Source organism: Phyllostomus hastatus, unplaced genomic scaffold (genome assembly GCF_019186645.2).
Source record: "Phyllostomus hastatus isolate PE091 unplaced genomic scaffold, TTU_PhHast_1.1 phas_contig_209, whole genome shotgun sequence".
Lineage (NCBI taxonomy): Eukaryota > Metazoa > Chordata > Mammalia > Chiroptera > Phyllostomidae > Phyllostomus > Phyllostomus hastatus.
Window position 1 is genome coordinate 12,274,684 of NW_025333735.1, and position 576,716 is coordinate 12,851,399.

General features: G+C 36.6%; 5 protein-coding genes and 1 pseudogene across 7 annotated transcripts; 4 read left to right on the forward strand and 2 right to left on the reverse strand.

The window, feature by feature from the left end:
* Window positions 1–312: 312 nt before the first annotated feature.
* On the forward strand, window positions 313–113,214 carry ERICH3 (glutamate rich 3). Of its 3 annotated transcripts, none has more exons than XM_045835585.1 (15): window positions 313–506; window positions 22,412–22,505; window positions 27,384–27,509; window positions 31,165–31,236; window positions 32,880–33,008; window positions 37,689–37,847; window positions 44,113–44,331; window positions 58,950–59,130; window positions 69,915–70,101; window positions 78,488–78,783; window positions 84,443–84,679; window positions 94,632–95,075; window positions 104,433–104,558; window positions 108,099–110,404; window positions 111,106–113,214. In XM_045835585.1, the coding sequence occupies exons 1-14, from the start codon at window positions 484–486 to the stop codon at window positions 110,384–110,386; spliced, it is 4,581 nt and encodes a 1,526-aa protein (XP_045691541.1). In that variant the 5' UTR covers window positions 313–483; the 3' UTR covers window positions 110,387–110,404; window positions 111,106–113,214. The 3 variants fall into 3 exon arrangements, with proteins under 3 accessions (XP_045691541.1, XP_045691543.1, XP_045691542.1); XM_045835587.1 differs by having other exon boundaries at window positions 108,099–109,439; XM_045835586.1 differs by lacking the exons at window positions 313–506; window positions 22,412–22,505; window positions 27,384–27,509 and adding an exon at window positions 29,427–29,561.
* Window positions 113,215–131,354: 18,140 nt separating this feature from the next.
* On the reverse strand, window positions 131,355–420,103 carry TNNI3K (TNNI3 interacting kinase). The gene is made up of 26 exons (XM_045835309.1): window positions 420,043–420,103; window positions 411,614–411,754; window positions 410,918–411,026; window positions 399,823–399,908; window positions 398,429–398,526; window positions 389,250–389,360; window positions 339,683–339,781; window positions 335,877–336,015; window positions 329,221–329,365; window positions 329,035–329,139; window positions 321,218–321,312; window positions 320,445–320,594; window positions 306,505–306,591; window positions 305,876–305,932; window positions 305,029–305,121; window positions 304,891–304,948; window positions 304,569–304,763; window positions 303,709–303,813; window positions 236,088–236,140; window positions 235,711–235,763; window positions 231,608–231,740; window positions 215,456–215,565; window positions 190,700–190,759; window positions 187,124–187,293; window positions 135,001–135,080; window positions 131,355–131,842 (listed from the first exon to the last, which is right to left on the reverse strand). Exons 2-26 carry the CDS (start codon window positions 411,651–411,653, stop codon window positions 131,766–131,768), a joined length of 2,508 nt encoding a protein of 835 aa, XP_045691265.1. The 5' UTR covers window positions 411,654–411,754; window positions 420,043–420,103; the 3' UTR covers window positions 131,355–131,765.
* LRRC53 (leucine rich repeat containing 53) lies at window positions 196,582–210,295 on the forward strand. Its single transcript, XM_045835312.1, is given in 5 exon segments — window positions 196,582–196,669; window positions 199,014–199,829; window positions 204,783–205,298; window positions 207,926–210,117; window positions 210,119–210,295. Coding segments are annotated over 5 exon segments (3,789 nt in total).
* Window positions 308,284–315,004, forward strand: LOC123816389 (annotated as a pseudogene).
* A 10,284-nt stretch (window positions 420,104–430,387) lies between the features above and the next one.
* FPGT (fucose-1-phosphate guanylyltransferase) lies at window positions 430,388–439,070 on the reverse strand. Its single transcript, XM_045835311.1, has 4 exons — window positions 438,925–439,070; window positions 437,279–437,446; window positions 436,060–436,152; window positions 430,388–434,303 (listed from the first exon to the last, which is right to left on the reverse strand). Exons 1-4 carry the CDS (start codon window positions 439,004–439,006, stop codon window positions 432,847–432,849), a joined length of 1,800 nt encoding a protein of 599 aa, XP_045691267.1. The 5' UTR covers window positions 439,007–439,070; the 3' UTR covers window positions 430,388–432,846.
* A 3,875-nt stretch (window positions 439,071–442,945) lies between these two features.
* Window positions 442,946–543,712, forward strand: LRRIQ3 (leucine rich repeats and IQ motif containing 3). The gene is made up of 9 exons (XM_045835614.1): window positions 442,946–442,956; window positions 454,805–454,813; window positions 457,440–457,688; window positions 459,770–460,093; window positions 470,212–470,345; window positions 490,618–490,771; window positions 512,048–512,168; window positions 534,745–535,471; window positions 543,556–543,712. Exons 3-9 carry the CDS (start codon window positions 457,440–457,442, stop codon window positions 543,710–543,712), a joined length of 1,866 nt encoding a protein of 621 aa, XP_045691570.1. The 5' UTR covers window positions 442,946–442,956; window positions 454,805–454,813.
* Window positions 543,713–576,716: the final 33,004 nt, after the last annotated feature.

A 576,716-nucleotide genomic window follows, 5' to 3' on the forward strand; every position in this document is an offset into this window, starting at 1 on the left:
ACTAGTAGCTTCAGCCACCCCTTAGCCTTTCCCCAGGGCCTAGCAGGAAACACACCAGCCTAAACCGGTTGTGTGTGTGCGTTTTCGGAGTACAGGTGATGGGGAACCCGCTCCCTGGGCAACAGAGCAGGAGCCTGGGTCCCCTCCTACACCGGGGCCCAGAAAAAGGGCTAGAAGCTGAGCTTCACTTCCAGCTTCCCCAGGCTCAGTTCCAGCAGCGCCTTGGCTTCTCTGGCACCTCGGCGCTTGCCTTCCCCCCTCCCTTAGCAACCGGGAGGCTGTGGATACCGCCAGTGGGTGGGGGCTCGGGAGGCTGCGAGTAGCTCGGGCGCAGGGGCGGTGGCAGCCCAGCCCAGCTGCCCCGCGAACGGGCGACCGCAGTGCGGAGCCACCCGCGAGCGGCTGTCGCGGTGCCAGCGTGCGCGGGGCCCCACGCACCCACCCTCCGCACCTGCCAGGGGGTCCAAAAAAGATCCTGCAAAAATGAGCCACTCTCACCCCTCTGGGTAAGTGTCAACTGGAGCTTTTCCACGCCGCGGCAGGTGGCGGCTTCAGCCAGAGGCCCCTCCTCCTCCCTCCTGCCGCAGAACGAAGGGGCAAAAGGGAGAGCGACGGGGGGGATGGGCTCGAGGAGTAAAATAATACGGATTCTGGGTTGCAGAAGGATGGCAGAAATCCTGGGCTTTGCGGTCCTCCCTCCCCTTCCTCTCTTCTTTTCGCCAACGTTCACCCTTTTTGAAATTTGCACTCTGGAAGGACTAAAAGATGGATGTGAGAAACGCACACATGAAGCAGGGATGTTAGCTGGGACCCAGAGGATTCTGTGGTGTGGAACACGTGTGTTTCGATGCAAAAGTAGCGGTCACCAAAGTTCACATTCGTTCGGAGATTCGGGAGCGAGATAAAATTCTCACTGTGGCGTCCTGCGCACAGAGGAGGCGTGAGTTAAGTTCAAGTTGACGGGTGCTGCGTTGTGAGGGGTGCCCCTTACTTACCTATGAGTTCTTATCCGCCCAGTCCTCAAAGGAACATAAGGGGCCATCCATAGTCTTTTGATCAGGGAAGGTGGTATGACACGGGAAAGGAAGGAGAAACGAAGGAGTTGTGTGCTTGTATGTTTACCGGCGATCTCCCCTTGCTTTGGGCAGGGTGGCTCCTCAGAAGATATTTTTGGCAATTACTCAATCCATTCTAGAAAGTTAACACAGCCATATTGGCTATTCTCCCCCCACCCCCATCCAACTCCCTCAGATAATCTTGGTCTTTTTACTGGAAGAGTGAACATCCAATTCCTTTCTAAATTAAACAATGTTATGCATATTACATAGTTTTTTATTATGATACATCTAGTGAGTAGATAATATTCTAGTCTATCTTGCAACTAATTCAAAGATGTTTTCTTTTTTTAATTGGATTTATTGCACATTTTCAACAGCAGCGGTTTAGCAGAGAACAACTTATTTAAGATCTTTTGGGGTTTGTGGTGTCTGAAATACCGCACTAGTCTCTGTGCTTCGGGTTTATAGTCACACTTAAAGATTTTATTTTGTAATGACTTCTCTGAGTGTCGAGACATGAACAAAAATGTTTGAAAAAACTAAAGGCATATAAGGCACCATGTTGAAAGTCAGTTTCAGAACTTTCTGGAAAGTGATGTAGTTGCGACTAAACAAGGTTCTTATTTGATCCCGATTTGAATTGAGGTGCTGTAACGCTTTGATGCTGACCTCCTGTGCGGTTTTAGTTAGCGGTGGGCCGCGTAGGGTGTCATTGGCATTGTTTTTCTGCAGCTGCTGTTCGCAGTATGGCCCCATTTGGGAGAATGAAGGTGTCAGTCATGGTTGTCTTGCTATGTTTTTCAAGTTTTTGGCTAAGCTAGAATCTGATTAGACCATTTAATCGTCTATTTTAAAATGTGGAAAAACCTGTAGCTGCTTATGAAATTGTGCATGATTGAGATTTCAGAAATGGAAGTGAAATTTTTCTGAAGCTCCATTAGTTGCAAGCATATGGGGAAAAGGAAACTTTGCGATCTGGTGGAAGAGTATGCTTCCTAGTACTCTTCAAGAAAGGTATCAGGATCGCAACCATGGTTTTGCACTACAAGTGGAAGCTCCTGGAGAGAAGGCACCATGTCTCGTTAATCTCTGCACCCCCTTCACCAAGAACAAATGTTCTGCATAAAGTAAAGCTCAGCAAATGTTTGTTGAGTGAATGGTATCGTCTAGAAGTGGATGTATTCACATATGAAAACCATATCAGAGCCAAACATCCATCAAGTGTTTACTGTGCGTCAGGCTCCGGTCTAATGCTTCACATGAAATTCCTTGTTTAATCTTCACGTCCACTCCACGAGGCAGGTTCCAGTCACCCTTCTTTCCACACATAAGGAAAGGGAGGACTGGGAACGTTTTACAGATCTCACAGGAAGGAGGGTTGAGGGCTGGAATGCAAAGCCAGGTGTTCCAGCTTCAGAGCCTGCAAGCAGAGCCATTCAACTGTATTGCCTGTCACGGTCAAGAGCTGAGATTTGTGGGAGCCCTAAATATACAGAAATTCTTACCCACATCAGACTGACATCGTACAGCTGCACATAAATATCTAGCATTTTAATATATTATTAGAAAATAATTTTGTTGTAGTGTGTATATGTTCATGTATATATTTTGTTTTTGGTTCATCAAAAATAAATGAAAATAATAAACATAAGAACTCTAAATGCCTTAAAATTCACCCAAGGACAAAATTATTCAAATTGCTGAAGTTTTCCCTCAGTATAAGTAGTGATTATTTTTCTTGCCTGTGCTATCATTTGGAAATAATAAAAGTTTCAGTAGCAAATAAAAGGTTTCATTAAAGCCGAGAAAGCTTTTCCATCATTACTGAAGCAGTTTGTACTTATTACACTTGAAGGATAAAGTGGTAATAAAGTGCAGTTGTACAATAGAACAGAAATTTTAAATCCCTAAAATCCCACCAATCAATAAGCGATGTCCTGATGCTTTCTCATGGGGCTTCCTTCTGAGTTCCACTGCTTACTTAATTACAGCATGAAACACGACATAAAAAGTTGCAAAGGGCCTGTGCTGACTTTGTTCAGATGGAGTTTGGACTAAATAAAAATAGTCTTAAAAACTTCTGTCACAGATTATTACAAAGACTTTGAATCTGAGCTGCATTGTAATTGGGGGGAAGTCAAGTATAAAACACCATTTCTGGCATTGTCATCTCCAGTGAAATTGTTTTAGAGTGGAGAATTTCAATCGGTATTCTCTTTGGTTTGCTAAGTCTCACCCCGAGTTGCTATTTGTTTGTGGGTTATACACTAGTTCTAGAGATTCAATGGCAATTTTATACCTTCAGCCATTCATGGCAATAAAATGATATGGCACTTTTGGCTCCTTGAAAGGTTCATGTCTGAATCCTTGGCTCTTTTAAGTAGAGATAGTCACATTCATCTGTAAATTTGCTTTGAGGAATAAGAAGAATGGGGAATATTATCATTTATGACAACATAAAAGCTCACAAGATATTGTATGTTTAGAAAGATTCTGCCAAGGTTTAGAAGCATTTTTTGTGTAGACTTATTAATTTATACTTTTTTAATGTGCAGAAGGGTTTCTGTAGTGACAATATACTGAACTGTGGCATCAACATAGCCTTAGTGCTCCCCGATAACTCAGCCCTTCATCAAAAGCAAAGTACCAACTGCTGTAAGTAAAATTGTCAATTTTTAGATAATGAAGATGTACATCCAGAATTGACAAAATAATTGAAGATCCACCATGTTATTTGCAATAGGAGTGTCCATTGCACTTTGTCTCTGCCTTTCTCATTAGCACATGGTGGGGTGCTCTGAACGTGTGTAGCAGCACTCTAGTCTGTGCTCGCCACTCACACCCACCACTACAGTATGTCACACAGCACTTCAAACTTGAAGTCATGAAATACTCGAATTCAAATTGAATAGTTCCTATTCAAACTCCTGTTAAATATTGGCAACTTGATTTCAAGGAGTAAATTGTTTCTGGTTAAATGAAGTAAATTGAATGGAGTCATCTGTTTTTATTTCTTCCCTTAACATTTTGTTGAGATTCTGCTCCTTTGTTTTTATATTTGGGGTGTCTTCTTTTAACCCTTTGAATAGCAAACCTGTTCATATAAGCAGATGGAAATGAAAAGAAATTTGTTATACGATGCCACTCAAATCTTTGAATTCCTTCAGAGTTACAAGCCAAAACCCACATAGAGATTGGTCTCCAAAAACGTTTTCAGTGATCTTTCAAATGGCACTTAGGTCCTCCTTCAGTTGTTTAGAAAACAAAGGATTGGAAACAAGGGTTGCAGTCCTGCTTGTTGCCCAGTCATGAAAGTGATTTGTTGTATTAACATCTATGCAGTGCTTCAGATTGTCCTCTTGTTTGTCAGGTGTTTTTCTAAGTTCAGTGCACCCTAACAAGACACCAGATGGTGAGACGTGTGACTTTCTATTGTAAAGACAGAAAGATAAAAGGAAGGGAGAGGTCATCATGACTGGAAGTACATTTTTCAGGTAGATCATTTTAGGAGTATGCGGAGGAAACTTGGGGGTCTGAAAACTGATTCCCTTAAAAGTATCCTTGTCTGGGTTCCCTTAGGAAAGACTTTGGGGAGCCCAGGAGTTTGACTGTCCCACTTAGTGAGCATCCGGTCTGGAGAACAGGTGCCGTCAGATACAGTCTGCTGTGGCATCATTCCTCTCCCCCATGTTTGCTTTTTCTCTTGTTTGTCCATTGAGATATTTTATTTGCATGTGTGTATTTCAGCCTTAGGAAGAGACCCCCGGAATTTCCCCTCCTATTGGTTTTCGTCTTTCTCCTTCATGGTCCTTGATGCCTGCTGAGGTTGTCAAGGCACCTCTAACTGGGAGGGGCAGTGGAAACTCCCCCAACCTATTTTAGTTGTAAGTAACTACATGATGTTTCTTCAGGGGATGAGAAATTAAAACTTCTCTCAGTTTTCAACTCAAAAATCAGCCTCAAATAATCAACCTGGGGTTTATGTATTTTTGAGACTTTATGTTTCCATTGATATAATTTTCATTGAAAACCTTAGATTCTGGGAGATAATATTGCAATTAAATTTTAAATGTTAGTTAGTAGTTTTAGTGTAGACCAACAGAAGTTGTGCGCAGATTGGATTATTCGATCTTTCCCTCCAATAGCTTACTTACTTCTCCATACAAATAGTTGAAAATGGTGTGTTCTTTGAAATGATTTCATATGTCCATCATTTAAAAATAAGCTGTCAAATAAAGTGAGGGTAAAATTTGTAAAAAAGAAAAAAATCTAGGATTCAATATTCATATTGGTTGGCAAATATCTTCACTTTTCCCTAAACTGGACATCTCAAATGATATGAGTATGATTTATATTTAAAAAAGAAAAAAAGGATAAAGAGGACAATTAATTGAGTCACATTCAAAGTAAAACCTGTGTCACTACAAATAAATTAATGATTTTTAAAGACATTTTTGACCATGTGGTATATTTGTATCTTGCACTGACTGAAAAATCAACCCAGATGTTCACCAGGACTCCATTATCCCCCCGTCTTCCCGCTGAGCAGGAGCTACTTTGTTCTTTCACTAGCCACAGGCTCTAACTCAGCCTCTTCTTGCAAAGGTCCCAATTAGGAAACAACAATATTGACAACAATACGGCTGCATGTTGTTATATCAGAAAATACATCTAGGTTTAAGTAATTTACCTGAGAGGTCGCCTCTCTGGATTAACGTTGCTCTGGAGAAAAAAAGACAAACGATGTGACAAGTGCAACAGATGCAGCTTGAAAAATCATCTTTATCAAAATTTGATCTCAGGTATTATTAGGGTTTGAGAATTGTTGTCAAGCCATTGCTTTTATAGTGAAACATAAGAAGATACAAACACCACACAAACATATAAGAAAGATACTTTAAAAGTAAAGAACATTTTAAAGTGTAGGTGTAGGACTCTGGATTCCTCAACAATTTCTTGTTTTGTTCCAGGTCTCCTTTCACTCTCAGTCTTGGTTCCCTGTCTCTTTCGGGTAGTTAACTCTGTTTGGCGTGTAGGCAGATTACTATGAAGTGTAATTTCCTATTCTTCCCCATGCTCTGGGGACTTTCATTGGAGAGCTTCAGTAACCTCTATTCATCCATCCTAGCTATGTACATGAATGTGGTAAGATCCTGAAGCTACCTGTTTCTCTTTTTGATAGATCACCAATTACTCTTTTCTGTTTGCCAGATCAGATAATTGAGAATCAAAGTGTGGCAGCTTGGGTTTCCTTCTACTCAGGGATCATGTACTTTGTTCCTTCTGTATAAATCCATGCCACATACTTAAATTGGTCACATTTCTGGTTATACCTATGATACAGGCTGAATTGTGCCACCACCCCCCACTCCAGTTCATATGTTAAAGCCCCAACTCCCAGTACCTCAAAGATGACTCTATTTGGAGATCTTTAAAGGGTAGTTAAGGTTAAATGGGGTCAGTGGGCTGGGCCCTGATATGACTGGTGTCCTTAAAAGAAGAAGAGATTAGGACACGGATACACAGAGAGAGAAGACCACTGTGATCATAGAGGAAGATGGCCATCTGGAAACCAAAGAGAAATGCCTGGAACAGATCCTTCCTTCAGAAGAAACTAATCCTGCTGACACCTTAATTCTGGACTTCTAGCCTCCAGACCTATGAGATGATAAATTTCTGTTGTTTAAGCTACCCAGTCTGTGATACATCGTTAGGGCAGCCCTAGCACATTAGTACAGCGCATTCACAACTGCTGGTACTTTTTATTACTTGGTCCTGCAAAAGCTGAAAATGGTCTTTATGGGAAATGTAGAGTCATTGAAAATAAATGATTTAAGAATATGATGGTCATGGGGAGTGGAGATTGGAAGCCAACAGTTCAAAAGGGAGATAAAAATCAAAGCAAACAGAAAATATAATTAAAGGACTAGTGAGGAGAAGTAATTAAGATAGTAAGTCAATGATCTCTACTAGTAAGTATTGAACTTTTCTTTTGTTAAGTCTGATTAGTAATCAAATTACTCCCCGTCTTTCAGTGTGAGACACTAGTTGGGGTAGAAAACTGAATGTTTTGAACTGGTGCTCCATTTTTTTGGTGGCTTAGTATTTTCTTCTAATAGTAACACTTATAAATTAATGAGACTTCTTAGGGCAAAATATTGAATCAAGGGAAGAAACAGCAGAGAACTAAACAGGCGATATAAATTGCACATAGTAGTATGAAACAGCATTAAAAACTAAGGAATTTCAATTGAATTGAATCATATTGTTTTATAGTAGCAGTTAATTTGGCATTCTCTATATGCCATGGATTGTAATATTATATATTTGTGAATATTATGTGGCTTTCATATTAAGAACTTATTTGTCTTCATAGCTTGCTTCAAGATATTTATAATAATATTGTTTGTGTTGTTTAGATTCAAATAAAAATAATTTCTATAAATTAGAATAATAGACTTGGAAAGGATCTCAAATCTCTGGGTACTATGGATACAAGTGGTCTTCTATTTTCCTCCTATTACTTATCTATACTTTGAAAATTTTCTATTTTAAGCAAAAAAAGACAAAGAGGAAAATAAACTTGAAATCCTACCATCCATAACATTATAGCATTTTTGTCATTTTCTTTCTTTTCTATTTTCCTCTGGATTCTTCCTATTTTTAAAGCTATGTTAGTGAAGGAACGTTGCTTGAAAAGGTGTTTCTAAGACACATTGTTTTAAAAGACACACCAGTAGGCACCGTGTAGGCCCTTCCCTCCTGTTACTTCATTCGACTTTATGTTTCCCTTATACTCTGCAAAGCCTTTGGCAGGGGATGACCACACCTCTCTACACATTTTGCTCCTCTCTGCATCTTCAGGGCAATGACCTGAACTTAGCTCAATAATTGCTGACCTATGTCTCCTATCTTAGTGAGACGGATGTCCCAAGACTACATTTTTGCTCATTGGTTCATTTAATGTGTACTGAGTGTCCTCTATTGCTAGTCACCAAGCTACCATATTAAGCACTTACCTGTCTTCCAGAAATTCATTTGAGTTCTTGAAAAAACCTGAATAGTGAATGTTTATAAAAGGTATCCAAAGTCTTTGATCTTTATGGAGTTTTGCTGTCCTTGGGCAGCAAGGTGATGCTATCAATTAGGAATATGTTCAATTACAAGTAACAGAAAACCAGACAAATAGTGGTATAAACCATAACAGCAGTTATTATGAAGGGGACCCCCCAAAACAGGAATTACCTTCTGGAGGGCAGGTCCCTTGTAACATAGGCTTTCCCCACTAAGTGAGAGTTCTAGGAACCCATCTGTACCAGTGTACCAACTGGCATTGTTGTAAGAGGCTGCATTTGGCTTCAGTAAAAATTTCAGGGCACTTGCTCACTTCATGATGGGTGATTTAGAGTGCACCTGTCCACACCACTCTGAATGTTCAGCAGTTTTTGAACAAAAATGGCATAACCTCCATGCCCCACCCTCCCTATTCACCCAGTCTTGCCCTGAGAGACTTTTTTTTTTGTTTGTTTCCCTAGATTAACAATGTCCTCAAAGGGAAATTTTTTAGAAAGAGGTGAAAAAAATAAACAAACTGAAGCACTAAATGGCATAAAAATGAACCATTTAAAAAACTTTTGAACGATGGAATAAAGACTCGACAGGTAGCCCTGGCTGGCATAGCTCAGTGGATTGAGCGCGGCTGTGAACCAAAGCATCGCAGGTTCGATTCCCAGTCAGGGCAAAAGCCTGGGTTGTAGACCACTACCCCTAGCAGCCACACATTGATGTTTCTCTCTCTCTCTCTCTCTTTCTCCCTCCCTTCCCTCTCTAAAAATAAGTAAATAAAATCTAAAAAAAAGTTACTTTAAAAAAAGACTCAACAGGTGAATTGCTTCAAGTGGAGAGAACTTTGAATATGAGTGAAGTTTAAACATGTAAGAATAAATACGCAATTTTTTGTGAATAAATTCTGAGATTTTTTGTGTCTTCCCTCGTATTTATTCACAAGTAGTCTAGAGGTAGGTGATTCTATTTTTTGTCATATTTCACCACAATTCATAAGGATTTACATGAAATTATCACTGTTAAATTCTTTATTCCTACAAATTCTTTTTTCACATAGAACTTGAGACTTGGAGCTTTGACCTAGGCTGGAATGTTCGAGAATAAGAAGTGGGTGAAGCTGGCTTCAGACTTCGGTCTGTGAAGAGGGATTTTCAGGTTCCAGTCCTTGGTGAAGAGATTGGCTCAGGGAAGAAAAAAAAAGGAAAGTCTGAAGTTTCAGAGCCAAATGCAAGAGCATGGAGCAGGGCCAGATCCCAAAGTCCAATGACAGGGCACAGGGGAGCTCAGCACAGAAGCTTGGAGACTGAGCCCAAGGACATTCAGAAATTATACTGGGAAGTGGGGACAGAGAGAGCACTTCAAAGGGGGACACAATCAGAAGTTTGAAGTGTCTGAAGGATTGAAACTATCTGAAAACTGTCTCATTTATTTTTCTTCTAAATGAAATAGAATGAAATTCCAAAGGAAAATCAGTATTCCATTAAAAATTGTGAGACAGGCACACTATAGTGGAAAGAGTGACATTTTTGGAGTCAGAAAGACATACATTTGAATCTCAGTTTTGCCTTATGTTAAAATAGGGAAGTTAATTTCTCTGTGCCTTACTTTACTCTTTCAAAAATGGGAGTAATAGATACCCTTCTTGTAGAAATATTGGCATATATTAGAGAATCCTGAATGGCCGCTATTGTATATTTATTTTGATGTTTGTGCAAGGAGCATGTTGCTTAAGTTTTCTAAAAGGTTTTCTTCCTAGTTTTATTATTTCAGCTTTATTGAGATATTATTGACAGATAACACTTTTAGTTTAAGATATACAATGTGACGCTTTCATTATATACATATACAAGGTCTGTCAGAAAACAGTCCAGCTGTTGTTACTATAACATGAATGGTTTGCATGACACTGATGTAACCTGGCAGCCAAGGAGAGTGAACTGCAATGCTCATGTGTGAACAATGATGACTTCACTGTACTAGTCAGTGGAGGCAGTAGATGCCATTGAGTGAGCATGTGTACTGTGTGATTGTCACTTTCAAAATGACTGAACAAGCAGAGCAACAAATCTGAATCCAATTTTGTGTTAAGCTTGAACATTCTTATGCAGAAACTATTGAGATGATTCAGAAGGCTATAGCTATGGGCAACTGGTGATTGGCAACTTCATCACGACAATGCGCCCACTCATGCATCACATCTTGTGCAGAGTGTTTTGGCAAAACATCAAATCAGCCAGGTGAGTCAGCCCCTCTACAGCCCAGATTTAGCACCCTGCAACTTCTGGCTTTTCCCAAAACTAAAATCACCTTTGAAAAGAAAGAGATTCCATACCATCAATAAGATTCAAGAAAATATTATGGGGCAGCTGATAGCGACTGGGAGAACTGTGTGAGGTTCCACTGTGCCTACTTTGAAGGGGACTGAGGGGTCATTGTCCTATGTATAGTGTTTCTTGTATCTTGTGTCTTCTTCAATAACTGTCTCTATTTTTTCATATAACATGGCTGGATACCTTCTGGACAGACCTCATACATCATGAAATGATTATTACAATAAAGTACTTAACACATCCTTGTCCTTAGGATTAATTTCTCAAAGTACATCAGCCAAAAATACATAAAATATACAGCCCAAAATAAGCAGAAATATCTCAAACTATTAATTAAGAGGGAAGATAAGGAAATATTTCCAAGCTATAAAGCACTTTCTTGTTCAATTAAACTAATTTATTTTAAATGGTAACCTGTTCTTAAATTCATGTACTTTTATAAGGAGAGGAGAGGAGAGGAGAGGAGAGGAGAGGAGAGGAGAGGAGAGGAGAGGCCCAGCCACCAAAGAAAACCACATCAACAAAATACTATGTGTGTTAGGTGAGGAAGGTTAACAAATCAACCTCTTTAAAAATCTTCTCATTCCCCTAAATTGTAATTCATATGTGCAGTAGTGATGCCATTGAGTGAGCAACCTCTCCTCTCCTCCCCTCCCCTCCCCTCCCCTCCCCTTTCCTCCCCTCTCCTCTCCTTCCCCTTCCCTTCCCCTTCCTTTTCTCCTTCCCTTTCCCTTTTCTTTTCTTTTCTTTTTTCTTTTCTTTTCTTTTCTTTTCTTTTCTTTTCTTTTCTTTTCTTTTCTCTTCTCTTCTCTTCTTTTCTTTCTTCCTCCCTTCCTTCCTTCCTTCTTCCTTTCCTTTTCTTGGCCCCAGAGTACTACCTTGTCCAAGGTCACATCCTTCCTGGGCAGCCCTCAGTACTGACTGAACGTGGAGGGATACAAAGGCTTGGCTGTTCCAGGTTGGCCAAGGTTGTGTGAGGTCTGTGTTCATTTCGACTTCTCCCTCTGCTCAGTTCTGCTTCCACCTTCTTCCTTTCACTTGTGTTGGTCCCTAGGAAACATCTTGCACCTAAACTGCTTTCAGTATGTGAACCGAACAATTCTGACATTTGCTGTCTGAGAGTAGCTGAGTATGGAAAAGGAAAAGGAGGAGTGGGGGAGGAGGAAGAAGAATCTGATAATATCAAGGATCACTGTGTATAGGACTGTCATTTAAGAGAGAGATAAGACATAGGAAAGGAAGGTTGGGTGTATGCAAGGCAATCTTCACCTACTTATTAATTTTGCTTAAATCAGCTCTAAATATGGAAATAAGTAGAATAACATGGATGATTTCCAGAGCTTCTCTAAAAGACTGCAATTTTGTTACTTGTTAACTCAAAATGGATATTGACAACTAGAAAGGCATTTGAACATCAAAAAAGAAACAATATTTATTTTTACATTAAAAAATGCATTCCAGACATTGTTCTGCGTAACTGGAATACAAGGCCCTAGTGAATAGGACAAAGTGAATGAACTCATGGAGGTTATAATATAGAGAAAGATAATAAAGGAACATGGCTTTCTGACTTCAAAAAGATAGTGCTCAGATTTATATGAGCTTCTTCTTCCTAAGAAGATAATGATTAACCACTCTTTGAGGGAAAAATAGGGATAAATAGATTTTTAAGCATTGTCTCCTTCAAGGAAGGTTTTCTGCCAATGGGGGAAGTTAACTGTGGAAAGAAATCACTCATAGTAGAAGTCTTTAGGAAGTAGTTAGTTTTACTTGCATAGTATTATTTCAGTTTGGGTTTAAATTGATCATTGAAGAGGATGTATATACTTATGAACTTCCAAAATTCATTGAGCATTAACTATGTGCTAAATAAATTGTTAAGTGCTTTATACATATTGACTTATTCAATGCTCTAAATGACTTTCTAAAGTAGAGCTACTACTATTTCCATTTTCAGGGGAAGATATAAGTACTTTGCCCCAGGTTGCTAACTTACTAAATAATATAGTTAAGATTTGAACTCAGGATATCTAACTTGAGAGGTCAAACTCCTAACTACCATACATTGCCTTCTCAAGACACAGCAGGGGGATATAGGTGTCAAAAGGAGAGTTGGAATATTTAATTCATCTAATTTTCCTGCTTAAAACCCTTTATTGCTCTCATAGAATCATACAATTTCAGGACCTTTGGACATATCATCCTACAGGTCATCATGTTGATATTTAAACAGTTTCCTTTTATTGAGCCAAAATATCATCCCTATACTTTAATTCACTCTTTGAGATGATCCTGCCTTCTTAGCATCTTTCACAAGGCAACGATCCACTTACCTGGGTCCCTACATGCATTTCTTCTCCAGGCTGAGCTCTGAGTGATCTTTGACTGTACTTCATAGGACACAATTCAGTTTAGCAGTCAAAGCAGAACAGGCCCTGATTTGTATTCTAGATCTGTCCAAGATCCAGAGTTATACCTCAGTTTACTCACCTGTAAAGAAGGAGGATACTAGTACTTTGCAGCATTAAGAATTAAAAATACATATATCTTTTATCATATAGAGTGTTTAATGTGTGCCCTTTAGAAATTTAAGTGAACAGTAAATACTAGTGATGAAAATTATTGATTTCTAGAACTTTCCCTTTGTCACCTTTGCTCCAGCCTCATTATCTTTCTTAATTTCGATTCTACTTTTCTATTAGTGCATATTTTTAAGTAGCCATATATTTTTTTATTTTCTGTTCAAAGATGTAAGATTCTGAAGTCTTTGAAGAAGAGCTTGGAGGCCCACACCATGTATTATAGGGAATTCAGCAACCTTAGTGCACTGGGGCCCACGGCCTCCCCATGCACCGCTTTCTCGTCTACTTATCAGTGAACACGCAGAACCGTCCTGCCAGCAGTCAGCACAGTTGGAGACTAGTTTCGGTTTTACTTCAAGCCACGATATTACAGCTATAAATAAAATAATATTAAGGTTCTTATTTGGCTGCATCATTAGAATAAGCTGAGAGAAATTGTAAATCAATATTTAGCATAATTGCTGAGATCTGGCAGATTTGGATGCAAATAAAAAAGAATGAAGAATGTAATATAAAATCATTTATATGATATCAATTCGGTCACTCTCTACAAAGTGCCAGGCAGCAGAGGCTCATGGTCTAATTTTAGTTGGCAAAGAGTTTTCTTACAAAGGGTTGGTAAATAATTGCCCCCAATGTCAATTGCTCTTCTGTATTGGTCTTTCTTCAAGTTTCCTGAAAAGGCTATTTTTTTCCTGCCTCCATGGAATTTTTTCCTTCTAATGCAACTCTATAGTACACTGCAAAGGCTCTGTGTGACCAAGACAAAACAGCAAAACCTACATTGTCAGTGTGGTCACCACGCTGAGCATTCTGCATTTAAAAGGGGCCAATGTATTTAATGCATGTTTTTGAACCTCTTTTGTTATAGATTGTTTTCAGTTATTATCCTGAAACAGAAGAAAGGTTATGATCCTTACACATAGATTTTTTAAAAAAGGATATGTGTCAAGGAATTGGACCAATATAATTGGTTTCCATTAACTGATTTAGTTACTCATTCAACACACATTGGTTGTTTGCTGTGGTCATGGCTCCATTCTATACCTTATGAGAGGGACACAGGGGAGAATCCTATGTGAATCTAACGGAGTGATTAAGCATGGATGAAAGTTCTGGTGGGAGGTTGTGAGACGAGGACCCTAGGAAAGGGATAGATAAAGTTCTGTGGGAGCTACTGTGACATTGTTTCTGAGGCCTCTCATCTGAGTTTACAGATGAACCATGCCTACTTTCAGAACCTCAGTTTCCTGAATATAAAATGAGGGAATTGACTAGACCTTATGTGGTCATTTCCATGTAGGAATTTCTATAATCCAATGATTATCCACTTCAGGAAGTAGTCACAACATTTTATGTCATGGTGATAGATGTAATGGGAAGAAGATTGAACTCCTTCCTCAGCGTCCTCCATCTTGTAAGGGGTAGAATTAGAATTCGACCTCAAGCCTTCTGGCTTCAAATCCCATCCTTTTTTTATTTCATCAAATTTACTTTGGGCAAAAGGTGTTTGATATAGGTTTATTTGCCTTTAATTATGGGGAAATCATTACCTCTTAAGAATTAAGTTCTCTGACCACATATTTCCTAAATCTTGTTTCTCATCAATAATAAGCAGTTTTTAGTGATAGAAAGCTAAAAAGTTTAATTTTTCTTTATTTTTTCCTGATTATTGATGATGCTTTCAGATATTTTATTTGGAGAATTTATTTCAATTTAGATTTTATTAACTTCACTAAGAATCTTGCTGAGATTCAAAACCTTAGGTTTGGTTGGGTGGTTGGGTGATGAGTTTCTCCTTACAGCTGGAATCCGTGGGTCCTTGCAAACCTTTTCCAATGCACGATGAAAGAGGTATTTGGGTCACGGATGGAACTGCATTCCCTGTGAACTGTAACGTGGAGGCAGTCAAGCCACAGCAAGCTGTGATTTGTTTAACTTGCTTTCCCAGCACAAGTACTTGTGGCAGAAACTTTTACCTGTCTGTTGTTGCTAGAAGCCTGACTTGGTAGTGGAGGTTTGGTGTAGGCTTTCCTTGAACAGAATCAAGCTCTCTACAAATTGCAGATTTAGTGACCTCTGAGATGCAATGCACCTCTCCATCAGGCTTTTCATCTTTTCTAATAAAACTATGCTCATTCACCTAAGTCTCTTGATTCTGTTAAGCATAAAATGGTATAATCAGTTTTTCCAGATTGGTAGGTGAGTTGAAACTTGTCATTTGTGGTAATGTAAAGAGATATCTTGCATAAAATTTCTTGATTGAAATGCTACTGAATAATGTCCATGTATTTGCCAGCGTCCTTGTGTTCTTTTTGTTAGGGATAGGGAATGGTCGAATGTGTATATTTGAGCCCCTTTGGTCAAATATTGTGTACAAGATTACTTCCTGCATCAAAAGTATGTAAAGCACACTTCCGTATGTTGACTCATGTAATGACTCATCTTATTTGTCCCCTGGGATGTGTCTTGACATTTATCTTTTAAATCCAGTCAGTAGTGTGCTGGTAAACTTGCTTTTTGTTGTGTTTGCCAATTTCGGAGGTGCAACTACTCCCATGATGGCCAATTGTGAGCTAACAATGGCTTGAAAAATTCCAAAAAATTCTATTATCTCATGGGAGTCAGGATGAGCCAGTTCCAAAACACCACCGTTAGCGCTTTTGAAGTACATTTCTGTATGCTTTCTAATTGTTTTACGTATAAAAGCTTTCTCTCTAATCTAATTTTGAGGCTTTTATTAGTAAGGAACCTGCCATATTCTTGTATATACCTTCTTTTTTTTTCTTCTTCCCCAGACACGTCTGTATACATGCAAACATGCATGGTAACCTCTTTTATCAGTACTAAGGTGGTCAGTTTCACCTTTTAATATTACTAAAATCATTTGCAGCTGACAATCAATGGCATGCCATCGGGTAATTGGCAAAAATTTCTTCTCAGTATTTCATACAATTATTTGAAATTAATGAAATATGTTAAATGCCAAGTAAATGATATTTCACAAGAATATAATTACATACTATGGACTAATTTATGTTCTCACATATTAGATAAAGTAAGTTACCTCTGTACTCATGTCCTTATGAGAAAAATGTACTGTATTTTGCCATGTATAATGTGCACTTTTTTGCCCAAAGTTTTGAGGGAAAAATAAAGATGTGCATTATAATGGGTATAATAATCCCATGTATAATGCACACAAAATGTGGGAACACATTATACATGAGAAAATACGGTAAATTGCTTGAAATGCTTCTCATGTACCTCTATTTCATTTGTTTCAGTCGTCACATTTGACACACCAAAATTAGAACAGCAAGGTAGGCTCCAAATTGTTTTGTACACCTGGGTGTGGTTTTAAAATTGTGTTTCTGTCCTGGCCAGTGTGGTTCAGTGGACTGAGTTCCAGCCTGTGAACCAAAGGGTGGCTGGTTCGATTCCTGGTCAGGGCACATGTCTGGGTTGCAGACCAGGTCCCCAGTGAGGGTGCATGCAAGAGGCAACCCACATTGATGTTTCTCTCCCTCTCTCTCTCTCTCTACCCCTCTGTCCAAAAGTAAATAAATAAAATCTTTAAAAAATAAAAATATAACTGTCTTTCTCTGTCTGGGAAGTGTCTTTTTGGAAAGTGGGGGTCACTGGCATGATTGAGCGCTAGATGATATATGTTACAGCCCACTAGCCATTGCACTCAGTGCCCAGTGTTTCTGCTCCCTGGCATCTGGCACATAAGAAAAACATTAGTGAAGACAAAACAGTGGCCCCTCAAAGATGTCCATGTTGTGATCCTCAGAACATGTGATTGTGTTACTTTACATAGCAAGGTGCATAAATTGCAGATGCAAATTAACCTGGCACATCAGCTGACCTTAAAATAAGATTATCTTGGATTAGTCAGGATGGGCCCAAGTAATCACAATGGTCCCTAAATGAGGAAGAAGGAGGCAGAAGAGCCAGAGCCAGGGAGAGGGCATCCTGAGAAAGACGACCTGCCATTGCTGGCTTTGGCATGGGAGAGGGCCAGGAGCCAAGGCCGGTGGGCAGCCTCTGGAGTGTGAGAAGGGAAAGCGAGGACTTCTTTCTTAGAGCCCCATCAGGATGCAGCCCTGTTGCCACCTTGATTTTAGCCCAGTGAGCCCCATCTGGACTTCCTGTCCTCCAGAACCGTGGGGTAATAAATTTTTGTTCGCTGCTGCTAACATGTGATGCTTTCATACAGCAGCAGTAAATAGTAAACTACACAAACTTTATTAATTGAAATTGGCTAAGTCACAATTTGAGCTAAATAAAACTGGTTATATCAACAATTATTTTTAATATTCTCTCTGAACAAGTTTGCTAGGAAAATTTGTAGAGTAGAGCAGATTGCAGAAAAGTATATATGTTTAAGAGTAAGAACTAAGGATTTTCAGTACATTGTTTTTATGCTAATGTTATGGCTAATTAGAAATGGAAGTTAGATATTTGTTAGTTTTTGTCTGTAAGAAACCTCATTTAAAGTTTATCTATATCTGGCTGGCGTAGCTCAGTGGATTGAGCGCGGGCTGGGAACCAAAGTGTCCCAGGTTCGATTCCCAGCCAGGGTACATTCCTGGGTTGCAGGCTATAACCCCCAGCAACCACACATTGATGTCTCTCTCTCTCTCTCTCTCTCTCTCTCTCTCTCTCTCTCTCTCTCTCTCTCTCTCTCTTCCCTCCCTAAAAATAAATAAAATCTTTAAAAAAATAAAGTTTATCTATAAATATATCTATCTTTATACTAAGTAGCATGACATTTCTCTAAGAATATTTTATGATTCATATTTTTCCATCATTATGAATTTCTTATATATTTTGTATATAAATTCTTTATCAAATATATGGTTTGCAAAGGGACTTTTAAAGGTGATTCTAGTGATGGCTTAGGAAGAAAAGGGAGTGAAGAGAAAGCTCCCTCTTTGGAGAGAATACACAAATAATCATGTGCAGAATGTTTTGGACAGATAGAACAATCGAGGCAGGGGCAGTTCGGTCTCTTGCTCCCAGTAACAGATGCAGTGGTGGTGGAGACAGGATTGAGGTAGAGCTGGAGTGTTAACCTCTGCACCCTTGCCCTCCACAAGGGCAGGCAGTGTGCGGACAGGTGGTGCTGGAAGAGGAGGTTGGGGTTCAAGATGGCGGCAAGCCGGAAGAATTCCTCTGACCTACCGTACCTTACCTTAGGTTTTCCTAGGACTGACTTAACATTAAAGAATAATCTTGTGTTTGGAGCTTTTCCATTTGAGGAAGACAGAAGATCTGTAATAGACATAATGCACATTGCGGGGACATAGAAGAAAACAAGGAAAAGTTTGTACGTGGAAGTTCTCTGTGATGCGCAGAATGGGATAGGGACATTGCACTCCTTTCCCAGCTTAGGGCCAAGTTCTGACATCGGGACACTCAGACACTCTCAGGAGCTATTTAGGAATGGATTGTCCCATAACACAAGAAGAAATCAATCACACACACCCTTTTTCTGTGCAGGCATACCTCTCCACTAGACTGGGAACTCTTCGGTGAAGGGTCTGTGCCATCTCTGTGTCCTTATAGAGTGCTGTGAAAATAGTACTTAGTGCACAGAGGGGATTAATATTTCAGTGCCTCTCCTTTTAGTTGGGGTTTTTATGGGGTAGACACCCTCTCTGTGGGGGCAGATGGAGGGTTTGATAGAAATCGTTGACTGCCTTACTTCAGAGCCCCATTTCTATATTCAACATGGTGGGAGGCAGGGTTACGAGGACTGAGTGCTGAGAGGCTGCAGCTGGGAAGGATGCCCCCCTAGTGACTCAGCAGCCACAGCCCAAATCCTCCAGCACCACAGGGGTGGGGGCTGTGCATTTGTTTCCTGGAGGACTTTTCTCCAGGCATTGGGCCAGAAAGTGGGTCATTCTCCATCCAGTGAACAGTGGGTGAGTAAATAGCCTCATCCATCTCATTAAGAAGCCAGAGAGTTAGACTGCTCTGGCCAATTAGTTGTGGGACTTGGTGTGATCAACATGGCCTTTGAGTGACATGATCACAGTGGTCCGATGCACGCAGTGATCCTATGGATGGCAGCAGGAGAGGGTGGTGGGACTGAGGCAGTGTGACCAGCAAGTTCAGCTTTGACGACAGATTCAAAGTGACTTATAGAGGTAGTGGAGTGCCCAAGATGCAACTCAGTCACCAAGCCCAGGGCAAGGTGTCCTCATCTGGCCCAGGGTTAAATCAAGTGCAATTAAGATAAGGGTAGAGGGCGGGAGGAAGAAGAACAGTGGCAGGGAATAGAGAGGACAAAGGCAGAAACACCAGAAAAGCTCTAAGTTTGTGACTGGGTCAGGAAAGCTCTCATAACTGAACAAATGCAAGGGAGGCGACAAACCCATGCCCAGTGATGTGAAGAGGAGCAACTGGAAAGGATCAGATGGACCCCGGTGTAACTCAGACACAGGAGCATCCTGGTCTCCTGGGGAAGGAGCGTTGATGGTCAGAACAGGCGTGGCGTTAATGTGGATACGGTGGAAATGTTATACTGACTACCCTCTCAGTGTGTTCTGGCTGCTATGAGAGAATACCATGCACTGTGTGGCTTAACAACAGAAATCCACTCCTCAGAGTTCTGGTGTCTGGTAAATTCAAGGTTAAAATGTCAGAAGATTCTATGTCTGGAGAGGACCCACTCCCTGCTCTACAGAGAGCCATTTTCTTGTTGGCCATTTCACATGGGGGCAGGAATGAGGGAGCTCTGTGGGGTCTCTCTTATAAGAGCACTAATCCCAATCATGGAGGCTCCACCCACCCTCACGACCTCATCACCTCCCAAAGACTCCACCTCCTGATACCATCACACTGGGGGTTTCAACATACAAGTTTTTCAGGGGAAACAAACATTTAGTCCATAACAACTGTTTTACTAAGTCTGTATATAATTTATTCTAGTACAATTTCTTGTTATCAAACACTCCATTAATCTAAAGTTTCAGTTACAAATAATTCAGGCATTGTCTGATAAAGAAATGATGCCCAGATCGATCCATCTAGTTATTATTCCTCAAGTTGTGTGATGACCATCTTGGAAGGAGTCGCTTCACTGATGGCATCCCAGTCATTTGGGATGATTGGACCCTCAATCATTTCGAAATAGGGATAGGTATGAAAGCAGGTGCATACAAAGGTTTCGACTGAACTGAATCCTTTGGACCTTTAAGTAAGAGAGCAGGGGCATTGCACACACATGTTCGTTTAGTAGGAGCTGAGAGAGCAGACTTAAAATGAGGTGGGTGTCAAAGCTGGCTAAGCATTAAAATCTAAATATTAAAAATGTTACAAAGTATGGATTAAAAGAAAGACATATTTTATCAGTTAATAGGGAAATCGAGGCCCATATAATCCCATGTTTTTCACCCGACTTCATTTAATCAGGTTTTAGCACTGACAGCTATTCCAACACCATTCTTAAAAAAAAGAACAAAAACCACCCCCAAAACCCCTTGAGCCTGAAAAGCAGACAAAAGACTATGTATGCTATCACTCTAATGATTTATCTTAAGAATCTGTGAACTGTGGAATCATGATTGTTAGGTCTGAGAGACACCTGCTCACCTTTCTGAAATGAGTTGCTGAGAAGATATTCTGAGATTCAGAAAGGGTAAGGGATACAATGTTGACCTTTTGGAGACAGGAAACCTTTGATGAACTATAGGACACCAAGACAGTTCATTTAAAAGATAGTTTCAAAGCATTATCGGGGCTAGTTTCATATGTGCATTACTGAAGCCCTTGGGTTGTCTTTTTACATAAACCCAGCGAAATAATGGTTTCCAAACTTGTTCATATGTCTGCAATCCTCACGTGGCACCCTGACTTCTGGGCTTTGTAACTGTCTTTCAGTCTCTTTTGTGCACAAAATTAAAATTTCCTTACCATTTGACAGCATGAAACTTTCCTGAGAGGGGCGTTAAAGAGAGAAGAGATAGGAAAAGGTCGCAATTCCATCTCTGTGTAATTAGCCAGCACAAACAGCTCAGAGCTGCTAATGGCATTTACTCGATTGTCTGTATGAGTCCCTCCCTGTTCTAGTCTTTGAATAAGTTAAGGAACAGCTGCATAAAAAATGTACAGATTGTAAATCATTGTTACAGGTAACAGGATATGTATTTCTTTAAAGATAGCTTTCCATTAGGGCTGTGTTCAGGCTTGCGTGCTCTCATTCTCTGCCTGTCTCTGTCTCTGTATATACATATATTCATGTTTATATATGTATGCATATGAACATACATATTTGCATGCACACATGCATATATGTGTATGTACTTTTGTCAAGTAATACTATGTAATAAAGTATAGGTTAAAACAGAAAAATAGCATCAAACTTTTATTTACAGTCTTAGATTGACCATCTACCAAGGTATGGTTTGTAATCCAGGAACCGGTTTGTCCCCTATTAACTCTTAAAATAAAAGACCCTAAAAATCCAAAGTCATCAATGATTTTTTCTGGTTCTGAATGAGAAATTTCTAGATACATGTAAGGAAGCTAAAACTTCTAAACTGCTGAGCTTAAACTTAGAGAGAAATTTATACCAGTGGGAATGAGTCCCAAACAACATTGTGCCTTCATTTACTGAACACATCATGATTTAGGTACACAGTACATAACATCAGTAGGGATGCCAAGAATAATGCACCACCCAACCCTGAAATGCAGTCTCAGAAGCGACTGAGAAATAAACAATAACATATTGTGTGATGTGTAATGCAACTCAAGGGCATAGGGGAGTGGAGTGGAAGGTACCGGAGCACACCCAGAGTGTGTCAGGAGATGTTTTCTGGGAGGAGGGATGCTTGTGCATCACAGGCATTGGCGGCTGGCCAGCAGGTGAGGGATAGTTCTTGGCAGTGGAGGGACTGTGCGCTGTGTCCTGAAGACATGAATGAACATGCTGAGGACGTTCAGGCAAGCTTGAGTTAGCGTGTAGGGTGTAACAGGAGAATGAAATGTCCCCTGAAGGACCCCCACCTTTTCCATCAGGCCTCCTCCATGAAGACAATCCTGACAGCTGGTGCTCTTCTGTTCTACACCCCCAGGACTTTTTACACATTTCTATTGTTGGATTTTTTTACACTAATTTAATTGTTCATATCTGATTTTCATACTTGGCTTCAGGATAAACAATGTCAGGACTATCTCCCAGTTCTTATCATGAGACCTAGAAAACAGTAGATGCTCAACAGTACCTGTTTATTAAGCATGCGCATGAATGGCTGGCTGGCTGAATAAGGTTATGGGCAGTGTGGGGAGGAGAGAGTCAAGAGTTGCCTTGGTTATCGAGAGCACTTCATAAAACCTTAATGGTTTCATTTTTCTGTTTCAGATTACTTGCAGCATATAACAGTCTTACCGACAAACACCTGGCTGGATATTTTAACAATACAAGGATAAGGCGGCATCTCCTAAGATCAGGGCTGGTAAGATTGGTTTCCTTTCTGCCTGCCCTTTGTTTCACTAAGTCCAATAATTCTCTCCCTTTTCTCGTTTTCTCTTTGAACTAATTAGTGGCATCTCCCCCCACCTCCATTTCAGAAAAACTGCTTCCTTTCCAAAGCTCCGATTTATCCTTTTGAGGCTGTGTTTTACAAGACAGGAAAGGAGGGCACAGTGACTACTAAGGCAACTTATAAATTATTGAGGAAAAACCCTGAGTTTCCAACATCATATTTCACTTCTTTGTCCATTCATTCATTTATTCAATATAGTTACTGAACAGAATTTATGGACCAAAAATATTAAGGATTAAGGATAGAAAGGACTTTACTGTCTTTAGGAAAACATATATATTGTTTTTAATAATCACAGAATCGGTGTGTAAGACATAAACAGTTCAAAATTTCTCTTTGGATTTTTAAAAGGTTTCGTTTTCTGGGATGGTTTATTGACACGTTAATGTATTTTGCTGGCTCCAAACTATCATTTCCATAAAATTTCTATTCCTTTAAATGTAATGTGAAAACCTTTTAAAAACACTACAGCTTTCCATTGAAAGAAATGGGGGTAGTTATAGAAAGTGTGACTAAAAGGTTTTGCTGTTTACCTTCTTAAAACAGCCGGTTTTCCTTAACTCTTGTTGCTATGGTGTTGAAAGGATATGCACTGCGTTTCTAATTGTTTATGAGCTTGGCACTCTGGCTGGGTAGGTCTCACAGCGGCTAGCTTTCTGTCTCCTATGGCTTTGTTACCAGGCAGACCTGGCTGAAAGTTGGCTCTGTCATTTACAAGACATAGATCCTTGAGCAAATCATTCAACTGTCTGAGCTCTAACTTTCTCAATTGCAAAATAAAGATAATTATCCCCAGCCCTCCTATTGTTGTGACAATTAGAAATCTTTAATAAATGGTTGTTGTAATTACTGTGGTTACGATTAACATTACTTCTTTGGATAACAAAATATGAGCTTCATGTATAAATAGGAAGAACTTTGCATTTACTTAGCAACACCATTAACAAACACTTAATTGAGCATTGGTTATGTACATGGCAACTCAAATGAGGAAGATACAGCTCTTTCTCTAGAGTAGTCTTTCTGTTATACTCCCTGAATCAGCAATGTTCAGCATCACCTGGGAACTTATTAGAAAAAGCAAATTTTAAAGCCCCACCCCAGACCTGTTGAGTCAGAAACTATGGGGTGAGGCTAATCAATTCATTTTAGTTTTTTAAATTTTATTAAAAAATATTGGGGGTAACATGGGATAATAAGGTTATATAGGTTTCAAATGTATATTTCTACGATACATTATCCATATATTGCATTGTGTGTCTGCATGCAAAGTCAAATCATCTTTCATCACCATATATTTGGCCCCTTTACCCTTTACTACCCATCCCCCTGCCCTCTGGTAACCACCGCACTGTTGTCTATGAGTGTCAGTTTTATGTCCCACATACGAATGAAATCATATGGCTTTTTGTGATTGACTTGTTTTGTTTAGTGTAACATTCTCAAGTTCTATCCATGTTGTCGCAAATGGCAGTATTTCATTTTTCCTTAGGGCTAGTGAAGTTGGGCATCTTTTCATATGTCTGTGGGGAATTAGTATGTCTTCTTGGGAGAAGTGTCTGTTCTGGTCCTCTGCCTATTTTTTAATGGGGTTGTGTGTTTGCTTTGTTTGCTTGGTGTTAAGTTTACGAGTTCTTATTGGAGCGGTTTGCAAATATCCTTTCTCATTTGGTTGGTTGGTTGGTTGCTTTTTTTTTTTGTCTGTTTCTTTTGCTGAGCAGAAGCACTTTATTTGATATAGTCTCATTTAGTTTTGCTCTTACTTCCCTGGTCATTGGGGTCAAATTCATAAAAATCTTCTCTAAGATTGAGGTTCATGAGTTTAGTACCTATGTTTTCTGCTATGTAATTTATTTTTTCATGTCCTATCATTAGGTCGTAATCCATTTTGAATTAATTTTTGTACAGGGGGACAAGGTGTAGTCTAATTTCATTCTTTTGCATGTGGCTTTCCAATTCTTACTGAAGAGGCATTCTTTTCTCCACTGTATGTTTTTGTCTCCTTTACAAACTCAGGCCTTACTCCCTCCCATTTCATGTTCTAATTCGTTGTCACGAATTATCCCTGTTTGTGTTGTAAGTTTGTTGGTGATCTTACTTGTAGTTTTGTGGCCTTTTGTTCTTTGTTTCAGGTAGAATAAGCCCCTTGAGTATTTTCTACAATAGAAGTTTTCTGGCGATAAATTCCCTCAGCTTCTGTATGTTTGAAAACACCTTAATTTTTTCTTTATGTCTAAAGAATAACTTTTCTGGATATATTGTTCTTAGCTGGTAATTTCTCTCTTTTATTAGTTTAAATATTTGATTCTACTCTATTCTGACGTGTAGAGTTTCTGCTGAGAAGTCTGATGATAACCTGGTGGGCGTCTGTTGATAGGTGACTTTCTTCTTTTCCACGGCTGCCTTGAGAGTTCTTTGTCATTAATTTTCGTTTTAATAGAGTGTGCCTTCAAGAGGTCCATTTTGGATTGAGGTAATTAGGTGTTCCGTTTGCCTCTTGGATTTGAGGATCTAGTTCTTTCTGTAGTTTGGGAAGTTCTCTTCAACTCTTTGTTTGAATAGGCTCTCCATTCCTTCCTCCCTCTCTTCTTCTCCTAGTATGCCTATTGCTCTGATATTGCACTTTCTGATAGAGCCAGTTAGTTCTTGTCCAGTTCTTTCTGCTCAAGTCTCTCTTTTTCCCTGTGTCACTTCTAGATTTCTACTTTGATATCACTTATTCTTTCCACCATCTGGTCAGCTCTATTTCCTATGCTTGCTAATTCATTCTTGACATCTTTTATTGAGTTTTTCATCTCCAGAATTTCTATTTGGTTCTTTTCAAAGTTTCACTGTCTTTGTAAAGTACTCATTTTGTTCATGGACTAGGTTTCTGAGTTTATTAAACTGCTTATCTATGGTTTTTTGTATCTTGTTAAGTTATTTCATAACTGTATTTTTGAATTCTCTGTCATTTAAATCAGGTATTTCTGTGTCTTTGTTAATTTTCTGGAGATTTTTCATTTTTCTGAACTGCATCATTCATTACATCAGTTACTCATGGTATTCAATGGGTTCCTTCTCTCTCTAGGCATCTCTTTATGCATGGCACTTCTCAAGTAGGTTGATAAGAAGTCTTTATATTGTTTTCCAGTATATGGTGCTGAATCACAAGTTTGACTTTTTTTTAAACCCTCTTGTACCTTCCTGGCTTTCTTAGACCTCTGTGAGGTGGTAGAAAATGGCCTGTGTAACCTAAGAAGGTGAGTGCCTCTTCTGCTCCCCTGTGATCCAGTCTCAGGGGAAAGTGGTGGCCGATGGGGCTCCAAATTGATGAGATTTCAGTGCTTTGCCCCTGAAGTTCCCCTGGTCACTATTGCTGGGAGGACAAGTTGCCCCAGCTCACCCCACACCCACACATTGAGCCTGCATTGCTGGAAGCATCTGGTTGCAGAGGTACATGTATCTTTACAAATAACTGTTTTCAATTTTGGGGGGTAGATACCCATTAGAGGGGTTCTTGGGCCATATGGTAATACCATTTTTAATTTTTTGAGAAGTGTCCATACTGTTTTTCCATAGTGTCTGTATCAAATTAAAACGGCATATTACCTAAAGCAATATACTGATTTAATGTAATCCCCATTGAAATCCCAACCTGTTTTTACAATTTGCCTTCTATGTGATTCTGATGCAGTCTCAAGTTTCAGAACTTTGCCCTATAGGAACATCTAGTTTAGTTGGAGAGATCAGACAACTGTTAGGCTGGTTTTTCCAACTCAAGGAAAAACAATACCCTTATATATAAAGATACAAAAAAATGTGCCCATAGGGAAGATGAAAAGAAAAGGAAAATAAGTACAGTTGACCCTTAAATAACACAGACAGGTTTGAACTGCCTGGGTCCACTCATATGTGGGTTTTTTCCTGATAAATACATGGATTGCTTTTGATATGCACATGCTGAAGGCCAATGGTATGCATTGATTTATGCCATTTTATATAGGGGACTCGAGCATCCTCAGGCATGGGTTTTTGTATCATCAGGCATCCTGGTACTGATTCCTCACAGATACTGAAGGACAACTAAGTGTTTGAGGATTCAAAAGTTATATGCAGATTTTTGACTATATGGGGGTGGCTACCCCCTAAACCCCATGTTGTTCACGGTCAACTGTAAATATAACACAGCAGCTACCATTCCTGGGACTTGCAGTGATGCCGGTTGAAACCAATCTGGATTACTTTATATTTGCAGCACTGCATAATCTAAAAAAAAATCTGAATCACAACACATTAAATTACATTCTGGGCTGGAGAGTGAAGGAAGAAGAAAAAGCAGTGTGAAAACAAAGTAATGAAGCCAATTATTTTAAAACAAACTGATGAGAGCCTCTGTAGCTTACATGTTTTGCCCTTCAAAGTCTATTTCCTGGGAATCATCAGTCCTGTGATCAGTGATCCTACTTATAGTTTCAAGGCGGCATCCCACCCCGTCCTCCAGAAAGCCTGCAAAACGAGAAATGAGAACACCTGGGTTCCATCCAGGGAAAATCGCTACTCTGATGAAAACCTTGTTTAAAACAACAAGTGCACCACCTGTGTGCATTTTCACAGTGATGGATATATAAGACTGCCTTTCTCTCTTTTTTTTTTGACTTATGAAATATTTATTAAAAGTGAAAGTTTAGCAACCATAGTAGCATACTCCTTTAGGCTTAGGAGACTCTGCCTCTCTCTCCCTTTTTAGTGAATAACAATACATTTTCTGCTTTGTATTTCTCTGTGTGCTTTATTTATGCATGACAGATCACAAGAAGTGGAAGAATACTTTCGGAAAAAGAATACAAACTAAATATCATGAAGAGGGATCACCAAAGATATATCCGGGAGTGCTTAGCCCAGGCTATTTTCCATAAGGTTCTTGATATGGAGGTACAAACATTTACTGTTTTCTTTGTAACTCATATTTTCTAATATGATAATTAATAATACTTCTGTATCCAGAGGCAGGCAGGGGTATTCTTCCTGTATTTCATTTAAAAAGAGTGGAAGAAGGTGGCCTGAGAAATGCTCTATCTCTCTCTCGGTAACAAGGAGGCAGCAGACTAAAGTAAGCTTTTCTCCTTTTCAGTTTGAGAAAAATATGGACACCATTATATATTTTGTGATATTTAATTTAACAAATGTAGATTTTAATCCATAATGGCTACTCTAAAACATAGCAGTCCTCACCATCTGTACCTCAATTTCCATTTGCTAAAAAAAGTGACATCTGTTTAAATATCAGTAATTCCACTGCCATGAATTATTTCAGATTTGTTATTCTTTTAAGGCTCTGAAGCTCAGCCGTATGCTAAATTGCAAGGAGTAGGCATTGAAACATCTGCTGTCCCTCCTCCTTGAGGCCACATTGGTCAGCATGGATTTACTATCCAAGAATCAACAACTTTTTAAAAATCTGACATGGCATTTTTAGTAGGATATCTAGCTAGCTTGATAAATTATTTTAGCCTTGCTCCATGAAATTTGTAGTTTCAAGCATCAACACCATTTTAATCTCTGTGAAAAAGCATGCCACTTCTTGGCTTGAACATACAGCAATAAATCAGAAAACTTGGCTCTTAACACCATTGACCCGTGGGTGCAGTAAACACTTATAAACAACTGTAGAATCATCAGTAAACCAACGCTAAGTTTAGTGCCACTGAAAATTATGCTACCTTTATATTGAGCAAGTGTTGTATCCTCTCAAGGTGTATATGACCTGTTAATTTAGGAATTCATTTTGTGCTTATATGAGTTACATAGACTCATTATTAGTGACCCCCAAATTCACTTGCTTAGAAAAGTATTAGTTGTAATTCTATAACTAAGGTTAAAAAAATAGTACAATGTAAAATTAGTTTATACTTAGTTTCAAACTTATTCAGCAGGCACCGAGTTCTCTATTAGCCTAGATCCTTGAAGTTTGGTTTTCCAAACTTTCATTCATATAACTCACACATTATAATGGCTAAATATGCTATTATTTAAGCATCTTCATGTATTCTTAAAGTTTGGAATAAATGTCATAGATAAGTGGTGAAATGTAATATATAATATGTAATTATAATATATACATTAATTAACAAATAGAATATTTCTAAATTGCCACATTCACCTCACATTTAGTTTAGGATGATGCTGTTTACTAATGTAGTTATACTAATATTCATGAATTCATTCATACAACAGACATTAACTGCAGGCTTACTGTGTACCATTATAAGGCTGTGTGATGTATGACTGTGAGATATAATTTTAAGAAAATACTGTAGAAAGCGATCAAATGATAGAAGAAAGGAGCAAACAGACTGAGTTCAAATAGGAGGGATTGGCGCCTTGCCTCTGTGAGAGTCAGCACAAGCCACACAGAGGTTCTGCTCTTTGAACTGGACCTTGGAAACTGAGTGAGACACCACACAAAAACATGAGAGGCATTTCAGAGGACATAGTGGGTGGAAAGGGAAGCTCCCTGAGGCCAGACAGCACAGTGGGGTGGTTAAAAGAGTGGCAGGAAGGGGCGCTTTCCATGAAGTCGGTGCCGGTTTCTGGAGGGCCTTCAAATGCAAAGTAGGTCTGGGGCATAGGCGATGAGGTGATGAAACACTGTTTAGCAGGAAAGTGAAACAAATGAGCAGAGCTGTTTTAGAAAGATGATGTTGCTGAAAATGTGGAAGATGGATTAATGAGCTGGAAAAGATTGGAGGTGGGAGGTCAATTAGGAAGCTGTTGCCAAAGGGCGTCGTCGGCTGGCAGCGGGAGAGGAAGCACTAGGGAGACGCAGCTGTCCACAGAGACAGGGGGAGGGAGAGACACTGACACTGACTGAGTGCGGAGGCTGAAGGAGAAGGAGCCCAGAGGAACTCGGAAGTCTCCAGCGTGGCGGGTGCTGAGTGCACTGCAGATCAGGAGCAACAACATAGGCTGGAAAAGAACCCGCAGGTGATGGGAAAATGTGCCTGATGGCATGGTGCCCTGGAAGCAGGAGGTTCTCGAGAGTGGCAGAGTGGTTGAGTAAGACGAGTACTGGGGCAAAAGCAATGAGGTTTGACCCGGAGCACAAGGACGTTGGTGGCCTTGGTAAAAATAGTTCCAGTGATGGGAAAGAGGAGGGTTGGTGGGAGTGGGTGACTGCGGTGAGTGAGGAATAAATAGAAGATGGAAGTTGGCTAATACTGACTCTCATAAAGCTTGGTGCTAAGTGGGTGAGAGAGCTGGAAAGGGCGAGAGAAGAAAGGGAGAGTGCTGGCTAGACAGGGAGGGATTGCGTCTGCAGGGTGCAGGGCAGCAGGAGTGGCTCAGGAGCAGAGGAAGAGTACTCTTTAAAACACCCTCAAGTGTGCCTGAATGATTTTAACCGGAGTTATAAGCAGATTATTTTTACATGATTTTTATTTTTCAATTATATGATAATACATTATAGAAAATTTGGAATACATAAGAAAGTATAAAAAAGGAAAAATGCCTCCTCTCAGAGACAACTGCTGTTTACATATTCATATTTGCTTTTAGTCTTCATTCATATTATACATTAATAAAAAGCATGCAGTATTTTGAGAGAAACATGGTTTTGTGAAGAAAAACCAAACTAACAAAAACAGATAGAAAGTTAATGTCAGAGAGAGCAAAGTTCAACCACTGATGAGATGTGTGACCTGGGGGTGAATTCATGGTCCTGTGCCTCAGTTTCTTCATTGTAAAATAAGATAGCTTAGCAGTTACAGTTGCTCAGGAGAGATGATGAACACAGAACATGTACCTAGCATGGGGACAGGCACACAACGTGAACTTGATGAATGAAAATTGCATTTCTGTGCAATTCTCTATCCTTTTTTCTGTATTTTCCATTTTTACTTTTTTAAAGATTTTATTTATTAATTTTTAGAGAGAAGGGAAGGGAAAGAGAAGGAGAGAAACATCAATGTGTGGTTTCCTCTCATGTCCTGCAACCCAGGCATGTGCCCTGACTGGGAATCGAACTGGTGACCCCTTGGTTCACAGGCCGGCACTCAATCCACTGAGCTACACCAGCCAGGGCTGTATTTTCCATTTTTTTAAAGCAAAATCTTCATGAACCTTATTTTAATTACTAATTCTATTCCATCATTTTCATTTTAATGATTATATTCTATTCAATTATATAGATGTACCCAAAATGTCACTATTCTTTTACGGTTTGTTGGGCTTCTAAATTTTTTGCTTTGAAGAGAACAACACTACCAACAACAAATACACGTTTTAGATAGCACTTTCATGCTTAACACATTTTTTATTAAAAAATCAGATTTCCTTGTAAATTTAGACATAAAATTTACTGGTTATAGGGTAGGGACACTTTTAACTGTCTGATACATGTTATATTGGCTTTCCAAAGAATTGTACCAATTTATATTCCCACTTGCACACTGAAGCAGGTGACTATTCTCCATTTCAATGACAGGAGGGGTAATTGAGAATACAGTTAGCTGGGAGGATTATTTTTCTCTAAACAATTTGTTGCTGTAATTGATATGAATCTCTCCTCCATTCTTTCTTGTATGCTTAGCGTTACCATCAGCTTGAAATTAAAAAGAAACTGGAGACCTTAGCTAAAAAGGAGCGAATTCAGAGATTTAAGGTAAGAAGCCACATAACTCTCTTTTACTTCATAATATTATTTTATGATTTTGAAAGCCAGTAGTGCTGTTATTGAAGTTCCTTGGCGCACTTTCCTTTGGGGTAACTCATAGCCGAGGTCAAGTGCTGGTTTCACGCTGCCTAAATCCTGGCCACCGCTATCACAGAGGATCATGACAGAAGAGGAGCTGCCCATGCAAAATAAGTTTGTAAGACATAAATCTTTCCAAGAAAATCTTGAAAACATTCTTCTCAAGTTTGGGATTTTGCTTTTGTATTCTCTTGACTGATATGTGATGGAGGCTGTAGGATTTTTTCTTAAGAAAGTAGAAGTGATGGTTATGTTCCCCAGCTGATGGAAAGCAGGGCATTCAAAGAATTATCCAATGGCACATTTTCGCATGTGTCCCCTGAGAATATGTGGTAGGTAAAATCTACCTTAGCAAACAAACAACAGCATAAGATTTAGGCATTTTGCATGAGGCATTTCAAACTTCCCTGTTTGTTTTTTAATTTTGTATTTGACATCCTTCTTTGAAGGGAACACATGAAATATATACATTTGAATCAAGACCAGATATTCTATTAGGCATGTCTGAAAGGTTTCAGTTTAGGTTAGCAGTTTTATTCAATTCCTTGAGCCATTCAAATGAACATGTTTTTCTTTATTTTCTGTGTCACACTACAAATGTGAGGCCTAAGACACATTTCACAAACTGATGAATATTTGTAAAGCTTCTGTAGTATAACTTGCCATATAAGACAGTAATTTTTCCCTCTGGTCTGATAGACTCAAATATGTCTATTTTATCACGGTCAAAAGATAATCTTGTTACAAAAGTGTTGTTAAATAACACTTTTCAGGTCAGTTTTTCAAGATCAGAAGAGTTAGTGTGCAGAGATTTGTGGTGAATTCGACTTGGCCAATATTGTCCTGCATCAAGGACTGAGTTATAGATTCTGTAGTTTATTGCTGATGTGTTGATGGAGAAGAATGGCCACTGGAAATAAAGAGTGACTGGTGCTGCCTGAAGCAGTGTGCAGTCCACTCGCGCCCGGGGCGCCAGGCACACTGACGAGGTAGTCGGGTGGCTGCAGAATTGACAGATTTGTGACAGACACTGCAGTTGCTCCCCGTGTGCTTTTAGTTTGTGACAGTTTTCACTTCATAGTTGCACTTAGTGAAAGACCTAGTTTTGGCCTCTTTCATGTAATAATGCAACCCTTTTGCTTAGGTTATTATTTAATGATTTTTTTAAGGTAGAAAAGAAAGGATACTTTCTTGTATCCTTTGTTGATCAGAGTAATGTGGAACACTACGCTTCTTGTAGTGATCTGCTTAAAGCTGATTAATAAATGTTTTTGCCAGAACTGAAGGTACATTGCCCTTATAGCTATTTCTTTGAGTACAGTTATTTCTTTGAATAAAGCAGACTCGGTTTCCTGCCTTTCACTACCACATCCAGATCCCCAGCACAGCTGTGGAGATGTTTTCTGGCTATCATGGTAGGCCTGAGAAGGAACATTTTGAAAGTAATGACAAAAGCCTTCTTTAGTCATATAGTATATTTTTACTTGGTAGGCATTAACCTAACCTAGATTACTAACTATACATCAATTTGTTAAATTACTCTCTTATTCTAGGGAGAGCCCATAAAATGGTCTATAGAAAAAAACATGCCAGTCCTGTCTCCCCACCCCCCAGTGGGTCCAAAGGCTAGCCGTGGCCACAGTGTTCTGGTTGAGGATGGACCTTCTAGTCCAATAACACTGGTGAGTCATATTTAACACTGCTACACACCATCCTGAGTAATTACTTTATGATTTCTTATAAATTATAAGAAAAAATGCTCTCTGGGTACATGTCTACATAATCCTAAGAATTCTACTGAATAAAAACATAGTCTTGTGCTATTCAACTCTGTCTCTATTGAATGCCCCACCTTTAATCAATATCACCCCTATTGAATGCATTTTGCTTGTTATTGCTCAATTAAGTTGCTTTAAGCAGGAGCCCCCAACTCCGGGGTGCAGATCGGTACCATTCCGTGGCCTGTTAGGAACGGGGACACACAGCAGGTGAGCAGCAGGTGAGCAGCAGGTGAGCAGGCAAAGCTTTGCTCACTTTACCATCCGAGCTCAGCCTCCTATGGGGGTGGGCAAACAAACAGAAGCTTCTCGAACATGCCCACATGACAGGCCTGCCTTTCCATACCCTCACCCCGACCAGGATGTCTGTGGAAAAATTGTCCTCTACAAAACTGGTCCCCAGTGCCAAAAAGGTTGGGGACCACTGGCTTTAAGAACAGATTACTTATGTTATCTACATGCTGAAACACCTTCACTTGCTTTGTGTCACCTATAGAAAATCAGACTCTTTCACCTGAAGTTTAAGACCCTAAACCACATGAACTCAATTTAGCTATTCCCACAATTACCCTTTAGCATTCTACAATGCAGCAAAACTGAACCACTAGTTGTTACATATTTGTGCTCTATTTTTTGATCTCTGAATTTTGTTCTTGATGTTCCCTCTACTTTCTCCTTGCTTGTAGAGCTTATTTATGGGCACAAATTGAGTGGCACTCTATGGCATTTGGGGCCAGATACTTATATTTGTGCTTCATTTTTCAAAAGTGTGTGCACATGCTCTAAGATAAAAATAATTAAATATGCAAAAATTCTATTTAAAGAAATTACACACTGACCTCTTCTTCCAGTTTGATTCATTTATAACCTAGAGGTGGTATTTGCTTGAAGGAAGGTAAGGTAGCTTGAATAATGTAGATACAAGAAAAGATTTGTAAAGTATTTGCTGGAGGTTGATGGTTTCAGTTGTAAATGAATTGCTTGATTAGTCTTTATTCTTGCTTTGTGTAGCTTGATATATTTCCTTGTTAGCATGAACATTTTTTTGGATTGCACAATGTTTACAGAGAAATTGCCATGCTTTCACAGATTGTTAAAGCAGGTTCATCACATATAGTGTTAAGATTTGACATTCTTCAAAAGGTAAATATGTTTTGACATTTCTGGGTGAACAGCTTAAGTTATGAAAAGTAACTCCCTTCCCTTTCTTGTTACCATATTTCCAGGCTTCATTTAAATGTATATGTATACAAATTATTCTTTTTTTATGTGGCAAATTTACTAGACTCTCAAAAGCTTAAACTGGGCGAAACAAAAGAAACAATCAAGTGCTGTTTTCTATCTTCCCACCTGTTTCAGAGAGGAAAAACCCTTGAAAGGCTTTCTTTTCAATTTTCCAGCTGAACACCCTCAATAAGTAGTTTATGATACATCCAGGAGATCTTAATGTGGCAGGAATGAGAAAGTAATTTAAAAATTACAGGAAACACTGACACCAGCACTTCAGAAGCCTTTCTATCTGGTAAGCTGCAATTCTTCCCTTGGTCACCCCTACGGTGCTTCTGCACCGTGAAGGATAGCTACTGTGGTCTCGGAGCTGTAGTTCCCATTCTACAGACGTTCAAGTCCTGCTCTTGTTTTCTCAACCTGGATACACTTCCTTTGCATTTGACTCCTGACCTCCAAGTGCCATTGAGATGGAGATAATAATCCTTTTGGGATATTGCCATCAATTTTTCTCTTTTAACTTTCTTAAGCCAATAAAGGAAGTATCCAGTAGATAGTTATTGCATTGGTCACTAATTGCACCTAAATTTTCAAAATAACATACAGGCTTTTAGCTGCATTGTTCCCATTAAAACTCTGGAATGCCATTCTACACAGGCTTGGAAAATTCACCCCCGGAGATCATCCACTAAGAATTAGAAATGCTCAGCTAAGCTGAATAATCGCCAGGTAGTCAATTTCAATTCACATTCTGGTACAGATTTGAAAATTTTAAGCTATAGTGACATATTTATTCCAAGAAAATATATTATGAGCAATTTAAAATATAGCAAGTTTAAGGTGACTTTTGATGTGAACTACAACAGTTTGTAGCTCACAGCTGTTAGCTGAATGGTGCAGATTTGTTTTTAGAGATAAATGTAATCAGTTAAACATTTGACTGCCACATTCATCTAACTGAATATCTATATGCAAATGTGGAGAAATAAAATTTAGAGCACAACAGCCAATTGATCATGTTCTAGTTTATAGTAACCTGCTTGTTTGAATTCCTACATTAGATTCTCAATGCTTTTGTGTTCAGTTGGATTATTTGACAGGAGAAAGTCTTAAAGCATGTTTGTTTTACAGAGGTCAAAGGAATTCTTTTGGGGGATCTGATTTCCTTGTTCAGAAACCTCTTCGTTTTTCTTTGTGGGTTTTACAACCTTTCTTTTTGGGGCTTACATAGGCTTATGTTCTGTTTCACTAAATCGAGTGCTGTTGTAGTCAATCCACTTGGTTCCTGGTGTTGGTCAGGATATAGGTTTGTGTGCAGTGAGCATAAGGGTGCTCTCCAACCCCAATACACATACATGAATCCCAATGGCTGTGCCATCTCTACTCCACAGAGTCCTCCAAAGCTCAGACTCCTACTCTCTAAGCACATGACCTGGAAGTTTCATGTATCACTTCTGCTCACATCTTTTCAGTCTGAACTGAGGAATCTATCTATATGGAATTGCCAGAGATGCTAGGAAAATGGAGCCATGTTTCCTGATGAAAATTCTATTACTAGTGAAGAAAGGAAGGCAGATATTGGGGGTTACTACCTGTGTTCTCTTCTCATTCAGATGTTCACATTTACCCTTCCTTATCTCTGCTCCTCCATTTTCTTCTGTTGCTCATCCATTTGGGTAAAATATTCCTGCTTCTGTGAAACTTTAATTTTTCAGTCTCATTGGCTTTTCCCAAATAACTGTAGGTCTAAGCACTATTAGTTCTCAGGTATTTTATTGTATTTTCTGTTTGGTAGTATTTGTGTGGTTCATTTGGCACTAATTGTCTTATGTCACCATTAAACATTACAAATTACTTTTTAATCTCCCCATAGTGCTTATAATTGGAATCCAATAAATATTGACTTACTAAAACCAGAGACAACCTTTGGTGGTAGAAGCTGCCCTGTCATTTTTTATGAATTTACACTTTTACAGAGTTGAATATTTTGTTTGCCATTCTTTAAAGTCAATGTAGTAAACCTTACTATGAGTCATTTATATACCACCCTCCTCATACCTGCTTGTGCAAATATGCATGCATTATTCTTAACGGCTTTTCTACTATTTCATTATAATAGAACAGCTGGGCCAAAAGTCTTGTTTTTTCCACTTTTGTAACATTGCTGATCTTCGTACTAACCTCATATGTTCTGTCAGTGCCACAAAAGACACTGCTGATGCTTCATGCGGGCACGTTTGGTATTCTCTGCAGCATATTCTTGATTAGAAAGTGTATCAGTCAGAGTCTCAGCAGGAAACAGATGGCTCACACAAACAGGGTAATTAGGAAGGGTTTAATAAAGAAACTATTTACAAAGATTCAGGCAGGGTTAAGGAGAAACAGCTAGGGATGTTTGGCATACTGGGGTCAGCCCAGGGAAGCCATACCACCCAGGCCTAAAGGGGAAAGGAAGGTTTGCGTAGAGAACCTCTCCTGCTTGTAAGCCAGCAGAGGACTTCCTGACAGAGCTGCGGACTTTGGTGGAGGGACCTAGCTGGTCCACCATCACGCTGGTAAGAAGGGGCCAGGAGAATTAAGACTGCGATGTCATTTCCTCCTCTTTTGATCTCCTACCAGTGCCTTTCACTGGCCAAATCTAGCTGGAATCCTGAGGTTGGTTGGTGTAATCCATGAAGAAATGAGTCCCAGAGACCAGAGCAGGGCAGAGAAGAGGGGCCAGTGGAAAATATTCAGCCTGCCAAAAAATTTCAGTTTTTCAGTTTTCCAATGTTGCCAGTGACTATTTTCTTTTTTGTTTTCCTAACATTTCAAGAAAAAAGTTGACTAAATAGCTATGCATTACAGTTAGGCACTTACCTTTCCTCTTTTTTGAATCACAGTGCTTTACTTCAGCACTAATCTTAAGACTTAAAGGATTCTCAGTAGAATTTATGTTGAAAACATTTAAATAGAAATGATTCCATTCCAGTCATATCTCTTTAGATCTCTAAAATAGGAACATTATTCAGCTTAACATTTAATTGAGCAAAGTCATTCTGTGCACAGCATAAATTAGGTATTGTCAGCAAGTTTATGGTATGAATAAATGCAGGAACCTAACAGAGAACAAACATCTCCTTTGTCTAGAATACTCTGTAATTGTGGCATTTAGTTATGTAGAGGACTTCCACGCCATATGTTTTAACAAATACTTTGGGTCATAAGGGTATGCATAATGGAAGGACATAATTAAAGTTTAATCTGTTCGGTAAAAAGGCACCATTAATTACTCTAGTCAATTTGTTGGGTTATTAATTGGTTCTGGAAATGTGTCAAAATACTAATTTAAGTGGATTTTTTCCCTTAATTGTCTAGACAGCCCCTCGACCCTACACTGCCCCAGGAATTATGCAGCCTCCAATTCGATTACAGCCTCTTCCCAGTAATCCTGCAGTAGGAACTGTTCCAAAGGTAACTTCGGGGTCCAGATCAAAAACCTCACCACTGGAAAATGATGCTCCATTTCCCATTGTGGTAAATATTACTTCTTCAGGACATATCTTTTTATTCTTGTTTAGAATATTAGATTATCACAATATTTAAGATGGTAGATTTAATCAATCTACTCAGTGAAATTTGTATTGTGCACTTATTAAGCACTTAAGTTGTTCTATTTAATTATCATACTCTAATGGGATAGCCTATAATTTCTGTGTTATTGAGCAAAAAGAGTAAGGAATAGATTTGTAATAATATAAGGTGATCTCTCATTAATTTGAAGGGTTGTATGAAAAACAAAGAGGAACTTTTTATAGACAGATATGGCTTCTATCAGAACAGACCCAGTGTTGACTGCTTCCAAATTTTAAATGCATGAAACCTAGAAAATGAAACTTTCCAAGAATAGGGTTGCATTTGCATGCTGATTTACTTTACCATCAGTGTATGAAATTGCTTCACGTTTGACTCTGGGGAACGTTGGATAGAGAGGGAAAAGAATGACTATCTTTAAAAAAATGCTGAATTAACCACAAACAAGAACTCGATTCTGCTTCCTTTCCAAGGTTATGTCTCAGGTCATTTTCAGTGATTTTAATAGAGCACGGAAAGAAAGTACAGCAACTATAACACGAGTTCCTTAAAGAGGGAGATATAATTCAGACACTCAGTAACTAGGGAAGGTATTGTTTGTATTTCTAACAAAGAAGAAACATTTACCAGCTTAAGCAGCTCCATCATAATACAATAGTAATTGGTGAAATAGTAATTGGTTGAAATGGGTGAATTTAGTACAATTTCTTTTTAGGAAACATGAGATGTATGAAATTAAGATATTTTTATCTAACACTGACAAACACTAAAGAATTAATCCATATAAATGATTTTTCACAGTAAAAGTATAAATATAACTAAAATGATAATGTTTTAATGCATTTAATATGGTTTACAGTTTATGCAGCACTTTTTACAAACCTTATTATAACTTAATAGTACGTAGTTTATCAGAAAGCAGGGGAAATTAAACCAAAAGTGGTGGCACATTTTCTGGGGAAGTCTGCTTAAAGCTTCCCCAGAAAAGGAAACTTACTGGGTCATAACTCAATTAGATTTGTGCTTTCTAGGACCTGGTCTCCACTGGCCCCAGACATTTCCTGTTTCAGCTAGTTTCAGAAATGGTCAAATTCTGAAACATTGTCTCAGGCTAATGAAAATAACTCACAGCAAGTTAATTTTTCTCTGCCTAGTAAACCAGAATGCGGATCAAAATCATAATGAGGGACCATGAATCCACAGCTATCAAATAATAGAACTTTGTAGAAAGGGTGCCTCTTCCCCTGTAGGCAGCCCCACCCACACAGGGAGCCATATCACAATGAGAAGGTTGCCCGGTGAGCATGGAATCAGAATGAGCAGATATGGTAGAATGGAATGTTAACGGCGTCAGGTCTAAGATGGCTTGATACACCCATCTCATTAAAAACGCAAAGGTCTCTGGCTAAAACCCTCTGTATGCTCTAAGAATAACTTTGCCATTAAGACCGAAAATATTCAAAGTCCAATGGGTGATATATCCTCTACCATAGATAGTACTTGGATGGGCACTTTCCATGTTTGCCAAGGTGACTATATATTTTTTCTAAGCTCCTTTAAGTATTATTTTACTATATACTTTGATAGATATATTTTACTATAAGATATGTGAATACTGTCAATCAGATACTATTCAAGTTCTGTTGAGCTTGGAAGGGATTTTTTATTTCAGGTGATTTTCCAAATCTCCCTTGGGCCACTGAGTGGATTTACTAATGAAATGTTCACAGGGCCTTATATTTTCTGCTTTTCAAGTTTTGGGGTGTGAGTGATTGAGGGACAGGCACTTAATGATAGCTTATGTGGCTGACAAAATTGAGATCAATCCCATATTAATTTAATCTAGCTTAATTTACACTTTTCCCTCAGTAAATATTTGTTGAGCATGTACTACTACTGAGGTACTGTTCTAGGCATCGGTGGTATATAAATTATCAAGGCAGGCAAAAGTCTCTAACTTACTGAAAGCTTATACTCTAATGTGCATAAACAAAATATACCGCCAGAAAAGACAGATAATTTTTCAATGGCATTGATGATAAAAGTGATTTAATATAAAGTCAGAAAAGAAAGTCTTAAAGAATCATAGTCTGCATGATTGACAAGGATGTAGTGAGCCCCCAATAAATTTGTTTTGCTTTCTTAAAGAGTAAAGGAGGGTGTGATGTGCCCATGGGACTTGTTTGAAGGCACAACAGACATAAGCAGGTTGATCTTTCTAGATATCAGGAGTTAGGGGCTTTGGTTTAGGCAAAAGCAATTTGGTAAGAAACAGGCTGGTTGAAATGCAATTGAGTAAAATCATGACTTGATTGAAATGATTATCCTTGGGATGAGAGTTTCTCATATGCTATTGACAGAAACAGAAATTGGTACAACTATTGTGAAAGCAATATGGGAATATCTGTCACCATTTTAAATGAACATGCTTAAGCATTTACACTATAGAGATTTTTCCTAGGAATACATATGTATGTGGAAAGCAATAAATTCAAGAATTTTTATTATTATAATAGTGAACAATTACAAGATACCTGGAAATTTAATAGGATATTGTTTTAAAGTGTTATAACATATTAAAGTGTGTTTACAATAATAAGGTAAAATTATTTGTACTGGTATGGAAAGATGTTCAAGATACTATGAGCTAAAAATGTTAATTTTTTAAAAAATTATTAGACCATTTCCAAATAAAGCATGCACTTGACTGACAACTACTTAGAAATTAAAAAAATAATTCCCCAAGCTCTAAAAGTTTTCCATTTATTCATTTTATTGTTCTTATTATTTTCATTTCTTTATTTTATATTTTATTGCAATATCAATGCACACCATCTCAGACAAAGGGAAAATGTAGAAAAAGTAAAATGAGAGCATAAATATCACCCACAATATGAACCATTCTAAAAATTCTAAATAACTTGGTGAATATCTATTTAAATCCTTCTCTGTTCATATAAATGTTGGCTTCAGTCAAAATATATACTACACATGCCTGTACTTCACCTGCTTTTATTTATTTATAATGAAAAATATTTAGAGAGTGAATTCCCTTTCTTCAACTCAACTTTTTACTACTTAGGCATCTCAAAATAAAGAATAAATTAACTGAGAATGAATTTAAAACCATACCAAATAAGTTGGTATAAAGAGCAGGCACCATGCATGAGACCTCATCAACCTGGTGAACACTGTTTGCCCCACCTTGGTGGTTTTCTGAGGCCCTGTCCCAGCCCAGTTTCAGGCCCACCCAGACTGTTCCAGTGGCTTTTTCATACAAATGGCCTATCTTGCCTCATGCTTCAAATTTTCCTAAAATCTTCCAAACAAGCAGCATCTGCCTCAGCATGCCTGTACCCCTGGCTAAGTGGCCCTGGCCCCAGTACTAGAAGCAGCCAGCTTTAGTTCACAGCTTTGCTTTACTGGGGCACCTCCATGCACAGCACAAATAGCAGTTATCTTCAGATTGCTTAGAAGCTCATTTCAGGTGGCTTGGGGTAGAACAGAGGTGACCTTGGCCTGCATGTTCTGGAAAGCCCCAGAGGCAATGCATCCAGTGGACAGCTTCAGACCATGTCAAAGTATCATCACCCAACCACCTCCATGAGTGACACACTCAAGGGAAAGACTCAGCAGATACCATAGCTCCAGTGAAGTTAGTCCTGCTCTGTGGGGTGTGCCCCTGCACAGCTGATCCTCCGCAGTGGTAGGAGGTCAGTGGTTGCAGCCAGATTTGAAGCTATTCAGCCTGAAGGTATATCCCTCTCATTGATGTGCCAGCAGCAGTCGAGGCTCCACTATAAATTGAGGGTGTACCAGGCCACATGGAGAGGTCTACAACTTGAGTGCCCAGCTTGGGTAGGGGAGGCTGTGTCACTGGGCTCTATAGGACACCTACTACATTGGGCCACTCTACCAAGCCTAGGAGACATAGCAGCTGTATCTAATACAAAAGAAACAAATACAGGGAAGCTACCAAAATGAAGAGACAGAGGAACCTGCCCCAAATGAAAGAACAGAACAAAACTCCAGAAAAAGAACTAAACAGGATGGAGATAAGCAATCATAGCTCCGAATACTGGTTATAAGGTGCTCAATGAACTTAGTGAGAACCTCAACATCATAAAAGTGGACTCATGAGAAATGAAGGATACACTAACTGAAATGAAAACTAATTTACAGGGAATCAACAGTAGAATAAATGAAACCAAGAATCAAATCAGCAATTTGGAATATAAGGAACCAAAAAAACACCCAATCAAGAAAACCAAAAGAAAAAAGAATCCAAAAAAATGAGGATAGTGTAAGGAGCCTCTGGGACAACTTCAAGCGTACCAACATTCACATTATAGGGGTGCCAGAAGGAAAAGAAAGAGAGAGGAATTAAAACCTATTTGAAAAAATGACAGAAAACTGCTCTAAACCAGTGAAGGAAATAGACATTCAAGTCCAGAAAGTGCAGAGTCCTGAAAAAGATGGACCCTAAGAGACCCACATCAAAATACACAAAATTCAGAAGATTAAAGACAAAGAGAAAATCTAAAAGCAGCAAGAGAATATCAGTTAGTTAACTACAAGGGCACCTTTCTAAGACTGTCAGCTGATTTCTCAACAGAAACTTTGCAGACCAAAAGGAACTGGCAAGAAATATTCAAAATGAAGAAAAGCAAGGACCTACAACCAAATTACTCTACCCAGAGAAGCTATCATTTACAATTGAAGGACAGATAAAGAGGTTCCCAGACAAGAACAAGCTAAAGGAGTTCATCACCACCAAAATAGTATTATATGAAATATTAAAGGTTCTTCTTTAAAAAGATCAAAAGTGTGAACAATAAAATGGCAATAAATACAATTGAATCTAAAAACCAAAAGAAATAGAACAGAAATAGACTCTTAGATACAGAGAACATTTTGACAGTTGCCAAATGAAAGAAGGGTTGGGGGAGCATGGGTGAAAAAGGTAAAGGGATTAAGAAATACAAATTGATAGTTACAGAATAGTCGTGGAGATGTAAAGTACAGCTAGGGAATAGAGTCAATAATGTTCTAATAACTATGTATGGTGTCTGGTGGATATGCTATTTATCAGGATAATTACTTAGTAAGTTATATAATGTCAAATCACTGGGGTGTACATCCGAAGCGAATATAATAAGGTGTGTCAACTGTAATTGAAAAATTAAAAAATGATTTAAAAGCAGAATGATTTTAAATGATTTAACGTTTGGAAAACTACCCCAGATACACAAAAATGATAATTTGTGAAAATTTAAAGACTCAAATATAACTGAAGGATGTAACACATTTGATTATGACTTTCGGTGCTTTTTAATTGTTGATGTAATACATGTTGATTAAACTGTCAAATAATACAAATATTTACAAAATGCAAAATGATATCCTCCCCAATAATCCAAATCCTTATAACAACCTTATGTTCAAATCTTCCAATTATCCTCAATTTTGTCAAAATTACATATAAGTTATTTAAAAGAAATGTATGATTACACCACATGGATCCTTTCATGTCTAGATGAATAGATTTACACTATTTTTTGAAGGTGGTGAGAATCTATTATAAAAACAAAACAAAATGTAGTAAAATATTCTCCTGTTGATGGAAATGAAAGTTCAACTAAATTTGTTACATGTGTGTATCCTTACATTTACATCAGTGTACTTGTGTAGTTATCTCGGGTAGCTTTATTTGGATGAGTTGAATTTCTAGGGAAAAATAAGCTGAGAAGAGTCTTAGGTTCTTATCTGTATTTGGTAGCTTAATATCATATTATCCAGGAATATTATAACACCTGGATGGGTGGAATGAATATGAAGGAAATGCTAACACCCCATTGTTAAGGAGATTGTTCAAACCTACTTCAGAGTAAACATTTCAAACTTCTTAACTCTTAAGTTGTTTAATTATACATAGATTTAATGGATTGTTGAAGGAAAATTCCAAAAGTACTATAAAGATGCCATCACTGTATATTTGGCTTAAAAATATATTTAGATAAGGTTAGAAATTCATGAAAATTTAATTTGCTGTGGATACTTCAAACAGACTGGAGTGTGCGGAGTTTGCCTATTTTTATCCGTTGTGTTTGCATGTAATGTCAATCATACAGCCTTGTCTCTAATTTTGGTGACAGTGAGTCACTACTTCTCTATTCGCTGGTTCTTACATCATGAAATGTGATTACAGGGCAAGAAGGCAGTAATGAAGTTCAGGAACTCCATGGACAATTCACAGGGAAGGAATCGATATCAACTTCTGAACGTTAACAGTTACATGATGCCTATTCCTCCTCCATCTCCTCCCCCGGATGGAAAAATCACAAGGGAAAATAGATCTGAAACGTGGAGAAGGAGAAGATTTCATCCAGCCACTGCTCCAAATAGCATAGAACCAGTCTTTACCAGGGTGATTATGGAATCAAGTTTTCTTTGATTAATTTAGCAGAGATTACATTGCATTATTTAATTTCTAGATGTGAAGTAAAATAATTTAAGGAAATCAAAAGGCAGAATGACTTGCATAAGGAAACATAATACTTTCATAAATGTAGTTATAAGCTTGAATGAATGTCAAATCAAATATTTGAGGAGTTCAGTAACTGCACGATGGATAAAAAAATACACTGTGTCTTGTGATCAAATTTAGTTTGTACTCTACTCATTTTCAAATTATTTTTTTAATTTGCTCTTTCAATCATATGTCAGAAATATTTTAACATTTAATTTATGAAAATTCAGAAACTTAAATGTAACAAAATATATACTATATAAAATATCTTACTAAAGCTTATTTTTAATGATTATTGGCAAATCAGTGTATAGTATTTAGAAAAAAATTATTTCAATTTCCTTTGAAAATATTTTACTTTGCTATACTTATTTCCTCAAAATACTGATGAATAATCCTAAGGCCAGTGTATGTGTGTGTGTGTCTGTGTATATATATGTGCCACTATATATATACGTATTTCATATGTATATATAATTATAATTATGTCACTTTTGTGATTATTAGCAGATAGATGAGTGAACATTTCACTGATTGAGAATCAGGGAGTGTCATACCAACATGCACAGAGGCTGCATGCTGGCTCTTCAAAATCAACCTCACTCCTTTAAAAAAGTTATAATGTGGTAAAACTGGTATATAAGAATACATATATACAGGGTCCAGCAGAAGTAGCAGCTGCTTGAGTGTGCTTGGCAGGGTAATAATATGGGTGTGATAATCTATAGTTCTAATTTGAACATTTCACCTAAAATGTCATATGGCGTGATACTGTGGTATTATAGAATTACATGCTTCGATTTTGTAATAAAAGATTTTATAATAAAAAAGGGGCATTATCTGTGCTGGACCCTACATATGTGTGTAAATTTTAAGCATATATTATAATTAGATATCTATATACACTGTGTAGTGTTTCCCACAGTAAGTCTAGCTCCCATCCATTGCCACACAGTGTCAACCATTTCACCTCCTCCCCAACACCCATCCCCTCTAGTAAACACCAATTTGTTTTCCGTATGTATGAATTTGTTTTCTTTATTTGTTCATTATTTTAGATTCCACATATAAGTGACATCATACAATATTTGTCTTAGTATGTCTGACTTTTTTCACTTGGCATAATACCCTTAAGGTCCATCCATGTTGTTGCAAATGGCAAATTTCCTTTTTGTGGCTGAGTAGTATTCCACTGTATGTGTGTGCATGTGTGTATCACATCTTCTTTAATCATTCATTCCTTGTTGGGCACTTAGGTAATTGCCACATCTCAATATTGTAAATAATGCTTCAGTGAACTTAGGGGTGCATATCTCTTTTTGAATCAGTGTTTTGTATCTTCAGATAAATATCCAGAAGTGGAATAGCTGGGTGATGTGATAGTTCTTACCTTAACTTTTTGAGGACTCTCCGTAGTTTCCCATAGTGGCTGCACTAGTTAACAAGGGTTCCCTTTTCTTCACATCCTTTCCAACACTTGTTATTTGATGTCTTTCGATAAGAGACACCTTAACATGTGTGAGGTGATGTCTCATTGTGGTTTTGATTTGCATTTCCTTGATAATTGGTGATGTTGAACATCTTCTTATGTGCCTGCTGGCCACTTGTATGTCTTCTTTGGAAAAATGTCTCTCAGGGGTGTCCAACCTGCGGCCCATGGGCTGCATGAAGCCCAGGATGACTGTGAATGCAGCCCAACACAAACCTGTAAATTTACTTAAAACATTATGCAATTTTTTTGTAATTACGCATCACAGTGTATTTAATGTGTGGCCCAAGACAACTCTTCTTCCAGTGTGGCACAGAGACGTCAAAAGGTTGGACAGCCCTGAAACTTTACATCACCTGCTCATTTTATAATTTGGTTCTTTTGTTTTTATGTTGTTGAGTTATGTGAGTTTTTTAAAAATATAGTTTAGATATTAACCCCTTATTGGATATGATTTGTAAATATCTTCTCCCATTCAATAGGGTACCTTTTAGCCTTGTTTATGGTTTCATTTGCTGTACCGAAGCTTCGTAGTTTAGTGTAATCCCATTTGTTTATTTTTGCCTTTGTTTCCCTTGGCTTTGGAGTCATATCCAAAAATAAATAAATAAATAAACTCCCCACTAAGATGAAGGGCTTATCAAGAACCTTACTGCCTATGTTTTTTTTTTTTTCGCCAGGAACTTTATGGTTTCAGGTCTTACATTCAAATATTTAATCCATCTTGAATTAATTTTTGTATCTGATGTAAGATAGTGTCTAGTTTCATTCTTTTTCATGTAGCTATCCAGTTTTCCCAGCACCATTTATTGAAGAGACTGTTTTTTCCCCATTGTATATTCTTAGCTCCTTTGTTGTAAGTTAATTGTTCATGTATGTGCAGGTTAATTCTGAGCTTTCTATTTTGTTCCATTGATCTGTGCCTCTGTTTTTATGTTTATACCATTCTGTTTTGTTTACTTTAGCTTTGTAGTATAGTCTGAAACCAGGAAGGATGATACCTCCAGCTTTCTTCTTTTTCAAGATTGCTTTGGTTGTTTGGGGTCTTTTGTGGTTTCATATACATTTTAAAATTATTTGTTTTAGTTTTGTGAAAAATGCCATTGTAACCAACTTCATTCTTAAATGCTTTATTTACTTTTTGCTTTGCATTTCACTCTTAGCATCTATCCTCACCAATAACTTTCTCAAGAAATTGGGACTATTTTCCTTGTACTTGCTTAGATTTCCTCCTTTCACTTCTATTTCCACCAGTTTTCTTCCTTTGTTACAGTCTCGGATAGAGCATTGTATCCCTCATCTCTGAGGCCCATGCTCTGCTCTGTGTCCTTAATTTTATCCTCTTCCATTATGCATGCACTCAATATTGTCTGCCATTTTCCTCTTTAACTTGTATTTTTATTCTCTCTCCAATATTCTTCTCTGTCTCTCAACATACCTAGACTTCATGTAAAGCAACCAAATCCTTTCCTCACATTCTGTGGCCTTAGACTTCTGTTTTTCTCCTTTGCTGCTTCAAAGCTCTCTGAGGACTAGTCTGCTGTCTCTTAGTTTAACGAACAACCCCAGGCAACTCAGCTTGTAACAACACAGGTTTATTTCTTGTTCTTATTATTATCTGTTGTTAGTCAGCTGCAATTCGGGGACCTAGTCTTGAGGAGTTGTCCCTGTTTGTGGTATGTTGGCCTCATGACAGCAGAACCATGGAATGCTTTTAAGATTCCACTCAGAACTGACACATGCCACTTGTGCTTGAACTCCTGTCTCAAACCTGACATTAGTAGAATGGGAAATATTATCTTCTCTCAGAGAGTGGCAGTGAATATTTGGAGCAATAATAGAATCTACCACATCTACTAACTTATTTTCAACCATCTGCCTGCTGGTACTGGCCTCTACCAGGCCTACAAACATGCTCTCTCAAAGGATGTGGTACCCACTCAGCAAATAAAGTGACTTCTTCATCATCCCCTCTTGTTGGCAACATTTGATTTTTATTATGTTGAGGTATATTACTGAGATAAATTACCTGTTCATACTTATAAGAAAAAGTTTAAATGCCTCATAAACCATAAGAATATAAAACATCTACGTGTACAAGTTAAACAACAGTAATCAAGCAAACACCCGTGTTCACACCATTACTTCTTAACAAGGTAGAAGACTACTGTCGTATTCTGAGTCCCTGGTCCTGAGCCTTCACATCCCTTATTGCTTCCCAGAGCAACTACATATGTTAACTGCGTCCTTGCTTTTCTCTGGTGTACTATTACTTATATGCATAAAACTTTAGAAATAAGCTCAAAGCTGGCATCGTAACAAAAGGATAATATTTTCAGGAGAAAATAAGCTGGAAGGAGTTTTTGAGTCAGAGTCTAGGGCTATTTTTTTTAAAAAATAGCTTTAAGAACCTCTTCTGGGGAAGTCAGAGAAGCCAGGTCATTAGTGTGTCATAAGAAAATGGAGTTCACCAGAGTCAGGACGTCTAGAAGGTCCTAGATGGTGTGGGCCAGACAGTGGACATCAACAGGAATACAGTTAGGTGAATGAGCTTCTGTAAATGAGCTCAGAGGAGAGAGCAGCAACTTCTCCAGCCTTTGGCATGACAAGTGAAACACAGATAAGCATTTGAGGCAGCTTGGCTTGGACATTCTGAGGTTAGAAATGCAGCATGGTGTCAGCAGGCATCCCGGCTTTGACAGACCTTAACATGTCTGTCTCTTGAGTCACAAGTCTTCAGTTTGGCTCGGTCTTTAAAAAAACCCTAAGAAAACCCCCTTCTGTTTTCTCTTTTTGAAATCCCTATTTTGGGAATGTTAGAACTGCTAAACTGATGCTTTAATATTCTTAGCTTTTCTTTCCCATTTTCTACTTCTTTGTCTTTTTATTCTACTTGCTGGGAAATGTTTTCACTTTTACTTTCCACACATACTGCTGAGATTTTTCTTCTACTGCCTTATTTTAATTCTGAGTTCTCCCTTTGTGTTCACTGAATGTTACTTTTTAAAAGCTGCTTATTCCTGTTCCGTATGATTTTGATTCTTTGGTATTTGTGAAGATTTGCTTTGTAGGCTAATATATATGTTCAGTTTTTGTAAAGATTGTTATTCTCTAAATTTTGGGATCAGCATTCTACAAATGCCCAATAGATAAGAAATGTAAATTATGTCGTTCATATTTTTACATACTTAGCATTTTAAAAAATCTGTGTGGTCTCCCAGTTTCTGAATTCTAATGGTTGTTCTCTGTAATTGTAGATCCATCAATTTCTCCTTGCTTTGTTTTGTAAATGATACCTTCTATTTTGTAAATGTTGAGAATATCTTGCTATATGCCCTCAGATTTAGGATTACTCTTTTCTGTGGGTGAAGTGATCTTTTTTTAATCATTAAAAAAGGATCCTCTTTGTTACTTATTACTTTGGGCCTTAAAAACTATTTTGACTCATTATTATTTACCTTATTTTCTTTAGATTAGTATTTAATTTTTCCTTATTTCTTAGATTAGCATTTAGTATATAGTTCTTTTATTTTTAGGCTTTGATGTCTTTACATTTAAGCTTTAGGCTTTAAATGTATTTATGCAACATATGAGTGCTCTGTGTTTATTTCAAGCCAAGACTCTCTGTTGCTTTAACAAGTGAGCTTAGTCCAATTACATTTATTTTGTTTAGTCGTATAATTAGGCTTCCTTCTATCATCTCAGTTTTTATTTTCTACTTGCTATAGTTTCTCTTAGTAGCATTTTATGCTCTTATTGACTTTTCCTTGAAACTCCTCTCTTGCCTTCCATGCCACTCTATTTTCTTCATGCATCTTTGTCATGTTCTCTTACCTCTTGACTTGCTTTTCTGTGTCCCTTCTTCTTCACTTCTAAATCTAGCCATCACCATAGGTTTAGATCTTGATAGCTGTTTTTTATTCAAGAGGTAGTCATCTTCCCACATGGTTCTGATAGTTTTCTAGGTGTCCCTTGGATTTGTCCCTTGGTCCTGGGTATAGAATAAAATCTGCACAATGGAGTTACTCATGCACTTTTACTTTTAGACTTGGATTTATTTTATTTTGATCTAGAAATGATTCCTTTAAGGGGAGGTGGCTCTCATGACTAATTTACACATTAAATTCACTCTTTTATTTTATGAATACTACCTCAAAGCATCCTTTAAATGCTTTTGAAAGGAAAGAAAGGGGCAGAAGGTGGTTCTTCTATGAATGTGTGGAACATGGTCCCTGAGCTCTGTGGACTGTGTCTTTAGGGGTCGGTCCACTGAGCCAGAGGATGATATGTGGTAGGTCTCACCACCCAGCGAGTTGCATCTGTGCCCCAGTGCTCTGTTTCATTTCGTTCTAGGACCTGCAGAGCTGTACACCGCTTTTACAGAATCTATGAGATTAGTTGGAATTTGCTCTGAGGTTTGTCTCATCCATCTGCAGATTTTTGTGTTCTCACTCATAATTGCTTGCCGCCGACTCTAGGTAGCAGTCTACTGAAGCCATGGACAGTCCCATAGACAGCGCTTATAAATGTGAAAATGCAGACTTTCAGACAAAAACCTGCTTAATCATTATCTTTAGCAATTAGAGAAACCAAGTTGTTTAATTCTTATATGATTAGTGAGAGAGAGGGCAATGAGCTTCTCCAAGTGTCACAGGTGTGCACAGGTAACCAGGCTCTTAGTGATCGAGGACAAAGAATTGAACCGAACACACAAAATTTATAGCATAAAGAAAGAAGGAAGATTTATTAAGTGGTAGTACACTCCACAGGACATGGGAGTGGGCCAACTCTGAGCAGAGAAGGGACGCATGGGCTGGGGGATTCTATTATAGGGGCAGAAGCTCACTTGCTAGTCTTTTGCGGGGTTTTCCTGTGCAGGTACAAGGAGTTGGATTTCAAAGCTATTGTGCATGTGTGGTTTCCCATGATTTTCTTTGGCTACTGGAGAAGGGAGTCCCACAGTGTTATTTCATTATAATATTATAATCACGTATGTGCATGGGTAGCACGCAGGCGCATTCCATGATTCATTTCAGAGTTATCCCAGAAAACAGGAAAAACCCATCTTAGGGGGTCTTTGTCATGTATAGATGTTTTCTACCTCAGCCCTGCGGGGTCTCTGGAGTTTCCTTCCTGACTATCTCCTGCCTCACAAGGAAGAACTAACCTGGGGCTTTCTCTGTATCTGGTTGACCTCCTAGACTCCACATGAGGCTACCAAGATACCCATACTTTGCAGTGTATAATGTGCACTTTTTTGCCCAAATTTTTGAGGGAAAAATAAGGATGTGCATTATACATAGGTGGTACTAATTTTGTATCTATATAACTGTTTTTAATTCTTTTATTTATGCTTATGTGTTAACAGTGTAACTCTAGAAAGCAATAATGATATCCATATGCAACATAATACCCTGGAATACAATATTGGTTTTGTTTCTAAATGTAAGTAATTAAAAAATTAAATTTAAAAAATTAAAATGAGATTATTTCCCTGAAAGTTTGGGCCAAAAACATAGATGCGTATTATACACAGTAAAATATGGTAAATAATACAGTGAATAAGAACACATGCCTTATTGGTAGGTCCTACTGCCCCTTGAATTAGACGTGGTTACAATTTAAGCCAGGGTCTCTGTTTCATTGCCTTATTTCTCCTAAAGCAGGACCTTTAATCTAATAATTTGAGCTCAAAATCTAGGATTCCCTCTTCCATCTTCATCACACATCAAATTAACTGCTGAATCTTCTAGATCAGAAATGTCCAATAGACATATTCTATAAACTACAAAAACAATTTTAATTTTCTAATAACTACTTTCAAAAGGTAAAAACACATGAAATTTATTTTCAAAGTATATTTTCTTTAACCAAGTATATTCAAAATGTTATCTATTATTTAAATGTGAAATCATTATAAAAACTATAATGAAATATTATACAATTTTTAATACCATATCTTTAAATTCAGTATTTTATACTTACAGCACTTCTCATGTGAATGAGCCACCTTTCAGGCACCCAACAGCCAAATATGGCAAATGGCTGCTGTCTCAGACAGCACAGCGTGACACCTTAACAACGGCTCATGTGTGTATTAATCCTTTCTTGTTCCCACTGCAACATCCTCGGTTCAGACGCTTGTTGCCAAACTCCTTACCAGGTTATTGCTATTGTAGTCATTTACATACTTATGTCCTGCCTCTAAATCAACAAGTAGTTCAATTTGGCTTTTATTTATAATGACATGCACTGTGCTAGGTGCTGAGGCTACCAAGATAAATAAGACCAAATCCTGTTCTCGGAAGATTGCAGTTTAGCAAGAGAGACAGAAATATGTACAATTAACCATGATACATTGTGATGAGAACAAGCATAGTGGTATAAATAAAGCACAATGGGAACAGAGAGGAAGGATATATTCATTCTGAATGAGGAGATTGGAGAGTGCTTCAGAAAGAAAATGGCATTCGGAATGGGCCTTGAAAGATAAGTAGGAAGTTAGTGGGAGCAGAGGGTAAAATGCAGAAAGTGGGGGTAAATGAAGTCCATTTCAGTATTAGCAGATTTTACATGATGATGTTAAATTAAACCTTGTAGAATAGCTTTCGGCATGATCCTGCCCTGCTTAATACCTTCACCAGTTCCTCTTTCCTAATGAGAACAGGTACATTCTTCTGTCTGGCTGTTTTAAAATGTAGGTTTTATTGTTTTCTAGGTACATTGAGATCCATAGATGAGATGATTGCCATAGGAGAGACACTTGTCACTTATAGTTCCCAAGAGAAGGGGGCATGCCATGTGTGTTAGTCAGGGTTCTGTCCAGAGCAGTATTTGCCCATGTACCTGGGCATTGTGGCCCAGCTAAGGTGATAGATAAAAGTAGCCATCACACCATGTCACACAGTGCAGGGAAGAACTGACTGAGGGGTCTGTCAGGAGGCTGAAGGAGTGCGAAGAAAACACAGGCAAGAGCTTTTGCTGTGGTTTCTGAGAAAAGGAGCGGGAGAAGCAGGGTAAGCAGATATAGGAGCGGGAGAAGCAGGGTAAGCAGATTTAGGATTGAGTAGTGTGAATAATTTTGGTAGGTTCTGGGGTGTAAAAGCTGCCCTTAGTTGTCTGGTACCTGATGCAGGGGTGATTAGGGCAGGGTGGGGAGGGGTGGAATATTGGCCCAGAGTCCAAGAGCCAAGTAGCAGAGGGGGCTGGTGGGTGTGGGCTCTGGCCTGCTTTGCATGTGAAAAGTTCTCTCCCAGGCAGTTAATTTACTATCTCTAAGAATTGGTTAGCTCTGGGAGGGGTAGTCTCCCCAGGATCACTGAGCCCCTGATGTCAAAATATCAGAATACAAAGACATGCTTGGTACACTGGGGCTTTCAGATTTTTACCCCTGTCCAGCTTTGCCTCTGCTCCTATCCAAGCCAAACTGAACTCAGTATTTCCTACACCCTCAACTGTCTGGTCTACCACTTCCCCACCTCTGAACTGTGTTCTTTGTTTATTCTTTTCTGCCAGAAATTCACCCACTTTTAAATCATCTATACTCTTTTATTTTCACTTACATGCTATTATGTGTTGGTCTTTTGTTAACTTTCAATAAAACAGAGAAGTTATTGAATGATAACAACAATAATTATACTTTTCCTTTTGTCACCCTTTCCCATGTGCTGGGAGTTTTAATCCATCCTTTACATACATTTTCTCATTAAATCCACACAATAAACCCAAGAAAGAGAAAATCATTTCTTCACACTAAAAATAAGGACTCTGAGGCAAGAAAGCTTAAATAAGCTGCCCAAGGTCCCATGACTAGTTACTGGCAGGCTGAGTGTGCACGTGCAGGGGGCTGACGCCGGCAGCCTGCATCGTCACCCTCGAATTAGTCATATGGAATTTATTTACAAGACTTATTCTCTCAGATCTTTGATGATAATAATTGTAACTGGCCAGGCAATTCTAACTGTGTTTCTTCAACACAGGCACCAGTTAGACCTCTAACTTATATTTCCATTAGGAAGGCAAATGTTCTTTTTCTATGAATTAATTACCTGTGAGTATCTGACAGATAAGAAGGGTGTGTGACCACAACTTTCCCAGTCCCCCAAAAGCTTTGCACTTTATAGTGTATTTCTGTACATTGTAGTAGGACCCCACTTCTTCTTTCTTCAAAAGGACGTTGTCGCTTTTCTTATGTCCTTTACTGGGTTCTGCTTAGGTCATATATTATTCTTTACTTGTAGTCTTATAAAGCTTGTTGAGGACAGGTACTTGATTTTATTTATATTTAATCAAATACTTATTAGTATTGTGTTCATAAATAGATATTGCTCTATTACTTGTATGGAAAACAAACTCAATTATTCTTTTTATCTCAAGAAAATGTCATGGATATCAGTTATACCTTTCTGGTGCACACCCCTTTTCTCCAAGTCAAGCAAAACAAATATTAGCTTTCCTAGAGAAATTGTACATTTCTCCTGTTTGAATTAATTTTAAAATAGTTTTTCAGTTTCCATTCTAGCCAATGCATTATTTTGGTTTGTTTTAGTCTTGGCTTTTATCATCAGAGGACTCAGATTTGAAATTAAAAAAGGAAAACATCAGCATGATTTTAATATATGGTTATTCAACATATCTCATAGTAGGGTTGATTTATTTCAGACAAACGCCTTACTTTAAACAATGTTTTTGCTTAAAATTAACATTGCAGTTTGGCAACTACATAACTAAAAGGACTTGAAAAACAGTGTAAAAATCCAATTCAACAGCCAAATATCTTAGCAGATGGCCTTGCGAAATAAAGCCCTGGGAAAAGGAAGAGCCAAGATCCTTCTGGGTATCTGCAGTAGCTGGAGCTTAAAGAATGCCTTTTTGCGAAGAGGGTCAGATTTGGGGGTCTTTTCACCCAAAGCAAAGTCCACCTGGATAATTTCTAGCTCTTAGCAGAGTTACTGAATTTATTCTGTTGAGGGAAATGAGGAAGGACATACACGTGTGTGAACTCAGCATCCTCAAAATTTGGAGCTCTGATGACTCGGAAGGATTGCAGTGTTTGTGAGCATGAAGGGAGTAAGCATGTGGTACAGGTTACACAGTGGTAAGAAATGGGCATGAAGAAAGTGGAAAGAGGAAGCATAATAAAGCAAAGGAAGGAGGAGGAGAGAACAAGGGAAAACCGGCGAGGAAGAAGACAAAGAGAACCAAATGAGCATAGTGAGGGTGCTCTATGTTTCCATTGTAACCAGCTGCTTCCTGAACCTTTAGGAAATGAACACTCTTTTTCTGGCTCCTGTCAGAATCTTTTTCTTCCTAAGGCCATCAGAGTCAACATGGGGACTGTCTGACACTTTTTATGGTCAGGACTTCTGTTGATCTTATCAAGGCTTAATCACCGAAGGGGTCATTCTGTTTAATGGAATGCCTTGAAATGGTTTTTGTGTTCTGAATTTTATCAAGTTTCTATAAATATAGAAAGCTTCTGATTTAGGGTGGGATCAACTTATTAATAGCTTTGTCTCAGCAAAGGACTGAATCTTGAATCCTTAACAGTTCCATGTATGTGTCCAACACTAGATGCCAACACTAGCAAGACATTGGGGGTGTAAAGATAGTTAAGACACTGCCCTTGTCTAATGAGAGGAGAATAAGGAAATGGTGTCAATGTCATGTGACTCATAGAGTTATACTTCTGAAGATTAAAAACAGGTTGGTAGTGTTTGTGCTACTATAATTAGTTTGGTTGCTGGGCTTTTTAATGCGAACACAAGAAACTGCAATAGTTGAGAGACGGTAGGAGTTAGAGAGTATTAGACATTTTGTGTTGCCTGAGGACCTCATCTTCTGGCTAGCAGGAATCATTGGAGGACTTTAACAGTAAAGCCCTATGATCCATTTAGTGACAGGAGATCACGCTGATGTGCAGGAGGAGGGAGATGTTGAGGGATATCAGGCTAGAAGTGGGGAAACCTATTAGTAGGGTAAGCATGCATCCCAGCATTCCTGGAACAGTTCAAATTAATGTTCTTTTTTCTAGCATAATTATTAGTAACATCTCTTTCAGTATGTTTTAGTTTGGATCATAAGTTCTATGGTTACCCTACTAACTGGAAGTTTATTGCAGTGGTCCAGGTATGACTATTTTGTCCAGAGGTCATCAGGGCTTGGCTACATGGATGGAAAGAAATTGCTGCCCAACATTATCACCAAGTACATGTACTTGGACATCTATAGAAATCTTATATCCACCCCACACAGGCCTGGGCAGGGATCCCAGTGAAAACAATATATCAATTGAATGCTATATATTACAAATATATAATGGCTAACTGGTTAACCACTCAGTGGCCTTGCTGTTTGCCAGCTCAGATTGTACTTGCCTGAAAAACCTGTAAAGAAATGAAGAGAGTCATAAGCAACTGGAGATGGAAGTCAGAAAGGTAACCCTTAGTCGTGCAGGTCCGTGAGGCCTTGTTGCTCTTCTTAACTGTCCTTCTCAGTGCTAGAAAGAGCTGTATTTTTGAAAGTGGTAGGTTGAATAGAGGAACCCCAAAGAATGGATGTGTGTTAAAAACTCAATGAAGAACAATTGGTGACTTTTATGCAAAAACTAAATAATTCTTAATAAATAAGCCTCTACTTTGGAATAAAAAAAATGGAGCTGACTTTTAATAGATGATTTGACTTTTGCTTGAGGATAGCAGAAAGGGTCGTGTAGGCCTGTTACAGTTTGGTCAGTCTGGGGTCATTATAACCTTGGAAGATGGTGAGTGTAGAGGCAATTTAGTCAGCTGAAAGAAACAATTGTCCGTTTCCTAGTACACGCATTTAATCATGAGCTGTCACTTGGGCCTCCTGTTAGAACTCAGAAAAGGCTATTTGGTGGCAATAATAAGGGAATATTTTTTAAAGGAATGAAATAAGTAGACCCAGGAGAAAAGAGATTTGCTATCAGGAATACATTTTAGCAGAAAAAAAGAATATGAATAAGAGTAAATGAAAAGGGTGAAGAGCTGTCACTTTCTTTATTTTATTCTTAAATGTTCCTCCTTCCAGTTCTCATTTTGTACATATGAGGCAGGTTTTCCTTCACTCCAATCCTGCTATTACATTGTATTTATATAGTGCTTATCTTCCAGAAGCTTACAGAACTGCCTCTGAATCCATGCCACTTTAGAAAATACTGCTTAACAAAAGGGGGATGCTTTATTTCATCCGTTTTATCATGAAATGTTCTAGTGGGAGCTTGGCACTGGATGTGCCTTAGGCTGGTGATTGTGCATTAGGCTGCACACATACGCATGTCACAGCTCCACAGCTGCCCAGGCGAGAGGAAACATGGGGTAATTTTGCAGCTAGGAGCCAGGCCTGCCATCATCCCTTTGCTTTCAACTCGAGGAAATGCTTCTCATCTGCAAAGAATTATCCAGTTTCCTGATTTACCTTCATGGCTCTTGATGTCCCTGAAATATTTCTGTTTGGGAGTTCCGTGTGTCCACAGGCAAGACAATTGGCTTAAATTTTAAACCTCACACTCCCCCTCTATTTACACTGTTTCAAACTGTCATTTGTAGAACTTCATTTATCACAGTTACTTCCTCGGGGTTTTACTTCAGAGAAATAGAATTGAGTGAAAAAAAAAATCTTTGAAATGGAAGGGGATGAATTTAGAGATGGAAATATTTTAGTAGTTCCTTCAGAAATTTTTAAGCCCTGGCTGGCGTAGCTCAGTGGATTGAGCACGGACTGCAAACCAAAGCATTGCAATTCGATTCCCAGTCAGGGCACATGCCTGGGTTGAGGGCCAGGTCCCCATTGGGGGCCACATGAGAGGCAACCACACATTGATGTTTCTCTCTCTCTCTTTCTACCTCCCTTCCCCTCTCTAAAAGTAAATAAATAAAAAAAATTTTAATGAAATTTTTATTGCAACTTGTTATTTTTAAAAAATAAGTGCATGCTTCCAAGGCATCTGTAATTCAATAAAATCAAACTCAAATAATAGCCTTGGATTCGCTAAAAGTTAGTCTCTTCATATTTTTCATTAGCTAAACATTGAGTTTTAAAAAAGCGAAGTAAGTTAAAAATAATATTTGGCCTCTGTATTTTGACACTTAAAGTCAAAATATTCTTACCAGGCCCTTTTAAAATCTCTCAGTGAGCCATTCCTAGTTCTCTGCCTCCTCTTCCTCCTTCCCTTTTCTATGTCTTTCTTCATCTTCCTCCTAAAGATTAGGCAAACACTATGTTCATTCACAATTGTGAAAATACTTCAGATTATATGAAGTAGAAAGGAAAGGAAAGGACATTTCTTTTAATTTCTGGAACTTAAGTTTTTTTAAAATAATTTTTTTAAATTGGGCAACATCAGAGGATATCAGCCAGGTTTATGAGGTGATTTTTTACTTGTTGGGTATATTTGATATTTAAAATAACATCATTGGTTTTTCATTGGGTTGAATGCCTCCTGTGAAATGGTAGCCCTAGGCACATCCATTGTCCCCATTCCTCAGAGTGACCACAGAAGGAATCACTCACATGTGTGCATCAGAATAAGCTCAGGTGTCCGTGCTGAAGTGTAAAGCTAGAACACTTAATTTCAAAACCAACTGATAAATCACAATCAATTAGAACAAAATTATGTCACCAACATTAATTCAATTAATGTGATTTAAGGTTCTTTTTTGAGAACCAGTTAAAAGAGCCAAGGGCAGTTTCCTCTTAGCATCCTTGACATTACAGTTGTATGTAAAACACATGCACACATGCAAAATAAAAACGGATGAATTTTGTCCAAGTTCCCAGCACTTAATTAAAAATGCAAAGTCAAAATGCGTATGTTATAATTGTTAGAGGGACATATTTTGCAATGGGCTTTACTTTTTGTGCACTGTGTAGATTGATGTTTTATAAAGGTTTTATTGCTAGGTACCTAAAAATAACCTTTTCTGTTCTTCATAGTACAATGTCCTTACACTCTGTTTAGAAGGTCATTGGTTAATAAGTGCCCCCCTTTTTTTTTTAATTCTAGGATTCAAGAAGGATTAATAAGACACCACTGCATAGCAATGCAGTTATCACAATGATCTATTTGGGGAGAAATGTGCACCTATCTTATGATCACCCAGACTTCCGGGATGAAATAAAAGTTTATCAACAGCACTGCGGTGGGGAAAACCTGTGTGTCTACAAAGGCAAACTGCTTGAAAAAGGTACACATGAAATGTGAATTCTTTCTAAGTGTTTGAAGTTAATGTTGTAGATAAACTATTACTGATATCAAAATGACTTCAATTTCTCTATGAAATTATGCATATCCAGGGATTTATAAACCAGCTGCCTCAAAGTAAATCAGGACTTACTGCTCCGTGATTGAAATTGGAGCAGCAATTACTCTCACAGATTGCGAAAGGAAGAATTTGGAGCGATTTAACCCAGTAACAGATTAATTTGGGGATAGAGATATATGATTACTAAAGTGTTGCACGAATAAACTGTCCCCCAAATTACAAGGTAATTATTTGGCATGCCATAGTGAATTATATTATACATTATTCTAAGAGAAAAATACCAGATTAGCAATTTGTTCTTTAGAAGTATGTTGAGATAAAATCACAAATCCAATAAACTTTAGGGTGAATCACACCTAAATAACATGGTGCAGAATTTAGCCAAATGCATTTAGTACATTTATACTTTCATTTGATCATCAATCCATGTTTGTTAGTGTTGTGAGAAAAAAATTCTTCTATACTTTTAAGTTCTAGCAGATCTAAGAATTAAATTGATGTGAGATAGATTAATAAGAGGAAATAACCAAATTTAATTACATACTAGGTCTGTCCAGAAAGTATCCAGCCACACACTATGCGAAATGGATACATTTATTGAAGAAGATACAGGAAAATTTGTACATAGGACAATGATGCCTCAGTCCTCTTCAAAGTAGGCACCTTGGGACCTCACCCAGTTCTCTCAATCGCCATCAGCTCCCCTGTAGTATTTTCCTGAATCTTATCAATGATCTGAAATCTCTTCCTTTTCAAAAGTGATTTTAGTTTTGGGAAAAGCCAGAAGTCATAGGGCACCAAATCTGGGCTGTAGATGGCTGAGTCACCTGGGTGACTCAATGTTTCACAAAAAAAATCTGCATGAGACGTGATGCATGTGTGGGCAACTTGTGATGAAATTGCCAGTCTCCAGTTGCCCATAGCTATGGCCTTCTGAATCAACTGAATAGTTTCCACAGAGGAATTTTCAAGGTTGATGCAAAATTTGAAGCATATTTGTTGCACTATACTTGCTAGTCATTTTGAATGCAATGGCCACACAGTACACATGCTCACTCAATGGGCATCTGCCGCCCCCACTTACTAGTTCAGTGAAGTTTTCATTGTTCATGAATGTGCATTCCAGTCCACTCTCCTTTGCTGCCAGGTTACAATGATGTTGCACAAACTGTTCCTGTTATGTTAACAATGGTTGTACTTTTTCCAGACAGACCTGGTATATACACAGAGGGGGTCCCATAAGAACATGGGCCCAGAGACAAATTGGGCAATTGAGGCTTATATGCCTTTCTGAACTAAGAAGGAGAAGTAGGAATCTGGGACTTCAAAGGCTAGAAAGGCAGTCAACATGGAAATGAAAAGCAAATGTTCAGAGACAAGACAAAGGGACACAGAGTGAACTCTGATATTTAGGCTCTGCTGAGTTTCCTGCACCACACCTAGTTCATATTATACTAGAGTGATCTATGATGACAGTTTAAAATAATCAATATCCCAAAGAAAAATCAGAATCAATATCCCAAAGAGACATGTTTTGAGGTGGCAAACTCTGATCCTATTCATTAGCATAAAATTATTTTTATAATCCATATAGAGTTTCACATATTTTACAATAGTATTTTTTTAAATATTTAATCTGTGGGACAGCAGTTAAAAGAAAGAGTTGTTATAGGAATATACAAGGTTGGGCAAAAGAAGGTTTACAGTTTTGAGTACTTAAAACACAGACTTTATTCATGTATTATTATTTACTAATTTGTATTTTTCCATATGAACAACTGTAAATCTACTTTTGCCTACCCCTATAACTTGTGATTTCCTTGCTTGAGAAACTCTATTTAGAAAGTAATAGAGTTTTCATTATTAAAAGAAATATTTATATGTCAGTATTCTTTTTTTTCTGCTTTTTAAAAATGTATTATATTGATTAAACTATTTTACTTGTCCCAATTTTTCTTCCTTTGCCCCTGTCTACCCAGGACCTCCCATTCCCTCCAGCAATCCCCCACCCTTAGTTCATGTCCACGGGTCATGCATATAAGTTCTTTGGCTTCTCCATTTCCTACTGTTCTTGCATTCCTCTGCCTCTTCTGTACCAACCAGTTTGTACTTCTTGCCCTGCACCTTTTCCCCCATTTTCCCCATTCCTCCTCCCAACTGATAAGCCTCCAAATGAGCTCCAAATTTATGATTGTTTCTGTTCTGCTTGTTTCTTTAGGTTGTTTTTTACATTCTTGTTGAGAGCCGTGAATTTATTGCCATTTTAATGTTCATAGTTTTGGTCTTCTTTTTCTTAAATAAATCTCTTTAACATTTCATATAATAATGGCTGGTGATGATGAACTCCTTTAGCTTTACTTTGTCTGAGAAGCACTTTATCTGCCCTTCCATTCTAAATGATAGCTTTGCTGGATAGAGTAACCAAAGTTATAGGTCCTTGCTTTTCATCATTTTGAATACTTTTTACCAGTTCCTTCTAGCCTGCAAAGTTTCTTCTGAAAAACCAGCTGGCAGTCTTATGGGAACTCCTTTGTAGGTAACTCTCTACTTTTCTTTTGCTGTTTTTAAGATTCTTTCTTTATCTTTAACCTTTGGCATTTTCATTATGATGTGCCTTGGTGTGGTCCTCTTTGGGTCCATCTTATTTGTGACTCTCTGTGCTTCCTGGACTTGTCTGTCTATTTCCTTCACCAAATTAGGGAAGTTTTATTTCATTATTTTTTCTAATAAGTTTTCAATTTCTTGCTCTTTTTTTTCTCCTTCTGGTACCCCTACAATTCGAATGTTGATACATTTGAAGTTGTCCCAGAGGCTCCCTAGCCTATCCTTGTTTCTTTTTTTTTATTCTTTTTTTCCTTGCTGTTCTGATTGAATGACTTTTTCTTATTTATGTTCCAAATCATTGATTTGATTCTTGGTTTCATCCACTTCACTGTTGGTTCCCTGTAAATTTTTCTTTATTTTGCTTAGTGTAATCTTCATTTCTTCCTGGGTCTTTTTATGCTGTTAAAGTACCCACTGAGTTCCTTGAGCATCCTAATAACCAGTGTTTTGAACTTTGCATCTGATATATTACTTATCTCCATTTGGTTTAGTCTTTTTTATGGAGTTTTGTTATGTTCTTTCATTTGGACCATATTTCTTTGTCTCCTCATTTTGGCAGCCTCCCTGTGTTTGTTTCTGTGTATTAGGTAGAGCTGTTCTAACTCTGTTGTTTTAGTAGCATGGCCTATTATAGAAAAGCACACAGGTAAGTTGGATGGGGTAGAGCCTTAGGTAACTGCCAGGGCAGGGCATCCAGTAAGAACCAGGTTAATGGAGTCTCAAACATGGTGTCACTGCTCTGTGGCTCTGTGTGTTGGAGGGCTTGGAAAGGGCACAATGGCCGCTGACTGGCTTCTGGAGTTTTGTCCAGGAGGAAGCTGTCTCCCATCACTCACCTTGATGGCAGATACTTCAGTTTCTCCCCATATACTACTGGTGCCCTTCCAGCTGCTGCCCCAGTGCTAGAGTGCAGCGAGAGTGAATCTGAGTAAGCCCTAAGTCCATTGCAGGCCCTGGCATAAGAGGAGATACCTGAGAATCATGCAGTTTCATCTGCCACCCCAGCCCCTACTGGATTTTACAGCTAGAAGTTAGAGGGACTTATCTTCCTGGCACTGGAATACTGGGCTGTGTGGTCTGGTGTGGGGCTGGGATACCTTGCTCCTGAGGTATCCCTCCCAATTTTTATCTACTACACCTGGGTGTGGGACTGCTCATTCCATGTGTCTGCATATCTGTGCCTCTCTGTGTGTCTCTACTTCTCCTACCCCTCTGGATGAATGTGGCTTCTTTAATTCCTTGGTTGTTGGACTTCTATACAGCTCAATTTTATGATGATTGTGGGTGATATTTATTTTGTAGTCTAGTTGTGGGTTTTCTGTGGTTGTATGAGGAGGCAAGCCGTGTTTACCTATGTTTCCATCTTCGGTTTCCTTGATATATAGACTTGGGGGTTAAGGGAGGAGTTGGGGGCAAACATGGAGTTATTACTTTTGGCTTGTCTGTTTTCCCTCATCAAGAAAATAGTGATACTGCTCTGGCTGGTATGGCTCCATGGATTAAATGCCAGCCTGCAAACCAAAGGGTTGCCAGTTTGATTCCCAGTCAGGGCACATACCTGGGTTGCAGGCCAGGTCTCCAACAGGGGGTGTGTGAGAGGCAACCACACACTGATGTGTCTTTCCCTCTCTTTCTCCCTCTCTTCCTTTTCCTCTAAAAATAAATAAATAAAATCTTTTTAAAAAACAGTAATATTAATTTTAAAAATTCAAGCAATTAAATAGAAACCATACATATTGAGGAATTAAATATCAAAACTTTCCAACATAAGGAAGGGTGAACATGTGAATGTTAATTTTAATTTAAAATAAATTATATTTTTACTTATAAAATTTTATTTATAAATAAAAATACATTTTATTTTATAAAATATATAAAATTTATAAAAATAATGCTAGAAATATTTCCCCCATTTTTATACTTGGCTGAGCTATGATTTGCTTTGTCTCACTTTGTTACAGCATTTGAGAGTTCATTCCTTCCATTTTGTAGGTGAGGAAAAGGAGAGGAGTCCAGAGGTACAGGCTTCCCAAGGGCACATGTGCAGCTCTGGGCACAATCAAGAGCAGATCTCGTCCCCCTAACCAGGTGCAGGGCCTTTGCTTAGCATTCTCCATCCCCACTTAGCTATTTTCAGTAGCAAAGGTCTTCCGACACTTTTATATGATAAGTATGAAACTGCTAGTGATAGTAGCGTAGATACATGCATTTATTTTTTAACAGTATAACTTTCAGCCATTAATTTAGAAGAATTGCTGAAATTAGCTATACTGTAAAGTTGGAGTTAACATAATAAAACTCTTCCTGGGTCTTAGATCACTGTTTATTCAATAAAATGCATATATAATGTCTATTTGACTGCTGGAAAAGATGGTACATACAAATGAAAGAAGAACATGACTTAGCTGAATGAGTTTCTGGGAGACTATATACCCTCTGTGACTAGCGTGCAAAACCAAATGTTACAAGAGAGTTACTTGGTTGTGTGCTTTTTTTTTTTTGCAAAAATATTGGTCTTGGGATAGTCTTTTTGTTATGTCATTGAACAGTCTTAAGTAATAGGATGGAATGGGGACTTAAATAATTGAATCCTGTCCACACAATAATTTTGTCTCAGCTTGTCCCGTTGTTATCAGGAAAATAAGCATTCAAAATTGTAAAGTGCAATGGCTCAGGGTTGACTTGTGGTTAAGCAATCTTAGCAATTTAGCTGAACTGAAAAGAATCTGCCCTTTTTACAAATCAAAGCTGTGTAAGACTCAGTGAAATGTGAATAGTTTTTAAAAAGATTTCTGTAAAAAAATTTAACATTATGCTTGGAGCAGTAAACTCATTAAAAATGTGGCATTTGTTAAGTTGTCTTGCTTTTGGGTGGGAAATAACAATACAATTAATTATTTAATAATGTGGCAAATGCATCCTTTATTCCCATAGTAATTCATGATGTCTTGTGGTTTGACATAAAGCCACATGTTGATTGTTTATTACCCACACCTAACAAGTCACTGAAAATTTCTGCTACTTGTGAAGAATGCAGTTCTTCACAGGCATTTTGATTGGCCATGTTCATCATCTCACATGAGGCAAACCTTGGCCTCCTGGGTTCATGTGGATACAAAGAACAAAGTAACTGGTTTCTGACCCTCTTATAATTTCTTCCTTTTACGCCCCATTTTCTTGTATTTCCAGACCTGATTCTATTGTCACTATTTGTGCATTACACATTACTCTCCCTACCCCTCAATTCTGTTATCTTGTCTTTTTGTGTGACATTTCCTTTGTCTGCAATAGGACAATGGATTTCAAATTCAAAATAGAATTTTAAATTCAAATCTTCCCCATCTTTTAAGATTCAGAATAAGGTTGTGAAATTTTCTCAGCTGACTTCTATTTTGTGATATCCATCTCTTGTGATGGCTATGGCTCTCGTGCTACACTTAAAACCAGAGCATTTCATTGTATGGGGACTTATCTGGTTAGCACATGTAGATTTTTTAAGTTTTTTGAAATACCTTTGTTGAGGTACAACTCACATTCTGTAACATTCATTTATTCTGAGTACAATTCACTGATTTTTAGGTATTTTGTGGAGTTGTGCAGCCAGTATCTATCACAGACTAGTTTTAGAATGTTTCCATCGCTTCTAAAAGTTTCCTTGTGCCCATTAGTAGTTAATCCCTGTTCTTACAGCCAGCCTCAGGTGCCCACCAACCTGCTTTCAGTCTCTACAGATTTGCTTTTTATGGGCATTTCATAAGTGAAATTATGCAATAGGTGGTATTTGCTGTCTTCTTTCACTTGGCATAATGCTTTTGAGGGTCATCCAGTTGTATCATCTATCAACAGTTGCTCTCTTCTCATATCACTGAATACGAGTGCGTATTTTCCATCACGTGGATGTATAATATTTTATTTATCCATTTCTAGTTGGTGGACATTTGTATTGTTTCCACTTTTAGGACTGTTATAAATCATGCTGTTATGAATACACAAATACAGGTTTTTATGTAGACACCTGCTTTCATTTCTCTTGAGTAGGCTTCTAGGAGTGGTTTTGATGGCCTTTTTTCTGAGAATGGGTCATACTTTCCTGTTTCTTTATGCATCTTTTGACTTTTTGTGAAAAACTGAACATGTATTATGTCATGCTCATGTATTAGGTCATGTATTAGAGCAACTATGGTCATGTATTAGAGCAACTGTGATTCTGAATTCTGACTTTTTCCTCTTGAAGATTATTGTTCTTGCTTTTTGTTGTTGTTGTTTTGTTTAGTAACTGATCTGGAACAGTTCTGTGTAATTCCTTCTCTCTCTCCTTGGTACACAGCCAGTGATGTCTCTGCTCAGATTGTTTTTACATTCTATTGTCTTGAGCTGGCATAAAATTGTCCTCCAAACTGATGGCTTAACACAATAGAAATTCATTCTCTCATAGTTTTGGAGGCCAGAAGTCTAACATCAAGGTGTTAGCAGGTTTATGTTCCCTCTAAAGGCTCTAGGGAAAAACTCTTGCTTGTTTCTTCCAGCTTTTGATGATTCTCAGTCACTCTTGGTGTTCTCTGGCTTTCAGCTCCATCACTGTGATCCCTGCTTGCGTCTTCACATGTCATGCTTCCCTGTGTGTCTTTGTGTGTGTTCTTTTCTCTTATCAGACTATTTGTCATTGGAATTAGAATAAAACAAATCCAGGGTGATCTCATCTTGATCCTTCACTAATTATATCTGCCAAATGCTATTTCCAAATTGGGTCACACTCTGAGGTTCTAGGTGGCCATGAATTTTTAGAGGGCAATGTTCAACTTGCTATAGTGAGTTCAAGAGTACATTCCAAGTTCAGGCAGTTTTCAAGTCTTCTCCAACTTTGATTTCACACTAGACTCTCTTGTGTTTTCTTCATTTGTGAATGCAAACTCCCAGTTGTCCAGTGATGTATGAATAGGTTGGGCCTACTCTAATCTATTCCATTTCTAGGTACCTGAGGATGTGTACACGCTAATTGAATGTGTGGAGGAGGGAAATTTTCCCCTTCCCTTCTTTGGTTCTTTGGGATGGTCAAATAATTAAAATGACATGAGCCAGATTAACAGGAGAAAATCCAGCACACACATTCAGGGAATCTGCACAAACATAAGAGATTCCAGACAGTTAGGCAAGATGAGGTACATATGTCCTTCTAGGCTAAGGAGAAGGAGGTAGAGGTCTGGAACTTCAAAGAGAAGTGAAGCAATTCACAGGCAGATGAAACAAGTTAATATTTTGTAAACAAGTGTTTGCTGGGTCATACAGAAACAATGGGTCAGAGAGAAAACTTTAATCAAATGGGCCTTGCTAGGTTCCTCCCTGTCTCTCACATCTAGTTCATACTAAGCTAGAGTTATATGTGATGACAGTTTCCTTTACTGAGCAGGTCCTCCGACTTCTTTTAGGCAGTTAGGAAGAAGGTCAAAGGTTCTTCCTCAGTCTTTTGCTTGGTAGAAATAATCAGCCTAAAATAATCCTGATGCCAAAGAGACACATCTTGGGATGGCAAATTTTGCTCCCCTATAAATGCATCTATGATTGCCTTATTACCTGTATCTCTCAGTTAAATTTCTGGCTAGTTTACTGGCCTGTTGCTTGCCCTAGTTAGAACTACAGTTTCAGGCTAGTAGAACCTTTGGCCTTCTATGTTAGCTTGCCTCTGAAATTGCTACTTATCAGTGGTAATGCCACTGGCCAAGGTTTTTTGTCTTCTCTTCGAAATCAAGTCAGCCCCCACCTACAGTGAAGCTGCTGGTTATTTATGGCCTGCCCTACCCTGTTAGAACTCCGGTGATGAAATAGTGGCAGGTGAGAGAGACAGGAGCAGCCTCAGGCGAGAGTGCCTCCGATGTCCACTGCTCTTACCAAAAATTCAGCCTATTTTCATGAATAACTGCTGCTTGGTTTATTTTAAATCTTTGGTCCATTTTCAGATACACCATTCTAAGGGGAGAGGATTTGGTGACCTCACTCCAGAAGTCTGGTATATTCAATTAGTCTCTGTCTGGCTAAATTATAAGTTCTTGAAGGAAGGGATCCCATTTGACATTTTTTCAGTATTTTTATTTCTCCTCACTGCCTAAGTAGTGCTACCCATTGTCAGTCAACAGTGAATAACTACATTATATAAATGTTATAGAATGCTTTCTAATACTGAACCTTATGTAATCATTAAGACTGCTCTGTGAAGTGGACAGATTGGGTCACCCCCTCCACCTCACTCCCTCACCCGCTCCTCCTGCCATCTCTATTTCACGGATAAGAATTCTGAAATGCAAATTTATGGTTTGCTTTCTTTCCACTACTCTATGTAGAAACTATCAAGTTAGGGTTGGGAAGTGTTGCTAAAATTAAAAATATAAAATTACAAAATATTAAGGGAATAAAGGCAGAGGTGTCAATTCTTGTTTAGTAAGTTTGGGAAAAGGAAAGAAAGAAATGGAACTAGTCAGTGGGTGAGCTCTGCAGTCAGATGAGCAGCAAACAGAAGAGCAGTCACATCTAGAAGTTGATGTCCCATGCCCATTCTCAGCATTTCCTTGGGTGCACTCTCTTCCTGGGCTGGGTACTTTGGGTGTGATGCTGCAGCAGAATGGATCATATCACGTGAATGCCCCATTCCAGTTTCTTGAATGAAAGGTTTCTGGTTACCACTAAAGAGCCCATATATCATAAAGACAATTGGATTTTAGAATATATAGCATCTAATGTATAAATGACAGAATTACTTTCTCAATAAGTCTATTCTTTAGTAGACTTATTTAGTCAGGTTTACTTTTAGAAGCATAATGTGGTATATACGGTATTTCTAGATGACTGTAAAAGAAATGGATTAAAATAAGAATCCACTGATTATTTACTGGGGGCCTCCTATGCCGTTGCACTGGGATCTGGGGAAATGAAGGTGAGTATGTCCAACTTCAGGTCTCATGGATTTCACAAACATATAGGGCATCAAACATCTATATCAGGGTTCTCGGAGTGTGATTTCTGGACCAAGAGCTTAGCATCACTTGGCAACTTGAGAGAAACGCAAATTCTGGAGTCCTAATTAATCGGAAACTCTGAGGTGAGGCCCAGCAGTATAAGTTTTAATAAGTTCTCCAGGTGGTTCTGATGCATGCCAACATTTGCTGCTGCAGACATATTTTAATATAGTGTGATACATGTAACAATAGAAATATGTACATAGCAGAGGAGCAAAAATTATTTTAACTCTATTCTTAGTAGAAGTAGAAGAATCCAGGGAAACTTTTTTTGGGGTAGGAAGTGACATTAGCAGTGTCAGGAGTAGCAGGTTTCTGAGTCACTTTATAGAATATGGTATTTCAGATGCAGGGTTTGGGAACTCTATGGTGAGATCTTTTCAAAGAGCCTTATAAAGACTTGGAATAATGAAAACCTATTAATTGCAAGCAATGGTTGTTAGTATTGGTGGGACTTTTCGGTGGTTAGCAGGAAAAAAGGGGTCTCAGATTCAGGTGGAATTGAGAATGGATTGGAGACCAAGTAAGTCTGCCTCATCTGTGTATGAATTAGGATTTTTCATGTCATGACTTAAAATACTCATTTATTTAAAAGCCTTACTGAGTTCACATTAGCCTTTTGTTGTGTACTTCTTTAATAGATAACATAGCAAGATAAAGGCATAGGATCTAGAGAGAGATGTTTAGATTCAAATACTAACTTTCCCATTTACTGTATGATTTTGGGTAAATCACTGTGCTTCTCTAAGCCTTAATGTCTGCATCTGGAAACTAGTGATAGTCACATTCCCACCTCATGTGGTTGTTGAGAAATACACCCATCGTAATCAGGCATAATGTCTGGCCATAGTAAGTGCTCATAAGATGATAGGTGGTGTTATTATTATTATTACTATAAAACAAAGAGTTTTATAAAGGCTTAGAGTGCTTTTAATAAGTAAAAATAAAGAATGTTTTTTTCATGATTAAAAATGGTTCCCATGTTAAAAGGTGATCTAGATAATAATATTGTATTGTCTAACAGAAAAATGTGATGTAGAACATGTTAGTCCAAAGTCAGTTGCTTTAACTAATTTATTTCCTTTTTAATTCCAGAGACCTTTCAGTTTATTTCCAAAAGACATCATGGTTTCCCCTTCAGTCTCACCTTTTTCCTGAATGGGATGCAAGTGAACAGGTTAAGCTCCTGCTGTGAATATAAGCATCGGAAAGGTTCCAGACTTGGAGGCAAAAGAGGCTACTTTGGGTTTGTGTGTGTGGAGAGATCATCCCCTTGCTACAAGTATGGAAACAAATGTCCTTTGGTGGAGGGCATGTTTTGCTACATTTTCTTCTGATGCTTTTACTGATACATTTTTCTGCACCATTTGTTAAGGAACTAAAATATCTAAGGTGGTTTAACTGTGTGTTGTACCTGAAATTTTAAGATCTAAATTAGATGTCTAGACATATTGTGTAATGGGGATAAAAGCTGGTGGTGTTTCAAATTATGTTTCTCTCTCTGTTCCTTTCCTTATCATGCTTTAAGTTCTGTTTCTGGAGTGAAAGAGAAAAGATTCCCATTTCCTCTTAGGAATTGTTTTTGGATTAAGCCCTAAAATTCGTAAAAACATTTGGCTTATAAGGTTGGATAGTATAGGTTATACATTTTCAAGCTGTGACTGCATTGTGCTGTGGCCCAAATATCATTCTTATGCCCCTAATTTTAACCTCAGGCATAATAAAATAAATGCACGATAAAAGTCAGCTTTGATTGTTGTTTGTCAACTTTGATGTTGAATATTGTGTTTGAAATTAGGGGACTTCCTTACAAGCTTTCTTTAATTTTTTTTTCCTGAAAGTCCTCATAAAGAATTGACTATATGCCAAGCTGGAACTCAGCAGTGAACCAACCAAAGTACCTCCCCCCATGGAGTCTGTTCTAATGGGGAAGGAGCAAATATCATCCCAGTAACCTAATTAACATATATCAGATGGTACTGAGCATGAAGAACACAAAACAGGGTAAGGGAGATATAGGTCACTAGTGAGGACAAAATAAGGGATGGAGTGATGGCAGGAGATGAGGCCAGAGAGACAAGGGGGCCAGGTAATGCGGGACCGAAGGTCAGAGCAGGACTTTGACTTTTATTCTGAGAATGACACAAAGCTTCTGTGGTAAGTTCTGGGCAATGGCCTGTCATGATTTGGCAGTAGCTCCTATGGCAAAAATAAATGAGGGAGGTTGGGGGAAAGGTAGAAACTACTTTAGTCCAGAGCAGAGAGAGAATGTTAGAAACAGAAGTGACTGTGTTCTGCATGTATTTTGAAGACAGAATTTACAGCATTTATTGATGGGCTGGATATAGGTTATAGGATAAAGAGCAGAGTCAAAGATGATTGAAAAGTTTTTCACTTGAAGAACTGGAAAGATGTCCAGTTAACTGTACTATGATGGGGAGGATTGTGGAAAAAAACAGGTTTCAAAGTGGAATGAAGAGGTTTTGGTTTTGAGCAAATTAAGTTTAAGATATCCATAGGTTCCGATATGAGGTCCAAGCTGGAAATATAAATTTGAGAATAGTTTGCATATAGATGACATTTAAATCATAAGATGGGATGAGATTGCTTAAGAATTTAATGCAGATAGAGAAGATGCCTGAGTAATGAGCTCCAGGTCACTCCAGTTCAAAAACGAGGATGATAAAGCGGAGCAAGCAAAAAGCCTAAGAAAGAAAGCCAGTGATTAGAAAGAGAAGTTAAAGAATGATGAATAAAACAGGAAATGAATAAAACATATGAAAAGAAAGACATGACCAACATGGTTGAATATATAGATAAATTAAGTAAATGAAGAAGGAGAATTGAGCATGATTTGGTAATGTGTTGGTTATTGTTGACCTTGGGACAAGTTATAGTGGAGTGGTAGGCATGCAAGTTTCACTGGAGTGGGTTTAAGACATAATTGGAAATGAGCGAAGGCCAGAGAATATAGATAAGTATCTGTATAAAGGGTAGAAATTGGGTGGCAGCAAGGTAGGAGGATGTTGGGGTCAGAGGGGTCATTTTATTTTTTAAGAAGGAAGTTAGTATAATATGGTTATAGGCTGATAGATAGGACTAATACACTAGAGAAGAAAAAAATTGATACTCTAGAGGGAAAAAATTGATAAAACATGAATGACATAGAGGAAGAAATTGCTGGGGCACCGTGCTGGGGTGGATGAGAAGAGGTGGGATCCAGGGCTCAAGCAGAGGTGTTAACCTCAGAGGAGGAGAAACATTGTAATAAGAGGTGGAAAAATGGCATAAGGAATAGAGAGAGAGGTAAGTTGGTGGATGTGTTTAGACAAACTGGAAGGCCTCTGCTGATTGTTTCTATTTTTTTAGTCAAACAAGAATTTATCTGTGAAGTTGAGGCTGGAAGAGGAGGGATTTGGAGGGTTTAGGAGAGAGGTGAGGTGTGAAAGTGTCATCCAGTAAGTGGGAGGGTGCATGGTCCCAAACAATAGGATTGCCTGAATGTACTTAGGACCCACTGGAAGTTGCTTTTCTGTTCCAATTCAAGTTTTCTTCCTGCATATTTGTGGGCAACTCATTTAACAAATGTCTCTTTAAGTCTTAGGAGAGCTAATGAACTTATATACACAACCATCCATGTGTAAACATATTGCATTCTTTGGGAGGTGCTGTGTAAATTTAAGCTGTAAATGTTTGGTCTTAAACACTTTCTGTGGGGGTTTAACAATCAATTCCAAAATCTGATTGATGTCTTCTCTTTTCCAATGCAACACTCACTGGCTTCTGTGCACTTCTTTACATGATTTCACTAGTCTCTAGCTTCTTTCTTTGAGCTTTTCAAATAACAGTAGCAAGTAGCTATGATATTAAAGAGTAAGTCCTATTACCCTCAGCTGAAAGTCACAGTTCTTATAGTCCTTGGTTTTCTTTTTAAATTTAATTATTATTTTCTTAAACTCTAAACAACATTGTAATTTAACCTCTTGACTCCCTTCACCCATTTTCTGTTTTTTGTTAGCTTCAGTATCATTTCTTCAAACAAAATCTGTGAATGTCCAAAGTAGAACAGTGTGGTGTCATTTGATATCTGCCTGCTGCAGACCAGGTGACAGTGGAGGCAGACTGGTTTAATGGGGGCAGGGATGGATGGGTGAGTGAGTGCTGGCTCCTTGCCCGTCTGGCCCTGCCACCTGAGCACCACTCTGACACCAGGCTGCAGAGCTCCAGTGACAGTGGAGAACTACCCCGAAGGAGACTGATGTCAATTGTAATATTGAATAACCTTTGTTTTTTATTGTCACATCCATAATACTTTTACTCATTTTAAGGGCTGTCCATTAATTCTTCCAATTTGTTAAAAATGAAATTAATTTTAATTCACTTAAAAAGTAGTGGTCCTTGGAATTTTTATTATGATAAAACAAAACAGCAGGGAATACCAGTACTAAAAATGATTAGGAATTACCTGCTTAAGGTTCTCATAAAACAAGAAAAGCTCAGCTGTGGTCCCTTCTGAAGTGTTGAGGTTCAACCATTGTACTTACCTCACAGTCGAGGAAACTGCTCGAAGAGGCTTGGTAGTTATTTTCAGTTACCAGAGTGAAACACAGTAAGGAGAATTGCCCTACCAAACAGAAAGCAGAGAGCTTGGAGCTCAAGTAATCAACACCTCAAATTACACTCCGAAGTCAACTAGGTAGTCAGTGAGGAGGAGAGCACAGATGTTACTCACTTTGTTTGTCCAATTCCCTTAAGCAGATGGGCAATAAAAAGTCTGTGCATGCAGTAGGGAGGCATCAAAGCATCTACACATTCACAACGTAAACTTAAAGTAACAGCATATCAGAGGCTCCAAATCAATGGATTTGATGTTGCCATGGATAAGGGAAGAACAGCTTGAACAGAAGGCAATGCAGGTAGTCATATTCTGTGAAGATTCATGACATCTTTATTTTACGGAAAGCAATGTGCTAAGTGCATCATCATGGTAGTTATGTATTTATTATGCTTAATGTGAGTGAGGAAAGTGCACTCATCTCATTTCTTACAACCTGAGAGGTACTTTGAGTGCAGATCCTTCTAGTTTTGTTTCATGGACTGGAGGGCGGGGGCGGGGTTGTACTCAAAAGTGAAGTGACGTAACTAAGTTCTCACATTTGCTTCTTGACAGAATTCCTATGCTGTTGCTAGATTGCAGATAGCTGAAATTCAGTGAATATTGAATTTAAGAAATTGCCATTAATGAACAAACAAGCAAAATATAGCCAAAGACACTGAAATAGAGAACAGGCTGACAGTGACCAGAGGGGAGAGGGGAGGGAATTTCAGGGGAAAAGGGGACAGGTTTACAGGAACAAGTATAAAGGACACATGGACAAAAACTAGGGGAGGTGGAAATGGGAGGGAGGTGGGGAGGGATGGGTGGGTGGGCTGGGATGGGAGTAAAGGACAGAAAACTACTTGAACAATGATTAAAATAAAAAAAAGTTCTGGTAGTTTCTTGATGTAATCTTGGGGGTTCTTTATGTATAGTATCATGTCATCTGCAAATAAAGACAGTTTTACTTCCTCTTTTCTGAAAAAAAAAAAAAGAAATTGCCATTGGATTTGATTCACATTGAGGCAATTGTTAAATTTTACACATTATTTCTTTTCTTCCTGTACTGATAAGTCTCTACTGCATTCTAATCTCTTTTCACCTCCCCCACCCCCCACTGCTCCTATTTGATCCAGTTTCCTGATAATCATGTGACCTGTAGACAAAGAGAGGAGTTATTTCTAGAGGAGGACTATGGAGGTTGATTTCTGCCCAAGCCCTTTTTACAGATCATGGATTATCTCTAGATCTTGGTGAAAACTTCTCCAGATTCTGTTAATTTGCTTGTGTAGCTAGTCATCTGAGAGAACTGTATCTGTAATCTAACAATATTTTTGTACTTTAATGTGAGTTCCTGGGGTTTAACAGTCCTGAGCTGGAATCCTGCTCCATCATTGACCTGCAGGCTGAGCTTCGGCACGTCATGGAACCCTTTTAGCCTTCAGTTCCTCATTGAAAAGCAGTGTGATGATAGTTCTTAATTTATCAGTCTGTGGTGTAACAAATCTGGTAAAATAATGCATATATAGTACATAGCAAAGAGCTTGACACAGAGGGAGTGCTCTGTAATCATATTATTATAATTATCATTTTATTAATGTATGTATTGTCATTATTGGAATTCTTATTTTGGTATTAATGAGAGATAGGATAAAAGCTATGGAAGAAATTATTTATGTGACTTGTAATTGATTTGAGTATTTTTTTAAATGTCTTAATACATGCAGATTATCTGCTTGGTTCACCAGATTTGACTTTGAATAACTTTATGGCCTCTACAAATTATTGCCAATAAAAGAACAAAGCTTAGTGCTAATAAAAATCACCAAAGATTGTGGTATAGGTTTCAAAGGCCATTCTTCTTTTAATTTTTATTAAAATATTTGATATTGTTTATTTGATATTTTTATATAAATGGAATAATATGTCTTACACACTTTGTGCCTGACATTCTTTTATTGTTAAGTTCAGTTACAGTTGTCCCCATTTTTCCCCCAGTTGCTCCCCTCTGCCCCATCCCACCCCCACTCCCAAAGACAATTCCTACCCCGTTGTCCTTGTCCATGGGTCCTTTGTACATGTTCCTTGACTTGACCATTACCGTTTGATCTTTCCTCTGTAATCCCCTTTCCCCCTCCTTTCTGGTCACTGCCAGTTTATTCTTTATTTCCATGTCTCTGGTTCTTTTTTACTTGTTTGTTTTGTTGATTAGGCTTCACTTATAGGTGAGATCATATGGTATTTGTCTTTTGCCACCTGGCTTATTTCACTTAGCATAATGCTATCCAATTCCATCCATGCTGTTGCAAAGGGTAGGAGTTCTTTCTTTCTGCTGTGTAGTGTTCCATCATGTAAATGTACCATAGTTTTTTGATCCACTCATTTACTGATGGACACCTAGGTTGCTTGCAGTGCTTGGCTGTTGTAAATTGTGCTGCTATGATCATTGGGGTGCATAGGTTCTTAGGATATAATCCCAGCAGTGGAATTGCCAGGTCAAAAGGCAGTTACATTTTTCATTTTCTGAGGAAATTCCATACTGTTTTTCACAGTAGCTATACCAGTCTGCATTCCCACCAACAGTGCACTAGGGTTCACTTTTCTCTGTATCCTCTCCAATACTTATTGTTTGTTGATTTGTTTATAATGGCCATTTTGACTGGTGTGAAGTGGTATCTCATTGTGGTTTTAATTTGCACCTCTCTGATGGCTAGTGATGCTAAGCATCCTTCCGTGTGTCTGTGGGCCCTTGGCATGTCATCCTTGGAGAAGCATCTGTTCAGGTCCTTTGCCCATTTTTAATTAAATTCTTTATCTTTTTGGTGTGGAGTTGTGTGAGTTCTTTGTATATTTTGGAGATCAAATCCTTGTTTGAAGTATCATTGGAAAATATGTTTTCCCATACAGCTGGCTCACTTTTTATTTTAATACTGTTTTCTTTAGCTGTACAGAAGCTTTTTAATTTTATGTAGTCCCATTTGTTTATTCTTTCCTTTAAATGCCTTGCTTTAGAGGTCATATTGGTGAAAATATTGCTGCATGGGATATCTGAAATTTTCCTGCCTATGGTCTTCTCTAAGACTTTTATGGTGTCATGACTTATATTTAAGTCTTTTATCCACCTCAAGTTTATTTTGGTGTATGGTGTAAGTTGGTGGTCTATTTTCATTTTTTTTGCATGTATCTGTCCAGATCTCCCAACACCAATTATTGAAGAGGCTATTTTTACTCCATTTTATGCTCCTGACCTTTTTGTCAAATATTAATTAACCATAGAGACTTGGGTTTATTTTTGGGCTCTCTATTCTGTTCCATTGATCTATGTGTCTGTTATTCTGCCAGTACCAGACTATTTTGATTACAGTGGCCTTGTGACATAGTTTAATATCAGGTATTGTGATCCTTCTTACTTTGTTTTTCTTTCTCAAAATGGCTGAGGCTATTTGTGGTCATTTATGGCTCTATATAAATTTTTGAAATGTTCTAAATTTGTGAAATATGTCATTGGTATTTTAATAGGGATCATGTTGAATCTATAAATTACTTTGGGTAGTATGGACATTTTTAATGATGTTAATTCTTCCAGTTCATGAACACAGTATACACTTCCTTTGATTTCTAAATATGGGCTTTGTCTGGTTAAAGGCTTGTCAATTTTGTTTATCTTTTCAAAGAAACAGTTTCTGGGTTTATTGATTCTTGGAATTGTTCTTTTAGTCTCTATGTCATTTAATTCTGCTCTGATCTTGATTATTTCCTTCATTCTACTTTCTCTGGGCTTTGTTTGTAGTGTAGTGTTAGTTTGTTTATTTAAAAATTTTCTATCTTTTTTAGGTAGGCCTGTATTCCTATGAACTTCCCTCTCAGGACTACCTTTGCTGTGTCCCATAGGTTTTAGGCTTTTGTGGGTTCATTTTCATTTGTTTCCAGAAACTTTTTGATTTCTTCCTTGATCTTGTTAATCCAGTTATTGTTTAATAATATTATTCAGTCTCTGTGAATTTGACTGTTTTTGAGTTTTTTCGTTTAGGTTGGTTTCTAGTTTCAAGCCATTGCTATGTGAGAAAATGCTTGATATGATTTTAGTTTTCTTGAATTCACTGAGGCTTGTTTTGTGTCCTATCATGTGGTCTATCTTTGAGAATGTTCCATGTGCATTTGAAAAGAATGTATATTTATCTTCTTTGGGGTGAAAAGTTCTGTATATATCAGTTAAGTCCACTTAATTTAGGGTGTTATTCAGTACCATGATATTCTTGTTGCTTCTTTGTTTGGAAGATCTGTCCATTGTTGACAGTAGGATGTTAAAATTTCATAGTATAAGTGTGTTTTTGCTTACATCTTTCTTGAAGTCTTCCAAGATTTTCTTTATATATTTGGGTACTTCTATTTTGGGTGCATATAACTTTACAATATTTATGTCTTCTTGATGAATTCTTCCTTTCAGTATTATGAAGTGACCTTCTCTCTCTTTTTATGGCCTCAAAGGCCATGACTGTTATATTAAAATAAACTGAAGGTTCCTGAGGTGTTTATTTAAAGGGTACAATATGTGACCATATGTTTCTTAAAAAACTCAACCATGTTTGTTTAGAGTCAGCCTTGCATGTACTCTTTTGTTGTTGTATTGTTGGAATAATGAATTACCAAAGACTGAATGGCATCTTTTTTCTTCTGATTATTTTTATCTTAGTTTCTCTGTGTTTGTAAACCTGAATGTTCTTTTATCACATAATCCTCATTTAAGGGCTTGAATGATATACATGTATTGAACTCTGTTATAAGGATAAAAATATGCTTTAAAGCACTACTTTTAGTTTGGGACTAAAGTTCTTATTGTTGTTTTCTTGTTTATTAGTGTGGCTAAAATTACTAAGAATTTGTTTTGCTCGTTATAAGATTTTGGTATTAATAAAAAGTTTACTTTTAGTTAATGATGTATACTTTAATAAAATATTTCTTATTACATTTATTACAAGAATATATAAAGATAAGCAATTTAAAAAAACTTTGAAGTCCCACTGTCTATATACACAGGTTGATAAACACCATATCTTCATATTTCTCATAGGTGCATTATTGCGATGGGCCTTGACAAGAAACTAACTTCACCAAAACTGAAGAAACAAATAAGTGTTGATAAAGGAGAGGAACTGAAGAAGGGTGAGGGGAAACTGGGGAAGGATAGAGCATGCATGAAGACAAGAAGAAATGAGATGGAGGGGAGCAAAAGCTCTGCTTCAGGCTTTTTTTCAGCTGAAGAAGGAAAAACAGGGGTTGAAGAAGTGCGGACTGCTGTAGAAGAAATGAAACATAAAGGAAAACAACATGTTTGGGAAGATGACCAAGAAAATATATATAAATATGGTAAGGTAACTAATGATACAGGGTTCTTTTGTTGTTACTGCTATTGTTCTTTTGCTTAAGTCTTTAACATGTAATTATCAAATTTGCAAAACTATGCACTGTGTGATATTATTCAGTTATGGTGTTTAGGTAATTCTGTTCCGTGCTAGAAATCCCTGACCACCTTCCTCCACTGTTTTGCCTGGAACCCTGTGTCACCAGCCTCTAGAGGGGTTGAAGGTGCTTGTGAAGGGGAGAAGGGGAAGGGGAGTTTATGCCTATGTGTGTGAGCCAGAGGATCTATTCAGTTCTGCATAGAGAGACCGTTCTGACCAAATAGAATTTGCTTCTTTTGTGTGTGTGTGTTTGAATATATTTGCTTTGGTGATATTGATGCTTTGGCATGAGGTAGGCACAATCTGTATGATTATATGGAGGTAGAGTTCCATAACTAGCAGTTGACATAGGCTTAGGGTCCTAGACTCTACTTGTCGACCTTTTTGTTTTCTTATTCTACTCTCCTCTCCCCTCTCTACCCTTCCCCTGTTTCCCCCTCACTTCCTTTCCTGATTCCCTCTGCTCCTCTACCTGTTACTCCTCCTCCTTCTTCCTCTTCACTTCTCCCTCCCCTGTCCTTTCTTCTCCTTCTTCTCCTTTTTCTTTCTCCTCTTCTCTCTCTCCCTCTTTCTCCTCGCACTCACATTCATAAACATAGTAGTAATAATAACAGTAATAAAAGGGCCAGGCAGTGATCACTGAGCCAAGTACTCTCCTCACACTGTGTTATTTTATCCTCATCATTTCATGTGGTAGATATTATTATTACCTCCATTTTACAAGTTGGGAAACTATAGATCAGACATGCAGAGAAAAAGTAACAGAACTAGGATTCAAACTGTAGGAAAGGAAAAACTGTTTTCTTTCTACTCATCTTAGGTCCTTATAAATTAGATTGACAAAAGAGATTAACAAGGGAAAAACTAGCATAAATTTATTAGCTTGCACATCACATATACCCATGGTAGCACTCAGAACTGAGTAATTCAAAGGAGTGGTTAGAATTCAGGTTTATATGGCTTGTTAACAAAAGAACAATATATTTTTAGTGAAGTGACAAGACAAAGGAAAAGGACTTTGAGCTTCTAGGGGCAGCAAATTGTGGAAAGGTAAATATACAAGGTCTGTCCAGAAGGTATTCACCATTTAATGTAGAAAATAGAGACACTTATTGAAGAAGGTACAAGAAGCATTGTACACAAAACAATGATGCCTCAGTCCCCGTTAAAGTAGACACCTTGGGACCTCATGCAGTTCTCCCAATTACCATTAGCTGCCCCCCACCCCCCGTCATATTTTCCTGAATCTCATTGATGGTCTGAAATTTCTTCTTTCAAAGGTGATTTTCATTTTGGAAAAAGCAAGAAGTTTCAGGGTGCCAAATCTGGGCTGTAGTGGAGCTGAGTCATCTGGGTGATTTGATCTTTCACCAAAAAACTATATGAGATGTGATGCATGAGCAGGCACATTGTTGTGATGAAGCTAACAATCTTCAGTTGTCTATAGCTGCAGCCTTGGCCTTCTGAATCATCTGAATAGTTTCTGCAGACGAATGTTTAAGCTTAATACAAAACTTGAGGTAGATTCATTGCTCTACTTGCTCAGTCATTTTGGATGTGATGGACACACAGTGCACATGCTCACTTAGTGATGTCTACCACCCCCACTGACTGGTATAGTGAAGTCGTCATCGTTCACACATGTGTATTCTAACTAACTCTTCTGGGCTGCCAGGTTATATCCATGTCAGGCAAACCGTTCTTGTTATATTAACAATGACTGGGTTTTTTTGGATGGACCTTATGTGGAGAACTAATAATTGACAAATTCTAGTTTTATTGGGGTTTGTTATGTTGATTCCTGTGGTGCATATCTGGAGTAATAAGGGCATAGAGTTGTCTCCTATGATTAACTCTGTACTTCCTGCTAGAGAGGCAAGAGAGACGCCTTCATAAATTTATGTTCTGCTTTTAGGCAAATGGGGAAGGGAAGGAAGCTTTTCTTGTATCTACTACTTCTCAGTGACCTTTGGCTCAAGATAATCCTTATACCAAAATTGTGTATTTTGGGGTGGCATACTCTGCCACTCTTCAACACCCAGGCTTGTCTGATTCAAAGCTCAGACTTTCAAACAGTGGCCAACCTTCTATTCTGCCTAAGCTATCCTTGATGTTACCTGGTTGTGGGTGATACATCCAAAGGATCAGAAATGGAACTGCCTGTGCCCCTTTTATACCCAGAAGACAAAGACTGGACTAGATAGAAGTGCTAGCCATGACCTGTGAAAGAGCTGGCATCAGGAAAAGGCACATCCTTGGTATCTTCTTCCTCACCTCCTCTTGTTGCTGCATGGGCTTCAGTAATCCAAGAAAGCAATCACAGAGTGGGTAGAGCACTGGATTCTATGCCTCTTTATTATAGAAAAAAGTGGCTATCTTCAAAAAGATTTCACTTACAATGCTTGGACCTAGTTACCTCTCTCTCTCTCTGATCCCTTCTAGTCTTTTTTTATCATCTTAGACTGAGAATTTAGAAATATCTATGGCAACAACAATAGCAGAGAGATTAACAAATGGGATGCATTTTAACTTTTTCATCTGTTTTAACTTTCAAGACATGTAGGTTTATCAAAGTCATGTTCAGTAGAGGCTTTTCATTTTCTTCATTTATTTTCTCTTAAACCAACATGGCCAGTACTTTGCATAGCATACTTTATGCCTATAATACAGCTTTTCCAAGATCTTTCTTCTGTGTTGGCTAGTTAATGGACTTTAATTGCTCATTTCCATTAAAAAAAAAGAGAAAGAAGCAGCAGCAGCTAGGCTTCAGCTCTCTGCAGAACAGTCGCTGATGGGAAGGGCAGCGAGAAGCTGGAGTGGAGGTCAGTGAGGGTGGATTGCAGCTGGATTGATGTTGACCTCGTGTTGACTCGCTTCCTCATTAGTGAGGATGGTAAACAGCAAACTAATTAAATTCTCAGAAAGAAGGATAATGAGATGGGGGAGAAAAAGAAATCATGAAAAGGAATCCAGAAAGCATGCCACCAATTCATGCATATTGAAAACACATCAGTAGATGACACAAAGGAGGCATGCTTCGAGCTGTAATGCTCATGGAGTGCTCTGTGGTTAATAGGAGACTGATATTTAGATGTGATGATAGTGGTGGGTAAAATGAAGCCAGGACAGCCTTAAAGTTCATACTTTGGGAAGAAACACAGAAGCTCCTGCAGAATAGGATGCAGGGGTTATTCTTGTGGTTCACAACATTTTCCTTCAACTTTATGCTCTGCTTCAATAACACAACTGTAATTGTGGTAACTGTACATCTCTGATTTTAATCAGGTGCTTTCATTAAAGTGTATAGAGTACATACTGTGTGTAATTTCTCTTTTCCAATGACCAGCTCCCTTCACCCCCCCAATCATAATCATTACTGCTAATGCCTAATACTGATTGGGCACCTACTGGCTTTGGCACTGTACTAAGCATGTTTTGAGGTTTATTGCTTTTAATACCACAGCTTTGTGAGGCAGATTACCTAAGTCACATACCTAGTGAGTGTTTAAACTGGGACTTGGGCTCAGGACTGCAGGACTCCAAAACCCTCCTGTTTCCCCATTGATGGCATTAATACTATCTAATACTATTGATGGAATCACAGCAGTTCACTCAGCTCTGTCTAGTCCCCTGCTTATCCTGTGACCAGGAGCAAATATCTGTAATGTGATATTTGTGTGTATATCTCCCTGTGTGTATATTTTGTGGCTAGCCTAAACTCCTCTTTTTGAAGTTTTTCAGAACATCCAAATAACCTTCTGCTCTTCCCCACTGCATTCATTGGACAGTATTTCACACAATGAATGGAGTCCTATACAAAAATCCATTACGGTAAAACCCAGTGGTATTGAAACAAACATTACTGGGAACCATGTATACGAACCTCTATGAGTACTGTATCTAGTCTATAAATACGTCTTATTTTCTCAACAAAAAGTGGAGATTCCTTGATGGCAAGGATTGTGTTCTCTCCCAATTTTGTCCTTTTGCGCTTAAAGGTTTATTGATTGATAAGTAACCGGGTCAAGTGAAGTATTATCTTATTAGTTGACCTGAAAATTTAAATAAAAATATTTCTATTTATTATATTTCCTGTTTCTTTCATGCAATATAAACCATTGCATGGTTTATATTTTCTTCTTTTTCATTTTCTTGCTTACTTTATAGTTCTGCTTTACAGATACTAATTTGCATTTATTGTTCTTCATATTAAATCTTTAACGAAAACAATCTTGTGATGAATTCTTTTTGCCTTCATTTTTAAATTTACTTTTAATTTTTAATTTTTTAATTTTTTAAATTGTTGTTCAAGTACAATTGTTTTCATTTTCCCACCAACTCCCCCCAACCCCAGCCATCCCCACTCCCCACCCTTGATCCTACCCCTCTTTGGTTTTGTCCATGGAGGGAATAATGGGGGGAAAAGTAGAAAGGTTTTCAGGAACATTTACAAAAGACATATAGACAAATGCCTTTATTTGTTAAAGTTTCTGATTTCACTTTTCCTCTTACATCTTCCTCATATAGTCTCTGCATTAACAAAACTTTCCTCATATGCACAGGGCATGCGTTTCTAAATTAAATTTCTTTCATTGGACAGGGTGGATAGATTTTGAGTAATTACTCGAGAGGAAAAGAAACCAGAATATTTAATAATTAAAACATACAAAAATAGGGAAATCTTTACTTTCCCTGTAATTTTCATTTTAAAGATAATTGTTTATTTGCTTAATTGGTTCTGCATGAAATCCTTTTGCTCTCTATCCTTGGCATGTTGTCATTTTCAGATTGTTAGTTTTTGGTGAAAGAAAAAGGGTAACAATTAAAAATGAAAGGTGAAAATTTATAACCACAAGGGACAGCTGGAGTTGATATGAGGTGACAGTTTTCTTTTTCTGCTGCAGATTTGCACCTCTGTAGGGAATGAAGCAAATTAGTGGCTGTACTAATTTTCACTCTTGAAATATAAGTGTTTCATTGATTGTAAGGATGAATAATGTAAATGATTGCAACCCTGGCTTAGGTATAGAGCCTTCATAATGCCTTTTCTTGATGTCCATTGGTTCTCAAAGAATGTGCTTTATACAGTGTGACTTCTCAGGGCCTTTGGCCTTGATTAATTAAATTTCCCACTTCACTATTCATTAACTTAATATCCAAATATTTTGAACATTTTTCATATGAAATATGACCTCACTGGATCTCCAAATTAACTGTCATTATTATGATACTGTTATCTTCATTTTTAATATATTTCTAACTTAATGTTTTCTATCAAGTTCTTCTCTTGTCCATTTTGGTTATTATTAGATGATGATGTCCTTCTGTAAATGAACTCTGTTAAGCTTGTCATTTGGAACTTCATTTCTTTTGTGCTCTTATACATGTAATTGATTGCATTCTTTGATCATTTGCTGTTAGTTTTCCACTTCCACTAATTATTTAAAAAAGAAGTGAAGAAAGATCCAGAAAAAAGAGGAACGGAGTCAAAGATCTCATTAAGGTGAAATGGCTTAAGTACGGGGATTCCATTTTCATTGTCATAGAGATTTTTACTTTTTCAGAATATGAAGAAGATTTTGAAGTAGAGGAGGAGAAACAAGATGGGAAGGCTAACCAAGAAGAACGGGCTGATGATCAAATGAATGGAACATCAAAGTCACCCTCAGATGATGAAAAAGATCATTTAGACCCTGAAAAAGAAAGTGGAACCTTATCCCAGAAGGCACCAGATGCTGATGACAGTGTGAAAGATGAGGCCGATGGATGCTCTGAGAGTGAATTGGAAGAGGATAAAGAAGGCAAGTTGTTTAGCTTATCATATGACATAGACTGTTAAAAGTGTGCATACTAATTTTCTTTTCCTTATATTTAATGATATAGTCTTTTAAGGGAATATTTAGAGCATGGATTTATAACCAGAGGATGCTGATCAATCAGTCTTCTGTAAGATACCAGATTATAGAGTCACTCTTTAATCATTCTTCTTTCTTTAGTTTGCTAAGGTTTTTCAGCAGGATGTCAGGTAAAACTTGTAGTGACACATCTTCTGTTTACCTAGAGAATTATTATTATTTTTTAATCCTAAACTATCCTTCCTTACATAAGACATATATATGCACACATACACTCACTTGCACACACACACAATTTTGTGGCTTTGGAAAAATGAAAAGTATCTTATATTCAGCTAAAGGAAAAGTTGAAGATTCCTGTCTTAGGTTCATGTTTTTTTCTCCACTTACCTCGAGCACAAAATGCTGGCATATTAGTTTCATGAAAGGGTTAACTTTCTTGGCAAAGGTGGCCTCTGCACAATCTTCAAGCCTAAAAACATCTGAATAGTCACAAGGAAAAACACAGGTCTTTTTGGGTATAGAAAGAAACCCTCATCTGAGATACATCTCAAATCTTTGAGACTTTTAAAAGCTTTATTTCACCAAAATAATGTCCAATCAAGAAAGGAACCCATTTATTTTAAACTAAAGAACGAGGTCACATTATGTCATTTTGAATTACTCTTCATTTTCCCCATTTTTTTCACCTCTCAAAATTTTTTCTATGTAAAATCTCAAAAATTTGAATTTAAGGACTATATCAGGATAATATAAGAGTAAACTAAGTAATCAAGAAAACCCCAACAAATATTTATAGTTCCACTCTCTTCAAGAAAGAATTCCAGCAAACCTGTTCTGAAGTTTCATGCACACATACTGGCAATAAAGTAAGGAACAGCAGTTAGAATAAAAAAGAAGATAATTTTACTAAGAACCATAGAGAAGATCATGACTATGCTTGAACTAAACTTTCTAACACAGTAAAGAGTGAAGCACAATGTGAACATTTAGAACATTATCTGTCAGTAAACTTGAAAACAAGATTTTTTCTAACTTTTATTGGAGTTGAAAGAACCAGTCAAGATTAATGATAAAACACTGAAATACTTTTTGTAATGTCTTCAACTGGACCTTTTCTAGAGATTCTCTTAATAATTACATGCTATGTTTTTAGGTGTGCCTAATATATGTCTTTTCTCAATTTGAATGTGAATATTGGACTTAAGTTTATAGTCCTACATGGTGTAGAGAAAGTTAAAAAGTCTGTAGAAAAGTGACTTCACCTGACTCAAATTTTAAAGAAACTACACCAGTGACTTGAACCTGGAAAAGGATTGAAAATGAAAATGTGTTTGCGTGTAAATATAACTGGTTGAAAATTCAAAGGACTCAATTTTTAATTTCCTCAGTAATGATGGGAAATTATCAACCATTGGTTTCATAAAGATTAAGTACATTCATTTAATATGCAGTCATCTGGGATTATTTTTGTGCTACATAATCACCTAGCTTTCTTGGGATCAAATGGATTTTTTTCTGAGATGCAGTGATTATTATTTTTCTTTACATTCAAACATATGATGTAGGCAGTACTTGGATCTTCCTTGAGGGAAACTTTTCAACATTTAAATCTGTAATTATCAAATAACTGACAATGATATGTAAGCTTAACACCGAAACACCATTTGCATATAAATAATTGGAACCCTGTGTTTGGAAAGCCATTCTATGGCTATTGTTAATTAAGATATTTTGTGCTAAGCATTGTACTTAATATTTTACATGAATTATCTGATTTACCTCAAATGACCTGGAAAAGCAGGCACTCTTTCTCTTTATCTCTGTTTTACAAATAAATGAACTTGACAGCAGTGACATTAAGCAACTCACACAGCCAATAAATGGTGGAACCAAGACACAAGCATTACCCAACTTTAGAGCCTGAATTTTGAAAAAACGATATCATGTTTCTCCAAATCAGAAAATCTCCACTTATCTAAAATTAAAGTACACCTCCCCCCAAGAAAAGGATTAAGCATTGTTAAGAATAAACATTTTAGAGGGATTTATCTTGAGCTCTTTTTCTTTAGTCTTTGTATTTATTTTTTGTTTGTTTTTAAACAGAGGAAATATGAATGGACATTTTCTAATTCTACCCAAGTTTATCTCTCTCCTCCCTGGATGGACTACTCGGTCTATTCCCAGACCTTTTGTTCAGTTCCAGCTCATCCCCTCCTCTTCTTCCTCATCTGCTTCTGTGACCTTCACTGAGGTCTTGATCTTATGAAACTCCATCACTTAGTAGTTCATTTTTCATTTATTGTTTCTTGTGTGTGAAATTTTCCTCCTCAAGGTGATTATATAAGCTAATAGCACACAAATTAATTACTCTATGAAATCCAGGATTGTGTGTTATTTTTGTTTTTCCTCACAGAGGTGATTAATGAAGAAAATTTTATAAATATTAAGCAATTACTTGATTTTTTTTAACACTAAGAATACTGAGGTACTTTTTTTAGTGCTATAATATCTAGCTACATTTAGGTTATATGATTATTACTGGAATTTTATTGAAACAATCTTTGCTGCATTATATAGATATAAAATATAGAGCATTTTAAATAGATATATAATAAAAGCTATTAGAACATATAAAATCTAGTCCATAAGTGTTGATAAATTTAAGAGCCAATAAATTGGTTAATGATTTTATTTTGTTGTTTCGATAATGATGTTAATAAGCTATCTTTTCAGAGCTCCTTTGCATCTTTGTTATTTGCCTTAAAAGTTGGACATTATTCTGAGACAAAGTATCATCATTTATTACTCTTCCTTTTCTCTACGTCAGGCTTATTTATTTTTCCACCCTTTTATTTAGATAACCTGATCTAATGTTATTTTAAAAACATACATTTTAGTGCATAGAATATCAGAATTATATATTTCATCCAGCAAACAAATAGCACATATTAAAAATTATAATGGTGTAATAGATTCTTTGGAACACTCTATTGAAAAGCCAGATCTAATTTTGTCTTCAAAAGTGTAAGAGGTGTGTTGTGACCACTGAATCCCAGACATTGGTACATCCTTTTTATTGACATGATTAAGAATCTTGTGCTTAGTATTTGGATGTATTTCATTTGAACCTGCCTGAACCTGTTCCCAGAGGGCAAACAATTGCCCAGACTGTCACTCTTGTGACAAGTAGGCCCCATTTAAACCGCCAGCTAACAATTGCACTGCCTGCCTTGATGAATACACTGTGCTGAAGAGCCCATGAGTGATAGAGTGCTGGGGACTGAGAGCTGACTCAGAAAAGACCCTGGTTTTAGGAATGATGGGTGAGACTTCCCATCATTTAAAAAGAAGGACAGCTTCCTTTTCTCCGCATTTGTATTAGCAACTCCAGCTGCTAATTCGCCAGTTGAAAATATGTTGTCATAGATGAATGTTATGAGGTTGAAAAGGAAAAGTGTCATGTCACTGAGAATATACTTTCATTTTTTTACAGACGGTTTGGATGATAGTGCCTGTGGGTAAGAGGGAAAGACTAAGAAGCTCCTTTTCAAAAAAAAGAACTGAGAGGGGTTGGGGAGTGTGGAGACAAAATTTGTTCCCAGAATACAAAGAAAAGAACTTAAAACTAAAACAAGTGTTTTTCTAGCAAAAAAGGACACTTCCCTTGTGCTATTTTCCAGTCTGTTGAAGAAATAGGCCGAATTGAAATGTAAATCCCAGAGTCACAAAAATATTCTGTGTACTTGACTTACAGACTGCAAAAATCTCTCTCTTCATTTCTTTGTTTATGGGCTTGAAGAGACACATAGGAGAGAAGGCTGCTCTTTCTATGTGAAATTATACATGCTACGAAACCACACTCCGTGAACTTCAGAGTAACTTGTCTGCTCCTAGGGTCAGAAGAGATTAAGGGAAGATTGGAGGAGGCCTTCTGGCCAAAGTCAAAATGTGTGATTTTTGCATGATTAGCCAAACTTTAATTTTTCTTAATGGTAAGAATTTCTTAATCTATTTTTACTCTTCAGTTGCTGAAATAGGAAGTCATGGTAAATATTTAAATATGTCATCATCTTTTAGTTTCACATGATACACTTTTCCATGAGGTATTTCTTCATAATTTTGAATCTGCTTTGTACATAGCAAAGACACTGCCCAGGCATCCAATAGAATCTTGTAGAATGCAAAGCTGATTGACTAGATTAACAAGTAAATGTGAAAATATTTAGGCAGTAGCACAATGTGACACATGATTTGATTACATTCTCAGTATTTTAGGTGTTTGTTTTAATGCTTACAAAGAGCAATTAAAAGTAAATATGGAGGAACTTTTAAGGTTTCTTTTTCTCTTCTTCTTACTATATCTACATTTACCTACAGATATTTATTCTTAAAAGGTAATGTATATATTTGTCTCATTGATGAAATAAGTAATGAATGATCAGTATGAGAACATATGCCCTCCTGTAATACAAATAACTAGTTAATATTCATAGATGGAATTTCATGATTTCTATTTGTATGTTCATTAAGCATACACTCATTTGAAAATACTTACTGAGTGCAAAGCACTTGTCTAATTAGGTATTACTGTACATGAAAATACTGACTGAACCACAGCATCTATATAAAATATAAACAGATTTTTATGGACATGAATATAATCAGGATAGAATTATTAATACAAGTAATAGTGTAACTGTACATTGATATGTCATAGTTAATTTGAAGAAAATAGGAACAGCCTTTGTGCAGATTTTGTTGTGAACCCTGGGACTAAGGAATGGGAAAGAGAGACATTATTCACACTAGAGCTCAGAAGAGTATTGAGTCCACTGAGTTGGGATACATGGTATATCACTGAGGATCTAAATGTTTAACTGAGTTTATGTACTTGAGTTTGTACACTTAAATTAAGGTGTCTGTATGGGCTTCAAGCTAGTAAACCAAAAACAAAGTAGTTAAAATTAAGACACTGATGGAGGGAATGGTGAATTTAAACTGGAACTGTGGTAAATTTAAACTGTGGTAAAATCATGCATGGTCCATGCTAGGGAGTGAAGAAATAATTGTAAACTAAGGTTAGGATATATAATTGGTTCAAAAAAGACAATATGGTTTCTGAATTTAATAAGAATATAATAGCAGCTTCTGAGAGGGCTATCCTCGGTTGCTGTTAGGATGAACAAACACCTTAATGAACACGTGCAGTTGATCTGTTGTGCTCATGCAAAGGAAGCAATGTCCATCTGGAGTGGGGGAGAGACCTGGCCTGCCTTTCCCTCCACTGTAGCTTCAATACCTAGATCATTGCTTGACACATAGGAAGCGCTCAACATGTATTTAGTGAGTGAATCTATGTAAATGGCTTGGAAGGAGAAGGACAACTCAGAACCTCAGTTATGAAAAGAGAAGGGAGACTTTATACTGAATTTGCTGAGCAGAAGTAGTAGTGACTGTGGATGTGCGGGTGGTTGGTGCCTTTCATCAGGTATATGAGGTCTGTTGAGAAGGTGAAGGTATCCAGCCATATAATATAAAAAACAGAGACATATATTGAAGAAAATACAAGATACAAGAAACATTGTATGTGGGGCAATGATGCCTCAGTCCCCTTCAAAGTAGGCACCTTGGGACCTCACACAGTTCTCCCAATCTCCATCAGCTGCCCTGTCATATTTTCCTAAATCTCACTGATGGTCTGATATCTCTTCCCTTTCAAAGGTGATTTTAATTTTGAGAAAAAACAGAAGTCACGGGGTGCCAAATCTGGGTTGTAGTGGGGCTGAGTCACCTGGGTGATTTGATGTTTTACCAAAATGTTTTGCATGAGACATGATGCATACACAGGCATGATGTTGTGATGAAGCTGCCAATCACCAGTTGTCTATAGCTGCAGCCCTCTGAATCATCCACATAGGTTCTGTGGAGGAATGTTCAAGATTAACACAAAATTTGACGCAGATTTGTTGCTCTCCTCACTCAGCCATTTTGAATGTGATGGCCACACTGAACACATGCTTATTCAACAGCATCTACTGCCCCCACTGACTAGCAACAGGGAAGTCATCATTGTTTATGCATATGCATTCTAGTCCACTCTCCTTGGTGGTTACATCAATGTCGCACACAGGGTTCTGCCATATTCACAATGGCTGGACTTTTTCTTGAGAGGCCTTGTTGTATATCAAATTAGGTAGACAAGAAAGTATCAACAATGGAGATTACTGTTTTGTGCATGTGTGTTGTGTCTTTATAATTTTTGTGATTGCCCACTCAGTATTAAGTTACAAGTAACTAAATGATGTGAATCTTCATACGCAAAGTATCATGGTCAGAATTATAAGTCATAATGGTTTTGACAGCTACCTTTTGCTTTATATTCATATTCTGAGTGTTTTCAATAGACTCTGTCTGGGTTTTAGAGTAGTGAAAAAATTAAGAATGATCACCAGAGATATAAAAGGGAGGACAGACTATGAATTCCAAGTTCTGATGCTCTGAAGAGAACTATTTTTCATTTGTCATCCTTGGGTGGGAAACAGTGGAAAGTTAGCCAAGAGAAGCAATGGTGGGTCCATGACAGTAGGTTCTCTCTGTTTCAAGGCCATTTGGCTTGTGGAGGGGTATTGGTTTTACTGCAGTGGGTCATTGCAAAAAAAGTGTTTTACAGATATTGCTATTTTCTAGCTAATGCACCTTGGGTATTATTTAAATACTCTGGGTTTTATGTTCTAGAAGATCTAGAACACTCTATAAAAAGAAGATAAATAACTATTCCATGGGATTAAATGAGATGCTTATAAAGTTTTTACCTGATTGTTTGATATAAGTAGGTATATAATTATGATCCAGGTTTATCTTTTTTCCTTAATACATGTTAACAGCAATTTTACTCTTAATATATAATATACAGGGTGACATCACAAGAAATAAATTTATTGAAATATATTTAACTTGTATAATTTTATTCAGGGGAAAAACTAAAAGTCATAAAGAAATCATTCTTTGATTAGGTCATATTTTTGTCATGCAATTTCTGCAATGACTTATGGAGAGCAAGTAGAATAACCTCAACTTTACAGCCAAGCCACTAGAGAAATTAAGCAGTATCACCAAAATCAAAGCTAAAAAGTATCCAAGTCAAAGTCTGAAACATCTAGGTTTGTCTTACAGAAAAACCTGTTATTTTCTCTCAGTCTCATGTTGTGTAAAATAGCGGTGACACAGAAGGAAGAAGTTATCAATGACATGAAAACAAGATGGTGATGGATTTAGTGACTGGCTGAATGGAGAGAGAGAAAAGTCAGAGATCCTGCTTAGGACATGGGTCAGGGGCACCAAACTTGCTGACTTTGGCCAAGGGCTCAGGCCACAGGCACACATCATTTCTTTACCATGAAGACCAAGAGCAGGTTCTTTCAGCATCACGGAGAGACCACTGGGGAGACAAATGGAATTGGGTATGAAGCACAGTTGGTTACCAATGTACCGCTGAGATCAATTTTTCTCTCCTAATGACAGAAATATTTACATATGTGTTCTCAAAGTTCCTTTATATGTGAAACTCCTCTATATAAAGCTTGCTTTTATTTCTAAGAGGACAAATAAAATTAGTGTCGAAAATCGAATTCCATGGCCTTAAAACATTTTGAGCATTTTTTGTAGGCAGAGTCTGTATGAAAATGAAAGTAAGAAATGAGCATGAAACAAAATTATACAATGAGGTTAGAGAGAAATTTGGAAACTGAAATGAGTTTAGGTAGAAGGTCAAATACCCTTGCCATTTCGAGGTCATTCATTCTACTAAGGACGGACTCAAAATTGAACTAGAGTGTGTTTCAGCCTTTTGAAATGAAACAATACAATTAATAAAGTCTACTAAAGAAATATAGGGAAGCACTCATTTTTTATTATGTGAACAACCCTCAGAGCCAAAGGGGAAGCCACCATGACAATATGAAGAGAATAAACATGAATATTTTTGGAAGTTCAGAACAAGTATGACATTGTGCCCTAGCTAATTGTACCATTAATGAAAGCCCCTGATCAAACCACTGGCAAACAGAAGCTGTTTTTCATTAAAAACAAAACAAATGTGAGATGCTTAAGAGGGGGGGAGGTCATAGTCTCTAAAGTTTCTGATGTAGTGCAAGTAAGATAGAGAACAGCAGTCTGTGATCTGCTCCCTTCCCTACAGAGAGACAGCATACTCAGATTTCATACAATGGTGATAAAGAATGAGAGGCTAAAGTCTGTGATTCCTTTGAGAAACAGTGGTCTTCTGGTACCTGTCAAGGTAGTTGGGAGATAAAAATAAATGGAATTGTACTTAAGAGGTTCTGTTGCTCACAGGCTTTTCAGAGTTTGGTTTTTACTGCTGTGTAGCATCTCTCGAATCTTTGTGGAAACTCTGATGTGTCCCTGAGACTATATTTAAAATGCTAAGACCTGTCATGGAGAGCTGTTGGGGTTGGAGGAACTGAGGGAAGAGGATAAGAGTTAAGACAGTTATTTCTTCCCTTAATCTTTATGTCAACTGCTACAGCCATCTGTGCAGCTGCCAAGCAAAAATGAAAGAAACCAAAAAAAAAAGGTAAGGTACACACAGAGAAGAGAAAATAAGAAAGCTAGGCAACATGTGAGTGCAGGATACTTCATCTGAAGATACATTCTATCAAAAACAATTACAGACACCCATATATTAGTGAAGAACCCAAAAACGAGTTTGCAGGGCCCTGGTCTACAGCAGTGTATGCAGTGACTTTTTAGGATGAGAATCTTTCTTATTGAGATTTGGTATATATGTCACTGTCTTGGAGAATTAAAAAAAGCTTTTCTGGGGTAGTAATTACTAAACCATTTTTGGTGTGATAGGTCTCTAGACTGCTTATCTGGAGTATCAATCACGTAAGTGTTCTACCTGATCTCCTAGAATCTTTTTTACGGATTCTGTGGGCCCACCCTCTGTACCCTCTGCCCTCTTCAGAGGACAGGCAGGAGCTCCTGGAGTTGTTTCACCTCCAGGAACAAAGAGCCTGGAAGTGCCAAGGAATTTATGTCCCCTTAGGGTGGCCTATAGTTAAGTCTGACTGGAGCAGAGTATGAAAGCCAACACCTTTCTCGAGGGAGAAAAAAAGCTAATATAACTTGGACTTCAGAGGTGCTTGTGGGATCAGGCTGAAGTTTAAATGTTTCTTGAAATAGCTCCCTTGATTGACTTCTTCCCTTCTCTGCCCTCTCCCCCACAGAGGAAGAGTTTCTCCTGGAGCATATACTATGTCCTTAATCTATCACTTGCACATGTATCCTCATCTCAGCATTTGCTTCTGGGGAACCTGAAGTAATACATCTTCTACACATGCACGCACACACACACACACACACACACACACACACACACACAGGAATATCATCTCAAAAGATTAATTGTGTCTAGGTATTACACAAATGCAAGTTCTTCTCACTATATCTATCTACTAGGGGATCCTAGCATGGTGGGTATTAAAGAAGATAAAAATTTAAATTTTATTCACAGAGTACTGTGTTTATCCAAGATCATGATGAAATAAGGGCTTTTGCTGAATAAGTAAAATATTTTTCAATTTCTTCTATAACAGAATATACTTCAAAAACTTTTCCAATAAAATGGCTTTCTAAAAAAATAAATACAGTTAGGTTATAGTTAAATGTGATTTATTGTTGAAAACTTCTATAGACTCACAGATTACACAGGTTTTTATTATTTTTATCATGACAACTATGTAAAATGAATGGGAAAAAGGTATCAAATCTCCTAAACTACGCTAAATGATTTTGTGTGAATAATTATTAACATAATTCCCACAAACTAATTGCTTTATAAAGACAGTAATGCCACCACCTTTATGACTTGTAGATATAAAGACTGCTTCATCATCCTCATCCAGAAGTCGCCCATATTCCAGCTGCAGTGAAGACGAATCCACACTGAGGGACAGGGAGGCACACGCTGACGGCAGCCCAAACTTGAGTGTCAGAAGTTCGTCTTCTCAGGATTTGAGTGAAACCGATGAGCCAGGAAAATCACAACTTCCAATAGAGGATTTGTTAAAAATTGAAGACCAAAAGATAATAAAAGCAAATGTGGAGATCAAGCCTCTGCTCACAGAGGAAAGCTTGGAGGATGTTCTCGAAGAAGAAACAAAGAAAGGAATCCAAGTGATTGCAGACGGCTTACCTGAAAAGTCCAGGGAACATGTTTCCAAGGAAGAAAAGGGAAATTATACATATAAACTTTGGAAAGGAAGCACTGCTAAGGTGAAGGACAAAATGGCAGGTCCCTGTTGGGTGGAGAAAGGTGGTAAGTATGGCCATTGAGTTGGCCTGCCATTGTCTCCATGCATGGAAGCTGACTTTGATCATTCCATTCTGCCAAAGCTTGGGAGGTACTGTTGTGATAATGCCAAAGGGATTCAATTTTGTCCTATTTCTCTCTTTGTCACATAATCATACATGTATTTTCAGCTTGCTGTTTTTCTTCTATTGCATTTTAAAAACTGCTTGACAATTCTTATGTAGCGTGTTTCCTATTTTCTGTAAATTTCTTCCTATGGTAATTCTATCTCAAGAATCAAATAAACCACAGCGATATGTGCCTTGAAGGCAAGGGTATGTGTGGCTTTTTAGAGGTTATAACCTTCAGTGCTATTTGTCTTTAGCCGTATGCTCACTTAAAGACATCCATAGCTAACACTGATAGGTGCTTACTATGAGCTAGTTCTAAACACATATATTAACTCATCTAATCCTCACCACTGCTCAATATTGCCCTGAGTTGGGTTCTATTATCAGCATGATTATTTTTTTTACAGATGACAAAATCATGACTCAGAAAGGTTACACAAGTTGGTGATAAGCATTCTTAGGATTTGAATTTAGGCAGGGTGGTTCCAATTTCTAAAAATGTCCTATTGTATCTGTGCAATAGGAATTTTTAGATTTAGGTGAAAATATAAAAATTTTATAGAAAACTCTAAACTTTATTTTGAGTTCTTCTCTAAAGCTGAGTAACTTCCTGGTCCAGGGCTTCCTGGGTATGTAAGATAGTTTCATTCATCAGGGAAGGGGGGCCATGCCCCAGGATAATCAGGTCCCAGTACCTTAGACACATGAAAGGACAGTTAAAAAACCGAGCTGTGTCATGTGAATAGTCGGACTGTGCCTGCCAGACTTTTGGCTGTCAGACAGCAAGCACCGTGTGCCCTGTAACTTCCATCTCTGTCGTTTCCCTGCTCTCATCTGTCTCCCCTGCCAACATGGTGGGCATTCTTCTTGATTCCAAGACAAAATTTGTTTTCACATTTAAACATTACTAAAACCCACCTGTGTTTTAAAAGTTATGAATACTTTCAATGTCTGTATTCCTTTTAGAAACTTCAAAGCTGTTATTAAACCACTGGGACCTACATCTAGGAATTGAGGATATTGAAGAGTTATTTTCAATTCAGATATTATCAATAACCTCTAATTTTGTACAAGGCATCATGGTCAATAAGAAATGTGTAAGAGAGGATTCCTCCCATAATGTGTTGGAAATAAGGCTTGGCATAGCAGTAACTGGACAAAGTTCAGTAGCCATATTGTAAATAAAATCAGAGAAGGTACGAATGCTGGGGGATTTCAAAGGAAGAGAGGTCCCTTTTGGTTAAGGGCACCTTGAAAGTTTTTGTGAAGGATTTGCTTGAGGAAGCCCTTAAAAGTTAAATAAGATTTTGAAGGTAGACTAGAGGAGGGTAAAAGCATTCCAGGAGAGTGGGATGTAGCCAAATATATAACCTTTAAATAAGTTGAAAAAATAACTCTAGAATCAACAGTTTGATAACATTTAGCCCAGGAGTCAAATCTGGTCTACTACCTTTTCTTTTTGTATGCCTGTGAGCTACATGCTTTTTTTTTTTTTTTTAATTTAAGCGTTGGGGAAAAAAGTCAAAAGAATAATATATATATGTTGTAATGTCAAAATTATGTTAAATTCAAATTTCAGTGTTAGAAAATAAGTTTAATTGGAAAGGAGCCATGTTGATTCATTTGCATATTATTCTGGCAGCTTTTGCATGCAAGGGCAGAGTTAAGCTGTTGCAGTAGGGACTCTGTCACTCACAAGGCCCTAACAATTCACTTTCTGGCCCTTTGCAGAAAAAGTTTCTCAACCTCTGCCCTAGGATTTTAATACAAATAGCCTCAACATTCTCTAAAAGATTTTGCCATAGAAGAGTTAGGATTCTTGTTAAAATATATTTTAAAATCTATTATAAAGTAATTCAAATCTTTGATCATCTATTTCATTGTCCAATTCAGGAACACATAATGTATAATCCAAAAAAAACTTGTGTAGTCTATCAATCTGTTGATCAAAAAAGGTAGAGATATTAAAATTCAGTAGTAACATTGACATTATGATTCCTTTATTTCCACTTCAGTCAGTTAGATTGTTTACCTGGATTTATGTAAATAGACATCTTTTCTGTGAAGTGAGGTGCACACATGTAGGCTGTCTCTGGGCAGCAGATCACACGGCAGAGGCACTGAACTAGGAAGATGTCACTTGGAAGAGGGTGGGTTTTCTTTTTTTCTGGATCTGTGGAATGAAAGTGCGTATATGTATTATTTTTCTCAAATGTTCTGGGAACCCTGTGTTCTTGACTTGATAACATCTGTAATTTTAAAACATTTTATTATTTTTTTATTAAGTTTTAGAGTCAAGACTAGGTTGCAAGTTTTGTGATTATCTTCCTTAAGCTCTAGTATATGTACTGAGTCTCTTTATTAGTGTTTATTTTTCATATTTACTTTATTTATGAAATAAGATTTAGAAAATAGAGAAAAGTAACTTTAAAAATTTACACATAAATTTAATCACACAAAAAATCACTTTTAACACTTGGTCAGGATTTTTATTTCTAAAGTTAAGGTTTACAAATTGTGTTGTCATATTCTTATAAAATGAATACTGCCTTTTATTCTTGACTTTATGACCAAAGCATTTTTATGTTTTTATATAATCTTTATGAATATGTTTACTATCTGTCTACTATTACATTCTGTGGTTTTCTCATAATTTAATCATTTCCATATTGTTGGATATTTTTTTCACTATTATTATTCTAATTTCTTACTACTTTAAAGGTGATTATTTTCTTAGTCTAGGTTACAAGAAGTATAGTTTCTGGATCTCAGAGTATTAAGATTTTAAGGTTTTGGTTGAAAATTTTTTTCTTGCAAAAGATTGGTTGAAAAGTTTAAGTAATACAGAACAGATGAGAATGAAGTGAAAGCTGCAGTCTTCCTTGTCTAGTCTCTACTCTTTTCCAAGGGACAGAGAGAAAACAGTAGATAATAGTTTTTTATACATGATTCCAGGAAATTTTACATATATCCATATATATAAATGTATTCATATTTTATATACACACATTTTATATACTGATGAAAACATGATATGTTTTGTTTTACAGCTTGCTTTATTTTTAAAACTTAAACAGTTTCTTGGGTATTTTTTCATATCAACACACATAACTGTACCTTGTTCTTATTTACTAAACATGTTAGTCCTTTATATTACCTTAGCATCTTATAACTTTGAAAATTTTCTTTCAAATGTTTTGCCTCTTGTGCAAGAACTGATGTTACAAGGGCCCAGAGGCGGTATTGTAAAGTACATGGAAAATAAGACATTCATAGTTAAAACAAAGACCATATAAAATATTGAGAATTATGTAGAAGGATTAATACTATCAAAATTTAAGAATGAATAGATTATAACAGTTGGGTGCTGATGTTTTAAAAATATGCTCAAGGAAATAATATAATAAATATGTAAATATATGAGATAACAGAATAAAAGAAGTCATACATATTCTCAAAGATCTTTATATTAATAAACATTTCCAAGAATATTTTAGATAAAATCAACCTTGTGATTGCATCATTCATCATATTGATATTGTTGCCATGCAAAGAGATGATGGCTAGCTGTTCTTTCTTAATTGAGTCTTCAGTTAAAGGGCTCAGGGAGAGAGTGATGGGACCAAAGTTACACTTGAAATGAAGGCCATTTAGATGGCTACACATGCTGCAAAACACACCTCACACAAATTAGACTGGAAGGCTGATGAAGATTGAAATGTGTATCTTTTATTTAGATTTCTGATTAAACTTTTAGGTTGAAAGGAAATGGCTGAGATAATGTGTAAAAGATTATCTCTCATATTTGTATGGTGCTGAATTATTTTTCAGCTAGTCAGAATGAAAACTGTGATTATATTAAAAATAGGTATATTGGCTAAAATATTACAATTAATCGTGTTTTATAGTATCTATGCTAATATAACTTAATCTGAATTGTTTTCACTTAAGATCATAGCAGTGGATAAATTAAGTAAATTTACTTAATTGAGTAAAGTACTACACTCAATGCCTTTTGCGTTTTAGGTTGAAAACATAAAGTGATACTTTCCTTCTAATTATTTTATAATATGTCTCAATTAGGCTTTGTTTAGTCCACTAAAAACTCAAGTAAACTGATATATAAGAGATGAGTTGAATGCAGCAAAGCAAATAATGCAAAAGATTATAATTGCTAGCTACTATGATAGAGTGTCCTTGGGGATTAATTTAGTATTAAAAAGCATAGTGTTATTTTAGTATGTTTATTTTTCTTGGTTATTTTTAGCTCAAGCTGCCTTAATACATTGTGATACAATCTTTGCAATGTGTTCTAATGGTGGAACAATTCAGATATATTAATTTGTGAAGTTAATATAATTTACACATTTTGAATGTAAATAAAATACTAAGAATAGAGCATTGTAATGCAAAATATAATCTAAAATGTATACAGAAGTAGGCACTTTATACTTTTATATGTGAGTCAGGAGAATTCATGGTGCCTGAGCAGGTAATTCAAACTTAAATAATGTTATGACAGAAGTGCAGTGCAATTTTACCATCAGGCAAGGAGGGTAGGATGGCCCCCATGAAAGGACGAGAAAACCGCATGTTACAATCTACAGCCTAAATGCAACTTCTGAGGGAAATATGACAGCATGTAGTTGTTTGTTCCAATAGATTTTTTTCTGTCAATAACTATTAGGTATCTCCTTAATTCACACTGTTCTTCATGGGAACAAAACATAGTCCCTGACTATACTGCAATTGATATTCTAGGGGGAGATAAGCCTAATGAATGAAAATACACATGAAATCTAGGCTAAGTGCTAGAGGAGAAATAAATCAGGGTGAGGGGATGGAGTGTGGGGCAGAAGGAGGGGTAGTGTTTTAGGCATGGACTCTCTGATGAGGAGACATTTGAGCAGAGACCTGAACAAAGTGCAGGAGTAAGCCATTCTGCCCTCTGGAAAAAAAAAAAAAAGAAACAGAGGGAACAGCAAAGGCAAAGACACTACATTGGAGGCAAAGTTGCTGAGTGTAGGAGTGAGAAAGTAGGCCCACGTGATAGGAGAAGAATGGACAATCCAGACAGTGGTTGAAGATGAAGCCAGAGGCAGGCACTGACACGCTGTGGGAAGGGTTTTATTCTGAGATAGGAAGCCTTTGGGAAAGTTTGAACACAGAAATGACATCACCTGAAAGTTGTAAAAAGACGATTGCAGCGACTGTGTGGAGGATGGACTTTAGCTTTCTGCAACTATTAATCTTTGAACAGCTGTGGTCTTGAGTTTGTAATTAATCCTGGGTTGTTGTGGGCCATGTTTCAATGCCAAAGGCAACACAGGAACATCTTTACTGTGTAGGTGGGTGATGTTAGTTATGAATTTTGTCATGGTGAGTCATTGGGAAGATAACTGATTGGCTACACAAAGAAAGATCAAAGCACAGGGGTAGTTTTCAAGGTGACCAGGAACTTCGAATAAGCATGGATATATCTTTGCTCTGCTGTTATGGCTTTTTATATTGTTAAAATTCAGACGAAAAGTCCTTGGCAAAACTTTCTTCTGATATTGAATTACTCAGGATTCTTAGCAGGTTTGAAGGTGGAATAGCTTGTTTTGTTTCAAAACAAGCAGAGGAGAGGGAATGAATTTAGAAAGCTTGCCTACTAATATTGAAAACCATATTCTTGCTACCACTTTTCAATTCCTGAAATTGTCAAATATAGAAGGAATTGCTGGAGATTGTGACATTGTTAGCAGCAGTACAGGGACATTAGGCTGCTTGTCATTATTGGTAAAATTGTTCATTGATTACTCTTTTTCTGTGGAACACATAGAGACAGATAGATCAAAAGCTTCTAAAAATATCATGCCCTTTGGCCCATAAATTCCAATTTCAGGAATTTATCCTAAAAGAATAGTCTAAAATAAGTATAAAATGATCATAAGTGGTATTTAAAGTAGCTTTATAATCACACACACACACACACACACACACACACACAAGAAAATAATACCTAACACCAAGCCATTGGTTAATCAAATTTTAGTAAAATCTTACTAGAACATTTTATGCAGTTATTGCAGAATCTATTTTTATTTAATGGAATGTGGAAATAGTCACAATATATTGCTACACAAACAAAATGGGATATGAAGTGCTATCTACAGTAAGAGTTGAGTAAAAAATACTCAGAAATCTACAAAAACGTTAACTAGTAGTTCTTTCTGCGTGGTGAAATTAGGATTTTTAAAAACTGTTCTTCTTTGTCCTCTTTGTATTTTCAAGATTTAGCTAATGAACACATACTACTTTCATATTTAGAGAAAATACAGTATACATTATTTTAAAGCATGTGTTTTCATAATAAAAAAGCTAACATTGTAATACAAGAATATTTTGGTATTTTATTATTTTTTTTCTTTGTTTTTATTGCTGACACTATTGTAGATGTCCCCATCCCCCCAGCCCCCACCCCTACTCAGCACCTGCCCCACCTTCCCTCTGGCCGTCACCTACTGTTGCGTGTCCGGGAGTCCTGCGCACGCGTTCTTTGGCTAATCCCTTCCCTTTCTTTCACCCAGCACTGCCTCACCTCCGCCCCCGACAGCTATCGGCGTGTTCCACGTGTCCATGCCTGTTCGGCATTTGAGTGGAAAAAGTGCTTTTCTAAGAAATTCTCTGTACAGGCCTCTGTCATTTTGCTATGAAAGCTGTGAAAACTGACAATACCTTTGCTTTTCATGGTCATCTTCAGGGAGAGGTAAAAGAGAAGAACCTGAGGGAAGAGGAACTAACCAGAGGGAACAAAGCGATGTGTCACATCGCTGGCCTGGGAGTCCCAGTAGGCACAGTCCTCCTTTGCTATAAGAGAAAAGTGGTTAACGTTAGACCCTGGCCAAGTTCTTGCTTTTAAGGTTCAGTTTCAGAGGAACATCTGAAAAAAACTGACCAAGTGAGGCATTTTCTCGTCTCACACCTAATAAGTCCTTGATGCTCAGGCAGGGGTCTCCTTCTTGCTGACTCTGAAGCAGGCAACACCTGACTGCACAGGCTTTATCTCCTTCCAAAACATAGCCCTCCAAGGCGAGCTGGCAGACGTGGGCAGGTGGTGCTTACCGTCCTGAGACAGAGGGACTACATGCTTCATTGTCAGTGCTGAGTGAGTTGTAATTTTCAGATTATGCTAGTACTGCTTGGCATCTTAGAATAATTTTTTAGTTCAATAGCTTCTAGTTGTTTATTTTAATGATTGGTTATTATTAGTATAAACTTTATTTCTTTAATTTTTTATTGAGATAAATTGGCGTACATTATATTAATTCTAGGTATGCAACATAAAGATTCAATATTTGTATAATAAGCCATATTTTTTATAGCCTATAGAGTACTTGGAAAAAATCTTTGATGTCTTGTTGGCTCTGAGGAGACAAAACTTCAAGAGATTGCTACCAAATCAGACTCCCCCCCACCCACTTATCCTACCATCTTTGGGATTTCTAATGCTCAGTCAGCAAAGCAGATTGATACAAAAAGGCCTAAAACACTGCTTATTTAAATTCTCTAGTTATGCAGTATAACATTTCAGAGTGGGGAGGATAATATTTAACTCATATGTTCTATGTTTATAATGTTGTCAAAATAAAGGTTTACTTGATAACAAACCCAACTATAACCTAATTTTCCTAAGTTGATATCATCTCTACACTATTATTTTAAAACTTTTCTATTTGGCATATTGTATCAATGAGGAAAATTGATGTTCAAAAAAACTTTCAAAGGGAATACATTTGAACTATAGGATGCACCTCTTCTCATTTCCATTTTTGTTCTCTTAAGATTAATACAGCTGTCATTTTATTTTCCCTGAAAAGCCACATCAGGCAGGTATTTCACTGTTTCCAAACACAGAGGAATCAGTAAGCAACTAACCTAGCAATTCATCTTAAGCCAAGTGAGAGACCACATCCTAGTTCTGTTTTTTTCAAAGTACCTCAACTAAATCAGAATATCTGAGAGGAAAGAAAGCAAGAAAGCAAAAAACAAGGGAGGGAGGGAGATCTGGGAGAGAGAGAGAGGGAGGAAGGGAAAGAAGAAAAACGTGAAGGGGAGGAGGGAGGAAGGAAAGGGTATTTGGGGGACACTGTGTTCCTATCTAGGAGGGCAGACCTAGACCTAGTGTTATTTGAGTAAGCTTTGTTAACCAGAAGGTGTCATAATGGTGGGTGTCAGGGATTTGGATGATGAACAAGGGACGTAGACAGAGACATGTCAGAAACTAAAGACAAGCAATTGATATTACAATGTTGCCTAGAATCATTCCACATTGAGTGATGCTATGTGTAATAGCCATGCTCATCATCATCATTATCATGGCTATTGTTTATTGAGTGCTTAGGCACTTGCTAATAGTGAGAGGGAAACATGCTCCACATTTATTACTTCAAAGGGATGGGTAAAAGTAGGTTTACAGTTGTTTGTATGGGGAATAACACAATGATTAATAAATAATAATACAAGAATAAACTGTGTTTCATGTACTCACAACTATAATACTACTTTTGCCCACCTCTATATTTCATCCACCCAACAATCACTGGGTAGATATATACCTCTTTTTGACAGATGAGTAAACTGAGGCTTAGGCTTGGCCCAAAACTTGCCCATAGTTAGCAAGGAGTATGGGCCTTTGTGGTTTTGAAGTTCTGTGGTGGTAATCAGCTGTAGATAACAGGAATTTCTGCCAACAGGTTTTCCTGTCAGATTTATAGGAATCATGCCATAGCTCTTTGCTCTGTCCACCTGGAGTGAGTATTGAGTTCAGATCACTAAAATCTGCTAATGGATAAAATGCTCGTAGTATAGCCAGCTCTGGTAGTTTTAGTGATTTAAAAGAGCGGTGGTGACCGGTGTTATAAAAGCCATAACACACTCTTCTAAAAAGAAAAAGGCAACTAAGTTTTTTTTTTCAATCACTTCATTGCATGTGCATTTGGCAAATCTGTCACTGCTTCTGGCTGCTGTCATTTTAAAAAAAATGCAAGAATTTCTTTGCATGAATTTCTTTACTTCATGATCTTCTATTGTCTTTTTAAAAAATCATAGCTTGAAAGCTGTTTAATCTTAATAGATTTCAAAAACAAGGTAATTTAATTTCAGTATGTTTTTAAATTAACCCCATTTGCTGAAATGATGTGAAATAGCTCAGCAATATTCCCATGACCTGTTTTTATACCTCTCGATATTTTATATGATCTCCAATCAGTTGGCCAAATATTAGCTGGAGCTGTGGAACCTGACTACCACAGCCCCTATGATGCTGAGTCTGGTGTTAGCAGCACAGACAAGGGGGAGAAGCCCTTGACCGAGCTGGAGACTGACACAGGAGCAGGTAAGGGCACATCATTACCCAGGACAAACCTTCAGAAATCCTCTGCCCTTTGGCATTTCTATCTTGCTATTCTTGCTTCCTCCTTCTTCCAGCTCTTTTCTTTTCAGCTAATCAATGTGATAGAAGGAGGTGGTTGAGAGGGCTTTGGGAGACAGTTAAAGTTGATAACATATATAAATGTTATTTTTTATACATGGGTGCCTCGAATGGAAAAAACAACTTTGGATTATAGAACTCATTGATAGGGTTTTCAGATCAGTCTTGTTTTATATCCTGCCTCCCAGTTAGTTGACCAGGTAGGAGGGTTGGAGACATGGAGAGCCAAGGCACATTTCATAAGGACTTATTTGAGCTATTTTTAAAATTAGAGAAGAATTTATTGCCATCAACATATGACCTGGTTCTTGATGATGAGTATTCCAGCTGCAAGAGTGCCAGTTAGAGTGACCCATTGGGCACGATTCCATATATGTCTGGTCAAGCGTCCTGTGCCCTTGAAATCAGGATTTCCCATATTAAGTGGATGACATTTTTTTAAAAAAAAGTCCTGATTTGAACATACATATGTGTGTGATGAGGTGGGAGGATTATCTGTTTTACTCATCATATGGTCTTGTTACTTCTATCTCTAATTTTTAGTATAATCATCCAGCACTATGAGGTATTTGAGATTTTACTCTATTTTCAAGTGAACAAGTTAGCAAGCTATAGTTTCATGGATGCTAGCAGAAAACACAAGAAGACTCCTTGCTCAGAGAAAAAAAACCCTTTATTACTCACAAAAAATAGCATTAACCAGAATATTTGCACTTACACGGTTCTCTGAGCTCCAGTTTTCACTAGGCAATGTGGAGAGGGCCTGGTGACATTTGAACATGCAGTGGGTTGACCTTTAGAACAAGCACCCTGAGCCTGAAGAATCCAAATCTGTTATAGTGGGCATTAAACCCATGGAGTCCTCCAAACGTTTTGCAGTGTAGGCACTGTAGCTGTTAGATCAAATCTGGCTAAAGCAAGAACATATAATATATTGTAAGCAGTGGGAGAAAAATGTGGAAAAAAGATTTGTTAGGGTTTTCTGTGTGCCGGGCACTGTGCTAATCACTTAATGATTTACTATCACAGGAGTTCTGTGAGTCAAGCATTGCTATTCCTATTTTACGGATTAGAGAATGAAGGCTCAGAGAGGCATTGTTTCCTGAGTAGCAGAGCTGGTGTTCTCACCCAGGTCTGTCTGACTCCCAAGCATTCACTCATTCCAATAAGTCAAATTACCTATTTGTGAACATCGTTTGCTCTCCGATAGTCTCTTTTTGTTTCAGAAGCCCATAAGGTTACCTTCAAAACACATGTCATATCTTTGTACTGATATTTCTTAGAAGGACTTCAATCACCCTTTCTCCTTTGCTTCAGGAATGTCATGTCTGACTCCCCAGCACCGTGTGTCCACACAATAGTTCAGCTGGATACCATTCATACTTTCTTTGTTGGAATTTAGACAGTATATTATTACATCGTGAGGAGGCAATTTTATTCCCCTGTTTTCCTGAAAGTTCTTTAAATAATCCATGATTTTAGGGACCAGTTTAGAAAAACAAAGGACTTAATTTAAATGTCTTTCATAACTGATTTTTTAAATATATTTCATGTAGGAATTTGAACAACAGATATACCATAAAGGATACTCAACACATTTCTCACCATTTTAATTTAATTTTCTTTTAAATCAGGTAATAATCTATAATGAAATAAAATGGGCCATATTCCTTTCAATGAATTGGCTACATGTTCTCCCAGTGAACATTTGGTTTAACATTTTCCTCTGGGACCTTATAGGTACAATTTAGTAAGTAGACACTATGAGATGCCGAGGACCACCTATAAAAGTCAGCACCAACCCAGTTGATAGGCCTGAAATTCCTATGTTATCTTTTGAAAGGAGATGTCAAAAATTGCCTTCTGAATACATCTTTTAAGGAAAATGTAAAATCAGTTACAATTCCTGGCAACAGACAAAAGGAATGCCAGATAGGATGTCCATGCTTTGTGTTAGGAGAGGAAATAAAGTGACAAGACAGTCCTGGGCAGGGTAGCATCCTACAGAAGAAGTGACATGAATAAGATCAGGTCTTTAGGTTTCTGATAGATTCTTGGTAATGGGGTAGTAGGTGAAACGGCAAACAAGTGAAAGAAATGAGGAAGACACATTTGCTTACCTTATAGATTTACGTAATTTGGAGGTTGACATTCTGGTATGATAGCTTCTAGTTTGATAACAGACTAGTCCAGTGTCTTCCATAAATAAAACAATTTAAATTAATAGAAATGAAGATGACCACTTGAGAAGCTCTTGTTTTCCAAAGTATTATTTTGCCATGGGAAAATTTAAATGCTTTGGGTGTGTGGAATGGCATGCCTTTATTTATTTTGTGTAGATAATTTCAACAGAAATACCTGTGTTTGTTATTAATAAGAAATCAGTTTGAAGCCTTTTAAGAAAAACAATTGAACTTGTATTATTGAAGTATGATAGTTAGTGGACCCAGATTTGCCAAGGAATTATAGTTGAGAACTTACGAAATACTTCAAGAAGGTTATTTATGTTGAAAATTGTCCCAGACTACAAAGTCTTGTCTTGCTCTGTGATCCTGTTTTGCCAAAGGCAAATCAGTTTCTGAACACAGATGGGAGGCATCCTGACCCATAATACAAATTGATGTCTTTAGTAAAAAGTCTTACCTTAAGCTACAAAGTTATTTGATTACCATGTCTAGATATAGTAGTTTAAAATGTAGGAGCAATGAATGGGATAATGATGAGCTCACACTGTGGTATGGTTGTGTTGTTAAATTCCCATGTGAGTATAAAAAACCTGATCAGAGGATAAGCATATTATGGTGCTATAAGGGACAATGATTTCTAAAAAGATAAAATATTATTATTCTTATTGCATAATTTTTTGGCAGGTCCTAATATTTCAAATGAATGTACGGGGGGGGGTTGTGTGTGTGGGGGGTGGATTTTATTATTCTAAGACATGAAGTTTTTATTTATTTTCAACATTTTTAATGTTCAATTTTCCTTTATTATCAATGTGTCCAGTAAATTTGATAGCATCTCTTTTCATCATGAAAAGCCATTTTGGGGTAAGTTATAGTCAATGGTATCACAGAATGGAGAAAATGTTTTATATATAATATCATTGGCCCCATCCTGGCTGGTGTAGCTCAGTGGATTGAGCATGGGCCTGCAAACCAAAGGGTTGCCAGGTGGATTCCCAGTCAGGGCACATGGCTGGGTTGTGGGCTAGGTTCTAAGTAGGGCACACATGAGAGGCAACCACACATTTGTTGTTTCTCTCCCTCTCTTTCTTCTTCTTTTCCCCTCTCTCTAAAAAATAAAGAAATAAAATCTTAAAAAAATATAATTGGCCCCTTGATATTACATACAAAATATCTCATATTATATAAGATTACATATAATATCTCCTCCATGTGCACTTGGGTTAAAGTCACCTTGTTTTCTAACCTTATTTTATAGCACCACATAGGAATTCAGTAGTGGAAGACAGCACAGTCCGAAACTCAGACAAGGAATCCAAGCCAAAGAAGGAAGAAGCAGTGGAAGAAGATGAGATCCCTCAACACAGGGATGCTGACACAGTAGAAGATAAAGGGGCCACAACACTGTGGAGAAAAGCAGGAGCTGATGAGGTTCCCTTGGAGAAGTGGAAGCCAACAGCAGAGCAGCCAGCTTTAGAAGAACTGTTTATAGAGGAAAGAGAGATCCCTCAGGGCATAGCAGGCAGGGCAGAGGTAGAAGAGGATAAAGAGCTGAATAAAGGGGAGTTACACCCAACAGGACAAAAAGCAGCAAGAGCCTCTGAAGGTCTAAATGGAGAAGAGGCTCCTGAAAAGCAGGCCTTCATGCAGACAGTGCTGGAGACAGAGAAGGCAGCTTCTAAAAAGGCAGTGTGTGCCAGCCAGGCTGCAGCCCCAAAGTCTGAGTGTATTCAGGAGGTAGCAGACCTGAGAGGGGCTGAAAAAGGGGTGGCTGCGAGTGAGGCAGGGTCTGAAAAGCCAAATATGGAGGACAGTGAAGAAGAAGCATCCATAGACCAAGGGGACATGGAACCCGAGCAAGACACTGTGTCCGAGAGAGAGGATGGTTTAGAAGAGGCAATACTTGGGGGAGAGGAGCCAACCAAAACGAGGGAGGCAGTTATGAGAACTGAAACATCTTTGAGCTCCTCAACTTCTGACAAAGTTGAGACAACTGGAATGAAGGTTTTGGAGGAAAGCCTAGAAGAACTTTGTAAGAAAGATGAGAAAAGGAAGGAAGTCGAGACTGAGGTAGAATCTAATAAGGAAGGTGATAGGAAAGAAACATTACCTGAGGAACTAGATGCAGAAAGAAAGAGGTTGAAAGCTGAGAGGCCAAAAACACCTCTGGGGGAAACTGAATCGGAGAGAGAAGAGGTGACAAGGGCAAATGCTCTTCAGGATGAAGACATTTTAGAAGAAGAGCAAAAGTTTAAAGGGCAAGAGGGGGAAATTGTGGAGGAATTAAGAACTGAGAAAGAGACACAAGGTGCCCAAAATGAAATGGAGTGTGATGTTGAGAATGAAACACCCATGGAGGCCTCTGAATTGATTGAAGACACAATGTGGCAAGAAGATTCACTGAGAGAGAGGGAGGTGACCACGTCTGAAACAGCACCTGGATTTGAAAAATCACCGGAAAGCATAAAAGCTGTGAGGAAAGAGCGAGGAGGGGAAAGACTGAGAGGATCTGGAGACACACAGTATAAAGGCAAAGCAGAGCCACTCTGTGGAGAGAATGTGGATCTGTCTGAGCAGGAAGAGGGCCCCAGCCCTGAGGGTGAGTGTGTGTTAGGAGCTCCTGAAAGTGACCCCAAAGGACAGGCTCAGGCAGCTGAGATGACGATCACAGCCACAGGTGAGGGCCAGGAGTGTGCAGCCATAGATCAAGATGACCCCGTGGGACTGGAAAGGAGGGAAAAAGAAGGGTCTTTACAAGAGGGACAAGAAGTAGGGGCCATAGCAATGGCCCAAGAATATATTTCTGAGGGAGATCCCATGATGGCAGGAAAGTTGTGTGAAGAAGTGATGGATGATGATGAGGAGGAGGTAGTGGATAAAGACTGCACTTTGCAGACAGCACTGATGAAGGCTGGGCACACAGAGGGGGGTGGGAGCTTGCAGGGAGGAATGGTTGTGGCTGATAAAGACCTCCAAGAAGGAGGAGCAGTGAAAACAGCCGAGGAGAAGACTGAAATGTTGGCAGATTTGAACACAGCCAAGGGAAAAACAGAAGCAAATACAGCCTCCTCCTTTTCAGATGTTACTGGCGAGGAACCTTGGCACAAAGTGGATGAGTTACTAGGGAAAACAGCAGCTGCAGAGAAGGTGGTGGCAGAGGAAATAGCACTGAGCATGGAGAGGGTGCCAGCAGTGGGGGAAGTGACAGTGACTGAAGCATCAGAGGCTGAGGTGGAGGCTCTAGGAGAAGCTTCAGTCCTGGAAGGGAAGGTCCCACACCTAGAGCGAGATCAAAAGGAAGGGGAAGTAGGAGCGGAGGCAAGGATGGGGAGCCATGCTGGGGTGCAGGAGTCAGGGGAGGCTGAAGATTTCAGACCAGGATTATCCCAAGAGAGAGAGTCAGAGCAGAGTAGAGAGAGTCTACAGGATATGGGAGTGTTCCCTGTAAAAGCTGATTGCCCTGGAACCCAAGAGAAGCAAGAAGAGCATATGGTGCAAAGAGAAAGTGAGAACATGGATGCTTCCCTGATCAAAAAGAAGGCCTAAGAGACTTCATAGCAGATGGTGAGTTTAGGCCTGATCATTTGCAGGATTAAACAAATACACCACCTGGGGTCCCTTCCCCTTTGAGCTGGCTCATCCCTTTATCAGTCCTTGTATGCCCATAGCACATAGGCTTCCGTCTGTGCTGCTTAGCACCCAACCTGTCAGGACAGGTTGGGTGAGGTGGAGGTGGGGCCAAAGTACCCCCAGGGAACCACCTCTATTCATTTTGCAACTCCTAAATCTCATCCTCTCAGTTTGCAAGCACAGCTCTCTGAATTAGTGAGATGCCTATTTCCCTTACAGAGCCCAAAGGGGAAACACAGAGGAGAAGGGGCCATAGAGACATGGCTCAGAAGGAAAGCAACAAACTCTGTTCGGGGATTCCTTTCCCTTTTAGTGTTTAAAGGAACGGCTGTTATTATCTGCCTTTAAATGGGCTCTATGCCGTAATTTCTGTAGTTTTGGGAAGTTTAACATATATTTGTATGTATAACATACATAGCCACAAATATACAAAATATTAAAAAGTTAAACATAAAAAGTATAAAATACATGTATATATGTAAAATATTAAAGGCTGTAACAAAAGATCAAATTATTTCAAGCATTTCTTGTTTACTGATTTCCTTGATGCCCTCATATCCTTAGTGCCCCATTTCTACCATCCTGAGTGATTATATTCATAGTTCTACTATCTTGTTTTTTTTATTACTTTTTAGGATATTTTAAAGATGTCTTCTGGAAGACTTAAAGAATGGAGAAAGATTCACCCAAACATCTTGCTGGGACTTTAAACTTTATCTTTAAAAAAGAATCACTCTGCTTGTCTGAACTGGTTCCTAATCGGTCAGTGCTAGTTGGAAGCACCGCGAGTCCTTTGAGAACATGGGGTCCGTGGTTCCTAATGGAGGACCCTAAGGCTGGTACACAGCCCACAGAGCTAGGGTGTCTGTATTCAAATCAAATGGGCAGTGTTCAGATGCTTGAGTTTTACCAAAGATCACTGAAAGGCCCAGTCCTGACACTTGGGGTTTGTTTAAATTCCTTTCTATTTGTAATCAAATATTAGTCCCAGTTTTTACATGAGAGTTTTATTTAAAATCTCTACTTGGGGCTTTAATGACTTGGTCTGTGAAAATGCTGTCTAAAGAAAGGTCCTTCCACATATACTCAGTGCTAGAGATTGCTCCAGACCTATAAAATGATTCCATGGCACATATAATCACTTATAAATGGTCATTCTTTCTATTTATGCCTGAAGCGCAATTTAAAGTGCAAATCTTACTTCAAAGTACCCTTTGTTTCTTGTCTGTGTTTCTGTAGTTTTGCTTTCTGAAGTAGACAGGAATGTTTGTGGAATTTTGTCCCTGGGGGCCTTATTTGTGGGGCCACTCAGATTTTAATCATAATAGTAAATAATTTAGCTAATGAAATGAATAACAATAACTATAGTAGGTAAATGTCTCACATGAGCACATACACCCACATTCTAGACTCTAGACTGTTTTGCTGATGCAGTTCAATGGAAAAGAAACTTGGATTAAGTTGCATGCTACTCACCTTCCCAAATTCTGTTATTTCAAACCTGTGAACTAACTAACCTCAGAGTGCATTATAAATCAACAGTCATAATCACTGTCTGGATTACTCCCTGATATTGCTAGAAATAGTTGTGCATCAGGGTGCCTAATGAGGATTTTGATTTCTTCAAGACATCTGAGTTCATACACCAGCACTCCAAAGGACACACATGTTTGGCTATCTTTTCTCCTCATGAGGAGGTGAAAGAAAATTTCCTAAGGCAGTAATTTTTCAGCTGGACTACACATTAGACTTTTACAAGACATTTTCATGAATTCATGAATGATTCAACCCCTGGTTCCACTTCGAAGACTCAGATTTAATTAGTTTTAGATGGATGTAGGCATCAGTTTTTGGTTTTGTTTTTTAATCCAGTTGATTCTGCTATATAGCCAAAATTAAGGATTTTTGCTCTAAATCATCATATAATCCACACTGGCTCCTTATGGTGACTCTCAAAATGTGATCAGGGCATGAACCTCACTGGGAGTACTATTTCCTGCCCTTGTATCATACCCATTAAATTGGAGACTCTGCGGCAGGGTCTAGCATTTGGGGATTTTAACGAACCCTCCACGCAACTCTTGTGCAGTCTAAGGTCTGGAAACTGCTCTTTTGGACTGTTGATTGTACTGAGGATTAGTCTCCGTCGAAAAATGGATTGTGGAAGCATTGTGAACTTTCTCTCTTTGTCTTTTTTTTTTCTTTCCTGTTGTTCTTTCTGGTTTTCTTTCTTTCTCTGGGAAAGGGTACTCACTATGAAAGTGATGAATTCAGCTTTAAACTCATTTTTATTATGACTGTAATGATGTGTATGTGAAGTCCTTCGGTCCCACCCCCTAGTGAGGATATGGCACTCGTGGCACATCACAGATCACCTTTGTTTTCTGAGTGAATTTCACCTACATTATATTCAATTTCATTTATTACTGAGCTGCATTGCTGTGAAACTCTGCAGTATTTGTTCCTTGATCTCCACCTCGATGCTACAGAGCACTTTGAATACATAGCACTTTATGGGAAAACTTGTAAACTTGTTAATTCCCTTGAAGAAGGAGTTTTGTACAATGTGTTAAATGGAAATTGCATTGGATTATTTTTATATTTAACACATTCCATCGAAACATTCTGTAACGTGATTCAACAATCTGCATGTGGGTTTAACCGTGAAATTGTGTTGTGATAGTTTGACTAAATGAATCCTTTCTCGGCAAATACTATGTTGATAAAATTATTGGTATGTTCTACTGAACTTATTTTTTCCTAGTTTCATTACCAAAATCATAAATAAACCATATGTTTACAGATAAGACATGTGAATGGTTCTCTATGAGTGCCTAGATTTTTAAAAATCTCCTTTGTTCTTTCCTTACAAAATTTAAACTCCACAGAGCAGAGCAGAGAGAATTACTTTCATTGGACTGTATCTCTTTATATTGACTATCTGCATTCATACATGTCTTTTACATGCATGGGATCATACAAAGGAAAATTATTATTACCATATCATAAATAAATAAATAGAAGCTCCATAAAGTTAAGTGGCTTATTTGAAATCATGGTCAGTCTCAGGTCTTCTTACTCTAAACTCCATTTTGTCAAACACGCTGCCTTCTAAGAAGAGGTGTATATGTGTACACTAAGATACTATATGTGAAACTCTACATATTTCCATTTACTCACAGAAGGAAGGAAAAACTTAACAAAGAAATAAAAAGTAAAGTGAGTTTGAGAATGCCTTTAAAGAATTCTAGCAGTATTTATTTTCTGTTCTCTTAAATCTCTTGCTGCTGGCCTTGGTGATGGGAAAGTTTTTTTCAAATGACACACTCAGGTGGTATGGAAAGGGAAAGATGAAATCTAATTAATATATCCTGTATCCACAAGAAGAGAGTTATATTTCCCACCACTTTCAATCAAAGAATATGGTAAATTATTTTAAAAATTCCAGAAAACAATAGTCAACCAAAGTAAAGGTAGGCAGAATTAGGCTACTTAACTTTTTTGAGTTAAGCCTTTTCTGTGGCTTCATGCACTCTCATGGTATAAATTTAAAGTATAGTTGATTTTCTTAATACTTCTAAGATTAATAATTGTGCCCCAGTGATTGCCCTTAGAAAATGATTGAGAAAAGAAAAGAAAGCTTTAAGAAAATTTATCTAGTAAATGAAATATTTCAACAGCTTCCAGGACAGCCAGGAGAGGCCACTTGTGCCCTTGGGTAATATGTCCTTCCAGTCTTCTGTAACACCTGATTGTGTCATTTAAAAGAAGTTCCCTGTCACCATGCCCAGGAGCAAGAGGTACAAGAGAACAGGAAATAAATACAGCTAGAATTCTTTAAAAGTCACTCTTAAACTCACCCTTTTTTTCCTAAGGTTTTTTTTTTTTTGCCTTATATCATAGCCTATGACAGGAAAACTATGCTCTTCAAAATAATAAAAAATATAAACTCTGTAAGATAAAATGCTGGATGTTTGAGAATGAAAATTCTTTTTGAAATTCCTTCTAGAGTCTCAGATTGTTTAATAATCTTTGCAATTCTTGGAATATTTTGGAATAATGGAATATCCCCATTTTTATTAGGAAAAATAAGGTACACAGAAAATTTGTGGGGCAGAGAAGCTAGTACCAAAGTCTATTTGAGACCCAGCTCTCTGTCTCCTGTGTGAAATGTATTTTGGTCTTTATTAAATATCTACTTATAATTAAAGGTTATGTTAAAGACAGTATAGGAGCCCTGGCTCGGTGGCTCAGTTGGTGGCAGTGTTGTCTCCTACAGCAAAAAGGGCTGTGATTTGATCCCTGGTCAGAGGACATACCTACGTTGCGGGATCTGTCCTCCCCACCCCGTAGGGGCGCATTTGAGACACAACAAATCCATGTTTCTGTCTCTTCTCTCCCCTCCTTCCTTTCTCTCTAAAATCAATAAACATATCCTTGGGTGAGGATTAAAAAAAACAAAAACAAAAACAAAGTAATAGGAACTATCTCACAGTTGTACAGGATCTTGGTACAAATGTGCCGCAGAGACCTTCAGGCGGGTGAGGCTGTACCCCTCACAGGAGGTGAAGGTTTTCAGGGAGTTCACTGGCAAGGCTGCTCTGCATTTGTTCAAGCTCCACATGCACTTTTGTCATGAAAGGGACCTGAGAACTGGCCTGTACTCAAGGTCTTCCTTTTTACCTGTTCCCTACTCCCTCTTCACAATAGATGTCTCATTTACCAATGTTCCTGTGTTGTCTCCGGGATATCACAAATGACAAAGGGACAATTTGGAATAGGACGTATGTATTGAGAAAAGGAACTACATGACTGGTTAACAAATCCTCTGTAAGTCAAGTGGTTTTCAAATCTTTGTTTTAAAGAAAACTAAATGAAGACCTAATTAAATTGTCAGCAGATAAACCATTAAAATCATTTTTGGCATTTTATCAGCCTGTGATTTTTGGTAAATCCCTCAAAGGAATTCAAAATGCACTGCGGCACACTGTGGTGAACCACTGCCATTCCCACCCGCTCCAGTAGGTGCCATGTGCAGAAACGGTTTCCGCACATGGACACAAATGAAACGGAAAGTGGCATAGAACACTCTTGCTTAGCAATAAATGCCACTTGTTGGCAGATAACAAAAACTAATTAAAAATAGAAATTACTACCTTAAGAGATGCACTTCTATTTTTATTTTTCTGTATAATGTTTATCAAAATTTATGATGCATGTATATGTTGCTTTGATCAAATGTATATTCCTAATTAGTGCAATGATAGCTCAGCCTAGAAGGACTTAACATATAGAACCCTATGGTCGTAAGAAAATTTTAAATTTTAATTTATATAATATAGTTACAGAAAAATATGACAAAGGGTGATCAAGAAAAGACTTTCAAGCATTAAAGTATATTACAATAGGATAAAAATCTGTGGGCAAAGTGGAATGAAAATGTAAATTTTTATTAAGACAAAATAACATGGGTTTTCCTCATGCAAAAGGAGAGCTTAGTCATGTACTTTTGAAAATGAATATGATAAGTCAAGTTCCTGGAAAACACTCTAGAAGAGAGGTTTGTCTGCAAAAGGTTTATTGGGTCATTCTCTTGGTCATCGTACTGTGGGAGAGTGAGAGGATCTGAAATGGGTCGAGAGAAAGGTGAGCTCTGATGCATTTACCCCCAGAGGCTGCAGCCATCCCTTGGGAACCCTAGAGCTTGGACGACAGATGAGGTAAGGGGCAAGGTCCCTGTGTCCCTTCCACAGACCAGTTGCTGCTGCTGGCTGCCTCCCCAGAAAGGGTCATAAGCTTTAACTAGGAAGCTCTGTTCAGTCAGAAGCACTTCCTGTGGGAAGACTCAGATATGAGGCAGCAAGAGCCCTGGCTCTGGGCCGCTGGGGAATGAACACAGACTGTGAAGGAAGGGTGCAGATGGCACCGCACCACATCCAACACATGGATAAAGGTGACACCAAACCTGTGATGGCGTTTTGATTTCTTTGGATACACTGAGGAAAGAGATGTAACCATTTTATCTTGAAACATGCCACTTTATGGCATGCTAGAAATTATATCTGTAACTACTATTCTAAATTTATACAACAATTTGTAGATGTCAGTAAAAGATGTGTGAGGGGACTCTGACAGTTCTTCAAAGCTCTCTCAGTGGTATGTGAGAAAAACTATTTGAAGAGCACTGTTGAAATGAACACGGTGAATACCACAGAGCTGCGTTTCTCAAGCTACAAGACATGACAGTTACCGCAAGTGAGTCGCTGAAATTTTGATTAATGGGTAAAGTTTGTTTTGGCTACAGAGTATGAAAGTGATACCTGTCAGAAGAGTAAATAAGTGGGTCATACAGCTTGGCGCTGCTACAAGGAAGAAGTCAGAGGTTAGTGCAACATCTAGCTGGTTTTTGGGAGTGAAGTATCCCCCCTGAGTGCGTGTGAGTATGCAGGCAAGGCAGTTGACAAGTGTATTCAAACAGAAGCTCAGTGCTAAGGAGCAGGGGTCAGCAAAGTCTTTCTGTAAAAAACCAAACAGTATATAGTTCAGCTTTTGTGAGACATAGAGTTGTAACTACTCACTCTGGCCATAAAGCACAGCCATAGACAATACTTAAACAAGTGAGTGTGATTATGTTCCAATAAAACTTTATTTACAAAAAAAGGAGGTGGTGCCTGATTTAGTTTAAGGAATGTAGTTTGCCAACCTGTGTTAACAAGCGAAGAGTTCTGTAACTATGCATACTAATTCTCATGCCCTGCCCCACAATATGCCACAAAAATTTTAGTTTACAAAAATATACTTTAATCAGGAAATTTGGAAAGAACTAGTACAAGGACCTTAATTGCTCTTTAACTCCTTGAGGGAGTGGATAATTTATTAAAATATTTCTCTTTCTTTAAAAATGTTATTAAATTTTACCTGAGTTTATAATCCTTCCACCATCTTTTCTGGCACATCTGTTAAAAATGCAAATGTGGGATGTTGTGAATAAGGAAAAGAAACCGCCAAGTTCTGACAATTACATTTCATGTATCACAGGCTGACTCGCTCTTTAACAACATGTCAGCTCCATGAGGAAAAGACTTGGTCTATTCTGGCCCATGTTCAATTCCCTGTCCCAAGAACAGTGTCTGACGCATGCTCAGTATCTGGTAAATGAATGACTAAATGAGCTACAATGAATATTGAAGTAATGTGTTCTGAAATTTTTAAAAAGATTTTATTTATGTAGAGGGAGTAGAAGGGAAGGAGAAAGAAAGGGAGAGAAACATCAATGTGAGAGAGAAACAGAGACCGGTTGCCTGGTTGCCTCTCGCATAACCCTGACTGGGGATCAAGCCACATCCCAGGCATGTGTCTTGACTGGGAATTGAACCCACGATCTTTTGGTTTGTGGTATGATGCCCAAACAACTGAGCCACACTGGTCAGGGCCTGAAAAAATTTTAAGCCTGATTATGACTGATGTTGATAGGATTCAGGGAATATATGAATTTGTTGACTGAAGAGAAAACATTTTTTAAAAATTTTATTTATTTTTAGAGAGGGAAGGGAGGGAGAAAGAGAGAGAGAGAGAGAAACATCAATGTGCAGTTGCTGGAGGTCATGGCCTGCAACCCAGGCATGTACCCTGACTGGGAATCAAACCTGCAACACTTTGGTTCGCAGACCACGCTCAATCCACTGAGCTATGCCAGCCAGGGCTGAGAAAACATTTTTTACAAAATATTAGAGGTGATAGGGACATTAGAGATCAAAGATTCTATAGTGCCTTTTTAGATATCACATGGAGAAAGCAGAGGCCCAGAGGGCCTGAGCAATGGGTTATATTGCTTATGGAAAAAACAAAATAGGACTCTTTAGAGCTTATTTTACTTCACAGTGGTGCCCCACAGTAGAGACACAGAATCCTAATTTCTAATCAAATTCATTCTCTAAAGCTTGATTTTTTTAAAGAATAGCTAATTCAGTTCTTGCTTTACAAAAACTGAAATACAAGATATCAAATACAGTGTAAGTGAAACATTTTGGCTGTCTGGATTATAGATGTCCCAAGGTTTGTCATTGCCTGTTTGTAAAAGGTTTATAATTACAGACAGCAGAAATCCCGCATTCTAGTTATGTTATGCATGTGTGAGCACACACACACACACACCTGTCATTTAAAGAAGAGTATCTCTGAGAATGAATGAAACTTTCCCCACTGAACTAGTCATAATGCTAGTTCAATTAATAACTAGTGCTAGTTCAATTGCCTAGCACTAAATGCTAGGCAATTAATATATGTAGCCAAGGTTGTGTACTGCAGTCTGAATAACTACTGATTCTAAAAGGTAGACTATAAATATGATTTCAGAATCTAACTTAAATTTATAATACAGCTTAAGACATTATGCTTTCACTATTTTACTGATTCTTTTACTTCTTTACTCACTAAGCCTCACAGTGCTGTGCAGAAGGTACTGTGAGCCCCGTTTTATACATGGTGAAACTGAGACACAAAAAGATGAAGTGACATGTTCAAGTCACAGAGTTAGGAAGTATCACAGCTGGGATTTAACCCAGAATAAAAGGCTCCTTCCACAGCAGGAGTTCTCAAAGTTCAGTGAGAATCACCTGGTGGGCCTATTAGATAGAATTTGCTGAGCCTCACTCCTAGAATTTCCCACCTATCGGGCCACAGGGTGCTGGAGAATTTGTATTTCTATCAAGTCCCCACATGATGCTGATGTTTGGGACTTGACTTTGGGAACTTTGAGTTCAAATTGTGTTTTAAAAAGACTACCAGGTGATAGTGATGCCTCTAAGGTGTGGGAACCTTTGTTATTGAAGGTTCTTAGCCTGGGCTGCACTGCATCCCAGACCATTTAGGATCTCCAGGGAGCAGTCTCCAGGGAACAGGTGCCCGTCCTCTTTAAAGCTCTCGGTACAGCTCAGGTACAGGACCACTGTTTTAGTAGTCCTGTAGTCTCTTAGCTGAAACATGATACCCTGCTCTTCATGTGGAGCTAAGGGCTTCCATGCACACTGCTACTACAATTACAAAAATAATTCTGGGCTCATTGTTGTCACCTGAGAAGCAGGTTTAGAGTCCTACCCTACTAGTCTACAAGGTGCATATAAATGTTCTTCCCTTCGCCATTGAGGCCTCTTCTGGAGGGGAATACTTTTTATGCAATAGTTTCTCTTGTTTTTGTGTCTTAATCTCCATTTGCAAACTATAAGACTTGGGAGTCTAGGGAGACTTGTGGTTGATTTAGCCTCTGGACAGCCATTATGTGTTAAGTGCTACTTCTCAGTGGCAGTTTCTAGCCCATATGGCTCCAAAGGCTTAGTGCAAAATGGTTATACTCCCTTGAATGGTCATCAAGTCAAGGGGTCTCCTCTAAACTGATCACCTCTAATGAGTGTGATAATAGCTCCACACTTGTCCAGTTCACACTTGAAAAACAAGTGCCTCCGCTGATTCTCAGGGGTGGGGAAAGGGACAAATCAGTATATATTCACCTTGACTCCTAATAGTTATTCCAGGGAAAATCAGGGTATAATAAAGAGGCATGGTTTGGAGAAAACCAGTGAAGAGAAAAATTAGATAAGGGTAGTCTGAGAGAAAAAGAGATTGGAAAAGGACAGAGGTAGTTTCGATTATACCTTATTGGTAGAGGTTATCATACATAACTTGTTTTACCCTCATGAAGTAGAATCTAGTGGCAAACAGAAGAAGATAGGGCAAGCATTTTAATTCCTGTGCTACAGAAGAATAATAAAACTTAGAGATTTTTCCTATGTTTTTGTTCCTAAATGTTGCATTCTGTGTAATTTCTAAGAGCCATCTGCCAATTCTCTTTAAAAATTTACTGTTTGTCTAATCTTCTGTTTAATACATCCACTAAGCTTGAGTTTACAATTTTATTTTTTATTTCTTAAAGTTGTATTTAGTCTTCGATCCAAATTTACATATTCATTTTTGGCCTCAAGCTGCTTGCTAATTTTTTTGTTTTACTTTTTGTCATTTCACTTTAAAATTTCTTTAAGTATATTATACGTAGTTATTTTCTATTCCAAAACGGATTCTTCTCATATCTGGTATCCATGGTGGTGTGAATGTGTAGTTATTTCTGCTGACTTTCGCTCATGGTGATTTTGTTATGAAACAGGGGACCTGGCTCTGAGCAGGTTGGCCTAGGGCCAACCGGTAGTGTGTAGGTTCTTGACTTCACGTAGAAGAGATTTCACAACATGAGTCCAGGTGACTATGAGGGTCACCTGGACACAAGGAAGGCTTATCACAGAAGAAGAAACAGGAGAGACTAGGCTGGGCTGCTTTTGGCTCACTGGGAAGACAGAGAAAAGGGGGCTGTGGGGACAGGTTCAGGGGATTAGCCAGGGACGAGCTGCCACTGCCCATTGCTTCTCTGGTTGCAAGCCTCAGGGTGCCTTAGAGTTTAAGAGACACATATCTGTGGGGGAAGAAGTGAGGGAAGAGGGGAAAGGGAAGGGCATGGGCTGCTCCCCAAAGATAGAGTACTGAAGCAGGGTCCTTTGTCTTGAGGCTTTTATCTTTTTCTTGCAGGCAGAAATTTTAGAGCAGGTTTCAGGGGAGGGTTTCAGGAGACTATTCATCAGTTTTCCAAGTGTGACCTTTCGGGGTTGTGGTCTTTACTGACTGACTGGTCAGTGCCAGGGCAGGAGGTCCTTAGTCACTGCAGCTGGTCCTGACTCCCCCCACATGGTTTTGCTGCTTTTCTGGGCCTAGAGCTGAAGTACAGCTGAGGCCTAGGTGTTGTCTCTAGAGAACTCATCTTCGGTATCTGGCTGTAAATTGCTTGGCCATTTTGTTCAGCTGTCTGTCTCAGTTTCCCTACTCCACTTGTCCTGGCTTGTCTCAGTTTGTTTCTAATTTGTTTGTAAGGATTGTGTTCATCTTAATTTCTGGATAATCCATTCAAAGTCATTGTAATGTAACAATCGTCAATAAATCTTTCCCTCATTATCAGCTCAAGGCTTAATCTCCAATTTCAGTCCTAATATCCCATTGCCCTCAGGGCAACCTTGCTTTTCCTTAGTGCTTACCCAGATCATTAATGATTTTTTAGCTCACTTTAAATAAACTTTCTTTATTCTCTGAAAGTTCAGCAATAAAATAAAAATTTAAGTCTTATGTAGGACTTACCAGTACTTGTATTGGGAAGGCTGTTCAAAGTATCAAGTTTCTATATTATAAAAGACAGATTTTAACATAATCTTCAAAATAATCACATCATTTGATAGTAAAGTAAGACAATATATTTTGTCAAATATTCGTAAGTTCAACTTCCCAGAATAAGGTCTGCCTTGACTATGAAGATACTAGCACTGAAACTAAATTGTTCCTCAACTAAAGTTTCTTAAATGATGGTGTTTAACACAGTTGTCTTAAAATGGTTGTGAAGAGATTTTAAAATCACAATGTACTTGTTATTGGCACTTAACATTGTAATGCTCTTTTTAGTGGCATTTAAAATTGTAATGCTCTTGTGAGTGGTATTTCTTCCCTTATTTCATCTTCAAGGAAGAGTTCACATGCGGGTCAAGGAAACAACTAGGTTGTATGAAGCTTCAGAGCAGAGGAACAAAGAATTCAAGTATAATGTTTTCTGAGTACCTAATTTCAAATCTTTCACTGTCTTGTAACTTCTCCTCTTCAGCTGGTAAAATAAGCTGGGCTCAGGGCCTCTTTTTACATAGAGGTGAGTAACAGACCCCACTAAAAAGGGGAGTAGACCAGTGTTAACTTCTGGGTTTTGATATTTCACTACAGTTAGTTATGCGAGATGTTCCTTTGAAGAAAAACTGAATGAAGAACACACAGGACTTCTCTGTATATCATCTTGCAAATTCCTATGAATTGATCATTATCTAAAATAAAAAGTTTTAAAAATTATAGCAGAGTAGAAACTAGAGTAAGGTATAAAAAGGCAAGGGCTATGAAGAAAGATACTGTAGCTGTCTTTGAGCAGGTCTCTAAGATAGTGGGATAAACCTTGACTGGTTTATCCTAGTTCTCCAAAGGATTGTGGGGCAACATCCTAAGTGGTGATAACAAACATTCATTTCCCTCTTGTGTACTCTGCTATAAGAGATCCCTGAGTAACTCAGCAGAGTGACAGGCAGCTTGTTTGAAGATGCAGAAAGCCAGTCATCTTCTCCTTGGAGGCACAATTAATAGTTCCCTTTAACGGAACAAAAATGTTAAGTTGTTGTTATTACTGCTATGTTTACAAATCAACACCACAAATTAACACCGGAGGAAAAATGAACTTTATGGAGTCTATAAAAATAAGAGAAAACATGACGTTTAAGGCAGATCACTTAAAATTATAAGGGAATAAAGGTATATCTCTTTTTTTAACCAAGTTAAGAAAGCTAAAAAAAAAAAGAAAGAAAGCTAAAAAGATGTAGAAACGTGTAAAATACTCTTGTCAGAATATGGTTTTCATTAATTGCAATATATACTTATATTATGAATAATCATTTTTGAAACAGTAGTTAAGACATTTGATGGAAAAAAGCAAATAAAGAGGTATCTCTCTGTGATTCTTGAGCTGCATTAATATTTTTAAATTAATAGCTTAATGGATAGGGTGAGGGAAAGGAACAAATTAATTAAGCTTCAGAAAGCAACTTGAACAGTTTCACTATTTTACATTTTGTAGAATTTCCACTTGTATTAATAACTTATTACTTCTATTAAACACGCATTTTCCCTAAAGCCTAATGTTTCTTTAGTGGAGACCAATTAGCCAGGATGGTCTTTCCTTAGCTAGCCAATCATTTTAATTACTAGATTTTAAAAAAATGTGCTTGTTTTGCGCAGATTTGAACAGTTGAGCTTGCCCCCCAAAATGCATTGACTGTTTTTGGTGAGTATGTGGATGCCAAAATAACTTTCAGACATTTGGGTCTCTGCAGAGCAGTCAACTAACAATCCCAGTCTGTGCTATTACTTGATTGATTTTCATTCTCATCTTTATTTACCTTGCTTGGTGGTTTTCTAATCCAGCAGTTGCTTATTGATATATATTTTTTCCATTTAGTTTCCTTGTTCTCTTTGTGAAGAACTATTGCATAAGAATGGGTAGGCAATTAAACTGTAACTAAGGAGGGGCTATAATGTGGTTGGTGGGGCTCTACTCTAACAAAACTTGAGCAATTGCTTCCTTATTCTTTTGGGACTGGTACTAAAAACTTTGTGAATCCCATATTTAATGAGCATTGAGGAGCTAAAAGCAAAAGCAATCAAAGAGTATTTTGTTCATTAGGCCTCCAAGGGTGTGAGGAATGCTTAAACTGAAAGAACAAGAAATACCATAGAGACAGAATTTACACTGGGGATTAGTACCTTTCTGGTCACGCCAAGAAGCCAGTCATTTTCATGCAAATGACAGAACTTCATGAAGGGCAAGTAAAAAGTCATTTCTAACTTACAGAGAGACAATGAACCTGTGGCTAGGATGGAAAAGGAATACCAGTAATGATGAGATGTCTAAATACAAATATACTATTAAAGTAGGAAAATGAGTAAGCAGATTAATAAAACAAAAGAAATGACAAAGATCAGCTTATGGAAATTTAGAGCAAAGGTGGCAAAGCCCTAGTTATAGTATTAATTTTTCTTTGAATGGGGGATTTACAAGGAACATGATCAAGAATAGTAGTCTTGAGTACTACATCCCACATATAACAGACTGTGAAACAGAGTGAAAACAGTGTTTAATTAATTAAATAAGGAGGCCATTAGATTGAGGCAGTTCTAGTACCTCAGGAGCTTAGATCAGCAAATCAAACCTAAGCCCATCAGTGCCTCAGGGGTAAGAAATCAAAACCTAAGTTCAACCAATTGCAAACAGCCAACTAGTCTTTCCCAAATAAGGTAACCCCTTATGCTTATAGCCAATCAAATGATTTGTTTGTTTTCCTTCTGTGTCTTCTCTATAAAAACCCTTAGTTCCTGGCAGTAGAGTGCTCCTAAGCAGTTCTGGCTTGGTGCTGTCTGATTTGAACATATTTTTGCTCAAATACACTCAAAATTTAAATACACTTCAGTTTATCTTTTAACAACAAAGACTTTAAAGGAGCTGAAAGAAACAAGGCTAAACAAGGGCTAAAAGAAACCAAGGTCTGCCTAGCTGCCTACAATACCCTTTTATTCATTTATTAAATCATGCTTAGTATCATTTAAGTATGCAATCACTTATTCCATCATTCCCCAAACCAATCCTTACTAAGGAGAAACTAATGGTCAAAATTTAATTCATTTGCGTGCTGTCCATCTTAGTTTGGTCTCACCAGAAAGCAGAGCCAGAGCCAAAGCTCATGTGCTACTAATTTTTAGGTGAGGACAATCCCCCAGAGGCAGGAATGAGGAAAGTGGGAGTAAGGAAGGAATAGAGGTAAAGCCAACTCTGCAGGGTGGTATGAGCTGGGTGCTGTTTGGTACCAGATTGTTAGTCTCATCAACTGTTTTCTGAAGATCTCAGAATGACTGTGCCTCAGGGCAATTGAGGTTGTTGTAAAGAAGGAAGATAATTTTTTTTTAAGATTTTATTTATTTATTTATTTTTAGAGAGGGAAGGAGAGGGAGATAGAGAGAGAAACATCAATGTGCAGTTGCTGGGGGTTATAGCCTGCAACCCAAGCATGTACCCTGGCTGGGAATTGAACCTGCGACACTTTGGTTCACAGCCCGCACTTAATCCACTGAGCTACGCCAGCCAGGGCTGGAAGATAATTTTTTTTACCTGGCTCTGGTCTCCCATTGGTCAAAGGTTTACACCATAGGTCTACAAGTGTAAACTGCCAGATTGAGTTGCAAAGACCTAGAGAACCGAGGGTATCATTCTCCTAAGCCCACAGAGAAGCTCTATGGCAGTGACCTGGGAGGTTCAGGGCAATAGGCATCTTGCCTGACAAAAAGCAAGTTGTGGTCCTGTAACCAAACACAGGTCCGGCTGCCTGCCACTTTGGAAACCAATACTCAAAAGACAGGTGCTGGTGTAAAGGAAAGAGATTTATTAAAAAACTAGTCACCTGAGAAGATGGGGGACTTTTGTCTCAAAGCCCATCTCCACAGGCAGTGGAGTTCAGTACAAGCAGAGATTTTTATAAGGAGGGAGAGGGGAAACAGAGCAAAGACATCAAGGGAGTGAGTTGAAAAGTTCTCCACATGCAGACTAGCATAATCCATTCTAATAAGGCAAATGATGGTCCAGTGTGCATCATCCTGGTTTTTATTTGAAGGTCAGCAAATCTCCCAGAGCTGGGATGACTGAAGATCAGAGTCTGTATCTTTCAAAATTAGTCCCTATGATTCTTATACAAACATGTTGTTTGTCTACAAGCTACATGTTAGTCACAGTAAGCATTTGCAGAAACAATGTCAAAAGAATGGTGGGGTGAGTTACAATTCCCCACTGTTACAGTCAGGTTGGTGGCCTCAGGAAATTGGTTATGGTGATGGTGGGTGACTCAATGTACAATGACATAGGTGAGGCCAAGAAGCTCTGAGGTGACAAGTAGAAAATATGTAATGCATGTTTCTTGGAGACGTTAAATAATTAACTTTATGTTTAATTTAACTGCATTGCAAATCTCATCATTTTATCCATGTGGCACTTGTAGTATTATTCTCATATACACATATATTTGTTATGTGGCCTAAAATGCAGGATTTTAATTTAAGTCTTATTTGTCTTATAAACACTTACATTTTCTCAAGCCACAGTCTGGGAAATAAAGGATTAGCCCTTGATTCTTGGATGATTCCTCTCTCAGAAATGTTACATCAATCATGGCCAATCATTATGGAATATTTATCATGTTCCTGTCACTGTGACATGAGATTTACATGCATTAGTTTACTTAATCCTCTCCATGAGGTAAGGATCATTATTTCCACTTGCCAGCTGGGGAAGCTGAGGATCAGAGAGACTAAGTTTAACATGCTGATGGAAGGCCACTCAATTGGGGCGGGGGGGACCAGACCTTTCCCAAGCTTGACTCTGAAGCTCACACTCTTAACCATTATTCCAGTGCTCAAAGTGTGGTCCAAGAACCAGAAACATAGTATCCCCTGGGAAAACATTGGAAATGTGAATTCTTGGGCCCCACTTGAAAGCTTTTGATTCTAAAACCCAGCGGTCAGGGCCCAACAATATACCTTTCATTGTTTGAACCGTTCACTGAAATGAGCCCTGCATTTCAATAAACCCTTCAATGATTCTGACACAAACTAGGGTTTAAGAAGTGTTTAAGAACTGCTCTCTGCTATTCTGCCCCTTGCAGCTTCATAGTTGAAACAGAATAAACATATATCATCTAGTGTCCCATTCATTTTTATTCTGCTCACCTCAAATTATCCTCAGTCTTTACATTGATTCTTTTCCCTTAGACTAATTTGAGTTTGGGAGGAGAGGGAAATACCCTGAAAAGAAGAACTTGATATTCTTCACTGTGGATTAATTTTTGAAGGGGTATCAAACAGACCATAAATTATTATGAGTAAAAAAACTAAAGGGCAAACTAGCATTCAAATTATTTTTATTGCATTTTATGGTCTTGCTGGAATCTTGCCCTTTTCTGATTAGTTGACATAAAAGAAGTCGGAGTTTAGTAAAATTAGTGAGTGTTAAAACCTTCTTTAAAGATGGTTGAAGATACCTTTCTTCTACATTTGAGCTTATTGCTTAGAAGACAGATATTTGAGACGATATTCATTTTATTTCACTAATTAAACATAAAGCTAAACTGAGAATGCTTTGGAGACATGTCCTCATGGGTGGGTCTCACACCCACCCATGGCAGTGTTTTAATTCAAAAAGCCTAATTTAATTAGCACCCTGCCACTGGGTGGGCAGCTGTGCTGCCCTTGATCTCTGGTCTGAGGAGAAATGTGCAACCCCTGTGCTTTTTATTTTTAGTTAGCTTCATAAAAGGTAGGATGTCTAAGGAGGAGGAGGAACTTTGCTTCTCCATCATCTATTGCATATGGTTCTAATTGAGCTGGCAGTCTTGGGCCACAGTCTGTTATTGCAGCAGCTGAGCCTTCAGCTGATACCTGGTGAAGAAATTGCAAATGTCAAATGGCTCATCTTTGCCCTTGTAACTCTTGACATACAGAAGGAAATTGACCAGGGGGAGCTCTTCAGTCTCTACGCTTGAGTAACTACAAGCAACACAAAACTAGGCAGGAATAAGGTATTCACATCCTAGTGGTAATGGCTACCCCCCTCTCCTGTTTTCCCCACCCAGTGTGCTAATGAGGAGAGAAAATGTGGAACTCCTTGGCTTCCCTAATTGCTGTGCTTTGCCGTCATAACTTATTATGTCTCTGCTTATCATGGTGAGAGTTTTGCATCTGTCAATCATTTCTGGTTCTTTCTGCCTGGAAAATAACAATGTATGTTTTTTGAGCCTTGAGATTATTCCAGACCCTTCTTTTCCATAATTAAAACGGAGAAAGTGATGATGATTACTTTCTTGGTTTTACTTGGCAATAAGGAGCCATCGCAATCAAGGAAGGTTTGTTTTTCTGGCCCCTGAAACTTCTCCTAGGGTCACTCCCAGATTTTCTTCAGTACTGCAGGATCATAGATTTGTTTGCTTTTACCACAATTCTGGTTTGTGGACATTGGCTATTTTTATTCTGTTTTCTCCATTACAATGAAAGCAGTACCATGTAGTGAACAAACCATCATTACTACACTAGCTCGAATTCATTATTCACTTGAAAAATAAAAAATAAAATAAAATTCTCCATTTCTAGAGATTTTCAGAAAATTAAGTAAAGTAATTCACTTAAAATCATCTAAAATAGTTCCTTACACATAGTAGGTGCACAATAAATGTGATTTCTTTCTCTTTTTACTTTGCATCCCTGTTGTTTGGGGAATTATTTCTGGTTCTCATGTTTGATTTAAAGGCTTTGATTTCTGATTTCATATAAGATGTAAATAAGACATTGCTACCTGACTCTGCTTGATCTTGGTTCAGGCCGCCTCAGAAGTATAAGCTCAGCAGTGTGTTATTTGCACAGGTGGGATTTTTAAACACATTGATAGTTATTTCTCCAAGAGACAAAAATGTCCAGCTCTTCGGCTGATGTAACAGTAACAGTGAACAACAACAACACTTACAATATCTGCTACTGTGTGTGTGCCAGAAATTGTAGAAAGCACTTTATATTATTTGCAATCCTTATGACAACTCTATAAAGTAAATTTCATCATCACCGTCTAACTGATAAACTGGAGCTCAGATAGGTTAAGTGATTTGCCCAAGGTCACATAACTAATGTAGAAGGCTCTGGGTAACTCCAAAGCCAATAATTATTGTTTAAGAGAGGGAAGGAAGGAAGGAAGGAAGGAAGGAAGGAAGGAAGGAAGGAAGGAAGGAAGGAAGGAAGGAAGGAAGGAAGGAAGGAAGGAAGAAAACAGAGAGGGAGGGAAGGAGTTAAGAAATTAAGGAAACAAAGACAGAGATAAATCAGCTCCTTCATTTCAGATGGACTAACACTAGCCTTTTCTTCTAACAACTAGCATTCATTTTTTTTCTCTTTCCTAGGGAAATGTCAGCTTTGGAAATAATTTAACCCAAATAATCACTCTGTTGGAATAACTCTCTCCTGGTACTGCTGTAATTTGGCTTACAATTATAGCTAATTGAACATCTAAGTAAGCTCAGTGCTTCATGCACATAGAAAAAAATTTAGTGTGCTAAGCATGCAAAAACATGATCATAGAAGTTCATTTTACCAGTAGAAAAAGAAAGCAATTAGTGAAACACTCTTCAGCAAGGAGGAAAAGAAAAACACACACACAAAAAAACCCCTATGGTCTCCAGACAAGCTCTAAGATGATCCTAGAGCCCCATTTAAGGTGCAGTAATGAAAAGGGTTTATGGACTACAGGATGGCATCTGTGAAAAGGTTCCCTTTCTTAGTAATCAATATACATTAGTCTCAGTATTTGCAGATACCTGACAAGACAAGGGCCAGAGGGAAGCAGCAACATAAGGAAATACAGTGCGGAGAGAGGAGAAGGCTCATTAAAGAAAACGAGGAAGAAGAGCCTGACAAATTTTCTCTACAAAATTCCTGTCTGAAAAAGAGGTATTTCAGAAGCCAACAGTTCTTCCTCTGCACACAGCCTTCTTCAACGGGGACCTGGGAGGACGCCCGGTCTACCCGAGCACAGTCCTGGTTATACACACATTCGGCATTCCATCTGCTGGGAATCCTTTGGCTAAAACTAGTATTAATGTATGCATGTATTTTTACTTTTTTTTAACTTTCTAAGATATTCCTTTCAATTCAACTCATCAGATGTTTCATCTCCAAAGTGTTCCAGGCTCGGTGCAGGCTCATTCCTTAAGAGGAATAGAGGGAGAGCTGTGGACACAGGTGCTCTTTAACCCAGGCCCCTTGTTCCTGACTTTGCCAAAGGCTTTATGCCTGTATGGCCACATCAGGTTCTTCTTCCTGCTTATTATAAAGCCCCTTGGCAATTTGCTTGGTGGGATGGAGTACCCATGACTCCAGAATAATTGGGTGGGGAAACGAAAAGGCTCGGGGCTAAAAAAGGATAGATCTAACCGAAGTACCGTGGCTTTAACTTCTACCTCTGGGTTACATTGGACTATCCTGGAGCTACTGAGCATGCAGGTGGGGACTTTCAACTTTGCAAATACAGGTCATGAGAAAGGGCTCAGAGGGATTTTAGAGGTGGGTTGCTGTTATGATGGAAATTGCCACCAAGAAACATACAGGGTGTGGAAAAAGTAGGTTTACAGTTGTGAGCATGTGAAACACAGAAATTTATCCTTGCATCAGTATTTATTAATTATTGTATTATTTTCCTCAGAGACGACTGTAAACCTACTTTTGCCCCACCCTGTATTTTCTAGTGGGGTTGGGGGAGGAGAGGATGGAGGAGCTTGCCAAAGACCTTCAAGGAGAAATCAGCACTTCTATTCAGTTCTATTGGCAACTGAGTCCACATTACTCAGGGGGAAAAAGCAGATGTACCCACACACAGCCTGCCAGAGTCAGGCTCTATGTTCTTTCTGCCGCTTTTCAGGCCTTTGGTTGTCCTCTCAGGATTTAGAGCAGTGCTTCTCAGCCTGGGGCGGTGTTGCCCCCCAGGGCACATTTAGAAACATCTGGAGACATTTTTGATGGCTGCAACTTAGAGGAGCTGCTCCTGGCATCTGGGTGGCAGAGAGGCCATAAAGCTGTAAAACATCCCACAGTGCACAGAAAAGCCCCCACAAGGAATACCCCCTCCAACATGTCAATAGTGCTGAGATCTAGAAACACTGGTTTAGAGGGTACCCAACCTTCCTTTACTAAATTCATTTCTCCTACTGAGATTAAAAGTAGTAATGAACACACTGAAGTCTTAAGGTTTCCTGTCTGTTTTTTTCCAAGTCTGTATTTCAATGGCAAAGCTATTTTGTTTGGTGGAAGCAGTTCTGTCTTCCTGGTTGAAAGGAGCCTGGAGGGCAGAGATCTCAGCTCAGATACCCTCCCAGGGCACTGTGTCAGACTCGGGCACGAATGGCGGGTTTGCATTTGTGGGCCAGTTTCACAACTGCACCAATAGCATTTACAACATCTGGGATGGACAGCAACAGGTGACCAAGCACAGCAGAGTATTTGGGAAGATGCAGAAAGGAAGCCACATAAGTAAGTGCTGCATTTATATAAGCTTCCTGCTCCGAGGGTCATGGCTTTTTCTTCCTGCCAGTATGTCTTAAAAAGGTGTACTCAGTAGAAGTTTTGTTGAAATGAAACACACTTTTGAATCACTTTTGTGTGCCACCAAAGAATCTTTAATGACAGAGCTGGACACTAGGAGTAACATAATGAAATAAGAAAATAAATAATATTCTAGGAAAGCAAATCCACGGCTCTCAAACACAAGTCTACATCATTCAGTCTAAGAAAACATAGTAATGGTTAAGTGCCCGCCATAGACTTAGGCCTCCCTCTCCTAGGAACAAAATTAATTTATTTTTTTCATTTACGAAACTAAAACCAATTCTTCAAATATATTCTGTCTTTTTTTTTTTTCCATTTCATTCCCTAGCTATGAACTCAAAGCTCAAGTTGTGGTAGGGAATTAAATATGACCAGCATAAACAAGCAAATTTAAGGAGAATTTAGAGGGTAAAACATTGTGTTTGAAGCAAGTCTGCCATGGTTGGAATCATTGTGTCTGTTTGGGGGAAAACTCTCCTTCGGTGTATGCAGAATGTGGTCAGCTGCTGTCCTCAGAGCCGCCACTGTTCCGGCAGGAATAAAAATGCATCGGGCTCATGGGATCAGACACGTAGCCTGTGTGAGGAAAAAGGTTCAGGTGTCACTCATTGGCCTTTCAGTCCATCTCCCCTTTTTCACCAGCCCCACCCAGAGCCCTGTGCAGCTCCCAAGCAGCTTCTCCTGGCTCATGTAAACTGAGTTGGGACAAGAGTTGCCAGCACAACAAACATAGACGTCTGTTTTGGACCCAAGTTGGCTGCGTGGCATGCTGACTTTGGAGTAAAGAAGGGCACAGTTTAGAAAGATGTTATATCATGATGGCTAACAGCATGGGCTTCCATGTCAGGCAAACCTGGGTTTAAACCCTGACTTCTCTGTTCACTGGTTCTGGGACTTTTGTCAACTTAACCTTTCTAAGCCTTGTGTCCTCATCAGTAAATGGGAGACATCATAGTACTTACTCATAAGGTTGGTAAGGCACAGAAGTCAATTAGAACAGGGTCTGACACATAGTGAATGCTAAAAAAAATGATGGCTAAAGAAAGGAAGGCAGAGATAGCAGTAGAGAGAAAGGAAGGAGCCATTTTCTGGAGCAGGTTGGCTCTGGTTGGTGTTTTATTCTACCTACGAGCCTGATTCTTAAGTGCACATGAATGCTTAGATCTAAAACTCAGTGGTATTTGAAGCAATAGCCCTGAATGTGTCCAGAAAATGGAGCTAGTGGCTCAGGATGCAGCCACTGTGCTAAAGAACTCTCAGGATGTGTGCAGGGAAGCAGTTACCTTTGCACTCCAAGTAAGGAAGCTATTCACTGCTTCTGGGAAGATGGGCAAATTTGTCAATAGCTTTTGCTTCCCTTTGATAGCTGAGTTTTCAGCAACTCAGCTATCTACATTTTCTTCAAGACATCTAGCAATATGCAGCTGGATAGGCATATTAATTTTCATAAGAAAGCTCTCTGTTGGAATCTCTTAGGAAGCACATAATCTCTCTTGCTGGGAAATGCTACAGCTGCTGATGCTGCTGATGCTGCTGAGCACCCTCCTACAGTGAGCCTGGCCCTGGTCAGGTCTACAGAAGGTGGGGGCTGAGATGAGGGGAAGTGGGATACACATTCCCCAATCCTAATTCTGGGTGGGCTCAAACAAAATCTATACCCAAGAGCAAACGTATTTCCTTTTATCCAACCAGAAACTGTGACTTCATTCAGGCATAGATAGATGCTTTAAAAGGTTGTAGTACTTTTATTACTATAATCCACCTTCTGATGTACTGCATGAGGTTTACTGGCTTATGACTCTCCAAAGCCTCTCTCTCCCCACAGCACTCCACTGGAAATCTGATTGTGAGCGCACGGCCCTCCAGTGTGGGCAGGCTCTCCTTCAGGGAGGTGTAGCAAAATCAGCAGGGCATGGATGCCAATATTTATTATTGATGCCATTGTTGCCAGAGTTGAAGGGCAGACGTGTTGCACTTGGGTAGCCACTCAGCTTGAGAGGCACTCAAGTGAAATGTGACTGCAGGCATTAAGAAAAGACTGAACCATGTCTGCACGTTTTGTTACTTTAGGGTGAAAAGTTTCAAGTACAGAGAAAATAGCTACGTACTTGATTTTGTCTCCATTCTCTAGCAGGGCTCTTTGGGGTGGGAGGCCAGGGAGAAAAAACAGTTCCTAAAGTTGCTGTTATACCACAATTGGTTTATGAAATGGAAATGGAGGACAGTTAAAGGGTTCTTTTTTTGCAGTGTGATGTTCCTAGTGGAATATATTAGATCCATCTTCTTTGTCTATTGGGGCTCTCACTCCATCCAAACAACCTCATGTTTTCTTTTACCCTTGGTACAGGGATGTGTAGAAGAACTCAACTTTTATATTATTGCATCACTTTGTCTTGTTTCTCCGTCTTGAGGAATTCTACTCAAAGTCTTATTCCTTTATGAAACTGATCATTAAGCTAAAGAAGTGCTTCATCTTGAAACTGTACCATGAAAGGAAAGGCTGCTGATGAGAGCACACATGGCAAAGGCTGCCCTATACTCTGTGGTTGCGCAGTCAGAGCTCTAGAGGTGTGAGAAAGTGGTATCTAGGACAAGCGTGATGATGGGACACTTCGAGCACATTTCCCCCTGCGACTGGACTGGCCCACTGTGTATTAACGCTGATGCTATAAAGCACTAGGCTGCATTCTAGACACATATTGGGGGTCAGAAGCCAAAGTTTCCTTCCTTTAATATGGTCCTGAGTAGTTTGCATCTATCCAGAATAATTTTTTCCTCTGTTTCTTAAAAGCTCCCTAATGCCTTAGGTGATGATACTCCGCGGATGAGGTGCATTGGTGAGGATCCCAAAGTTGAGGGTCTCTAGGCTCCATCGCTCCTTAACTCAGAGCACCTGGGACACAGCCTCCAATTTATTCTTCCCCAAACCTAGTTCTTATAATAAAGCTGATGATCTCTGTATGACATACACTGTTTTCAGTTATCCAAATTGTCAGAGGAAGTTCTAATGAATAAATGAGTGCATTGTGCTAAAATTCCAATTAAATAGAGAGTCTCTCAGGCTGAGGACACCATTGGCCTAGCACATTAATGTGGCAGCTGATGACAAGGACAATTGTCCATCCTCTGGCTTGAGGGTCCTGCATAAAACTGTGTTAACTATTTCAAAGAACTGTATTAATATTACTTCTTTTCAAAGTAGTCCTGTGCAAGATGGATCCCATCAGTGATACCCTCACTTCCTCTCCAGCTTTCTGAGGAAATGGCCAGGTTTACCTTTTACCCTTGGGTACTTGCTAAAGGGGAAGCATTTCCCCAGCACATGATATAATTGTGGAAACTCATTTCTTGTCTTTCCCCTCTCTCCCTGCATACCTGTGATGTGGGGCTTAGAGGCAGTGGACTCGGTAAAGGCAGCAACAAGGTGTTTGAAATGTCATGAGATGCAGAAGGTTATTCTCATAAGAGCTGTACATTTCCCATGTGCACACATTCTAACATATACTTGCACATACACTTACACACTTATGCACACACACTGTCACACATTATTAAACTTAAAGATAAATGTAGAATTACATTTCAACTTCAAGATCAAATTTTGAATTTTTATGTTTTAAAAGCATCCTTCATTTCTAGTTATTACAAAATAGAATTTTTCCTCCTCATTATCAAATAAAGTATCATCTATCTGAGCAGTTTTCTTAATCAGCCTGAAGAAGGCATACACTTACCGTATTTGTCGATGGATGAGAACTGAAGACTTCTCTTCATCTCCTCCAAAGACAGGCCTTGAGGGGAGCATGGTCCAGCACTGAAAATTCAAGGAGACACACAGTTTCACACTGTGAAAACCACGGTGGTGGTTTGCTAATAACATTTTCATAAAACAGATTTATTCACTGAGCATAGATCCCAGAGTACTGGCAAGCTGATGCAAAGGTGTTTCTATCTTACAAGTGGCGAACTGGGGAAGCATTCAGAATGAGAGTAGCCCCCATGCCCACGTTTTCACTGTCCATGGTTTTAGTTCCCCACAGTCAAACACAGTGTGAAGATATTAAGTGGAGGATTTCAGAAATAAACAATTCATAAGTTTAAAACTGCGTGTTGTTCTGAGTAGTGTGATAACACCTCTCACCACCACACTTTGTCCTGCCCGAACATGAACCATCCATTTGCTTAGCACGTCCACAAAATGTTATGCACTCCTTAGCCAGTTAGTAGCCATCTTGGCTATTAGATTTACTATCACAGAATCACAGAGCTTGTTTTAAGTCACCCTTATTTTACTTAATGATAGCCCCAAAATGCAAGAGTGGTTTAAACTTTATCATAAGTATGTGCATACAGGAAAAGACACAATATAGATAGGGTCTCATGTATCTGTGATTTCAGGAAGCCATTAAAGATCTTGGAATGAATCCCCTGTGGGTAAGGGATGGGGTGGGATTGGAGGGCTCCTTTATTTGGAGTAAGTCAGATCCAGGCGTGGGTCCTGGCTCTTCCAGCTAGGCTATAGTTCCTAGCTGTGTAACCTGGGGCATGTTACCCTTTCTTAGTCTCAGTTTATTTCAACGGGATAAGTACCTAAATGACTTTGAGTTTGTTTTAATGATTAAATATCACAATAAGGGGTACTGAATCTAAAATGCTTACAAGCTTTACTTAAAAGGAACTAACAACCACAAAATTATTATACTCATAATAATCAATTAAAAAACACATCCCAAAAGGTATTATTATTATTATAGCAATTAAAAGAGATAGTGATAATAATACATATTGCATGATTCCTATGTATTAATCATTTACATATATCATCTCATTTAATATTTATCACTATCTTATCATTACCAGAAAAAGTTCTCTCCATCTCAATTACTGGCACCACGTTCTTACTTGAGCCAACATTCTTGGAACCATACTTGGTGCCTTTCTTTTTCCCACATCTCTCACCTAATTCAAATCTTTTTTACTCTGCTTCAAAAACGTAACCTTAATCCATCCATTTTTCTCTTCCTTCAAGGTCTAGGCCATATAATTTCCTTCTGGTCTGGACCTCTGCAATTTGACCCTAACTGATCTTCCTACTTTTATTCCTGTCCCCTTACAATCCATTCTCTGTGTATTATCCAGAGTGATCTTTTCTAACTATGAAACAGGTTAAGCCATTCACTTACTGAAAACCTTCCACTGGCCTCGCAGTTCATTTAGAATAAAATACAAAAGCTTTACACTTACCTACGGGGCTTCAACAGGTGCTCTACTCCCTGGCTCTTGCTAAATACTTCTTTTGGGTCTTTTTTTTTTCTGTCCTATGAACCCTTCAAGCTTCTTCCCAATCCAGAGCTTTTGCATTGTAAACTCTGCTTGGGACGCTAAATGAATCCAAGTCCCATTTGGCTGAACCCCTGTCCTGCCTTCACCTGTGACAGGCTGCTCTGCCAGTTAGGCCTCAGGTGGCATGTCACATCCTCAGAGAGGCCTTCCTGGGCCAGCGTCCCAAAGTGGCCATTCCCCTGCCTACAGTCACTTTCTATCACATCTATCAACATGCTTTTCTCTTCCAGAACTATATAAAATTAGCTTGCTTGTATATCCATTTATTTACATACTGCCCATATCCTTTCACATGATGAGGTGGGAAGCCTCCTTTGTTTCCTGCTGTATATTCAACACTCAGAACAGTGCTTGGCACATAGGAGAGGCTAAAAAGATAGTGTTTTTTAAAAAAGATTTAATTAAGTAATAGACCCCTAAATGATGTCCTTCTCCTTGGTCGCTCAGTCCTCCCCTCTGCAAGGTCTCCCTGGCACAAAAATCATCACATGGCACTTCGCTGCTCCCCACAGCTGCTCCTCAGGCTGACGTTCTAGTTCCTCTGCAATCAAGTCCTGCTTGCATTTCGTGTGGATCTTCTATTCCACAACCTCTGTTAACCAGTTTAAGCCACAGTAATAGGTTTGAGCTTTCCAAACATACCTGAATTTTCCCTCCTCCATGGTGGTAGTTGAGCTGCTCCCACTACTTGAATCTGCCTGGTGACATTATTTTTATTTCTTACAGGGAGTGGTATCCTGTTCTGGATAAGAAGGAGCATGCTGGTGCCAGACTCCTTAAATCTAAATCCTGACTCCTTCATTTACTTGCTTTATAACCTTTGACAAGTTTATTTAACTGCTCTATGCCTCAGTGGATGCAACTCTAACAATGGGAATACAACAAGACTTATAAGGTTAAATATAAAAAGTAAAAGAATTAAGCCCTGGCTGGTGTGGCTTAGCAGATTAAGTGCTGGCCTCTGAACCAAAGGGGTCACTGGTTCGATTCCCAGTTGGTGCACATGCCTGGATTGCAGGCCAAGCTCCCAGGAGGGGGTGCACAAGAGGCAACCACACATTGATGTTTGTATCCTTCTCCCTCCCTTTCCTTCTATTATAAATAAATAAAATCTTTTTTTTTAAAAGGAAGGGTCCAAAAAAGAATTAAATGAATTAATAAATTTAAAGTCCTTTGAAGAGTACTAGCATTTAGTAAGTACACAATAAATGTTACTTATTTTGATTATTCATCAAGGTCCAACTCAAAGATAGCATTTCTTTGACGTCCTCCTGGAAACCCCCAGTCAGAATTCCATATGCTTCAGAACTTTGTATTTTTTTTCACAGGGCTTATCAGAACCTGTCTTGGTGTAGAATGATCTGTATGTGTGTGCTGGTAAACCCCCTAAAGAGAACACTCTTGAGGGACAGAGGCTCCATCTAAGATCTTTGGATCTCCCACAAGGCTTAACTGGTATTTTGTAAATAGTTAAAATAATGCAAGGGTGTTAAATAACGTTATTGCCAAATGTTGGCTTGTGAAGTTAGATTTCTCTAAACTCCCACAATTAATTCACTGAGCTGCCTTAAAAATGACTGCATGTTTGGCTTCAGTTTCTTAAGCTATAAAGGAAAGATGTTTTTTTCTTAGAGGAAAGTAATGATTAAAAAGAAGAAGAAAAAAGTATTGATTGAAAGTGGGACATGCTGTGATGTCAGTCAAAATTAAATGGCAAACCACACTCAGTTCTGGGCAATAGAATGTCATTCAAAGAATTTTTCAAAATAAAATATACCCTACTAATACCTGCAACCTCTTTAGCACCCGAGCTCCTTTTAAGAAATGTGCTGCACACAGTAGTCTTGGCAACAACAAGATAATAGAGAATAAATATTTTATCATCAAAAAGGCTATCTGGTTTCCTATGAATAAAAGCCCATCTCCAAGCTGTCTTATTCATTCAGTTGCTGAATGCAATTTGTGCCAGGGGACTTAACCTTCCTGCCCAAGAGATACCACGTAGTCTGGCTCCGGATGCTCTGAGCAGGATGACAGACAGATGGAAGCTGAGCACATCCATGTCTAACAAAGTAGAAGACGCCAGACCCTGATCAATGGAACCAGTTGTTCTCAACCCATGTGCATCCCAACTTCAGCAGAAGTTTCACAGAAGCCCAGAGTTTAAAAAGAAACAGCAGGACCTGTGTTTGCTGAAGCTGTGGTCAGTGGAAACAGGCATTTCCAGTGAGGCAGCTGCACCATGAATTCAATGAAAGTAAATGTGAACTAATGGCAGGTAAGAAGGGCACTCAATTGTGCAGCATTTCCATATTACTGTTTGACTAGGTAGGCTTCTTTGTGCTAAAAGGATAATATACATCATACAGAGGCATATATGTGAATAATATATAATAATATATGAGGAATTTTATGTACACTTTTATGAGAATGGAATAAAATTTTCTCTCTTAAAAAGAATAAGATAGTTTTTAGGCTAATTTTTGAATACTATCACACAATGACACATCTTATTTTAGGGTTAAAGAAGTTTTAGGATAAATGGTTCATATAAGCTTTGTGATGGTTCACATAAGCTTAAGATGAACATAAACATCAGCCATTGTCTTTTACGAAGTTGCACTAGGGAACGAACAATTTATCCAGAATGCAGAGCAGAACTGAAGCTGAAAAAAAAATTTCTTGCTTCTCAATCCATGTTTTATGGGTATAGACTACATAGAAGATTGTCTGCTAATTAGAACAGTTCATACCCAAATAAATCCACGTGTGTAATTTGTACTTTGGTGTGTGCATGCTACTTAGGCCTGTACAAACTAACACGTTTGCAAATAGTCTCCTGGTCTGTAAGTGAACTCATGTACCCTAACCAAAGACAACAGGGGCATTCAAAACTAAACTATGGGGCTCTTTTGGCTGAAATGAATACAGAGATAATGATGCTTATGACAGGCACATTTAGCAAAAAAAATCCAGTGAGAAGTAAATCAATGTGTACGTAAGATTGCAGCAGAGCTATGAACAACAGGAAAAATGCTCACTTGGGTTTTGCAAAGCAGGAGTAAGGCAGAATCTGAAAACCAGACAAATGGGTTAATGTACAGTCTAGACAAAATTCAAGAAAAACAATATTAAAATAGAGTTTTTCTGTACACTTAAAAAAGTACTGATTACTGGGAGCTATCACGGGTTCAGTAAGAAAAAAAAGCTACGCTACATTTGCGTTACTTCTCTGTGGCAAGAATGCATTTAAAGGGGGACCGCATACACTGCAACACACATTTGAATTTTTGCACATCCTGGACAGAGTTTCTCCTGATTGCTCTGTAACTAAGCAGGGGAGAGCTGTGGCAGATAAATGGTTAGATTGGATCATCACTTGTTGATATCAAGAACCGATACAAATTTCAGGTAGGTGAAATTACCCACAAGGTTAAGTTGAGCCTTAGATGTTAGGAGTATTTAAAACAGAATAGCCTATATCCTAAAGTTAGAACTGTCCAAGAATAGACTGAGTTGTTCCAGAAGGGGGTACTGTCCAATTCCTGGAACTGTTCAAACTGTGGCTAGAGCATCAGATGGCCTGGGGTGCTGCAAGAGGGATGTAAGTGTCCACCTGGAGGTCTCATGACATGATGTCCCAGATCCCTCTATTTCTTAACAGTCTGTGGTTCTCTAGAAAGTACTCAGCTTTGATATTCTGGAAAGGCAGAGTGAGATTTCACAGTCCCCACTTATGTAGAAGATTTTTATCATCTTTATTTGAAGTATCTGACATCTGGACAGGGCTGAATGCCAGATTTCCACACATACGCTGCAGCATACCTGGCTACAGCTCAAGGTAGTGTTTGTAGCTTTTTGTGTATACATATTTCATTTGATATGGTGGCTGAATTGTGCTATTTGCCTGAAGGAACCATCATCTTCAGTGCTCTATTTCAAAGGAAGAACCACATTGCCATCTAAGATGAAGCAAAGGGAAAGTGTGGAGAAATCACTTTCACATAAATAAATTATTAGGAATGTGAATGACAGGTTAGATTGTGTATGGTTGGTTCTGAAATATCCAGACTGGCTTCAAAGATTTTATATAAGATAAATGTAGAATATTCATGTTGCAATACCTGAGGTGTGGAGAAAATCCTAAAACACTATGTTATCTTTTAATCCAGAAATGTATGTTTCTAACAAGGTGCAGGAGGCTATAAGGAAAATTCTGTCAGAAGAGACTACTTCAAGGAACTGTGGCTCCCCCTGTCTAGAGGGTGGTAGCAGGCAGTGCCACATCGAGTCCTCTCGGACCCATTTAGAGCCTCTAAGTGACCAGTATTGTGGCTCCCAAATACAGACTGCCAAATGCTTCCGGTATTACAGCAACTAATCATGGTTTTGGCTGTGGGATTTCATGAATTCTCAGAATATTTACTAGTGCTGTAATTGCTTCTGACTGAATGGCATTCCTAAGAAGACTTCAGATGGGCATATAGTCCAAAAGAAACCAATTTTATCACATTTGTCCAAGAGTGGTTTTTGCAGAGCTGGGAACTTGGATTTGGTGAATTATGGATACGTATAGTTTACGTGGCTTGAAAGCAAGAGTGAAATTAAAACCACCACATAAAAATAAAGACCTAAAACATTAAATTCTACTATAATGATGTAATAATAATAATTTCTTAGATGTGCAAAGGGCTTTATAGCTTACACATACTTTTCTATTGATTAGCTTAAAGCATTTTTACTTTATGAAGTAAGAGTGAGGTGTCTGGGAAGGCATTAATTTTACCTCCATTCTATGTAGGTGGAAAGTTAGGATCAGAAAGTTTGAACAATGTATGCGACAGCATTAGTAAGAGGCAGAGTCAGAACTTGAACAAAAGATGTTCAAATTTCCAGTTCCACATTCTTTCTTCTAAAATACACTATTAAAAGGTAATCGCAGCCCACATCAAACTATTGGTCTGCTACCATATGAGAAGCTCACTGAATTGCTGATGGGTACAGAGTTTTAGACCATTTGCCTATAAATTCCTTCTAGAGAAATATCCCTCATTATCCATCACAGAGAGAGCAGATCAGCTTTCTTTGGGTTTTGCTTTGTTAGATCGTATAAAAATTATACTTTCCTCTGTCCAACAATTTCATTTAGAAAGTTTAGTGTGTGTGTCTCTGATCTTGTGTAAGCTTTTCTAAGCTGATCTTGCATGGATTCCTCTCTCAAATCACTGTCCTGGCTATATTGAAGAGAAAACCATGAGGTTACTAGTGTGATTAAAGACTTCAGGCAAATTTTTCTTCCATTCAAGATGGCCCAATTAGTTTTGATGCAACTGAAAATGCCCTTGGGCTACCTGTAACCTGGGTGATTTGGCCATTTGGACTTTGCATAAAGTAACATCATCCAAGGCCTCACAGCTTTGCAAATGTGCTTCGTGGTTTGTTGGTTCATTTGGCCATCTGTCATAAGGATGTTACCTACATAAGAACATTATCACGAGGATCAGTACCACGCATGCCCTCATCCCCTTCCTCAGGAGGAACGTATCCAAGTTAGGAGTCACTTTTTTCACTCAAAAGCAAACATATACAAATAACGCCTAAACAGAATTTCAGTTCTTTGACACTAATCTATAGGACTAATACAGAAAGGTGGAGAAACAGCCCTCTGAGATCCCTCATACAGGTGTTTACACAAGGAAAATTAATGCTTTGTCATAGAAAAGGCTACTAGAGTCATCAGGCTGTTCCTTTTGGCATTCAGCTGAAAACAAATAGGTTTATTTAAAACAGGTCTGTCGGAGGGATAAATGCCCTTCTGCACAACGTCTTTCTGTGCTGCACACCTTTCCTCTGGCTTGAAGAGAAAGACTCTATTAGAAACGGGATCACCTTTGGCCTAACTTTGAAATAACCGTCAGACTCTTATGAATAAGCATTTGTTAATTTATCAGCTAAGTTCATCATATTTATTTATTCATGCTTTCACTCTGGTTATTTTCAAAACATTATTTTGTCTTTGTCAATATCCCCTACTTGATAATGTCCTAAATTAAAATAAATTTATTGCTCCCATTACAGTGAATAGGCAATGGCCAAAGTCTTTAATGAGGTCAGAGGTCAGTACAAAATATCTCTTTCAGGAAAATCAAAGCCATCAGCTTTCTTCCGGTGGCAAATGTCCCCAGGCTGTAAAAGGCCTGAGAGACTTGGCAACGGGTCATGGCTCTATTTGAGCCATTAGGCAAATATCCAAGGTCTCAGCTCCCCCATTTTCAAAGGAAAAAGCAATTAGGCAAAGAATTATGAATAAGGAAAAATGCAGTGAGAACTGAAAATGTGTATTAATTCTTTGATGGCTCATAAATCATTAATATGCTCACCAGTAACCTAACACCACCACCCCTTCTCAATTTAGTTATACTTGAAGCAGGTATAAATGAGTCAGTTGTACAATACAGCAGGCAAATGCCTTGACTGCTAAACTGAGGAATGTGATTTAACATTTGTTCTTACTATCATCCAAGAAAAGGAAAGCATTTAAAATTTTAGAGCTCTGAGATCTAGTTAACATGATGGTTATGAAGCTCACTCCTCACTTTTTCATTTTCCCACCTCCCATTTATTTAAAAAAAAACTGTATTTATTTATTTTTAGAGAGAGGGGATGGGAGTGAGGAAGAGAGGGAGAGAAATATCAGTGTGAGAGAGAAATGTTGATCTGCTGCCTCTTGTATGTGTCCTGACTGGGACTGAATCCTCAACCCAGGCATGTGCCCCGAGTGGGAATAGAACTGGTGACCTTTTGCTTTGCAGGACAATGTCCAACCAACAACACTGGTCAGAGTTCTAGTCCTCTTTGATGGTTTTTATTTTTATTGTTAAGGATAAAAAGGAAAGTAAAATCTATTGTGTACCTAAGTACCTTGCAAACTTTATTGCATTTGCTCCACCTAAAAACTCATTTTACACGTGAGGAAAAGTAGGCTCAGAGAGCCTAAGTCTTTGTCCAGGATCACACAGCAATAATTCAAACCTTGGCCAAGCAGTATCCAAATCTGCTGCTTTTCCCACTTAACTTTTTTGTGTTGGCTCTAGAAATAATTCCCAAATTTATATCCATAATGTTGTCACTTCCTCTTTCAGTGGTTGTTCATCAAGCACAATGTCAGGTGCTGTGCTAAGTGCTAAGGATACAGATATGCATGTGATGGATGTTACTCTCTGGGGTAAACAGAAATGTAAGCATGTATAGGTAAATTTCAGTGCCTGGGAACCTGGCTCATGCTCTAAAATGTACCCTCCCTACACATAGGAAAAGGACAAGCTTGAGTTCCCAAGAGCGGGGACCTCTGGGGACTGGGCTAGGGTTCATGAGGCATGTGCAAAGGCCTAGGAAATCGAATGGCTTTCCCTTTGAGATATACTCATATTTCTCCAAGTATCTCTTTCCTTTCTTGCATAAGAGGTTCCAGGCTTGTTTTATACATTCCTTTTCCCAGACTTGAAATCTGCCATTTCTTCAAAGCACTGTTTGCTTTTGGTGGAGAATTTAGAAATCAAGATCTAGGTGAAAAGTGTGCTCTTTCCCATTTAAGTGTTGTGCTCGCAGCCCCTCTCATTGAGTGGGCAAAGCTAGACAACATTCATGTGTATACCTATACGTGTAAACACTTTTAGACCTCTCCCCACTCCCAAGTTATAAATTCTTATTTATACATCCACTTCTAATCCAATATCGCAGGGTTCACGCCAGCTTTCTTTCTTTCCTTATCTGTAATGCCCTTGTCTAATGGTAAGAAACCTGGTTCCCAATACCCTTAATATATTTACTTATTTGGTCAGTGTCCCTGAATGTACAAACCTCCTGTTGCTGTCACACCCCTACCCCTGGACACACACGGACACCTCCTTTACTTCATTTGGGCTCCAACATCTCATACCCACTGTTTCCATCATGTGGATGCCCTCCTTACCCTTTTGCATTCTCACACCCTTCTCTGTGCTATGCCTCACTGGCCTGACCCAAGTGGTGGGTGCCATCCTTACCCACCTTGGGCTCCAGCACTCAGCACTGAGCTGTGTTCCTCATTCTAATCAGGTTCCATTCACTGGCACCAGCTGTCTGTGCACACTTATATCTTCTTTACCACCCTCATACTCCAACTTCTCCACACTGGACACCTTTCTGTGCAGACACCCTTCTCAAAATTCATGGAAATGCAGTGGGTCACCACCTTCCGGCGTGAACATACCAGTCACACCCCATGTGGGGCCACTGGTTTGCCACCTCCTCTCACAGTTGACTCTGACCTCCCATGGCAGGTTGCTTTCTGATATGGATGCTTTCCTCACTGTACCTGGACTCCAGAACCTTGGCTAAGCAGCCCCAAACCCCTGTGGAAATCCTTTCCTCCCTCAGCTCTGGGCTCGACACTCCATGCCATGTAGCTGCCGACCATCATTCTCACCAACCACATGGATATTCACCGCACCTGATTTAAAGTCAGACATCATGCTCTGCATCCTGTGGGGAAATTGACCTTGCTGCACCCTGTACAATGAATGGTTTTTGGACTAAACCATTTAGGAATGGAAGAGAAGGGAAGCAAGAGGAGCAATAAGGATGAACTTTTAAAAATATTAATCAGATTATATTATGTCCTTGTCCACAATCCCTGTGACCATCCAACACATATAGAACAACATCCTGATGCGATGTCTGGGCTGATAAAGCCTTCATGGTCTGACTTCTTACCTGTCTACCTGGAACCACACTCCCCCTGCCTCCTACTCTCTGTCCACCACAGAGGCCTCCTATTTCTTCTCTTTGTTCCACCATGTGAACTCTACCTTTGCTTCTTAGTTCTCCTAAATGCTGTTTCCTTATTTTTAACATTCTCATCATGCCACCTAAACTAGCCTTCCAGTCACTCCTTTATCCCATCAGCCCGTTTGAATTGTCTGCACAGCCCTTATCACCATCTCATTTTTCTTATGTGTTTATTCATTGTTTGTCACCTGTATAGGTGGATACAATATTCTGTTTATAGACCTGACCTATTTGGGAAGTCACCTTCAGAAGTTTCTATACACGCTCATAGTTTCCTGTGTCTCTATCCTTGAAGGAGGGGAGGGAGCGTTAATGTTCCTTTGACAATTCTAAGGCATGTTCTATACCCCGAGAGGTTACAAAATGAAATTAAGCCTGGGTTGCCCACAGCAGTGACTTTTTCATTAACATACTCCTTATTTACTTTCCTTCCTTCTCTTTCTTTCACTGTGCTTCTTGAGATCATGTACCAGAAAAGCAATTTACACTCAAATCCTTGTGTCATGGCCTGTTTTTGGAGGAATGCAAATTAAGATGGCCTGCCTCTCCTTAGAATATAAGTTGAGTAACAGCAGGAACTTGTCTGTCTTGCTTACTACTGGGTCTTGATCCCCAGTGCCTTAAACTAATTGCCCTATTGTATTAAATACAATACTAGTTGTACTAGTTTGTACTATTGATTTTAATATAATAAATATGTATTAAATAAATGATTGAATAAATGAATGATGATTCCTCCCTTGAAACTTTATTCATGTTTACCTGTTTGTTTACCTCTAATTCGTTGGTCAACCTCCTTCCATTTCTTTAGCCATCCTCAAGGACAGGCTGTACTACCAGCTGGTGCATGCATTAGGGCAGTGAGCTCTCAAGACTATACTTCCAGGTATCATTTCTATTGTTCGTTACTAGAGCAGTGAGCTCTGCAAAAGTTTCCCAGCTCCCATTCCCTATCCAGCCCATTTTACCCTCCATATCACTGCTGGAGAAATCTGAGAACGATTCTCTGTCAGAGCAATCAGCACCCATTCAGTGGTTCTCTGTGCAGTCTTACAGATATGAAAGTGAGTCTCAGTTTAAACCTCCCTCTCTTCTGTGATAGAAGTGATGGCCATGTGGAAAAGGAGAAGGAACCTCAGTGGCCTCAGTGGTGCCCCAACCATTAGTTCTCATCATTGGTACAGCCCTTGTTTCATATTACATACTCATCTGATCCACAACTGGATTGTTCATGGTGGGGGGGGGGCCCTCAGAAGTTTTTGTATCCTCTGGGGCCTCACATAGCCCCTGGCATTGACTAGTCAGAGTAAATGTGTTGACTTGTGGAAGGCAGCCTTTATATTTTTTCATGGGAAGATGAGTTTCCAATGTTTGCAGTTTCAGAGCTATGTGACTTGGAATTAGTAGATTTTTTTATGTGCCTAGAGCAGAGATCAGAAAAATTTTCCAGTAAAGGGCCAATAGTAAACATTTTAGGTTTTGCAGATCATATGGTCTCTGTTGTAACTATCCGACTCTGCTGTTGTAGCTAAAAGGAGACATAGGCAACATGTAAACAAATGAGTGAGATTGTGTCCCACTAAAATTAAAAAACAACAACAACATAAAAAACAAACACAGGCAGGGAGTTGGATTTGGACCATGAACCATAGTTTATCAACCACTCTTTCAGAGCAATGGATGAATCCGATGAGTGTTTCTTCCCTAATCTACATTCCACCTCTGAGCCAAACAATTCTGTGTTAATGGAAATAGGATCTCCACTCATCTTTCATTTTGTTTATCTACAAGTTGAATAATAAAGACTAAAATGTGGTAATGGCAAAAGAGAAAAAATACATAATTTACACTTATTCAATCTTTACTATATATCAGACATTTACAAGTTGTATTCATACTTAACCCTCATTTCAACACTATATAGATGGCGATATTCTTATTTTCATCCTATGGATAAGGCATTTGAGGCTTGGAGAGCCCAGCTAACTTGCCCAAGGTCACATGGCTTGCACGTGGTTGAAGTCAAATTTGAACTCAGAATCACCTGAACCCAAGCTTTTAACTACTACTTTATAATAATGGCCACTGGGTGGGTACATAAATAAAAATCACAAAATGAATTTTATTGATGTAAGATGAAAGCAACAACTAGATAAGCACCTATAGAGCAGTACATATTCATTTTCCCTTTTGGTTTGATGGATGTTGAAAGTCCATCTTTGATGATATTACATCTCTAGACTCCATTGCATGAATTCAGATGCCTGCAAGAAATTCCACATTCTTTTGTTCTTCATGACAAGCCAGTTTGGATGGGAAGGTTTAAAACTCCCTAAACTCTTTGAACATGCAGAACATTGATCTTCACAAACCATTTGAAACACCCTAAGGAGGTTACAAATTACAAGCAATGTTTGTTTTAAGTGCATGTATGCCAAACCTCTGGGACCTTTTGCCTCATCACACAAACCAAAGCTTTTCTCTCCCACTGTGTGTATTCTTTGCTGTCAGACCCTGAATAACAAAATGGTATTATGTTGCTAGAGTGCCTTGTTCTCATGGAAAAACTCTTCTCCTGCCAATAGTGTGGAGGCTGTCTTACCCCACTTTGGTGTGATGTGCTGTGTGCTTCTCCGAACCCTGGGGCAAGCCAGGGGTTGGTATTTCCTGCTGATCAGCCTGGTGTTCCTGCCTTCTGTGTCGGTGGGAGCATGACTGTAGATTCTGTAAGAAGTGCTCTGAACCGCTGCACTGCTGGGCCTCCACGGTCATTTTCGTAGTGGTATTTATAAAGCTTTGATCATGGCATTCCAGACTGAACATGCCTTCAGAATAGGAGCTATGCTTTTTTACTTATCTCTTAGCATTAGTGTTTGGGGCCTGGCATTATTTATCTCTCATAATATATGAAAATAATGAATTTGGTAGAATTGAACTCCTGATCATTTCTCCAGCCTCATTGCTCAGCCCCAGTCCTCTGCAGGTTGGCCGAGTGGTTGGGAGCACAAGGCCTGAGTCAGACAGAGCCAAGTTTTTGGTACAGGCACCTACACTGCATAGTTGTAGCTTCTGACCAAGTCACTTAACTTTCCTATGCTTCAGTTTCCCTTTCTGTACGGTGGAAGATAATAATAGTACCCATCATATTTGTAGGATTTCTGTGGGGATTATGTAATAATACACATGTAAAGTATGTAGAAGAATCCCTAGCACACATTATTCTCATTCTTATGACCGTTTCTGCTTATTGCATTCCTCTTTTCTTTCATTGGACAATGTGCTCATTTTCAGGCCTCGGCTTCCTTCTCCCCAGTACTTGACTAGTAGCTCTCTTTAGTATGTTCTTTATCACAGTATTGATCACTGCTTTTTTCACTTGCTGTCTCCCTCAGTGCTCAGCCCACAGCCCGTGTTAAACAAAATATTAAATAATTCAATGTGAAGAAAGTAGATTTAAAGGTCAAGCTAATTGTCCACCATTCTTCTTAGTGCCATAAAGTACAACAAGTGGAGTGATCCTCAAGCGAAAAAGGAAAAGGACTCATGGACCAGGATGACAGTGTGGTGATTGTGGTGGGGAGGGGTTGGTGGAGGTAGAAGAGGGTATAAAGGGGACAAATGGTAATGAAAAAATACACACACACATACACATACACACCACACACACACACATACAACAGCCCAATCATGTCAGTTTTCTGCTCAGATCCCTGAAGTGGCCCACACCCCAGTCTCAGTAAATGTCCCAGCTCTCCCAACAGCCTGCACCTCCTTCACAATCTGTCTGCCACACCCATCAATTCCCTGCGTGTTTCCTACTGCTCTTCCTTATGGTCACTTTGCCCCTCAGTTGTCCTTGCTGTTCTTGAGTTCACAGACATCATCTCACTCAAGGGGTTTGTGCTTACTGTTCCCACAATCTGGAATGTTCTTCCCCAGGGGCCTGTGGTTTTCTCCTTCACTGTGTTTACATCTTTGCTGAAATATTACTTCTGGGTAAGGTCTTCTGTGACCATTCTGTTTACAATTGCAGACCACATCTCTTTCTGCATTCCTTTATTTCCCATCCCTGCTCTAAAATACTACATAATTTCCTTAAAAGGAAAAGTCTATCACTCTTCTCCCTGACTAGAACAAAAGCTCTATGAGGGAAGAGATTATATCCCTGTATGGCAGAGCCTAGGGGTGTAAGCCCTGGGAAAGTATTTGCTAAATAAACAAATTCATTAAATTTAAGAATAGCCATAGCCCCCAGTCTGAGAAAAAAATGGAAAATCTTTTATGAGACTCTTTCTAGAGAAGTTGTGTGACTTTTTGCTAATGCATTTTCTTGTGCAGTTTTTGAATAAGAATAGCTGTGTGGAGGTCCCTCAGCGAGTTACCAGTTGGACCTACCAGAGGTCTGTCCATAGCTGGTAGGACTAGGTAGCAGCCCTGGAGTCCATGCAGTGCCAGGTGTAGAGCATTTGTGACACTCTGTCGGAAGAGCCAACGCCCCTCTCCATGAGGCAGGTCCACAGAGGCATCCCCTCTGCTGGTGTCCCTAACCAGGTGAATGAGGCAGAGACCAGGCTGCTAAACACCCAACAGGCTTTTCTGAGTACTTCCAAGTACTAGCTGGGGCCAATTACTACACAGTTACTGTGTGTTTTAAAGACTTCTCACATAGAAGAATTCACTGGAGACTTCGTGGACACTGCAGCAAAAATTACTGAACTGTGTCTGCATCTGGCCATAGTAGGGCTCTTGCCAAATGCCCAGTTTTGCAAAAACACTTCTCTAGTGAAAGCAAGAGCTGCAAAATGACCCATGCCTTTGGAATTGTGGCTTGGGAAAATCGCTCTGTTCTCTTGGATACGCCACCTAGAGAATATAGCAAGACACAGATATGACAATCACAGTTTTGTAATACGTGTCTTTACAAAGCCATGAGTTTCACAGAAGTATCAGTTAGGATAATGTCTATAAAAGTGCCTTCTAAAATCACAGGTGTTACAACATTTTTTTCACATGTTTTATATATTTAATTGCTCACTCAATCTTCATAGCAACCATGTGGGGCAGGTATTATTATTACTATGGATTATTGTTATTATTGTGAAGAAACAGAAGGGCACAAGGGTCAGGCGATTTGTCTGAGATGACCTGGCCAGGAGTGGGGAGGAGAAAGATGAAGACACGTGCTGGGCCCATTGTTTCCTACTCTGCCATGTTGCTGCATTACAGCAAGCCTTGTGGTCTGCTGGAGTGAAGAGATCACCTGGGGTTCTTCCCTCTCATTAATAATTTGAATTTTTCAATTTCCAGTGAACAACTGGACTTGATGTTAGGAATTCGTGCTCCTGGTTATGAACCCACTAATGCTTTGGATCATGCCGTGCTGGGTGTTATCTCTGCTCAGTCTAATCTTGAATTCCCTTTATAGGAAAAGTTTTCACTAAAGTCAGGAGCTGAGGTAAAAAGACAACACATTCTGAACCTATAAAAATACCAATTTAAATCCAGATTTGAATCACGCCATCAATATTCCAATCAGAAAATGAGTATGTTATTCTGGGATTGCCTCCTGAAATATCTTTCTCTGTCTGTCTCTGCCTCTCTAACAGACACACACACACACACACTTTCATATTTTAGACACTAAAATATAAATCACTTACATTTTTAGAATATGAGGAAAAAAGACAGATTTTTCCTCTTTTTCACTCTACGTTTAAAATGTACACTATCCTCAGGAGTAAGCCTTCTGTACGGGGTTGGGAGCATTAGTCATGCAACTCCCACTACAAATATCCCCCAAGCACCACTCTGGAAGTGTACCTCTTCGTCTGCCTTTTAATATAAGACAGCAAGCTGAAAGGAAACCGTGTCTGGGGAACGGGTAATCCGAGCTGCCGTGGGTTCCCATAGGAACGCTGGGAACAACGCTTCTCCTATTTATGCGCCCTTGCAGAGGCTGTGTCTTTTGGAGTCTGGCTCTTAGCAAGTGCAAGCAGCAGCTCCAAGCACAGAACTGCCCTAAATGTCTCTCTTTGAAGCCCTTGAGTCTACAGCCTTCTATTTGTGTCTGGCCCCGATTCATCATGGGCCTGAATGCTTCACCTGCTGTAAGTTTCCAATAGAGCTGAAGCAGATTTTTTTTTCCTTAAAGAATAATCCCTGGCCAGTGAATCTCAGCAGGACAGTTGGAAAAGTGAGAAGGGTACGAGCTAAGGTAGATAGTAATTACTTCCTGCCATCTATGTTTGGAAGGATATTGATCTACCTTCCTCACCTGGATGTTTTGCTCTATCTGGAACCCAGCTACCTGTTTGGAAGATTAACAACAGTTGGATGCATAACCACAGTCACTCTGGGCTTTGGAGTAGTTATGATTCATAGCAGAAATGACATTGTGAATAGACTAGCACAGATTTTAAAGAAATTTTACTTATTCTCAAGGACCCAAAACACTTAATATTTCAGTAGGAATAGTTAGAAACATTTACTCACTCATTTATTCATTCATGCATTCACTATTTGGTCCTGTGCCCCTTATGTCATAAAATATGCCATGTCTTGCTGAAATGGCCTATTCACCAACTCTGTGAGTCCAACTGGCTGAACAGTATATCCCCCTTGCTTGAAATATAAGGAGTCCTCATCAACTAAGAAGGAAGAAAGAAAAGAAATGAGAAAGGCTTTATGGGGATAGCATTTAATGTAATTAATATACTATACTATACTATATATTTGCTTGTGTATGTGATGAGGTGGGAATTTATTGTAGTAGAATGCATATTTCACATAGCAGCTAACATTTATTGAGCAGCAGCTATGGGCCAGATTTTATGTGAAGTGACTTACATAGTTTGTTTTATTAAATCCTCACAATAATCATAAAGTACTATTATTTCCCCATTTTATAGACGAGGAAGCAAATATAAAGAGGTTAATTAGCTTGGCTAACATCACACATAGGAAATGCATGGACAGAATATGAAGCCAGCCAATCCACCTGGGAGAGTGTGCTCCTCACCACTGCTGTGCTTGGCCTGCACATAGACTATAATTTCACCTCTGCAAACTCCTGAGGTGATGGAGAAAGGACATTTTTCTAAAGCTGTTCTAAGCTGAAGCTGGGGTAGAACTGTTGCCCAAAGGAAAAACACTGCAGGAACACTGTCTGGTTAGGGCACCCAGAACCCAGAGAAGCTAGACCTGTGCTCTCAGGGGTAGGGCATGACACAGCAACCGGGACCACGGGACCTATTCCAGAGTCTCTTTACCTCCACTCCCATGTCACCACCCTTCACAACTGAGCAAATTAAAACCTCAAACAAACACCCTGAGAAGAATCAGCTCCACATGGACCTTCCAGGTCTGTTCAGTGAGGGGCTTCTCTTTCTTTTGTTAGCCTGCCTTCGAGTCCTCCACACCCAACTGCTTGACATGGTACAGCTTGGAGGGGACTCTGAGCCAGCATGCTCTCCATCCACAGCCCAAGCACTGTCTGCTGCTCTCAAAGGCACCAGACCCAGAAAAGAGGTTTCTTTTGTATTTTAAGAAAGAATAACAAATAGATATCATTTGGAAACCTTGAGTCTTGAAGTTGCTGACTAATTTGAGTTCTTCAGAAATTGTACATCTTTACTGAAAAGACCAAGGTGGGCAGTGTGCTGAGGCCAAGGCTGTGGGTGATAAGAAGTGTGGCACCTTGATGCAGAACACACTAGTAAAGAGGACTTTATAGCATTTCTTCACTACCCAGTGGGCCATGACCCCTATACTTATGTTCCAAGCCTCCCTTCCTTCTTCACTCTCTTTTGCTGTCAGTATACTAAAAATGGAAGCAGAATAGTAAGCTTGCTGCTACTTTAAAGTTGTGAGACAGAGTCTGTATCAGAGGACAAGAGGGAAGCAGAAGTCCGAAGGAGACAAGCAGGGTCGGAGGAAGAAAAAGGCAGAGGGACCTGGGTGGCTGGAGCCAGGCCTGGAAGAAAGGGAGCTGCTGCCTAGGGAGGGAGAGGCACCCTTTCTCTACTTGACGCTGGAGAGAAGTGGATTCATGAAGTTTTAGGGAGGTTCGGAGGGACCAAGAGAAATGGTGGTCTCACATTTTTCAGAAAAGTCTGAAGCAAGGTCAAGTGAATTCTTAAATGTCACACAGTCACACTTTCACACCCTGATTCCATCAATTTTTGGAAAAAATAAACTGCTGATCAAAATCCAGGTATAGATAACAAACATTTCACAATAGAACGGTGAGCATTATAAATGTTAACCTTTGGTATATCTAAGCCATAATATATCCTCATTCCTGATCTCTGCCTTCAATTTAGGGAAATTCCATATATAACATCGAATTTCCTTTTAAAGGTACATTCTGCAGGATTGTTTTGTAAAACCATTTATTTTATGAAGAGATTCTCAGAAGTTTTCTGTTAGTCTTGCTTTCCTATTATTTTAGTTTAGAAAAATCAATTTAAGGACTTCTAAATATTGCACTCATAAGGTAAGGTAATTTGTTTTAAATTGAAGACTAAATACTCTCTTAAGGATGCGTATTTGTAAACGGTGTTTTAAAAGTCCATCTTAGATTTATGAAAAAGGAATCACATAAAAACTAAATGTGAAACCAAGGAATAATGCAATAATTTTGAACTTAAAAAAACAGACATGATTTTGAACATTGTTTATATTGGAATATGAAGCCTCCATCACTGACAGTATGTTCCCCAGGTAGGCTTTACTATTTGCCCAGAACCCACAAACTTAGTCACGATTAGTAAACTCCACTACCAGTCTCAGACAGAGCATGAACCACACTGCCATGATGAAAAGGAGGAGCTGATGGGGGATGTTGGAAAGTCAGGCAACTTCTAGAAATAAGAACAGCATCTCAACAGAGAGAAAGAGTCTGTAGCTGCCTGTTGGATACATTGGTCCCATAGGTAAAGAAGAAGAAGGAAAATGTGTGGAACTCTCATAAATAAAAAACAATAAATTAAGGGAGCAAACTGTAGGAAGTTATGTGGAAATAGGAGATGAAATACACAAGAAGGTAGATCTCCCTCCTGTCCTCTAAATTGCTGTTAATGGCTCAACAGTTCTTCTAGTCACCTCGACCAAAAAGTAGAGTCACCTCCGATGACCCCTTTCTGTTCAATCAATCAGAAAATCCTCTCACTCCACTCCACTGGACCAATATTTCTCAACATCTATTACTGTCTCTGTTTCTACTTGCCTGAGCTGAGAACCTCTTGCTCTGCCACCATCCTCTGGTACCCTCTACAAAGCTGCCAGATTAATCTTTTAAAAGCAGAATTCTGGCCAGGTCACTTCTTGCTCAAAAACTTTGAATGGCTTCCTACTGTGTGCTAGACACAGTCAAAGATGATTACTTTAAGTAACAATATCACTTAGAGCAGTAGTTCTTGATACGTGGTATCTGGACCATCAGCCTCTGCATCCCCTGGGAATTGGTTAAAAAATACAGATTTTTGGCTCTGCAAAACACCTACCCAATCAGAAACTCTTAGAGTGGACCCAACAGTTTGTGCTTTAAGAAGTCTTCCAGGTAATTCTGATGCACACTGAAATTTGAGAAGCACTGACTTAGTGATTGAGACCATGAACTCTTGGCATCACATGGTCTCATCCCAAATCCTGTCTGGTTACTGGCTGCATTCCTTACACAAGTAACTCTCTAGGCCTCAGTTTCCTCATTTTAAAAATGGGGACTAGTTAAGGTTGCCACTTTGAGTTATAAACAGCAAATCAAATGCTCAACACAGGGGCTTACCCCATACATAGCCCTCCATAAATATCATTATTACTAGTAACTATTGCTATTAAAGGCTACCCCTACACTGATCCCAAACTACTGCCCACAGGCTGGCTCAGTTGACCCCCTCACCACTCCTGGCAGGCCTTGTACTGCTAACACTGTGCCTTGTGCATATATGGGCTCCACTGTTTGGCATATGAATGAGCGAGAAGCGAATGCCAGAAAATTCCTGATGCTAATTAAGTGCCTTAGGGAAGGAGCTTAGTTTGAAATTGAATGGAGTGAAAATTTTAATGAATGTTAATGAGGCATTGATTTACTATATGACCTGAGAAAATATGATAAATCAGTTGCTTGTATTCCCATCTGTGAAATGGGATTAATGTTATTAACCTCCTTTAAAAGAATTACCCCTGCAGAGTCACTGCACATAGAAAGTGCCTACAGGTGTTGAGAATTCCTGTGATACATAAGAATGAGTCACATCTGCAGAAATGGGGACAAGCTATGAATAATCTCTATTAACCAAAGTAGAGACAATGATGTTTCTGTTTTGTTTTGAATTATTATCAGTGTTTCCTTGTAACTCTGCTCATTGGGACATACACTGTAAATATTTCCTTTAGACTTGTCACATTTGGAGAAAGGTTGCTAGAGAGAGTATTGTCTGTCGTGTGGTTAACAATCACTGAGATCACTTGTGAGAATTGTCAATAAGCACATGCCACCTATGCAGAATATTTTAACACTGGGAAATCCCATCAATAAGCTGCTTTGCCCTGTCATAATAAGAGTTGGGGAAAGAATGTGGATGTATGAGGGCACATTCATTATAGCAACATAAAGATTATTACTGTATCATATTTACATACTATATACTGTTAAATATTTTATTGTATATTAATAAATGTAAATATTATTAAAATAACTGGAAGAATCAATGGTTTGAATTAGCGATGGGAAATATGTAATGCCATCTTCACATGTGGAGTAGACGCCATGTTATCCTCTGTCACCTGTAATGCCCCCCAAGACTCGTCTTTCCTTCTTTAAACATAGCAAGATGAACTGAAGTCTGATTCTGCCAATATTATAACTGATTTCTTCTGCCACCAGGCAGCCCCTTTCCTTCTCTAGGCCACAGCAAAGAATTGCCATGGTTATCATCAATAAAAAGTATAGATATGGATGATCTAAACTCCAGGTTCCTATGCTCAGCCCAGGTCTAGCTCAAAGGTCCCCAGAGGGTGACTTCATCAGTGAGTAAGTGGGTGATCTCTCCTGTTCCTCCTGCAGAGGCCCCTGGAGACCTCAGTGCTGCTCTACACTCACATCCTCTGTGAAAGGCACACTCCTCCTTCTCTGCTGAGCCAGATCTCTGCATCCTGAGGGAATAAGGGAGGTGCACTGGCTCCACAGTGTGTTAGGCTGGCATGGGCAAGTTACAGTGCTTTTAACAACTGAAGATCACTGTCAAGAAACAGCCAACTGAAGAAGACTACATTTCTGAAGATGAAAACCTCCAACTCACCTTAGATTTTATCATACTTATTGTTTGACCTTGTTCAAACGACCTTGTCAGATCCAGCTTTTAATTATTTCCATCAGTGCTCTGTCTCCAGCCTTCACCTGTTGTCTCTGCCTGCCTCAAACCTTGATCTCCTTAGTTTGACTACACCAGATGTCAGTCACCTGCCTGACCTCCACTGTGTTTGACCTCCATTACCTGCAATCTCTTTCTGACTCCTGCCCTCATTAGGTCTTCACTGTGCTTGTTATAGGACCAGTTGCCAACAGCAACCATCAGAGAGACACCAGTGAAACCTCAGTTAAAACGTCCTCTCTCAGTGTCATTGTGACATTCATGGGCATTATAACATGTTAAAATTTAACTGTAATTTTGGTTAGTTGTATGTATTTTTTTTCTGAAAAGGAACCAATAATGTGGCTTTCACATCTCTTATTGGCGTAAGTGTGGGTTTTCTGTAGAACCACAAATGACGGAGGAAAAATAATAAGTGACTGTTGCTCCTCGTGCACGGTGATGGCCAGATATCAAGTCTCGGGCTTGATTTCTTCCTGGTCTCTACAAAGTCCTAGTATCCCTTGTCTTAGTTTTCTTTCTAGGGCTTCTGTAACAGGGTTCCACAAAGCAAGCAACTTAAAACAACAGAAATTTATTTTCTCATAGCTCTGGGGGCTAAAAGTCCAAAGCCAAGGTGTTGGCAGGGTTGGTTCCTTCTGAGGGCTCTGAGGCGGAATCTGCTCTATGCCTGTCTCCAGCTTCTCCATGTTCCTAGCTGGTAGATGCATCACCTCTGCCTCCAGTGTCCTCCCATGGCATTCTCCTGGCTGCCTCTCTCTTCTTCTGATTAGAACATAAGTCATATTGGATTAAGGGCCACGCTCCTCCAGTATGACCACAGCTTAACTTAGTACATCTGCAACAAGCCTATTTCCAAGTAAGATCACACTTTGAGGTATGAGGGGGTAGGAATTCAACATGTCTTTTTGAGGGACACAATTCAACCCAGAAAGTCCCCTCCTATTTCTACCATACCCTGGACTTCGATTTCAACATGAACTCCAAATGGAATTTTTTATGCTGTCTTGGACAGAGCACATGTGGGTTTTTGGGTTGGTCAAACGGGTCAGCCCCTGCTTCCCTTCTTGCTGTCTCATGGCATATTTTCTAAATGTTTTGACCAGTTTTGCCACCTTCAGAATAGAGATAATATCTGCCTTGCAGGAATATTAAATTCCTACCACTTAGGAATATCAAATTAATGTACAGTACCTTGTAAGTTCTCAACAAATTCTAGTGAGAATTTCTTTCTTCAATGAGTGATTATTAAACAGTGGAGAAAATTTCTATTGAAATGAACCTTCTCATCAATGTTTCTCTTGGAGTTAATAATAAACATTTTAGTCCCACCAACTGCCAATGACATCATAAAGCCTTTTCAGTTTGTCAGCCTATGAACTTCAACTGAAAACACAGAGTTGTAGGAAAATGTTTTAAAACAATTGCTCCTGACATTTTGGTAAGAATGCATCTATTAGGCCATATCTCCTATGTGATATCTCTTCTTGTGAAAATAAAGGGCTTAAATGATCTGGCTTTAAAAGCTCTATAAAATCTGCATTTCTGTACTCTGTACTCTGTTCTATGATTCATAAAGGAAGCTTCTATTTTGGTGTGCCTGGATAAATCTAGCCATGTAAACTTTGAAAAGCCTTTGAATTAAAAAACATGGTATGGCTTTCTGCATGGCAACCTTTTCCAGCGAGAAGAGGCAGGCACTGCATCACCAAGATAACTTTATTTAAGCTTAATTAGTTCTTGGAAGATTATTTACTCCCCTTCTTGTATAAAAAAAAAACACAAAGGTCTGTCAGGGCCAGATGCATCTGATTTTTGCAGATGTGGTGTGGCTTCTGGAATCTTTAAAGATTCATCTTAAATATGCTTTTAGGTCTTCCTTTTGTGAAACTTTGACAGCATAATAGAATTAGATTTGCTGAATTTCACTAAACTGTAAAGTACCGTGTCATCAGCTTCACTTACTTCTCAAAAAATATTTCTCTCTGGTAATGCTCATCAATCTAGCTTTTCAGCCCCTAAATTCGAAACTCTGAAACAAAAAGGATGACTCCATCAGTTTTGCAAGTGACAAGATGTTAAACATTTAACACTCCCGCATTGTAGCAACAGCTGCCTCTGGGTAGCAGACTTGCTTAGGTTTGGTTTAGAGTAGAAGGGAGGAGGAAGAGAAGAAGAAAAAAGGAAGGAAAAGAAACTACACTTTGCAGACATGTGCTTGCTGAACAAACATTTTCTCCCAAGAGAACGTTACAGTACAAGAGAGTTGGCATCAGGCTCTCAACTCCTAGCAGTGCCCCTGTTTCTCCACCTTCTCATGGGCTCACTTTGGTAAGAGCACTTAGTGTACTGGATTAAAATTATTTTTTTTCATTGAGGGAAGGGGTGAGGCTTCAGTCAAGTACATGTCCAAATCCCACTATAAGTGTTCAAAAAATTTTAGCCGAGTGAACAAATTAGAAAGGCACCTATGGCCTGCCAGGTCACGCTAATCTCCTCCACAGCCAGCTCCTCGTCTCGGGCACGTCTGCTGTTGTCTCAGGCCAGCCAAGCAGCACTAGTTGAGAAACCTGTGTACTCGGTTGATCTAATGACCAAATCTTTTGACAGAGCCTTTGTTAATAATCCAAAACTAGCATCAACATTAAGGACCCAAGAGTGAATCTTTATTCAAGTGTCTTGTCATCAGTGAGGCTTTTGAGATGACCAGAGTCATCCATGGTTTTCCATGGTGAGCCATTCACCTGGGCAAGATGTAGAAGGGACCCAAGCTGGGTGCTCGCACAGTCTGCTCAGTCATGAGGCTTGTTAAGGGAGGAGTTTTCCATATGGAAGGAGAGGCATACTGCAGTGAAATGCCCATTTTGAAGAACATAGTATGAAACTCCCAACAGGGAAGCCAGAACAGTATAAATAGCATTCTGTCAGTGGTAGGTGTTGGTTCTTTCACTCAATGAACTTTTGATGAGGAACTACCATGTGCCAAGTGCTATTCCAGGCACTAAAATGAAGGCAGATGGGAGTGATGTGGGAGTAGAGATGCATATAAAGAGAAATAGGGCATATGGCTGAGATGCTGGGCAGTTAACTCAGTAGGTCTCAGTTTCATCATCCACCTTTCAATGTAGAGACTAACAAACCAGAAGCTGTGAAACCTTTTGGTAAGTTAATTCCATTTAAAAAAAAATCATGATGCCTGTATCTTTCTAATTTGATTTCCTTTTGTTCATCATTTACAGAGATAGCCTCATACACAGATGATCATGTGAATGGTGCCACCAATACAGTATTAACTGAGTGCCGAGAGCCAGGTTTGCATGATTTCAGGGGTCAATCTTGGGTTCCAGGTGGAACTTTACTGTGTCTGTGTCACTCAGGTCTTACCGTTACCACCATATTTTGTCTACCCGCCTGCATCTTTCAAATGACCCATTCTAAACACAGCTGCAGAAACCATGCTCATTTGTTGTCAGTCAGAATTTAGAGTCATGCCCCTGTGCAACTTCAACACAGACAACTGGTTTCTGTAACTAGTCCCACCAATAGCCTGACATGCTTACTGCCTGGATGAAGAGTCTGAGGTCTTAGTGACCAGCAGGGAAGCTGTATAAAAGAAAGCTGTTCTCTTCCTTCCAATTTCCGTTGGATACTAAGCTCACTGGTCTCTATGTTTTTCTCTTATATCTACTTCTGCCCATTTTAAATTTCCATGCATCTCTTCTGCTCTCTTTACACTGAACTCTTGGCTATTTCTCCAGATGTACCACACAGGTTTCCATCTCTCTGCCTTCGTCCCTGCTGCTCCTTTCCCTAGTATACTTTTCCTTTTCTCTCTAGTTGACTAATTCTCCCATATGTAAGTTAAACAGCAGTGGCTTCAAGAAGCCTCCTTTGACTCTCCCCAGGCTCCTGGGACACCCTACACCTTGTTCAGTACTTCATGTTGGCTTCTCTGACCTCCTCACTAGAGTGACTTCTCTCCGGGCTATGGAGGTATGCTATCTATCTTTGTATTTCCAATGTCCATTCCAGGATTCAGCACGTAGTAGATGCTTAATAAGTGTTAAATGGGACTTCCAGCAAGATGGAGGAATAGGTGGACTCACTGTACCTCCTCGCACAACCAAGATTAGAACAACAATAATTTACAGATAGAATAACACTCAGAACTGATAGAGGATTTATCTGAATGGAAGTTGGACACCCAAGAAGTTGAAGTAGACCCATATATCCAGACTGGTAGGAGACGACGAGCTGGGTGGGCGCGGGGCTGGTGCGGGTTGGCAGCGCGCGGAGGTCGGGGAAAATTTGGCGCGAAATTGGCGCGACAGCCATCCGGGGTGCAAGAATGCAGCGGTGATCCCTGAGTACGCAAGCTGTGGCTGGCGGACCCAGTGAGGCAGCAATCATGGACCAGGGCAGAGCTCGCAGCCCAGGATCCCGGAGAAGGGTCTGAGCCCAGGAGAACGGAACTACCGCCATTGTTCCCTCCCATCCCCGCCCCCGCCCCCGCCCTCACATATAACGTCACAATCTAGTGACTGGGGTGCCCAGCCCTGGTGAACACCTAAGGCTCCGCCCCCCACCGTAACTAGAGCGTCCAGACCAGAAAAAAAAAGGAGAGACAGGGAAAGACATGTCTCTAACAGAACAGATCAGTTCCCCAGGACTCATCCTTTTGAGCGACCAAGAAATAGCCAATATATCAGATGTGCAGTTCAAAACACTGGTGATCAGAAAGCTCATGGAATTGGTTGATTTTGGGTGCAATTTAGATGAAAGGATGCAGGTTACCATAAAAGAGATGCAGGAAGATACACGGAGGAGAGCCAATAGAGAAGGGATGGAAACTGGGTCTCAAAACAATACAGTGGACCAGAAGGAAGATAGAATCAACCAAACAGGAAAGCATGATGAAATAAGAATTCAAAAAATCGAGGAAAAGCTTAAGAGCATCCAGAACACCTTTAAACGTTCCAACATCCGAATTATAGGGGTACCAGAATGGGAAGGGGAAAAGCAACAAATTGAGCACGTATTTGAACAAATAATAAAGGAGAACTTCCCCATTCTGGCAAAGGGAACAGTCTTCCAAGAAATCCAAGAAGCTCAGAGAGCCCCAAAGAAGTTGGACCCGAGAAGAAACACACCAAGGCACATCATAATTATATTAGCCAAGGTAAAAACGAAGGAGAGAATCCTAGAAGCAGCAAGAGAGAAGGGAACAGTAATCTACAAAGGAGCTCCCATCAGACTGTCAGCTGATTTCTCCAAAGAGACCTTACAGGCAAGAAGGGGCTGGAAAGAAATAGTCCAAGTCATTGAAAGACAAGGACCTACATCCCAGATTGCTCTATCCAGCAAAGCTCTCATCTAGAATGGAAGGGCAGATAAAGTGCTTTTCAGATAAGGTCAAGTTAAAGGAGTTCATCATCACCAAGCCCTTATTTTATGAAATGCTAAAGGGACTTATCTAAGAAAAGATGATAAAGAAAAGACATGTATAGTAAAAGGACAGCAAACTCGCAATTATTAACAACCACACCTAAAGCAAAACCAAAAGAAACTAAGTAAACAACTAGAACAGGAACAGAACCACAGAAATGGAGGGCACATGGAGGGTTAGCAGCAGGGGGTGGGAGGAGGAGAGAGGGGGAAAAGGTATAGAGAATAAGTAGCATAGAATGTAGGTTGAAAATAGATAGGGGGAGGGCAAGAATAGTATGGGAAATGTAGAAGCTAAAGAACTCATAAGTATGACATATGGACATGAACTAAAGGGGGGAAACATGGGTGGAAGAGGGGGTACAGGGTGAAGGGGAGAGAAGGGGGGAATGGGACAACTGTAACAGCATAATCAATAAAATATATTTAAAAAATAAGTGTTAAATGAATGCATCTTCAGTGGAACATCCCAAAGAAAAGATTTAATAGAATCAGGAAAATGAAGGAGTTACAGTATTAAGAGCACATGACCACATATTGAGTCTTTCTCATCTGTAAGTGAAATATTGTTACCCTTTAAATAGAGAAAATAAGGGAAATACAAAGAGGGAAGAGAGAACAACAGATAATGTCTTCAACTTGTCTTGAGTGTTTATATAAGAGCTATCAGAAAGATACACACACATACACACACACACACACACACACACACACACCTCCTCTCTAGGTAGGGCCAGACACAGGGCCACATATGTTAGTAGGAGCTCAACACATATTTGTGAGTTAACTGATTAATTTTATGAGCTTTCCAATTCTAGCTGTATCAAAGCAAACTTTGTATACTGCTCACATATTTATTTGCCTAAGATAAAGAATTTATGTATATACAAATATAACACATTGATATTTCTACTTTAGAACAAATTATAGTATAAGGTGCTGGCCTAATTCAATGAAGAGTAATTGAAAAAAACAAAATAAGAAACTTGATAATATTTTAATGATCTCTTTTTCTACTTTTGTCCAGATATAAGAAAAAGGGTGGGAAGCTGCACCTTTCATTGCCCTTTGTGATAAAGACCTCTCTGTAAGTAAGAAGGAGAGGTGAATAATGTAGTTCAACTTCTCTAGGTGGTGTGTAAACTCAGAACTATAACACTGTCGCAAGGAAAGACAGTAAAAAAAAATACAAGCCACAGAAAACTGGTCTAAAAAATGAAGCTCAGATTATTCCATACCCAAAAGTAGTTCATAGGTACTTTCCTAGTCAAATACCATATTCCTCCACATATGTCATCTTAAAAGCAACAATCAACATCTTAACATGATTTTTTTATCAATGCTTGTTTTACTTCTTTTATGATTCTATAATTTTTACTCTATGTATCTGATAAAATAGTATTGAAGAAGAAAGTGTAAGCATCATTTTGCCCTGAGCAATAAGAAAACTGTTTTTTTAATACACAATGAAAAATCTTCATTTGTGTAAAACCAATGTATTTAGATTTTCTATTTCTTGGTACTTTCAATCCTTTCCATTTTCATGTAGTACACGCATACTTAGCAGGCACATTCACAATTAGCTACAGTTTTCCTTTCAAGCATCATAAAGAAAGAAAAAATGAATCCTCAAAAGTCATTTCCCTCAATTTCTGTCATTTTCATGTAAATAGCTGCTCGATAGAAAACACACAGAAATCCTGACTTTAATCCAAAAGGCAGTGTTTTTGGAATGGTCAACATTGTTGAATTTGACAAACGGGCAGTGTCTGTAGGTAAGGAAAAGCTATAAGAGACACATGGGTGAAACATCTATTTAAGAGAAAAAGGAGTGGCCCACTCTCTCAAAGAGAGTAAGTGATAAAAAGGAGAAGAGAGTGCCTGAATTAGGGTTCTGAAAATCCAGGTAAGCATAAGCTTTTTCATCTCAGCCTCAGAAGGGTGTTCATCCATCTCTGGGTAGAACTAGGAAATAGTGGACAATTATCTTTATTTTAAAACAAAACAACACAAACTTTCAAAGGATGGTATTAAGGGTTTTATATGTGTTTTCTCCAATCCTTGCAAGAACTAAAACAAGGTAATATCATGATACCTATTTTATAGGAAGCCCAGGAAGGCCAAACTTTATACTGTTCTTAGGAGGCAGAACTGGAATTGGAACACAAATATCTCTGGCTTCAAGATGCATACTCTTTTCCAGTTAGCATGCCAGTTCCCACTTCTGTGGTCTGAAACTCATCCTATCCCTTCCCAGCCTCTCTTCTGAAGGGCACTTTCCCTGGGCCAGGTTCTGACAACGAAGTCACTGTAAGAAGACATTTGATTTCCTGCTGAAAGGATGCAGGACAGAAAATCATGTACACACTAGCCCCCTTTGCCTGCCTTAAATGGAAATGTAATGACTAGAGCTGTAGCATCCATTTTGTTACCATGTAGCTGCAAACGTGATAAAGACAGACCAATATGCTGAAGATGGAGAAGGAAAGAAAATGAGCCTGTGGCCCAACAAGCAGCAGAACCATTGTCATGACTATCTCCTTAAGAACTTCTTGTTATGTGTGAGAAACAAGCTACTGATGTATTAAACAATTGTTCATTGAGTTTTCTCTTACTTTCAGTTGAAAACTTTCCTAAGGAGCCATTAGTGTTAACTGAAAGCTCACTAATGAGGTATTAGGTCACTAATGAGGTATTAGGTAACTAATGATGTATTGAGTAGGCAAGGAAGACACGATCTTTCCCCTTTCCCACTTACTATTCCTTACCTTGACAAGATGGTGAGGAGAGACAAATCTTCTCTCTTCCCTTTTCAGAAGGACAGGAAAGGGCTGGCTCCCTAGGTCCAGAGGTTTCCCCTTCTTAACAAAGCCATTTCTCAGCCCAGAGGGGTAGTTTTATCATGAAACAGTCACTTACATGTTCCTTTTCCATTTTCTTTTTAAATATATAGAGAGTAAAGGCATAGGATCCTCCAATAGAGTAACCATTGGGAGATATAATATGAACTCAGGGAATTGTGTGCAGTTGGATAATTCTCTGTTTATAACTTTCTCCCACAAACTATGTTTAAATTTACACCATGTGCTACTAATGAGTTTGTGTCCAACCAGCTTTCCTTATCTTTCATTCTATGTTTTCATTGTCTTTCCTCTTGTGTATGGATTCATTGCCAGGCAATCCATAGCTGCTCTTTCTCCAAAAATTCATTGTCCTTTCCAGACAAGGACAAATGGGTGACTTGCTGGATCTACCTCCCCAGGCAGTAGGCCAGTGGTCTATCTCCGTCCATAATCAGTAGTGCCTACTTCTGTGTTTACTGACCTAAGAGTCATGTGCCCACTGTCATATGCATCAAATTGTATTGTATAAGGTCTCTCTGGAAAAAGTCTAACCATTGTTAATATAATGAAAATGGTTCGCGTGATATCGGTATAACCTGAGAGCCAAGGAAAGTGGGCTGGAATTCGCACAAGTGAACAATGACAACTTCACTACACTAGTCAGTGGGGCTGGTAGATGCTGCTGAGTGAGCATGTGTACTGTGTGGCTGTAGCATTCTAAATGGCTGAGAAAGTAGAGCAATGAACTTTCATCCAATGTTGCATTAAGCTCCTATGTGGTAATTATTTGGATGATTCAGAAGGTTGCAGCTATGGGCAATTGGTGATTGGCAGCTTCATCAAAACAATGTGCTTGCTCATGCATCACGTCTTGTGCAGTTTTTTTTGTGAAACATCAGATCACCCAGGTGACTCAGCCCCACTACAGCCCAGATTTGGCGCCCTGTGACTTCTGGTTTTTCCCAAAACTAAAATCACCTTTGAAAGGGAAGAGATTTCAGACCATCAGTGAGATTCAGGAAAATACAATGGGGCAGCTGATGTTGACTGAGAGAACTGTGTGAGGTCCCAAGGTGCCTATTTGAAGGGGACTAGGTATCATTGTCCTGTGTACAATGGTTTTTGTATCTTGTATCTTCTTCGATAAATGTCTCTATTTTGCATATTATATGGCTGAATACTTTCTCAATATAACTTGTAAACACATTTGGGGTTTATTGTTAATTGTAGACTACTTAAAGGGAGGAAAGATATGTATTCTTCTTAACATCTCCAGTCTCTAGTAAACTCCCAGCACAATGTAGGCACTCTGTAAATGTTTGTTGAGTAAATGATTGTCTGACTTACTAAGAGAGAGAAAAAACACTGCTTCTATTTTCACCCTTAGGTATCCCAAAGGCACTTGAGTTCCTAAGTCTCAGAGCTCATATGCCTAGATGACTAGCTCGTGTGACACTAAATTAAAGTCCATGTTGGTAGTGAATGCCAACATGGCTGAAACAAGCATTTCTTAAATCTCACTATAGAACTACATTTCTCCATGTCCTAGGTGTCAATGAACTCCAATGTGGAACAACAAAAGAGACTTTGGAGTCTAAAGGTTTGTGTTTGAATAAGCCATTCATTTATTCAATATGCATATACCTACCACTTACTTACTGTATGCTAAGCCAAGCACTGTGATAAATATTAAGAAGGCCAAGATGAAAGACAGGAGACTTTAAGCAATGTACTGTGTGTGTGTGTGTGTAAGGGGGAAGTTAACATAATTATAATGATTATAACATAGTTTCTATGCCCTCATGAATATGCACAGGATAAGACAGCAAAAAACATGATGGATATATAACCAGTTGACGGTCTCTAGGAAGACTTCCTAGAGGAGATTTTGAAGCTGAGTTTGGTCTTTACTGAGTCTTTCATGCGATTCTGTGCTAAAAAGATGGGGGCACAGTGAAAAATAAAGAAACCAGTCTTGGAATCCTTATTTAAAGAGTTCTTGGAGAGTGCTTGCAGAATATGGGGATCTTAAAATCAGAGCCTTATATGACATCTGTAACTAAGTTAAGATAACATTTTATTCAACTTTTCTTTCAAGAGGTTTTCTTTAGTGTAATACACTATGTCGGCAGATATAAAGGTAAAAAAATTGTTTTATAAGAATGGATCTCCCCATCAAGGAACACACACAAAAGAGACACAATACTAAGTAAAACATGGTGAGTGAACTGAAATAAGTAAAACTTCTCTTATAAGAGAGAAAAATCGTTTATCAGGTATAGGAGGAGATTAGGAATGCTTATAGGGAGCAGCGATACAACATTGGAGGAAAGGTAGGATCTGGAAATACAGAGATAAGAGGGACAACATTGTAAATATACTTGAGCTAGAAGGGGTAGGTCCATAGAGACTGGCAAGTCTGGTGCTTCTTAAATTTTAGTGTATATTCACAACAGTTAAAATGTTGTTAAAATGTTGCTTGTGACTCAGAAGGTCCATGTGGAGCTTGGGAGCCTGAGTTTCTAACAAGATCTCACGTGAAGCTGAAGCTGCTGGTTCACAGGCTGAACCTTGAGTGGCAAGAATCAAGTTCATGTGCTTCAGTGTGGATGAGAATCCTGAAACCCAAAGCAGGAAGGGACTTGCCCATGCCACATGGCTGATTAGCATGAGAGCAGCTCTCTCACGCTATAGCAGCTCAGCACATAGTACAAAGAACGTGGACTTTGGAGTCAGGCTGCTCTAGGCTGTTCACTAGTTACAAAGCCTGGGGCAGGTCAGTTATCCTTCCTGTGCTCCAGTTTTCTCATTTGTAGAATATTGATAAATAAATCTTACCTTGTAAAAGAGTTGTGACAAGTCAATAAGGTGACTCGCATACAAGAAATGCACAGTAGTGTCTGGAACATAGGAAGTGATAAAAACATGTATGTGTCTTCTTTTTCTTTCTTTTTGGCCAGGTTAATATTGCCATCAGTGCATGTGGTCTTATTCAATCATATCTCTTCAGGATCTAGGCTGTGTTAGCATTCCGTGACATGTAGTGGGGCAGTTACCACTGGCTGGCAAATCGGTGCCTAATTAAGGCCCCCCCAAAAGAGATTTCATTATTTTTTCACTATCTCTTTGCAAGAGAATGCAGAAATGTCAACATATATCCACTAGTGAATTTGTACTTCTTTGCAATTGAGGCCTTTAAAACATCTGCTCATTAATAGAAAATGCACAGCTAGTATCATGAATATTAATGGTAGATGGTTTTCATTCCACTTTGATTAATACAGGAATTAATTTTTTGCTGGGTTCACATTTTTTCAGGCTGTATTTTTATAAATATATGTATGTATTTTTTACACATATATATACATACACACACACACATATCTCCTTAATCTCATTGTTTCCAGGAAATAATAAGAAATAATCACTTGTGGAATGTCTTCTTTAATAGGGAACTTCCACTTTCAAATACTAGCAAGCAAAATGAAGGATGTTGCCCTTTTTGCATTATATGAGGGTTAGATTTAGTCCACATGGGAGGTGTTAAAGGAGAAAAGAAAAAAGAGTCTATGAGGAATTAAACCTGTTAAACTGTGCAGTGCCATTGTAAGAGCTGCTTCAGAAATCTATTTGGAAATCATTGCTCTTGTATTTGAATCATTACAAAGACACCAGCATAGCCCACTTCTTATTACTGCAAACATAGCAACAGTTGCCATGCTAGCAAGAGATTCAAGCACAAACACTGAAGTCAGGAGGGAGCTGGGCGGGGCTAGAGCTAGGCTGTTGAACAGTGCACAATGCTGCCTGTACAGATTTAATTAGGCCAGTTGTTCTCTTTGGACCCTGTGCTGTGTCTTGTCAGACATTTCAGTAGAGGAGAAGCAGTCTCAAAAGCAGCATTTTTGGACCAAGTCTTACTTTCAGTCCACACAGCAACCGTCACTGCCAAAGGCAGGATCTGTGTGCTTTGATGTACAGAGTGGGTCTAGGCTTTTGTTTTGGTTGTGAATAGAGACAGGGCCAGGGTTGCTCTTCTTTTCCAGGAATGAAAAACTCATAAAACCCTCATCATTAGAAAGTCAGGCTATTCGTTGTCCCAATATGTCATTTCATCTAATTGGAAACTGAGAAATCTGTCACCTTTTATTTAGCTGTTTGCCTCTGGCAAACTTTGCAGGTTCCATGCAAGTGGCTGGGAATTAGTTAATTAGTATTACAAAATGCTTGACGAGGAAAGCATACTGTGGCTGGCCCTTTGGGTGATGAGGGAGCCCATTTTAGGTTGCTCACAAGCACTACTAAGGATAGAAAAGAACATGAAATTATAGCCTCAGAATAGCCGCAGCAAAAGTTGCATCTCATTCTCTCTCAAGTGCTTATGTTGTAACCTAAATGTGTCAGTCACTCACTCTTTTCATGCAAAGCTTTCTGCCTTGAAGCTTATAAAATAGGTGCCACTTTTACATGTATAGAGCTCTTCTCATGTCTTCACTTCCATTAATTTCCCATTTCTTCATCACTTCCTCTTCTGAACAGAATGTTTTGTTTGATGTTCTTCTTTTATTTTTTTTCACGGAGAAAGCCTGTTTCAAACTAAGGGTGGTTTTAAAAGTCAAGGAACTGAAAGGAAAGACTGATATTTTTCACATGCTCCTAACTTTAAGGCTGAATGCCTTTTGTTCAGTGTGAAAGAAATCTCCAAACCTTTCTCCCTTTCTAAATATTAGCAGTCAGAAGGGGCTGTAAACCCCACGAGAAGTTTGTCAACTGATTGCTAGGTGGCGCTAGAGAGCAAAGCAACTAGAAAAAGAGCCACAATGTTGCCTTAGGTCTCTATAGCAGCTCTAAAGGAGCTCTTACATAGAGCCCCATAGCTATTCAGCATAGATTGCTCCCAATTCTGATGATTTTTAGGGTACCAGCAGCATGAAAAGCAGGGGGCACTAGCAATCAATTTACAGTCCTTTTATTTTTTGTGTGTGTATATGTGCATATGGGAATTGTTTGCTTATTTCACTGTAGTGCACCTGGACCCATTAGGAGGAGACTTTTGTAACTATAAATAGATGGCTATGCTTACTTTTTGGACCTCCAGAGAAATAGTTTTAACTTCCTGAAACATCCATCTCCACTTCCCTTAATTTTCCCTCCCTATTAGGTCACATTCGGGGACATAATGAGGAGGTGTACAAGTACTTTCACATCCTCACATCAACGTGAATAGCTCTTTCCTCTCTCAAACTCATATGCTATGACATTAAGGATTTTTCTACTTTGTTCATTAGAGAAATTATGAGCACCTCAAAAAGATTTGAGCTTAAAAAGAATTAGATAAAAGGCAGCTGACAGGCATCATGGCACTTGCTTAGATTCCAGCTGCTCTCCTTTGGCTTTTATATTTTTTCAGTGCAGACCCTTAATGAGCTTGATATCTGACCTTCAGCACCTGAGCGACACAAAAAGTGTACACCTCTAAGATGATAACTATCCCAGAAAAAGAACTGTCTTGTCCCTAGATTAGACAAGCAATGTCTTGCTCCCCTCATTACATGAACACTATGGGCAAGGCCGATATAACTTAGGTCAAGTGAGTTAGTAAGGAAACACATTCTGCAGGCTAAGAAGACATTGTTGAAATAAGAGTAAATACTAATGAGATACTTTGATGCTCACTGAGCTCTTTTATAAATTCTATAAATGTCATATTTTAAATCAATATTTAATAAGTAAAGAAACAGTTTAGGAAGCCAAAGATGCTATCTTTTTATTATTCCCTTAAATTTGTAAATCTTAACATCATTCCTGTGTAGAATCAGCTAAAAGAATCTGGGCTTTCATTATGTTTATGAGTTAGAAAGTGAAGTCTTTTTCTTTATTTCCAGGATTAAAAAACCCATGAAATCCTCCATCACTAGATAACCTATTTGTTGCCTCAGAACACTAGCAAAAATGTTCTTTGAAAAATATAGTAAATGTAGTTTACTATTGTAGTAGAAAATATATTTATGAAGAAATAAAAAAAGTTTAGTTTTGCAATGTACATCATTAAGAAATGATGCTAAAGTAGAGTTAGCCTTAAAACTGGTTCCCAAGAGTTTGTTTTTTAATATATTATGATTTTTTTTGTCATTTTAGAGATATGGCCAGGGATGCTGGTTTCCAGAGACATGATTCAAGAAGATAGAGAGGACAGGCTTAGGCCATGGCATGCTGGTGAATGAGGCAGCGCATGTGCAGTTTTGTTCAGGTCAGGTCTATATCAGTGCAGGCATATGATGACAAAGATCTATTACAAGCAGGCATATGCTGAAGCAAAGTGGTGAGTATCAGAGGTAGTCAGAATGAGAAGGGAAACATTGACTGCAAAGACTGAGAGTGCACTATGATCTATTGGATCTGGCACAGCTACAGAGTGAGGTAGTTCAGCACTCTGGATAGCTCTGAGTTGATTATCCTCTAAGCCAAAACCGGAGGCTGGAAGTTCTGCTTCTTAAAAATGGTTCAAACATGTTGGGCAAGTTTAGTCTCTAGAGATAGCATGGTATAGTGAAAACAGTACCAGACAGGACCAGAAACAACTATTAACTACCACTCTCCACTCTAGTTTCACATAAATTACTTAAATTCTTTGAGTTTCAGTTTTTTTTTTAACCTGAAGAATGGAAGTACATCAGGATTACTTTACTTAACAAGAGTGTTGTGAAAATTACATGGCATGATGGTTGTGAGGAGCTATCATGATCATTCATTTTTTCATATAGGTACTGAGCACCTACCATGTGCCAACACAGTTCTAAGTACTGGAGATATAGCAACAAAAAGGAGAGAAGTTCATGCCCTTATGCTGTTAATTTAGTGTAGATACCAATGAAATTGATTGCCAAAAGCTACTATAATTCCAGATGGATGTGAATGATATGAAGATGCTCTCATACTGATTCTTGTTGGTTTAAAGCTTGGATTTTATTGGACCACAGTAGGGAAATACAACATGGACCCAAGTAAAGTGGGAGGTCAGATAAGAAGTACTGATATGAAGCTAGAATCCTCAAAGCATAACCCCAGGGCAAAGTAGGAAAGAATAAATCCACTCTAAACATGGAGATGCAGAGGATAAGTGCCCTATTCCATGCCTGGCTCCAAATAAGGTGAGATAAATAAGAAATAAAATATTTACCCTGAGAAGTCTCATCCATGAGGCCACACACATGTAAGTTTTAAAAGAAAAATATCATTAGATGTGTGATAAACTCCAAAAACTCCAAGTTGAGTTGTTAAAGTGGTCTTAAGGGGTTAGCTTCCCTAGATAATCATCAAAAGAAAAACAAATTTATGGAGTCACCAAATAAAGGAAAAAAAATGCCCGAAATATAATTCTAAACAATATGAGCTCAAAGTACAAACAAAAATATCTAAATACATAATGAAACAAGAAGCAAGAATTATCAGAAGCAACAAACTATACAATTAGATTTATAAAAACTGCAGATATTAGAAATCTCAGATATTAAAATATAGAATATAAAATAAGTATATTTGAATAAAAATAAGCATTTAAGATCATGTGGAAGGAAAAAAAGATTTTCAAATCTGTCCAGTCAAGTTGAAAAAAATTAAACTTCTACAAATGAAATAGAAATAAGAAGTGAATTGAAATAGAACTCCAATGAACAGAACAACATATTAGATCTAGCTACTGAGACCATATATGAACTGGAACATAGATTTGAAGAAATGGAAAGCAGCATAGAGAAAGTATGGATGGGAAATAAATAAAAAAGAAAAGAAAATATTGAGAAATTTGAAAAATACAGTGGAAAAATACAAAGTACTTCTAGAGATCCAGAAATAGATAATAAAGAACACGAGGTAAAAATATATTAGAAAAGGCAGTGGCTGAATATTATTCAGAATTTATGAAAGATGCCAAGTCTCAGATTCTACACACCCAACAAATTCAAAGCAAGAAAAGTAAATCTATAATTAGGTACAACATAGTTAAATTACAGAATACCAAAAACAATAGGTTCTAACAGTAGTTAGAAAGGGTAGATTGAAAATAAAAGAAATTATAATGAGATTCATAGATTAAGTTTTAACAGCAGGGAGTCAGAAACATGTGGAATGCGTCTTGAACATGCAGGAGAGAAGTAATTAAACATCTCAAAATCCATATCACTAACATATCTTTCAGTAAAGGAGGAAAGAGACTTCTGGTCCAGATGGAGGTGTAGGTAAACACAGGTTAGCTTCTTGCACAATCACATCAAAATTACAACTAAACTATAGAACAACCATGACTCAGAACTATCAGAAACCAAGTTGAATGGAAGTCCAACAACTACAGAATTAAAGAAACCCCATCAATCTAGATGGGTAGGAGATGTAGAGATACAGAATGGGCTGGTCCCACATCTATGTATGGTAGGTAAAAATTTGGGAGGTGTATCTCAGGAGCAAGGAGTCCCAGCCCCACATCAGGACCCACATCCCAGAGTTCCAGTGCCAGGAAGATAAGTTCCCATAACTTCTGGCTGCAAAACCAGCAGGCACTGAGTCAGTGGAAGAAAATTCTGCAGTCCCAAGTAGTTCCCCTTGAAGAACACACACATGTACTCACCTACTCAGACTCACTCCCTCTGAGGTCCAGCACCATTGGGATAATATACTGAAAAGTACCAGTGGCACACAGGGAGGAACTGAAATGTCTGGTATTAAGGCAAGAGCTTGAGGGACAGTTTCCTCCCAGACAGAAAGGTAGCCAGAGGCCACTGTCCCTTTTATCAGCCCTCCTTCCACACAGCCACAGAACTGGCAGGCAGGTGCCATAACTGCATCTCTGTCAATGGGGGTGACAATGTTTGCTCTACCCTGAAGATCCCCTGAGGCTCCATCCCACCCATTTTATGGGCCCACCCAAGCTGTTAACAGTAGCTTTTCCATGTGAATCGCTGGTCTTGGATCATGATTCACAAATTCCTAAATCCTATCAAATAAGCTACAGCTGGCCTCAATGACCCTTCCTTAGCCTCCATACCACTTGCTAAGTGGCCCTAGGTTCAGCACTAGCAGCAGCCAGCCTAGGTTCATAGCTTGGCTTTGCCTAGGAAACTCCAAGCCTAATACAAGTAACAGCCATCTGCATATTGTTTTATAACTTATGCAGGGTAGAAGCAGTCAAAATATAGGTTGGGGCTGACCTTAGCCTGCACCATCCAGGTAACCCCAGAGCCTGATAACCCAGTGGACAGCTACAGACTATGTCAGAGCACCACTACCGTGCCCTTGCACAGCTGATTCTCCATGGAGGGTGGAGGTTGGTGGTCGGTGGACAGCCAATCCTTGCAGCTGACTGGCCTGGGTAAATCTCTCCCATTAATCTGCCAACAGCAACCAAAGTTTAACTATAATAGGAGGGTCTACTCAGCTCATATGAAGGGTGCATCTCGAGTACCCCACTTGGGTGATAGAGGAGGCTGTGCCACTGGACCCTACAGGACACCTAACACATTAGGCCACACTACCAAGATATGGAGTCAAAACAGCTGTACCTAATACACAGAAACAAACACAGGGATGTTGTCCAAATGAGCAAGGAAACATGGCCCAAATGAAAGAACAGATCAAAACTCAAGAAAAAGAACTAAACAAAATAGAGATGAGCAATCTAATAGAAATGCAGAGTTCAAAACATTGGTTATAAGGATGACCAACAGCATAAAGAAGATCTAGTCAGAAATGAAGGATACACTAACTGAAATAAAGAACAATTTACAGGGAAACAACAGTAGAGTGGATGAAGCCGAGAATCAAATCAATGATTTGGAACATGAGGAGGCAAAAAAAAGCCAATCAGAGCAAGAAGAAAAAAGAATCTCCCCAAAATGAGGATTGTGTAAGTAGTCTCTGGGACAACTTGAAGCATTCCAACACTTGCATCATAGGGGTGCCATAAGGAGAAGAGAAAGACTAAAAAATTGGAAATCTATTTGAAAGAAGTAATGAAAGAAAACTTCTCAGCTCTGACTGGTGTGGCTCAGTGGATTGAGCACTGGCCTATGAACCACAGGGTTGCTGGTTCAATTCCCAGTCAGGACATATGCCTGGGCTGCAGACCAGGTCCCTAGTAGGGGGTATACAAAAGGCTACCATGCATTAATGTTTCTCTGCCTCTTTCTCCCTCCCTTCCCCTCTGTCTAAAAATAAAATAAAATCTTAAAAAGAGAAAGAAAGAAAACTTCCCTAATTTGGTGAAGGAAATAGATATGTAAGTCCAGGAAGCACACAGTAGAAAGAAAATAGATGCAAAGAGGCCCACTCCAAGACACATCATAATTAAAATGCCAAAAGTTAAAGATAAATAGAGAATTTTAAAAGCAGCCAGAGAAAAGCAGTAAGTTACCTGCAAGGGAGTTCCCATAAGACTGTCAGCTGATTTCTCAAAAGGAATACAGGCTAGAAGGGACTGGCAAGGAGCACTCAAAGTCACAAAAAGCAGGGACCTTCAGACAAGATTGTTCTACCCAGTAAAACTATTATTTAGAATTTAAGGGAATATACAGAGCTTCTCAGACAAGAAAAAACTAAAGGAGTTCCTCATCACCAAATCATTATTACATGAAATGTTAAAGGGAATTATTTAAGAAAAAGAGGAGGATCAAAATTATGAACAAAAAATGACAACAAATACATATCTATTAACAATTAAATCTAAAAAACAAAGTGAACAAACAAGAAGAACAGAGACAGAGTCATGGATCCAGAAAGTATTTTTATAGTTCCAGATGGGAAAGGGGTCTGGGGAAATGGGTGAAAAGGTGACGGGCTTAAGAAATATAAATTGGTAGTTACAGAATAGCCATGGGGATGTAAAGTACAGTATAGGAAATGGAGTAGGCACCCCATGGCTGGCATAGCTCAGTGGATTGAGCGCGGGCTGCGAACTAAACTGTCACAGGTTCGATTCCCAGTCAGGGCACATGCCTGGGTTGCAGGCCACGGCCCCCAGCAACCGCACATTGATGTTTCTCTCTCGCTCTCCTTCTCCCTCCCTTCCCTCTCTAAAAATACATAAATAAAATCTTAAAAAAAAAAAGAAATGGAGTAGGCAAATAACATACACATGGTCCATGGACATGAACAACAGTGTGGGAATTGCTTGAGGGAGTTTGGGGTACATGGTGGAAGGGTGCAAAGGGGAAAAAAATTGGGACAACTGTAATAGCACAATCAATAAAATATAATTAAAAATGGAAGGAGCAAAAATATGTTTCAAATGTTTATTTTAAACAGTTTTGGTAATGAAATATTTACAGATACATTTGAGGAAAATGAGAATAATCTAGGAGGAAGGTGTGAAATGTAAGTATGCATATAATTATCAATGAAATATTAAATATGGGCAAATCTAAATAAATAATAGCTGTCTAAAAGAAGTTAATAATATCTAAAATGTGGGATTAAAATCATGATTAAAGTAGGTACAGAAATGTATAATTCAGGAAGAAATGATTTGAAACTAAAATGCTCTTAAGAGCTCTCTTCTGTTTGGGAATAAAAGAAATGTACTAAATGTTGAATGTGTTAAATAATGTGTTAAACTTTCCAGGATATCCTCTAAAGAATAAAAAATAGAGTGTATATTCAAATAATCTAAAGGAATACAAACAAGAAAGGATAGGGTGAGAAAAATCATGACACATAATAAAATAATATAGTAACAATGAATTCAAATTATTTCAGCAATCACAATGAATGTAACAAGCAATATCATAAAATGTGTCACAGAGAAGATTATAAAATCTAACTAAAAGATACTAAAGACCACCTAAATAAGTGCCAAAATGTACTATGCTCACTCAAAGGGAGACTCAATATCATAAAGATGCTAGATCTTGCTATATTGATCTATAGTTTTAAAATACCTATAATTAGGATTGGACTTCCAGCCAACACAGAGGCATAGGTAGATACACTTTACTTTCTTGCACAACCAAAAGAAGGACAACAACAAATTTAAAAACAAAACAAAAAATAAACCAGAACTGCCAGAAAATCGAACTGTATGGGAGTCTGACAACCAAGGAGTTAAAGAAGAAACATTCATCTAGACTGGTAGGAGGGATAGAGATAGACAGTCAAGGCAGAGAGGACACATGGCAAGGCAGTGGCTGGAGGACTTGGTGGGCAAAGAGGTGGCTGGTGGTCCCACATGTGGGTAAACTGGGAAGAACAACTGGGGAATGAGACAGACTGTACAACTCAGGGTTCCAGTATGGGGAAAAGAAAGCCTCAGAACCTCTGGCTGTAGAAACCTGTGGGGGTTGTGGTGGTGGGAGAAACTCCCAGACTCACAGGGAAGTTCACTGGAGAGACCTACAGGGTCTTAGAATGTACACAGGCCCATCCACCAGGGAATCAGCATCAGAAGGGCCAAATTTTCTTGGGACTGGTGGGGGAAGCGACTGAAAGCCAGCTGAGAGCTGTCATTGTTCCCTCTCTGACCTCTCCTCCACATACACATTGAAGAGGGTTGCCTGCCCCCTGAATACCTATAGCTCTTCCCCTTACAACATAACAGGTGCACTGAGGCAAAGAAATATGGCCCAAATGAAAGAACAGATAAAAGCTCCAAACATAGAAATAAGTGAGGAAGAGATAGCCAAGCTATCAGATGGAGAGTTTCAAACAGTGGTAATCAGGATGCTTACAGAAATGGTTGAGTATGGCTTCAAAATAGAGGAAACAGGAAAGGCTATACAAAGTGAAATGAAGAAAAATGTATAGAGAACCAACAGTGAAATGAAGGAAACCAGGACTCAAATTAACAACTTAGAACAGAAGGAAGAAAAAAACATTCAACTAGAACAGAATGAAAAAACAAAATTCAGAAAAATTAGGAGAGACTTAAGAATCTCCAGGACAACTTTAAGCATTCCCACATCCAAATCAGAGGGGTGCCAGAAGGAGAACAGGAAGAGTGAGAAATTGAAAACTTTTTGAAAAAATAATGAAGGAAAACTTCTCCAACCTGGCAAAGGAAATAGACCTCCAGGGAGTCCAGGAAACTAAGAGAGTCCCAAAGAAGTTGAACTCAAGGAAGTAAACACCAAGGCACATCATAATGACATTACCCAAGATTAAGGATAAGAACAAAATCTTAAAAGCAGCAAGAGAAAAGGAGAGAGTTACCTACAAAGGAGTTCCCATAAGACTCTCAGCTGATTTCTCAAAAGAAACCTTATAGACAAGAAGGGGTTGGGAAGACGTAATCAAAGTCGTGTAAGGCAAGAACCTACATCCAAGATTACTCTACCAGCAAAGCTATAATTTAGAATGGAAGGGCAAATAAAGTGCTTCCCAGATAAGGTCAAGTTAAAGGAGTTCATCATCAATAAGCCCTTATTATATAAAATGTTAAAGAGACTTATCTAAGAAAAAGAAGATAAAAAATATGAACAGTAAAATGACAACAAACTCACAACTGTCAACAACTGAGCCTAAAAACAAAAACAAAAACAAACTAAGCAAACAACTAGAACAGGAACAGAATCACAGAACTGGAGACCACATAGAAGGTTATCAGTGGGGAAGAGGTGGGGGAGGTACAGGGAATAAGTAGCATAAATGGAAGGTACAAACTAGACAGGGGGAGATTAAGAATAGTAGAGGAAATGGAGAAGCCAAAGAACTTAGATATACAACTCATGGGCATGAACTAAGGGGAGGGGAATGCTGTTGGAAGCGGGGATCCAGGGTGGAGAGGAATAAAGGGGAGAAATAAATGGGACAACAGTAAGAGCATAATCAATAAAATAAACTTAAAAGAATGAAAAAGATATCTATAATCAAAATCTTTTTTTGTGGAAAATGCAAGCTGAGTATAAAATTTATATGGAAGAATAAAAAACAAGAAAGGTCAAGAACAGGCAAGAAGAGAGATGCCCTACTCGATATGAAGACATTTATTTATTTTTAAATATATTTTATTGGTTTTGCTATTACAGTTGTCCCATTTCCCCCCTTCACTCCCCTGATGTGAGGACTTTTAATAACACTATTGTAATTTAAATTAAGCACTATTGACACAGGGATAAACAAATATCCCAATGCAGCAGAATAGAGAAACTGAAAACAGAACTATCTAAAGGGAGATACTTGATGTATGAAAAACTACTATTATAGATCAGCTGGAAAGAGCACATTTACTATTTTTAAGGAGGAAGGAAGAAATGTTCATGATCATTATTTCATGTTTGTTCATCTCATTCTCTGTATCTGAATGACGTCTCCATCATCTGTCTCTTCAATGAAACTTTTCTCAACTATCTCAAATCAGAGCAATATCTCCTATAAACACATAGAGAATGAATGTGTCAGTCATTTCTCTTCTCACACATTTCAGGTACCTACATTCTATGCTTTTCTTTATTAAAAAGAAACAGGAGAACATTTAATGCTCTATCGATGAGGAAGTGGGGCAGAAAGAAGCTTGAATTAGCTGGTGGTTCATTGTTTTTGGACAAAAAGATATTTGGAATTAACAGAAATGTAAGGGCCAAAAACTTTCATAGGCCTACTAATGATTCCCCTAATTTAGTATATGTAAAAATGTTTAATATCACATACAGTTAAATTATAAATGAGATATTGTCAGCATTTGAATAAAAAGAAAGAGAAAACATTTCTGTCCTTAAATTATTTATGAGCTAATGAGGAAATAAAAAATAAATAATTATAAAATAAAGTAATGTAAGTGCATAAAGTGGTACAAAGAGCTGTGGCCCTTGGTAAGGCCTGGGTGAGGTTGGGGTAGCTCCCTTATGATATAGTGATTAAGCTAACTGAGATATTACTGAAGGTTGGTTAATGTTTTGACAAGATCAAGTGGGGATGAAGTTAAAAATTAGAGTACAGGAATAGGATTTGACAGTAAATCAAACATAGGGTGTGTATTGGAAATAGCAGAACTTTGAGTTTATCCATAGTGCACAATATATTATCAGGGATTCTATTACTGTTTTGTGCAGGACCGTTCTTTATTTTGTAGGATTGTCCAAAACATTGTAGAAGTTTAATACTTTGTCCTCTGGGTCATTAAGCATCACTAGCACCTCCCTTGTCATTGGGTCTACCAAAAAAATGCCTCACACAGTTCCCCAAATCTTAGAATGCATTTGAGAAGTGATAGTATCATCTCTGTCTAGCACCAATGGAACTTAAAGATGTTCAGTGAAAGTTAAAACTCAAAACAAGTATCATTGACAATTTTGGATTCCAGGCAATGGAGAATTATGGACTATTTTAAAGTAGGGTAATGAAGTATTTTAGTTTTGTAGAAATAAAACATGCTGGCAGTAGTGGGTAAGTGGATTAGGGCATGGGGGAGCTGGATGGTGAGAAAAGTTAAAGACTTTACAAAGGAAGCAGATAAGTCAAGGTCGGACATATCTGGGGGGATAATGGTGTGTGCATGAATGTATATATGTGTGTTGGGGGAAGAGGGAGGGAGGGAGGGAGAGGGGAGAGAGAGAGAGAGAGAGAGATGAAGTCATGGATTGTATGAAATCACAAAACTCATGAAGCCCTGGCCAGGTGGCTCAGTTGGTTGGGGTGTTGTCTCATACACCAGAAGATTGTGGGTTTGATTCCTAGTCAGGGAACACACCTAGGTTGTGGGTTCAGACCCCATGAAGGGTGCCTATGGGAGTCAACCAATTGATGTTTCTCTCACCTCTCTCTATCCCTCTCTCTCTCTCGCTCTCCCATCAATGGAAGAAAACATATCCTTGGGTGAGGATTAAAAAAACGAAACAAAAAAACTCATGAAAAAGAGAGAAGCAAGGTGGGAGGAGTTTAAAGTGATCATGAACACATTGCTGAAACTGTTGATTGTGGTGAGCTCATAAGGAATGAATTTGAGATGAAGGAGGATTTGAAAGAAAAGAAAACATTTAAGGAGTGCAAGGGAAGTTTCTGTACAAGAAATCACACAGGAAAGGTGGCATTCAAAAAGGGAGTATCTGACCTTTAGTGATAAGGATGCAACACTACTGGTTTTACTTGATAAACATCTTGCTCCACAATAGCAAATGGACCAGATCTTCCCATGATTGTCTTTTTTATTATTATTATTCCTTCTAGGAACATCAGTTTCATGGTGCTATTATCTTACACATTTGTTGCATTCCAGAAAAACTGTGTAAATTAAAATTTTATAACATATTCAACTTTCATAAGTTGAATTGTGTTTTAAGTGTACTGGGCAAAGTTTCTATTTAAAGGAACCCTTTGATGGGCCCTTTTGTAATGTAAAAAATTAGTTCCAATCTCTGCACCTCTGCTTTTCTTTTCCTGGACAGCTAACTAGGTCATACCAACCTATTCTTAAAGCCCAGCCCCACACAAACACTAATTGGTTTTCACATCTGAACTGTGTATCACTTTGTCATTTCTAAATTTACATGATGTAATCCATGTACAAGATGGGAGGTTTCAGGCCTTGTGGGAGGAGCAAGTATCACATGCTTAGTTTTCCAAATATATTCAGAGACACAAAATATTTTAAAGAGGCAGAACTTAAAGCATGCCTTCCTCAATCTCAGATTTCCTCAGTTTGTGGTTTCAGTAGGAATTAGTGAAAGCCCATTACCTGTGAAAAAAATATCTGACACAATGTTCCACTTTGACATTTATTTTATGAAAGAAAATAATTGCTAAAAACAAATATACAAGCAAAAACCAAAACGCCAGAACCCCTTCAAATCAAGCATTACAAAATGATAAGCTCTAAACTTCGTAATCAAAGTTGGAAAATATAAATGTACTATTTTAAAGACATTTGTTGAGGGCGCTGAGGCCCATAATTGGGAATATTGATTAGTCAGAACTCCAGGCCAAATGATGTACTCATTTTTTTAAAAGCATGATGCCAGGCTAAAAATTATACCTTGTGTGATTTTAATAAACAGTGTGAATGCTTCTTAGCTCAGAGGTTACTGGTACATTGCAAGGGCTTTTGGGAGGGACCACATAGGAAATCAACCTTCACGATATTCTCCTTTGGCCACAGCTGCTGTCTCACCTATGCTCTCATTTTCTTCTTCTATTTATTCTATCAGTTGCATTCCCCTCCCACAGAGTAACTGGCAGTTTCACAGTATAGCATTCTTTTCTAGCATGCATCTCATACTTGGGTGTATATCGGAATCACTTGGGAAGTTGAAAAGATCCTGGTGCCTGGGTGTCATCCCCATGGATTTTGGTTTAATTGGTCTTGGGCATTGGTGCTTGTAAAAGCCCCCCAGAGGATTCTAACGTGTAGCCAAAGCTGAGAGCTACTGTCTTCCAGGTTCTTAAACTTATGGCCTTGTTGGAGTTAGTCCATCAGTTCCTGCATCCTCAGGCTCTTTGACTTTAAGAACATATTGGTCTCTGGTCTCAGTTACTCTGTTTTTCATATACACAAGCTGAAAAAGGCTTGGGAGGAGTAGCTGCTTCTCTGACCTACTTCCAAAAGAAACTGGAAGAAGTATAGCAGATACATGTATAAATACTGGTGAGATAGATCAAGCTTCTGAAAAGTGTCAGCTTCTGTACCAGGGAAATTCTGAAAGCATAGGAGAGTCTTTGGGTGAGAATTCCCACTCTGCCTCCACAAACTTAGGAAAGTTGCTCACCCTTCCTGAGCCTCAGTTTCCTCACCTATAGGCATGCTTAGCCCTGGCTGGTGTGGCTTAGTGGATTGAGTGCTGGCCTGTGAACCAAAGGGTCACTGGTTTGATTCCTAGTCAGGGCACATGCCTGGGTTGCAGGCCAGGCCCCCAGTAGGGTGCGTATGAGAGGCAACCACACATTGATGTTTCTCTTCCTCTCTTTCTTCCTCCCTTCTCCTCTCTAAAAATAAGTAAATAAAATAAAAAAAAACAAACAAACTAGAATACTTACTCCTTAAGGATTACTTAGTTGACAATTCAAAGTGTTTAAAATAATATCCAGAATGCAGTAGATGCTCAGTAGTGATAGTTACTTAAATGAAACAAATAGAGAAAATAATTCAAGCTTGTTCACTGATTATGGTACAAATTAATAGTAATCATAATGTATGAAGCCATTCTATCTAATTCTTTATTAACCTTACATTTATTACATATTGGCTTTATTCCAATTGCACTGCTAGATATTAGGGATGCAGTTATGGATTAAACAGATATTCCTATCTTGGTGCATCTTACACTTTAGCTGAATGCTTTACCTATTTTGGAATTAATTTCAAGAGTCTAAAGAGTCTAAAGTCTGCTGAGCTTGCTAGAAGGATGGTGCAACTAGTGAACCAACCTTCAATGCATCTTCACAGAAAAAACTCAAGGTGTACTAGGTTGTTAAGGGAAATTTGAATCAAGTAGATAACACTTTAATATTAGAGTTTCATACAGAGTCATAGAGAGTCATGAAGAAACAGAAAGATGTAAAATACCTTATGAGGCTAACAAATGCTGCATCGCAAAAAAACCTAATGGGTTTTTCCTACCCCTTTCAAGCAGTTTTATGAGAGCAGTATACCTCTCTGGGTTCCTGAAGGCCAGAGAAACTGTGTTCCCTCCACCCCTTACTCACCTGACTGGGAGAGCCACTGTGCCTCCCGTGCTGTATTGCTGTCCATGTACTGTAAGTTGTATGATTTACCTACATTACAGAAGCTCCTATCCTTTGCTTTGGTCTGCTGGCATCTTTCAATCAATCACAGACTCCTGTGACAATACTGCCTCTCCCAATAGCAATCCTAAGAGCTGATAGGTAACTTGCCCAAGGTCAATGAGCTGGTAAATGGCAAGGTCAAGACTGAACCTCAGATCTGTCTGACTCCACAGCTCATCCTCTTAACCTTTGCCTCAAGCAGACAGGTGACTGTGCTTTGAAAATATCAAAACCAGACTGTTCAGAGAATTAATTTTAAAGCCACAAGCAAAGAGTAAGAAGATCAGATGGAACTAGAAGACGATGTTGTGACCGAAGCTAATCTAATCTTGGCCTGTGAGCCCCTTATGAAATTATGTGAGAGACAGGAATCCAATAAAGGATTGTGTCCAGTTTACCTGGCTATCAATCAGATTTGCTAATGCTTAATTTTATAACATTCCTAGATTAAAGGCTTCATGATTCAGATTCTTGTCTTTTCAAAACTGTAGCTACAAATCTTCTGTTAGACCAGGAATAACAATTATGGTGAAGAAGGCAACATTAGCAGTTTGTAGATGGTATCAGATCCTTGCTAACTCCAGATAATCTTTCTCCACATTAAAGATAAAGTGTTTTACTCTGATGATGGCACAGGTGAGTGCACATGGGTAACAACAGCTCATGTATAAATACTCTGGAGCTCATGTGGAAGGACAGAGATTTTTAAACCGGTCTTTTCTGATTTTTCATGGGTTCTCATGCACACTTTCTTTGGTATCTACTGGTCTCACAGTGGTCGCCTTTTTTGCTCCCCATCCAGAACAGGAGTTCTTGGCTATCAAGTTTATATTCATGAAATATGACCCTACCTCCACATCAACCACATTTGCTTAGACCAGAGGTGGCCATGTGATCCAAAAAACAAAAAACAAAAGCCAATTACATTCTCTCTTGTGGCAGAATGCATTTATTCCTAATTTATGCTTTTTGTATCTCTTCCCTTTGCCATGTGACTTTGTAGTTCTTCCCACTAGAGGTTGAGTACAAGGAATTTTCTCTCTCTGTTGATGTTGGACTCAGCTATGTGATTTGCCAATGGAATGTCATAGGATGCAAACTGAACAAAGGCTTTAAATGTGCATGTGAAGTTGGGCTTGTCCTCTTGAGTTTCCCATGTTTGTCCATGAGAAGAACATGCCTCAGGTATGTGTTTTAGTCAAGAGAGGAGGAGAGGCACATGGGGCAGACCTGGATACAACCTTTTGCTCACAGGCAAGCCTACCTAAAACCACCCACAAGCACATGAGAAAGAAACAGATCATTATGCTCATATATCCTTGGGTTTTGGCATGGGTTTTACATAGAGGCATTATGGCAATAGATGACTGACATACCCCTTCTTGAAACTGTGCAATTAAACGAAGAGGCAAAGAGCTCTCTGTGGCAAACTGGGGTGTGTAAACGTCAGAGCTCACTGCAGGAGAATGCTGAACTATATTTTCTCTTTTTGACTTGCCCATTTGTTCAAAAATTTTTGGCATTTTTTCATTTAAGTGAAGCACATAACAAAATTCATCATGTTAAAGCAAACAATTCAGTGGCATTTAGTGTATTTACAATGTTTTGCAACCATCACTTCTATCTAATTTCAAAATATTGTCATCACCCCAAAATAAAAGCTTGCACTTACTTGAAATTAGGAATAAAATTTCTAATCTTAATCCTTCCTTTCTCCTCAGCCCCTTGCAACCACCAATCTAATTTGTTTTTATGGATTTGCCTGTTGCTATGGACTGGGCTATGTCCCTCTCCCATGAAATTCATATGCTGAATCTTAACCCCTTACATGATTCCATTGGACATAGTACCTTGAAGGAAGTGATTAAGGTTAAATGAAATCAGAAGAGCAAAGTCCTGGTGACCTTACAAAATATGAAAAGAGGCCAGTGCTCTTTCTGCCATGTGATGGCATGGTGAGCAGGGGGCCATCTGTAAGTCCCACCAGACCTCAGCCATGCTGTCACCATGATAGTGCCAAACTCCACAGTGAGAAGATAGGTTTCTATCATTTAAATAATCCAGTATCCAGCATTATAGGAGACATTTCTGTGTGGCGTGGGCCCAGCTCCCACTTGGAGATGCACAGAGCCCATGCCTATGGATAGGTTCTTCCGTGGGGAATCAGGCCTGCATTGTACCTAGACTGCTATGAGACTTGCTTTTACTGAAACTCCCTCACCCTGAATTGAGGCAGCAAGGGCTTACTGTAACTTCCTAAAGTCTGTGCTGAACCTTCCAAGGATGAGTGTAAGCAGTTCAACCACTTTTCCCTTTGCATTTGCAAATATCCTTCTTCTGTGATGTGATTAGTAGCATCCTTTCCTTTGTTTTCTGTAAAAGGTAACCACCTAAAGCGAACCTGTGCATAGTAAATGAAGACCATCATGTAATGTGCCCAAAAAAGCAATAAAACTTATCAAGGCAAGGGCCAAGGCTTTTCTCCTCTTGAAAGAGAAGCCTGCTGTCCCTTTTCTTCCACAGGACTCGGTAGCCCATGTGAATTTGTTGAGTTTCATCCACAATGTCGTGGACCCCATGATCCAGGTTCCTCATCACAGTATTTTGTTGTATCAGGCCAAATTGACTAAAACACCTTTTCTGGATATTCATGTAAGTGTGGTCATACAGTATGTGACACATTCTTTTATTTAGCATGTTATTAGGGTTCACCCATGTTGTAGCATGTATCAGCACATCATTCCTTTATATAGCTGAATAATATCCTATTGTGTGGATTCATCATTTTGTTTATGTATTTATCCAGTGAAGGATGTTTGTGTTGTTTCCATCATTTTGGCTACTGTGACTAGTGCTGGTATACATTTTTAATACAAGTATTGTTTGAGTACCTGTTTTCAATTCTCTGGGGTGTATACCTAGCAGTGGAATTGCTGGGTCATATAGTAATTCTAGAATGCTGACCTTTTGGTACTCAGATCTGCAAAACTGTTTCTTAGTTCCTGCATATGAGGAATTCTTCCTTCAATTACATAAGATAACCCCAGAATACTTTCAATAGTTTTCCTTTGTGGCTATAGCTAGACAATTTTTGCTTAAGCTAGAGTTAGTTTTTGTTACTTGAAACTTAGAGAACCTAAACTAATAGATAATAAAATTTCTAATTTTGGTCATAATATTATTTTAAAAATGGGCTCAAACACTCCTCTTTCGAAGCTTGCCACAAGGCTGGTACTAATTGATAGCAATCAAATTGGGTGACTGTCTTGATGAGACTCTGGAATCTGCCTTGCCTGTGAGACGGTTGTTGAGATCATCGTCCTTACCTTTGGGACCAGGCAGCATAAGACCTTGCATTTAGAGCATATTCCAATTCAAAACGACTCCGTAGAGCTGCCACATGGCTCCGGCCAGGTCCTCCTCTGCTCACCAGGCAATCGGAAGAGGAGGAAGGTGAGAGAGACCCACTGCTGTTACTCGATGCAGGAGACATCAGCTGAGGAAAAGAGGGGCTGTCTAAATCATTTAATAAATCCAAAGGGCTTAAACTCCTAAAATAGATATGGCTTTATTTTAACTTTCTATTCTAGGATTTCTCATATTTTAATTTCTATTCCTCTCAGCTTGCTGCGGCTTTTTCTTTTGGCCTCTGATGGCAACATCTGGCTGCTTAATTTACTTTTTTGATCTAGTTCTATGTTGAGAGCTGGTCCATTAAATTTATGCTCATTTTTCAGAAAAACAGATTCATGAAATAAATATTTAGAAGGTTTTTATTTAATGGTTAAGAGATTTTCTAAATTTTTCACTATGATGCTGATTCATAGCAGAGTTCTTTTAACTTGTAGCTTAAAATTATTCCCTTTACATGAAATGACTCCCTTTATATAAAGTGGATTTACACACTTTTCCAAGTGTGTATTCTTCATTTTATAAAATGAAGAATATTTTAATGTCTGGCAATCATGAGGACTAAATAGAGTTGCTGGGAAAGACTTTTAAAAAATAGTTACAAATAATTAACTATAGCTAGAAAATAGAAAAGTGTGAGGAGAAAAAATGAGAAAGATGAGAATAACAAATAGAAGAGTAGTTTTCTTGAGTTTTTGACAACCTTGCTGTTTGCACATTCTACCTAACCTGACTGAGAGTATTAGTGCTTTTGACATTATGATTTTATAAGATATGTAGACAGTCGCCTTTGGTTTTCAAAAAATAATATATGCAAATTCTAGGTTCTCCACAGTAGCCAAGACATTTCTAAGTAAAGCTCTGAGAATAACGTAATGTCAGTGTTGAAATGAACCTTTAGACTCTTCAATGATTGAATCTCTTCTGTGCATCATTTTTAAGTCAGCTAGGGCAGTGATGAGGAACTCACTGCCTCCAGATCCATTTATTTATCTTAGGACAGATCTAACCATTATAAACCTCTTTCTCAAAATAAACTAAACCTATTATTGCACTTGATTTCCATCTGTTTACCCATCAAAAGCATGGTCAATCCCTTTGCCATATGATAGTTCTTCAGATATTTAAACACAGCTATTGGACTCATCCTAATTTTTTCTCTGTGACCAGCATCCCTGCTTTCTTCAATTGGTTCTCAAATATGTGATTTCCAATCTAGTCACCATTTTGATCTCTCTATTCTAAATGTAGTGTCCCAGTGTTGATTATCCCTTTAAAAGGATGTAACTGGCCCTGGCTGTTGTGGCTCAGTGGATTGAGTGCTGGACTGTGAAGCAAAGGGTCATTAGTTTGATTCCCAGTCAGGGCACATGCTTGGGTTGCAGGCCAGGTCCCCAGTAGGGGGTACGCAAGAGGCAACCACACACTGATGTTTCTCTCCCTCTTTTTCCCCTCCCTTAGCCTGTCCCTAAAAATAAATAAAATCTTTAAAACAAATAAAAGGATATAACTGGGTACTATTTTGATTGGTTATCTCAGAACAGCAAGAGATGATCACACCTTTTATTCTGTAGCAAGGGAGCTACTTCATAGTCTAACTCACAAAGAACTTCTCAGTTACATGCACGATGCTCCTAAACTACATATTCACTATGTGATACTTTTACTATTGTTTCTTTGTGTGTGATGTTACATTTATTCTCATTAGATCTGTTCTATTACTTTGCCTTCCAAGATATTGTAGACTCTTGTTTTCAACTATTTACTGTCTCTTTCAATTTCCTTATATCTGTGGGTGTGATAAGCTGTGGTTTCTTGACCTTGGTCTAAACCACTGACTAAAAAGTTTAGGAGTAGTGAGGATGAAGCCTGATGGAACTCCACAGGTCAAGCTCCTTAAAACCGATCCTGGTCCATTAATTAGTGTAACCCAGTCCAGCAAATTCTCTTTGCATATTGTCCATAGTTATTGATCTTTTCCACTAGAGGAGACTGTGCTAAGAGGCTTGGTCATTATAACAAGACAAGCTAGTTTAGCAGATCTTACCACCGTCCTTGTTTCTGAAAGCTATTCTATGATCTAACTGGATACATCCCCAGGCTTGGAGCAACCTTATGCTGTCAAACATAAAGGTTCAAAGTAAGAGAGCACTAGGAACTCAAGTCTTAAAGGCAACTCTCAACATCCAAGGGCTCTGGCAGATGGTCTTGTTCATGGAATGCCTGAAGCCCCACTAAACACACTACTTCTTTGCATGGTGTATGTTTCAGAACTGAAGAGAAGGGAAAGGAAGTTTATGTCTGAAGACTGAAGTTTCCTTCTCATAAAAGGCTTCTTTTTTAGAAGTAGATAGTAATGAGACACAGTCATCACTACAGATCACTGCAGGCTGCAGATCATTGCAGACCAGAAACCCTTTTCCAACAGACTGGGTTCCAGTGACATAGTTGAATTTTTTTTTAAAGAGAACTTTATTTGACTAGTTCCACTTTAAGATTTAGTTATATAGTCTCAGATTGATGCTGTTTCCCCACATTTTGTGCCCCTTCTCTTAATATGCACATGTATATGTCAGCCTATATGTGTGATGTTCATTCCCTTCTCCTACAGCACTCATTTGCATTTGGGAATACATTATTGTTTTTGAATTATTGCTCATGTTTTGGCTTCCTTGCCTATTTTAAAATGCTATCTCCTTACCAGGTGTATAGAAAATTGAGGCAATTATAGAGAAAATTAAAGCAAACAGCTCCTTGATATTAAGGGAAGAAAATTCCATTAACCTGATTACCAACATATATCACTTTGGGCAACATATGTGTGGTATAAAAGCAATCTTCCCAATTAATTTATGCAAAATTATAGTGATAATTTTTCCTTTTCTCATTGAGCATAAGTGAACAATGGCTTAATATTTTAGTTTACATTTCACTGTACATAGGAATGTGTATATACAAAAATTGATTTAAATAATTACCTTGTAACATATTTGTTGTATTTTCAAACTTATACAAGTCAATTTTTTAAGCTGGGTGTGCCTGTGTCCACTTGCCTGCCTGATTTTTTTTAAAGATTTTATTTATTTATTTTTAGACAAGGAAGGGAGGGAGAAAGAGAGAGAGAGAGAGAAACAGCAATGTGCAGTTGCTGGGGGTCATGGCCTGCAACCCAGACATGTACCCTGACTGGGACTCGAACCTGCGACACAGGTTCACAGCCTGCGCTCAATCCACTGAGCTACACCAGCCAGGGCCCCTGCCTGATTATTTTTGAAAGGGCCTCCAGTTCACTCTGGATTTGCCTTCATCCCCATCAATGCAGTCAATTTTGTTCCACCCTAGGAGCTTAATTAACAGGGTAGCATATGAATGGAATTCTGGACCACACTCACATTCTTTCCATAAGCACCATCTAACCTACATTCCTCAACATCCTTGGATGACAGTCTAGGCTTTTTCAGTGAACACATTTCAGAAGCGAAAGTTCTTACCTCAATGTTGCAGAGACACTCTTCTAACTTGGTAACAACTTCAGAAAATTCAGGTCTTCCCTGTAAAGAAAGAAAGGACTTATTTCCCAAAAGAATATGAGAGAGGCAATTCTCCTAGGATTTTAAAATTGGGTATTTGCATTTGTAAAGAAAGAGATTAACAATATGTATATTTTTATTTAAAATACACTTGTATTGAAGTGTTAATTGAATGTTCATTTGCTGTTCAGGGAGGGATGTTGTCTCCCTCTGATAAGAGTTTTAAGTCAGAATTTGCAACTACATTCAGATAATAAAATAGTGAAAAATCTTTAATTAGTTTTGCATATTTTTAAATGGCAGGTTTTCCTTCTTCAAAATGAAAGAATAAAGTAAATACTAAAAACTATTAACTATCTCCATGCCTTATACTGTACAATGTGTCTATAGGAAAAGAACTGCTAAAGCTAATTTTGTAATTAGCCTCACTTTTGAAAATGCTATCTCAGATGCAAATCTAGAATCAATAGACCTCATGACCACGTCCTATTTTATGGGTTTAAAATAAGCATTTTACCTTCAAAATGTGCCATTAAAGACCTTGTCTATTATAAATCCCCATGTCTGATGAGTTTGGTTAAACAAACATTATAATCTGATTATATTTCATACTTTGTTCTAGTTGTTAGGAATACAAAAATAATAATAGATCTGCGAAAAATTCTTGGAATTTTGGAAAATGTTGGTCTCTTTTGAAAAAATTATATACCTCCTTTGTCAGATCCTAAGGACAACATAACCTATCCATTCTCCTTTTATGAAACTTTCACTGCCAGGAGGTAGATAGCCCAATTTAACATTCAAGTGCAGTAACCAACTAATTTAGATTTTTAGTAGAACAATTTCTGCCTTAATATCTAACCCTCCCCTGAGGACACTGCTCCTCCCATAGTCCTCCAAGTGGAAGCTGTTTTCTGTGGCATATTCCTTATACTTCTAGGTTGGGTGGGAACATGATAGGGCAAATGGGGGTCTATGTCTTCCTTACTTTCAAATGATTTCACCTCTAAAAACCACCAGCTTTTGAGCTATTACAATGAGTTGCTCTCCCTCATTCTTTGAAGTTTTAGTGCCACTGCTCACTGTCATGCTCTCTACCATTATTCTTGGTATTTTTATTTTCCATGTAGACAATCATGACAATGGTCTGACCTCTGGATTCCTTTGTCCCTTCTTATGCAAATGATCTGATTCTCTACCTCCCCTTACTCACTTAGCCCCCTAGTCACTGCTAGACCCTGCTACTAATAATGCTTACAGCCCTTCCTTGTGCTCTGTCCTTCAATTTCCCCCAGATCAGGTGTAGGGACTCTACATCTTTTCTTTCTAACTGACTTCTTCTGGAACCCTGATGTCAGCAATCTTTAACCACACAAACCATTACCAATTAAAAACAACAACAGATAGGGAACAGTTTTTATTGTGAACATTTTCAAATATACCCCAAAATAGAAAAAAGAATAGTGTAATAACTCCCCAGGTATGTATTACTCAGTCTTCAAAACCACATTTCTGGTAATGTTGTTCTATCTATCTATCTATCTGTCTATCCATCTATCTATCAATCTACCTACCTACCTATCTACCTACCTTTTAGTTATCTGCTGTCTAATGAATGTTCCTTGTTGTTTTGTTCACCCTGCCTTCTTTTCACTGTCATTCATTCACCTCATTTTCTCCATCACTTACTTTACATGTCACTGACAACCACAATCAGTCTCTTCTACACAGCCTCAACTCTTTGTCCTATCATGCATTTTGTACAGTATTGAAAAATCCCAATGTTGATTAAATACATCCTGACTGGTCTTACTTTAACATCATGACCCTCTAATGCTGCATGGACCCCTAGTACCACCTAGGGAGCCTATTCCATATTTCTAGCTCACTCACTCTCTCACACTTCAGATGATTATTTTGTACCTTCCCCTGTTTCCCAAACCTCTACGCCCCACTACTACATCACCCACTCATCTATATATAAACTCATATAATCTGACTTCATTCCTTTGCTACAGATGAACTTTGTCTGATTCTATCCAATTCCTTCACTGTGTACTAGTCCTTATATCTGCTAATCTATGAAAGGACATTGCTCTACAATAATTCTCCCTTCTACTTCTTGCATCATTGGTGTTCCCTTTCTATTGTTTAATCCCATCAACAAACAGGCATGCCACACATTTTCCCATGTTAAAAACAAATAAATACCAATAAAATAAAACTCTTGACTCCACCTCTTCCTTAAGCTATTACTCAGTTTTTCTGTTCACCAAAATTGCTCTAAAGTCTTGATTAAATTTGCAGTTTCTTATTCTCCTCCTCCTATTTTCCTTCTATTCCAATCAGGCTTTCTTCTGTAACTCTGCTGAAACTGCTTTTGTTGAAGACACACAGACTTACCTCCTCCCTGCTAAATTCAGTGGTTAATTCTCAATGTTCATTTTACTTGGCATAATGTTAGAGACAAATCATCATTCTTTGGTTACTTTGAAACATCTTTATTTGGGCTTGAGATCATTAGTTTCTAATTATGCTTCTTCTCTCTCATGTGCTATTTCCCAGTCTCCTCTTTCAGTTTCACTTCTCTTTATTATTAAATTTTGGATTTACCAAGACTCATTTTGGGGGTCTTGTTTTCTCTTTTCAGAGTGAATTTGTTGAGGATTTAATTCAGTCTCATGGCTTTAAAAAAACAAATCCTAAACGTTTTCATCTGTCCCACTATTCACCCTTGAAATCTAAACTCACATATGCAATTTCTTGCATTTATGGTCTCTCCACTTCTGCAACTGGCAACTGCATCCTTTCCCTTGCAGGCTCCCAGAGCATGGCACAATCTCCAAATTCCCCTGTTATACTCTCACTTTTAATCTACCAGCAAATCATATTCACTCTGCCTTCAAAATGTATGCAGAATCTGAATGGACAAATAGCATATATACTGAACCAACCCTCCCCACAAAGAAATGTAAAATCTGGACAGAATGTAAAAGATAGCTACCACAAGACAGTAGAGTGAACAAACACAGGCAGATTATGGAGGAAAGTCAGTTGAAAGAAAGGAAGGGCATGGGATAAATTTCTCATCTATAGTATTATAATTATTATTATTATTATTATTATTATTATTATTATTATTATTATTACATTTATCCTGAGGGCAAACCCCATCTGCGTCTTAGGGAGAAATTAAAATTCTCATACATACCTACAGGTTTGCTTTCTTGAAGAACTGGAGGACAGAATTCATGGCAACCAGAGCGAATTAGCTATGGTTTTATAACAAATTAACACAAATGCTATGGTTTAAAACAATACCCATTTATTATCTCACAGTACAGAGTAACTGAGCTCTTTGCTGAGGGTCTGATCAGACTAAAATCAGGGTGTCATCTAGCCTGTGATTCTCCTCTGAGGCTCAGGGACCTCTTTCAAGCACGTTGGTTATTAGAATGTATTCCTTTGTGGCTTTATGACTCAGGCCCCGTTCTCTTACTAACTAGTGTTCAGGAGTGACTCTAAAGTTTCTAGAAGATACCTACAGTTCCTTGCCACATGAGCCCTAAAACATTTCATTAACAAGGTCATTAGCTTCCTCCTGACCAGAAAGGGCATGTTTTTCTAACTTTTTCTTTTGTGACTAACTGGAGAAAAATTATCTGCTTTTATAGGGCTAATCTGGTAGACCAGATATAACCAGGATAATCCTCCTTTGGCCCATATGAGGAACCATGATTATGGGAGTAATACCTCATCATCATATTCACGGGTTCTGCTCAAATTCAAGGGGGGATTATTGTTGGCATGTACACCAGAGGAGAGGAATCTTGGGTCCGTCCAAAAATGAGGGGAGATACTGGAAGAAGAGTATCTGACAGAGGGAGTTCCAGTATCTGCCTATAAACTCTGCCTAAATCTCTGGCTGACCTCTGAACTACATGGTGCAGACACTAAGCAGCCCAGAGAAGTTAAAAAGATTGAAGTTATTAAAAAAATAAAAGAAGTTAACTGAGATTAGATATTTTCTCTAATGCAAGGTATTTTTCTTACTATTTTCTTAGACTGGAGTTATCTTTTTGTTCTTTGCCTGTGGAAATCCTCTGCTCTTTCCAGGCCCAATTCATAAGACATGTCCTTCTTCAAATGTCCAAGTAACTCCACAAAATAATTTTCACCTTTACATAGATTTACTTTATTATTCCTTATGTTATAGCTAAGTATTTACATGTCTATATCACTAGCTAGAAAGTGCTTTGAGGGTAAGACATGGTTTAGTTACTCCTGCATACCTAGCATGTTCCATTGTACAGGATAGCTTAGTTGAGCTCAAATTTGCTATGTTAAATTGCATCATGGTACTAAAAAATTATTCAGAATCTGACTGTTCCTTGTCTAAACCACTGACATTTCTTGCTTGTGTTATTATAATTGACTACCTTGCTGCTTCTGTTTGTTGCCTATTAAAAGTATCTTCTCAACCCACAACTAACATCACACTCAGTGGTGAAAAGCAGAAAGCTTTTCCTCTAAGATCAGAAAAGGACAAGGATGCCCATTTTTAACACTTTTGTTCAACATATTATTGGAAGTCCTAGAAAGAGCAATTAGACAAGAAAAAGAAATAAAATGCATCCAAATTGGAAAGGAAGAAGTAAGACTATTACTATTTGTGGATGACATGATGTTATATCTAAAACACTGACAAAAGAAATTGAAGAAAACAAAAATAAATGAAAAGATATTCCATGTTCATGGATTTGAAGAATTAATAGTTTTAAAATGTCCATACTATCCAAAGCAATCTATAGGTTCAAAGGATTCTCTATCAAAATTACATTGACATTTTCATAGAAACAGAACAAATGATCCTAAAACATGTATATGAGAGGGGGAAACCCCAAAATGGTATTTATTTATAAAAATTGTGTATTTATTTTTACATGCTTAAACTTTAGTCACATTCAAAGTACTCTCTATTTGATGCAATACAGCCTATCAAAATGCTTTTTTCACTGCTCAGAACAGTTTTTAAACTCATTGATTGATGAATTTTAGTACTTCTGCCATTTTCATTTCACCTTTTCCACATCAGCAAAACATTTCAGTTTGAGGACTTTTTCATCCAAGGAAACAACAACAAAAAAATGCCACCTGGGGTGAAATCAGGTAAATAGGGAGAGTGGAGCACAGGGTCATGCCATTATTTTGACAATAACTGCCGAACACTCACTGTGATGTGGACAGGTGTACTTATACATCACCCATAATGCTTCTGTGTACTCACTTCTAAGTGTGGCATCCAAATCCATAAGTAATAGTTCAGTTGCAATTATGTGAGATTCAGTGCCTGAGATGCTAGCTTCTGAACATTAGAAAGAACTCTGGGTTGAGAGTTAAAAGACTTGAGGTTAAATATCTAATACTATGTAACTTTGGGTAGTTTATTAACCATTCTGAACTTCAGTTTTTCTCAACCTCAGATTGAGTTGCAGCGTTGAAAGAGTTATAGAAGGTATGCCTTGAAGCTCACAAAACTGTAAAGTCTTTTACAAAGTAACTTAATCTTTTAATAATCTATATTAATGAGTTTGTCCTAGATGTGAGCTCTCTGAGTTTACGGTCAAACACTTTAACACTTTGGTCTAAATTTTATACAAATTAAGGATTGTAGTCATTTATCTGGCATCTTGTGAGAACCCTAGGAGCTCATTAAAAGGCAAAAATCACCAAAATGCCTCATGAGCATTTTGTACTGAAAAGATAGATAATAAATGTCCACACTATGATGTGCATTATTCTCTACTTTACTTTCAGGTGGATGGCTCATACTCTTTGCCATCATGCTGCGGTTGGTGGCAGCTTGCCCTGCGCCATGTTCGGTGTGCACCAAAGACGTAACCCTCTGTCACCAGTTAACCTATATAGTAGGTAATAACACCAATAACTCAAAAAGCCATTTTTAGTGTGCTTACAAAATTCATTGTCATGCCTTTCATTGCACTGACTGCTTTCTGGGCTCAGCTAAAGAGGTAAACTTTTCAAGAGCAAGCCATTTTTAGTCACATCCCCAGTGACTAAGTCTGATAACATTATGTTCTTTTCCTGTTCCTGGTGGTCTCAGCCAAAACTAAAGACTTTCAGAGGTAATTGAGACATTTTGCTGTTATAGGAGAATACTACCATTTCATGCAGCTTCACTTTTTTATATAAAAGAGAGAAATAGATTACTTAAATTATATTTTTGTTCACACTTTGTACAAATTTGAACACTACCACTGGCTGGAAAATATATCAATGAATCAGAAACCTGCACTGCAGTTGTTCAGCATTAGTAAGATTAAATGATGTACCAGAAAAATAGATTATTATCAAAGTGCACCTAATTTTGAAAGTCTAGGCTTTTTTATTGATGGTAAATCAGCTGGAGAAATGCTAACAAGATACGCTGCCTGTATTCATTATATATTGCTTGCTTAAGTCAACAATTTAATAAGACACCTTATTAACAAATTTGAGGAGAATGTGATTTACATCCTGATGTCTAAGAAGAGATAAGCAAGCTATAAAATCTACCAATGAAAACTTTTCAGAATAAGGCTGAGTTGAGATGAAGAGGAAGAAGATAATTTCTTTCATTTCTAAAATCCTATGATTTTATGGGAATTAAGAGGTAGCTGTTATTGTCATCCCTGACAGAAGAGAGACAGCTACAAGCCTAGTTGGTTGTACACTACTTCCAATCAGTATTTAAAACGTTTAAACACTGCACTTCCACCCTCTCAGTTGGATTCCTAACTTCACTATATGTGTGTGTGTATGTGTGTATATATTATTTTTTGCCTGGAGATAACAGATGTCTATAAGAAACAAATGTTGCTCATTTACATTGCGGCACCTCTGTATTTTTCTTCTCATTTACAGAATGCCAAAACTGTGAAGTTAAATCTCATGAACACTAAAAGGAAATTGGTGACTTGTGAGTGGAGTGTTTGTCTAGTCCTACACAGGAAGTAACTGACAGAAACAATAGTCTGTTCCCTCAAAGTTGACAAATCCCTAGAGCACTAGGGATCCATAAAAACAAAATTCCCTCAACTCATTAAAAAAATGATGAAATAAAGTGCTGAACTGTCCAGAGTTAATAGAGTTCAAATAATCAGCAATAAGTATTTTTTAAAAAATACCATGACTTAAACTTCCTTGTGCTACAGAGATGGGAACAATTCTGAAAAAGAAGGCACTTTGAAAATCCTTTGTCTTTTACATTTTTAAAATCTCTTTGTTTCAGTGATACAGTCTGCATTTCATAAGGGAATTGTGACTTGCTTCCCTCATGGATGATTGTTCTAATATCACCTGTAGACCTCCCAGGGACAATGGACTCTTCTATCTTTATGACACTGTCATTTGCAGTCAAAACAATTTTAGCATGATAAAGATGTGTTACAATAACTCCTGATTATAATATATCTTTATTGAGTTAAAACGCTTTGATTTCTAATGACAGAGCTGTGATTGCTCTGAGGTGATTATGGCAAAGGGATTTAACAGTTGGAAGCCCTGCATGCCACCTGTCATCACATGATGGACTTCATTGGAGGAAACAGATATCAGACAGGAGGCTGAGATGGCCCGGACTATAATGAGAACCCCACTGACAGATCCTTGGGTTGTCTGCAGAGAATATAGATCCTTACTGAGTCACCAACTTTTAGCCTGGAGCTAAAAAGCAAAAGCCAGCACTTCTTCTCACTCCACACCCCAAGGCCCCCCTTCTGGGCCCAAACCCATACTTTTATGTTTGAGAGAAAAGATGACTGAGTGCACAGCATAAATATGCATTGCTAATGGGAAACTGGTTAGTGGGCTCAGACGCAGGCTGGGCTTTTGGGTGAATCTGTACTGGGCCAGCAGGGCCGGGGCAGGTCAGTACATAGCCTCACAGAGAAGCAGCCTGAAAAACCACGGTCAAAAAATACATCAGTGATGATAATCCCAAACAATGAATTAACTTTGACATGTAAAGGAACAGATGGGTTTATGTTCTCAAATAAACATGTCATAGTAACAAAGAATATAAAAATCCATCATTCTGATAAAGAGCCCGACTTCCCCTTAAACTGAGAAATCAGAGACTTGTTTTCATTTTGTTTATTGTTCTTACCCAGGTGATCAGATCTCTCCAGAGGGTATTGATTATCTCTGCTCTGCACCTCACTTCTGGACCATTTGTGTGTATCTTGCTTCTAGCCTGTGCTTTTCTTCCCCACAGCAGCCCCTGTGACCACGAGAGTTTTGATCATCACTGATGGATCCCTTTCTTCTATAGAGAGCACAAATCTGTCTCTCCTGTTTAATCTTGCCCTGCTCTCCTTGAGCAGAAATGGCATTGAGGATGTGCAGGAAGATGCCCTCCATGGCCTTTCAAAGCTGCGGACGTTGTTGCTGGAGCACAATCAGATATCCAGCTCCACACTCTCGGATCACACCTTCAGCAAGCTGTGCAGCCTGCAGGTGCTGGTGCTTAGCAATAACGCCCTCCAGACCCTGCGAGGATCCTGGTTCAAGAACAACAGGCGCCTGACCCGGCTCCAGCTGGATGGGAATCAGATCACTAATCTGACAGACAGTTCTTTCGGAGGCACAAATCTCCACAGTCTCAGGCGTCTGGATTTATCTAACAATTTTATTTCCTACATTGGGAAGGACACCTTCCGGCCCCTGCCTCAGCTACAGGAAGTGGACCTTTCCCGAAATCGGTTGGCCCAAATGCCAGATGTTTTTACTCCACTGAAGCACTTAATCCTTCTGAGCTTAGATAAGAACCAGTGGAGCTGTACTTGTGATCTCTACCCCCTTGCCCGGTTTTTAAGAAACTACATTAAGTCCTCTGCTCACAAGCTCAGAAATGCCAAAGCCCTACATTGTCAGCCACCCGCCGCTGCTGTGGCCGGTGCAAAGAGCGTGCTACGGCTGTCTGACACCAACTGCGATCCCAAGGCTTCCAACCTCACTCTGATTCTAAAGGACAGAAGTCCCCTCCTCCCAGGGCAGGATGTGGCCCTGCTCACTGTCCTGGGCTTTGCAGGTATGCCAGGAAAAAAGTGTACCCTCCTCTTCTCCCTCCTCTTGTCCATATCCTTGACATACACTAAATGATGCCTTTCCTTGGCAACTGGAAAAATGTGCCAGGGCTTGTGGAAAGGGGAATGTGTAAGTAGATGAAGGAGGATGTTAGCTATTTGGCACAGGTTGCAAGAATTTCCTGTTGCAGAAAAGCTGTCTAACATGAAGAAAATGACCTTGCACCAGAATTCAAGAGCTCTAACCCTGGTATAGCCATTACTGTGATCCTGAGTAAGTTAAATTGCTATGTAGGTTTCAGCATTCTTGTTTATAATGAAGGAATAGTGCATACAGTTTACCAATTGTCCATATGCTGAAGAGCACTGGTACATTTATTAAGATGCTGGGAGTTAGGGGTTAAAAAAGTTATGAGACATGGATTTTTTTTTCTCCAAAGCACGCACATAAGGGTGCCTCTCTGTGTTGCAGTAAGAATAAGTGATCTTTACCAAGTGCATGAGGAGGTGCTATTATGACAATCACGTGCATCCCGCTCTATGGTGGTTGTATAGCATAGTAATGAAGCACATGAGCTCTGCAGTTGAATTGCCCGGGTTGGAATCCTGGCTCTGCTCTTACTTGCTGTGTAACTTTGGGCAAGAGGTCATTTGACCTCTCTGTGCCTTGGTTTCCTCTTGTTTGGGGATTTGAATTCTATCTAACATTTCTGTTTGTCTCTTTCAAAAACTTGGCCCATTCCTTCACAGACTAAGAAGAGTATAATATTCAACCCTTTAAATTTCCTTTGGTAGTTTAAAAAAATTGAAATTATGCATCAGCTGCCATTACACCTAACTGAATGAATGGTATACACGATGCTTGGTGTCATTAGTGGAAGACCAAGTCTGCACGAGATTTCTTGTGTCATTTACCTCAATGTGTGTTTCCCCCTACGCTTGCAGTGCATGGTGAAATTCTCTGCACCTGCGGTAACCATGGTGATGAGAAGCGCATGTGTGTGCATGTGCATGTGCATGTGTGCGGGGAGAAGGGTTCCTCAAAGCTGGAAGGCCAGGGGCTCACATCCAGAAATGAAATTATATGTTTTGAATATGTACTATAAATAATCATTCCATAGCAGATTTCCAGGAAATTAATTGAACATCAGATGTCTAACTTCTAAGTTATACCTATAATCAGGAGAGATGGAGACCAGCATCAGGTCTAGGCAAAGGAAAAACCACTAGTTTTTCAAACTCATTTGAAAGTCAATTCAAATCATCTCAGAAAGATAAATCGTTTCAAAAACCGTGCAGCCATGTCAGTAATTATATGCACTAAGAAATAATTTACTGTAAAAGATGAAACAATAGAGCATAGATAGTTTTTTTAAATGTGCTTCTTTGAATACTAGTTTGAGGGGATAATTAATAGATATTGCATACAAACAAACACAGATTCACATATAAGCAATATATTGTGGGGTTCACACAGATGTGGGCTATGTTGGATTAAACAAAATGAAATGGGCTTCTTTACTACAGAATTTCTCATTGCCTTTCCTTTGCTAATGAGCATTATGAATCTAGGAGGAAGAAATAATGTAAAGCATTTCTCAAACTTATTGACCATAAACCCCCTTCATCACAGAGGATTTCACTGAATTATGTTTTGTAGGACATTGTTTTGGAAATATTATAATAGTAATTTTCAGTATCTTCTAGGTACCTTTTATAACTGTTTTCAGGAAAGATTTTGCTAAGTTAACAACTCTGTGTTAGTGTTGAGATAGAAATTCAAAAAACTCCAAAGATTTGTCAAAATGATAGGATGCTTAATATGCATGAATATGTTCTGATAATTTATAAATAAAATTATATACATGTTGGGTTATAGTGCATGAATTTATCATCATAATGTATCTTTCATTGAGAAATTGTTAAAATACTGTTTTTAAAAAAGATTCTTCTTCTAAAAAACTCTGACTTATGACATCAGTTCATTCTGTCCATTCCATTAAGATCCTGTTCCTTCTGAAGTAAAAGTGTGGTCACTTATCTCTACCTTTAGACAGGAACAAAAAAACTTGGAACTCTAATTTGGCCTCTGATTTCATTTTCTTCCTCAGCTATAGATAAACATCACGATTCAATATAATATAATAATATTCAGTTAATTTAAAACTGATAAGTGCTTATTTGGCACCAAACATTGACATCTTGACACTGATATTCTGTAACCTGATGGATAAAAATAGAAAGCTTTCATGAAGCTGGAACACGTTTCCAATACTTCAATGAGAATTTATCATTAATTTTGCTTTTTATTTTGTTTTTTTTTTCCAACGGTTTTCCTACAGAAAGATTGTCAGAACAGTTTTTAAAAATAGCAACAGTGCCCATGGCAATGAAAATTCAACCATCTTCTTAATAGCTCATTCAGTCTGCCTACAAGCTTCATTTGCTGCTTTTGCTCTCTGCACAAACAAAAAACGACCACACCTGACTGGTGATATGGTACAGGCGTAGCTCTAATGTCCACGATGCTCCCCTTGCCGATCAGACACAATTAGTGGGGAAACTTTATTTTACAGTGGGATCATGCCTACTCCAATTTCAATGGCCGCTGCATGTATTTAAGAAAATTTAGGCCTTTCTTTCCTTTGTTGTTTGGTTTAGTACCTGCACTGGCCATACAAAGAATTTTCTTTCTGATTTGCTTTTGGGAATTTTTTTTACCGAAAAGCTGAGTGTTGTAGGTACTAATAGGGCGATACAAAACCCAAACAGCAGCAGCAGCAGTCGTCAGCATAAACCCCAACGGCCATTCCTTGAGCCTTACTATATCAACATGCTATATTAAACATGTCACATATATTATGTCATTTAATCCCTGGGTGGTGTTAATTATCCCCTTTTGGCAGAGGAGGAAAATAAGACTCAGAGAGGTTAGAAAATTTGCCCAAGAAAGTTGTTAGAATAAAGCTTTGAATCCTGAGTTTTCTTATGCCATATAAGGGAGATATTGTTTCCAAAAATTTATTATTTTCATACATTTTAAACACTTAAAATCCAAAGCCATCACTTGAAATAAATCAAACTCTAGGACCTGGCGATAAAAATATTCTGATGTAACTTTTGGTACTGCTTTTAAAAAACGTTGTGTCTTTAACAGAAATTGAATTATTTCAATATGTTACAGCACTCTCCAAGATTTATTGTTGTCAAATAAATTAAAGGGAATTTACGAGACCTCAAGATTTAGTAAACTATACAAAGTTTGGAGGATTTTACCAGAAACTGTCATTATTTTTGTTTAATCTGTATTTTTAACATAAAAAATGAAACAACCATGGCTGAAACCTTCATTTTTCTTTCAAGTTCAAAATATATCATCACGTTTTCATTAAAGTTGTCTGCAGTGGAGAGAGAACCAGGCATGATGCAGTCAACCAATGAACCTAGAGTGTTGACATCACCTCATCCATGTCTGACATCACTCATACTGAATTCTCTCGGGGAACTGTCCTGTCCAAGCTTCTGCGAAGTTTGTAGGCAGAGCTGGGCTTAGAACACATTGTTCCTACATTCATCAATACTGACACCATGTCTTCCCATCACCATTTTGGGGATTTGTAAAATTAGACCACTCAGCATTTTTCATGATTAGAATTCATATACAGAATTCCTTATGTTTATTTAATACTTAATAAACATTTCTGGAGTGCCTCTTCTGTGCCTGAGTTATGAGCACAAGAGATACGTTTTTGAACAAAATTGAAAATCGCCATTTTCTCATAGTGCTTAATTCTAGCAGGGAAGGACAGACAGTGAACAAGAAAATTAGTAAGTGAAAAGAATAATTTTATACTGTTTTAGATGCTAAGGTAAAAAAGGGAAGCACTGTGACATTGACAGAGTTGAGGTGTAACTCAGAGACCGGTTTAAACATCTAGGTGGTTGATGATGTCATTTATTGAGATGGGAAACAGCAAAGAAGAAATGGGTTGGACTCCGCACTTGGGTTTGAGAAACACTGCCTTTGCCGTTTTATTCAGAGGGTAAGCTCTACCTTCATAGAACAGGAAATGACAGTACCACACATTCCAAACTTAGATGTTAATCATATGGTTGAGGAAGTTCATAGAAGGGAAAGATCTTTTCAAGATTAAGAAAAAAAACAGAAGAGTTATCAATAAATTTGGAGGAATTGATTTAGATTTTAGAGGGTAAATAAAATTCAAATTAGCAGAGATAGGAGGAGGCATTACAAGCATCACTAAGAGCATGCACAAAGGCTTAGAAGTGCATTTTTAGACTAATAAATCGAAGAGTCTGAAGCATAGTGTTTGAATCTGAAAAATAATGAAACACAAGGCTAAAAGAGAGGTCATAGCCAGATTGCACCAAGTCTTGGATGTCGAGGAGTTTGGCCTTTATAATGGGAAGCCAAGGAGGTATGCTGAGCTTGGGGTGAATCTTTAGGGGGACTCAATATAGAACAATACTATGTAGAATCAATTTCTCTTTTTGAGGGGGAGATGTGGTATATGATAAGTTCAGATATATACTAACTGTGGACTATTTTGGGGATTGACTATGGTATTAAGAAATAGGAAATTTGGAATTAAGCTGGTTTCCCATAGGCAGGAAGAAAATTCTAATGCATGAATTATTTTATCTTGAGTGAATTTTGGTCCATGAAAAAAAAAACTTTTTTCCACTAAAGACTATTCCAGATAGTATTGTTTCTTGTCATTTTTAATAGACACACACAAAAGGTTCAAATTAGAACACAGAATGTGTCAATAATATGGCCTCTCTCTGAACTGCTATTTTTCCACATGGTGATAGACCTCCCACCCATCCCGATGCCCTTTAAGCCATTAACCTTGATATTTGTGGATTTCACATTTGGTGACTTATATGTTTCTTCCTATGATGTAATCTTTTAATGGTCTTTCTGTTTGTCACAGGAGCTGTTGTTCTCACTTGCCTAGGTTTAGTTGTATTTAACTGGAAACTTCAACAAGGCAAAGCAAATGAACACACATCAGGAAAGCTTTGTTGCAGAACCTGTGGTGAATCCCTGTGTGCTCATGAGACAAGATATCACCACACTAAGGGATACTGTAACTGCCGCTTAACCCAGGAAAATGAGATAAAGGTCCAGTCCATTGTGGGGTCCAGAAAGGAAATGGCATTTTTACAGGAAAGCAGCCACCAAGCAGCACTGACCTCTGAATCCACAGCCATTGAAAGGTTACACAGAAACCTGAAAGGAAAGGACCATGAGGCAGATGGCACTTATATCTGCCTTGGTGGCAGATTGCTGCAGTCGGGTTGTTCAGCCCCTCCTGGGAATATGGCAGCTTTTAATGAAGCGGGCTTACTCACAAGATACTATCCAAAGATAGTTGAAAATCTAAGGAATCTTGAGCCTGGGGAAGTCCAACCTCAAACTCTGCCACAGCATGTAACAAGAACACTAGGTGAGTGGTCTTGTTTTAGAAAATCTCACTGTGTTTAAATTCCTCTGAAGGAGGTAGCCTCTTTCAATTTCTTCAACAAAAGAATAAAAATCATTATAGCATCAGTCTATTCCTTTTCTAAAAACATTGTGAGTGTGCATGCATGTATTTTGGAGTCAAGGTATAGATGGAGATTCCCCACCTTCAGGAGCTGAGAGTACATCCTGTTGTAAAGTGAATTTTGTGATCCAACACCTAACAATGTTAAAAAAATAGAAGAACCTTTTAAATAGCAATAGTGCTGTTAAGATTTATGGGAGCCTGAGTATCGGCTTCCATTCTAACATCCTTCTAGCTCTAATGCCAATTCTGCAGTAAGCAACCTTCCCAGAGCATGACATGTTAGAAGAATGGGCCTTCTAATGCTAGTGATTCATTTCAGGAATGATGTCAAGACACATACTTTGCTTGCTGAGCTGTCAGGGATGATAACTTCCCAGTCCAGGGAAAGTCAGGACTTAATTCATTGTCCCATGTCGGGAGCCAAGCGAATCTGGCCGTGACATCTACCCACTGTACATGGGCGATGTCAATATTTAGGTGGAGGCAATGAATTAAATGTCTTCCTTTTTCTTCCTGAATAGTAAGGCGATGCTTTCAGGCTTAGCAGTGAAAACTTTGACAGCTGCTCTGTAAAGAGGTTCCTGTCATTTATTTGAATTGGATTACAACAAGCAGAGCTTTCTTTCAGAATGTGAATGACAGAGGTACTGCACCAAGGCATGCTTACCATGGGGATCCAGCCCTAAGGATGAATTTGGGGGCCATTGGAAAAGAATAAAACTGTATGTTATTTCACATGCAGCATAAGGCAGGATGTGAATTTATTCCATTGCCTTCCCAGCCTCTAGTTTTTACCAGTTTCTGGGGATTGCTAATTTGACTCAAAAGAGGAATGACCAAGGAAATAAACATCAGCCATAAAAAAACAGATTAGATTGATTTAGTTTACAAAAAAAATTAGTTCCTAGCCTTTCAACACAAACATGCTTCATTTTAGCTTTGCCCAGCACCTTAACTTCTCCATGGGAAAATCCCACATTGAAGGGAATATGATCTCTTGACCATTTAAAACCCAGTCCCTTGTCTCATACAGAGAACACTGGTTGGTCAAATGGATAGACTTTTAAGAAACATTTGAAATCCTGCTACATGCCAGGCATCGTACTATAGCTGGAGAGGACAGGTATTTGAGGAGAAATCAACCAAGGCCACATCCACTCCCGAACCACCATCAATAAGGGGCACTCTCACTCTAGCGAGGCCTTTCGACTGGAAGCACAGAGTCGGTGTTTCAGGGGCAGAGGAGACTTTAGCCATGATCTCATCATATAGTTCTTCATATTTATCTCTGAGGCACAGAACTCTGTTAGAGTCTGATAAAGGCTACATATTCTTTCCCCAGAATAATTTTATACCCACATAAATTTGATACCCACATAAAGTTATATCCACATAAAGTTTCCATCTAGTCTAATCTTCTGATATCCAGAGAGTAAGTGGCTTCTCCAAGGTCACCCAGAAAGTCGAAGGCAGGTCTTAGATAATATTAGATGCCATTCTGAGGCTTAGTTTACCTCTTCCTTTCTATCATTGAGCAAAAATAATTCTTTTTTTTTTCTGGGTAAAACAAACAAATCCACAATATTGAGAAAGCTTACTAATAAGATGCAATTTTAAACATAATACGCACTGTGGTTAAGAAGATAGGATTTAATGTCAGACAGACTGGGGTCAAGTTCTGCCCATGTCAATTAGCAGGCATGACTGGGGGGAAACATTCATCCTCTCTAAGCTTTTTTTTAAAATTTGTAAAAGTGATAGAATAATAGGGCTTGTCCAATAGATCAGGATTCTTGTGGTTATTAAATGAGATGATGAATGTACAATATTTAGCACAATGCCTGGCTCTTAGTTTATGCTTTTGTCACTAAAATATTTTAACATGTATCATTAACTTGCACCATTTAAAAATTCCGGACAGAGATTTCTGTAACTCAGAACAGGTCATATACTAAAATACTTATTCATTTGACAACTGTTTAGTGAATGCTGTGATCAGTGTTGGGACATAAAACAGGTATGATCTCTGCTTTTATGGGTCCAAGATTATTATGTGCATTTTTCTTTTATTGTTGAAACTTGAACACTATTTGATATTTTATTATATCCTTTCTAGTATTCAGTTCCAAGTGAGAAATGAATGCAGAAAAAAAATCACTGGTTATATGAAAAACCAGTGATGAAACCAGTGGGATGAAAAAGATTTAAGTGTTATTCATATTTAAAGCTACTTAATCAACAAACAACTATTCGAAAGACAAACAACTCTGAACATTTTTATTTCCAATTCCACAACTTTAAGTTAGCATCCCAACTGATTAAAATGTGGCCCCAGAGAGTGTCATTGCAAACACAACAAATTGCCAAATGTCCTTTGTGGGTTTGATGAAAAATTAGAAAATATTCAAGAATTGCTATAATTAGAAGAATCATTTTTACCCCTTTGGTAAGGTTTCTAAGCATCTGTTTGGTTGGGGGAATAAAACTCTGCTCAGTGTTAAATTTCTGCATTTATTGTTCCACAGATATCAGCAGTGACACATTTAGTAGAAGATACGCAACAGGAGCTTCAGCTTTGGCAAGAGAAAGTCTTGAAAAGCATTTAACAAATGAATCATGGCAGCTTCCAATAGAAAAAGAAGACAATGGCTTACAACCTCACAGGCAGCAGCATTTTATTACCAGCTCATCATCCAAGCCTTATGAGCCTGAAGAACACTATGTACAAAAGACCTTACAAAAATATGAATCAAAATACTATGATCCTTGTGAACTGTTAAAACAGAGCAGGCCCCGGGATTTCCAGCCAAAAAAATCTCTTATCTGTAAGTATGTGCCCTATGACCAATTTAAAGATTATGTGAAAGAAAAGAAGCCACATAGTCGAGAACATTCAAAGTCTAAGAACGAGCAAATCCAAATTTATAGTGCAATAGAAAAATTCCTTACGAGTGAGGGCAATACGGAGATATCGGGGTTATCAACAAATATCAAGAAAACATATTCCCCTAGGAGTGTTAGCTTCCATGATCCTGGTTTAGTTGAAAAAAATAGGCTGGAGATGTCACCCAAAACATCAACCCATTCAAAACAGCAAAAAACTCAAAGTGAGCGTCTGACCACCTTGAATCTCAAAAAAGGTAGCAGTGCGCAAGATAGAAGCAAAGGAGGAAAATGGCTTACTGGTACACAGATTCTGAAAGAAAAAGGGATCAATCAATCTGATCTCAGAGGGAAAATCAGAAAGCAAAATTTAAAGATAAAATTAAATTTACACCCTTTTAGAAAAGCCAGAGTCCACCCAGAAAAATCCTTACCAGAACTCCCTTCAAAATGCGAGCAAGTATTGTTACCTCCTAATAAATTATCCAGAGCTTCTAAGAAAGAAGCCAAAATAAACCTTCTGTCATCTGTAGTTTTTCCCCACCAGCCAGAGAGTAACAACTATGCTGCACTCACTTCAAAGAGATTGCCTCTCAAACATGCCTCAAATGAGACCCCATATTACAAAAAACACACTAAAAAAGCTCCTCTGCTCACAGCTAACAATGTACCTGTAGTCAACCATAGCTCCCTGGAAGGCAATCGTCACCCTCCTGGCCTCATTTCTGATGGAAGCCAAGCAACACTGCCTGGCCTCATAGCCCCTGCAGCTGAACACAGGCACTCACACCCTCCATTCTCGACTGAACAAATGGAAGGTGCAACTCACCTGGCCTTGGTAGGTTCCAGTTCTTCACCAGGTTCTCAGAAAAATACAGGCAGTGATGTTTTAGCATCCTGCCATTCCAGGAGGACTACTGACCAAGAGGCAACACAACTCACTGAGCACACCGAGCAGGACAAATCAGAGACCAGTGTGCTAACCCAGTTTTCTTTGTCCTTGGAAAATCCAACCCAACCTGTCGGCGACCACAAGACTGACACCTACAAGGAACATACTGTAGATCAAAATCAAACGTTGCGGCATGAAGTGCAACATTCAAGTCATGAAGAACTTGGAAATGAAGAAAAAATATTAGTGAAAGAATGCAAAATATCACATCAGATTACAGAAAATTGTTTTATGGACGAGGGAACAGATGTAGGGAAAAAACTTCCTAAGACAGAAACATGTGATTTCTCTCTCATTCCCCAAACACAATCCAAGGGCAACCTAACATTTACGAAGGTGAATTCTATTGCATCCCAAAATAGGATGGAACTTCCCAAGGATATCAGTACTTCCCTTAGTACTCAAGCCATCTCACATCTAACCAATAGTAGCGAAAAAGAAACTGATGGCACGAATGCATTGCCTAGAGATGAAGGCACCCAAGCACTAGAGATAAAAATAGTAGGAAAAGAAGAGGAAAAAATGCCTGATAAGAGCAAGGCAAATGCTAGCATGTTAATGCAGACCGGACAGATGACCTTAAAAGGCACGACAAAAGGAAAGCAGCAAACTTGGGAAAATGGAAAAAGTAAAAATCTCATGTTACACGGTTCAAGTACTGTTGAGGCTACAATTACAGCTGAGGATTTGAGTGTTATAAGTTGTCAGGAAACTGAAAATAGACAACCTTCTAGTGAAATAGATCTTCAAATAAATAGTAATATGCATGATTTGAGAGAGGCTCTAAATACTCAACCAGATCAAGATAGCAGTGCACATAAAGAAGGCGCAATGGCATCGGAGACACTTGAAGCACTCCCCCCACTACCAGAGGTAAAAGGCATTTAGTTTTGAGGCAGAAAAGGAGGTGCCTCTAATTCCTAGAAGAATAAATGAAGCTGAAAACTCTGCTCTAAAGCATACACTGCATCCACCATTGGCTGAATATGCTAATACATCACCTTTGGAGGCAGAACAAAGTGAACAAAATAACTCAAATAATAATCATTTTCTACTTTAGCTTTCTTCAAAAGAACACACAAACCCCCTTAGCTTTTGCATGCATTTCAAATGCATTATTTGGGAGAAAAAATCCATAGCAACTCTTTGTTATCAGTGAAATAAAAGTACACGTTTGAATATAAAGCAAAAATCAAAGATGGAGTCACAAGATATCTTTGACACAAATGAGTTTTCTTCCCTAAGGAATGGGGAAATGGGAAAGAAAAATTTTGCCTAGTCCTGGAAAAGAGTCAATTTAAAAGAAAAGCTTTAAGTAAATGAAAGATTGAAGAAGAAAAAAGTACTCGAGCAGATTTACACTTGATGTTTATTTTATGGAAATTACTATACACATCTCAATTAGTGGTATTACAATATTGCTTTCCACACAGATGATTATATATTCATATTTGCGCCTGATCTGCTTTCCTAATTATGGTATATAAATAAAAATTGAGCTTTGCTTGTTAACTGTAGTCTAGCGATATGCATATTGGTATATTTCAACAATTTGAGAATGTTTGGTTGACAATTATGCTTGGTCTTAAGTAGAAGTCTTTTAAACCTGTTAATTTTCTAAGAGGAAAAAAATGGAGGATTTCTGTAAAGCCTGTAAAATCCTATAAATCCACTAGGTGGAGATCTCAGCTTCGATCATTTTAGAACAAATGGATCTTCAAGATCAACACAATGGATCCTGAACAAAAGGAATTTTAAGGAGCTTTATTGCTTTATTGCCAATTTTTATTAACTTCAGATTCTGAAAACTAAATAATGCATTAACATGTAAGATTTCAAGGTTTGATCTCTTGAGCATGCCACTATTTTTTGGTGTTAGCATTCCTTCCTGTGCACAGAAATTAAATGTGCTTGTAAGCATCAGATGTACAAGTAATTGTAGAATAAACATCTCTCATTCAATGCCATACTTATCTGCCAGACAGTATACACAAACAATTTTGTTAATATGTCAGTAAACTGTGGAAACATACCTTCACATTTTCTAGTGGGGGGAAAAGAAGGTTGCAAAGATGACTAACTTCCTTTCACCTCTCTCTATATCTGCCCAGGTATCTGTATCTATATATCTACATTTAGCAATATTATAAAGCTTAGAAGACTATTAGAACAATAAATAATGCTTACATGCCCCACTTATCTTCTTTCTTATTCAAAATGGCCAGCAACCGACAATTTTCTTGTTTTGAAAGTTTCTAACCTTATTACCTCTCTTCTTTCTCTTTGCTGCCAGGATTCAAAATTTTCTTAGTTATAATTTCAACTCCTCTCCCCTCTATTTTTGTGCAGACTCTCTCTTGAGCTTAAATCCCATACCATCTGTCTGCCTCCCTGTTCCCACTTCCTTTGTTAAGCACCTTTAAGGTGAGAAGAGCCTCTATAATGACTCACACAATAACTTGATTCTAATTGACAGCTCCCTCAGTTCTATAGACCAGGTTACTCTTTTCTCGTTACCTCTCTTTTTCTTTCCTGTTCTTATTCTTTAAGAACCTTCACCTTAATGCAGAGCCCTTCGTTTTGTTCTCCTCTCACTGCCAACAACGTCCCCGATATCTACCGGCCTAATGAGTGCTCCGGTCACTGGCCGCCTCTCAGGAGTCAGGGATGACAGTGCTCCAGGACTCTTTTCTCTCTTCCATTTCCTAAATCCAGTCTTCCTCCACCTTATGATGTTCTGTTTCCTTTGAAGTAGTTCCCAGGTTTACCCCAGTTCTGAATCCCCATGGTAACCATTGTAGCCTTTGTGTTGTAATCAACTGGATTACTAACAGCCCAGCTGGATGCTCTGTCTTCAGTGCCTTTTGCTTCCATTCAGCCCACTAGTTCTGTGTGTTTATCTGGCACAAATTTCCTGGGGTGCTTGTTCAAATGAAAAGTTCCTGTTCCATCCCAGAGATTTTGATGTAGTAGATTTAGAACACAGGCCCCCAAATCTTGTTTTTAACAAATATTCCAGGGTCATCTGGAGCATGTATATGCAGCCCACACATTAAGAAACAATGCTTAGCTATTCCAATGCATACCAGGAGAAAATTCAGTGCCTGCCTCCCCGTGGAACTACATATACTTGTTCAAGTGAATAAATCCTTCACACCAAACTCAGATGAATTTTCTTAAAAAGTTACTTTTATCATATTTCTTCACTTGTTTAGAGACATAAAAAAATTGCCCATAATTTCATGTCCAAATTTCCTATTCTGGTTTCCAAGGCTTTCCAAAATCTGATCCCATTGAACTATGAGGACTTTCTCCCACCTCTTCCTGCTTTTCAATATGCATTTTCCATCTCCAATAGGCCGGTATTCTCATTGTCTTCTTTTACCTTTATGAGTTTTGATTAAGTTTTATCTTTATGGGTCTTGACTAAGATGACACACACAGGAAACAGTAGTGTGCTTCAAATTCAACAAGTGAGGCAAAAACAGACATAAAAGAAAAAACGAGTAGTGAAATTGATAATCTGAAAAATAATGACCAGGACAACATGTTAGTGTCTTAGATCTAAATAATTCAAATGATGCCTGGTATAAAGATTTAATCCCTCAGTGGCTACAGTGTTTCAATAACTAAATCTTTCCCTTGTGTATTCTCACAACAAATGTGCATATGTTCTCTTTTTGGAGATTTTCCCTCTCTCACCAACCACCTTCCTTCAGCAAACTCCTGTTTGTGCTCACGGTCTCAGTTCAGGTGTCATCTCGTCCAGGAAGCCTTACCTGACCCACGTGAGCTCTGTGTCCCCCACTTGCAAGTATTCTTTAGTATGCATTTTCATCTAATTTGGTTTTTCTCCAATTTAGCTTGTAGTTATAAAACCATTGATGTGTTTTTCCAGTTAATCTCCATTTGTTTGACACTAGAACTTAAGTTCCACTGAGAGACTATGTCCAAGGAACCCCAGCACCTATTCCTGGGCTGTATGTAGTATTTCCTATTGAAGGAAATAATGAAAACCAGCCCATTATTCCCTTTTTCCTCATCAGTCAGCCTACTGATATGGTAAAGACCTTACTGGGTCAGGTAGTGATGACCGAGGCATGTCACATAAAGAAGCAGCTCATTTTCATTATGCAGAGATGGATACCACAACCAAGCCAGGGTCCACCTGACTGACAAGGCCAGATGTTGCTAACCACAGACTTTGCTTTCCTACCCTGCTGTCTCCCCATTCTCTTCCCTGAACCTCATCCCTGGAGCCAGACCTATGCTGAGAGTCTTCACCGCTGAGCAATAAAAGCTTTCCACCAAGTACTTGATTTTGGCCCCTTAGTAAAAAATATATATAAAATATTAAATATTAATGTGTACTATATTAAAATATAGTATTAAAATGTATATTTTAATATACCCTCTTTTGGCCCTATTCTGGTTCTCTTTGTCATTTCCCTATCTGTTACTTACGGCATCCATTCTAGCCTCCAAAATACTTTTAGAAGCTTCCAATGACTTGCTTTTTTATCACCAAATTAAAACTTCCTTATGTCCTTTATCTATAATCATGAAAAGTCAGTTCACAAAAGCAAAAGGGATTCCCTGGATTGTCATTTTATGCTATTCCTTGGAACAGCTCACATCCCACTGAGAGAAGGAAATTCTGGATTAGGTACTTGGCACTCTTATTCCTGCAAAACACATCTGAGGTTCATCAGAAAGACAAGGAAAGCTTATCCTGAACTTCTTTCGTCATGTAATTTTTAAAACAAGTTTTTCTGGGCAACAAAATCCAGATAAGATGATTGGAGACACTGATAAGCAGTATTGATATTTATTCCTTTACTCAATAAATATTTTGGAGCGTTGACTAGGTATAAAATAAAATGAACAAATAAAAAGTCCCAGTTTTTATACAGCTAACATTCTGATAGTGAGAGAGATTCTACACAAAACTATGTAATCTCAGATTAAGTGGGCAGGAGTAGAGGTTATTTCTTTTGAGATATTCAATCCATGTCCCATCATAATCTTCCCTTTTCTTCATAAGAGTTTCCTGTACACTTGTGGGATTGGGTATTGACTTGGTCTGGGTTTTGCTTTCGAAAATAGGTAAACTGCTTTCTCCTTCCAAACGTCTGGGCCATGGCTTATTCTATTTCTCCTTTGGTGAGATGCTTTCTGAGATAACAATAGCCTCCCTGTATCTGCTCCTTTCTTCGTCAAAGAGAGATAAAGTGCCTGGGAAGGATCAGAAACAAGGACCTATAAAAAGAGAACAGCAATAACCAGGATGGTTTGGGTGAATAAGGGCTATTAGGCCTTTTTTGTACAAGTATCTCCAGTGTGAAGAATGTGAACTAAGTCCCTCTGCTCAGAGCAAAAGAATCAATGTGGACTGACGTCAAGACACAAGGATTTCAATAGACGGCAAAACATAGTGGCAGGGGGACTCTTAGACACTGTGCTAAACTGTGCTCCCAGGAAAGAAGTTGTGGAATCTCCTCCTTTGTCAGTCATTGAAGACAAAGTAGACATCAGACTGGTACAAATAAGAAGAATCCTTTTCTGTACACAGATGGTCTGGGATTTCATCCTGGGATTATGTGACTATTTCCTTTTACTCTCTTAGACGTATGATCATATTTTAAAATGTCCTTTCCCACTGTTTACATACTATACTTTACTTATTGCTTCCATAATATCAACCCCTTCATTTGGGCTCTAAATCTATGCTCTTCACCACTTTGTCACAGCCACTCAGAGTTAGAGACGGACTAGAATCAGGTCTCCGGCCTCCTGCTGGAGCCAGTGCTACTGAAGACCACCTGTCACGGGGCCTTTGCCTGAAGGCCTGCCTCATGGTGAAAAGCCCTCACAAACCCATCATCTTGGGCCAAATTTCTTTCTTTAGAAAATGACTAAATATGGCTGAAGCATAGTTAATAAAATTGCAGCTGAGAGGAGAGTGTGAGTCATCTGTCATACCCTGGTTTTTCTTTTACTAATCAGTTGTGAGAAACATTTCAAAATCAGAGAGCAGCAGCAAAGAAATATGAGATACTCAGACTTCTTGAGGCAATTAGAAATGAAAGAGCAGAAGGCAAATCAGTCTTCCCGCCTTGACAGTCTTAATATACACACTAAAAGAAGACTCTGGTGTGACATTATTTGTGACAGATTTTGACCATAACACATTTTCTAAGAGGAAATAAAAATGACTCACTTCAGGACATGCATTCCACCCTCGCATCAGCAGAGATGATATGGGCTTCGGAATAGAATAGCCAATGGGCGGTCTGATGTGATGGTAAGCCATGTCAGCTGCGGCAGCCGCTGCAAACCAAATGGTCATGTCATTCTGCAATTCACATATTCATTTTAAGAAACACATGAACAGACCACAATCATCAAAAATCAATCTGGACATCATCAGGAGAGATTCAAAAAGAACTCTGTGCTTTTTTGAAAAAATTAAGCCAAACATTGCATAATTTGACACTGTAAGTTTATCTTTATAAATTCATTCCTTTTGTTGTTCATTCAACAAGGACTATGTACAGGAACAAAGAAACATACAAAGGAGCATGAAAATAAGCAAGTTATTTAGGGTATGTGGCTGAAGTAGAGGATAGGCACATGATGCTATAGAAAGTAAAGACAGAGAGACAATTTGGACCAGACTGTACAATGCCGTAACTCAGGCTAACGAGCTTACACGATACATAGTTAAGACACAGTGTGCCACTGAACTTTGTACTTCCAGTAACTGGGCAATGCAGATTATTTTTAAGCTTAAATTCCATGACTACTACAAGAATGTTAGACTTTTAATTTTTAATATGTATAAGGTAGGTATTATTTTCTAAACTCTGTCAGAGACTTCACATCCATCTTTTTATCTAATACTACTCATTGACTGAACTCCCTAGTGCTGCCTGCCTATTTGCATTTCTGAACACTGCTCATCTCAAACTCCCCGATACTACATTATGATTCTTGGAACTTCATTGTAGATTACTGATTGCTGATTATTTTTCTGTTCTGCAACCAGTGATTTCTATACTCCCTTGGAAACCAAGCCTATAACTATTTTTATGAAATTACATTTCGTATCAGACATCATGGTATGTACAGACTTTTTTGACCCTCCCTAACAATGATGCAAAATATGTATGAGTGTTACTGATATGTTTTGGTATGTGTATGTAATGAGTTTTTATCAAAAGAGTTAAATGTAACTATAGGTTGCTGTAGTCTCTTCCAGATTCCATGCTCTCTTCAGCCACTTCACATTAAAAATACTTTGTGAACAACACGTGAAACTCTTTTTATTCTTAAAAAAAAAGTTACTCTGTACCAGTGGGAGCTCAAGTTCCAGGGCATGGCTCCTACCTGTTTTCCAGATTGTGACGTCATAGGCATCTGTCTATATCTTAAAGGCTTGAGGTATGACCCTCAACCACTACCTCTCTTCCCGAATTTGCTCCAATTCAGTTCCATTTATAGATTTGGTGAAGTGAAATCATATGCAGTGTAACTTAAGTCTGCTTCATGGGTTGGGCAGAATTAGTATCTAATTTTGCCAAATGTAAAATTTATACTTATTCTTTGTAAAATCTTAGAACATAAAGAGAATTAGAAAGAATAAAATTGTATTCAGAGGAAACACATGTAAACATATTTTAAATGTTGATTATGTTTACATCATTGAGCTTATTTCTAATATACAATTATGTAATACTTCTTTCCTTAAATTAAATATAAGCATTTCCAATGTTAAATCTCCATGTTAATATATTTTTAATGACTCTTCACTTAGTGTGATTTACTTAATCATTCCTCAATTTTATGTTCAAATTTGGGTGTAAACACTTCAAAGAATGCCTTTTTCAATATGACTTTCTTGATTTCACAAATTACCTATGTTATTTTGAGAGGTAAAATTAATATATCAAAGGGGATAACTGAAGACTTTTTATACATACTGATAAATTGTTTTTCTGGATAATTGTAGTAATTTATACTTTCAGTAGCAAGTCTGTAAGCAGGTTTTTAATTATACCTGCGCCAGAATTAGATTTTCTCACTTCATAAAAGATTTTACTAATATGAGAGATGAATGTATCAGCTTACTCATTGTTTAAATTTTGTTCTTTAATGAGTAGTGAGGCTTAATGTTTTCCCAAACATTTATTATTTGTCTTTAAAATTTTAGTTCATGCCTTTTGCCCTCCTGTAATGGGGAACATGCCCCCCGGAAATGAGGGAGGGGTTTGAGCTGTGCATGTGTGACTGGAGATTCCGCTCCTCGGGCCCCGAAGAGGGGCGAAGGCAAACGAGGCCAACACAGGCCCTCACTGGTTGCTAACACTGAGAAATCAAAGAAACAAAAGGCGGATCAAAACATACTTAGCAAACTTAACATGACTCATAAAATATATCTTTTGTGTTACAAAAAACTAGGCGTGTTAGGCTTCTTCCATTGGCTTCTCTTGACTATTCTGAATTCCTTTTGGAGTGCAGTGAATAAATAAGCAAACAAACTGATGCTTAATGATCACTGATCTAAGTCTACTTTTTCATCTTATGACAATCTGAGTATTGTTGAGCTGGAGCAATTGTAAGAACATAAACCAGTGTATTGCACATTCAAGCTAATGATACATATCTTAATGGGTGGGGAGAGACTGTTCACAAAGTGAGTTAAGCTCAGATGCAGGTGCCAAACATCTCCTCTGAAACTCTCTTGGGCTCTGATATCAAGTATACAAAGTTACTTGTTCACTTTTTGGCATTGTGTCTGGAAAGTCAGTTTAAGATGAATGATATTTAATTCTCCATTATTCAAAGCAGACTCTGCAAAGCCTTGGCAGCTTCTCCCTTTTGCTTTGCGCACTCTTGGCAGGGACACTACTCACGAGCAACTCTGACAAGTGGGCAATGCAACATGAGGGGTCATGGAACAGAAATTCGTTACCTTTGAGATTGCTTTGTCCATCTTGCCTAAGTGGCCATGCCACACTAGCAGCTGGGAAACTTTCTGGTACTCGGGATTCAAATGTCACTTTCAATTCATTAATCACATTTTACCTTGATTGCTACATGAAATATATTAAATGATTTATGTAAATATTGCTTTCTATTTTTACAGAGAAAACTACTATTAAGAGAGAATAAGGCTAAATTAAAAATAACAAAAACTATTTATCGAGCACCTATTCTTTCATCAGCACTATCTGAAATAATTATCAGTAGTTTAGTAAAGCTTATAATCTAGCTTCTAGGCTAGGGCTGTTCAACAGAACTTTATATGTGTGTGTGTGTGTATATATATATATATATTTTTTAATTGCTTATGCTATTATAGTTGTCCCAGTTTTTCCCCCTTTGTTCCCTTCCATCTGGTACCCTCCCTTCCCTCCAGCACACTTCCTTCTTAGTTCATGTCTATGAGTTGTGCATATAAATAAGTTCTTTAAGTTCATGTCCATGAGTCATGCACATAAGTCCTTTAGCCTGTCCATTTCCTGCACTATTTTTAATATCCTCCTGTCCATTTCATACCTACCAATTATGCTTCTTAATCCCTGCACCCACCCCCTATTTTCCCCCTCCACCCTCCCAGCTGATAACCCTCCAAATGATCTTCATATCTATGAGTCTGATCCTATTCTGGTTGTTTGCTTAGGTTTTTTATTTTAGATTAAATTGTTGATAGTTGTGAATTTGTTGCTATTTTAATGTTCATAGTTTTGATTTTCTTCTTTTTCTTAAATGAGTTCCTTTAATATTTCATGTAATAATTGCTTGGTAATAATGAAGTTCTTTAACTTTACATCATCTGGGAAGCACTTTATCTGCCCTTCCATTCTAAATGATAGCTTTGCTGGATAGAGTAATCTTGGATGTAGGTCCTTGCCTTTCATGACTTTGAATACTTCTTGCCTACAAAGATTTTTTGAGAAATCATCTGATTATCTTATTGGAACTCTCTGCTTTTCTCTTGCTGCTTTTAAGTTTTTCTCTTTATCATTAACCTTTGGCATTTAATCATATGTCTTGGTATGGTTCTCTTTGGGTCCAACTTGTTTGGGACTCTGTGCTTCCTGCCCTTGCATGTCTATGTCATTCACCAAAGCAGGAAAGTTTTCTTTCATTATTTTTTCAAGTAAGTTTTCAATTTCTTGCTCTTCCACTTTTTCTTCAGGCATCCCTACGATTTGGATGTTGGTATATTTGAAGATGTCCCAGAAGCTTCTTATGCTATCCTCATTTTATTCAATTCTTATTTCTTCTTGCTATTCTTGTTGAATGCTAAGTTTTTCCTTATGTTCAAATTGTTCATTTGAATCCCAACCTCCTCCCCTTCACTATTAGTTCCCTATAGATTTTTCCTTATTTCACTTAGTATAACCTTCATTTCTTCTTTTATGTTGTTGCCATACTCCCTGAGTTCTTTGAGCATCCTGATCACCAGTGTTTTAAACTCTGTATCTGATAGATTGGCTATCTCTGTTTTGTTTAGTTCTTTTTCTGGGGTTTTGTTCTGTTCTTTCATTTGGGCCATATTTCTGTCTCCTCACTTTGGCAGCCTCCCTGTTTTTGTTTCTGTGTATTAGGTAGAACTGCTTTGACTCCCCATCTTGGTAGTGTGGCCTGGTATAGAAAAGTCACCTGTAAATTGTGTGGGGCAGAGGCCTAGGTAATTGTCAGGGTGGGTGACCAGCTTTACCATTTTGTGGTTCTATGTGGGGTAGGGCTCAGGGAGAGGACAATGCAGTTGCCTGGCTTCTTGGGAACCGCCCAGCCTGGTATCAGAAGCTGTAACCCCACCAAGGCTAAGGCTGAGGGAGTGGCCTTGGGCCCTAAACCAGTGAGGAGACAAAAGCTTATCTCCCTGGCAGGAGCACTACTTCTGCTGCTTCATTCATAACTGAACCCCAAAGCTTGGTCGGTTAGCCAATGACGGGTAAGATTCCCCAAGGGGGAAATGATCTAAGATAGGCACGATCACGTGAGAGGCCCCCCAAAAGAGGGACTTGGGGGGCTGCAGCAAAAGGGGGTGATGGACCCTCGCTCCTTGGCTTTGACATAGCCTGAAGTTCTCATCGTCTGGGAGAAAATCTCCTTATCTCTTGGTTGCCTTAGTTCCCTTGCTCCACCTAAGCCTGAAACAATGACAGGGTGATGCAGCTCTGTGCTGAAAAGGGCGGGTTCCCCAAGTGATCAGGCCTAAGAAAGAATATGTAAATTCCTGTGAAACCTGCTTGGTTTAGAATGCTCTCAGTTGAATGATAAGGGTCCAGGGAAGAAGTAAGTTTGTTCCTTAAAGTTTTACAGCTCTTTGACCCTGACTCAAAATAGGCCCTCAGACTTCCTTGTTATCTATTGTTTGATCCTTACTTCCTAGCAATGATTAATGAGCTTTTACCTGAATTCTTATTCAAATGAAACCAATAAAAAGACTCTCTGAAGGAAGGTGGCCAAGCGGCGTGCTCCCCACATGAGGAGTGGCCCTGCTGTTCCTATTCCCCCACAGGACCTGGTTGTCTCTGTGTATGTTTTTCTCAAGTGTTGACGAACATCCACAGCCGAGATGGATATTGCAGGCTGGTATCCATCCACACTGGCTTCTGGAGGTTTGCCCAGAATTTCCAGTCACTTAACCCATTCCCTGTGTGCAGTGATGCCCTTCCAGCTGTTGCCCTGGTGCTGAATCCCAGAATCGGCGGGTTTGCATACATTCTAAGACTGTATGGACTCTACCTGGAGTATCCTGAAAATCCAGCAGTTTCTTCCTCTGCCCCAACCCCCACAGGTTCTTATAGCCAGAAGTTATGGAGATTGATCTTTCTGGCACTGGGACCCTGGTCTGTGCCATCTGGCCTGGGGCTGGGATTACTTGCTCTCAGGGTATCCGTCCCAATTTTTATCCGCCACGAGTGAATGTGAGAGTGGCCATTCTGCCGCAACTGCTACCTCTCCGTATCATACTGAGTCTCCTAGCCTCTCTGCCTGACTCCATGTCTCCACCCCTTCTACCAGTTTGGATGAATGTGTCTTCTTTAAATCTTTGGTTGTCAGACTTCCATACAGTTTGATTTTCTGACAGTTCTGGGTGTTATTTGTTTTGAGATTTAGTTGTAGTTCTCTCCATGAAGAGAATACCAGAAAAAAAGTCACATTTCAACACTGAACCATAAAAGGCCGAGAAAAATCCAGTAAGGCAGTAAAGTGTGTCTACACTTACCTGTACTTCCATCTTAACTCCATAGTCTCTACAGGACTTTTTGCAGTGATGAAAATATTATTCTGTACTGTTCAATATGGCAGGATATGGCTATTGGGTACTTTTAAAATATGGTTGGTGTAACTGAGAAGCTGAAATTTTAATTTTATGTAATTGCAATTAACATAAACTTTCATTTAAATAGCTACATGTGTCTCGTGGCTGCCATATCAGAGAGTTCTAGAGAGGTGTTGTCTCCCTCTCCCATTAGCCTCAAAGAGAGTCGAATTAAACACAATTTTGTGAGTCAGCCTCAAGGGTCTACATAACCCTGGTGTCAGTTTGTGGTTTCAAGTTCTTTATTGTTTATTAAAACTTTGTCAAGAAAAGAAAAGCTATGAATACAGATTATCAGTGTTGTCTCTCAAAAGAGGCCAGTGAACGACAGACTAGGCATTCAAAATAATATGTGATAAACTTTATTTATTCATGTGACAGAATGTATTAACATTCTATGTGAATGATAATAAGCTAAGAAAAAATAAGTGTTATATTTTCAATAAAATATGGTAAATGAGTGCATAATTAATTAAGAGATGAATTACTGGGTTTTTCCCTGCCTTTTATGGTTCAATATTGAAATGTGATTTCTTTTTTCTGATACCCTCTTCCCTACCTTCTTTTTTTGCATTACATCTACTGTCACTTAAGTCATAGTTTGGATGAACTCTTTCTGGGTGTGCTCCCTATGTTCTGACCCAGTACCCTGTACTATAATACCATACAATGTTTTATACTTAATTACCTATTTAATTGTTTGTCTCTGAAAATGAATCACAAGTTCCTTGAGGTCAGTGCCTGTGGCTTTTCACCACTGTATCTCCTGTGCTGAGCATAGCGACAAGCAATTAGTAGGCATTTAATAGATATGCACTGAATGAATCAATAAATGAGAGAGTTTACAATAATATTTCACTAGAAATAAAATAGATCATGGTATAGAGGACTCAGTAAACAGTGTTTGTACAAACAAGTGAAGATGATGGATTAATGCCAATTAATATCTTATTTATTATTACATTTTCAGGACAGAGAATAATTCCTATTCATCAAGAAACATTTCAGAATGAACATAATGTTCAGTTTAATATCAACTGAAAATATAATTAAGTAAATTATTGAGATCTGGTGACACATTTAGTGCATAATACTCTCTTTTGTCCAAAGCCTTTGGGGAGGGGTTTTCAATAAACTGAAGCAGTATGACTATTAAGCACTGCCCTTTACAAGGAAGTCTGGAGCCCTGATTTCCAGTCTGGCTTTACTTTTAACTCTATGGGAGATCCTAATTAAACTAATTTGCCTTTGTGAGTATTAATTTCTCTAAATTTAAAGATGAAGCAATGAGGACATAGTGCAAGGGTGACATGCATGGCCTTTGGGGACAGGGAGCCATGCATTTAACTCTGGGCTAGCACGTGATATTGAGCATGTATATCTTACCCTGATGGGACCCAAACCACAGGCTATTGTTAGAGTCAAAAGAGACAGAGTACTTAGAGCATCTGGTACATCGTAGATTCCAAATAAATGTTAGCTCTTGTTGTTGCTATAATTATTATCTACATTTCTAAGGGTTTTTCTAATTCATTTAGTCTGAATTTAGAGAACTAGATATCAAAAACACTGCTGTATATTATGTGTTCTGTTTAGACCAGAAATCTTAGCTTCTTGTGAGGTTTTCTTTGGGTATGAATACCAAGTACGATACTGCATTGAGTCACTATGAATTACAAGGCTACAAAACATCTCATCTGTCATCATCCTCCTCATAATGCAATATGGCCATTGTGAAGAGGATGACTACACAGTTCTTCAGGACAAACTTAATTAGCTACACATTGCTTATGGATAAATTGTTACTAGATTCTGAATTCCTAAAGTAATCTATCACTTATTCTCTTATGTTTTATAGAAGTAAATCTAGGAATTCATATAAAAAAGGAACAATAAATTACCATTTTTTGCTTGTAAGTTTTGACTAAGATAAAATTGCCAGAATGTTTTTTTTCCCAATTTTGATTGTGTGTATGTGTGTTCTAAAAAAACACAATTGATTTTACTTCATTGTTTTTAATGGGCAGGGCTGTGGTAAAACAAAGCAAATTCATTCTACCATCTCAGCAAGAGTGAAGACATTCTTTGTTAAACTGACACTTTTCCGTAATGTATCACCGGAGCATATAGCATCTGAGAGAGACCATGAGATTGCAATCTTGAGATTGTACTAAGAATGGCTTAATTTTTTTAAACCACATCCCATTCTCATTACAGACTGTCAGAAGAATAGATTAATTTGCACCATTGTCTGTTCTCATTGCAATCTTTGTCAGTGTAATGAAGTATCAGAATGTTAATATCAGCTATATTCATAGAAATATCACCATCCATTGGACCGATTTGATCTTTTCAGTGATCTGTGTAGTTATTGGCTGGCTCCACTCTTTTCAGTAAAAAAAAAAAAAAAAAACTGATAAGGGATAGCAAACATAAGATTTCAGAACTTTAGCTCACTCTTATTTTCCTATCACTTGTCAAAGTACAGTCTACATCATCAATATACTTATGCCCTTTGAGGTTATTATATGCAGATGTGTTTTGATTCTAATCACATATTCAGAAGAGCATAATCATCTAATACTTAAGCAGGGGTAGCAAATGGCTGCAAATATGAGACCTAGGACTTAACTGTGTTCTCTATATGTATTTCAAATCTTATTTTTAAAAGCCATATGTTAGACATCAAAACGTCTGCAAGCCGTATTTGGTTCCAGGACTGCAGTTTGCAGCTCTGAGTTAAAGTCTCAATATGAAGTCTCACCCAAATCTGGCTAGAATAAATTGGCAGATGTTCTTAATTTGCTGTCACATCTCAGACTTAGAGCCTGGCATTAAGGAATCCCGGGGCACAGAGTGGAGTCTCCTTGTGAAACCTGCTGGCATCACACAGGAAGACAAGAGGCTCTCTTCTTTAGCCCCAAACTACAATCTGAAAGTGATCCACAAAATTGGTACCTGCTTGTAAGAAAATGGATTGGATAAAATATATATTGATGGATTAATTCATCCCCGATTTCTCCATTAGTTTTTCATGATACATGGGAGGTGACAAGCCCAGGAGAGGAATCAAACTGCAGAAGCAGGTGTTGGTTCCTTTCTCTGACATGTGTCCAGGACAGCTCTTCTGTGCCAGGTCACACACACCCGCTCTTTTCTCATCTTGCCTGCTTCTTCCCTCTCTGCTTGGCTTCACACCTCGGCTCCTTCTCCTTCTAATCTAATCATTTCTCTCACAAATCTGTTCTCTTCCTATATCCACCATCCTCCTGCTGGCTAAACCAGAAGCCGAAAAGTCATCCTTAATTTCTTCTTCTCCCCTGCGCTCCCATCTCAATCTATTAGCAAGTCCTGTTTAACTCTCCTAAAGCCAACCTCTGCTTTCTCTTCCAAAGCCACCTCCCTGGTTGAGGTTTTATACATTCTCTTCTTGATTACCTACTTTCCTTGACTCTACTTTGAATCTCTCCAATCCAGCTTTTGCTGTGTAGCAAGAGGAAACATTTAAGAAATAATGGTAGAGTTGTACTATTGTCCTACTTGAAAGTCTACAGTGACTTGCATTGTTGACACACAAGGCCCTTCCACCATCTGGCTCTCATTTTACATTTACAGCATGTGTCTTGCTGCTGAGTCTCTTGTATTTTCTGATCTATCCCTACTGAATTATTTGTGTATCTCCTCTACATCTGTACCTTGCCCATACTGTTTTCTGCTGGGATGCCTTCTTTATCTCCCCACTATTTATCTATTTAATCAGTACTCATCTTTTAAAGATGTAGTTCAGGTATCATCTACTCTAAGAGTTCACTCCTGATATCTTTTGCCTATCACTTGTCTCAGCAGGAGACCGTTCCAGGGAGAATCCTAAGCACTCTGTGCTTTAGTCTAGTTGGGACTCACTCTGCTGATTGTACCTTTCTCACTCTCTCTTTGTACTATGAGGGCCTGGGCAATGCCTTACTGCTTTTTGTTTTCCTCTTATTCTAGCACCATTCCTGGCCATAGGAGCACTTAATAATAGCCTAAAATATTAATAATAGTATTTGTTAATGTTTATTTACTGAATTCTTACTAATGACAACCACAATTTCAACCCTTTCAGATAGGTCATATTATTATCCCTACTTTAAAAAGGAAGAAATCAAAGTACTGAAATATAGTTTGGGTGAGTAGCTTCATAAGGTCCCGAGACTCAAGCCCTTACACATCATGTAAATTTTCTTTAGCCCATACACTATTAGCTTGAAACAATGTTTCCTTAAAAATTGAGTTAATTGCCAACAATTAAAACATTTTTAGTTAAAAAAACACACAGAAATTAGTTGATATGGTAACAGTGAGCAGGCATCCCTATGTTCCTTCATGGCATTGTTTCACTGGAGCTGTGTAGCTCTGGTCCTACTGAGTCAGAGCAAGGGATTTACTGCTCATCACATTGTGCTGTGTTGAACATTTGTCTGCTTCTGCTGGCCCTGTGGGCACAGTTCTTTCTAAACCTGAAATTATAAGGTTAATTTGAAGATATACTATGTAAAGGAGACCCTAACTTCAGGTTCTTCTGAATGCATACTCATTATTTGCATAAGAGTCCATGCTAAGATTTGTGTTCTACTTTTACATTTCTCCCAGGAGACAGGATTCTACTAAATCTGGGAGGTGAGCCATGTGTAATGTTGCAGTTACTGTAATTGATAATGCTGCCCCACATTGTAGTCATGGATTTGTTACTTATTGTAAATGGTTAATATGTTGCTTATATTGAATCTGATGCTTCACATGATTTATTGCTAAACATATGCTAGATTGCCTAACCACCGCAATGATATTAACAGTCTCATTTCTTGATGCATGGTCACTGTCCAACATTAAAAAATTCAGCATCTATCATAAACAAACTCACCAATAAAGTAGTATAAATTCCAATATCTGGGATATTGGAATCAAGTTATTTTTAGGCAAGATTTTTAACTGTTCTATTATATAATATTCTCTCTCCCAAAATAGTAAGTATTTCTATGGGTACATGAGAGAGGGGATCTTCAACTCTTTGAAATGTTCATTTTAAAATTTGTAAAGTATAACAGAGTAAACAGCAAAACTGTATGAGTGAAATATAAATACTATGATAAATGATGACTTAGGACATGGAGGAGACTGAGCTTAACTCAATATTGGAGAATTAAGGAAGATGTTTTTGGAAGAAGTAATATTTAAGACCTAAAAGTAAATTGTAGTTAATATGATAAAAAGTGGGGAAGAGTGTCTCTGACAAATGACTACTATTTGTAAAGACATGGAAGTGAGAGGAAATGCAGCAAACTGAGGAAGTGAAATAGTTTCCTGTGGCTGGAACATAGTGGAGAGGCTGCAGGTGACAACAAGTAGATGTGGGGAGGAAAGCAAGACTATCATTGTGGGGGTCCTTGTAGACTGTTTTGAGAAATTTTGTTTTTATTTTAAGAGAAATGAAAAAAAAACATTAGAGATTTTGAGTAAGGAAAGCCAGATGATCAAATCCGATTTTTTTAGAAAGCTATGCAATGGTAGTTGGTGAAAAAAAGAGGGTGAACAAAACTGGATGGTGAGAAAAGAGGGTGAGATCAGGATGCCGTTTATGATACTGTGCTGAGTTCTGCATGGAAAATAAGGAAGTAGCAGTGATGAGGGTGATAAGTGTATAGATTTGAGATATTTAGAAAGTGAAGCTGAAAATAATAAAAGTGAAAAAACAAAGAAAAAACAGGAGGAAGGGAGGACAAAAGAAAGAAAAGAAGAAAAAAGAGAAATCGAGATGACTTAAAGTGTTTCTGTGGGCTTCCTGAGAATGAGAGTTCCACTCAAGTATGAAATCACAGGAAGCCTGGACCCTGTATGACACTCTGCCCTTATCTTTCATCTTTGAGTTGCAGAGCTTTCAATTCACAAAGTTCAGTGACAGACATGATCTCATTTAATCCTCACAGCACTTTTTGGGGAGTCATCATTAACTGCATTTACTGGGGAAACGGCCAGCAAAAGGGCAACATATTAAAGGAAGCCAAAGAAGGCTGAGTGACTGGAGCACGAAAAGTGAAGTGATATGAACAAGGTTAGAGATATAGAGCCACAGAGAGTCTTGTAGGGCATGCTAAAAATTTTGAGGTTTAATCCTAAGAACATGGGTAGTCATAGGATAATTGAAACAATGGTGACATAATCAAGTTTAAGTTTTTTAAATGCCATTTCAGCAGATGTGTAGAGACTGAAGAGGAAGGGGAAACAAGAATAAAAGGAAAACAGTCAAATGGCTATTGCAATAATTTGATAAAGGTGGCAATTTAAACTAGGGGGGCAGTGGATAAAACTTCAAGAAGTAGATAGATTTGAGTAAAATATCTCACTGCTCTACTCTGTATTGCACGGGAGGTCCTTGCCTGTGTAAGAGGCAAGAAAAAGATATAAAAGACATATAGATTGGAAACAAATAAAATACAATTTTCTTTATTCACAGGTGTCCTAATCAATTATGTGGAAAATCCTAAAGATGTACAAAAATGTTGCTTGAACTGATAAGTTAATTTAACAAATTCATAGGGTACTATGTTATTTAAAAATAAGAAACAGAAGACTCAAAGAACTTATATGTACAACCCATTGTCATGAACTATGGTTGGGGGCAATGCTGGAGGTTTGGGGGGCAGGGCAGAGGGGGGATAAAGGTGGGAAAACTGTAATAGCATAATCAATAAAAATACTTTAAAAAATAAAAATAAATAAAATCTTAAAAATAAATAAAAATTAATTATATCTCTATATTAGGAAAGAACCATTGGAAATTGACATTAAAAATAACATTCATAATAGCATAATGAAACACAAAATACATAGAAATAAGCCTAAAAACCACATTTAAGATTTGTATGATATAAACTAAAACACACCAATGACAGAAATTTAAAGACCTAAATAAATAGAGAGATACACCATTGTTATGGATGAAAGATTCAATATGTTTAAGTTGACAAATTTTCTCAAGTTGATCTACAGATTCAATGCAACCCAATGAAAATTCCAGCATGTTCTCTCTCTCTCTCCCCCCATCCCGGTAGACATTGAAAGCTGATTCTAAAATTTATATGAAAAAGAAAAACTTTAGAATTAGCCAAAGCAATTTTAACAAAGAAGAGCAAAGTTGGGGGATTCATGTTGCATTCCAAGACTTATTATAATTTATCAATAATCCGATAGTGGAATAAGGGTAGGCATATCAGTGGAACAGAACAGAGTCCAGAAAAAGATGCACAGAGATCTGGTCAATTGATTTTTAACAAATGTACAAAAATAGTTTAATGGAGACAGTCTTTTCAACTAATCATTGGAAAAATTGGAAATCTATAAAAAACTCAATAAATTAACAAAAGCACTATAAACTCAACCCATACCTTATATAACTTTTAAAAACCTCAACTCAATCTTACAAACGTAAAACTTAAACCTATAAGTCTCCTATAAGAAAATATAGGCAGAAATGTTTGTGGCCTTGGGTAAAGCAAGAATATTTTAGTTAGGATACACAAAAAAATTGATTTAAAAATTTGATTAGGTAGACTATTGAAATTAAAAACTTCTGTTTGAAAGACATTTTTAAGAAAATGGAAAGACAAGTCACAGACTAGAGAAGAATACTTGCAAAACACATAACAGATGAAAGACTTCTACCCAGAATCTAAGAATTCTTACAACTAAATAATAAAGGCAGTTTGAACAAACACGTTACCAAACAAAGATATATGAACATCAAATAAACACATGAAAAGATTATCAACATCATGAGTTATTAGAGAAATATAAAATAATACTACATTGATGTAGCATTACACACTTACTCTAGTGACTAATATTTTATTTTAAGTAGATAATAAAAAGGTATTGGCAAGAATATGGAGCAGGTAAAATTCTCATATGCTGCTGGTAGGAATCCATCATGGTACAAACGCCTTGGAAAAACTCTTACCATAAGATCTTTTAGGTATTTATCTAAGAATAGTAAGAACATTCATTCAAAGACTTGAGTGGTTTTTAGCAATTATAGTCATAATAGCCCCCAAATAAGAATAACTCAAATGATCATCAACTTGTCAATGCATAAATTGAGGTATGTTAACACAATGGAATATCACACAGGAATGAAAAATAATTACTGATGAATGTAACAACACAATTCCATTTGTATGACATTCTGGAAAATGCAAACCTATAGGCACAACAGTGAGTTTAGTGGTTACCAGGGGCTGGGTGTGAGAAAAGCAGATTAACTCCAAAAAGGGAGCAGGGAACTTTCTGGAGTGATAGAAAAGCACTATAGTGTGATTGTATTTGTGACTATACAGCTGTATATTTTATTAAAACATTGATCTGTTAGGCTAAAATGATAACTTTTATTGTATAATTTATACTTTAATAAATTTTATTTAAATAAATAAATAAAATTAAATATATAAATTAAATTAAATATATAATTAAATATATAATTAAATATATAAATAAAATTTATTACAGTATAAATGACAAAGATGGTGGCTTAAGCTAGGATGGTGGTGGACTGGGGTAAGTAGTGAATAAATCCAAGATGTATTAGGACTTAAAATCAACAGAATAGGTGAATGGATTGACAAAGAAGATGAGAGGAAGGAAGATTTATCTCTTTCTTATGAAAAATGCCACAATATTCTAGAATTATTGGATTTTTTAGAATTATAGATTTTTTAAATATAGTCATTGGTCTTACTCAGAATGAAAATTCTAAGGGATAAAGAGCAGCAGGTGAGAGCAAGACATTGCAAATGGCCATGTTGGTCCAGTTCAAAATGGAGTTCTCATATCCACACTATAGTAATGGCTAAACCTCATCATTTAAATTTAAAACACGAAAAGCATATATAGAGAGATTAGGGCAATTAAATAGTCATTGTATTCAATGAGTATGTACAGAACATATATTTTGTGAAAAGCTTCCTGTTAGACACTATGCAGAATATAATTAAAGTCTGTACTGTTTTAGGGGAAAAGAGGTTATGAAAATGAGGACACCTTGAAAAGAGGATATGAAATGTGGCTTTTGCTCTGCACTTGAATATTAATCATCACTGTGATCCTGGATAAGACTTTTAACTTAGGAGAATACACATTTGTAAGATTTGTTTTTCCTGAAGATCAGTTTTGACTTTATTCTTTTAATAGATCATGATAGAGTGGCCACTAGGAGCTTACGGTATAATTTATTTAACGTTTACTTATGATTTAATTTGAAAACAACTTTTCGTGCATACTTGGTTTTGGGGATGCATAGTCCTTAAGAACCTTCCAGACTAATGGTGGACACAAGTAAACAATGTGACAAAACACGAAAGAAACTCAGCTAAAATGAAGAGACAGATGCAAATAAAATTTACGTTAAACCTCAGGTCCTGAGATTAAATTCCCTGCCTCCACCATCTACCTTTGCATAGAGTACAATGCACATTATGAACATTAGGCTCACTCACAAAGTCCTATTTTTGAACTGTAGCCACATGTGTACACAAAATTCTTAGGAAAAACAATTCTCTCTCGTATAGCGTGAGACAAGCAGAAAGCAGTCATGACAGGTTATTTTTATGTGTTGACACTTTCAGCTCATCCCTCTCTACACACTGAAAAAACCCACTTCTATAATCTAATATCAAAAATAAGTATTGCGCTGTCCACATTACTGGCACATACATGTCACATGACCATAGTCATTTGCTTGTTTTATTAACAACAGATAAAGCAAAGCCCTAAACTTTAATAAAATATACCTACACTTTTGTGAGTCTAAAATCACAGAATTAGGTCATTAAGTTTTCTGGGTTGGGCGCATACCTTAAAACAATTTGATTGTTTACTTACATCTCACTTTGCCACCCCACCAAGAATAATCATTTTGAGTAAAAAAAAAGTTTCTTGAAGTTGTAAAAGTTCACAGAACTAAAGGAAACAGGGAAATTTAAGTACACTATGGCTTACCTGGTTTGAGGTGAGCAAATGGAATTTCACCGGTGAGAAGTTCCCACAGACAGAGAGCGTAGCTGAAGACATCAGCTTTGATGGTGTAGCGCGTGCACTGGGTGAACACCTCAGGAGCCATCCAGCGGAGGTTCTGTGTGTCAAGAACCTGTGTGACTCCACAAGTCATTTATTTACCATGTTTTCATTCTTCCACTGTAGAACAGTGTTCTTCTTAGTGAGGATCAGTTAAGTGTTCTTTCAATATTCTCAAAAAACATAAATGTAAAATAATATTAATATTACCCTCAATTGGTGCATAATTGGTGTGTTTATACATGAATAATGTGCTTACTGTTATTCAGTCTTTCAAAGGGCATTATTTTTAGTCACTGGAAGGTCATGAAATCCATAATTTTTCCAAAAATATTGCAATAATAGTAGTCATCATGTTTCCCTGTCACTTATGAAATGATAATCACAGCAACAGTGTTTATTTTTTGTTTGTTTGTTTACTCTGAGCATCTTCCCCTAGAAGCCTTACAAGTTTCTGAATAGCCAGATATGGGTTTATCCAGGAAATCTATGTTTCCCTGGGAGTGAATCTGTGCACTGTGGGAGGTATCGTCCTTCCTTTAGCAGGGGTGTCAAACTCATTTTCACCAGGGGCCACATCAGCCTCAAGGTTGCCTTCCGAGGGCCAAATATAATTTTAGGACTGTATAAAGGTAACTACTCCTTTAACAGTTAAGCGAGAGCTCTGTGCTGCCACTGGGTAGAAACAAGGTACCAGGCAGGATAAAACAAGGTGGAGGGCCATATTCGGCCCATGAGCCTTGTGTTTTGCTACCTGTGCTTTAGATCTTTAGGTTGTAATTTAGAAAGTCACCAGATCAGGCCCATCAATAGTGCCCTCATGATGGAGAAAACAAAGGGCCTTCAGGGAGTGCCCAGAACATAACCTATCAGCTTATTTCTCACTAGCAGGATCAGGTCTCTTAGGTATCCTTTGTTTGCCCAGACATGTTACTTCTGAATGCTATTTGTGCGATATCCCAGGAAAAAACCCCATGAACTGCTACAATTACATTTCTCTGCACAAAGTTCTATCCTCGTGTTTAGATGGCCTTATTTATATTCTTTTTTCTTGCAATTACATATTTTTCAGTTTTAAGTATGCTTCCATTCTGAAATGCAAATGCGTAAGTATGGTTTATTTGTGATCTAGGATACATCAGTAGATTTTGAGTTAGAAGATGAACATTTTATAAGACATTTAGCTCCACCACTATCGGGGCATCTGTGGGCAAGTCTATATGCTTTCCAGAATTTAGATTCCTCAAGGGCAAAACAGGAGGAAAGCCTTCCAGCTCTAAAACCTCGTAGCTCCATAATCACATCAATGGCCTTTTCTAAACACCTGATTTCATTGTATTTCCACTGAAGAAAACCAGTGCATATTCTTACTGAAATTCTGTGTGTAGTGCTGGCTGCTTATAATTCTTCTGAAGTGTCTACCTTATTTTGAAATCATGCATAATTATAGCTTTCCAGGAATATCTTCATTCTGACTATGGTGCTCACATGCAATTCTTCTACATGAGCTTTCACATTCCAAATAGTCTTGGTTTATGTAGCAGATTATGTGTCACAATATTGCCTAAGTGGGAGTAGGCATATAGTATGCCCCATTTTTCACAGGAGGGTAATAGAGTAATTATCAAACTTGTATAAGGCCATACAACTGGTTAGAAACAAAATAGCTTTCAAAATAAATTTAGAGTAATGCTATGCTTGAAGATGAGGAGGCACGATAAAAGGGTGTAACTCGATGTTGGTGAAATGCAATTCAATTCCATTCAGTGAAAGTTTGTTTAGTCAGAGAATCTCAACTGGCTGCATTTTAGAATCACTTGGGGAACCTTTAAAAGATACAGGTACCCAAAATTTACCCTAAGCAAATAAATCAGAATTTCTGGGAATCAGATTTAGGTAGCAAACTTTGAAAAGTATCCCAAGTGATTTAACTGTACAGCCAGGGTTGAGAACCACTGATCTAGCTATCTCTATGTCCCAGGTACTAGATGAAGTCTTTGTGTCTTGTCAAAGACGACACACTCCTCACACCACCCTGAGCTCATAACCCATCATTCTTCTCCTTGCTTACTTTACTCCAGTCACTCTGGCCTTGAACACACAAAGAACTCTCCTGCCTCAGGGCCTTTGTACTTCCTGTTTCCCTGTCCACACTGCTCTTTTCCCCATGTGGATTATTCCCACATCAGGTCTCATGGAATGTGGTCTTTCTCATCCTATCTAAATGGCATGCCCATTACTCTCTACTCATACACTCTGCTTTGTTTTTTCTTCATAACATTTATCACCATTTATTTTGTTAACTTGCTTCAGGGTCTACCTTCTTGTAGTAGAATATTAGCTCCATAGAAACAAGAACTTTATTTTATTCACTATAATATAATATCCCCAGTTTCTAAATAAATGAAACTGTTCCATAAGGTGCTCTAGAAGGTGTTCCATAAATATGGATTGAACCAATGAGTGAAATCTAATCACCCTAGTTGGACACCACATGGTCCATGAAGTTTTTCCTGCCTTCCTCTCTCACTCATCTCTCACTTTTTCTTTCTCACACGGCACTTTACCAACAATGCCAAACTATATGAAGTTCTGCCGGGAAGTTTGGTATTTCTCTTCCTCCCCTATGTCTTTGCTCACACAGTTGTTTACTCTGCCTGGCACCCCCTTCTCTTTTTCCCACATCTGATGTACACCTATTCATGCCACCTGAGCTCCCATGACTCTGTGTCACACCTCAGCATTGGAAATTCACACTGCTTTAAATCCATACCACTGTTCTCCTCACTAGAAAATGAGCTCTTTCAGATCAAGGACTAAGCTTTTATTTACATTTTGCATCGATGGCCCTTTGCACAACACCTGACATGTGGTAGGACCTCAATAAATGTTTGTTGAATGAATAAGAGTACAAACCGGTAGTGCAAATTGCTACAAAAGAACAGAGAGAAAAGTGTACGGGGAGAAGGCAGAAGGGTGGGCAGGTTATTAAAACAGATACAATTTCCTGGGCCTTGTAAGAAATATAGACTTCCTCCAGGTGGGGTACATTGCACATCACATTGGCAGAGTCATAGGGGTGTGAAAATGAATGGCATGACTGGGGGATGGCTTGTGTGCTGGGGCACAGGGAAGTCGAGAGTACTTGTCGGGACAGGTCACAGAGGTGCCTGGGGACAGTCTGGGGAGGGCATGAGGCTTCCAGGCAAAGGATTTGGATTTTTGCCTGTGGGAAGTGGGCACTGTTGATGGTTTACAGGAGGAGGTAAATTATCAAAGCACATCTAGCTGATTTTTCCAAGAATGAACTGGAAGAGAGGACTGGAGTTAGAAGCCTATTGCAAAAATCCGGGAAAGAGATGATGAGGACTTGAACTGAGGCTGTGGAAAATGAGAAGTAGAGATGAACTTTAAGAAAAAGAAACAATCAGAAAAAATGATTGAGTAAAGTGTCAGTGGAAGTAGGAAAAGGAAGGGGTGAAAAATTACCGCAAACTGGGTAATTTAATAACACAGGTTGTCCAGAAAAAGAAGTGTACATTTTTGTTTGTTTGTTTTTGGTGGGGTAAGGAGTGAAGGAGAAAGCAGGTGATGAATTTGATTGCAGACATTTTGAGTACAATTATACCTGCTTCAGATGTTATCACTTTTACTATTTTACTTCAAGTGGAAAATGAGTTGTTAATTGATGCTGGTGCACTACAAATTTTATAGTGGGTTATCTATTAACTGTTAATTATAGGACGTTAGGACCCATGCCTGCCATGTACTTTTCAGTTGCATTTGAAACGAATTCTGTATTATTTTATCCATAACATTTTCCAAATATATATCTAATTTATTTCTCAGGGAGAGCCTTGAAATAGTTCTTTTGAGGGCTTTTTGAAAATAAAAGCATAAAACATTATCCTGCCCCTGGGACAATGACATTTCTTCCACTGAAAGCTGCCCTCATCTCTCTTCCTCTCACGATGAGTTTACACATTTTAATTGTCCCGTAATTAGAGGGCATGCAAGCAGCAACGGACCCCGGGCTGCTTGGTCATGTTGTCTTCATCCAGAGACTGCAGGAACCTTGATTCTGGAGGAAACGAAACAAACCCGTGTCAAAGGAAATGTCTTGAACCAAGGTCAAAGGTTACAGCTAACATTTTGAAACCCTAACAAAACTTTATCTTCTTTAAATTCCCAGTTCCTGTCTTTTAGCTGAGGATATCAAAGGGAGGAAACTAAAAATAAATGATATTCTTTAAAAAAATCAGGGCCATTAAGATTTTAATGATTTAGAAAAGTACATCTATCAGGGTGAAACCTGTTTTAATACCTGTCATACAATATTAGGCACGGACTAGGAAGGAAGAAAGAAACTGATATTATTTGGGGGTATTATTCCTGGAACTCTCACCTCCAAAATCTGCCACCACAGCATGCCCATCTTCATACAGAAGAATATTGTGACTGTAAAAAAACAAAGCAGACTTTGAGTAAACTTTATTTCCTAATCCCACTGGCTCCTCAAGAAGGAGGACAACAGTCATCATTTGTTTACACTATAACCTAAACTAGCCCCAAAGGCTAACAGAAATCTCAGCCTAGTGACTGATGTTCTTAGACTCCTTAATTCAAAAGGAATATTTAAAAACTGTAATCATCTTATACTTGACTTTGAAAGTATACACAATATCCTACCTATCGTAGATAAATTCTCTAAAGCCGTCAAAAGACTAATTAGCTGAAGATCAGATTTTTAGCTCTTTGGAGCTCATTTGTTAACACAGTTGTGGTTATGGGCAAAGAGTAAAGGCCTTTGTGAACATATCAGAGTCAGGGCAGGGGAACCAGCTTGCGGGAAACCTAAGCACAAGGACAGTTCAAGGTAGGGTCTGACGTGAATAGGGCTCTACGAAAAATGTCTCGGCCGGTATGTTCTTGCTACAATCTCAGGACAAAGGAGTGTTTTTAGGGCCTGTGAGGTGACACTAGCTAAATTACTTTTGAAGGTTTGGGGGAAGGAAAGTGTTTAAAGGTCATTAACATCCCCTTTCAAGAATTCAAGCTAAATTAAGAGTAACCCTTTGAAGAAGTAAATCAAGGCTGGACAACCCAAAGAGAGGTCATTTGTCCCACATACCAGTGACCTGACTTGTTGGATATTGCACAAGCATATCGTGAGATGAGATTGCCTTTGACCGCTTCCACTGAATGCCTTTCTGAAGTTCAGCACAGGGGATACAATCAACCGCTTTGTAGTAACTGTGTGGTGTCAGGTGGGTACTAGGATTATTACAGGGTCATTTGGTAAGTTACAGAAGATCTAACCACTGTGCTGTATAGCTGAAATTAATGTAATATTAAATGTCAGCTGTAATTGAAAAATAAAAAAAAATTAGCAGCATCATCTCCTTCGATAAGATTTGCAAATGGAGGTGCTCTAATTAAACATAGGGAAAGCTCACTGAACACCTACTTAACCTTCATCTTTTCCAAAATAGCAGTCATTGAAGCAATAGCCTAAATCTGTGGCTCTAGATTAGCCCCCAATAAGTTACACTTGTAGGAAATATTTTGTTTATCAATTTGTTCATTTGAATTTTTCCAAAGTAAAAAGTATGTTACATTACTAAGAATGATTATCAGCTTGCTAAAGTTGGAGTGAAGTGTTTAGCAATATTTTATTCTTCTGTTAGAGAAACTTAAGTGCATTTGTCACTGGGCCACCCAGTACATTATGGTATGAGAGGCAGTGTGTCTCAGGGTGTAGGAATTATGTTCATTGCTGCACCGCTAACATTTTTAGCACGCTGCTTATTACATAAGAGTATCCTACACACATTGTTGAACAAATAAATTAATTTAAAAAACTGAAAATACACAATTATGAATTTGAAAGGGTAAAAGTTATAGTATTAGTTAATCATCAAGTACTGATAGAACATCACTCTCAATTTATAAATAAATATTTAAAATTCAGATAATCCTGGAGTTGGAAGAGACGTTAGAACTAACTTAGTCAAACCCTCTCAGTTTGGATGACTATCCAAAGCTCAGAGAATTTCAGTGCATCAACAGAGGTTAGATAAGCAGCCAGGAGCAGTGAAGATAGAGGACCCAGTTCATGCAGGCCACGCCCTCAGATCTTAGAACAATGCCCAACAAATAGTAAATGATTCATTAGATTAATTGATTTTATGAATTATCCTTGTGTTGTTATAGACCTGTCCCTAAAACACATTTACTTTCTCACATTATCAGGACATTCTGAGAGATGCAAATGATGCAAGTCATAGACTCCATTTTCTAGGAACTTATCCGCTGATGAAAATGAAGATGAACTTGGGTAATACAAGAATTAAAGAAAAAAAAACAGTGCACCAGTGCAGATTTTAAAAATAATTAGCTTTAGAGTGGGCCTTGAAGGATAGTCAGTAAGCGTACAAATACCAGCTGGGAGCTGATCATGTGCTAGAAAATTTTCTGTACTCTGGGATGCAGTGGTGACTGAGACAGGCAAAGAGCTTGTGGGCACACTTTGTACTGAGTGGGAAAAGAGGCATAGACAAAGGAGGAAAGAAGAACAGTTTGGGGGATGTTGGTAAAGGCCAAGAGAGAGGAATATGTATAGTTTGTAATAGGGATTATAAGAACAATGAATTTGCTAAATTAAAGAGGACAGGCTGGAGAATAATGGGGGGAAATTGAGTGGAGGGGGTGTTAGATTACAAGGGAATTTGAAAACAGGGAGAAAGGAGTTAGCAGGTTTCTATGCACAAGGTGCAGTGTTCTGAAAGTAGAGGGACAAGTGTAACAATTTTAGGCTCCAGGTACCAAAACACTAAAGTAAGAAGGTAGGGTGAAAAAACAAACAAACAAAAAGATACGGTGAATCTATCAAAAACATCTGAAAGAAAGCATCTACATCTTGGGGCAGCTTAGATTTAGAGAATAAAAAAAAGGACCAAAAAGCAAGGATGGCCTCCAAGGTCTCTACTTTAGAGTTCTTAAGGCCAAGGCAATAACATATCCAATTAAAATATAGCCAGAGGCATTGAAATCGACAACAAGCTGACAATAACCAGAGGGGAGGGCAAAGGGAAATAACGTGGGAAAGAAGGGGAAAGGATATAAATGAACATGAATGAAAGACCCATGGATGGAGTCAAGGGGGAGTGGGGTTGAGGGTGAGAGGTGGGCGCGGGTAGGGCAGGGGAAAGTGACAGCGGCAACATGGAGACAACTGTATTCGAACATCAATAAAAAAGAGGGGGTGGGAAGAAAGGGTTGTCTTACCAAAAACCCTGTGGGTTTTTATGGAAAGGACAATGGCTGACTTGGGAGGCTGAGGAATTTGAATAAAATCAATGCTGTGAATGGCAAGGTTGGATTCACCGGATAAATAACTGTTAATTTTATCAAACTGAAATAATATTCAAAGTGAACTCTTAATTCCTTAACCAGCAACAGCTGGTTAAATAAAACGAAGAATGCACTGTCCATTCAGGAACACAGGACAATGTGAGTTTGTACAAGCACATGTGTCCAATGTTGAAAAGGAATGCCTCTGCAGAAGGAGAGCACTTGGGGAAGTGCTGGGGCAAAGCAAAGTTTCCTATCATTGCACGGTCGTCTTTTGGATTTGTCTACTCCTTTTGTGACCACTCAGTAACAAAGAAAACTAATTTTTAGAACTACCTCTAAGATTCATCTTTTTTTTTTTTAAGTGCTAAACCATACTTGCTATCTGGAGTAAGATAAAAGGAGGAGGTCAGGTAGGGGTGAAGTGGCAGCATTGGGTTATCAGCATTGGGGTTGACAGCACTTGGGAAAGGGAAAAGCTTGAAGATGAAACCAGCTATGACAATAGGAGTGGTACAATTATTATCAGTGATGAGTTCAAGAGTGTACTACTGAGCTATGTCATAGTCTTCAAGTTTTGAGAAGAGTGAGAATAATGAAAATTGCAGGAGCAGTAGGGCAGTAACAGAGAGAGGGTGGCCATGAAGACAAAAGGAAGTAGACACTACATGATCACCTCCTACGGGCAGGCCCCGGCACTTTGAGTACTTTTCCACTCTTCACGAACTCACGATGTGTTTGGTGTTAGCATGTCTTGTCTATGGGTAGACATTTGAGGCTCAGGGCGGTTACATCAGACAGCCACTATCACAGCTGGTAAGAGGAGAAGGCAGCATTCAATTTTCACTCTCCATAGTCTACCCTTTTTAGGAGCAGCTGACTCGCACATCATCCAGGCAGGCCCTGAGGAACCAGGACTCTCCAACTAGATATTGAGACAGGAGTTCTAGAAATTTGGTTTGGATGAAGAGAGGTCTATCACCTAGTGCCCAAAATGCCTATGTTCAAAGTACAACTCTAAGATAATGAGGACAAAGTCAATAAGCTATGTGGAAATAAGTCTAATATACTTCTGTACCACCAAGATACAGTAAGTGAAGACTCAGCCTCCATCCCTCCTTCCAGAGCACAGTTGATAGTGGCATTGGTAGGTGAATGAAGCACAGTCACTGTGAACAGAGAACATGCAAACTGACCCAGAAAGGAGCTGGACATATGAAGAGTGTCAGTGCCAAGAAGACTATCATCAGGATCAGGAGGGGGAAAGAAAAGAAAGGTGATGGGCATTCCAAGACTTTTCCTCCCCCAGAAGAGCACCTGGGATGTTCATTTTATCTGTTTGCTTTTGTATAAAGTTCTGGGGAGAGGCAGTCTTTTGTTATACAGGGTCTGGCACAAATGATGCCTCCTTTTTATTACAAAATCTTTTACTACAAAATCATAAGCATGCAATTCTGTAACATAACAATACTGCACTCAAGCACTCATATGACATTTTAGGGAAAAGTTCATATTAAAACTGTAAATTATTACATGTATGTTATGACCCTACCTACCACACTCAAGCAGGTGTTACTTCTGGACCCTGTAAATGACAGTTTACAGAGGATCTTCACACATGTACCATTTGGTAGAAATAGCCCTGTGAGTCAGACCTTTTTGCTTTGAATTTGTCAGTAATTGGTTGAGCTAGCTCCTTGGCCCAAGTCCTACCTACCATCTTGGAGCAAAGAATCCAGAAGTAAGGGACAGGAGGTGAGAAGAGATAAGTTACATCCAAGAAAGAAGAAAACTGGGAAGCAGATACTATAATATACAAATATGTACATACAAGGTGTGCACACACCTGTGCACACACACGCACACACCAGCCTTCACACACACCTTGTAAATGCTCTGGAAACATTGTTGAGGGTGAATGCCACTGACAAATGCTCTCCAAATAGCTGTGAGAAATGGTGAAAACCATTACAGAAAGTGAAATAAAGATCGACAAGCCCTTAAGTTACAGCAATTTTATCATTTCTTGAAGTTAATATTTCGGTTTAATCTAGGGGCATGGGATGTGGAGAGTCCATGCCATTTGCTAATTTGGAATTTTGTTATGCCAAGTGAGGTCTGAGCCCAGAAGCATGCCGCTTAGCTAAACGTGCCAAGTCAAACTTGCAGTGATGGCGCTCGAAGGGCTTCACGGCTGCCTTCGGTCACCCCGCAATATCGGGGAAATGACCACTAGAGCGGTGTTGTCCGGCATGGGATTTGCATAGGTTTGCTCTTCCTGCCATGAAGGCCCAGCTCTGTGCGGGATACTGCAATGTGCACCTTCTGAGAGGCCACAGTCTGAGAGGGAGTGAAGTACAAGCTAAAGGGAAGGAACATTTTCGTACGTAAGCTGGAATTTAAAGTGGTTTTCACTGCAAGAGACCCAGAAAAGAGTACAATGAATGTAAGACTTAATTCTGAAAAAACGTCACTAATGAAGTAGAAGAAAGGGCCTTCAGAGATTGGAGAGACAGGGGGTAGTGTGTAGGGCTAAAACCTAGAGTTAGAATACCTGTTCTTTGCTGTTACTAGTGCTGTGATTTTGGACATGTTATTAATACTTTAACGTTTCCAGTCGTCCTTTTTCATCTTTAAAAATTATGAGAGGAATGAAGGAAATTGGAAGATAATTCATGGCATTTTGTAAATGGCAAACTGCTAAACAGGCATTGGTCATTATTAAAACACATGGACTTACGTTACAGAGTGTTTGTGTGACTTAAAGGCAAATGCACTTTGTAAAGTATCAAGCTCACTCTTACACCCAGAGTCTCCTCCATTCCTTTTGTCTCATTCTTCGAAACTATTACTGTTTCGGCTGAATGACTGCATGTCACCTGAAGGAATCTTTGTTCCGCTGGCTCCATGGATACTGTGGTATTTGGAATTGGCTCCAGCTTTGTCTTTTATCATGAAGCAAATGATTCAAGCCAATTGTTTATATAGCAGAATTGAGTATTTATCTCTTTGGAGTATCTGTCCCTTTCAGATCACTCCACAATAAAGTTCTCTTAACCTTAACAATGCGCACACTTAGCAGAATACAAGACACAACTGAGGGCAACATTTATTTCAGATAAGGATGCGGATACAGCCCATGCTCTGACCTTCAGTTCTTTCTTCCACAGCAACACAGTTTGCTTTCAGAAAAAAACAGGCCACTTTCAACGTGGTATTTGAGTTTGTGTGTGCGTGTGTGTTCATATATGTTAAGTGTTTTCTCCAGTTCTCTTTGAAACAAAGGTGAATGGAAGCTAAATTCTGCTGGTTCCTTGCAACAAAATAAAATTTTCTCTAACATCAGAACTGAATTAATTTAATGAAGTCATTATGTAAGCATCATGAGTCCTTTTGTTTTAATTGCCTGTATTGAGAATTTACCTAAAGTGCTCAAATGATTCATAATCAGTTGGTTATGCACTGTCATCCAATGCTAATTGTTACTATTAATCAGACTGGCCTGATTATTAGGCCATTTTCCAACTCTGACTTTCTTCCAGAGCTGGACTATAGTTCACAGTGGCCTTAGGAAGATCAAGGTGACTTGCTCCTCTCACTGTTACCATAAGAGTTTTTTTAGGTCGCTTAAGAAAAACAGCATAAATATTGACTTACTTGTTACAAATTAATAGAGCCATAGTAGCAAGTTGTCTGTGCCACTTGCTACTAATGAATGCTACTTTAAGGGCACCATGGCCAACTTCTCAGTGTCCTTATTTGAATAGATGACAGCCCTAGAAGTGTAACCAAATAACACAACAGTAGGACCTCCCAGACTTCCTATAAGCCCCTGCTTTCTGATATATGCCTGGAGGTGATTAACTTACACGATTAAAGACACATGGCTATCGGCATGCCTGGAAGCATTCCAAGGGTTAAATCAGTGGAAGCAATTAGGCTTCATTTTCAATCTCATCACACTGTGAAAGTCATTAGTTTACAAATACATCTGCCTGACAATCAGTCATTTAGACCTAATCCTGAGGAGTCCTGGATCTGCCTGCTGCCACAGTTTTGTCCCTATTGCTACGAGGTGGCCCGGAACTCTATTCCCACTTCAGGCCTCTCTTGGGCGTCCCACCTTCTTGATCTTCGGTGTAGGTAACCACAGTGTTCTCTCCTCTTGAGCCGCCCTTGGAAACCCCTTCGGAGCACTTGCCCTGCCAAGCTCCTTGTGGCCTCTTTACCTCTGTGTGTGTGATCCCCTTACTCTGCACTGCTTCCAGTTTGTTTCAAGTAAAATGTAAGGTGATAGCTGGACCCCTGAAATGCAGTGGAACTCTCAGTTACTTGCTTTGGAGATTTGTACCCTTTCTCTAAAAAATAGTTTTAAGTCACCTAGATGAGCTCCTTGTACACACAGACATATTGTCATAGTCTCTCTCTTTTTTGTATCTTTCTATCTCTGCTTTTTACATCACTGTAGTAACAAAAATGATTAAAAACTCATTATCTTCACAATGAGTAACCACTGGAGTACTGGATCTGAGCCCCAGCCAATGGGGATGGCACATTTGGGTTCACAGACCTTATTGATATCTCTGTCTTCTGCATGCTATATACTGATTAGGCCCTCAGCAACCACTTGAGAGCCCCTCACAATTTGGACTGCACACAGAAACCTGGTAACAACTGTATAGTAACATCGAAAATCACATATTTTGCTTCAGAGCCAAATAACACTTCAATCCTTATTACCTGACCTCTCCTTTGTACCTTGGGGCTCAACATCAGCTATCCAGGGACTACTAGCACAACCAGAGCATCTTTTTTGTTCTGCTTCTTTTGTAAGAAAAGTGAAACCTGTGAAACTCTGTTTTTTTTAGTATTATTTCATCAGGGCACCCCAATTTGCCAAATCCATTGACACCCAAACCTGGGTTTCCATATTAACTTTTTTGAAAGTAGTTCTTCACACACACAAAAAGATCTATAATTTTAATTTCACGTGCTTTCAGAAAGCAATCTTAGTTTGGCTTTATACAGACTGACTTGAGATGCCTACCTTGGTGCTTCAGGAAAGGAATGCAAGGCATGTTGATAAGGAACAGCCATGTTGATAGTACAATAGCCCCCAAACTTAGTCTAGAATAGCAATATACAGATTTGGAACATAATCTAGGTAAGAGAGAAGGAATTTAGCAAAGCCCCTCATCATGAACTTCTAAACACTGAAAACCTAATTCCAGTGAACTCTTGGAAGTTAGGGTAACAGAAAACTCCAATAAATGCAAAGGATTGCAGATCCTTGACTTTTCCTAAAACAAATTTCAGTCTGTCAGTAGAAGTACATATGAAGGCTTACCTCTAAAGCTACTGGATTTGTCCCACTGCAGTGCAATTGAAGAGGTGGATTATAAGATTTGTATTGTGGTTAAGCTCATTTATTGAGGGTAATGTGAAAAAAATTCCTCACTTTTCACTTACTATTTGCTCAACACCATGAAATTCAGGCTGAAGAGTGATAATGACTGACTAAATCACACACTCACACTCACACACATTATTGATTATGAGGATTCCAGTAGTTAATGCCCTCGAATCAACAAGCAAGTATAATGGTAATTTCTATGTGTGGCTACAGTTATTGTTGATCTTTCTTAGGTATGTGAACTGCAGAATGGAACATTTTTGAATGCTGAAGTGACAATTGAGAATATCATAGGCATGACAGCTATGTAGTCATTGTATATCACTTGTTTTATATTAATTTAAAATTGAGAAAGAGAGGAAAGATTGGAAAACATTATAATGACCGTATTTTCTTTACAGGGCCGAATATTTCCTACTGCATTGGGACCATGGATGAGCACAGGATTTTCCTTCAGACCACTGTTTGTAAAACCTGTATCTGGGTGGATATCAGGCCGACAGTGAAAATTCCTTAGAGAAATTTCCTCCCACAAAGCACATAGTCAAAAGTTTGAAGAATGAAGAAAATGATGAAAATATGTGCCACCCAAATGTGGAAAAGTAATAATTAATGAGTCTGATGACTAAATAAAGTCATAAAACTAAAAGCATCAAAGAAGCTCCCAACAGTTACTGTTCAAAAGTCACACTGATTTTTAAAAATAATAAAGCACTGAGGTTTCTATGCAAACCCCAGTCTGTGTGTAGGCCCTGAAATGCACTGGACATTTATTTAGTTGGCCAAAATGTCCATATGATTTTTATATAAAATAAAAGACACATTTTCCATTATCACCAATAACTTTATTGATTTGGGTATTTTGAGTATGTTGGCTATCTCCCATGTGGTATGATGTTGATCTCAATTAATGTCTCAATTTGATTGCTATCAACTTCAACTGGTCTACCCAGCCGTGGAGCATTGTCCAGAGAGAAATCTGCAGTGCAAAACTTTGCAAACTACTTTTGACATGTTTGATCAGTCACAGCACCTTCTCTATACACTGCACAGATCATTTTTGTGTTTCAGTTGTTTTTTTTACCTATCTTGAAATAATAAAGCATACTGCACTGAAAATGTTGCTAATTTTCTTCTGTCTTCAATATTAAAATGACTACATAAAAATTTACCAATTTTGATAAGTTTTTTTAATGCATGCTGATATGACAGCTGTTACAATACAATTTAACAAAATTTTTCACATGAACTTAAAGACCACTGAGGCACTACTAGAGCCATCTTACAGAAATAACCAAATGAACTCTTTGGCCAGCCCAATACATTTGATAAGAGAATGCAAGTCTTCCAAAAAATACACCAACAGGAAAATAATATGAATGCCTATGAAGGAGCAACTTGGGAGACTAAGCCCAACAGGAGATATAGCTTAGAGGAGAAAATATAGCAACAGGAGAAAATATTTTAGAGTTTGAAGGGATATTGGAAATCATTAAATGATCTTTTTATAAAGTAAGGATTTTAAGAGCTTTGTTTTATGCCAAAGTCACCTAATGGATCTCCTGACAAATAATGGTAGTTTTTCCTGCATCATGTATTTCCTTTCTCTGATTTCTAAGGCTTCAAACATGTCACCAGCCCCTGTTAAGTATGGAGATACAGATGCTAAAGACTTCAACTTTTTGTAACACAAAGTGTCATAGGACTCTTCTCATTCACCGAATCCAATACTAACTCTTTGCCAATGTGCTATGGGCCTTCTGAGTATTTATTTAACACTCAGACACAAAAGGTCTATGATAACCTTCTTTCTCTGCATAATCAAATTAAATGCTAGATACTTTTGGGGACTAAAGAAACAAGGAGAGAGAGAGGAGAGAAGAACAAATACATGAAAACAAGTTAAGAGAAATCTTGTGAGTTCAGCATGGCAGACACCATTGCTATTTCATGTACCAACTTTCCTGTTAAAAGACCCAGAAGTAGGTGTACATGTGTCAAGCAAAGGAGACCTGGGCTTTAAAAATAACAGCTGAGAGGAGAGCTTTATCAACACATAAGGTTTTCTGCCTTAAGTAGAGCAGCCTTGGACTTGGGCAACACCAGGAGAGCCGGCAAGGCGGCTCTATCTCTGACAAGCAGAGCCTGTGCTCTTGCTGAGCTCGACCTCTATGGAATTTCCTCTTCTAACCTCTTAGATGAGTCACAAGTGAATGTTTCAAAAAGTATGGCTTCAGGGGAATTTGTTTGCAGCCCTTTGGGAAGCAGGGGTTTGTGGGTAACTCAGGGAAGGAAACTGCTTACCTACTGGACAACTCTGAAGCTACAGCTTTCACTGTGGTGTCTCTCTCCCCACTCAGTGAGCACAGAGGGACTGACCCACATCTCTCTTCAAAAGGACAGGTTAAAAATGTACTTAGCCCCACATGCCTTTCATCAAGCACACTTAGAAAATTCAAAGAAATAAATGAGTCTATTTTTTAAAAACTCACTGAACCATTCAGCATCTCTGAAGCAGCTGAGAAGGGGAGCTGTTGGTTTTTTTCAAGACACTAAACACTCTAATCCGTGTGGCATAGAAGTACTAGTCACAGCACTGTAAGGTACTAAACATGACGGTTTAGGACTATTTTAGTTCTAACCCTTTGTCGATGATGTGTGATGGTCCCCACAGTACACCCTGGCTCCCTCTTCCCTCTCTCCTTCCCCTTGTTCATGTTGTCTTTTCCAAGTTTGAATTCACTCCCAACATTTCCTCTAAATAAATAGCCCCATTTTTCAACATTCTGTCCAGTAATTTCTTCTTATCCTGGTTTGCATAGTGCTGGTATTCAATAAGATTATAAGATTAGGAGCAAGATTCATGAGCTAGGGAAATTACTGAAACTTTTACTGAAATAAATTTTTTTCTTGATATTAGAGAAGTAAAGGGCAAAATAAAGAGGGAGGATGATGAGCGGATTTTATAGGATGGTTATAACCAGTAGTAACTTTCCCTAAATTCCATAGAATTGAATTCTGTAGTTACTCATAACAAATTATTGTTTCATATTCTCTGTAAAGATCCAAATTTGCAGCTCAAAATAATATTTTTGAGACTTAAGACCTTAGTTTTCCTTTTAAGTCTTTCTACAGGCAAATTCTAATGTATCAGCCTCCTATAGAACCAGCATTTACCCAGTATACACTTGGTTAATACTTATTTGGCACTCGCTGCTGGCTGTTGTGCAGGACACAGAAAATGCTTTAGAACAAAACCACCTTTCCAGTAAAGATAAGGAAATGAGCTGCATAAACACTCCTCACTCTGCCCCTCTAATCAGTGACTGCCATGCACAAGCCTCTGCCTAAAGCTCTGCTCACCCTACTTACACGCACCCCCAAAGAAGTCCCAGCCTTGCTTCAAAAACAAGCTTAATTCTTACTGCCTTTCTGAAATCTTACCCAAACATTCTAGGCCACACCTATGACTGTGAGACTGAGTGCTCATAATACTATTTTCAACTCCATGTATATGCTCTTTTTCTTATTTTTTCTATATATCTATTTCCTCAGATATTAAAACCGTTCTTAAGCCACTTTTTATCCTTTGCCACCTAGGACTTGGCAAATTATGGCAGCTCAAGTAAATATTACAGTTGTGAATAATCAATATAGCAACTGATACAACATCCCGCATTTTTCAAAGTAACCCTCTGGATGACGTTCTATTTCTCTCTTCCTCTTTATAGTCAATATTCCTGATGGGCTTTTTTACACTTACTACTTCTACTTCTTTATTGACCATCTCCTCCTTAATCCACTATTTTCACTTTTCCCCTACCACTTCAATAAACCTTCTGCTCAATGTGACTTTCTGTGTTGCTAAATGCAATGGACTCTGTAGCCCTCATGCCATACACGATCATATCCTGTGATCTCCTCCCTGCCCCCCCCCCACCCCCCCCCCACCCCCACCCCCCACCACCGCAAAGCTTGCTTCTCTTCTCTTAGTGTGAGATATCACCACGGATCGAGTTACCCAAAAATAAACCAGGGGACATCCTTGATTCTTTCTTGCTCTTCAACCCCCTGATAAAATCAATCACCATGTCCTATTGGTCAACTTTTCTAATATGTTCTATCTTTGTCTGGTTATGCTTTCTACATGTTGAGTACTTATCTCTTTTGGACACATTAATATTCTTTTTTTTTTAAAGATTTTATTTATTTATTTTTAGAGAAGGAGGGAGGGAGGGAGAGAGAGAGAGAGAGAGAGAGAGAGAGAGAGAGAGACATCAATGTTCAGTTGCTAGGTGTCATGGCCTGCAACCCAGGCATGTGCCCTGACTGGGAATCGAACCTGCGACACTTTGGTTTGCAGCCTGCGCTCAATCCACTGAGCTACACCAGCCAGGGCTACATTAATATTCTAAGAATATATTTTTGGTATCCCATTTGTTGAAAAGAACCACCTATAGGACATCTCCTTTCAATGCTAGGCCTGATGTTAGGTATTAAGTAATAATAGTAAGCAACACATACGTCACAATGTGTTAGGCATAATTCCAAGCCATATACATTAACCACTTTAATAGTCACACAGCCCAATGAACTAGATATAGCAATTATTATACCATTTGGAACATGAAGAAATTGACTCACAGAAAGGGTGAGCAACTTCCCAAGGTAACAAAGCTCTGTACTTGGAAATCCTCTTCACAGTCTCTCCAGTAGCCTTATATGGCAGTATTAATAGTTCATCTTATTGCTGAGAAATTGAGGCTGAGAAGCTTAAAACGATTTTCTTAACACATTTGTTAAAAGTGTCAGAATTATGATTAGAATCCACATCTAGTTGGTTTCAAATTTCATTTACTTTTCTCCACACATGCTTTGACAGGGTCACACAGAATGGTTTAAGAAAAATTAAATAGAAAAGTAGGGCCTAAATTGATAGTCTGCCACAACAATTCAGAAACATGTATTTTGAATATAGTTTTTAATGGAAGCAAAGAGGATAATTGTTAAAATAGTGAAATCTGTAAGTTAAAAAAGTAAGTTCCATAAAGGACAACAATAATGACCAAGGAGAAAAGACTGGAAACAGAGAGGGAAGACAAAGGGATCAAGCGAAGGAGAGAGGGGAGGTGGGGGAGAGAGGAAGAGGGAGGGCTGAAGCAGCAAGCCTGGAGCTGGTGGAGGGGACCTGTGGGATCTGAAGGAGGAGCTAAGCTAAAGCATGGAAGGATGAATTGCCTTGATAGCATTTAGAGAATCTAATGAGAATGTGTTAATAGAAAATGTGATATGGGACTCGATAGTTCAACAACATGCATACTTCATGATGTTGGCTTTATGTGACTGAGTAATCCAAGAATCTACCAGTTGAAATGGAGCCAAAATATGCCCAGTAATTTTATCAAGTTTACTAACAACTACCCAGACTCTGCATGCAGCATGGAAATGACAAATCATTAGTGTTCCAAAGACATATACAAACTATCCTGCATGTTGTAGACATTTTATATTCTGTATCTACCCAGCATGACAGAACATTTTGATCCTAAAAATTTTAGTGCCATTTTTTTTTGTTTTTGTTTTGATTTGTGTACAGCTCTTTTATTTAACTTTATGATTATCAAGTTAACAAGAATCTTATACAGGTCCCCCACACACCCTACATATTAAGGAAACAAATGCACACATTAGAGTGTCTGGTCTCCAGGAGATGACTCAGAGTGGCCCCACACTCAGGCCCTTGAAGGCGGGCTGGAGAGCATCGTAAAAGGTGGAGCAAGTGAGGGATGGGAACTGAAGCATTTGTGTTCAAATAACAGCTCTGCCATTTAACCAACTGAGTGACTTCATGGTGGGGAGAAATTAATTTGCTGAGCTTCAAATTTCTTTTTAGCACTGTGAATTTTTTAAAAATAAAGAGCACATAAAATAATACATGTGAAAAACATTTATGATTATATGCCTGCCAAATAGTGTTTCCTCAATAAAGAAATAAAGAAAATAAAATGCCAGCATAAGAAAATTAATTAGCTGGTTTCTTATAAGATAGAATAAGGATGAGGATTCAAATGAATAATTGATACATTCCTCACTAAATAATACAAAATACATATATATATTTACTTTATGACATGTAAATAAGGAAGTGTGAACAATCTTAAATAAAGAAAAAGAACAAATAAATATGTAGAAATCACCCTAAGGCATTATGAGGTCTTCCAGAAGATATGGTAATATTTTATGGTTCTAAAGACTATGAGTGATCATATTTCAAAAGGGTTAATTTAGCCCTCACATTAAAAAAGAAAAACCTTTCTTAGGAGGAGTCCATTTCTAAGGAGCTATTGAACTAAATAAATTAAAGCAAAGAAATGCAGAGCTCTTGTCTCCTCCCTGACTGTTCCTCTTGGTCTCTCAGATTTTGTTGCACTGGGAAAGAAGCTTTCTGAGGTTGCTGAACGAGGGTCTGGTGCTCAGGAGGACATCCCACGCACGTGTGCTTATGAACAAAATCCACACAGTAGTCCTGGGAAGGGCCAGTGGAAGCCCACCTCCATGAAATGACTCACATCTTTGCTCCTGCCAGCTCTTCAGGTGATGTCAGTCCTCTTATCCTTAGCAATCAGTCACTTCTTTTGCAATTTCTACCAATTTCCTCACTTTACAATCATGTTTTTTTTTTTTTTTCCAAATTTAAACTCTTATCACTATATGGCTATAGTGTAGCAGAAAGAACAGTGGATTCAGGAAAACTAGTTCAGCTCTGCTGAACTAGATTAAGAATTTTTTTTAAAAATTACTCAAATTACTTGTTACCTGAAATTCTCTTATCTTTAAAAACTATTTGTCAAGTTATCATAAGAATTAAACAATGAATCTGTACAACCTTAGAAATTTGCAAAACACTATACAAATGTAACCATTCATCCTTTATCATATTTCTGCATCCCCCCCCCCCCCCCACTCAGCTGTAAGCACCTTCAAGGCATGAACCATCCTTTATGTGTTTTTGAATCCTGAGGAATTAGAAGCTGATCAAGTTTTTGTTTTTTCAGACACTGAAAATTAGGTGTTAATCTTGGTGGCAGTGCTGAGGGTATTGTTGAATATCAGGAAGAGTCTTTAAATTTCATAGGAACTCAAGAAAATCCCAGTACTTTGTCTCCTATCTAGAAGGTAATAGGTAACTGATGATGCTTATAAAAATAAGCATAAAATATGTTCAAGATAAGAAAAAGAGAATAATTAAAATTCTAGACAGTACCAGCAAGAACCGCCCTTCTCCCCTCCTCTTTTTAAGATGGCATGTAAATCTGAAGTCAAACAATTAGTTTCAAAGATTGATAAAAGTCACATTCCACTTGAAAGAGCTACCATGTGATAGTATTTCCTTTGACACTGACTACAGCTCTTGCTAAAGTTGGCGTCTGAGGAACCTTACATCTCGTGCCGACATTGCCTTGTGATAGCTCGAGTGCACTGCAGTTTGACTGCAGCTGCTTGGTGACATGATAAAGAATTCTGAAAGCTGTGATGCTGGTTGCAGTCTTTTTTCCTGATAAAGTAATAGTTGGAGATATATGCTGCTATTTGATAATTTTGAAAACTTTGAGAAAGCTACAACAGCTTGGCAAAATGTAGCGGACCAGAAAAGCTCTTTGAAGTATTTCTCAATCCCTATGTCTATCCTCAAAGGCAAAATAAAAGTCAAGAAAGACATTTCATGGAAGCAGATCTCAGCACCTGCCTCTGGTGGGCTTGCTAGAATCCTTTATTGTTCTTTCCCTTCTTTTGTTTGAACAATTAGATGCATGGGGATGGATCATAGGGAAATCCAAAATGTTTATTTTCAAATGGCCATTTTTAAATGTATAAATTTAAACATAGAAAATGTCTAACAAATGTTTATTTGCAATTTTACTCTTCCAAATATGTTAGGATTTCTTCCACATAATTTCTGGCTTGTAGTTACACAGATTTCATCCTCTCTGGTAGTTACACATGCATAAAAGTGCATGAAAATCTATTTATTCAATCATTGCATACACATGTGGTAAAGGATCAAAATGCAGGTCTGAACACCAAATACTGGTGAGAATGTGGAGCAGCAAGAACTCTCATTCATCAGAGTTGGGAATGTGGAATGGTACAGCCACTTTGGAAAACTGTTTGGCAGTTTCTTACAGAATAAAATATAAATCTTACCTAAAGATCCAACAATCATACTCCTTAGTATTTACCCAAAGGACTTAAAAACTTATGCCCATGCAAAAACCTGCACATGGAGATTTTTAAAAACTTTATTTATGATTTCCAAATTTTGGAAGCAACCAAGATGCCCTTCAGTAGATGCAAGAGTATATAGACTGTGGTGCGCCCAGATAACATTGTCATTTCATCACTAAAGAGAGTGAGTTATCAATTCTTAAAAAGGCATAGCAGAAACTTTAGTGTATATTACTAAGTGAAAAAAAGACAATTTAAAAATAGTATATACTGCATCACTCTAACTACATGGCATTCTGGAAAAGGGAGAACTATGAAGACAGTAAAAAGATCAGAAGTTGTCAGGGTAAGGGTGGAGAGGATGCATAGGCAGAGCACCCAGGATTTGGGGCAGCATTGAAAGTACTCTCTGTGGCACTAAAATGGCAGATACATGCTATTAGAAATTTGCTCAGACCCTTAGAGTGTACAACACAAGAGTGGACTATAATATAAACTGTGGACTCTGGGCGATAATAATGTGTAATATAGATTCATCAACTTTAACAAATGTGCAATACCACATTGATTGAGAATGTTGACCATGGTGGGGGCTATGCAAAATAAAAGTCATGTTTCTTTCCCTCAAATTTTCTGTGAAACTAAAATTACATCAAAAAGTAGTCTATTAACTTTTTCTCTTCTAATTTTTGTCTTTGTCTCTTTTTGACCCCATGCCACTTAATTTTATTCTTTTCCTGGATACTTATAATTTTCTATTTTGATGTATAGTCATTTATAGTATGTTGTACCCTTCTAAGACATTGTAACATCTTTTAGTACAATATATATGTTTTAATTATCTTTGTACTTAGCATGGTGCCTGGCATATATCAGTCATTCAAGAAATGTGTGTCTAATGAATAAATGAATTAATACTTAATTTTGCCACTTCCATTTGTCATGCTACTTTAATAGGCTATGAAGGTTATTAAAATTATCTAGCTGATAGCAGAAAACAGGGGTGAAACCTTGGAGAACAACTGATTGTATCATTTGATGTAAATCCTGAATATCTAAGTTTTAGACACAGGTTGTTAAATATCCCTGAACTTCCTTTTGAAATATCAAAAAAAAAACACACCAAATACACATCTGTATGTGCACAGACATCACAAATACATATATACACAATTTCATAATAGCATTGTGGTATACACTCAATATACAATAGTACAATTCAGTGATTTGCTGATAGTTGAAAATTTTTCAGTTGCAGCATGGATAGTGGAGTGGGTTAAATGGTGGCCTTAAAAGATAGGTCTATCTTCTAATCTCCCAAAACTGATTGTGGTGGGGAGGGAGGTATAGGGGGATATATGGTAATGGAAAAAAATACAATAAAAAAGAAGGAAGTTATGCAGGTGGAGAGGAGGGGACTGGAAGGGAAACCCATAGACAGCTTCCTCAAGTCCTTACCAACATTTGTGAGACCAGATGTAGAAGGACAGAAAGCAATTGTAGTCCCCTAGAGGGCTGAGCTTCTGTCACTTCATCATTATTCTTCAAGATCACAAGGAAGAAATAAAGTATAGATACTCTATTTTCAGACTTTATATGTATATAAATAATAATATAAATAATGTATTCCATTATGGAAAAAATATGTTTGTTGATGTAATTAAGCTAACAATCTTAAGATGAGATCATCCTGGATGATATGGCTGGGCCCTAAAACCAATAACAGTGTCTTTATAAGAGACAAAAGAGGTGGAGAAACAGACACAAAGAGGAGAAGATGATATAAAGACAGAGGCTGAGATTGGGATGATGTGACCAAGAATATCAGGGGCAAAAGAAGCCAGGCAGAGTTACCCCAGGCAGAGGTGTCCAATCTTTTGGTTTATCTGGGCCACACTGGAAGAAGAAGAGTTGTCTTAGGCCCCACATTAAATACACAAACACTAATGAAAACTGATGAGCAAAAAAGAAAGTTTTAAATACATTTACAATTTTGTGTTGGGCTTTGGGTTGGACACCCCTGTGAGTCTCTAGTAAGGAAAGTTGCCCATTTGATCTTGATTTCAGCCTTGAGAACCTTGGCTGTTAGAGTCTCAAGAGAGGAACCAGTTAAATCATGCCTAGAATACCCAGAGAATTGTGGGCATAATCAATGATGCTATTTTAAGATGCTAAGTTTGTGATAATTTGTTATGGCAACAGTAGAAAATGAAAACTGATTTTTGTTAGGTATTTCTTCTAAGCATCTAGCATAATGAATTGGGGAAAATGTTTCAGGAGTAAAAATGAAAACGGAGTCTTTGGTTTCAGGTGTTACCTTACTTTAAAGTTAAAGTAAATTAAATAAATTCAACAATAAACAACAGTGTCTGTAAACAGATAGGAGCTTGTGTCTCTCTCATATTAAAGAATCCTTTAAAGTTAAATTAAATTAAATAAATTCAACAATAAATAACAGTGTCTTTAAACAGATAGGAGCTTGTGTCTCTCTCACGTTAAAGAATCCTGAAGACAGAAAGCCTAGGGCTCTGGTGGTAATGATACACATCAGCACCGCAGACTCCTTTCTCACTGCTTTGCTCTCTCTGGTGTGTTGTTTTGTGATCTAAGACACCCTGAGTTCCACACGTCAGGAAGCCCAAGGGGGCAGAGAAAGGGAGCATGCCTTGTCCTTTTTAGAAAGATGCCCGACAAGTCCCACATAACATATCTGCCGGCATTTCAGTTGCTAGAACTTAGAGATTAGATGGTGCTTTCATTGAAATGGAATATTGAGCAGAATGTATTGTACCCCAAATAAAACTAAGAATCTGTTACTGAGGAGAAATGGAGAGAGGTAATATTAAAATAGGCAAACAGTTTTCTCTTCTATAGCCATTCTGAATTTAAGATACCTTTCTTTGGTAGTTTTTTATTTTACTCTTTTACATAATTTTTACATAAAGGAAATTCCTTATCTTCAAAAAGGAAGTACAACAAACAACCACATAATCTTCTCCTAGACTTTCCAGTTGTTAATATGTTGAGAGATTTGTTTTCCCTTGCCTCCCCTACTGTTTCTTACTCTCTTCAAAAAAAGGCAGTGTGAGACTTTAGACTCCTGTGAAGAAGGAGGAAGGAAGATTGGGGAGGAAGTGTCTAAAAAAGCAGCACAGTTCAACGAAAGTTTTAGCCAGGCCTATGCGAAGTCCTTGGGGCAAATTTGCCTGTTAAAGAAGTCCAACCCTTGTAGGAATGGGTTTCCATTACTACCCTGACTGTGCATGATCACCGGCTGGGAGAAGCTTACAGGAAGGGTGTTCTTAGCTTGAACATAGGGGTGAATCAGGAAGGACAGCTACTGGAGCAATCATGTTCCAGCTGCCACATCTGATACTTCATTACACATTGCCTAAGAACAGGAATATTCTTCTACAGAACTACAATGCCTTTATGTCCTGAAATTTTATGCTGACACAACTATATTATCTGACATACTCTCAGATATATTTTTAACATTCAGGAGGAGATAACCAGAAGTCAGTTGCCTAAAAGCTTCTGGAGTTCTGTGCAGAGTAAAAAAATAGAGACCACCTAGACAAACTTTTATTAATATCTAAAAGTAAAGTAGTAGAAAATTATCATACATTTGAAGGCTCAAATTATACACATATTGTGGGATATTACAAAAAGACATATTCTAGAAGAAATAAATAAAAATAAAAAGACAGAAATCGACGAATTGTAGTAAAACAGAACTCCAGAGAACATTACTGCTAGCAAAGTAGGTAGGTGTTTTCAAATTAGAGTGATGGATATAACTAAATTAATTACATAGGTAAAGATTATTCTTGAAAGATATTCAATAAGAATAATAAATGTATTACTATAAATCCATGTATAAAATTTCATGTCATATTAGGAAATATTAAGGAATAGGACAGAAAGAAGAAAATGTTAAGGAGTGGGAAATAAAAGTACATTAAGGTCTTTGCTTTCAATCAGAGGAACCCAAAGCTATAATGTGGTTCTTAGATTTAACTATATAAGTGTCTTCCCACAACTGCACCTACTAATTTAATGGCTCTAAATCCTGGGAAATTATACTCAAATAATTTCTAGGATGTTTAGAACTATGTCATATATGATAGCAAATGCTTCCTTTCAGTTGCTATATGCCGGTTTAAAAGTCCCTCATTCATTACTCTCTATCATTAGCACAGTCCTTCAAAGGCACCACGCCCCTGTGTCTTTGGTAGTACCCACCCACCGTGATGTCCAAGGTGATTACCACCAAAGACCACTGTACATCTGTGAATTCAGAATTTGACTCAGCTCTTTGAATTCCTCTGGTCTTTGAATTCCAACTCTGTGCTACGTTTTATGTCAAAGCAGGAGAATGTCCCTGTGATCAATTATGTACCACATCTGGACACTGCAAAACAGGCATGCTACTTTGAAAAGAGTAACTGCCACTCTCCACCAAAAATTCAGAAGTGAGTCTTTGAGAAAGAGTCTGCAATGAGACTGAGTCTCAGTTATGGTAGAAGTGTCCCGGTCCACACCATCGATCCTCCGTGCTCCTTCTCTCCACAGAACTCCTCCTACTAACCATCCACAGCACAGTCGCTCCTGAAAGGAACATCAGAAACGGCTGTACATCAGCAGTAGTCACAGTGTGGCCAAAAGCAAGGACTCCTCCCTCATGATAAGTGGAGACCAAAAGTTTAATAATGGTTTATAAGAATGTAAGATGACCACAGAACAAGATCAGGGTGCTTATTGTTCAAATCTCTGGGGAAAAGAAAAATTTAAAAAGCTTACTCTAAATGCAAAAGACATAAGGAAACAACAAGGAAGTATAAAAAGTTCAATAAAGTAGGAAAGGTATAGAAACTGGAAAGTAGTAAGGTCTAATAATAATTATGATAACACATGAAATTGTGTTTAAGACCAGTATTATAAAACAAAGCTTTTTACAGAAAGATTTTTTGAAGTAAGGAAAGATTTAACAGTTAAACATAACAAGCAAAACAATGAAAGAAAGAATGGTAAAAGTTAAAAAAAAAGTAGACACTGTTTCAGGTAATAATTGGCAATGAATGAAACAGGCAAGTACCTGGACTCAGGAATTTAGGTGAAGTGGGCCAACATATTTCACATCTGACAAATGAACAAATGGCTTGGCAGAGAGTGAGGGCAGATGTGCAGACAAATGGACAGTAAAGAAAGCAGGAAAAGCTACAGGGTAGGAGTTGATATTTGACCTAAGATGGTCATAGAAAGCCTCACTGATGAAGGAATATTTGAGTGTGGAAGGAAGTCAGGGGGATAGCCATGTAGAAAGGTGGGGGAAGTATGGTACCTCGGATGGAGCAGCTGGCGCACAGGTCTGCAGTTGAACAAGCTTGAAGTGTCAGAGAACAGCAAAGAGAACCTTGTGACTGGAACCCAGTAAGCCAGGAGGAGAGTAGGAGTTCATGTAAGAGCATCAGCAGGGGCCAGATGATGTAGGACCTTTTAGGTGATTGTATTTCGACTTTTACTGAAAGTAATCTGGGGAGCCACTGGAACATTTTGATCACAGGAGTGACATGAGCTGGCTTTTATAAAATGATATTTGTTGCTTTTTGAAAATAAAATGAAGAGCTGAAGGAAGCAGAATTGAGGGGAAAGAGAAATAGAGATTTACTGTGATAGTCTGGGTGAAAGACAACAAAGGTCTGGATCAGAATGGTAGCAGTGTAGAGAGTGAGAAATGGTCCAATTCTGGACCTGTATTCCAAAGAGTTGATAGACTTTCCTTTTTTTCCCCTTTTGGAATTGCTAACTTGCTTGCTTGTTTTCTCTATAAGACTCTAAGTTCTGTGATGACAGAACAAAGTATATTATTGAGCTTATTAGATCTTTTCCTCTAACATAACATTTGCCCTATAACAAGCAATCAATATCCTTAAACTATGTTTAATTTTTACATACAGATCTTTAAAAATGGGCATTGTGGAATGGCAATAGAAGCAGAACAATGTAAAATGCACTCAACACTGTTCAAAAATTATCAGTCCATTACTTGACATTATATTCATGAGCAGAATAACAATCTAACGTGGAAGCGGGAAAGGCTAAGATTAGTATGCTGGACCAAATGGGCATATATTTCTTTCATTGCTATAATTTTTCATTTAAAACTTCATGCATATGTTTTACTCTTTAAAATAAAATGCTATTAGACTCTTACATCATAATGTCAAAATATAAATATTAGAGAAAAGGTACAATACATTTGGTACAATATAATCAAAGTTGTAAAATAACCAGGATAGATTATTATGGGTGGTTAGGACATTTCAAGTAAAACTTTCAAAGGATTTTTACATGGAGTCAATTCAGATGCTACCACCACAATAATAGTAAGCACACAGCTCAATTATAAAATTGTTACTCTTGATGTGCTCAGTGATTCAATGTTTAAAAAATTTTACAGTAAGGTTTGAGGCTAAACCTTGTAGAATGCCCCTATTCTCCTACCAGATAGCAAGTAGCCATTGAAAAGTATGTGCTCCTTGTTATATTTGTATGTTTTAAATAATTTTAAATGAAAAATAAAATTTCCTAAAGTGTTCTGCCATCGTGTAGCTGAAAGAACTGATTACAACTGATTTTAGCCAAATCTATATGTTGTTCTAATTTTACATATTCTTTTCCATTCTCTTTGAAAGGCCTCTTGAACATTTTTAGTAATAACACTAAAAAGTAAGATCATTTGGATGTACACTAAAACACCAAGTGTGATGTAGTACCCTGCTATAAACATAACTTTTTTGGCATTTGCTTGCATTTAAATTAGACAGAACTCTTAACATTCTTCATACAGAACTTCAAGAGCCTCTAATTAACGTCCATGAAAGTTGACTTTTTTTTAGTTACATTAAATATAATAACATGTATGGTTTGTATTAAAAACATTTTCCAGAGGACATCAGTTAATTTCTTGAACATTAACAAACTGAACTTGACAATACTCTTGAAATTCAAGTATATATGGCTTTCCTGAGACCAGTCTTTTTTAATTGATTACCACTATTTTAGATATGGCTTCCTTAAATAGCTTGGAATTGTTTAGGATGAGGTATAATATGTACTTTATATAGTGAAATGTATTGTGTGGCTATATTGAGAACAGGCTAGAGAAGTTAAATAAATCTCATCTTCCAATGATTGTTTTATACTAATTCTAGCTAGGACTTTCCTCTGTGTTCAACACAATTGTGAATGTAGTCAATATACCTATCCACTTGTTATTTATATGCTTTTTAGAAGAGTCTGTCTTATTCCTTCTTCTGCTCCTATAAAGCCTAAAACATGGTAAACATTTACTAAATGTTTAAATAAATGGTTAGTATATAAATGAAAAATTAACAGATGAATGGATGAATGAATTAACTGACCAATTAATCGAGTTGGCATCATTAATCTGACATCACTGTTAGAATACTTGTATTGAATTTTTTTCTGGCCATAATAACTGTTTTTTTTCTGAGTTGTCTATATTTATTTTATGTGGCCCACTCAGAACTCATGACCTATATTTAAGAAACAGGGAATTGAGTTTGAGTGTGACCAAGGAACAGTGCAAAATTATATGGCCTGCAGCTGTTGAGTCAAGATGAGATCATATTTAGTAGGGACCCTGAATATCCAATATATTCAGCAATCACACATCCTGGAGGCACCTGCAACCTCATCCCTACTCTCAGCTTGTGCTTCTTCTTCACATGGTAATGGCAATGTCCCAGATGGCAAGTCTCAGTGAACAAGTACTTATCAAACCTCTGCTTTTGTCATGTTTATTGATTTCCTTTTGGCCAAATTTTGTCACTTCTCTGAGTCTTGAGTTGAGCTAATAGTAATCTACATAAGAATATGAATTCCTAAGAGGCATGATTTATTAGGATGGAAGGGTTTAATATAATAATACACTAAAGAGTAATATAATAGATTATATATGTTGGAACAGTCATCCCAGATGCAAAGTAGAAAACTAATCAGATGTTAGAAAGACAAAATCTGATGAAGCCCATTCAGAGCCTATTTCAGCCACCAAGGGAGAAATATTAGTAGCTTGAACTAAGAGGGTGGCAATGGGATAAAGGGTAATGGGGGAATTTGAAAGTTATTTATGAGTTAAAATAAAAGGCCTTGGTGTGAATGGATATGGGTGTGAGGGAAAAGGAATTATGCAAGATGACTAAAATTGTGGTTTGTGCACCATTTCCAAGAGAAGAAACATTGGATAGAGTGATGCTATGATCACAAAACTGGTGCTGGGTGTTCTGAGTCGAGATTCCTTTTAGTTATCCAAAGGAGAAAACAACTAGGTGGTTGGGTATTTGCAATAGATCTAGAGCAGAGAGGGGAGGTCTGTAACAAAGACAAAAATTAGAGACCATCAGTAAAGCCATGAAGTCACCTTGAAAAAAACATTGCAATGGGATAATCAAGGTAGAAATTCAGATTAGTAAGTATGGAATTGGGAATGGGGGAAAAATTTGAGATATCTCAGTGTCTCCAATTTTTGCCAGAAGTTTGCCAGTGATGGGGATAGACCTACTGCAATACCTGTAAGGAAAAGTGGAATCAGTGAACTTATTTTTCTTTTGTTTCTTAATTTTCTAAGGACAGGAAATAATTGAACATTTAAAAAATTCTCATAGGCAGAAACTTGAAGTAAGAAAGATGTTGAAGGCACAAGCCTTCCATGACTCCTCTGTCTTATTGCTGAATCTAGTAAATTAATTTTCAACATCTGCCATCAGTTGATGGAGTACGTTCAAGAAGTATTTGAACATTCAAAGGAATCAGGTCTCTAATTTACCTAATACCCTCAGCCTGGAGTGCCTGTTCTCCATGTTTTTCCTTGTCTAAATCCTGTCTGTTTTTCAAGGGCAGATTCAAATACACCTTCTCTATTTCTTCTTCCCTCGTGCCCACTCTTCCCTGGGATTAGATGTTAACATCTCCTGTTAATAAGTGTATCCTTTATGTTCTTTTCTTTCTTTTGAATGTACTTTCTTTACTTACCCTACTACCTTCTTGAGAGCACTGATTGTTTTTTATTCATTCTTCTATCCCCTCCATGCAGGATACATAATAGGCAGTCAAGAAAGGTTTAGTGAGTTCAGGAAGTAGTCACACCTCTTTAACTGTGGACCAGAGTGGGGTGTGTAGGTGTGTGTGTGGCGAGGGGAGGCCTTCTTTAACGCACACCATTTAGTTTGTTACTTATCTGACATACTCATTAGAACCATTTTTGCCACTTTTGTACTAAGAGAAATTCTAATTGAGAGTTGTCTTGGGTTGATATGTACAAGAGCCAACAAGTTTTACCCATGGTTATTATCCTCTCTTTTAGATAAAAGGGTTTTATCTCAGGGTAGCCACACTTAGTTGCATCCCAAATGCTTTATAATGGCGATAATTAGCATTTAAATAGAACTTTACCTGTTCAGGGGCCTTAAAGCCATGCTTATTATTTAATGAAACAGTCACACTATTATCCTTTATTGAGAAACCTTCAAATATAAAAACCTATGGTATATAGATATCATAAAATCCTAGGAGCTGATAGGGTTAGTGATGCTATGCATTTTACCAGCAACTTCAATTTTATGGTATAAAATTGAAATGTGGAAGACCATTAGTAGTTTCTAGCCCTGAAACTTAGCATGCAATGCATGCTCTAAGGTACAACTACATAAAGGCAAAAAAAAAAAATTTTTCCTTGTACAATAACCCACCATTTGTCAAGCAGAGAAACCCTTTCTTTTCAACAATCTCTTAATCCCCACAGGACATGAGTGAGCACTGAAAGAATCAGTCTGTTTGAAACTCTTGGTGAGATCATTCAAAGCCAGGCTCAGGCTGTGATCACTCATAAGACACTACTGATTTTGAGAGCACCATAAGAGCATAGTTAGGCCTTCAAAGAATAAATCTCAATTCAAGATCCCTATTGGCTTCTGACAGTTATCTCATCATCTTGGCTATTATGCTACTGTATCTTAGAAGGAATGCTCATTTTTATTTTCCATTTTCATCTTATGTGTCAAGTTTATTTCTGGTCTTTCATGGCTTCATCTGTAGTTCTTAAAAAACTACAGGACAAGGTCTGAAACCAGGTTGATGAAAAAACTGTGGTATAACTTGAAGTACATGGTGAAATGCAGATAAAACTAGAAATTTCTTATTTTGTTAGAAATTAAATATACTCTTCTATTTCTCAAGAGACACAACATTTCTTTTCACATGAAGTTTCAGAGATGAATGTGCTAGAGGAGCCTGGAGAAGTGGAAAGAGCACTAGATTAACAGTCAGAATCAGGCGACATGAGTTCTGGCCTGTATTTACTATTACCTAGTATGACTTGGGGGAAATTAATGTAACTTTTTAAGCAAGCCTTATATTTCATATCTTTAAAATAAGAAATTGGGAGTTGATAGTTACCTCAACTTTATATGTTGAGGTAAAATTCTGTAAGGGGAAATACACAATTAAAAAGTAGAAACTGCCTTTATTGATGTAGTTAGGAGCCTAGGTCCTCTAATACATTTTATCAGAACTAATTCATCATCTACTATATTCAGCAATCAGGGATTGTTTTAAAACATAATTGTTCTTTCACTCCTACTCACTATTTTTGCTTAGGCATCTTTAGCAGAAGTCAGGGGTTGGAGTATTTGCATAGAACTTGTTTCTTAGAGTATCTAGAAGTAATCAGTAAATCAGTCATAATGCTGGTATCACTTCACACCTGCTAGAATAGCTACCATCAGTCAATCACAAACAGGGAGTGCTGGTGAGAATGTGGAGAAAAAGGAACCCTAGCGTACTGTTGGTAGGGATGCAGACTGGTACAGTCACTACAGAAAACAGTATGGAATTTCCTCAAAAAATTAAAAATGAAACTGCCATTTAACTCAGTGATCTCATTTCTGGGAATACATCCTAAGAATCTCTAAACACCAATCAGAAAGAATATGTGTGCACCCTTATGTTCATAGTAGTGTTATTCACAATAGCCAAGATCTGAAAACAACCCAAGTGTCCATCAGTAGATGAGTAGTAAAACAGTTGTGGTACATTTACACAATGGAATACTATGCAGCTATAAGAAAGAAGAAACTCTTATCCTTTGGGAAAGCATGGATGGACCTGGAGATTATTATGCTAAGCAAAATAATCTAGTCAGAGAAAGAAAAATACCATATGATCTCACCCACATGTGGAGTCTAATGAACAAAATAAACTGATAAAGGAAAATGAGAGGCATGGATATATGGAACAGACTGACAGATCTCAGAGGGGAAAAGGGTGGAGGGGGACTGGAAGAAATTAGCCAAAGAACATATATGCATAGCCTATGGACACAGACAACAAGGTGGTGAAGGCCAGAGGGGAGGTGGGGCTGGGTGGAGGGGGTCAAACTGAAGGGAAATCAGTGACATCTGTAACAGTGTTGGCAATTTAAAAAAATAAGAAACACCAACAACAAAAAAAGAATATTAATAAAACTTCACTCACTGGCTTTCACAGTAAAATCACTAGGCTATCTAAGCACCAATAATAAAAGATTAATAAAAAAGGTTACTTGGAAAATGCATAAAATTTCTCATTAAAACTGGAGATATATACAAATATAGTCTGAAATATGAAATAAAGTAGTTGCAGAATACATAGTTCAAAGTGTATGCATGGGACCTCAAGCGAAGCCAAAGCATTAAAGAACTCTTCCTCACATTTATAAATAATGATTAAAAAGTGACAACATGGACTAAAGCAAAGAGCACGACACTGAGTAAGGAGATTTGGATGGCTCCTTGTCACAATGGTTAGGAGCTTAGGCTCTGTCCTTAGTCAGACTTGGGTTTGGACACCAGCTCCTGGACTTCCTAGTTGCATGACCTTGGGCAAGCAACATGAAGTCTAGTGGCCCTGATTTTCTTATGTAAATTGGTGATAAATGTGTCTTTCCTAACTATCTTACAGAATGTTGAGAAGATCAGAGGAGTAAGAGATGGAAAAGTATTTATAAATTGCAAAGTGCTATGAAAGTGTAATTTTATTTGATAGAATAGTAGCTAATTCTGGTACTAAGGGGACCCTTTGTTCTTCTGGCTACATGGAGGCATTATATGAGTGTCATCTTTCTTGAAGTCTTCTATATTCATACATAATAAAAAGATTTTCCTAATTAAGGGATATGTATAATGAGTTCAAGTAGGTTTTCTACAAATTGTACCATACCGCGAAATGTATTATACAGGCCTGGGTTATGAAACTGTCAAGTTGAATGTCAAAAAGTAACCTTATCCTGAAGAACTTCAAAAATATAACACCATGTTGCATTTGGATTTGAAGCAGGGACTTCTATCAAGGCACACTAAATAAAGAAGGATTTAACATTCTTGGCCCATGACTTATGACGAACTTGAGTTAACTTGATTAATAGGGAACACAAAATTAGGGTGTCTATCTTTTCTGAACTTCATTTTGTGGGCGGATAAAATGTGTCACGTAGATGTAGATTGCCTAGAGAGAATGAAGGACTCAGAAAATAGGAATGCAAACCTCACGAAAGCAAGGAAGAGAACTGAGAAAAGGAAACTAGTATTTGTTACATATATGCTACACACATGGGAGGTATGTATTTACCAATATATCCTCATTTATTCTTCATAGGAACACTGTGCAGATGACAATATTAATTTCAGATTTTAGAGAAGAAAGTGAGAATGAATAAAATGGAATACTTGATCTAGTCCATAAGCTACTTAGTAGCAGAGGTAAATGAGTTTCAGTGATCATAACCTCCTTTCTAGAGCTAATAGTCCATAAAAAGAGCTAGGGGGACACAAAAAGTGGAATTTTCTTTTGGAGAACGGGCCCTTGTAGTACAGACTTCCTCTTCTACGTGAGTGCTCTAGGAACCCATCTGTATCAGTGTTCCAGCTGGTGGTGCCCCAGAGGCTGCATTCAGCAGTGAATTTTTTTTTTGAAAACTCAACACACTTGCCCATTTCATGACGGGTGATTTAAGAACACACCTGCCTTCACTATGCAGAGTGTTATTAGTTTTTGACCAAAATGGCATGACGCCCATGCTCCACCCTTCCTATTCACCCCATCTCACCGGGAGTCACTTTTTTTGTTTGTTTGTTTTCCCAGACGAAAAAAAGTTCTCAAAGTGAAACATTTTGTCATTGTGGAAGAAATGAAAAAAAAAAAAAGAAAAAGAAAACAGTGGAAGCACTAAAAGGTATCAAAATTGATGAGTTCAAAAACTGTTTTGAGCTGTGGAAAAAAGTTTCAATAAGAAATAGAGAGTACTTTGAAGGTCACTGAAGTTTAGACATGTAAAAATAAATACATATTTTTTTATAAATAAATTCTGTTTTTGTGGGGTCCCCCCTTGTACTTGAAAGTTTTTATCAGCTTGGCATTAGAAGCCCTACTGACATACCTGTAGAAGTTGGTGGTAAGAAAAATGGTTGACTGGTTGTTTTGACATATAAATCTCTCATATCTAGCAATTTTATTTTATTTTATTTTTTTAAACATTTTATTTATTTGTATGGCAATGTTATTTACAATAGCCAAGGCTGGAAACGACCTAAGTATCCACCAGTTTTTTGAGTGGATCAAAAAACTGTGGTACATTTACACAATGGAATTCTATGCAGCAGAAAGAAGGAGCTCCTACCCTTTCCAACAGCATGGATGGAACTGGAGAGCATTATGCTAAGTGAAATAAGCCAGGCAGTGAAAGACAAATACCATATGATCTCACCTGTAAGTGGAACCTAATCAACAAAACAAACAAATGAGCAAAGCAGAGCCAGAGACATGATGATAAAGAACCAGAGGGGAAGGGAGAGGGGGATAACAGGGGAAAGTAGGGAATGGGTTAAGTCAAGGAACAAGAATAGAGAACTCATGGGCATGGACAATGAGGGGTAGGAATTGACTGTGGGAGTAGAGGGGGCAGGATAGGGGTGAGCAATAGGGGAAAAGGCTGTACAACTGTAACTGAGCAATAATAAAAATATATTACAAAAGAGAATTTATTTTTAGAGAGAGGGGATAAGAAGGAGAAAGAGAGGGAGAGAAAGATTGATTGGTTGCCTCTCACACACATCCCAGCTAGGGACTTGGCTTGCAACCCAGGCATGTGCCCTCACCAGGAATCAAACCTGTGACCTTTCAGTTCACAGGCTGGTGCTCAATCAATTGAGCCACACCAGCCAGGGTAGCTAGCAATTTTATATGTGGTGAGGTTGAGAGAAAACATATTGTTCTTCAAGTGGTGGAGGAGGGTTTCCTAAAACTGGGGATTTCCTAGAGAAGGATGGCTACTGTTGGCCATGGGGTTGGTATTATTACTACAAGAAGTGACTGAGGCAGAGTGTAAAGTAATTCACATTCATGAGTGAGATCTAGGAAAATGAGTGACATTACGGAACTGAGAAAAACGTGGTGATAATCCTGGGTACATACATACAGAGTTTGCAAAAAAAAAATGTAGGGGCTGTTATAATGCTAAAGGTCTACCTTTATTTTTATTTAGGCATCATAAGTGGTGTCTTCTTTCATTAGCTTATAGCAAATCAGAAAAGCAAAAAGCCCCAGCTGTCTCTCTGGCTGGGACCATCCTGTACAATTCATAAAACAGAAGAGGATGGAGGCTAGAGGCCAGATTGCTGTCAGGTATCAGAAGGCATCTTCTCTACTTGGATTGTAGCATTGTTCTCTTTCATTTGGGGAATAACACCTTTGAGCTCCCTGGCATCTTAAATATTTTTCTAAATCTGGGACACAACAGAGTTTATATTTACAGAGAATAATTTTTTTCTTTTCTAGAAATTAAAATAAAAGAAACTAGAGAAAGGCTAACAAAGGTAGGAAAAGTATTCTAATAACCATTTTGCTAAATTCTTCGACTCCACCAAGAGCTGTGGCTCGTGCTTCTATTTTTTTCCAATAATACTAAAATAAAATAATGCATGACACTCCAAGTATTTCAAAATGAAGAGTGTGTGTAAGTCAGGAGAAGAAGACATAAGGATCCAAGCCTAAACTTTACTCCAGTATGTATTTTTAGATAAAGAAAATAAAACCTGTGATTGTGCCAAATTCAAAAATGCAAATCTTTAATCATAAGACCTAAAAAATGGTTCTCAGAACAAAATTTTAGTAAAACTTAATACTAATTTAGTTTTTTATTGACATCTGCCACCACATTTCCTTTTCACATGAGGTGTCAGAATCACGTTTCCATGTATCTGATATGGCAGAAATCCCTGCTGGAAGGCAAAGCAGCCTAATAACTGCAGTAAAGAGTAGTATGTAGTTACATCTTCCAAAGAGTTCAGAATTAATAGCATATTTAGAAGCCCCAGGTAGACTTTCTTATATATATTAACCACATCATCAATAGCTGAATTATTTCCATGCTATATTGACTTTAAGTGGGGAAGGGATGGTAAAAATGTGAGAAAAATAATCTTCACTAATTTTCCCGTTAATTTCTCCTTTCATTGGACACCATGCCTTTAAATATGCATGTGAATCCTGTGTGTTCATTGGCTCCAAAAGAGCTCAAATCAACAACTGATTTATGCTGGACAGCTTTGACACAAATGCATTTTCACGGGTACTAAAGACCCTAACTTTGACAAACAGAGTGATAAAAAAAGGAAAAAGAAAGAATAAATCTTTAAGGAGTTAGCCTGATGTGGGCTACTTAGGGAGTTTCTTTGTGTTAACTAAGGGAAAAGCAGAAAAATACTTCAATGACTATGGTAAATGACATAGGATTTTCACACTGGGTACGATTTCTGTTTATCTTAGTAAAAGGAAGGCCTTAATATGAATTGTGGTAGGTAGCATGGCCACCCAAGGAGTCCACACTCTAATCCCCAAACTGAATATGTTATCATACATGAAAAAAAGAATTTTGCTGTTATAATTAAGGCTCCAGATGTTAAAATAGGGAGATTATCCTGGACTATCTGGGAGGGCTCAATTGAATCCCCTGAGCCCTTAAAAGCACAGAACTTTCTCAGCCTTGTGGCACAGAGATGTGGCAGAAGTCAGACAGAGACCCCAAGCATAATAAGGATTCAACATGCCTTTCTGTCTCTGAGATGTAGTGACCAACATGTAAAGACCAGAGAGAGGTCTCTAGGGACTAGGGGAAGCTTCCAACTAATAGCCTGCAAGTAAACATGAACTTCAGCCCTACAACCACAAAGAACTGGTTCTGCCTAAAACCTGAATGGCCTTGGAAGCAGGTTTTTCCCAGAGCCTTCTGAGAAGGGCTGGCTGACGGACATCTTGATTTTTTGGTTCTTTGCAGACAAAAAAACAGCCAAGTGCAACCAAGAATTTTACCTATAGAACTGTGAGATAATAAGTTTATATTGCTTTTAGTGGTTAAATTTATGGTAATTTGTTATAGCAGTAGCTAATTAGCAGAAACTAATACACAGATATAACTAAATGTGAAGATGCATGTAAAATCAAAAGGTCAATGTTCAGATGTAAAAATGTCAGATTAGCACTCAGCTAACTTTTTGAAAATCATTAGGAAATAATACTACCCCAGTTGGCTCATTCTAATGTTACTCAAAGATGTTTACAGGGAAGCCAGTAGTTCTTAAGAAATGTTTCTTTCTATCCCTGGAAAACTTCTTATTTAACCCTCACTCTTTTGTCTAACTAGCTTCTACAGTTTTTCATTCTGGTGTGCCAATTGGTTCTGTCATAAGGTAGTGGAATATTCCTTGGCACTTTTCTATATTATAAAGTTGTATAAGTGCTATTTCATAAATAGGTTTTAACAATCTCTTTAGTTCTCTGCAAATCAGTTTTCTACTTCAACTTATTTTCTCATTATCATACACTTAGATCATTGCATATTTCCCTTTGAGTAGTATTATCACCATTTTCTAATTTTAAAAATGTAAAGAGGATCAGCCCATTTGCCTGCTTCACATCCTTCAGTGTCCGTGTAGCCCCATACTCATTTGCTTGGCCTAAACAACCCAGTATACTTTTGCCCTTGCTTTACTCTTCAGTCTTATGTTCTTTTTAGACTCATCTCTATGAACCTTTGATCAACCACACTGAGATTAAGTTCCTCACACCTATTTCTATATGCTTTGCCCTATCTGGATGTCTTGTTTTATTCCTCAATGGGATAATTCCAAATGGTACACCAAAGCTTAATTTAGGCACCCCTCTTTCTAAAACTCTTCTCTGCTCCCATGTAGTCAGGGTTAGATTTTTCATCTCCGTCTTTTTGTAGAACCCAAATGCTTGCCATCATCATAAAACATTGTATCATGTTTACAGTATCAGCTGGCTCAGTTATCTCTTCTTCTCAAAGTATAAATTATTAATAATAAAGAATGTATTTTTCTCATTTTGTACAGTCAATGGGCTTTTTCAAAGTATATTTTATTGATTTATGCTATTATAGTTGTCTCATTTTTTCCCTCCCCTTTATCCCCCTCTGGCTTACACACACCCCCCATCAGCATTCTACCCCTTTAGTTCATGCCCACAGGTCATACATATATGTTCTTTGGCTTCTATATTTCACATACTATCCTTAACCTCCTCCTTTCTATTTTGTACCTACCAATTATGCTTCTTAATCCCTGCACCTTTCCCCCCATTGTCCCACCTTTCCCTCCCCATTGATAACCCTCCACATGTTCTCCATTTCTGTGATTCTGTTCCTGTTCTAGTTGTTTGCTTAGCTTGTTTTTGTTTTTTTAGGTTCAGTTGTTGACAGTTATAACTTCGTTGTCATTTTAATGTTCATAGTTTTGATCTTCTTCTTTTTCTTAGATAAGTCCCTTTAACATTTCATCTAACAAGGGCTTGGTGATGGTGAACTCCTTTAACTTGACCTTATCTGGGAAACACTTTATCTGCCCTTCCAATCTAAATGATAACTTTGCTGGATAAAGTAATTTTGGATGTAGGTCCTTGTCTTTCATGACCTTGAATACTTCTTTCCAGCCCCTTCTTGCCTGTAAGGTTTCTTTTGAGAAATCAGCTGATAGTCTATGGGAACTCCTTTGTAGGTAACTGTCTTCTTTTCTCTTGCTGCTTTTAAGATTCTCTCCTTATCTTTAATCTTGTATAACTTAATTATGATTTGTCTTGGTGTGTTCCTCCTTGGGTCTGATTTCTTTGGGACTCTCTAAGCTTCCTGGACTTGCTGTAAGTCTATTTCCTTCACCAGGTTGGGGAAGTTTTCCTTCATTATTTGTTCAGATAAGTTTTCAACTTCTTGCTCTTGTTCTTCTCCCTCTGGCATCCCTATGATTCAGATGTTGAGACATTCAAAGTTGTCCCAGAGTTTCCTAAGTCTCTCCTCAATTTTTTGAACTCCTGTTACTTCATTTTGTTCTAGTTGAATGTTTATTTCCTCCTTCTGGTTCAAATCATTTATTTGAGTCCTGGTTTCCTTCCTTTCACTGTTGATTCCCTGTACGTTTTTCTTTACCTCACTTTGCATAGCATCCACTTCTTCCTCTGTTTTGCATCCATACTCGATCATTTATGTGAGCATCCCAATTACCAGTGTTTTGAACTCTGCATCTGATAGGTTGGCTATCTCCTTGTCACTTAGTTCTTTTTTTCTGGAGTTTTGATCTGTTCTTTCATTTAGGCCATATTTCTTTGTCTTGGCTCACCTTTTAAGTTGTAAGGAGTGGAGCATTAGGTATTCATCAGGGCAGGGCAACCTACTTCACTGAGATGTGGCCACTATATGTGGGGAAGGGGTTGGAGAAGGAACAATGCTGCTTGCTCAGCTCTCACTTCACTTTCAGTCACTTCCCCTATTACCCACAAGCAAATTGAGCCCTTCTGGTGCTGATTTCTGTCTGGGTAGGTTTGTGTACATTCTTGAATCTTGTGGATCTCTCCAACAAACTCTCCTGCGAAGGTGGGGGTTTATCCCACCAACACAACACCCACAGGGTTTTACAGCCAGAGGTTTTGAGGCTTTAGTTTCCTATGCTGGAACCCTGAGTTGTGCGGTCTGTATCACTCCCCATTTGTTTCTCCTGGTTTATCCACATGTGAATGTGGGACTGCCTGGTTCATCACCTTGTGTGCATCCTCTCCGCCCCAGCTGCCTGACTCCACCACTCCTGCCAGTCTGGATGAATGTTTCTTCTTTAACTCCTTGGTTGTTGAGTACTCAGTTCAGTTTTCTGGTATTTCTGGTTGATTTTTGTTTTTAAACTTGTTGTCCTTCTTTTGGTTGTATGAGGAATCACAGTGTATCTACCTATACCTCCATGTTGACCAGAAGTCAGTCAATGGGCTTTAAATAATATGTGAAGAATGATGAAATTAATAAATGAACCAATCAGTCATTTACTTAATAAAACACATCAGTTATCATAGCACTGGTTATTCTTCAAGGTCTTGGAAAACCAGAGTCACACCACTCAGTTAGTTAGCAGGGAATTAATACGCTGTAAATACAGATAAGAATTAGAACAAAAAATATAAAAGATTCATGAGGGATTAACCATGGGGAACCAACCTTAGGAAAAATGAGTCCAAAGTGTGGGGGAATCAGCACAGGCTACTGGTTCTCAAAGTGTGGTTCCCAAAACAGCAGGATCGGTGCCACCTGCGAACTTGTTAGAGATGCAAAATTTTAGCTCTACTCCAAAACTACTGTAAACTCTGGGAATTAAGTCCAGAAATAAGTGCTTTAATATGCCCTCCAAATGGTAGCCTGATAATCACTGGCATAGCCAAGTGAATTAGCCAAGAAAATTAGATGGGGACTCAGAGTTCAGCAAGCTGTGTCAAATATCTAAGGGACTGAGTAGAAGGGAAGAAGGAGCAAAGTTAATAGACACTGGATATGAAAATTTAAGCTATCAATCCTGGTGGAATTGAGGAGGCATAGACAGATAGAGCACTAGTTATAGAAAAACAAAAGCAAATAAGACTGCAATATTGAGCCAATATTTTCTAAGGTGGCAGGTCTCAGGAGGCTAAAGGGTAATGAAAAGTGTGCATTTTGATACATTCTTGGGTATGATAAGAGAAGTAGGGGTAAGAATTCATATTTAATAAAGTCTTTTCAAGTGATTCAGGTATGTATTACCTCTTGCTCCTAGATGAGATGTTTATCTTAATAGAATCCTTATCCAAATATCCTGACTTAGAGCCAGAACTTAGAATTAAGCATCAGTAAGATGTAGCCAATCTAGCTCAAATAGCAGGTTATTGAGGTAGTGACCAGGGTCTTAACTAACACCTGTTTCTAAGTAGCAAACCCATAAATAAAACTAAAGAAGTTTTAGTTCCTCATTCCTATGATGATAATGAGAACAAAAATATAGGCAAAATGATGATCAAGAAATAGAACTTTAAAAACAAACATTCGGTTTATGCTTCATTTGCCATGATAATGTGATTAGCATGAACTTCAGCCAAATCTTTCAGCTATGTTCCTCATTATCTGTGCACAAGAATTCTTAAGAAGCACAATTTTCATGTGGTTGTATACATGATGCCAAACATTCACATAAGAATCAAAATTCAGTAGATTAGGAATTTTCCCCAATCTAAATATTTGGCATTGTATAAACAATGCCACTGATTTATTTTTACTTTTCACGTAGATGCTTTGCTAGTTACAGCCAGTAAAATGTTCTTTTTCCTCTCTGGTAACTTGCTATTGTTTTGAATCTATTGATCAAATGTCTATTTAATCCTACCATATGTTCAGCAATGCCCAGTTACATTAGCAATACGATATCCAAAGTTTGGCAGTGATACAGAAGATGAAAGAAACCAATGTCACTTCAGAACCAAGAAAATTCAGAACAAAACATAATCCTATTTGTTATATGGAATTGAACCTGAAACTTAATGTTGACAAGTTAAAATCAGTTAAAAGAGGTTGTGTCTTGAGAGTTCCACTTTGGATAATAGCAAATCAAATATTATTCTGAGAGGGGCTATACAAAATATTTTTTAAAAATTTAAAGGCATGAGACAGCTCAGAAATGCAGAATTAAGGAGCTAAAATTGGGAAAAGGAAACTCTGAGATGTAAACCCAAAACTGGGTAGTCAGTTTCTCCCTTGGGAATCTTCCTGTTCCATTCCTAAATAAATAACCAATAGAAGTGCATGAATATGGCCACCAAAAGACAGGTAAAGAATGTACAGAACAACCTATTCTTACTATGAAAATAGCCCAAATATCCATCAACACTCGAAGAGAAAAATATATTTGTGGAATATAATATTATAGAGTATTTGAAAGGGATGAATTCACAAAAAGAATGTTGAACAAAAGCCAGATATAAAAACTGCCTATGAGTTTACATACATAAAGCTAAAAAACAAGCAAAACTGTCCCATGTCAGGAGAAGGGAAGGGGTATTGATTAGAGATTGCAGTTTGGATCTGACCTGCCGTGGTTCAACACTCCATTGTATCTCCAGAGTAGGGGGAAATGAGTTTTCCATATGGTCCAGACCAGAAGTAAGTTTTTCCATAGAATTGAGAGCCAAATTCTGAGCTAATAATTCCTTTCTATTCCATGCTTTGTCATTGTTCTCTGCACATAATTTTCCTCAAGAACTTCCAAAGGAAAAGCAGAATAATCACCAATCACCATTAAAACAGGCTTTAGGGTTAGCCTGTTTAGGGTATTAAGATGAAATATCATCTTAATACTGCCCCATTCTTTCACTTCCAAGAATCCCAAAATTACTGTCCAGAGTTAATTTAAGAGTCAGGTCTTTTGACCCAATGGTATTTCATTTATCTACACTTGAATAACTCTTTATGATGAAACAAACATTATCTACTAAAAAATAAAGAAATTAAAAATATGAAGGATGAAAATAGATTATTCCACATTGAGTTTATCATTCAATGTTCAATATATACCAATCTAAACCTGATATCATTTCTATGAGTATCATTTAGGATGGCAGTAAAAAGCATAGATCCGAAATTGAGTTCTTTAATGCGAAAATAACAAATTCCCCTCCAGATGCAAATGCCATGGGTGATCCAAAGCCCAGATGTACCGGCAGAACCTTGCTTGCAAAGTTTAATATTGAAAAATAAAATAAGCAGAGTTTTGCAATAATTACATAGCAATTTTATTGTTTGAATTTATATGGCAAAGACAGATCTGATCATATTTGACATCTCATTTCTTTTGTTATTTCCATCTGTGTTAAGCTCTTATTATCTCTCTTAACCTCCTAATGGGAGAATTGTATCTCAGCAATTGCCTCTCCAGCAACATTTATGAAAATGAGTGCAGTACTTTGAAAATACTTCCCCCTATAGCTCATTAAATGCTCTTTTCTAACTTGTCCACATGGAGTATAGATTATTTAGCTTCCCCATAATTGAAGAGTAGAATTTACCAAACAATGACAAGCTATTTATATATTTTCCTTTTTGTTACCAAATGCAGACAGGTACATGCCTTTTCAATGATAGTGTTATTAAAAATTCAATACCACTTGTGAATAACAAAGGGCTGAATTATATAGTTAAGTACAAAACCCGATAAATGAAGAAAAATTTTAAAATCTTTTTTCCTGCTGTGAATGCATTAAAAATCTTTTCTTTAGCTCATCACAAAGAAATGTGCAAAATAACAGAATTGTTATGACCTGGAAAATCAACTAAATATGGCATTGAATGTGTCATTTGTATGTACACATATGGATTTGAATGAGTTATAGAAAGAAATATTTCTCTGTCTCAGTCAAAGCTGTGTCTATACAGAAGAAAAAACCCCACAGAGGTTATGCTTGCTCAGTCCCTTTGCCAGCGCAGAATAGCTACTTTAAAAATTTCTTTTAGTATGAGGCTCATCGTCAACTTTGAAAAAAAAGTGATTCTTGAATTTAAGACTAACATTTTTCGATATTCTTGACATTCTGTTTCTAAGTGCTACCAAGGTCAGTTCTCTTTTAGATTGCAAACTCACAGAAAACTCTTCTGATGTTTCCTTCTTTTGTTATAGGCCAAAAGATTGAAACGGTTTGGTTCTCTGCTCCCAAAGACATCATTGCAATAATGTGAATTTCTTCCCAATCCTCTCTCTCACCAAAAGCCATTGGTAGACCTTTTCCCTCCCTGCTTAAATTTTTTTCATGGGCTTCTCTTGCTAAATAGTTCTTGAGAAAAGTTGCACTATCAAGCAATGGTCTGAGATGTATAGGACTTCTTTCTAAATTCCCGTAATGATTTAAACTGCTCCCAACTCTCCTCACCCCATTGGTCTCTGTGTCTGAGGTATGTTTGAGCATGCAAAGTTCTCCCTCCTGACCTCATCATGTACTTGACACTCTCAACTCATATAGCAGTGATTGCTTCAGCATCCCTATTAAGCACCAAATTACCCTGGCTTATTTTAGTAACTGATGTCTCATTTTATTACCTTTGTTCTGACTGAAAGTACTATTCCTTCACGTCACAGCACAAGTACTACTGTGCCTGGGAGCCCGTTCAGGGTCTTTGTACAGAGTTGGTGACATTTCTTCTTTACTTTCATAATGTTTGGTTTATTACTCAAGAATTGTGTCTTTCCACTAGGTTTAGAGCCACATCTGAATCTCCTAGTACAAAATATAATCCATAGCAGAATCTAAATTCTTGCTGAATAAATGCACAAGCCAATTACATGTAATAACAAAGCAAGGATACAGATCTTTCCTTATATGGTGATGCCCACCTCAGGCGCCACAGCTCGTTGGGTGGCAAGGGCATCATTTCATGGAGATTACACAGTTGGCAAATTGCTATCTTTGCTTATTCATCATACGCTTACATTTCTTAATTTTCCTTGGGGAGTCTCCTCACTCTTAGGTCATGAGGTTTATGTTGATCTGGGATTCTAGGAGCAGTTTATGAATGATCTGGCTAATCAGAACATTACATTTTTCTATCTACAATGATTGGTTCAGAAATAAGTATGAGGCCAAGGTGAGGGCATCGAGCCAATGATATACAGTTTCAGGACATGTATTGGTGATGTGGAACTAGAAGACCGCTTTACATTGCATCTCCCCTGTGGGCAGCAGGGGAGTTTAAGAATAAAGCCAGCAATAATAAAACCATAAGAACAAAAGCCAATGTAGGGAGAAAGAACAAGTTTTGATGATCTCATTTGAAATCCTAGGTCTAACCATGTTGTGCAAGTAAAGATTATTTTTGTTTTGCTTGAGCCCATGTGCAAGTTAAAAGGCCTGTCTAATATGGTCTATCAACCCAAATTTGCACTAAGCTTTTTTCAATTAAATACAAATGTACCAAACACGTGTGTCTATACGCTGGTATTTTTCAAAGATATAGAATACTATTGTAATAAATAAAATACAGAAAACTGTTTATAAATGTTATTGACTTTATGTCACCTTGGTTATGCACCCTCTCCTTTGATGGACTCTACAGGTACAATGGCCTCCCTTGAGGGCTACTTCACTTTTAATACTAAAAGAAATTGTCATCCTCAGAACTTTGTACCTCAGAACTTTTATTGGAAACATCTGGTGCACCCTGAATCTCTAATTCATGTTCAGTAGATACACATGAGGGGACCCCTAAAATGGAATTTATTTATAAAACATTGTGTATTTTTTGTTACATGTTTAACTTCAGTCACCTTCAAAGTGCTCCATTTGATGTAATACAGCTATTGAGACTTTTTTTCCACTACTTGAAACAGTTTTCTAAACTCATCAATTTTGATGCCTTTCAGTGCTTCTGCCATTTTTTGTTTCACCTCTTCCACATGGGCAAAACATTTTCCTTTGAGGACTTATTTCATCTGGGGAAACAAACAATGAAGTTGCTCGGGGCAAGGTCAGATGAAGAATAGGGAGGGTGGGGCAGGGGATCCTGGTGTGTTTGGTCAAAAACTGCTGAACACGCAGTGTGGTGTGGGCAGGTGTGCTTGTAAATCACCCATCATGAAATGGGTGTCTTCCAAAAAAATCCATTGCATCTGAAACAGCCACTTCAGATGCTTGAACCCCAGTAGCTCTTTCTTCACCATCTCAATTCAGCTCACTTTTTTCCTCTTCCATCTTGACAGATGCAACGCGTTTTTGTAAGAACTTTTTAAATAAATATGTGGTATGCTGATCCAGAGAAATGCTCATACATGATTTGTTTCTTAAGCTTTCAAGTCGTTTTGTGCTCACCTTTCCCCCCAGAAGCCTTTATCATCCTATCTGCATCCTCTTCTACTTAGTTATTCACTATTGTAATTATCTGAAATATCTAGATAGAGGGGTGTCCAACCTGCAGCCCGCAGGCTGCATGTGGCCTAGAATGACTATAAATGTGACCCAACACAAAATCATAAATTTACTTAAAACACTATGAGATTTTTTTTGTGTGATTATGTATTGCAATATAGTTACTGTGTGGCCCAAGACTCTTCTTCTTCCAGTGTGGCCCAGAGACACCAAAAGTTTAGATTCTAGAACATAATTGAAGAAAATTGCTCTACAATTCTGAGAATAAAAGAAACATAAAACCAGTGGTGCCCCCTCCCTTTCTGCTCCAACCCACCTGGCCAGCAGGCCGTTTTCTGCTGATCGTCACAGTAACAACTGTGATGATCAAGGACTGGCCACACCAGTGAGGACTGCGTGTTCTGGCTCCTCCCATTGCCCAGGGTGCTTGTGAAACAACAAAACAGGTATAAGAGGTTTGCGTTTAAGCAGAAAGTGCTCCTAAAATTCTAGATGCAAAATATAGTTTATTTTGTATTCCTGAAGACACTTAACAGACTGCCTGAACCTTAATTATGCTTCCCAACATTTGCAAAATTAAAACCTTAAATTAAGTATCTCATTAATGTAGCTCCTTTGCAATTCATCCAGTTGTTTCAAGAATGATAAAGGAGGGAAATTCTTCATTTCAGGAGATACTTGGTCACAATGCCAATTCACATTTACTTAAATGTTCCAAGAAATAAAAACTGCAGAGCCTGTTGTGGGGAGAGTATGGAATACAGGAAGTCAACCGAGTGAGTAAACATGAAATGGAGGATTATCCCTATTTGTGGAGAATCCATTCCAGCAAGAAATTGAATCAAGGCTTCTGCATCTAAAACAGGGGGTTTCTGACAAAACCAGAAGAAAATGACTTTTAGATGAAAAGTGGACTAGACTAAGGGCTATGAGACAGCACGGTCTAGTGGTCTGAGAACTGGACCAGGACTCAAGATTGGGGTTAAATCCCAGTTCGTTTACTTGCCAGGCTAAAGGAATTTATTGTAATTCAGCAGACTCATATTGAGTTCCTACTTCTGTCAGGCTCCCTGGTAAGTTCAGGACTTAGTTTACACAGTTAAATGCTTCTCTCCTACAACCTCAAATTTCCTCTTACCATTATCCCATCAGCATATACACATGCTCTGGTAGTTCCCATCTTCAAAAATCCTCCCTGGCACCCACACTCCTCCATTTATAAACCAATTTCTCAGTTTTCCACTTCAAAACTTCTTGCAAAATGTGTTTGTTATCACCATAGTCCTGCCTTCCATTATCAGCCACAAGCCACTTTAATTGGGTTTTAGAGAAGTAGTACAGTGAAGTAGCAATGCTCACATGCAGAAGTAAGCCTCCCTAGGTTCAAATCCCAGCACTGGCACTTAGTAACTATGAGACAGGTCATTTGATGTCTCTCTATGGCAGATGCCTTAAAAGTAAAATGAAATAAAAATTGCATAGAATTCATACTGGTTATTATTACTAAGTGTAGAACAAGTGGAAGCATTTATCATTATAGGTCCCCACTACTCAATTAAAACAGAATGGAAGGGCAGATAAAATGCTTCCCAGATAAGATAAAGTTAAAGGAGTTCATCATTGCTAAGCCCTTATTATATGAAATGTTAAAGGGACTTATCTAAGAAATAGAAGAAGATAAAAAACTATGAACAGTAACATAACAGCAAACTTACAACTATCAACAACTGAACCTAAAAAACAAAAACAAAAACTAAGCAAACAACTAGAACAGGAACAGAATAATCACAGAAATGGAGATCACATGGAGGGTTAACAGTGGGGCGGGGGAGAGGGAGAATGGGGGGATGGAAAAGGTGGAGGAAATAAGAAGCATAAATGGTAGGTACAAAATAGATGGGGGTGGGGGGAGGGCGTTAAGAATAGTATAGGAAATGGAGAAGCCAAAGAATTTATATGTATGGCTCATGGACATGAACTAAGCAGGGATACTGGTGGGTGGGGGGTTACTGGGCAGAGGGAGGATAAAGGGGAGAAAAAATGGGAAAACAGTAATAGCACAATCAATAAAATATACTTTAAAAAAACTGTTCTTGTCATGGTGTCTAGTGACTCCATCCTGCCAAATGCTGTGGCCACTATATTGTCCTCATCTTACCTAAATTCTCAGTTGCATTTAACACAACTAATAACTCCTCACTAATTGAAATACGCTCTTGTCTTGGCTCCCTGACACCATACAAGGACTCTCCTAGCTTTCCTTCTTCTCTCTGGCAGGCCTTTCAGCCTCCTTTGACAGCACCGCCTCCTGCACTGAAGACCTGCTGCTTCTCTGGAAATCATATGGCACTCATACCTTCCCCACACTGGCTCCTCTCCATTACTCAGATCTCAGCTCTTCCAGCAGAGGTCTTCCATAAGCAACAATTAAAATCAGTCCCTCCATCTCCCGAAACTTTCTGTTACATCTATGCATTTCATAGCACTTCCGATGATCTGAAATGATCTTGCTTATTTATTTTTTTGTGTTTCTCCTCACAACCACCCACCCCCTCTCCATCTTTGATCTGTACGCTTCATGAAGGCAGGATTTGCCATCTTGTTTAATCCTGGGTCTTCGGCATTGAGCACAGTGCCTTGTATAGAGTAGGTACACAGTAAAAACTGGTTGAATAGAAGAATGTCAAGGAACAATGTTATCACTACTACAAGATGCACTTCAATGGAACTCAAAGAGTATATCACATTCACAGTCATCTGAACCAGGAACATTTCTCACTGAAACACTAATACTACCCACTAAGATATCTTTGAAATTAGAGAATATAAACCTGTTGGCAGTCACATAATCAAAGTAGTGTATCTCAAAATACATTCCAAGAAATATTATTTTCTTTGTAATGTTAATAAAGAGTTGTAAGTTGTCAAGGAGGTTGATGAAATGCTTTGTTGAAACTGAACAATTACTACAGACTTTCTAATGTATTTTCAGCATCTCTAAAAGTGAGAGCTAATTCTCAACTTTACCCACACTTCTTCTATGAAAGAGTTTTTTCCCCCCATGGCATTTCATACTTGACTAGAATTCTTTTAGAAAAACATTGAATTGGAGAATCCAGTGATTGTAGAGATTGTTACAGTTACCTCTATGTTCTCTTAAAATGTGTTCTTCTTAAACTGTGTTTGGAAATAATAATGGGCATCCTTTGTTTTTGCTCTGCCAATGCTCTCCGCTGTCCACCACCTTTCAGAGGTCTGCAGGATCATTGTTCTATCCCCAGACAACCTGGATCTTTTGAGGTACCTGTACCTTCTGACATCTGTTTTCTAAAATTCCTTCCCTTTCCTTTATCCCGGTGACTTTTCCTTTCTCCCTTCTCCAATAGCCTCTCATCCTGCATCAGCTCTTACCTCCACAGCTATTTATATTTGGATTCCATATATAAAATAAATTAAACCCATAGCCATAGCCACAACCCCTTTGAAATGCACCATTAGCCCTTCACAACTTCCAAAGATTCCAAGGCACTAGTAATCACTCAAGATGAAAGAAGTGGTGATGGTCCCTGCTGTCACCAAGCCTACAGTCTGACTGTGGTGACAGGATGAAAAAGGCAATTCCAATAAAGGAGACTAAGGTCTAAGATAAGAAAGAAATCAAGTATCCTTGGAGCACAGAATGGAAATACCCAACCTTATCTAAGAGGACAGGTAGATCAGAACAGCTGTCAAAAGAAAAGTAAAATTCAGGCAACTTCCAAATGCCTTTTAGCATATTCCTCACCATTTTCTATACAGTAGAGATGATTATTTTAATGGTATTTCAAACTTACATGGTTGAAATCAGATTCAATATCCTTGCAACTTAATTTGTGATCACCATCTACCCAGAAGAAATTTTATCTTTCAATCCTTTCTCCTCATCATCCTTACTTGAAATTAATTACCATATCCATGCAACTTCACCTCAACCATAGATCTGTCATCCTTACATTTGTTTCCTTCCCATTGCTACTATCTTCATTCAGATCCTTATTTCTTCTGGACTAATTAAACTTTCTCCTAACCTATGTCAAGTGCTCCTGTACTAAGCCACTCTTCATAACATTTCCAGAGTTTTTTTGAAATTTATCTTATGATGTCCTGAATGCATGGCCCATCCCTTTGCCTGTTAGCTAACAATGAGGTAGTAGTGAGTGCTTTGAGGATGATCAAAATTATGTACTAGCTGCCTACTACAGGCAGCATGCAAGTGTCATAGATAGGGAGCAAGAATTCCTACCAAGAATGGTAGCTCCTGCAGTGTCCTGGCCTTTGCAGCTGTTGTCCCACTGGAAAGGCTGGAGGCGGAAAGACATCCCTGATATGCTACTCGGGGCTGTGTAGAAGTTTAGAATAGGATTCTGTCTTTACGATTTGCAGTTAGATTCTCCCAGAGTCAAAGTGAATTAGTAAAATACCCTGAAAACATCTAAATATTAGAACCATTTTCCTTGTTCTTTTTTTTTTCTAGGTCAGTCGGGATAGCTAAGCTATGATTTATAAAAATATTATTAACAAAACAGGGTAGAGTCAATTCTCAATTATCCATCCATGAATTTCTTAGGGTGAACCAGTATTTTCATTTTTCCTAATGAGAATTCAGATGGCTGAGCTAAGGTAAGGTCTGACATTGAAGAGGAGGAGAGATGGAGACTATTTACAGTTTAACTGCTAGAAGGTATGTTTTGAACATCGACCTTTGAGCTATGACATTCTTGGCACTGACACCGCCTCTGCATGTTCTCCTCCTCCTCCTGTTCCTTTTCTCCTCCTCGCTGCCCTGCCGCCCCACTCTTTCTTCTCCTTTTCTTTTCTCTTTCTTTTGTTAAGTGACAGAAAGGGAAGACAGAGAAATAATTATTAGGTATTTTTCTTTAGAGATATTCTTTGTAACTCATTTGTAGCTGAGACATGAGAGCTGGAACTTTGATAAACATAATGCAAGTAAGTTACCTCTGCAACCATTTTAAATGAAAGCACTAAATAGTAACACTTACTGAATGTCTACAATGTGCAGACACTGCTATGAGGTAGATACCTTCCCTATTTTATGAATGAAGAAACTGATGTTTAGAGATAACTTGTCAACCATTACAGGATTAGGAAGTGGCAGAGCTTGGATTAAGCCTGGATATCTGTGACTGGAAAGCACCCAGTCCTTCTGCCATCCCTGGGACACAGGTTCTCTTTCATACCACCACTGTTCCTAACACTGCCACCTCTGCATCCTTGGCTGGAATCTGTAGTAACTTCTTTTGTAAGGAATGATATTAAAAGCTCCTGAGGGCAAGCCAAGCCCAACTTTTGGGAGAAGGCTTCAATGTGAAAGGTCTCAAAGGTTCTCCTTTTGAAACAAATCTCTCTTTGTAACAAATGGGCTTTGGCCTCCAGAGCATAAAGTTCCTGAGTATGAAGTTGTGTAAAAGTGCTGGCTACACAAGCATTTGACCAATCTATGATTTTGACAGCATTTTGTTGAACAAATGTTCAAAATAAAAATGTTTAATTTACTTAATTTATTTATTGCTTTTTTGTTTCTTTCACCTAGAGTATATTCTCCTTATTTTTCACCATAACTTTCCTTAAAAGTCTAAAAATATAAAGTAAAATAGAAAAAAATACTTATAATAAGGTATTTGTAGTCTCTTATTGAGACATTTGAACAAAGAAGGTAAGATTTTGAAGCTAGGCAATTCCAACTTCTTTTATGGTTTGTTTTTGTAGCAAACACTGTTAAATGTATTCGCATAATTAGAAGAATAAATATAGATGATACATACTATGTAGCTTATCTGTAGAAAAATAAAATGACTTTCTGAAATATATAAACCTGCCTTGCTCTGAATGTGTGATGTTTAGTATTCATCTAAGTTTAGCAAAATAAATAAACCATTGCTCAAATGAGACCATCCAAGCTATACTTTTTTGAGTCTTTTATATTCATCAAGATACAGTTTATCACAAATACCTTCATTATGTTTATTGTTGAAGCTGGAACATTCACATTGCTCATTTCCTTTTCCTAACTAATTTTCAATTATCCAATATAATTTTCTGAGTTTGGGCTAAATTTACCTTAGATTAGAGTGCAAACGAGAACATTTTCACAGACCAGTTATGTGATGTATACACTTTCATTTGTTGAAAGGAAGTCTGATTTTATATTTCTTGTATGTGAGTATTATTATATATAATCTCAGTTCCATGGTCTTGATGGCAAATTAAGTTATGATATATATTATTTTATGAGTCATGGCATCAATTTTCATTAGATCCTTGAGATGTCTTCTCTCATAAGTGACTTATGGAAAATGGAAAAAGCCATTCTGGCTGCATCTCCATGATCCACTGTTTTGTGCCACATAGCTAGGAGCACACTGCTTTTAGTTAACTTAGGGCGTGAGGGAAGTTTTTTTCTTTTATTTTTCAGAGGTTGTATCTGCTACTGTGCAGATTTTGAGATCTTCAGCCCACCAGTTTTGTTTTTGTTTTGTTTTGTTTTTTTTAAGATACATAAACACTCTGGGCCTTTTCTTTGCCATCCAATGTATGCATTTTCACATTTGGCTGAGGATTAAATTCTGGTACTGAATATCTTTTGCACCAGACCAGAACCGGCAAGAGTGAATAAAGGGTAAGAGCATATTTTCAAAGACTCTCTCTCATCTCCCTTCCTGTCAATGTCTGCGGTCCTTTCACTGAATACTAACATTTGCAGACAGCTAACTCAACCTTAGTGCAGTACAGATTTGTACTCAGTGATGGCATCTGCGTAAGCCTTTTTTTCTTCCAGTTGTTAAGTTGATTCTTCCCCTTTAGCTAGAATTTGTTTTGAAATCCTCAATGAGATTATTTGGCACATGATTATTTCTCCTTTTTAAGATTTTAAAAGGACAAAATATCTTTTGTTCATGATTTGAAAGGTACCAATTTGTATTACTTTGCATATCTCTTTAAAAGGATTTAACTTATCATATCTACTATTTATATTAATTTATTTGTGTGCCCATTAGAAGAAAGAATCCATCTATTTAAAGACTGCATACAACTCAATGAGTTTTAACAGACCTGCATGAAACCACTGAGTCAATCAAGATACACAACGCTTCTGTTACCCCAACCAAATTCCTTGCTCCCCCTGCAATTCACCCCTGTCTTAGTACAGCCCTGAGAAACTGCTGATCTGCTTTTTGACAGTAGAGATTAGTTGGCATTTTCTAAAATCATATATAAATGAAATCTTATGGTAGGTACTGTTTTGTGTCTTTTCCTTGCATAAATTGAATGTAGATAGAAAGCTTACCATATTTAAATCCATATTTGATCCATTAGGAGTGAAGAATAACTGAGAAGTAAAAAGGATGACTTAGATATTTGTGTTTAAGAAACCAAAGGAAAAATATTTTTAATTAAGTAGAAGGCATAATATATTTGCTGTTAAAACCACAAGTAATATTCAACAAAAAAAAAGGACACAAATTCTTGCCAGAGAATAACTTCTAGGTCAGCTCAAAATTAAAACCTTTCCATTAAGACATCAAATAATCACTGTATTTAAGAAGCTGAGCATTATCATAAAACAAAATTGTGAAATGATTAATTCAGACATAAAAATATAACAAGTTCATGAAATGTCGCCACTGGTTTTTCAGGTTCACAAGAATCTGATTTTAGTTCCCACATACTCTTTTCAGAGAATATTTAAATAATTTGACTGTGACAAGCCAAAGTGTTTTGAGACCTCATTGAAAGTCAAATGAAAACATTAATCAAATGCAAAAATATTCCAGTCAGGCACAGAAAAGCTGCAGGTTAGAAAATAAAAATGTTGCCTGTGAGAAAGAAAATCAATCAATTCAGAAAAAGCAGGCATTGGTTCAAATCTACATGGTCAGTAGTGTCTAGAAATCACTAGCATTTCAGGGGATTGTATTTTTCTTAAAAATCATTAGATAGTCTTGGGCTATGTCTGTTATTGCAAAAGCAGCTTATTTGGCAAACTTTTCACCTGAGTGAATGAGCAGTCAAACTGATTATATCTTCTTGTCTTACTGTCTTCACTGTTTTTATGGACAGGCTTTAGTGACTAGCATGCAAATAATTATCTAGAGCACAGAACAGCTATGTAAGGGACTTATGGAATAGCAAAATGATTGAGCAAAAGAATGACTTTCATATTATTAAATTCCACTGAATTGTTCAATATTAAGTAAAAACTACCTTCTTGGTTCTGCTATGACTTCTATAACCTATACTGCCTTTGTAAAGCAATCTGACAAATACTGCGTTGCTATTTAGTCAGAATTGCTCCTGGTTCATGGGACAAAATGACTTAAGTGATTACAGACTATATGACTGTACTCATGGGTAATAACCTTAGTCTCTCATTAACTAACCAGCTATTTCACCTCATAATTTGTTTAATTTCTTTAAGCCTTTCTATCCTCACTTGTTTAAAAAGGCCATCATATACAGTTATGAGTATTTAGTAAGCTAGTGCCTTACTTGGCACAAAGAAACATTGATATATAATACCCTTATATTCCTTGAAACATTACTCATTCATTCATGCATTAGACAAATATTAATTGAATTTTTACTAGGACCCAGTCACTGTGTTAAGCATTTAGGAATAAAAATGGTACAAAATTCACAGCCTCTGTTCTGATTAAGCTTAGTATGCTTTAGGAAATACATTCAAATACATAAATAATGTTAATAGAATGCTAATCCTGAGATAAGGAAGAGCATGGTGTGCTGTGGGGACACGCAGGAGGGCTTCCTGGAGGAAGACATAGGAATTAGCCAGGAAAAAAATAATACAGAGGGGTTCTGAGGGGAAGGAGGCAGGCCGGCAGTGCAGGGGTGAATATTTCCATCAGAGTGAATAGCATGTGTTAAGACCTGTAATAAATTTACCTTTTCAGATAGAGACTGTAAATGCAATCCAAATGAAAAAGCCAAACAAAAGAAAACAAATCTTTTTTTCTCTCTCTCTACTGCTTACAGTGCTGAGGCACAAGCTTGGCAAATAACAGCTCTTCAGCCTCATATATAGGAGGCAAAAAAGAAGAAACTTTGTCAAACCCAGAAGAGGTTAATAAAAGTTCAATGCTAAAATGTTTGCCCTTAAGGCCAACCATATCTCAACAGAAGGAAACTCAGAATATCGTTCTCATTCTTTGTATGAAATAGGAAAAAGAAATTAAAGAAAGAGAAAGAATTAGAAGAGGCATGTCATCAATTCTTTCCTTGACAAATCCCAGCAACTCAGGAGGCCAGCCAGCACCTACCCCTTTCAGGGACCACAGACAGGAAAAAGCCTATTAAAATGGGCTCCATTCCCAAGAAAAGGGGTCACTCAAGATCCTTGGACCCTTAACACTGAAGAGATTTAATGAAAACCAACTGCTATTTTAAGAATTTAGAAGGGGATTTCCCTCCCCAAAGAAAAGAAGCCAGACACCATCAATGCTCTAATGCTGTTTCATCCAGGGTGGCCGGCATGCTTTTCGCTAACGTGCAGAGGGTTTTTAAAGCCATTAAATGAGGGCTTAGTGACTGAGGATACAGTTCTTCACACACAAGGCTTAAAATGTAATTGATACAAAGACCATCCCTCTGGGATTAAAGAGTTCCAATCATTTCCTGAGGCTTGCATGCTCTTTTCTCCATGCTGGTCGAGGTAATATTAAGCCTTTCAGGAAAGGAGTATGTTGTTCCCTACACCATTTAATGGCCACAATGCCTTTCGTGTTTGCGGGGAGGAAATAATCCAGACTCAACAAATGGTACAAATCCAGCAGCTGGATACAAAATGAATCTTATTTAGACATGTTTTTGGCAAATCAGTTTCATGCAATTAATAGAAATGATATATGGATTTCTCTTGTAAAATCTTTCAGTGAAGTGTTCCATGTATGGTCCTGACACCCCTACTATGGTCCTGACACCCCTACTAACTGCAAGGGTGTCTGCGAACAGGTAGACGAAGATATCATCTTGTTTGCAATTGAGGAACCTGAGGCAGAAAGAAGTCAAGTGACATAATAAGAGTGACACAACAAATACAGGAAGAGAAATGAGAAAAATGATTGTCTCTTAGGAACTGAGAAGTTGTGATGGGATGAATTCTTCCTTTTGTCTGACTATTGAAGAAGAAAGGGCAAGGGACAACCATCTCAATGCTAATTTTGAAATCACCATCCCCTGCTCTTTCTAGTGGGAAAGACAATTACTGAGTTGGGTCCCTGGGTGAGACAGGTGGCCCTAGGGAGGGGAAGCTGTGTAACTACCTCGGTCCTCCATACATCCTCTGTGAATCTGGGGCTTCTGCTACTTCAGTCTTTTTGACTGACATGACCTTTGGGATGTACCTCTGATGAGACTTCCCTTCTGTACCATTATCTTTACCAACAAGTGATTGTTCAGTGATTGAATGGCTCATGTTTAAATTGTACATTTAAGTTTTGTGAATGAGCACTAGGAAGAAGAATCACAGAAAAGGATCTTGAATGATAAGATTATTCTGTGAACCCTCAGATGTGTTTTTTATCCAAATTCTGTTCCAGATCATCATCTACTTAACAGGGGTCTCCAACTGAATCCCTGATGCAAGTTCGAACCACAAAGAATAGAGAGGTCTCCATGAAGGCTGCAATATAAGATTACAATTCCCTGGCCCTTCTTTATAAAGATCTAGTCAAACAATCATGTTATCTCTTAGTTATTTATGACAGAAAGAAATTAGCCATCTGATATATGATAAGCAAAGTTTGTGTTAATACAATCTAAAGGAGAGAAATGCTTAACTTGGTAGAGAAACTTGGTCATTCAAGAATATAGTGAAAATATTACTTCAGAAGAATAAAGAAGAAAAATAATGACAATAATAGATCATGTATTTTCTGAGTTACACCCAGTAAGGTAGATGTTATTGTTGACACTTACAAATTAAAAAACTTGTTCTTAAATAAATTGTCCAAGGACACAGGAGCTGGTATTTGAACCTCTGGGGTCTGGCTCAGTGGTCTGTGGTCTGTGCTCTTTATTAGTTCATCCCGTGGCCTTCCAGTAGGACGGGAGCCCACACCACACAAATTTCCAGAGCTGTCTTCAGTCTGAAGAGAAGACTAACATTATTTGAAAAGTTGCTTCTTCCCAGGGTTGGTAGGAGGAATTTTGAAGTAGAAAATATTAAACAAGGCAAAAAAGTTTATAATTATCTGTATATCTTTTTCTAGGCCAAATTCAGGGTGTCACTATTGGAAATTCAATCAATGGGGAAAAAATCTACTTATGAAGATTGTTCCTCATTTATTAGCTAGAAATTCTGGCCCTGAGGCCCTAGTCAGGTTGCAGTCAATTAAACTCCAGGACCTTAAGAACACAACAACGTAAATGAATCTCAGCAAGCAATGGTTGAAAATGATGAACTGAGAAATGCACAGATAACCACAAGGCAGCATTAATAATATTATTGAAAGGTTAGCTGCTCAGGAAATTGGCAAGGTGCCAAGAGGGGCACTCATGGTGCCTCTCAAGAAATGAGAGCAGAGAAGAAATGAGACCCAAAAGAGAAAAGCCTTTGTTGACATTTTCAAAAGCTAGCTTTATACAGGCCATATCCCTGAAGAATGGAAAAATGGCAATGTAAGGAACCAGTAACACTAGAAAATTGCAGGCCAGAAAGTTCACCATCTGTCACAGGAAAGCATTTGAAAGGTTTCAGCGGATCAAGAAGGGAATCACTTCTACCACTCCAGGCTCAGCTGTTGGGCCTTGGGCGGGAGAAGGTAAGCCTGCTACAGGAACACACCCCTGGCCCCTGGATTTGGGACTTCTCAGGGAAGGGCTATGCTGTGCTAAGGAAAGTGGAAGCAGAGTGAACCCCTTTACCACCAAAAGCACTGGAATAAGAAATCCTGAGGCCAGGTTTTGGTGTGGAGTCATAGTATTTTTACATCAAATCAAAAGTGAATTTGGATATTCCAGAATTCCTGTTTTTGGCCAAACCCTGACTTCCTATGCTCCATTATACTCACAGGTACATATGTTTCATACACACACATAAGCCTGTGTGGCATCTCTAATGGCATACAATGGCTTAGCACCCACCCCTAAAGTGTGACATTCGAGGGTTTCTGACAGGGATGATGCAAAGACTGCAGTGGAAGTTACAGTGAGAGATGGCAGATTTGCTCAGGTTCGTGTGAACAATATGATAGTGTGGGCAGAATTAATGAGTTTCCCTCTGATTTAAATATACCTGTTTTAATTTAAAGGGAGTATGTGTCTAAGGGAATTTATTTAATGAGGTGTTAAGTAAGAGCACTATATTTAGAATTAGTGGATGGAGCCAAAATTAAATGAGACATTTTAATGAAGGTGGCGGAAAGAGGAAGAACATTTTAACTGGGCCTGGAAGGAAACTTCAGTTATTCCGATTAGAGTACAAAGAGAGGAAGACTCAGGACTAAAGGACATTCTAGTAGTAGAGGAGCAGAGGGGAAGGGACCTGCTGTTTTTGAGGAACCTGAACCAAAATTAACTGCGTTGAGAACATTTGAAAATTACCTCTGAGAACTATGAGAATCAGATGAGGAGGTGGGAATAAATTGCCATTTGAGAGAAGGTGATGATGAGTTGGACGGCAAAGGGTCTGTTTAAATAGTATGTAGGAACTTGAGAGTTATTGGGAACACTCTGTTTATCTGGTGGTTCAAGAAGCTGCTGGGGCCCAGGGCAAGCAGTCCTCAAATATCCTATCATGGCATATTGATTATTTTGAATTAAAGTTACTTGAAAATCAGCCAGTGCAGGAAAAGCATTTGACTCTTCTTTGCCTCCTTGAAATGCAGGAAATTGGTCTCCTCTGTGAAAAGTGACCTCCTTGAGCAGGTAGGGGTTTGGAGGGTGTGGGCTGAGACATCCTTAACATCAGAGTTAAGGAATTCAGGGCCAAAAAGTGTATATAAACAAGGCATTTTTTACTTCTTTACTGATTTACTACCCTAAGCCCTCTTTCTGTTTAGATTCCTTACTGAGAATCCAAACCTAACTGTATATGGCCAAATCCTCACAAATTCATTGTTTGTCTAAAGAATATAAAAAGCTGCCTGCTTCAGTCATCTCTCTGAGCATCACTTATAATCTTCCACGTACATGCATTAAATTTGTTCTTCTCCTGTTAATCTGGTCATGCATTAATTTTATTACTAGTCTAGTCATAAGAACTATGAGAGGTAGAGGGGATCATTTGTGCTTTCATAACAGTTTTGGTGAACCAGGCAGATTTCACTGGCTGGAAAACTGCTTTTGTCCCAGGAACTACTGCAGATAAGGAGATTCGAGGACATCTGAAAAGTGTCAGCAGGATGTAAGATTTCCTACCATGTCAGCCTCTGGAATCTCTGTCTGTAGAACCCAGTGGAAAGCAGCAGTGGTGAGAGCCCTTTGGCTCTCTATAAATGTAGATTAGCAGCAGAAAGTATTTGTGGAGCTAGTTCCTTGGGCATAAGTGACTTTGGTAAAAACTTGGGATGAGTATTCTGGTTTTCCATTGATTCCATGTCTCCCCAAAACGATCATGGTTTTCTTTCATCTTTTTCTTTATGACCAACTATTTTCTCTCGTCTCCACCAGCCAGAGGATGTACATACATCTGGTTGGCAGTTGAATGAGCTGAGGGTCCAAGCTTAGGGAATCAAACGCTCTCTTCTGTTCAACAGGAGGAAACATCCCATTTTGGAATGGCTGTTTGGTGACAGGGCTTCTCATAGTTCTTTCTTAGGCTAACTCTTGGAATAAACTATTTGGATCTTGTAAGGGCTGCTGCTTTTTGTGTGTTTTTGCTTCCCCCCAACCCCCCACTGTCTTAGAGAATACCTCTTGCATCCCTGGTTCAGCCACAAATGGGATTATTGGTTTGAGTCATTGTTAATTAAGATCGATAGATTCTACTCATCAATGGTCAAACCATACATCAGTTTATGCTGTGTCCAATACAAAGTTTGTTAGGAAACACACACAAACTTGGTATAATAAAAGTTCCACAAGTAACCAAAACATAATTATTGAAAACAAATAAATACATTTAAATGAGATAAGAGATTTTAGTTACAATAACTATTCTTTATAATAGATGTACTTAAAAGTAGCTTCCAGCCCTGGTTGATGTGGCTCAGCAGATTGGTGCTGGCCTGTGAACCAAAGGGTTGTGGATTCAATTCCCAGTCAGGGCAGATGTCTGGGGTTGTGGGCCAGGTCCCCAGTAGGGGGCATGAGAGAGGCAACCACACATTGCTGTTTCTCTCCCTCTCTTTCTCCCTCCCTTCCTCTCTCTCTAAAAATAAAGAATAACATTTTTAGAAATAAAAGTAGCTTCTAGAATGTTTTTGGTAAATTGAAATTTTAGTTTTATTAAGTTAATTAAATGATGAGAATTCATTAAATATCTATATCATGTCCAAATAAGGTAAAATATTGAACATTAATAACTAAAAATAGTTTTGTCTACTTTTGGCATCTAGTTATAGAGAAACAAAAAGTCAAATTTGGGTCTATTAGTAAACTTGTCGTTTGCCATACTGAGAAATTGTCCATGAAAACACAGTTATTTCTAGAAATTATAAAAAGTATCAAGTGTGTCAATCCACAGAATGCTAATGTAGACAGTTCACAATGGCTTTATCATTAGTGTTCACTGGGAGGGGGCAGGGGGACTGGAGGAAAGAAGGTGGAGGGATTAGTCAAAGAACTTACATGCACAAAACCCACAGACACAGACAACAGTGTGGGGGTGGCCTGAGGGAAGGAGGGGCAAGGGCTAGGGGGAGACGGGCTAAGGGGGAAAAATGGGGACATCTGTAATAGTGTAAACAATAAAAAATAAAGTTAGAATTTTATAATTAATACAAGACTACTAGAAATAATAAGGAAATGACTCTATATGAAAGAAAATAATATATGTTGATGAAAGAAGGTATGAAGTATGGGGACACATTTTTGAGGAAAATATAAGACGTAATTTTGCCCTAAAATAAAGCTGGTGCTTTTTTTTATTGAATGTATTGGGACACTGGTTAATGACCTTATCCAGGTGTCAGGTGCACCCCTCCACAACATGTCAGCTGTGCACTGCACTGTGTGCTCATCACCCCAAGTCACGTCTCCGTCCATCACCCCTCACCTCTCCTCTCCTCCTCTACCCCGACCCCCACCGTCAATCACCACAGCATTTCTTAATGCATAAGAGAAAGAGGGACAAACTAAAATGAACATAGAAAAATCTGCAGAAAGTTTGTGAAAAAAGAATCTTGAGAAAGGAATTTTTCTATGTGATCAAGCTAGATAAGAATAAATGAATTTATTATAAAGGTATTCAAGGTAAGCTTTAATACCAATGGTGTACTTACGTAAAACTAGAACTTAATTTTATTTTATCTCCCAAAAGGTCATAGTTTTCTTGGACTTTGCTCCACTTTTGATAATGGATTATAAAAGGTTTTTCTTTCCCTTTTAAAGTAATCTTCCCAGAAACCACAGATTTTTGTCTTAGCAACCGTGTTTCACACTGTCTTCATTTAGGTCTTAATGATAAAAGAACTAAATTTTGCTTACAACTACTTAACTTTCTGTATTTGCCCAAGAAGTCTCTAATTGTCACCATGATTAAATGGGTAACTGAGTATTGTTTCACAGTGAACTATGATCCTGTTTGACTAAGTGTTTTAAAACCTTTTGATATATATACTTTTAAAAAAAGTTCTTATAATCAAATTCTAAATGAAGTCATTTTGACCTTATGTAACTGAATTTGTTTTTGCAAGATCCCTGGAATATTTCAAAGGATTTGTTCTACCTTGTTATAAAAAGGAAAATATTAAACTAATTATAGTCACTTAGTATGTTAAATTACACGGGAAGCATAGTCAAAGAAGTGGTAAAAACTTCTTAAGATACAGTGCATGGGTGAATGTTATTAATATGAGTGTTCTAAAGAGTATATGAGGTTCCTAAAAACCTGAAATGTCCTTATATAATGTTATCAGTCATAATTCTAGTCACGATCTTAAAAGTGTGCTACAGAAATAACCAAATTTCCTTGTCAATTGTATTATAATCAGATATTTAACTGTGCCATTTTAGTATTTTGTCATTTACAGGCAGTTGTTTTACTTTGATGCTTTTACAAATGTGCTTCACTTTCAAAGACATTCAAAGTATACTAGAATATAGACTTCTAATACCTTTCAGATCATACCATTTAACTAGATAAGCACTTACAGAATACTAAGGAAAAACTGACTTCATAAAACTGCTAACAAAAGATCAAGAGCAATGAGAATTAGTATATGGGACTGTATTGAGTACACCAACAACTAATGAGTACAATTTCAATGTTTATAAATTTTTATTTGAAATACTACTGGTTCTTTAAACTTTGCTTTCCAATTATTAGAATTTTTTTTCTCTTAAATTATCTATGACTTAAAGAAACTTGTTAAGTTATACCTTTGTAAACAACTGAAACCTTTCCCCCCTACCTGATACTTCCAAAATTCAAACACTTCTTACTGGCATTCTGATTTTCACAGCCATATAGTTGTTCCTGTAAATTCACTAAGAATCTATTCTTTTTTAATAGGATACAATTAGAAACTGGTTATTTTACCAAGGCTTTGACTAAAATATCATGTCCAAGAGAAATCTACATCAATTCAGATACAACCGGACAGCTCTAAGAATCTAAGGTTGACTTTATGGAATCAAATACAGCCCCTTCGAAATACTGGCCTGGTACTTGGCTTAGAGCATACCCAGCAACCTTACTAGGGAGTAAAGAAGGTCACTTTCTGGCAGATGCACAAACCTCAGGATTTGGAAACCTCAAGAAGAGAGATAGGAACCTAAATCTAAAGGTATTAACAGGTGAAGTTTAATGACAAATATTTTGCTTGGCTTCTGAGCCTTGGGAGACTACTAAAAGCTCAATCTGAAAATACCTTTTAAATAGCAAAGCAGATTTAAAAGAGGTTATATGATTGATTGCTATTCTTTTTGCACTTACATGAATACTCAGGCCAAGTTTATTGAAACTAGATTATTTTGCAAACAAATTAGTCTAAATTTGTGTATGTTTGGTTAGAAAAATTGGGTGATTTTTAGACAGGAAAATTATGTTTTAATAGAAACCATAATACTTACTTGTGGAGATCATATTCTAATTCTATTAATTATCTTTAAGATTTTGCTCTTTACCTGTAAGCTAGGCTGGATGTTGAATTCTTCTCCTTTCCTCATATTTGGCTGTAACTCTCTAAGTTAATATTTCCAGTTTTTCTTCCATCTTCTAGCTTGAAGTCACTATAAACTAAAACTGCTCCGTTTTTGGAAGCCAGGCAAACTAGTTGAATGCCTTGATATAACCATCAGAGAAATTGCTCACCTAAGTCACGCTTAGATACTCTTCATGCCTGCTGATATGTACATGACTCAGGGAGTCTACTTGAGCCCCTGATGACATCATAAGAGACATTTCAAACTATGAAAAATACATTGACTCCCACATCCAGAAATCTCTGCTCTTGACTGGTTGCCCTCCAGACTTAGACTAGATTTATATCTAATCTGATAAATAACCACTGTTTTCCTTTTACTTTCATAGAAATGCCACTTATTAAATATCTGATTCTTGCACCTCAGAGGCCTAACTTTGGGAACCCACATGGATCACCATCTCCTAAAATGAATTTAACTGAATTGATACCTCATTAGGACTAAGAGATTTGTTCAATGAGAAGACATAAACTACCAGCTCAACTTTGAATGTGTGAAACTTCCAGGGAGGTTTCAGAGGAGGGAACTGTCAGGTGCCAAGACAAAAAGACCTCCCAAGTCCCACAATGGCATATGAATTATTTTGAATTAAAGTTACTTGAAAAGTAGCCACTGCAAGAAGGGCTTACTGACCCTCCATTCCTCCTTAAAATGTTATAGGACACAAATCTCCCCTGCGAAAGGTGCCCTTCTTGCTCCAGCAGGCTACGTAGGACACCCTTGCCACCAGAATTAAAGAATTCAGGGACGACGAGCCTGTACAAACAAGCCTTGTTCCTGCTTCACTAATTTACTAGCCAAGCCCTCTTTCTCTTTAGATTTCTTACTAATGAGCACCACAACCTAACTTTCTTTGTCCTATCAAATCCTCACAAATGTATTGTTTTCTTTGTTTTAAAAGTATAAAAAAAGCTGCCTGCTTTAAAATCCTCACAAATTTATTGTTTAAATTTATTGTTTTCTTTGTGTAAAAAGCTGCCTGCTTTAATAATTTCTAAGCATGATTTATAATCTTCTGTGTGTATGTATTAAATTGGTTCTTCTCTTATTAATCTGGTCTTATGTCAATTTCATTGTTAGGCTAGCAATAAAAAAAATTAAGGGGACTGATTTCCCCCCTCTATCAACAAAGCTGAGGACAGAAGACTGACTTTAAATGGAGACTAAGCATGTTAGAAATAGGAATGGAAATTATGACTCAACTTTGACACCTGAGTGAAGCTCAATAGTAGGATTAGAGTAATTTGTAGAATTAAATGGCTGAAAAACTCTGTCTACTGGACAAGGTGCAACAAGGTTCTTGAGTAGAATAATAATAGTCTTCCTGTGTTTTATTTTTCACTCAGAGAATAATGTGTGTATGTGTATATGTGTGTGTGTTTTCAGTGACACAGAACACATGAAACTGTGACTTATGTTATCGAATTTATATAGCATGCTTCATAACATTATATCTCATTACAGTACATGTTTTTACTCTTGAACTCTGTTTTGATTCAGGCACATATGTCCCCACACTCCCAGAGCTAGTGTCATGTCTTTAACATAGCTAACAAAAGTGAATTAGAATTATTTCAAAATTAATCCATGTAAAACACATTTTATTAAATAGTTTTCTCTGCATTTCCCCAGTTAGTTTATAAACTGTGGCACTAAGCTTAAAAACTAATATATTTAGTTTGCAATTAGTATTATATTTGTGCAATTGATTCATGACCATCTAGACCAACCTTTTCACTATTGTCTTGACCCAGACCCTAGTACCTGTCATCATTGTTGTAAACGGGGTACATTTAACATAGTCTCTGGTTGCCCACATAAACTCATTTCCGTTTCCACTGGGAATAAGGACAGACTATATTTCCCAGTACCTCCTGCAGGTAGTCATGACCACGTGATTGAGTTCTAGCCTAGGAGCTGTGGCTGGAAGTGATGCATACAACTCTAAGGTTTGGCTCCTAAAACGTGTCATGCACATTTCCCATACTCTCATCCCATTAATGAGGATGATCCCCAAGGAGACCCTGGAAGCCACATATTGAAAATGGATCCAGAGTGACTTCATGGATGGGGACCATCCCAATACCTGTGTATTCATGCACTCAAGGCACAAACTTCTATTGTTTTGGAATCATTATATATTTTGGGGATCATTTTATTATAGCAAATAATCTACCCTAACAAATCTAAATTTTGTCTTAAAAATTCGTATAGCTTAGTTTTTCTTATCATTGCTCAAAGCAGTAATGAAATTGACACAGACCGCAGCTAATTGCTTTTATAATTTCTTTTTTTTAAAAAATTTGGAAATAGAAAGTCATGCTCACAATTTTGGACATAAAACATTTCAGAACTGCAGGCTGCAGGCACCCTTAAGCGCTGAGACCCTAAGCCCTAAGGCAGCTGCTTTATGAAATACTTTAACTTCTATGCATGACAAATAGTAAAAAGCTATGTCTCATCCCTGAGAGAACTGAGAAAATTGTCCTTCCAATCATTTTTCATGGGGCTTATTTCCCTCAGAACTCTAGCTCAGAAAGGTTGAAAACATCACAAAAACATGGATTACTCATAGTGCATTGACACATAATAAACATACATACATTCACGTAAGTCTTTATACGTAGGAGTTGATTTATTATTGTTATATATAATTCCACAATTTCCCAGAGTTTATAGCCTTGAAGACCCATGTGAACTGTGTGTACTGAAGTTGTCCGGTATTGAAACTTTTATTGCTATCTTGGCTGCCCATGAAGATTCTACACTCCTGGAAACTTTCTATGGTTATAAATTAGTTCCAAAATACCTCATTACGTAGAGCACAACTCCCATGTTAATGCCTGGATCTTGGGTCCTACTCTGCGGCATAGGTACCATGGGCCTTCGGATCTCCTTTGTGTTTGTTATTGGATGAATGAATGAGAGAACACATGATTATACTGTATTTAGAGAGATGATTCTCAAAGCATTTGGAATTACATTGTGACTTGATTCCCCACTATTCTCATTCTGTTCTGGCAGCATAGAACGATGAGATTGTATGGTAGACGGTTAAGAGCTATAATTGACCTTAGACTGGAAGATAATTTTCAATGCTGTCTACACATTGGGATCACTTGGAGTGCTCTCTAGAAAGATGATACCTGGGCCCCACCCCTGGAGATTCTGATTTAAGTAGCATCAGAGTTTTCTTAAAGTTCTCCCATGGATTCTAACCTGTGGCCAGAGTTGTTGAGAACCACTGCACTGGAACAATGTTTCCTCTCCTTGCTTGATCATAAGAATTAGCTGGCAATCTTACTTAAAAGTATGGATTCTAAGGCCCAATTTAGAACATTCTCAAGCTGTACTTTCAAGTGAAGAGTCTGAATTTTGTTTTTTAATGAGGGTCTCCAGATGATTCTGGTAATTGGAAAATTTTGAGAAATACTTCATTGGGCTCTAAGCTCTGCTAGAAAAAGTGCCGTGGTCTGTCATGCTCAGCTGTTTCCCCAGCCATGCATAGACTCTGGCTCATAGGAAGCATTCAAATATTTTCAATTAATTAATTAGCTCATCTTTAAACTGGAAATAAAATTTTAAAAGTGACAAAATTTAAAATGCCACTGTGATTGGTTTTAAACTAGAGAATTACAAAAGTAAAGTTGTGAAGTATTTCACAAATTTTGATGAGTACTCTTTCTGGACTTACTATAAGTATTGTAATGTAATCAACTAATTCATTTGCATCTGCTATTCAGAATTCTCTGCAAGATGGTATTTGCCAGTGAATGTTAAAGGCCTTCTGTATAACTGCTTAGAAGAAAAGTCACACGTGAAAGGCATAGCTGAGACTGGATTCTGTGTGAACCAAGGAATACAATTGTACCTAAGAGGTTATTTAAAAAACAATTAGTAATTTGTTTATTTGTACTTGATTGTTTTTTTTTCCTAAAATTCGGGGCTTTTATATTTTGTATTCAGTTGAAAGGCAAATCTACACTTCAACTTAAAAAGTTATTAAAAATTTTACCAATAATTTTCCTTTGCTATTTTCTGCAATCTTCACTAATTTAGCTAAATGTCATCTTCAGAATTAAAATTCTTTTAGCCCTTACCAGCTTTGTCATTTTAAATTAGCTGTCATTTGTCATCAGTAGGTTGGCTATTTTTAGATTATCATTAATTATTTTCCTTTATAGTCAACCGAATAAGCTGACACTCAAAAACCGACAGTGAGTCTTCCTTAGATCTAGACCTCCCTAGACCTCCAATTAATTAGTTGTGTTATATGAAAAGAAATATCTGTATGTATGAGAATATTGTGGAATGTTTTTCCATTCTCAACATATCAGAACAAGTGAGGCATTAATAGCAATAACAAATGGCATTTTTATAGTGCTTTGCAGCTTCTAAAAAGCTTTCATACACATTTCTCAGGGAGTGCCATGGTTACCCTGTGATGGAAATATCTCTATTTCATTGTTCACAGTGTTGCTGTACTATATACTTATACAGGAAGAAGACCATTCATTTGATCCAAAATTGTTTGCAATGATGTTTTGGTTTAAGGTCAAACAATTTGGAAAATGTACTTTTCCAAGAAAACACAGACAGTTACTGGTATTAAGCAAAAATCATTAAAGCCGTTAGCAGTAAACCATGCTTTGCAAGCTCCAGTGCCACAAAATGAGTGTATGAATTGGGCCAGGTGTAAGTAAGCTGGCAGGTGGTAGGGTCCACAACAAATTGGAACATACATCCCTGCCTTTAGCTATATACATTTAAAAATATTTAAACATTATGGGCCAAAGGAAACATATCTGTGTGCCTCATATGCAATCTCTGCTCCACAGTAACAGAACATGGCGTGTAGAAAAAGAAATAAAGGAGGAAAATGGAAGCACAAGGAGATGATATAAAAAATGATTTTGGCTACAGGAATTAAGCTTGGTAAGGACCAAGGTATAAAGAGCAAGGTGGGTAAATATGGCTGATGCTCATCCATATCACCAGCCTCCCTCTGTCTTCCTGTTCTGACTTGGTTTTGTGGAAGTTGTTGGGACAGCATAAAACAGTGTTAAGAAAACTACAATGATGTGACCTTGCACATTTTAATCAGTTTCCTTACTGGTAAAATAGATATAATAACTATATTATAGAATTGTTGTGAGATTAAATAACATGCATGAGAAGGGGTCCTTTCACAATTTGAGTGCTAAATAAATGGTAGAAAAACTACTTCCTTACTCATTTCTTGAACTTCTCCTTCCTATACACTAAAGATAAAAATTAACTTTCAGTCTTGTTTCATAAGATGATTGCCAGGGGAAAGGCAGAGTTCTTTCCTCCCATCAAACAAATCACCGAGTACAAAACCAAAGATAAAAGTATTTCCTCTCTCTGGACTGATCAATAGACTCTAATAGCCCCTTTCCTTTAGAACTGTAAAAGGTATTGGACATATTAGTTGAACTCTCTCTAGTACCAATAAAACCATTGCTCCCTAAAATGACATTTACAGAAACACGCCAAGAATTTGGCTCAGTTAAAAATGCATTGATTGAACATCTCTGAGATACAGAGAAGAAGATCTCTCCCCTTGAAATCCTGGCATGCTCAGAGTTGTGGGGGAGAGAAGGATGTAAAAGGTCATTTCAATACAAATACAAACGTGTCCAAGTTCCTCCCATTCTGACTTGCACCTTTCCCTCTACCCGTTTCGGTGGGACTGTCTAAGCATTGCAGGAATGCAAGGATTAGTGCGTTGTAAAAAGACTGAGGACAGATTCATGCCTGTTCTCCAAAGTCTAGTTTTAGCTCTCCATCCCCCAAGAAGCTTTTCATTTTACTTTGTTCTTTGACTTACTTGAAATCCTTTGAAATCTGCTGCTTAATCATTTTGGTCCTTTACCATTTTCTACCTCAAATAGCAGTTAAATTGCTTCCTGGGCATAAGTTGTATGTACCTGGCCAGACAGCGGGAAGCACTCGGAGGGGAGGGACTTACACTCCCCTGGGCCACGTGTAATGCTATATCTGCATTAATCTGAAAAACAGGTTTACCGTTGCCAGATTCAAGATGAATAAAAATAGTCCACAAGTAGTAAATAGAATAGTTCAGGGCATTTTTAGGTTGAAGATACCTATGAAGTCATGTTTCATAAAATTTGAAGACTTTTTGGTATAATTTAATCCTAAACTTTAAGTTAGAGCCCCCCAAAATGGTAAATATAGACTTACATCTCTTATATGGAAAATGCTTTATTTTCACTTTTAATCAACATCATTTTTGGTCCTGCTTTATAACCTGTTGGCAACAACGTGTACTTACTAACAGGGCAACAGAACATATTCCATTGTCCCACAAATGAAGGTTTACAGAGAGAAAAAAACTTTCAGTGGTCACTCATTTATTTTAATATTACATGCAAAAATGGCTCAGGTGATAAGAAGATTACACCCCTAAGACTCACAAATCACTAGTTTGCATTAGGCTATTTTATTACCTAAATCATTTTCTAAAATATTGTTACTGATACGCAATGTTTATTAATATAAATGTTCTTAAAAGAGAGGTAAAGAACTAATGACTAATAATGAAGAAATTACTTTCAGTTGAAAACTATCAAATAATTATTGAGTCTTCCATGTGTTTACTTCCACTAACTATGATTCAACCACTCTCATATCTAATTTCTTTTGTTTTCTCTCTCCTGTCTTTCCTTTCAATCTCTTCCTTTCATTTTCACTGCCACCGGTGAAAGTGTGCTTTTCATTATTTCTCATCTAGATTACTGTAACTTCTGCTTCACTACTTTCTTGACTTCCCCTGCAAGTTGATCTTTTCCATGGATTCTGGGTTATTCTTTCCATAGTGCAGTTCCAAATTTGTGATTCCAAGCTCAAACATTCTTATTGTTGCTTCCAGAACAGTCCAATTTACCATAGGCAAGCCATTTCTGATTTCTGTGCTCTCGTTCCGATTTATTTTCTGCATTTTCCCAATAGTCTGCTTCATACATTACATATGCTATGTATACATATTTATACATTTCAATGAAACTATACATTGCTGCTCCATATGCCTTTAACTTTCTAACTTCTATTTTCTTTATGTCTTCCCTAAGCCTAGAATACCACTCCAAATTCTAACCACTCTTCAGGGATGTCACATCTTCCATGACGTTGCTTCTCAAGTCCTCAGAAGTACTTAGTCTTCTCCTTTCTGAAAGTTTATACAGAAGTTTCACTATCTCTTTTACAGAACTTGTTATTTTATAACTAAAATATATTTAGGTAAGGATTTTTTTCCTCTACTGCAGTACTGAAGCTCCTTGGGAACGGAGTCCGTGGCAGTTTCACTTTGCAAGCTCCAGTGCGCCAAGTATAAAGACTCTGAACATAGTAGTTACCAAATTCTCATTGAAGGACTGACTTAGTGGAGTAATTTGTTTAATTAATTAATATTTAGTTGTTTTAGATCTGTGGCCTTTGTACAAAAGACTATGTGGGTTCTGCATGAACCTTATTGCTAATCATGAAATCAAAGTTATTGGTTTTCATATTCTGATTTGTTTCATAAATTAAATCAGTGGTTATCCAGCTATTCCCCACAGCATCTTGGGATTCCACAGTGATGGCTCTTGAATCTCTCCCCTTGGGAACGGGAAATGGTAAGTAAACAGAATGATCTAGCCTACACTCTGCCTACAGCTAAAACTGCTCCATTTTGTTATTGGCCATCCTCTAGGACTTCATTTAGAGAAAGCTTTCACTGTATTAAAAAATATTTTTGAAATCCTTTGTGACTGTCTCTGGAGCCCTCTAATCCTACTTTTGTTTCTAGCCTCTATTCTACATGAAAACATTTTCACATTAAAAACTAGGTAAATGATCCGCTGTGTTTTAGCTGAGTTACAATTACAAAAACACCACAGAGGTAGCTCATATGCATTGTTTCAGGTAATTTCGTATCAGATCTCTCTGTAGCACCTGACTTTGTTTAAGACGTGACATTCTATAATAGTGATTGATTTCAAACCTTGATCTGACTTTACTGACCTAAGAACCAGTTAGCTGGTGAATCTTACAAATATCACTACCTTTGTGGAAATTTCTAATAGATGTAAAAGATCCCTGAGAGGTTGTTACATAGCTTTTTATTTCTGTAAAACACAATGACAAAACTTTATATTACCTAAGCTTATGGTAGCCTGCCGCCTTACCCACAGAGCAGAAAACCCTGATCTGTAGTAAGTTTATAATGTATCTTCACTGAAATATGTCTTAGCCCCCTAGTTGGTTACACAACTCTAAATTCATTACTTAAGGGAAAAACAAATACCTGTTCAAGTCACGATGTATAATGGGCTGTGTCAGGTTATGAAGGTACTCCATACCTTTGGCAACATCCACTGCAATTATTAGTTTAGACTGCAAATCAAGAATCCTGGAATTTAAAACAAACATTCAATGAGGGTGAAATGGTCAAAGCCAATACCATATATTTCTAAAAGAAATCAGTGATGTGTGTGATTTGTTTTTCTGCATAGTTTCAGCCTATTTTGGCTTTATTGAAGAATAAGCCAAAAATTCCACAAATCTTGGAAAATAGCTTTTGTACATCAGATTATGTTTAATTATAGATTAATTCAGACACCAAATTCTTTTACTTAAAATATTCTGCTTGATTTTATAATATTTGTAATACTATGCTAAATTTCTTTGTACTATCATAAAAATGAAGTCTACTCACTAAGTGAAATCACATCTAATTATTGTATGTATAGATCTATAAAATGAATTCAAATTAGACTTGTGCGAGACCATTCTTTTTCAAAACTATTTAAAATACACATTAGGACCCTGGCAATTATATTATCTGAGTTTACATATATCTGCTTTATTGATAAGTCAAATTTAGCCAGATGATTGTAAGTTTCAGTTACTAACTTAAATTCCTTGGTTATTTCCAATTAGTGAATTGAAAATACACTTAATAAAATTCTACTTAATAAAGCACTGAAGTATTTCTATTTGCTAATTATTGGGCATAAATTAGTAGCCATCTTTAAAATGCCGTATTTCCTAATACTCAGAGATTTCAGAAGGCAAAGTCTTACCCCAAGCCGAAAGCCTCTGCAATGTTTGTTGCAAGGGGAATTCCGACATGTAAAATAATAACTGAGAATAAGAGACCCATACCTCTTCTGTTCATGAAGGAGGGAGAAGAGAGAACCCCCTGATATGTACTGAGTGACGATAGCAAACTGGCTGGGATCATTCAGACAGGCACCCACAAGCTGGATTACACAGGGGTGATTGAGCCGGCAGAGAATGGACACTTCTCGGCAGAACATATCCACATCTGACTTGGAGCAGTAGGTGTTGGCTCGGTAACTGGAAACAGTAGCAAGAGGAAATCCTTAGTGAGCAGATGAATCAAAAACTAGGGGCTCACCATCCATGCCCTTCTCAAAGTTCATAGTTCCACCTGGATGTTTAGTTTTCTCATTTGCTTGCTTACCGTTTTATAGCCACTATTTTATTTCTGCATCGTCCTTTATATACTTTTCCAAAGGAACCTAAAATTTTTAAGAGAAATAAATGAACACATCATCTTGAGCTCATTAAACTAAAGCAGACTAGTATTTTCTTAGGTTACCTGAGCCGATAATCTCATGGAACTCAATTTCTGAGAGTTGAAGATGGAAATGTGAAGGTAATCCAACCCTCAGGAGCAGAACATCTGCTTTCTCTGCAAAGAGGAATTACTTTATTTTTTAAAATGAAAAGCACACATGGATGTGCACACATGCATGCAAAAATATAATTTATTTAACCAAGAATGTCAGTCCCTAGCAACATTTATTTTTTCAGCTATAATTGACTAGTTGGTGGTACTAAAACCTTGCTACAAATGATCCCCGCATTAAAAGCATGTTAGTTCTCCCTCTATTACCCGACACCTTTGTTATCAGGGCTAAGAGTTTATTCCTGATCTGATCAACAACCAGCTTGTCTGCATGACAAGGCAAATCCCAGAGTACAGTTCATATCACATCATGATAAAGAGTCTTATCTGGTCAGTCCCTGCAACCTATCACAATGGGTTTAGCCAAAGATCCATAAACTAGACCCCAAAGGGATAACAATTAGATGTCAGGAAATAAGCACACGAATCATTCAGAGGATAATTCACCCAAAAACAAAAAAATAATTTTATAAGACTTCACATTTTAAGTAGTCAAATATAAGTTTAACTAACTAGAATTTTATTTTTTTTACTTGAATTACAGTTTTCACTGTTATACTTTCATGAACTGAGAGACATATGCAAAACAGAACACCAAGTGAGGTTAATTACAAAAAGAATGGTATGTTGATAACATTGTTTATGCTTACAAAACAGTCATCATTTGTAATATGTAAAACAAAATAGAAAGTTATCATAGTTGAGGCAATAGTAATCCTTGGTAATAAAATATAACAATTGTACCATATTAAAATACCTTTTGTCATGCTTTTAATTTTCCCCAAGGGGGATGGAACAGAGACATAGGAGCCATCTAGAAATCAAATTATTTTATAGCGTTAAAAGTAGCAATAATTTTTTTCTACATAAAAGCTAAACATTATAAAGAAAAAAATGGGTGACAAATTTGCTAAGAAAACCAAATGAGACTATAGCTTAAACCCAGGCCTTTCTCTGGATACTAAAACTGTACAGCAAGTATTTATTTAGAAACCACATAAAAGATTAAAAAACCCAAGGTCTAGCAGACTGCAGCAGATTTAATTTGTGTCTGGATACGAGTATCCTCTGTCCTGCCGTAATAGGTTACTGAAATAGAAAATGACTGTTCTCAGCTTACCCAGACTTTCCCAGTCATGAACAAGCCTCACAAATATCCAGTCCAGGGAATGCTGAACTTGAAGGGGCTGTAGTTTGGTGAGTTAGAAAACAGCCTAAGTGGAAGCTGTATATATATATGCAGCCTCACCCAGCCATAAATTTTCTTCAAATAAAGCTAATCTGACATGCTCTCCTCTCTCATCCTTGAATGACAGTAATAGAAATGCAGGTTTACCTTCAGGCACAGTATTGTTTTAACAACAAAAACAGTAAGGAAGGCGGTACCTCCTCCAGGCTGCGAATATTCATTACAGGGCAATTCATCCTGTGGTCTCTTATAATGCTTCAGGAGTGTGACAATTGCATCGTGTCCTATTTGAAGGGAGAAAAAGGACTTAATTTTTGTTTGATTTATTCAGCTTACCAATCAATCTAAAAATGACCAGAGGGAGCTTGAAACATAGGATGTATTTTAAGAAATAATATATTGCAGTGGAAATTTAGTACACTCATTCATTCATTCAAAATAACTCATGAAGTTTCTTCTAAACAAGGCACTATGTTAGACACTATGTTGGGTGCTGGGGAAAACAATGAACAAGGTGACGGTGGTCCTACCCTTATGAAGCCTAGTGTAGTTGAACAAATAAAAATGATAAGAACATGTAAACAGGGAAATATCCTGTGCTATTGGGAGTATATAATAAAGGAACCACTACAAGAGTGAAAAGCACATATGGTAACCAGCAGGGAGAGATGTATTTGCTATGACTGAGCATTACATTTGATTGACAACTGAAGCATCACATGGCACTGAGATAATTTACATAAGTCTTTGTGGCAGGAGACAGCTGGCTACTCAACAACATTTGTACTCCCCATTCATATAGTGATTTTTGTCACTGGGAATGGCTGCCTACCCAGAGAAAACAGTTCTTCATCCCCTTTGCATTTAATTATGGTCTTAGGATATATTCTCACTAAGGGAACTTGAGCAAAAATGATGTGAATTCCAGGCCAGGGCTTTAAGAAACTGGTGCGTGTTCTCTATCTACACTCCCAATTGGCTGGCTAGATGCAAACAGTTCTGAGGCTTTAGGGGATGGGGGAGAGCCATCCATTGACCAGAAATGCCCACCCTGGACTGTTACACAACTGAGATATAAATTTTGCTCACATGTAACCACCAAAATTGTGAGGTTATTGTTAAAGATTAAAAATGCTAAGGGATCCTCTGAATAGACCAATGATTTTAAGTAAAACTAAACTTCAATGATATGTTATGCTCTCACTATAAAAATAATCTACAGAAACTATTTTATACAAGAGGAAGAAAAGGCAACCTTAAAGACCCTGTGAAGACATTTATGAAATGCAAAAGAACTCATTGTAAAAATGGCAAACTTGAGGAACTGAAAAAGCTTAAGTGTTTATCCCAACAAAGGTACTGGTTCAGAGTACACCTAGCTAATGTATATATAGAGTATATGCTGAGAGTTGTGCATGTGTATCAAATTCTCCCTTCAAAAGGAATTAAAATTAACAAAGCATGCAAGATCCTGAGGTGGAATAAGACATTTACTAACACTAAAAGCATTTCCAAATACATCCCAAGACCATTTTCTTCAAGAAAAACAAAACAAAACACTGTGATTACAATTGCTTCAACTTGTAGTAAAGCTTAAATCTACAGAGGTAACACCACCAGACATTTTCTTATCATCCATAGCTTTCTAGCTTTCTATACAGGACACGTGGATCTGTGATTTTCTCCAATCATGAACATAGGTTATAATAAAATAATGGGTTAATTAAAGGTTATAATAAAATAAAGGTTAAAATAAAATAATAAAATAAAATATTAGCACTCTTTCTCTGGACTCTCCTGTGCTTGCATTCAGGGAAACCTCAAGACCCAAATGCTATTTCCCAACAGGCAAATCTGTAAAGAAAAAGCCTAACAGGCCCAAGGAACAGATAACGTAAAGGTTCCAAGATGGGAGCAAACACGTCATATTCAGAGAATGAAAGAAGGCCAGTGTGGCTGGAACATTGCAAGCAAGGATGAGAGTGGTGTCAGACTCAGTTGGAGAAGCAGGTAAGCACACAAGAGTGGTGCTTCACTACGCTACCTGTTGCGCCCGGTGTGATGAAAATTTTGGTGTGCTTTGTCTGTGTGTTGAGCACCTACCTTTTTCCCCTTCTCTGAAGGCCATCTTAGCCTCAGGAGGAAAGTAACATCACCAACAAAACAATTTCTCTAATATTAAAAAAAAAAACCTTCCTCTGTCCCTTTGCTGGATTCGTAGGTTCTGAAGTTTTGTCTGCTCCTCTCCACACTGTTGCCACCCCCCACCCCTTTATTGGACTTGTCGTGCTTTTGGGGTTGTTCTTTTACTTAATTTGGTCTTTAAATGCTGGGAGCAGGAATTGAAACAGAAACAAAGTAATTTTTTTCTTATTTTTGTTTTTCCTAGGAGAGTCATCTTTGGGGAAAGAAAACCCCAAGCATTTACTCAAGCACAACAGAGCTTAATGCACTGAGCCCACCTCCTCGCCTGGTCCATCTCAGCTCCTCGGCTGGACTGACTGCAGCTGACAAGCCAAGAGAGAACTCCTCCTTTCCCCAGAGAAGCAGAACGCCGCGTCTTGAATCCTGAATGCCTGTGTAAGTCAGTGATCACACCCTGGATGTTACCTTTTATTTCAACAGCTCTCTTGGCTCCACTTGCTCTGAACAGTTTTAATTTCCTGCCAGCACAGTGGCACAATTTGCTGGCATTTTCTTTGGGATGCTTTTCATCAAGAGCCTAATGAGAGCCTGGGTTCTGGCTGATGATAAGCATGAGGCTGCCAGAGAAATGCCAAGAGGCCCTCTCAGTTCTGGAAGGCATCTCTGCCTGATTTCTCACCTCCTGTTAACTGTGGGCTAAGGCACACATGTATGGGAAATTCTCCACTGCTAGCACTGCTCTGACAAACTACCAAAGTGTATGTGAAGCAACCTGAAAACTACTAAGGCCTAGATCCCTGAAACTTGGCCACAAGCAGTTAAGCAGAAATATGCTCTGATGGAACTCACTAAATAGACTTGTTAAGCCAAACCCTTGATAATGGATGTACCCTGATAACCAAGGCACACTAATGGAACACATCCAGAGATAATCAAACTTCCACTAATTAAATAAAATGTTTTCCTCTATCTCAGAACTTACTATCTAGATCCAAGTATTTTACCCAAATAGGAGGTTGCTCTGTTATTAGCCTAATGCAGTTATAATAGTGCTTTGCACTTTCAGAGTATTATTCATTGGAGCCCCTGAGGTTTTGGCAAATGAGATGCTACTTCTGGCTTGAAGTCTCTTTCATTTCTTGTTCCCCACTCTTCCAGTCCTATCTGTATTCCCCAAATTCCATGCCTTCCCTTTGTCTTCTCATATTCCTTTACTCCTTACACTTGGAGTAATTCCGCGCCCTGCCCCCCTCCAACCCCAGGCTTTTTGCTTTCAACTTCCTGAGTAGCTTTCTTTAAAAACTAGGTTATTTTCTGAGGCTAGGGTTTTTTTTTTAAGGCTATATGTCCATCTAAAGAGCTATTACACAGACAGTTTAGTGTCTCTGTCATGGTCACTTACACAACAGAGGATTTGATTCATAGTTATTCAAAAAGGAAAAGTACCAATTTTATTATTTTCCTATAATGTTGTTTTTCTGTTTCACCATTTCATCTTAGGAACATTGGATGCTATTTATTGACATGAGAATTTATTTTAAGAACATAGAAGAAACTTGTTATGGAGATTATTTTAAGAACTAATTTTGAATATTAATGGTAAATGGTACCACTATGAAAAATCTTCTCCCTGACTTCGCAACTCTGAGGCCCTTTGGGTCCAAGGTTCAGTAGAGAACATGGAGGTTTGGTCTTGATTACAGAAGCCAAGGACTTTTTACTGACCTCCTAGATCCCACATGTCCATGTCATCAGGGGGAGTCTGAGTCTTTTTCTACACCTGCTTCAAAGAAAACTTTCACAGTGACGATATAGATAAGACTTTGCTCAACATTTCACTGTCTTCTCTTTTCATCATTTTAAAAACTAACTTCCCAGAAGCACTGAAAAATGGGACCAGAAGGTGGCTCCTGACGTCAGCCCTCCTGTGACTCACCATCCTCCTGTCTGTCCCAGTCCCACACACTGTGAGTTCGATCAGAGGTGACAAAAATTCCAAACCTGCCACATATTCTCATAAATCTGAAAGATGTTTTAATTTTATATCCCAGAGAGGGAACATACATCCCTTTTCCCCCGTTAGCTTTGTCCCTTCATCACCAGGCCCAAAGAAGAATACCACCAGTCCTTCACCTTAAGATAAGAATCCATAGGGATGAATGCTTTTGCAAAAGAACGTTATGTACAAACCAAGTCGCTTGGTTTTCCTCTTTCCTTTTTTTCCCTGTCTTTCCCATGGCCTTCTTTTCCCTTCATTTTCCTTCTACAAATAGTTATTGAGCACCCATTAGGAACCAGCTCAAATAACATCTTTCCAGGGAAGTCCTCTGTGACTTCTCAATTTTAAATTGTGTCCTTGAACTTTTTACCCACCATTGAATTTCCTATTTTATTCATAGCATTTATCATTATCTGATAGCTTCTATTTGTTTTCTTGGTTGCAGACTTTAGAGCTGGGAGATATTGCCTCTCTACCTCACTGTTTTACTTCAGTTCCTAGTACAGTGTCTATTCCATATTAGGTTTGTAATAAATTTTCATTTGAATGAATGGTACAAGATAATGTTGAAATGATCTTTACTCTTATAAAGAATTCCATCTGATAGAAAAGAAAAAATAATTATGTAAATGTTCACTCAAATTTTATTTAGCCAAGCTCTAGGAAGGAAAGCTAGAGGATGCTGTGAACATCCACATTAGTGCTGTTTTACAACAGGGTGGAGAGGTCAGGAAACAGTTCCTTGGGGAATCATTTTTCAGCTACACTTGAAAGATCAGTGTGAGTTTATTAAGAAAATAGGGAGAAGAAAAGCATTTCAGCCAGAAGGAAAGTGTTCACAGTTCCAATGCAGAGAAAGAGGAGCTTTATTTGGAGTATTCTTTAAAATGTTCCGCCTATTAATTTGAGTATTAGGGTTGTGCAATTAATTATAAACCTGTTATATTTAAAGAAATACCAATGCAGACAACAGAATAGTGGTAATTAGTATTCAGAACATTGACTACATTATGACTGATCAGATGCCATTTAGTAAGACATGAGATAGAATGTTGTGATTGAAATATCTGCTCATACTCAGTTTGACGGCAACAAATATGTTTTGAGCAGCTATTAGGAATCAGTCATTGCATTACGTTTCTGGAAGACAAAAATTAGCTCAAATGCTTGCTCTCAAGAAGTTTACAATTTAGTAGGAGACTGTTTCAATATGAAATGATAAATACAGAGATAGAGATGTGCATGCACATGGTACAATAAAACATAGAGAAAGGACATGCGCATAGCTGGACTATCAGGAAAGACTTTCTGAAAGAGAGGATCCACAAACAGAGTCTCGAAAGCTTAGTAGACATCAGAAAAGTGGAGAGTGAAGTGGGGTGGAGAGAATGAAAGGGTGTAGAAGCACAGAAAACTGCTGGAAACATGGAATAATGCGATATGTGTAGGGACAACAAACACTTTTGTACTGCTATCCTGTGAACAGATACTGTCTCCTGGGGTTATTATGCAGATTTGATGAATTAATGCATATGGAGTGTTTACAACAAGCCTGGCACAGAGTGAACACCTAGGGAATGTTAGTGATCTAGTAAATGTGACTGTGACTGTGGCATGTGAGGTCACACCCAGTGACAGGAGTACCTGAAGTTGAGGTTTGAGAGGTAGGAAAGGCACAGGGCATGGGCACAGGGCGTGCCATAACAACAAACTGGGACTTTTCCTAAAAGTGATATTACTAAACAGCACTCGGGGCTCTGCTGCCTATTGCCTCCCTCTAGGCAAAAATTCCAGAGGCAAAGGTTTGGTGATAAAGGAAAGAAGTCTTTATTCAAGAGCAGTTACTTAAGACTGTTGTTCAGCTTTAATCACTTAAGCCCATCAATTAAGGCTCAACTCTGACACCTTATCTTTTCCATTTTTTAGTTATCTTGTTTCTATAGGCTTAGTTTACAAACTAAAAACAATAAAATATACAAAAAATACCCAATTTTGGAAGAATGGAAGGCTTCTGCCTCAGAGCCTGTTCCCTCTGGGACACCCAAAGAATTAACCGGCCACCCTCTGCCAGGTCAGCCTTATACTAGCCTGGGCCCGGACTTCCTTCACATCACCACACCGTCTGTGGGGAAATGCAAGCAGCTGCAGCACCAGTAAGCAAGCCTGAGAGCCATAGCCTGAGAGAAAACCAACCCACAAGCCTGAGAGCTCTCACTTGGCCAGAGAGTTCTCTATTTTTATTTCCATTGGCTCCGGAGGCATTGAGCTTCTCAGCCAATCCCGTCCTAGACTGCCCACAACTGCCTTGGCAAACTCCTCCTATGGCCCTCCCTTGCTTCCTTCCAGTGATCTGAGTTATCTTAATGGGATCTCTCTGTCTCAGTGACAGTGGGGCAGTGAGGGATTTTAAACTGGGGAATGATATGGTCTTACCTGTACCTTGAATACATTGCTCAGACTATAGTTGGAAAATGGATTCAAAAGATGTTTTAAAAAAGATTAGTTATGAGGCTACAAAATGGATCAGGATATGGATTAAAACAGAGATACTAAAAATAAAGAATGAATGAGTTCAAAATGTATTTGTGTAATGGGGTGCTGAAAACCAAAACCAAAATGGAGAAAACCAACACAGCTATTGCTTGGCGGATGGGGAAAGAGGAGCAGGGTCATTGAGAGTTACTTTGCATGTCTAGAAAACTTGGCCAGTATTTTAGTAACATTAAAACTTGTGCCAGGGCTCAGAGCTGGGCAGATGGGAGTGACTCTAACCTATGCTGTGATGTAGCCTGAGGGACTTGAAGGGTGCTCCTACCTCCTGGGGCCCCACTTGCCTGGACTAAAAATGGCAGCCAAGAAAGGCAGAAGAAACTAGACTACTGGCAGGTGTAACCCAGTGTGGGAGGAGTCAGAAATAGGATTTTGGAGGAAGATCTGCACTGGGATTTAAACCCAGGTGCAGCAGCCATACTGGGGCTTAAGTATGAGGTGCAGGGGCAGAGAGCTCTCTCTCTCTCTCAGCCATGCTTAAGCTCTGGACCATGGGGGAAGGACAGCAGGAGGGTCGTGACAGGCTCTCTCTGTCACTGGCTCTTGACCATGCAGCTGGGAAAGGAGAAGCCTCTTGATCAAGTAGCAGCAGTGCGGGGTTTTGGCCACATGGTTTGAAAGAATGCAGAAGGATTCCCTGGCCCACCAGAGGGTGCGGTTTTGGATTAAGAGCGGGAGCCTAGCTAGCCGAGCTCGGACAACTGGAAGAAGTCAGAATCCTGACTGGAATCTGCACAGCTACCCTACAGACTTCTGTTTCTTTTCCTGAGAGATGGTACCCCTGACTGGTCTGGCTTGGCAAGTGGAGGCAGGACTGTGTGTTTGTGGGTGTTTCTTTGTTTCTAAAGGGAGTGAGATTTAATGGCAGGATTCTGCCATTACTCTAAACCTGTATAACTTTTGAATAAATAGTTCCTTTCCTTTTTACCAGACCCTGGCATTGAGAGACACAATTCTTATTGGCAAGGAACAAAAAGAATGCAGAGCAACAGTCCCACAGAGGGTTTCAGTTACATCTGTGAGGTGAAATAAACAATATGTTTTCACTGAATGAATATGGGATGGGGGTGGGGAGGAAGCTGAAAGAGAAAAAGTAGTCAAGCATCAATCCAGATTTCTAACTTAGGTGACTTTGGACAGTGATGTTATTAAAGGACAGAGCAAATGGGGAGACAGTAGGAGAAACTGACCGGTGAAGACAAAAAAGATGTTCAGTCTATCGTGGACTTGTTGAGTTTTACCTGCTCCTCAGATCCCCAAAGAAAGGGATCCAGCATGTCAGTTGGTGTGGTTGTTTAAAAACATGGCTGCAATTTTTTTGACATGTCTACATAATTGTGGGAGAAAAATCTGTTGTAGTAAAGAGACTTGCAAATATGTGTTAAAGTTTTTAAATAGTTGTTTTATATAGTTGCTTGCAAATATACATATTAGAATAATTGTTTTAGATTACTTTCATAATATTTTGATTAGTGATTTTCAATATCTTCATGATCTCACTTCAGTCCTGAGGTTTCACTCAGTTGCTTAAGTTGGCCCACAAGTACACATCAGAGACAGAGCAAGAGAAGAAGCAGAGGTTGTTGGCCCAGGCTGAGAAAAAGGCTGCTGGTAAATGGGATGGCTCCACAAGAGGCCACACATTCTTTGAGTAGGAGTCAACACTGTCACCACCTGGTGGAATGAATACAAGAGAGCTGGTAGTGACTGCACTCAATGTGGATCCCACCCAGCTGGTTACCTTCCCACCTACCCTGTGCCAGAGGATGGGGTTCCCTACTGTATCATCAAGGGGGAGGCCAGGCTGGGGCATCTAGTCTACAGGAAGATCTGCACCACCATCACCTTCACATAAGTTAACTGGGAAGACAAAGGAGCTCTGGCTATGCTGGTGGAAGCTATCTGGACCAATCACAATGACAGATATGATGAGATCCACTGCCACTGGGGAGGCAGAGTCAGTGACTCACATTTCCATGCTGGAAGAGGCCCAGGCTAAATAACTGGTTACAAATCTGGACTAAGTGTACACTGTTGAGTTTTCTGTCCATAAAAGTAATAAAAATTCTCCTTCAAATAATAAAAACATAAAATGAATGGTATCCCTTGAGTCATAAATAAGAGATATCAATACAACAAAACAACACATTTTTATATATTCCAGTGGTGTTTGGCAGGAATATACGCCCTTCATTAGTGGGCTTGTAGAAGATGCCCATCATCCTAATACTATGTTAATATGTCATATTTCTTACCAGACACTAAAGCATGTTGTAAATTAGGAAAGACCACAAGATTTGGGAGTTAAGTGGATACTGATTAAACCTCTGTTATATACTTGATAACAGATACCACCATTTTTATTGAGAATTTGGTATGTTCCAGAGATTTACATCTTATTCCTAATCCTCTGCAGAATTCTGTAGAGTGGTTATTAATTTACTCATTTTAAGTTTAAAGATTAAGGCTTAGAGAGGTTAAATAACTCATCCAAGATCATGAATTAACAAGGATAAAATGTGGACTTAGATCTGTCTGAGTCCAGAGTGACATGGGAAGAGCTTGACCTCTGTAATGAGACAGAACTCTTGTGCCCGCTCCCACTTCAGAGCTGCGGGGTTTGGGCAGGTAGGACTTAACAGCTCTAAGTCTCCAACCGTCGGTAGTAGAAAGACAATACCAATTTAAAGAGTTATTTTGACAATTAATTATGTATACATATATATGCACATGTAACAGGTGCTTAATGACTATGTTCTCTTCCACTATCATTTTAATACATGTGGTTTCTTACAGAGTTGTTTCAAAAGTATTTTTCTGTTATCTCCCTAAAACAATGGAAGTTCTTCCTATTCTTATGAGAATTGGTATTGCTTTATTTATTTTTAAAGAAGAGAGTAACTAAACATGTAGAAATATAACTAGTACTACAAAATCACATATAGATTTAAAACTATCATTTAAATCCTTTGTATATTCCTTCCTCTACCCCACCCTTAATCCATACCAGTACACTAAATTAGATTCATTCAATAAACTAGGGCCCCTTAACTCCACAAAGGTAAGAGTTCAGTATAGAAGAAACTTGAAAATTTATAATCCATTGATAAAAATTTATCAAAATATTTAACAAATCCACCTCTTCTTCTTTCTACTTCTCCTACACACTTATCTCTTAGTTATTTTTAACTGGCTGAAAACTGCAGAAACTCACCACTATAAGACTTCATTTCTTTTTGAGAATACACTATAGTATGTTTACTATAAATAATTCTCACCATATAACACACTTGTCAAAAGAAATGAACAAAGTATATATCATGATACAGGGGCCTTGATTTTTATTGTTTTTGCTCACTTACTCACTAATTCTCCAACTGCAGTTTCCTGTCACTGTGAATTAGAGTGGTTCTGCTGTATACAAATATTGTATTCAGAGTAATTAGATATTGGAATAGGACCCTCTGTAAATTACTTTAACTGGTGTCAGTGCTGAAGCAAATAAGAAGTTTTAGCTAAAGAGAAGTTTCAGTTCTGCTTCTAGTTTGGGTTATTTTTCTGACCCTAAACAGCCTGACATAATGGAGTGCTTTTCTTTGTCAAAGGCAGCCTTTTCAAATCCAACTGCCAGGCACACTATTGAGCTATGTGTTCAATTCTAATTGGCTGAGATCTTTTCAATTTGGCAGATTCATCCTTAATGCAATGGATGTAAGATTATGTGTAGGTCTTTTCAATGGTTTTTCCATACTGGTGATTAGGGCAGAGGATTTGAACATAAGCAGGCTGCTGGCTATTTCTTCTGGCCAATTTAAATTGATTCATACAAGTCCTTTGTACCCCAGGGAAAGGGCAGAACAAATCCAAGTGAGTGAGACAGCTATCGCTACTTTCAGATGGAATAGTAGAGAAAAAGCAGGGGGAGGGAGGAAGGCAGACTTAGGGATGGGAAACACTCTAAATATTGTAAAATTGGATCTCTGAGCAGACTGGCAGAGAAATACTGAAATTTGAACAATAGGCTTCCGTGTAAAATCAAGGTCACCAGGAAAATTATTTCTAAGATTGATTTTGATATCTTTAGGTTAAAAGGGCTATGTAAACAAAGAAACAAAACAAAACAAAAACAGGCTCATAGAAACAGAGACCAAAGGGCTGGTTACCAGAAGGGAGGGGGTGAAGGAATGGGTGAAAATGGTGAAGGGGAATATAGTCAATAGCATTTTAATAATGTTACATGCGACAAGATGATTATTAGAATTAGTGGGGTGATCACATTGTCACATTGTTAGGTATGAAAATGTTGAATCACTATGTTGTACACCTGAAACTAATAGAAATAATGCAATATTGTATATCAACTATACTTAAATCAAAAAATAAAAGGGCTATGTAAATGAAAGTATTTCTCCTATCTAATCCCACAGAGAGCCATGGCAAGTCAGCGCTTTCCTGAAAGTGTTTTAAAAAAAGATAACTCTTCCAGCATTGCAAAGCACCCCTGGATATGCTTTATCAGAACAGGAGAGAGAGGGTCAATGAAAAATTTTTGAGGGGTCAGGTGAAAAACTTGTTTTAGAATCATTCAGAGATGAATGTTGTTGAAAAAGACTCCGATTTTTTCTTGAGAGGGTACACTAGGATACACTATTCAAATTGCGCACATCCAAAAGCATCCTTCAAAAACAGGCAGAAGCTGGTTATGAAGCTGCCTTCTGGTTTATTTCTCTCCTAGGACAGGAAGTCACGATGGGGCATTTCTACATAATCTCTATTCTATAAAGAAGAAACTCCAAGTGCAGTTTTAATGCTTCTTCAACTCCATCTCCAAGTTGCCCAGGAAAATCCTCAGTATGCACATCCACTAATTTGGTGAGTCCCTCTCTGAACAAGAAAGGAAAGGATTTCTTTATCCAGATAAAACAGGGACAGCGTACTGTTGACAATGTTTTTTAAAAGGTAATTTCAATCCTCCTTGAACACATGAAAATGATGCAACATTTCTCTGGCAAGAGAAAAATAACAACAATTTTATTTTGTTGGTTTGATTTGCTCTGCCCTAGAACATATGCAAAATATCCATCTGTCTCCTGAGCACTAACATTCAATTTGTTAAAATTCATAGTAATAATGAAATGCAACACTGATGCTTGGCACATTAGTTGAACAAATAAGGGTGACAAGCATGGCATATGTTGCAGAGACCAGTGGCTAAGTCCTCTAAGCTACAGGAATTTTGTTGTCATTTGGTAGGAACTCTTAGGAGACTGCACAATGATTTATTGTTTCATAAAGTATGGGAATCCACAAAGAAAAATGAAGTAAAACCAGTTTTCAACTATCATTCTCAATCAACTAAACACAAACAAAGCCAACCCCTGTGAAGAGCTAGCCACAGCAGCTATTTCTGAGCTGTCTTCCGGAAGACTGATGCTTTGTAAACAGTTTTTCTCTGAAACTCAAATTTCTTAAGAGACACTGAGAGTCACTTGAATAAATGCAACGTCTTGAGTAACTAGAACTTAGTAAGGCCTCCTGAAGCTTCAGAATATGTAAGATATTCCAATGGATACTCAAATATGGAAATACTTGAAATTTCTTCTACACAAAGCAGAAGGTCATTACACCTAACAGAAATCAATACAGATACTTATCAAAAGACATGTGTGTGAATGTTCACAGCAATGTTGTTTTCAATAATCCCTAATTGAAAACTATTCAAATGCTCCTAAACAGTAGAATGAGTAAATACATTATGATATAGTTGCAAAACATTATACTATGCAACAAGAATGAATGATTTACAACTATCTGCAACAACATAAATGAATCATACAAATTGTTGGTCAAAAGAGACCAGATGCCAAGACATATATGGCATAACATTCAATTCATGTAAAATACATAAAGAGGCAAAGCTAAAATATGTCTCAAGAAGAGAGCAGTACCCTTTTCAGAGAGTGATCAGAAGAGAATGTAAGTAGAGATTTTGGATGCTGATCATGATTCATTTCTTCATCTGGATGCTGGAGTGAGTTTAGTTTATGAAAATTCATTGAACTACAATGTGCAAATGTGTGTGTATTTATATAATACTTAAATAAAAAATAAAAATAGGCTTATATCTCACTCATTTCCTATTATTCTATATTTGTTCACTTGTCTATTAAATAACTCCTATATTTTTTTAATAGAAATATTCAGACTTCTATGTTTTCTTCTCCTTGTCTATATTCTTGTAGCTCCCCATTTATACCCATTGAATTCCATCTCTCCTTTTATTAATGGACTTCCATGTCGTACTTCAGGCAGAAAACCTTTTATGCCAACTTGGTAGTCTGAGAAATCTTCCAGTTTAGTAATTGTTCTTTAACATGGATTTCTAAGAATCTAGAATTTAAAAAGATAAGAACACTTCTTTACATAAACATCCTAAAAAGGCAATGCAGGCATCAAAGTCTGACATATGTTACCATGTTCAGTTGTAACTCTCTATTTTCAATGACAGTGCATATTGCTCCATGTCATCTAGAAATTTAAACTCCATAGGAGCTCATGTGTATAGAGCTTGCTTATGTACAAGCTCTATATGTACCTCACTTATAAGGTACAATATATCTTGATAACAATGACAAAGGTGCTATTTCACCTTCTAAACGTCTGAAGTTTCCTCTCCCTTAAAATGAAAAATTTGTTATTAATCACCTTTATTTCTATATTGCTACTATTACCAATGTTATCATTACTGAAATGCCAATTACTAGGTACTTATTTTGTGCCAGACAGTGTTGTAAGCAATCTATACATACTACCTCATTTACTCTTTATAATCTTGTAAAACAGGAGTTGTTATTATGCTCATTTTCCAGATGAAGAAACTGAAGCTCAGCAATAATTAATAACTTGCTCACAATCAAAGAACATGGTTTGATTTAAACCCAGATGTTCTCATACCAAAATCCAAGCCTTCACCACTTTGAGCTCAAATAATTCATTGGCTCCTTTATTTTTTCTAGTGGAGGAACTGTCAGCAGATTTGACAAATATTTCCTTTCTTTTTTGTATTATTTTCTTTTTAAATTTTTGAATTATCTTAAAAAATTCCCCCCATATAAGAGACAAAGACGTGTTCTATGTCTATTCTAAAAAAGTATCCATTACTACCTATCACTGTTTTTGTTTCTCTAGTACCTAGGAATGTGATAGTTCATTCTCTTTTCAAAGTGTCAATACAAAGAATGCCTTCAGTTTTTCTGCAGCTCAGGAGTTTCCTTTCCTAGTGATGATCTGTTAAGACTCTTTGATCCAAGTCCCCAATGACTCAAATATAATCTACAGAGAAATGGAAGTGTACAAATCATGCAAGCAAAGAAATTATTGATGCCATCATCTATGCACACAGTTCCATGTATTACTATAGAGCTGCCATGATGAAAAATATACCTTTTTCATAAGCCCACATCAAACATGTCTGCTCATCTTTTTCACCACTTGATCTGCTGGGATCACAGGCTACCAGATTCATATCAGCTCCATTATCCAGTAAGAACTGAACCAGGCGAATGTGACCATGGTAGCAAGCGGAGTGCAATCCTATAATGGAATAGAATGAGAGTGCAAAAGAAAAAAAGAGGAAAACAACACCAATTTTCAAAAGACAATCAGTCATTACCATATAATAACCTTGTTACCAGAAATATAAAGGAAGAACAACTTTTTTTGCTAAAGAATTAATTCTGTTATTGCACAAACAAGACACACTTTAAGCAAAAGGAGTATCCTGTTCTAGTTGATCTTCTCTACAGTGTCTTTTGTTTAGCACAATTTCTAGTATTTCTATATCCACTGCAATTACCAAGAACAAAGGGTAACATCTTTGTACACATCAAAGAACAAAGACGCAAATCAATTATTTTTCTTGAGCAGCAAACCAAGGCGGTGGGGAGGAGGGCAGTGTGGTTAGTTTGTTCTTGGTACAAGCCATAAGAGATTAATCAACTGCTGATAATTTAGCACAAGACTGATGCTGACCCAAGGTCAGTTGCTTTTTATTATAACCATGCACCATCAATTCTAAATGATGTAACTGATAAAATATTTCTCCTGACTGGGTGGACAACTCCTGGTGCCCTCTTCCCTCCTGAGCATGCCACTGCCACTGTCCTTGACAATTTCTGACATGCATCAGAAACTAGTGATGATCTCAGCAGTCTTACCTGTGTGCCCATCTCTTCCTTGGTGGTTGATGCTTACAACATTTTGATCGAGAAGAAATTTAACCAGGTCAATGTTCTTGCCATAGGTGCAAGCACTGCAAAATTATATCATAAGAAAACAGAAGGCTCTTTTTATGGGCTGAATTGCATTGAATTGCATGCCTGTTCCCCTTCTCCATTCCTTTCCCTGCCACCAACATATTAATATGGTGAAGCCCTGACTTCCATAACTTCAAAATGTGATGATATTTAAAGAAGTAAAAGTTAAAATTGAATCAGTTGAGTGGTCCCTAATCCAATATGACTGGTATCCTTCTAGGAAGGGAAGAATAGCGCACAGATAGCAGAAACAGAAGACATCCATGTGAGGATACAAGGAAAAGGTAGCTGTCTACAAGCCAAGGAGAGAGGCTTCAGAAGAAACCAAACCCGCTGATGCCTTCATCTTGGACTTCCCACTTCCAGACATGTGAGAGAATAAATATCTGGTTATCAAGCAACATAGTGTGTGGTATTTTATAATGAAAGCCACAGAGAATAAATATAGCCCTGGTTGACTCAGGCTATTCTAGATGTTCATGTCCATGTATGCGTGTCAGAGAAACAGAGAAGGCAGGAGCAGGGAAGGATGGAGGAGGTGATGAAAAACAGGCACACATAGAATAAAATCCTGAAGATTCTCACATCTGGACCTTCAAGAAAGAAGTATAAACTTTCTAGCAAATATTTCCTAACAAATATTTCCTATTATATTAATCCTTTTCCATAAAAGGAAGAAAAATATGGCAAAAGTTCCATGCCTTTTTAGTTACAGGACCTAAGCATTTTGCAGGACAATTGAATAAGGGAACCCAGGAGGGCCCTGAGAGATTCAGTTACATCCAGGTTTACAGTCTGAATTTTTTCCTGGTGGTGTAGGAAAAACATGCACTATCTCTTTAGAGGCTTTCTAAACCAGAGGGCAGGATCTCACAGCTTTCATTTTGCTGAGGGAGCATTGGTAATGCAGTTAAAAATCCAGAGCTCTGGCTCATGGTACTAGCCAGATCTCAGACCAGTTCTTTGATCTTTCTGAGTTTTAGTTTTACCTCCTATAAAATAATTATAATAATTTTCTACCTGCTATATTCTGCTGAAATTTCAAGTGCATTGGTGCTTATGGGAGTACATTACAAGTTACAGAGGACTGTTCATTGTCAGTTCTTTCCTAATGGGAGTATGTTTTTGTGGAAAACTTAGTATATTTCAGGACCCCTACCAATACGATTCTTATAGATACAGTTTATAGTTAGCTTTGTTGAAGTAGTTATTTGAAATTCTGATTTCTGTTATTTACCTTGCAAGCTAAGATGAATAGAAAAAATTATGTAAGGTAAATCAGGCATAGTGATAAGTGGATTTTTTTTTGGCTAGTAATTCTCACAAATTTTCTTCTCCTATAGTTCCACCCACACCTCTTCTTTTACTATCATTTGTTTTCAACACTCTACTTCTAATGTCCAGGGATTGTTATGATGTGTCACAGGTCGCTGGACAGAGCAAACACTGGGCAGAGCCCGATCTAAATCAAGAAGGATGTAGAAACTGTAATATTGTGATATACACTAATAAGTATATATATTTCACCTTCAACTTCATGCCTGGTACTGAGCTCGTAAGACTCTTGTAATTTCTTAAGCAATTGGAAGAACTTTTGTTATATTTGTTCTTTTGTCTTTGAGTCCCGAAATAGCTCTAGAGCAATGCAAGTGAAAGGAGAATCTTATGTTATTTATAATAGGCCCTTTTCAACAACACCTGTGTTTATGTTAATAAGGTGATTTTTGGAAAGCCCCCAGATAACTGCCAGATGTGGGTTGGTTGCCAGGGGAATCAACTTTGTGAATAAAGGGTTGTCAGCACTCCCACCCAACCTCAGGGAAGGGGAAATGCGAAGACGGTTGAATTAGTCACCAGTGGTCAATGATTTAATTGCCATGCCCATGTTATAAAGCCTCCAAGAAGGTCCTTAAAGCACAAGTTTTGAAGAGTTTCTAGACTGGTAAATACATGGGTGTGCTAGAAGGCCCCGCCTCCCTTCCTGCATACTTTGCTGTATGCATCTCTCTTCCATTGGCTGTTCATGAGTTATATCCTTTTGTAATAAACTGGTCATTTAGTAAGTAAACTATTTTCCTGAGTCCTATGAGATGTTATAGCAAATTATCAAGCCCAAGTAAGGAGTGGTAAAACTTCTGATTTAGAGCCAATAGGTCAGTAGCAAGGCAATACTCAGGATTTGTGACTTGCCTCTGAAGTAGGGAGCAGTCTTATGAGACTGAACCCTTAACTTGTGGAATCTGACACTAAGTTTAGGTTGATAGAGTCAGAATTGAATGAATGGTAGGATACCCACTTGATGTCCACATAGAATTAGAAGGCTGCTTGGTGTGAGAAAAACTCATGCACAGATGTATTCCAGAAGTGAAGTAGTATTATAGAAGAGTAAAGAATAACTGTTGTTTCATTCCAGACTTGGTTCTAGAAGAGGTAATACTCTGGGTCTCACTATTACCTCTTCCTTGGATGGTCATGTGCAAATCCTTTTTCTTTAATAAAGTATCATTATTTTCTTTAAAGAAACACCAGTATTCATCTAGCTGAACTGTTGTTTCCTCCATAAAGGGTGATCATGAACTGAAGGCTGAGTTTATTGCTGTCTCCTCTACCTTCTTGCTATTTAGGTCTTTGACATTTATCACATTGTTATGATAATGGATATATCCCTGCTTACCATGATAACTTACAGAAGAGTTCTTTTAAGAAGGGAAGGAATCTTGTCATCATAACATTCCTACCAGCATTTATATAAGGGAAGTTCTTAATAAATCTATCTTTTTAAATTATATTTTATTGATTATGCTATTACAGTTATCCTGATTTTTTCCCCTTTGACCTGCTTCACCCAGCATCCCCCATTCCCTCAGGCAATCCCTCCACCATTGTTCATGTCCATGGGTCATGCGATAAGATCATTGGCTACTCCACATCCTATACTGTACTTTACATCCCTGTGGCTATTCTGTAACTACCTATTTGTACTTCTTAAACCACTCACCTCTTCACTCATTCCTGCACACTCCCTTCCCATCTGGCAACCATCAAAATGCTCTCTGTGTCCATGATTCTATGTTCTTTTTCTTTACTTAGTTTGTTTTTTTAGATTCAATTGTTGATAGATATGTATTTGTTGCTGTTTTATTATTCATAGTTTTGATCTTCTTTTTCTTAGATATGTCCCTTTAACATTTCATGTAATAATGGTTTAGTGCTAATGAACTCCTTTAGCTTTTTTCTTGTCTGGGAAGCTCTGTATCTGCTCTTCAATTATAAATGATATCTGCTGGGTAGAGCAATCTTGGCTGTAGGTCTCTGTTTTTCATGACTTTGAATATTTCTTACCAATCTCTTTTAGCCTGCAAAGTTTCTTTTGAAAAATCGGCTGACAGTCTTATGGTAGGTAATTGACTTCTTTTCTAGTGTTGTTCTTAAGATTCTCTCTTTATCTTCAAACTTTGGAATTTTAATGATGATGTGTCTTGGAGTGGGCCTCTTTGCATCCATCTTATTCGAGACTCTCTGTGCTTCCTGGACTTGCATGTCTATTTTCTTCACCAAATTAGGGAAGTTTTCTTTCATTGTTTTTTCAAATAGATTTCCAATTTCTTGCTCTTCCTCTTCTCCTTCTGGCACCCCTATCATGTGAGTGTTGAATATCTTGAAGTTGTCACAGAGGCTGTTTATACTATCCTCAGTTTTTTGGATTCTGTTTTCTGCTTATTGTCCTAATTGGTTGTTTTTGCTTATTATGTTTCAAATCATTAATTTGATTGTTGGCTCTACTGTTTTTTCCTTGTAAATTGTTCTTTATTTCAATTAGTGTATTCTTTGTTTCTGATCAGATCTTTTTTATGCTGTTGAGGTCCTCACTAAGTTCCTTGAGCATCCTTATAATCAGTATTTAGAACTCTGCATCTGATAGATTGCTTATCTCCATTTCACTTAGCTCTTTTTCTGGAATTCTGATCTGTTCTTTCATTTGTGCTGTATTTTTTGTCTCCTCATTTTGGCAGTCTCCCTGTGTTTGTTTCTACATATTAGGTAAAGCTGCTTTGACTCTATGTCTTGGTAGTGTGGCCTAATATAGTTGGGGTTCTGTAGGGTTCAGGAGCACAGGCTTCCCTATGACCCAAGCTGGGTACTCGAGGTGAACCCTTTATGTGGGCTGAAGACACCCTCCACTGTAGTTGAGCCTTGGTTGCTGTTAACAGATCAATGGGAGAGATTTACTGAAGCCAGTCAGCTGCAAGGACTGGCTGTGCCCACTTACCTCCAACCTCAGTCCTCCAAAGAGGATCAGCTGTGCAGGGGCAGGGTGGTGGTGCTCTAATGTGGTTTGTAGCTATCTACTGGGTGTGCTGGCCCTGGAGTTTCCTTGGTGGTACAGGCCAAGGTCACCCCCATTTGTGTTTTGCCCAGGGTTACCCTGCCTGAGTTATAAAGCTATTTGAGATAGCTGCTACTTGTGCTGGGCTTGCAGATTTCTAAGCAAAGCCAAGCTGTGCATATAGGCTGGTTGCTGCTAGTGCCGAGTCTGCGGCTCACTGAAGCCAGCTGTTGCTTGTTTGATATAATTTAAGAAATTGTACAGCCTGAGCCAAGACCAGCCATTAAAATGGAAAAGCAGCTTGGGTTGGCCCATAAATTGGGTGGGGCAGAGTCTCTAGGGATCTCCAAGGTAGTTCAAACAGTGTTAGCCTGTTTGATGGAGTCTCAGATATGGCACCAGCTTCCCAGCTCTATGGTGAAACAGTTTAAAAAAGTGACAATGGCCTCTGCTTGCCTTGATGCCAGAAACTTCAATTTCTCCCTTTATGCCAATGGTGCCTTTTAAGCTGGTACTCCAGTGCTAGAGTTCAGAGGGAGTGAATCTGAGTAGGTGAGTCTGCGTGTGTATTCTTTAAGACAAACTGCTTGGGGCTCCAGAAATTTCTTCTACCGAATCAATCTCTGCTGGTTTTGCAGCCAGAAGTTTTGAGGACTTATCTTCCTGGCACTGGAACCTTGGGTTGGGGGGCTTGGTATGGGGATGGGACTCCTTGCTCCTGAGACATCCCTCCCGAATTTTTATCCACCACTGATCTGCATCTGTACCCCTTCTACCAGTCTGGATGGATATAGTTTCCTTAATTCTGTTGTCAGACTTCCATTCAAGTTGATTTCAGATGGTCCTGAGTGATGGTTGTTCTATATTTTAGTTGTAATTTTGATGTAGTTGTGCAAAGAGGCAAGCCATGTCTGTCCTCACTGCCTCTTAACTGGAAGTCAATAAACCTTTTTTGAATAAGTAATTGAGTGAGTAAAAAGCTACCATCTCACTGCAATAGTTTATCAGCACTGATTTTCTGCATTATAAATAGTACTCACAGTACTGTATTTTTAACATTTCATTGTCTGAGTTGCCTCATTATTTCCTTTCAAAGCAACTATTTATAGGAAATAAGTTCTGAATATATACATGTATGTTTATACATATGTGAATTTATGGGTGTATTTATGCATATAAAACATTAACAGAAATAAAAATATTGAATGGTTACTATATACAAAGCACTGTGATTGGTACATAAAAAATTCATAATCAGAGTAAATTCTTCATGTACAAGAAAAATTTCTTTTATAAATCTGTGCTTAAAATGAATAGAATGAACACATTATGCTATTTCCAGTAGCCACAGGTTTGCACAAAATAAAACAATTGAACGTGCTTTTAACTCAACTTCATGAATCTTGTCATATAAATGATCTTCTGGAAGGGACAATCACCTTCTGATTTGAGTTGATTCCAATTTATGTGCACAGAATAGCAAAATATCTTAAGACCCTGAGGTATATGCCTTAACAAGCATGACCTGTGGGGAAGGAGAACATCAGCAACTGTACACACAGTTCTGCCAATTGTCCTCTGCAGTGACAAATCCCACTTATCCATTTAGACTGAAGCTGTGATCAGAAGAGTTCTGGCACCTGCTTTGTTACAGGGTGTATAGAAAACAGACTAAATATTCTGGTAGCAGAACATGAAGATATATGAAAGCACAGGATTTGGAATTAGGTGGGCATTTACTACATGATTTTCCAGACATAAGAATCCCTGACAAGTTACTCAGCTTCTGCAAGTCTCGATTTTTTCATCTGTAAAAGAGGGATAATAAATACAACTTTATAAAAATAGTTATGAACACTAACTAAGAGAATAGATGCAAATAATCTGGAATATATCATCAATCCATAAATGGTAGTTTTCTTTGCCTCCCTTTTTGCTGACCTTTTGGTTGACAAGAAAAATCTGGAAATCTAAATGAAATTTGGCAGGTTGATGCCTAATGCAGTAGTAAAACCTTAACTTTAGTGAAGTATGAAAAAGAGTCTCCTCATTTTTATTATTTCCAGTGTCATGGAAACACTATGTAAATAACATAAATGTATCATCCCACATTTATTTTGTTTATTTTTTTGAGGTTGCATACTAGCCAAGAAATCTGTAATATATAAGTAAATTAACTTATATTCAAGTTTTTACTAAACTCAAATTACTATGTTTTTATTTTTACAGCAAAATAGTATCTTGTTCAAAATGAGGGTGTTAAATTCTATAAAAATTTGCCTTCTTTTTGGACATTTTAGGGATTTGTAGCTCTGAGGTATTAGCTACCTTCTCTGTCCCTTCCTCCATCTCTCCCTCCCTCCCTTCCTTTTTTGTTACAACTTTCCAAACCTACCTGTTCTTTCGGTGTGTTTTTTCTAGAGCAAAAAACTTACTGTAAAGGACTCTCACAGATGCCTTGAAAGGAGCTAATGCCTTCTTAGGTATCTCAGTGGCCACCTTAACTAAGCTTTTCCAGGCTGACAGATGAATGTCTTAGGTAGATACATTTGCACATAAGGTTTAAGTGCTAAGAAAAAAAGTGTCACATTTGATGCTGATGAATTCTGGTAATGAGATTCTTGTCGGAGGAGGACTATGGGCACTGCCCCTTCTGGCAGCTTTCTGTGGAGCAAAGTGGAATAGAAACAATATGCTTACAGATGTTGATATGCCTGTTGCCTTGGCAACATCAGTCCCTGTCTTTGTGGCTGCTGCCAGGAATGCAGCATCTGGCACAGGCCCCATCTGTTGTACTAACTGCAGCATCTGCCTCTACCTTTTCTTCTATGCATGTAGCTTAGGCTCCTCGTCTTCTGCCCACCTTCTGCTCTTGCTCCCTGATTACAACATCTGCCACTGTTTGTTTTTGCTTTATGTACACAACTGCAGGTGCCATAGGGTATCAGCTAGATTAGTGGCTATTGCACTTATTTTATTTTGTTTTTATTTTCATTGAATGCATCAGGGTGATATTGGTCAGTAAAATTATATGGGTTTCAGATATATAATTCTACAATTCATCATCTGTATATTGTATTGTGTGTACACCACCCCAAGTCAAGTCTTCCATCACCATTTATCCCCCTTTACCCTCTCCTACCCCCCCTTCCCTCTGTCAATCACTATAGTGTTGTCTGTGTCCATGAGTCCTTCTTTTATTCTTTGCTTAATCTCTTTACTCCTAACCCGGTCCCCAAAATCCCCTCTCCCAACAGATGTCAGTCTGTTCTTTGTATCTAGGAGTCTGTCTCCACAGTGTTAGTTTATTTTGTTCATTAGGAGTCCGCATATACGTAAAACCATATGTTACTTGTCTATCTCTGACTATTGCATTTAAATATTCATTTACCTGTGAAAAGCTGTTTCACTGAAGATGTTTTCCTTAGTCAGACTTTCTGTTCCTGATATTTGGATGATTTCCTTGGCAACTTCAAATTTGCCATTGTAGCATGCCCTAGAATTAAAGAACATGTTTTGATATTAGTAAAAACATACAAATACCTGGAGGGCCTATAGAATTATACATAATACTCACAGGTGCAAAGGGGTGTCTCCATAGATATTAACAACATGCGGCTGAACTTCTGAATCACTCTGGAGCAGGAACTTCACTATATCATGGTGTCCAAAGCGAGAACAAAAATGGAGTGGGACATGGTCTTCATTGTCCTGAGCATTCACTGTTATCAACAAGAAAGAAAAAGGTAAGCTATCTGGAATCCTCTGTTTCTTAGCCTTCTCATGGGTAGTGTCAGGAATTTTTCTAAGTGCCTGAGAGACTCTTAGCAATCACCAATTAATGATAATAATAGAGGAAATTAAGTGTAACCAATTTAAAAAGTTATAATAATATTCTATTGCCTATTATGTTAAACAGGCTTTCTTCTAGTTCCCATAAATTCTATGGAACTCATCTAATCAAATCTACCTTGCAGAATGGAATAGATCAGGAAACTAATATGCACCTGAGAGATACTCATGACCTTAATTCTATAAGTATCTCCTTTCAAATTGATTTTTTCTCCCTCTGGAGAATGTTAAAAGTTACAGATCTTGGCCAGAGCACCATTGCCTAAAGATTTGGGTTGAACAAATTAGGAGTGGGGAGTTAGTTCTCTGTATGTTTACAACACTGTCTAGAAGGTTCTGATGCACGTTTACCTGAGAATTGTCATACCCTGGTACACAAAGCAAGGTATAATAAAAAAGAATGAGCTTCAGATTGAGGCAGACCTCATTAATCCTGTTACTGCAGACAGTTATTTAACATTTGATTGCTCATTCCATAATGGGCTTTTGTCCTTTTTGACCTACCCTTTGTCCCAGCCAACCTTATAACCTATTCTGACATTTGGGAATTTCCTATATTAAAAGTACTGACCAGAAGCCAAAAAAACATATTCTATCATAGAACCTGGAAATATTTCCAAGTTCCCTTTGCAGCTAAGGGACAAGACTGGCAGAGGGTGACCCTATGTTCTGGTATAGGCCTGTTAGCCTAGTGTAATGTTTAATAGTGACCCTTTCACTCTCAGTAATGCTTTGGTTTGTATGCTTATCTACAGGGTCCTCCAAACAACACATTATATCAGACTCGGACATTGGAGTTGATGATACAAAAAAGCAGAGCCTAATTTACCTGGGCCATGTAGCAGTGGTGGGGTAGCTCCAAGAAATTTCCAGCAGTAGTGATCCAGCCACAGACCCAGTGCCCTGAATTGCTGGTGCCAGAATCACAAGGGCTGCTGTGTGTGCCTTCCTGGGGCGGCAGTACGTCTCCCCAGGACTAGTTTTGGCGTGTGATTTTGGATATTGTTCTTTACTGTGAGGATTCCAAACCTATTTCCAACCCTGTCTTGGGGAAGAGTCTGTATGTTGCTTGATATCCTTTAATATACTCCTCTTATAAATTAGCAAGAGTTAGTTTCCAATGCTTGCAAATGAGAACACTCGGCTGAGGCATACTCATTCCTCAACAAGTATTAAATGATCACTATCACCAGTACTGTGCTAGGTGTTGGAGGTATTGATTTCTTATCAGTAACAATAAGTATAATAACACCCTTGTAAGGATGCTTGAAAGGATTAACGCAGAACATAATCGGACAGCTTCTAGCATGATGCTTATCACATATGAGACACTTAATAAAAATGTCTGCTTTCTCTTTTACTAATTTCCCTCCTAGAAATTTGCTAAGCCCAATAAGCTATAAATGCACAGAGTCTATACTCTCATATAACTGACAAACTAGTTGGACAGTCAAGAATCACAGGGCTAAAGTAAGAAAAACTGAACACCAAGCTGCTAAATTCTGGATCTGCTTCAGCATAATTTCAAAAATTAAAATAACTGCATCAACTGGTCTATAGCCAATTTTTTTATCATTTCATTATTTGTCCATCTGTATAGGGTGCTTTATTTGAGATAGAATATAATAGCCCTTAACAAAGTACATATATATGGAATTTTTTTAGTGATGATAAATAAGAAAGAAAAAAGGAAGAAAAATATTAATTTTAAAAATATGCAAGTAGTTTATTACTACAGTTGTTATAATCCTCTAACTTTTAATGAACACCAATTTAGGCCTTGTAGTTGGCTATATTTTTAGATAATGATTCTCATTTTATTTTCCTACAAGATCTTAAGCCACAGGGAAATCTTCAATACAGTCACTGAATTCCTCCTCCCCTGGCTGTTACTAAAAAATAAATCTTTGAATTTTTCTAATTAATTAGTGACTCAGAAGAACACCCTTTCTTCAGAAGAATGTTCCTGGTTGTTTTGATTAGCTTCCTTTTTATGATACTCTCCCTTTGTTCACGTTCTGTTGGAAGCCAGGGCGGTCAATATTGTGAGTCGAAGCTGAGAACAGCAGGGAGCTGGGAGCATCTGGAGGTGACATAAGATTTCTTGAGGTCCAGAGGGGAACATTGTGAAGCAGAATGCAACACAATCTTTCATTAATTCATAATTTCCCTTTGGCCATGCTGGCCCCACCCACATTGTTCTTCTGTAATTGAATTGATAAACTTCAAAGTAAGTTATCTACTTGGTGAATTACCTGAAATGGCCTAGATATTCTTCCCATCAAAGAAGATATAAATGCCAATCAAACGGAGATGTCAGAAGTCTAGATCAGACACAGAGTTTTATGTGTGTATACCTACATTTATTCTTCAGCCATTGTGATTTACTTTTGTCTTGGACCAATTTGCAAAAACAAAAAAGTATATATTATTATATTTTATATGAGAAAAATTAAATGTATGAATGATATATTATTTGCTCTAACTTAACATTTTATTGAGATATTTAAATAAAGTAAAATTTCAAGCAAAGGAATACATGTAAATCATTATAAGGAAAATATTTAGTGCCTTTCCCTCTGCTTTGAAGGGAGTACATGTTCATTAATGTCATTTGAAAGAAATATTGGATAAATGGATGGGTGAACAGATGTTACCATTTGCTTATATCTGTTTATAGATCTTAAAGATAAAATAAAATTTTCATATTAACCCAGAAATGTCAGCACATACCATTAGCTCTCTAAAGCAACTCCCAATGATGTCTTAAATAAATTTTCAATAATAAATCTGTGTGATAATTCTGAGGAGATATATTTTTAAAAATAAAATACTTGTTCTTACTGACCATGATCTGGACACTTTTGTGATTTTTCTGTAATATTATTTCATGTTAAAAGACCTATAATATTTAACATATGGATCACAACAAATTTAAAAATTCTGCATTTTAAACATCGTAAGGACTGTATCACCTTTTTCTTCTTATAGAGCCCAACAATACTGCTCAACCTTCTCAATCTCATTCAATGACCATTATATTTCTCTTTTTTCAATGCCCTAAGAGGTATGAGAAGGAGGACTGGAGATGTGAAACACATATGACTGAGCAGGTCAGTCTCCCAAACATGTTAAACTGAAGAGGTTGCTTTCAGAATTACATTTTGGCTAATTTCGAAGCCTGAATTTATTTTCATTTGTGACATTTTGTTACCATGGAAACACACTGTAAATACCAGATTTTAAACTGAGCTTCTTTTGGGGTCATTCATTCTTCCTCTTATGTCTGTTTACCATAGGCAAGGGCCTATGATAAAATAAAAAACAAAAAACAAACATAATCTGGAGGCTTAGCTACATTTTGGAATAAGTGAACTAGCTAACAATAAATCCTTTGTAGTGTCCATCAGTACAGCAGACCGTCTGGTTTATTCTTTGTAATTGGTTGAAGTGCAAAAAGGACTTAAATATCAAGTGTGTATTAGAAGAAAATTTAAAAAATACTTCAAAATCTGAGTCATGTTCTGCCTCTCGAGTTTTTAAATGGTTGAGTAGGAGACATGTAGAGCTTTTGTCAGTCAGAAAGAAAATACTTATAATTGTATCACATGAGGCTGGTATGTAAGGGGAATACAGGTGCAGTACACATTCCAACACCTCTTGTAGAAGAGTCCTTTGATCCTGGAGACGTGCTGATCGTAAATGACACTCATTTGACATCAGTGAGCATTGGAGTTACAAAGATGAATAAAAAGCTGAGGATGGCATCGATTATCAAAGGAAAAAAGTGAGCAGTTCTTGACCCCTTGGAAGAGTGAGGCGGTTTCAAAATCACAATTATGTGTTCAGTGGTCCACAGAGGTGTACCTCTGCCTATTCTAACAGAATCAAAGAGACTACTTAAACAAGGTCCAAGGAACAGTGTTCCTTGCATTCTGACAACACAGGTTGTTTATTATAATTCTATAAAGATGTCTAAGTCATTGCACACTGGCTCATAGAAAATGACACAAACTCTGTTTCCCAAAGTTTACAAAATGCAATGGCCCTGTTTTCAATGTGAAAACTGGAAGCTGCCTTAGCCTCCCCTCCAGTCATCTCTGGGAGGCTTCATGTTTCCTCATGAGTAAACAGAAACATTGATTAGGTTTGTTAACTGAATATCAGCCTCAATTCTGAACCAAGGAACTGGAAGTCCTGGAGCTTTGACAACCTTGTCCTTTTGGAAATGTGCATCATTTCTGCTGCAAAGGCCAGCAGCTCTTACAGCTGAGCTTTTAATTAAGTCTCTTGGGGGTCAATGAAAGAATGTTGGATATACCTGAGAGAATTTAATGACAAGATGTAACTGAGTGAATCTGTGTCAAAATAGTTTGTGTGGAAGAGAAAAAGAAAGAGAAAGATAAAACCTTTTTTTCAAAACTGAAATTTTAATTGATTTTCCAAAATTCATTTTATAATTAAAAAATACAAAGTTGCAGGAAATTCTCTTCTAACTGTTTTTTATTTCTAATCTAACTGTTTAATTATTTCTAAAATTTATATCTAATTTTTTTTATTTTAATCATTGTTCAAGTACAGTTTTCTGCCTTTTACTCCCAATCCAGGCCACCCACCCCACCCTCCCCACTTCTCTCCCATTACCACCCACCCCTAGTGTTTGTCCCTGTGTCCTTTAAATTTGTTCCTATAAACTCTTCTCATTCTCCCCTGAAATTCCCTCTTCTCTCCCCTCTGTTCACTGTCAGCCTGTCCTCTATTTAAGTGTCTTTGGTTATATTTTGCTTGTTTCTTTGTTTTGTTGTTTAGGTTCCTGTTAAAGGTGAGATACTATGGTATTTGTCTTTCACTGCCTGGCTTATTTCACTTAGCATAATGCTTTCCAGCTCCATACAAGCTGTTGCAAATGGTAGGAGCTCCTTCTTTCTTTCTGCTGCATAGAATTCCATTGTGTAAATGTACCATAGTTTTTTGGTCCATTCATTTACTGATGGGCATCTAGGTTGCTTCCAGCACCTAGCTATTGTAAATTGTGCTGCTATGAACATCGGGGTGCAAAGGTTCTTTTGTATTGGTGTTTTAGTATTCTTAGGATATAGTCCCAGCAGTAGAATTGCTGGGTCAAAAGGCAGTTCCATTTTTAGTTTTCTAAGGAAGTTCCATACTGCTTTCCATAGTGGTTGTACAAGTTGCAGTCCCACCAACAGTGCACTTGGGTCCCCTTTTCCCCAAAACCTCTCCAACACTTGTTGCTTGTTGCTTTGTTTATGATGGCTTCTTTTCCCAGGCTTATCACATTCTAACTCCATGTCTATTAAAAATAACAGTAATATCAAATACTGAAGTGGGTATGGGGAACTCTCGTGTTGGTGTGGGAGTGAAAAAGTGTACTGACACTTTGGAAAACTGTTTGAAGTTTCCTCAAATGTTAAACATATGCTTGCCCTCTGATTGAGCAATTCTACTTGTGTGTGTGTGTGTGTGTGTGTGTGTGTGTGTATCCCTCAAGACAGACGAATATATATGTCCACAAAAAGAATTAAGCATTACTATTTCTGGCTGCTGTATTCATAAAAGTCAAACACTGAGAACATTCAAATGTCCATTATGAGGAGAATCAGAAACAAATTGTTGAATGTTCATACAATCTTCAGCAACAAAAAAGTAGCAAACTACTTATATAAAGTCTAATCACTGTGTTGTACACTAGAAACTAAATAATATTGTATGTCAACTGTAATTGAAAAATAAAAAAATATTTAAAATTGCAAACTATGGTTCATGCAACAACATGGATGAAAGTCAAAATCATTGTGTTCATCAAAAGAAGACAGTCACAAAATTATATTAACTGCCATAACAGAAAAATAACTAACCTATAGCAATAGAAGCCAGAATATTAATTATGTTTGGTAGTGAAAGCTATTTACTGAGAAGGCAGCACAAGGGATATTTCCAGAGTACAACTTTCCAGTTGAAATATCTTCAAACTTTTAGATAAAAATATTCTACAACTTGACCTGGATGGTTTTTACATGGGTGTATGCATAAGTAACTATTCACTTAAATCAATATTTACTTAATATTTGAGAATTTTTCTGTATGTAAACTTTACCTCAATTAAAAAAAGATTAGTGGATAATAACTAATAGGAATAATTTATCTAAGATAACCCCTTACTTTTTACTGCTGTACCTAATATATTAGGAATTGAACTAAAATGTGTAAAGAAGAATTAACACATGGGTTTAAATATATTAAAAATTATAAATTACAACTTGTAGATCAAATTAGTACATAAGTACAGAATTAATCATCTTCAAGATTATTTTCTTGTAAGTAAGAATGGATAGTAAAGGTCTTCTAAATACAGAATCTTACCATCTGCTTTGCTGCCTTCTTCCATCAAGAGTTTTGCAATATTAAAGAATCCTTTTGCAGATGCTAGGTGCAGGGGCCTGTCTCCAACTTCACCACTTACATTTACATCAGCGCCAAATTTCAAAAGGAGGCGAGTTACCTAAAGGATTCATTCATTTGAAATTAGTATCAAAAGTCAAACATAATGCAACATTTTCAACAATAGGAAAGAAGACATATTTTTAAGGCCTTCTCTTAAATTACTTTTGCCTGAAAATCCTAACTCAGCTGGCCTAAAAATAAGGAATTTATTATTATATCACCTAAGAAATTTAAAACCACAGCAATTTCAGGGTTTGGTTTTTATTTACACAAATAATCCTCTCTAAAATCACCCATTACTTACTGAAAACCTTTTCCAATGTCCCCTGTCTAGAGCTAATGGTGTTTACTTGGTTCTTGATTTTCACAGCACTTCCGCTCCTGTCACTCATGGTCATCTTGCTAACGACCTTTCTGGGTCATTTTCTGGATTTTCTTGTGAAGGGAAGATGGCTGCACTAGCACTCAGCATCTTCCCGAGTTAGCTGAGATCATATCCAAAGGGACAGAGAGAGATGACGTATTAAACAACTTAGGAGTCGGCCAGGGGTTGTTTCAGATGACAAGGATTTCTTTAAATCATTTATATATTCACTTAAAAACCTTCCAAATAATCTCTCTAAACCTGAAATTGCCTCCCCTGAGAATTTCAGAAGTCACTGCAGTACTCCAAGAGGTAAGTTAGGATGCGTCTGTATCACTTAAAAAACATGTCTGGGAGAACCCTTCACTGGTCCTGACCACTGGGGTGTAAGCATAAAAGTGAATTCAAGCTCTAAAACTGTTTTGATATTCTATGGGGCATCATATAAACATATGTTGGGTAGAAACTTCTCAGGAATATGGTACATATTTGATAGAAATTCTAGGCAAAAAAATTAGCTGGGTGGGATATAGGGAAACTTTCTATTGAGTGCAGGGGGTAAGCAACAAGATTCTAAAATCAGACTTGTATTTATTAGCTATGTCATCTTAAATAAATTACTTGATCTTTTGAAACTTCAGTTTCTTCATTGCTAAGATAAGAATAATAATAGTTCAACATCATAGAGTTGTGAGGATTAAAGGAGTTATTACATCTAAAGCACATAGAAAAGTGCCTATTAATAAATGTTGGCAGAAGTGATAGCACTAATATGAAACATGTGTATTTTATCCCTTTGTTGGCTAGTGGTAGACCAATATTTAATTCAGGAGTAATGAGAGTGGTAGAAGTTTAGTCTCAAGAACCTTGCGCTCCTAAGCACATATTTCCACTTACACAGACTCCATATATTTTGATTATGTGACTTTATAATGGACAGATTTAAACTATCTTGAAAATCGATTGTCTATTAAGCAGTATTATTATATACCTAGGAAATATTGCTCTTGGTGCAAAACATCTACTCTTCCACTTAAAAATAAGTAAATAAACAAATGGCAAGGAACACGGCACATCAGGCACATTTATATATTGAATGCACCATTCTCCCGTCAGCATTTTTTAGCAAATGACAATAGCATCCATAAATTACTTATGTGCTGTCTTTGCATACAGAAAGTGAGTCCCTTATCGTAAAAGGGCCATCCACAATTTAGCATAATTTTATAAGCCTATGACTGTATATTCAGGGGAAGTAAACAAATTTAGCTCTCCACCAAACATGCATAGAAGCTCTTTATATTTCTGCTGGGTGATGAGGTTAATATCCAAGGAGAATGGCTCTACAGATAATATGCATCATGTATATCCTGTCTGTGAGTGAAGTCAGAAAAGTAAGGAATTTTTTTCATCACCTGGGCTTTTGGGCCCTGTACATGCAAAAGCATTTTTAGTGCCCAGCTCTGCAGTGCACTGCAGGGCACTATGAGCCACACATCAACGGAATGAGCCATCTTCCCTAGCTATCAGTCACACTTCATAGATCTGAGAGTGTCCAAGCACATGCTAACAAAGAAAAGAAACAAAGGCAGAATGACTAGGACAGCACAGAAACATAAGTAAGTTTGATGTTCAACTTGGGATCCTCAGGCAGTACAATGGCATGATCTCCGCAGAAATACAAAGGTATCATCCTACTCCAGAATGGAGTAAGACCAGTGATTAGAGATATAAGGAAGAGGGAACATAGGATGTCAACTGAATGCTTAGGTTTTGATTTTCCAATTATGTTTGTATTTCTATTTTGATTCTATTTAGTTCCTTGTGTATAGCTAAAGGGCAGTGCTTGAAAGCAGTGCGTAAAAATTTTGTCTTTCAATATGTTAAGGTTGAAGATCAATGAACTTTGGAGTTAGAGCACTTGTCCTTAAATTCTAGCTTTACCACTTGGCAAACTGCCTGGACTTCATGATTGGGTTCACTAATATAATAGGGATAAGAGGCTTTTTAGTACAAGAATGATATAGGCTTCAGGATCAGAGAGGCTTGAATACATATTCCAGACTTTCTATTATTAGCTGCATGACTCTGGTATGTTACCTGACCTGAGTGAGCTCCATGTGTAGCATTAACAAGAAGGGGCAAATTACAGCTAATTTTGGGGTTATGGAAAAATTTTTTAAAAATTCATATAAAGGTATTAACACAGTGTTTGTCCTATAATTGAACTAACTCACATCTGAAGTTCCTAAGGTTGTCGGGAAGGTCAAATGAAATTATTTATTAAATGAAGGTACATTCTAAACTTTAAAGCATTCTATGTATATTACTTTATGACATACTATCAACTTTTATCAATATGTGCCTATTGTACAATCATATGTTAAAGAAAATTATACATTTAAAGCACATTTAGTGATTGTTTTGTAGTTTCTCTAGGTTATTCCACATATCTGTTTCCCATCATCATGGTAGCAAACTACCACATACTTATTAGATTAAAATAACACAGATTTATTCTCTTAAAGCTCCAGAGGTCAGGACTCTAAAATCAAGGTATTAGCAGGTTGCATTCTCTCTGGAGGCTTTCATTTCCTTGCATCTTCAGCTTGTAAGGCTTCCTGGATTCCTCGGCTTGTGGCCCCTTCTTGCATCACTTCAACCTCTTGCTTCCATTGTCAGCTCTCCTACTAGTCTGACTTCCTGCTTCCTGTTATAAGGACCCTTGTGATTATATCAGGATCATCCAGTTAATCCAGGATAATCTCCCCATCTCAAGGCCTTTATCTTGATTACATCTGCAAAGTCCATTTTAAGGCTACATTCATGGGTCCTGGAAATTACAACATGTTTGGGGAGACAGTTTTGAGTATAACACATCCCATGACAATGGAGAAAAGGAAACCCAGTTTCTGAATAATACCTTTTTTCAGAGAACTGTTGGAAAGGACTTTGTGATTTGTTTTACTGTTATTGTCATGTGGTCAACACAGTGACATTTATTAAGCTTTTACCAAACACTTTACTAGCTCATCAGAAGAGCAACTCTTTGAGATTAGGTTCTGTTAATATTTTTCCTATTCTATAGATGAAAATCACATGGTCATAAATTTTTCAAACTCAGGCTGACTTATTCCTGTAGACACACATCTACCAATGTGCTCTACTAAAATGAATAACTCCGCAACTTCAATGTTTCTATGGATCTCCAAACTCCTCAAGGGTGGAGCTGATAAAAATATGGCAAAAATAATGCAAAGGCTATCTTAAATATCTTTTCTTTGAAGCCAGGACAGTTTAACAAAAGCCTGGATCACCTAGGTGGTCTCTTAACCTTTGGAAATACTATTGTCAGACTTACCTGTTCATGCCCATAGTACGCTGCAATGTGCAGTGGGGTGAAAAAAACTGCATCTTGAACATTGACATTAGCTCCATGCTGCAGCAGCACATCAGCAGCCTGGAAAAGAAAGAGAGCTCAGGAGCTTTATTTGAGGAATCTTCCTATGAACATTCATTTTAAATAATCACACACAATTCTTCTCCAGGAATCATCATCTTGAAACATATTTGTCTTCCCTGCTCCAAACACTCCAATGGCTTGTTTTTGCCTATAAAATAAAGATCAAACCCCTTATTGTGGCATTCCAGGTCCTCTCGATGTGATGGTATCCTTTTAAATGTTATTTCCCATTATTCACTTTCATAAACCCAATTGTATGGTCAAACTGCATTTCTTTTCCTGCTCCTTTGAGTCTTTGTTCACATTACTTCCTCAGCCAGGAATTCTCTTTTGTCCAGTCTACAGATGTTGAGATGTTTAAATTCAATCTAAATGCCATCTCCTCTAAAACTTCTTCAACTTCCCCTCCTTCAATGAGAACTGACTTGTCTTCCTTCCTCTCAACTCTCATATAATTTTCTTTCATGCCAATTAGAAAATTTAAAGAATTTATACACGTGCCTTATCACCCCTACTAAAGGGAAGGTACTCTGAGGATAAAGTGCATATCAGATTCATCTTTATAATCCTACCCTAGTGTGTAGCCATACAAATATTAACCATTCGACAAGCATTTGTTGAAGAGAAAAGGAAGGAAGGAAGGAAGGAAGGAAGGAAGGAAGGAAGGAAGGAAGGAAGAAGACTACCAGGAGCTACTGGTCAACCGTCTTCACAGAAAGCCATAGATTACCAACAAACCTGCTGATGCTTCAGGTTTCTCCTATTCCCAAAGATCCATCTCTGAATCTCTCTTCTCTGGAAAAGTGATTGGAATAATTTTCTTAAGATATATTCATTTTCATTGTGGATTTTCTTAATGCATTGTTTATCTTTTAGTTGGTCAAATACTACACATTTGAAAAATTTTCAAAGTCTATTAGACTGAGAAGACAAATCAGGAAGATGGGATGTAAGAGCTCAAGTGATTTATTGCTCTAACACCTCCTCTGTTTCTACAAAACCTAAGTCATTTCTTCTAAGTCATTTCTTCACCCATTTGAATCACAGCCCCTCAGGACCAGGAAGCAACCATGGACATTGCATATGAACCCCCTATGTTTTTAAGAGGAAGAAATTAAGAATCAAAGGAATTAGTAGACAATTTCTAAAAGTCATGCAGCAAGTCACTAACAAGAAGGAAGTGAATCTTTAGTCACTTCATCAAGTGACTAAAGCTTTGTTTCTGAGTGTTCCATAGTTATAAATAGCTCATTCATCAATCATGCATTTATTCCTACATTAAATACTATTTATTGAGCATATATTAGCTAAAACTGTTACGTTAGATGATTATCTTCATAGATTATTCAATCCCTGGGATGGTATTATAACTAATTATAATTGTCAAAAAGAATTCTTGTTGGAATATCTGAAATTTCTGGTGGGTCCCAAAATATAAGCAGGTGTATACATTTCTACACATTTTCAACATGATTATTCTGCTGATATTGAATATTGCTGACTAATGATTCATAGAATATAAAATGTGTGCAGTGGATTGTTTTTCTATTGGGTTGGCCAAAATATTCATTTGGTTTTTCCCTTAAGATGGCTTTAGTAGTGCTTAGTTGTTTTTAACTTCATTAGACACAATTTTGTTAGATTATGTTGTGACAGCTTTCATATCAGTATCATAAAAATAAAACTTATCCAAATTGGTGAATTTTTATAGCCATTTTAATACTGAAGATGGATGAAAATAGGCAACATTTTTGGCATGTTATGATTTATTATTTCAAGACAGGTAAAAATGCAACTGAAATGCAAAAAAAGATTTGTGCAGTGTTTAGAGAAGGTTCTGGGACTGACCGAATGTGTCAAAAGTGGTTTGCAAAGTTTTGTGCTGGAGATTTCTTGCTGGATGATGCCCCATGGTTGGGTAGACCAGCTGAAGTCGAGAGGGATCAAATTAAGAATAATCAACATTATACCACATGGGATATAGCCGACATACTCAAAATATCCAAATCAATAGTTAGTGGTGAAAATGAAAAATGCATCTTTTGTTTTATGGAAAACACCATACAGTCTTTTTGACCAACTCAATAATAAAAAATTAAGACCACAATTAACATTTATTGAGGGCACATTATGTATCAGGTCCTGAACTAAGTGCATAAGTGGTAACCGGAGTGTCCTCTAACTGTTCTATCTCAAAACACAGAAAGACAGGTGGTGTTGTCTCATTTTAAAGGTGAGGAGACTGAGTCTTGTGAAGACTAGATAATTTACGAGGTCATATGGCCAGTAAGGGACAGAACTGTAATTCAAATCTAGGTCTGTGTGACTTCAAAGTTTCTTTTCATCAACTCCTTCTTGTGACCTTGACCTCATTAATATTAACCTTTAAATAGATGAACTAACTGACTCAATCTCAGATAAGAGGAAGCTTTCTATCAGTTAGAAGCACCATAGATTCAACTTGAAAATGAATCCCAGAGCCATTTATTTCAAGCGCTTGTATCTTAGGCTTCACATGTCTGGGAGTTCAATCTTAGAAACCTTTAAAAAAGGTCACGAATGATCAAGGTAAATGAAGCTTTTTACAATTTCTCTTATTTTAAATATAGCATAAAATAGACGGCATGAATTTTTCTTGTAAAAAGGACTCTGAAATGTTAACATACAGAGCCAGTTTCTTAGGCATTGGTTCCAGAACTTACTTTCATTCTAACAGATAACAGCCCTTAGGCTTCAATAAATAGTCCAAAGTAATTTTTTTCCTCCTTGCACTTATCCAGTCGTTCAAAAGTTCAATTTTTGGCTGAATGTTCATTAATTCTGAAGTATTGGCTTTCTGAGTAACTGTCAAAATGTAAGTTTTAATGAAAGCATATAGTCATTATTGAACTGTAGGCTTTAGTTAGTTTGTTTTAAAATTCAAGGGAATATTTAACTATTTAGCAAATCACTTTGGAATTATGTGAGTAATTTCATGTGTTATTTATAAGAATAGAATGCATTTATTGATTTTTATGATTTTTGGAGTCATTATGGAGAGAGCATCTCCCAGTGATCTTATGGAAATATGATTGATATATTATGATATATAAATATGCCAGTCATACAGCTAAGACAAATGTACACATATTAACATTTAGGTCAGGAAATTTATATATCAAATCATTTTATTCATGCTTCCCCTACTCTAGAACCTGAAAAGATTGGTAAACCGACCTCGCAGTCTATTACTGGAAGCCCCATGAAGTCATAGACTGAATCTGTTTTATTGACCACTATGCTAAGTGTATTTTGGCACCCAAATAACAATTAAACTGGACTGTATTTCTAGTGAAAAATAATGAAATCTACTATTGAAGTGAATATCTACTATTAGTCATGAGGAATTTAATCATTATCAGTTAGGAACTAATTATATAGTAGAAATTTTAAATAACATAATTCAATAAACATTTATTGATCATTATTTTCAAATTAACCTTTGGCAAACCCCAAGTGTCAGGAACTGTGATTGGAATTTTACAAAATTTACTCAGTAAGATTTTGTAGGGCATAAAATTTCTGTTGCTTTAAAAATATTTAACAAAATACATAGTTTTGATTTTTGTTCCTCAAAACAACAACAAAATTACTACCAAAGTTGTAAACTAGAAACAATTCTTATCACAGAAAGGCTATCTTAACAATACTTGAACTCTGTAAGAAAATGAATTGTATAATACTTAGATTTATATATATCAGTGTCATTATTAATACAATAAGAACCACGATTCCAATATAGGTTAGTAACTTGGTACCATTTACTGCTGGAAAGATAAGCACCATGAAGTTCTTCCCATTAAGTGGTTGTTTTAAGAGCGGAGAAAATGGATTAGAGCTCTTTATTTTGATAGCACAGCGATTACTATATAAATTACCATTGACAGATATTTTTATTTACTAGTTGACTCACCAAAACATCCAAGGGAAGTCCCTTCAGTTTCCAGGTTGCAACTTAAACACTTATTGACATTCTGCTCTTCCTTCCTAGAAAACCTCTCTGTCTTTCTCCGCCTGCTACATACTCAGTCTCAAGGCCAAGCTGAGTTCAATGTTCTCCATGAGAACCTTCTACAAATACTTTACCCTATTGACAATTTCATTCTCTGAATGCTTATACTACTTATCCTTATAACTTAATCTTTCCATTAATTATTACTGTGGGTAATAATCACTATTATTATAGTGATTATTATTATAATCACTATAGTAATTTAAATCACTATTATATAACATTTTTAATTATGTTTTTCTTTTTTCCTGTATTTCTTTCTTTAAATTGTATTTTATTGTTTATGCTATCACAGTTGCCCAAATGTTTTCCCCTTTGACCCCTCCACCCAGCTCCCTTGCCACTCCCTCAGGCATTCCCCACACTGTTGTCCATAGGTCATATGTATTTGTTCTTTGACTACTCTGTTCTCTATGCTGTACTTTATATTGCTATGGCTACTCTGTAACTACCAATTTGTACTTCTTAATCCCTTCATCTTTTTCACCCATTCCCTGACCCTCTCCCATTTGGCAACCATGGAAATGTTCTTCATATCTATGATTCTGTTTCTATTCTGCCTTTTCATTTATTTTGTTTTTAGATTCAACTGTTGACAGATATGTATTTATTGCCATTTTATTGTTCATATTTTTGATCTTCTTGTTCTTCTTAAAGAACACTCTTTAACATTTCATATAATACTGGTTTGGTGGTGATGAACTCTTTTAGCTTTTTCTTGTCTGGGAAGCTCTTTGTTCTTCAATCTGTTGTTCTTCAATTGTAAATGATAGCTTTACTAGGTAAATTCATTGGTTGTAGGTCCTTGCTTTTCATCACATTGAATATGTCTTGCCATTCCTTCTAGTCTGCAAAGTTTCTTTTAAGAAATCAGCTGACAGCATTATAGGAACTCCCCTGTAGGTAACTGACTCCTTTTCTTTTTCTGCTTTTATAATTCTTTATATTTAACTTTGAACATTTTAATTATGATATGTCTTGGTGTGGATCTGTGTTCATCTTGTTTGGGATTCTCTGTGCTTCCTGGACTCATATGTCTATTTCCTTAACTAAATTAGGGAAGTTTTCTGTTATTATTTTTTTAAATAGGTTATCAATTTCTTTTCTTTTTTGTTCTCCATCTGGTACCCCCATTAGGCAAATGTTGGCATGCTTGAAGATGTCACAGAGGCTCCTTACACTACCCTAATTATTTTTGTATTCTTTTTTCTTCTTGCTGTTCTGACTTGTGTTTTTTTTTTCTTTATATTCCAAATCATTGATTTGGTTTTTGGCTTCATCCACTATCTTGTTTATTCCCTGTAAACTGTTCTTTATTCCAACTAATCTGTAAACTGACTGGATCTTTTTTTATGTTGTTGAGGTCCTCATTAAGGTCCTCACTGAGCATGCTTATAACCAGTGTTTTAAACTCCTCATCTAGTAGATTGTTTGTTTACATTTTGTTTAGTTCCTTTTCTGGATTTTTTTCTGTTCTTTTATTTGAACTATTTTTCTTTATCTCCTCATTTTGTCAGCCTACCTATGTTTGTCTCTATGACTCCCAGGCTTGGTAGAGTGACCTAATGTAGCAGGTGTCCTGTAGATTCCAGTGGTATAGTCTCTCCTATCACCCAAGCTGGGTACTCAATGTGTGCCCACCATGTGGGCTGTGTACACACTCCTCTTATAGTTGAACCTGGATTGCAGGTCCAATGTCAGCCACCCTCTGTATTCTCCAGGGTCACATAGCATAAGCTACAAATAGATCTGTACATGAACACTTCATTTTCTGGGTTTGGGGGTGCCCAGGTGAGGCCAAGCTGTGAACCAAGGCCAGCTGCTGCAACTGCCAGGCAGTTGAGGCAATATAGCAAGAGGAATGGAGCTTGCTGAATCTGGATGCTGCTTATTTGAGAGAATTTAGGAAAATCTGAACCATGGGCTAAGACATGACATTCGTATGGAAAAGCTACTAGAAACAGCTTGGGTGGACCTTAAAGTTGGGTAGGGTCAGGCCTCAGGAAATCACCATGGTGGGGCAAACAGTGATAGGTTGATGAAGTCTCAAGTATGGCATATGCATGCCAGCTCTGTGGCTTCTGAGGGCTCAGAAAAGGAACAATGACCTCTGCCAGCACTTCTGTATAGAAGAAAGCTGCCTCCCCAGCTTTCACCCTCATGCCAGACAATTCAGTTCCTCCCCATACACCTCCAATACCTTTAAATCTTCTGCCCTTGCACCAGAGTTCAGATGGAGTGAGTGCAGATAAGTCTGTACATGGGTCCTTTAAGAGGAACTACCTGGGATTCGAACAGTTTCTGTCTTCCACAGCCTCAATCTCTACTGGTTTATATAGACAGAATTTACTATGACTTCTCTTCTGAGCACTGGAACCTTGGGCTGGGGGACCTGCTGTGGGCCTGGGACCCTTTGTTCCTGATTTTTATCTGCCACACATGGGTGTAGGACCAGCTGTTCTGCATCTCTGCCACTCCTACCAGTCTCATTGTGGATTCTTCTGTAATTCTGTAGTTGTAGGATTTCCATTCAGCTCAATTTCTGACAGTTCTAAATGATGGTTTTTCTATACTTTAGTTGTAATTTTGATGTGGTTGATGTGCAGGTGATCTGTGTTTACCTCTGTCACCATCTTGACTGGAGGTCTTTCCTTTAAACTATATTTTTCATGTTCTAAATTTGTTTCAATGAAATATAAGAAGATTTGACTCCAGGTAAAAGATTTTTCATATGAGGCACTGGAATTTAATCTTTGTAAGTGAAATAGTCAGAAGTTATCATTTAAAATTTCAGGGAGTCTAAAATTAATACCTGTAAGAGCAAAGATCGTTGTCCTTTTTTGCTGATTTTTCCCTGCAGTTTGACTTTAGCTTGTTAGACTTGATACCATTTATCTGCCACTCTATACTTCATCTTATGAAAGTCATTGTAAGTGATGAAGAAGGAAAAAATGGCCATATCAAGAGAAACTAAATGTCCCATGGAAGAAAAAGTAGAATAAATTCTCAATGGAATTAAATTGCAATCAATCTCAGTTAAAATTGCTGTCTCTCCTGAACTTTATCATTTTTTAATCCTCACTTGAGAATATAATATGTTTATTGCCTTTCAAGAAAGAGAAAGGAAGAGAGAGAAAGAGAGATGGAAACATTTATGTGAGAAAGAAACATCAACTAGTTGCCTCCTAAACATACCCTGACCAGGGATTGAATGACCAACCTAGGTATGTACCCTGACTGGGAAATGAACCTGCAACATTTGCATACTGGATGATGCTCCAACCAACTGAGCCACCCAGCCAGAACACTATTTTCTTTTAAGAGTAGTCTGCACTTTCTGTCCCTTTTCCTCATTACCTATTCACTCTTAGCTCACCATGATCTGGCTTCTGATTTCACCACTTCAAGGAAATATCTCTGAAATATGACATCAAAAGCTTGCTAATTGTCCATTCCAATGACATTTTTTATTTTTTCCTTACTTAAATGTTTCTTGCCCTGGTCAGTGTGACTCAGTTGGATGGAGCATCATTCCATAGACTGAAAGGTCTTGGGTTTGATTTCCAGTCAGGGAAGACACCCAGGTTGTAAATTCCATCCCATATTGGGGCACATGTGAGAAGTCAGCCAATAGGTGTTTCTGTTTCTCTCTCTCTTTCTTCCACTATCAATGAAAAAAAATGTCCTTGGGGGAGAATAAGAAAATATTTCTCTAGCATCTGTTACTATTTGTTTGCTCTCTAATATCCTGTTTTTTCTTAGATTGATTGACATCATGTTATTTGAGTTTGCTTCCTACCTCTCTGTCAATTTATTATTATTCTCTATAGGGGTGCTTCTTTCTAAGTTCATCTCTTAAACATTTAAATGTTGCTTTTTCCATATTGACAACTGTGTTTCCTTTTGATTTCTTTTGTCTGTTTTAATTCACTCCTATTTAAGTTACTGCTTGCAAAACATTTAGCACAGGGCTTGGTACATAATTGTAAGCATTCAAAAAGTGGTAACTTTAAGATATCTTGTTTTATATATTCTCTGGTTGGGTCCAACTGTAACTATTACTACTATACTCTTCTATGGCATGCACACAGATATGCCTCTCCAGCTTTTCCCTGATTTTCTCCAACACAGGGCCTATCTTCTTTGGCAAATGATAGTCCTCTTATGTATTTCCATTCCATTTCCCAACCATCCTTACCCTGGGTTGATACAGTTCCTGGCATTGATCTCATCTTTATTACTTGCCCTTTGATTACTTGCCCTTTGATAAATGTGAAAAAGACATTAGAGGGCAAAAGGAACAAATATTTATTGAATGTGTACTATGAGAATATCTATATGAACTAAATGAGTACAGCTATTTCATTTAATGTTCATAACCATCTTATGGAATTGTTATTGGTAGCCCCATTTTGAAAATATGAACAATAAAGTTCCAAATCATTCAGCTTGTACGGAAAAATGCTGAAGTTTATACTCAGGTCTATGGAAGTCCAAAGAACTGTACTATTCCATAATATTTTTCTTCTTGTGTTAATACTTGGAGCCAACTAGCAATTCCTTGTCTTGTCATCTCAGACAATCCTGTAGAGGATATAGCTCTTGGCTGATATCACTTTTCAAGGATTTTCATGGATGGCCATATAGGCAACATCACCAGAAAGAATGATCTTGCTGATGTAATTGTTCACAATGGACTGAAAAAAAATGAAGTTAAAACTTATTCTAACTAGGAGTTGCCTATTATGGATCTTGAAGAGTCTTATATGACAATGAATTTAGCATTCTTCCTAAAATTTTAGTGTATAGAAACTCACCAAGAGGTTTTAAGTAGGAATAAAATGTATTTTGATTTGCATCTTAAAAAGGTCCTTCTAGTAATATTATAGCAAATGGATTTTAGAGGGATGAAGACTGGAAGCAGGGTGATCATTTACAAGAGTTTTGCAGCAAGTTAAGAAAAGAGATGCAAGAATACAATGAGCTGAGACAGTAGTCGTGGCCTGGAGATAAAGAATAGATTTCATAGATATTATATGGTAGAATCACATGATTCAGCATGTAGGAGGGCTGGGGATGGAGGGAGATGATGAGATTTCAACAAGTCATGATGGTACAAGAGGGAGCCTGTACAGGCAGATGAGCATGAAGATACAAGTTTTTCTACTTCATGAATTTAGGAAGTAGGAACATCACTTAAAGTGTCTGTTTTTCAAATTAATTACTTGCAATAGCAAGTTTCTCCCAATTCCCCCTGATCATTCAATGTATTCTTATCTGATACCGCAAGCTGTTTTGACTGGGACCAATCCCTCAATCAAGATGTGAAAATTCTTCTTAAGTTTTCAAACAACTATCAAAACCCATGCCAATTAAAGATACCAATAATTGTTTATCCATTTGTATTGAAGACTTATATTAATTAGAAAGCATTTCAGATGGTAGCATTTTTATATTTAATAGTACTTCTCTTGACTTTATGCTCTATTTTCTGTAGAATGTTCTGTTTTTAAATATATATACTCACTTATTGATACCCATTACAAATGTTAGGTAAGAACTGTCTATCATGTAGTTACAGAGTTTTTCACTCACAACATTGGTTGAATATTTTTGTAATGACTTTTTTAAAAACCTGACATTGCTCTAATTAAATATTTGAGTACAAAGCCTATTGGAAAATAGTTTCTTCAGGCTGTCACAGAAATGAGGTTCTGTTATGTGATCTCCATCTTATTATCTCAGGTTAAATTTAAATTTGGTTTGAAAATTACTCAGAAAATGATTCCACAAGATATTATCAAATAAATTAAAAGGAAGCTCAATATTCCTAAGTTATAAAAATAAAACTTAAATATATATTAACTTATACACACATAATACAAGAATTTCATCAATTCAATAAATTTATCACTTCTCAGGAAATGATGAGAACATAAGTATAAATCAATGGATGAAGAACAGTGATGAGAAGCAGTGAGGTCAAGGCTGAAGATACATGTGGTGTCATTCTATAGAGGTAATAATTGAAGACAGGAGATAGAATAACTGCCACAACATAAGAGGAGATATCTGTGGGATATTTTTGGCTAAAAAGTTGGAAGTAAAGGAGCCAGCAAAGGAAAGAAAAGAGTCATCTAAGAAGAAAAGTAAGAGCAAAGAAATATTTGTTAAGAAAGCCCACGGAAGAGGTATTTTTAAGAGAAGAGATGTAAAATTTCCTGAGACTTCCAGCTAATCATTTTGCTGTGCTCTTTTCATATATATATGAAAAAATATATATAATTGTTTATAGCATTTCATTATATGAGGGTCTTATTTTTAAACCCCTGGCTGAGAAAACAGGCTTTCATTGTTCACCATGTTATGAAAAAATCATGTTCTAGGTATTTCAAAAGCCACATTTTTTTCCTTATGAGATTTATTTTTACAGTTTGCCAAAGACCCAATATTTTTCACTATATGGTAATTGCAGAGATTTGAAAATTAGGGTACCAATTAGGCTCCCTCTCACTAATGTTCCGTCCCATACTGCATCCTCCGTGGATATCATAATCAAGGAACAGAACAAATATCATCTGACAACCAGCTTTCTCGTGACCTTTGTTCTCCAACTCAAGTCATCTGTTAGCTACTCCCATTGTCTCCAACGAAGTACTTCTACCAAAGTATTTTGAAAACAAGTGCTCTGCTTCCACTTCAGAAATCAACTGCTAAATTATACCTTGAAGGTGAGTCAGAGTCGACTTACAGAACGTAAGAAGAAGCACATACAGACTGTGACTCTAAGAAAAGACTAAGTAATAAGAATCCTTCTAAAAATTATATCAATGATCAATGAATTTCCAGTAGCTGCTATTTAAAAACAAAAGAGATCAACAGATAAGTCTCAGGCTCAAGGGTTAGTCCTGTTACAAGCGCATATGTGGAATACATATGAATCCCTTTTTTGAGCTTCCTCATTAATTAAGCCAGATAACTCACTATTTGATGACCTGCAAAATACTACCTTAATTTATTTTCAAACAGCAGATATGGATAATCAATTGTATCCTATAGGCTCTTTATTTAACAATATAATTGAAAATGTTGGTCTGCAAGAACTCAGAATAAGTGACACAATAACATTGGTAAATCCACAGTTGTAAAAATGTTTTAACCGATTATGAAGCAGTATGCATTGTCAGGTACAGAAATCAATCACAGATAACTTTCTTTCTAGAGAAGGAGTTCATTGAAGTAAAGAACACAGTCATCAGATCAGAGACCTATTATTAGGACAGAAAACAGTAGGCAAAATGGTGGCACATCAGTCATGTTAAACACAGATACATACAGAGTGGCTACACACAGAAGTCTGCAATAAAAATTAAAAGCACAGCATCTATTCTGCCCAACTAATTTTGTCCTCAGAAAAGGTAAAGAGCCAAGAAACCACTGTGCATGGGACTCAAGCCCAGACTTCAAATTCCCATCACAGGACTAGCAAATGGCATAACCTGGGTGCAAAAAAACCTAGCAGGCAGATTCCATATCCCCCATGCCTAATCACTATGCTCTACTATACCATTATGGCCCAAAACCATTTCTTTAAGACTCCAGTTTTTCAAGCATTTCATGCAGGTTTTTTTCCAACCTTTGTTTGAGTGAAGTTGGTGAGTTCTTCCCCTTTTGCTCCTTGTGATGACTGCAGCCCACTCCATACCTTGCAAGAGACCTTATATTAGGGTATCCTGCAAAGGAACCCTGAGATTTCTGACTTACAGATACTGTAAGAACATAAATGTTTGTTGTTTTAAGCCACAGAGTTTTGGGATAATTTTTTATGCAGCACTAGTTAGCCAATAAACTATTGTACCTCTCAATTCATTAGTAAAAACAGCCACATGAGAACTGACTTCTACATTAAAAGATTTAACCACTTCCCACTTGTGAATATTAACACAGGAACACAGCAACAAATATTCTAGATATTCTAAGCACTGTGTTAGGTCTGGGTGTTAAAAGCATTATTTGCTCAAAAGCAATCAGCAAATAAATGGAAGAAACAAAATAACTGAGATATAGGGTAAATATGGATTTAATGAAGATAATGTATAAGCCAACAGAATATAGGAGGGCTGAGTTCTAAATTCTGTTTGGGGAAGATAAAGAAACTACAGAGGGGAATGTGAACCTGGGATCTAAAGGAGGCAGAAAGGAAAGATTAATCAATTCATTCATCCCTCAAACATATTTGATCATTCTTGCATAGTACCTAGCACAAAACATATGCTTGCCAAGTTCTACCATTTTTTAAAAGCTAGTTCAAAGTTTACTTGCCTCATGAAATCTTTTTAGACCTCTAGGATCATTGAACTAATTATCAAGATAAGTGATTAAATATCCTGATAACTTCAGAGTCACATTGATGTTTGTAAAAAGAATTGTTTGCTCTGGCTGGTGTGGCTCAATGGATTGAGTGCCGGTTTGCAAACTGAAAGGTCGCCAGCTCAATTCCCAGTCAAGGCAAAGAGGCAGCCAGTGGATGTATCTCTCACACATTTGATGTTTCTTTCCCTCTCTTTCTCCCTCCCTTCCTCTCTCTCTAAAAATAAAATCTAAAAAATTTTTTTACTGCATATACCCTCCCTAGAATTACTGAATCAAATCACTAGATACTACAAATATATATTTTCAAAAAGCTCCTTAGAGGCTTGCTCTAAGACCCAATATGGATTAAGAGGGACAAATCTGGAGAAACCAAGGTGGCTAGAGTTCATAAGACAGACTGCCAGAGACAAGAGAGCTAAACAAAGGGAGAACTAGAAAGAGCTGCAGAAGGTTGCCCTAGACTTTCAGGGGTTTCCAGCTTGCGGCCCACAGCCCAGGATGGCTATGAATGCAGCCCAACACAAAATTGTAAATTTACTTAAAACATTATGAGATTATTTTGTGATTACGTGTCACAATGTATTTAATGTGTGGCCCAAGACAACTCTTCTTCCACTGTGACACAGAGACACCAAAAGATTGGACACCAAAAGGTGAGACGATATTTTGTATAAGGAAATATGTAATCACTAAAAACTGGAAACAACTCAAATGTCCAATGGGTGGATAAACACTGTAGTACATTTTAATAATGGAATACTACTTGCTGATTAGACATCTTATTTGATATGTTATGGAACTAACATTTAAAATTTTCACATTTATTGATATTCAAACCCTCTACCCCCAATTCTACACATACATACATATATGGTTTTCTTCCATTGTTCCCCATCACAATGAACTGGAAATCCTTTATCTAGTTGCTGACACCAGAAAAACTGGAGTTTTTGTTGACATCGTCTTCTTCTATATCACTCTTATAGGTAATTAATCTCCAAATTAATTTGATTTTACCCTCTAAATATTTTTCAGGTCTGTTCTTATCTTTCCATGTTTACTAATACTATTCACACCCAGGTGAGCATTACAGATTATTGTCTCCTAATACATGTCCCTACATAAATTCTTCTAATTTAATTTATTTTTGCAGCCAGAGTTGCTTTTTCAGAATGGAAATCTGATCACATTACCACTTTTTAGTGGCTTCTCATTGCTCTTAGGAGAGAGAGAGAATTCCTTCACTCAGTTTATAATCCAACTTAGGGAAATTTGGAGAGCAAAAGGCCAACAAGCATAAACCAAAACTTTCCTGAGGAATCAGGACTATGAGGCCATCCTACAAACAAGTCCATCGGTCACCTGGTCTTTAACCATTTTCTCCAGGATCCTCTCTTACCACATCCCCTGGCTCTCTCTGCTCCAGCCATCACTCTCTTTTGGTCTTCTCACCGGTTTTTACATGTATTATTTCCTCTTCCTGGAAAGCTCTCTCTGTGTCTCAACTTCTCATCTCTTTAGTGGAGATAATAATTCTACCTACTTTGCAGGGTTGTTTTAAGGAGTAAGAGTTAATATATGTAAACGACTTAGAACATAGCATTAAATGCAATTCTTACTACTACCAATGCTACTATCATTTCTTTTTCTCCTTAGCTGATTAAATATCTACATAGGTCCTTGAATTATAAGTCAAATCATCACTTTCCCAGAGATTCTCTCCCAACATTCATGAATATGGACAGACATATTTATTCAATAAGTATTAATTGAGTGTCTACTGCATGTCAGCAGGCTCTGTGCTAGGAAGCAAGGATAAGAGAGAAAACAGCAACAACAACATCAGTGTCTTTGTTGAGCTTACAACTTAGCACAGGAGGTAGACAGTAAAGAAAAGTAAATAAATTATAGACTGTGTTACATAGTGATCAGTACTAGAGAAATATAAAGGGAGGAAGAGATTAGAGAGTTCCAGAGATTTGAAGTTTTAATTTAAGTAAGATGATCAGGAAAGAACTTATTGAGAAAATTACCTTTGATTCAGGACCTTAAGGAGTAAGGAACTAAAAAATCAGCTACTAAGTAAGAGGAATTTAGATTGAAGAGCAGTACAAAGGCCCTGAGGCAGGAGGGTGCCTGGCATAGTTGGGGAGTTTACAGTTAAAGAGTGAATAAGAAAAGAGTGAGAATTACAGAGAGGAGATGAATAGTTTTGCCCTCTGAATGATATGGGAAGCCTTTGGAGCAGAGAAGTGACATGATCTGGTACACATTTTCAAAGGCTCACCCAGGCTACCCTGGGGGAAAGGGCAGAACAAGGGAGACCAAATTACCCTCTTTTAGACATAGCATAATGTTGATCTGCATAGCTCTGATCACAGCAGCAATATTAGGTTTGTTTGTATGATTATTTGATTGCCTATCTTTTCCACCAGACGGTAAATTTCATGAGGCTACGAACTGTATGTAATATTACTCACCATTAAACTAACAATGTCAAACTTAGACCTTGGAACCCATTAATTCCTCATTCGTATAATATTGAATAAAAAATAAAGTATATTGTTATATTTCTATTTTTAATAACAGGTTGAAAGCTCCTAGAAGAGATTTGAAGCTCTATTTTATATTTCCTTTAAGTTCTACCATTGCTAGCCTATATTCTTTTGTACATATGCTCAACAAATATTTACTAACTTAATTTGCTTTTCCCTAGTCACTTTTTACACCTTCCACAGTCTAAATTTCCCTGAAGAAAAATATGTATAAAACAAAAGAAAACCACTAGAAAATCAAGATAAGCTTTAAAAGGGAACATGACCTCTTAAGGTTTACATATTGCCAGAAACGATGGAACACACACGGGAGAAGCAATGATGGTTTTTCATTATCTTTTGGGAAATAAGACTGGATAATAGAAGCTTATTTATAATCATAGCTGTAAAATTGCCTCTAGGAAAGCAATAATAGGGCAAGCAATCTTGTTTTCTTTTGGATCAAATTTAAAAAAAAACAACTAAAACTGACTCATATTTGTCAAAAATACACTGAGAGAACCACAGTTACAGTGTCTACTAAACCAAGTCTCAGTCCATTTTACTAACATTGTGACGTAGAAATGAAGGCATTAATTGGTTGACAGAAATAGGCAACAATAATGTACAATAAACATTTACATTATATTAAAATATTTTTTAAATGTTTAAAAACATAACAATATATGTTTTTATGTTTTTAAACACTGGACATAGGACTAGTATTTAATTAAATTTTTCCAGTAATGGAGTGTTCAATGTCTCTGATTACTTTTTCTTCCCTAAACACATCCTTATTTGTAAAATTGCTGGTATGAGCCCTCTTTCACTATATGACACATTCCCATTACTAAATCAAAACAAAACCTATTTTTTTTCCATGAACAATTTGTATGCAAATCATTTGCATGGAGCATATGCAGCATTAATATTGCAGAGAGGTTTCAATGAATTGTGCCTCCTGTCCAGAAATTTCTTTTTGTGTTTTGGTAAAATTAGTGGAGGTTTAGGAAACAGCATCTTGTGATTCTTTTATGATTGAACAAGTAATGAGGCAGAGACCTAAAACACAATTTCAAATTGATTTCCTTTCCTTTGACCTATTTCTCAATTATAAATTATGAATGACCCAAATAATTTTCCTAAGATCTAGCTAAATATAACATACAGCTTAGTAGTTTGTGAAGTATATTATTATTTAACTAAAAACATTGCCCCCATCAGTTCTAATTAAATTAAAGAGAATAGAGAAAATTATTATTTTTCTTTTCTTTTTAAATTTATTTTTAATATATTTTATTGATTATGTGATTATAGTTGTCCCATTTCCCCTTTTATTCCCCTCTACCCTGTACATCCCCTCCCACCTGCATTCTCCCCCCTTAGTTCATTTCCATGGATCATACATACAAGTTCTTTGGCTTCTATATTTCCTATGCTATTCTTAACCTCCCCCTATTTTCTACCTACCATTTATGCTACTTATTCCCTGTACCTTTTCCCCCTTTCTCCCTGTCCCACAGAGAAAATTATATATATAATTTTCCATTCTCAATCTTTCACTTAATTTTGATTTTAATCAAAAGAATATTTTCAATAATATTTAAGAATTTGTATGAGAAATAGAGTCAACATCACAGTGTGCAACATATACATTCACAATGTATTCCATATTTATAATAGCTCCATGCTTATTTTAATGCTCTGCTGTTAATGTCTTGAAATTATTCCTAATTTTTCTAAGCAAGGGGCTCCATTTAGTTTCATTGAGAGCTGTATATTATGTAGCCAGTTCAGATACAAAGTCATTTGACTATCTATTCTTTAGACAGACCAATAATATAAAATATCTGAACAAAGAAGAAAGCAATAGATAGAACCATAATTTTTTAGGTCCAAAGACAGGAGCTGAAAAAAATAATATAGCAACAGTCAAATGAAAAAGGGACAATAGAAAGACAGAGACAAATGTAAAAGCAAATGACACTTCCTTTATAGCAAATATATATATTTTAAGATTTTATTTATTTACTTTTAGAGAGAGGGGAATGGAGGGATAGAGAGAAGGAGAGAAACATCAATGTTAGAGAGACATCGATCAGTTGCCTCTTGCATGCCCCCAACTGGGGATCTGGCTCACAACCTGGGCATATGCCCTGACTGGGAATTAAACCATCAACCTTCAAGTTCACAGGCTGATGCCCAATTGAGGGGAGCAACTTGCCCAAAGAGAAATGCCTGGGTTAAATTTTGCTTGGAAGGCTACACTGGAGTTGTCCAAAAGAAAGGTAAAAGAAGTTTCAAACAAATTAAGATCAATCCCAGGCTCTAGGGTCCAGGACAGTGAACCATTCTCAATTTCATAGGAAGGGACCAGGTAAAATGTGACTGAGGCTGTCTGAATTTGTTTTCTTAGGTTTGAATTGGTCCTAAACACACACACACACACACACACACACACACACACACACACACTCTAAGTCTTCTCACAAGAGCTCAGCTTCAGCTGGCTGGGTCAGATGAACTAGGAAGGCATAGGCTAAAGAAACTGGGGTAAGAGAAATAGGGACAATAATAAAGGAGACAATAGCAGGGAGATAGAAAGCACACAAGTATTCTCTGACTCTCAATTAAATTAAGATTCCTCCTTCACCTATATGTGAAAAGACCAGATATCAGGGTCTCTTCTTTTCCTAACCCTCCCATCGAGGTGATGATGACCAAAAGGACAAAACCTAGAGTGGATACACAAAAGAGAAAAGATTCAAAGCATAACAGTACAAAAATAATTAATTCTCAAAGGAAGACAGCAAGGTATGAGGAAAAGAGAAATCATGAAATGCAAGCATATGCCAGTTGGGCTCTTTTATTGTAATGCAAATGCCTGACATTAAGCTTTTGATTGCTGAGGAATCCACTTAAAAAACATCTATCACATTGCCAGCTACATTAGAAGATAAAGAACCAAGTTGATCTACCCCTAAAGTTTGCTTTGTTTCAGAGGTCTCTGGTGGACTTAGATAAATGACCATTTGACTGCTTGTTATTCCTTCCCCATGTTTTAATTCAATTCACCAGTAAAGAGTGAACTCACAAAACCCTAGGTACCCTACTCTTGACCCCAGTACAAGCAGAACCCTGGCCCATTCTCTTTCCCTTTCTCTCTCTCATCATCTTCCTCTCTCCTACTTCCCCCTCTCTCTCCTTCTTTCCCTCTTCTCCCTCTTTTCTTCTTTCTCTTTTCCTTCTCTCTCTCCCAACAACCTTACTGAGTGGCCACAGGCATGCTGTGTACCCTATAGGCCTGGTGAGTAATAAACCTTGTTTTTTCCAAAGCTCCCCATTGGTTGTTGCTGAGGAGCCTCTTTCAATCATGTTAAAAACTAGAAAAAACCTCAATCATCAATCCAAAAGAACCTATGTATCCCAATGTTCATAGCAGCACAATTTACAATAGCCAAGTGCTGGAAGCAACCTAAGTGTCCATCAGCAAATGAGTGGATCAAAAAACTAAGGTACATTTACACAATGGAATAGTACACAGCAGAGAGAAGGAAGGAGCTTATACCCTTTGCGACAGCATGGATGGAATTAGAGAGCATTATGCTAAGTGAAATAAGCCAGGCAGTGAGGAACAAATACCGTATGATCTCACCTTTAACTGGAACATAATCAACAAAAAAAAAAACAAACAAAATATAACCAGAGTCTTTGAAATTAAGAACAATCTAACAATAGCCAGAGGGGAGGGGGGAGGGGACAGTGGGAAGAAGGGTTTTCAGGAACTAATATAAAGGACACATGGAGAAAACCAAGGGAGAGGGTGGAAGCAAGGGAGGGAGGTGGGTTTGGAGAGGATGGAGGGGAAATGCAGACAACTGTAATTTAATAACAATGAAATAATTTAAGTTAAAAAAAACTTTGAAAGCCTGTGTCCCTACAACATTGGCTCTGAAAGAGGAAACGTTGCTAGAAACTCACCATGGGCCCAGGTAAATGCCCCCAGGCATTTCCAGTTCTACAGCATCATTATTAATATAGTCTGAGACCAGCACACAACAGAACTATAAAATAGCCAGAAAAAATGAACATGGCAATAGTAAGTTCTTACCTATCAATAATTACTTTAAATATAAATGTATTAAATTTTCCAAACTGAATATATAGATTGGTTGAATGTATTTTTAAAAAGCCTCCATTTTGGAAAACTATAAAAGGTAAGACAAAGTAAATCCAAAGTAGCGGTAGAAAAAAAATAATACAACTTATAACAGAGATCAGTACAATTGAAGATAGGAAATTAATAGAGAAAATCAATGAACCCAAAAGCTGGTTCTTTGAATATATCAACAATATTAATTAATCTTTAGGCAGGCCAACTATGAATAAAAAAGGGACACAAATTATTAATATTAGACATGAGACACCGTCACTAAAGATCCCATGTACATTAAAAAGATAATAAAGGAAAACTATGAACAACTCTAAGCCCTTAAATTTGATAATCTAGACAAAATAGACCCACCTCTTGAAAGACACATTTGCCAAAACTCATATAAGAAGAAATAGATGAGCTGAATAGGCCTTTACCTACCAAATAAATTGTATCAATAATTAATAACCTTTCAAAACAGAAATCACCAGTCCCAGATGAGTTCACAGGTGAATTCTACCAGAATTAAAGGAGCAAATGTATATATATACCAATCCCCTATATTTTCTTTCAGGCAATAGAAGCAGAGAAAATGCTTCCTAGAAAATAATATGTGGCCAGCATTAATCACCCTATTACAAACTAAAGACATTATAAAGAAAAAAAATACCAACCAATATTTCTCATGAAAATAAATTTAAAAATCATCAACACAATATTACCAAATCAAATCTCCCCAAAACACAAAAAATTATATACCAAATCAACTACAGTTTACCCCAAATATGCAAGACTGGTTCAACATTAAAAATAAATTAATGCAGTCCATTAAATCAAAGACAAAGAAAAAAACACTCAATCATATCAATAGCTGTGTATCTAAATTCAGCACCCATTCATGACACAAATGATGAGAATACTAGATACAGAGGGGCATTTCTCAACTTGATATATACTGTCCACCAAAAACCTATAGCTAACTTCACACTTCATGGTGAGAAACTAGAAGCTTTTCCACTAATATGAATTACAAAGCAAGCAATTGGCAAGGTCCCCACCCACCACTCTTTTTGTCATTGTAATGGGAGTCCTTACTAATACAAAAACGAACAAGAAAAAGAAATAATCAGAAAGTAAGACATCAGACTGCTTTTGTTCACAGATGATTCAGCATCTATGTAGAAAATATGAAGGAATCAAAAATCTCCCAGAACTAATAAGCAATTATAGAAAGGTTGAAGAATAAGATGTTAATATACAAAAATCAACTGTTTTCCTATATACTAATAATGAACAAGTAGAATATGAAATGAAAAACATAATACCATTTATATTGGCATCAAAAAAATAAAATACTTAGGTATAAATCTAACAAAATATATACAAGATATATAGATTGAAAACTGTAAAACTCTGATGAATGAAATAAAAAAGAATAAATATGTAAAGTACAGGGTAGGGACTATAGTCAATAATATTGTAATAACCATATATGGTGTCAGACAGGTATTAGATTTATTGGGGTAATCACTGTGTAAGTAATACTAATGACTAATCTCAGGGTTGTATACCTGAAACTAATATAATATTGTACATCAACTGTAATTTAAATGTAAAAATACATTAAAAAAGAATAAATAAATGGAAAGATATTGCATGTTCATGTGCAGGAAGTCAAGATGTCAAGTCTTCTTACCTCTATCTATGGATTCAGTGCAATATTAATCAAAATCCCAGGAAATTATTTTACAGATAATAACAGAATTATTGTAGAGTTAATATGGAAAGGCCAAAGACACAGAAGCCAAAACAATACTGAAAAAAAAAGTTAGAGGACTGATGCTACCTGACTTCAAGACTTATTATAAAGGCACAGTAACAGAGTATAGTATTGATTAAAAAGTAAGCAAATAAGTCAGTGGAATTGAACAGAGAACCCTGAAATAAACAGATGTAAGTATTGTCTCCTGATCTTTGACAAAGGAGCAAAGGCAATACAATAGAGAAAAAATAGTCTTTTAAACAAATTCTGCTGACCCATCTGTAGATTCACATGAAAAATAAATTAATCTAGATATAGACCTTATACTCTTTACAAAAAGTAACTCAAAATGGATCCATGACTTAAATGTAAAACACAAAACTATGAAACTCCTAGAAGATAGACTAGAAACAAATCTATTTAACCTTGGATATTGTGATTCCTTTTTATATAAAATACCAAAGACATAATCCATGAAAAAGATAATTGATAAGCTAGACTTCATTAAAATAAAAAAAAAACCCTCCTATTTTGCAAAAGGAAGTACTTAGAGAATTAGAAGACAATTTACAAACTGGAAGAAAGTATTGGCAAGTAATAAATCTGATAAAGGACTTTTATACAAAATATAAAAAGAACTCTTAAAATCCAACAATGAGAAAACAAACACTGATGAGAAAATGGGCCAAAGGCCTCAAGAGAACCAAAGAAGATGTACGGATGTTCATAACAGATATAAAAGATGCACTGTATCATAAGTCATCAGAGAAGTTCAAACCAAACAACAATGAGATACCACAACACGACCATGAGAATGGCCAAAACTGCCCAAAAATGCGGTGAGGATATGGAGCTATAGGAACTCTCATACACTGATAACGTTTCACACTAAGACGTGTTATAGTTACTTTGAAAGGCAATTTTGCAGTTTATTACAAAAGTAAACATAGTGTTATAGTATAATCCAGCAATTGTATTCCTTCATATTTACAATACCTTGAAATCAATGAAAATGGAAACATGCCATACCAAATCTGATGGTGTGCAGCAAAAACAGTTTGAAGAGGAATTTTTATAACAATAAATGCCTATATTAAGAAAAAAATATGTTGAAAACCTAACTTTACTTCTCAAGGAACTAGAAGAAGACTAAACCCAAAGTTAGCATAAAGACAATAAGAGCAGTAATAATTGGTTTACTGAAAAGATAAAAGAATGGCAAATCATTAGTTATACTAATTAGGAAAAACTTGAGGTTTCAAATAAAATCATAAATGAGAGGAGGAACATTATAGCTGATATCACAGAAATATATAGAATCATTATGGTACTATCATGAACAATTATATGCAAAGAATTGGTAACCTGGAAGAAATGGATAAATTAGTAGAACTATATATCCTACCATGACTGAATTATAAAGAAAGAAAAGTCAGAACAATCCAATAATGAGTAAAGAGATTGAATCAGTAACCAAAGTCAGTAAGCAAACAAAAGTGAGGAACCAGATGGCATCACTGGTGAATTCTACCAAATATTTTTAAAAGAACAAATACCAGTCTTTCTCAAACTCTTCTAAAACATTGAAGTAGAGGAAACATGTCCAAACTCATTTTATGAAACAAGCATTACTCTGATAGCAAAGACAAACATGGTCACTACAAAAAAAAAATTACATTCCAGTATCCCTGATTAACATAAATTCAGTCTTCAACAAAATACTATCAAGTTGAATTCAGCAGCATTTTTAGATGTTTACATAAAAATAATATTGTATATTATTATATCACATTAATACATAAAATACATAGCTATATGTGTAAACTTTTATTTAACTTTTTAAACTGTTGTTCTATTACAGTTGTCCCAATTTTCCCCTGTTGCTCTCTCCTGCCCCAGCCCCTGCTCCCACAGATGAAGCTAGATTTATCTCTGGGATGCAAGGATGGTCAAACATACTGCACACAAATCAATTAGTGTGATAAACCACATTAACAAAATGAATGGTAATGATCATATTGTCATCTTAGTAGATGTAGAAAAATCATTTGAGGAAATCCAACACCTTTTCTTGATAAAATCTATTAATTAGGTAGAGAGGAAATGTACCTCAACATAATAAAGGCCACATATGACAAGCCCACAGCTTAAATTGCACTCAAGAGTGAAAGGCTGAAAAGTCTTCCTCTAAACTCAGGAACAAGACATAGATGACCAATCTGGCCACTTTTATTTAATATAATACTGGAAGCCCTACCAAGAGCAATTAGGCAAGAAAAGGAAATAAAAACATCCAAACGTTTACAAGCAGAGAATACAACGGTGGTTGCCAAGGGCCACTGGGTGGGAGAAATGGGGAGCTGGTGTTCATGGGTACAGGGTTTCAATTTTGCCAGATAAGTTCTAGAAATCTACTTTACACCATAGTACCTGTAGATAGCAATATGGTACTGTGTACCTCAAAATTTATTATGAGGGTAGATCTCATGTTAAGTGTTCTTAACATAAACAAAACAAAACAAAAGGAATGTGCATGTATTTTGTGGACATTCACATTTTTCTCAATGTGCCTGTATACATCTCCACAGCAACGCACGATCACACTTTATCTGCAGAACTTATGAAGAACAAAGGAAACAGAATGCTCATATATCAATAGCAGTCATGGCATAGGCTCTTTAGTCACATTTATTCCTCACAAAACATAAAAAGTAAATCCTGTTATTATCTTTATGTTAGAAAGAAAATAAGTTAGAGACAGAATAATCACCTCTTAAGACCAACCAAGTAGTGAATAGCAAAACAGATTTAAATAAAAATGTACTTCCAGAACATACCTATACTTTAATCAATAGATATATTGCCTCATGACTGGTATCTATTAAAAATGACATAGGAATTATGAATAAACATGTTCAATTCTATTCCAGTATCTGAATGGAAGAATGCCCTTTATTAAATTTAGAGCACCAAAGCATTGGGCTTAAGATTTTAGAGCTTTTTGTTCCTCTCCAAGCATTTTCCTTTCACTTCGCCTTCTAGCAAATCATTTATGTGCTTCAGTCTTCAGCTTTAAATACCTACATGATAATTATGTAATTCCATTCAAGTAGTTTCTATCAGGAACAGAAACTAATATTGGCAGGAGGTCAGGTATGAATTGTGCCTAAAGAAAATCCTTAGACAGCTAACGTTCTGATACAGCTATTTAAATATACTGTAAAATATATGACTTTGTTAATGTGCTAAGTCTTTATTTTTTTAATCCACACCCAATGCTATGTTTATTGCTTTTAGAGAAAGAAGAACAGAGCAGGGGGGAGAGAGAGAGAGAGAGAAAGAGAGAGACATTGAAGAGAAAGAGAAACATCGATTGATTGCCTCCCATACACGCCCTAAATGGTGATGGACTCTGCAACCTGGGTTTGTGCCCTGACTGAGAACTGAACCCACAGCCATTTGGTGTATGGTATACACCAAACTCAGCCACTCAGCCAGGGCTGGGCAAGGTCTTTTTATTTTTATTATTATTTTATTTTATTCTATTCTACTCTATTTTATTTTATTTTACATTTAATTAATTTATTGGGGTGACATTGGTTTATAAAACCATACAAGTTTCAAGTGCACAACTGGACAAAACACCATCTGCACACTGTATCATGCATCCATCACCCAATGCAAAGTCTCTTTCCAACCCCATTTATTCCCTCTTTGCCCACCTGCACCTACCCTCACCCCCTTTCTCTGTTGGTGATAGCCAGAGAGAAAGACACACAGACACAGGCAACATATAAACATGGACAACAGTGTGTTTTTATATATACATATGTGTGTATGTACGTGTGTATGTGTGTGTGTACATATAAGTGTTTTTTCTTAATCCCTTCACCTTCTCTCATCCAGCCCCCAAACCTTCTCCCTGTTGACAGCTGTCAGCCTGCTCCATGTGTCCATGCCTCTGTTTCTATTTTGTTCATTAGTGTATTTTGTTCATTAGATTCCACATGTAAGTGAGATCATTGGTATTTGTCTTTCTCTGACTGGCTTATTTCACTCAGCATAACAATCTCCGGGCCCATCCCTGCTGTCACAAAAGGTAAGATTTAATTTATCACACACACAAAAAACAAGTCTTGTGGTTCACAGCCTAGATTTTATGTATCTCTGGCCAACTAAGTCTTTTCAGAACTATTTCTCTTTCTTACCATGTCCCTAGATGTCCAAAAGGGGACATGAGGTTGGAAAGAGACTTTGTTCTTTCTGCTTTCTGAAAATTATGAGATTCCATTTAATCCTGCTCACAAATGGATAAAGCAAAGAAGACAGTTCTGTAACCAAAAGAGTAAATTCAAAGTGGAATAAAATATATAGAACTCTAAGTAATAAAATTAGCTATAAAGTTTGGGGAAAAATTGAATTTGAAAAAATAATGAGATATTACTTTATACATCATTTGATACTTATTAAGCTCTATATATTTGTTTATATTCAAAATACAACAAAATTAAATTTAATACAATATAATATTTGCTTCTCACTTTGTAAAATGACATATAAGTCACAACATCAAAGAGCCGCTTCCTGACTCTCCAACATCATCTTTCCAAATCCCCTAAGCTTAAACTTCCAAGTCCAAATACATAGAGCTGCTTGATTCCTGCACACTCTATGATTTTGTTTATACTGTTTCCTCACTTTTGAATAGCCCCACATTCAATATATTCATTTATAAAATGAGGACAACAATATAACTTATCTTGTGGAGTTACTACAAGAATATAAAGAGGTAATTAATGTAAAGAGTTTAGAAAATAACTGGCATATTGAAAACACTAAATAAAACTTGCTTTCACAGATAGGTAGCTTTATCTATGTTAGATTTTATTTCCTGATAGTTTAGCCAATTACATACTGCTACTATTGAAATCTAAAGTATCAAAAAAAGTCTTTCAAGATTGTTAAACTGTACTAATTTAATACATAACATTGCAAAATATCAGGCTCACACTAGCAACATGATAAAATGGCAAGATAAACAGATCATGCACATCTATATTCAAAATTATCTTAATAAAAAATAAACTTTGGTGTTGTGTCAAAAATGTGCAAAACCCAGTAACCATAAGGACTCAAGGACATGAGGCCACCACCAGTTAGTAGACCTCAGGTTATACAGGCGGGTACATTTATGGTGGCAAATAGTTTAACATGTTTCATAAAATTGATGATTCAAGAGGTTCTTTATTTCTGTATCTTCCTTCTCTGAAGAACAGGACCTCACTCTGTCTCTTTCCACCCCTGACATAACTCAGAAAGAATAATATCAAGTCTTAATTTAAAATGAGTGATATACTACAGAGTTTCAGACCATATATCTCTACAAAGCTGTCAAGATTCCTTTTACCACTTTTCTTATATTCTAAAAACAAGTTTTTATTAAACACAGATCAACAATAAATCTGTCAATTGATGTCTTATTTATAGCACTGTTAGAAGAAATACTGATGTTCTTTCAAAAGCCAAAATGGACATTTCCTTATTCCTTCAGAATTAAAATTGAAACAATTAAAATATATTATGAAATTTTATTAGCTTGAGTTGTGCACTATTTAGGTGATTTTAGGTATTATTACACAAGGGAATAATCTACCACATAAGATAAAGGGAAGCATGTTCTATATAGTATGGGGTTGGCAAAAGTAGGTTTACAGGTGTTCACATAGAAAAGAATAAAGTTATTAATAAATAATAATACAAGAATAAAATCTGTGTTTTGTGTACTCAACTACAAGCCTACTTTTTCTACCCCCTGGATATGGGAGAAGAGTCTCAGTTGTTATGCCCAAATTTGATAAATATAAAATTATGACTTGATTTGAAGATTTAAAAGGAGAGAAAGCTATAATAGAAAGCAGTTTAACTAGATACAAAGGACCTGATCTAGTCCAGATTTACGACACTTCCAAACTTTTAGATGACTTAATTTGCAAAGTTGCATGATCACAAAAAATAGCATTATAAAAACTGTAATAATCAATCTGTATACATTTATATTTAAATGCAGCATACACATACAACAATTTTTTACTTTTAAATGCTGACCTTCAAATTGTATAAGTGACCAAAAGCCTTCACAACTCACTACAACCACTCATTACTGTTTTTACTGTCAGACTACATTGTGGTGTTTGAGTCTTGTGACACCAATATCGGGTTGTCTGCTGTGTGCCTCCATTTTCTACTTTTTAAGCTGGTATGCCTATTGTGATTATGCCTGTTTCACCACTATGGGCTAGGTGTGGGGGAGGCAGATATGGCTTGTCTCTTTAGTTCACAGGGATTCAGACTTAGATAAACCATAGAAGAGGAAGTCAAGGGTCTCTATCCACATTTAAGCCTCATTTAAATATTCGACAAGTCCTGGAACCTCTGCATAATGTAATGGAATGTAGCTTTGGAAGAAGATGGAAAGGATGAGTGCATTCTGAATATGAGATTAGAGTAAATTAAAAAACTCAATTGTATCAAAAACATCAGAAAATTGACAATATGATTTTAAAATGTATATAATGGAATTTAATAAAAGACCAAAAATAGCAAAGAAAATTTTAAGAACAAGCACTTTAATACCTGAATCTCAAAACTCCTTATAAAGCTTCATCAATGAAGACAGAGTACTTTTGACATACAATAAATAGAACAAATGACAGAATAAAGAATCCAGAAATAAGACCTTTATATATACAGACAATTTTTGGCATAAAACAAGATGGAAAAAAATGGAAGTACAAAATACATCAGTAGATTTAACTCTAAATATTTAAGTAATTATACTCAATGCAAAGAGATTAATCTTTAAGTTGAAGTAATGCATATCTGAGTAGGGTAAATCAAATTCAACTATATGCTATTTATATGAGATACCAGTAATGTATAGCATTGGAAAGTTTCAAAGTAAGCAGATAGAAAAAGATATGCCCAATAAATTCTAAGTAAGAAAGATCGATATTACTATATTGATATGAGAAAAATATTAGACTTTTTGGGTTAAATAAAGGAACACTTTACACAAAAATTTTCAATTCATAGTAAGGAAAGAATCAATTTTTTCAGGAAACTATAAGCATGTTAAATTTCTGCATACACAGTAATGCACAGCATCAAACTACTTTAGGCAAAACCTTATAGAATTAGCCCTGACTGGTGTAGCTCAGTGGATTCAGTGTCAGCCTGTGAACCAAAGAAATGCCAGTTCAATTCCCAATCAGGGCACATGCCTGGGTTGCGGGCCAGGTTCCCAGTAGGGGGCACATGACCACACTGATGTTTCTCTCCCTCTCTTTCTCCTTCTCTTCCCCTTTCTCTAAAATTAAATAAATAAGATCTGTTTAAAAATCTTATAGAACTAAAACAAAAACCAAAAAGATCCACAATCATGGTAGATGATTTTAAAGTTTACTTGATAGAATAAGCCAATAAACAAATAAATAAGGATATTAAAAATATGGAAGACAAAATTAAATGCTTGTCCTAATTGGCACATACAAAACATGCAATAAACAACTGTGCAATGCATATTCATTTCAACAATACATGGAATATTCACAAAATGGATCAGATACTAAAGCTTAGAGAAACACTCAATACATTTCAAATACTGAAAAACAATGATAAAATTCTTTGGCCACCTAATTTAAATATCAGTAATAAAAGAGTAAATAAAAAATACTAAGTTATTAAAGTGAAAAACTTTCTTCTAAATAACTTGTGGCTAAGAAAATTCATAATAGAAGTAAGAAAATATTTTGAAATGAATAATAATAAGATATGACATATCAAAATTTGAACAATATAGCCAAAATAGAAATTTGAAATGCATATCTCAAAAAACTGCCAGAAAAAGGATAAAAATCAATGAACTAAGCTATGCATTCCTCTCCAGAATTATGAATAAATAGTGAAATTAACCAAATAAAGTTCAAGTAAGATAAGAAAGAAAGGTAAGGGCAAAAATTGATAGAAAAAAACCACAAATACATAGTAGAGAAAACTGACAGTCAGGAAATGGATCTTTGCAGAAACTTATAAAATTACTAAATTTCTAAGAGAATGAGAAATAAAGAGAGAGACCGAAATAATCAGCAACAGGAATGGGGGAAAATGCCACTATTGATGCCATGGAAAATGAAAAATATTAGGAGAATATTGTGAGTAACTACATGAAGTTTGAATAAATAGGATATCTAACACATTTTTATAGCTAATAATGAAGATAATGTGACAATGTCCCATACGTAGATAAACTGACCAACTAAACAGAATGAAGATCTAGAAACAGATTCATAATTAAATGGACACTTGATTTACGATAGAGCTGGTATTGTACATCATTAATAAGGCAAGTATAGCTATTCAATAATTTAGTTGAGACAATTAAACATAGAAAAAACTTGAATTGAACCCATACCTCACACCATAAACTATAAGCAACTTTAAGATTTTATTTATTTTTTTATTTTTAGAGAAGGGAAGGGAGGGAGAAAGAGAGGAAGAGAAACATCCATAAGTTGCCTCTCCCTTGAACCCTGATAAAGGACTGAACTCACAACCCAGGCTCGTACCCTGCAGAAAATGAGCCAGAGGCTCTTCACCATGCAGAGCAATACCCAGCCAACTGAGCCACACTGGTCAGGGCTAGAATCAATTTTAGATGGGCAAAACCCTTAAATATTGAAGATAAACCACTAAACTTTTAGAAGATTACATCAAGAAAACAACTTCATGAAATTCAGTATGGAATATCTTAAACAGTATATGAAAACATTAACCATAAATTAGGAGAAGACAATGAAGCACATGTAACCATTAAGGAGAAAGGAAAAGTGCTTTAGAATAGTTATTAACAGACTGTGAAGTCACACAACTTAAGATAGAATACTATTTATATCACTTACTAGCTGTGTGACTTTTATGAAGTTATTTAACCTTTCTGTATCTCAGTTTCCTGATTTGTAAAACAAAAGTAATAATAATGTCATCCCCTAGGTAAAAAAAATAATTTTTGTAATGTGCTTAGAACATTTCCTGGCATATAATAAGCCCTGATAAGTGCATAATTATTATTATTATTCACAATAGATTGAAAGTAATTCTTATAAACCAATTAAAATAGACTAACACTAGAATAAAATCATATTCAAAGGCATGTCACCAAAGGAGAAAACTCCAGCAGCTACATATATCTGAGATTTATTCAACCTTGTAAGCAGATAAGTAAAAATTAAAGCCAAAATCTGATACTATTTCATAACAACCAACTTGGAGAGAAAAGCTTACTATACACAGGTTGGTGAAGAAATGAAGCCAGAGAAAAATCATACATTCAATCATACACTGAATGGGATTGTCATATATGAAACATACATAACATGTAGTAATAAAGCTTATGAAACACATTATATATGAAACATGTATAGTAATGAAGGTTTATGAAACACATATATATATTATATTACATATATTATATAAACATATTATATAACATATAATATGTTTCAAACTATATGTGTGTTTCACAAAGTCCTTTGAGCCTCTTCCCATATCAATGTATAATGCTATAAGATGTCATGGGTTTTTTTGATAATTTTTTAAAAGATTTTATTTATCCATTTCTAAACAAAGGAGAAGGGAGGGAGAAAAAGAGGGAGAGAAACATCAATGTATGTTTGCCTCTTGAGCACCTCCACTGGGGACCCAGACTGCAACCTAGGCATGGCTCTGACTTGGACCCCTCAATTCACAGCACAGCACTCAATCCACTAATCCACACCAGCCAGGGCTGAACTGTCATGTTTAATAACTGAATAGTCTCCCACTTGTACCCTTGTACCATCTTGATTTAATATTTATGACTGGGCATTTAGGTTTCTTTTACTTATTTTCTATGAGTGTGTCTGCAATTTAATATCTTATCATTTTCAAAAATAAATTTCTAGAAGTGGATTTTCAGGATCATAACATATACAAAATTTTAAGGCCTAAAATCCAGAAAGTTTTCATGATAATTTTGAGAGATTTCAAATGTAAATTCATTATCCACATATTGGTGCTGGGTTTTGTTCAATTATAAGTGTTATGTAAGCTCAGAGAGATTTAAGTCTTGGTTACCTAAATTAGACACAATCTCAACAATTCCAGAAGTTCCAGTGAGGGCTCACACTCGGTCCCTTGCAAAAAGAAAAGAAACGTAGAATGGTAAAATAGCTTAAGGAAAGAACACATTCCTGTAACACCATGCCTGGCAGATTACCTCACATATGGGAGGTGCTCACAGTGCACTCGCTTAGCTTTTATTTACTAAGTTTGACTGATTTACAGGAGATTTCTACCTTCCTGGGGATGTCAGAAAAGTTGGAAGTAACTACCTAATAGAAACAATGAGATATCAAGCTAAAAAGTCCAGAGACTTTGACTATAAAATATAATTTCAGAGCTTGTTCACTAATTCTTCAAGGATTTATGTTATCACATTTGCTCATGAGATTGCTAGCATCTAAACCAAGTAACTGTTTCTTATTGAGAGAACACATTTTCAACCCTTCTAAGCATAATCATTTGTGTATTCAGTTTGGCAACATATTTGGCCAGAAGACATAAAATCAAGTTGAAGAGCGACTAGACATAGAGTATTTCCCTAAGTGTGAGGCTAGTGGGAGGAGGAAAAAAGCAGGTATAAATAATCTGAAGATCCTTATTTATCTTGACAGTTCATAAATGGATCACAAGCTATCAATGTTGAGACCCTGTGATAGCCCAAGACTATGAGTCAGTAACTGATTTTATGCCAGGGAGCAAATTCTCACATTAGATCGAAGGGAACATGACTGATTACAATGGAGATTAGGAAAGTGCAGCCAAGTCAGAGAGAGACAGAGAGTCAGGCTAAGAGACTAACGATGCTCCCTTTTGTGTACATTGAACCTCTTTTTTTGTGGCATGGAACACATTTAAACCCTGTACTCTCTTTTCTTAAGGGTTAAACTTAGATTATGTCCTAATTCCTCCTTTATATTTTATGTAGGTCAAACCATCTCAAATGGGCAGATAAAAAGTTTTCAAGACAAACTTGATCATTATTTTTTGTATAGGCTACATACTTACTTCATTTGATACATTTTACAAGAGTAATTGGTATGAAGCTATTCATGAAAATTACCTGTGATTTTGTAGGCAACTTTCCTAATAAATGGTATTATTATAAACTCATCTACTTTTATTGAGGGGAGAAAAAACTTTCCTCATTCTGTATAGTTTCTAAAACAAGACTTTAATAATCATTTAGTCACTCAGCAAACATTTATTAAAAATCTACTGTATGCAAGAGCATAATACTGGAAACTGTGAGGGCTACAAATATTTTTAACATATAGTTTAGCATGCAGTGACATTATAAAAAAGTCACAAAATGGTCATGTAAAACCATGTTTATAAAACGGGATAAAGGGCTGTGGTTGATGAGAGCATGGAGACACTTGAGGCTAGTGGGACCCAGCAGTTTCATGAAGGTGGGATTTCAGCTGATGTTTGAGAATGTGGAGGAGAGGAAAACTATAAAGAAAATATTGTGTGATAAAAACACATATAGACAGGGACATACACATGGGAATGGTTCATTTATTCTAGAGCATTGGTTGCATGGGGACCCACAGTTGAAAAAATAGGTGAGCTACATCATTACAGTTTAATCTCTTGTTGGCTGTATTGTGGAGTCAGCAAGATTTTTGGCCAGAGAAGAGACTTTACCATGATTCAGAGAAGCTGGTAAATTTTCAGGAATGTTTAGGATGAAGTGGACTTCATCCTAAAAGATTGGAAGACAGGTCTCATAAGTCAGAATACTATTGCATGAAGTCCAGGAGGATAATGACATAATGAATGTAGAGAAAACTGAAGCAACATATTGGGAAACACTAGGAATACCCTAGACCAGGGGTCCTCAACCTCCAGGCCTTGGACTGATACTGGTCGAGGCCTACTAGGAACTGGCCCACACAGCAGAGGTGAACTTGAATGTAATGAGCTTGAATCATCCCCAAACCATCCCCGATCCCTGCCCCATGCCTGGAAAAATTGTCTTCCATGAAGCTGGTCTCTGGTGCCAAAAATGTTGTCTAGGGCTTAGAGAAAAGATTGGCAGCCCTTGTCCTTTGTCTTACTTAATTTGGAATTTTCCCCAAGTCTTCTGGCTAGCTCAATATACATCTTTTCAGGAGGAAATTATGAGAAGGATTCCTCAACTCCAGGCGGGACCTGCCCAGATGTGGAGACCTGCAATAATTATGAGATAGCTCGGCCCAGAGTTAAGGGAGTTGGTTGGTAGCCTGCTTCAGGGCACAGAACAAAGGGAAAGGACAGCAAGGTTAAAGATCCTTCAAGGGGTTACACTTGAAATGCTTCGGAGAGTAACTCTGGTAGGCTTTGTGTGCCTTCCTTACTAGTTCCACACTTTATAATTGCTAAATGGATCTGATATGCACTTGTGCAGGAATAAATGATAAGAGGCAGAGGTGCTAAGTGCCTTTGAAGGACACCTCATAAGAGAGATGCTGTGAGAGAGGGCAGCTGCTGAGAGGCAGTCATAGGGGCTCTCGCCTCTCACTCCCACTACCTTAACCTCGGCAAGTTTCTAAAGGTTCTTTGGAGAGCCACCAAAGGGAGCCATCAAGGAGAATAACTCACAGGATGTTCAGAGGAGAAGATGAAATACTTAAAAGGCTCTACTCCCTAAATACCATCCCAGAGTGAATCATCCCTGAGAAAAAGTGGGTAGCACTCACTGTGTACTTTACTACTATATTCGAAGGTCAAATAGAAAATATTGATCTTTTGATGTATTCCTAATTAAGGAGAAAAAGTAATAATTTCCTGCCCACCTGAGACATAAGGCACTTGGAGGCTCTAAAACCCTAGGGATGTGACTGGAGCAAGCAATAGAAACCCTGATTCATAGCTCAGCCTTCAATTTCCTGGCAAGGAGAATGGCATGGGAAAAAAGGTTAAGTGCAGATGCATCGAAATGTATGGCTGTTTCTTATTGTCACAAACATTTAACACAGAAATTATATCTGCCTTGCTGATAAATTGCATGACATGATTAATATATAAATAATATATGGCATATAAATCATAATATCTATCTATCTATCATCCATCATCTATCATCTGTATATCTATGTCTTTTTTTAATGTATGGAGGACCTGGGATGTTAGAATCAAAATCAGTGCATACAAAGTTTGGCAGAGAGATGAAATTTCACACAGAACATTGAATGGTTACAAAGGAATTTCTCATTCAAGTTGATTTGATTAGCAATAATCTTTGATTCTAATTTCTCAGTAATGTTTCTTTCATCATTTTCCAGGGTAACAAGCTGATGAATATCTCATTTACATTTTTATTAGCCTATAAAGTTTTTCCTGCTTTATGTTCTTTTACCTCACCCTGAAAGCAATACTTATTGTCAAATAATAGCTAATAGAATCTCTAGCAAAGGCTCAAGTGCCAAAAAAAAGCAACACTCAAGCTCGTGTACTCTTACATCACTCTTACAATTTATACATGCTTAAAGCATTCCTCTTGAGACCATAAAATTACTGATTACGATGCATGATCTATGATCTTGTCTCAATCTCCAGACCAAAAGCCTAGACAGTAGGAGCCTGCCTCCTTGCCTTAATAAACAGTGTTCTGTAACACAGGACACATTCAGTAATCAGGGTGTGGAGTTTCTGGTTTCAGCTTCTCAGAAAACCACTTTTCAATGTCACAGAAGATGTAACATTATTAAATCAGTTCTCAACTAGTTAAGACTATGTATACAATTTTAGTTGCAGACTTAACCATTTGACATGAAGGTGCATAACAGTTTGACATCATGGAACTGCAAATGACTATTTAGAACAAGTTTAAAATTAATGCCAATGAACAGTGTTTAGAATACCTATGAATCATTAATGACATTCACCAAAGTGATATTTAACAAGAATTGATGATGATGTCCATTGACTGGTATGTTTTGCCCCTGCTATGTGTTTTGTACCTGAATTGTGGTAGCTCACTGATGTTCATATTGGATTTGTTTCACTGTATACAAATTTTGGGGAGACTTATCAGAGATAAGATAACAGAACTGCAGACTCTGAAATGACAGGGTTATACTCCAGAATCTGAGAGAGAAGAAAGGGAAGAAGTGACAGAGGGAGGGAGGGTAGGAGGGAGAGAGTGAGACAGAGTAACAGAGAGACAAAGAGAGTTCTAATTTTTTTTTTTTTTTTTTTACAAATCCAGCACAGCACTTAATTCCAAAAGCTGACAAATTGTTATGGGTTAAATTGTGCACCCCCACCCCCCATGCGAAATTCATATATTAAAGCCCTAAACTCCAGTACCTCAGAATGTGACTGTATTTGGTGATAGGAAATTTAAAGAGGTGATTAAGTTAGGATAGTTTATAATAAAATCTGATTGATGTCCTTATGAGAAGCACGGATTAAGACACAGAGGAACACCAGACATGTATACCCACAGAATTATAACCAGGTGAACACACAGCAAGAAGGCAGTCATCTGCAAACCAAGGACAGATGCTTCAGAAGAAATCAAACCTGCCTACACCTTGATCTCAGACTTTTGGCTTTCAAACTGTGAGAAAATAAAATTCTGTTGCTTCAGCTATCCAGTCTGTGGTGTTTTGTTATGGAAACCCTAGCAAACTTATATCATAGTGCAAAAAAATACAGGCCAATCTCAAGTGTGAATATTATTAGCAAGGCAAGTTCAAGAGCAAGCTAAGAGAATAATGTGCCATCATCAATTGTGTCATTGTGGGGGTACAAGATGATTCAACTGAAGAATGACAGTTGTTCTGGAAGCAGCCAGTGCAATTAAGAAAGAGAAAAAGAGCACGTTTAATAATTGGAAAAGAAGTAAGAATTACTACTGAATCTAGGATATTTAATTATAAACCAGAAATATCCACAATACTCACCTAAGAAATAATAAATTAGTAAGTTCAATGATCATAAAATTAAAAATCACTAATTAATACATTTTCTATATACAAACTATATAAAATTAGAAAGGACGATATCATTTACATTAGCAATAAAAAGATAAAATACCTTGAAATAAACCCATGAGGAACTGTTACAGAAAGACCTACCATGAAACTTAAATAAGTGGAAGGAAATGTTTTATTTTAAACTAAGAAGACCCAATATGCTGAGTATATTAATATTTTTGAAATGAATTTATAAATAAGTATTTATCCTAGTCAGGATGCCATTACATTTTTTTTCTGAGAGAAAATATGTAACAATAAACTTGGAAACATTATAAAACAAAAAAATGATAGCCACTGTATAGTTGTGTTCTGGGTAGTGTCCAAGATTTAATGTATGTTAAGTAATTTAATGCACACACACAACTAATAGGGTGAGCAACAATATAGTCCATTTTCTAAAATTAGAAAACTGAGACCCAGAGAGAGTCAGTGACTTCCCAATGGCATACAGTTAGTAAATGATAAATGTTTTCTGGGATATAAATGTAGAAAGTCTGGCTTTAGAGTCCATATTTTCTATTATAATCTAGTATACCTCCACATATTGAAGTTCATACAGAAAAATAGCAATGGAAGAATAGTCAGGAAAATTCTGGAAAAAAAGAAGTGCCTGGTGAGAATACTTGCACTTTTAGGTATTAAGATATAATCAAAGTCCTCACTAAATAAAGGAGTTGTGTTTGGCATTAGCATAGGAATACACAGACAGACATAAATAGAAGACACAGGGAAAAATATGGATTGTTCAATAAATAATAAATAAAACTAGACTCCTGCCTTATACCTTGTGCTGAAATGCATTCCAGATGTAATCTCTAAACAGAGGGGAAACAAAATTTAAAGTACTTTAAGTTGTTATTTATTTTTATACAATCTTGAGACAAACTAAGCCTTTCTAAGCAAAGTCCACAGAGCAGAAAAACCTGCCAAATCTGGCCATATAAATTAGAACATTTGCAAAAAATAATAAAAAAGAAGAAACTAATATAATAAGCTGCAATAGATATAGAAAATCCTAATTATTCAATATCCAAAGATCTCTTAAAAGTCAGTAAGAAAGAAGAATTAAAACAAAAAATGGCAAAAAGGAAGCCTACAGGAAAAGAAATATAAAAGACCAATACTATATCACATTTTAAAACAGTTAATTTTATATTTAAAATTATTTATTTTATTTCTTTATATTTAACAAGATTTTATTTCTTTAAATTGGCAACAATAATAGAGATTAATGTTTTATACAAAAGCAGGAAGGTATTCACACTGTAAAAAAGTAAATAAATCCACTTTTTGGAAGTATTTTGCCAACAATTAGTAAAGTATAAATTTCACATACTCTGTGTCCAGCTACACACATCAGCATGAATAATCATGGATGCTCAAAGACAGATCATTTTATTGCTTCCTTCCTCCTTCAGAAGCATTCACAGGCCAATGACATGTTCAGAGTTCATCTATGTTGTAGCATGCATCAGTATTTCATTCCTTTTTATTTCCAAATGATATTCCATAATATAGACATACCAAATTTTATTTATTTACTCATCAGTTGATATACATTTATTTCTACTTTTTGGTTATTATAAATAATAATCCTATAAAAATTCATGTACAAGTTTTTTTTGTATGTCTTGTGTATATATTTAGGAGTAGAATTATTGGGTCTTACAATAACACTACATTTCACTACTTGAGAAATTGTCAAGCTGTTTTCCAAAGGAGTTGTATTGTTTTAGAGTCCCACCAGCAATGTATGAGGGTTCCAATGTTTCCAAATCCTCACTAATGCTTGTTTTTGTCTTTATTATATGCATGCTATTTGATATGAAATTGTATTTCACAGTAGTTTTGGTTTTCTTTCCCAGAATAACTAAGGATAAACATCTTTCATGTGCTTATATCTTCTTTAGAAAAATGTCAATGAAAATACTTATTCCACTTTTGTATTTGGTTACTTATATTGTAATTATTGTATTGTATCTCTATTACATTTAAATTTTCCTTCTTATTTCAATTATATTAATTCTACTGTTCTAAAATTTTATATGTTTGAGATGAGAAGAGAGGTAATATGTGTGGAGTGACTATTATGTGTCATAGTACTAGGCATAGTGAGTAGCAGTGAGCCTGGGCTCTGGAATATGCCCTGAGTATTGCTTTAAGATTTACTAAAATATTTGAGTCAGGGCTAGCCAAAAGCAAAACTAAACACCAAATGGAGTGAAACCCTTTTTAATCATTTATTGTTTCAAGCTATCATTCTCTCAGATATCTCTTTTATTATTTTTTTATTTTTTAGTATATTTTATTGATTATGCTATTACAGTTGTCCCAATTTTTCCTCTTTTGCTGCCCCCTGCCCAGTATCCCCCTTCCTTCCAGTAATGTTCCCCCCTTAGTTCATGTCCATGGGTCATACACATAAGTTCTTTGGTTTGTCCATTTCCTATACTATTCTTAACATCCCCCTGTCTATTTTATATCTAACAATTATGCTTCTTAATCCCTGCACCTTTTCTCCAATTCTCCTATTTCCCCTCCCAGCTAATAACCCTCCATGTGATCTCCATTTTTATGATCCTTTTCCTGTTCTGGTTGTTTGCTTAGTTTGTTTAGATTCAGTTATTGGTAGTTATAAATTTGTTGCTTTTTTAATGTTCAAAGATTTGATCTTTTTTTTAAAATAAATCCCTTTAACATTTCATGTAATAATAACTTGATGATGATGAAATCCTTTAGTTTTACCTTATCTGGGAAGCACTTTATCTGCCCTTCCATTCTAAATGATAGCTCTGCTGGATAGAATGAGTAATTTAGGTTGTACATTCTTGCTTTTCATCAATTTGAGTACTTCTTGCCAGTCCTTTTTGCCTGCAAAGTTTCTTTTTATAAATCAGCTGATAGTCCTGTGGGAACTCCTTTGTAGGTAATTCTGTTTTTCTCTTGCTGCATTTTAAGATTCTCTCTTCATCATTAACCTTTGGCATTTTAATTGTGATCTGTCTTGGTGTGGCCCTCTTTGGGTCCAACTTGTTTGGGATGCTCTGTGCTTCCTGGACTCGTATGTTTATTTTCTCTGCCAAATTAAGGAAGTTTTCTTTCATTATTTTTTTTGTTTTCAATTTCTTGCTCTTCATCTTCTCCTTGTGGCATGACTATGATTCAGATGTTGGCCCTTCTGAAGATGTCCCAGAGTAGTCTTATTCTCTTTACTTTTTTTTTATTCTTATTTCTTCATTCTGTACTGATTGACTGTTTACTTCGTCCTTATGTTCCAAAACATTAATGTGAATCTTGGCTTCCTTCCCTTCACTGTTGGTTCCTTGTGGATTTTTCTTTTTTTTTTCACTTAGTGTAACCTTCATTTCTTCCCATATATTGTTGCTGTACTCAAGTTCTTTGAGCATCCTGATAATGTTTTGAACTCTGCATCTGATAGGTTGGCTATCTCCATTTCACTTAGTTCTTTTTCTGGGATTTTGTTCTGTTCTTTCATTTGGACCATATTTCTTTGTCTCCTCAATTTGGCATCCTCCCTGTGTTCATTTCTGTGTATTATGTAAAGCTTCTTTGACTCTCTGTCTTAGCACACCTGTTAAGTTGTATGGGGCATAGCCTTATGTAATTGACTAAGCAGGTCAACCCACTTCACAGCTTTGAGGCTTTGAGGCCTTAGGAGGAGGGCTTGGAGAGGGGACATTGCTGCTGCCTGGCTTATAGAGGTTTTCCCTGCACTCACCTTCTTTCCATTCACTTCACCCACTTCACATATGTGACTGGCACCCTTCCAGCTGTTGACCTGGTGCTGAATCCCAGCATGGGTGGGTTTGTGCACATTCTAGTCTGTGGGGGCCCTTTAAAAGGAACCTCCTGAAAAATTGACAGTTTCTTCTGCTGCCCCAGCCCTTCCTGGTTTTTATAGCTAGAGGTTATAGAGCTTTATTTTCCTGGCATTGGAACCCTGGACTGTACTGTCTGGACTGGGGCTGGGATCATTCGCTCCCAAGGTATCCCTCCTGATTTTTATCTACCACACATGAATGTGGGACCACCCGTTCCACTGTTGCTACCGCTTCACCATGCCATACCATGTCTCCTCACCTCTTTACCCCAACTCCATGTCTTTACCCCTCCTACCCATAGGATGAATGTGACTTCTTTAAATCTTTGGTTGTTAGACTTCCATACAGTTCAATATTCTGACAGTTCTGGGTGTTATTGTTTTTAAGTTTAGTTGTAATTCTTCTTGTGGTTTCATGATGAGGCAAAGCATGCCTACCTATGCCTCCACCTTGACCGGGATCCTCATACATCTCTTTTAAATCTAATTTCTCCTAATACTCTTTATGTCATTGCTTCTTAAATTTGAAATGTACATAAAGCACCTGGGACTCTTGTTAAAATGCTAGTTTTAGGTAGGTCTGAATTAGAACCTGAGATTCTATTTTCTAACTAGCTTCCTGTAAATCCTGCATTGCTGGTCAATGGATCATATTTCAAATAGCAAGGTTTTAGGGTATTAACTGGTTATTATTGTAATATTTTAACTACAGAAGCTAACATCAAGCATTAAGAAATTTCATGTGTTGATAGAGTTGTCTTAAAATTTATAAAGTCTTCAGAATCTCAAGAGTGAGCCTAAGATCAACAGGGGGATTGACCATTTTAAGCAGGTAAGGGCCTTGTCTAGAGTCCACATAAGAGGTGTCTATTCAATAACAGGCCTTACTAGACCACTTTCTTTAATGGAGATTCTCCTCACCTGAAAACTTGAGCACATGCTTGTGACTACATGATAAAGTTTGAGGACCTGAAGTTTTAGTTGAAGATTTTTCTTCCAGTATCAATTTATAATGAAAATAGAGGGATAGTTAAAAGAGCTGCAGTTACACTAGTGTTTAAACTATGTAAGTTTTGCTAAATAAAGTCATATTTAATTACAATATGATTCTGGTATAAAACAACCCTGTTGAAATAAATGAACCTTGAGAACATTATGCTACGTAAAGAAAGTCAATCACAAGAGATCATATATTATATGATTCCATTTATATGAAATGTCCTGAATAACTAAATCTATAGAAAAGAAGACCAGATTAGCAGTTATCTAGATCTGGGTAGAGAGGAGTATATGGAAATGATGGTTACTGGATTTTGAGTTATTTTGGGGGATGACAAAATGTTCTAAAATTAGACAGTAGGGGTGATTATGCAACTCTGTGAATAAGCTAAAACCATTGAATTGTATGTTTTAAATGGGTAAATTAAATGGTATATAAATTTCCTATCAACAGAGCTGTTTAAAAATGCATTGCAGAAACATAGGATGGGGTCTATATTTTGATGTGTTTGGTCTTTGAGATAATTCAGATCTGAGTAAAGAGCACATTTCTTTGATATTTACATTCTAAGATTCTATCCACTATTTTCCAAACTAAAGTCTGGTCAGCTGGGTTGAGAGGTGGTTGTTTGCGTTAGAAGGGCAGCATAGCATTGTGAGTGAGAGCTGGCTCTGACACTAGACAGCATGTGAACACCTGCTCTCCCAATTATTAGCTGCCACCTTGCACAAGTTACTTCTCTGTGCTGCAGTTTTCTCATCTGAAATTTGCAAATAAAATTCCAAATAAGGATTAAAACAATTGATATGTTTGGTACATCATTATCATTTCAAAATACAACTTTTCATTTTTATTGTATTTTATTGTATTTATGCTCCTTACCCTCCTCCACCTCCACCCACTGCAGTCAACACACTGTTGTCCATGTCCATGAGTTCTTTTTAATTTTTCCTCAATCACTTCATCCCCCTAAGTTTCCCCCTGAGACCTGTCAACCTGTTCTCTATCTTTGAGTTTGTTTGTATTTTGCTTGTTAGTTGAGTTTGTTCATTAGATTCCATATATGAGTGAAATCATCTGGTACTTGTATTTTTCTGACTGGCTTCTTTTACTTAGCATAATGTTCTCCAGATCCATCCATGCTGTTGCAAAGGGTATGGCTGAGTAGTATTCCATTGTGTAAATGTACCATACTGTTTTATCCACGCATCTACTGATAGACACTTGGGCTGATTCCAAATCTTGGCTATTGTAAATAATGCTGCAATGAACATAGGAGTGCATATATTTTTTGAATTAGTGTCTTGGCATTCTTTGGATATATTCCCAGAAGTAGAATCACTGGGTCATAAGGCAGATCCATTTTTAATTTTTTGATGTAACTTTATACTTCTTTCCACAGTGGCTACACCAGTCTGCATTTCCACCAAGAGTTCAAAAGGGTTTCCCTTCTCCACATCTTCACCAGCACTTATTGTTTGTTAATTTATTGATGGTAGCCATTCTGTCAGGTGTGAGGTAATATCTCATTATGGTTTTAGTTTGTATTTCTCTGATGATTAGTGATGTTGGGCATCTTATATGTCTATTTTCCATCAATATGTCCTCTTTGGAGAAATGTCTATTCAGGTCCTTTACCCATTTTTTAATTAGATTTTTTTGTCTTAAATTTTATAAATTCTTTATAAATTTTGTATTTTAACCCCTTATCAGATATATCAGTGACGATGTTCTCCCATTCAGTGGGTTGTCTTTTCATTTTGTTGATGGTTTCTTTTGCTGTGCAAAAAACTATTTAGTTTGACATAATCCCATTTTTTGAAATTTTGTTTCCTTGGCCTGAGGAGATATGTCAGAAAAAAATATTGCTACAAGCAATGTCTGAGATTTTACTGCCTATGTTTTCTTCTAGGATTTTTATGGTTTCAAGCATAATACTTAAGTCTTTAATCCATTTTGAATTTATTCTTGTGTGTGGTGTAAGAAGGTGGTCTAGTTTATTTTTTTGCATATATCTGTCTGGGGTTGGTAACTTTGGGCAGAGAGCTGAAGAGTCATCCACCAGGATTCATTTGCTCAGTCATTCCTCATATTGCAGAAGCCATCTTTCTTGTGCAGAGCAGTCCCCATCATGTGGCATCATCCTGGGGGTGGTAGCAATAGCTCACCCACTGGAATCCCTCTTGCCCTACCCTACATAGCTTAAGCCCAGCTGAGGAGTACAAACAGCCTGAGGTAATTTTAGTGACTAAGCCTAACAGGCAGCCTACTGGTGGAGGTGAATATTTGAGAGCTCTGAGACTTTAGCTGACCCTCCCGTGTACCTGGTGCTGGTAAAGCCAGCTTTGGGTTCTGGCTGTTGTGGCTCAGTGGATTGAGTGCTGGCCTGTGAACCAAAGGGTCATCAGTTTGATTACCAGTCAGGGCACATACCTAGGTTGTGGGCTAGGTCTCCAGTTGGGGGCTCATGAGAGGCAACCATACGTTGATGTTTCTCTCCCTCTACTCCCTCTCTTCCCCTCTCTGTAGAAATAAATAAATAAAATCTAAAACAAAACAAAACAGGTATGCAGCTTGGTTCTTTCAGCACACACCCAGGCCCAGCAGAGGGAGCCACAAGATATGGACCCTGATAGCTCCAACAGATTGCCCAGGGCCAGTCACAATGTCTGACATAGGACTGAACCAGAGTCTTTGTGGATCTACCTAATAAGTAAACAAATACAAATAGTCATCCAAAATGAGAAGACAAAGAAACAGGCCCTAAATGAAAGAACAAGAGAATTCTCCAGAAGAAAAGCTAAATGCAGAAGAAGAGCTAAATGAAATGGAGGCAAGCAGTTTATCAGATATAGAGTTCAAAGTAATGATTAAAAAGATGCTCAACAGCATGAAAAAAGACATAGAAACCATAAAAAAGGATCAGTTCAAAATAAAGAATGAAATATCTGAAATAAATAGTACATTGGAAGGAGTAGGTTAGGTGAAGCAACCTAACTAGTAGGTTAGGATCGAATCAGCAATTTGGGAGACAAGGTAGAAAAAAACCTAATCAGTGCAGCAAAAAGAAAAAAAGAATTTTAAAAAATGAGACTACTTTAAGGGACCTTTGGGGCAATATGAAGCATAACAACATCCTCATCATAGGGATACCAGAAGGAGAAGAAACAGAGCAAGGCATCAAGAATGTATTTGAAGAAATAATAACTAAAAACTTCCCTAACCTGGTGAAGAAAAGGGACACATAAAAGTCCAGGAAGCACAGAATCCCAAACAAGATAGGCGCAAAGAGGCTCACACCAATATACATCATAATTAAAATGGCAAAGCTTAAAGATAAGGGATGTACAACAACTTTTTAAAGCTGTTAAATATAACTTTTTTAAATTATTTGTTCTGATCCAAATAAAGATCATAAGGAACTAGTGCTTATTCATATGATTGGTGACAGAGCTGATAGGCTGAAGTTATAAAACTCATGAATACCTTATCACTATTAAGAAAGAGAGAGAGAGAAACCACAATGTATAATTCTAAGCATTTGATTGTTCTTGCCTTTGGAGAGAAAACTAAAACCATTATGCAAAATAACTTAGAAAAAGCCAGAAACTTCTTGGTAATCAAAATTCTCTCCTGAAATATTTACATGATTTAGTTAAGAATGAACTGGAACAATATCAACTGCATTTCCTTGAAATCAGAAATCAATTCTAAAGTAGCTGGGAAGTATTGCTAAAGAAGTGCTTGGATAAGTGTCTACAATCTGAAAATGGGATAAGGTTGGATAGAATTCAACAATGAAATAATATTCTCACCTGCACAAAATGATACAAAACTATGCTTTTCTGTGAAAAATAAAATACTCCACAACCACTATACATTATGTATTGCATCATTTCGAACATGCTTTTTCTATTTGCTGTTCTGACAGTTGTCTAAAGCTAATTGATTTGTCTGCTGATAACTGTGAAAACTACTGCATGAAATACTAAAGTATAGCAACTTTTTAAATAGTTATTTGACTGTGTATAAAGTTTTACACTTAAGGTGTATGCATGTGTGTGTGTTATGTGCTCACATACATGCCTTATAACTACATGGGTTTTGGTGCCCATATACTAAGTGCCATATAAAGTTACTCCTGAATCAACTCCTATTGCTGTTACTGTATGTGTAGCAATGTATGGGCTTTAGATAGTAACATATTCAGTTTATGTTTTGTTTTCTGAATACCTTCTTTGTATCCTATAGGTGTAAGCTCTGTTTTAGCAATATGTAGAAGAGTCGTAAGGGAGTAATTGCTCTTTTATTTACAAGACTACACATTTGCAGTGAGATAACCAGGTTTGAGTCCTATCCACCCCACTTACTTTTGTCTGAATGGCCCTGTGGAAGTCACTTAACTTTGCCAATCCTCTGTTTCTTCACTGAGAAACTGAGTCTCATGGTAGCAATCCCACAGGAGAACCAAATGACAAATATACATGAATAATAAAGCACTGACAAATGTTAGCTAATATTTTTAATCTTTATGCTTGAAAGAACACATGGCTCATGTGCTCCTGGATTCAAAGGGGAGAAGAAGGTTTAATGCATGTTTATGGATTGCTGACAGGATCTCAGGCCTTGCATAAAGCAGCATATGCATATATATTGATAGATGGATAAATCAGTCAGGGACAAATATTGAGATCCAGGACAAGCAATATTTGCTTGCTTTTCAAAGCATAGTAAATCTAAATTTGAGTCTCAAATTGCAGTCAGCATATCTAGGAATCTGCAGCACATCTCTCCTGTTATTGAAAGAGATAGCTGCCTAGTAAATGTAAACTTTGTTGTAAAATTGTTTAATAGAATTCACAGTTATGGGAGGACAAACACACTTGAGGTATTAATGGAGGGTATGAATTCCATATGTATAGACAAAGAGAGCTGTCAGACTTAGCATCAATTATTGTTTCACAGAAGGTAGGCAATAAAAGAAAGTGACTGCTAATGAAAGAGAATGCCCACTGATCCATTGTCACCACCCCTCTTAACCTAGAGTAAACAATAAGAGTGGAATAAACATCTAAATTTTGGGCATAGTGAATAAATGCCATATATACATATGAAATCCCATTGTACTCAAGCTTTCTGTACCATTTAATACCCAGGATCCTTCATATGTTGAAACTCTTTATATCCAAATTACTGTGATACTATAGCATCCTTGTTTTCCTCATACCACTGTCACCAATCCTTCTTTGTCTCCTCAGTGTCTATTCAGTAACTCTTTAAGTCTCTGAATACTCTTAAACTCAGTCATTGGCCATTTATTAGAGCCAATTAATACCGTTAAGCTATTGTTATGGTTGCAAATATAACCTCTGCACACATAATTTCCAAAAAGTTGAATTAAGTTCCAACTTCTTCATTGAATGTCAGTTTTATATTTGTAAATGATTAAAGAACATTTCCACTTGAAAATATGGATATCAACAGCAAATTTACATGTCTGGAGCTATGGGATTACTCCTCCAAATTGAATCCTTCACCCAATCCTTTTTCTCTCTCTGTTTAATCATTGTACCATCACTCTGGATGCTATACTAAATCGTGTAGTCCAAGAAATCCTGTTGAACACATTATTTATTGAGTCTCCAATCACTGTCTTGCTCAAAATGTCTTTATGGCTCCCCATTTCCTATTGGAAAAATTCTATTGGATATAAGTGTTTTTAAAAAGTGGGAACTTCTGTGTTCTATTAATCTACCACATCATTTAGTCTTATATATACAGTTTACACTGTAAACTACAATAATTTCTTATTGAATTGAATTAAACTCCTTGAAGTTATATTCTCAGTTCCTAGTCTGGTCCATTTCTAACATCTACATTTACCTATAGGAACTCTTCATGATTTGTTTCATGTTATCATTCTATTTACTTTCACCTAAATGTGCTCATCTCCTTCTTCCTTCCCATTTTTGCATGGGATTTTTCTTCTTTACTGTGTTCAGTTCTTACCGCTCTTCAAAGTTCAGCCCAATTTCAAATCCTTCTCTTAAATCTCTCCTTAAATCTTGTAGTTTACATTGATCTCTATTCTCAGTGAACTAATACTTGTAACTTTGTCTTCTTTGATATTCTTTGCTATGTAATTATCATTTTTCAAATTATTCCTATTTATTAAATTGACTCTGACTTTTTACTCTTTCCTCTTCCTTAATTATGGCTATATTGTTATTTTACTTTTAAATTGTTTATATAATTTTCCTTGTGTATTCATTTTGTGTGTCTAGCTATACTATAAAGTGTTTAGGGGAAAATATTATTTCATATTTTATTGTATTATTTACATATTCTAGCATTATGCTGTGAGAAAATGGAGGCTCAAAAATATTTGTTAAATGAATGATTGACTATGGGGACAAAGAAAATACATTGAAAGTGGCACTTACTGCAATTAATATTTTCAAAATAAATAATTCAAAGAAAAAATCTGCATTTTTTAAATATGACATTTTTAGGTTTTTAGGACACCATTTTCCTTTAAAATCTGATCTGTAACTTAATTAGTTCATTATATAAGAAGGGAATAAAGGCTAATATGTACATATATACTTGTTTTATGCACCATCAATGATTAACTCTATAAGTCATTAAATATTACAGCACCTAATGAAGGAAGTCGGTGAATCCATGGAAAATTGTAAAACAAGAGAGGGACCTATTTGGAACAATATTAGCAGAGTTTCTCCAAAGGCTGGTAGAATCAATATGATAGTTTCTTCCAAAGTATGATTTTACAAAACAAGAAAACAGTTATTTGAATAGGAGATGAAGAGACCAAGCTCTTTACCACCTTGCTTTTGATCCTGTTTTACTTTTATCACTTATATGTAATCAGCTTAGCACAAGACAAAAAGAATTTTGTTTTGCAAAACACATTCTGTCATTTTCCTGGCATTCAGAGCTTGAATGTTTCACTAGAGTTTAAGGTCTACATCATACATTTTTCCATTCTGGCTCCTTAATTTTTACCTTTCATTTATGGCTTCATTTGTCTTTTTAATAAAACATTTATATTTATGTGATTCTAATTGGATTTCCATTCTCCTAAGTAACACAAATTCACTTATATTTATAATGAATCTCACTAAAAAGATTTATTTTGTGGGAAATAAGATGATATAGTAAAGAATGAAAATGTCAACATAAAGGAAACTATTTTGCTGTTAATAAGATATGTTATATTTATTGAAAGAAAGAGCCCTTCACAGTTACATTTAACATATGTGAATTATACCTATTGTATAGGTTTTATGTATAATTTTATATGCAGGTCTATTCAGTTGTAGTTGGTGTGTGTGTGTGTGTTTGTGTATGTGCATATGTGAAGAAAATACAATTTAACTTCAAACATGATTAAAAGGGAACAATGGATAACTATTTAGTAATGAAGAACTAAGAATTCTCATTTGTAACATCATTGACCTCACATGTGGTCACCACAATTAATAAAGTGTGAAAATAAAGGGTAATATTATAAAACTTTTCAGAAAACTGTCTGGGCTTCCAGACATGACTCTCCATAGCTTTGTCATTTGTAAAGATAATCACTGTGCAAGAACCTTGGTCTGATAGCTATCAAATGGAAATAATAATAAAGACTATTTCATGAGGATTTGTGAAGTAAATGAAATAAATAATGCAAATAAAAGTGCTTTGTATATATAAAATTAGTATTTCAACAATTAAGTTTAAGACCATATCCAAAGCCTTTCCATGGCCATTAAAACACTCTGTGATCTGGACTGTAACCACCCACCTGACCACATCTCCCTCACTCTACTTCCCGCTCACATTGCACTAACTTCGGCTCACTCATGTCCCTCAAACACTCCTAGCTCCTTCCACCTCAGGGTTTTTGTATGTGCTATTATATATATAATATATATCTTTACTATATAACTTTTGAAATAGTGCCTACTTCATCATCACTATGTTTTCAATTTACATTTTATTATTTCCTAGTACATTGTAAACCTTTTACTTTATTTTCTTTCTCATTCTCAACAACTAAACTCTAAAATAATAAGTATTTGCCTGTTTTTCTTGCTATGTCACTTAGACAACGAGAACAGTATATGGTGCACAACAGATGATTAAAAAAGCAAATAATGCTTAAATGAATGACTGATCTTTCACTGAGTACTCATGAAGCAATCAGCAAAATGCTTTATATGGATTATCTAATTTAATCATTACAATAGGTCATTTCTATTTCTATTTTATAAATGAAGAAAACAGAGATGTCTTGTGGCACAGTAACTTGCCTGAGGTAAACATAGTAAGTGATGGAAATTGAACTGATTCCAAAACTTAGGCTCCTAGTTACTGTTATAAAGCCTCTGCATATCCAGGCATTTGTATATTAATCAATGTTTGATTACATTGTTCTAAAATAGACTGAATTGACTATCAAAAGAATATTTATAACATAATTTGATCCCCAAAATAAACAAGCAGGTTCAGTAGTAAAAAATAAACCAACTTCCAGAAAGCCAGCATTTAAAAATAGATGTGAACAAGAATACAAAGAGGCAGGTTGACTTTTACAGATGAGTAAGGTGGGACTTACCTCCAGGTGGCCAGCCATGGTAGCTATATGCAGGGCAGTGAGACCGCCATACCCAACCTGCTGTATATCAGCTCCACTGTGAAGTAGGGAAGTAATCAGTTCTGCGCTATCCTGTAAGGAAACACATTTTTAGTGTTACCCTTCTACTAATAGCAGGTTTGAATGCTGTGCAAGAGGGTGTATTGATTTTCTGACTGTCAGGCAGTATAGGCGCACAAAGAAAACTTAAGTGTGATCTCTGGCATAAGAGCACATGGGATAGCATAGAGCAGTTCTCAGATGGTAGAAACACAGGAACACATGAGAGAACCATTCAGTTTCAATCAATCCTTCACCACTTGACTGTGAAAGACAGAAGGGACATTTACCTATAGTGAGGCTCTTGCAAATTGAACTCAATCTTACAAGTAGGTCACTCCAATAAGTGTCCTTGTTCCAATAACTGCAGTATTTGAACTGGCTGCAGTGGACTGTTTCATTGTAGTTCAGTAATTGCTTCTTCTCTGATACACATAGGTATGCTTTTTCTCATACTATCCTTTCTCTTGCCTTGTATTATCAAGAGAAATCACTGCCCTGACTGGGGGCTTAGTTGGTTGGAGCATTATCCCATACATCAAACGACTGCAGGTTCCATTCCCAGTCAGAGCACAAACCTAGGTTGCCAGTTTGTCCTGTCAGGGCATGGGAGGCAGCCAGTTGATGTTCTCTCTCACATCCATGTTTCTCTTCCTCTCTTTCCCTGCAACCCCACACCACCACCTTCCCCTCTTCCTAAAATCAATAATAATATTTTTAAATCTCCTCAGTGAGTAGTTAAAAAAAGAGAGAAACTACCAATCATGTTTCTTCCAGTTGGGCCATTGGGACCTCACCATTGTCTGAATTCACCCCCAACAGTTTCTAGAGGTAACTGTCTCTTTACCAGATCAGATGTAATCATCCCTCTCATCTCTGCAGTCAGATGATCTTTTTGAAGTCCCTCTTTATTTTGGTTTCATAAAGCCATATATTCCTGATTTCCTTCTCTTTACCTCTTCTTTGTCTCTGTCTTCAAGGTTAGTGATTTAGGAGTTTTGCTGTTTCTCATTCTAAATGCCACCTTTGGTAATTCTTATACAATCTGATAACTTCCTCTTTAGTGCTGACTTCTTTGCCAAGCACAGATCTCATCTGTTGTGCCTATCAATGGCATCTCAAATTAGAAATTCAAAGTTGCTTTTGAAAATACCATTCATAATTTTCCCAGAGTGATGTCATCTCCTAGCATCCCTATTTATATTAATGGCACTTTCTTATACTAACATACCTTCAATCCCTTCAACTCAATCAGCTTTAGTTATTGCTGGTTTTAACTTGAGAATACTTCTCACATTTTTTCTCTTTATTTCTATCATCCTCCTCCATTTTACATAGCCTCCTTGACTAACCCTTTTCTCATTGTAGTCCAGCCTCCACATTGCTACCAGATAAGGTTTCATACACACAGTTTCAATTATATCAGTCTCTCTTTCCATAAACTTTCTATACATACAACAAATATTTATGGAGACTGTAGGCTTTGTTTGGAGCCATGGAAACACTGCAGTGAGTACCACAGTTAAATCTCTGTTTTCATGGAGCTTATATTTTTCCTGTGTATGTGAGAAAAGAGAGAGAAGATAAATAAGAAAATGTTATATAAAATATCATAAAGTACCAATAGCTTTGAGATAAAACAGACAAATGACAAAGTAGGCTACTTTAATTTGTGAAGTCAAGGAAAGCTTCACTTTGACAAGAGATCTTTTAGGTAAATATATAGTAAATACCAAAAAGAAAAAATCCAAGCCACATTTTCAGGGATGGATATTTGAGGTTAGCGAGTAGTTAGTGTAAAAGTCCTAAGATGGAAATAGACTTAGTGTGGTTGAAGGCCAGTGTTGAGTAGGAAGGAAGTTTTTAAAAAAAGAGGAAAGTAGTAGCCCTAGTAAAGGGAAAAGATCAAAGATCTATGTTGTTTTCAAAATATATTAAATGTAGTCAAGTCTTTCTATAAAGTGCAATATTCATTACAGTCATTTGCCCAAAATATCTACAGTTTTATTCACTGAATAAAAATTATAAAATAAACACTGATTAACATAAAAAAAGGGAACAAAGACATCTGATCTTGTAGGGTCTCATAGGGCATGGTATTCAGTGTTTGAATTTTTTCCCAGTGAAATAGCAGGGGAATGGCAGTATATGAGTTAGAGAAGACTCAAAAATAGTAGTTTTTGAGGTAGAAATAAATTATTTGTTTTTCACAAATTTGAGATACTTAAAATGCACAATTAAGACTGTGCATACTAAAATTAGCCTCCCTAGTTAGAATTCCAACTCAACTAATGACTATGTGAACTGGGAGTAAGTTATATAACCCTTTTACACTAATTGCCTTGGTTATAAAAGGGGGACAATAACGATATCCACCTGATGTAATACACATATAAACTGTGTATCTACAATTGATATGATAATACATATAAAACACATTAAAGATATCTGCCAAATAATACTCAGTAAAACTCATTACCATTGGACATTGAAATCTGGGACTCAATATAGCACTCAGTGGAAATTTCCAAATAAGACAGTGATGTGACTTCACTATCTTAGTTTCTCTTTCTCGTTTCTTTTCTCCTCCCCACAACTTCACTTCCTCTACCTCACTAGTTACCCACTGAAATAGCTAAAGATATAAAACATAAGAAAACTCTGAACTCATACTAGAAGTTAGAAAATGCCTACTAGTTTTACCTCCTCCAGAAAAAAATTCACAGGAGTTAACTCCAACCTCATAATAACCTTTAATTTTGAATGATGAGGGCTAAAGACAAGAGTGTTCTCTGAGATAAATGGGAAATATATTATCTTAAAATATTTTCCCCTGCAGATGGGCAGGCATTTAAATGCAGGGAAGCAGAGAAGGTCTTTTTAAGCATAGAGGCTTTTTTTTAAATAGAGGGGAAATATGATAAATCTGAGCAAATGAACGTATTTAAAACAATATAAGATAAATAACAAATTGGAGAAATACAACATACAAAACAGACAAATGGTTGGTATATTTAATATATGAAGAACTCTTACAAATCAGAAGAAAGATGGATTCTCTTTCATGCAACAAATATTTATTAATGAATGTCTACCTTATGGCAAGCACTGTACTAAACTAAATTAAAATAAATGATATGTAAATCATGGAGCATAACATATTTATCTATCAGGCAGATGATAGTAAACACACATTTATCCTTTCCTGCTTTGTATTTTCTCCTTATTTAGCCAAAATTTGTGGGATTTAAAAGAATGCATTTATGTTATGATTCCTTTAGAACAGTCAAATGATAAGGTTGAAAGTTAAAAGTACTAAATTACCCTTTAATATGTTGGTTGGATTTCTCAAGTTGACCTCTGACTGATCTAAATACTCTTTTACTAAATACTACAAAAAAAGAACTTTTATCTTTCCAAGCAATGCTAAAAGAATAAAACAATCATTGCTATTTATTAATTGCTTATTAGGTACCATGTAAAATATTTAATCTACATCATACCTTTCAAGAATTATAATTCACCCATATGATAAATAGGATAGCTGACCCCTGAACAACATGGCTTGAACTGCACAAGTCCACTTAATGTGGATTTTTCTTAATAAACACAGTCAGTCCTTCAGATCCATGGAGTTTCACATCCTCAGTTTTAGTCAATGGTGGAAGAAAACAGTATTTTTGCATTTATAACTGTGGTTTCACAACATGGAATCCCAACCAAAAATACTGTTTTCAATCCACAGTTGTTTGGATCTGTGGATGTGAAGGGTCTACTTTAGTTAAGTTTTTGAATATGCAAAAGTCATATGTGAATTTTCCACTGGCAAGGTGTCCCTTATGTCAATTGTATTAAGTCTATTTTATAGCTGATGAAAGTCAGAATCAAAGAATTTAAATTAGTTGTAGAACCCTACATATTTTGTAAGCACTGGTGCTAGGTACAAAGTCAGGTTTGCTTGACTCCAAAGTCCATTTTTCATTTTTGACTTCCCATTGTGTTTTAGCTGATCTTTCCACATAAATCTCATACACTCCTAAGTCCCTCTAAGAGTTTGCTTTTCAAGCTGGCATACCATATCATAAATGCTTCTTTCATGTACATTTAAATGGAAACTTAGCTGGGATTTGAACTTAGTTCTTCTGACTTTGAACCCTATACTTTTCTCAGTACATGTTACCTTCAACCTACAATGACCTCTCTACTCCCAATTTTTTGCCTTTCCTGTGCAAGCTCTGACTCTTTGCTTTTCACTTGTAAAAAAAAAGGGGGGATCTAATATCTGCTATATAAGGCTGTAATAAGGATAAGAATTGCATTATTTATATGCAAACATTTGTAAACTCAAGATCCTTATGAGGATAACTTTATACGTTTATATTAAACCTATCACCCCAAGACAGACCTAACTATATTGAAACATTCACCATATGTTTCAGTCTGTTCTGTCTCTAAAGATGTTTATCATGAAATAACTCAATTTCTTCACCTGTAAGATCTCAGAGTTTGCTAAATTGTTTTCTGTAATATCTTGAACACCTCTAGTATTTTGATGTTCCCTGAAGTGCCCCATCAAACTCCAAGGCAGAGCTGAAGTTGGTTTGGAAAGAAGACTGAATTTCTGCATGTGAAAATAGAGATATATAAAGAAATATTTTAATAATGTATTTATCTAAGTGGCTTTCTTTATTGACCCAATTTACCTAGCACAGTAATTGTCACAGCCTATTTGTGTTTGTCAGGGAAAAAGTCATAAAAGCAGTTTTGTAGTCAAGAGAATATGAAGGTTTATTCTAGGATAAGGCAGTATGCAGAGCTTCAGTATGAAATGTACTTAGTTCCAGGCATTAAAATTTAATGGACTAGAGCTGCCTCATGCGTCATAGACATCTCCAATGAAAGGATCCATTAATCAGTATAAAAATAACTGCTTATGAAGGTTCACACCTACATATGCCTCTTGTTGAAATAATTCTTATTTTTCTTCACAAAAATATCAATTATTAAGGATTTTAATGTGATAGAAATACTTGACTTTGCTAGAATTTTGGGGGGAAAAAGAACACACTCTTAAATTGAGTACTTGTACTCTTTTCAGGGTAAAGCATCTAAATTTGCTGTATTTTTAATTCTGAAATGCTTTATTTTTAATTGTATTTTTTCATTACCATTTATTACATTTACACTCACCTGCCCCCCATAATCACTACTTTGTTGTCCATGTCCATGAGTTCCTTTGACCTATTTTTTTCTCATTACCACTGCTGACCCCTCCTTTTTTAATTTTTTAGCTGCCCATAATCACTTTCTTCCTGTGGGCTGTTTCCAAGTGACCTTTGAATATACTTTTCCTCTTATTCAATGGTATAGTGATGATTTAATAGGGAGAGGCTAATCTGAATTTCTAGGAATTTTGGAGAATGAAAATACATGCCATTTGAAAAGCAAATTGAATATTATAGTTTCTTTAATTTGTTTTCAGCTGTATTTTATTTATTTTAGAATAAAATAATTAAACAGGCTAAATTTTTATATTTATGCAAAGGGACAAGAATAAAAAGATTGAAAAACACTGTTGTAAAAATTTTTCTGTGATCCTGCTACACCTCAAAATAATGACCAATCTTTTGCCTTTGGGAAGAGCAGTCAATATTCATAGCCTCCAGTTTCCAAACTTTATTTATTTTTAATCCATTTGTATACTTTCTACTCCCCCAAATTTACTAAAGTATCTCTTACAGAGATATCTGGCAATTTCCAATTCTAATGGCCAATGTAAAATAATATTTTTCCCAAATCAGTATGATTATCCTTCCTTTCAAGTAGTTTTCTTTTTCTTAGTCAACAAAGATTTATAATTTCATTCATTTATTTCTGCAACACATATTTACTGATGAACATGTACCAGGAATTGTTTTAAGTGCTCAGAACAAAATGATAAGCAATTTAGATTCAGTCCCTGCCTTTGTGGTGTTCATAATTTCTATCAGAGATTATAAACAGGGGAACAGATGAATATGGTCTGCCCTGAGTAGTATTTTATAACTAAAATTTTGAATTAATAGCAAATATTTAAATGTTAGGAAACTTTATATAATTTCTGATTCTCTGAAATTCTGGGAAATACTGGGCTTCCATTCCTACACAGCAACAATTACCTCAATTTGAACACTGGCTGTTCCCTTTCTATTGGGGTACTCATTCTGTAACTTGCCATAGTCTCCACCTCTTCTTGCATCTCAAAAACATTGAGTCAACTGTTAGTTCCCATTTAATTTTGTCATATTATCTGATGCATTCATTCATTAATTTTACCTGCCTCATTCCTGAAGGCATGTAAGACTGACCCCCTAGTCTGGAGAGAGATGTAGAGAAGTAACCAGTAATAAAACCTAGACTCATTCACAGTATTATAAGGTAAGTACAGGTGTTAGGAGAATACATTGGAGGACCACCCAATCCAGACTTGGGTCAGGGAAGGTTCTCCAGGAAATTAGTGCTGCCTACTATGAGAATTGAAGGATAAGTTAACATCTTCAGTTGCCATCCTATTAAGAGTTTATTGAAAACATGTTAATTAGAAAGATTGTGAAATATTTGGTTACTAAAAATAAATATGAGCATAAAAAATCCATCTTAATGATTATTCTAATTTGGGAGTATAAATGTTTTCTAGTTCCTTGAAATGAGGATTAAGTATTAAAAGGTATTTAAAAGTTGCTATCAACTGGAATAATTACATTAGTCATTTTGTGAATCTTAAGAACAAAATAAAGTTTAATTGTAATTTTTATGATAATCCAAAGACATATATAAAAATAACTGTTTTATAAGTATAAAAATAATAAGATCAAAAAAGGCAAGAAAAAGAAAGGTAATTCCTTTAGATTAAAAGAGATTACAGAGACAAGAAAAGTAAAAATGGATGATTCTGGATTGATCCTAAAGTAGAAGACAATAAAAGGCTACATATGACACTATTGAGACAATTGGCCAAATCTGAATTTGCACTATAGATTAGATAATAGTATCTTATCAGTGTTAAATTTTCTGATTTTGATCATTGTATTGTGATTATGTTGGTAAATTTCCTTTTTTCTCAGGAAATAAAGATTAAAGTTTTTAGTAACAATGAGGCAATATTGCATGTAATTTAATTTCAAAGGGTTCAGGGAAAAATAGTATAATAATGGAGATGAGACAACCTGAATAAAGTGTATATAGGAGTTTCTTACACTATTCTGGCAAGTTTCAAAATAACATTAAATGGAACCCAAAATAACATTAAATGGAACCCTAAATGAATTATATACCTGTTGCAGTACTTCAGGGAAGGGATCATTAGAACTAGATTTAATACAATAGTGGTGTGAATGACTATTTTAAATTGTTTCTGAATTTAAAGTGGGATGGCAAGTTAAATTTGTTTTTACCTTTGTTAAGGAATAAGTAGAGCATGCATCCTATTATGGCCTTTCAGGAATTATTGACTACCTTTTATCCTAAGATTCTAAATATGTTTAAACTTGATACAAAAAACCTTTTAGTTCATATACTTTTCTGTAAAATATAATAAAACAGAAGAAACAGAGGAAAGGGAACTCTAAAAACTGAAATTTAGAGTTGATAAACAGAGGTGGGAGAAATATATGTACTCTCATAAAGACTGTAGCCCCAACTTATTCAGAACCTATTTGTGTGGTCGTGCCATGGTACATCTTAGGAAAATGAACTAATATGGAAAAAATCTCCCAGACATTCAGATTGAGAATTCATGGGTTCACATTCTGCCCCAACTATCCATCACCAGCTTGCTATTCATCAGAGCTCTTCTCCTTTCACATTCTGCCATTCAGCAGAAAAACCAGCATCAGACACTCTTTCCTACACCCAAACTCAGGCTCTGTTCCCATTTTGCAGAATGATTAGGAGGTATTAAAAACTGTAGCACTGAACTGATGCTTTCTCCAGGAAGGAATCAGAAAAATCAGCTAGGCACTGTCAGGGTGTGAAGAAAGGACGAGCATTGGAGCACTTGCACTCTGACTCAGGAACATGTGAGTCTGAACCATGAAAAAGTATTGCTCTCTTTCCCCAGAGCGATGAAGTCTCTAAAGGCTGGGAAAGGGATATAGTGAAAAGTGATCTTGACATGAGCAAATAGCTTCCCTCCCATTTCTACACATACAAAATTGAAATAATATCATACCACAGACTCACATGAAATGGAGAAAGAACAAAATATGCAATATAACAAGGAGAGTCAGGGAGTATGAGCCAACTGTACTTGATTTTAATCATTATTATAACAAGATACCTAACTTTAGTTTCCTTTTCTTTAAAATAAAACCTAACATGCAACTCACTAGATTATTTGAAATAATGAATATAAAACCTAGTGTGATATTTAGCTCATAATAAACACAGAGCAAGTAGAACTTTATAATTAGAGAATGAATGAGTTATATATATTTAATTTATATATTATATAAGTTTATATTTATGACAATCTGGAAGATCTATCTCAACTCAGAGTACCTCAGTTTTTCTAATCCACTTTTCTATTTCTTTTCTGATCAGATACTGAGATTAGGTTGAAGCCTGGGACTGATGTAAGGAAATAAACAACTGAAGCAAAAGAAGGGAAGTAAAAGAAGGAAAGTAAAGGGAACTCTAGAGAAAATTTTTATTAAGGAAAATATGCAGAAAAAGAATGCGGCTTCAATGTGCTGCTTTCGTGAATTCCTCACATGCAACCTCATCCTTTTCCGCAGAGACAGCTTAGTCTCCTGGTAAGAAGCTCTGGTGAGGGAACCATGCTGCCAGGTCGGTTAGCCTACCCATGCAGCCTTGAAGGTAATAGTGTTCACTCACAGGGTTCTTGTGAGAAATTAATGAATTAAATATAGAAAGCATTAAAAAGAGTATGTGTCTGCTCAATAAAGAAAAGGAAGCCTATGAGTATTGTAATATTCTGGTCACTACGAATGTTTTCCATGATTAGTAATTTGCAAAAACAAAAAAACAAACAAAAAAACAACTAGCCCAAAGATACACACATCCTTGGTTCTAATATACTATTTATTGGAACATAAATGTACCTTGTAAACTGCCAAGTGCAAGGCTGTAAATCCATTTCTTGTCAGTCGAGATGGACGGAGCCCTTTTAACATAAGGGTTCTAATATGAGACTTGTTGCCTTAAAAAATAAAAAAAAATAGGTTAAAAAATTGTTCAGGGGGTAGACTAAGTGACTTTAAAATCTCTCTGACGTAGTGATAAGTGTCACAGTGATGTATAAAATCCGAGATTGCTGTTCTACCCTCTATTTTTAAAGTTTTCTATAAATTGACAGGCATACTAAGTAGTGAACATTTCTATTATACTTACAAAACTTTGTATCAATTTTGTGTATTTTAATAAATTTGTGTTACATTTTTTAATTCAGTCCTGTCATTGTCAGGTGGTTTTAAAACAAAAACATGAAAAAATTCATCTAAATAGACAATTAGGGAAAAGGATTAGATAAAATTCTAGTTGTACAGGATCCTTGGAACATTATTAGCAGTAGAGTTGATTTAGATCAGAGCAATCTGGAGAAAATGACCAAGGGTGGGAAGGCAGTTTAAATTTGGGAGGAAGATCTTTTAAGTACAGTCTGATTAATCTGTTTGACAGGAATGGTTAAGAGATCTGATGACAGTCAATATTTACACGTTAGTGTTCTACTTAAAAAGGTGAATTCAGTGAATACTAGCTTGAATTAACACAAATAAATGTTAATTATTAACTCATTAATTAAATATGTTTATTGAGTTATATACAATAACATACATACAATATATGTTTATTGAGTTAGGTATAGTTATATACCTAACTATATGCCAGGTACCATCCTATGCATTTGGGATACATTAATGAACACAACAGAAAAAAACATAAACCAAATTAAACTCTTCATCTTCCCTTTGATCAATCCTCTCTTTGGGATTGTATCCTTGGCATGTACAACATGACCTTTCTATCTTCCTGCAGTTTCTGAAGCAATTGCTTGATGATATTTTGGGGAATGCTTTAGGTACTTCTGAATCAAACAGAATCCCTCACTAATGTGCCTAATTCTGCAAAATGCTTTGTGGATTTCCTAGCCAGCCAAGTAAGTGGCTTGGTTCAGGGTAGAAGCACAATGAAACTTAAACTCAGAGCAAAATCAATAGAAATACCTGCATGGTAGTTACTGCTTCAGCTAAAGGTTATCAGAGTTGTAGGGGCAAAACAAAAGAGAAACTGAGTATTAAGAGAATTCTATTGTACACTGTTAAGCAGCTCAAATCACCAACACTATATATATGTATGTTTATATTTGTGTATTTATATGTATATATACATAAATATATGTATTTACATGTATACACACATAAATGTATTTATATGTACATACACATATATCAAAATGTAGAACTAGTTTATAACATACTGAGTTTCAAGTACTTACCTCCACAAATGCAACATAAATGAAGCAGAGACAGTCCATTTTCTGTGCGGTAATTTAAATTGACTTTACTGAAGGCATCATCAGAGCTGAAAAAAAATTTATAGATGATAACAAATTTCATCTTCTAGTTTATTATTTTTCACTTGAAAATTTATGAAAGGGAATCATGTTATTATAAATTCAGAACTGTATGTTTACTATGTCTGTTGTATACCTAGAAAATGTATGATGAATATATTTCCACATGAAGAATAATTAAAATCAAGGGAAAATAATACTGAGACTTTGAGAGATAACATTTAAATTAGAGACACTCATGCACAGTTCTCTGTTCTATATAAAATTTGAATGGATCAGGGCACCTTGATGAATAAAAAATTTTGTATATATAGAAAGCATAGATATTTGAAAGTAAATGTATTTCTTTTGCACTCAAAATTTCATACCATAGTTATGGAAAATTCAAGAAATTCACTCAAAAAAAAAAAAAGAAAAGGAAAAAGGCAGCAGAGATTTGCCAAAGAAATACAGTCCCAATGTGTTACAAATTCTGCCTGAAGCAAAGGTGCCTTGTACTCTGACTGGGTCAGGTTTCACAGATAAAGAAGGCCTCAGCTCTGATAGTGTAGTGCGGTGGAGTCCCAAGTGAGAGGAGTAGTTTTAGTGGTTTAATTAATGGAATCCTCACCTTCCTCTGAACAAAGACCACTGCCGTGGAAGGGCCCTGGAGAGCCATGGGTAGCCTTTGAAAAATAATGTAAAGCTAAAATTATTGACCTCTTGGGGTCACTGGTACTCCCAGGAAATTTTTCAGTAGAAATGAGATCACATCCTTGGCCTCCCAGGTCAATTTCAAGCTGCCTCCTGCCTATTTAAATCTCTAGAAGCTTCAGTGAGATGGCATAGTCTTTGGTAAGTGAGACTTTCATATCATTTGTTAAATACTTACACTTAAAAGGTACTGTAAATTCAGAATATTCTCATCAATACATCCAGCTAAGAAATTCAAAGGCTATTGCAATATTGAAATAGAAAAACAAAGGGTGTTATTCTCCAGGGCACTACTAAAAAGAGAGAATCTCTAAATCTACGGACATTGAAGGATCTCAGTGAAATGCTTTAATGAGCAATGGTAAGGCCAGTGGTTGTTTTCATAAATTTGGATATATTCCAGAACTTCCCCACCCTCCTAACTTTTTTGCTTTCTGTGTTCAACTTCCCAGCACCAATCTGCAGATGTACTTTTGACAAATCTACCTCATATTGACTAACACCTCAACTTGTTTTAAAATGCCATTTGTAGAAGTAAAATTAACTTCAATGAGTAATTTTCACAAATGTTATAATATAGCAAGGAGCCCAGAATTTCATGGGGGAAAAAGTTAACAATTGAATTCATTTCTGTCTGTACTTTTCCCTAGCTCAATGAATAGTGGGAAAAAAATTACTCCTGATGAAGATACCACTATTTTAAATGTCTACCTAAAATGAGGCTAATGAAAAATAAATTTTGTGTGTGCAATAACTTTACAAAATAATATGATTCTCAGAAATGTGTGGCCTTTTCTGAGCCTGAGCTTTAACCTCTCAAAGCCAGTCCTATTATAGATGTCTTAGAGAAATTACTCAAAATAGGTAATACTAAGCAAAGAGTACCCAGTGGCCCATACTTGAAAATGCATTCACAAAGCTCTTTTCTATGGTTATGATTTCAAATAGCACAGGTTTTCTGAAAAGCTGAATGCTGCTTTTAAACCTGGGCGGATTGAATTTTTCTCTTAAAGTGTGTAGGACATCAGTGTCCTTAAATAAAAAAGTAAAATGACAACAACAACAAAATCCTGTGCCTAGCAACTGATGATGTTGATTGGCAAGGATTCAGAAGCTCTAACCTGCTTTGGCTTTCTTCCTTGGCCTTTCCATTACCCAGCAAATGAAACACACAGTAAGATCACAAGACAGAAAACAAAGTATTAGGGTGGGGAAAGACAGGGAAGTCTTCTGTTAAATAAAGAACTATATAAACTTCAGCCTAAGAGAAAAACAGGGAAAAAAACACTTTCTTTTAACTAACTATAATGAACTTAATACTGAAAGAAGAAAAAGCTCGGGAGTTCCTCTGTAGCAGTGAATCCTTGACAAAATTCATTTTTTAATGTGTCACTCTACCATTATATAGCAATATGTGCCCTGTTTTAATGTTTTAAAAGTAGAAAAAGTCATTTCAGCAGTGTAGATAATTCTTAAAAGCTTGGTTCTTATATTTACACCAGAATTAAAATCCTATCCTGTTTTGCCTTTTAAGTAGTTTTTTTTTCTTTCTCCAATTTGAGCAACTTATTTAATGCTTCCAGCCTTGAATTCTTCATTTATAAAATTATTGAAATAATACACATCATTGTGTTGTTGTGAAGAACAAATGAAGTTAAGTACTTGCTGCAGAAGGTGGCAAATGATTGTTGCTCATAACTAGTTACTTTGTCATTATTACTATTACTATTATCAAGTTCACTGTGATCCAAAAATGTTTGCACAATTTTCAAACCAAGTTTGACCTTCTTTGACCTCTCACATTTGACGACCTACAACATTTCTGAATGTTCACCACTAATTATGTAGACATAAGTATTTTATGCTCACAGTAACTTTTCATCAGAGTTCTAGAAAATGTCTGATCTTGTCTTCACTTTTTACAAATGGTGAAGTTCAGCTCATGGTCTCACATTTCTCCAGAGCAGATGTTCCCTGGGTGCCAGCATAGCCCTGCCCTGGCACCTGCTTGACAGCCAACTTCTCTGACTTCTGGAAGATTCTGGAGTCACTCATGTTAGTTTTGCACATATTTTCTTGGGAGTGTTATTTGAGTCTATCCTGCACTTCAGAACAAAATCAAAGGTTAGTAGAGAGGACATCAGACCAGTATAACTGTCTCATAGTTTTAAGTAGAGAGCAGGTGGAAGAAAGATGTTGGGAGAAACAAAGAGGGGTATGAAACCCTTTCTAGGGTTCATAGGTCCTCTGGGGTCCTCTGGCTCTGAGGGGATGGCTGATCTCAGTTGTGTATGTCCAGTGTTGGCCAGCGGCTCTGCCCTGTGCCGGAGGGGAGCTGCTATGGCCTGAGGTGCTGAGTGTCAAATGTCCCATGGACACTGTTATGTGTTCTTCCTGGGTGTGCTTCATTCCTCACTGCCTGTTTGATATTCTATGATATTTATTTAAAGAAAACACTAAACTATAATAAAATAATTGACTTGCTTTTTATTACAAAAATAAAAAAATAAAAATGGCGAAGTTCACCATTGTAACACCTAGCACTTAACAGTGATCAGAGCAACTAGAAGAATCATAGCTTTTTAGTACAAGTCCAGCATTATCATGCAATAGGGAAACCATTTTCAACACTAGATATATTCAAAGAACAATAATGTAAATGGAAAAAAAGATTGTGCTGAAAATCACTTTATTGACAAGGCAGACTTAACTCAGTATCTAACTTTGCTAATGCATTCTGTCAGTCTGGTCAGTACCTACTGAAAACCAACTGTGTGCTTCACTTAGGTTCTTGATACACCCTTCAGATTGTTTTCAATAATCTACTTGATATTCTACTTGATGTAAACTACTCACTAATTCCTGCATCTTTTTAGTGCATCAGTACTTAAAATATATATACTAGATGGACCCCTGCAACTGACCTTAGTGTTAGTCCTGATCCTCTTTTGCCCTGATCAGCTTTGTAATGAAGGTAAACACTACATAAACAGAAAGTATAAGATGCTAACATCCATTGCTTTATATTATTTTTTTAAAAGGATAACCTCAGGTGAATGTCTATTGTTTACATTAAAAAATTGAAAGAGTGAATTATATTCATGAGTTTTTAACAATCATTTCTTAGCTCCCTGAATCTTAAACTAGACTTGACCATTCTTAAGTCACTCGGTATAATACAGCCCTAAAGAGCTCCTTGCTCAAATCTGAGCTGTTGCCTGTTGCTGTTGTTCTCTTGAGTTCTGCACTCCTTGAATTCATGCAACTTCTATTAATGCCAACAAAGTGAACCAACAGAGAATAAATTTCTACAATACCTGGCAGTCAAATGCAATTTTTATAGTATAATTTTTATCTTAACTTAAATAACTGGAATGTAATTTTTAAAAAGAAATTTACTTTGGAGCTAGACTTGAATCCCAATTCTCACTTCCCATTAAATTCTGGACAAATGTTTCTGTTTTGATACATGTAACTAAAATATTCAGATTTTAAAGCAATCATTCCTAGGAGAGATATTTCATTTTCTTTTCTTTTGTCTCTTCTAAAGGACCTGTGTATGTCAACTTCCCTCGAAATTGAGCATCACTTATGTATTCTAATACCTTACACTCAATTTATTTTTTAATTTACTCTTATATTTTTTCCTCTCCTACCATGCTGTAGTGTAACTTAACAAATCCTAATGAGTTCATAGTGCTTGCTGGGGCATAAATGAAGTTCCTAATTAAAATGAAGCTACTATTATGAATACATTTTTAATTCTCTCCTTAATCATTAAAAATGGTAGTTCTGTACCCAAAGGTTACTTTCTTTTTTGTATCATAATGAACTCTTTTCTTAGCCTTTACCTTTTATCCAGAAAAATATGCAGTTTTGTGATCCAATTAAACTTCTTTCTCATGACCTCATCCTTTCAACACAATGTTTGACATGACCACAGGTGGAAACTTATTAAAATATAACATTTGAAAAGTTGACCAAAAATAATTCATTACTGTCCAGAATATTCAGATAGGTGGGAACATTTTTAAAATCAATTCATTGGCTGAAACTTAAGGAAAGGCCAAGAAGGTAAAAAGAAGATAAAAATTTGTTGTAGATCATCCAGTTCTCAAATTGATAATTTAAGTTTTAAATGCCCGGTTGTTAAGTTTTTGTGTAGTTCTTTGTGGTTCCTGCTGACTCCCCTGCAAAACAATAAAAACTGAAAGATCATCAGTAAGGGAGAGTTAGAGTGAGGTAGCAATGAGAGAGAGAGAGAGAGAGAGAGAGAGAGAGAGAGAGAGAGAGAGAGAGAGAGAGAGAGAGAGGGAGAGATTGAAATGAAGCTGCCTCACGGCAGTCTTGGGGCAAAATGAATTAATTACTTAATTACTTTTGGTTTGAGTTCATTTTGTTGTTTGTTTTTTTGTTTAGGTGCAAATTAGCACAATGCAATAACCAAACATGCCGAATAATACTTTTAATCTATTTTAATTTTAAAAGATGAAATTTCCCCCCCTCAATATTCTATTTAGCATCTTGATAGGGAATTTCACTCATCTTAGATAAGGTCAGCCTGCAATATTTCTGGAGCTATTCATTTTATCATAGCTAAATTTCATAATTGGTTATATTTCTGAAAAAGTAGATTTCAGGAACATGTTTCATTTGGAGGATCAGTACCGTGGGTTGTAGCTAGGCCCAGAAGAACTTTTAAAGGAGAAAATAAGAAAAAAGTTACATCTTGGAAAACCTTCATTTTTTCCTCTTTTTAAAAATTTTCCCTAAATATTGCAATTGCTCTTCCATGAAAGAGAGCATTTTCTGACTATTTTTGTTTATTTATTAAACCTAATCAGTTTCAAAGTAAGGTATCATCATTGGCCAAGTTGATTAAAATGAGAAAAATAGGTTTTTTTTTTATTATGCTGACAAGCCATGACCTTGGAAAATTATAACTTCTCTGGAATATGATCATAAAGGTTCAAATTTTATATTACAGATCAAACAGATAAAAAGTAGGCTTGACAATGAAATTGGCAAAACATAGTTCTAAAATTTCTAATGACTAAAAACATATTGAAACAAAATAATTTAATTGGAAACCTTTGAAAAGTTGCATGGGAAAAATCATTATCTCATTTTTTTACAAAGGTCCTGGAAGGGTGCATGTGTTGCCAGGAGGCCAGTGATTAGGGAAGTGGGGGCAGAAATATATTCCTTCCCTCCCACTCCTAGGGACGGTGATAATACACAGGATGTAGGAAAACTGTGGAGTAGCATGGGGAAAATGGAAATTTTTCTAAGATAATTCCGACACCTTTCTCTTTACCATTCTCAGGTTGAGAACTAGGATCATGGAGATCAGACCTTGCGGATTAAGTCCAGTTGGGTGCAATCCCAGCACAGCCATACCAGCTATGCAAGCTGGTCAAAGCTGGCTTCGTTTGATTGGCCTCATTTTCTGTAATAAAATGTCAATTGCGATAGCTACTTCATGGGGTTATTAATGTAAACAATAATGATTAGTTTTTAATGAACATTTTTGTGTAGTGACCATGATGCAGTCACTGTGCTAAAGTTCTTTAATGCACAGGGTTGGATACAAGCAGGTTTATGGTTGTGAGTACACCAAACAGTTTATTCTTGTATTGTTATTTACTTATTAATTATTGCATTACTTATATTATTATTATTAACCTACTTTAACCATCACTGTATACATTTAGGATTGCGAGTTAACACATATAAAATACCTTGTAGCATGCCTAGCATATGGTAGGCACTAAGTTGTTAGTTTTGCTTTCAAATAGATATCACAAATAAATAAAAATATAAATAAGTTAAACAAGGTGAAGAGGCTATCTGTAGTGAACATATATACTAGTATTTAGACCTGTAAATGGATAACAACAGCACCATGAATTACGTGCTATTAAACAGTTTACACTGAAAGATCTGAGAGCACACAGAGGAAGAAATAATCAGATGATGGTACACCGATGTCCACTTCTCCCTTCCCTTCTGCCTCTCTTCTTCTTCATCTCTTCCTGTCACCTGTCCCTTAGCTCTACAGATGCCCAAAGGTATGAGTGAATGCAATGTTATTGTGGAAGATGAGGAACACTTCATTCACATTCCTTTTCTTTCTCATATTGAGTTCTCATTCCAAAGGTGCAAAAACAAGATAATGGTTTGGTTCTTTTTGGTTTTCTACATTTAGTTCTGTATTGCTCTGTACTATAGTGTGAGTGTGTGTTTGAACTCACAGAAAGAAGCCTTGGTACACTATGGTATGAAAATTCTCTTCTAATGAATGGAATGAATATCTACCATAAACATAATAAAGAAACTTGTCAGCAATTGAAAATAAAACAAAACAAAAACTCCACCCTCCCAGACAAACCTATGTTTATGTCAGTGATGCTCCACCTGTTACTTTACTGTTAGAAACTTTTAGGGGATCTCCCACAGTTTTTCTGCAATCTACGTGTTTAGAGAAAACCTGATGTCAGGCAGCATAACACAGTTGTTCATCGCAGAAGTACTCCTTACATAATGTAAGACATGAATAAAGATGAGGGAGAAAAGATTCTAACACATACTTGACACCTAAATTGTCTTACATACTCATTTAAGTGTGATTTCATACAATGTTATCTTTTATTTTTCCAACTACTCTTAAAATTATTATATGTGAGCCAGTGAGTGAGACAATTTATATTCTCAGTACTTCTTTCTTTTCTTTCCTTGTCATCCATCATTTTATTCTAGAGAAAAGAAAATTCTGTGGAATTTGCCCTGGGCATGACTGCCTTTCTTTCCCAGATGATGCTATCTGCCTTGATGAGATCAGACAAAACATAGTTCTCTGCTTTTTTGTTTGTTTGTTTGTTTGTTTGCTCCATTAACTCTCTGAAGATCACACCAGTTGCCAGCTTTCTGTTCTCATGTTCTTCATCCCTTCACTGATATCACCTCAGGCAGAGTTTTCAGTATAACTCAGTTATCTTTCTAAAGCACAGTTATCGAACTTGAGCCAAAGTACATTTTTAGCATACAAAAGTATGACCTGGGGAGCTTATTAAAAATTCAGGTTTCTGGAAGTCATCCCCAAAGATTCTGATTCATTTGATTGGGGCAAACTCATGGAATCTAAAATTTTAGCAAGCACTAGACGCTCCTCTACTGTAGGAGGTGCTTACCTGGAGAAACAATGTTTCTAGGCTCTCATAATGCTCTGCTCAGCTTCATGTGATCACTTCTGGCTAACTGAACATTTCTGTAGCTTCCTTAATGGCTTTAGCACCGGGCTTCAGTCTTCCTCTCCACGACATGCTCTACCATTACTCTCAGGGAATTTGACATGCATCTTGATGAAACTTCTAATACCGTGGTTTGAAAACTCATTAAATCCCTCCTGATCACAATACTTAAAATTTATATTTCAGATTTTTGCATCATCTTGAAGTGTTCTAACATTTTACATTTTTACTTTTGAAAACACCCTCACCATATCAAAACATTTTATCCTAACTTTCTTTCCTCCTAACTTTTAATAAATTATTTGTTACTCCCACTCTATAATAAAGTCTTCAGTCTTTCAAACTGCCCTATTTATCCAATCAATCATTGTAATAGAAACCTCTAATTATTCAATGCCTGTTGTGTGTTAGGCCCTGTACTCAGCACTTAATTGACATCATTTTATAGATACCCTGTGAGATTATTAACCTCATTTTACAAATGCAAATAAGGTTCAGGAGATTCAGTAAAATATCCAAGAATACTAAGTTTGTGAATAGAAGAAACTACCCTGGCCGGTGTGGCTCAGTGGATTGAGCGCAGGCCTGCAGACCAAAGGGTTGCCAGTTTGATTCCCAGTCTAGAGCACATGTCTGGGTTGCAGGCAGGTCCCCAGTAGGCAACCACACATTGATGTTTCTCTCCCTCTCTTTCTCCTTCCCTTCCCATCTCTCTAAAAATAAATAAATAAAACCTTTAAAAAAGAGAAGAAACTAGATTTAAAACTGATTGCATGACTATAAAAAACCCTTTTCACAAGCATTCTGACATAGCATTCTTACTCAACTTACATACAATGGTCAAGACATTCGTTTTTCTTGCCTCTTCTTGACTTTCCATGGTACGCACCCACTCTTGCCTATCTATCTTTACTTAAGTATACCATTTATTGGAATGCTTTCAAAATCAGTGAATAAATCAAGACTCTAAATCTTTTTTTAATATTTTAAAATCATCCTGTTTTTCCTTCTAGTTGGCACTCTTCATAGACTGACTTCCATGCATTATCTGTATATATGTTTCCCCTGAACCAGAGTTTGAAGTCCTGGAGCAAGAAGCCAGTGCTGGAGTAAGACAAGCTCTCTCTGTGACACAGGTGGCAGACACAAGGCCTGTGGGCCGGGCCCTCTACCTTGTTTTATCCACCTGGACCTTGTTTCTACCCGGCAGCAGCGCCGAGCTCCTTGCTCCTAGTTAAGGAATAATTACATTTATACAGTTCTAAAATTACATACGGCCCTTTGAAAGCAACCTCGAGGCTGATGTGGCCCCCAGTGAAAAAGTTTGACACCCCTGTTCTATGGAGTCAGGCAGACCTTGCTACACATCACCATTTTAGAACTTACTGACCATGTGATCTGAACAGAAGACAGTGTCTCTAGTCCTTAGTTTATTATCCACCAGAAAGACTGTCTCCCACATATGGTCATGGAGAGGATTAAACAATGTCTTATATTTAATGTACCTGGATTAGCACCATAAATACAGCTCAAACAATAAATCTGAACTATAATCTGCCTGCCACTAACTCTTGCCTCTCACCCCTAATAATAATCAACAAAAAGGAGGTCACATCTATCATATGTAGTGAAAATGTAGGAAAAGTCAGTTTTAGCAGGAGCTGTAGAAACAGCTTCTTGTAGATGTGGTACAAGAAAAAAACTCTTCATCTCAAGCCCACTGTTTAATCCTTAAAGGAATATATTTTGTTTTAAATTAGACTTGATATATTTGCATAATATTTCCTTAATTAAAATAAATAAATAAAGTTTTGACTTTACAAATTTGGGGAAAATCTCTTCAATGTAATCACATTTTATTTAGCAGATTTATTTGAGTTATTAAGAGCTAGAGGGTTTATGATTAAGTTCTATATTCATATCCTTTTCCAACTAAATAAATATGTATGTATAAATCTATTACAACAAAGTGCTGGTCACATCTTTGCAAGATATTTAAATGTTTCCCCATAACTGAGCACGTGATACTAATTGCAGAAGCCAACCCAACCCAGAGTATCTCAATGTAAGTGTTAATGCTGAGTTAATAACTTTGGGCCAAATAACAGGAGAATCAGTTATTACCCAAGCCATAAAATTGGACACTTATGAAGGCCTTATTAACCCACTGACAAACTTCTTATAAACTATATTATACATGGAAACTTTTATATGCCAGTTATGTCAGTTTTGTATGTTTACTATATCTGAAATTTCTTTTTAAAAATATAATGTCATTGCTTTATAATTGTTTTCCAAGGAAAATAGAGGGAGTTCTTGGTCACAAGTACATTTTGTGAATAACACAGCAATAAGTGAACACATCTAACTGGCCACATGGAACTTCTCCTCAGTCAGGCAGCTAACTTAAACTAACCCCCCAAAATACACCTAGTTTCTCAATGCCAGATTCAATTTCTTCACAGGTTGCTTGTGTATATCAGGGTCCTGCCACTCTTTTCTGAACATTTGATGCCTTCCAAGGTTGTGACACCATGGCAGATTATTTTTCTCTTGTTATCATGGAACAAAACCCACTGAAAGCCTGAAGCCAATATAACTCATTGTTATGTGATTTTTCAGGGACAAAATAATACTCAGTTCCATTAAAGGGCAGTCTTTCAATGTCAGGAGTCCAGAGGGTTTATTAAAATTGGACTTAGCCTGTAGTCCAAAGGAAACAATGTGACCAATATCTTTCCACCATTTGGGAAGAGACATTGTGTTGTTTGTGGCTGGAATGGTTTACAAGAATGATCTAATTCCAGAGAAGATTATTTGCTTCAGCAACAGCATTCAAAAGCTAGGGTTAGGTTCTTCTTCTTTTTTTTTTTTAATTTTAGTAATGGAGTATAAAAGTTACATTTTAAGGATATAATCTATATTTTCAGGGATATAAGAATGGTCAAGAGTGGATAACTTTATATTCTAAGACTTAGAACATGACTGAATAATGTTGTATTTTTAAATACATAGAGAGATATCTAAAAATAAGATATATAATGAAGACACTTATGCAAATAAATAATCTTTACCCAAATATATGCCTTAATTCTGTAAGTTCTTTTTCTTTGATCTGAAGGTCATCTTCTAATCTTTCTATTATGGTGACATAAGATTCACTGACCTTCTTCTTCCATTCATCTAAAAAGAAATGAAATAGATTTATAGCTGTGTTTTGCCAAATGTAGACACAGATCATAACATAGAAGTAATTAAAACTCTGTTTTTTATGCAAAACTCTACAATACTTAATTTAAATTACTGAGTTTAAAATGCAGATGTTTATATTTAAAATGCAATCATATAGAATTGTAGTAATTAAGAACCCATTTGATATAAGATAATATATTTACATAAAAGAATATATTTGACTTATTTGATTTGATTTAATTGCATTTTAATTATAGCAATCTCCAATTTCTAGAAAAGAGCTTTTTGGTTCTAAATAAGAGATACTTAAGATATAACTCCAAAATCCCTATATTCAGCAGTATTACAATTTTTTGTACAACATTATACCTAGGAACTAATAATACATTTTTTACAAGAAATTTGTTTTCTTTAAAGATTTTTCAAACAGGTACTTTGAATTCAGTTATTCTTCACAACACTTTTATATAATACATTGTTTTATTATCCATGGAAAAATTAACAGATATTCTAAGGAAATGTTAATTATCTACAACTATCATTGAACCCTGTTACATTTAAGGATATAAAATAATTACCAGTGCAAGTTTGGGTTGGTCTAGATTTATAATTTCCCATTTGTTAGATGATTCTTCTTTTTCCCAGTGCAGTTCCTCACGTTACAAGATTCCAAGTTCAAGTGCAGTTACAGTCCAGTAGAAAATACTTTGATAGTCTGGCTAAAAATAAGCAGACTGTCAAATGGAATGTCATGCAACAATGACAAAGAACAAAATAGTGTGTACTTTCAAGGGTAAAATCATAAAGGAAACTAATCAGCCTGTTTAAAAGATCTGTACAACAAATAAATATTAAATGTTTCAATAAAATTATTTGCATCCATCAGTTGATCACCTAACCTTATATACCTTTATGGGCCATTTCTTTAATAGATATATCTAGAAAGTGGTTCAGTTATATATGACGTCTACAAAGAGCTATTGAAACTACCTGGGATATTCTTTCAGGATCATTTTCTCCTGAGCCAAAGTCATGGCAGTAGGAAAAGGGTGACTGGTAATAGGATTGATCTCTATACTCATATATAAACAATGAAAACCCATATCCTATGGCATACAATGAAAATAGAATGAAAAACCCAGAAGGAAAAGTTTCCTGATTTTTACTACTTTTTTTAACGCTTTATTTGTATTGTTGTCACTATTACAGACGTCCCCATCCCCCACCACTTTGCCCACCTCCATCAAGGCTCTGTCCCCCTTTTCTTCTGGCCATCAACACACTGTTGTCTGTGTCTATGGGTCATGCATATACGTTCTTTGCCTAATACCCTCACCTTCTTTCATCCAATCCCCCATCCACCCTCCCCTCCGACAACTGTAAGTCTATTCCAAGTATCCATGCCTCTGTTTCTATTTTGTTCATCAGTTTATTTTGTTCGTTAAATTTATATACTTCTTTTCTATAATGTAATTTTATCTAGAAAGTATAAATTTTAATTGAAATTTATCTTCAGAGCCATAGTTTGAATGTAGTAAGTATAGATTTTATAGTTGTTATAGTTGAGTGTTAAATAACTATTTCCTTGTAAAGCAAATGCTTAGATAAATTTGATTCTCCACAACTTTTTCTCAGCAAAGGTAATTTAAGTTCTGGAGGTAGGGCTTCAATACTGATCAAACATGATCCAAAAAAGACCCTAGATTTATCTTCTCAAGGCAAATCCCCTTTGGAGCCTTCCTCACCTAGGTGAGTGTTTGAGGAACACATCTTTATAAGTGTACCAGCTGGTGTTATTGTGAGAGGCTACATTGGGCTTCAGTGAATTTTTCTGCAGACTGTTTCAATGCTATTTGCCCATTTTGTGATGGGTGATTTATGAGTGCCCCTGCCCGCACTACATTGAGTGTTCAGCAATTTTTGACCAAAAAAATGGCATGACCCCTGTGCCCCTACCCTCCCTATTCTTCACCTATTGTTACAGGGTGCAGCCAAGAGGGGGGACCCCAAATGGGCATTTGAAATGGGGTCCAGAACTTAAGGTGTCCAAGAGATTTTAAGATGTCTCCACCCCGCCCCCCATGGTGTGGGTTGGGGGAAGGGACAAATGGAGCAGGGCCATTGAGAGCTGTTTTGCATAGCAACAGCCTTGCTGCTACCCTCTGGCATGGCCATTTAACATATCTATAGGCTTTGGCTGGTCGCTTAGATATGTTAAATAGCTGTGGCCATGCCCTGAGCCAGGGGAATGGAAGTAACTTCCCCACCAAGACGTGACTGGGGGCAGATCCCCCAAGCTACAGCGCCTGCGTGGGAGCTCGGAGAAGATTGGCTCCAGGACATGGGGCCACACCTGCCCAGACTCATGATGGCAGCCCAGTAAAGCTGGAAGGATATGAATTCTGGCATGTGAAGCCGAGTGTGGGAGGAGTCGGAAATGAGGCTGCAGAGGAAGACTGGCTGCGGGGATTGAAAACCCAGACTTGGCAGCCATGAGGAAGGAGAACCATGCTGCTTTAGGAAGGAGAGCCATGCGCAGCCCTGAGAGGAGAGAACCATGTGGCTTTAGCAGAATGGGGAGGACCTCAGCCATTGAGGGAGAACCGTGCTGCTTTAGGAGAGAGAACCACACGGCCTTGACAGAGTGGAGACTCCCGCAGCTTTAGAAGGGGAACCACCACCTGGATTTAGCAGAGATCCTGGCAACTCAGCTGAGGGTGCCGGTGCCGGGAACCCAAGGAGGTCTCCCAGTCGAGATGGAGAACTAACTAAGAACCAGAGGACTGCCTGAGCCATGGACTTCTATTTCCTTTCCTGAGATACGGTACTCTGGACTGGGCAAAGGGGGAAGGAAAGAAAGACTGTGTGTTTGTGGGTGTTTTTAAGGACTTTGGGATTTTTGATAAAGACTGTAGGTCACTACTTTAAGTTAGTATAGCATTAAATAAACATTTCCTTTCCTTTTCATGAATCTCTGGCATTGAGAGACGTCTTTCCTCTGGCGGCGGACATAACGGACCCGGGGCCTTCTTTCAATAATAGTATATTGTCTCAGGCCCCCCTTGTTGTCTATTCTGTAACGCTATCTCACCCCAAGCAACTTTTTTTGTTTCTCTGGATGAAAAAAGTCCTCAAAGAGAAACATTCTGCTGATGTGGAAGAGATGAAACAAAAAAATGGTAGAAGCACTAAAAGGCAACAAAATCTACAAGTTCAAAAACTGCTGAGCAGTGGAAAAAGCATCTTAATAGGTGTACTGCATCAAATGCAGAGCACTCTGAAGTGTTGGGAACCGCCCTGAGTGGTATCAGAAGCTGAAACCCGCCTAGGCTAAGGCTAAGGGAATGCCCTTGGAACTGTAAGCCAGCAAGGAGACAAAAGCTTATCTCCCTGGCAGGAATGCTGCTTCTGCTGCTTTATTCATAACTGAACCCCAAAAAGCTTGGTCGGTTAGCCAAAGACGGGTAAGATTCCCCAAGGGGGGAACGACCTAAGACAGGCACGATCACTTTGGGAGGCCCCCCCAAAAGAGGGACTTGGGGGGCTGCAGCAAAAGGGTGTGATGGACCCTCGCTCCTCGGCTTTGACATAGCCTGAAGTTCTCATCGTCTGGGAGAAAAATCTCCTTATCTCTTGGTTGCCTTAGTTCCCTTGCTCCACCTAAGCCTGAAACAATGACAGGGTGGTGCAGCTCTGTGCTGAAAAGGGTGGATTCCCGGGTGATCAGGCCTAAGAAAGAATATGTAAATTACTGTGAAAACTTCTTTGTTTAGAATGCTCTCAGTTGAATGAGAAGGGTCTTAGGAGGAAGTTAGTTTGTTCCTCGGTCTTACAGCTCTTTGACCCCCGACTCAATAGACCGGCAGAGTTCTTTGTTTTCTATGGTTCCTTACTTCCCCCTAATGAGTACTGTACTTTACCTGAATTATTATGCAGAATGAGCCCAATAAAAGCAGGTATGGACTGTAAATTGGGGCACTCCCCACTAGGGGGGGTGGCCATTTCATCCCTATTTCCCCACAGAAACTAGTCTGTCTCTGTGCATGTTTTTTCTCACGTGTTTATCGTCGAGCCATCCACAGTGTTCCGTGGTCACTGCTGGCCCTGGACCCACGCATCACTGAAGGAGGCTGAAGCTTAAACATGTAAGAATAAATGCACTTTTTTATAAATAAATTCCAGGTTTTTTGTGTCCCCCTGTTAACAATGAGGAGAGAGAGAGACCTGAGCCCTGTGGCCTTTTTTTCCCTGCCTCGGTTCTTGTCTCACTGCAAGAGACAAATTAAAGCGAGAGACAAATGTATAGTGGAAACAAGAGAGTTAATTTATACACTTGAGAGTAAGCTACAAGTGGGCACTTGGCTAATCTGAGTGCCCCAACTATTGGGGTTTGGGGTTTATGTACCTCAGCTGGCTTCTGGAGACACCCCTCCTTCTTCCCTTCTAAATCTTGGGAATAATGTACAGCTACAAGGCTTTCTTTCTCAGTTAGTAAAAGTTCTTTGTCTTAGTTTGTAAAATTGTTACAGAGGCCCCCTTTCTTAGTACAGAATCTCAAGGACTACCCCATTCCCCCTGCTTGTGATATTCAGGACACCCAGCGACCTTCGTGAGATTGTTACAGAGCCCCTTTCTCAGCGCAGTCTCAAGGACTCTCCCCTCCCTCTGTGCTATTTGCTTCCCTGCTCTGGACACCCTGCAATCTTATCAAACTGAGCTCAGCACTGCTGAGTTAATTGGTGAGACACATTCTCCTTTTGCTTCTAGCCTCCTGTGTAAGTTCTTTGTTAGATTGTAATGATGAGGTCCCTACCTTTATTTCCCCTCTGGCCGCTCATTCCTAGCCACTAAATGCCTCCTCGTATAGTTGGAGAAGTAGCTATCTTGACTTCATGGAAATCTCTGTCCTCCCCTAGATATAATTCTCCTTATCTTTCCTCATTAGTACATGCTGCCCTGGCTGTTGAAGTCTTCTATGCTTTGGGGTCTCTATTTACTTGGTCTATGCACTCTGTTTTCTTTGCTTGAAGGCCAAACGTCGTCAGTTGTACCAGCTTTCTTTCAGAATTGTGTGACCCTCATTTCCTCAGGTCAGAGTCTACGTATTCCCCAAGAATTCTGCCCTTAGGACCATTGGATTAGGCACCTGACTTTTCAGTGCTTTTACATCCTGAAGATCATACTAGATAGTTTTCTTTTAAAGGATTGTAATTTCCCAAGGCTATATCTTGGAAAGTAATTCACAAGCTATCTCTTCCCTCAGATTTCCTTAAAAACAATCCATGGTTGTCATATCATTAATCCAGAGTGACAGGGATGAGAGGCAGGACTCTAGGCCTTCTGGACAACATCTAAGTGTGTGTATTTTTCTCTGTCTTCCTTTCTTATTTCTCTCTCCACCATTTAATATCTTCCACCAGTGTATTGTGTACATGTGTGTATCACCTCTATCAATGAAGAAAAAGCTAGTTCACACCATTTTGCATTGTCCCTTCAAATTTCCTGTTTGGGACATAACATAAAAATTGATACACAAATTTTTAAGATTTTTCCTTTTGATTTTCAAAAATCTTTTTGTTTTCTCCCAAAGGTTAGCTTTTATAAATGAAAGCTTTAGTTGTCAAAGCTACTTATTTCTGGTGCGAGTTTGAAAATCCAATCGGCATCTCAATTGAGTTTTTCCACACCCTTAGGCAATAAATTTTGCTCAAAAAAGGGAGAATAGCAACATAAAAAAGTATGAAATAACATTAATAACTAAAATATTAAACATCATTGAACTACATAAAAATTTCCTAGTTTTAAAGGCACAAAATCTACAAGCCCATTTCAAGAATGGGGATTAATCCTCCTGAGTGCCTTTAGCGAGGTGAAACAAAGGCTGAAGCAAGTAAATGGTCCAGGATAACACTCCTGCTTTTCTTTCTACAGAATGCTGGAGAGAATCCACGTGGAAGCAGGAAATGTTATCCCCAATACTCTGTACATTTCTGGAAAAGTTACTTCTCTCTGCCCTAGGTTGGCCATATGCTCTAAACTGAATTCTACTCATCCCAGTTCTGAGACTTCCATTAAGTGTGGAAGACTTTTTAATTCATGTATTATCAAAAACACAACCTAATTACAAAAGTATTTATTTTCCCAAACTTTGGATGGAGCCAAGGTTTCTGTTTCTTTACAAAGTGTGCTGCCACTTAAACCCACTTTGTAAATAAACAGAAACCTTGATTCCATCCTCAGAAATTCTGATGGAAAAGACCAGGACTAGGGCCCAGGAATCTGAATTTTAACAGACATTAATGAGTCTAATGTAGATACTACTTGGGACATACTTTGAGGGACACAATTGTAAGGTTGCTTAATGTGAGATGCCTACTTAAAGGTTTTTGAGCCTTCAAATCCCCTTTAAGAGAAAAAAGTCCTGGAATAAAGACAAAAAGAAGACCGTTTCATGTTTTTAAAGAGTTCTATCCTGTGGTAACATTGGGGCAACAGAAGATTGGTCTGTGCATGTACAGTCCCATATTTTAAAGGTAATTCACAAAAAGCAGAAGTAACCAAGATGCCCTTTCATAGCAGAATGGATAAACAAACAAATTGTAGGTATATCCATATAGTAGAATATTATTCAGCAATAAATAAAATGAAATACCAAGCCAAGAAAAGTTATGGAATAATTTTAAATGAATAATGCTCAATGAGATAAGCCTGTCAGATGAGGCTACATACTACATAATACCAACCGTAGGATATTTTGGAGAAGGCTGAACTATAGACACAATAAAAAGATCAGTAATTTCCAGGAGGAAGGGAGAAGAGAAGGGGTGAATAGTTGGAATACAGGCAATCTTTAGGCTACTGGTATTATTCTGCAGAATACAGTAATGGCAGATTCATGACATTATGCATTTGGAAAAACTCAGAACCATAAAACATGAAGACTTTAGTTAATACTAATGTGTCAATATAATTTCATTAAGTACCAAACAAATATAAGTGTTAATAATAAGAGAAACTGTGGAGGGTGTGGGGTGGGGAAAGGAAGGGGTATTTGGTAATTGTACTTTCTGCTCAATTTTTCTATAAATCTAAAACTATTTTAATAAAAAGTGTACTAATTTTTTAAAAAATTAAGGAAAAATATAAAATAATACATAAATATGACCAAAAAATAGTATTCCTTAACAGGAAAATTTGAATTTTTTCAAGGAATATTTATAGCATAAAAAGTCTTCTCTAAGGAGGCTAAGTACTAGTAAGCATTTTTGTTCTTTTACACTTGCTTGGTATTTTTTTTTTCATTCAAAATGTCAGGGTAGATTTAGTAAATACCTTATTTCTTCAACTATTCATTTTTGATCAACTTTCATGTTCTATTGAATTGCCTAAATCTAACATTAATGCCTCCATCTTTTCAACTGATTTATCAGACTACTTCAGCACATACACAGACATGTTCTAATACTCCTTCAATAAGCCTATTTACATTCTTTCTGAAATCCTTTATTTGGGGTTCATATGATTTATTTATCCCAATCTACACTTGTGCATCTGCTATTTATATTTTATACTAGTCTCTTCATAAATATTTAAAAGGATTCTTCCAAGATGAAAAAGATAAAAATTGACCTTGATACTTCTTCACTTTTATGATTCCAACAGAGAAATTATAAAGACATGTATCCCATAAAAATCTGACTGATGCACTTGGAACAATTCTTATCACATTTAGGAGTGAGTTCGTTGATACTTAAATCCTAGATCACTCTTTCATTGTGAATGGATTCTTATTAACATGTTTCCAAGTTTGAGGGAAGTTTAGATTTTTGATGTGTTACATCTGGTTGACAAACAATTAAGATAATCATTGCTTTAAACATAATTAGGCATAATTACTGATTGGTATATATTTATATTTTCTCTTCCTTTTAATAAACATTAAATTATATTAAAACCAAGTTGCACAAAAAGAAAACTGAGGATTGTCTAAGAGGTCTGCAAGTATTCAACTTTAAAACTTCTTTGATTTCTTTTTGAACAATATATTTCTGCATTTTAGCAAGCATAATTTGGGAGATTCTTATTTGCCAAACAAGTTTCTTTTCTACTGGAATATCTATATTTATAGTATGTTGGATGAAATTATAAATCACCATTATGATGATATGAACACCATTGAGATAATATTAATATTAATCTTACAAATGAATAGGACTTGAGAATATAGGTATAATAATCAAAGTAAATGTGAAAAAAATCAATATCACTGTAATTTAAAACAGGTGTTCTCAGTATCTCTGTGACAGTATGTTAAAGAAAAAATAAAACATTCTTGCTATTTTTATTTCCAATTTACAATACAACTAAAAATGCAAGGATAGTTATGTTTGCTGTGCTTTCCTTTGCTGCTGGGTGAATGTGAAGTAAGTTTATTAAATAATTTAAATTAAACATTGATGAGTCATATCTCTGTCATTGGCTGAGACTTTTTTTTCCAAAATGATCGGACTTTTTTCAATTGTCAGTTCAGCTCTTCATTGATTTGATTGATTCATTCATTAATAAGCATGTACTGTATTCATCAAGCACTATGAAAATCTCATGAGGCCCAGGAATAGACAAGTAAACAGGCAATTGCAATGAACCACTTGTCCTATGATAGCAATATTCATAATTGGTTATGAGAAGGGGCATTTAATAAAGCCTACATTCCAATGAGAAAAAAATTCTTTGAAGCATTAAAACCTTTGAAATAATCGAAACTTCATGACTTGGGGTACTTCCAATCCTACTTCATCCTTCCTTCTCCCCCTTAAGAGTCAGTCAGTCTGCTAAGGAAATAATGTGTTGTAATTTAGTTCAATTAATAACTAATTGTTGTCTTTGGGCAAACAACACTTCCATGCCTAAGATTTGTCATTTATTAAAAGAAAAATGTGAAGGAGAAAAGCAAAAATAGCTAGTTCTACTTACAATGAGTTAGTCTTACCAATTACCTTTCACTTACCAATTATCCACTTAATGGTTGCTCCTCAAAGTGAAAGTAAAACTAATTTGATGTAGGTAGGAAAGATTATTTAAAGGTTCAGAGTGGACCTATATAACATGTGGTGGTTGTGAGCCCGCTGAGTGATTCCACATGATCAGTTCTTTGCTTAGTCCCTTTAAGCAGAAACAATCTCAGTAAGTAGTCTGCCCAAGCATAGCTATCATTATTTTTGTTACATATCCTCCTATATCAAAGTGGGAGAATGATGAAAATGGTTATAATGCCACACACCTTTACGCATGCCCCCCTCCTGTCATCCTCCTGTGTATCAGTGTTAGAAATGCCATCAGCCTTTGGCAGGTACTCAAAGGTTCACGATGTCCCTTCTGTTAAATCCCACCAATTAGAACTGACATTGACCCAATTGTATAGTTTTCTATACATTTTATACTTTAGTTGTGAGAATAGCCTGGCTTTCTTTGCAGCTGAGATGTCATAATATGTAAAATCTTGAATAACCTGAATAGAAATTAAAGGGATTGCTATGATTAAATTAGCATGAAGCTGTTGGGTGTACAAAAAACTCAACTTTTACCCATAGCCCTGTTGTGGTGAATCAACAGAAAGTTACAGTTTGTAGGGCCACACAGCTTTTTGATTTCTGCTGCAGGGATTTTGTCTCTGAAGCCAATTATGAGGGGATTTGCTACAGTGAGTCATGTTTAAGACTATCCTTAATGCCAGGAAGACTTTCAATAATAAACCCAAGTTAAGCTCTTCCAATTTTATATAGTTCAACAAATGTCCTGATAGATTTTTACTTTATTGGCATACAAATAACATTCTCTTCTCACCCAGTATTCAAGTTTAATAATCATATATGTATATATATATAAATTTTTATGTTTTCAATTGAAATTTGTGGAATAGATACATATGTTTTTGTTACAATTTTACTCCCTTTTTTAATATAGCTTATCAAGAGTAGGCTATAATTGTTGTGAATTTCAAGACAACTTGTTTTCATACATGTAAAGCACTTTTAAAAATTGCCACTGCATTTGCAATAAGTATATATCATATCTTCCTAGTCTGGAAAAAGTACTACTATTATTGTCCATATCTTCCATAAAAAATTGTAGCATTGTATGCCTACTTTAGGACCTCCAAGCAGTCTTTACCAACTTTATAAACTATTTGGACAACTTTTTTCTTGTTGTTCTCTTTGTATCTGTACCTGCTTTGTTTCTTGAACCCATAAATGTGGTCATTGAGCTTCATATTAATATGGAAAAATGTGAATTGGTAGATTTAGCTCAGTCTAAAAACCTAAAAGAAACCCCTGTCATTAATACTAGAGAGGATTACTCTGAATTACGGTATAGAAATTGCAACCAAAGGTATTAGAAGCTCTTCCGTCCTGCCAAAGGACCCCCATTTTTCCCACAGTCCTAACCTTATCATTTAAGATCACGACTCCCTGAGATCTAAAGCAAATGATGCCAAAACACTTCTAATTCAGTATCTCTGATGCATAAGTTTATTCAGTAATGATGGAATATATTGGACTTAACAATCAAGTCTCAAGTCTCTAAATCTCTATCTAAGTTGGCTTACTGTGATACCATTTTGTAACAGCTGCCCAGACTTTCCAAAATTGAAGTGGAGGTCTGATTACACAAACAGTTACCTAAAACTGTCTCCATGTTTGCTCACTCACATATGCAGCCAGGGGGAGACTTATAGAGCCTGTGGTGAAGGGCTACCAGATATTTGGAATTTGTGAGGCCCTTAGGTGTTTCAGAATGAGAGATTAATACATATCATCATATTAGGCTTTAACAAATTAATTCCCTCATCATCTTCCTGAACCTTATTCCCCTTCACAATGAAAGGCATTCATCTCATTTAACTACATAATACTTAATTTACTAGCTAAAAAGAATGGTTTTCTATGTACCTTCTGAAGAAATGATACAAAGAGAGTAGATATATCTACTCTCTTTGAACTATTCCATTGTATCATTTCTTCTAGAGAGTTTGGGTATGTACTATTTCTCAAAATCTTCTTGAAATGTCAGGAATACATTCTTTAATGTTATTAAGGGTTGTTATCTCTACTTTTTGATGACCATATTTATATTTAATGATTATGTACTATAATTCTATATGCATATACATTATATATATGTACATATACATACATGGTATATATACACACACACATGGAAACTACTATCTATGTAATTATCATATACACACACACACACAGGATGTGGCAGAAGCAATGCCTCCTTGAGTGTGGCTGGTAGGGTAATAATATGGGTGTAATAATTTATAGTTTTAATTTGAATATTTCACCTAAAATGTCATATGGTATGCTTGAGCATGATATTGTTATGTTACAAAATTACATGGTTATGATTTTATAATAAAATATTTTGTAATAAACATGGGTGTTATTTGTGCTGGACCCTATGTGTGTGTGCATATATCAAGAGCATCAAGAAAACAAAAGGCAGAAAACTGTACTTGAATAACAATTAAAATAAAAATAATAAATTCTGAAAAAAAGAAAATAAAACAAACTGATAACACTCATGTCCTACTCTAAGTTAAGTCTATATGAATGCAATTCCTACTGCTAGGAAAGCACCTATTAAAATAGGAAGATGGAATTAATGTCTTTATGTCCCCTGTTAGGCTACGTGTAACTTAAAAGCAGGAATTGTCTTATTTATTTTTGCATTCCCAAGCCTAGCAGAGCACCTGGTTGGTTTTATATATATATAATCAACAAGGCACTAGCAATATGTGTATATATATAGGCTATTTGTCCTATGATAGCAATATTCATAATTGCTTATGAGAAGGGGCATTTAATAAAGTCTACATTCTAATGAGAAAACAATTTTTTCTAAATTTCTTTTTTCTTAAAAATTTCTTTTTCCTTTTTCTAATATATATTAGAAATATATATAATATAATACTATTATATTATATATAGCAATATATATATATAAAATGCTAGTACCTGGTTAATTACCTATCTATCTATCTATCTATCTATATCTTTCTTTCATTGTTTTGGATTGAATAGAGTTGAATTAAACTGAACCAACCTAAACTGAACTGAAACAATTGAATTGAGCATAATTGATCCCTTCAGTAAGGGAAATATTGCTAAGTCCTTGGAAAAAGGTAAAGTGAATATAGATGAAGCCATTGCCAATTCTGCAGACAAAAAACAGCAATATTTTAAAATTCCATGGAAGGATAATTCAAATAATCTTAATCTCTTTATTTTCCTAATCTCCCATTTAAAATTTACCTATATCATAAGAGGTTTTTGCATTATTTGGCATTACTACCATTAGTCATTTATACAAGGTACATGATGCTACAGCAATAGTGTACAAATCAGACTTTCAAGGAGCTTTCAAAAACTACAATTACCAGGAACTATTCATGATCAACTAAATCAGAAATTGCTGGGGTTAGGCCCTTGAATTAGGAAAAAGCAAAGCAAACCTCCAAAAGTGATTTGGACATAGCTTTTTCATAAATGTAAGGAAGGATCCTTGCTAGCAAAAAAAATTATAATTTAATTTGGTACTGGAAAATACAACTTACTCTACAAAATAGCTTTCGATGAGTGAAAAGAATGGTGCAAAAACCATATACTATGTAAGTTAAGAAGGGGAAAATGTTATATTGGGCAGGCTACAGACAAATTTTTGAATATACCAGACTTGAAATAGATCTTGTTAGTTGTGAAGTTTTTAAAATCTTAAAGGGAACAGAAATAACTATTTAATCTTAAGCATATGATAAATTGAGAGCTTGGACACAATTTAAACAATTATATCACTTCAGAGGATTCAGACAAATTATTACGATGATGTTCATTAAAAGCCCTATTACTACTCTACACAGTAAAACAAATTCAACAAAACCAATGGGCCCCAAATAATTTAAACTTCATCTTGTTTTTTTTTTTTCTTGAGATTAACAATTGATTAGATTGTTAGGCAAAGTCATAAATACTAAATGACTGAAAAATTACATAAAGTGGCAGCAATGGTGGGAAATAGGAACAGGATAGATAGTAAGCATTTCACAAGAGAAAAGGAAAGTCAAATCAAGAGAACTTAGAAAAGCTAAAAATCCATATTTATTGGAGGTCAGAAACACCGGGGGCATAGCAAAAGCCAGTGTTCTACCAGTGGGAGGAATATGCAAATTACATATGAATTGATGGTACATTAAGGCAAAAAAACACACTAAAGAAAGTTAGTGTTTTAAACAGAGGCATTATTTAATAAATAGAATCACAAAAATTTTGCTTATTAGTCTATCAAAGTTACATTTGAAATGTAGTGTTCAATGTTAGACACCTACCTCAATAATACCTTGAAAGGAAGAAAACTTTTCTTAGAAATGTAGAAATGGATTGTGAAATACATTTGTCTTGGTAAAGAGAGTAACTGCATATATTCTCTAAGTGCTCCTTTAATAATCCCAATAAAATTTCCTAAGTATCATACTTGAATGGGAAGCACATTCTCACTTAGAACAAATTTGTTTTTTAATTTCAAATTTCAAAAGGCATTCTGGTTAAGTTTCATCAACCATTCCAGTCTCAATTTGCCCCGTGGTCTTTGGTGTACATCACAGGTGACAAACACAAGGTGTGCGGGCCAAATCCGGCCCTCCACGTTGTTTTATCTGGCCAGGGACTTTGTTTCTACCTGGCGGCAGCCCCGAGCTCTTGCTTAACTGTTGAATAGTTCCATTTATACAGCCCTAAAATTAAGTTCGGCCCTTTGACGGCAACCTCGAGGCTCATGTGGCCCCGGTAAAAATAAGTTTGACACCCCTGATGTACACATATCTTGACTTTTGGTTTTAGTGCAGATCATAGTGAGTTTATAGTGAACCTGAAACTGAGCTAAGATGCTGTTCAATTTTTATACTTTGCCCTATGTTGTGCTTTATGCTTAACTAGAAAATTATATTCTGTTTTTATTTACTGGAAAACTTTGAAGATTGTTTCATTGCTTTAGTTAATGTCTGACTGTGAGCTATAAAATATGCATTAATGTAAAAATTTTGGTTGTTAATGATGTTATTTTTCTACTAAATGCCTTAAAAGATAAGGTTTATACAGTATAGCTAACTACATACATCCTTTTTTCTCTTTAAATCAGATTAATATAATAGTATTGTGTCTGATGTCATTTTTATGTCAATAAAAAAGCCACCTATATACTGAATTTTTAGTTCAGCACAGATGATGGTAAAGTCCTATAAAGAAAAAGGGTATAACTATTCATGTCTAAATAAAAACAATTCCCAGAAATATGTGTTTAAATAGAAGATAACATATAGGTTTAAACAGTAAAGTTTTAAAATCAATATAACTTTTTTATTGTTTTATACATAAGAATTTTTGAGATATAAGCAAATTATCAAAACCATCTTTGCAAAGTTGAACTCTTTTCTTTACCAAATGCTAACCATTATTGCTGAAACCTCCTTATTGTACAATCCTGCTATTTCAGAGACTACTGAGATGTAACCATATTTATTTTGCTCAGTAATTTTCAAATACACATGGAACCAACCCTCAACCCAAAATATAGTTAGCACTGGATGCCTATTATTTCTTGAATCCTTTCCAAAACAAACTTATTAGGAGTCTCGGCTATGATGATGGTGCATTTTGTGTACCTCTTGGAATAAATAATGTACAGGAATCATTCAAATGCATATTCAGTGGGAAGCCATCTGGCTCTATGTGAATATATGAATATTTTAGTTTGCTCAGCAAGTCAAAAGTAAAATCTGGCACTTGGGATTATCATGTAGATTTGTGACAGTACTTATAAAAAAGTTTGCTTCTATAAATCAATGATTGACACATCTATTAAAGCATAGTTTCTTTCATCATGGAATTGAGTCTACTTAAACCATGTACAATATTGCTTGGTTTGGAAGCCATCATAATTCAACTTGAATTGTAACATGCAATGTTTCATTAAAATCGTTGCAATAAAAATAAATCTTGGCATTGAGTTGGAATTAATAGGTTTTTGCAGTGGACACCATGACATGGCACCCAGGTCTTTCTTCAGGAAAGACTTATTACCTCATCCACTAGGAGTACTGTCAGTAAAGTGCTTTCAGCTGTCAGCCCCATTCACAAATTGCCTCAACCACAGTTTGCTATCTTACCCAAGCTACTCTATCCCAAGGTGCCCACATCGATAAAGATTAATATGTGGTATAAATTGTGGACTCTCAGGTTGGGCTCAGGACAGTGCTGAAGTGCCATTCTAGTGTCAGAACTCCTCCTGGAGACTGTCATTGTGCCTGCATCATAGCTTGATTTCTCCCTCCTGCACGATCCTGCTTCTGTTCCCTTCCTTGCACAATTATTAGTGCCAGGGCAGTCCTTAAGAAATATAATGCACTTCAAACTCCATCTCAGATTCTACTTTCTAGGAAATTTAACCTATAGTCATTATCTAACCCTACCTCTTACCTAAAACAAGAAATTCTTGAGAAAACTCTTGGTAAATCTGTCAGTGTATTTCAGTCACTTTGCACAAACACTTCTGGTATCATGAAACTTTATTTCCCATAAGGCGACCCACTCTATTTTTGGACAAATGTATTCCTAATACTAATAAACATTTTCTTCCTTGTAACATCTGGAACCAGATAAAGCCAACTCCATCATTCTATTGATCATCAATGAATTAAATGACATTTTGATACACACTCACAATTTATGAGAAATAAATATATTTAATATTTTTGAGAAAAATACTCTGGTAATTAGAAATACAGATTTGCGAGTTGATAGTACATTGATGTGTGAGAACATATGACATCCCAAAGGAGTGAATGTGAATAGAGAAAGCTAAGCCCAAAGACCTGTGACCTTCCAACAATAGGAAGGAAGAATGAGGAGGAGGAACAAGTTAAGGAGACTTGAAGAGACTGACAAATGAGTAAGGAAAAAACCAGTAGTGTGGGCTTTACTGAAGCTAAGCAGAAAACGTATTTCAAAGGAGTGACCAACTGAGACAAATTCTACTAAAAGATGAGAATAAGAACCAGTACTGGATTTGTCAAAATGGAGAGCACTGGGAATTCTCAGAACAAGTTCAGTGGTGGGGGATTGGGAGCTAAAAGCCTGATTGAAGCAGGTTACAGGGCAGATGCAAGAAAAGGCATTGGAGAATGGAAATGCAGACATTATATGCTGTCCAGGAATTCACAGATGTCTGGATGACATTCTGAACATGAATGGGGCTTAGAACAGAGGTTGCACTAATGTTGTCTATATCTAAAAGGCAAGCAAAATTCCAGCTGATATCTGCTTATATACACTAAATATAAAAAAAGTTAAAAAAAAAACAAACAAAAAACGTGTGAAGGGACTGCAGACTATCACTAAGCGAAAGTTCATAGATAACGAAGTGTAGCATGTTAGAAAGGAGTATGAATCACCATCCTAAAAGGCAGTGTTAGGGGAGCACTACAGCATATAGAGACCAAGTCAGTGAAACAAGGTTGAGATGGCCACAATATTCCTTTTTCCCTCAAAGCTCAGTACAACTCAATGCCAATCTATGAAAATATATTTCCTTTGCAGTCTCTCTGTAAATTCACTTTCATGCATTTATAATATGCATGATAATTTGTTATGACTGCACATAAAAGGGTGTTATATAACAGTAAATGGTATATTGAACAGGGTTGAGAGAAGTGGAAGGGTTTTGGTTACGTTGAAGGAAAAATATAATGGAAAAGTATGTGAGGCTTCATGAATGACTTCTAGGTTTTTGCCGTGAACAATTTGGTGGATGATTTGGATATTTATGTAGATGAAAAGATCATCAGGATTGATAAAGATAAGAGCTTTCTAAATAGAGATGCCTATTGAATTTTTTCAGTTAGGGAGAGGTATGAAGCAGGCAGGTATATATATATGCAATGCTAGAATTCAGTGTTGAATATATTATGATGGCTAATATATGATAAAGAAAACCTCAAAAGCATTGCAAATGAAAATAAAAGAGACTGTATCCTGATGATATAACATGGCTAAAATAAGTTTTGCTTTTCTTGTACTTTTTTATCTTTTGGGAAATTAACAGCATGTTTGTAGTCTATGGAGATAGATTGCAGATACTAGAAACATGGATAATTTTGTAAATTGCTCCTTCTCTGGAAAACTTACAGCAAATATTTCTTTTGCATTTAAACAGCTGCAGTTGTAACAAGTAAAAAAGACTTTCTCTAAAATGTTATACTTTCTACCTCCCTTCTCATAGGCTAGCTTCCACCCACAGCCTTTGATTTGACTGGATAATGGTTAATTAGAAAGTATCAAGTTTAAGCAATTATGAGTGATGCTGTTTCTTATTAAATTTCATTAAAAGTTGATTCCAGTGATATTATTAGTAGTGAATTTTAGAAGTTAATTTATGACCTTGTCAATGTGCCTATACATTTAAAATCTGCACTTGGGTCACTTGTTATGACCATAATTATTTCTTCATATAGTCAAAGTTTTCTAGTTCTAGATTTCATTAAAAATGTTCAAAACTTCTCAGAACAGCATATTGGTGAATATAATTTACATTCTCAAACCCCAAGGCTAAAAGTAATAGGAAAGAAACCAATCATGTAAAACTTCATTTAGTAGTGCAACATTTCACAACCTGCAAATGAAAGGAATACTTACTTGATTTCCAGAGTTGTGTGTGTGGTTTTTTTTAATGCCTCAAGATGTAAATGCTTTAATTCTTTTCTGGGCAATGTGATACTCTCTTATAATGAAAACTAACTTGAACCATCTGAATGTTCTGCAGGGAGAAAAGAATAGTTACTAGTGAAGGAAAAAATTTAAAAAATCATTTATATTACTTAGACACAGTGCGGTTGTAGCACATATTTTAAGTCTTTAAGGACTGGAGATTGAACAAGATGATCCGAGTAACACACTATAGAACACTGCCCAAAGAATATAGACATTAGAGTTTAGATTGTTTCAGTGATGCATTGAAGCACAATTGAGGGAATATAATTCTGGCACAGAGAGCTGGGAAATGACAGCAGATGGATTGCACCAGTCTGCAGCAATCAGAGATAAATTGCTGTTTGAATGGTTGAATTTTATGCTTTGGAAGGCTACTAGATTCCTTCAGCCAGAGGCTGCGAAAGATAGACTATTTGTCCAACCAGCCCTGAAGGAAACATTAAGTCTGTTAGTTTCAATCATTTACTTGCATGTGCAATAATGCCCTCGGGACGAATATCTTTTAGATATGAACGTCAATAATCAAAAACTGCCTTATAGGTGGATGATAATGGTGACTAATTCACAGGCATCCTCCTCCTTCACCTTTTGCAAATATCAATGCAGTAGAAAATCAGCAGCTTCTCATTCCTTTATTCCAATTTTTAACCTGACTCCAAATTGTGTTCTACTATAAACAAACTGACAAGATGTGGCAAATTTATTGGGATTCATGTAGTTAGCTCTGTCAAGGACAGGAACTGATCCTTCCCAGCAGATACTAGTATAATTTGCTCATATATTAAAAACTAATCAGAAATTTATGTGAATATAAATGAACAGAAACATGAACACCAGTATGTTATATACAACTTAGCACATTGATACTAGAGGGAAGGAGAATGTGCAATGACCTCTGACAAAAATCAATACAAGGAATATTAATAACAGCATTCTACTAAGTATAAACAATAAAAGTTGTTCTCAACCTCTATGGAAATTGGCTTTGTCTAAACAAAATTGTAGAGGTACAAAATATTAAGTTAAGCAAGTAATGGTTATTTCAATTATTTCTCTTGCACTGACTGAATTTTAAAATGTACAAGTAAATTTAAAAAGATACTTCCTTTAATAATTTAGTTCTTAGCATAATGAAGACTGTGTTTCATTTAGCTAAACAAAAATAAAAAGAACATCTAAAAATCTTTCAGACAATTTTGAGCAAATTAGGTTTTTTTTGGCTTTTTCTTTTCATTTTAATTCTGCGAGACTACATATATCAAGGTATCCTAGGTACCTAAATTCTGGGCTTTCAAGTTGCTCAGGGTCAGAGGACATCATGGTGTATGGCATCCTGGATGTTGTATAATACACCAGTTATCAGCTGTGATAGCCTTACAAACATGCATTTTGCAGCAGGGAAAGTTTTGATTTGGGTAATCCTTATGTAACATAGGAAGTAATGTTTAGCCTCAGGAGATAAATAACAGATCACAGGTTCTGGAAACACTGGATTCATATTAAAATTTGAGGATTTTCAGCATCTCATTTGGATTTTTAAAGTTTTAATTTAGTATATACATTCATACATTCTTTTTTATTGTTTACACTATTACAGATGTTCCCATTTGCCCCTTTGGCCACCTCTTCCCTCCCACGCTACTCTTTCCCTCTTCCCTCTGGCCCTCACCACACTGTTGTCTGTGTCTATGGGTTATTTGCTTAGTTTGGTGAGTGTATGCTTAAGGTAGAAGATTGATACCAAATAATGGATCTCTCTCATTCCCCTCTTGGTCACTGTTAATTATTAAATCATCAATAAGCTTATGTTAATATATTTAGTTACACATAATAGCCATCTTTTACAAACCTCAAGTATATGATTTAAGGGCTGTAATTTTATTAAATAATACACCTAAGGAAATGTCCAATTTCTCACTTATGCGTGGTTGGAATTATCACCTGAGTTAGGTGCACTGTTGGTGATAAATAAATGATACTACACACTACTCATCTCAAGGCAAGGGGCACTGACATATTCTTGGAAAAGGTAACATTTCAAAGCAACTATAATGCATACATTGTACAGAATTATGTTTAAAATGGTGACCACCGATTTGTCAGAAACCTCCCACTTACTGACTAAAAGACAGTCTTCTAATTAATAATTACATTGAGGCAAAAATGAAACTGAATTTTGTCCAATAGCATTAAAAACTTGCAGAACAGATATCTGGAGTCCACAGCTTGAAGGAAAATCCCCAGTAATGTGGTGGGGGCATTTAAGAAATGCAACTTTGCCGATAAGTGTGACAGCGCAGAAGATGGTACTGGGTGGTTATCAATTAACACTGGATATCAATTAACTTTCAAGTTGAAAAATCTTCAGAAAAGTTTGACTCTGAATGTGAAGTTTCAGAAAAGTCACTATTGCATTTTGTTCCTTTATAAGTATATGCAAGCGGGTGAAATGATAAAAATCTGTACACTTAAAAGATCTCCAACAAATAAATATAAAAACTTCAAGTAACAAAGAAATTATTGAGTCATATTTTACTGGTAGTGTTTTCTCTTTTAGTGGAACATAAAATGGTGATTCTTAATAACTGATGACACTATACATTTACAGTGAAATACAAAGATTATATAGATTTAGATTATACTGTGAAATACAGTACTGAACAATTAATACATGATAAATACATAATATCCTCTGCAAACTGCGCAAGTCAATCAGTAAATGCTAAACAAGAGCTACCATATAAATTAATTTTGTCCTTGGAAAGAACCTTGAAAAAAGGGAAAAAAGGCAAATACTGTAATAAGCTTGCAGACAAGTCACTTCTGGTTTATTAAATAATTATTTTCATTTTGACATTTGAAATATAAAGTGGCACCGACCAGTTCTTATTACAATTTACTCATGTTAAAACACAAGCCTCTCACAAATCTTTTTCTCTAATACATACCAGACTTTGATACGGAGACATTTAACATACGTGCTTTTACCAAAATAGGAATACAAGACTTGGGATGCCAGCCAATTTTTATTTTCTTGAAGCTGTCATCTGTATATTTTCTGTCTTTCTAGTCTTCTTGCTCCTTTCTGCTGTCTACCTTTTGGCTATTTATTGCCTCTCAACATCATCACTAGTGCATGACAGAAAATAAGAAACGGGAAGTAAAATCAGTCCATCTGGTAATTTAACAGTTTTGTTACAGGGATTAACTAGAGGATGAAAGTAATGTCCAAAATAAACATGTTATTATCAGTAAATCCCAGTTATTCCTACCATCTTTTCCACACAGATAATTGAGTTTTGTGTGTGTACGCTTTCCTATGCATGGAAATTTAGGGAATTTTTAAGATATAAATACACATGTTCAAGTTTATAAGGATAAAATAATACATACACCCTTTTTCATTTTTGTAAGACCAATACATGAGACAGACTTTTACCACCAATTTCAGAGCTGTTCATTAATGATCAAGATAATTACAATATTTTAAGCATTAATCTAAGCTCAATGTCAGCTATAAATTTGTTCCTGAAAATGTATTTCTACAGCATTCCTCCAGTGCTGAGGACTCTACAGTATGCCATTTTTATTAGTTCAAAATAGAATTACTATATTTGAGGAGAAAACTGACAAACATTTAGAACTTTATTGGAACTGAAGCCCAAAAGAAAATAAAAACAAAATTCTAAAGGTATGTTTAGAAAAGGATCTTTAAAATTACTAAAGTATTATGTGTACAAAACAATGATCCATAAACCCATCTTAATTCAAAGAATCAACATTCCCAAATCCCTTTCCTGAACTTAGATCCTTGAAATATTCTTTTTTCAAACATGGTTTACCTGTATTTTTGTTATTGATGTTATATTGCAGCAATTACATTATATAACCTTCATTAAATACTTCAATGAAACAAAGACAAACATCTACAGAAAACCCTTATATTTACAATCTTGCTTAATCAGGAAAGGCAAAGTATATAATATTTAAGATGTCTCTAAATCAGACTGTTTTCTATTTAAAGTAATTTCTAGGAAAATTTGCTCCCTATAGGTTATCATGTCTTCTACATCTTTGTAGATAAGCATTTCTTCAATGGACAACAGCTTATAGTTTTTCAGGCTGAAAGTTGACTTGTTTTGTACAGCATTTAACATCTTTATGGCTATTGTAACTGAATCACTCAAAGAAGAGCAAACTGGGAAGATACGAGCACTCCACAAACTCAAACATGTCTTGTTTCCAGAGAAGAGTTCCTCTGTAACTTTCAGATTCCAAATATCTAAGCAGGACAGGAAACAGACTCCAAAGAATTGAAGTGACTTTATATCTGACAATTTTTTAGCATTCTTTTTCAAGTTGTCTTGCACTCCAAATGCCATAGTTGAATACTTTAAGTGCCCATTCATCTTCAAGCTTAAGGAACACACAAAGGAATATGCAGGCAGGATAGCTCTTGTCATGATGTAAGAACCACTAATAATGCAGTTTTCCCCAACGGAAACATCAGGCCCCAATCTGGAATACTCCACAACTGAGCCAGGTGACACAGAACATCTTGAATCCAACACACTTTGAATGATACAGGACATGTTACCAGAGCATTCTAGTATTGCTGGAGAGATGCTAAAAGCTATGGACTGTAAACCAAGCTCTGACTTCAAACTGCTATGTGAAGTAAAGTGAAACAAATATTCTTCAGTTGTTCCAATGTGATAAAATCTGGAGTTATTAAGAACCACAACATTTAGTGACGTTCCTTTAAGAAGATGAAATATTCTCTGCCTCATGTCTACCAACTCTGATTCTTCTTTAGTGACATTTGATGTGTTTGTAGTATACTCCGCAGTTGCTCCAGATCCCAAAGCCTGCAGAAAATCTCCGTAGGCATCTATTTCACAGTTCAGTGTGCCTATTTTTTCATAAAAAGCAAGTAACTTTTTTGCTGATTTGTGATCCATGTAAAATAGGCTGTCTGTATATACATACTCAGATTCTAATTTAAGAGAGGGAGTGTCACCTCCAGAAAAGTCCCGCTGTAAAAAACTTCCAGGTCTATACACAGCATCAAACTGATGCATCTTTTCTATGCTGGGCTTATGAAGGAAACGATGGCAACACCTGTATTCAAGGTCTTTGTATTCTAAACAATTAGAAGGTTCTAAGACAAATACTCCATGTGTGGTACCTACAGTCAAACTAGAAGGATGAGCTAAAGCAGTAAAGCCAGGCTTGTCAAATCTGATAAACTCAGATTCTCCAATACTGTACAGTTCAATATCATCTGCACAGGTAACCAGAATCCCAGGATTCATATGTGAGGGGAAATCAATGTACATGGCTAGTTTTAATTCTAACATCTGATAAATAGGTTTACCAAAAGGTAAAGCAGTGAAAATTTTCCCCAGAGCACTTGCATTTGGAAGGCGTTGACTGTAGCCACCTATAAAATTAAACAACATAACTGCTTAAAAATGTTTATATGACTGTTTACAAGACTTTAAAAGCTCAGGAGCATCAGCAGCAACTCAAAATGTCTCTAAAAATATTTAATATATACGACACATTACTATAACTCAGGAAAGAATAAAAAATTTCAGAATACAAATTCAAAGAGAAATTATCCTGTAGCCCTTGGACATACTATAGTTTTAAAAATTCTAGATTAGAAAAGAATTTTCATATACTTTAGAGCATGTGAATTGTTTATAATCCACTGTAATTAATTAAATGGATTATCTCATATCTACATTTTAAATAATAAATTTCAACCACATTTAAATTCCTGCAATAAGAATCCACTCCACAGGGTAAAAACAGGTACCAATTCCAACATTATCTATTAAACAATAATTTCCAAAAGCAATGTCTTTTCTCTATTACTTACACGTAAAGCAAAAGTGCATTTATGTAAAAGTGTTTTAAAATTTATACTTGTCTTTAAATAGGCTTTTCCTCTAAAATGAGCCTTACATTTCTTAATTTCTTGAAAAATATGTTTTCTTAAGTAAATTAAATAGGTTACATCATTTTTATGTTAAGTAATTATAATGAGAGGCTGTCTTACACACTAGAGTCAGGCAATACTGAGTTCAAACTCAGGTTCACTACTTTTTAGTTGTTCATCTTTGGATTCACTCCAAATTAGCAAATGTAGAATACTACTCTACTACTTGCCTTGTCACATTTTATGAGATCAATTATACATGCAAAGCACTTGGCACATAGTTTGTTCAACAACTAAGACCTAATACTTTCCACTTTGTCCTTTCCCAAACACTAGCCAATAGTAAAGTCTAGCATTGTAAGAATTAACAATATATTTTCTGGTATCTAATTTAACTTTTAGTAAACTGGTAATTATAATACTTGTTCTGGAATAAAACTATAAATTTGATTTTTTTTAAAGTTTTTTAGTCAGCCTTAAAACCTGAACTTGGATGCTTTACTTGATACCATCTTTACAAAAAACTCACTGTTCTGTGTATGAGTCGTAAGAAATGAAAAGCACACTGAAAATCATGGTGGCAGTCCTTGACCAAGTGTTCGTCAGCCCACTTCACAGAGAAGATAACAGAGGTGGTCATGTTCCCCAAATTTTTATAACAACTCAACTTAACCAATCAAAAGAAAACTATCCTTTGTTCTGCAATTATTCCTTTCCTACTTTTTGTGGGAAATGTCTCTTTTACGTGTAATTTTCCCCTCATGTATTTTCTTGTCAACTCCAAGTTTTGTCACCACCTTTTTTTTTCCTTTTAACTCCTTTAAGGATTGTAGACTTTGTCCACCAATAATCAAGTAAAAATGCATGAAAAAAGGGTTTGGCAATAGTGTGGTGATCACAGTGCTAAACCAGCCTCTGCCCTACAGCAAGAATCCCTTCTAAAGAATTAGTGAAAAATGTCCACATTTTGATAAGTTCAGCCTTTGGAAAATAATTGTGTATATACATACTGAAAACAATACACATAGTTATTATATGTGATCTACATACAACAAATATCATGGAAATTGTGAAAAGCATTATGCTACTTACAAACTAAAAATATCAAGAACAACATGAAATATGTTTTTAAAGCAGAATAACCTCAAAGACAAAAAAATAAGAAAAAGTAGTTGCAAGAGAGAAAAAGTTCCTAAAATATCAAAAGTAAAATATTTAAAAGAAACTGTAAATTAGTAAAGTATAACTTTACCAGAGTGAATTAATAGGATGGTAAAATAATTCCATTTATCTCCGTATAGCTTTTCCAAACATCGAAGAACACAAAATGTTGATCCTCCATTTCCTTAAAAATAAAGTTAAAATGCACATATTATTTCATAGAAACCTACTAAAATTTTGTGATTTTGATAAATTTGAGGATTCAGTTTGTTGGCTATTATTTAACTCAGCAAAGCACAAAAATACAGGCAAAAGAATCAAGTTATATACACATTTCATAGCAATTAAATAAATAAACAATTGGTAATGAAAACCAGATATTGACCCTCGTAAAAAGAGCTAATCTTCTCCCAAAGTTATTAATACAAAATGAAGAAATGATAAAGTGGGCAATCTGCAACATTAGAAAACTTTAAGTATATAACTGACTTGAAATTACAAATTGGAAAAGCTATTTAAATAATTCTCTCATATGACAGTCAAGAATGAAAGTTAAATAAACTTTTTAGAAAGTTTTTTAGAATCTGGTATCCTAAAAGTATCTTAAATTTATCACTTACCAGTTGTCTTGGGCAAGTTATTTTTCTGTGCCTCAGAGTCTAACCTATACAACGGGAATCATAGAGTGTTGAATGCTAGCTCTGAGGGGTGAGAAACAGTGGCTAATTAGAACAATGCCAGGGTCAGATATAGATACCCTATGTCTGATATCAAGGGGCTTCAGCTTTAGCAGTACATGGAAAATGGCCCCTACAAAAATAGCATGCACTTTTTGCAATGGAAGGTCAAAATGCAAAATGCAAACTTTACTTAAATTGGATTTTTAAAGTAAATATGATATTTAAGCCGTTAGACTAGGCTCTTTTGCATTCTGCATTGTGGTCCCAAGTCAAATAGTACATATTACTACTTTTTTCTTGATTTGATCTCCTCATCCTGAAGAATATGAAGAGCTTGATAGATAAGGTTCAAAGGATTATTCACCATCTGAGTAAATTTTATTACAACTGATACTATTCTTTTTTTATGTTAATAACATAACATTCTGGAAATTGTTCCACAGTCACAACAGGTAAGTTGCAATTCCTTTTATCATTTTCAAAAAACTAGTGAATTTATGAAAAAAATTTAGTTTGTAAAGACTATGGTGGAAAGACATGCAGCTTATAAACTGCATGCCACAAGACAACTTTTCTTTAATGATTATTCTTCCCAGAACCTATGATATATATCCAAACATAAATGTGTACCAATTTTGGCTCCAGCAGGATCAACAAAAACATGATATTGAACTCCAAGGGGTAACTCCTTTTTTTTCAGCTTCTCTGACAGCTGTTGCTTATAAGCAAACTCCTGTTTTTCATCAGCTGCAGTTATTGCAACAATGTCCCAGAATTCTCCAGCTGCCACAGGTTTGCCTTTGTGAAAAAGAAAAAATAGATAAAGAAAAAACAAGGAAATGATAAATATTACCAGAATTTTGTTACAGGTTTACTTATTTGGAAAGAGGTGGAAAAAAAGAATATTATCATCTTCATAAATGTATCTTCTGCTTTTGAGAGTTAGGGAATAATTAGGAGCCAGTTAGTGTGATTCAAAATACTTCTGATGAGGACTGTTCACAAATTCTATGTTTTTTTCTCTTTTGGATTGCTTTGTTCTTTTATGGTCTACAGACCCATTTATTTAAATATTCTGAAACTTGTCATGTTTTCCTATTGAGTGAAGTACTTTTGATTTACTAAAGACTATCTCAATTCTTTTTTTTTTTAAAGATTTTATTTATTTATTTTTAGAGAGGGAAGAGAGGAAGATAGAGAGAGGGGGAGAAACATCAATGTGCGGTTGCTCGGGGTTATGGCCTGCAACCCAGCCATGTACCCTGGCTGGGAATAGAACCTGGGACACTTTGGTTCCCAGCCCGTGCTCAATCCACTGAGCTACACCAGCCAGGGCTTCAATTCTTAAGGAATAAATGAATCTCCCGCTTTTAAAATAATTTTCATATGTTAAAACTATTTAGTGTTCCTTGGCTAAGAACGATTCAACCCAAGAATCCATTGCTACAGTGTTGCTGTTTATAAATGTGGGTACTTAATTTTTTTATTACTTTAAAGTAGCCATGCAATTTTACAAAGGCTATTGGAATGTGACACAAAATTTGGGATAAAAGTTCCAACTCCAGATGAACTCATTAAAAGGCAGACTGAACCTTTGGGAGACAGGTGGAAGCTCTTTTTAATTAATAAACAAGATGAAAATTGTTTATAGTAATTACCTAATAGGACCTGTCATCCAGAATGTAATAGTTCTGAACATTTAACTGTCTTCTTAGTATTATTTACTGTATTCTTAAAGCTGTAGCTTCATAAAAAATATAACCAGTTTTTTAATTACACAGTTGTACAAGGAATGACAAATGGCATAACCTTTTTAAAACAAATTTTTGATACAACCCCCCTTTTAATTTTTAATCCATAGTTGTTGCATGTTTTGTTTTTTACTCAGGAAGCACGGAACAATTTGTAAGGTAGGTGGGAGAGGGGTGGGAGGAAGCTAAAACCACATTTATAAGGGTCACAACACTATGCTTTAGAGAGGTTTTTCAGGTTTATTTAAAATAACTTTTGTTAATGAGCTAAACCAAATGCATCTTTTCTTTCCTCTTCCCTTATTTTATGTTTATATTTTACTAAGAATAAACTTAAAGAAAGTAACAGAGTAAATAAAGGACAGTGGCAGAAAAAAATAAAAAAATTAAAGGTGCATTAGCTATGCCTGGGCCAGCGTCCTGGCCCACACCTGAGAGAAAACCAAGCGGAAGTGATAGTCCTGCAAACTTGCCGGCACGTAGAGGAGGACCCTCCCTTTCTAATGCCGGGGAGAAATGCAGTACCTCTCAGCTCTGAAAACCTCTGCAACTTTCGCTGAGTGGCTTCTCGCAGAGATGCGGTCGGACGGACACTCACAGAAGCCATATCCCCACCTTTTTCGCGTCGGGCTCTACACTTCCACGTACCTAGCCGCTCCGCACACCACGCATGCGCCCTGGAACGCAGTCCGTCCCCGGTCCGGTGGGCCTCCGTCCCTCCCCTCACGTACGTCACTCACATAACCACACCCCCAAAGGGCTGGCCAACCCCGGGGAAACCGTCCAGGGTGATCACGGAGTCTTACTCCCGTTTCCTTAGCAACGGCCTCCGAGTAGCTGGCTACCTAGCTATTTGTCAGATTGTGCAGGGTCTGGCCACTTGTTCCCAACCCACAAGGCCTTGCAGCTCTGTTAACCTGGTGAGTGGGACAGGTTGGGCGACAAAATTGCTACAACTGAATCGCTAAGAAGACAACGAAACTACAACCTAGCTTCCAGCTTTGTGGCGATTTGTCTTTTCTGACTCGTGTTTGTTTTAGCCAGGATACTTTCCCAAGAACAGCTTAACAGTTAATTCTTCCTGTGGTCATCATCTGAAGCCTTCTACTCCAATCCCAGGTCCAGATGCACAGTCTGAACATTTAAAACCTGTATTCTCTTCAGGGACCTTAGACTTGTGGCTTCCTTGCTTTTGCAAGTTCCTGGAGAGTGAGTCTTTGCACCCCTCTCAGTTTTGAGTTGATAGGCTTTTGGAAGTTGTATGTCATTGATTCTGCAACCAGGACCTTAGCATTTGTGCTATTTTGGTTAATTCTCTGGCATCCTTTTGTATATGTAGATTAATCAAAAAACTTTCAGTAACATACCTGTCAACCCATTAGTCAGCCTAATTATTAGATGTGTTTTTGCTGGCTTAGGTTTATAAGCATTTAGTAAGTAGTGGAAAGAAGATTTTAGAAAGGTATTGATTCCCAAATACAGAAATCATTCTACTACACCGTGCGGTTTGATTTATTTTAGAAACCCGTCTTTATTAAAGTCTTTATCAATAACATAGGCATTCAAGTCCCTACAAGCCTTGCCATGGACTTTTATTTTTCTTCTAAAGACCCTGTTATTTAATTCTGTACTTACAGAGAAAGTGCTTGGGTAAAAGAGAGATTACTCTTTCGTAGTTTTGTCACTTAAAAGGTTTTTTAAATTGTTGTTAATAAAAAATACATTCTTATTACAAACATTTAGAAAATACAGAACACTTGAGTGAGGTGAAAGAGCAATAGGGAAAGAGAAGGTCAGAGAGGTGACAGAGTCCCAAAGAAAAGATTTTCATTTTTACTGAGTGAAACAGGCATGACAATGTTTTGATGTGACTTGCCTTATATTAAACAGCTCATTCAATCAGGTGAATGTTCTGATGGATGGTGGGGTAAGGATAGAAGGAGGCAGACTTGTGTTTTTGTTTATTGGCTACTGCAGTAATACAGGTAAGACTTGGTAAAGTCTTGGCCAGGATGGTAACAGTAAGGATGATGATAAGTTTGTTAGATATATTTTGGAAATATTTTGAGGGCACATCAATATAATTTGCTCATGAAATAGCTGTGGAATATTACAGAAAGAGGAGTCAAGGATGCCTGAGTGATAGAATGACCATCAGTTGAAATGGGAATGTGGATGTATGGAGAATGTTGGTGGGGTGGTAGGGAACATCCATTTTAAGTTTTGGACATACAGAAGAAACAGATGTAATTGTACGCAGTACATGTGTAACGGAGTTGTGTATGTGCACATTATACATATTGGAGTTCACGAGAGATGTCCAGGCTAGAGACATAATTTTGGGAGTTGTTGACATGCAGATGGAGTTCATTTGAAACTGTGGAATTAGATGAGATCTCAAGAGAAGAGAGATCAATAGAGCCTATATTCTCAGGAACTATACATACTAGAGCTAAATTAAAGAATAAAAAATTAATGAAACAAGAAAATTTCAGATAGTGATAAGAACTGTGAGGGAACTAGAAAGGGTGATGTAATAGAGGCCATCATATAGAGTATTAAACACAGTGTTTCTTGGACGTGGGAAGGATAGCCATAAAATGATTTTAATTTTTGCCTAATATAAATACACTACTCACATAAAATATGCTGGAAGTAAATATACGGGCTTAAAAGGTATGACATTGGGTTTTCCTCTTTTCTGTTTTGCTCTAATTTTTAAACATTTTAATTTTTAAGTAAAAATGAAAAAATGTTGTGTACTATATGAGTGAGAGTAAATTTCCTCAGAATTTGATTGTAGGTGGGGTAAAAAGTATAGGTATTTCATTTCAGTTAATCAGGGGGGACCCCCCAAAACCTCATAATTGTCTTCTGGAGGGTGGGCCTCTTGTAGTACAGGCTTCTTCTGCCAGGTGAGTGTTCTAGGAACACACCTGTATCCGAGTAACAGCTGGTGGTGTTGTGAGAGGCTGTGTTGGTCGTCAGTGAAATTTTTTTGAAGACTTTCAGTGCATTTGCCCATTTCATGATGAGTGATTTATGAGCACACTGGCCCACACGACACTGAGTGTTCAGCAGTTCTTGACCAAAATTGGCATTACCTCCATGCCCCACTGTACCTATTCACCTGATCTCACCCTGAGTGACTTTTTTTTGTTTGTTTCCCTGGATGAAAATGTCCTCAAAGGGAAACATTTTGTTGATGTGGAAGAGATGAAACAAAAAACTGCAGAAGCACTAAAAGGCATCAAAATCAAGGAGTTCAAAAACTGTTTTGAGCAGTGGAAAACATTTTTTAAATATATTTTATTGATTTTGCTATTACATTTTCCCCCTGTACCCTGCACACCTTCTCCCACCCATATTCCCCCCCTTTCGTCATGTCCATGTGTCATAAGTTCTTTGGCTTCTACATTTCCCATTATTCTTGCACCCACATTTTCTCCCTACCATCTATGCTACTTATTCTCTGTACCTTTCCCCCTCTCTCCTCCTCCCACTCCCCTGTTGCTAACCTTCCATGTGATCTCCATTTCTGTGGTTCTGTTCCTGTTCTAGTTGTTTGCTTAGTTTCTTTTGGTTTTGCTTTAGGTGTGGTTGTTAATAATTGTGAGTTTGCTGTCCTTTTACTATACATGTTTTTTTTAATCTTCTTTTCTTAGATAAGTCCCTTTAACATTTCATAAAATAAGGGCTTGGTGATGATGAACTCCTTTAACTTGACCTTATCTGAGAAGCACTTTATCTGCCCTTCCATTCTAAATGAAAGCTTTCCTGGATAGAGCAATCTTGGATGTAGGTCCTTGCCTTTCATGACTTGGAATACTTCTTTCCAGCCCCTTCTTGCCTGCAAGGTCTCTTTTGAGAAATCAGCTGACAGTCTAATGGGAACTCCTTTGTAGGTAACTGTGTCCTTATCTCTTGCTGCTTCTAGGATTCTCTCCTTCATTTTTACCTTGGCTAATGTAATTATGATGTGCCTTGGTGTGTTCCTCCTTGGGTCCAACTTCTTTGGGACTCTCTGAGCTTCCTGGACTTCCTGGAAGTCTATTTCCTTTGCCAGAATAGGGAAGTTCTCCTTTATTATTTGTTCAAATACATGTTCAGTCTGTTGCTCTTCCTCTTCTCCTTCTAGTACTCCTACAATTCAGATGTTGGAACATTCTTGATAGGTGTATTGCATCAAATGGAGAGTACTTTGAAAGTGACTGAAGTTTAAAAATGTAAGAATAAATACACAATTTTTAATAAATTCAGGGGTTCTTTTTGGTTCCTGTTGTATATTTAATATCATCAAACTGTGATATAATTGTTTAAACAATTATAAGGCATAGTAACTAAATAAATATGCTAGTATAGCTAAGTAGTAAACCCATTATTCTGTACAAGTAAAACATAATGGAAATGATGTGTTTAATTTTAGACTCCACATTTTTAAAGGGACATCAGGGATAATGAACTATGATAAGCTGAAAGATGATACTCCATAGAAGCATTTTGGCTTTATTTTTATTGGAGGATAAGAGTATCTGAAGTGCCATAAAGAAGAATGAGGTAATTTTTAAAACCTTGTTTAGATATACTTTGTATACCATGAACTTCACCAATGTTAAGTGAACTACTCAGCGATTTTTAGTGAATTAACTGAGTTGTGCATAATCACCACAATCTAGGTTAAGAACATTTTCATCACCCAATAAGATCCTTTGTGCCCATTCACAGTCAGGTTGTTTTTTATTATTCTAGGAATAATGATGACTGCTTTGTGGGAATCGTAGAGAAGCACAATAACATTTTTCTCTTCGCATTAAAAATTATTTTTCCTTTACTTTTAAATATTCTGTATTTATTTTTTAGTTTTTATTGAATTTATTGGGGTGACTCTGGTTAACAAAATTATACAGGTTTCAGGTGCACAATTCTACAACTCGTCATCTGCACTCTGTATTGTGCATTCAGCATCACAAGTCAAGTTTGTATCCATCACTATTTATCTGCTTAAAATTTTATTTCTCCTTGTTTATTAGAATAAGCTGAAGCTAAATGAAAAGGGTCCTGGATTTTGGACCATGGAGCACATGGAGCATAGCTTGGTTAGTTCGTGAGAGAACTGATATTTTTAAAAATAATTTTTATTTTATTTCTTTTTGTTTTGTGTTTTATTTTTTCACATTTTTTATTGTTGTTCAAGTATAGTTGTCTTCATTTTCCCCTCACCACTCCCCCTCACTCTAGTCATCCCCACTTCCCACCCTTGATCCTAACCTTCTTCGGTTTTGTCCATGTGTCCTTGTTTCTGAAAACCCTTATTACTCATGCTTCACCTCTGTATAACCACTGTTCCTCCCCTTTCTTTCATTGACATAACATAATTACCCAAAGTCCATAGTTTACCTGATGGTTCATTGTTGGGCTTGTGTATCCAGTGGGTTTGGATAAAGTATAAGGACATGAATATATCATTGTAAGTTCTACAGAATAGTTTCACTGCCCTGCAAATCCTCTCTGCTCTGCCTTTTTATCTTCCCCCACCCAAAACCCTGCAACTACTGAACTTTTTATTGTCTCCATAGGTTTTCTGGAATTTATATAGTTGGTATCCTATAGTATGTAGCTTTTTCATATTGAATTCTTTCATTTAGTAATATGCATGTAAGTTTACACTATGTCTTTTATTAGCAATGATAGCTAATTTCTTTTTTTTAGTATTGAGTGCCATTCCATTGTCTGGATGTAGCAGTTTATTCATTCATTCACCTGCTTAAGGTCATCTTGGTTGCTCCCAGGTTTTGTTGACTATGAATAAAACTTTTATATATGTTATGTGCAGTGTTGTGTGTGGAAATGAGTATCCAACTGCTTTGGGTAAATACTAAGACTTGTAATTATTGGATCTTATAGTAAGACTATGTTAACTTAATAAGAAACAGCCAAATTGTCTTCCAAAGTGGCTGTACCATTTCACATTCTTACCAGCAATGAATAAGGACTCCTGTCACTCCGTATTATTTTCAGCATTTGGTGATGTCAGTGATTGGGATTTTGGCCATTCTAATATGTGTTCAATGGTATCTCATTATTGCTTTAATTTGCATTTCTCAGATGATAAATGGTGAGGAGTAACTTTCATATGCTTATTTGCCATTTGTGTATGTTCTTTGGTTAAGTATCTGTTAAGCTATTTGGCCTATTTTAAAATCTTCTTCATTTTCTTATTTAGTTTTAAGAGTTATTTGCATATCTTGGATCAAAGTTGTTGTTTTTTTAAATCAGATTTGTCTTTTGAAAATATTTTCAAGACTTCTGGCAAGATGGAGGCATGGGTGGATGCACCGTACCTCCACGCACAACCAAGATTAGAACAACAACAATTTAGAGGCAGAATAACACCCAGAACTGATAGGGAATTTATCTGAATGGAAGTCGGACAGCCAAGAAGTTGAAGTAGACCCGTACATCCAGACCAGTAGGAGGGGCGGAGAGGAGCAGCTGGGCACACGGGTCGCGGTGCATGGAGGACGGGGAGAACTGGGCGCATAAGGCAACCGGGAGTGTGAAAGGCATCTGGTCTGCACAAGATCGCAGCGGGTGGACCCTGAGTATGCAAGTGGCAGATGGCGGACCCAGTGAGGTGGAGATTGTGGACCAGGGCAGAGCGCATAACCCAGGATCCCAGGGAAGAGACTGAGGTCCCAGGAGAACGGAGCTACCGCCATTGTCCCCCCCGCCATACAACGTCACAATCTAGCAACTGGGGTGCCCAGCCCAGGTGAACACCTAAGGCTCCGCCCCTCACTGTAACAGGAGCAACCAGACCAAAAAAAGAAAGAGAAAGAGAGAGAGAGACAGGTCTCCAACAGAAGAACAGATTAATGCCCCAGGACTCATCCTTTTGAGCGACTAAGAGATAGCCAATCTATCAGATGCACAGTTCAAAACACTGGTGATCAGGAAGCTCACAGAATTAATTGATTTTGGGCGCAAATTAGATGAAAAAACGCAGGTTACCATAAAAGAGATGAAGGAAGATGCATAGACAACCAATAGTGATGGGAAGGAAATCGGGACTCAAAACAATAGAATGGACCAGAAGGAAGAAAAAAGCAACCAAACAGGAAAGAATGGAGAAATAAGAATTCAAAAAAATGAGGAGAAGCTTAGGAACCTCCAGGACATCTTTAAACATTCCAACATCCGAATTATAGGGGTACCAGAAGGGGAAGAGGAAAATCAACAGACTGAACATGTATTTGAACAAATAATAAAGGAGAACTTCCCCATTCTGGCAAAGGAAATAGACTTCCAGGAAGTCCAGGAAGCTCAGAGAGTCCCAAAGAAGTTGGACCCAAGGAGGAACACACCAAGGCACATCATAATTACATTAGCCAAGGTAAAAATGAAGGAGAGAATCCTAGAAGCAGCAAGAGATAAGGACACAGTTACCTACAAAGGAGTTCCCATTAGACTGTCAGCTGATTTCTCAAAAGAGACCTTGCAGGCAAGAAGGGGCTGGAAAGAAGTATTCCAAGTCATGAAAGGCAAGGACCTACATCCAAGATTGCTCTATCCAGGAAAGCTTTCATTTAGAATGGAAGGGCAGATAAAGTGCTTCTCAGATAAGGTCAAGTTAAAGGAGTTCATCATCACCAAGCCCTTATTTTATGAAATGTTAAAGGGACTTATCTAAGAAAAGAAGATTAAAAAAAACATGTATAGTAAAAGGACAGCAAACTCACAATTATTAACAACCACACCTAAAGCAAAACCAAAAGAAACTAAGCAAACAACTAGAACAGGAACAGAACCACAGAAATGGAGATCACATGGAAGGTTAGCAACAGGGGAGTGGGAGGAGGAGAGAGGGGGAAAGGTACAGAGAATAAGTAGCATAGATTGTAGGTTGAAAATAGATAGGGGGATGGTAAGAATAGTATGGGAAATGTAGAAGCTAAAGGACTTATAAGTATGACACATGGACATGACTAAAGGGGGGATATGGGTGGGAGAGGGTGTATAGGGTGAAGGCGAGTGAAGGGGGAAAATGGGACAACTGTAATAGCATAATCAATAAAATATGTTTTTAAAAAAAGAAAATATTTTCTCCCAGTCTGTGACTTCTCTTTTCATTCATTTGACATCATCTTTTTCAAAGCATAATCTTTAATTAAGTTCAGGTTGTAAAATATTTCTTTCACAGGTGATGCTTTTGATATTACATCTAAAAAGTCAGTGTAATACCTAAAGTCATTTAGGTTTTTTTCCTGTTATCTTGTAGGAGTTATATAGTTTTATGGTTTATATTTAGGTCATAGATTCATTTTGAATTAATTTTTCTGGAGTTGTAAAGTCTGTCTACATTCATTTTTTTTTTAATTTCTCGTTTCAGCATAATATGCTGAAAGACTATCTTTTCTTCATTGTGTTGCCTTTGGTCCTTTGTGAAAGATCATAAACACAGGGAACAAACTGATGGTTGCCAGAGGGGTGTCGGGTTGGGGATGTGGGTGAAAAACATGAAGGGATTAAGAATTATAAATTGGCAGTTACAAAACAGTCATAGGGATGTAAAGTATAATATAGAGAATATAGTCAATAATATTATAATAACTGTGTATGGTGCCAGGTAGGTACTTGAAATATCAGGGGGAACACTTTGTAAAGTATATGACTGTCTAGGTGCTGTGCTGTACACCTGAAAATAATATGAATAATATTGAATATAAACCTTAATTTAAAAATTTTAAAACATAAAATATGAAACAATGGAAAAAAAGAATTTTTTAAAGAAATTTTCAGCTATTATTTCTTTTTTAAAAGATATTTATTTATTTATTATTTATTTATTTATTTTTAGAGAGGGGAAGGGAGGAAGAGAGAGACATCAATGTGTGGTTGCCTCTCACATGGCCCCACTGGCCTGTAACCCAGGCATGTTCCATGACTGGGAATTAAACCTGTGATGCTTAGAATTTTTAACAAAAAGTATTAGTGATGGAACAATTGCCTTGTCAAATATCAGAACATAATATTATCTATTTTTGTTAACTAAATATTATCACAAAATGTAATTTGTTTTCTTGCTATTGAGTTTTAAGACAGGGTTTTTTTTATATATATATTTTGGATAACAGTCTCCTATCAGATGTGTCTTCTGCAAGTGCTTTCTCCTAGTCTGTGGCTTATCTTCTATTTCTCTTAATATTGTCTTTTACAGACCAGAAGTTTTAGTTTTAATGAAGCCTATCTTATCAATCATTTCTTTAACGTGTGTTGTCTATTATGTTGTATCTAAAAAGTCATCACCCAAGGTCGTGTATATTTTCTGCTGTTCTATTTGAGGAGTTTCATAGTTTTGTATTTTGTAGTTAGGTCTATGATCTATTTTGAGTTAACTTTTATGAAAAGTGTAAGGCCTGTGTCTAGATTTATTTTGTGTTTGTGGTTGTCCAGTTGTTTTAGCATCATTTGCTGAAGAGACAATCTTTGCTCCATTGTATTGCCTTTGGCCCTTTGTCCAAGATAAGTTAACTATATTGTCTCTGTCTATTTCTGAGCTCTCTATTTTGTTACATTGATCCATCTTTTTAAAATACAACACTGTCTTGACTATTATAACTTTATAATATAGTCTTGGCAGTAGGGTAGTGTTATATTCCTCTAACTTTGTTTTTTTCTTCAATATTATGTTAGATATTGTGAATGTGTTGCTCCGCAAAAATCAGTTTTTAGAATCAGTTTTAGAATCAGTTTTTTGGTATTGATAAAATAATTTGCTAAAATATTGAATGGGATTGCATTGAATCTATAGATCAAATGGGAAAGATCTGACATCTTGACAATATTGACTCTTCCTATTCTTGAACATGCAGTCTCTTGCCATTTATTTAGTTCTTCTTTAATTTGCTCATTAGCATTTTTCTGTTTTCCTCCTGTGGATCTTGTACATATTCTGTTACATTTATGCCTAAATATTTTATTTTATGAGGTTCTAGTATAAATGGTATTGTGTTTTTCATTTCAAATTCTACTAGATCATTGCTAGTATATAGGGTAACAATTGACTTGTGTTAACCTTGAATCTGCAGCCTTACTACAAGCACTTATTAATTCAGGAGGGGTTTTTTTGTTGATTTTTTTTTTATTTTCTACATAAACAATTATGTCTCTGTGAACAAAGACAGTTTTGTTTTCTGCTTCCCAATCTATACACTTTTATTTTTTGTTTTATTGTGTTAACTAGGATTTTCAATATGATGTTGAAAAGCAGTGGTGAGATGATATAGCCTTACCTTGAACCTCATCTTAGTGGAAAAGCTTATAGTTTCTCACCATTAAGTATGATGTTAGCTGTAGATTTTTGGTAGATTTTGTTTATCAAGTTGAAGAAATTCTCCTCTATTCCTAGTTTACTGAGAGATTTTATCATGAATGTGTATTGGATTTTGTCAAATACTTTTTCTGCATTCATTGATATGATCATGTGATTTTTCTTTTTAAGTCTGTTAGTGTGATGATAACATTAATTGGTTTTTGAATATTGAGCTACTTTTGCATACCTGGGATAAATTTCACTTAGTAGAAGGAGAGTGATTATTTTTTTCTGCATTGTTGGATTTGATTTACTAAATTTTTTTGAGGACTTGTGCATCTGTTTTCATGAGAAATATTGGTCTGTAGTTCTGTTTTTAATTTAATCTTTATTGCATTTTTTTCATTACCGTTTAGTCCCCTTTCCCCCGAGCAATCACCACACTGTTGTCCATGTCTATGAGTCTTTTTCTTTTTGCTCAATTCCTCTGTCTCCCCAGTCTCCAACCCCTTTCCCCAGATGTCATCCTGCTCTCCATCTTTGTAGTTCTCTTTTCTTATAATGTCTTTGTCAGACCTGAGTATTTGGATAATGCTAGCCTCATAGAATAAGTTAGAAACTATTCCTTTTGCTTTTACACTTTGAAAGATACTATAGAGAATTGGTAAAATGTCTTTCTTACATTTTTGTAGAATTCTCCACTGAACCCTTCTGGGACTGGTGCTTTCTGTTTTGGAATGCTGTTAGTTATTGATTCAATTCCTTTCATATGTATAGACTTGTTAAGATTGTCTGTTTATTCTTGCATGAATTTTGGCTTTCAAGGAATGAGTAATTTTAATCTAGGTTATCAAATTTGTATACATGGAGTTGTTTGTAGTGCCTCTTTATTATCCTTCTAATGTTTGTGGGATCTGAAGCATTGTTTCCTCTTTAATTTCTGACATTAATACCTTGTGTTTTCTCTCTTATTTCTTTGCCTGGCTAAAGGTTTATCAATTTCATTGATCTTTTCAAAGAATCAACTTTGGGTTTACTGATTTTTCTATTGATTTCCTGTTTTCCATTTCATTGAATTTCGCTCTCATTCTTTTTATTTTCTTCTGCTTACTTTGGATTTAATTTACTCTTTTTTTCTAGTCTCTTAAGGTAGAAAATTTAAATTATTGCTTTTAGATATTTCTTATTTTGTAACATATGCCTTTAATGATATAAATTTTCCTTTAAGCACTGCTTTTGCTGCATCCTACATGTGTTTTATTTTTATTTAGTTAACAGTATTTTAAAATTTATATTGAGATCCTTTTTAGTACATGTATTATTCAGAAATGTATTATTTCCACATCTTTTGGGACTTTCCAGCTATCTTTCTGTTATTGGTGTCTAGTTTAATTCCATCGTGATTTGAGGAAGACGATGTATGATTTTTATTTTTTTGAGTTTGATAAGATAGCCCAGAATTTGGTGTATTTTGGCAAATGTTTCATGTGAGCTTTTAATGAATGTGTATGTTGTTGTTATTGCATGAAGTAGTTTGTATATTTCAATTATACCCATTTGATTCATGGTGTTGTTGAGTCAACTATGTCCCTACTGATTTTCTGTCTGCTGCATTTGTCCATTTTAGATAGAGGGGTATTGAAGTCTCCAGTTATGAAAGTTGATTCATCTGCTTCTTCTTGCAGTTCTATCAGTTTTGCTTCATATACTTTTACCTCTGTTGTTAGGTGCATAAACTTTATTGATTGTTATGTCTTCTTGAAGAAATGATCTTGTTATCATTCCACAATGCCTTTGTCCTTGATTACATTCCTTGCTTTAAAGTATGTTCTTTCTGAAGTTAGTATGACTTTTCCTGATTTCTTTTTACTAGTGTTACTATAGTGTATCTTTCTCCATCACTTTATTTCAATGCCTTTATATTTAAAGTGAATTTCTTGTGGACAACATATAATTGGATCTTTTTTTTCTCTGTTTCCTTTGATGACATCTCTTTTAACTGGTGCATGTACACCATTGATGTTCATACTAATTATTTATACAGTTGGAATATTATTTGTCCTGCTTTCCACAGTTTTCTATTTGTTGCCATTGTTCTTTTGTAATTATTTTTGTCTTCTGCTCTTTTTCTACTTTTTCTAGTTTTAATTGAACATTGGATGTTATTCCGTTTTATATATCCTTTCTTAGCATATGCGCTATAGTTCTTATTTTATCTTCTTAACTGTCTTAAAGTTTGCTGTACACATTTACAACTAATTAAGTTTCATTTATATAAATAACATTATATCCATTCCCAGGTAGTGTAAGTATATTATATTAAGAAAATAAATCTATTTCCTCTCTTCCATCTCATATATAATTGCTGTCTTTAATTTTACATATGTAAGCATCCATATGTATGTATATGTGATACATGAGCATAGGTAATTACATACATTGTTTGCTATTGGTATTTTGACTAGTTTTATGTTGGTAAATCAATTAGGAATAAAAAAAGAAAATACTTTCATTTTACCTACACTTATTTTTTAACCATTGCTCTTCTTCACTTTTTTGTGGAGCTGAGTATATGAACTGTATTTTATTCCTTTCCTCTAAAGAATTCTTTTAACAGTTCTTACAAGGCAGGTCTGCCAACAATGAGTGCTCTCAGTGTTTGTCTGCCCGAGTCTTTATTTGTCCATCACCAAGAAGGGTTATTTCACAGGGTACAGAATTTTTTGGTTTTTTTTGTCTCAACACTTTATTTCACTCACCGTCTTCCCACTTGGATGGTTTCCTACAATTAGAGCATAATTAGAATCAGCTCTAATTCCTTTTTTTTTTTAAGATTTTATTTATTTATTTTTACAGAGGGAAGGGAGGGAGATAGAGAGAGAGAGAGACATCGATGTGTGGTTGCTGGGGGGTGTGGCCTGCAACCTAGGCATGTACCCTGACTGGGAATCGAACTTGCGATGCTTTGGTTCACAGTCCATGCTCAATTCACTGAGCTATGCCAGCCAGGGCTCTAATTCTTATTTATTTATTTTTTTTTGTAGAAAAGGTCTTTCTTCTGGCTGTTTTTCATGAAGTAGTTTTATCTTTTATTTCCTGAAGCTTCCTTACTTTTTTGCAGGGTATCTGGAATGGACTATACAATAACAAATATAATATACTTGTCACAAGATAAGCATGAGACTTTATTTGTAGAAGGTGAAAAATATAAATTAGGATAACCAATAAGTAAATACAGTTTATTACTTTTAATAAAAATATATTAACAATATAACTTTAGAATGTCTGTTTTAGGAGTATTAACCATTGTTGTTTAGGTTAGAAGAAACAAATGCTTGCTGTTCTAAATTTTTCTTATTAAGAGGTTGTGATTTCTGTGCAGATGTTTTTCTGGATGTTTTGAGTACTTTTCATTGTTGTATATCCATCTTCTGGCTCATCAACTTTTAATTTTGTCTGGCTTATGTTTTTATAGTCTACATATGTGTATTAAAAATAAAAGTTGAAAACTGGTATTTTTGAAAAAGCTTTAGTAAAACAAACATGTAGCCTTCTAAATTTTGGAAAATGAATATATTTAAACAGGAAAAAATAAAATATCTTGATTATAAGTGAATTTTGAGTTCTTATTCCAAAAGACTTTTCATGTTACTTGAAAACATGTGGAATATGTGATAAAAGTATAATGTTTCAAAGAATCAAGGTCATTTATATTAACTTATAAACCTGTGAGACTTTATTTTCACTTGCCAGAAGTATCCCTCTTCTTCATTTTTAAAGGAAATGTGTGTAATAAAAAATCAAGTTTTTATCCAAACAGGATTGATTCAACAAATCTGTTGACCAAATAAAAAGTATTTGTAAGATATAATTGCTATGTTTATGATGGTCTTAAATTTATTGTACATTCTAAATTAAAACAAAAATATTATTATTTATAATTCTTAAAGTTAGATAGTTGAAAATAAACTTTATTTTTATGCCCTTTTCATGATTTTATTTTATATGAAGTATCTCAGTAGCTATTGTGATAATTTTGGTGTGCAGGGTCCAAAATTCCATTCCATTTAGTGCTTTCAAAATGAGTTACTGAAACACAGATAGACCATCAAGCCTAACATTATATTTTAATATGCTTTTAACTTAATATAGTATGGTATTGCTATTCTTAAGTATGTAAAATTTCAGTGAATGAGTGTGATGTATAGAGATCATTGACATAATCAGCAAAGTATTTCTTTGAAAATACCTTTTTATATTAATTATATATTAATTTGTAATGAAAATAAAAACAGAATAAAGATGCTTTACTTTTCAATATTTAATTTAGTTTTTCATTAATTATAACCTTGTATAGTTCCCTTTTATGTATTTGCCATGACTTTTTTAAATGGCATACATTGGAAATAAAGATGATACTTGGAATTGATATACAGTGTATTTTAGAAAAACTTGGTTTTCACAGGGTAATTAAAAATGTATGATAATTTTAAATTAAGTAGTACTTCAGTTGACACATTTGCTAATGAAAGATTTACTGACAATGATACTGACTTTTTTAAATTACGGAACTTATTTGAAGCTGTAATTGAACCCTGATGCTTTCTCTAATGTGTTGCTGTACTTAAACTAAATGCCTTTGAGTATTTTGCCTTTTGAATATTATATTATTATTTAAACTTGATGTTGTACACAGTCACATGAACATTTCACAAAAGAATTGTAAAATTATCAAATTCTAAAAGAAGCAAAAGTACCTGGATTTCCTTTAATGGCCAATTGTTTACAGTTTGAAAGCCATTGATCTGGCTGATGTGGCTCAGTGGATTGAGTGCTGACCTGCGAACCAAAGAGTCACTGGCTCCCAGTCTAGGGTACATACCTTGGTTGTGGGTTAGATACCTGGTAAGGGGCGTGTGAGAGGCAAACATACATTGATGTTTCTCTCCCTCTCTTTCACCCTCCCTTCTGCTCTCTAAAAATAAATAAATAAAATCTTTAATAAATTAAATTTGGAAGCAATTGGAAAACAGGCTTTGAAATAGGTAGAGGAGAAGACACCAAATGCAATGGTTTTTATCTTCCCTTGGTGGGCAGTATAATTATTTGGCCCCATAGCTGCAGAGATAAAATTCAGTAGGTATGTATGACATGAAGCCTGAGAATTTGTGTTATTGTAGTTATTCTGATGTGCAATAAAAATGAGAAACAAAGTTAATGTTGCATGAGGTAGTATAAAACAATATATGAAACATTTCACTTACCTAAAATGATTGGGATATGTGACAGACTATTTAACTGAATAGTCTGAATAACTGAGTCATACTTTATATTGTGAATGTGGAATACTAGTTCTTAAAGAAGTGGAGAAATGATCTACTACATTTTTTATGTACTTACTAATCATATGTTCATCTTTCTTTGGATAGCAGCAACTCAATATTATATAACAATGTTCTATTCTGGAATTTGAAAAGTATAATCATTGTTTATATAATGGCAAATAAATACCATTGGTGGAAGTGAACATTGATGCAGTAGAGAACATAATATGAATTAGCCTAGTATATGAGATTAATTCATTGTAAGAGTGCATATTTTAGAATTCATGTTACTCCAACTAAAAACTTTGAGAATAGTTTAAAAGTTAAAATATATGAAAAAAATAAGTTAATCAGAACTCAAAAACATATTTGCAGGAGTCTGAGATGAGATTCAGTGTTTAAGCATTAAATTCACTCTGAATGACCCTACAGATAAGGAAGAAATACACTTGGGGGTAAGGTTTCTTATGATATGATAAAAGCAGCCAGAAAGAGTGGTGACATATCACCCCTCCCTAAAGGTCTGAAAGACAAATGAAGAATTTATTGTTTTTATCACAAATGTCCTTCATATGATCTGATTATATTCATTTTCATAGAATCAGGTATTCATAGAGACTTCTGGAATGAAGTAATGACAAAATATGTCCCCATCTCAAATATGTGATAATATTATTGAGGGTTATAACTTTTTACCAGTATATTTATTGAAAATGTATTCATTTACTTTTCTTCTGCTTCCTTTGGATTTAATTTGTACTTTATCCAGTTTCCTAAGGTACAACCTTAGATTATTGATTTTACATCTTTTCTAATATATTAATTCAATGCTATAAATTACCTTTTAAGTACTGCTTTCACTGCATGGCACACATTTTGAAAAGGTGAATTTTCATTTAGTTCAAAATATTTTAAAATTTCTCTTGTAATTTCTTCCTTGACCCACATGTTATTTAGAAGTATGTATTTTAATCTTAATGTATTTTGGGATTTTCCAACTATCTTTCTATTATTGATATCTACTCTAATTCCACTGTGGTATGAAAGAACACTGTATGGTATCTCTTCTTATAAATTTTTTAAGATATATTTTATGGCCCAGAATGTGGTCTATCTGACTTGAGAATAATGTATAATCTACTGGTGTTGAATGGAGTAATAGTTATCAGTTATCCACTTGGCTAATGGTGCTGTGGACATCAGCTATCTCCTTACCGATTTTCTGCCTGCTGGATGCATCCATTTCTGATAGCAGGATGTGCAAGTCTCGAATTATAGTAGAGGATTCATCTTGTTCTTCTTTCTAATTTTCTGTTTTACATCAGGTGTTTTGATGCTATGTTTAAACACATACAGATTAAGGACTGTTAAGCCTCTTGTAAAGTTGTCCCTTGTTATCATTTTGTAATGCACCTCTTTACCCTTGATTATTTTCCTTGCTCTGAAGTCTGCTCTGTTTGAAACACTATAGCTTCAGCAGCTTTTTTCAGATTGGTGCTGGCATGGTATGTCTTTTTACATCGCTTTACTTTTTATTGTTTACTTTTTTTTAAATGTGTCCCACTGAAGAATAAATATTTTAATTGAAGCTTAATTCACATTCATATGCCATAAAAGTCACCTTTTTAAAGTGTAAATTCAGTGAAAAAATATTTTAAGACAAAAACAATAACTTGTTTGTCAAAACTTCTTCATATTGCTGCATTCTACATGATCAGCTTTGATGCTTTCATAGTGTGAAATGCTTCCATTGACTACATTACAATATTTCATTTAGTTAATACCACCTTTTAAGACATTTAGGACATATCATATTTTTGCTATTATATACCATATTCAATGAATTCCTATGTAGCATCATCTTTTTCATATCCATGTTATTTCTTATATTATACATTTTATTACAGTATAACTGACATTATATTAATTTTATACATGCAACATAATGATTAATATTTGCATATCACAACAAAAATTCTAGTTCACATCTGTCACCATATATAGTTACAAAATTATTTTTTGTTGTCATGAGAATTTTTAAGATTTACTTTCTTAAATATGTTAAAATATTCAGTACATTATTGTTAACTGTAGCACCAAGCTGTACATTACATCCCATGATTTACTTTTTTTTATAAAATTGGATGTCTTATAACAATTCTACCACACTAATGCAATGTGTTAATAGGAAAATTTTGTGTTTAAGGTGGAGTATGAAGGAGTATAAATTCCTTGGTCCACAGTCCAAAGCCTCTGATAAAGTAGATGTGATGTAAGACCCAGGAAATCTGCCTTTATTATTTTTTAAGTGATTGATATTTAGAGTTTGAGGATTATAGTTCTAGCCCTTGGCTAGTATGTGAAAAGTAGCCAGCCATTTATAGAGTGCAAGGTTCTACCTGGATTTTCACATAGATTCTCATTTGGATTATGCTGACCCAGTTTGCCTCCACATGGTAAAAATAGATTTTTCCAGGGGGGGAGTGGTTAATTTTAACCAAACACTCAGATTGGTCACTTGAGCTCACATATTCTCTTCTAAATTATCACTTGGTTACTGACTGCCTTTAATGAAAGCTGAAATTACCCACGGTAAGGGAAATTTCATATATATAATAAATACTATATAAAATTACATCAAAAAGCACTGAGCCAGAAGTTTAGATAAACTTGGTCAAATTTGAAACAATTAGAATTCTAGGTTTTAATTGCTTAATAGAATTAAATATAGCATGGGTCAAAGTAGGTTTACAGTTTTGAGAAAGCAAAAGAGTTTATTCTCATCATTATTTATTAATTATTGTATTATTTTCCAAATGAACAACTGTAAACCTACTTTTGCCCCACCATGTATAATGAGATTGCTAATTATCTCTTTAGAAAATAGATATTTGTTACAGTTGAAGTCCTGCATTGCACCTTAATTTTACTTAGCTGCATTTTTAAGTCCCTCCAACAAAAAGTACCACTTTCCTGACGTAAGAGTTAGTAATTCAAAACACTTCTTTATTTAAAAGATCTTTTAACAAAAAATATTATACAAGGTATGCTAAGGTGTACTTTTCCTTGTTTGTTTTAGATGTCTTGTTAAGATGTGATGTTTTTGTATCAACTATTTCACTGAATTCCATTTTCTCTAAGTATTTTGGGAAAAAGGAAGTATTTCTTCCTCTTATTGGTTAGTTTATTGGTGAAAACAACAATATATTTTTGAGTTGTTATATAAATGTTAGACATTTAAGATGCCCTGAGATAGATCTTATGGGAATTAGATTTTTTAAAAAAATTAACTTATTTTCTACCCATTTTTACTCTTACTATCTATTAGCAAATGTTTTGTTTTCATATAGGGTTATTTTTGGAAGTTCAAAAAACTTTTGAAAGAAATTTACCATTTTTTCTAGATGTTTCATGGAACTATCACAGAAGAGCTAATCAGTCATGAAGAATGGAGTCACTATAATCAAAACATAATAGAAGATCAGAAAGATTTTGTTTTTGTGAAGTTCAATGGTCTTCATTTAAAATCTATGGAAAATTTGCAGTCTTGTATTTCTCTTAGAGTATGCATATTCTCAAACAATTTTATTACAGATATCAGTGCACTTCAGAGTTGTATAAAATTAGTCAAACTTGATCTCCATGGAAATCAGGTAAGCAATAGCCATTTCAGATATTTTCATATAAATGAAATTATGTTTAATAAGCACTATCTATTTACAATATATCTCACAGATAGACTTTCATATAAAATATAAACAAAAACTTAAATAAAATACAAAATGTAGAAACAAAATTTCAAATATAAGCAAATATTTTAAATGAAAAACATATAAATAAACTGTGATTTTTTTTATTTCTTAAATCCACAGTCTGGATTAAGAATACTTCTTAATTATTTTTTAGATGACATATAACTTATCTATAACATTATATTAGTTTCATGTGTACAACAGAGTGACTCAATATTTGTCCATATTGTGAAATGATCACTGCAATATTCCACTTAACATTTGTCACCACATTGTTACACAGCAGACGTATAATTTTCAAATGTTTTCTTCTATTTGATCAGTTGCAATTGCATTTTAGTGATGGTTTCCTTTGCTATGAAGAGCTTTTAATTTTTATGTCATTCCACTTGTTTATTTTTTGCTTTTGTAGCCTTTTTTCTTGTTTTTTTATTAAAAATATGTATCACCAACATCACTAAGAACTATTTCAGGGAGCTCTCTGCCTATCTTTTCTGCTAGAATTTTTATGGTTCCAGGTCTTACATTCAAGGCTTTATTCCATTTTTGTATGTAATATGTGATATTGTTCCAAGTTTTATTCTTTGGTATGTGTCTGTCCAGTTTTCCCAGCATTGTTTATTGATGAGACTGTCCTTTCCATCTTGTATATTCTTGGCTCCTTTGTTGCAAATCAAATGACTATATATATGTGCATTTATTTCTGAGCTCTGTGTTCTGTTCCACTGAACTATGTGTCTGGCTTAATACCAATACCACACTGAATGATTACTATAGCTTTCAAATGTAGTTTGAAATGAGGGAACATGTTGTTTCAAGCTTTCTTCTCTCTAAATTTCTTTGGCTGTTTAGGTTTCTTTCAGATTTTAGGATTGTTTTATTTCTGTGAAAATGCCACAGGAATTTTTGATAGGGATTGCATGGATTCTATAGAATGCTTTGGCTAGTATGGATATTTTGAATAATATTCTCTCAGTCTTTGAATATGGAATATATTTTCATTCATTTATATCTTCTTTAATTCTTTTATATTATAATGTCTTATAGTTTTCAGTGTAAAGGTATTTCACCTTCTTGGTTAAAACTATTCATAGGTATTTTTTTTTGGTGTAAAAATCCATAAATAGGATTTTAAAAAATTTTTGTTATGATAGTTTGTTATCAGTGTATGGAGAGACAACAAATTTTTACATACTGATTCTGTATTCTGCAATTTTGTTGAATTCATTTATTAGTTTTAATAATATTTTGGTGGAAACTTTGTTTTTTTTTCTGTATAACAATATTTGGTGTCACCTGGATATGGTTACAGCTTTACTTCTTCCTTTCCAGTTTGGATGCCTTTTATTTATTTTTCTTCCTTAATTTCTTGGCTAGGACTTCTAATAATATGTTGAATAAAAGAGGCTGGAGTGGGCTTCCTCTCTTGTTCCTGATCTTAGAGAAATTTTCAAATTTTCACCATTGAGTATGATATTAACTATGGGCTTGTATCATATTTGGGTTTATTATGTTAAGGTATTTTCTTCTATATCCACTTTTTATAGTTTTTATCATAACTAGGTATAGAATTTGTCAAATGCTTTTTCTGCCTCTGTTGAGAGGATTGTGTGGGTTTTATTTTTTATTTAATTAGTGTGATGTTATCAGTTTGATTTGACTTTTAATTATGTATGTAAACTTCTCTACTTTAGAGAAGTTTAAAGAGTCAGCCTATTGCTAAAGAATTTTTCCTGAATGAAGTATATATGTTTATTCATATAATTACTCTAAAATGGTAGTGTATTTTAGATGTCAAGTGTTATTATATTTTTTACACTAGTCATCATTTTGGTAACTAGAAATTATGTTTGTTTTTATTAATGAGAAATTTTTCATTTGGGAAAATACTAAATTTTAGATGTTGAATATATTTTACTTTCCATGCAATTAATAGAAATTTTGTATTTGTATTTAATATACTATTATTAATAATATTTTAGATAAAGCATCTGCCAGATGACAAATTCTGGAGTAGATTAAAGAACCTAAAACTTCTTTATCTCCATGACAATGGGTTTGCAAACTTGAAGAATGTGTGCATGTTATCTGCCTGTCCAAGCCTCGTTGCCCTCACTATGTTTGATTGCCCAGTAAGCCTTAACAAAGGATATAGACAAACTCTTGTCAACAGTATATGTAGTCTAAAAGCATTGGATCATCATGTGATTTCTGATGAAGAAATAATTCAGAACTGGCATCTTCCTGAAAGATTCAAAACATATAACCACAGGCTTTTCTTTAATTTCTGCCCTGCTTTGAAAAAGGTAAATGGTTTTATTAGAGTTTAAGTAAATTTATAGAAATGAAATTTTAGCTTCTAAGGTCCATTTGTATCTAAATTATGTAAAGCTAATATTTGCATCATTTATGTAAGATATTTTATACTAGTAAATATATTAATAATGTATTCTATCTGAAATTTATTTAAAAGTTTGTACATTTACTACAAAATAATTATTGAGCAGAAAAGTACTAAATTGTAGAGAAACAAATATATGCATATATGTGTGTGTATTTATATGTGTGTGTGTATATATATATATATATAATGTTTTAATAGCTGTAAGGATATGTAGCTTACATATGATAAAATTCTCCCATTTTAAATATATGATTTAATGATTTTCATAAGTTAAGTGTGCTATATAACCATCTCCAAATCCAATGTTAGAAGTTGTCACCACTCCCAGTTTCCTTCATGCCCATTTGCAGTTGATCCCTACTGCCTCCCAATCCTAGGTAACATTGATCTGTTTTCTGTCTCCATAAATTTGCTTTTCTAAACATTTAATATAAAAGAATCACACATATGTAGTCTTTTGCATCTGCCTTCTTTCAGTTTGTGTGATGTGTTTGAGGCTTATTTATGTTGTAACATGAATTAGTAGTTTGTTCCTTTTGATTGCTAAATAACATTTTATTATATAAATATACTATATATTTTTTGTCTTTTCATCAACTGATGACATTGGATTATTTCCAATTTTTGCTCTTATGAATAATGCTGCTATTAACACCTACATGCATGTATCAGACATATGTTTTTGTTTTACTTGGGTAGATTCTCAGGAGTGCAGTTGCTGGGCTGCATGATAATTTTATGTTTAACTTGTTCAGAAACTGAATTGCCTTCTAAAAAGTGGAAACCGCTGGTCTAGTCCTGTTCTAGTTCCTTTATGTCTTTGGAAACTCTTAGTATTTTCTGTGTTTTGCACTATAGACATTTTAGTGGGTGTGAAGTGGTATTTTATTTGTGGATTTAATTTTTTATTTCCCTAATGAGTAATGATAAGCATCTTTTCATCTGTTTATAAACTATTCATCTATCTTCTTGGGTAAAGTGCTATGGAGATTATTCTGCCTTTTTAAAGTGGGTTTTTTGTCTTCTTGAGTTGTAAGAGTAGACATCTGGATAAGTCCTTTATCAGATATATGGATCATGAATATTTTCTCCCATCTGTAGCTTGTCTTTTCATTTTCGTATTGGTCTCTTTTGAAGCAGAAAAGTTTGGAGTTTTATGAGCTTCAATTTTATGAATTTTTTTACCATGCATTTAAATCCTTAAATATAAGGATTTATTTCTAGACTCTCAATTTTTTCCAGTGGCATATATATCGATTCTTGTGATATTACCACACAGTCTTCTTACTGTAGATTTGTAGTTAAGTTTTGAAATAGGGATTCTGAGTCCCCCAACTTTGCCCTTTTTTAAAAATCTTGCATTAGCTATTCTGGACACCTGGTATTTACAAATGAATTTTAGGATCACCTTATCAATTTCAACAATGATTACTGCTACAATAATGATAAAGATTCCATTGAATTTTATAGATTAATTTGTGGATACTTGCCATCTTTAAAATAGTGAGTATTCTCATTCTTAAATGTGGACTGTCCCTCAGTTTATTTAGGTGTTCTTCAATTCTCTGAGAAATGCTTTGTAGTTTTCATTGTACAAGTCTTGCACTTATTTTGTTAAAATATTTTAGGAATTTTATTTGTTACTACAAATAGAATCATTTACTTAATTTTATATATGGATTTTTGTTGCTAGTAAATACACACACACACACACACACACACACACATATATATATAAATACACTTGATGTTTTTATTTAATCTTGTATCCTTCTAACTTCCTAGTTCTGGAAGTTTTTTGTTGATTCTAAATATTTGTCTTTTTAATTGAAAGTGGATTTTTAATTTTTTTAAGTTTTCATTTTTTGAATGAATGCATTATAAAATAGTTTATTTTTCAGTGTTTTAAAACACAATTTAGATTATTGATGAAGAGTATAAAAATATTCAATTCTTAAAATATTAATTTTATGACATAAACATGATCATAACATTATTTTATATTGATTTTTCCCCACATCCCAAAAGCTTTATTTCATTTTAATTTTTTCTATCACCATTTACCCCCACTATACCCTCTTTCACCTCCACTCTCCCCCTTATCCCCACAGTCAGTACACTATTGATTTTTCAAACATTGAAATAAGTTATTGGGAAACTTTTTCTAATTAGAAATTATAAAACCCTGGTGGATAGATAAAAGGATAAAAGGTGGATAGATAAAAATATAAGAAAAAATGCTTCATGATATATGAATATTAGAACAAATACATTATGTAAAAGTTCAAAAGAGTGTTAATTCTTCAAGTGTTAGAAAAATCAGGTACAAAGTGTAGGAAGTAATGTATGTTGCAGAGCAGTGTTTATAATATTTTCTAAGTATATATAAATCTTCAAATAAATACATTAACAATTGATGAAAAATAGAAAATCATTGCAGAAGTGGTGATCACATCTGAAATGGTGTATAAACAATGAACACCGGTTATGGATATTAGGAAGTTGAAAGACTTATAATTGCATATGATTCTTGATATTTAAAAATATTTAAGTATATTAATTATTTTGTAATAACAGTTTTAAAAATTAGGGAAATACAAAATAAAACAGTATTTATGTCTGAGTGATTTAACCTGGGCCTAAAAAGAAGAATTTAAATATTCTGGTTGTGTTGTATGGTATAGTCAAATTTAGGAACATGCATAAATAACCCTTTTAAAGACAATCATGTATGAAGTTCGTCTAAGGAATCCATGGGAACTCAAGTGGAAAGTATTGAAAACAACTTTGAATGACATACCAACAACTTTACACTTCTTAATTAATGCAGTGAAGATCTATTGAAGGTATTTGAGTAGGAAAGTTAGATTGATTCTGTCATAGTTGGTGCTCTATGAATAAATGGTATTGACAAAGTTTTTTCTGAAAGATGATTAACCCAGTATTATGCTAACAAATTAGTAGGGGTCAAGGGGCAGATGAGAGCAGAGAGATCAATTACTGTAGGTCAGAAATGATGTTATTAGGGTTGATATAGGTAGATAGCCAGTGGCAAAGAAGAAAGAAGACAATGTAGAGGACAGACACTCAGTAAATGCCATTGTGGTAAGCACTTTAGATATTTTATTTATTCATTCCTTGATCAAGTATACATTGAGCACCTAATATGTCAGAGAGATTATTCTGGACTCAATAGTAAATAATACTGACAAAGGTCCTACTTTTATTAAGTTTAGTGGTAAGGCACAGGAAATAAATGTGTAAGCCACCTCCCTACCCCTTCCCCCAAAATATAACAACCATAGAAACCCAGATGGCATTAATTTCTAAAGAAAATAAAGAAAGCAATAACATAGGAATAAAGGTGAACCTAGGGAGGATGGGGCTGACTTTCTGCAAAATACCTTATTTGTTCATTATTAAATTCTTTGACTTGGGAAGGTATTAACTCTTATTTCAAAGAAGAAAATGAAGTTTTAGGAACTTATCCAATATCAGTCTAGTCAGTTATGAAGCTAGGATTTCAAGTCTGTCTTGGTTTTACAGTGCTACAGTCTATGTTACACCACAAAGCATAGAGAATACAAAGATTTGACACGATTTTTTAAAAACTGATTGAATGTGGGAGGATAACTAAGGAAATAGTCCTCTAGTATTTTGAACTGGAATAACTGGGTCGAAAAATAAACTGGGCAATGGTGACCAGAAATGGTGACATTTAAATGGTTTTGGTAGAAAGTTTGGACAGGTTTATCTGAGGCAGGATATTGATGTAGAGATATCAACCGGAATTTGGAAATGAACTAAAATTCAGAAATTCTGTTCTGGGTCTAAGATGTAAATCCATTGGGTACAGTTGTCCCTCGCTATATCGTTGTTCACTTATTTGCAGCTTCACTGTATCACAGGCTTTTTAAAACCCGAGATACAGTGAAGTCATGATAAGTGAACCACAATATAGTGGGGGACGACTGTATACTTCACTGGTGAGTACCCATATAGAATTTTATATGTTGTTAAAATTACGTAGGTTTAAGAGTGTAGAAAGTGTTTATGAGATTATGAAGTGTTTATAAGAGTGTGGGAAAGGTTAATAAGAAAGTGGGAAAAGTTTATAGGAGTGTAGGAAGGGTTTATAAAGCCTTAAAATATATATAAATAATAAAATAAATATAATGCTGCTACTTCACAGATTTTCACCTATCGCGGGGGTCTCTGGAATGTAACTGCCTCGATAGGTGAGGGATCACTGTATTTGGTTGTGGTTATACTTGAAACTAAGGTGTCACAGGAAAATTTAAGGAACAATGTAGACTGAAAGCTAAGGACTCAGCCTTCAGTCACAGTCTCATTTTGTAGGTGGAAAGCAGTGAAACTGGTGAGAAGAGAAGAGTACTGATCCCAGGAAGTAGGAGAAAAACAAAGAGATGCTTTATGCTTTATTATCACTTAGGCTAAGGGAAAAGACTAGTTTAAAAATGAAGAATGCTTTAAATGGTCAAGGAAAATTAGCACTGATACAAAACTATTTTGAAAGCCTTTTTGATAGTGATGAAGTTATTGAATCTTTGGACTTTCAGTAACGTGCAGGAACAAATATGAAATTATAATGCCAAGTATAGAAACTTTTATGAGAGAATTTTGGACAAAGAAAAGATAATGGCGACTATAGGAAATTGGATTAATAGATCTTTTTAAGTGAGATGATAATGACTTCCACATATTTTTAAACTGAGGAATATAACTTTTAATTTAAATATGAAAGATCCTGTGAGATCTGCTCGATGGAGGATGCTGTTAAATTAGAATATGAAGACACAGGCAGGAAACAAAACTAAGTTTTTAAGTCCTGTAGTCTTTTTAAATGATAAACCCCCCAAATCTCAGCCCAGAATCCCAGTGGGAGATCTGCCAGTCCCTTTCAAAGCTAACTACTTGTTTTATCGTCCCTGCCAGACTGTAATTCACAAATTGTATCAGTATTCTTAATAAAAGCCTGCTTGGGCAGGAGAACGGGGTGCTCTCCACTAGAGAGAGTGGCCGTTTCGTACCTATTTCTCCACAGGACTTGGTTGTCCATGTGTATGTTTTTCTCGTGTTTCAACGAGCATCTGCAGCGATGGATATTGCCGGCCAGTATCCATCACATGTGTATACACATCTATGTATATAAAACTGTGTGTGTGTGTGTGTGTGTGTGTGTGTGTATTTTTAAATGGGTATAATCTGAAGAACCAGTGGTATCAATTGGGATTGTGTTTTGTCTGCATGTAACAGAAAGCCCACTAAACAGGAATTATTTTTTTATTATATAACAAAAAGTTCAGAGGTAGGCAGTCTTTCTGTGTAATTTCTTAAGGAAAATTTAAAAGACCAGGGTTTATTCTAGCTTCCTGCTCTGTTGTATTTAGCAAATGCTCATTTTTCCTTATAGGTAATGAGCTTCCTCATATCCAGGCATGTGCTTAGGTTGGGAAGAAGGGGATTGATAGGAACAAAAAGAAAAGCCATCTAACTCTAACCATTTTGTCACAAAAATTATCCTTGTTTATATTGCATGCTTGCGGGCAATCTTATTTGTAGTTTTGTGACCTTTTATTCTTTGTCAGGTAGAATAACCCCCTTGAGTATTTCCTGCAGTGGGGGTCTTCTGTTGATAAATTACCTCAGCTTCTGTATGTCTGAAAAAGTCTTTATTTCTCCCTCATATCTAAAGGGTAATTTTGCTGGATATGTTATTCTTGGCTGGTAATTTCCCTCTTTCAGTAGTTTGAGTATTCGGTCCTGCTTTCTTCCAGGTTGTAGAGTTTCTGCTGAGAAGTCTGATGATAACCTGGTTGGCTTTTGTTTATAGGTGACTTTCTTCTTTTCCATGGCTGCCTTGAGAGTTCTTTCATTGTCATTATTTTTTTAATGTTTTAATAAAATGTACCTTGGAAAAGGCCTCTTTGGATTGAAGTAATCAGCATTTTGTTTGCTTCTTGGGTTTGAGGATACAGCTCTTTCCATAGGTTTGGAGAGTCTCATCAAGTATTTGTTTGAATAGGCTCTGTGTTCCCTTCTCCCTCTCTTCTCCGGGCATGCCTAGTATTCTTATATTGCTCTTTCTGAAGGAGTCACATAGTCTCATAGAGGCCTTTTGTTTGTTTGTTTGTTTGTTTGTTTGTTTTATGTTCACATCTCTTTTTCCCCTCTGCATCATTTCTAGATTTCTACCTTTGGTATTACTAAGACTTTCCTCAATCTGGCCAGCTCTATTTTCTATGCTTGCTAGTTTGTTTTTAATTTCTTTTACTGAGTTCTTCATCTTCAGATTTTCTGTTTGATTCTTTTTTCAAGTTTCAGTCTTATTGATAAAGTACTTGTTTTGTTCATTGATTTTTTAAAAATATTTTTTCACTGAATTTACACTTTATTTTTTTAAGTATATTCTTTTTTTAAAGATTTTATTTATTTATTTTTAGAGAGGGAAGGGAGGGAGAAAGAGAGAGAGAGAGAGAAACATCAATGTGTGGTTGCTGGGGGCCATGGCTTGCAACCCAGGCATGTGCCCTGACTGGGAATTGAACCTGTGATGCTTTGGTTCGCAGCCCATGCTCAACCCACTGAGCTATGCCAGTCAGGGCATTGATTTGTTTTTTAAGTTCACTAAACTGTCTGACTGAATTTTCTTGCATTTGTAGAGCTCTTTGAGAACTGCAGCCTTGAATTCTCTGTCATTTATATTACATATTTCCATGTTTGTATTTTTATTAAAATTTTTATTTTTTTCTGAGCTGCTTTGTTGCCTTGATTATTCATGGTATTTGATAGATTTCTTCTCTATTTGTGCATCTGTGTATGAGTGGCGCTTCTCTAACAGATGAATACAAAGAAGTCTATTTTATTATTTTCCAGTACATGGTGCTAAATCACAAGAGTTTTAGCTCTCTTGCTTTTATCTGGCTTTTCCAATCCCCACAAGGTGGTGTTTCCTGGTAGCTGGATGTCTTCCCTGTCTGCCTGCCCCAGTCCGGGGACCAAGCCCACAGGGAAGTACAGTGGGCAGTGGGGCTCGAAATCTGTGAAATTCCAGTGCTGTCCCCAGAGCCAGATATGCCATCAGTGTTAATGAAATTCATGGGACCTCCCCAGGGTTTCCTTTTTGCCCTAACCCTGGTACCAGTCATAGAGTGCACCCTTTGCTCAGGTAGAAAAGTGATTTTATAGAACCAGTCATCAGGTTTGCAGATAATGGCCACTTACAAATAGAATTCAAAAGGGTAGAACTTAGGGATCAGATACATATAGAAGAAATTAAAGTGTGGAAGAAGGAAAGAAAGAAAAATTAAATAAGTGAAAATATATTTAAAATACCAAATTGATTAGAAATGTGCACGATTATATACAGTATGAATATAATATAATTTTGCAATTTGTTTTTTCAACTACTCTTCCTATTAGAACCCAAAGTACTTTCTTCCATATGAGTCATATTACAAAAGTTTTTAATATTCCCTTGAAATGCTTCATTATGTTTTATACCAGGGTTAGCAATAGCCCCATTTCATTCCAGGGTTACAATAGCAAGAGGTAGACAATAGATGTTTTATTATTCTACCATCTATTTTGTTTATTGTTGATAGTTTTTTTTTTTGCCCAAGCTTATGTTGTTCTTTGTCAGAATTTTAGGATATTTATTTTTTTGCATTAGATTGAAAATATTAGTACCAATTGTCTGTTATAGCTATTTCATAATTTTACATTATGTAAGTTTGGATAAATTATTTAGTAAATTGCTTTAGACTACTTTTTGAGTATCAAATGTGGTAAGTTATAAGGTTTTTTGTAGGATCTAAAATTATATATTATTTTAAGTATTACTATGAAACTACTGTGGACAACTTTGTTTGGGGGCTTGAAATGTTTTAGCCACCATTCTAAGTTCTTTATTGATGTTCTTTCACAACAACTCAATGAAGCTGTACTATTGTTATCCCTATTTTACAGGTGGAGAACCAGGGACAGATAGGTTACTTACCCTAGATCACATCACTGGCAAGTAGTGGAACTGGGATTTAAGTCCAGGCCATCATTTTCTAGTGGAGGAAATGTATTATTTGCCCTTTAGAAAGAGGAAATTTCTATTTGTCTTCAAATTTCAAATATCATGGCATTTGTTCAAGTTTACCGTAATAGTTTTATTGACATTTCACAAAATAATTGTGTTAGGGCATCAGAAAGCTGGGGTGTGTCTAGAGGTTACTTGTTCTCTGGCAGGGACACTAACCCTGCCAACAGGTGAAGATTATTTTGTTTATCTTTTTAAAGAAAAGGAATGCTTCATGTCATGGTGGGAAGCAGGACTCTGTGCTTTTACTGCACTATGAATGTAATGGTTCTCTGCCATTGAGACCTGCAGCATTTGACAAGGGCTCTTATGCCCAGTCACCTAAGCTCCCTGCCGCTGTGTTCTCTACACACTCAACTCCCTACTTCCAAGCTAGTATAGGGGAGGAGAAACAATTTTCTCTCTTCCCTTCTGAGTTATTGACTGAGACTCCTGTGATAAAAGACATGAACAAAAGAAAAACAAATTTATCAATTTCTACCTCATGTGTACATAGGAGATACCCAGGGAAAAATGAATAACTCCTGAAGTATCTTTGAATTCATGCTCAAAGAAAGGGAAGGGGGTGTGTAGACTTCTTAGGAGAGTAAATGATTTTTAGGAAAGATGAATTATTGTCCTTTAGAAGAATAGATGGGAGTTAGTGACAAAATTTACCTGGGTGTGGTGGTCTCTGCTAAACTCTTCTCCTAATCTTCTAATTTATCCTTCTTTAATAAGAACCATCTTCCCTGGTTTTTATTTATTTTGAATACCTTTTGGAAGATCTGTCTTTATGTAGATAAGGGTAGTTCAGAGAAATCCCATCCCTGCTTTCCTTTTTTCCAAGTGTCTACCACTCAAAATAATTAAAATACCAAAGAAGCATATTTTGGGGTAGCATTTCTTGAACTCCTACAATTATGTTTTGGGGTGACATGAAGTAGCACTAACCTGCAAGACATCGTGATTTTTTTCCCTAGCAGTATATAGTTCATTGAGAGTATGGGCAGGAAAGGGGAGTGTTTTTTAACATGATGGTTTGGTAATTTTCAGGGTAGATGTCTTTACCAGGGGTGCCAAATTCATTTTTACCTTGGGCCACATCAGCCTCCTGCTTACCTTCAAAGGCCAAATGTAATTTTAGGACTGTATAAACGTAACTACTCCTTAACTAGGGGCAAGGGAGTGCTGCCACCGGGTACAAACAAGGTAACTGGCTGGATAAAACAAGGTGGAGGGCCGGATTTGGCCTAGGGGGCTTGTGTTTGCCTCCTGTGCTTTAAACAATGCAAATTTCAGGTTTTTAAGGTATAATCCTTACATTCAAAACATAACTAAAGTAGCTTTTTTACTAATCTGTCAAATGAACAGTGTGATATAGGGAGTCAATGTTTCCAAATCTAAACATTTGCAGGAACAGAGATCTTAGAGATAATTTATTTAAAGGCAATAGAGAATATCTTTTCTCAGGGGAATGTGCTGTGTCCCACTAAGTGTCCAACATTGTACTTAAGATGCAACAAACTTTTGAACTACTTTATTGTATGAATACAACATATAGGTTTTCTTGATGGGGATCTACAGAATACTTTGAGATTCTTTGGATACCTAATTCATGTCACTGCTTTTCAGAGATCATCATGACTATGGTTAAAATTTATATCTATGATACCAAATTTGGATAAGACTCTAGAATGGAAAATATCATTTTGGATCTTGCATTTTATAAGAAAATTGAAATTATTTGGTGCTGCTAATTCTTGATTTTCTGTTCTAATCAAATATATATGAAAATGTATATTATGTAACTGCTATGCCTTTAAGGCAGCTATGAATGTTTTAGTAGTTTTTACTATTAGACTTTCAAGTTAAAATGTACTTAGAAATACTTTCATGAAATATAAATATCACACATTTTCTATATACAGGGATCAACCTATATGGATGAAATTAATAATATCAAATACATCATTTCTAAAATTAATAGAATTATGGCTCATAATTCACCAGTTTTGATTATTCAAAGATGGATACGTGGTTTCCTAGTTAGAAAATATCTCAGGTATGTTTCATTTTCTTTACTATTTTAATATTACATAAGATAATAGGAAAATGAGTGATAAACATTTCTCCAATAATATACATTTTTGCCATCCCTTTCAAAATGGTATATTGTAGATGATTTGAACTAGTTTTAAGGAAAACACCAGACTCTGTAGTAATATCTTATAATAGTTGGTGTAATAAAAACATTGCTTTTATTTTTTTCCTTTTAAATTGATCATATATAACTAATAGAGTTTTCGTTAATCACTGTTGGAGTAATTATGATAGTTTTTCTATTAAATTTATAAACACCAGTCAGAAACATATATTGAATTTCTCTCATGTAATGAGATGAAAAAGAAAGCCATGAAAGAAGTATGAGGATTTCATATTTTGTTTGGATATAAAGATAATTTTTGTGAAACATCTACTACCATATCCATGTACATTATTTTTGGTTAAATTTCTTTTTCTCTCACATTCCTTTCATTTTCTTAAGTTCCTTGCATTTCTTTCCAATAGTTGATATTTGCAAATAGAGAAACACTTTTCTTGGCAGAATCTCTGAACACTGAACTTGGTGAGGCAAGACAGGATACCCTGTCATCAGTTTACGTATATTAGTCATGCCAAACATCAAATATGTGAAAAAGTAAATTAACATTTATATATAGCTTATTTTTAGATGCTAAATGATAGAGCTCAGAAAATAGGAATGAAATTTGGCCCTGAAATATAGTTAAGATTAAAATAGATCTAGAGCTGGGCAATGGACATTCTCCGAGAAATTCAGACTAGGAAGTTTCACTGGAATGATATTCAGCATTCCATGGGAGGCAGAGAGAATGTTCTCATGAATTAGCCTGTGTGGCTAAATCATAGATGGTGGTAGCCCTGGTGAAGGGAGATAAGGATGAGGGCCAAGGAGCCAGACTGACCATAATATAGTGCCTGCAACTTTTGAAGAAGAGGTTCCATATATACTTTTTAAGCCAAGGTCAAAGTGTGAGAGAAAGTGGATTCACAAGTGGGGACAAACACAATTATTAGGAATAAAAGACTTGGCCCTGGCTGGTGTGGCTCAGTAGACTGAGTGCCAGCCTGTGAACTAAAGGGTTGCCGGTTTGATTCCCAGTCAGAGCACACGCTTGGGTTGCGGGCCAGGTCCCCAGAAGGGAGCACATGAGAGGCAACTGCACATTGATGTTTTTCTCCCTCTCTTTCTCCCTCACTTCCCCTTTCTAAAAACTAAGTAAATAAAATCTTTAAAAAAGATGTGGAAGAGGTCCCAGCAGCTGCTGATAGGTGTATATTTGTTTAAAATATTTTTTCTGTCTCATATGTTTCTTTGAATTCAGAGTGAATTTTGTAAGAAATAAACATCTAATTAAAGGGACTTGTCTTCAGTTTATGCTCCTAGGATTGAGTTTTTCACTCTTAGAGTCAAGATTTTCTGTGATATGCATGTTACGTGAGATAAAAAACCTTGAGTGTGGAAACAATATCTGAAAATTCAGCATGCATGAACAGAATTTGTATGAGATTTGTGGGCAGAGATGTCAGTAATAAAAATATATCAGAGTAGTTCAAGACAGACAAATTTGAATTATTTCTCTCTAAAATGCTATTGCATTAGGCATTACTTAACTACTCTGAGCCTGAGTTTCTTCATATGTTAAATGGTAGAGGGCTGGAACTACTAGTAGTATTTCACTGTTTGCATGCAGGAATTGAGATCGTGAATATAGAGCACACAACACCTGGCAAATATGCATATTACATTCTCATTAGCTATTTTTTTAATATCACCTTTGTTGTTGTTATGTCTTGTGTTTTCTGCATTATTTGACTCCATGGGAAACATTTTCCTTGGATTTCTTGCTCCCTTGCAATTACACTTACCATGGTACCCACAGAGTAATCCTTTCAAAATATAAATCTAATTGTATTCACCAACTTAAAATCCTTCAATTGCTCCCAGTTTGCTAAGGGAAAATGACAGATATTTGCCCCTTTGATGTGCATTACATACTTTTACTGTCACAAGCACTTACCGTAGTGCATTGTATTTGAGTTTCCTGTGTAATTGTATCTCCAGCTGTGCTGCATACTCTGTATCTCTATTTACTTAAGAGATAAGTACATGGATAAATGGAGGGATTGTAGAAGCTAGAATCAGACAAATATTTCTAGATTCATCTATGGGAAAGCAAAACCAGAAAGAACTGAGAAACATACAAAGCTGTCCTGAGGTGCCTATGGATTCCCACAACCTAAAGGTCCAAGTGATTAGTCCTCTTATGTCTATTACTAACCATGACAAACGTCTCCCATGCCCATATGTTTTGCACCTTGCTTGCAATTTGTTTACTTAAACTGCTGAATTTGTGTGACTATTAATCATGTAAACAATTATATAAATAACTTATCTAAGGTTATAACAATATTATAGATACAGAACTCAAGGCTGTATCTTACCTACTAGAAATAAATAAAGCATTCTTATTATCCTGCTAACATTTTCTATGCTCCAAGGGAAATAGTATTCCTTTGTGAAAATGTCATGTACAAATTATAAAATTATACAAATGTACCTTGACTATCTCATAGGCATGTTATAGGGTGGGATATACAAGTATTAATTTTTGATTAGTTCATTTCAGACATACTTATTGAGTTCTGGTTGGGTTGCTCAGTTGGTTGGAGCATTGTCCAGTTCACTAAATGGTCGTGGGTTCCATCCCTGGTCAGGGCATGTGCCTCGGTAGTGGGTTCCATTTCCAGTGGGGGCACTTAACGGGAGGCAGCTGGTTGATGTTTCAGTCTCACATCTGTGTTCCTACTTCCTCTAAAGTCAATGAACACATGCTCATGTGAGAGTTTAAAAAAATGAACTAAAATAAAATAAAAATAAAATAATGAAATAATAAAGTAAAATAAAATAAAGTAAAATAATAAAAAATTAGTGAGTGCCTACTCTGAGTTAAGTACTTTCTAGATCCTGAAGCCACAAAGTGACCAAAGTATTCAAAATCACTGCCTGATTGTTACGGGGTGCAGCCAAGAGGGGGGACCCCAAATTTGAAATGGGGTCCAGAACTTAAGGTGTCCAGGAGATATTAGGCTGTCCTCACCGCTCCGCCCTACAGGTGTGGGTTGGGGGAAAGGACAAATGGAGCAGAGCCATTGAGAGCTGTTTTGTACAGCAATAGCTTTGCAGCTAACCTCTGGCCTGGTCATTTAACATATCTGTAACCTTTGACTGGTTACATAGATATGTTAAATAGCTGTGGCCATGCTCTGAGCCAGGGGAATGGAAGTAACTTCCACACCAAGAAGTAACTGGGGGGCAGGTCCCCCGAATTACAGCACCTGCGTGGGAGCTTGGAGAAGATTGGCTCCAGGACATGGGGCCACACCTGCCCAGACTCATGATGACAGCCAGAAAAGCTAGAAAGGACAGGAGACTGAGGGCAAGTGTGGCTGAGTGTGGGAAGAGTCAGAAATGGGGCTGCAGAGGAAGATTGGTATGGGGATTTAAATCCAGACTCGGCAGCCATTGGAGGGAGAACCACGTGGCTTTGGCAGAGTGGGGACTCCCATGGCCCTGGGGGAGAGAGGACCATGCGGCTGGAGTGGTGGAGAGAGGACCACATGTCTTTGCCAGAGTAGGGACCCCCATAGCTTTAGAAGGGGGAACCACCACCCAGCTTTAGCAGAGATCCTGGAGACACAGATGAGGGTGCTGGGAACCCAGGGAGGTCTCCCATCCAAGACAGATTACTGGGAAGAACCAGGAGCTGCCTGAGCCATGGACTTCTATTTCTTTTCCTGAGATACGGTACCCCAGACTGGGCAAAGGGGGAAGGAAGGACTATATATGATTGTGGGTGTTTTAAGAGATTTTAGGATTTTAATGAAGACATTAGGTCACTACTTTAAGTCTGTACAGCATTAAATAAACATTTCCTTTCCTTTTCACGAATCTCTGGCATTGAGAGACATCTTTCCTATAGGCAGTGGACATAATGGACCTGGGGTTTTCTTTTGGTAATAGTATATTGCCTAGGCCCCCCTTGTTTGTTCTGTAACATGATTACATTCTAATGGAATTCTTATTTTCACATATATAGTAATATTAATAGAACATGTTATTGTATGTAATGGTACAGTAAATTTATATATAGTTATTACTCTATAAAAATAACATAATGACTTTATTGTTACTACATTATTTTACTGAAATATACTTTTATCATGTTTAAAGTTTTAAATATGTTTTAAATATAATCATTTAATCCTCATAGCAGTTTTGAGAGGTAAATATAATTACTTCATAGATACCATAATAGAGACAAATTGAGGATTAGTACAAAGAAGAGGTGGATAAAAAGTAGAGGGAGCACTATATTTAGATGTTTAATACAAATATAATTAGAATAAAACTAAGTAATGCATCATAACTTCATAGTGGAATATCTCTCAAAACTCTTTAAATTTATATAGTAGGCCCAGGAGGTAGCAACAGTCTCAGTTAGAGGGATTATAATACGCTTGTGGTAGTTTCCCAGTTGTGTGTTGATGAGTAGCTCATTAGTTGTAACTTCTTTCATAAAATAATTAAAGCATAAAATTTGGAAAATTATACATTATTTTGCATCTAGAGTTCTTACCTGCAAACAACAGAAGCTAACTCTAAATGTAGTCAGTGATAGAATTTGTTGGAGGTTTATCCATGAAGCTCACAGAATATTCAGAAAGCTGTAGTAACTGGGCTGGAGAAATGAGTAGTAATGAGAGGCAATGCAGAGCCAAGACTACACCTGAGAATCAGTTTGCTCAGGGTGCTTCCATTTGTTCATTATTACTAGCTACACATCATCCTGTCATTCTGCTGCAGTGCTGTCAACTCTCCATTGTCCTATGCTTTTGGATCATTCCTTAAAAAGTAAAAATACAGGGAGAAAGTATTAAATTAGCTGAAGCTAAGTTATATGACAATGTCTTAGCTTTTAGGAGAATGGAAGAGGGAGTATCTGTTCCCTCAAGGCATCCACACATTGGAGGCAGCTAGGATGAGAGGGTCTTTAGGTGCTGTGCAGCTTTACTAAATGTCCATTAAATTCATTTTTGTTTACATAGCCACATTATCATAATAGACAATGTTTTCTAGGATCCCTAGAACATTTTTATAAGTTAAAATTTGTCTTATTTTAGATTTAATTCACAATTAAGTTTATATATGTATATATATATATATACACCCCCACACCCCCACACTCGTGTGTATATATGTACTTCTTTTCTATTCTCCAGATGTCCATAAGGCAGAATGGGAGAAAAATGTTTGCATGTGTGTATATACATATATGTATGTTTTGGAATATGGTATAGACCAGGGCTTGGCAAAATACAGCTTGTGGGCACAATCCAATGTGACTTGTTATATAAGAAGAATGGTTTTATATTTTAAAAGAGTTGTAATAAAATTGAAGAATATGCAACCAACCAAATTTGTACTGCAAAGTCTAAAATATTTCCTCTCTGGCTGTAGGAGACCATTCTGCGTGGTGTGGGCCCAGCTCCCATTCAGAGATGCACAGGACCCAAGCCCTCGGATAGGTTCTCCCGTGGGGAATCAGGCCTGCAATGTGCCTAGACTGCTTTAAGACTGGCTTTTTGCTAAAAACTCCCTCACCCTGAATTGAGGACATTTACTGCAAAGTAACTTCCTAAAATCCATGCTAAACTTTCCAAGGATGAGTGGAACCAGTTCAACCACTTTTGCCTTTTCATTTGCAAATATCCCTCTTCTGTGATGTGATTAGCAGCATTGGCTCCTTTGTTTTCTGTAAAAGGTAACCACCTAAAGTGAGCCTGTGCATAGTTAATGAGGACCTTCTTGTAATGTGCCTAGTAAGACAATAAAACCTCATTGGAACAAGGGTTGAGGCTTTTGCTCACCTTGACAGAAAAGCCAGGCTGTCCCTTTTCCTCCACAGGACTCGGTAGTCCATGTGAAAGTCTTGTTTCATCCATAATGATGCAGACACTGTGGGCCAGTGTCTGCATCATCTGGCTTTTTATGGATAAGGTTTTTTTGAACCCTGATATAGAAAGCTATACTCAAGGCACAGAGAAAATTTTTATTTTAACTGAATTTATGATGTTACGGATAATTTTGTTGCTGGTTTTTGTTATGTATGTTACTAGTTTTTGAGTTGAATTTAAGGTTTGCTTGGAGCTGTGTTCAAGAAAGTGAAAAAAAATTTTTCCCCCATTTTTAGGTTGGTAGAAAAATGTCAATATAATCTTCCTGAGCTGTAAAATTTACATGATATAAGATTGCCTTATACTAAACAAGACTAAAGATATTTGTTATAAGTAGATTCTGATCTTTGGCATCTATACTGTTAGCTTTTGGTAGTTATTTGATATATGGGTATCCTGGAATCATGCCAAATGTTTGCAAATAAGGTTCTCTGTGAAAGAAAGAGCTGCTGGTTATAATCTAGGGGATTAGATTATAGGTTGCAGCTGAGTGACCAATTGGTTCATCAAATTTAAGAGCATGTTATTGGAGAGAAAAGAAAACAACACTTACTAACTTGAAGGCCCCCAAATATGGTAGGTAAAGAATAAATAGGACATAGTTAATTCTAAGCCAAAATGTTTGGATGTTAACATCTGCTAATACATTCCTTTTCATATACAATATTAATCCTTCAATAGTTTTTAAAGAGGTGTGAATTATCAAATAATACTCAACATAGTATTATAATATCACAATGTATATGAATCAGGAAATTATTAACTTCATTTCAAATTATTCACATACAAATTTATTTTATTGTATTTTTTGGCCTTTAAATTATTTTTTTTCTATTTTTTAAAATTGTATTGTTGTTCAAGTACAGTTCTTTGCCGTTTTCCCCCACCTCTCTCCCCCAACCCAGCCATCCCCACCTCCCTCCCGATTCCACCCAGCCTTGGTTTTGTCCATATGTCCTTTATAGTTCTTCCTGAAAACCCTTCCCCCCACTATCCCCTCCCACCTCCTCTCTGGTTACTGTCAGATTGTTCATACTTTCAATGTCTCTGGTTATATTTGCTTGCTTTTTTCTTTTGTTGATTAGGTTCCTGCTAAAGGTGAGATCATATGGTATTTGTCTCTCACCATCTGGCTTATTTCACTTAGCATAATGCTTCCCAGTTCCATCCATGCCGTTGCAAAGGGTAGGAGCTCCTTCTTTCTTTCTGCTGCATAGTATTCCATTGTGTAAATGGACCAATAGTTTTTTAATCCATTCATTTACCAATGGGCACTTAGGTTGCTTCCAGCACTTGGCTATTGCAAATTGTGCTGCTATGAACATTGGGGTGCACAGGTTCTTTTGGATTGGTGTTTCAGGATTCCTAGGATATAATCCTAGCAGTGAAATTGCTGGATCAAAAAGCAGTTCCATTTTCATTTTTCTGAGGAAATTCCAAACTGTTTTCCACAGTGGCTGCACCAGTATGCAATCTCACCAACAGTGCACTAGTGTTCCCTTTTTTCCACATCCTCTCCAACACTTGTTGGCAAAGGACTTGAACAGACACTTCTCCAAGGAGGACATACAAAGGGTCCAGAGACATATGAAAAGATGCTTGTCATCGCTAACCATCAGAGAGATGCAAATTAAAACCTCAATGAGATACCACTTCACACTGGTGAGAATAGCCATCATAAACAAATTTATTTTAAATATAAGGAATAAGAGGATTAAATGGTAATGGAAAAATACAATAAAAATGAAACAGATAAATAAATAAAAGTAATTTATAATATACTTAACATGCTTTCATTATATAAAAGCATTATAGGTAACTTTTAAGTAATACATCTATTGTTTAGTTGGTAATTGACTATTACTTGCAGAGTACCTTTAGAATCCTCATTTTGGAATCATGCAATATAAATATAATAGTCTGTTATTTTGTTATGATGAACTATGCAATTTTGAATGCTGATTCTGTTAAACATGACTACATTATTTATAGATAATGAAGATGTTATGAATTCTTACTTTATAAACTAGGTATATTAAAGATAGAAGTAGCATAGTGTTTTTCAAAGTAAATCCTATTTTAAAAGATAAATTTAGGTCAACTCTCATGAAAAAATTTTAGTCAGGTGAATTTGCCAGATATAAATGATTTAAAATAAAATCTATCTTTGCATATAGTTTAGGTTAATCATAATCTGTAAAGACACCATACAGATTCAAGCCATGTTCTCTAAAATTTGTAGCTTTAAAATTTACTTAGTTTAATACTATCTTGGAACATAGATGTGCTTTCTTCTATTATTTGCTAACCAAAATATCATCTTTGTTAAAATATTACTAGATATTGAAAACATTTTATGACTGAATAAACAATTTTAATAATTTAACATAAATAAAATAAACTATTTCTGGTCTTATATTCACCTTAAGGAGTTTAACAATATCTCTACTTAAGTTGTCAGAATTAGAGTGAATTATTTATTTATTTTGAAGTTTACATAGAATAATTTTAATTTTGCCAAGAGTTCACAGAATGTTTTGATTTTTTGAAACTCACATTAAAAAAATAGAGATATGCCCTGGCTGGCATTGCTCAGTGGATTGAGCGCGGGCTGGGAACCAAAGTGTCCCAGGTTCAATTCCCAGCCAGGGTACATGCCTGGGTTGCAGGCCATAACCCCCAGCAACCGCACATTGATGTTTCTCTCTCTCTCTATCTCCCTTCCTTCCCTCTCTAAAAATAAATAAATAAAATCTTAAAAAAATTCTATTTGTAAGTTTTCATTTGAAATAAATATGAAATTTCATTGGAAAGAAATACTTTCTTTCAAAATGATTATGCTTCTACACAGACAAACAAGCAAGCTTTATTACCATCTTCTTGCCTTCACTGGACTCCTTAGCAAACTAACGGTATACGGAATTCCCTAGAGTCCTTCTGACATTGTGTGGGTCTTCCAGCACTTGGGCAGGAATAGCGCGACCATCAACAGCATTCAGGAGATGATTACATTAATAATAGTCTCATTGTCTGGCTTCCATGCCTTGACATTTCAAGCTGTCATAGCAAGATCACTTTTGTCTGCCTTTTCTTAAGGATTCAGATGAGGACAGTTTTGACTTGGGCATTTCTTGTCACTTCAGAAACAAGTCTTCTTTAAAAATATGTAATTCATGACAAATAGCATGCTCACTTGGCACTTTAACCTACTCTAAAAGCAAATTTTTTATCTGTGTCCTATGGATTTTGATTACTTACTCAGAGGACAGTCTATTAAACGAAATCAAATAGTCTCATTACAATGAAGCATTTTCTTGGAGTAGATATAATAATTAACTTTGCTTGTGAAAGTAGGAGAATATATTTAGGAGGAGATCATGCCTGAACTGAAGCATTAATAATTGGATCTGATTATCTCATTTAATGGGATAACTAAGAACTTGAGGAGCAGTATTTTTAGTATGATAAAAATAGAATGATAATTCTTTAGAGGAAAATATAATAATTCTCAGTTCATTGTCTTCAGGATTAAATGATAAAGCTACTATTGAATTTATGTGCTGCTTATCTTCAATAGTGAAAAACAATAGTAGACGAGACACATTTTCCAAAACACAACAAAATATGCCCAATATTTTGCCAAATTTAACTTAGTATTATTTAAGACAAGATATAGCTGAGGAAAGAATCTCTGAGTTTATGGATATTTCAATGGAAACCTCCCAAATAAAAAGCAAATAAGACTGAAAAAACTGCAAGAGAATATACAAAAACTGTGGGAGAACTACAGAAGATATAACACACAGCAGGAAAAGAGAGAAAGAAAGGGAGAAAAGAAGTATTTAAAACAAAAATAATAGAGAATTTCCCCAATTAATGTCTGACACTGAGCCACAGATCCTGGAAGATCAGAGAACCAAGCAGGGTAAATGCCGAAAACTTACACATAGGCTTATAATATTCAAAGTACAGAAAAAAATCCATAAAAAAGCCAGAGGTGAAAACACCTTACTGTAGAGGAGCAAAGAAAAGAATTACATATGACTTTTCCTGAGCATACATACAAGCAATAAGAGAGTGTAGTGAAATATTCAAGAGACAAAAAGCTACCAACTTAGACACAAAACTATCCTTAAAAAGTGAAGGGAAATACTTTCTCAGGCAAATAGAAATGGAGGGAATTTGTTGTGAGTAGATCTGACTTGCAAGATGTGTCTCAAAATACTTTTTAAAAAGAAGGAGAAAGATATAGATCAGAAACATATATACAATAAAGAAAGGGAGAACATCAGGGAAGGAATAATTAAAGGTAAAATACTTTTCTAATTTTTTGATCTAACAGATAATAGTTTATTCAACAGAAGAATATCAACAATATATTCTGTGTATGTATACATGCATACTTATGTAGAAGCCAAATAAATGACAGCAATAACACAAGGTACAGAAGGAGGAATTCGGATTGTATTTTTTATTATAAGGTACTAGCACTACCTGTAAAGGATTATTTGAAATTAGATTAGTTGTAAATATACAGGGTCTGGCACAAATAATGCCCTTTTCATTACAAGATCATAAACATGTAATTGTGTAACCTAACAACATCATACTCCAGCATCCATATGACATTTTAGGTGAAATGTTCAAATTAAAGCTATAAATTATTACACCAATATTATTATCCTACCAACCATACTTGAGCAGGCCTTACTTCTGCCAGACCTGTATATTGCAAACTTTAGGGTAGCCACTAAAGCAAAGTTTATGAAAAAATACCAACTTGCTAAGAAAGAAGAAGAAATGGGATCATATGAAATGCTCAATTAAAATCAAAGATGGAAGAAAAAGTGTGGGAGACAAAAATTGGAACAAGAATAAGGGCAACAAATAGAATACAGTAAGAAATATGGTAAATATTAATCCAAATTTTAGTAACTTTGATTGTCAGTGGTCTAAATGTACTAATTAAAAAGTTTTTTTCAGGGTGGATCAATAAGCAAGTCCCAACTATATGTTCTCTACAAAACCCACTACAAATATAGAGATACATATAGCTTAATAGTAAAAGGATGTAGAAAAATATATCAGGCTCACACTAAAGAAAACTGGAGTAGCTATATTCATTTTTGACAAAGAAAACTTCAGAGTAAATAAAGTTATGAAGGTTAAAGAAGGGTATTACATAACAATAAAAAAGTCAATACTCCAAGAAGACAAAACAATTTTTAACACGTGTGCATCTAACAACACAGCATCATAATACATATGGAAAAACTGATAAACCTGCAAGTAGAAATAGATTAATTCAGTGTTATAGTTGGAGACATCAACACCTGTCAATCAGAAAATGGACAGATGCAGCAGGCTGAAAATCAGTAAGGACCTAGTTGAGCTCAACAACACCATCAATCAATTGTATGTAATAGACATGTATAGACTACTTCAGGCCACAACAGCAGAATCCAGTTTTTCCTCTGTATTTCCAACCAGTCAGCCAACATCCCTGCTCATGGAGCAGTGCTGACAGCTTTGATGTTCTATTTCTGATCCTGCTGGGAGGAAGCAGGGAGAGGACTTGCGGGACAGTGTTTGTAAAGTCCACAGTAGTGCACAGTGACGTCCTAGGCCTTCGCTCTCTCTCCCCACTCACTCACTGCCTCACCCAGAGACACTTCCAGTCCTGCAAGCTCCATGCATTTTCAATGCTATACATGTATTTTTCTATTGTTTGTACAATATTTTATTGTACCTTTTATGTATTTGGATGTGTTTAGATCCACAAATACTTACCATTGTGTTACAATTGCCCACAGGATTTAGTAGAGTAATGTGCTGTATAGGTTTGTAGTCTAGGACAAATAGGTTATGTCATATATTATATAGCCTTGGTGTATATCAGGTTTTATCAGTGAGATTGGGTAAGTGCAAGCTATGTTGTTCTCATAGTAATGATTTTGCCTAATGTGGCACTTCTCAGAATGAACCCTTGTTACACAGTGTGTGACTGTAGTCCCTCTTGTATGTTTTTGCTTTTGTAGCCAGTGCTATTGGTCTCATATTCATAAAACCATTGCTAAAACCAATGCCATAACTTTTTTTCTATATTCTAAGAATTTTACAGAGTCAGATCTTATACTGAAGTCTTTAAAACTTTTTACATTTATCTAGTGTGACATTAGAATCCAATTTTTTTCTTTTACATGTGTATATACAGTTTTTCTAGCACCATTTGTAAAAGAGATGGTCTTTTCCTCATTGTGTATTCTTGACATTTTTATCAAAGATTGATTGACTGTATATGTCATTAGGCTTTCTAGTCTGTGTGCTCTCTATTCTGTTTCATTATGTTTTTGTCTTGTCTGTTATATGCCAGTACTATACTGTTTTGATGGTTGTAGCTTTTTAATATATTTTGAAATCAGGTAGTATGATGCCTCTGACTTTGTTATTCCTTCTCAAGATTGATGTGGCTATTCAAGCTCTTTTATGGTTCCATGTGATTAGATTTTTTTCACTTAAAAAATCAATTGGTATTTCTAAGAATTGTTATGGATCTGCAGATCATTTTGGATAGTATGCACATCTTAACAATATTATTTCTTCTGATCCATAAAATAGATGCCTTTCTATTTGTATATCTTTAATTTCATTAGTCAATTTTTTTATTTTTTAATTTAATTAAAGCTGGTATACAGTTTTATACTGGTTATATTAGTTTCAGGTACAATATGGCGATTTGACATTATTATACTTAAAATTTGATCACCCCTCTAATTATAGTAATCATTTGTCACAGTGTAAACTTATCACAATATTATTGACTATATTCTCCTCCTTTTTATCCATCCTTGCCATGCTCTCCCTCTGGTAACCATCCTTTTTGTCTTTGTTTCTATGAGTCTGGTTTTGCTTGTTTATTTGTTTATTTTTAGATTCCACATATACATGCTTGTCTTTCTCTGCCTGAATTATTTGACTTAGTATGACATTTTGATTGTAGTTTTCAGTATACAAGTCTTTTACTTCCTTAGTTAAATTTACTACTATTTTTATATATTTTTGGCTGCTGTTGGAAATGTGATTATATTCCTAGTTTTCAGATGCTTTGTCATTAGTGTATAGAAACACCATAGATTTTTGTATGTTGATTTTATACACTGTGAGTTTACTGAATTTATTTATTAGTTCTAACAAATTTTGTAATGGAGTCTTTAGGATTTTTTACATATAAGAGGACATTATCTGCAAAAAGAAACAATTTTACTTTTTTCATACCAGTTAGGGTTTTTGGATCTGTATATCCATTTTCTTCCCCAGATTTAGGAAGCTTTCAGCCATTATAGCCTTGAATATTCTTTCAGGTCCTTTTTCTTTCCCCCTTTTTCCAGTACCTTTATATTGCATATAAAGTATGTAGTGCAGCCTGGCTGGTGTGGTTCAGTGAACTAAAAGCCAGCCTGTGAACCAAAGGGTCGCCAATTTGATTCCCAGTCAGGCAACATGCGTGGATTGCGTGGCCAGGTCCCCAGTAGGGGGTACATGAGAGGCAACCATACATTGATGTTTCTCTTCCTCTTTTTCTCTCTCCCTTCCCCTCCCTGTAAATAAATAAATAAATAAATAAATAAATAAAATCTTTAAAAAACAGAGTTATTGAGTTAAAAATAAAAATAAAAAAGAATATAGTTCACACATTGGTCCATTTGTTGGATCCTCTGAGTCCTTTAAGCTTTCTCTACCCTGTTTCATTCTTTTTAAAAATATTTTATTTTACTTTTTTTATTTTTAGAGATGGAGAAGGGAGGGAGAAAGAGAGGAAGAGAAACGTTGATGTGAGAGAGAAACATAGATTAGCTGCCTCCTGAATGCACCCTGACCAAGGACCAAATCTGCAACCCAAGCTTGAGTCCTGACTGGGAATCAAACCATAACCTTTTGCTTTGTGGAACAATGCCCACCCAACTGAGCCACACTAGTTAGAGCTCCTTTTCATTCTTTCATTTTTGTTTTTCTTACTGATTTATTTCCAATGACTAGTGATTATGTTTGCTGATACTTTCTTCTGCTTGATCATTTCTGATATTGAACCACCCTGGTGAATTTTTTTTTTTCAGTTCAGTGTTTCTGTTTTTTAGCTTCATGATTTTTATTTGGTGCTTTTTAAGATTTTCTAGTTTTTTTGTTTAAGTCCTCACTTTGTTCGAGCATTATATTTTTGGCCTCAGTGAATATCATTATGACATTTATTTTGAATTCTTTATCGGGTAACTCATATAACTCTTCATTAGTATCAGTGTCTAGAGATTTATCTTGTTCCTTTGTTTTAAACATCTTTGCCTGATTCTTCATTTTTCCTGACTCTCTGTGTTGTTGTCTTCACATTTGACAATGCTGCCAAGGTCTTCCAGTCTTCATGGACTGGACTTATATAGAAGAAAACCTATACCAATTAGCCTGGCAGTAATTTTAGGGGCCTGAATACTTCATGTTAACCCATCCTGTTCTTTTTCTCTATGCTTTGTTTTCCCCAGGTGTTTAGGGTATTCCAGATTCCATTAGCACCTGGGCAAGTATAACTGATTCTAGTTCCTTAGTGACTCCAAGAAAAATTGGGTCATTGGATGTTCTACTCTTTCCCTCTCTGGAGAGAAGCTGAGAGCTAGGGACTTTGCCTACTTGCTCTGTGTTGAAACAAGATTGGAAATTCCAGCCCCAATTTTTGTCTCTGTTCTCACTAGTTATCTAAGTTATGCTAAGTCTTGTCAGCACTATGACGTGGGCAAGTCAGAAGCCAGGACTTTGGAAAGCCTCAAGAAAAGTTGTGGTGTCATAGGCAACTCTGGCTACTTACTCTGAGCTGAGCCAGGGAAAGGAGTTATGGCATTTATCAGCACAAGCTGCTGTCTGCATTCTTCTTTAGGTAGCTTAGTTGTATCAGATCTATCAGAGTTTCAGGTCTGGCAAGACAGAAAGAAGCAAGTCCTTTCGGGAGTCCACTCAGAACACTTAGGGACATTGGACTTATGAACCAGCTTTTTTCCTCCCTTGGGAGAATCTGGGAGCTAGGAGTTCTCTTCCTGATCATATTATGCTATGTCAGGGGTAGGGATTCTAGAGTGAGTATGTTCTGGATCTCCCTAGTAGCTTTGGTAAGTCTAGTTTTATGTTTACCCAGCATGCAATACCCTTTCAATTGGTTTGTGGATTTCTCACAGTAGCAATTTGTGAGTGTTTTCTGAATTGGTGTATTTGGGTGCAGAGGAAGGAGGGGTTTCTTCCTCTGCCATCTTGCTGATTCATTATGCAATTTAAATGTTCAAGACTGTTGCTTATTTTCTTGTGCTTTTTATTGCTATTTATTTTGTTATCACTACTCTTTTAGAACACTTTTGTTTATTTTAATGTCTGTTCCAATGTTTAGTTTTTGAGGGGTCATAGATTTCTTAGAGAAGCTGATGAAATTTGTAGACATTATTGTCAGTGTAATCTATATATGCATATTCAAATAAAATTTACTTGCAATTTCACAGGGTTCATGACCCCTAAGTTAAATGCTACTGTATGCCACAACTTTTTTATTTTCATGTTATAATATTTATTCTTGGAAAATTAAAGTCAATGTAAATACTTCTATGGAAATTTCAACCCTCCCTACCACATGAGTTTCCTTGACTTGTAGACATCTAGACTGTTTCAACTGTCCAAAATGGGATCTTAATGGATTACTACATCCATTTGTTAGAGGCAAGCCTAATTTTTATAACCACCTCATTTTTTAAACTCGTGAGTTATTTATTATTTTCTAATGAGAATATTAATTTTTAATGGAACCTGATAATTCAGGTTCTCTGGCCAGTAGTCTGGCCAGTAAGTCAATTACTAATAAAAATATTACTTAGGAATCCTCAAGTAAAAATGAGATGGGATGGAAATATTAAGCAAATATTTTTTACATGAAATAAATGGTATCTTTAAAACTTAATTTTTGAGTTTTTCATCTTTTTAAAAAACATTTTATTTATTTATTTATTTTTAGAGAAAGGGAGGGAGAAAGAGAGAGAGAGAAACACCAGTGTATGGTTGCCTTTCACATGTCCCCAGCTGGGGACCTGGCTTGCAACCCAGGCATGTGCCCTGACTGGAAATCAAACCGGTGACCCTTTGGTTCATAGGCCAGTCTCATTCCACTGAGCCTCACCAGTCAGGGCTGAATATTTTTCTTAAAATTTTTATTAACTAGAGAGAAAGAATCTCCCACCATTAAATTTCTCCAATGTCAGTCTGTAAAGCCATGAACTTTGGAATTTTACAGGATAGCCCCAGGATCTAGAACAGTGCATTTTGATTACATGGATGCTTGAACAATGAATGAAAGAATAAATGAATAAATAACTCTGATGAGAAGGAAATTAAGTTTTGATGTCAATGGATTATAGAAATGATTTATACGTCTTCTCACTGCATGGATTTACCTTTCATGAACAGTTATAAAATTATCATTAAGTAAGATAATTTATTTTATAAAGAAAATTCACTAAAAATCAAAATTATATTTAAAATAGGAGCATGTAAATTTAATAATCTAAAATACTAAGAAAATATACTGATTTAAAATAACCTAAATGTTAACATTATTCACAGATAATGTCTCATATCTTTCTGTTTATCTTTTTCTTCTTTACTCCTCTTTTTGCATTAAGTGTATACTTTATAGTATACCACCTACATACTTTTAATGATGTTTTAATTGTATATTTTAATTATTGTCCGGTTTTTTTCTAGGGCTTATGATATATGTTTTACTTCAGATTTATAACTTGCACTTAGATATAAAAATGTTATATTTATATATGTTTATTTCCTCTTCATCCTTTTTATGCTGTTAATGTTATACATGTGACAACTATATTTACACCCCACCAATACATTATTATAATTATCACTTTATAAACTGTAACATTCTTTAAAGGAGCTAAGAAAAAAAAGCAAGTATATATTCAGTTTGTTATATTGAGTTTGTTATATTAACAATCCAATTTATCACATTTCTAGTTTTCTTTAGTTTTTTTTATAGATTCTAGTTATCATATGGTGTCATTTTATTACTCCAAAACACCATTGCTCCTACCTGTTTTAGACCCAACAATATGATTTTGTATATACTGCATTATACAGTTGCTTTCTAAGTTAGTTAACAGCACAAAGGAGTATAAATATAAATTTACATTGTTTTATACATAATTTTCCTTCCTACCACAATTTGTTTTTTCTTTGGATGAAATTAGAATTTGAGGTCACTTGCCTTTAATATGAAGAACTTCCTTTATTATTTCTTATGAGGCATATCTGGTAGCAATGGATTATCTCAGTTTTATTTTGGGGATTTTTACATTTCACCTTCAGTTTTGTTGAGATAAAATTGGCATATACTATTGTATAAATTAAGGTGCATAAGTGTTTTTCACTTACGTATATTGTGAAATGATTCCCACAATAAGTTTAGTTAGCATCTGTCATCTCATATAGATACAAAAAAAGAAAAAAATGTTTTTTCCTTATGATGAGAACTCTAAGGATTTGTTCTAATGGCTTTCATATTTATCATACAGCTCTGTTAAATTAAATAAAGTCATCATGTTGTAGATATATCCCTAATACTGATTTATCTTAGAGCCGAAATTTGTATCTTTTCCACCTTCTTTCAGTTCTCCCTCCCCTCACACCTTCCTCTAGTAACCACAAATCCGACTTTATTTTCTATGAGTTTGGTGTTTTTTTCCACATATAAGGGAGATCATACAGTATTGTCCTTCTCTGTGTGACTTATTTTACTGAGTATAATGCCTTCAGGTTCACCCATGTTGTTGCACATGGCAAGGTTTCCTTGTTTGTTTGTTTTTAATGGCTGAATAATACTTTATTGTGAATACACACCACAACTTATTTACTCATTCATGCATCAAGGGACACTCTGTTTCCATGCTTTCCTCATTATAAATAATGCTGCTGTAAGCATGGGGTAGAGATATTTTTTCTAGTTTGTGTTTTTTTTTTCTTGAATATATTCCCAGAAGTGGCATTGATGGATCTTATGGTAGTTCTGTTTTTAATTTTGCGAGGATCCTACATACAGTTTTCCATAATGGCTATATCAGTTTACAGTCCCACCAACAGTGAGTAAGAGTGTTCTTTACATCTTAGCCAGCATTTATCTCATATCTTTATGATGATGGCCGTTCTGTCAAGTGTGAGGTGATATCTCATTGTTTTGATTGCACTTCCCTAATGACTAGTGATGTTGCACATCTTTTGAGTCACTTTTGACTACTGATGTATCTTCTTTGGAAAAATGTCGAATCGGGTCTTTTGTCCACTTTTTATTTAATTTTTTGTCATTGAGTTTTATGAGTTCTTTATATATATATAAATGTCTAAATATATATTATATATAAATATACAAATATACAAATATATATATGTACACACACACATATATATGTGTGTGTGTGTGTGTGTGTGTGTGTGTATATATATATATATATATATATATATATATATATATATATATATGATGTTAATCCCTTGTAATATATGTGGTTTGTAAATAGCTGTTCCCATTCTGTCGGTTATCTTGCCATTTTGTTGATCATTGTTTTGGTTGTATTGAAACTTTTTAGTTTGATATAATCCCACTTGTTGATTTTTATTTTATTTCTTGCACTTCAGGTGCTATACCCAAAAGATCATTGACAAAAGCCATGCCAAGGAGTTTTTATTCTATGTTTACTTCTAGGGATTTTATGGTTTCAGACTTTATATTTATTTAGTCTTGGTAGTTTGTAAGTTTTTAATAATTTTTCCATTTCTTCTAGTTTGTCCAATTTGTTTGCAAATAGTTGTTCATAGTGCTCTCGTGTGATCTTTTGTATATCTTTTTGGAAAATTATATTTTGTTGGTTATGCTATTATAGTTGTCCCATTTTTCTCCTTTACCTCCCTCCATCCTGCACCCCCTCTCCCACAAGCATTTCCCATCCCCCTTAGTTCATTTTCATGGTTGTACATACAAGTTCTTTGACTTCTGCATTTCCCATACTATTCTTAACCTCTCCATTTATTTTGTGTCTACCAATTATATTTATTTTCCCCCATTCTCCACTCTTCCCCTCCCCACTGATAACCCATCCATGTAATCTCCATTTCTGTGATTCTGATCCCATTCTAATTGTTTGCTCAGTTTGTTTTTGTTTTTGTTTTTGTTTTAGGTTCAGTTATTGACAGTTGTGAGTTGTCATTTACTGTTCGCAGTTTTTATCTTTTTCTTAGGTAAATCCCTTTAACATTTCATATAATGAGGGCTTCATGATGGTGAACTCCTTTAACTTGATCTTATCTAGGAAGCACTTTATCTGCCCTGCCATTGGTTTCCCTGGGCGACACTGGAAGATAAATAGTTGTCTTCGGCCACACATTAAATACATTGCAACACATAATCACAAAAATCCTCGTACTATTTAAAGTACATTCACGATTTTGTGTTGGGCCACATTCATAGCCATCCTCGGCTGCATGTGGCCTATGGGCCATGAGTTGGTCACCCCTGCACCATCTTCAAATCTCAAACTTTAACAAAGAAAACTAGGAGAAAAGGCAGCAAAGGAGAGCCCTTCCAGGGTCAGCAAAAACTTTTGTGAAGGGCCAAAAGTTTTATAACATTCAGTATTAAATATGACATTAGTTTGTTTATTCCATTTAGCATATTTTGGCTATATTGGATTAAATAAACAAATTTAAAGTTTGCCTCACTTCTTTAACCTTTTCATTTAGTGGAACTAATAAAAAATTTAAAATTATTTTGTTATTTACATTATATTCTGTTGTACACTGCTGTGCTACCGCAGTTTTCCTAGGTGAACACAAAAATTACTTCCTCACTGGAGAGGAAAAATAAAGATACGTCACTTTATATTTTTCTAGATAACTTAATCATGTTCTTTCTGACATTTTATTATGAAATGCAGAGTCAGATATAAGTATGGAAATATCTGTGGATTTATATTGCTACAGATTTCTCAGCACTCATTTATCCCTGATGAATGTTGATGACCAAATTTTCGTGCCTAAATAATTTTGTATAGTATTAACATGACAACAAATATTACATTAAATTTATCACCATGTTTTCTTTCTTCTTTTTTGTCAAAATAATAAATGGCTACATCCCCCTCTTTATTCAGCTCCCTGTTTCTGTATAAAAAACATCAAGGAAAATTTATTAGAAAACGTGAAACAAAATTGATTTGCGCATATAGATGTGAAGATAAGGATTTTAAGGATCTGATTTTTAAGCCTGGAACAAATATAACAGGGAAGCTTGCACGATGGAAACATGTAAGTATAATTTAAGATACTATAATTATAATTTATGTAACATTGGTAAGTATTTCTTCAATCTTTAAAAAATATCTTTCATTGTTAATATTCTGCTTGTGATTTTCTTGATGTGAGAAAAGACATAATAATATACAAATATAGTTTTTGTGATCAATTAATTATTCTTACCACAGACATTTTATAATTCTTGCTTCATATATTTTTCTTATTAATTATTGAAAGTAGATATTAATAGCAGTATAAAATTACTTCTTGGTAGTTGAAAACAAAAATATTTAGTTTATTAAAAGCTGATAATTCTACATATAGTATAATATTTATTCATTGTTTTATGCTAAATTATGTACTGCTTTGAGGACACACTGGAAGTAAAAGAAACATATTTATTGATTGCCTACTGTCTACTAGGCACTGAGCTAGGTATTTGGCATGTAATAGGTAATTTATTTTTCACAACATTGTAAGATAAGTGTTTTTATAAATAAGAGAACTAAGGCTCAGAGGAGCTAGTTATCTCACCAAAGCCACATAGTTAAGTATCATTGCTAGGACTTGTCTCCAGGTCTTCTGACACAAGAGTTTGTGCTTTTTGTTTTGATTTGGACATTAAGTAATGGTAGAAAGAAGACATGTAGTACTATAATTAACAAATTTGAACTTTTTATTATTTGTAAAGCACTGTTTGTGATAAATAACTCTATCATATGGAGAACTCTTCCTGAGTAGCCTGAGTTACAAATATTTCTGTTATATTAACATGATTAGAAGGGTTTACAAAAAGGTGCAGATAGTCATTAGTCCCTTTCAATGTAATTGAGGACGTGTTCTAAATATGGCACGGAAATGTCCTCAAGTCCTTAAATGTCATATTGTTCATTGCATAACAGCATAAGGTTAAAAGGCAAAGGCATCCTACTCAAAACTTTTCCCACATGAGCACTCAGTGCCACTATATTATTTTGCACCAGATGACAGTATGCTTTATAAAATGATAAAGTTCATGTGAGGTGTCTTTTGGCCTTCTATGCAGATTATAAACTTACTGACTTTAGATATGTCACTTGTTTTTATGTGCTTTATACAGAGAAGACCTTCACTGAATGCTGTATACTGTTAACCAATTTGAATATGCTAGTAACCAATTTGGAGAAACACACACACACACACACACACACACACACATATACACACACGCAAACACATTTAGAAATAGTCATACAGATATGTGTGTATATATACATATGCACATATATATGTATATCCATATACATATGCACATATATATACATATGCACATATATTATATGTAGATAGAGGTTATGTTGTGGTGACTATTATGTGCATCAATAGGAGTAAAATCCTCATATTTCAAAGGTTATTCCATTTGATATCTATGCAGTTACATGGAATATATCATTGTATGAGGTCTGTCCAGAAGGAAGTCAGCCATATACTATGCAAAATAGAGACATTTATTGAAGACGCTACAAGATACAAGAAACATTGCACACAGGATAATGATGTCTTAGTTCCCTTCAAAGTAGGCATCTTAGGACCTTACACGGTTCTCCCAATAGCCATTAGCTACTCTGTCATATTTTCCTGAATTTCACTGATGGTCTGAAATCTTTCATTTCAAAGGTGATTTTAGTTGTGGGAAAAGCCAGAAATCACAGGGCACCAAATCTGGGCTGTAGGGGAGCTGAGCCACCTGGGTGATGTGCTGTTTCACCAAAAATGTCTGCATAAGACATGATGCATGAATGGGTGTGTTGTTGTAATGAAGCTGCCAATCACCAGTTGCCCATGGCTGCGGCCTTCTGAATCATCTAAGATGTTGAATACATTTCATGGAGAAATATTCAAGCTTAATGCAAAATTGGTTGCATATTTGTTGCTCTACCCATTCAGTCATTTTGAATGTGATGGCCACACAGTACACATGCTCACTCAATAGTGTCTACCACCCTAACTGACTAGTACAGTGAAGTTATCTATTGTTCATGCATGCGCATTCCAGTCTAGTCTCCTTGGCTGCTAGTTTACATCAATGTCACACAAACCAATCTTGTTATATTAACAGTGGCTGGAATTTTTCAGGACAGACCTTGTATACTGGGGTTTATATGTATTTTGAGTGTTATGAATCTTTTGGTAAAATATATTTATTACAAGTTTTCTAAAAGTCTTTGATGTTATTGATAACTCTGCTAAGTACAACATTATTCATGTCATTTTTATCAAGAACTGTTTAACCATATTACATAAATATATACATTGTCCTATAATTTTTCATGGCTTATAACTCTGATTCATAGAATTTTACAGAAATTACCCTCTGCTCAACTTCTTAAAGTATTGAGATGAATTTAAATTTGAAGTTTCATCTCTGAATACTCTGTGTGAAATTGTTGTTCCATCTTCTGTCGGCTTTATTTGCCTTCTCCTCTTCAGCTTACTTAATTGATTTTTCACTATTTTCACTACTATTTACTTTTTTAAAAATTATTTTTACTACTCATATATCTGGTCTTTGTTACTTGGAATTTGATTTATTAAAAACTGCAGTGAGACAATTGATGCCCTAGAGTGCTTAAGAGAACCTAGCATCCAAGAAATATTGTAAGAGTGAAGGATTAGGTAAAAGGGAGGGGGTGAGAAAATAGTGGCATTTAATATTAGAGTTTTTTTTAAAGATACCCCTAGCAAAGTAATGAAAAGTGTTGGTCAGGAATGGAATTCAAATTTCAGTATTTAGTAAAATTAATCAATTGTTTAATCTGCTTTTGTTTTGAGATAAAATATATTTTGTCCAAAGGGCTTAAAACTTTCCATATTCCTGGAAGGATCCTGAGGAGTGAGTTCAAGTTACATTCAGTCAGGATATGTGCTGGAAAACCGAGAGTTTATGGTACAAGAATAAGATTTAAGTGAGATATAAGACCAAAAGTCAGGAGCCAAGAACAAATGTGTTAAAAACTCAGAATAGAAGAAATTAAGGATTTGAAACAATTGCTAGGAATACTATTCATGCATGCTTTACAATTATTGGTTAGAGAATGCCTGCTCTTGCAGAGTAGACCAACATAAATCTAGAATTATGGTGGTAACCAGATCAAGTTTTAGGGAAACATATATTATTATAATGCATTTTAGAGAAATCTAGAGACTAAATCTATATTATTATTATTGATTTTGCTGGAACTCCCAATAATTGAAATATTCTTCAGCATACTCAACCCTTTTCCTCAAAGGGTAACAAGGAAAATATGTAGAAGGAGTAATAACAAATAAAGAAGTTATTAACTGGCAGTTTGATCTAAATTTCCATTGTAAAACTTTAGTAATCTGGGCTAGACAATGATATATTCTTTCTTATGTAACTTTTGTTGGCTTCAATCATCTCTTTTACTTACATATTCTATTGCAAACATAAATTTTACTAGGTACATTGTATGAGAGAAAGTCATACCCATTGGAGCCAAAAGGAAAGAGATTCAGAGGGGGAAATCAATTTGCCATGTATTTATCTCAGGAACAGCTTAAGTATTCCCTTTCCTCCTGCCCCCCCCCCAACACACACATATTTGATGCTTTCTTAAGGTGGTTTAGTCATATTTTGTTAGGAAGGAGAGAAAGAGGTAAGAAAGAGTGATGGTCAGGAGCCATTACACCCTTTGTCTGGACATTTCTGGAGAGGGTGCATGTGTTCTTCCCTGTTATCAACAAAATGAGGAAAAGGGTCAGGAGAGCAATCCAATCCACTTTCTGTGGAGGGGACCTCTTACTTGGCACCACTTCTAGCACATCCATATCTTGTATTCCTTTATGGCATTGCATAGTTTCTGGGAACACCATATATAATCTAATACGGCAGTCATCTATCCTAAAGTAAGATTTGCTTTAGAACTGCTGATTTGGTTAAATACTAGGATATTTTATTGATTTTTTCCTTCCAAAGGTTTATTTTTCTCAATACTAAAAACATGACATTTTTTGTACAACAGAATAAAACAACAGTGTTCTCACAGTCCTCCTGTGAACTTTTCCCATTAACTAATGTTAAATACATTTTCCTGAAGATTTATAGATTTATTTTTAAACCTGGTGAACTGTTATCTTTTAATATATTATAATTTTAATAAGGTTTCAAAAATATAATCTAACTTTTTAATTATACTCCATATGCATGGAAATATATAAAAGCTGATATTAATGGAGACTGTTTAGGTGTCAGAATTTTAAGTAATTATTCTGCTAGTTTTTATTTGTTTCTAATCAGAAATCATGTTTTATTTACATAGTAAAACAAAATAATTTTCATTTTGGATAAAAAGATTATACCTCCATTATTTATAATATCAATATAGAAATAGTGCCTTCAGAACCTCTGTTTTGTGTCATATTCCACAAAATCAATTATTTTTTATAGTTCATAAGCATTATTTTTCAGAGCACTTTCAGTTTCATAGCAAAATTAGTGGAAAGTACAGAGTGTCCATAGATTCCCTGTCACCACGCATGTACAACCTGTCCTACAGTAGTACATTTGTGGTAATTTATGAACCTAAACACATCATTATCTCCCAAAGTCCATAGTTTAAATTAGGGTTTACTCTTGGTGTTGTACATTCTATGGGTTCTGACAAATATATAATGATGTCTATCCACCATTAGAGAGTGTCATACAGAATACTTTTAGTGCCCTAAAAATTCTTTGTGCTCCGCAACATATTCATCCCTTCCTCCCCCAACCCTGAGCAACCAATCATCTTTTCACTGTCTCCCTAGTTTTCTCTTTTCCAGAATGTCATACTGTTGGACTTGTATAGTATGTAACCTGGTCAGATTGACCTCTTTCACTTAGTAATATGTATTTAAGTTTCCTCTAAACCCTTTTATGGCTCAATCGCTGATTTTTTTAGCACTAAATTATATTTCATTGCCTGGATGTACTAGTTTATTTATTCATCTATCTATTGTAGGACATCTTGGTTACTTCCAAGCTTTGGCAATTAGAAACAAAGTTGGTATACATATTCATGTGAAAGATTTTGTGTGGACACAGGTTTTAATTTTAGGGTGTTAAATATAAGGGAACATGCATGCTGGATTATATGGTAAGAGCATGTGTAGTTTTATTTTAAAAACTGACTAATTGTCTTCTAAATTTGATGTGCCATTTTGCATTCCTACCAGCAGTGAATGACAGTTCCTGTTGCTCCACATCCTCACTGGCATGTGGTGTTGTCAGTGTTCTGGATTTTGGCCATTTTAATATGTGTGTAATAGGATCTCATTAATGTTTTAATTTGCAATTTCCTAATGACATGATGTTGAACATCTTTTCATAGGTTTATCTTCTGTGACAAAGTTTAATTTTTTATAATTAGAAAAATGAGATGGTTTATTACATGCTCTATGTGAGTAGGAGAAGAAAGAGAAAGAGTCACCTAGTTGGGGCCACAGCATCGCACAGTGCACGAGTCCTTTTACATCGCCATCTGTGTGGAAGACAGGCCCCGGAGTTGTGCAGGGCTAAGCCTTCATGGCAAGGCAAGGTTGTTCGAATTTTCTAAATCCAAGTAACTAATCATATTTGACAGTGGTTTTTTGCACTTGCTTTAAATTCAGGTAAATATGGAGGAGAGAAAAAGAATAATCAGCTTTACAATATTGCAAGCCACAAAATATTGAATCTACTTTTGCCCTCTTATTTGTCTAGTTTATCAGTAAGTGATATTAAGAAAATATCAAGAAGGTTGATCTTATATGAGAATCAGATGTGGAATGAGTCACCTCAGTTTATTATGTGAGGTGTTAAAAATAAACTTATGGATAGGTACTTTAATGTTTTAAATTTTATTGTTTTGTGAACTGAGAGTGCTTCCTTATACTAGAAACTGACCTTTATTATCAAAGAGCTTCTGAGATGTTGTTTTAGGTTATACAACTCTAAGAAAGTATCTTCATAATGACATGTTTATATCTTTTCTAAAAATTGCCCTCTGTGGTCTATCAGTCATTTTGGGGCCTCTTCAACAATACAGTTCATGTCAAATGGGTATTTTTTGAATTCTTAGAATGTCTTTTGCACTGTAATAAACTCTAAGGCCTTAAAAATGGAAATCAAGCAGATTTTGTTCTGAAACTTGTAGGTGGAAAGAAAGAACTAGGAAAAGCTCACTCACTGGGTAGGGACTGATTACATAAAGTGTGGAATTCCAAAGAGTATACAAACTTAAATTCTGACTAGTCAGTTTTCTATGTCTAATGGGTCTGATGAAAGAAATTGGAGTTTTTCTAAATTTTAACACCATTGGGAAATAGTGGCACTTAGTGTCAGGTAGACATATGGGTTATTTATCAGAAGAGTTTTGAGAGCAGATACTGGGGCTACCAAAGGCTAAGAATAACTTAATTGATGTTTAATTCAGCCTTTTGGGGGTCCAAAGAAGCAACAATGATGGCTTGGAACTGAAGCTGTTGCTTAATGACCTCAGCAACAACATAAAGGGCTAAACTTAACCATTTAATAAAGTTTTCCTGGTATATATTATGTGCTTTCTAGGTTTCAGGCCATCTGCTCCTCACTGGCAGTAAAAATAAAATAAATACTGTTCCCTTTAATCAAAGATTTTACTAAGACTAAATGGAGAAGACTTGGAGGTAGATGAAGAAGCCTAGAGCAGATGCATTCCAGGATAACACTAGATGCCATTTGAAGCTGCTCAGATCCAAGGAATGCAGTTAGCTGACACCTCAACTTATTAGGTTTTTTTAAAAAATTATTTTATTGCTGTTCAGTTACAGTTGTCTACATTTACCCTCCACCATTCCCTGCCTACCCCAGCCAAACCCACCTCCCTCCCTTGCTTCCACCCCACCCCTTGGTTTTGTCCATGTGTCCTTATAGATGTTCCTGAAAACGCTTCCCCCCATTATCCCCTCCCACCTCTCCTCTGGTTACTGTCAGTTTGTTCTTACTTTCAGTGTCTCTGGTTGTATTTTGCTTACTTTTTTCTTTTGGCTTATTAGGTTCCTGTTAAAGGTGAGATCATATGGTATTGTCTCTCATGGCCTGGCTTATTTCACTTAAAATATTGCTCTCCAGTTCCAGTTCCATCCATGCTGTTGAAAAGGGTAGGAGCTCCTTCTTTCTCTCTGCTGTATAGTATTCTATTGTGTAAATGTACCATAGTTTTTTGATCCATTCATTTACTGATGGGCACTTAGGTTGCTTCCAGTATTTGGCTATTGTAAATTGTGCTGCTATGAACATTGGGGTGCATAGGTTCTTTTGTATTGGTGTTTCAGGGTTCTTAGAATATAATCCCAGCTGTAGAATTGCTGGGTCAAAGGGCAGTTCCATTTTTAGTTTTCTGAGGAAATTCCATACTTTTTTCCACACTGGCTGCACCAGTTTGCATTTCCACAAACAGTGCACTAGGGTTCCCTTTTCTCCAAATCCTCTCCAACACTTGTTTGTTGATTTGTTTATGATGGCCATTCTCACTGGTATGAAGTGGTATCTCACTGTAGTTGTAGTTTGCATCGCTCTGATGGCTAGTGATGCTGAGCATCTTTCAATATGCCTCTGGGCCCTCTGTATATCCTCCTCAGAGAAGTGTCTGTTCAAATCTTTTGCCCATTTTGTAATTGGGTTGTTTGTTTTCCTGGAGTGGAGTCATGTTTACCTCCACTTTCAAGTTTAGGTCACGCTATTCTCCAGGCACCCTCCAAGCAATTACTGAGTAAGGCAGTATTACAAGGACCTGGCCATTTCTGCTCAGTGTGGGACTTTCAGATAGACATAATTTGCTCTGAGGCTCCTGATTGGTTGGGAGAAACTTTGGCTCTTCCTGCTTATTCTTCTTTCATTTTCCTTTAATGGGTATTACCTCCCAATAAACCTTTTGTGCACTTACCTTTGTGTTGGTATTTCCATTCTGGAAAATCAGTCTGTGACACCATTTATTATGCTTAGCTCCATAGTGAATAAGCAAGATCTGAAACCAAGCAATTGCAGAATTAGTTTTGAAAAGTAGCAGGTGAATGCTAATTTAATACATAATCTGAGATATAAAACTGTGGGGGTTGCCAAGGTCAACTCAGAGGTCACCAGAAAAAGGAGAAAATTGAGCAGAGGATTTAAATAATAGCATAACGTCCAAGAAGGCAAAGGGATAGGAACCATGAAGTGCTTATAGTAATAGTAAATACTTTGGTCATTGAGATGAATGAAGGAAAATTAAGTGAGTTAAACTGAGACATGGACATGAATTATTCACTTACCTAGCATATCCACACTGTACAAGCTGCCTACCCATTAGTCACTTGGGAGCCATCTCAGTTAGCAGATCTGTTATCAGAGAGGGACCACATCCACATAACTTCTGCTATAGTGTGTTGTTGTAATTTGTCTACATTCTATTTGTTGTTGTTAACCTCTTATGTGCCTAATTTATAAATTAAACATTATAACAGATATACCATGGGTGATTCATTTTAGGGCCTCACTAGTATACCAAAATCCAAGAATGCTCAATGCCTTTTATAAAATGGCTTATATATTGAATATAACCTATACATATGCTCCTATATCATCTTTAAATCATCTCTAGATTACTTATAATACTTAATACAATGTGGATACTATATTAATAGTTGTTACACTGCATCATTTATGGAATAATGACAATAAAAAGTGTATACATGTTCAGTAGAGATCTAAGCATTATAGGCCTAAATACTTACTACACATCAGCAAAAACATAACATATTTTTCAGAATATTTTTGATCAGTAATTTGGAATCCATGTATGCAGGGGGATGATGAGTAGCTATACATGGATTTTCAAATGTGTAGGTGGGGGTTTAGGGGAAAGGTTAGGATCCCCAACCCTTGTATAGTTCAAGGGTCCACTCTAATTGAAAATGAAAATATGACTTAACCAAAATTTGTGGGGTGCAGTGAAAGCAGTGCTTAGAGGGACCTTTACAGCACTGAATGCATATGTTAGAAAAGAAGAAAGATCTAAAAATAATCATCTAAGTCTCCACTTTTGAAAACTAGAAAAGAGCAAGTTAAATCCAAAGCAGAAGGAAATAAATAGTAAAAATTAGATCAGAAATCAATGACATTGAATATGTCACTACGCAGCCAAATTTAATTCCAGTTAGAATACTAATGTTCCAGTCACTTGAACAAGATGTAATAATTAATGGTCCAGCAAACTTTAAGTTAAAATATAAAACAAGCTCTCTACATATGCTGTGTATAATGTGGCATGGAAGTAGACTAAGCATAATAAAAACTTTCCATTTGGAAAAAAGGAGTGATGAATATGAATATGTGGTCTTTTGAGCTTGGCTTTTTTCACTTAGCATAATGGTTTTGTTTTTAAGATTTTATTTATTTATTTTTAGACAGAAGGGAAGCGAGGGAGAGAGGGAGAGAAACATCAATATGTGGTTGCCTCTAGTGTGCCCCCTATTGGGGGCCTGGACTGCAACCCAGGCATGGGCCTTGACTGGGAAACAAACCAGCAACCGTTTAGTTTGCAGGCCAGTGCTCAATCCACTAGGTCACACCAGCCAAGGGGAGCATAATGTTTTCAAGATTCATCCATGCTGTAACATGTATTAGTACTTAACTTTTATGGCTGAATAATATTTCATTGTATTATATATATTATATATGTATATCACATTTTAAAATCCATTCATTAGTTGATTTTTTTCCAATTTATGGCTATTGTGAATTAAGCCGCTATGAACATTCATGTACAAATATTTGTGTGGACATGTTTTTTCAGTTTTTATGGTGTGTATACCTATTTATAGAGTTACTTGATGATATAGTAACTTTATGTTTATGTTTTTGAGGAACTACCAAAATGTCACAGCAGTTGCAGCATTTTGCATTTGTGTCATCAATGTATGAAAGTTCCACTTTCTTTAAATCCTCACCAACACTTGTTATTGCTTGTTTTGAATCATAGCCATCCTAGTGGATTTGAAGTAGTACTTCATTGTAGTTTTGATTTGCATTTCCATATTGACTCATGGTGCTGAGAATCTTTTCATGTATTCACTGGCATTTGAGTATCTTTTTTGGAGAAATGTCTATTCAAATCCTTTTGATTATTTTATAATAGGTTGTCTTTTTATTGGTGAGTTGTAAGAATGCCTTATATATTTTTGATACAAAACTCTTATCACATTTATGATTTGAATGTATTTTCCCATTATGCTGATTGTTCTTTTACTTTCTTAATGATATTCTCAAAGCGTAACATTTTAAAATTTTGATGAAAACCAATTAATCTTTTTTTGTTTGTCACATGCTTTTCATGTTACAACTAAGAAATCATTGTATAAGCCAAGGTCTGAAAGATTTTTTTCCTAAGAGTTTTATAATTTTAGGTCCTAAACTTAGGCCTATTATTTATTTGGAGCTAATTTTTATATACTATGAGATAGGGGTTAAACATAATTCTTTTATATGTGGATAACCAGCTGCTCAGCACCATTAAAAAAGCAAACTTTTATTTAATTATCTTAGTGCCTTTATCAGAATTCATTTTTTCATCTATAAAAGTTTATTCAGGGTTCTAAATTCTTTTCCATTGTTCTGTATGTCTACCCTCACAATAATTTTGGCATTGCAGATTTTCTGTTAAATAATATATCACTGAGGAAAAAAATGCAATATCTTAAATCTTCATAGTATAATTTCATTATTGTAAAATGCTTAAGATTTAAATTTATCATGAATTTATATTTTATGTCATTATATTCAATTTTTAAAAACTCAATGTGCAAACTCCTTCCATATGTGCAAAAAATATAATATTTATCTCCAAGTTTTTGAAAATTTTGAAATTTTAAGGTTGATTATAGGGTAGTAAATTTCTGGTGCAGAGAAAAAGTTTCTGAGTATCGACAAATGGAGACAATTTTCAAAGCTCTTAGAGACACTTGATTTTTTTATCCATGAAACAATGATATAGACCACGTGTCATAGTGCAAAATTTCATGGTCTTTATCACCACATCAGCTTTACCTTTAAACTTTAAGGCAGTAGATATATACTGACGTATGTTTATACATATAAATGGATATCGATATAGATCTTTTTATATGAGTGATGAAACTTTGTTTTAAATTGCAAGTTCAATACTCTGACTTCAGTGCTTTTTTATATTTTACTTCAGAATACTATGGGAAAATCAAGAAGAGGAAATCTTCTGTAGGAATTTCTTGTTAAGATGAAGCATTAGAATAATGACCAGTGTGTCCACATAATTAAGCATACATATGTGGTGTAACATACAAGAAAGTGATTGTCAAAAAAGAAAAGATCAAGGGTAGAATTTACAAAAACTTCTCAACCAATGTTGTGGAGGTGAGAATTAGCTTGGCACATGTGTGAATGGAAAGCAAATTATCCTAACTATACCAAGATATTTGCTAGAGGAACTGTGGAAACTGAAGTTAGATAGTGCTGTTAATAGACACATTAATTTTCACCTGGGGGATTAAAATGATTATTTGGTAAGAAAACATCTATACATTTTAATAAAGTGCAAATATGCATATCAAATTATTTAGAATTAATAAGTTATGCTTGTTATTCAAACTTTTATATACAGTAGTGAACGACCTAATGTTAGGATGATTATTTGTTTTGTTTGTAATATCAAGTAGAGAGTAAAGAGTGGAGACATACCCATTAGCCAGAAGTTTTCTAGATAGTGAAATATTATGGACAAATAACAAGAGGATGTAGGAAGGGTTCCAGAGTCTAGATGAAAAAGCATAATAGAGGCTGTAGATTTTGGTAATTTATGGGCCTCTTAAAATTTTGTTTCAGTTCACCTTTTCAATGTCTTTTCTCATATTCTATTATAAAGAGTACACTTCAGCCAGTTTAGTGTCTTCACTGTTTTCATTTCCTTGTTATTCTTACCTGCTTCCCTCTTGTTTTCCTTATGTAAATAAAGAACAAGGGGAGACCTCCTCCCAAAAAAGAATTTATTTATTTAAAAAAGTGTTAATTCTTACATGTTAAACTTCAGTCACCTTCAAAGTACTCTCCGCTTGATGCAATACACCTATCGAGACATTCTTTCTACTGCTCAAAAGAGTATTTGAACCCATTGATTTTGATGCCTTTTAGTGCCTCCACCATTTTTTTTTACCTCTTCCACACAGGGAAGCAAAAAAGAGTTGTTAGAGCAAGATCTGGTGAATAGGGAGGGTGGGGCATAGGGATCATACTGTTTTTGGTCAAAAATTGCTGAACACTCAGTGTAGTGTGGGCAGGTGTGCTCGTAAGTCACTCATCATGAAATGGGCAAATGCATTGAAAGAATCTTCAAAAAAAAGTTCACTGAAGCCAAAAACAGCCTCTCACAACACCACCAGCTGGTACACTGATACAGATGGGTTCCTAGAAAATTCATATAGCAGGGGAAGCGTGCACTATGGGGTGTTTTTGGGTCCCCCCTTGTAATATCTATCTTTTTATGCCTGCCTAATTCATGTTTCCAGTTGCATTCAACTTTCTGATAACACTTACAGTTTTTAAAATATCAGTCATAGTAGAAATTTAACATAATTTTAATCTTATAATTTATAGGAAATAGTATATTAATTGAAGCAAAATGTACTAGGGTAAGAGATAATTTGGATTGGAGCATTACAGGAGGTAAAAGGTTACAGTGACAGGAACTAGCAAAGGGTGGTCAGTCTGGCCCGTAGCTTTGTATTCAAGAAGTACTGTAAGCTCTGCCCACTTGCCTAGCACCACCAACTGACCATGTGTACAATTTGTGCAATCATTTGTACACATGGGTGGAAAGTTCATCAGCATTGAGACTGGGCCAGGCTGAGATAGAAGGTTGGTGTTGATGTTGTCTGCCATCAGGCACCAAAGCCTAGGAGCTGTGCTGCAGGATTATTTTAAGAACAAAACTGATGCTAAAGACTAGGTTGCTAGAATGGAGGCTTGGGAAATAACCCAAGGAAGATGTTAAGTGAGAACTGGAAACATTGCAAAAGCATAATAGAATGATGGAACGTGAAGAATGAGATAAAAATCTAATTACCAGGACTATGTGTTAGGTTATGAGCAAAGGCAAATTAATAGGGAATTCTAAGGATTGATCTGAAGAGGCTTATTGAGTCCTGCTTTAGGTCCTAGAATTGGAAGGAGAATAGAGTTTGTATGTTGGGTATTTAGTAGCTCCACAGGAAGGAAAAGATGATTACAGGAATAGAGCATTATATCTCACAGCTTTTCCTGCAGAAGAAAAACATTGCTGCATGTTATGCGAGTTTCCAGTGTTAGAATTAAGCTCAGTAAAAATAACTATATTTGATCTTGGCTGCTATGAATCCGTGAGCCTATTATTTGAGGGCATCATATCTACCTTTTCATAGACAGGGCTAATATAGTACAAAGGTACTACTACGTGTCCTCCCTCCAATTTATCTCCATTTCAGTGTATTACCTTTCTTCCTACAATTATGACATCAAACAATCTATCTCATAGTAGGCACTGAAATGCCTTTGTTCATTCACCTCAAATTAAGTTTTGAATGCCAGGGCCAAAACCTCCTTTTTGGAATATGATTTGTTGCGTTCTTTTGTTTATGAATTAAATTAGTTCCAGAATTATACCTCATTACCTGTTTGCCTCTTTGCTTTAATTTGAAGCATGAAATAAAAGAACAAAGTCCATGATGAAACTAAGAAGAAACACTTGTTCTTTTTAATATTAGGGGAAATGATTTATCCAATTAATTGGAATATTACTACTAACTGTTTTCTGGTATCTGTTTTTATTAACATTTATTTATGTCCCACTTCCTTTGAAGGTGGCTGTGTTATGTGAATGCTTTTAACTGTAGGAATACAAGCTGCTTTCTGGCAGGTTGTATTTTATATGCTTTAGTACCCATTACCAGCCCAGTGAAAAGGCACATAGGAGGTACTCAACAAATATTTATTGATATGAAATACTATTTATTTCTTATAAAATAAGTATTCCACTTAGATTGTTTTTCATTATAATTTATAGCTCATGGATTTATTTTCTGAAAATATTAACCCACTGTGATACTATGAAAAGAATAGCTAACAGAATCCTACCAATTGTTGATATTTTTATATGTGAGGTGAGAGGAACTAGGGTATTCATGGAAAGAACACAGATTAAAAATAAGATGCAAATCAAAAATAAAATATTGAGTGCAAAAGGATCTTACAGAGTTACGAACTATGGAGTAGAATGATTTTCTTGCCAGAATTGTTACACTGGAACTCAGAACACAGAAAACAGAGGAAGTAAAGGGGTTACCACATACTGTGGTTTTTATAATAAAATTCATTACTCCAGAAATGCCATAGTCTGATGATATATAAATAAATGACATAGGTCAATTAATGAATGGCAGATACTTACTGGGTTATTAAGAAAATAAAAAATGTTTTGCTGAATAGCTTTAACTTTTCATTTAATGTTTCTTTTTGCTATTATTAGAGTTAGGATACTTGTTTGGGGGCAATTGTTCTGATACACTATGCCAAGTCATTTCCCCCCGACATCTTAGAAATGCTGATATAATCTTGAAAATACTATTTTAGAGACAGTATTAGAGTTTTATACAAGATCCACACTTTTTTAAATAGGTGCCAAGTCTTTATGCATGAAATAGTGTATATTTTCAATTTCTAAATATTTATAGGAAATCCATATACTTATTTCAAAACAAAGATCTTAGTGGAAATAGAGGTAGAAGAAAATATGTAAAACACATACCTTTCCTTTTTAGTTTTAACTTTTGAGTTCACTGAAATGTGAGAAACCTATCATTCATGTTTTTTAGATTTCTTGCTATCATGTAGAGAGCCATGATTATTAGAATTCATGAGGACCTAAATGAAAATCTGGAACTCACTATCCTCAAAGCAAAATGTAATGTTTGCTTACTATCATTAACTAATGGTACACCTCAAGAGTTTAATTGTATTTTTTTCATCTTTAAACTTTATCACTGTATTTTTCTTCTGGGTAAAAAAAATTATGGGTCCATTTTCACTGAAGTAAGTGGGCTGGATTTGTGTATTCACCTCTCATTAGTGTTAAAGGAATTGTGCACATGGTTCCCTGGACCACAGGATGAAAACCTGTCTCTGATTGGACACTAGGGATATCAGCTGCACACACAAGATAAGTGTAAAGTTGAAAAGAGAAATACACTTAGCAGTGCATCCATGCCAAATATTTTAACAACTTTAAACTTGTATAAAAATGTTCAGTGAAATTATTTACTTCTTCATACAACAAAGCTAATTCTATCATTGTTATATCCAGTGATACCATCTAAAAATTTACATACCATCTAAAATTTGCTTTTCAAAGACTGCTAATGCAAAACCTTTTAAGCTGTCTGTCTTTTTCTAAAAAAGATAACACAATCAATGAAATGACCATTCTTTACCACTTGGAATGAATTTTTTATTTGTTCAAGGTAAGGGAGAGTGGACATTTTAATGTATTTCAATATTGGCCTAAGCCTTGAATGACAAAGATTTCTATTTTATGACTCATCTAGAAATTGATAGGACTGAATTTTCTCAAAACAAATTTAGGTGCTGTATCCTGGAAAATATTAACTATTAAATTATACTACTGTTCTCTGGTCTGCTTAAGTTAGTTTAGAGATATTCCATCTAAGAATGGATTTTCACTCACAATATTCACCTAGGAAGGCTAGAGAGACTCACAGTAGATTGCAGACATTTCTTTAACATTTAAATCTTTGTTTAATAAAATACAAGGATTCAGACAAGTCCTCCTTTAATAGCTTAAGGGCCTAACATAGGGCTGTTTGTACCTTGGGAACTCTTAGTAACTACCATTTTGAATCCTTTTATCCAACTACATGAATATTGGACTTCATGTAAATAAAAAGCATTTGCACCATGGATGAAATATTTCCAATAAGAGCAGTAGGGCTGAGGTTGTTAAGAGTTCTGTGAGGAATAAATACACTGTGAAGGCATGCAGATTTAGATTTGTACTGAGGCTGAAGAACTTGTAGGCTGGCTAGCAGGGTCAGTGATAGCACTTTACTAAGCCTATATAAATATATATCACCTGAGTATGTGTATATATACTGTATCTACATGTATATAGGTATACATATTATATAATTCATCTATTGTGAGGGAGGGCCCCACAAATTGGAATTATCTTCTGGAGGGCAGGCCCCTTGTAGTACAGGCTTCTCCCACTAGGTGAGTGTTCTGGGAACCCATTTGTACCAGTGTTTCAGCTGGGATTGTCATGAGAGGCTTTGTTCAACTTCAGTGAATGTTTTTTAAAGACTCAACACATTTGTCCACTTCATAATGGGTGGTTTATGAGCACACCTGCCCACACTGTGCTGAGTGTTGAGCAATTTTTTACCAAAAACGGCATGGCTTCAATGCATCAGAATTTTTTATTATTATTGGATGAGATTCTTAATATACAGATGTCTCTCTTCACTTCCATACCTATTATAGATGAGTTTTAACTTTAACTTCTTCACTCAATAGCATCAGTGGAGAGCTCTTTTCTTACCATTTTCATTTCTTGACTTATTGTAATATAATATCAAGAGAATAGGTAGATAAAGGGATATGCATGAGTAGAGACATAATTATTTCTACAAGATGGTTATATTTGTGTTTTTTTGTGTGTGCAGGGTTGGGGATATTGAGGAATGGTAAAACAGATGAGACTAAAAAATTGAGGTCTACATTGATGTACCTGATGAAGAGCTTAGAAGAAGGGGATGGGAGGTTGTAAAGAGCTGTTGAGTTAAAAACTTTGGAATAACTATAGTGGATGTAAGATTTCAAAATAAAAGAAGGGAATGTTGAGGTGTGACCTGGAATAGAGTCTTCTAAAATTATAAGCTAGGAATTTCTGATAAAATTCTATCTGGTTGTTGGACTTTCTCCAAAAAATGGAGTTTCATTTTATATTATATTGAATCAATTATTACTGAACCAAAGTTCCTAAACTTCCACTTATTCCTCCTAGTATTTCTGTTTGGTACTATTCATCCAACATTTAACAAGTAAATATTGAGTAACTGCTCATGCCAAGGGTTATTCTTAGCACTGCATAATCAAGACAAGCAAAGTCCTTGCCCCGGTGGACTATGTTTTAAAATCATCATAATAAAAACCATGACTGTGGGAATGGGGGTCAGGTGTGGCGGGGGGGGGGAGCAACAAGGGAAAATTGGGACAACTGTAATAGAACAATAATAAAAAATAAAAAACAATACAAAAAACAAGTTGTAACACAAACAAGCAAACAAAATGAAATTGCATAAATGTTGTGATATCCTTGTAGAAGATGAGGGAGATGGAAGTGGAAGGCGGTGAGGAGTCTGAATCTCTCTTTGTTACCTCTTTTATATTCTGGATTTAATCAGATACAGCTCACTTTAAAAATAATTCAGTAGCTAGGCTGCTTTCTTTCCATGTTCCAGATTATCCATAATCTTCTGAAAATGTTTTGCCTTGACCTGACAGTGCTTCAGCTATAGTTCTGAATATGGTAAGACTACAATTTCCCGTATTCTGGATGAAATGCTTAGTACAGTATATAGTATAAGGGCATCACACAATGAACTGTTAATTAATTTACTCTGAACTATAACATTTTAATCTATTACTCATGTTTTTAATTAAATGATATAAAATTAATTTTATTCAACTGCAATATTTATTCCTATGGAAGTTCATCTGATGAATTTGACCCATTGCTACAGTCTATTGATAATACTTTAAGTTTCTGTGTGGTGTGTTAACTGCTTTTGTTTTTTTACTACCTCATAGAAAAATTTGATAAGCATTTCCTTTATATATTTATTCAAATCATTCATATAAATATTGATAAGAATAGATATCATGTCATCGGAGATGTCCTTTCAGGTTGGCATCATTTGATGAACCTTTACTCTTTTCCACGTGAAGACTCCACATCTCTGAACTCCACCTAATCATACTGCCTTTTTATAAGTAGTGAAACCATTTATTAAATATTGCTGACATGCAGGTTTCTCATATCAACAAGATTTATACCAGAATTAACTTTGTTAAGATTGAAATTATTAGTTTGTTGTCACTTTATACTGGTCCTTACTGATTATCCCTTTTCTCAGTGCTACAAAACATCCTTAAAATATTTTCTTAAGTCATTAAATACCAGTGTTTAAGGTAATTTAGTTAATAGAATATACTTTCTGTTATTAAAACAAGATATTTATTTGATTATTCCAAGGCTTCTGATAACTGTTTTTTCTCTGTTACTTCAAAGTTCAATCAGTGAGTGGGCACAGACTCCCTTCTTCTTCTTGCAGTACCTATGAAAGAGTAGGACATTTTCTGTACCTTGACAACTTGTGTAAGCCTGAGTTCATTCTGGGCTTTAGAGTCTCCCTATGAATTTGTTTCACTGTCACATATACACCCTTTGTTACGAATTCTTCTTTTATAAAGCCAGGGAAAGGAAAATGATTTCAAGTGATGACAAAGGATGCCATATGAATACATGAAGAAGGATAAATTGGAGAGCTAAAAAACTCTTTTGCTGAAAGTAATTATTTATTTAATGAGGGGACTTTTAAATCTTATGGTTCTGTAAATGACTAACAATATTTATGTTAGAGAGTGGATACTCAGATTTGACAGACAGATGTATACTTTTAACTTTAATTTTTTATTCTATTAAGGGAAGGTAAAGGTATAAGTACTAGTAGAAATGGAGTTGTTGAATATATCCTTATATTCCACTTTTATTATTTTCTCATGTGTCAGATATAAGTGTGAGATCTAGAAGAAGAGAGGATCCATTTCTATGGTTGAAATAGAATTTGAGGTGATTTTAATATATGATAAATTATATTGTTAGGAGGGAGAGACAAAAAGATTACTAAAATACAGAAAAATTCTAGAAGTAAGAAGCTACAAGATGATGGCATAAAAAGTTAAAATGATGTAATTTGGGGAGGATTGATGGTCAAATTTGAGGTTTAACAAGCATTTGAAATTGATTGTTACAGATTTGGTTGCAAAGCAATTGTCTACATTTTAATAATGTTTTGTTTAGTTTCTATTAAAGAATTAAACCCACATTAAAGTAGAAGTAACATTACTTAGTCATATTTTGATAATGTGTTGATACTGTATCATATTAAAATTATTCTTGGCAACCATAAGAAAAATTTCTAACTCTAAGAAGAATATCTGAGCTCAAAAATGCCTATTTATTTTTTTCTAACAAAAGTATACTTTTTTAATGTAAATACTGAAAAAATATTGTCCCAAGAAATTGTGTTGTATAAGATCAGTAAATGATTTTTTAGTGAAGAACAAAAACTTCAGTTTACTCCAAGACTATAAGTTAGTACCTGTCATGAGCATTCAAAAAGTCTGTATAGAGACAAATCATTTTTAGTAGAGACATTACTTATAATATTTAAAAGATAAAAAGAAACCTAAGGATATTTAATTAAATATATCTCTATTATATGGTATAGAGGTTTTGGCAGAAGATTTTAAATACAGGGGCCAGGACACATATCCAAATGTCTCTGCTAAATTACAGAATAAAGGATGTTTGTATAAGTGGACAGGTCAAGGTAGGGGAAATGTGACAATGAGTTCCCTATTTCAAAATTCTGTCAGCTATCACATATTAGAGAGTTGATGTGAACTTCCTGTCAATGGATGAAAGTGGTGCTGATCAGAAAAATTAGAAGTAAGCAGTAATAAGTTTGAAGGAAAAGTATTGTCTTCAGTATACGATGTCTGCAACATTTTCCAGGGTCACGAGCATAGCTCATGGTTGTCACAATATTACATAAGTGAGTATATGTACAGCACTTTAACACAATGCAAATGATAAGTACTCTACATGTTTTCCAGAAACAAATATACAAAAACAAACATTTCAGAAAGGAGATCCATCTGAAGACAATTTATTTTGAGTTTTTAGAATTAAGACCAGTGGTTCCTGTCAAGGAAAGCATGATATTTTGGGAAGGTTTTTCAGAATACAAATGTATATCCTCACAAAAGATTCTCATATTTTTTTCTGTGGCAGACTATAGTTGCTTGCCTACCAATATCTGTCTTTTTCTTCTTTTGGGAAAAGAGATCCCCAATTTTACTCCAGACAGCCAAGTACCTAGAAAAAAGGTCATATTTCTTATCCTTTCCTTTGTAGCTATGGGTGGCCAATGAGATATAAACCAAAGTTGTTTGGAAGGACCTCTGGGAGTTTCTTAAGAACACACAGCCTGCCTTTTATCATTTTACCCTTTCCACCATGTTGCTAACTGAGATGCACACATTGTGTTTGGCACTCTAGTAGCTATCTTGACTAATAGTCAACATTGAGTAGAGCAGTCATGTAGATGCAATAAGATAGAGCTGATAAATTTTGAAAGAACCTGGGTTCCTGATGGATCCTCTGAATCACTCCTGGATGAACTGTGAAGAGAAAAACAGTAACTCAGCATTAGTTATTAAACATTTCCAACCACATTACAGACATTGTCCAGTTTACATCTGAGGGTGGCCCCATTCTTTGCAGAGCTCCTTTCAACATTGTATTTGTAATTCCTTCCACACATATCTAATACAGTTGTATTTTTAAGACTTGTGATTATTCTAGTCCAATTTCTCTTTTTTCATATGTTCCTGCCTTTTAGTGTTCTGTGAAATAATTCTGCCTCTCCTTTCTTACTCTGAGTCTTTTTTTAGGCTTTCTGGGCAACGCTAAACATTAGCACTTCTCTGTATATACCTTATTTCTCTCCTCCACTTATTCCTTTAGTCATGGCATCTTTCTGAAAGGCTCCCTTTTTGCATCATGCAAAGTATATCCTCAACTCTTAATAGGAAAAGCAATTTATCAAAATCACACTCAATGGAGTTATTTTTATTTTCCAAACCCTGGTCTGTCTCACAGGTTTTGGTTGTTTTAAAATAAAAATCAGTGGTGATAAATACATGTGAGAATTCTTTGAGAACTCTGAAATATATATATAATCATATCATATATATTATCACATATATTATCACATATATTACATATATATACATGTGTATATACATATGTATACATATCACATATATTATCATATCATATATATATATGATTATCATTGGTATCATTGCTTTTGTTTCCACAGAGTATATGTTTTCCTGCTGCTTTAGAATATTCTAGTAAATGGAAAAAACAGGTTTTCTCTCCTTCATATGAATTAAAAACAAAAGATATTGGCAAAAAACAAAGAGATCTCATTCAAAAAGGTTTGTTATATGAATTTTTAAGTTATATTTGAACTGGATTTGAAGAAGAGTAAATTCTTTAGAAATTGGGCATGTTAATTTTGAACTATAAATATAAGATTCCATGAAGTATTTGCTGATCATTTGTTGATAAAATATTCATATCTCACTTAACATTTTATAAATATACAGATACAGAAAGTTATAAATCACCCTAGTACACATTCTTACATGCTTCTTCCTTTATTATTCTAATAGAGTTATCACTGTTTGGGGGTTAACTTGATGAGGACCCTGGCTCGTGGGGTCTGCCACATTGTGGGTGAGATATGAGAAATTCACACGGACTACCGAGTCCTGTGGAGGAAAAGGGATGGCATGGCTTTTCTCTCAAGAGGAGAAAAAAGCCTGGGCCCTTGCCTTGACAGGCCTTTATTTCTTTTCTGGGCACATTACATGATGGTCCTCATTTACTATAAACGGGTTCGCTTTAGGTGGTGACCTTTTACAGAAAACAAAGGAGATGATGCCACTAATCACATCACAGAAGAAGGGTATTTACAAATGCAAAGGGAAAAGTGGTTGAACCGGTTACACTCATCCTTGGAAGGTTAGCATGGATTTTAGGAAGTTACTTTAAAGATATGCAGTAAATGTTTGCTGCCTCAATTCAGGGTGGGGGAGTTTTAGCAAAAGCAAGTCTCAAAGCAGCCTAAGTACATTGCAGGCCTGATTCCCCACCGGAGAACCTATTCGTGGGCATGGGTCCTGTCTGGGCCCACACCACACAGAACGGTCTCCTATATTAACTAATATTTAATGATTTAATATTTATGACTATGTAAACACTATTCATAACTGAACCACAGAATATATTAGCTTCCTAATACTAGTTCTTTTTAAAAACTTGCATGAAAATCTCATAGTACTCAACCACTACTCTCCCCAAGGGCATTATATATATTTTTGTTTTCAAGCCATTTTTACTTGTGATTTTCATTTTGCTGAATTCTTCAGGAGTGCTTACTATCTAAACCTGATCTTAGTGGCTATTGTTTCTTCAACTTTGATCTCAACAATTTGTCTCTATACTTTATTGGGCACCCTTATTTCCAGGATGCTGTATCTTGTTCTTTCTTGTTTTATTATTTTAATGCATTATCTTGCTGATGAGTTTACTGAGAAATTATAAACAGGAGGTAATTTTTTTTAAACCTTTAAGCCTAAAGAGGTCTTTATTCTACATTTATATTTGGTTGATGATTTGACTGTGTAGAACTTCTTTCAGAAAAATTTTTAATTGCTTTATTGTCTTCTAGCTTCCAGTGTTACCTCTGAGATGTATATTGCTATTTAATTCTTAGTTTGCTGTATATAAACATCTGTTTATAGTTTTTCTCTTCTGCTTGGAAACTTTTAGCATTTTCTCTTTATAACAGCTGTGTTGCAAATTCACAGTGATTTGTCTCATAGATATTTGTGTGTTAGCTAAGGTGAATTTTCTTTCTACTTAATTTATCGTGGCTTTTCAATAAAAAAATATTCCTTGGTTCTAGGTATTTATCTTGTATTATTTTAATGGTAAAATGTTATATAACACAAAATTTAGCATTTTAACAGTTTTTCACTTTAACATTAAGTACATTCATATTGTTGCATAACCATCTCTTTTTTCCCCCCTTGGCCTTTGTAGGCAAGTTTGTTGATCTTGCTTATTTTTTTTGAAGAAACAAATTTTGTTTTCATTGATTTTCTTTCTTGTTTTTATAACTCTATCTTGTTGATCTCTCCTCTAATATTTATTTTTCCTTTCCTCTGCTAGCTTTGAGTTGAATTTTATTTTCCTATAATTCCAGATGCTATAAAGTTAGGTAGTTAGAGATCTTATTTCTTTCATAATGTAATCATTTATAGCCATACACTTGCCTCTTAGCACTGAATTTTCTATACCCATAGTATTAGGATATTGTATTTTCATTTTTATTTTTCTCAGATATTTTATAATTTTCATTGTGACCTATTATTTGATTCATTGTTTGTTTAAGAGTGTGCCATTTAATTCCCACATATTTGTAAATTTTCTAATTTTTCTTATTCATTTCTTTGTGATGGGTAAATATACTTGGTATGATATCAGTATTTTAAAATATATTTAGATTTGTTTTATAAACATACTGCATGTCCTGGATAATGTTACATGTGTACTCGAGAAAAATGAATGTCCTCCTGTTTTATATATGCTTGTTTGGTCCAGTTGCCCTATAGTGCTCTTCAAGTCTATGTTTATTTACAGATCTCCTCTCTGGTTGTTTTAACCTATATTAAAAGGGAGGCATTGAAGCCTCCCACTATTATTGTAGAGATGTTTTGTTTCTGCCTTCAGTTCTGTAAAGGTTTATACCATATATTTTGTACCTCTGAGGTTTGGTACATGTGTGTTTATAATTATTATATATTTTGGTGAATTGACCATTATATTATTTAATGTTCTTATTTGCCTTTCTTACTCAGGGTCTACTGATTTAAGTGTTAATCTCATTTAAAATATATGTTCACAGAAACATCTATAGAGTAGTGCATGAAGACCTAACCAAAGTACCACACAAAATTAACTGTCATAGTTTTACCAAATATAGAATTCTCAGTTGACAGTTTCTTTTTTAAATAGCAGCACTTTAAATACATCATCCCACTGCCTTTCAACCTGCAAAGTTTCCACTGATATAGCTGCTCATTGTCATTTTAAAAATCACTTGTGTATGATATGTCACTTTTCTGTTATGGCTTTCAAGCTTCTTTTTAGGTCCTCCACTCAACATGCAGGCATAGGTAGACATGCTCCTTGCATGACCACAAGCATTACAACTAACCTCAAAACAAAAAACACCCAGAACTGCCAGAAATAGAACTGCATGGAAGTCTGATAACCACAGATTTAAAGAAGCCATATTCATCCAGACAGTTAGGTGGAGTAGAGTCATGGAGTTGGGGTGTTGAGGATGTGGTGTGGCATGGAGAGGTAGTGGCAGATCAGGTGGTCGCACATTCATGTGTGGTGGATAAAAGTTGGGAGGGATACCGTGGGAGTGAGCTATCCCAGCCCCAGATTAGACTGCACAGCCCAGGGTTCCAGCACCAGGAAGATAAAACCCCATAACTTCTGGATGTAAAAACCAGTGGGGGTTGGGGCTGCAGAAGGAACTACCAGTGTCTCAGGAGAGTCAGTTTAAAGGGCCCACATGGACTTAGAACATACCCACTCATCCACTCCGGGAATCACCACCAGGGCAACAACTAGAAGGGTGCCAGTGGCACGTGGGAAGTAGGTGAAGTGTCTAGAAAGAGGGCAAGTGCCAGACAAGGCTCTGGAAGCCATGCATTGTCATTGTCCCCTCTCTGAGCCCTTCCCCCACACAGAGCCACAAAGCAGTTAAGTGGGTTGCCCCGCTCTGGCTAATACCTAAGGCTCCACTCCATTCAACTTAACAGGTGCACTAAGACAGGCAAAGCTGCTCTAACACAAAGGAGCAAACAAAAGAAGGCTACCAAATTGAAGAGACAAAGAAATATGGCCTAAATGACAAGACAGAGCAAAATCCCAGAAAAAGAACCAAATGAAACAGAGATAGCCAACCTATCAGATGCAGAGTTAAGAACACTGATGATCAGGATGCTCAAAGAACTCATTGAGTACAGAAACAATATAAGGGAAGAAATGAAGGTTATATGAGGTAAAATAAAGAAAAATTCACAGGCAACCAAATGGGAAAGGAAGGAAGGTGGGATTCAAATCAACCATTTGGAACAGAAGGAAGGAATAAACAGTTATTCAGAACAAAAAGAAGAAACAAGAATTCATAAAAATGGGGAGAGCATCAGAGTTTTGGACATCTCCAAAAGTGCCAAATCTGAATCATAGGGATTCCAGAGGAGAAGGGAAAAACAAGAAATTGAAAAATTTTTGAAAAATAATGAAAGAAAACTTCCCTAATTTGGTGAACAAATAGATATGCAAATCCAGGAATCAGTGAGAGTCCCAAACAAGTTGGACCCAAAGAGGACCACACCAAGACACATCATAATTAAAACGCCAAAGGTTAAAGATAGAGAATCTTAAAAACAAAAAGAGAAAAACATTGTTACCCACAAAGGAGTTCCTGTAAGACTGTCAGCTGATTTCTCAACAGAAACTATGCAGGCAAGAAGAGACTGGCAAGAGGTATTGAAAGTGATGAAAAGCAAGACCTACAACTTAGGTTACAATATTCAGAAAAGTTGTCATTTAGAATTAAAGGGAAGATACTGTATTTTTTGGACCATAAGACACACCTAGGTTTTAGAGGAGGAAAATAGGAAAAAAAATTTTCTCCCATCAATAAATGAATGGATCAAAAAACTATGATACATTTACACAATGGAATTCTATGCAGCAGAAAGAAAGAAGGAGCTCCTACCCTTTGCAACAGCATGGATGGAGCTGGAAAGCATTATGCTAGGCAAAATAAGCCAGGCAGTGAAAGACAAATACCATATGATCTCACTTTTAACAGGAACCTAATCAACAAAACAAACAAACAAGCAAAATATAACCAAAGACACTTGAAATAGAGGACAGGCTGACAGTGACCAGAGAGGTGAGGGGAGGGAATTTCAGGGGAAAAGGGGAAGAGTTTTCAGGAACAAGTATAAAGGACACATGGACAAAAACAAGGGGGGGGGGGGTGGAAATGGAGGGAGGTGGAGAGAGTTGGGGGGGTGGGCTGAGATGAGAGTAAAAGGCAGAGAAATAAAGAAAGAACAAGAAGAAAAAAATAAAAAAATAAATATAGGTATTATATCTTTCTGTTTAAGATTATTTTAATCCATTTTACCAAATTGTACATGTCAGCATGTACTCAAAGTCTTATAGCATGAGAAATACCTTTTCTTCTTAACAGTGTTTCTCCTTCCTTTAATATGAAGTTTTTCCTTTCAGAATGACTGGCATTATTTTTTTCTCTGACCATACTCAAATATGAGCTCGACAAATCTTAGTTTGGAAGATCAGGAAGTTTGGCAGGTTCCTCCTTCTACCATTATTTTAATATTAAGTAATAGCATTGTGTTTGAGCTGCAGACCCTCTCTGGACTACTAACTTACTTCCCCTCAATGTAAAGATCAGCAATGCCTGGAGTACTGAGTGGGAAGGTTACAGCAGTCTCTTAAGAAGTGGCCTCTTTTAGCTTTCATGGTAATCATAAGGAGAAATCTTTTTTTAGTCCTGGCTTCTACTTATATCTTGGTGCTTGCTAAAACAGCTACAATAAAGGCTAAGTTCACTTGATCAAAGTTTTCATTGTTATTCGAATATATTATTTCCTTGCTGACTTTTGTGTAGTTAACCAAGAAATGAGATATATTGAAATATTGTGCCATAATTGTGGAATTATAATTTTATCAAATTTTGTTTATTACATCTTCAGAGGTTTTATTAAGGATCTGTGCTATTGTAATTGTTACATATTTTCATCAACTTGAGTCTTTCATCATTATATATTTATTCTCTTTCTTCATAATAATGTTCTTCCTCATACTCTCTTTTGCCTGATGTTAGTATAGCTGCACCAGTTATATTTTAGTTAAAGTTTTCCTAATATATTTTTCCATTCTTTTACTTTGGACTATGTGTTTTATATGTGTATCATGAAATAGCGAACAGCTGGGTCAACTTATTTAGCCTATTCGTATGTATTATACTCATTGAAAGAGTAAGGCCTGTTTCTATGTTCTACATTTTTTCTAGTTCTACTTTTTCTATTTTGTTTTTTCTTGTTTTTTCATAATTGATATCTATATTTCCCCCTTCATTTTGACTTTTTATTTTGAAATAATGTCAAATTATGAAAAGGTACAAAAATTACACATTATTTCTGAATGTTCTTCACCCATTCCCCAAATGCTATTGTCTTATATATAATCATATAATCTTATAGTAAAATTATAAAACCCAGGAAGTTAACATTGATATAATATCATTAACTTATCTGTGAACCATATTCATCTATGGCCAATTGTCTGACTAATATTGTCTTTCTTGTCTAGGACTCAATCTTACTATCTATATTTAAATTTTGTTATTATGTATATACTCTTCTGTTTATTTCTTTTAGCTTTTAAAAAAATAAATAGCAAATCTTACCAAGTTATTTAATCAACGTTACCTTCAATGTCATTTGTACTATCTCCTAGATTGACTTCTTATTTTTCTCTTCTTCTGGGACACCAGTTTTACCTGACTACTTTTACTTTTGTCCCCCATTTCTTTCAATATTTTTTGTATCTCTTCATCCTTCCTCGACTTCTTTTGGGAGAATTTGTCAATATAATCTTTAAACTAATGGATTATATTTCAGCAGCATCCATTTTATTATTTATATCATCTACTTACAGAAGATTTTCATTTATGTACTATTATTACTGCTTTTTCTTTTGTTTTACCTCTCCTTTTTTTAGTACATTTAAATTATTTAAAATTCTTACTCTAATTTTGTTTCAGTAGGCTCTATTGTCCAGATTGTTATCTTTCTCTCAAAGCAGTTTTATCTTATCCTGTGAGACTATATTCCCTGGGGCATTGGACTCTTAGTTTGATCATGGGAATTGGGAAATTCCCAATTCCAGAACTTAGTCTGGCCAATTCAGGTAAGTTCAAGGAGAGGAGAAGGGATGAGCTTTCTGGCAGATATCACCATGCTCCACAAATAACACATTTCCATATGATATTATCTCACCAAGTTTTCAGATCAGTTACTCTTCAAAACCTTATAAAGGGAGACTCTACCTACTCAGATTGTAGTCCACTACTCATAGGCCATATTTTTATCCAATTTTTTCTTGCCCAAATTATTCAAAAAGACTACCAACTGATCTTGCTATCAATATATTATTTCAAAAACATGTATATGGTTATGTGATTTTCTTATTTTAAGCTTTAAAAATGATTATATCCTATAGAATAAACATTTTGGTGTGGCTTTCAAGTTCTTACATAATCTTACATAATGGTTTGGGGTTATTTTTCTTGTTAACTCTGTAGCTTTGCATGCAGGTTGTATTTAAGGTAGGGGAACAAGGAATTGCTACCTATCTGTGAGGAACTCAATATTCCTCCTTCTTTACAAATGCCATGTTCTAGTTATATAGTACTATTCATAATTCCAAGAATATAGCACTGAGATTGTGCTTATATGTTTTCCTCCACCTGAAAGTGCATCTTTTTCTGCCTGTTACTACACACTTATTCTGTAATACTGTAATTATATTTGTTTTCTCTACTAAGCTTCTGATTTCCCTTATAATCACAATTAATGCCTTGGTCTGATGCATCCCACCACACACTGTACCTTTTGTTATGGTTGTTTTTGTCAAAGGGATGCCTTGTAAACAATGACTGGGTTTTACCTCTCTCTTCTATAACATCTGACAGTATACTGTGCCCACAAAAAATATTAAGTGATTTTGAATCAGTTTTATAAGTGGAATCAACCTTTATCTGAGAGAGAGAAGTTGCATTGCAACAAGTAAGGAAACAGAAAAGTAGAAATTCTCCCCTCTTTTTAAAACAACTTTCATGAATTGCTATAGAGTCAACAAGGGTAAAATAAAATCTTTGTGTACCCTGTTTATCTAATTATGTGTTTCATTTTTTAATTCATTAATTTTTTTCACTGAGATTTTATAGTCATGATGTTCACTTAAGATACAGTAGTGAATAGGTGTCCTACAACCTTGTAGAGCATTATTTCTCAAACTCTCTTAAATGTCAAATCATGGTACACATTGAAAATGATGAAATTTGTGTGGCCCACTGAGTTACACTGTGTGGTTTGGGGGAGGCTCACATGGGCCTGGTGAAAAAATACTACTTTTAAAAATATTATATAATAATGATAAGGAAAAATACCATAGTATAGAAGGGAACATACATATATGTGTGTATTATATATGTTTCATATGTGTATTATACATGAAATGCATTTTTAATAAGAAACTAAAGTTTATTTCTAGAAACATGAATTTCTGTGTCAAGTTTTATGCTTAACATAACTACCATTTCTGAACAAGATTTAATATTTACCTATTATTTGTGTAGTCATTAGAACTCTTAAATTTTGTCTTATTGTGTTTGACTTTCTAAAATATATACATATACTAATTTGATAAAAATAATTTAATCAAAAAGAATATACTGTTCCACTGTGTTGAATACTAGCTGAACAGTCTTGAAATTGGAGAACAAAACAGTGTTTATTGAATTTGGAACATGGAGAGTCAATGGTGACCTTGACATAGAGCAGCAAGTTTTGCAACATGGCAGAGACAAGAACCATGTTGGTGAAGGGTAAGAGTGAATGGAATAAAGTAGTGAAGATATTACCAAATTATTTACTTTGAGAATTTTTATAATCTACAATATTCATGTTCACAATAAACTCAAGGCACTGAGAGAAAGAAATCAATGTTCTGAGTTACAGAATTCTTAAATTGTGATTCAGATATTATTAGTGTTATGAGTATTTTCTTATATTTATAATTTAAAAATTGATCATCATTGTATGATGTATTAAACTACATTATGATCAGAATGTTTGAATAATCAAAACATTATACCCAAAGTTAATCCTAAATACCAGAAAGCTTATAATATATAGGTTGTTAAAGTAGGGAAGAGAGAGTTTGGTAAAGGCCGTTAGGCGATTACCCCTCCTTTCCTTTAATGTAAAGGAGGTTTGAGTAAATGGCTTCAGGTTAACATTCTTCAAAGTGGTACAGTCTGATAATAGGCACTTAACTTCCCCCAGGCCAGAAAGGGCCTCATTAAGCAAGGCGTGAATGTGAGCAACTACTGCCTCACAATATGAGTTGTGGCTAGGTGAACCTATTCTCCAGATATTGTTTTGCTTTAACCCTGATTCTTAATCTTTTTTCTTTTCTGTTCACAAGTACGAATATAATGAAATATAAGCATATAATTAAAAAAATTAACCTCTCTTAGTGCTCAAAGATTCACATATGAACACACATTCATTTTATTCGTAATTTCAAGGGCTTCATGGGCCCACTTGAAGCCCTTTTCTTCTTAAGTTAGTTGGTAAAAACAGTAATCTTATCATTTAGCTTACTAGTAGTTTTTATGCTGGTTCTAAAATCGCCAGAAAAAGTCTGCTTGAGTAGGTAGTAGTTCTTATAGCATCTGTTACACATTTTGTGTGTTTTTATATCTTCATACTTTAAGCAACCACTTAAGCATTGGGACTTGTATAAGATTCCCTTGAGGCCCATGAAGTGTTCAGTGATTCTGAAACAAGATAAATTAGTCCAAGTGCTATTCTTATCACCTCTTATCACAATTTCAACTTTAAGTTCTTTCTTAAATACTAGTATTTATGTAGATAAATATAATGTGAATAAGAAAACTATCTGCAACAGTAATGTGTGATTTTCTAATGTTTAATTAGAAATAAGATTTACTTATGCCAGATATGTTTTTCTGATTCTTACATTGTTACAACAATGTTAGCCAGAATAATTTATAATTCGTATGTTGCTGAATATTTCAAACCCCACATGGGACTATATTTACCCAATTCACTTTCTCACAAGAACATTTCAAGTTGGCAAAACTTTCAAAATAGTTATAAAATAAACAAATATACTTCACTATTTCTACTATGACTATACGCCTCAGTTGTGCCCTGGAAAGTCTCAATTAATGCCTATTGTCCAGGTGTAATTATTAAAAACAGAGCCTCTCAGTCTTGAACAATCTTGAACACGTCCCAATTGGAATGATGTATAATTACATGTTATGTACCATCATTAATTTCTGTTATCTGTAGGTCAATTTAACATGAATGGATTGTCAAATTCGACTTACATAAATCTGAGATTTTATCCTGGTATCAAACTGTACCAATAATTCAAAAGATACAAATAATCAAGAGGCTCAGATGAAGTAGGGAGGGATCTGGGACATTAAGGTGGGCTCTCCAGGTTATTTCTTTCCTTGAAGAACATGCATCTATGGCCTAGCAAAATAGATGAAATCTCTCATGAGGTTTAGGAGTTTACCTCACACAGAGACAGATTGACATTATCAAACATTTTTGTTTAATATTTCAGAAAGTTGCATAGTTTATATCATATTTTCCAGAGAGTGTTTATTTAATATAAACAATCCTTTAGCCATGTACCAGGCTGCTAAAGGCATTCAGAAGATAAGGTCTCTTTCTCCTAGAAACTATCATTTCTATCTTTTGGGAGTTCTAGTTGATATGGGATTAGATTAGAGCACCTGCCTTTTTCCCTTTTCCCATGTGCATCCACCTTATAAACAGCATGAACAGATCCTTGTCCACTTTAACTCCTTCCTCCCAACCCTTCAGGAGGTTTTGAAATTTAGAGATTATTTTATTACACTGAGTTTTTTTACTATATTTTAGGTTATGACTATGTATATATTCTCATCAGCTCTAGACATGCAAGTCTAACAGTAGATAAGGCATATAAAAACCCTTTCCTCGTGGAGCTAGGATATTAGTGGTAAGGATTATATGATATGTTTCAGTGGAACTTCTGTAGGATGAAGTTTAAAAGCCCTGCCTGTAACTTGTGAATGAGGATAGGTATTATATTGTCTCATTTATGTTACCACATTACACATGACAGCTTAATAGTTGATTGCTTTTGTTACAAATATTATCCAAAATACCTGTTTTACAAATTATTAGCTTGTAACAAATAAATGCACTTACCTTCTTTAACTTAAGTTAGACCTATTACCCCTTCTAGTTTTATTTTATATTGCCTAATCAAATCTCTTAATTTTTTTCTTTTTGAAAATGATGCATTACTGCAGGTGCGATGTTTTAGAGATACGTGATGCTTCGAGAATGCCTATTTTATCTTATACTTTAAGAGATTTTCTCAGCGTTAGATATTAAACATATAAATACCTTGATTCATCCTAAAAGGACATGCCATACCAGGCAGACATTATAACCCTCAAAGTGTGTGTTATGTTAAGTTTTTTTAACCCTTTACAGTCAGTGTAGGTGAATGATGGGCCAGCCCTCTGCGGTTATAGCAGAGCAGCATTTCTTTCTAGTGCAGACATAGTTATGAAGAAGTAAATTCAAATCCTTTACAAAAAGTACCAGCTGTTATATAAAACACATTTCTGAGAACAAAACTGCCATTTCCTATTCAGAATGTAAGGTCAAAGGGTTTATTATTTGGCGGTCATTATATCAAAGTGCCTGTGATCAGATTTATACAATCTTCTCTTTTGCTTTCATTACATACTTTGTCTTGCTCTAAAGCCACATATGAGTCTGAAATGACGACTCTAAAGGATATTTTATGGTTTCCATTGAAACACATTGTATTTTCTGCCTCCAACATTTTTCTTTCAAATTCGTCTAATTTATCATATCTTGCTGATTTTTACTTCACTTGTGCTTTAGGCAATTTTAACAGTGCTTTTCTTTTCGCCTAAACTGTTTGCTAGAATGACTGAATTTTAGTCCAGAATATAAAATAATATCAACTAAATTACTTCAGATGAGCAATTAGAGCATATTCATGCATATAAAACTAGAAATCATTGTTGCTACATTTAAAATTAAAAGCAAACAAAATACATTTTTATGTCAGTATAATTGCTCTAATTAGTTTAAAATTTTTTTTTAATATTTTTACTATCAAGAATAAAAAGAGGAAGATTATATTACAATAAAGTCAGTATAACATGAAGGAAAATATAGACTTTTGAGTCAGATACATTTGGATTTATTTTCTGATTCTAAGCAATAATGTCATATATTGTATTGCTCAGCTTCCCATGAAGTTATGTAGGAATTATATGATTATTTATGTCCACTTGACTGTGAGCAAAAGTGAAATGTCATTTTGGTGTGGAAACAATTAAGATCATCATCCTCTCCCTGCTATGTGGACCTTGGAAGCCGCGCGTTCCATTAGCACATCTGCAAGGTCCGACTGACATGCACTGGTTCTTAGATTAGGAAGAGATGAACCCTTACTATGCTCAGCTACTGAAATTTAAGGATTTGTTTGTGATAGAAATTAGAATTAATTGTTTTCTAAATACAGAAATTGCTACCATAACCAAAACCTTAACCATAGTATCATCTTAGTGATCACATGAGAAAATTGATGTCAGAGACTGGAATAATGGCAATCCAAGCATTGTTGTAGCCAGTTGAAAAAGAGGGTATTGATTGTACTGGGACTGTGTTTGTCAAGTAACCCAACAGGAAAAAGAGCTCTGCAAAGTAGCTGGTTTTCAAGGCAAAATGAGAGAGAATGGAGAGTTAAGAAATACATGGTGTTGTGTCTTTGGAAAATTGTCTGCCTCTATAGTCCTAAATAGTAAATCATGTCTCATATAGTCCCAAATATAGTCCCGAATATAAAACAAATTTAGTAACACGTTGAGACAAAGATCCAAACCTCTTAGTTGAAAGTGATAACTCAGGTCCTGACGAAGTAGCTCAATCGGTTAGAGCATCATCTGGATACACCAAGGGGGCAGGTTCATTCTGTGTTCAGGGCACATAGAAGAATCAATCAATGAATTCATAAATAGGTGGAACAACAAATTGATATTTCTCTATATATATCCACCCAACAATTAATAAACAAAAAAATTTAGAAAAAGAAAATGATAACTTGGAACAGAGATTAGATTATGTATGTGGGATTCCTACCTATTGTTCCAGATAGCTTTATAGTAACTTCCATTAAATTTCTAGTGTGAGAGATAGTAGAAAAAATAAGAAAAAATAAAGTAGTCCTAGGTACTGCATATACTCAAAATTATTTTTTAATTGAGTTAAGATTAGTTGGTAACCTTTTATGTTTCATGTGTGCAACATTATAATTTGACATCTGTATATACCGCATTGTGCTCACCACCAAAAGTTTAGTTTCCATTTGTCACCATATAATCGACCCCCTTTATCCATTTAGTCCTCCACCCACCCCCCTTCCCCTCTGGTAACTACCAACCTGTTATCTGCCTCCATGAATTTGTTTTTGGTTTTGTTCATTTTGTTCTTGTTTTATATTCCACATGTCAATGAAATCACATGGTATTTGTCTTTTTCCATATGACTATTTATTTCATTTACCACAATGCCTTTGAGATCCATTCAAATGGTCACAAATGGCAAGGTTTCACTTTTTTTATGGCTGAATAGATTTCCCCTGTGTGTGTGTTTCACATGTTCTGTATCTATTCACCTGTCTGTGGACACAGGTTGTTTGCATATCTTGGCTACTGTGAATAGTGCTGCAGTGAATATAGGTGTGCATATATATTTTTGAATTAGTGTTTTTTTGTTTCCTTTGGATGAATACTCAGAAGTAGAATGGCTAGCTTATGTGGTAACTTTATTCATAATTTTAAAGGAATTTCTGTTCTGTTTTTAAGTGGCTGTACTAATTTACATTCCCACCAGCAATGTGAAGGTTCCCTGTGCATCCTCCCTAACACTTGTTTCTTGTTTTTCTTTCCTTCTTTTTTTGATAGCCATTCCAACGGATGTGAATGATGTCTCATTGTGGTTTTGATTTACATTGCCCTAATAATTAATGATGTTGAACATCTTTCTATGTTAGCCATCTGTATGTCATAATTGGAGAAATGTCTGTTCAGATCCTCTGCCCATTTTTTTAAAACAGGTTATTTGTTTTTTGGTTGTTGAGGTATCTGAATTCTTTATATATTTGGATATTAAGCCCTTGTCAGATGTATTATTTGCAAATGTCTTCTCCCATTCTATAGTTTGCCTTTTTAATTTTTTAAGGCTTCCTTTGCTGTGCACAAGCTTTTTAGTTTCATGTAGCCCCATTGATTTAATTTTGCTTTTGTTTTTCTTGCCATTGGAGTTGGATCCACCAATATATATTTAAGACCAATTTCAAGGAACTTACCATCTATGTTTTCTTCTATGTATTTTATAGCTTAAAATCTTACATTTAAGTCTCTAACCCATTTGGAGTTAACATTATGTATAATGTTAGATAGTGGTCTAGTTTTATTTTTTGCATGTGTTTGTTCAGTTTTCCCAGCATCATTTCTTGAAGGGACTTTCCTTTCTCCATTGTTTGTTCTTGGCTCCTTTGTAGTAAACTATCTTTATTTATATGTTTGGTTTTATTTCTGGGCTTTTAATTCTGTTACATTGATCCATATGTCTGTTTTTCTGCCAGTACTATACTGTTTTTTTTTTTTTACTATAGCTTTATTGCATAGTTTGAAATCAGGGAATAAGATACTTCTGGCTTTGTTCATTTTTCTCAGAATTGCATTGGCTATTTAGGGTCTTTTGCAGTTCCCTGAAAATGTTAGGACTTCTGGTTCTGTTTCTGTGAAAAACGCTGCTGGGGTTTTGATAGGGATTGCATCAGATCTATATATTTCTTTAGTTAATATGGATAGTATAACAGTGTTCATTTTTCCAATCTATGTGTATGGACTATGTTTCCAATTCCTTGAGTGGTCTCCAATTTCAAAAGAATTTTTAATGCAATTACTGACACATTGAACTGACAGAAGAAAATAGATAAATATTTGAAATTTTAATGGAAAGGTACTACCAAAGAATCATAGTCTGAAACACCTTTGGCTATTCAAGATACATTTAGGTCTGCAATCTTTAGCAAGCAGGAAGTGCACTGAGAAAACTTTTGTAGCCTCTAAGGCAATTCCTCCACCTGAGATATGGCTAAGGAGGATAATGAGAAAGGATGGACCTCCAGAAAACATAAGAATGTCTCAAAAAAAGGAAGAAAGCATAATCAAGGACTAACCCAGAATCCATTCATATCTTGAAGATAGGATAACATCACAGAGTAAACCAGTGTCTAATATGTGCCTCTTGTTCTTCCCATTTGTAGTTAGTCTTTCCCTGTTCAATCTTTGTATATTCAATTTGTGTATGGAAGGGTGGGACAGGGTGCGGTTGGCTTTTTTTTAAAATTCATTAGTCTTTAGATGAAAACCATATACAGCTTGATTAAGAGACTATTGAACACAACTTGAAATTCTTGACTTGATGGAACTTTCAATTATCTCTCTTCAAGAGTGTGTTCTGTGTTTAGAAAAAAGAGATCAAATGATATTTGGTAACTTGTGGCAATAATTTTTTATGCCTACAAAATATTCCACTTGCTTCTCTGCATTTCCCAGCTTCCCCCAAAGTTTGGTTGGTACCACATTATTTAATTCTGGTCTGTGGGTTGTGACTTGAAGTCAGTGTGTCACTTCTGGATTGAGGCATTTAAACTCACCATTCTGTCAGTTTTTTGCTTCAGAGTCCTTGGGGAGCTCACGTTTCAGATGCTCTAGCTACATTATGGAGGAGGCATGCCCTATGTATCTAGACTTACATAAACAGGAAATCAACCTTTGTTGTGTTAATTTATGATTTTTAGTTTTTTTTTCTGTTGTGACAGATTGTGCTAATTATATTAACCATGAGGATTGCATTTTTTTTTACTCAAAAGGGTATACTAAATAGGTATTCTACAAGTGTGTTGTAAAAATTAAATGAGAAAATACCTGTGTAATACTTGGCATAAGACTTGGCACATGTCATATACTCAGTCATATAGTAAAATGTCTAGTACCTAGTGTTCAATAAATTTTTACCTGCTGCTACTATTTTTGTTGTTGTTTTTAAACTTCATATACCCATAGGCTTGACATTTATCTATAAAAATTTACTTGGTGGTTTTACTGAGAAATTTATCCATCTCATGATAGTTTTTGAGAATTTCCAAAGAGAAGTGGTAAACCATAGAATCCCATAGAGGATTACTAAATACAGATTATGTCCAACAAGTCTAATTTTGTTATCAGCTGTAGTGTTAAAACAACAATAACTTAGATAGATAATGTCTATAGAGTCTATCTTGATTTCAGAAATGTAGTAATAACTTTTTGGATATGGAAAATATTTAGACATAGGTAGTTTTTTTCTAACACAACAACAATTATAAGTGAATCAGTGTTAACCTGGAATTAGGTTTTTAATGTAATATCATGGGATCACCTTCTTTATTTCAATATTTTTAGGAGACCTAGAATAAAGTACAAGTAGCATGATTGCATATTTTATGAGGCTGGGGAGTTAGCTCATATTCAATGAAAGAATAGTATCATAAATATTGAGACTAAGCTCAATCTAAAAAGATAACATTTTATAAGGATAAGCATAAGTCTATCATGTAAAGAAAACTATTTTAAGGAATACCAAAGGACACATGACTTAAAGAATATTCGATGTGAAATAGACATTCTGTTGACCTCAAGCTTATTATGAATGAACTGTGCATTTTCATACCATTCAGTAGCTGATATATCTTTGGTTTTATGAATTATGGCATCTGGAATGAAATAAAAGCCTTTTATTTTACTCTAATGGCAGGCCTCTTTGCACTTGGTATTCAGATTATGATTTATTCTTTAACAGCATCATAGCAAACTGAAGCTCATTTAGGGAAGAATAATTATAGGGAGTTGTAATTAATAAAGAGGAAAAACTATTTCTTAATATAAAAACTTTCTTAAAATTATAGAAACTCAAAATTAAAATGAACTACTTCAAGAATTAGTGACATCTTTTAACGAATGTATACAAACAGAAACTGGGATAAGCATTTACTGAGATTATTATATAAAAAAACAATAAAATTAATTGGTGTGTTGTACTAAAAGTTCTCTGTAGTGCCAACTATCTTGTAATAGTCTGCAACTCTTTGACTGTAGACATATTATCTTTAGGTTTCTACTGTTAATATAAGGCACTGTAAGTCATCAGTTTTTTCAGGAGGTTTTCACAGTTCAAATTATTTTGATCATAATAGTAAGACATTTATCCTTTATTTGCTCATTTTCTCATGTATATAAACTGAAGTTTTTCTAGGCTACATGATATGTCATAATGGCAGCACTAATTTTAAAACATAATGATTTATTGTTTTATGCATAAATAAATATTTCTTTAAAATTTTTAGTTTTAATGTTTTAAAATTTCTTTTATGGAAGCTATTTCTACAGGGCAAACATTAAATTTATTCTCATGAGGTGAATAACTGTATTTTAAAACCTATTATCAAAACCATTTGGAATTATTTCAGATTCTAAGCTAAAGAAGACCATATCTATCTTTAAAACCTCTTATATTATTTATTTACTTTTTATTAAATGTCCAGAACACATGAATCTATAGAGATGTGAGGTAGATTAGCAGCTGCCTAGGGTAGGGTGGTGGTAGACAGGAAGAGACTGGAGAGTGGCTCTAAGGGTAATCACATTTCTTTTGGGCATGAAGAATGTGTCTTAAACGTCCATTCTGTGGTGGTGATGGTTTCACAGCACTTAATGTATTAGAACCATCACGTTGTACAGTTTAATGGTGTGATGATGAATTTTTATAGTAGTTAAGTATATGTCAATAAAGATTTTGAAAAAATCACATGCAGAGCTTTTTAAAGCATGCTGGATGTTGACAGTGAGGATGTTTATTGGAGATGTTGCTGTTGGCAGTGACAACCATGTCATTGCAATTGCAACAATTATTTGTAAGAAACTTCATTAGTTGATATTCAAGTAACAATGTTTTAAGTATCTTACATATTAGTATAAAACTTATAAATAAGTTTTATTGCTTTCATGTTTGCCATTTTTTTTTATTTTTGGAAATTACAAGATTTTGTGGTTAGCATGGCATGCATTAGACTTTTTCCCATGCAGAACATAGAAAAATAGGCTCCTGGATAGCATTTGCACACACTATGTCTAATTATCAGAACTATATTAATGACATTACATGGGGAGATAATTTCTCTATATCTCTGCAACTTTCTATCCTATAAGTCAGCCCCGGTTTTCTGTAAACTTTATTTGTGTTTCATGATGATCTTGGATCGTATCTTAGGCCATTTATACCACATTGTGTGTGTATATGTAATGGCTGGAGTGGGGGAAGATCTCAGATGCTTCTGTATTGTTAGCAAGAACATCTCAAATGGAGAAAATAGCCATTGTGTCACCATAATTTCAATAATATTTAGGTCCTTAACAGATCAAGGAAAACTCAGTGCATGACAGAAGTTGATGTCACTCAACTTTTTTTTGTTTATATTTACTATTTTTCCTTTCCCTCCTATTCTTTTCACCTGAATTCAAAACTGCCCCAAAGCTGGCCACACAGGGCCATCTGCTTGTGTTAAGATGTCAGGCAGTTTTGCTGAAGAGAGTAACTCCTTCAGAGCCATTTGTGAACATTCAGACCATTCTTGCACTGGCTTTAAATAGTCTTAGACCATTTGTTTCTTCACAGGTGACTCATAAATCTGTGATACATTTAGAAGAACTAAACAAGCTCTGTTGACCACAAATGGTACTGGATTCTGTATTTCTGTGAGTTCTAAAAGTTTCATGTGACAGTTAAAACTATCTGATGACCCTGGCCAGTGTGGCTCAGTTGGTTGGGCATCATCCCACAAAGCAAAAGGTTGCCAGTTTGATTCCCTGTGAGGGTACATGCTTGGGTCATGGATTCAGTCCCCAGTCAGGGCTTGTAGGAGAGGCAGCTGATAGATGTTTTGCTCCCTCCCTTTCTCCCTTCCCTCTCTCTAAAAATAACTAAAATTATTAGAAAATTACCTGTTGAGGCAGTTGAGAATGAATTAATTACAATGTGGTCCAGTTGTCTCGGTCTTACAGAATTACATATGTTGTACAAATATAAGGATAATTTTCCAGCAAACATTTATTTTCATAAGGTAAACTGTATTTGAAAAATACCCTGTGTTGAGGAATGCAGTTTGTGGAAATAATGGCTGTACCTCAAAAATCATCTGGTATAATTAATAAAGACTATAGAAAGGTGTTTTTTTCTCAGCTTTTACCTTGATTATTATTGGTAATCTTATAAATGGAATATGGTATTACTTTAAAATGATTTTCATATTAACATTATAGAATTAAATGTTTTAAAATGGCATATAAAAATTAAAATTTTTTAAAATTAAAGAATTTAAATATGACAATAAAATGTTAGCTTCTGTTTGGATATGAAAACTGTAAACTTCAGAAATAGTAATACATAGACTACTTAACTTAGTTCTCTAAATCTAATTTCTCCCTAGTATTTCTTGTTTCAACAAATGGCATCTCCATCCTTTCGAGACCTGGGATCATGCCTATCATAGTGCCTCATATCCCATATTTACACATGTACCTTATACATAGCAAGTGTTCAGTGTTTTATATATATATATATATATATATATATATATATATATATAACATATATATTCACATATATTATATTGGCTATCTGATTCATGTGTTTGGCAAAGAAAATATTTTTCTATTAAAGAAAGATGGCTAATAGTCATAGAAACCAAGTAATTGTCAAAGAATTAAAAAGTAAAGTAAAATTTAGAGGGAAAATCAGACATTGAGGGAGTTTTAAAAAGAAATTTTATAGTTGTGATTACTAAATTTTGATTGAATTTTCAAGCTATTAAAATATAAATGCATAGACAGAAAATGGATAGATAGATGAATTAATAGATGGATAAATCAAAATGACTCTAAGAAGCTGGAAGCTATTAAGTTCTTCATCAAGACCATATGTAATTTTAAGTATTTGCCATCAGGGGAAATCAGTCTCTGTTACATTAGTAAATCACTGAAATTGAAATTTGAGATCTGAGATTGGATAAATGTTCATAGGGTCTTAGACATACTAGATACATTATCCAAAAATAAATTAAAATGAAAGAATCGGTAACATATCAGGATGAATCACAATGGAAACAAATTAGAAATTAATAATTTAGGAAAGAGAAAAATAGAAAACTCTAATATGACCACACATAGCAATTAAAAATCCTAAATATCTATTTTAGATACCTCATATAAATGGAATCATGCAGTGTTTGTCTTTCTGTGACTGACTTATTTCATTTAGCATAATGTCTGGAAAGCTCATTTAATTTGTTGTGTATTGCAGAACTTCCTTCTTTTGAAAGACTGAACATATTCCAGAGTATGTAATGCCATATTTTGTTTAGTCATTCATCTGTTAGTGGAAATTTAGGTTGTTTCCACACTTTGGCTATTGTGAATAGTGCTGCAGTCAACATAAAAGTCTTACTATTTCTTTGACATCCTGATTTAAATTTTTTTTGATAAATATAAGAAGTGGGATTCCTGGATGATATGTAGTGCTATTTTTCATTTTTTGAGGAACCTCCTTTTCCATAGCGGCTGCATCCATTTTTCATTGCCATCAACAGTGTGCAAAGGTTCCAGTCTCTCCACATTCTCACAAACACATGTGGTATTTGTCTTTATAATAGTAGCCATCCTAACAGGTGTGAGCAGATATCTCATTGTGGTTTTGACTTATACTTCCCTGATGATTAGTGACAGTGAGCTTCTTTTTCATGTATTTGATAGTCTTTTGTGTGTCTTTGGAGAAATGTTTAATCAAGTCTTCAGTCCACTTAAAAATGGAAGGTTAAGTTTTTTTACCTTTGAGTTATAGGAGTTCCTTATATTTTGGAGATTAACTCATTTTATAGATATATATTTTAAATATATTTTATATATAGGTATATATAAAATAAAGAGTTAAATATGTATTTTGAAATATATAAATATATAAAATGTAAATATTTTTATTAAATATGTATGAAAATATATAAATATATATAATGTAAACACATATTTTATAAAAATATATATATTTTAAAAACAATTTCTCCCATTCTGTGAGTTACCTTTTTACACTATTGATTATTTTGCTATGCAGAAGCTTTTTAATATAATGTAATCCCACTTGTCTATTTTTGCTTTTATTGCCTGTTTTTGGTGTCACAGTTATGAAATTATTGTCAGAAGTTATTATGATTTATATACTAAAGTCATAATGCTTCCCCCTATATTTTTTCTAGGGATTTTATAATTTCAGGCCTGATATTTAAGTCTTTAATCAATTTTGAGTGATTTTTTTTGTGTACAGTGTGAGTAAGTTTCCAATTTCATTCTTGTGCATGTGGAATTCCACTTTTTCCATCACTGTTTGTTGAAGAGATGATTCTTCCTTTATTGCGTATGCTTGGTGCACTTGTCAGACATAAGTTTATTGTATATGTGTGAATTTATTTCTGGGTTCTCTATTCTTTCCATTAGTCTGTATGTCCATCTTCATGCCAATACCTTACTACTGTATTTTGATTACTGTAGTTTTATAATATATTTTGAAAACAAGGAGTATTATGCCTCTAACTTAGTTTTTCTCAAGACTGATTGTCTATTTGTTGTTGTTTTTTGTGGTTTCACATGAATTATAGAATTTTTTTTTATTTTTGTAAAAAATGCCTCTGAAGTTTTAATAGATATTACATTGAGTTTTTAGATAGCTTTGGGTAGTATAGACTTTTTAACAACATTGTTTCTTTCAATCCATGAATACAAAAATCTATTTATGTCTTCTTCATTTTCTTTTCATCAATCTCTTAATGTTTTCAGTGTGAAGATCTTTTACCTGCTTGGTAATATTTATTTGTAAGAATTTCATTATTTTGATGCAATTGTAGTGGGATATCTTTTTCAGATGGTTTTTTGTTATTGTATAGAAATGCAACCAATTTTCATATGTTGATTTTGTGTTCTGCAACTTTACTCAATTTACTAGTTCTACCATGTTTTGTCTTTAGAGTTTTCTAGATATAAGATTATGTCTTCTGCAAATAGGGGCAGTTACTTCTCTCTGATTTTATTTCTGCCTTCCATAGACTACAAGTTAGATAATCCTTATCAGTTAGTAGTTTTTCAAGCAGGGATTCAGTGAGCCAAGATACTTCCGAGTTGTGTATCTACCATCTACTAGGGCCCTATCTTTAGCTCCATGCATCAAAGGAAGAAAGAAGGAGGAGGCACATCTGTTTCTTAATAGATGTGGTATAGAAATGACAGATATCACTTCTGCCCACTTTCTGTTGGAGAGGACGTTGTTTCATGGCCACAAGGATAGCAAAGAAGGCTGAGAGATTTTGTTCCTTTGTGTGTCCAGTGAAGGGAAAAGCAATGTTGTTGGCAGCTATTAGTTCCCACCAGAATTGAGGAAAACAAGGTAAAACAGATTATGAGTTCTTTGCAATTATGAGATAATAACTATATGGAAAAATAATATGCATGTTTAAGTATAAGATACTTCTTTTGAGTCAGTGCAAGTTAAATAATTTAAAAAGATAAGGTAATGCAGGAAACATAAGAATCAGTGCATTTCTGTGTTAAAATGCTTCAGTAGTGATTTTTTCTTTCCAAAATCACTGTCAAATCACAAATTGAAAAGGAACATCAGTTGGGGAAAATGCTTCTTAATATAAATAAATAGCAAATTCTTGTGAATTTTATTAATGTATTTTTTCAAAACAATTGAGACAGAAATTAAACTGTGCTTAACACTTATATAATGTACTGTGTTTGTCTGCTGTGTGATGTAGATAAGGAGTCTGAACATGACACTGAGGATGAAGGACTGCATGCCAGTTTCAGGATATCAGTGTTGAAACCACTCATACATTCTTCAGGTTCATTGAAATATGCTGCAGTATTGAAAGAGAAGAAACAAGATTCTTCTCTTACATATGCCATGCCATTTCCTACCACTCATCAAAAACCAGTAATTAAAAAAAAGCACATGCCTTTGGAGAAGAATGCAAGAAGAGAGTTTTTTACAGCACCCAGAACTAGTATAAAACTCAAAACTCCTTCTGATATTGATAAATACTACTTAGAACAAAAGAAGCTGGATAGCCATAAGAAAAAAGTAATAGCTGTAGCCAAGGCTCAAGCTGCTGAAGAAAAAGCCAGCTTAATTGTTCAAGAGACTTTATACAAGAAAAGGTATGCTACACGAAAACAAATGGCAGAAGATAAGAGAGCAATTCAGGCTGGTTTATACCGACTTTGGCAGGACAGAGTCAACTACCTTGAAAAAGTTAGAGAAAGGAGAGCTTTGTTTTTAGAAGAAAAAGAGCAAAAAGCTAAAGAACGTTTATTAATTCTACAATTAAATAATGAGCGTACTGTTTTGACCAAAGGAATAAATAAAATTGACAGATTGAAAAAAAATGAAACTCTCTTAAAAGAGAAATGTCTGATTGTTAAGAAAAAAGTAGAAGCAGAAAAATATCAAAAGAAGGTAGTTAAATACAATAAGGAATTTAGGTAAGTACAATTATTTTGATGTAATAGAAATGTTTAAGTCAATTTCATGTGAATATTGCATACTAAATTTTGAGATCTAATAAACAGTACTTTATCACATGGTATATCTTACTTTGGAAAACAGAAATGGACAAATACATCCTAATATATTGCCAAAGATGATACAACTCAGTATTTCCCCATCCCCACCCTTATCCAATGAAATCTTCTTAATTAATTCTTCTAACTGTAAACAGCATCATCACTAGCCTCTTCACCAGTGCTAGTAAACTCAGTCCTTTGCAACTCAGTTTCCCTTATTGCCAGTATCTAATATGTTTCCCTATTCATTTTACTTCTAAAAGGAATCTCAAACAGATCCTTATTCAATCCCACTTCTCCTAAAATAATTCATGCTCTCATAGTTCCTCTGAGAATTCACATTATTCTTTCAATTGAGACCCCTATCTCCATTCTCCATCTGTTCTTCAATCATATATGTTCTCCAGCCTACAAACTTAAATTATCTTTTAAGTTCTTATCATGCCATTTACTTCTTAAATACATTGATACCTTGCAATTGTCTACAAAATCTAATCTCCTCTGAGCGGCATTTCCACTCAGAGGATAAACATCATGCTGTCTTCCAGTCTGTGGAGACCCATGTCACTAAATTGTATGCTTGGCCTCCTTGCTGTCTCCCTAGCCTCACTCTTTGCTCTGGACAGACTACATTATTCACCACTCCCTACTCAACTTGGTGCTTTCTTCTCCTTAAAGTGTAACTGATTCTATCACCTTTTTTCCTCAGATATTTACTCCCCAAAGGCACTACAAGCCCACAATGTTTCTGTTGCCTACGTATTATGCAACAGAGACTCTGTGTTGTTGAGTGAATGTTATTTTGAGGTGTTGAGACTGGTGAAGAGGTCGTGCCCACATGTGAGGGGGAAAGCACATCAGTAGTAGCTGATGCTCAGCTGAGTGTGACTGTTTTCCCCTTTCTGCCCCCATGACACAGTGTGTGAACTGGACAACCACTGACAAAATTTATCCTTTTATTATCTAATCAGCTGAAATGGTACATATTCACTATCACTCTCTCCCCAACTGCTTTTCTAGTCTGTTAGTCCTTTTCATTTGGTGTTACTGCCACAGTTTTTAAAAATCTCAATTGTAAGGAGTTATACAAGGGCTTATATCAGGTAAGCTTCTGAAGGCCTTTATAAGATAATTTGGTCTATCGTTCCATGTCAGTGCTTGGTACAACAGTTTACAAAAGTCTCTTCAATAATTATTTATTGAAGAAAATAGGTAACAATCACAGTTTTTAAATTAATGGTTGTATGTGCCAACAAGTCCATTTGGGCCATATAATAGACGCTGGTATAGACAAGTGTTTTTTGTATATCTTTGTACTCAATACTTTAGCCACTGGAATGAGAAGCAATACATTTTTAAAAGATTTTATTTATTTATTTTTAGAGAGGGGAAGGAAGGGAGAAAGAGAGGGAGAGAAACATCAGTGTGTGGTTGTCTCTCATTCACCACCTATTGGAGACCTGGCCACACAACCCAGGCATGTGCCCTGACTGGGAATCAAACCAGCTATGCTTTGGTGTGCAGGCTCACACTCAATCCATTGAGCTACACCAGCCATGGTGTGCATTTCTTCTAAATGTTTGTAAACTGAAGATATGTAATCACAACTACTACATATATACTAAAATATAGTTAACCAACCTATGAATAGCTTCACTAGTCATTAGAATAGGTATCTATCTTAGAACAAGTACTTGATTTTATTACAGTAAATTTGTCCTGCCATTCTTTTTTGTCCCTCTGTAATCACTGGCATTTCTACAAATGAGTACTCACTTAGCTACATTTCAAAACATTCAAATAGTAATTCACTCCCAGCTGTTGAACATGCCAGGTGATGTGGGGACATAAAAAGCCTTGGGCCCCAAGAAACTGAAAATTTAGGTCACCAGGTAATAAGACTTCTTGAGTGAAATAATAACACAGGCTATAATAGTATAAGAACTATCAAGGTACAGATTTAAAATTTAAATAAATAGGTGAGAGCAGTATAGGGAAACTTCAAAGAGAAAGCTTAACATTAACTTGTCAATTCATTTTAGTTCTGTCCTATACCCCGTACAAAAATAATGAAGATATTCTTGATTCTCTAAGAACTCACAGCCCAGTGACAAATTTAAGCATACATTTGAATTATTGAAGAATAGGAAAATTACAATTGTTGATCAGAATTTGGAAAAGTAGAGATATGAGGGGGAAACCTTGTCTGCAGAGAGGATGAGCAAAATTGGAAAGTTCAGAATAGGTAACAGGGAGAGGTAGGAACTAGTGAATATGGCTTTACCCATATTTACCAAGCAGAAGTTTTATAAGGTAGAGTAGTTGAGGTGTGATTGCTTAAGAAACATTAAATTGGATTAGCTAGGGCCTCCACATCCCAGTGGGTAGTCTTATGGTAAAGACCATTAGAAGTCCTACTAGAAAAAACAATCGTTGCATTTTAAACATTTTAGACATGCATTTTACCACACAACCTTCTTTTTAGGAAACATCTGAGAACACTAATCCTCAGAACACACTTGGGACAAACCTGTCTCAAATGCAAAAGCATTTAATTATTCCATAATGCAGATTTTTTAATTTTAAACTAAACTTAAGTAAGGAGATTATAAAATTTTATATTGATTCAAAATACTTTAGCCTACACTTAGTAACTTTAAATTTTATTTGTTGTGAAAGATTTTTACTGAGGTATCATTGGCATATAACATATTAGTTTTAGATGTATAGCATCCTGCTTTGCTATTTTTATATAATGATCACCACATTAAGTCTAGCTAACTTCTGAAACCATATATAGTTAAATTTTTTCTTGTGAAGAGAATATTAAAATTTATTCTCTCAACACTTTTAAATATTCAATACAGTGTTATTTATGAGGATTTTTCAGATTTATTTTATCAGCAACTTTTAAATATTCAGTATTATTAACTATAGTCACATGCTGTACTTACATCCCCATGACTTATTTATTTTATAACTGTAAGTTTTTATCTTTTAACCCCCTTCACCCACTTTACCCCTCCCCCACCTCTGGTAACCACCAGTTTATTCTCTATATCTATTTGTTTGTTTTAGATTCTGCATGTAACTGACATCAGATGGAATTTGTCTTTCTCTGTTTGACCTAATTCACTTAGCATAATGCTGTCAACTTCTACCAGGTTACTGCAAATAGCAGTGTTTTCTTCTTTTTTATGGCTGATGATATTCATATAAATACATGACATTTTCTTTACAAAGGATATTTTAAGAACCTAAAACCATGACTCATATAAATATAAAATAAACATGTCAAAGTTTTATTTAACTCATTAATTAATGAAGAAACTAGTAAGACACTACAACCAATGCAGATGAGAATTCTAAGGGCATGCATATAAACAGGCAATCAGAAATGTCAAAAATAAATGTAGTCATTATCCACTGGCAATAATCAACTGAACTGGACAAATTCATTTACATTTCTATAGACATGGGTCATTTGCATTACTCATAGTTTTTCTCAACTTGCAGAGCTATAAAATAGCGCAAAGAGATTGAAATACACAGATAACTCTGCAGGGTACAATAGACAGGGCATCCAGTACTTTTTTAACCCTTTCAAAGTTTTTCACACAATTTTTTTTCTGCTATTAGATTTAAGCTTAACAACCACAGCTTTATCCTGGTTATATTTTAAGTGGTCAAACTATGTAAATACATACATATATTTAGAGCTTATCTAGAAATTCTTGAGAACATTATAGCTGCCTATTTCATTTACATTTATAAATGCCATCATTTAAAAAAAATAGTTTGTACTAAAAAGGGGTGTCAAGAAGAAAACATTTGCCTTTCCTGTTTATAACTAGCACCTTTTAAACTATTTACTAAGGTACTTTATATAATACCTTTTTAAGCATAAAATATTTTATGTTTTTCCCTGCCATAATTTATAAACAGTTTTCATTAAGGCATACTCTGTGTGTGTGAGAGATTTTTTGAAATAATGTTTCTATAATAAAAATATTTTGGAAAAGAGAATGAAAGCTAGTCTTTTATATCAAAACACAAATATAGTGCAAATCAGTGTTAAGGAAATTTAATCAGCTTCATTTTATCACAGCAAATTGACTGTCTGGCCATCATTAATTTGTAGAAGATACAGAATCAAGTGAGCTTCCTAATGTATCTTTACTGAATTATCTTCTCTTGTAAACAGCTGCAAAGATACTATCTTTGAAAGCACACAGGAATAGGCAACATAATGTTGTCCTAAAAGGCATTATTGAGTTTTATTTATAAATATTTTCAAAATAAAACTAGAGTATCAACAAGCAGAAGAGTCTGCCTAGAAACTTTAGAGTTTTTAAATTTTTTTCTGGCTCAAATACTTTACCTAAAAGCATTCTAATGAATGTCAATAACTAGTGAAGTCACTACTGAGAGAGTGACTTATGTTCCTGCTGTTGGGTGAGCAGGAATGGAAGAAGGAAGGGAAACCATAAATCTCTAGTTTAGAAAGTTGATAAAATATCCACAGGGGCATTTAAGGATGACTTAAAACGAGACTTTGAATTGAAAGAACTTATGTACCAGGTAAGCTGATCATGTCTTCCCCAATATTATTCTCCATATTCTGAAAAACTGATGGTACTGTTCAGGGCAGAGCAGCAGGCTGTCCATGTTGAAGTCCAGCATCCATTAGTGTGGAGGACTTCATGTGGCACATGAGGCAGTTGCCCAATTACATCTTCTGCTTCTTTGTGTTTTGGTCATTAGTTGACCTCCTAGACTACTTGGCCATTCATTCACTGTGGTCTTTATATCTTGATTTATAATGCTTTTCTCCCTCCAAATTCTCCTCTAATCATGGTTAACTCCTAAATTCATAAGAACAACCCTCTTGATTGCCTAACCTAAACACATTTGTATCCCAGCAACCTTTAAAGTGACTTCCATCGACATCCAAAACCACCATCATACTTGGAACTGTCTTACCTCTTTGAGACTCTTGCCCTGTCTGGTGTGGCTCAGTGGATTGAGCGCAGGCTGTGAACCGAAGTGCTGCAGGTTCTATTCCCAGTCAGGGTACATGCCTGGGTTGCAGGCTATGACCACCAGCAACCACACATTGATGTTTCTCTTTTTCTCTCTTTCTCCTTCCATTCCCTCTCTAAAAATAAATAAATAAAATCTTTAAAAAAAAAGAACCATTAAAAAAAAAGAAAAGAAAAAGAATAAACCTCACTCAAAATTTTAAAAAAAGTTTGAGACTCTTGTATATTTACTTATGGCTAAATTCTTTTATCATTTTTAATTCTTTTTTTACTTGCACAACATGTAATCTTCAAAGATAGGCCTTGCATATTTTTGTTTAGCTTGTGTTAAAGTACTTTATAGGATTTTTTGATGGTATTATAAATGGAATTTATTTCATAATTTTATTTTCCAATTGTTTGATCCTGATACACTATATAATTATGATAAATTCTTGTGTTTCTCTTCAATTCTTTTAGTTTTTTTTTTTTACATTTTGTCCACAGTATATAATTGTTATTTGTGGGAGAGCTATTTCAGTGCATTTTTAGACTTAATCAGTACCCTTAATTACATTTGTAAAGTCCCTTTTGAGGTGACTTACTTTGCTACATGTCCAGACAAGATTATCTTCCAGTGTTCCAGACACAATAGTTGCAGCTAATTTTCATTGACTGGTTGTTACATTCTAGGCATTCCTCTAAAGTTTTTAAATGTACTAGGTTATTTATTCCTTACCAACTCCTGTGAGTTGAACTGTCCCATCTTAGAGGTGAAGAAAATGATACCGACATAGCTTAAAATAACTTTTCAGAAATCACTGAATCAATAAGTTGCAGAACTGGGTTTCACACCTAAGCAGAATGGCTTCATTCCTGTTCTCTGCAACACAATCCCTTGCTTCTCTGCATTCTGCTCCCTTAGCATCACCACCCACACAGCTGGCTTTTTTTTTTTAATAACGGACTGCTTTTTTTAAGATTTTATTTATTTATTTTTAGAGAGAGAAGGGAGGGAGAAAGAGAGAGAGAGAGAAACATCAATGTGCGGTTGCTGGGGGCTGTGGCCTGCAACCCAGGCATGTGCCCTGACTGGGAATTGAACCTGCGACACTTTGGTTCACAGCCCATGCTCAATCCACCGAGTTACGCCAGCTAGGGCACACAGCCGGCTTTTAACATTCCATTTTGCAAAAGCAGAACTCCCGTCTTTTCCCCCATCTCGTTGTTCTTCAGACATTTTCTGTCCCCATGAATGCCATCATTATTTGCCTAGTAAAAGGAATTATTAAATGTCAGGCATTCCTCTAAGGCTTTTAAATATGTTAATTCATTTGGTCCTTTATTAAATCCTATGAGGTGGATTATCCCCCTTTCAAAGATGAAGAAAGTGAGACAGAGAGAATGAAAATAACTTCTCTGAAATCACATAGTGAATAATTTTTAAACTTTCTAGACTTCGGCCCCATTTTCACTTCCCAAATCTAGATTCTGAGTTGCCCTAGGAACTCATGATAAAGAACACCATGACCTAGTCAAATTCTGTTTTTCTGGGCTTATCTGCTCTACTGTTCTTACCAGAACTGTATTGCCTAGGCAGACAGAGCGTTGGCACTTCTCAGAGCCTGTGGGGCTGTGCTGCCCTTGCTTCTTTGATTTGAGCCTGAAGCCTCCTCCTCTTCCCTCTGCCTGTTCTCCAGATTATGTTTTCTAATATCTTCAGGTTTCATTCTGTCCTGTTACATTGTGCTTTCATTATGGTATTATAGCATTTTATTTGTATTTATATACTTTTACTTCCCTTTATATAAGCTTCTCATGTATCATGTCATATATTTATCTTTATGTTTCTAGCATCTAGGGAGTGTGCCAAACATTGTAATACATAGCTGTTGAGTAAATGAGGATGAATGAATAAATTCTTCTAAGGTCCTTGGCATTTCCAGGTGTGACAGTGTTACCTGGTTCATCTTTCTCTAACTTAGAGTTTGTGTTAGTCTCCTAGGGCTGCCATAACAAAATACTACAGACTGGGTAGATGGTCCAGCAAATATTTTCTCACAGTTTCAGAGGCTAGAAGTCCGAGCTCACGATGCTGACAGGTTTGGTTGCTCCTCGGGCCTCTCTCGGCCGCTTTCTCACTGTGTCCTCACATGGCTTTTGTCCTGTGTGTATACGTACTTCGTGTCTCTTCATCTTCTCATATTAGACTAGAGTTCACCCATATGATCTCATTTAAATTTAATTGCCTCTTAAAGGACCTATTCTCCAAATATAGCCATATTCTAAGGTTCTAGGATTTAGAACTTGAACACATAAATTTGGAGGGAACACAGTTCAATCAGTAACAGAGTCCTAGAAGAAGCCTGGATTTAGTGAGGCTTAAGTAAAAGTCCTGCAAATCACGGCATAGTCTGGTTTAGATGGCTTTTTGGGAATGTAAACCATAGTTTGCATACATTTTATTGTAGCCAATAGAGATCTTAGAAATATTAACCTAATAATATGCCCTGGCTGGTGTAGCTCAGTGGATTGAGCAAACACCAGTGAAGCAAAGGGTTGCTGGTTCTATTCCCAGTCAGGGCTCATGCGTGGGTTTCGGGCAGGTCCCCAGTTTGGGGTGTGTGAGAGGCAACCCCACATTGATATTTCTCTCCCTCTCTTTCTCTGTCCCTTCCCTCTGTCTAAAAATAAATAAATAAAATCTTTAAAAAAGAAATATTAACCTAATATCGATATTAGTGAATGTTATAATAAAATTCCATGTAATAAGTGAAGTTCTAAACATATAATAAAGATTATATTTTAAAAAAATTTTTTAAATCTTTCAGCAAACTAAAAAAAATCAGTGAAGTTTTGTCTTATTTTCTGTTTGCATATGTCTATTTTGACTACATTTAATTATTATTAACAAATTGACTGAATGTTGTGCTTTTAGTAATTTAAAAGTGTCTTATTCTATTACCTTTTTTTTCCTCTTAGGGCTCAAGAAGCATATAAAAGACACTGTGAAGAAAAATTTGTTTTAGATACACTTGGCTTCCAAAAAGCTTCTGAAAGATTACAAGATGCTAAAGCAAGAGTAGCCATGGTGAAAGCAAATTTACTCCTAAAAGTTCCCAGTGAAATGACAGAATGAACCAATGCCAGGTCCCACCCCAGGGTCATTTCGAATTAGGACCATTATTTTCAGTTAAAGGACTTTGAAATAATACTATGAAAGAAGAAATACTCTGTGTCACAAGATGGATTTGTATATAAATATTTCTAAAATATAAAAAGTAATGAAAATGTTTCTCTTACTGTTCCTAATTTAACTTAAATCAAGTTGACTTGTCACCCCCAAAGTTTCCACATATATCCACATCCCCAAGGAACAGTGAAACTGATCTCCTTTATTGCAGGAAGTGTTGTAAAACATGTTGCTTGTATTGTTTCATATCCAGAGTGTAGCAATTCATAAGTGATTTTCAGTTTCTCTGGCAATCTCACCACAGTTATTTCTTTCCAACCGCTGAGTTTTATTAAGACACTGTGTACTTTGATTAGTTTCATTACCTGCTTTCATATATTTAATTATATTTTCTGTTTATTTTGTTAAAACAATATCTGGATTGTTTTTCAAAATAAAGTTTTCACATCTACGGCAGTGATTCATGCTCTTAAATTCAGGAAATTTAAAATATGGATAAGAAGTTAAACATTTCGGTTAACTTTCTTAGTTATTATAAGATCTTCTATATTTATTTTTGACGTGTTTGCTTTTGCATATATGGGGAAAAAGAAAGAGGGAGAAGACACATATAATTATCTAATTGTGATCATAAAGTATGCAGAAATGGTATATACTAATTTTAAATCTATTTAATAAATACATTGTCATGGTATAAAATTTGACAAAGAACATTATTAAAAAGATATAAAATAATTTGTAAATTTTTAGTCACTTTTCAATAGCATTTTCATTTATTTAGTAAAGTAAATGTGTCACTATTATTATGACATTGTTCACTTAATAAAACATAGCTAATGCCATTCAAAATTCTCTTTAATGCTCATCAATTATAAAGGAAGTTTTTAAAATTCTCTAATTTTATTAGTCTATAGTAAATTTCCAAAAACTAAATATTTTGTAACAACAGTTAGTCAGTTGTGGTTTTATGCTTGACTGCTAAAAATTCTGGTAGTAATGTTCTAATTTTTTTCATAGAACAACAGGCATCTATTTAAGTTCATGGCACCAGTTTCCACTTTCTTATTAATCTGAAGATAGCTAATGTTAGTCATCTTAGTATTTCTGATGATTCTTCAAAAAGAACAAAGGGAGGTATGGTGAGGTGGTAAAAAGTGTGACAGATGTAGATTCCTGTAACAAGTTAGATAATCTTCATTACCCCAGTTTTTTGTTTTGTATTTGGAAAGAATATATATATATTTTGGAATTTAATGAAAATAATAATCCATGTCATGTAGTATTGTTGTGAGACTAAAAGGAGAAAAACACATAAAGCAACACAATGCCTTCCACAAAATAAGCACTTAACAAAGGTTAGTGTACAGTAGTGGAGGTGGATGTTTTCTCTATGTAGTTATCGGAGAATTCATCAACTCTCTGTATAAGACTTTAGGGCACCATCAAGAAGTAGTAGGATGTTTTTGTGTGATATAGTTGAATATATCATTCATTCATTCAATCAGTACATTTATTGAATGCTTGTTTGTTGTCCTTAATCTATGCTCTCATTTCATATGGATCTTTTTTAACCTTTGTGCACAGCAGGTTGTCAATAATTTCCTTGATTATTTCCACTCAGCTGTGAGCTTCTTAAAGGCAAAGATTATTTTACTCATCTCTCTGTTTCTATTACTTTGCACTAAGGCAGATATGGTATTATACTTAGTACTTTTAAGTTTATAGCTCTGTTTCCCTATTTTTGTGCTGTTACAGGTCAGTCTCATGACCTTTACTGCCACTTACTATGTATATTTTGAAGAATCAAAAATCTGTATCTCTAGGTTACATCTTTAGTTTTGATAAGTTTCCTACATTTCCAAATGTATGCTCAATACCTCTAGTTTGAAGGCCTTAAATATTTTAAAAATCATACATTAAAATGGAAATCATTATTTTAAAAATAATTTCCCAATCTCTAATCTTGCTTCTCCTCTAATATTCCCAAACTCCCATAGATTTATAACCAGTTAAATTTTTTCCCATATTAAAAGTTTAAAAGATGTCCTTCTCTCTTTTATCTCACCACATCTTATTAAATATGAAGACCTGTCAGTGTTATCTGCACAAAGTCTCCATGATGGGCCGGCTTTCATCAAACCTATTTTCTATTTCTCCAGGACACAGTCTATATTTTCCAGCCTACCTTGCACAGCTAATGGAGGCCCAGTACTGAATTCTGACTCATGGAATCCGGGTAAAAGAGTTTGGTATTCCTTCCAGTATGTACCATGAACATACCTGTCATATGTGTGGCCACCTCGAAAAACACATGTCAAAGACAGCTGAGCCACAGTGCGAAAGGAGCACATACTCCTGAGTCACTGACTGCAGTGCGATCAAGCACACCTCTTTTGTTTCTTCCTTGATCCAAAAGAAAATTCAGTTATAGCGAGGGCTTTGTAGCCCCATTAATTACACTATATCAGCAGCTAATCATGATTGAATCAATAGGGAGCTTTGTTCCAAAACTAAGGGTGCTGCCATTGCAAAATCCCTAACATATGTGCTGTTGGCTCACCTGGCAACTGAAATAGCAAGAAGAAACCTTTCTTCTGCCTTACTTTTTGAATTAACTATCTCAACTGTTCTGCTTAGAAATCAACTTTTAGGTTAAAAGCCCCATTTATGGTAATTTCAAAACCCTCCTCTTCTCCCTTCTTTCCCACATTTAAAGGAAAAAAAACAAACTTGAGTGCTGACATTCTTCAGAATTTTCCTTCTTCTGAAAATGTGGCTCTTCAGATAAAAAACAAGAGTGATTATGAGAGTTTAAATAAAGAATGAAGCACTTTATCATAGCTTTGGAAAGAGTTCCTCACACTACCTGCATGCATAATTGTCAACTACACTGTTCTTGGCATCCCCTCTCCCCTCCCGCGGCCATTCTGCTGCTAGAATACAGATCTTGTCAGGCTTCCTATAAAACACCAGCCACTATCATGCTACAACCCTTATGATGCACAAAGTAAAGTACTTTGGAAAAGAGGAAAGCCACCTGGCTCTCCTACAGACATTGGTTTTCTTCTATTGAAAGGGTCAAGGAATGCTAACTGCAAAATAACCATCAGCTCAGGTTTTTAATTGTTCAGCTAATTTGCCTTAAAGTGCAACACATGGCCTTTGAGATGAGCTGGACCTCATCAAAACAAGCTGCTTTATGTTTCAGAAATCTGTGGACACCAACCTTGTCCACTGCAGGAGACCATTCTGCGTGGCGTGGGCCCATTCTCCCAGTGGAAAGCAAGGTTGAATGCACAGGACCCACGCCCACGGATAGGTTCCTCCATGGGGAATCAGGCCTGCATTGTACCTAGGCCACTTTGAGACTTGCTTTTGCTAAAACTCCCTCATCCTGAATTGAGGACATTTTACTGCAAAGTAATTTTCTAAAATCCATGCTAAACCTTCTGAGGATGAGTGTAACCAGTTCAACCACTTTTCTCTTTACATTTGCAAATATCCTTCTTCTGTGATGTGATTAGCGGCATTGTCTCCTTTGTCTTCTGTAAAAGTAACCACCTAAAGCAAACCTGTGCATAGTAAATGAAGACTATCATATAGTGTTCAGAAAAAAGAAATAAAGGCCTGTCATGGCGGAGGTCATGGATTTTTGTTCCCCTTGAGAGAGAAGCCTCCCACCCTCTTCCTCCACAGAACTCAGTAGTCTGTGTGAATATCTCTCCCCCATCTACAATGTTGTGGACCCCACGAGTCTGGGTCTGCATCAGTCCACCTTGTTTTGACATGTGACGAAGGTGTCTAATACAGTCAACTTAATACACGGTGAAACAACAGCACATCATGAAAGTTACTTACTGTGAGTGTCCATACATCGTGGGGCTATGAATGTGTTTCCATGTGTATGTATACACAGATGCCAGTCTGTATGTGCAAGTGAGAGCTACTGAAAATTAGTGGAGCTAAGGAAAGCAGTAGCTCAAAACATTCAGCCAAAGGAAGCATCTCTTAGGTTTAATTGCCTAGGTTGGGAAATATACAGGATAATTTCTCATGCCAGGGGGAGAGAAGATCTTTTTATCTAGTTTACTATTAGAGAGTGAGATAAATAAAAGATAACAGAAAGATAACGCTGAGTGGGCAGGTAACAGGTAGTAATATAAAAAGACCAGGCAGGGCTGGATCTAGGTTTTTTGTGAGACCTGAAGCTTATTCAACTTGGGCAGGTCCTCTTTTAGAAAAAAATATATGAAACTACAAATACAAAGGCAGAAGACTTGGCAGAAGACTTTGGGAAGGGACTTTCAAACAAGGGGTACCGAAACCTCAGCCTCATTATTTTCATTGTAAGTCTTCCTCTACACCCTGAAAACCTGGCAATCTCATGAGAAAATGTGACTGCAGAAACTTCTTTTATGAATAGAAGTGGTCAACAACCAGGAATGAACTGAATGTTACTTTTGTATACTGTAGAATTTTTCTGAATTGATATGCATGATTTCCAGAATTTAAGAAATATTTGAATTGAAATATTATAACCACCTATATTTCATATCATCACTTTACCATTTCAAGATAAACCTCTTCATGCTTAGCAGCCCAAAATAATTAGGCTAAGGTAACAGACTCTCAAATGTCAGTGGCTTAGCCTAATTAGCTCATTTCCTTGAAACTACATGTCCAACGGGACTGACAGAGGTGCCACCATTGTGTAGCTTTAGCATCTGTTACATGTGACCTCCAAGGCTGCTATGGCAAGGTAAGACAGCATGGTGGGAAGAAGGTAGTCCCAACAGAATCTTAAATGCATTTTCTCCACGATGATATACATCACATATGCTTACAGCCTTTTGTCCAGACCTTTTCAGGTGGACTTGCCTAACACACAGGCTTTAGGAAATGCAGAAGAACAGATAAAATGTTTTTTTGATACATACATAGTCATACTCACTTACAGTAGTGAGCAGTCTCTTTAACCCATCATCACAAGGACACTTCTTTTCTAATCTTTATATATGTATGGAAACTCAAGATCTATGCTACGTATATTAATTAGGCTAGTGATTGGTATAATGAGCCCTTAAAAATGTTTGTTGAATAAGTGAGTGGGTGAAGGAATAATGAACAAATATTGACCTTTCACATCGACTCTAATTCCTGTAAGAATGAAAAAACAGCAAGCTATATTATCCAGCAAGAAATCCCTGATACTGTATCTTATCTTGTTGTTTTAATTCTGTATCTTTTATCGGCTCTGTCCTGATTGATTCTTGTACTAATAAAAATATTTGCACTTCAAAAATATTCTATTTTTGTCAAGTGTGCCAAGCTTAGCAAAAAAAAAAAAATTGGACACAGAATTTTCACTAGGATTGATACGTTTTAGCCCGCACACAAAAAATAACTTTAGAAGTTAAACATAGAGAAAAGTAGTCATGCCCAGGGAGAATTTGACTGTCAACTACAGATCAACGAGGCCCTTGCCTCAGACGCAGCTGGTAAGGAACACTGAGCAAATAGATGTTTCATTTAGTGAGGGAATTATGAATAAGTTTCCATAATTTCTTTATAAATGATATTTGTTTTGGGTGATATATAGATTTATGTACTTAGGGTTGTTATTTAAACATATTTTTCATTCTATATTGTTTTCATTTGTAACATCACCAGTATGAATCTTTGTCATGCAATTTTATGTTACCACCATTTAAAATTTATCTATTTCTACCAGAATGTATTTTGTATGGTGAGTTGTATAATATAGCTTATTGCATCACAGTACTGTGTGAAGGACATTTTATTTTACCTCCAGTGGGCCAAGGTCTGGTACCTGTCCTAAAATATTGCATGGAATCCTTTACCCCTCCAGTTTGCCACTGTCTTTTAAAGAATTACAAGATCCAGCAGAGTTCACCTGATTTTGCCTTTCCCTTCCTCCTATTAATGACTGGCAATATTCCTGGTCTGAAGTACTGACTTTTCTTTGAAAACACTAGCTTGAACCCTTATTTCATGGTGTCTGAGTCCATCACCAATGAAGAGCCTCGGGGAACCATTTCCACTAATGGACTCTGTGCTCCCCAGTGTAGTTAATCTCACCCTTGTGGTCAGAGAAAGTTAATGTCCTCTGCTACCAGGATGTGACACCGACACGGGGGAAAAGGTGAGACTATGTGTTTTTCCACAACAGATATCTTTACAAATCATTAACAATTTTATCCCCCAGAAGTTTTCCCTTAGTTTTTTTTTTTTTAATTTCTCTTCTCAGAAACTTTAAACTTATACAATATGCAATCATCACTCTTTGGAAAGGGCATTTCAACAGATTTGATTTTCTTGTATATTTTTGCCTTTTGAACAACTTGATGAGTTGCTTCATTAATCTCTTGGTCTCCCTGCCTCTCCTCCATCTGGCAACACTAGCAGATGGAGGCAGAATTGCTCAGATATAAAGGAACAGACTTCAAATACAAATATACCACAGAGATAGCAACCAAAGACACCATGGGATTATTGGACAGAAAAAGTTACATAAATACCACCTATTATTTACTGTAACTGTTATTAAATCTGTGCTTTCACATTTTATAATTGTGGTATATAAATGGTACACATAACTGTTTACTTAAACTGTGACCTGGTGGTTGTGGCATAACTTGGTACATAAACTAGGACCTAGTGATTGTGGTTCATACATTTATTTTAAAAATACTTGTTTAATACCTGTTATGTGCCATGAAATTAGCTGTGAATAAAATGAGTGCCAAATAAGGCTATTGTTGTTCTCAAATATATACAACTCTGTGTTATGTATATTATATATATATTAGGTATGTTATATATTATATACTAGGTATATGTATTCTAGTATAGGGGGTACTTAGAAAGCACATAAAATACTTATTGGGGAAGAAGGTTTTCATAAATATACTATGATGCTTATTTTCTAACCCTCACACCTAAAACCTTTATGAAGTCTTCTCAGGAAAACTTTAATCAACTTTACTCAGTTTGTATTACAATCAACCCATAACAATGTATGAGTCAATTCATTTATCAAAAAAATTTTTACTGGGCTCCTACTATATGTAATACATTGTGACTGGCTTGTGGTAAAAGCAAAGAATTATAAGGCAATGCCCCTTCATTCCTCAAAGGATTAAAAAAACTTTGTCAGATTAAAAATGCACACAAAGGGGTTGATGACAACAAAAGAAAGCAAGGGATGTGTGCCAGTCTGCTCCTGCAGGAACCCCAGCAGGTGCGCCCCTGTGGAAATGGATGTGCATAAAATCAAACGCACCCTCATTTGCTCCTGCATCCCGGCTCGGCTGCTCTTCCCCAGGGGTCCCAGCAGCCAAGGCAGACACCAAGGCATCAACCCAATGCCACTGTTCCCCTCTTTCCTTCATCTAAAAACCTATAGGTCCTTTCCATTTAAAGTCTTTAAAATTTATTTCTCAAACCGAAATACTTTTTGCCATCACTAGTTTATTCCCTGGTCATTTTCACCTGGATATAGTGCAATGCTTAACTCCTCCCCCCTCCCAGCTTTCTTGTCTGAACACCTCAGATATATAGATCTTTCTAAAAATTAAAAAAGAAGAAAAGAAACCTAGACCTTCTTATAAAATAAAAACAAACAAAAAAACAAACCCTTGATTCCTCCCACTGCATTCAGATTAAACTAAACAATTTACTATTACACAGAAAGCCTTTTAAGATGTAGTTCCTCTTGCATCCAGCCTCCTGCCCACCTGACCTTTACTGCACTGTGCCCCAGACCCACACAGCCACTCTGAGACGATGCCCCTTGTGCCTGGAGAGATCATCCCTGACATCCACTTGTGTTGGCTTACCTGTATTCATAATTTAGAGACTGCCTTCATATACCTTTCTAGGAAAATTTTCTTTCTCATTCCACCCTTGCTACTCCCATTCTGAGAATGGTGTTCATTCCACATGTATATATGGCCCATTATATAGCTGTTATTATTTTCTTATCAATAGTGATATATTTGCCCACTGACTTTCTTCTCATTAGCTGGTAAGTTCTTGAGGTTAGACACTTGTCCTCTTATTTTCTTATCAGTATCACGGAGAATGTCTGGTAAATAATGAGCATTTGGTAAAGGTTTGTTAAACTCAGTCAATAAATACCACAGATACTCAGTAGAGTGAGCAATTACCTTAGGTATAAAGACTTCCTGGCAATAAAACCAGGTAAGATGTAAAAGGCCCAGCAGAAATTGTCAGGTGCACAAGCTGCTCAGTTAATGCTGGTTTCCTTTCCCTTGAATTGTCTCTTAAAAATGGATTGCAATTAGGTGAATGAAGATGAGAAATAGGAGCTTTATAAATTGGGGAGTATATCAGTCTCAGATTCAAAATGTATTTTGGGAGTAAAGGGAGTTTGGGGTTTAAAGAATGTGTAAGGAGTTGAGGAAGGGCAAGCCTGCAAGACACAGCTGGAGCATCAGGCAGTGAACGCCACTGACTGCTCTCCCCAGAAGCACAGTCTGCGAGGCTGGTGCCAGTGCAGAAATTCAGAAAGCTGCAGACTGGTGGCAGTGGTGGTGGTATCCCGTTAGCTGAAAACACACAGTTCAGTGCAGGGAGAAAGGTGCAAAGGAAAGGGGTAGGAGATGATCATAATCACTTGAGGTCAGAGCCTAGTTATAGGCAATAGAGCCGGGAGAAATAGTTCAGAAAATTAGATTGGTTAGGTGAAGAAGCCTGAGAAGCTGTGTGGAGAAATGGGAAAAGTTTGGGCTTTGGAGTTAGAATAATTTTTTTTTTCAATCCCAACTCTGCCATCATTAGCTATATGGCTTGACTAAATACTTCATTTCTCTAAGCCTCAGTTACATCATGTGTAAAATGTCTTACAGACAAACACTGTAAGAAGAGTTCTTGTGAGGACTGAATGAAACAATGTGTGTAAAGCTATAGCACTTGTCACTTCTAGGCCTTCTGTAAAATGTAACTACCATGTCATTACCCATGTCTTTACAATGTAAAGACCCAAGATGCTTGGGTCTTTGCTGGCCCTTTTGATACCTATTGTTCTTACTACTGCTAGCAATGAAATCCCAATGAACAATAAATGTGTAATGCATTTTCTAGTATATCTTATGCTTTCAAAAATGTGTTATATGAATTTCATTCAATTACAACTTCATTGGGAACAGAAGCAAAGTATCCGTCTCCTTATAACTTTCTGCAGAACCTACTGCAATCTGACACTGCACACAGGGTTGAGAAGTGACAAATGTTGTTAACAGCAGCAAGTGTATCAATTTCTGTCTCAAAACACCTGTGAGTTTACCCAAAACTGGAAATGAGCAAAGAAAAGGAAGGGTGGGGAGAAAGCATTTCTGGATTTGAAATGAATTGACTAACTATAAAAAATAACTAAAACAGGTAAACAATATGAAGTAAATTGTTTAAGGATAAAAAGCCAACACTTGAATAGACATAAAAATATCTTGCATTGTTTTCTTTTAACCTTAGCTAAATGGCTAGGATAGAAATTATCAGAAGAGCATTTTTCAGATGACCTTGTCCTATTTGAAATTATAAATGTATCTATGGAAATATTCATTTTCAGAAGGTCACAGTGGAACATTTTTTATACAGTTAAAAAAATCAACAATGTTATTGTTAAAAGTAAGTCTGCAAGACTTAGATAATGATCTATTTTCTGATCAATTGTTTTCTCTCCATTGTGTGCAAAACTAGATCACCCTGACGAGACTCATTTGTCTTGAGCTTTTGGCTTAATTGGCCAAATATCCACAGAGGCTTCAGCCCAGAATTCCATGAGATTTCCAAATGAAAATGTGTAGGCATATTTAAAATGGAAACCAAAACCACAGTGATATATAGGTTTAATGTGTTTCTCAATTTTAATGATGTGGAAAAAAGGAATAAGGAATTGATTTGTTTGAACATTGTGCAAAAATAGGGAAAGGAAGAGATGGGACTCTGGAGTTATCAACTAAAAATCAGAAAAAGTCAGTACTGTGATCTACCGCATCATCCATATACCTTTTCCTTCATTAAGTGAGTAAATATGGAGATATAGCAACAATTCTGCTTTGTTCATTTCTGGTATCTTGAGTTGAAATCAGCTTACTTTAACCCTGGCATGTCATCATTGAATCCACAGACTAGTAGCTCTTACTGATTTAATTTACCTATTATGATGATAGGACCATTTATATTGGAGGTAAGAAAATAAAGAAGGAATAGAATTACTTTCTAGGAAAGCAGCAAAAAAAGAGATACAACATGAGAATAGCAATAAATACCCACTGAATCAGATGAATAGAAAATAAATGTCTTAATCTGATTGTTAATATTTAGCCATTTTAAAAGCCCTTTTTAAATTAAAATAAAACAGTGCATAGCTTTTCTGGGATCTTTTCTGCGCTGCAGGTGGCGGGGGCCCAGTGCAGCAGGTGCCCTCCTCTGCAGCTATAAGGGGCGCGATGTGGGGAGCAGCAACAGACCCCCCGGGAGATGAAAGTGTGGCCGTGTGCACACGGTCTGCCACGTAGAAAGTACTTAATAAACAGGAGTTGTCATGATGAGGTGGCGATCGTCATCATCTGCCTAGGAGGACACTCAGATTTCTTCTTCAAAGAAAGGAGCAAACGCAACTGCTCATTGACAATCACCAACACTGCTCTGCACAGACATTCGTTACCAGTGGGCCCGTGCACTGAAGTGCCAGCCAAACAGGTAGCATTGCTGGGTTTATGGTGTTCAGGATTTCTACTGATATAGGCTAATAGAAAGTCTGAACAGTTTCTACCATCCTTCCTAAATATAAACCCATATTCTAAGGGTGTTATTAATCCTCACTGAATATTGATTCAATATTGATATTGAATAAGAAGATAGAAAATGGAAGCTTTTGAAACCAGTAGAATTTGAGCCTCGTCCCCAGATTACAGCCCTTTGTTGACCTAGAAATCCCAGCTTTAGAGGCTCCTTGGGACCATTTTTTTTTTTGTCGTGTAAGACCTAGTCTTAGAAGATGTGTTGGGAGGATTGTCTCCAGGCAAGCTGCTTATTCAGCCTATTGTCCTTTCCTGATGCTGCAAAGCCATTTGGAAGTATGTCTTTTGTCACTGTTATTCAAATAACCCAACAATTTTCAACCTGTGGGCACACTAGTGTGCTGGAAGAATTTTTAAAACAGGCAATACCTGACTATTTAGTATTCACTGACCTTTTTCCTCTTGTCAAATAAAAAAAATGACAACAGTTGATACAACAATAGACATCTAGTGTGAACGAATCAAAATTATACCTATTTTTGTCAGATCAGCAAAAAGTATATTTTTTGGTGTGCCACAGAATTTTAGCAATTAGTATATGTATGCCATGAAATGAAAAAGGTTGAAAATCACTGAGGTAATCTAATTACCATATGTATTCAATTTTCTTTAATCAAGAAAAGAAAGCAATTTCTCCTCTGATATTTTAAAAATTTATCAATACCTCTCTTAGGTGGAAATATATTCTATTTGCTATTGTAGTTATTTTGAATGATGGCACTCCTTCATTTTATGGCATTTTATTATCAAAAAGTGTTGGACTACACTTTGTGTATACCACTTTGTGTATACCACACAAAGGTATACAAATGTGTAGTACTTTACACACAGCTCAGTAAAGGATCATTAAATTGAATTACCCCCTCATGACCTTTAAATTTTACTTCTTCAGAAGATGCTTTCCTCTCAGACTCAATCAGATCCTTGTTTTATATTTTCATAACATCCTTTATCTCCTCACCGACTTTCTACTAATTAATCAATTGCAGTCACTTTTATAATATCTGATTTCCTAATAGATTCATGAAGGCAGTTACTATATTCGTCTTACTGACCACTGCTCCTATACAAAGCATAGTACCTATAGGCCCTCAGTGGATATTTTATAATTGCATGAAAAGTGCTTATCCAATTACTTCCCCCTTTCATGGTTCCAGAAACTGAAATTTTGTTCCACTACCTCATAAATCCTATTCATTTATTCTTTGTTTATATGCTAGATGACTTGCCCTGCATTTTTTCAATGAAATAAGTCTCTTTTTTCCCCCCTGCCTCATAAGGGAGTATTTTGAGAGTTAATCATGCAGTTAACACATTTTCCAGAGTCTTTGTTTTTGTTTCTTTTCATTCACTATTCACCTTTTATTCGTTTTCCTGCTCATTAATACTTCAGCTTGAAGTGAAGTTGCTTTGTGAAATTTGTTAGTAGAGGTTTAGGTAAGGGAGTGATTTGTGGATTTAGTTGTCTTTGCTATTTCCTTCACTCGGCTATCTTTGATAATCAAAAATTGAGTATACACCTGGGAGAATGCCCCCAAATGCATTGCATGAGCTTTCCTAATGACAAAATCAGATTAAGTTAAAAAGCTGGTAAATACGACCATGAGAAACACTGGATTCATTTAGACAGATCACTATTTTCTGGCTGGTACTGTCACCTCTCTAAACCGGAAACCAAAACTAAGAACTTTTACTTTTTGAGGATTAATTATTTAATGTTATTAGTGTATAAAGTGGAGATGCAGATAAGTTATTCAGAATTCTATTGAAATTTTCATATAGTGTATTTATAGAATAAAATGTGTTATAATAATTATGTGACCTTAAGTGAAATCTGCTCTCCTCCCTCTCACCTAAAATAGACGAGTGTTTCTTTCTCTGTGTTTACTGTGGAGTGTCAAAAGAAGAATTGTGTCCTTTAAACACTGAGGTGCTTCATGTGGGGGTTTCTTTATCTTTGTTATCTTCCTACATGATGCAAGAAATTGGCTCCATCCCTAAGCAATCGTGTTGTAATTAGTCAATGATGACAGCGAACAGGGGTCCCACTCTTTCTCCAATGTCACTCCTCTATAAAAAATGATGATCAGAGTTAGTTTAATGGTGTACTGTCACCAAATTAATGGCCTCACTTTGAAAGTATGTCAACTCCTTGACTGGACATGTGTTTGATAGGCGTCCTGACATACAGCTACTATGAAGAACTTACTGGCTTGTAATAATGTTGTATTTCTTGAAGCATTCAACATGCATACTTAGGTTGCAATAATACACCAAATTATCATATTTATGCTTTTTTATTTACCAAAAATGTGCTAGGTTTTTGTTTTGTTTTCACTCTTGCAAGGTGATAAACTCTTTCTGAGGAGCTAAGCAGTTTCATGATTTCAGTTTGGCAAGGTAGGGGAGAAAGAGCCTTCGAAACACAGCGTTTTTCTCTCCTTTCTAAAATTTTTTCACACTTTCTTTCCAGTGCTGGGAGGACGTTTGTGTGTATGGGAATTAAACTTGTTTTGCAAAATAACAGAGCTCTATAGTATGGATGAAAACTTCACTTCTATACTTTTTTTTAAATATCTGAAAAATACCTGTTGTCTTTCACATATTTCTTGTGTGTCAAGCACCTCTGTGCTCTGAAGCAAAGCACGGAAGCATTTCCGATTCTGGGAAGGCTTACCCTCTGAGAGAGACATCTGTTTTAGTTAGGGGTTTTTGGCTTTGAAGGCTTTCAAGTCTGGCCACCTTATAATGAAGTGCTTTGGGGACATCAGCAATTAACACTAGCTGGATGAAGTCCAGCGTGTGTTTATTTTATGTAAAATATTACTTCTTTGTATCTGGTAACTTTAGAGCAATATTCCAGTGTGTTAAGATTAGTGAAACTTATTCTCTAAAAATGAATATGGGAAAGTTCTAGTCACAGAAATCTACTAGTAATGACCACATATCTTTTTCTGAATAATTAGGTTATTCTTCTAATTTACCCACTTACAAAAACTTGAGTGAGTATGTGAGGAGGTGATTGCTGAATAGAAAAGTGAGCAATACAAGATATGATACTGGCCTTGAAGGAATTCAGACAGTAGTTGGGAAGGAGAGGGGCTCACAGGTAATTATAGTGGAATAATTAGTGCCCTAACAAGAGGTAAGTACTGAGGGCTTTTGTTACCAGAGAAAGACAAGGACCAAGGCAGATCTGCCCTGGCACAGTCTGGAAATAGGTTTTTGTGTTGTTATAAGAAAGGAATTTCAGGAACAGCTGCAAATGAGGAATTTAAGCAACAGTGACAAGATTTATAGTATATTTATTATACCTGAGTATAGTGAAACAAAGGGAAGTCTTAACATAGAAGAGGCAAGATCACAGCAATGGGTGAAAGCCTAGACTGGCTGCCCAGACTCAGGAAGGAGAGTTAGAGAGGCCAAGGAGAGTCTCGAAGCCTGCTGCTCCCTGATTGAAAGTCTGGTGGGGACTCTTAGAGCTTTGAAGAGAAGAAAGTGAAGAGTGGCCTCAAAAAAGGAAGGGGGTGGTCCAAGGAGGGTGCACAGGGCACAGGGGCCCCTGAGGAGGCTGCTGCAGTGCCTCACCCATGGCCCAGTGGCCCGGCCTTGTCTCACTGTGGAGGAAGTTTGGCCTCCCAGAGCTGCAGGTCTGCAGTGCCCACTGGGACCAGGAGGGCCAGGGCCCAGAGCTGCAGTGTCATTGCCCAGGCACCCAAGGCTCCAGTTGTCCACCACAGTGTCTGCTCCCACCCGGCCTGCAGCTGGGCACTGTGCTCTGCCTACACGGGCTGCTGAAGAGACTGGGATCTTTGTGAAGTTTCCCTATATTTCCTTAGGTTTGGGAAGGGGTAAACTTTCTTTCAAATTATCCAATTTCTTTTCTCAATATTCTGGGGTTTTGCGCCACTATCTGATCTTTTCCCCTGACTTTACCAGTTTTGCCTCCTCCCCTTTATGGTCACCAGTTTCGCCCCTTCTGTGAATATCTAGCAAAGGAATTCCCAGGCCCCCAATCCCAGGGCAGCAAAACTGCCATTTCCAACTTAATCAGGCTTAATGTTTGATTCCTTTTGCATTGCTCCCTTCCTTTAATAACTAAGTAACTAGCTACTGTAACATTTAATAACTAACTAAATACCCACTGTAACACCATGGCAGTCCTTGATGATAGTAGAGGGCACTACTTAAATGTAGCCCTTGGAAATTCAGAAACATTTTATGCAAGGATTTAGGGCTCAGCTGAGTTAGCTATGAGATGTAAGGGATGATGTGAAAAGTGTATTCCAGGCAGAAACAAAAGGAAAAGCAATGACCTAAAGGAGACAAGGACCAGGGTGAATTCAAACAATTGAAATTCATTCAGTTAAGGGGCTGATAAGTATTATTATAACAATGGGCCTTATACTTAAGAGCATCTGTAAGCTAACACAGGGTTTTGAGGAAAGAGGCATGATTAAGTGGGTGGCTTAGAAAGATCATTCTGGGCCAAGTGAAGAATGGGTTTGCTGGAGACAGTGCTGGAGGCAGGAAATCCATTAACTGGTTGATTAAAAAAAATCCAGGCAGAAGAATTTGAGACTTGGATTTAGGTAATGGAATGGGGATAAAGGAAATGGACAGTTGAGGAGATATTACCATTTCGATGTCTATCTCCCTACCTTCTTTTGTCCTGTGGATTAACTAGAGGTTTTGCCTATATCTATACTGTGACAGAATCTCTAGATTTCTGGATGCTTTAGAATTCTTGGTATTAGAAAACAATGCTTTGCTAGGAAGTGCTGGAACAACTACTAATGAGAATGGGTTGGAGATTATTTGTGGACATGAATGGTGTCATCTCAGTCTTGCCAGAAAAGGAAGAACAAAGCAAATCCTAGGCAGGAGGACTTGGTATTTAACAGTTAACATAAAGGTTCAACTGACCCCAAAACAAAGGTAACAAAAGCAAAAATAAGCAAGTGGAACTAAATCAAACTAAAATGCTTCTGTACAGCAAATGGAATCATTAGCAAAATGAAATAAAACCTGCCAAATGGGAGAAAATATTTGAAAATCATATATCTGATAATGGATTAATATCTAAAATATATAAAGAATGCAAACAACTCCATAGCACACAAAACACATAATCTGATTTAAAAAAATGGCAGGGGATCTGAATAGATATTTCTCCAAAGAAGGCTTAGATGGCCAACAGGTACATGATGAGGTGCTCAACATCACTTATCATCCGAGAAATGCAAATCAAAGCCACAATGAGGCATCACCTGACACCTGGTAGAATGGCTATCACCAAAAAGACAAAAAAATAACAAGTGTGGGAAAGGATGTGGAGAAAAGGTAACCCTTGTGCACTGTTGGTAGGAATGTACACTGGTGCAGCCATTATCTGAAACAGTATAGGGGCCTGGGGTGGTGTGGCTCAATTGGTTGAGCATGGTCCCACAGACCAAAAGGTTGCAGTCTGATTCCTGGTCAGGGCTGATGCCGGAGTTGTTGGTTCAGTCCCTGGTCAGGGCAAGTACCAAAGGCAATCGATCAATGTTGCATTGATGTTTCTCTCTCTTTCTTTCGCCCTCCCTTCCCCCCTCTCTAAATAAAAATAAATACATGCGTAATAAAACAGCATAGGGGTTCTTCAAAACATTAAAAGTAGGACTACCATAAGATCCAGCAATTTTACTTCTGGGAATTTATCCAAATCAAATGAAAATACTCACTTGAAAAGATATCTGTACCCTCACATTCTCTGTACCACTGTTTATAATGGCCAAGGTATGAAAGCAACTTCAGTAGCCATTGATGGGTGAATGGGTAAAGAAGATGTGATATAGAGAAGTTATAGATACATATAATATAGCATATATATTATGTATATACATATATACATATAATATATTAAATATATTGCACACACCACACCTGCATACACAATGGAATATTTTTCAGCAGGAAATATTGCCATTTGTGACATTACAGATGAATTTTTTTTTAAAAGATTTTATTTATTTATTTTTAGAGAGGGAAGGGAGGGAGAAAGAGAGAGAGAGAGAGAAACATCAATGTGTGGTTGCTGGGGGCCGTGGCCTGCAACCCAGGCATGTACCCTGACCAGGAATTGAACCTGCGACACTTTGGTTCGCAGCCCGAGCTCAATCCACTGAGCTACGCCAGCCAGGGCTACATTACAGATGAGTCTTAAGGGCATTATGCTAAGTGAAATAAATCAGAACAAGAAAGAGAATTACTGTTAAGATCTCACTTATATGTGAAATCTTAAAAAAAAAAAAAAGAGCTCATAGATACAGAGAACAGATTGGTGGTTGCCAGAGGTGAAGGCAGGGAGTGGGGCAAAGTTTGTTAAGAGCATCAAAAGATACAAACTTCCAGCTAGAAAAAAAAAGAACTTACGAGGATGTGCTGCACATCATGGTTACTATCGTTAATAACACTACATTGTATGTTTTGTGTGTTTGAAAGTTGTTAAGAGAATAGATCTTAAAAGTTCTCATTACAAGAAGAAAATTGTAGCTGTATGGTGATGGATGTTAACTACACTTATTGTGGTGATCATTTCTCAATATATACAAATAGCAAATCTTTATGTTGTGCCTAAAACTAGTATAAGGTCATATGTCAATTATATCCTGATAAAAATATAAAACTTGAAGAACATTGTAGTATTAGAATTAACATTAAGAACATTGGAGGCTAGACTTATGGGTTGAATTTTGTGCCTCTCCAGAAAAATGAAAGCTGTCAAAGTCTTAACTTCCAATATGAATGAAGGAGAGTAGATGATCCAGTTAAGACGATGTCCCTGGGTAAGGCCCGATCCACTGTGGCTGTGATATAGTAGGCAGTTAGCCAGGCATGAGCAGAGCAGGAATAGAAGGTGCAGAAGGTCACTAGGGCACAAGGTCTAGGTGCCCAGTGATGGACAAAACTTGGCTGGGACCTCGCCCCCTAGGTGTTCTTTCCTCCTCTAACATATTTTTGGTCATGTAGCCTAGACCCTCCCCTGACCTTTCCTCCCCTGGCATGTCATTGGTCATGAGATAGACCCCCTTAGAGGAGGAGCAAGGGGGCTGGAGAAAGGCCTCATATGATTCCCACACAGCATTAAGCCCTGCAGATAATGAGTTTCTGACCCACATCAAATAGTCTTGGGAGGAAACAAAGCCTCACAACTGTTAACCACTGAGACAGAGTTTTGGTCAAACTCGGAATACCACCTGGGCCTCAGTGTGTTTCAGCTCCAGGCCCAGAGAAACAGCAAAATCAGACAGAGCCATGCCACGGCTGCCATCAGGACCAGCCTCATTGATAATGACCTCCTGTCTTAGTGTCCACCACGCAGTATAAACCACAACTCTAGAAGGACCCACCTGTCCCCACCTGAAAAGCTGATGAATACTCTCTTGAGATCCTACTCTGGGACCTTCCCTAGGATCCCCTCTTTTGGAAAATAGATAAAACCCCTAAAGATAAAAGACCCAATGCTCTCTTGCACACCTGCACGTTTTCCAACCCCAATTTGCCTGGGCAGGCCGTCTTTGGAGCACAGCCCACACCTTTCTCCCACCCCCACCCCCAGGCACATTCCCTTTACCTCTTTTTGTCCTAAGCTCCAAGGCCCCTTCGTTGTTGCCCTCTGTAACTTGTTTCCTGACTCCATGCAGCCCAGCTGGCTCATTTCTACCTCTGTGACTTCTACATAAACTTTCACTTTATTTGAGTCTTGGCTCTAAATTCTTTTTTAGCCAGAACTCAAAGACCGAGGTCTAACACCTGGTGCCATTTCTCCATTAAGAGATGCAGTGTTATAAAAAGGGAAAAAGAGACAATGCAGATAGGGAATACCATGTGAATATTAAAGTTATTCTGCCACAGGACACGGAACTACCAGAAACTAGGGAAAGACCTGGGACAGTTCATTCCCTAGTAACTTTAGAAGGAGCACAACTCTGGTGACACCTTAATTTTGGATTTCTGGCCTCCATAATTGTGAGAAAAAAACACTGCTTTAATTTAAGTCACCTTATTTATGATACTTCATTTTAGTAGCCTGTATATACACAACAAATATAACCAGGAAAAGGAAGACTCCAGCTAGACATAGAAGGGAATTCAGTAGATGTTGAAGCAGTTCAGGAGAGGAAGGCCACGCTAGTCTTCCACAGGCAACTATTCCCAGTAACTGGAGCCTTCTATCAGTTGGAACTATACAAGTTTTACTCTTTTGCATATGACTTCAAAATAATTTTATAAGATTTATTCATTTTATCATTGTATTATTAACCTGTTCTTTCTTGTTGCTCTGAAATATCCATTTTGTCCCTATGGACATTGGGTCATTTCCATTTTCTTTCTATTATCAGCAAAGCTGCTGTGTACATTCCCGTACACGTCTTTTGTTAAGCAATTCCATTGAATATACACCCAGATGCAAACTGTTTTTACATTGCTAGGCATTTTCCTAGAGTAATTGAACCAATTTATATCACCACCAGTGATTCAAGAGAATTTTGCGGCCAAATTATAACCTAAAGAAAGTTAGGGTAGCAATATTAGCATTTGTGTACTGAACAGGAGTTGATTAACCAAAGAGAAGTCTGGTCTTTGTCCTGGCTCCAAAAACCCTTGGAATTTCCCAAGTAATGAAAGTGTTCTTTGATGAGCTGGAAAGGCCAATCATGTGACTAAAAGATTGAGACTTTGATCTACAAAACATCAGTCAGGAAGGAAAGGAGAGGAGCCTGGAGGCTGAGCCGTGTGGGCAATGATCCGGTCAATCTTGCGTACAGGTTTAAACACCCATAAAAATTCTGAACACTGAAAGTTAGTGAGCTCTCCCCGATCCACAGGACTCTGAGCACCATCACACTTTCATGCTGAGAGGGTGACAGAAGCTTGAGTTTGGAACCCTCCTAGATTTCTCCTACACATCTCTTTTAATTTGCACCCTATTGCCATAATAAAACTGTAATTGTTAAGTGTAGCACTTGCAACGAGTCCTGCAAATTAATCACATTATGCCATCTGTGGGTGGTACGGAAGAACTCTTCTTTATAGCCAGCTGGTTAGAAGTGAGGGTGCCCTCAGGACCCCTGAATTTGTGGCTAGTGTCTAAAGCAAAGTTTTCTTTTTCTTTTTTCTTTAGGAGAGAGGGGAAGGGAGGGAGAAAGAGAGAGAGAGAAACATCAACAAGTGGTTGACTTTTGCACGCCCCTACTGGCGACTCTGCCCACAACCTAGGCATGTGCCTTGACTGGGAGTCGAACCGGCAACCCTTTGGTTCTCAGGCCAGCACTCAATCCACTGAGACTCACCAGCCAGGGCTAAAGCAAAGTTTTGTGAAAGGCTCAGCCCTTAAGCTGTGAAGTTTGGCTTACTTTGGGTAGTACTAAGTCATACATAATTTAAGATGTAAAGCATTATTAAGAATGCAGTGATTCACAATATTACTTTAAAATAATATATTTATCAAGAAAATATAGTCTAGCAAAAGAGCTTTAAAATATGAGTCAAAAAGTGCTAGAGCAAAATAAATTTTAAATTAATTGTCATAGTTGCACATATTAATGTACTCATATTAATTGATGGGTCAGGCAGAAAAAGGAGGTAATGATGGTATAGGAAATATGGACAATATAGTTAACAATTTTGATCGATCAATTTAGCGCCAAACAACTAGAAAATGCACATTTTCAAGCATGCATGAAACATTAAAAATTGACCTTATGCTAAATTATGAAGAAATTCTCAATGAATTTCAAAGAAATTGGTATTACATTTAACTTAAGGAAAACTGAGCCTATGTGTTCCCTTTATTCTGTAGAATGTTTGCTTTTTTCTGTGTTCATTTTTCAAGGAAGAGACATCTGGTATGCTGAATGAAATTGCTTGAGGCAATGACACCCCCTTTTAATACATGTAATTACAGGATCTGTGGAAAGCTAGGGAGCTATTACAGTGTGACTCCTATGGCCTCTCAACGTGACATTGGAGGTTTGTGGTCAGTGGGTGTGTGTGTCATGTGTGTGCATGTGCATGTGATTTGCTCTGTGAATTGACCTTTGTCTCCACTTCAACTCCTTCATTTGTTTGTGCCTCTCCCTTGACTGTCTGTCCCTTGATCTTCTTGGGAGGCTGCTGGTGTAACTGTCTCAGTAATTAATCTTACAGAAAGTCTCCTTAGTAATGCTGAACAGAATAATGAGTCTCAATATGCTCAAATGTATAATATTAACATATAGCTTGAGGGTATTGTTCTTTAATTGTCTTTCTTTAACAGAGGTATAATTTGTTTCAAGACTGCTTCAATTGATCTTACAGTGATTCAAAAATGTTTAATTGCAAGATGAAATCCATTTGAAGATTGAAAAATGAAAAATGATGCTGGGGCCATGACTAAAATCTTGAGAGCTCCCTTAAATTTTTTTTTTCTTCTGACTATTGTTTTTTTTTTTTAACCTATACAGTGCTATACAATGCTTTGTCCCGGTGCTTCTCAAACTTTAATGTGTATACATAGCACTTAGTGATCTTGTTAAAATGCAGATTCTGCTTAAAGGGCCAGGGGAATGCTAAGATTCTGCATTTCTAACAGGTTCCCAGATGATGCAGGTACTGCTGCTTCAGAGCTCTGTGTTATACTGAACTGTGCTACCCTGTTCTACTGATGACCCATCAGACTTGTTCCTATTTAACCCTGAATGATTTAAAAATACTTGATCAACTAAAAAATACTTTTGAGAAAATTTGAGACAAAAGAGTATTTAAACATGGTGGGCCAACTAATAATGTATATAGAACATAAATATTTTTCTTTTTTATGTTTTTTTAAATATTATGTTATTACAGTTGTCCCATTTCTCCCCTTTATTCCCCTCCACCCTGCAGCCTCCCTCCTCCTCTCATTTCCCCTTCCCTTAGTTCATATCCTTGGGTCGTACATATAAAGTCTTTAGCTTCAACCATTTCCTATACTATGCTTAACCTCCCCGTCTATTTTGTACCAACCATTTATGCTTCTTATTCCATGTATCTTTTCCCCCATTTTCCCCCTCCACCTCCCCACTAATAACCCTCCATGTGTTATGTGTTTAAGACTATCTTTTCAACAAATATGCTTACGTATTTGTGTAGAGAAAAACAGTGCAGTTTGTTTTAACTTGATTTTGCCCTAGTTACCAGTAGATGGCAGTACATATTCAATCTTATTGAAAGAGTTTGCTATAAAAAGAGTAGCCAGTAACATTTAGGTCGTCTTTCTACAAGTCCTCCCCAAACCCCAAGACAGAATCCAGAACTCTTATTTGAAAAATTATCTTTATTTGATATTAGTTCAAAATATTTGCTTTGATTCAACTTGAATGGTAATAAATATTTTCATGTCAGGGGAATCAGAAAACCACACTCTGTGAGGTAAGATAAACAGTAAATAGAGATTTAGTTCACATTTGTGTACTAATTTCGGTGTATAGGGGGGACAGGATATCTTTTTAAAAGTAGGTATAAAATGAAAAACAAGTCTGGAAGTTGGTAGGAAGAGACATTTTTGTAAAGGATTATAGCAAGGGGGAAAGGGTTTATTATTAAAGATGAGGAGGATGACTGCAGTGAACCATGGGATCTATAAATACTCCAAGGTTAGACTCAAAGGGGTACTCATTTATAGGGAGAAGTAAACAAGGCTAAATAGGACAGACAGTGGCGAAGTGGATGGACGGTGGGATTGGAGAGAAGGCGAGTGCTAACTTGCACCTGCCTTTTCTCAGCAAGGACTGTTAAGGAGGAGTTTTGTGCTGCCTCAGGGTAAGGGTGGGTCAAAGTTCAGGGGCCTGTGGAAGGGGAGAGGCTTACCCAAACTTTGATTAATAAGCAGTATGTTCTAATTGAGGAGTGGGGACAAGCAGTTCAGCTAATCATCAATAAGACGTAGTGGGAATTGCAGGGGTTTTGCCTGGCCTTTTCATAAGTAAAGAGGGGGAGCCTAACTTTACTCACACATAGAAGGTTGTTTGGAATAAGCCACTGCCTGGAACACAAAACGATCTCCTCGTTTCTAAACAATGTTGTTTTCCAGAATCACTGGATTCTAGTCAAGTTCACATTTCATAAGTAAAAATGAATTCCTGATGAGGGATCAAAGAGAAACAAAGAGAGGATTTATTGTGGTAGTAATTTATGCTATAGATATTTACAAGGAATTCAAGCAATGTGGGCTCTGTCTTTAAAGAGCCACATGTTATAATTAAAAATGCTCCACAGGATCTTGCTGCATATCCAGTGCTGGGTGTTCTATAATTATCCACGTAACTTGAAAAATAAATGGTTAGATTTTTTTCTTATATTATCTAGATTAATAAGTAAAAGTAGGTGATTAATAAACATTTGTTGGATAAAGGCATGGATTCTGCATTAAACATATCACTACACATTCTACATGTTTGGTCTGGACTAGGTAAGACTTTACCTAAGAGTTAATCTTCCCAAAATGTTTCCTTGTTGCTTATGGATGATTCTCATGTGTTTACTATAAAGTCTAAATGGTGTAAGCACAGTCTAATTATTCTCTTTATAGAGGAACTATGATGACTTATACTTTTTTCTCTTGAAAGCCCAAGGTTTATGGACATAAACTGAAAGGATGAAGAAATATTTCAAGTCCTGTCCCTAAGACCAGGATATGAAAAGGACCTTCCTTTCCCTCTACTTTGTAAGGGGCAATGGTTTCCAGTGGAGATAGGTCTGGGAACCATCATTTTCACCTAGACACTCAATGCATATTTTTTTCATACGATACCCTCAACGACTTTTCAGGATGACTGAGTTCTGGTAATTTTACAATAAAATTCTTACCGAATTAAGATGACCAACTTCACATAACTGTGGAAACACAAAGAGGACAGAGAGGTTTTAGAAGATATATTTAGTCAAAATTTGTTGTGGAATAATTGCTTTGTTCCAGGAATAGGGCCATGTACTGGGAAGCACAAGGCTAAATGTGGTCCCTGCCCTTGCCTATTACCACCTAAAGGAACCAAGTGATATGAAGATCATGATGGCATTGTCTGGGTACAGGAGGAACAACAGAGGAGAGTGGTTAATTCTCCAAAGGAGTGAACTGGCTGTCCAGAAAGACTGTGGCAGAGACGGACAGATGTTCTCTAAAAATGTGAATCCCTGCTTCCACGGTCTGAAGTTGTGCTGGGAGGGGAGTGTGCAGACAGGGACTGCATCTTCCAGTCTCCCTGGCATCCAGATAAGCCATGTGTTCCCACCAATGAGAACTCTTCCCAGTAGCAGGTGAGCAGAAGAGATGGTGCCACTTCTGGATTTGTATTCTCTACTTTTCTTCCTGCTTTTTCTGACTAGAAGCAGAGAACTTTGGGCCCCAGTGGATAAGGCTTTCATTAGATGGAAGAAACCCTAGAATATTTTATGTAGCTAAAAATAAATTTGTATTATTTGAAGTCATTAAAATTTGGGGGAGTAGTTGCTATACCAGTTACTATGATCTTAGTCACTATAGTAGTTACTCCCAAGTTGTGACAAGTTTACTTACATGGGTCAAGTAATTTGAAATTGCCAGAAACTTTGTACATCTTCTTCAGTTTTCAGTTTATATAGGCGAGGTATATGCCTATAGAAGACCCAGGGACAATTAGCTAATTAGAATCTTGGGCTTTCCTACCTCAATAATATCCTTTTTTTTTTAAGATTTTTTTTGTTTATTTATTTTTAGACAGAGAGAAAGGGGAGGACTAAGAGAGGGAGAGAAACATAAGTGTGTGGTTGCTTCTCCCATGCAACCTACTGGGGATCTGGCCCACGACCCAGGCATGTGCCCTGACTGGGAATCGAACCAGAGACCCTTTGGTTTGCAGGCCAATGCTCAATCCACTGAGCCACAACAGCCAGGGCTGTCTTTTTAATGTCATGACTTCCTTTTTTAACACTTTTGAAAATCACCCAACTAAATGTTTTAAATTGACTTTAAGCCTATTTATAATAAGTGATCTGAGAACAAGTTGTTTGGATTTTCCTATAATCAAATACTTTCTCTGTGGTTTGAAAGAGCTATTTTTCATCCAAGTATCTTGGTTTTAAGCCAAGATGTATAATTCCATGAAAAAATGTCACATTTATTTTATCTTAATGAATCATCTTAAAATATATCCCACATCTATTATATCTTCTCTGCAATGAGGAGACCCTGGTACTGCTTGGTAGGAAGAATATAAGGCTGGATATCAAAATCATACTCAACTTAAGCATCTGTGGTATACTTATCAGATGTAAGTCTCTATGATCGTCCTAGCCAGCCTGCATTGTTATGAACAATGATTGCTACCCAAGTCTCTCCAGTTCTCCCCCTGTGAGGAACATGGAAGAATTGTACTTCTGGTTCTCTTTATTGGTGAGTGGGGATAATATGACTAGTTTAATTCAGTCAATTGTGAGTGGAAAGCTACTTCTAGGCCATAGCTATCATTCTTCCAGAACATTTTTCCTTTCTCACATAGATAAGCAATGTTTAAGACTATGGCTGTTCCCTCAGCCTTTGTCTTTGAATGGAGGTGTTAATTCCCTCCCAACCTGTGGTGAACCCACAGCAGGAGCAACAAATAAGGCTTTGTTGTTTTAGGCCTTTGGAATTTTTGAGGTCATTGCTGCAGGGTAAACCAGCCTGTCACGACTGAAAAAATGGCGCTTATGATAATATCAGTGTGACCCTGAAAAATTCATTAAATCTTTTAGATTTCAGGCCTATGATTTGGAAATTAACTGTTACTTGGAGACTAAATTAGATACTGATTGTGGAAAATACTAGACTAGGAGTCAGAAAGTCTGAGTTGTGCTATCTCTGCCACTAACTTGTAAAACTTTGGGGATATATTCCTTTTTTCACTTATTCACTCAACATTTTTAAGCACCTACCGTGATTAAGTACTAGAAGAGAAAGATGACTAAAACATAGTTCTTGTTCTCACAGAAGCTCACAGGTTCTATGGGACAGACAGATGCAAATAAATATAAATATGTTAAGAAGTATAAGAGAGGTAAGTGTGATTACCTGGATTTCTGGCTTGGATGAGTTCTGAAGCCGTTAACTGAAAGAGGGAAATCAGAGGGAAAATAAAATTTTACCTAATCAGAGCTTAACTTCCTTTTTTATTTTTAATAAGGAAAATAAGCAGGTAGTATTTAAATTGCCAAGTAGCTCAAAGGTTTATAATTTGATAATCCTAAAACATTCAGTAAAAGAAACTGCTATGAAAGAAGACATTGTTGGTAGAAATGTTGGTTTCCAAAAACGCAGTATGATAACAAAGGCCCAGTTCGTGCTAAATAAAGAAAGATGATTATTTGAGGCCTTTGCTTGACCTTTTCCTTTTAAACACACAATCTAGTGTCTTGTCCACCGTTTGTTTCAGAGAGCACAAGACGCTTTATGTTTCAGCTCCACTTATGAACTGGCATGATCTTGGCCTGTTTGTCTTCTTTTATTTACCTCATGCTCTTTCTTCATACTCTCCTTAAAAAAATAATTAAGTGCACACCTATGATCCTGATTTTCTTTCCATCTACTTTGTGTTAACTTTGAATTCTTTACCTATTCTTAAGATTTTAGCAATCTACTAGGCTTAGAACCACTGAATATGCAGTGGTATTATTCCTAAACATATCCTTGAAATCATTTATAAAGGCAAATGCTCAATCACATCTGTAGTAACAATAGACAGTCAGAAAAATAAAAAAAATAATAATGCAATTTCATTTGCAGTAAGAACCAATGTAAAACGTGTAGGAATAACTTTAAAAAGAAATGCATGTAATATTTTACTGAGAGGCAAGAAAAAATGCTTCAGTAAATGAAGCAATATATCATATTTCTGTATGCTAAGTCTGAATATTAAAAGATCAGTTTGTCTAAAGTTTTATTGTAGATTTAATATAATAAAAATCAACCTCCAATTAGAATGTTTTTACCTTGACAAATTATTTAAAAATTCTTTCAGAACAAATGCTCAGAAATAAGACAAAAGAAAAACTGGATCATATCACAAGGATTAAAATGTATATAACTGAACAAACATGTAAAACCTCTTAGTCTGGGGTCTCTAGAAGCAGAGCCTGTGATGTGTGTTCATGTACAAGTACTTTATAGAGGGGAACGCTCTCAGGAGAAACCTTCAAGGTTCAAGCTGGAAGGATGCAAGATAGGGAAAGGAAATAAATTAAGTGAGAATATAGTTAACATTTTATATTTTCAGTGGGACAATATCACCTTGAAGGGAGTAAAAACTGGTTTTTGGGGAGTAATTGAAAGACAGTACAAAGGGCCACCACCGTACATACACAGGTGTTAGGTGATCTATCAGCAGTATCAAAATTTCATGGTGGTTGATTAGGAACAAAATTATCTATAAAGTCTCTTTATGGAACAATAACGGGGTGGGAGGAAGACTGGTAAATGCTTTTAATGAAGTTTAGTCTTAAACTGATCCTGGGAAGGGTTTTGAAGTTTAAATTGCACCGAAGTTCATTCTGTTTTAAGGCAGAGGAGCCACATATCACCAGTCCTTGGGTATGTTCGCTGTTGGAGGGGAGGGTTGTAATTCCCTGGAGCCTCCTCGTGAGGCAACTCAGTACTGACCAGCCGTCCTCTGAAGGAGGTGGCCCATGTGAGCCACTTGCAGTAGCACCCAGAGAAGCTGGAGGGTTGCGAGTACCAAATGTGCCTGCTGCAGAAGGCAGAGCCTAGTTAGTCATTATTTTCACATAATACAATACTTTGCATAGAAAGCCATAAAACTCAACGAAGTACTAGAACTAAAAAATATTCCTCCAAGATGATGGATATAAGATTAACACATAGCCATAAACTCTCCTCTATCAAGCCAGAAACAAGTAGAAAAACCAGTGGAGTATAAGATTCTATTTTAAATAAGCAACAATAATTCTAAAGTACCTAAAAAGAGATCTAACCAATTTGGGAGAGATCTTTAAACTCTTTTAAAGGACATAAAAGAAGATCTAAATAAAAGATATTCATAAGTGGTAGTAAGACCTTAGTTATTCCCAAATAATAGATATATTCAACATAATTCAGTAAAATCTGGTTAAAAGTTTTTCAGAAAAGAACTTGAAGATTGACTTTTAATTTACATATGTAAACATTTGCACATGAACTCAAATGGCCAATTGTAGCACTATATGGAAGGGTAAAAACTAAGAAATATCTAAGTGCCCATCAATAAAGACTTATAAACAAATGAGGACACAGCCACATAGATCTACATTACTGGTATAGTGAGACATCTAATACAGAAATAAACTGTATAGTTAAAATGTGTAATACCTGAGATAATTTTTTTGTGAGGCAAGGATTATACTGTTAGTCATACTGTTAATTGGTTTAAAAATGCTTCCAAGTGTCAAGGTGAAACCTAATATGAAACTGTTCAGCACTCTACGAGGCAGTTTCCCAGCCATCATCTGCATTCCCTGTTAACTTAGGGTATTATATACTTCAATTTTTCTGAGATTATACCCTGGGCACTTATGTGTTTTCTGAGGATTAATTTTTTTATATAAGTAATGACTGAAAATCATGAGTAACATTTCAGAGAGGCTCAGGGCTGTAAAAGCAATTGGAGTCAAGACAAAAGTTCTCAGCTGAAATGCAAAGGGCTGAGAGAGCACAGACGTTGGCTGCCTTCTCTCCACAGACAGGGCTTCATCAGAACAATACCTGTGCTGCTGCCAGATTAATGAATTTGTGAAATCTGGAACCTGACAGAGACTTAGAATGCTGTTCAATGAATCACATGGAGAGAAATGTAGCCATCAGGTATAGACAAATGCTGTTTCTAGATTGGGCATTGTCGGTAACTTCTAATTTTATAAGTGCATACTTTTAGATTCAAACTTTTTAAAATAAGTTAGTTACTCTTCATGTTGACATTGTATGTAAAATGGACATGCCTGGTTTTATTTATTTATTTTTTTAATTGTTGAATTTAAAAATTTCCATTGAATGAAAATTCCATCGTTGAATATAAAAGTTTCATTGGCTAAAAACTAGTTACACATCTCCCATGTTGTACAGCTCCGAGGGGCATCATTTGCATTGTGCTTTGTGTGCATGATGCCTACTGGTAGTATTGACAGTGGCAGCCCTGGCAGGTGGCTTGTACTGTAAGACATGCGTAATAGGTGAAATTTGCGACCTATGATCTTTGCCACCAATGTTACTCCAATGAATAAAATATTTCAATAAAATGTTTCATAAAATGCCAAAAGGGATGTAGTTATGGTTACTAATTATCTGACTTTAAAATATGTATATTATCCTAGATTATTTATTTAAGCCTCATGTAACTCCAGGCCCTTAAAACACAAATCTTTCTTTGCAGAAAGGGAAGTCAGAAATTCAAAGCCTGGAGAAAAATTCAACATGCCCATGTTGACTTGAAGAAGAGGGGTAACATATTAAAGAAATAGACACCTTGATTTTAAAAATGGCAAGGAACTGAATTCTGCCAACAATCCAACTGAGATTAGGAACAGATTCTTCCTGAGAGTCTCCAGGCAAAAACCAAGCCCAGCCACTATTTTTGTTTTGGATTTGTGTGCCCTCAGTACATAATTCAGCTGCTTCCACCTGGATTTCTCATCTACAGAACTGTGAGATAATAAATGAGTATTATTTTTAAGCTGATAAAATTTTGATAATTCATTATGACAACAGTAGAAAAATAATCCAGGAAGTTTTGAACGTCTTTAGTTTTGAAACCAAATGCTTCACTACTATAAGGAAGGAGGAATGTGTGTTAAGGGTAATCAGTGGATTCTACAATAGCAACTACTTGCAAAATTTTGGCCTCAGATTACTCATCTGTGAAAGTTGGACCAAACCAGAGAACTCCATGGCTCCTTGGCTATGATATGACATGGCTGCACTAAGGCTATAGTAAGATCTACATTTCTAGGCAGATTACCCTGTGCAGATTATCTGAGCAGTCCTCTCACCTTCTGTTTGTTTGACATCAAGAGGTCTGCTTACCCTAACCAGCTTGATTCTCCTCCCCTCTTTGCTTCAACATTCTATAAATCTATGTGAAAAGGAAAAAAATAGATAAAATAACAACATGAACATCAATGCTAATAATTAAAACAATAGGATACCTTTCTTGAATTGAGTGAGTTAGCATAATTTTTATGGACTTAAGGGTTCTCCATTTCCAAAGATGAAGGTAGAATTCAGATTGATATTTTAAATGTGGAGGTGATTCCAATAAGCATAGCCTTCACTGATGATGTTTAGCTTCTGCAGCCAGGTCCTAGATACAGCACTGGAAGAGGGAGGCAAAGCCAGAGGAGGAAGCAGGAGAGGAGACTCTGTTTTAGGCTTTCAGCCAATTGTTCTTCCACAAACAGAAAGGAAACACAAGAATGTTTTGCATACATACAGGATTCCAATTGCCAGGAAGAAAAAAATAATTTTAATCGATCTTCTTTCTTCTTTCTATCCTTCCCCTCAAGCCTAGCCTACCATGTGCATCACTATGAAAGACACACACATGCATACACAGGTTAAACTGAGTGGCAGAGTATAGTAAATTTCTCATTAGATCTGATCCAGATTAGTATTTGACTCCAAGGCACACAAGTCATTGCTTATTTTCAGACTCAGGTGACTCTGCTCTCAAAAGCTTCCAAAAGGAAGTATAATGGATTTCCAGCACATGGAAAAAAAAAACCCGATTAAGCAATTGTGTCTAAGGTTACAACCTTCTGCACCACTAGCTTTCGATTCAGCTTTTGTTTCTTATAAGAACTTAATTTCCTCCAATAAAAGTTTACTTAAGAAATAAAACTCATTAAACTCTGAAAGGACTCATAAAAATTCAGGTCTGCTTTCCCTCTGAAATGCTAACTAAATTTCAAGTAATGCAATAAAGTAAAATTAGGGTTTTTAAACAATTTCAAATATCTTGGTAGAGAGGTTTGGAGTTTAGTTTGACTTTTATCACCAAGCGTCTGATGAGTCAGAAATATGTTTAGAAAACATGGCCATTGGTAGCTTTGAGCTCATCATTTAAGAACTGTAGAGTCTCAGGCTTACAGAAGTTTAAGTTCTTGTTATTTTTAACAAAAAAAAATCTCATGGGACTTAGTTATGAGGTAGTAGATCTTAGAGAAGATTTTTAAGAAAATAATTTTCCATATTTTTCTTAGAGTTGGGGTGGCATATCTGTGTTAAAAATACTGAGGAGCCCTGCTATGGGTTGAATGGTGTGCCCCAAAAAGCTGTTGAATACGAACCTCATTGAGAAATACAGTCTTTGCAGATGATAAAGTTAATATGAGGCTTAAGGTGGATACTATCCAATGTGATTATGTTCTTATAAAAAGGGGATATTTGGACCCAGAACAAAGACACATACAGGAAAGATGATGTAAAGACACAGGGAGGGACTTCCAGTCAAGATGGAGGTATTGGAAGACACTCTTTGCTTCCTCGCACAACCACAGAAAAAAATGCAACTAGATCTTAAAACAAATGATACCCAGAACTGTCAGAAAATTGACCTGTATGGGACTCTGACAACCAAGTTATTAAAGCCACATTCATCCAGAAGGATAGGAGGGGCAGAGAGGCACACAGTTGCAGTATGGTAGGGAGAGGCAGTATTGTGTGGAGAGGCAGCAGCGGTGGAATGGCGGGGGGGGGTCCCGCATTCATGTGTGGTGCATAAAAATTGGGAGAGATACCTTGGGAGCAAGTATCCCAGCCCCAGGCTAGAGTGCACAGCCCAGGCTTCCAGTGCTAGGAAGATAAATCCCTATCATTTCTGACTAAAACCAATGGAGGTTGTGGTGATGGAAGAAACTGCCAAATTTTTAGGAGACTTTGAATAAAGAACCTGCAAGGACTTAAAACATACGCAGGCCTAGCCCCTCTAGAATTCAGCACCAGGACAATTTTGAAGTGCACCAGTCACCTACGGGGAGTAAGGGAAATGACTAGAAAGAGGGAGAGTGCTGGGAAAACCTCCAGAAGCCAGGCAGCAACATTGTCCCCTCTCTGAGCCTTCCCCCAACAAAGCTGTGAAGTGGGTTGCCCCGCCCTGATGATTAGCTAAGGCTCTGCCCCACACAACTTACAGGTGCCTTTTCTACAATAGGCCACACTACTAAGACAGGGAGTCAAAGCAGTTCTACTTAATACACAGAAACAAAAACAGGGAGTCTGCCAAATTGAGGAGACAAAAAAATATGGTCCAAAGGAAAGAACAGAAAAAAAAAAAACAGAAAAAGAACTAAATGAAATGGAGATAGCCAACCTATCAGATGCAGAGTTCACAACACTGGTGATCACGATGCTCAGAGAACTCACTGAGTATGACAACAACATAAATGAAGAAATGAATGTTACACTAAAGGAAATAAAGAAAAATCTACAGGGAACCAACAGTGAAGAGGAGGAAACTGAAATTCAAATCAACGTTCTGGAACATAAGGAAGAAATAAGTATTCAACTAGAATAGTAAGAAGAAAAAGAAAATTTTTAAAATATGGATAGTATAAGAAGTCTCTGGGACATATCTGTTGGGAATTGCCCTGCCTGGTATCAGAAGCTGTAACCCCCGCCAAGGCTAAGGCTGAGGGAACGCCCTTGGGCCATAAGCCAGCAAGGAGACAAAAGCTTATCTCCCTGGCAGGAATGCTGCTTCTGCTGCTTCATTCATAACTGAACCCCAATGCTTGGTCAGTTAGCCAATGATGGGTAAGATTCCCCAAGGGGGGGATGATCTAAGACAGGCACGATCACGTGGAAGGCCCCCAAGAAAGGACTTTGGGGGCTACAGCAAAAGGGGGTGATGGACCCTCACTCCTTGGCTTTGACAGAGCCTGAGTCCTCAATCTGGGAGAAAATATCCTTATCCCTTGGCTGTCTTACTTCCCTTGCTCCACCTAAGCCTGAAACAATGACAGGGTGGTGTAGCCCTGTGCTGAAAAGGGCAGGTTGCCTGAGTGATCAAGCCTAAGAAAGAATATGTAAAATCCTGTGAAATCTG

Coding starts and splice junctions, on each gene's coding strand:
- ERICH3 (XM_045835585.1), top strand. CDS start 484: ATGAGCCACTCTCACCCCTCTGG. Junction 22,506..27,383: donor ATCTCCTAAGATCAGGGCTG/GTAAGATTGGTT, acceptor TATGCATGACAG/ATCACAAGAAGTGGAAGAAT. Junction 37,848..44,112: donor ATGCTCCATTTCCCATTGTG/GTAAATATTACT, acceptor ATGTGATTACAG/GGCAAGAAGGCAGTAATGAA.
- TNNI3K (XM_045835309.1), bottom strand. CDS start 411,653: ATGGGAAATTATAAATCTAGACCAACCCAAACTTGCACTG. Junction 411,027..411,613: donor ACCAACCCAAACTTGCACTG/GTAATTATTTTA, acceptor ATTTCTTTTTAG/ATGAATGGAAGAAGAAGGTC. Junction 304,949..305,028: donor CCATGAGATTATCGGCTCAG/GTAACCTAAGAA, acceptor TAAAAATTTTAG/GTTCCTTTGGAAAAGTATAT.
- FPGT (XM_045835311.1), bottom strand. CDS start 439,006: ATGGCTTCTGTGAGTGTCCGTCCGACCGCATCTCTGCGAGAAGCCACT. Junction 437,447..438,924: donor GAGGTTTTCAGAGCTGAGAG/GTACTGCATTTC, acceptor TTTTTCACAAAG/GCAAACCTGTGGCAGCTGGA. Junction 434,304..436,059: donor CATCCTATTAATTCACTCTG/GTAAAGTTATAC, acceptor TTAATTTTATAG/GTGGCTACAGTCAACGCCTT.
- LRRIQ3 (XM_045835614.1), top strand. CDS start 457,440: ATGTTTCATGGAACTATCACAGAAGAGCTAATCAGTCATGAAGAATGG. Junction 457,689..459,769: donor TTGATCTCCATGGAAATCAG/GTAAGCAATAGC, acceptor ATAATATTTTAG/ATAAAGCATCTGCCAGATGA. Junction 470,346..490,617: donor CTAGTTAGAAAATATCTCAG/GTATGTTTCATT, acceptor CTCTTTATTCAG/CTCCCTGTTTCTGTATAAAA.